Source organism: Rhinopithecus roxellana, chromosome 1 (genome assembly GCF_007565055.1).
Source record: "Rhinopithecus roxellana isolate Shanxi Qingling chromosome 1, ASM756505v1, whole genome shotgun sequence".
In the NCBI taxonomy this organism is placed as follows: Eukaryota; Metazoa; Chordata; class Mammalia; order Primates; family Cercopithecidae; genus Rhinopithecus; species Rhinopithecus roxellana.
Genome location: NC_044549.1, coordinates 173240889 through 173817604, shown reverse-complemented (window position 1 = coordinate 173817604; position 576716 = coordinate 173240889). Strand labels below are relative to the sequence as shown.

General features: G+C 39.3%; 5 protein-coding genes and 3 pseudogenes across 10 annotated transcripts; 4 read left to right on the top strand and 4 right to left on the bottom strand.

Annotated features, from left to right (window-relative positions):
• Positions 1 to 225993: 225993 nt before the first annotated feature.
• EFHB (EF-hand domain family member B) lies at positions 225994 to 295419 on the bottom strand. 2 transcript variants are annotated; one of them, XM_030938820.1, is made up of 14 exons: positions 295257 to 295419; positions 292370 to 292605; positions 271406 to 271468; positions 270734 to 270877; positions 269116 to 269296; positions 266121 to 266231; positions 253040 to 253169; positions 246172 to 246255; positions 245525 to 245592; positions 243428 to 243582; positions 235602 to 235809; positions 231269 to 231481; positions 229014 to 229195; positions 226158 to 226331 (listed from the first exon to the last, which is right to left on the bottom strand). In XM_030938820.1, the coding sequence occupies exons 1-14, from the start codon at positions 295417 to 295419 to the stop codon at positions 226158 to 226160; spliced, it is 2112 nt and encodes a 703-aa protein (XP_030794680.1). The 2 variants fall into 2 exon arrangements, with proteins under 2 accessions (XP_030794676.1, XP_030794680.1); XM_030938816.1 differs by lacking the exon at positions 295257 to 295419 and having other exon boundaries at positions 225994 to 226331; positions 292370 to 293357.
• A 4401-nt stretch (positions 295420 to 299820) lies between these two features.
• Positions 299821 to 302781, bottom strand: LOC104665710 (annotated as a pseudogene).
• Positions 302782 to 306509: 3728 nt separating this feature from the next.
• Positions 306510 to 343649, top strand: RAB5A (RAB5A, member RAS oncogene family). Its single transcript, XM_010367605.2, has 6 exons — positions 306510 to 306949; positions 310392 to 310647; positions 334628 to 334779; positions 335080 to 335202; positions 337024 to 337117; positions 342182 to 343649. Exons 2-6 carry the CDS (start codon positions 310485 to 310487, stop codon positions 342295 to 342297), a joined length of 648 nt encoding a protein of 215 aa, XP_010365907.1. The 5' UTR covers positions 306510 to 306949; positions 310392 to 310484; the 3' UTR covers positions 342298 to 343649.
• On the bottom strand, positions 338379 to 367856 carry PP2D1 (protein phosphatase 2C like domain containing 1). Of its 2 annotated transcripts, XR_004058122.1 has the most exons (4): positions 367653 to 367856; positions 356652 to 357718; positions 342669 to 342771; positions 338379 to 338593 (listed from the first exon to the last, which is right to left on the bottom strand). XR_004058122.1 is itself a non-coding variant. In XM_010367606.2 (3 exons), the coding sequence occupies exons 1-3, from the start codon at positions 367673 to 367675 to the stop codon at positions 343869 to 343871; spliced, it is 1896 nt and encodes a 631-aa protein (XP_010365908.1). In that variant the 5' UTR covers positions 367676 to 367856; the 3' UTR covers positions 343807 to 343868. The 2 variants fall into 2 exon arrangements, 1 of the variants encoding a protein (XP_010365908.1); XM_010367606.2 differs by lacking the exons at positions 338379 to 338593; positions 342669 to 342771 and adding an exon at positions 343807 to 344674.
• LOC115900806 lies at positions 352441 to 352572 on the top strand (annotated as a pseudogene).
• A 191-nt stretch (positions 367857 to 368047) lies between the features above and the next one.
• Positions 368048 to 368203, top strand: LOC115898390 (annotated as a pseudogene).
• A 27027-nt stretch (positions 368204 to 395230) lies between these two features.
• On the top strand, positions 395231 to 513803 carry KAT2B (lysine acetyltransferase 2B). Of its 2 annotated transcripts, XM_030933369.1 has the most exons (18): positions 395231 to 396042; positions 428101 to 428227; positions 452520 to 452665; positions 457178 to 457270; positions 458593 to 458774; positions 469118 to 469309; positions 472757 to 472863; positions 478013 to 478138; positions 481351 to 481487; positions 484288 to 484496; positions 485504 to 485630; positions 496082 to 496192; positions 499770 to 499913; positions 505610 to 505724; positions 507320 to 507356; positions 507596 to 507659; positions 507756 to 507840; positions 511734 to 513803. In XM_030933369.1, exons 1-18 carry the CDS (start codon positions 395740 to 395742, stop codon positions 511925 to 511927), a joined length of 2499 nt encoding a protein of 832 aa, XP_030789229.1. In that variant the 5' UTR covers positions 395231 to 395739; the 3' UTR covers positions 511928 to 513803. The 2 variants fall into 2 exon arrangements, with proteins under 2 accessions (XP_030789229.1, XP_030789232.1); XM_030933372.1 differs by lacking the exon at positions 507756 to 507840 and having other exon boundaries at positions 395616 to 396042; positions 511734 to 511861.
• A 15243-nt stretch (positions 513804 to 529046) lies between these two features.
• Positions 529047 to 545752, bottom strand: SGO1 (shugoshin 1). Of its 3 annotated transcripts, none has more exons than XM_010367601.2 (8): positions 545478 to 545752; positions 543102 to 543250; positions 542824 to 543020; positions 537737 to 537813; positions 536066 to 536124; positions 534503 to 534553; positions 530612 to 530801; positions 529047 to 530387 (listed from the first exon to the last, which is right to left on the bottom strand). In XM_010367601.2, exons 2-8 carry the CDS (start codon positions 543241 to 543243, stop codon positions 530276 to 530278), a joined length of 828 nt encoding a protein of 275 aa, XP_010365903.1. In that variant the 5' UTR covers positions 543244 to 543250; positions 545478 to 545752; the 3' UTR covers positions 529047 to 530275. The 3 variants fall into 3 exon arrangements, with proteins under 3 accessions (XP_010365903.1, XP_010365905.1, XP_030789213.1); XM_030933353.1 differs by having other exon boundaries at positions 530067 to 530387; positions 533756 to 534553; positions 545582 to 545732; XM_010367603.2 differs by lacking the exon at positions 534503 to 534553.
• Positions 545753 to 576716: the final 30964 nt, after the last annotated feature.

Below are 576716 nucleotides of genomic sequence, written 5' to 3'. Positions count from 1 at the left end.
TTTGGTGCAAAAGACCTAGCTTTCCACCTCTCTTGACTTCCAACATGCCTTACTCACTAAGTTTCATTATTTCTAGCTTTTGATTTAAAGTGACAAATACACGACTCTTCCTTTCACTTGAAGAGTTGGAGCCCATCGTAGGTTGATTTACTGGCCTACTTTCAATATTGTTATGTCTCAGGGAATAGGAAGGCCTGAAGAGATGGAGGGAGATTAGCAAACTGCCAATCAGTGGAGCAGTGAGAACGCACACAACCTTTATCAGTTACATTCACCGTCATTGTCATGCTTCATGACACCCCAAAATAATTCCAATAGTAACATCAAAGATCACTGATCACAGATTACCATAGTAAATATAATAATAATAATAAAGTTTGAAATGCAGTGAGAATTACCAAGATGAGACAAAGAGACACAAAATGAGCAAACGCTGTTGGAAAAATGGCACTGACAGACTTGCTCAATTCATAGTTGCGGCAAACCTTCAATTTGTTTTAAAAAAAAAAAACAGTATCTGTGAAGCACAATAAAGCAAAGTGCAATGAAGTGCAACAAAATAAGAATGAGGTATGTCTGTATATCTCTCCTCATATCCTGCCACATAGACAATTTACTCAATACAGATTAAAAGTATTGATTGTGTAGGTAGGCTGTCTGGGTCCTAATCCTGACTTTGTAACTTATTGGTTTTATGTCCTAATCCTGACTTTGTAATTTATTGGTTTTGTCTCGGCCTTAAATATCCTGCTTCTGCCAGGCGCGGTAGCTCACGCCTGTAATCCCAGCACTTTGGGAGGCCAAGGTGAGTGAATTACTTGAGGTCAGAAGTTCGAGACCAGCCTGGCCAACATGGTGAAACCCTGCCTCTACTAAAAATACAAAAATCAGCCAGGCGTGGTGGCAGGCGCCTGTAGTCGCAGCTGCTCGGGTGGCTGAGGCAGGAGAATCACTTGAACCTGGGAAACGGAGGTTGCAGTGAGCTAAGATTGTGCTACTTCACTCCAGCCTCGATGACAGAGCGAGACTCCATCTCAAAAAAAAAAAAAAAGAAAAGAAAAGAAAAGAAAAGAAAATCCTGCTTTTTCATCTCTGAAAAGGATGTACCAGTAGTAGATGCTTCGTAGTGTTTGTTGAAGAATTAAATAAGACAGTATCTGTTTAATGCTTCGAGTAGTACATTACCTATTGAATATATAGCAAATAATCAATGCTACCTATTTTTATTAATTTTGCAGCAGTACAATAACATCTTAATCGAAAGCTGGAGCTCACAAATAACAAGCATGTCTAAATATGTAGTGCCTGAATTAATTCAAAATAAATCTGATAGTATGCTAAACATAAGCATAGGCCTTTGCCATAACTTTGTTCATTACTTTGACTTTTAGTAACCCATTAGCACTAATATTCATGAGCATTCAAATAAATTTTCAAGAGAAAGGTATTAAATATTCTCCAAAATTTATACTTTAATGAAATTTCCAATATGTGTGGAATCACTTTGATTTCCAGATAACTCATTTCCAGCAACATCATTTTTAAGTCATTGTCAACGGCTAAAGACATGGGGTAGAGTTTGTATTACACTTTTACATGTAGATCACTTTGCATAGTAAAGAAATGTCTGAGTAATAATATCCCCTTGATTTACATTGTAATTTCAAAAACTTGAAACCATTACTAATGGCTCTTTGTTTATGACTTTTGAAAATCCGAATATTCATTTTAAGTTTGGGTCTTTCTGAGACGGTCATTTTAAAAGATGGCTTATTCAGGTTTGAGTTTTTGTGTAGGTTTTTTTTTTTTTTTTTTTTTTTTTTTTTTTTAAGAGCACATTTGTACCCTATTTTTGGCTTTGTTTTCCATTCCAGGTTGGTAATGGCTCCCACAGTAGGGGTCCAATGTAGGGATCATTTCACACCACATGGAAATGCAACTGCTGAACTGAACTACTTCAAGTCCAAGGGAAGCTGAAAGGACTTTCCAAATCCCACAAGCTGTGATTTCCCAAGGGGAATTTAGTCAGGGTGGTGAAGTTCATGGATTTGAAGGCAACTTAGAGAAACTTTAATGGTGATCAAGACCCTCAACTTTAACATCTCATTTTAAGGCCAGGAACAAAGTTATGAAAAGGCTGCATCAGGGCAAGCAGAGTCAATGCTAAAAAAAAAAAAAAAAGGCTGGTAGAATTGTCTATTTACAGCTCCAGGGTATTCTTGAGCAGCAGTTCTCAAACTTTTTGGCCTTTGGCTTCTTTACACCTAAAATTATTGAGGAAATTCTAAAAAACTTCTTTTTTTTAGGTTATATCTATCCATATTTACAGTAGCACAAGTTAAAACAGAAATATTTAACATATTTTTCATTTAAAAATATATTTATTGCATGTTAGCATAAATAACATATTTTACAGAAATAACTATATTTCCCCAAAAAAAGAGACAAGTAGTATCATTTTGCATTTTTGTAAATTCCTTTAACATCCAGTTTAATAAGAAACACTGAATTCTTATATTGGCTTCTACATTCAATCAAATGTTATGTGTTTTTTTTGGTTGAAGGATATGAAGAAAATCAGGGCTCACACAAATATGTAGTAGGAAAGGAAAGAGTGTTTTAATAGCATTTTTATATATTTGTGGATTTCTTCCTTTGACACTACGTCAAAACTCAAACGGTGGTTTCATAAAGCTAAGTTGCAATAAGTAATCTGAAAACACATCAATTAATTTTGCATACTCTGTAACATTAAAATCCATTGGGCTTTTCTTGCACCCTAAATGGATCTTTTACACATGAATGATTTTGTAACATCATGAGATGATCATTTAGAAAACACTGCTTCACTGAGCTATGCAGATCTTCAAAATGTTGGCAGATTTTATTATATAATATCAAAAAATATCACCACTGATCTCATCATAAAAGTCTAATGAGTATTGGAAAAATCAAGATCACATATCTGATGCAAGTTTTTAAAAATTCTTCTAATTTTCACGTGAAAGCTTGAGTGGCAACTCATTTAATTTGTTTTTGAGAAAATATCTGTCAAATATCCAAGTTTGAAGAACCACAGTTTGTCAGTTGATCTTTCAAAATGGAAATTTTAAATTTCACCAAAAGGTGGCTATGTTACTAGGTTCGTGCAAAAGTAATCGTGGTTTTTGCCATTACTTTTAATGGCAAAAGTAATGGTATTAAAAGTAATGGCAAAATCTGCAATAACTTTTACACCAACCTACAGCTTTCAACTCAAAGCACACACAAATGCTTTAAACATCACTCCATCCCATTTTGTTACTCCAAATATCTATAAAGGTGTACTATAGGATGAGTTAACAAAACTAGAATTTTACTCTTTCATAAGGAACATTCCTAAGTAAAACTGACATTTTTGAAAATGTGCGATTGTATTAGTCTGTTCTCACGCTGATAAAGCTGGAAACCATCATTCTCAGCAAACTGTCGCAAGAACAAAAAACCAAACACCGCATGTTCTCACTCATAGGTGGGAATTGAACAATGAGAACACTTGGACACAGGAAGGGGAACATCACACACCGGGGCCTGTCGTGGGGCAGTGGGAGGAGGGAGGGATAGCATTAGGAGATATACCTAACGTAAATGACGAGTTAATGGGTGCAGCACACCAACATGGTATACATATGTAACAAACCTGCATGTTGAGCACATGTACCCTAGAACTTAAAGTATAAAAAAAAAAAAAAACAGACATACCCAAGACCAGGTAATTTATAAAGGAAAGAGGTTTAGTTGACTCACAGTTCCACATGACTGGGGAGTCCTCACAATCATGGCAGAAGGCATGAGGAGCAAAGTCACATCTTACATGGCAGCAGGCAAGTGAGCTTGTGCAGGGGAACTCACATTTACTATCAGATAGTTGGGCGCTGTGGCTCATGCCTGTAATCCCTGCACTTTGGGAAGCTGAGGCGGGCTGATCACAAGGTCAGGAGTTCTAGACCAGCCTGACCAACATGGTGAAACCCTGTCTCTACTAAAATCACAAAAATTAGCTGAGCGTGGTGACGCATGCCTGTAATCCCAGCTACTCAGGAGACTTGAGACAGGAGAACCACTTGAACCTGGGAGGCGGAGGTTGCAGTGAGATGAGATTGTGCCACTGCACTCCAGCCTGGGCGACAGAATAAGACTGTCTCTAAAATAAAATAAAATAAAATAAAATAAAATAAAATAAAATAAAACAAAACCATCGGATCTGATAAGTCTTACTCACTACCAGGAGAACTTATGGAGGAAACAGCTCCCATGATTAAATTACCTCCTACCAGATTCATCCCGTGACACGGGGGGATTATTACAATTCAAGGTAAAATTTGGCTGGTGACACAGAGTCAAACCATATCAGTAGCAATGAAGAATACCATACCTACTAATCGAGTTAGTGAAACTGCCTTGATTCATGTGCCAGAAGTGTTACACACCACAGCTGTCACACCATCAGAACAAACGTAAACACAATGCAAAAGATAAATATCACCTCAATATTATTATACTGTAAAAATAGTTATGACTTCTTAGACATCCTAAAAGGGTCTTGAGTACCCCAGGAATCCATGAACCACATTTTGAGAATTGCTATTCTAGAGAATTCCAGTGCTACTTAGTTGGACCACTCTGAAGGAGGAAAAAAAACTATAGCCTCTTTAGAAGAGATGAATGTCTTCTGTTTCAGCTTTCCTTGCAGGATCTACCTTAGGACTGGAAATTGGGGTTCCCTACTTGACTGACACTATGAGGAATATTATCAAAATATAGAAAAAACAAATAAGACAAATTTAGCTCCCTTTTTTCTAAAACAAAACAACAGAGTAGCCCTTATTTTTCTGAACCCCTAAAGCTCCAATAGTGTTCTAACAAATTCTATGTCACTCTGTACAAAGTTCTATACACAGTGAAATAATTAAATAAGACAAAATCAAAATAATGACATAATTTAGAAAATTGTTCATCGTGACAAACCATGAACTTTGATCTATCATTTTGAACTTGCCTAAGCATATTCACTATTTTTCTACAAAATGTTATGTACATATACCTTAAATGTTCTGAAAAATACCTTATTTTACAGATAACATAAACTGAAGCTCAAGGAATTTCTATTTAAATATTATAATTTTAGAACTGAAACAGTCCTTCAGTTCACCTAGTTCAGCCTTCCTCCTAAGTAAACTTCATGCTCCTTACATGGTCTTCCTGACTTGCCTTGAACCCCACCAAAGGCAGGTAGCTCCCTGCCTCTAGAGGTGTTATTGCATTCCACACTGGACAGCACCAGCAATTCCGATCTTTCTCTTTAGATTGAGATAAAGCAAGTCCTAGATATACTTTCCGATTCAGCATAATATTGCTATTTCCTAGGAATATGTTAGCTTTTCCACAGTCAAAACATAATATTAGCTTGTAGTGAGCAGGTGACTTGTAAAACCCATAAGTCTTTCACATGAATTGTCAAGTCTACCCTAGGCCACCTTTGGATTATACTGCTGATAGTTTCCTCTAATGTTAAGGTTTTTTGGTTTGTTTGTTGTTTTTTATGTTTAATAATTTCATATCAAGTTACATAATGATTTGCATTAATCATTAATGGTAACGTTTTAAAATTAAATTTCATGTAGCTCACCTTGGCCCATAGTCTAATGTCTTGTGATCATTTCAATTTTTGATTTATTCAACACTGATAGTACCTACACACAATTTATATCATCAGCAATGTTGGTTTAGAGGCCAAACATATCTTCATCTAATTTTCTTTCTAATAGCAGTAATAACAGGGAGGAGAACATAGGACTGTGGCTGTGACATGAGACTAGAGATACTCATTTGTTAAATCACTTTTGTTACAATTTCACAGTAGTGTGCTAGGCCATTAGCATAAGTACACTAATCTGTACACATTGAGCTTGAAGGATTCAACCACCAACAATCCCATGTAATTCAATCATACTAAAAGCTCTATTAGCAACATTATTCTTATGGCTATTACTATTATGCTTCTTATTAAATATTTTTTCAGAGAGTCAGTATGGAATGTTTTTCTCCTCAATCCTATTTCAGAGGCTTTCTCATAATATCACAATGACTTTTGAGGACAGAAGCCAATAAGCTATCTCTTGAATTCTTACATGGTCTACGAATGCTGAATTGATATCAATCAAGGGAAGATATCAGGAAATGTGTTTCTATGTTTTATCTTTATTTATAGCAAGGCATCTGTAGCAAGGATCTGTAGGTAGAGACAGATCCATTTCTGAATTCCAGCTCAACCAACCAGTATCTTTCAATCTACTAAATTGTCATGAACTTCAAAAGTTATGGTGAGAATTTAATATGAAGTATTCAGTACCTAATACAGTGCCTGACACATAGTAGGCACTCAATGAATGGTGATGTTTATTACTCAATGTTAATATTTATTATTCAATTGTATAGAAATATTTGAAAACTAAATAATGAAAATGGAAATAAAATAAATATCTAAATCATGTTTTTTTAATAAAAAGGTTTAGTTTAAAAGAGAGAGAAAGTTTGAAAACTAAAGTGTTTGCAATTTCTTTCTATTTGTATATATTCAAAACTAATTGATGATATTTCATTGGTAAGCAAAAGAATTTCCAAAACTAATCTCACGCACAAGAAGTCAAGCTTTGATATGTATAATTTGTAGACCTATAGGAAAAGAATTGACCAAATAATATTAAGATCAGCAGGAGAAATTTTCTACAGAAATTTTTTTTACCTACAGTCTGAAGCTGTAGGCCAAAAAATCTGAAAAGCCCAGATGTCCTTTATGTGATGTATAATGATGTCATTATAGAATACAAAATGAACCCTAGTAGCACAGAATGAGGAGCCTCCCTATTTATAGTCACATTTGCTGGCATATGTTATCTGTAATTCCACAGGCTGAAATTCAGGAAGATGAAATAGATGTCATTATTACTTATATGAAAATCACTCATTCTTCCCCCCAAAACATGAATTCCGTATTTGAGATTTATGGCTGTCATATTTAGAGTAAAATGGGATCTGTTATTTCCTGACATTTGGATTCTCTATCCATAAGCTACCTTTACAATTTATTCTCTTTATTCTTTGTGTACTAGGGTCTCTGTAACTATCCCTAAATTTGAATACATGGTTTTCTCCCTGATTAATTTTATTCATGTATCTATTCATGTATTCATCACTTCATTCATTTATACATCCATCCAATTATTCACTGAGTGATTGCCATATGCTTGTCTGTGGAGACACCAAGTATAATACAGAAACCCACTTTATATTGAATTTGTTTTAAGAAAAGGGAAGCCAACATTTTTTCAAATACTTAAATAAAAGACTGAAATGAAAATATACCAAAATGTTAATTGTGATTGTCTTGAGTAGTATTTTTACTAAACTTTTCTGATCTATCCATATTTTCTACCAAAACACAATGATTTGAAATTTTCTAGTTTAAAAGGAGATTCATTTTTCAATCAAGTCATATAACAATAAATACTATGATGAGATGAAAGTTATACATATGAGAAAATATACTTCAATAATAAGTAGTACAGTGGGCTGGATAACCAGTTTCCCAATGGTTCAACAAGTTCATTGATCATCTTGCAGATCAGGTATGTTTTGTCCTTCTTCCATATTAACAGCATAATATTCTTTTATTTTCTTCATGTAATTTATAATGACCATATGTCTGAGTAGTGATCTGTGCTCACCTCTACTATAAATACTTGATCTCATAGTCCCATATAGAAATCAGCACTCATCAGATCATGTGATATGATTTGGGGTTCAAAACATGTGTCCCCTAAGGGATCTAAATTGGATTAGCTTTCCTGGGAACTTGATTCCATATCCCAGTGAGAGAGGTGGAAGATGGTAAAAAAAAAAAAAAAAAAAAAAAAAAAAAAAATGTGGATGAAAACCAATATAAGGCTTCCACCAAGTTCTCTAGTCTTAATTTCATATTCATTTGAGAAGTGAAAACTGACTGTGAATCCCTTAGTAGTACTATAGGGAGATGCCAGAGCATTCCCTAGCCAGGAACTGAAGTCAGGAAGAACTATCAGGTTAAGAACATAATGCTATGTGGAATCATCTGATCTTAGACAACTGGGAAGGACTGAAGTGCCACAAGGGGAATCAGCAGGTATCATGTGGTGAACTACCTTTTTATTTCTATCGTCATATTTTTCTCTTTTGCTGCAATTTGCTAGATTAATGAACTTTAGGATATTTCCTTTCCCTGTGCCCTTCCACTGGAGAAAAGTAGGGGTTACTCTTAAATTTTCTAATATACTTATTTGGGTCTTTGTTTTTCTAAGTTTGAAGGAATTTGAGATTCCTTTCTTCCTCCTGAAAATGACATTGGTCTTATTAACAGTTAACTCTCCACAGAACAAAGTAGCCATGTTGTCACTGTGACCTATGATATTAGTCTTTTCATTTTATTCATACATATTTCTTCTGCATTATTTTTACATCCAGTAGTTAATTAAAACTATTATATTTTTTAGATTTAGTTTCTGTACCATATATACCTGTATTAGTCTGTTCTCATGCTGCTATAAGCGCATACCTGAGACTAGGTAATTTATAAAGGAAAGAGGTTTAATTGACTCACAGTTCTGCATTGCTGAGGAGGCCTCAGGAAACCTACAATTATGATGGAAAGGAAAGTAAACACATCCTTCTTCATATGGCAGCAGAAGAGAGAAGAATGAGATCCTAGCAAAGAGGGAAATCCCTTATAAAACCATCATATCCGGTGAAAACTTACTTATTATCATGAAAATAGCATGAGGGAAACTGCACCTGTGATTCAATGACGTTGCACTGGGTCCCTCCCACCACATGTGAGGATTATGGGAACTACAATTCAAGAAGAGATTTGGGTGGAGACACAGTCAAATTGTATCATTCCACCCCGGCTCGTCCCAAATATCATAGTTTCACATGTCAAAAAACAAACAGTGTGTTTCCAACAGTCCCCCAAATTCTTAGCTCATTCCAGCATTAACCCAAAAGTCCAAGTCCAAAGTCTGATTTGAGACAAGGCAAGTCCTTTCTGTCTATGAGCCTGTAAAATCAAAAGCAAGTTAGTTACTTCCCAAATACAATGAGGGTACAGGCATTTGGTAAATACATCCATTCCAAATGGAAGAAGTTGGCCAAAACAAAGGGGCTACAGGCCCCATGCAGGTACAAAAATCAATGAGCCAGTAATTAAATCTTAAAGCTCTGAAATGAACTCCTTTAACTCCATGTCTCACATCCAGGTCACAATGATGTAAGAGGTGGGCTCTCATGGTCTTGGGCAGCTTCACCCTTGTGGCTTTGCAGGGTACAGCCTCCCTCCCAGTTGTTTCCAGGAGTTGGCATTGAGTGTCTGTGGCTTTTCCAGGCGCACAGTGCAAGCTGTTATTGTATCTACCATTCTGGAGTCTGAAAGATAGTGGCCCTCTTCTCAAAGCTCCACTAGGCAGTACTCCACTGGGGACTCTATATGGGGGCTCCCGCCCCACATTTCCCTTTCACACTGCCCTAGCAGAGGTGCTTCATGAGGGCCCTGCCCCTGCAGCAAATTTCTGCCTGGACATCCATGCATTTCCATACATCCTCTGAAATCTAGGCAGAGGTTCCCAAACCTCAATTCTTGACTTCTGTGTACCTGCAGGCTCAACACCACATGGAAGCTGCCAAGGTTTAGGCTTGCCCCCTCAGAAGCAACCACCCAAGCTGTATGTTGGCCCCTTTTAGTCACAGCTGGAGTTGCTGAGTTGCAGGGCACGAAATCCTTAGGCTGCGCACAGCAGGGGAGCCCTGGGCCCAGTACATGAAACCAGTTTTTCCTCCTGGGCCTCTGGGCCTGTGATAGGAGGGGCTGCTGTGAAGGTGTCTGACATGCCCTGGAGATATTTTCCCCATTGTCTTGGTGATTAACAGTGGGCTCCTCCTTACTTACATAAATTTCTGCAGCCAGCTTGAATCTCTCCCCAGAAAATGGGTTTTTGTTTTCTATTATATTGTCAGCCTGCAAAATTTTCAAATTTTTTTTTGTTTGTTATGTTTTGTTTGTTTTGTTTTGTTTTGTTTTTAATTTGTTTTTTATTGTACTTTAAGTTCTAGGGTACATGTGCATAACGTGCAGGTTTGTTACATATGTATACTTGTGCCATGTTGGTGTGCTGCACCCATCAACTCATCAGCACCCATCAATTCATCATTTATATCAGGTATAACTCCCAATGCAATCCCTCCCCCCTCCCCCCTCCCATGATAGGCCCTGGTGTGTGATGTTCCCCTTCCCGAGTCCAAGTGATCTCATTGTTCAGTTCCCACCTATGAGTGAGAACATGCGGTGTTTGGTTTTCTGTTCTTGTGATAGTTTGCTAAGAATGATGGTTTCCAGCTGCATCCCTGTCCCTACAAAGGACGCAAACTCATTCTTTTTTATGCCTGCATAGTATTCCATGGTGTATATGTGCCACATTTTCTTAATCCAGTCTGTCACAGATGGACATTTGGGTTGATTCCAAGTCTTTGCTATTGTGAATAGTGCCGCAATAAACATACGTGTGCATGTGTCTTTATAGCAGCATGATTTATAATCCTTTGGGTATATACCCAGTAGTGGGATGGCTGGGTCATATGGTACATCTAGTTCTAGATCCAAAGGATATGAACAGACATTTCTCAAAAGAAGACATTCATACAGCCAACAGACACATGAAAAAATGCTCATCATCACTCGCCATCAGAGAAATGCAAATCAAAACCACAATGAGATACCATCTCACACCAGTTAGAATGGCAATCATTAAAAAGTCAGGAAACAACAGGTGTTGGGAGGATGTGGAGAAATAGGAACACTTTTACACTGTTGGTGGGATTGTAAACTAGTTCAACCATTATGGAAAATTTTCAAAATTTTATGCTCTGCTTCCTGTTGAATACTTGGCACTTAGAAATATCTCCCACCACATACCTTAAGTCATCTATTTGAAGTTCAAATTTCCACAGTTCTACAGGGCAGGATGCTGGCAGTCTCTTTGGTAAAGCATAGCAAGAATAACCCTTATTCCAGTTTCTAACAAGTTCCTCATCTCCATCTAAGACCAACTCAGCCTAGACTTCATTGTCCATATCACTATCAGCATTTTAGTCAAAGCCATTTGTTCCAAACTTTTCCACATCTTCCTGTCTTCTGAGCCCTCCAAATCTCTAGGAAGTTCCAAATTTTCCCACATTTTCCTATCTTCTTCTGAGCCCTCCAAACTGTTCCAACCTCTGCCTGTTATCCAGCTCCAAAGTCACTTCCACATTTTTGGGTATCCTCAAGCAGCACCCCACTCCCTGCAGTACCAATTTACTGTATTAATGTATTCTCACACTGCTAGAAGGACATACTCAAGACAAGGTAATTTATAAAGAAAAGAGATTTAATTGACTCACAGTTCTGCATGGCTTGGGAGGCCTCAGAAAACTTAAAATCATGGTGAAAGGGAAAGCAAACACATCCTACTTCACATGGTGGCAGCAAAAGGAAGAATGAGAGCTGCGCAAAGGGGGAAGCTCTTTATAAAACCATCATATCTTGTGAGAACTTACTATCACAAGAATAGCATGGGGGAAACTGTACCCATGTTTCAATTACCTCCCACCAGCTCCCTCCCATGACACATGGGAATTATGGGAACTACAATTCAAGATAAGATTTGTGTGGGGACTATTCAAACCATATCAATATTCAATTCCTTGTAGCTCCCTTTAGTGATTATTTTTCTTCTTGATAAAGAAAACTATTCAATACAGTAGTCCCTCCTTATGTGTGAGGCACAAGTTTCAAGACCTCCAGTGAATGCCCGAAACCATAGGTGGTACCAAACCCTATATATACTATAGTTTCCCCAGAAAGTACATAGCAATGTTAGAATTTAATTTATAAATTGGGCACAGTAAGAGATTTAAAACAATAACTACTAATAAAATAGAAAAACTGTAATAATATTCTGTAATAAAAGTTATATGATTGTGGTCTCTTTCTCTCTCTTTTGCTCTCAAAACATTGTATTATTGTGTATCCAGGTATTTTCCAAATGCATTTGACCTTGGGTAACTGAAACAGTGGAAAGCAAAACTGCAGGTAAATGGTGAACACTGCATTTTTTTAAATGAAAAACTGTGGTTAGTAAACTCTCTTAGTTTTTGTATGTTGGAAATGTCTTTTTTTAACCCTCTCTTCCCTCTTTCATGATAATCTAGATGGACATAAAAATTTAAGCCATAAGTTATTTTCCTTCACTATTTTGAAGATATTTTATCATTGTTTTTGACATCTCTTGTTCATAATCCTGTTCATAATGGGTCTGTTGTCTCATTAATTGACATTCTAGGTAGTCCATCTATTCTCTGAGGCAGCTTTTAAGAACTTCTTTTTAATTATTTATGTTCTGAAGTTCCACTACCAAACATTTAGTATGGGGTATTTAACCAGCCAGAATTTAGCGTGTCTTTCCTTTCTTTTTTCTTTTTAATTTTTATGGGTACATAGTAGTTGTATAAATATATATATTTATGCAGTATATGGGATATTTTGATATAGACATGCAATATTAAAGAATCACATCATAAAGAATGTGGTATCCATCCCCTAAAGCATGCAAACAATCCAATTACACTCTTTTAGTTATTTTAAAATGTGCAGTTAAGTTATTGACTATAGCACCCTGTTGTGCTATCAAATAGTAGGTCTTGTTCATTCTTTCTATTTTTTGGTACACATTAACCATCTCCACTTCCCTCCTCCAAGCCTGCCACTACCTTTCCCAGCCAGTGGTAGCCATCCTCCTACTCTCTGTGTCCATGAATTCAATTGTTTGGATTTTTACATCCCACAGGTAAGTGAGAATATGTGATGTTTTTCTTTCTCTTCCTAGCTTATTTCACTTAACATAATGATCTCCTGTTCCATCTATGTTGTTGCAAATGACAGAATCTCATTCTTTTTATGGCTGTGTAAATGTACCACATTTTCTTTATACATTCATCTGTTGATGGACACTTAGGTGCCTTCCAAATCTTAGCTGTTACGAACAGTGCTGCCACAAACATAAAAGAACAGATATCTCTTTGATATAATGATTTCCATTCTTTTGGTTATATACCCAGCAGTGGGATTGCTAGATCATATGGTAGCTCTACTTTTAGTTTTTTGAAGAATCTCCAAACTTTTTTCCATAACGACTTTACTAATTTACAATCCCACCAACAGTGTACAAAGGTTTGTTCCTTTTTTGGCACATTCTTGCCAGCATTTGTTAATGCCTGAATTTTTGATAAAAGCCATTTTAACTAGGGTATAATGATATCCCATTGTAGTTTTTATTTGCATTTTTTAGATAATGATGGTGAACACCTTTTCATATGTCTATTTCCCATTTTCATGTCTTCTTTTGAGAAATGTCTATTCAGATATTTTATCCATTTTTAAATGGTATTATTAGATTTATTTCCTATAGATTTGTTGGTACTCCTTATATATTCTGGTTATTACCCCCTTGTCAGATGGGTAGTGTATTAGTCTGTTCTCATACTGCTATAAAGAACTGCCTGAGACAGGGTAATTTATAAAGGAAAGAAGTATAATTGACTCACAGTTCAGCATGGCTGGGAAGGCCTCAGGAAACTTACAATCATGGTGGAAGGTGAAGGGGAAGCAAGGCAGCTTCTTCACAAGCTGGCAGGAAGGAGAAGTGCTGGGCGAAGGGAGAAGAGCCTCTTATAAAATCATCAGATCTCATGAGAACTCCCCCACTATCATGAAAACAGCATGGGAGAAACTGCCCCCACGAATCAATTATTTACACCTGGTCTCTCCCTTGACACATGGGGACTATGGGGATAATGGGGAATACAATTCAAGATGAGATTAGGGTGGGGACACAAAGCCTAACCATATCTTTCTGCCCCGACCCCTCCCAAATCTCATGTCCATTTTACATTTCAAAACCAATCATGCCTTCCCAAGAGTCCCCCAAAGTCTTAATTCATTCTAGCATAATCCAAAGTCCAAGTCCAAAGTCTCATTTGAAATAAAGCAAGTCCCTTCTGCCCATGAGCCTGTAAAATCAAAATCAAGTTAATTACTTCCTAGATACATTGGGGGTACAGGCATTGGATAAATACCCCTGTTCCAAATGGGAGAAATTGGCCAAAATTAGAGGGCTACAGGCCCCATGAAAATCTGGAATTCAGCAGGGCAATCAAATCTTACAGTCACTAAATGACTTCCTTTGACTTCATGTCTCGAATCCAGGTCACATTGATACAAAGGGTAGGCTCCCATGGTCTTGGGCAGCTCTGCCTTTGTGGCTTTGCAGGGTATAGCCCCCATCCCAGTTGCTTTCATGGGCTGGCATTGAGTGATTGTGGCTTTTCCAGGCATGCAGTGCAAGCTGTTGGTGGATCTGTCATTGTGGGGGCTGGAGGATGGTGGCCCTCTTCTCACAGCTCCACTAGGCAGTGCCCCAATGGCAATCCTATGTGCGGACTTCAACCCCACATTCTGAGCTGTATGGTCCCTTTCAGCCATAGCTGGGATGCAGGGCACCAAGTCCCAAGCAGCACCCAAGCAGGGCACCTGCACAAAGCAGCAAGGCCATTTTGTAGTTTGCAAATATTTTCTCCCACTCTGTGGGTTGTCTCTTCACTTTGTTGGTGTATCTTTTGCTGCACAGAAGCTTTCTAACTTGATGTGATACCATTTTTCTATTTTCGCTTTGGTTGCCAGTGCTTGTGGGGTATTGTTCAAGAATTTTTTTGCCTAGACCAATGTCCTGGAGATTTTCCCCAATATCTTCTTCTAGTATTTTCGTAGTTTGAAGTTTACACTATGAAAGACTCAGTTAAAGACTAAGTTAGAATTAAGACTATGGTAAAGTTAAAGATTAGACTAGTTATTTTTAAGGTTTTAAGATTTACATCATTAACTTGGATTAATATTGGCATAAATAATGCATTTAATTTAAAAGACTTAGATTTAAGACTTTAATCCATTTTTATTTTATTTTTGTATATGGCAAGAGATAGGGGTCTAGTTTCATTCTTCAGCATATGGATATCCAGTTTTCCCAGCACCATTATTGAAGAGACTATCTTTTTCCTAGTGTGTGCTCTCAGCAATTTTGTAGAAAATGAGTTCACTATAGGTTTGTGGATTTGTTTCTGGGTTCTCTATGTTGTTCCATTGTTCTATGTGTCTGCTTTTATGCAAGTACCATGTTTTTTGTTTACTATAGCTCTGTAGTGTGACCTGAAGTCAGGTAGTTTGACTTCTTCCATTCCAATTTGGATGCCCTTTATTTTTTTCTCTTGTTTGATTGCTCTAGTTAGGACTTCCAGTACTATGTTGAATAACAGTGGTGACAGTGGACATTCTTGTCTTCTTCGACATCCTTGGAGGAAAGATTTTCAGTTTTTCCCCAGTCATTAGGATACTAGCTGTAGTATCCTAATGGTCATATATGGCTTTCATTATGTTGAGATATGTTCCTTCTATACACAGTTTTTTAGGGGTTTATTATGAAGGGGTGTTGAATTTTATCAAATGCTTTTTTAACATCCAAAATGATTATATAGTTTTTACCCTTTATGCTGTTGATATGATGTATCACACTGATTGATTTGTGTACGATGAATTATCCTTCCATCTTAGGAATAAATCCCACTTGGTCATGTTAAATGATCTTTCTAACGTATTTTCCAATGAAGTTTGCTAGTATTTTCTTGAGAATTTTTCATCAATATTGACTGGAGATGTTGGCCTGTAGTTTTTGGGTTTTGTGTGTTTTTTTAATGTGCCTTTGTGTGGTTTTGTTATCAAGGTAAGACTGGCCTCATAGAGAGAGTTTCAAAGTATTCTCTTTGCCTCTATATTTTGAAATAGTGTGAGTAGGATTAGTATTAGTTCTTTAAATGTTTGGTAGAATTCAGCAGTGAAGCCATCAAGTCCCAAGCCTTTCTTTACTGGGAGAGTTGTTATTATAGCTTCTTTATTGCTATTTGTTATTGCTCTGTTCAGGTTTTGGACTTCTTCCTGGTTCAATCTTGGTAGGTCGTATGTGTCTAGAAATTTGTTCATTTCTGCTAGATTTTCCAATTTATTGACATACAGATGTTTATAGTAGCCACTAATGATCCTTTGAATTTCTGCAATATCAGTTGGAGTGTCTCCTTTTTCATTTCTGATTTTATTTTGATCTTCCCTCTTTTTTCTTATTTGGTCTGGATAAAGGTTTGTCAATTTGTTTCACTTTTCAAAAAAAAAAACTTTTTACCTCATTGATCTTTTGTATTTTGTTTCACTTCAATTTCATTTATTTGTGTTCTGATCTTTATTATTTGTTATGTTTTACTAATTTTGGGTTTGGTTTGCTCTTGCTTTTCTAATTCTTTAAGTTGCATCTTTAGATTGTTTACTTGAAAATTTTCTTCTTTTTTAATGTAGGCATTTATAGCTATAAACTTCCCTTTGAATACTGCGTTTGCTCTATTCCATAGTTTTGGGTATGTTTGTTTCCATTAACATATTTTTAAGAAATTTTTCAATTTTTTTCTTAATGTCTCCATTGTCCCACTGGTCATTCAGGAGCATATTGTTTACTTTCCATGCATTTGTATAGTTTCTTAAATTCCTCTTGTTATTAGTTTCTAATTTTACTCCATAGTGGTCAGAGAAGATGCTTGATATTGTTTCAATTTTTGAATGTTTTAAGACTTGTTTTGTGACCTAACAGATGGTTTACCCTTGTGAGTGATCCATGTGCTGACGAAAAGAGTCTGTATTCTATAGCCATTGGATGAAATGTTCTGTAAATATCTATTAGGTCCATTAGGTCTAGATTAATTCTAACGATTCTTTGTTGATTTTCTGTCTGAAAGATCTGTCCAGTCCTGAAAGTCATTTTGAAGTCTCCAGCTATTATCGTATTGGGAATTATTTCTCTCTTTGGGCTCTAATATTTGTTTTATATATCTTGGTGTCTAGTGTTGGGTGCATATATATTTATTTATAATTGTTATAGCCTCTTAATGAATTGACATCTTTATTATTGTAGTGACCTTCTTTGTCTCTTCTTAGTGTTTGTCTCAAAATCTATTTTGTCTGATATAAGTATAGCTACTCCTGGTGTTTTTTGGTTTCCACTGGCATGGAATATCTTGTTCCATCCCTTTATCTTTAGTCTGTGAGTTTCTTTATAGGTGAAGTGCATTTCTTATAGGCAACAGATCAAGGGATCTTATTTTTTCACCTAGTCAGCCTTGTGTGTCTTTTGATTGGAGAGTTTAGTCCATTTACATTCAATGTTATTGTTGATAAGTGAGGACTTCTGCCATTTTGTTATTTGTTTTCTGGTTGTTTTGTGGTCTTCTCTTCCTTCTTTCCTTCCTGTCTTCCTTTAGTGAGGGTTATTTTCTCTGGTGATATGATTTAGTATCTTGCTTTTAATTTTTATGTATCCATTGTATTTTTTTTTTTTTTTTTTTGGTTCAAGATTACTATGAGGCTTGCAAATACTATCTTTCAACCCATCATCTTAACCTGATAACAAATTAACACTTTTTGTATAAACAAGCAAACATGCAAAAAGAAAACTAATAAAAAGTCTACACCTTAATTTGGTTCCTCCCCAACTTTTTAACTTTTTATTATTTCTACCTATATTTTGTTGTACTGTCTATGTCTTGGAAAGTTGTTGTAGTTATTATTTCTTTTACTGGTTTATCATTTAGTTTTATTTAGGATAAGAGTAGTTTACACATCACAGTTATAGTGTTATGATATTCTGTGTTTTTCTGTGTACTTACTATTATCAATGAGTTTTTTATGTTTAGGAGATTGCTTATTGCTCGACAATGTCCTTTTCTTTCTCACGGAAGTACTCCCAAGGACTCTTCAGTTAGCAGGGATAATTGTTGCCAGAACTGGGTCCTCTCCTTCAAGGCAGTGGGTTCGCTTCTGGCTCAGGGTGCATCTAGAAATGTTGTGCAGGAGACAGGGCCTGGAACAAGGGCCTCATGACTCTAACCAATGCTCTATCCTGCTGTGGCTGAGCTGGTGTGCAAGATGCAAGACAAAGTCTTTCCCACTCTTCCCTCCCCTCTCCTCAAACAGAAGGAAGGGATCTCTTTTGTAGCCATAAGCTGTGCAGCCTTGAGTTAGGAAACGGGTGATGGTAGTGCTCAATAAGCCACCCGAGCTGGTGTCTCAGTAGATTTCATATCCCCCCAGTCCACTGTCTCTGGGCCCAGTTTAGCACTAGGATTTATCTAAGAGTTGCAATCCTGGTGGCCTAGACTGCCTTTCAAGTTTATTTAGAGACCCAAAGAAAGTTAGTCTATGGTGCTGAGGTTTGCAGGAACTCTAGTTCTGACTGCTATGATTAATGGTTCCCCTCGGCCTAAGGCTGGCTTAAATGCTACCTCCACAGGTGAGCATCAGCTGAGTTTGGTTAATTTTTTTCTTTCTGCTTTAACAGTACAGCACTGAGTTCAATGCCTCACAATTGCTGTGCTCTCCCTCTTCTAGTGCCCAGAGCTGCTCTTCATACTACAGCTGCTGTAAGGTGGAGGAGGGGTGGCATTGGCAATTTAAGACTGTTTTTTCTTTTAATTTCTTCAGTGCTTCTTATAGTGATATGATGTTAAAACCAGGTATTAAGAGGGTTCACCTGGTTGTTGGTTCTTATGAAGGTGCTTTTTTCTGTGTAGATAGTTGCTAAATTGGTATCCTTGCTAGGAGGATGGCCAGTGGAGTGTTCCATTCCACCATCTTGCTCTGCCCACCAAGTGAGTTTCATCCTAAATATTTGTGTCTGTCTTCAATTCTTTCATTAGTGCTTCAAATCTTATTTATCTAAAACTTTCTTCATTCTCTCCAGAATCCTAGTAGGCATATGTTGAAAGTTCTCAATTTATTTTCTATATCTTTCAACTGCTCTTTCATACATGATATCTGCCTCTCTCTATTGCATTCAAAGTGAAACACTCAGAACTCCTTTCTATTTCTATAATTCTTTATCTGTGTTCAGTCTAGAGTTTGTTTGATTGATTGAGTTTATTTTTAACTTTTACTAATTCCTTTTCTATATATATAATTCTCTTTCATATTATCTGTGATTTCTTGTCTTTTTAATTGAAGGACCTCATCACAATAAATATACAAATTTTAATGTCTTATCACATAGATCTGTAACATTAATTTTTACCTGGAATTAGCAAATGTTTTTATTATTGGCAATTTTTCTTTATAACAAGGTTAATAATAGTACATTCCAGAAATAGACATGTGTTTATTATTATTTCTTCTCTAGCACTTTTCTGATAAAATAGTTTTTTCACTCATTAACAAGGAAGTCAGAACTGCTCTCATTCAAAAGAATAAAGACAAAACCTGAGGTGACATAGACGGTTTCTTCCAGATGAAATAACATTCTCCTTAATTTATCCTTGTCTTAAGTTTTGTTTTTTCTAATGAAGTCTACATTGCTAAAATAAATGAAATGAGAAGTTAGAGCCACTACAGCTGTGAATAATCTCACACAACGTTGACGTCTATGAAAACTATTAAAAATAAGATTCCTGCTATAGAAAGAATCACACATTTGATCTGAAACCATTTATCCCATAATCTCCATTACATTGATCACTCTCTTCTTTTTTCTGTGGTAAACACCACATTGTTTATATTTTGCCAGGTACTCTGGTATAAAGGCAAACTCTGGGAGTATAAACACTGTCAGAAGTCATCCTGGTGAAACTAAACTGTTTTCATAATAAATAATGATTCCTCTACCAGGTACCATACAACCTCATAAATTCAAGGGAAGCATTGTGGTTGCCATAATCATTAAAAAATACTGATCAAATATTTCAGGCAGCAGATTTTTCTATTCAGCTCTGCAGCCAAAGTAAACTGCCATATCACTTACTTTAAAAATTTCCACAATTAAGAGTATTGCCATTCTGTGTTTTTGTCTATAACGGGTGTATCTGTAAGTAATGCCATAATAGGTAAGTCTACTGGTTCAGCAAACAAAATATTCCTATAACTATAGTATTAAGAAAAGTTGTAAATGGATATTGTAGCTTCTCTCTTTAAAATCAGTTAAAAGTATTGGACAGATGTTTTGAAGATCTTGATTTTCCCTGGAAAACATACTGTGGATTTATAACTAATTAGTTTATCCAAACATTTTGTAAAATTTTTTTCAGGTAGATTAATCAGTTGCTGATCACACATTCTATAAAATAAATAGAAATTTTTTTAATTCCAAAATATTCAAGGTACACTTTTGTATTTGCCAGTTTTGTCAATTATATTATGCATGAATAGCTACATAGCTACTTGGATTAACTTTGCTGTTGCTAGTCAATCTGATAGATAGTTTTTAGATTATTCATACAACAAATATTTATTTATCATTTACTATGTAGTGGACACTGTCTCTGCTGTTGCTAGATCTTTCAGATTCCCTTCACAGTTTCTGTGCAGTACTCTTCCAACATCTGTGTGCTTGATTTTTATGTCTTGCCCCTGCTACCCTCTTCAGAAAACTTTACTGTGCTACCAGAGCCACTTTACCTGCTTCCCCTGCAAGGTGTAAGAGTTTATGTCTCCCAGGAATGGCTCATTTCTAATGACTGAGCAGTGGATTGCTAACTCCCTTGACTTCAACTGGGAACAACTCAGGGGCATAAGACTCCAGAGCTCTGAATGGGATCAGGGTGAGGCGGGGACATGACCTGAAACTGCACCTTTGCTTGGCTTCCTTCCCCTGCCTTTCCTGATCCCCCAGCTCTCTTTCCCCTGCAAACACTTTCTTGGGAAATCATCTACACATGTTTCCTCATCCTGGTGTCTGCTCCTGGAGCAGAAGACACACCGTGTGTCAGACTTGGGCTGGATGCTAAGAATATAAAGAAAAACAAATCAGACACAAACAGTGCTGCTTAAAACTCACAGTCCAAGGAAGAAGATGAAAATCGAATGAACATTAATGTAAAACATGAGAAGCACTCTCTCAGGAGACAAACTGCTTTGGGAGAAAAAGTACCTAATCCTTTAGGGTAGTAGTGGTCAAAAAAGGTTTACTGGAGGATATGGCTGAGACCTGAAGGCTAAAAAGGGCGTATGCAGTCAAAGGAAACATGGAAAAGTGCGAAGGGAATGCAGGAGAGAGTACACAGTGAGATCATTTAGTGCGGAAATCTATACACAGACTGTGTGTTATTGTATTTTACTGTAAATTCAAGAATGAATTATAAGTAAGAGTTAATGCAATGAAACCTTCTAGAATGGTCTTTCTTGCCTTCACCAAATACATTTGTGTAATTCTGTTTCAGTACTTCATGTACTTTACAATGTAACAGGAGAGTCTTGGCAAGAACTATATTAATTAGTACCTATTGAAGTCAACAAGTCAAGACCTCAAAGAAGTTCAATACAATAAAGAACCACTTTGGACTACAGTGGTCCAGATATGGTTCAGTCATTTAGCCCAACATAGGTAGGATGTTAACTGATAAGGAGAAGTGAAGACCACATTCCAGATGGTAAGCCCAAGAGGAGGAAATGATAAGATCATACTCAAAGAATGGAGAGATAGATTCCAGCCCAACTTCAACACCCTTCTCTGTGGGCATGTTCCCAGACTCATCCAAGTAGCTAATAACCCTTTCTTGATACACATCTATACACACGTTTTTCTCCTGCAACCCCTTTTTGAACTCTGACTTCTTCAATAGACTATGCGTTCTTCACAAAGGAAGAGATACTTATCTTTAATAAACCCAATCATCAGCACATAGAATGTGTTCAACAATGTCTATTGGATGAAATACCTCAAATATGAAATTAATGTTTTTCTTTAAAAATGATCAAACAAACTCTAAGTGTAGACTTTCCAATCCGAGATCTTACTAAGAAGAAAGATAGTTTCAGGCACAATTATTTAGATGAGAGTTTCTCAATAGCAACACTATTGACATTTTGGTGGATAATTCCTGATGGTGTCTGTCCTGTGTATGTAGGGTGTTTAGCAACACTCTTGGCCCCTACTAATTAGATGCCTGTAGCAACCCTCTTCCCCAGCTGTGACATCAAAGATATCTCCAGACATTGCCAAATGTCTCTGGGGAGAGGGTAGAAGGATAATTGCCTCAGTTGAAAATAACTAAATTAGATTATTCCTTTCCACTCTGGGAACCAAGAGTGTTTAGACTCCAGCAGTCTGGTGGTCAGAGAGGCAGGTCTCATGAAGACTTATCTCCAAGAGAATTAACATGCCACCGATGAAACCTTACATCACAAGTGGCTTCTTCTGGAATTTCTCCTTGCCAGGACTTCACTGATCTGCCAAGAAAATCCACACTTTCTCACCTATGGCTATTTTAGGATACTAGATTTGGATTGCTTGGTTTTTGCTCAGGCGGTTTACTAGAGAAAGTCTTTTCCTGGCTTTTTCTCTCACATTTCCTACAGAAGTCCAAGATATCTTGTTTGCAAGCATTAGGATTTGATTCCGTATAAATAAAAAATAATTTGTTGGAAGATGATCAGGAAAGTTATTAGGAAGAGAGCACACAGTCAATGGGAAGACAGAAAAACCAGACAGAAAATAGTTAAAAACTATTTTAAGAACTAAGGGAGATTTCTTTTCAGGCTAATACTGCATTATAGGAACAGTCTGATTAGAATGAAGCTGTTGGGGTCACAATTATTGCACACTTTTGTTTCCCCCGGATACTTAGCCCCAGATTGTGAATATTTTCCTATCTCATTGTGATTTCTCCATCATTCCCTCACTGCAGGCTGTCATAGATTTGACTTGCGCTTACTAGCACTTGCATGTAGAATACAGGAAGCCTTGGACGTAGTCAGATTACCCTTGATTTATTCTCAGATGACCCTTGATCCATTCTTCTGTCTTTTTAAGTCTTTCTCCTAGTGGCTAAACTGATTCATTGTAATAGTATTGCACTGCTATAGGCCTGTAGTCCATTCATTCACTCAAAAAACATGTACTGAGTGTTCATCATGCTAAGCTCAGCGCCAAACACTACAGAAGCAAAGTGAGTAAACCCAGCCCCTGTACTTGTGCAGCATGTAGTCTGGCAAGAAAGACAGACATTAATCAAATAATCACAGAAAGTAATATTAAATTGTATAAAGGAAAAATACATAAAGAATACATATCATGTGAAATCCTGTATTTAGAAGGCTTATCATAAATAATAGTCAGGAAGTCAGTGAAAGTTTCTCTGAGGGAGTAGTACCTGAGGGGACTGAAGAGATGAAGCAGTAGAAGAAGATAAGAGTGAGCAGTTCACAAATAATAAACAACCTGTTCAAAGCTCCAGTGGCAGGAAGAAATGTGGCAAATTCAAGAGAATAAAAAAGGGAGGCCAAAAGAGAGCATACGCATTTACTCTCTGAATCACTAGCTTTGCTCAATCAAATGTATGTCAAGGCAAGAGTATTAATTAACTAAGAAAAAAAGTCATTTTGACTGGTTATAAAGAAATCATTGAAACATACATGAGGAGGTGGCCAACTGGAAGATTCTTGCTGAACTCAGTCACAATTTAAATCTCATTGCTGGTTCATGAACTGATTCCTTTGGTCATTTATGGAAAAGCAAGACTTTAGTATACCCACACCATGCAAACAAACTTCCTTCTAAATTCAGTTGCTATGACTAGTTGATTTCCACTTACTTCACGAGAGAAAGGGGACTCAGTAGAGCTAGGATGTTCTACCAGGTATAAATATGTAGGTTTACTATATGTAAATCTGATGCCAGGATCATGCATGCTGAATTGAAACTGGAAAAATTTTGCCTCTACAGAAATCTCTCTAAAATTTCAAACAGCCCTTAGAGAAACAGAGTAAGCCTTTCACTTGAACGCCTGTGACTGGCTCTTGTGACCGAGTGAAGAATGATTTAAAGCAAAGTAGTTTGTCTCAGGTAAGACAAAAGCTCAGTTTCTTCACAGCTGAGCATCTGAAAGCAAGGCTGAAAGAATACAAGGCACAGCCAATGTTTTGTCTTCATTTTCACCTCCTCAGCCCAGCTGTCTTCCCCCGTGGTGCTGGTGTGATGGTACAGCCAGACTCATCTCCCTGAATGCTTGGCTCTCTACCTCTTCCGGCCTAAGAAGAGCCAGCTCCATGGAAACTGAAATAAGCAGGTGTTTGAGTCTCATTTAAAGCAGGAAATTCCACTTTGATGCTACCAACGTATTTTCTAAGATTTTTTTAAAAAGGGAATGAGAAAAGGAAAGCTGCCACCAGCGGCTCCTGCTGCAAAAGGTCAATGACTTTATAAGTGGCCTTACCGTGATGCTTTTAAGAAAGATTTTCATAGTTGGAAGCAGCTGCCACTCACCTCTCCAACCTGGCTCTATCCGTTGGAAAGAGGAAAAGCCTGAAAATGTCTGATAAAGAAACAATTGGAAAATTAAGGCCAATGTGTCACATCTTTTGCTATGTCAGTTTTGTGGATTCTAAATCCCTGTTTGGAGGAAACAGGCAATCAAAGACAGATCAACAGAGCTAGAAATTAGTGAAGCAGAGTTAAGTGAGAGAGAAAAAAAGAAGTGAAAGGAAGGTAAAAGCAGTTCAGTGGGTGATGAAGGCACAGTGTAAGAAAAGGAATGAGGAGACCAGAGATATAAAGATGAAGGCAGAAACAGAGTGAGAAAGAGTCCAAGGCAAACAGGGATGGAGAGGGGCAAAGACAGAGAGAGTTGAAAAACAAAACGAACACAGATAGAGCTAGAAAGGAAAGGAACACTTGTAATGGGCAAGAGGTAAATATGAAAGAATATTTCTTCAACAAGGATCTATTCAGCAGATTCGATGTGAGGTCTGTGCATTAGCAGGCACTTAGACTGTAAAGACAAATCAATTAAATAAGCCATTTCAATGAATAGTAGTGATATGAAAATTGAGTACTCTCTGGGAAGAAGGACAGAGCAGGAATTCCCAGCTTAGTATATATAAGTTATCTGGTACCCTTTGAGAAAAGATATATAGATCTTTTCTTTTAATAAGTGTATAAGAAAAGGCAGCTCAGCAGTTTCAAAACAATGGGTTCATTTGTACTACTAAAACTCAGTTTTTAAGCTGTATAGAATCTGATTTGCAGCCTTCCTAGATACTCTTCTTTGAACTCCTATTTCTTTTCATCCAAGTTGTCACTAGCCCACACCGCAACTGTGCAAATTAAAAGACAAACAAACAAAACACTTCCTTTCTTCAAGGCAATTTACTTCCATCTATTGGAGAATCGTCAGAACAAGCTGACTTTCTTAGAGCGAAATACTTTACTGCTATCTGTCAAAAAATTGGTAAATATAAACACCTTTTGTGTGTAATGTGAATGATGACTCATGATGTGTGCTCCTTGTGCAATGCCAGTCTATGCAACCATCAACAGTCTATGCAACCAACAACAACTACCTTGAATGCTCTCCCTTAGGCCAGGGCTTCAGAATAAAAATAAAGGAAAAGTTTCTGCATTATGCTTGTTCAGGACTTCTAAATCAGAAGTCTAAAGGTGGATGTGCCCCATAACTATGCTTGCTTTTGTCTGAAACTTCGAAAAATCAGAGTAATTGAGCTAAAAATCCAAATTTCTAGCTTCTTTTGAAATATGAGCTCTAATTATACTGTCTTTGTTTTCTCATTGAAATAAAAGGCTGGAGCAGAGTAGCTCTACACCTTGTAGCTAAGGCATATCCTGTAAAGAATACCTCTCCTCACATTCTCCACTATTCCTTATCATCTCTGAAACACTGAAGTCTAAGAGCCAGTACCATTTATCATAACTCTTTCACTGCTGACTTGTTTACATTTCATCTGCTTTTCATATTTTCATGTCCCACAGAGCTCCTGTAGGCAACTGAATTTGGGAACTTTGATCTAAAGCTCTACTGTCCTTTACAGTAACTACCAGCCACATGTAGCTATTCAAACTTAAAGTAATATGAAGTAGAATTTAAATTTTCATTCCTCAGTTGCACCAGTCACATTGCAAGTGCTCAGTGTTACCTGTAGCTAGTGGTTACCATATTGGACAACATACATATAGAACATTTTCATCACTGCAGAAAGCTCTATTGGAGAGTTATAATTTAGAGAAGAAAGAAGGGTTGAGATCAGCATTCTCCTCAAATGTTGTCCTTCAGGACACTAGAGCCAGGAGACACTAGAAGGGGATATTATGGCCACTAGTGGTGATAGTACCACATACTAGATACTAGGAAGAGGCCTCTATAAGCTCAAAAAAGCAAAAAAATGATTTTCCAATATTTTCCAAAAGTTATATAACTTTGAAAAATATTGTGTATATTAACGTTGTATGGCTACTGTAACAAATTACTACAAACCTGATGGCTTAAAACAACACAAATGTATCATTTTACAGTTCTCATAGTTAGAAGTCAGAATCGAGTTGCTCTGGGTTAAAAATAAAGATATCTTAAATAGCTCTTATTATTTTGAGATACGTCCCATCAATACCTAGTTTATTGAGAGTTTTTAGCATGAAGGGCTGTTGAATTTTGTTAAAGGCCTTTTCTGCATCTATTGAGATAATCATGTGGTTTTTGTCTTTGGTTCTGTTTATATGCTGGATTATGTTTATTGATTTGCATGTGTTGAACCAGCCTTGCATCCCAGAGATGAAGCCAACTTGATCGTGGTGGATAAGGCTTTTGATGTGCTACTGAATTCGGTTTGCCAGTATTTTATTGAAGATATTATCATCGATGTTCATCAGGGATATCGGTCTAAAATTCTCTTTTTTGTTGTGTCTCTGCCAGGCTTTGGTATCAGGATGATGCTGGCCTCATAAAATGAGATAGGGAGGATTCTCTCTTTTTCTACTGATTGGAATAGTTTCAGAAGGAATGGTACCAGCTCCTCCTTGTACCTCTGGTAGGATTCGGCTGTGAATCCATCTGGTCCTGGACGTTTTTTTGTTGGTAGGCTATTAATTATTGCCTCAATTTCAGAGCCTGTTATTGGTCTATTCAGGGATTCAACTTCTTCCTGGTTTAGTCTTGGGAGAGTGTAAGTGTCCAGGAAATTATCCATTTCTTCTAGATTTTCTAGTTTATTTGCGTAGAGGTGTCTATAGTATTCTCTGATGGTAGTTTGTATTTCTGTGGGGTCGGTGGTGATGCCCCCTTTATCATTTTTTATTGCATCTATTTGATTCTTCTCTCTTCTCTTCTTTATTACTCTTGCTAGTGGTCTATCTATTTTGTTGACCTTTTCAAAAAACCAGCTTCTGTATTCATTGATTTTTTGAAGGGTTGTTTGTGTCTCTATCTCCTTCAGTTCTGCTCTGATCTAAGTTATTTCTTGTCTTCTGCTAGCTTTTGAATTTGTTTACCTTTCTTCTCTAGTTCTTTTAAGTGTGATATTAGGGTGTCAATTTTAGATCTTTCCTGCTTTCTCTTGTGGGCATTTAGTGCTATAAATTTCCCTCTACACACTGCTTTAAATGTGTCCCATAGATTCTGGTACATTGTGTCTTTGTTCTCATTGGTTTCAAAGAATATCTTTATTTCTGCCTTTATTTTGTTATTTACCCAGTAGTCATTCAGGCGCAGGTTGTTCAGTATCCACGTAGTTGTGTGATTTTGAGTGAGTTTCTTAATCCTGAGTTCTAATTTGATTGCACTGTGGTCTGAGAGACAGTTTGTTGTGATTTCTGTTCTTTTTCATTTGCTGAGGAGTGCTTTACTTCCAACTCTGTTATCAATTTTGGAATAAGTGTGATGTGGTGCTGAGAAGAATGTATATTCTGTTGATTTGGGGTGGAGAGTTCTGTAGATGTCTATTAGGTCCACTTGGTGCAGAGCTGAGTTCAAGTCCTGGATATCCTTGTTAATCTTCTGTCTTGGTGATCTGTCTAATATTGACAGTGGGGTGTTAAAGTCTCCCATTATTATTGTGTGAGAGTCTAAGTCTCTTTGTAGGTCTCTAAGGACTTGCTTTATGACTCTGGGTGCTCCTGTGTTTGTGCATATATATTTAGGATAGTTAACTCTTCTTATTGAGTTGATCCCTATACTACTATGTAAAGGCCTTCTTTGTCTCACAGCCAATATCATACTGAATGGGCCAAAACTGGCAGCATTCCCTTTGAAAACTGGCACAAGACAAGTATACCCTCTCTCACCACTTGAATCCAACATAGCGTTGGAAGTTCTGGCCAGGGCAATTGGGCAAGAGAAAGAAATAAAGGTATTCAATTAAGAAAAGAGGAAGTGAAATTGTCCCTGTTTGCAGATGACATGATTGTGTATTTAGAAAACTCCATCGTCTCAGCCCAAAATCTCCTATCCTTAAGCTGATAAGCAACTTCAGCAAAGTCTCTGGTTACAAAATCAATGTGCAAAAATCACAAGCATTCCTATACACCAATAAAAGACAAACAGAGAGCCAAGTAATGAGTGGACTCCCATTCACAATTGCTACAAAGAGAATAAAATACCTAGGAATCCAACTTACAGGGGATGTGAAGGACCTCTTCAAGGAGAAGTACAAACCACAGCTCAACAACATAAAAGAGGACACAAACAAATGGAAAAATATTCCATGCTCATGGATAGGAAGAATCAACATCGTGAAAATGGCCATACTGCCCAAGTTAATTTATAGATTCAATGCCATCCCCCATCAAGCTACCAATGACTTTCTTCACAGAATTGGGCAAAAACTACTTTAAAGTTCATATGGAACCAAAGAAGAGCCCACGTTGCCAACACATTCCTAAGCAAAAAGAACAAAGCTGGAGGCATCATGCTACCTGACTTCAAACTATACTACAAGGCTACAGTAATCAAAACAGCATGGTACTGCTACAAAAACAGAGATACAGACCAATGGAACAGAACAAAGGCCTCAGAAATAACACCATACATATACAACCATTTGATCTTTGACAAACCTGACAAAAACAAGAAATGGTGAAAGGATTCCCTATTTAATAAATGGTGCTGGGAAAACTGGCTAATCATATGTAGAAAGCTGAAACTGGATCCCTTCCTTACACCTTATACAAAAATTAATTAAAGATGGATAGAGACTTAAATGTTAGATCTAAAACCATAAAAACCCAAGAAGAAAACCTAGGCAATATCATTCAGGACATAGGCATGGGCAAGGACTTCATGACTAAAACACCAAAGCAATGGTAACAAAAGCCAAAATAGACAAATGGGATGTAATTAAACTAAAGAGCTTCTGCACAGCAAAAGAAACTACCATCAGAGTGAACAGGCAATCTACAGAATGGGAGAACATTTTTGCAATCTAACCTATCTGACAAAGGGCTAATATCCAGAATCTACAAAGAACTTAAACAAATTTACAAGAAAAAATCAAACAACCCCATCAAAAAGTGGACAAAGGATATGAACAGACACTTCTCAAAAGAAGACATTTATGCAGCCAACAGACACATGAAAAAATGCTCATCATCACTGGTCATTAGAGAAATGCAAATCAAAACCACAATGAGATACCAGTCTCACACCAGTTAGAATGGTGATCATTAAAAAGCCAGGAAACAACAGGTACTGGGGAGGATGTGGAAAAATAGGAACACTTTTACACTGCTGGTGGGAGATAAACTAGTTCAATCATTGTGGAAGAGAGTGTGGCAATTCCTCTAGGATCTAGAACTTGAAATACCATTCGACCCAGTCATCCCATTACTAAACATATACCCAAAGGATTATAAATCATGCTACTATAGAGACACATGCACATGTATAAACATACAAGAGCAAAGACTTGGAACCAACCCAAATGTCCATCAATGATAGGCTGGATTAAGAAAATGTGGCACATATAAACCATGGAATACTATGCAGCCATAAAAAAGGATGAGTTCATGTCCTTTGTAAGGACATGGATGAAGCTAGAAACCATCATTCTGAGCAAACTATCGCAGGAACAGAAAACCAAACACCGCATTTTCTCACTCATAGGTGGGAATTGAACAATGAGAACACTTGGACACAGGATGGGGAACATCACACACCGGGGCCTGTTGTAAGGTGGGGTAGGGTGGAGGGATAGCATTAGGAGAAATACCTAATGTAAATGATGAGTTAATGGGTGCAGCACACCAGCATGGCACATGTATACATATGTAACAAACCTGCACGTTGTGCACATGTACCCTAGAGCTTAAAGTATAATAAAAAATAAAATAAGATACTAAAACTGAAAAAAGTAAAAAATAAAGAGGTCAGAAGGGCTGCATTCCTTTCTGGAGGCATCTAGGGAGGAATCACTTTCTTGTCTTTTTCAGCTTCTAGAGGACTTCTCTTTCTGTCTTCAAAGTCAGCAACAGCCAGTCAAGATTATCTCTGTCCAGCTCTAAAACTGACTCTTCTGCTTCCTTCTTCTGCTTTTAAAGACTCTTGTGATTACATCGGCTCCACCAGATAATCCAGGATAATCTCTCCTTCTCAAGGTCAGTTGATTAGTAACCTTAATTCTATCTGCAACTTAGTTCCCCTTGTCAGATAACATAGCATATTCACAGGTTCTGAGGATTAGAACATAGGTACCTTTGGGAACTCTTTTGCCTACTGTGCTATTTTAAACAAAATTAAACAGGGATCTCATCAGCAGAACTTCAGTTACCTTCTAGTATCTAAAGAACAATGTGAATTGCCGAGGCAATCACAGGATATGGGGTCTGTGAAATCTATTTCATTACAGATTTTTTTTTTTAATGAGGAACATTTGTTAATGATGTTTCAAGGGATAAAATCTGAAAAATGCCACTGTTTGAAGTCAGCAAGAATGACTCAGAAACGAGTAATCGTTCCAATTAAATACCAAGACTATACTAGAATGATCTCTAAATAACATACATAAATCGTTTTGCAGGTACTTAGCAGAATCCTGATGAGTCCTTATTCTTCTATGGGAATACATGGAGGAGGTAGAAATGAGCTAACCACATAGAAAGATTATTGATCCTACTTGGTGTGTATAGTATATGTATCTGCAGACGTGCCTCTGACAGGCTTCCATAGTCCAAACTCATTATTAGAATAGGCATGAGATATAATTATAAGGGAACTTTGAGGAAGTCTAATCTAAAGACCTGGGGTATTAGTTCATCCTGTGTCATGCAGTTAATATGCATCAAAGGACAGTCTAGATTTCCATATTCCAAGCTTAGAAAGCTGCATCTTCCCAAAATGTAGAAAGCCTGGTCATCTAAGTTGTTTGTAACTGAACATCTAAGATACGATTTTTGTCCTTTCCAGAGATTAAGAACTAAAGGCTTTTATTAGAAAAAAAGTGTAACATTGTGTTGTTTGTTCCCTCCCTCAGAAATTTCCAGGTAATTCATATGAAGACTTCAGAGGATTTGCCTTTCTTGCTCACCTAGACTTTCTAACAAAAAAGATGATTAGGTCCCTTCCTGACTGCTGTAGTTTGAATGTGTCTCCCAAAAGGTCATGTTATTAGAAACTTAATTGCCATTGTAACACTATTAAGAGGTGGGAACTTTAAGAGGTGATTAGGCCGTGAAGGCTCCACCCTCATGAATAAATTAATGCCACTATCTTGGAGGTAGGTTAGTTATTATAAAAATGGGCTCCTGATAAAAGGATAAGTTTGGCCTCATTTCGCTCTGTCTCATGTGCTCACTTGCCCTTCTGCCATGTTACTACACAGCAAGGAGGTCCTTACCAATGCAGTCCCTTGATCTTGGACTTCTCAACCTCTAGAACTATAAGCCAAATAAATCTCTTCTTTTAAATAGATTACTCAGTCTGTGGTATTCTGTTATAGCAGCAGAAAACAGATTAAGATACTGACTTTCCCACCAGAGTTCTTTTATTGGACCTGTCCTTCATAAAGCAAGGAACGAAAAGGCCATTACAAAAAGAATGAGATTAGACAGAGTTGATGATGTGGAAAGTTTATACATGAAAAAATGTGAATAAGAGGACCATTTATTTCTGAGGATGAGAGGAAAGGATAAATGACTTTGTTCACTGCTTCCTGGGTTTAAGTGGAAAATTAATCTGCTGTTGATGTCAAAATATATCTGTACAATGTGTGCTGCAAGAATGAGGCCATCCTCATTTACTTCCTAACAAAGATTTTGTGGTGGATTTGAAATCTTTTAATGTTGCTAACAAATTAACCTGTTATTTTAACAATATATTTTTCAGGTCTATAATCTGTGTTATTGGTTGCAGCTGATAAGCAGATCCTTTATAAGAGAAAAAGATTCAATGTAATATTAATGTTTACATTGGAACTAAAAGGTGGAATATTCAGAAAGTAATATCCATTTGGAAATTGAGGGAAATAGTTAATTCTTGGTTCATTTTTACTTTTAGAATCATAAAAATACTCAAAATATTCTATTCTTTGAGTGTTTTTTGATAAACTGACAAATGAAACTAATACAGACTTTGTGAAATATCCCACACTCATTCACATTAATTTTACAGAATTTATAGTTTGTGTAAATAGGTTACATATATCTATGTAGGGGAATTGGTCTACTTTGTAAACATGGTGTGAATTCTCCCTTCACTAACTAAAGCCAAGGCAGCAGTGATCTTTCACAAGATTCCAGGAGAGGGGATGACTCCAATGAAGTTGGTGGATAAAGGACACAGTAGTGAAAAGACTCCCAGACAATACAGTAAATGTGGCCCTTGAGTCATTATCTGTCTCTAACCTTAGTAAACACCTCTAAAAACATGATTTATCATTGATAAAATAATGGAGCTAAAGTAATTAACCTCTAAAATCTCTACCTGTGTGAAATGGAAGAAGTGTTGATAAGGAAAAGAAGAAAATCAAAGATAACTCCTCTAATAGATTTCCAACCTCCCCTTCAAATAGCTCACCTCAATAATGCATGAGTAGCCAAAAGAAAAGGACAGGAGGTAAACGAGGGATTCAAGATACCTCCTGGGCCTTGGCTAATAACTGAGAACAGAGAAAGGACTAAATGTGATGTGCTAGCAGTGTAGATGGCATCCAGTGGTTTCACGATGGTAAAAACCTCAACTCAAAGTAGTTTAAGAACAGAGAGAGAGAGAGAAAGAATTTGGTTCATAAAACTGAGAAGGCCATTCATGCAGTAGACAGGGATGGTAAGACTTGGGAATGACAAGGAAGGATTCTTAATGACCCAATTCTTAATGTGACCAAGCCGTAAGACTGTGACAAAGGAAAATAGATGCTGTGAATGGCCAGGCTTCGTACGTGCCCCACACTCTGTGGCCAGGAGCTGCAGCATACTGTTAGTGGTGTCCCCTCCAGGATTAGAAAGAAAGGAACAGTTTACCAAAGAACAAAGAGAAGAGGTGGGGGATTCTGGAGAAACAAAAACAACAGGTGCTCAGTTGTGCATAGGACAGAAGAATTCAGGGATTGGGCAGAGAAAGAATTCCAGTGCCCTGAGCACTCCTCAGTGTGCATCTTTGGGGGCGTCTTTTCCCCTTTGAGCAAAGCACCTATGTTTGTAGCAAAGAGTGCAGGATAGGAACCTTAAGGCTTGAGTTTGCTCCTGGCTCTGAACCTGACAAGTCATGTAGAAATAATCTAAACTTTGTGAGTCTCATTTATAATTTTAGCGGATTAGTCAAGATCTCTTCCAGCAGGGGCACTCCATGAGTTTCTGATTTAGCCTGATATCAAATGTGTAAAACTGCATATATGCTGAGTAGCCCCCATTCCACAATTACCTTGAAATAGCTCTGTCCATAAGTGTACCACGCTCCTGTTTGATACTGGTATAGAGGTGGTGGTAGCGATAGTCGTGGTCATGATGGTTTTTTGCATTTACTGCAAGTTTGCTAAGCACCAAGCATTGCACTATGCATTTTAAGTACATTTTCTCCAATTCTTATATCTTTGAAAATTACATAGCATTGAAGTTTTGCAGTTGAGAAAACTGATTCTCAGAAAAGCTAAGTAATTATCTAATGTAACATCATTGCTATGAACATATATTCATATTCTTCCTTTACCCAGTCCATTGTCCTGCTATAGTGCCCGGGAGTCCTCTTTAAATGATAGAAGGCAATTGTCTACTGTTTAATAACCTGATTTTTAAACTTGATGTTTTCTGAGTGTTTTTCTATGTCAATAAACATATTGACATCATTTCAAAGGCTAAATAGGTTTCTAGTGTATAAATATATCAGATTACTTAATCACTTATTTTAAAATGTTTGCAAATTTCCACTCTTATAAACAATACTAAAATAAATATTTTAGTCATTAAAATGTTTTCTTTGGGTACTTTTCAATTATTTCTTTAGGTTGAATTCCAGAAAGTGAAATCACTATAATGAAGAGTATATACTTTGATGCACACTGCTAAGTTGGCACCCCTGCAAAAAAGACCACCAACTGAGATACCTATTAGCAATGCATGAAAGGGTTTATTTTTCCACATTTATACTAACACTGGATATTAGGATCTTTTATACTATTTATCAATTTTGTGGCTGTTACCTTTATTAAAAATTGTATTACTTTGATTATTCATGAAGCTAATAATTTTTCATATGCTTTTAGGCTATTTCTGTTACTTCCTGTGGGTTGCTTATTCATATTCTTAGCCCAAGTGTCACAAATTTTAAACCTTGGCTTTTATTTATATTCACATTGCAAACTGAAGAATTCAATCAAAGGTATTTTTTTTTCTAAAATTTGAGCTAAGATTTTAGTGTTGAAACCTTTGGAAGTTACATTAACATAAGAATAAACTGCTCTGGGTGCCACTGAATACTGCCAACTTTCCAGAAATTTAGAAGGCATATGAGAGTTGACGCAAGCAGTAATCACATAGGGTATAAACACGGAAGAGGAGGTAAAAATTTCCAATTTAGTTGGTGTTTTAGATGCTGTTGGGGGCACTCTCTATTACATTTACTGGGTTGCAGCTGCTGTAAGTTTTAGCTGCAAAGAGCTCACAAATACCCCTGTGAAAGTAAACAAAATTTCAAGACCCTCTAAATTTATTATGTCAAAGGGGAAGTTAAGTCCTGGCGACTAAGTCACATAGCATATTTGCAATTCTGGTTCTTAGATTATAGTTCAACTTTCTTTCTCATTATTGTTCTTCTGTAAATGACAAGGAAAGACCAGACCTTCCTGTTTTCAATCACTGGTCTTTGTCATTGATTAACTGCCTCCTTCCTTGTGTTATGTCTAACTCAGACAAGATGGCACACAACACTCCATGACAATGACATCTTCCACGTGGAACATTAAATATACCTTTTCCAAAAGACAAAGACCACCTTGACTAATCACACTAGTTGCAACTGTGCATCAAGACTTACATACAAAGATATTGAAATTCTGTGAAACTTACCTAAGTTTTGTCTGTATAAGCAATCCCAAACATCTACACTTTGGAACACTGATTTCCATTCCTTGAAATCTGTGCTTTCCAGGTGATCCTCTCCTAAACCTTTGTACTTTAATAAGCTCTCTTTAAGCTAGATTCTGACCTTTTTGATTATTTTAAGTTGACACCCCTTTATTGAAAAGATAGTCCTCTATTGATGAGAGCCACATGGCTGGGAAGTTTATGAATCAACCACCAAGTCAGTCCATAGTCAGGACTAGTTGATGTGGGGGTACAAAAGACTGGACCCCTTGTCTTATAGACAGAAAGTTTTGTGGTGTGGTTTATGCTCTAGAGGCAGCCATCCACCATCAGTGGGTCGGGTCAAGGTGTGACTTTTCCTAAGATAGAAATCTTGCTAGGCTCTTTCCCCTTTACCGCCTGATATGGTTTGGCTCTGTGTCCCCACCCAAATCTTGTGTAGAATTGTAATTCCCAATGCTGGGGGAAGGGACCTGGTGGGAAGTGATTGGATTATGGGGACGGATTTTCCCCTTGCTGTTCTGTTGCTGTGATGTGAATGAGTTCTCACAAAATCTGGTTGTTAAAGTGTGTAGCACTTCCCCCTTCACTTTCTCTCTCCTGTTCCGCCATGTGAAGATTGTGCTGCTTCCCCTTCACCTTCTGCCATGATTGTAACTTTTTTGAGGCCTCCCCAGCCATGCTTCCTGTACAGCGTGTGGAACTGTGAGGTAATTAAACCTCTTTTTTTTATAAATTACCAGTCTCAGGCAGTTCTTTATAGCAAAGTGATAACGGACTAATACACCATCCTACTCTCCTCACTCACTTATGGGTTCCTTCTAAGAGCACCTCTACCATAAATCATGTGCACCTGGATTTCTGCCTCAGGCTGTACTTCTAGTAAACCCAGTGTAAACAGCGGGGGTAGGAAGGTGTGGGTGTGCCCTAAGTCACCCTAAGCATGACTTCTTCATGCATTTAATGTTCCATAGGTGAAAAAGCTGGGAGCATTTAATGTTGGTAGAATGGGGAAAAGAAGACTCTGAGGCATTCTTGGGAACAATCATACAATTCTATCATTTCAGTGTCTTAATGTACTGGAGTATAATAAACCTGGAGGATCAGAGAAGAAGTAATCCTCAGACATAAAAAGGATTTAAAATGACCAGTTAGGAGGCTAAGGTAGTAGTCTCATTTAGGATTGACAAGTGCCTGGGCTTCAGCAGTAATAGCCATAATCCAGCCCCCTAACAACACTTCAGCAATTAACATTGACTCATGGGAAACTATGTACATTACTGAATAAAAATAGACTAAATGTGGTTAAATATGTTTTGTATGGTATAGAAAAAGACCATAGGTTCATATTTCCGCTTAAAAACACTCTAATGAGCAGTAAAACCACATGATTCATCACTAGAACCAAATGACTAGTCAAAAAGACAAAGCATAAAATGAAAGTGAGGAAGAAGAAGGACCTGCCAACTCAGCAAGACTTGACAGGTGTTCAAGAATTTAGGCTAATTAATTGACCACATGGTTAATGAATTCAGACAGTATCCATGTTTGGAATGAAGTGCACTTGCTGTCCAAGTTATAGGGGTTGGTGTGAGAAGGAAGAGGGAAACATAATTCCATTGAGATAAAAAGTAATGAAAAGCACTAGGAAAAGAAAAAAAATTAAAGAGAGTAATAAGCAAATGGAAACAAAGTAATTTACATGACCATCCCACAAAATAAAATAAGAATCTAAGATCTGGATGCCTTATATGTCTGGCAAAAAAAAATGCATGAACTTCAACTCTTTTAAAGAAAACTATTTTTAAAATGACTATGAAAGCTGGTAGCTAATGGACTGAAGATACATTTACCACCCACCACACCCTAAGCAAGTACTCTGAGATAAGCCCTACTTTTAGAAGTCAAAAATATTCATATTTTCCAAGGAAAGGTTATTACTTTAATAATACAAATACCCTCTATTAAGTTTACTAAAATACTCTGATAATGGACAGCAGAATGCAGGGAGGAACATCTAGCTCAGGAAGCTTGGGACGCAGTAAATCCAATTTGCAGAAGTCTTGTACTTCCTCAGCCTGTATAGATAAGCTAAAATAAAAATAAGTCTATCGTTTCAGTTTTTGAAAAGGTGAGATAGTGCAAAGGAAAATTAAACCCTAGTCCTGGCTATGTTTTAATCACTAACTGTCTTACCTTGCAAAAGTTGTAACATTCCTGGACCTATGTTCTCTTACCTGTGAAATTAAAGAAGCTGCAAAAGAGACTAAATCCAACCCTAAAATACTATTTCTTTATTTTGAAACCTACAGCAATCATTCTAAACACCAAAGTGACAAAGTAGGATGACTCAATATATACTGAATAGCAATCAGCTCTATTGATTGCTATGTCAACTGGTTTGCCTTGAAAGTATTTCACATAAGCATAGTTTCTATTGCTACAGAGGACTACATCTTTCTTTTTGGATCTGCCTTGAGATTGGCACCATTGATGATGGAGCATTACCTTTTTTTCTCCAATTATTAAGTAATAAGATAACTCCTAAGTCTGTGTGATCCAATGGAAAGGTCATGGCATTGTGGATCAGAGGTTCTGATATCCAATTCCTGCCTTATTCATATTGAATTTTATGGACTTTGGAAAAGTTGCTTAACTCTGAGTGGACAGCAACCATAATTGACTCCTCTTAATATTATCAGGGTTCAATGATAAGAGAGAACTATTCAAAAGTGCTATATGGAGTACACATAAATCTTAGAGCATAATCTGAGATTTGCCAGGATACAGCTTAATTTTGTTTTCACAACTAAATTTAATTTTCATTTTGAGTTCCCGTTGCCCTAGGTGTGAAAAATTAATCTCAGTTGATTCAGTTTTTCCCCCCACTTCAGTTTCTTTTGTGCCCATAGTCCCAGAAGGGCTACATTGTGCCAAGGTGTTGGGGTTATCATCATTGCCCTGCTGACATCCAGCATGACTGCCCTCCCAACTGGTCTCTGGTCATCGGTTCCAAGTCACTGCTGCATTTTTCTCTTCACAATTGCAAGGCCTCTGCAGTTCTTGCAGAACTTGCAAAGAAGTAACAAAAAAAGCCACAGAGGTAAAATAAATTACTTCAAGAAATGTTATGGAAGACAAGGGAGGAGAAAATGCCAAGGAAATAGTGGCCAGTGGCTTTAAATGACTCAGAGGCATCTAAGAGTAAAGGAAAACAAAAATGGAGTTACAGATAGCTTTTACAAAAACAGTTTTCACTGAATAGTAGATATGCAATCTTAAAGAAGTGGAGAAGAAATACTAGCAGTGAATACGACAATTTTTTAAAGAAGATTTTTTTCTTAGAAAATATTGTGATTATTTTGACTTTGGAGAAGTGTGACAGTTACACTCAGCTCTAATTTAGGATACAATAATTTGAGTAAATAAAAAGAGATAACTATTTGTACTGGCTAGTGAAACTAGCCCATAAGAGTGATTAAATTCCAATATTATCAAATCTTGTTTCTCCCCTTAAGTAAAGTTAAATATTTAAGCCCACAATAATTAGGCCACCACTTCTCTGACATATTCTTAGGAATAAATAGCCAACGAAAATTAAATCCCTTCTTCTGCTGTAACAACCTGAGACAATGAGTCACCAGTGAGTAATAAAATAGGTACTAGTTTAGATGGAAGAGAGAGGAGAGAACGTCATTAAAATTATGTTTGCCACAACTTTCTACTTTGCATGAGCCCGTGAGACCAACCTGACTCTTTTAAATATAAAGATTATCATGCAGAATCAACTTTATAACCTAGGAGTAATCACTATCAGATCATTCAACACCAGTCATGTACATCTTGGAGAATGTCCAAACTATGGGAATATGTCACCCTAAATTATTCTCCAAGAATTGTGAGATGAAGAAGAAAATAAGCAGGTATTATTGTGACTCTCTACTCTTTCTATTTCAACCCACTAATCCCAATAAACACACATTTTTAAAATTTTGAACATTTAATGCTAAGAGTATTCAATTCAGCTAAATTATGGAATGGATTAAGAAAAACTTTGGTAAGTCTTCCCTTTACCCCACACTCATCTTCTGCTAATTCTTCTGTCTCAGATCAGTCATTCCAAATAAGAAGGAAAGAAGATATGCCTTGGCAACTTAAGCCGTATTGGCTCAGTTATAGACTCACAGAATAAGTAAGCATCAAATGATCTTAGACATCATCTAGACCCACTGCATTACTTTCAGATGGTTAAAATAAGGCTCAGGAAAGTTGTGTGTCTTATCTAAGATATCACAATGAGTAGAATAGAGCCTGAAATAGAACTCAGATTTTCTAACGTTAAGGCCAGTAGTCAACAAACATTTACTGAGTTCTTAGTCTATACTAGACAATGTCCTCACCACTGACGATTAAAAGCTTTTCCATTTGTTTGTGTCCTCTTTTATTGCCTCGAGCAGTGATTTGTAGTTCACATGTATCCCAGAACTTAAAGTATAATTTTTAAAAATATCAATTAATTAAAAAATATAAAGTGCCAACTCAAAAAAAAATTGTATCCAGAATATGTAAAGAACTCTCAAAACTCAATAATCAAAAAGCAAACAACCTAATTAAAGGCAAATAGAAGTGTGGTGTCAGCCACTTGGCAGAATAGGAGGCTCCTGGCTCTCTCTCCACTCAAGGACACACTGAATAAACATCTATTTATGAATCAATTTCCTCTGTGAGAAAGTCAGAAAAACAGTAAAGAGACTCCCACCTGCTGAGCAACTGAGAAAATATCCACACTGAATGGGTAGGAATTGCTGAGGCACACTCAGGCATAGACCCCCTGCCCGGGCACTGCACCATAAAACTAAGAAGGAATCCTCCGCACCCAACTTCTCTCTGTGGAGAGAAGGGTTTTGGCCACATATATAGTTCCCTAACTCTAAGATAATGCACAGTTTGGCTGTTAATTCACCAATGGGAGCAGAGGGGATTTGCATACCTGAGTCTCTGTAGCAATTTTATGTGGGCATGCAAGTACATCTAGGGGCTTCATCACCTGGGACTAGTACAGAGAAGGGGCTTGAAAATGCAGTTTGCTGTTTATTTTCAAGTGGGTACATGATGACCTGGCTTCTGACTAACTTACATTGGAGAGTCAAAGGTGCACACAAACAGCCTGCTGGCAACTGAAATGCAGATTGGCACTTCCCAAGCTTTTTCCCCCCAGCTCACCCCAGGATGCCAGTTCTACTAATCCCTCCTGAAAGGAATTTGTCCATACATTGAAAGTCACAACTTTTGTAGCTTTAACCTGAAGAGATGCATTCTAAACTTCTAGCTCTGGAAGTAGAGAGGATTAGGCATATGCCTGTCTCCCTAGATCACAGAAAAAAGAGGTGGTTTTAAGTAAGTGTCCAAATACAGCTACAGACCACACCATCTGGGAGTAGTTCAGAAAAGAGACTGCAATAGAGAACTTCCATTTTCACTCTGGAAGAGGTTTACTGCATAATCTTCCAGTGGCTACTTTATGGCCTGGCTTTTAACTAACTTGCATTAGGGAGTTAACAGAGACAGACAAACAGTAGACATCCAGCAGCCTAAGCATGAGCTTGGCATTTCCCAAGCCTTTCCTCTGGCTCACCCCAGGGATAAATCCAGGTCTACCTATTTTTCTTGTAAGAAAGTTTGTTTATGCACCAAGTCCCACAACTTCTATAGCTCCCATCTATAGTTCCCATCTCCTTAAAAACCTAGCTCTAGGAGTTGATGGGGTTTTGCATTCCTGCATCTCCAAGGACCACAGAAAACAAATAAGAAGACATACAATGGATTCACTTCTGGAAGCTATCTCTTCAGGATCAGAGGCTGCAATCTGAATGGGAGTGCAGTCACTTGCCACAAATTCCTAGCTTAGTGCAGAGACAGTAAGGAGAGAAATTCCTGTAATCAGCCTTACTATTAGACTAGAATAAACTAGAACAAACATGTGACACCCCCATATTTCTAGCTCCATCTGGAGGGTCTGGCTTCAGCCTTACCAATCTCAGGGCACTGACAGGACATGGCATGTTCTAATCTCCAGAGAGCCACTAATAACAGAGACAGTAGTTTGGACAAACAAAAATTTGAGAGGCACCTAAAAATGTCTGGCTGCAGGTACTGGTGAGATCCTTCTTTTGAGAAAGACCAGTCTGATAAAACTGGGAGAGGCAGTTGTCTTATGAAATGCACAGAAACCAACGCAGAGAGTCAAGAAAAGTGAAGAAACAAGGAAATATATTCCAAATTGTATTAGTCCATTTTCACACTGCAGTGAAGAATACCTGAGACTAGGTAATTTAAAAAGGAAAGAAGTCTAATTGACTCACAGTTCTGCATGTCTCGATAGGCCTCAGGAAACACAGTCATGATGGAAGGTGAAGGAGAAGCAAGTACCTTCTTCACAAGGTGGCAGAAGAGAGAGTAAAGGGGGAAGTGCCACTTTTAAACCATCACATCTCATGAGAACTCACTTGCTGTTATGAGAAAAGCATGGGGGAAACCGCTTCATGATCCAATCACCTCCCATCGGGTTTCTCCCTCAACACATGGGAATTACAATTCAAGATGAGATTTGGGTGGGACACAGAGCCAACCATATTATTCCACCTAAGGACCCTCCCAAATCTCATGTTCTTTCCACATTTAAGAACTAATCACACCTTCCCAACAGTCTCCCAATGTCAAAACTCATTCTAGTATGAATTCAAAAGTCTAAGTCCAAAGTCCCATCTGAGACAAGGCAAGTCCCTTCCACCTAGGAGTCTGTAAAATCCAAAGTAAGCTTGTTATTTCCAAGATACAATCTGGGGCTGGGCGCGGTGGTTCATGCCTATAATCCCAGCACTTTGGGAGGCTGAGGCGGGTGGATTACCAGAAGTTAGGAGTTCAAGACCAGCCTGGCCAACATGGTGAAACCCTGTCTCTACTAAAACTACAAAAATAAAATAAAATAAAATTAGCCAGGCATGGTGGGGATACAAGCATTGAGTAAATGTTCCCATTCCAAATGGGAGAAATTGGCCAAAACAAAGGGGCCACAGGCCCCATGCAAGTTTAAAACCCGGCAGGGCACTCATTAAATCTTAAAGTACCAAAATAATTTCCTTTGATTCTATGTCTCACATCCAAGGCATGCTGATGCAAAGGGTGGGCTTCCAAGGCATTGGACAAGTCCACTCCTGTGACACTGCAGGGTACAGGCCCCATGGCTGTTTTCACAGGCAGGCTTTGAGTGCCTGTGACTTTTCCAGGTGCACAGTGTAAGCTGTCAGTGGATCTACCTTTCCAGGGTCTGAAGGACAATGGCCCTCTTCTCACCACTCCACTAGGCAATGCCCCAGTGGGGGAACTCTGTGCGGAGGCTCCATTCCTTCCACACTTCCCTAGTAGAGGTTCTCCATGAGGGCTCCATCCCTGCAGCTGACTTCTGTGTGGAAACCCAGACATTTTCATACATCCTCTGAAATCTAGGCAAAGATTCCCAAACCTCAATTCTTGCCTTCTGTACACTGCAGGTCCAACACCACATGGAAGCTGCCAAGGCTTGGGACTTGCAAGCTCTGAGGCCATGGCCTGAGCTATACTTCAGCTCCTTTTAGCCATGGCTGGAGCTGGAGTGGCTGGGACACAGGGCACCACGTCCCGAGGCTGTACAGAGCAGCGGGGCCCTGAGCAGGGCCCAAAAAATCATTTTTCCCTTCTAGGCCTCTGGGCCTGTGATAGGAGGGGCTGCCTTAAAGATCTCTGAAATGCCCTGGAGACATTTTCCTCATTGTCTTGGTAATTAACATTCAGCTCCTTGTTACTTATGCAAATTTTTATAGCTGGCTTGAATTTCTCTCCAGTAAAATGGGTGTTTCTTTTCTACCATGTGGCCAGGCTGCAAATTTTCCAAATTTCTTTGCTCTGCTTCCCCTTTAAACGTAAGTTCCAATTTCAAACCATCTCTTTTTGAGTACATATCATTGTACAATTTCAGGAAAAGCCAGGTCACCTCTCAAATGCTTTGTTGCTTAGAAATTTCTTCTGCCAGATACCCTAAATCATCTCTCTCAAGTTCAAAGACCACAGATCTCTGGGACGGGGCAAAATGCCACAAGTTGCTTTGCTAAAGCATAGCAAGAGTGACCTTTGCTTCAGTTCCCATTAAGTTCTTCATTCCCATCTGAGACTACCTCAGCCTGAACTTCATTGTCCATATCACTATCTGCATTTTGGTCAAAATCATTTAACAAGTCTCTAGAAAGTTCCAAACTTTCCCACATTTTCCTGTCTTCTTCTGAGGCCTCCAAACTGTTCAACCTCTGCCCATTACCCAGTTTGAAAGTCACTTCTACTTTTCAGGTCATCTATAGCAGTACTCCACCCATCTCATGTCAATTCTCTGTATTAGTACATTTGCACACTGCTGTAAAGATACAACTTGGGACTGGGTAGTTTTTAAAGAAAAAATATTTAATTGACTCATAATTCTGCATGGCTATAGAGACCTCAGAAAACTTAACAATCATTGCAGAAGATGAAGGGGAAACAAGGCACTTCTTACATGGCAGCAGAAGAGACAGAGAGCATAGGAGAAACTGTCTCATGAGATCTGATCTCATGAGAACTCACTCACTATCATGAGTAGAGCATGAGGGAGACTGTCCCCATCATCCAATCACCTCTCACCATGTTCCTCCCTCAACACATGGGGATTATAATTCAAGATGAGGTTTGGGTGGGAACACAGAGCCAAACTGTATCACCAAATAAAAGAACAAAAATCTCCAGAAACCAATCCTAGTGAAATGGAGATATATGACTTACCCTACAGACCTCAAAATAATGGTTATAAAAATGCTCACTTTATGAGAATTTAATGACGTCAAGAAAGCAATGCAAGAACAAAACGAAATTTTAAACAAAGAGGTAGAAAGTATATAAAAGCACCAAACAGAAATCATAGAGCTGAAGAATACTATAACCAAACTGAAAAGTGTGATGGGGGAGTTCTTCAAAGTGAAGGAAGAGGATACAAATTAGTAACACGAAAACACACAAACATATGAAACTCACTGGTAAAAGTAAGTACATTGTCAAATCCAAAACACTAATGCTGTAATGGTAGTGGGCAAATAAATTATATCTCTACTATACATGTTAAAAGGAAAAACTGTTAAAAACAATGAAAGCTATAATAATTTGTTAGGAATACAAATTATAAAAAGATATAAATTATGACATCAAAAACATAAAATGTGAGAGGAGAGTAAAAGCATAGAGTTTGTGTATGCCATCAAAATTAAGCATTTATCAGCTTAAAATAACCTGTTATAATATGCTTTATTTAAGCCTCATAGTAACCACAAAGCCAAAGTCAGTAATAGACCCACAAAAGATAAAAAATAAAATCTAAAACATAAAACTACAGAAAACCATCAAACCACAATGAAAGAAATCAAGAGAGGAAGAAAGGACTTGAAAAACAATGACTAAACAATGAATAAAATGGCAATGGTAAGTTCTTACCTATTAATAATCACTTTAAATGTAAATGGATTAAATTCTCCAATCAAAAACCATATAGAGGTTGAATGAATAAAAAAACAAAATCCAGCTATACGCTGCCTATAAAAGACTTAACCTTAAAGGACACTCATAGACTCAAAGTCAAGGGATAGAAAAAGATATTTCATGCAAATGGAAATCAAAAGTGAGCAGGCGTAGCTATATTTATATTAGGCAAAATAAACCTTAGGTAAAAAACTGTAAGAAGAGAAAAAGAATATCACATAGTGATAAGGGGGTCAATTCATCAGGAGGATATAACATTGTAAATATATACCCAACCCTGGAGTAGCTAAATGTATAAACAAACATTAAAATATCTAAGGAGAGACATAGACTGCAACACAATAATAACAGGGGATTTCAATACTTGACTTTCAGTAAGAGACAGATCATGCAGGCAGAAAACTAATAAGGAAATACTGAACTTCAACTACACTCTAGACCGAATAGACCTACCAAACACATGTATTAATAGAATATTTTATCCAACCACAAAAGAATACACATTCTTCTCAAGTGCATAGAAACCAGTATCCATAATAGATTATATGTTAGGCCACAAAACAAGTCTTAACAAATTTTGAAAGAATTTTAAAATAATATCTAGTATATTTTCTAATCACAATGGTACAAAACTAGAAATTGTTACAAGAGGTATAGAAAATTAACAAATGTGTAGAAATTAAGCAATATGTTCTTGAATAATTATAGGGTCAAAGAAGAAATTTTTTTAAACTTAAAAAATGTCTTGAGACAAAGGAAAACACAGCATACAAAAAGTTACGGGATCCAGCAATAGCAGTTTTAAGAGGAAATTTTATACAACATAAATGCTTATATCAAAAAAGAATAGAGATCTTAAATAAACACCTAACATTACACCCTTAAGAACCAGAACAAAAAGTAATCCCAAAGCTAGCAAAAGGAAGGAAATAACAATTAAATTTATTTCAAAGCAGAAACGTAAGAGTTGAGAAAAACTATAGAAAAAAACATCAAACAAACAGTTATTTCTTTAAAAAGCTAAACAAAATGTACAAGCCCTTAGTTAGACTAACCACTTTGGTTTAAATATTTGTCCCCTCCAAAACTTAACATTAAACGGAATCCTCAGTGTGTAGTATTCAGAGAGAGTACCCTTAAGCAGTAATTGGATCATAAAGCAAAGCCATTCATGTATTAATGAAAGAATAGATTAATGGATTATCATGGAGTAGAACTGATAGCTTTATAAGAAGAGAAAGAGACCTGAGCCAGCATTCTCAGCCCCTCTGCCATGTAATGGCCTGCATTGCCTTGGGAATCTGCAGAGCCCCCACCAGCAAGAAGGCTCAAAAAGGAATGAGCTCATATCCTTTGCAGGGACATGGATGGAACTGGAAGCCATTATCCTCAGCAAACTAACACAGGAACAGAAACCCAAAGACTGCCTGTTCTCACTTACAAGTGGGAACTGAATGATGAGAACACGTGGACACATGGGTGGAAGGAACAACACACACTGGGGGCTACTGTGAGGCACACAGGGAGGGAGAGCCTCCGGAAGAATAGCTAATGGATGCCGGGCTTAATACCTGGGTGATGGGTTGTTTCGTGCAGCAAACCACCATGGCACACATTAACCTAAGTATCAAACCTACACATCCTGCACTGTACCCTGGAACTTAAAATAAAAGTTGAAGAAAAAGAAAGAAATCAAAAATGGACAAAACTAATCTATGGTGATGGAATATTTTTTAAGTTGAGAAAGATGACTGGAAAAGAGCTGCATGGAATTGAAATGGTAATAATTTGGAGTGATGGTGACATGAATGTATTTAACTATGAAACCTCCAGAATTTTGAGTATGATCATTGCATCCCAGTAAATTAAATTGATATTGCACTTTTTAAAAGTGGACAGACACCAACTTCTAGAAAATTTGCAGGAAAACGCGTTCACTCATACATTACTGGTGGAAATGCAAAATACCACCATGCTCTAAAAAATAGCTCAGCAGTTTCTTTGGAAACTAAACATACACTTACTATATTACCCAGCAATCACATTTCTGTGCATTTGTACTAAGGAAATGAAATTTGTATTTACACACAAAAAAACTATACATTAAAGTTCATAGCAGCTTTATTCATAATAGTCAAAAATGGGAAACAATCCAAATGTCCTTCAATGAATAAAATGCTTAAATAAAATGTAGTACATTCATACCACAGAATACCACTCAGCAATATAAAGGAAAGAACGATAGATGCATGCAACACTTGGGTGGATCTCAAAGGAATTATGTGGAGTGAAAAAGTCAATCTCAAAATGTTACACACTATATAATTTCATTTATACAGCCTAATGATACAATAACTTTGATGATTTTAAGAGAATTATGATGAGTGGAGAAAAAAAAAGCCAATCTCTTTCCCCACAAGACTCTCAGAACTTTTGTCTCCTGCCTGGGTAGTAAATGCAGAAAACTGCACTGGCTTTTTTCACTCTACGTAATTCCTTTGAAATCCCACAAAGTGGTTGCATGCATCTATAGCTCACTCCTTTATATTGCTGAGTGGTATTCTGTGGTATGGATGTACCTTTTATTTGGGCATTTTACTCATTGAAGAACATTTGGATTGTTTCCAGTTTTTGACTATCATGAATAAAGCTGCTATGAACTTTAATGTGTAGTTTTTTGTGTAAATATAAAATGCTGAAACTGCATTTGCTACCCAGGCAGAAAACTGAAAAATCTCTATAGAATCTGAGAGTCTAGGTGAAAAAGCAAAGGTACTCATATTATGAGCTTCCCAAGAAACTTCCAACTGTATTACTGCATATTGCAGTGTACAATCAACAAGGCCTACATATGTCTTCAGAGCATCTAATCAGTATTTTTGTCCCTGACACCTAATAAGTGTTGGCAAACAAAAATCTGAGGAAAGTCTCTAACACAAAAGATAAGGATTACAACAAATAAATAGAAAACAAAAGAAAATTCAAGAAAAACATAACTGCTGAGAGAAGAAAGCTTCTCACGCATATACATACCAATATACTCTAAGAGAGAATAAATTGAACACATGAAATAAGAACAGGATGCTATTAGGTTGGTGCAAAAGTAATTGCATTTTTTGCCATTATTTTTAATAGTAAAAAGTAGCATTTGGGGAATAAGAAAGAAACCTCGGGGGTGAAAAAGATGATAGCAGAAATTAAAAAGTCAAGAGAGAGTTTGAAATATAATGTCAAGGACATTATGTTAAAAGACAAAGAAACAGAAATAGAAAATAGGGGAGAAAAGAGAAGACATTAAATCATCAATCCATCCAATATGTCCAGAAAAAAAAGATTACAGAAAATGGAGAGCAGGAAACCACCAATGAAATAATTCAAGAAGAAGGCAAACATATCCTGACCAGGTGCAGCAGCTCACACCTGTAATCCCAGCATTTGGGGAAGCCAAGGCAGGAGGATCTTTTGAGCCCAGAAACTCAAGACCAGCCTGGGTGATATAGGGAGACCCCATCTTTAAAAAAAAAAAATAAGAACACAAACATATCTTTATTGTGACATTTTCATAACATGTTCTCAAAGAAATAAACATCTATGAGAAGAATTTGTGAGAAGCACATCACGAAAAACAAAATGTATCTTTTGAGCATATTAAGGTAACAAAATACACCCTTTCATTTCTTGGAAATGCACTGTCATTGCTGTCACTCCAGGATTGTTGGGGAAGAAGAGGAAGATTCTTTCTTCTCCTATCAATTTTATACTTTCTTTTTTTTTTTAATTAAAGCAGGTCTGCTTCAGGTTTTAATCATACTTTTAATTTCAAGGAACTGGACAAGTTATAATAGTGAAACTGACAATTGGTTGTAGCATTTTATCTTATTACAAATGTCTACATTTTTCTTTCTTTTTTGAGACAGAGTTTCGCTGTTGTTGCTCAGGCTGGAGGGCAGTGGCACGATCTCAGCTCACTGCAACCTCTGCCTCCCAGGTTCAAGTGATTCTCCTGCCTCAGCCTCCCAAGTAGCTAGGATTACAGGTGTCCACTACCACGCCAGTTAATATTTTGTGTTTTTAGTAGAGATAGGGTTTCACCATTCTGGCCAGGCTGGTTTCAAACTCAGGTGATCCACCCACCTTGGCCTGCCAAAGTGCTGGGATTACAGGCATGAACCACCATGCCCTGCCTACAAAGGTCTATTTTTAAGGAAAAAAAGTACTATCCCACTTTCAGCTTGAAAATATACATCAGGCTGCCCATAGTTGTGTTTGTTTTGAAGGGTTTCTGTTGCTCTTCATTCCAAAAAAGGATAGTTTTTTTTTTTTAATATTCAGAATTCTTACAGTGAGTCTGTTGGCACCTGTAGGCACTCTGCTATCTGAGGTGACTACAGGGACACAACAATGTGTAGATGCCATTTCAGCACCTTCTCTTCTCTCCCCATCCCATAGTTGATGGCCTCATCAAGTGAGACAGAGCTATCCATTATGATGAAGAGATGTGAGTTGACATAAAAGGCTAGGAAGATCCTGGCCTTAATATGAAAGCTCCTATAAATGTCTTCATTTTACCACATAGAAAAACATTTTACCACATAGAAAAACACATAGAAAATCATAGATCTGATTTTTAGAAACAAATTGTTCGTATGCAGTCAAGAGTCTGTTCTGTCTTATGTTCTGAATTACTTTTCTTGAATAAACATTCCCAGAAAATAAATGCACAGCTTTTCCTGTTTGAAGAGGAAGAATGAACATAGAGAAAAACCCAAGAAAAGCAGTTAAACTGATTGATGGTGGGCTTAGGGTTTAAAATGACAGATTTGTGTCATGCTCCCTCTTCAAACCACTTTGTCTTCAATTTTTTTCTCTGCCTTTTCCTGGTTCTGTTTCCCCTCTGTCCCCCCAAGCACAACTGGACTGCTTCTCTTGAATGTTGCATATATAATAATTAACAGATGTAGTAAATATTTACTCATCAAAAATACAATTTCTATACTGCATGCCATGCACTGTGATGGGAGATGAAAGTACAATGTTAATGAGAAAAAATAGTCTTTGTGGGGTTTATAACCTAATATGGTAAACCTGAAATTCCTATGTTATGCTAAGTCCCCTCCACCTGTGCCTATATCACTTTCCTCTGCATACATATTTATCACCCATCATCCTCTCCTGTCACATATACACAGAGTGCTGACATAGCAACCAATAAAATTTTAATTGACAGACTTAGAAATCAGTAATGCAGAAGCTGTCAAAATGCTAAATGTAGATGTTAAGGCTCCCCATTCACAGCCAACAACAACAAAAAGAAAAGAAAATATTTAAGATTATCAAACCAATCAAGAGTTCATTTAAGCACCCAAGTTGATTATCAGATTGGTTATGACTGGAGTTAAGGAAAAGATATGCAAAACACCTGTTCAAACTCTTTTGCACCTATGCTTCCTTAGGCTCTACAAGTTTGGGAGTGACAGAAGTCCTATTTATAGAAACACAGTAGTTTCCTAATTCTTCTCTCACTTATTATTGAATATCTTCCAGATGCTCTTTAAAATTTCCTGCAAGCATTCCTGCGTGTCCCCTGAAGAGATCCCACTGGTATTGATGTGTGAGGCTGTCTTAGCGACCACTTCCTCCATTCCTGTGGTTACTTCATCTCTGGCTCCATGTGAGCTGTATCTCAATCTCTGTGAAGCCTGATAAATGTGCAATTTCACTGATGCTGCCTCTGATGAGGTCTTTTTTCAAGGTCTGCTGAAGTCATGCTGTGCTCATGTGGTGCTTTGCTGAAGCTGCCAAAACTCCAATATGGCTGGTGCCCTTCCCTGCTGATAGCCCAGTGCCCTCAATAGAGCACTGGCATTCTAAATTCTCAGCTGCAGTCACAGTGTAGGAAACAAAAGGTCTCACCTGTGTAGTTCTCAGCTAAACATACCTCGTTAGCAGTTATGAGTGCTGCAACACATGCAAGACAAATAAAAAATAAAGTATTGGTCTATTTATATGGGAAACTCCAAAATTCTGGGCCTTTGGATAAGCATGGTTGGAAAGTATAGTTGGAAAGCAAGATGAGGGACCCAAGCTGAGCCTCCTACCTCCTATTCTACACATAAATCTTAGAGCCTGCATGCTGAGGTATGCACACAGAGGCATAAACAGCATCTTCAAACCTGACTCCATATCACTTACACAAACAGGCCTGCCTTATGCACCCAGTTACATGCAGAACAGAGAGAGCTTGAAGAATGATGATGTGAAGCTAATTCTGACAGACTGCTGAATGAAAGCTTTTCCCAAAGATATAGCAAGAAATAAACTGAGAGAGTCTGTATGTATAGCAAATCAAAATATTCATTTTAGGTAGTTTGACTTGTCCATCTCCCTCCTACCCTGCCCTTCGCTTACCTGGAGATTCTTGACTAAGACAAAACTTCAGCTATGCTTCCATGAGGATCAGGGATGCATTAGGGAGCTTCCTTTATGTGTATCTTTAAGCATCCTTAATATCATGTATCTTTTTTATGTTACTTGCTGAGACCATAGTAAATCAAAGTAACAGTAATGTTGGACCAATTAAAGAAGTAGTCTCTCCGAATCCCAAATCTAGATCCCCTTTTGTGTCTGGTCGAGCACACAAGACCTTCTTCAGAAGACAGGCTGTGGGCCCTTCCCAGGCTAAGCACAAGGAGACAAAAAGTGCTGGTAACTGGAAGAGTAGAGAAGCCATGTCATATGTGAACACCCTTCCCTCTAATAGACAAATCCCAGTGAACAAAATCCTGCCTAATAAATTAGCTACTTTACCTAACCACTCCCACCTTAGCAGGAGTAAGTAAACCCAGTATTTCTCTACATTTCCAAAAGGGCTTGAGGAACAAAAGTTAACTCAGTCCTTAAACTCATTATGTATTGAACCAGGAACTTGAGGAATGAGGCACAAATGTTTACCCCTGCATGTTTCAAAAGAGTAAATACCTGTGCTTTCAATGTCACTTAGAATCGTGGGAAACTACAAAAGAAATAAAATACCTAGGACTATATCTAACTCAGAAGGTGAAAGATCTCTACAAGGAGAACTACAGAAGAGTGTTAAAAGAAATTATAGACGACATAAACAAATGGAAAAACATTCCTTTCTCATGGATTTGAAAAATCAATATCATTAAAATAGTCATACTGCCCAAAGCAATCTACAGACTCAACACTATTCTTATAAATTACCAATGTTATTTTTCACAGAATTTGAAAAAAAAAAAACTATTCTAAAATTTATATTTTAGACCATGAAAGAGTCCAAATAGCCAAATCAACCCTAAGCAAAAAGAACAAAGCTGGAGGCATCACATTATATAACTTCAAACTATAGTATAAAGCTACAGTAACTAAAACAGCATAGTACTGGTACAACAAACAGATACATAGACCAACAGAACAGAATGTATAACCTAGAAATAAAGCCACACACCTACAGCCATCTGGTCTTTGACAAAGACAACACAAATAGGCAATGGGGAAAGGACTCCCTCTATTTAATAGGGAGTCCTTCTGGGATAGCTGGCTAGCAATATGCAGAAGAATAAAACTGGACCCCTACTGATATGGTTTGGCTGTGTCCCTACCCAAAAACTTATCATGAATTGTAATCCCCATAATTCCCACGTTTCAAGAAAGAGACAAGGTGGAGGTAATAGAATCATGGGGACAGTTTCCCCCATGCTGTTCTCATGATAGTTAGTGAGTTCTCACAAGATATGATGGTTTTATAATTGTTTGGTAGTTCCTCCTGCTTTCATTCTCCTTCCTGATGCCTTGTGAAGAGGGCGCCTTGCTTCTCCTTCACCTTCCCCCGTGATTGTAAGTTTCCTAAAGCCTCTCCAGCCACACTAAACTGTGAGTCAATTTAAGCCTCTTTCTTTTATTAGTTACCCAGGTTCAGGCAGTTCTTCATAGTAATGTGAGAATGGACGAATATACCTACCTTTAATCATATACAAAAATTAATTCAAGATGCATTAAAGACTTAAATGTAAGACCTAAAATTATAAGAATTCTAAAAGAAAAGTTGGAAATACCATTCTGGATATCAGCCAGAATCATGAGAGAAGTGCAAATCAAAACCACAATGAACTACCCTCCCACACCAGTCAGCATGGCAATTATTAAAAAGTCAAAAAACAACAGATCCTGGGGAGGCTGCAGAAAAAAGGGAATGGTTATACATTGTGGTTGGAGTATAAATTAGTTCAGCCACTGTGGAAAGCAGTTTGGAGATTCCTCAAACTGTCAAAGAACTTAAACAGAACTATTATACAACCCATAAATCCCATTACTAGGTATATACACAAAGAAATATAAATCTGTCTACCAAAAAGACATATGCACTCACATGTCCTTGCAGTTCTATTCACAGTAGCAAAGACTAGAACCAACCTAGGTGCCCATCAAAAGTAGAGTGGATAAAGAAAATGTGTTACATATACACACCATGGAATACTATGCAGACATAAAAAAAAATGAAATCATGTCCTTTGCAGAAACACGGATACTGCTGGAGACCATTATGCTAAGCAATTAACACAGGAACAGAAAACTGCTTATAAGTGGAAGCTAAATATCATGTACACATAGACATAAAGATGTCAACAATAGACACTAGGTACTACTAGAAAGGTGAGGGAGGAGAAAGGGGGACAAGGATTGAAAAGCAAACTACTGGATACTGTTTATTACCTGGGTGATGGGATTAATCATACTCCGAACCTCAGCATCACACAATATACCCACGTAACAAACTTGCTTATGTACCCCCTGAATCTAAAATAAAAGTTGAAATTTTAAAAAAAAGGATTTAGAATGCAATCTAAAAAAGAAGCTTGGGGAAACTTAACTTTCAGTCTCATTAGTAGCCCCTGCCTCTGAGACTCAACCCAATATACGCAGATGGTACCTGAGGATTCTAAATCGTCTTCTCCTTGCTAATGCTTGGGGATTGTTATCATAGCAACGTACATTTTTTCTCAACATGCTGTACCTTTCCAGAAAGATTCTTCCCCAGGAGTACTATTATTATTCATACAAACAGGCTCCTGCTAAGCCCCTTCTCTGCCCTTCCAGGAAGCCCTGAACACATCTTAATTTAGAGTGAGCATAACCTTGGTTCTGCTGCAAAGTCAAGATCTGTCATAAACTAGCTCTTACTGACCTAGTTTATGTTTAAACTATGTTTATCTTTTTGTCCAGCTTACCAAATTATTTACATTGCCCTAGACATGCATATATAGATTGGATAGATAGAGGATAGATACAGATAAATAGATAGATGAGAGATGGATAGATATAGAAAATGTGATATCCATATACACCAAATGTGATACATATACACACACACAGACAGACACACACACAAAATACACACACTGAGAGAGATATATACAGATATATAGACAAAGGAATATAGATGTGTGTGCACGCGTGTGTGTATATATGTGTGTGTGTATGTATATATATACACATATATATATATAGAGAGAGAGAGAGAGAGAGTGTGTGTGTAAATTTTTCTGCCACAAAACAAAAAACCAAAGCACCTGGACCATGGATTTTATAAAAATAGAAACACTGGCCTATGCAGCCCCTTATTCTCTTTCACTAGGAAGTTTACTCTGGGGTTGTTAGAGTTCATATAACTGTCAGCTAGGAAAATTCTTCTTGTGAATCTAGTGCTAAATTCTGGACTGCTACTTTAAAATATTTTTAGTTGTTTTTGGCTTTTATGATGTAATTAATGAAGTTTAGTGAAGACCCAGGTGTGTTGCCTCTCAGCTGCAATATTCGTACAGTTTAATGTGTCTGTAATTATTGTATTTGTATATTTCTAAAATTACAAAGTCTTATTTACACGTACCAAAGTGAGATCAAAGAAATAAAGCATTTTGAACAGCATTCTTTGCAAAAGAATAAAAATACTCTAGAATTAAAGGTTTTTTCCTAACTTGCTTATGATGAAGTAGGTACAGTTTCAGAATGCAGTAGGAAAATAAAATTCTAAATGTCCCGCAGAGGACACCAGCTTTGGTAAATACTTTGCAAAGAAAAATCACCATTGGGTTTAAATAGAAAACTGAGAAAGTTAATTATATTAAATAATCTTGGATCAGACAGTCTTTATGGTAAACAGCATCGTTAGCCCCAGTTCTTCACATTTGCCCCCTATATCCACACATATTGCCACGTGACTTTACAGTTACTTGAACTAAAAATGTAACTTGCTTTTGTTAGTAGATAAATTAGATAAAAATAGAATTTCATTTCATTTCCAGCCTAAGTCTTAAAACACCTTGTGTTTTTCTGTTTGCGTTATTGTGTTCCTGCCATCTCTGTGAAAAATTTATGCCTGAGTTTGCCCACTAGTCCCAAGAGATGAAGAACACGTGAAGCAAATCCACTTAGTCAAGCTGCTCCAATCAACCAGCCTAGATCAATAGACCAGCACCCACAGACACATGAGTGAGTCCAGTGAAGATCCACAAAGCAAGCTGGTCAACCCCAGCCTGAATCATCAGCTGACTCCTATACTCCCAGCTAATTTGCAGGTGCATTAGAAAAATAATGCTAGTTATTGGACACTGACTGAGATTTTGTGGTTATTTTTATGCAACAACAGTTAACTGATATAGTCTAATAGAATGTATAAACATTAGGATTATATGCTTAAATTTCATTTATGAATTAAATTTCATTCATTTTCAATATTTTCAATGAAAATACTGTATTTTCATAAAGTATTTCATAAAGTATTTCCTTGCTTAGTTTTAAATTAATTGTTGTAGACTCAGCTGTGTGCAGCTTATTGAGAAATTAAATCTTTATGAATATAAAATAAATGTACAAGAATAAAAGATGAGAGAGGGGCAGAACAAGATGGCCAAATAGAGGGCTCCACCGATCATCCCCCCAAGCAGGAACACCAATTTTACAATTGTCTATACAAAGGGAGCACCTTCATAGGAACTAAAAATCAGGCAAGCACTCACAGTGCCTGGCTTGAATTCATATCACTAAAAGGGGGACTGAAGAGGGTAGGAAATACAGTCTTGAATTACTGATACCATCCCTTCCTTGTCCCCTGGCAATGGCCATATGGCATGAAGAATCTGAGCACTTGGGAAAGGCAAAGAGCAGTGATTTCAAAGGAAGACTTTGCCCCACCTTACCAACCATTCCATAGACCTCCAAATCAGGAAGTGATAATTCATGTCCGAATTGTGTAGTCCAGGCGAACTTTTTAGAAGGCAAACATGTAGTAATAGCAACTTGACAGCTACCTTTAACAATTTACCTAAGTACCGTATTAATCTGGCCACCTACCCAAATATAGATTCAGTAAGAGATAGACAAGTCAATGTCTTAGCATTGAATTCAGTGCTGCCCTGTTACAATACAAAGCAAAACAAGGCTGAATGCAGCTAATGCCCACCCATGGAGGGAACATTTGGACCAGCTCTAGCCAGAGTGCCATCCCTGTGGGGAGCTTAGTTCCAGCAAGCCTCGCCACTTTGGACTGAAGGGTTCTGAGGTCCTAATTGAACTTGAGGGGAAGTCTAGGCTGCAAGGACTGCAATTCCCAGGCAAGCTGAAGTACTGAGCTGGGCTCAAAGCCAGTGGACTTTTGGGGCACTCGAGCTACTGAGATATCAGCAGAGACAGCTAAGGGAATGCTTGGACCACCCATCCCCTAACCTGAAGTTGTACAGCTTGCAGCTCCAAAATAGACCCCTTCCTTCTGTTTGAGGAGAGGAAAATGAGGAGTAAAGAGAATTTGCTCTTCTATCACGGATATCAGCTCAGCCACAGAAGTATAGGACACCAGTCAGGATCGTGAGGCTCCCATTCCAGGACCTAAGCTCCTGGACAGCATTTCTAGACAAACTCTGAGACAGAAAGCAACCCGCTGCCTTGAAGGGAAGGACCCATCCTGGTAGAGTTTATCACCTACTGACTAAAGAGCCGCTAGGCCCTAAGAACCAGCAGTGATACTGAAGTAGTATGCTATGGGCTTTGGGTGAGATTCTGAGACATGTTGGCTTCAAGTAAGAACCAACACATTCCCATTCTTCCATACTCTGATGGCTGCAGACAGGGACTCCTTCTGCTTGAGGAAAACGGAGAGAAAACTAAAGGGGACTTCGTCTTCCACCACAGGTACCAGTTGGGCCACAATGGAGGAGAGCACCAAGCAGGCTCTTGGAGTCCCTGATTCCAGGCTTTGACTCTTGGATAGCATTTCTGGACCTGCCCTGGGTGAGAGGGGAGCCCGCTGCCCTGAAGGGTGAGTCCCAGGCCTGGCAGCAATAATCATAAGCTGACTGAAGAGCCCTTGGGCCTTAAGTGAATATTGGAAGTAGTCTGACATTACCCCTCACGGACCTGTAATGGTGGTGACCATAGGGTAAGAGTCTTCTGCCTATGGAGAGAGCAAGAAAGACTGGGAAGAATTGTGTCATGTGGTTTGAATGCAAGCTCAGCTACAGTAGAACAGAATATCAGTTAGGTCTCTAGGTTTTCTGATTCCTGGATGGCATCTCTGGACCTGCCCAGGGACTGGGGGAACTCACCACCCTGAAGAGAAGGATACAAGCCTGATGTGCTTCATTACCTTCTGATTATAGAGCCCTAGGTCCTTGAGCAAACATAGACAGTAACCAGGTAGTGGTTAAAGTGAGCCTTGGGTAATACCCAGTTCTGTGCTGGCTTCAGGTCTGACCCAGCACAGCTCAGTGGTGGTAGCCACAGAGCTACTTGTGTCATGCCACTTCCAGCTCCAAGTGATTCAGCACAGAGACAGAGAGACTTCATTTGTCTGGGGAGAAGAACAAGTGTCTCTGCCTGGTAATCCAGATAATTCTTCTGAATCTTATCTGAGACTCTACAAGAACCACAGCATTACTGGGCTTGGTGTGCCCCCTAATGCAGCTACAGCTTAGATCACAACACTAAAGCCCTCTTGAATACCTGGAAAGCCTTCACGTGGAGGATGAGTGCAAAGAAGTGCAGACAGTGAAGACTACAATAAATGCCTAATTCTTCAATGCTCAGACACTGATGAATATCTACAAGCGTCAAGACCATCCAGAAAACCAAAACCTTACCAAATGAACTAGATAAGGTTACTAGGGACCAAATCTGGTGAAATGGAGCTATGTGACTTTTCAGATAGAGAGTTCAAAATAACTTCTTTGAGGAAACTCAAAGAAATTCAAGATAACACAGAGAACGAATTAGGAATTCTATTAGATAAATTTAACAAAGAGATTGAAATAACTAAAAAGAATCAAGCAGAAATTCTGGAGCTAAAAAATGCAATGGACATACTGAAGAATGCATCAGAGTCTCTTAATTATAGAATGAATCAAGCAGAAGAAAGAATTAGTGAGCTTGAAGATGGGCTATTTAAAAATATACAGTCAGAGGAAAGAAAAAAATGAAAAGGAATGAAGCATGACTACGAGATCTAGAAAACAGCATCAAAATTCCAAAAGGTCAGGGATAAATAGGACTCCTAAAAGCAGCGAGAGAAAATAAACAAATAATATACTATAGAGTTCCAATGCCTTTTGCAGCAGAAATTTCAGTGGAAACCTTACAGGCCAAGAGAGAGTGACATAGTCCAAGTATTTAAGGGAAAAAAATGTTTACCCTAGAATAGTATATCCAGTCAGAAATTCTTCAAAAAGGAAGAAGAAATAAGGACTTTCTCAGGAAAAAAAAAAAACTGAAAAGTTTCCTCAACTCCAGACCTATCAGACAAGAAATGCTAATGGGAGAACTTCGACCAAAAAGAAAAGGATATTAATGAGCAATAAATAATCACCTGAAGGTATAAAACTCACTGGTAATAGTAAGTACACAGAAAAACACAGAATATTATAGCACTATAACTGTAGTGTGTAAACCACTGCTATCATTTTAAAAGACTAAACAATAAACCAAAGAAAAATAATAATTACAACAACTACTGAAGACATAGACATTGCAATAAGCTATAAATAAAAACAACAAAAAGTTAAAAAGTTGACAGATGACATTACAGAGCAATTTTATCAGCTTTTTTTTTTTTTTTTTTTTTTGCTCGTTTGTTTGTGCAAGCAGTGTGAAGTTGTTATCAGCTTAAAATGTGTTATAAGATAGTATTTGTAGGCTTCATGGTAACCTCAAATAGACATTTCTCTTCATTCATCATGACCAAGTGAGTTTTATCCCTGAAATGGAAGGATGATTCAACATACACAAATCGGTCAATGTGATACATCATTTCAACAGAAAGAATAATAAAAACCATATGATTATTTCAGTGGATGCTGAAAAGCACTTGATAAAATTCAACATCTCTTCAGGATCAAACCCCTCAAAAAACTGAGTATAGATGTATCATATCTCAACAAAAGAAAAGTCATGACATGATGACAGACCCACAGCTAGTATCATACGGAATGGGAAAAAACAGAAAGCCTTTCCTCTAAGATCTGGAAAATGAAAAGGATGCCCATTGTCATCACTGTGTTTCAACATAGATCTGGAAGTCCTAGTGTTACGGGATCTTTGGGGTGTTACTTTTCTGACCTGGAACGTCTGTGTCCAATGGTGCCTTTGCCTGAGTTTTGCTTGGGCCTGCTTGGCTTATTCCACCCTCTCAGTCTGGCAGGTTGCACTCAGCTCATGCTACCAGCCTGGATCCCATGCCTCCAAGGGAGACTGCAAGTCAAGTGTGGAGTGGTGGTGCGGGGTGTGAGTAAGCATGGAGTCCAGCCACTGCATACAGACACATTGGCTGCTGGGTAGGCAGCTCTAGGCGCTGGCATGGGCACTGGCTCTCTGTGGGGCTGTGGCTGGACCAGGTGCACCATAAGTAACTTCCCCAGTGGGCACCGGGGAATTAGGTAGCTCCTGGAAGCTTGAAGATGCCAGGAACCACAAGGCTCCAAAGAGGGAGTCACAGCTCTAGCTCAGGGAAGCTCCAGGTCTGGGCTTCCTGAAGGGCTGCAGCTCTTCTCTCCTCTGTGCCCTCAATGTGATGAGCAAGGGGCATGTTTCAGTCCTGTTTGTGTACAGCTCTTTTAGCTTCGTCATTCAGCAGGTTCCAAGTTCTTGTCCTGTGACCGGGAAGAATGAAGTAAGCAGACAAGTGGAGGGTAAGCAAGACAAAGAGGAGTTTTATTGAGCAATAGAACAGCTCAGAGGAGACCAGCAGTGGGCAGTGGGTAGCTCCTCTTAATAGCCAGGGTGTCCCAATGAGTGTTCAGCTCTCAGCAGACAGGGTAGCTGCTCTCTGCAGTTGGTTGTCCCCCCACATCTCTTCAGTTGTTCTGCTTACTATAGCTCTGTAGTATAATTTGAAACAGCATGGTACTGGCATAAACATGACACATAGACCAGTGGAACAGAATAGAGAAGCCCAAAACAAATCCATACATCTACAGTGAACTAATTTTTGACAATGGCGCCAAGAACATACATTGGGAAAAGGACAGTTTCTTCAATAAATGGTGCTGGGAAAACTGGAAATCCATATGCAGAAGAATGAGAATAGACTCCTCTCTCTCACCATATAGAAAAATTAAATCAATACAGATTAAAGAATTAAATCTAAGACCTTATTCTGTGAAACTACTACAAGAAATCATTGGGGAAATTCCCCAGGACATTGGAGTGGGCAATAATTTCATTAGTAATACCCCACAAGTACAGGCAACCAAAGTAAAACGAGACAAAGGGGATCATATCAAGTTTAAAAGCTTTTGCATAGCAAAGGAAACAATCAACAAAATGAAGAGACAGCAAACAGAATGGGAGAAAATATTTGCAAACTATCCTTCTGATAGGGGTTTAATAACCAGAATATATAAGGAGCTCAAACAATTCTATTTTTAAAATGTAATAATTTGATTTTCAAATGGGCAAAAGATCTAAATAGACATTTCTCAAAAGAAGACATGCAAATGGCAAACAGGTATATGGAAAAGTGCTCAACATCACTGATCATCATAGAAATGCACACCAAAACTACAGTGAGATATCATTTCACCCCAGTTAAAATGTCTTTTAACCAAAACACAGGAGGACCCAAGCCAGTCTGACGTGGTGTGCATGTTTGTTGCCTCCAATCTCATGTTGAAATATTGGAGGTGGGGCCTGGTAGGAGGTGAATGGGTCATGAGGGCAGATCCCTCATGAATGGCTTAGCATCATCCTCTTGATGGTAAGTGAGTTCTCACTCAGTTTCCACAAGCTCTGGTTGTCTGGAATTTCCTCTTTCTCTCTCACTCTTGATCCTGCTCTTGCCATGTGACATGATGGCTCCCCTTCATCTTCCACCATGATTGGAAGCTTCCTGAGACTCTTACCGGAAACAGATGCTGGCAGTATGCCTCATGTACTGTCTGAAGAACTGTAAGCCAATTAAATCTCTTTGCTGAAAATAAATTACCCAGTCTCAGGTATTTCCTCATAGCAATATAAAAATAGACTAAAGCACACTTTGCCTAGAAATCTCCTGAGCTAAATATTCAGCACACTTTGCCTAGAAATCTCCTCAGCTAAATAGTCAGTTTCATCACTCACAGTTTCTACCACACACAAAACACTGTAACACAGTTCATTGAAGTTTTTTTGTCACTTTATGACAAGAATCACCTTTCCCCAAGTTTCCAATAACATATTCTTCATTTCTTAGACTTCACAAGAGTCACTCTTGATGTTCATATTTCTAGCATGTACCTCAAAACTATTCCACCTGCTAACCATTACTCAGTTTCAAAGCCACCTCCACATGTATTTTTTTACAACAGCACCCCACTTCTCAGTACCAAAATCTGTATTAAGTCAGTTCGGGCTCCCATAACAAAATACCATCAACTGAGTGGCTTAAACAATAGAAGTTTATTTATCACAATTTCAGAGGCTGAAAATCAGATTACAGTGCCAGTATGGTCAGGTCCTTGTGAAGGCTCTCTTCCTGGTTTGCAGATGGCTGCCCTCTCACTATGTTTTCATATAATAGAGAGAGAGAGACAGCACCCTCTCTGGTGTCTCTTTTTTTATAAGGGCATTAATTCTATCATGAGGTCCCCACACTCATGCCCTCATCTAAACTGAATTATATCTCACAGGTCCCATCTTCAAATACCATCAAATTGGGCAACACTTCTAGTATTTGAGGAAAGTTAGTAGGCCCTTCTTTCCTCATCCATTTTTTGAGACTTTGGTATTTTATCAGCCCCTTAGAACAAAGCTCAGTGTAAGACATAAAGGGTTAATGAAGAGCCCTGTATCCAAAATCAGGAAAGCTGATACTTGAGGTTGGCTCCCTCAACATCTATTTCACATTCCTTTTATATTCCTTTCTCAACTACAGTAGATGGAAGGCTAAACGCTCAACCTTGCAGATTCTCTTGTAGTTAAAGAGGCCATATAGACTCAGTGTTGGCCAATTAAATGTAAGCAGAAGTGTACTATCTCTTCATCTTCCATGAAACTGAAGGTGAACAAGTCTGTTTTTTTTTTTGATGGCATCAGGGAACTCCACTCCCAACCCTAAACCATCTGTCTCAAAATTTCTTAGTGTTTTTGGAGGGGAAAAAAAAAACATTTTAATTATACCCTTTATTTTTAAATGCCTGTAGATTTCTGTTAAAATGCCATTGAATAGAATCTTGCCTTTAAATCTGTTTGAGTCCTAAGTCTGACATTGTCTATATGCATTTAAGCAAGCATGTATATATTGTCTTTTATCCTTTATGTTAATTGTAGGTGCTGGATTAGATACTCTAGATCTTTTTCAAGGGCTCATATTTCACACTTGGATTTTCTTATAAAAGCATCTCTTCTAACTAATCTCTTTTTAATCTCAAATAACCCACCTGAAAACCAGACTCATTGCTTTAATTTACCTTTACTCATTTGAATAACATTTGTTGGACCTAGCCTACTGTCTTATGCATGGAAAATCTTTAATAGGTAATTGCTGAACTTAATATAGTTAGAAAGGCTACAATAAAATAATATTTTTTATCTATGTTATCTCCCTCTGGATTACCCTTCTCTAACCTTCAGCAGCTTGCTAAATAAAACAAGACTTGCAAACAATTACATTATGTCGGCTCTTCAGGTTTTCACACTTGTAGCCTCATTATATCTTCAAGATTCTTTTCCTAGAACATCTTTCCTTGTCACAAATAAGTGCAGTTTAATTATAGCAAGTTTGGATATTAGAGAAATATACCAATTTTGATGTATTTGCAGCCAGAATTTTTTATTCTATATATTACAAACTTGAGATTATGCTGGAAGGGTATTTTTTCCATTTAATATTTTGTCGTAATATTCTATCTCTTTAAATAGTCTTTGGAACATGATATAAAATAATCAGACTGGGCACAGTGGCTCACACCTGCAATCCCAACACTTCAAGAGGCCAAGGCAGGAGGATCTCTTGAGCCCAGGACTTCAAGACCTGCCTAGGCAACATGGCAAATGCCCTCTACAAAAATACAAAAATTAGTTGGGCATGGTGGTGCATGCCTGTAGTTCCAGCTACTTGGGAAGCTGAGGTGGGAGGATTGCTTCAGCCCAAGAGGTTGAGATTGCAGTGAGCTGTGATTGTGTTACTGCATTTCAGCCTAAGTGACAGAGTAAGATCCTATCTCAAAAATTTTTTTTAATTTTTTTAAATTAGCAATTATTCCTGAGGAAGATTTTTTTCTCAAGAAAAGTATTTTATTAATGATTTATAGATGTAGAATATTAAGCACATAAAAAATTATGATTTTCTGAGGTTATATAGCAAGTTAATATTTAAGATTACTGATTCCTCCTTACCTAACTTATTCCACTGAAATATGAAGTAGATGTCCCCCAAAAGAATGATGTTAATGATCAATCATTATGACAAATATCACATAAAACTCAATCTGTCACATCAAATCTCAAACAAATTACACAGAAAGTATATAGGTAAGAAGTAGATACATAATAAATATGTATGGATGGATAAATGGATGTACGAATTCAACGAGTGGATGGATGGATTTGATGAATCCGATCCAGACTGCTTTTTCCATCAGGGAAAATAGCTACAGTTTGCATTAGAGAATGGTATCTGAGAAAAGATTAAAAACCTATTATTTCCTTTATACTTCAGAGCTAAAACGGGGAGATTGATGCAGTCATTAGAATCCATGAATGACTCTTAACAGGAATAGATCTTTTACCAATCCACAGTTATCCCAGCTGCATTTCACTGGCCTAGTTCATGCTGTTGCAGAAATGCTATAACCAATACAAGAAGCCACTGCAAAGCTTGATGCAGTACAAATCAATACTCATAGTGATATGTATGCCATTAGGATTTTTACCACATTCTGCCTTCTGCATAATGGTAAACAAAAATATTTGTTCCTTCTAACCCTAACTAACTCTAGATAACCTCATTTCTGGAGAAGCTATTTAGATACAAGTGAAATCAATTACGACATCTGAAACACAGAAGGTTATCCATTAGGAATAAACTTTTGATATTGTAAAGAAAGAGGCATTGAGAAAAGGAATTCAAGAGTATCTGGAGGAAGAAACTACAGTTATCTCTAGTGATCTCTTTGTGTCATATATGTTATCTGCTATACTTAGCTTGTGGTGTCAATAAGACATGCTCTCGTACTTCAACAATGTCTCATCATTTCATTCATAAATATTTAAGTATATAAGTGGTAAATATTTATGGATGAAATGATAAAGACTCCTTTAAGAATCGCAATACTATTGTCAAGTTTAAAAATTAACATTTTATGCAGTTATAGAGGCAATAAGAAAGAAAAAGAAATTAGAATTAATTTCTTTTTATTATTATTATACTTTAAATTCTGGAGTAAATGTGCACAATGTGCAGGTTTGTTACATAGATAGATATACATGTGCCATGTTGGTTTGCTGCACCCATCAACTCATCATTTACATTAGGTATTTCTCCTAATGCTGTCCCTTCCCCAGCCTCCCACCCCTCAACAGGCCCCCAGTGTGTGGAGTTCCCCTCCCTGTGTCCATGTGTTCTCGTTGTTCAACTCCCACTTACGAGTGACAACATGCAGTGTTTGGTTTTCTCTTTTTGGTGTTACTTTGCTGAGAATGATGGTTTCCAGTTTTGTCCATGTCCCTGCAAAAGACATGACCTCATCCTTTTTTATGGCTGCATAGTATTCCATGGTGTATATGTGCCACATTTTCTTTATCCAGTCTATCGTTGATGGGCATTTGGGTTGGTTCCAAGACTTTGCTATTGTGAACAGTGCTGCAGTAAACATATGTGTGCATGTGTCTTTACAGTAGAATGATTTATAATTCTTTGAGTATATACCCAGAATTGAGATTGCTGGGCCAAATGGTATTTCTAGTTCTAGATCCTTGAGGAGTCACCACACTGTCTTTCACAATGGTTGAACTAATGTACACTCCCACCAACAGTGTAAAAGCATTCCTATTTCTTCACATCATCTCCAGCATCTGTTGTTTCCTGACTTTTTAATGATCGCCATTCTAATTGACATGAGATGGTATCTCACTGTGGTTCTGATTTGCATTTCTCTAATGACCAGTGACAAGGAGCATTTTTTCATGAGTTTGTAGGCTGCATAAATGTCTTCTTTTTAAAAGTGTCTTTTCATATTGTTCACCCAATTTTTGATGGGGTTGTTTGATTTTTTTCTTGTAAATTTGTTGAAGTTTCTTGTAGATTCTGGATATTAGCCCTTTGTCAGATGGATAGATGGCAAAAATTTTCTCCCATTCTGTAGGTTGCCTCTTCACTCTGATAATAGTTTCTTTTGCTGTGCAGAAGCTCTTTAGTTTAATGAGATCTCCACTGTCTATTTTGGCTTTTGTTGCCATTGCTTTTGGTGTTTTAGTCATGAAGTCTTTGCCTATACCTATGTCCTGAATGGTATTGCCTAGGTTATCTTCTAGGGTTTCTATGGTTTTAGGTCTTATGTTTAAGTCTTTAATCCATTTTGAGTTAATTTTTGTATAAGGTATAAGGAAGGGATCCAGTCTCAACTTTCTGCATGTGGGCAGACAGTTTTCCCAACACCATTTATTAAATAGGGAATTCTTTCCCCATTTCTTGTTTTTGTCAGGTTTGTCAAAGATCAGATGGTTGTAGATGTGTGGTGTTATTTCTGAGGCCTCTGTTCTGTTCCATTGGACTATATATCTGTTTTGGTACCAGTACCATACTGTTTTGGTTACTGCAGCCTTGTAATATAGTTTGAAGTCAGGTAGTGTGATGCCTCCCTCTTTGTTCTTTTTGCTTAGGATTGTCTTGGCTACATAGCTACACGGGCTTTCTTTTGGTTCCATATGAAATTTAAAGTAGTTTTTTCCAATTCTGTGAAGAAAGTCGGTGGTAGCTTGATAGGGATAGCATTGAATCTATAAATTACTTTGGACAGTATGGCCATTTTCACGATATTGATTCTTCCTATCCATGAGCACGGAATGTCCTTCCATTTGTTTGTGTCCTCTTTTATTTCCTCGAGCAGTGGTTTGTAGTTCTCCTTGAACTGGTCCTTCACATCCCTTGTAAGTTGGATTCCTAGGTGTTTTATTCTCTTTGTGGCAATTGTGAATGGGAGTTCTGTCATGATTTGGCTCTCTGTTTGTCTGTTATTGGTGTATCGGAATGCTCGTGATTTTTGCACATTGATTTTATATCCAGAGGCTGCTGAAGTTGCTTATCAGCTTAAGGAGATTTTGGCCTGAGATGATGGGATTTTCTAAATATACAATCAAGTTATCTGCAAACAGAGACAATTTGACTTCCTCTTTTCCTAATTAAATACTCTTTATCTCTTTCTCTTGCCTGATTGCCCTGGCCAGAACTTCCAATGCTATGTTGAATAGTAGTGGTGAGAGAAGGCATCCTTGTCTTGTGCCGGTTTTCAAAGGGAATGCTTCCAGTTTTTGCCCATTCATTATGATATTGGCTGTGAGTTTGTCATAAATACCTCTTATTATTTTGAGATTGCCTGATTTAGCCTTTCATCAATCCCTCATTTATTGAGAGTTTTTAGCATGAAGGGCTGTTGAATTTTGTCAAAGGCCTTTTTTGCATCTATTGAGATAATCGTGTGGTTTTTGTAGTTGGTTCTGTTTATGTAATGGATTACATTTATTGATTCACGTATGTGAAACAAGCCTTGCATCCCAGGGATGAAGCTGACTTGATTGTGGTGGATAAGCTTTTGATGTGCTGCTGGATTCGGTTTGCCAGTATTTTATTGAGGATTTTCACATCGATGTTCATCAGGGATATTGGCCCAAAATTTTCTTTCTTTGTTGTGTTTCCACCAGGTTTTGGTATCAGGATGATGTGGAACTCATGAAATGGGTTTGGGAGGACTCCCTCTTCTACTATTGATTGGAATAGTTTCAGAAGAAATGATACCAGTTCCTCTTTGTATCTCTGGTAGAATTTGGCTGTGAATCTGTCTGGTTCTGGACTTTTTTGGTTGGTGGGCTATTAATTATTGCCTCAATTTCAGAGCCTGTTATTGGTCTATTCAGAGATTCGCCTTCTTCCTGGTTTAGCCGTGGGAGGGTGTATGTGTCCAGGAATTTATCCATTTCTTCTAGATTTTCTTGTTTATTTGCATAGAGATTTTACAGTATGCTCTGATGATAGTTTGCATTTCTGTGGGATCAGTGGTGATAATCCCTTTATCAATTTTTAATTGCATCTATTTGATTCTTGTCTCTTCTTTATTAGTCTGGCTAGCGGTCTATCTATTTTGTTGATCTTTTCAAAAAACCAGCTCCTGGATTCATTGATTTTTTTGAAGCATTTTTTGTGTCTCTATCTCCTTTAGTTCTGCTCTGATCTTAGTTATTTCTTGTCTTCTGCTAGCTTTTGAATACGTTTGCTCTTGCTTCTCTACTTCTTTTACTTGTTGTGTTAGGGTGTTGATTTCAGATCTTTCCTACTTTCTCTTGTGGGCATTTAGCGCTATAAATTTCCCTCTACACACTGCTCTAAATGTGTCCCATAGATTCTGGTACATTGTGTCTTTGTCCTCATTGGTTTCAAAGAACATCTTTATTTCTGCCTTCATTTCATTACTCACCCAGTAGTCATTCAGGACTAGGTTGTTCAGTTTCCATGTAGTCGTGCAGTTTTGAGTATGTTTCTTAATTCTGAGTTCTAATTTGATTGCACTGTGGTCTGAGAGACAGTTTGTTGTAATTTCTGTTCTTTTACATTTGCTGAGGAGTGTTTTACTTCCAATTATGTGGTCAATTTTAGAATAAGTGTGATGTGGTTCTGAGAAGAATGTATATTCTGTTGATTTGGGGTGGAGAGTTCTGTAGATGTCTATTAGGTTCGCTTGGTCCAGAGATGAGTTCAAGTCCTGGATATCCTTGTTGATTTTCTATCTCATTGATCTGTCTAATATTGACAGTAGGGTGTTAAAGTCTCCCACTATTAATGTGTGGGAGCCTAAGTCTCTTTGTAGGTCTCTAAGAACTTGCTTTATGAATCTGGGTGCTCCTGTATTGGGTGCACATACATTTAGAATAGTTAGCTCTTCTTGTTGAATTGATCCCTTTACCAATATGTAATGTCCTTCTTTGTCTCTTTTGATCTTTGTTGGTTTAAAGTCTGTTTTATCAAAGTCTAGGATTGCAACCCCTGCTTTCTTTTGCTTTCTGTTTGCTTGGTAGATCTTCCTCCATCCCTTTATTTTGAGCTTATGTGTGTCTTTGCATGTGAGATGGATCTCCTGAATACAGCACACTGATGGGTCTTGCCTCTTTATCCAATTTGCCAGTCTGTATTTTATAATTGGGGCATTTAGCCTATTTACATTCAAGGTTAATATTGTTATGTATGAATTTGATCCTGTCATTGTGATACTAGCTGGTTATTTTGCCAGTTAGTTGATGCAGTTTCTTCATAGCTAAGTGGTCTTTACAGTTTGGCATGTTTCTGCAGTGGTTGGTACCGGTTGCTCCTGTCAATGTTTAGTGTTTCCTTCAGGCGCTCTTGTAAGGCAGGCCTGGTGGTGACAAAATCTCTCTGCATTTGCTTGTCTGTAAAGGATTTTATTTCTCCTTCACTTATGAAGCTTAGTTTGGCTGGATATGAGATTCTCGGTCGAAAAGTCTCTTCTTTAAGAATGTTGAATATTTTCCCCCACTCTCTTTTGGCTTGTAGGGTTTCTGCCAAAAGATCTGCTATTAGTCTGATGGGTTTCCCTTTGTGAGTAACTCAACCTTTCTCTCTGGCTGCCCTTAACATTTTTTCCTTCATTTCAACCTTGGTAAATCTGACAATTATGTGTCTTGGGGTTGCCCTTCTCAAGGAGTATCTTTGTGGCATTCTCTATATTTCCTAAATCTGAATGTTGGCCTGCCTTGCTAGGTTGGGAAAGTTCTCCTGGATAATATCTGAAAAGTGTTTTCCAACTTGATTCCATTCTCCCCGTCACTTTCAGGTACACCTATCAAAGATAGATCTGGTCTTTTCACATAGTCCCATATTTCTTGGAGGACTTTTTTGTTTCTTTTCACTTTTTTTCTCTAATCTTTTCTCTCACTTTGTTTCATTAATTTGATCTTCACTCTTTGATATCCTTTCTTTAGCTTGATTGATTCAGCTATCGAAGCTTGTGTATGCTTCACGAAATTCTCGTGCTGAGTTTTTCAGCTCCATCAGGTCATTTATGTTCTTCTCTACACTGATTATTCTAGTTAGCAATTCATCTAGCCTTTTTTCAAGGTTCTTAGCTTCCTTACAATGGGTTAGAACATGCTCCTTTATCTCTGAGGAGTTGGTTATTATCCACCTTCTGAAGCCTACTTCTGTCAGTTCATCAAACTCATTCTCCATCCAGTTTTGTTCCTTTGCTGGGGAGGAGTTTTGACCCTTTAGAGGTAAAGAGGCATTCTGGTTTTTGGAATTTTCAGCCTTTCTGTGCTGGTTTCTCCCCATCTTTGTGGTTTTATCTACCTTCGATCTTCGATGGTGACCTACAGATGGGGTTTTGGTGTGGACATCCTTTTTGTTGATGTTGATGCTATTCCTTTCTGTTTGCTAGTATTCCTTCTAACAGGCAGGCCCCTCAGCTGCAGGTCTGTTGGAGTTTGCTAGAGGTCCACTCTAGACCCTGTTTGTCTGAGTATCACCAGAGGAGGCTGCAGAAGAGCAAATATTGCTGCCTGATCCTTCCTCTAGAAGCTCATCCCTCAGGGGCACCCTCCAGATGCCAGCCGGTGCTCTCTAGTATGAGGTATCTGTCAGCCTGTACTGGGAGGTGTCTCCCAGTCAGGATATATGCGGGTCAGGGACCCACTTGAGGAGGCAGTCTGTCCATTATCAGAGCTTGAATGCTGTGCTGGGAGAACCATTGCTCTCTTCCAAGCTGCCAGACAGGGACATTTAAGTCTGCTGAAGCTCTGCCCACAGCTGCCCCTTCCCCCAGGTGCTCTGTCCTAGGGAGATGGGGAATTTATCTATAAGTCCCTGACTGGAGCTGCTGCCTTTCGTTTAGAGATGCTCTTCCCATGTGTGTGGAATCTAGGGAGGCAGTCAACCTTGTTGAGCCTAGTTCAGACTTCCCTGAGGCTTTCTTTACACTGTGAGCATAAAACTGCCTACTCAAGCCTCAGCAATGGTAGACCCCCCTCCTCCTGCCAAGCTGTAGCATCCCAGGTTGATCTCAGACTGCTGCGCTAGCAGCGAGAATTTCAAGCCAAAAGATCTAGCTTGCTGGTCTCCATGGTGTGGGACCTACCAAGCCAGGCACTGGAGGGAATCTCCAGTTGCAAAGGTTGCAAAGACCATGGGAGTATCTGGGCATGAGTGTACCATTCCTCCTGGTACAGTCTCTCATGGCTTCCCTTGGTTAGGAAAGGGAAATCCCTCAACCCCTTGCATTTCCCGTGTGAGGCCCTGCCATGCTTTGGTTTGCCCTCTGTGGGCTGCATCCACTGTCCAACCAGTCCCAATGAGATGAACCAGGTACCTCAGTTGAAAATGCAGAAATCACCCATCTTCTGCATTGATCTCACAGGAGCTGTAGACCAGAGCCCTTCCTATTCAGTCATCTTGCTGCAAATCCCTAATTTCTTAATATAATTAAATATCTAATCACTATTCAGACTCTCTTCACTTTTTCCCCTTTCTGTCCACTTCTCAGTTTGTGTTCAAATCAGGATACAAAAGTTTCATATGTTACAATAGGCCAACAATAGATTACTATGTCCCTTCACAGTCTTTTTTCATCTTTTCTTTCTCTCTGATTCTCATTTCAATTTATTTATTGTGGAAACTGAGTTGTTCATCTTGTAGAGTGCATTAATCTATTTTCATGCTACTAATAAAGACATAACTGAGGCTGGGTAATTTACAAATGAAACAGGTTTAATTGACTCACAGTTCCACATGGCTGGGGAGGCCTCACAATCATGGCAGAAGCAAATGAAGAGCAATGTCAAGTCTTAACATGGTGGCAGACAAGTTCCCCATGTTCAGGGGAATTCCTATTTATAAAACCATCAGATCTTGTAAGACTTATCCACTACCATGAGAACAGTACGGGTGAAACTGCCCCCATGATTCAGTTGTCTCCACCTGGCCCTGCTGTTGACACATCAGGATTATTGCAATTCAGGGTGAGATCTGGGGGGGGGGGGACTCAGCCAAACCATATCATAGAGTTTCTCATTATTGACATTTTCCTGATTATAATCCTGCATTGTCATGTAACATATTCCTATGCCTCTATATTTCCTATAAATTTATACTAATTTCTATATTTCCTGTGGATCTAGAGGCTTGATCATATTCAGACTTGATTTTTTTTGGAAAATTATCCCTTTTTAATATCTATGTAAAGTATTTGGGCTTGACATGTCATATTATCAGAAAGTCATTTAGCTTATTTTTTATTTCTGTCCCACTCTTAAATTTTTTGAGATCACAGAAAGTACAGGAGAACTCTGGCTGTCTCACTCTCATCTCCCAGTATGATAAAGGATAATCTGTCTTCAACTTTAAGCCAAACCCTAACTTCACTGTAACACCTAGCCAACCATATGCCAATCTTAAACCCTCAAAAGTCTTAGCACTAAAATTGGGTGATGGTTGCAGATTCCCTTTTCTCATTGTGTATTTTGTTCCAATGAAAGTCTTCAAGTAAAGAGCCTCTTAATCTATTAGTTACTTTCTATTAAAAAATTGTCTTGACCTTGAAATTTTGCTTACAGAGGCTCCATGACCCTAGCATTTGTGACCTTCTTCAGCCTTTGATCTGTTACAAAAAAGAATTTATTGTCCTTACAATTACATATCTAACAGGAAACACTACATATTCTAAAAGCAAAGAAAGTTTTGGGGAGAAATGATGTCAACAAGATGGTGAAATAGAAATCCCTGGACACTTCTTTCCCTCACATACTGATTCAGAAACAACTCATGGACAAATTTCCTTTGTAATACATCAGAAACTAATTGAAAGGCTCCTGCATCCCAGAAGAATATGAAATCTCTCTACTGACTCACTGAAGTCAGTAGAGAGATTTGTGACACTGACACTGCCAGAGACCTTGCCCCCAGTGCAGTGCCATAAAATGAAAAAGAGAATCCCTAGCTCCCAGTTTTACCCAGGAGACGGAAGGGCTTGGTTTGTGCATCCAGCCCTTCTGGATTGCAAAGTTGGTTTGCCCAACTTCCGCAAGAAGACTCCCAAGCAGATTGGCTTCTGTCTTACCAGTCTTAAAGCCCTGATTGTTCTGGCACAGTCTAGCCACATAAGGGAGACTGGAAGTAACTGCTTGGGCTAGGAGATGCTATTAATCCTCTCATCTGCTCAACATCGAGCAAGTAGACAAGAACTAGTAGCTAGCTCACTAATCCAGATCTCTAGCAGGCCTGCCACATTCTGTCTAACTTAGGGAGAATTGAGGCAGCATCTTGGATGTCAGCATCTATAGATGCCATAATACCCCAGTCCCAGCCACCTGCCAACCTCATCTCAGCACAGAGCAAGTGAACAACCACAACTGCCTACTTCTCTCTAGGGAGCAAAAGGTTTGGCAAAGATCCCCAGAATCTCTGAATGGGCTGATTGGTGGAGGTTTCCTCCTGCATAAGGCCAGTCCCTGAGGACTGGGAGAGGTGCCTGCATTGTCCCACATGTAGTCACCAACACAGAAAATCAAGGAAAATGAAGAATTAAGCAAAGGCAGACCAAACAGAGGAACAAGATAAATCAAAAACTGACCTTAATGAAACAGAGTCATATGATTTACCTGGCAGAAAATTAAGAACAACTCTCATGAAGATGTTCAACAAGATCAAGGAAACAAAGCACGAACAAGGTAAAACTTCAACAAAGTCAGAAAATATTTAAAAGCACCAAACAGAAATCATGGAAATAAAGAACACAATAATTATACCAAAATGTTGCTAGACAGGCACGACAGCAATATACCATAACCAGCAAAAAGCTCCCTCAGAAATGAAGGCAAGATAAAGGATTTCCCAGACAAATAAAAGTGAGGGACTTCATCATCACCAGACCTGCCTTACAATAAGTGCTAAATGGACTTTTTCTAGTTGAAGCAAGAGAATGCTAAACAACACAGAATAACATAAGAAAGTATGAAACTCATTGTTAAGGTAATTATATAGGCAAATACAGAATATCGTATTTGTGTAAGGTGGGGGCTAAATCATTTTTACTTCTAGAATAAATATTTAAAAACAAAATTATTAAAAATAATTATAACTGAAAAATCATTAAAAGATACACAATGTGAATAAACATAAATTACGACAATAACAACATAAAGTGTGGAGACAGGGAGTAGTAAAACTGTAGAGTCTTTGTGTGCAATTGAATTTAAGTTGTTATCCATTTAAAATAGACTGTCAAAATTGTAAGGTATTTTCTATGAGCCCCAAGGTAAGTACACATACAAGAAAATTCAATGAAACACAAAAGAAGACAGCAAGAGAGAAAAAGAAAAACAAAACAACCACAAGACTAACGAAGAACAACTAACTAAATGGCAATGGTAAATCCTTCACTATCAATAATTACTTTAAATGTGAATGTATTTCTAAAAACCCAGTTGAATCACAAAGGGAATCTAAATGAACTAAAAAACAAGACCCAACTATAAACCATCTATTAGAAATTCACTTTAAACTTAAGGATACATAGGCTAAAAGTGAAGGGATAGAAAAAGATATTGTGCACAAATGGTAGTGAAAGAAAAGTAGAGATGGCTATACTTATATCACACAAAAGAGACTTTAAGTCAAAAACTGTCACAAAGGACAAAAAGAACATTTTATAATGATAAAAGGGTTGTTCCACCAAGAAGATACAAAAAGCATAATTATATAAGCATTTAATATTAGAATACCTAAATATATAAGCATTGAAAATGTGTATGGAGAAATAGACAAAAATATGATGATAGTAAGAGACTTCAATAGCCCACTTTTGACAATAGAAAGAACATTCAGACGGAAGATCAAAAAGGAGAGGACCTAAATAACACTGTAGACTAAACAGACCTAAAATTCAGACATATGCAAAACCCTCTGCCCAGCAGCAGAAGAATGCACATTCTTCTCCAGCACACAGGAATCTTTCTTCAGGATAAATCACATGTTAACTCCCAAAACAAGTCTTAACAAATCTAAAAAGACTGAAGTCATATCGAGTATCATTTCTGACCATAATGGAGTAAAAACAGAAGTCAGTAAGAGAAAGAAAATGAAACTCACAAATATGCACAAATTAAACAACACATTCTTTCTTTTTTTTCTTTTTTGAGACAGCGTCTCGCTCTGTCACCCATGCTGGAGTGCAGTGGCACAATCTTGGTTCACTGCAACCTTTGCCTCCTGGGTTCAAGCGATTCTCAGCCTCCCAAGCGGTTGAGATTACAGGCATGAGCCACGGCACCTGGCCAACAACACAGTCTTGGACAACTGTTGAATCAAAGAAAAAAACATTTTAATTAGAAAATACCTCAAGACAAATGAAAAAGAAAACACAACATAGCACAAGTTATGGGCTGCAGCAAAAGTAGTACTAACAAGGAAGCTCGTATTAAACACTTACATTTAAAAAAAAAAGGAAGATCTAACTAACTTTTTTTTTTTTTTTTTTTTTTTTTGAGAAGGAGTCTCACTGTGTCACCCAGGCTGGAGTGCAGTGGCCAGATCTCAGCTCACTGCAAACTCCGCCTCCCGGGTTTACGCCATTCTCCTGCCTCAGCCTCCCGAGTAGCTGGGACTACAGGCGCCCGCCACCTCGCCCGGCTAGTTTTTTGTATTTTTTTAGTAGAGACGGGGTTTCACCGTGTTAGCCAGGATGGTCTCGATCTCCTGACCTCGTGATCCGCCCACCTCGGCCTCCCAAAGTGCTGGGATTACAGGCTTGAGCCACCGCGCCCGGCCGACTAACTTTGCATTTCAAGAAATGGGAGCCCAAAGTTAGCAGAAGGAAAGAAATACCAAAGATTAGAACAGAAATAAATGAAATAGAACAGAGATAAACAAAAGATGAACAAAATTAAGAGTCTGTTTTCTGAAAAGAGAAAACAAATGAATAATTCTTAGGTAGACTAACCAGGAGAAACAGAAAAGACAAAAATAAATGAAATCAATAAAGAGGAGACATTACAACTAGTGCACACAAATAAAAGATCATAAAAGGCTACTAGAAATAACTATACACCAACAAACTAATTATCTAGAATAAATGAATAAATTTCTAAAAACTATGTGCTACCAACACTAAATCATGAAGAAATAGAAAGGTTTTTTTAAAAATTATTGTACTTTAAGTTCTAGGGTATGTGTGCACAATGTGCAGGTTTGTTACCTAGGTATACATGTGCCATGGTGGTTTGCTGCACCCATCAATTTGTCTTTTAAAGTAGGTATTTCTCCTTATGCTATCCGTCTCCCAGTTCCCACCCCCAACAAGCCCCATTGAGTGACGTTCCCCTCCCTGTGTCCATGTGTTCTCATTGTTCAGCTCCCACTTATGAGTGAGAACATGTGGTGTTTGGTTTTCTGTCCTTGAGATATTTTGCTGAGAATGATGCTTTCCAGCTTCATCCACGTCCCTGCAAAGGACATGACCTCATCTTTGTTTATGGCTGCATAGTATTCCATGGTGTATATGTGCCACATTTTATCCAGTCTATTATTGATGGACATTTGGGTTGGTTCCAAGTCTTTGCTGTTGTGAATAGTGCCACAATAAACATATGTGTGCATGTGTCTTTACAGTAGCATGATTTATAATCCTTTGGGTCTATACCCAGAAACGAGATTGCTGGGTCAAATGGTATTGAAGAAATAGAAAGTTTAAACAGACCTGTAAGAACTATGTAGACTGGAAATATCAGGGGATCATGGCGGACAGGAGGCAGGACTAGATTCCTGCTCCAACTCAGACCGATAGAGCAGCATGTGGAGTCTTGCATCGTGAATTTTTCCTCCAGAACAACTGCAGGAATAAATCAGGAAACTTGAGGGGACCCACAGACCTCCTGAAGAAAGCAGATTGCTCCTTCAGGACCCAGGAGACACCTCAAATACTCTGAGTACCCAAACTATGAAACTGGGAAATGGAGATTGTCCACCCCCGAACACACACTCCCAATGGAGAAACTGAAGGCCTAGATGACGGGAGAAGATTCTGAACTTATCTGGAGCTGAGTGAATTTAGAGAGCCAAGAAACATACAGGGTTAAGGGAAGAAGCAAGAAAAGCCCTAGGAGCTCACTGAGTCCCCTAACAAGCCGTTTGTGCCTGGCCTCACAGGGGTCCTACGGGAGGACAGACAGAGGCACTGGGAAAAGGCCAGAGGGAGAAGGACATCTCCAGCTGAACTTCGTAACAATATGAAGTGACTGAGAAGCCTCCTAGCCAGAACTTGAGGGAGGGCATGAATCTGGTATGCAGACTCCAGAGGTGGGAGAAGAAAAAAAGCCATATTTGCTTTCACAGCTGGGAGGTGGGTAGCCTGGAACAAGTTCTTAGCTCTGCTCACTCACTGCCTGGAAACAGACTTGGTGCTGTCAGGCAGGGTCATGGTGGGGGTGAGCCCGGCCCTTCGGATTGTGTGGGAGCTGGGTGAGGCCTGGGACTGCCGGTTTTCCCCCACTTCCCTGACAACCTGCATGACACATTAAAGAACGTCATAATCCTCCTAGGAATGTAACCCTGTTGACCTGGGAACCTCATCCCCATCCCCCATAGCAGCTACAGCAAGGCCCACCCAACAAGAGTCTGAGCTCAGACACGTCTAGCCCTACCCCCACCCAGTGGTTCTTACCTACCCACCCTGGTAACTGAACAAAAAGGGCATATACTCTTGGGAGTTCTAGGTCCCTGCCCATCACCTGTTTCTCCCCATAATTCCACAACTGATGCTTCCTGGTAAAACACCACATACTGGCAGGAAGCCAACCAGCACAAAAATAGTGCATTAAATCACCAACACTAATAACTTTCACAGAGTTCATTTCAGCCCCCTGCTACCTCCACCAGAGCTGGTATCCATGGCTGAGCGACCCACAGATGGTTCACATCACAGAACTCTGTGCAGACAACCCCCAGTACAAGCCCAGAGCCTGATAGACTTGCTAGGTGGCTAGATCCAGAAAGAGATAACAATCACTACAGCTTGGCCCTCAGGAAGCCACATCCATAGGAAAAGTGGGAGAGTACTACATCAAGGGAACACCCCATGGGACAAAAGAATCTGAACAGGTTCTAGCCCTAGATCCTGTTCAGCCCCAGATCTTCCCTCTGACAGAGCCTACCCAAATGAGAAGGAAACAGAAAACCTACTCCGGTAACATGACAAAATAAGATTCTTTAACACCCCCAAAAACATTACACTAGCTCACCAGCAATGGACCCAAACCAAAAAGAAATCCCTGATTTACTTGCAAAAGAATTCAGAAGGTTACTTATTAAGTCAATCAGGGAGGCACAAGAGAAAGGTGAAGCCCAATGTAAGGAAATCCAAAAAACGATACAAGTAGTGAAGGGAGAAATCTTCATGAAAGTAGATAGCATGAATAAAAAGCAATCAAAACTTCAGGAAACATGGACACACCTATAGAAATGCAAAATTATCTGGAAAGTCTCAGCAATAGAACTGAAGAAGAAGAAAGAAATTTAGAGTTTGAAGACAAGGTCTTTAATCCAATCCGACAAAGACAAAATAATTTTAAAAATATGAACAAAGCCTCCAAGAAGTCTGGGATTATGTTCAGTGACCAAACCTAAGAATGATCAGTGTTCCTGGGGAAGAAGAGAAATATAAAAGTTTGGAAAACATATATGGGGGAATAATCAAGGTAAAATTTCCTGGCCTTGCTAGAGACCAAGACATTCGAATACAAGAAGTATAAAGAACACCTGGGAAATCTGTCATAAAAAGATCACCACCTAGGCATATTGTCATCAGGTTATCTAAATTTAAGACGAAGGAAAGAATCTTAAGAGCTGGGAGACAAAAACACCAGGTAACTTATGAAGGAAAACCTATCAGATTCACAGATTTCTCAGCAGAAACCCTACAAGCTAGAATGGATTGGGAGGTCAGATCTTTAGCCTTCTCAAACAAAACAACTGTCAGCCAAGAATTTTTTATCTGGCAAAACTAAGCTTCATATATAAAAGAAAGATACAATCTTTTTCAGACAAACAGATGCTGAGCGAATTTGCCACTACCAAGCCATCACTACAAAAACTGCTAAAAGGAGCCCTAAATCTTGAAACAAATCCTGTAAACACTTCAAAACTCTTTAAAGCACAAAACACATTCAAAACTCTTTAAAGCATAAATCACACAGGACCTATAATTCACGTTAAAAAGCAAAAACAAACAAAAAAAAAAAAAAACAAAGTACACGGGCAACAAAGAGCATGATGAATGCAATGGTACCTCACATTACAATACAAACATTGAATATAAATGCCCTAAATGTTCCACTTAAGAGATACAGAACCACAGAATGGATAAGAACTCACCAACCAACTATCTGCTGCCTTCAGGAGACTCACCTAACACATAAGGACTCACATAAACTTAAAGTAAAGGGGTGGAAAAAGGTATTTCACGCAAATGAACATCAAAAGTGAGCGGGAGTAGCTATTCTTATATCAGACAAAAAAAAATTTAAAGCAACAGCAGTTAAAAGAGACCAAGAGGGACATTATACAATGGTAAAAGGCCTTGTCCAACAGGAAAATATCACAATCCTAAACATACATGCACCTAACACTGGAGCTCCCAAATTTATAAAACAATTACAAATAGACCGAAGAAATGAGGTAGACAGCAACATAATAATAGTGAAGAACTTCAGTACTCCACTGACAGCACTAGACAGGTCATCAAGACAGAAAGTCAACAAAGAAACAATGGAATTAAACTATACCTTGGAACAAATGGACTTAACAGATGTATACAGAACATTTCATCCAACAACCACAGAATATACATTCTATTCAATGGCACATGGAACTTTCTCCAAGATAGACCATATAATAGGCCATAAAATGAGCCTCAATATATTTCTAAAAATTGAAATTACATCAAGCAGTTTCTCAGACCACAGTGGAATAAAGCTGGAAGTCAACACCAAAAGGAACCTTCAGAGCCATGCAAATATGTGGAAATTAAATAATCTGCTCCTGAATGAGCATTGGGTCAAAAACAAAATCAAGATGAAAATTTAAAAATTCTTCAAACTGAATGACAATAATGACACAACCTGTCAAAATCTTTCAGACACAGCAAAGGTGGTGGTAAGAGGAAAGTTCATAGCCCTAAGCACCTACATCAAAAAGACTGAAAGAGCCCAAACTGACATTCTAAGGTCACACTTTAAAGAACTAGAAAAACAAGAACAAACCAAACCCAAATCCAACAGAAGAAAAAAAATTACCAAAATCAGAGTAGAACTAAATGAAATTGAAAAAAAATAATGCAAACGATAAATTAAACAAAAATCTGGTCCTTTGAAAAGATAACTAAAACTGATAGACCATTAGCAGGATTAACCAAGAAGAGAGAAAATTCAAATAAGCCTAATAAAAAGTGAAACGGGAGATATTACAACTGACACCACTGAAATACAAAAGACCATTTAAGGCTACTATGAATACCTTTACATGCGTAAACTGGAAAACCTAGAAGACATGGATACATTCCTGGAAAGATACAACCCTCCTAGCTTAAATTAGGAAGAATTAGATACGCTGAACAGGGCAATAACAAGCAGCAAGGTTGAAATGGTAATTTAAAAATTAGCAAAAAAAAAAAAAAAGGCCAGGACCAGACAGATTCACAGGAGAATTCTTCCAGACATTCAAAGAATTGGTACCAATTCTATTGACACTGTTCCACAAGATGGGGAAAAGGGAACCCTCCCTATTTCATTCTATGAAGCCAGTATCACCCTAATACCAAAACCAGGAAAAGACATAACCAAAAACGAAAACTACAGACCAATATCCCTGATGAACATAGGCATTAAAGTCCTGAACAAAATACTAGCTAACCAAATCCAACAGCATATCAAAAAGTTAATTCACTATGATCAAGTGGGTTTCATAGAAGAGATGCAGGGATGGTTTAACATATGCAAGTCAATAAATGTGATACACTACATAAACAGAATTAAAAACGAAAATCACATGATCATCTCAATAGGTGCAGAAGAAGCATTAGACAAAATCCAGTATCCCTTTATGATTAAAACTCTCAGCAAAATCGGCTAACAAGGGACACACCTCAATATAATAATAGTTATCTATGAAAAACTCACAGTGAACATAATACTGAATGGGGAAAAATTTTCAAGTATTCCCTCTGAGAACTGGAACAAGACAAAGATGTCCACTCTCACCGCTTTTATTCAACATAGTACTGGAAGTCCTAGCCGGAGCAATTAGACAAGAGAAAGAAATCAAGGGCATCCAAATTGGTAAAGAGGAAGTCAAACTGTCACTGTTTGCTGATGATATGATTATTTAACCTAGAAAACCCTTAAGATTCCTCCAGAAAGCTCCTATAACTGATTAAAGAATTCAGCAGCGTTTCCAGATACAAAACTAATGCACATAAATCAGTAACTCTTCTATACACCAACAGTGACCAAATGGAGAATCAACTCAAGAAATCAAGCCCTTTTACAATAGTTGCAAAAAAATAAAATAAAATAAGACACTTAGGAATATACCTAACCAAGGAGGTGAAGACCTCTACAAGGAAAACTACAAAACACTGCTAAAAGAAATAATAGGCAACACAAACAAATGGAAACACATCCCATGCTCATGGATGGGTAGAATCAATATTATGAAAATGAACATTCTGCTGAAAGCAATCTACAATTCAATTTAATTCCCATCAAAATATCACCATCAGGCTGGGCATGGTGCCTCACACCTGTCTGTAATCCCAGCACTTTCGGAGGCTGAGGTGCATGGATCACTTGAGGTCAGGAGTTTGAGACCAGCCTGGCCAACATGGCAAAAACCCATCTTTTCTAAAACTACAAAAATTAGGCATGGTGGTCATGCCTTTAATCCCAGATACTTGGAAGGCTGAGGCAAGATAATCCCTTGAACCCAGGAGGCAGAGGTTGCAGTGAGCCAAGATCATGTCACTCCACTCCAGCCTGGGAGACAGAGCAAGACTACTGTCAAAAAAAGAAAAAAAAAAAATCACTCTTCACAGAATTGGGAAAAACAATTCTAAAATTCATATGGAACCAAAAAGAGCCCACATGGCCAAAGCAAGACTAAGCAAAAAGAACAAACCTGGAGGCAACCCACTACCTGATTTCAAGCTATACTATAAGGCCATAGTCACCAAAACAGCATGATACTGGAAAGAAAGAAATCAAAGACATCCAAATTGGTAAAAAGGAAATCAAAGTGTCACTGTTTGCTAATGATATGCTATCATTGTTTACCTAGAAAATAGGCACATAGACCAATGGAACAGAATAGAGAACCTAGAAATAAATCCACCTACTTACAGCCAACTGATCTTTGACAAAGCAAACAAAAACATAAAGTGGGGAAAGGACACCCTATTCAACAAATGGTGCTGGGATAATTGGCTAGCCACATGTAGGAGAACAAAACTGAATCCTCCTCTATCACCTTATACAAAACTCAACTCAAGGTGGATTAAGAACTTAAACCTAAGACCCGAAACTACACAAATTCTAGAAGATAACTTTGAAAGAAAACCTTCTAGACATCGGCCTAGGCAAGGATTTCATGACCAAGAACCCAAAAGCAAAAACAAAAATGGATAGATGGGACTTAATTAAACTAAAGAGGTTTTGCATGGCTAAAGGAACAATCAGCAGAGTAAACAGGCAACCCACAGAGCAGGAGAAAGTCTTCACAATCTGTGCATCTGACAAAGGGCTAATATCCAGAATCTACAATGAACTCAAACAAATTAGCAAGAAAAAAACAATCCCATCAAAAAGTGGGTTAAGGAAATGAATAGACAATTCTCAAAAGAAGATATACAAATGACCAACAAACATATGAAAAAATAATCAACATCACTAATGATCAGGGAAATGCAAATCAAAACAACAATGCGATACCACCTTACTTCTGCAAGAATGGCCATAGTCAAAAAATAGTAGATGTTGGTGTGGATGCAGTGAAGAGGGAACACTTCTACACTGCTGGTGGAAATGTAAACTAGAAAAACCACTATGGAAAATAGTGTACAGTTTCCTTAAAGAACTAAAAGTAGAGCTACTATTTGATCTGCCAATCCACTATCGAGTATCTACCCAGAGGAAAATAAGTCATTGTACAAAAAAGATACTTGCACACACATGTTTATAGCAGCACAACGCAAAAACTTGGAACCAACCCACATTCCCATCAATCAATCAGTGGATAAAGAAACTGTGACACACACACACACACACACATATATATAATGTAATACTACGCAGCCGTAAGAAGGAATGAATTAATGGCATTCACAAAGACCTGGATAAGATTGGAGACTATTATTACTCATGAATGGAAAACCAAACATCATGTGTTCTCACTCATAAGTGGGAGCTAAGCTATGAGGATGCAAAGGCATAGGTATGATACAATGGACTTTGGGGACTCAGAGGGAAAGGGTGAGAAGGTGGTGAAGGATAAAAGACTACAAATAGGTTGCAGTGTATACTGTTCAGGTGATGGGTGCACCAAAATCTCACAACTCACCACTGAGAACTTATTCAGGTAACCAAATACCACCTGCTCCCCAATAACCTATGCAAATTTAAAAAATTATAAAGAAGTATGAAGATTGACTCAGTCATAAAATCTTCTCCATGAGGAAAAGCTTGATATCAGATAACTTCCTGATGATTTCTACCAAACATTTAAAGAAGCTGTAATGCCAATTCTCAAATTCTTCCCGAAAAACTGGAGAGGAAGGAACACTTCTAAAGTTTTTATGAGGCCAGCAATATCCTGATACCAAAACCAGACAAAGATGCTATAACAAAAGAAAGCTACATGCCAATGTCCTTAAGGAATATAGAAGTAAAAGTCCTTGACAAAACGCTAACAAACCAAATAAAAACATATTCAACGCTACATTAAAATGATCATACAGTATGACCAAGTGGGATTTATCTCTGGCATGCAAGAATATTTCAACATATGCAAATCTATAAATGTGATATGCCACATTAACAGAAAAAACAATAAAAATTACATGATTTTCTCCATAAATATGGAGAAAGCACTTGACAAAATCCGACACTCTTTCATAATAAAATAGAAATTGAAGGAATTATCTTAAAATAATACATCCCATATGTGAAAAGCAGCTATCATATTCAATGGTGAAAAAAGTGAAAGCTCTTCCTCTAAGATCAGGAACAAAGTAAGGATGTCCACTGTTGCCACTTTTGTGAAACATAGTATTTGGAATTTTGTCCAGAATAATTAGGTAATAAAAAGAAATAAAAGGCATACAAATGAGAAAGGAAGAAGTAAGATTGTTGCTGTTTGCAGATGGCATAACTGTGAAAACTCAAAAACAAACCATTAAAACATAAATGAATTTGTAAAATTGCAGGATATAAAAATAACATACAAAAATCAGTTGTTTGTTTTTTGTTTGTTTTTTTGGAGACCGAGTCTCGCTCTGTCGCCCAGGCTGGAGTGCAGTAGTGTGATCTCGGCTCACTGCAACTTATACTTCCCGGGTTCAAGCGATTCTCCTGCCTCAGCGTCCTGAGCTGGGATTACAGGTGTGTACCACCACCAGGCTAATTTTTTGTATTTTTAGTAGAGATGGGGTTTCAACGTGTTAGCTAAGATGGTCTCGATCTCCTGACCTTGTGATCCGCTTGCCTCGGCCTCCCAAAGTGCTGGGATTACAGGCTTGAGCCACCACGTCCAGCCTGTATTTTTATACTCTAACAAGAAACTATCTTTAAGAAATTAAGAAACGCCGGGCGCGGTGGCTCAAGCCTGTAATCCCAGCACTTTGGGAGGCCGAGACGGGCGGATCACGAGGTCAGGAGATCGAGACCATCCTGGCTAACACGGTGAAACCCCGTCTCTACTAAAAAAAATACAAAAAACTAGCCGGGCGCGGTGGTGGGCGCCTGTAGTCCCAGCTACTGGGGAGGCTCAGGCAGGAGAATGGCGTAAACCCGGGAGGCGGAGCTTGCAGTGAGCTGAGATCCGGCCACTGCACTCCAGCCCGGGCAATAGAGCGAGACTCCGTCTCAAAAAAAATTAAATTAAATTAAAATTAAAAAAAAAAAGTTAAGAAACAATTTCATTTGTAAAAGCACCCAAAAGAATAAAATAACTAGGGATAAACCTCACCAAGAGGGTGAAATACTTGTACACTGAAAGCTACAAGACACAAATGGAAAGACATCTCGTGTTCATGGACTAGATTTAATACTGTTAAAAATGCCTATATTATCCAAAACAATCTACAAATTCAATGCAATGTCTGTCAAAATCCTAATAACATTTTTACAGATACATAAAAAACAATTGATTCAAATAGAACCATGAAAGATCACAAATATCCAAAGCAATCTAGAGAAAAAAACAAATTTTAAGGACTTGCACTTTCTGATTTCAAAATGTATTACAAAAAAAAAAAAAGTATTACAAAACTACAATGATTTTAAAAGTATGGTACTGGCATAAAGACAGACATATAAACCAATGGAACAGAATTGAGAGCTCAGAAATAAATTCACACATATATAGTACTGATCTTCAAAAAGGGTACCAAGAATACACAAGGGGGAAAAACGGTTTCTTCAACAAATGCTTTGGGGAAGACAATATATACTTGCAAAATATGAAATTGGACCTTTATCTTACACCCTATGCAAAAATCAACTGAAAATTGATTAAAAACAAATGTTACAATCTGGAGCTCTAAGACTCCTAGAAAAAAATATAGGAGGAAAGTTTTATAACACATTGTTCTTGGCAATGATTTCGTGAATATGTCACCAAATGCACAGGCAACAAAACCAAAAATAAGCAAATGGGACTACATCAAACTAAAAGCTGCTGCACAACAAAGAAAACAATCAACAGAGTGAAAAGGTAACTTAAGTATAATGGGAGAAAATATCTGTAAACCATATACCTTGGTATAGCTTGGATCTGTGTCCCTACCAAATCTCATGTTGAAATGTTATCCCCAGTATTACAGGTAGGACCTGGTGGGAGGTGTTTGGATCATGGAGGCATATCCCTCATGAATGGCTTAGTGTCTATCCCCTTAGTAATGAGTGAGTGAGCTCTTGTGAGATCTGTTTTCTTTTAAAGTCTGTGGCACCTCGCCCCACACTCTGTCACTCGTTCCTGCTTTTGGCATTTAATGTGTCTGCTCCACCTTCACCTTCTATCATGATTAGAAGCTCCCTGAGGCTTCACCAGAAGCCAGACAGATGCCAGCACTATGCTTCTTGTTAAACCTACAGAACCATGCGTGAGTCAATTAAGCTTCTTTTCTTTATAAATTACCCAGTCTCAGGTATTTATTTATGGCAATGCAAGAATAGCCTAAGACATATGTGATAAAGTGTTAATCTCCAAAATATATAAAGAACCCTTACAATTTAGTAGTAAAAAAACAACAACCCAACTTAAAAATGGGCTAAGGACTTGAACAGACATTTCTCCAAAGAAGACACACAAATGACCCACAGGTATAGGAAAAAAATATTCAACATCACTAATCAGAGAAATGCAAATCAAAGCCATCTCACACCCGTCAGGATGACTCTTATTCTTTTAAAAAGACATCAAGTATAAGTAAGGAAGTGGAGAAATTAGAACCTTGTACACTGTTACTAGGAATGCAAAATGGTACAGCTGCTATAGAAAATAGCATGGGGTTTTCTCCAAAAATCAAAAAATAGAACTGCCATATTATCCAGCAATTCCACTTTTTGATACTTTCCCAAAAGAACTGAAATCAATATCTTGAAGAGATATTAGTACTCCTATGTTCATTGCAGCACTGTTCTCAAAAGTCAGTTGTGGAAACAAGCTCAATGTCCATTGGAATATGAATGAATAAAGAAAATGTGGTGTATACACACATAAAATACTATTCAGATTCTTTTAAAGGAAATTCTGAAATGTGACAAGATGAATGAGCCCTGAGGACATTATGCCAAGTGAAATAGCCCAGTCACAGAAAGACAAATACTGCATGATCTCACTTATATGAGGTATCTAAAATAGTCACATTCATAAAATCAAACTGTGGAATGGTTTCCAGGGACTAGGGGCAGGGATAAATGGCGAGTTACTAATCGACAGACATGAAGCTTCAGTTAGGCAAGGTGAATAAATTCTAAAGATTGAAAGATGCACAACAACGTAACTATAGTCAACAATACTGTATTGTACATTTAAAAATTTGTTAAGAGAATGGATCTCATGTCAAATGTTCTTATTACAATAACATTAAAAAGGAAAAAAATAAAATAAAAACATGTTCTGGTAAGTGATTAGCTGCCTCCATCTATACAATGAAATAGTAGGCAAATCTATCTGATAGACTCAGCCTCAAGATACAGGATTTAATAGAATTGTATAGGACCACAGAATTTCATAGAAGGGGTCACAGTAAGTCTAGAAAACTAGTGGTTTTTACCAGGGTTATCTGATGTAATACTTAAAATGTCATTATGAGTTAGGTCTCATCACTCTCGTATAATAGATAAGAAAAAAGGCTTAGTAACTTACCCAGGGTCACAAAAAAATCTCTTTCTACTATACCACATGATATTTAATCAATGTTCAAATTAGCAATAGTTGTCTAAGAAAAGACAATGACATAAAAAGAACCATATTTCAAAAATCTGCATAAGTCTGCCTGTAGACAATATTCATTCTAAGACTGACACAGCAGGGAAGGAAAGAAATAAAAAGAAAAATTCTGCACACTTAGTTGGGCCTAGAAGATTGGCAGAGCACCCCAGGGGGTAATCTTCTGTTACTAATAGAGGTGCAAAGTGCTGGTACAGCAGAGGCAAGACAGTTTGTTCTGTTTTCCAACTCCAAAGCCATAAGCTTATTCCTTGCTAAGGTGTGTATCTATCCTTGCCTCTTTCTCTCATCTGATGTCAGAGTGCTTTTGTGTAAACATCTTTCTTCTTTCTATTCAGCACTATTTTTTTAAATATCGGAGTATACGTGGTGGTAGGGTTTAGTTAAAAACATAGGTTTTCTATATCAATTTGAAAAGAAATTGTATTTGATCATCTCTATAACATTTCCAAACACTAAGAGTCTGTTTACTCTATCACCTAGTCCCCAAATGTCTTCTGACTTGTTTAAACCTGAACAAGAGGGAGGACCATGAGTCAAGATCTGTAATTTTGTGTGCTTTTAAAATGATTAGAACCATCGCCAAATATTTAGCAGATTCTCCTTAAAAGGACACAGTCTATATAAGCAATGTATGATTGTTGTAATCACCTTTTCCAACCCCGTCTTTTTCAAATCAATTTATTCCATCCATCCACTAATTTATCTACTCACTTATGTGACTATCCACTTATTTGTGCATTCATTCATTCATTCATTCAACTATTATCTGTTAAGTCCTTATTTTATATTAGGCACCACTGTTGAATTGTTCCCTACATTTCCCACTCTATCCTCTGCCTTTCTCTCTCCTTTACTTTTTTCTTTGCCCACTCAAATTTCTGGATCCACCTCAAAACTTTTATACCTCTTTTTATCACTTCCAGTGCTTTGCGTGAAGTAGGCGCTCAGTATCTATTGGTTGATTGATAAGAAAAGTTTAGAGAACAAGAAGCAGGACATCATGGGTAAACAAACTGAGACAAAGATTAGAAAGCATTTAAGGCATGACATGAGAAGATGTTTACCTAACCTGATCGAATTTCTAGGAATAAACATTTGAAAAAATAGTATGTAATTTAGGTCCGTGGAATATAAAAGATAGAAACGGAACATTGATTTTTTGTTAAGATTGGCAGCTTTTCAAAGGCTAAGTTGATGGTGATGACTGTTTTCTAAATAGATGCCTATTCAGAATGATAGAAGTTAGAGCATGTAGTAACTCTTTGATATATGCCAAGTGATATGACTTTTTTAAAGTAGCCCCATCTGGATCCTTGCCGGGATTCACTAGATAGCATATACAAGTTTTAGAATGAGATAGACCTAAGTTCAAGTCCATACTCGAACACTTTCTCCCTATGTGAGCATTGGCAAGTTATTAACCTCTCCAAACCTTTGTTTCCTCATTAATTTAATATGAATAATAATTCTCTTCTCTACCGAGTTTCAAAAATTAAATGAAATACATGTTAAAAAATTTTAACCCTGACCCCAGTATATAGTAAATGTTTCATTGTAGTAGATGCGTATGGTATCGTCATACAGATTTGATATTTCTAATCAGCATTCCTAGGTGTTTTGCCTTCTTTGTTTTTTCATATTTTACTTCTCCTTTTTTTTTTTTTTTTTTTTTGAGATGGAGTCTCGCTCTGTCGCCCAGGCTGGAGTGCAGTGGCGCGATCTGGGCTCACTGCAAGCTCCGCCCCCCGGGTTCACGCCCTTCTCCTGCCTCAGCCTCCCAAGTAGCTGGGACTACAGGCACCCGCCACCTCGCCCGGCTAATTTTTTGTATTTTTAGTAGAGACGAAGTTTCACCGTGTTAGCCAGGATGGTCTCGATTTCCTGACCTCGTGATCCAACCGACTCAGCCTCCGAAAGTGCTGGGATTTATACTTCTGCTTTTCTTAATGCAAAGAGTAAGCAAATAAAAAGGTGTACTAGAGTCAATTTGCAAGAATGTATAATGTATCAGATACATATCACCTCTAAAAGAAATCCAAAACTGCTTACTGTATTGATGATGAGTTCTAAATTTAGAAATAGCAGCCAGGAAGAACTAAAATACTCAAAGTAAATAGTACGAAAAATAGTTGATGCTAGGTGATCTGCTTCTGACCAAGTCCATGGGCTTCGTTTATTAAATAATCACTTCCCCCTATTGCCTTTACTGTACAGTGTGCCATAACCCTGCACAAATTAACCCTGTATGTTGTAATGATAAATTTTTAATGCACAGCTTTTGGCCAAAAGGTAATAAAATGTTAATCAAATAAGATTATGGAGGAGCTCTGCTAATCAAGATAGGAATGTTTTTAAAGTAATCTAGAAGCCAGCTAGGGTCACCCTACCTGTTAAAATCAAGACAAGAACTAAACCTCATGCCCTAGCAGTGGGAAGTTCAAACCCCTTCCAGATTCCTGCAAATGGTCTGGGAGCCTAGGTTCTTACAGTCATCTCGGTCTCCCACTATCTGCTTCTGCAAAAGTAGCTTAATTCATGAATTAATTTTACCATGACACTCATATTCTTACCTTTTTCCAATATTGTATTGATCCAGACTAAAAACTTGGACTCTTCTCTTGATTTCAACAGAGATAAGCTACTGACCAAAAAAAAAAAAAAGTGTAGAACTGACTTTACTGAAGCTTTAGAGAGAGGGGCAGAAAAGGAGGTATTAAGTATCACAGTAATACAAAGAAAGTTAAAAATTGATTATGAGGAAAATCTCTTCACAGTAATACAAAGAAAGTTAAAAATTGATTATGAGGAAAATCTCTTGTGTTGACCTTACTACTATAGATTGCTCACTCTCTGCCATTCTCTAGCTCATGCCCCAGACTCTACCAATTTTTTAAACACCTCTCTTTTCTCTTAGTTCTGTTTCCTCAATCCTTCTTAAAATGCCCCATAATCCGGCCGGGCGCGGTGGCTCAAGCCTGTAATCCCAGCACTTTGGGAGGCCGAGACGGGCGGATCACGAGGTCAGGAGATCGAGACCATCCTGGCTAACATGGTGAAACCCCGTCTCTACTAAAAATACAAAAAACTAGCCGGGCGACCTGGCGGGCGCCTGTAGTCCCAGCTACTCGGGAGGCTGAGGCAGGAGAATGGCGTCAACCCGGGAGGCGGAGCTTGCAGTGAGCTGAGATCCGGCCACTGCACTCCAGCCTGGGCAGCAGAGCGAGACTCCGTCTCAAAAAAAAAAAAAAAAAAAAAAAAAAAAAAAAAAAATGCCCCATAATCCAACAATTTTTCTTAGAGTATTTTAGTTCTGTATTTACTTCGCGTATTTTAGTTCTCTCTGGCTACTGTTTCTAAATGTAGTGCCAAGTCTACTTTATGTTGGATGAATCCCTAATTGATCATGAGTTAGACATAACAAATGGCAAGTCTGTTCTCTTGGCAGCATTAAGACTAGTAGAAACCTTAAGGTTTCCTCTACCATGATCCTCTCTCCTGAAAATTTCTAATTTTAAATAGTAATTTCTTCTTGTTAGTCAAGTATATAAATACATAAATTGGAAGTGAACCAAATAAACAAAATAAGGCTAGGAACAGAGAATATTGTAATAGAAGATGATTTTTCAAAAGTTAAGAGAATGATCACAGAAAGTATTCGATGGAATCCTTCATTGAGACTAATGTGGAGAAATTTTTGTGCCTTTCCCCGATCTGATATGTTATTTGCATAAACCAAAAATTGACTGAGACAGACCTCAATTGATTTAGCGGTTTATTTTGCCAAGGTTAAGGATACACATAGGAAAAATAAATACAAGTTACTGTAGGGTCCGTGGCCTGTTTTTCAAAAGAGGGTTTTGAGGACTTTAATACTTAAAGGGGAAACAGTGGGCAGGAGGAAAAGGAGAAGGGAAAAAGAAAAGAGTAGAGTAGATGGTGAGGCAAGTGTTACATTCATGTGATGCTATGATTAGTGCCCACTGAATCCACATTTTACGTGTGAAAAGAGAGGAGTGAGGGGAAAAGTCAACATCTAAAATGTAATATACATAGATAAAGTAAGCATGTGAAATTACAGCTATCTGGCAACAAAAGGAAGGCAGTTTTTGCAGATTCAGCTCCTAAGCTTAATTTTCCCTTTGGCATAGTTAGTCTGGGGTCCTGAGATTTTATTTTTCTTTCACACTTGAGATGTGGACATTTTATTGGCTTAAGATACATAAATTTGCTTTCAACTTCTCCTTATACCAATACAAAGCCCTGTGACTTTGAACAACCATCACCACCTCAAAACCTAATGAAAAAATAAAAATCAGTTCCAGCTACATTAGTGAGCTGTTTTGAGGAGCCAGTGAGAGAATAAATGCTTAAGAGCTTTACAAACCTGGAGACATAACTGAAGTCCTTTCTTTGACTTTTTAAAATATGGAGACCCATGAAAGGTACAACAAACTTCTTGAGAAGAACAGAATGGTCAACTCTAAAAATGTGTACTGGATATATGACAATTGCACACTAGTTTTTTGCATCATGTTAATTCATGTTCAATCTTCTTGGTACATAACACAAAAACCAGAATGTAAAGGAAGGTAAATATCAAAGTAGAGTAACTACTAGGAGAGTCCGGTGTGCATTAATCAAAAAGAGTGGTGGACAAACAGGATATCAATTACTACATTTACAACAGGGTACATTATTTTTATTCAACCTAGAATATCCAATATAGTATTCATATAATAAGCACATTTTCTTTCAATATGCTGAGTTCCACGAAAAAGCAAGTTACAGATAAATGATTCCATGATGAGTGTGGGACCAAGGTAGAGAAATTAACTGTATGATTCTTGCTTTGGTTATTACCAAATTGTAATCCAAAGTATCCATTTTTCACAAAAGGAGCATATATACATTTGGTACCAAGTGGTCATGTTAGTTGCCAAGATATTGTGTTTTGGGTTTTTTTTAACCTAGAGATTATTTGCATGGATAGAGTACCTCTTGGACCCTCCTTTCCTAATTAACTAAGTTGACCGGCCACTTCTCTTTGTTACCTTTGTTGAAAATATGCAAACACTTTCAGTCAAGACTCATAACCTATGGGCCATTTAATATTTTTCTTTTTTCTTTTTTTTTTTTTTTTTTTTTTTTTTGGAGACAGAGTCTCACTCGGTCACTCAGGTTGGGGTACTGTGGCTATCTCAGCTCACTGCAACCTCTGCCTCCAGAGTTCAAGCGATTCTCCCTCATCAGCCTCTGGAATAGCTGGGATTACAGGTGCAGGCTCCATGCCTGGCTAATTTTTGAATTTTTAGTACAGATAGGGCTTCACCATGTTGGCCAGGTTGGTCTCAAACTCCTGGCTTCAAATGATCTGCCTGCCTCGGCCTCCCAAAGTGCTGGAATTATAGGCGTGAGCCACCACCCCCAACCCATACAATTTCATTAAATTTATTTCACGTATTTCTAGAGGAATCCACTGGGTCACCATCCAGTTATCATTTTACTCTCCCAGGTCTATATATTAGTCCGTTTATTTCTATCTAAGTCATTTGAGAGGCACTTTACTGTTACGACTCTGCTTCCCATCTCACAGACAAGTCAGTATGTTCAAAAAAGGAAATATAAGTGCGCCTATTACACCACCATCCACTTCCTCTCCAAGGTAGAAATTCACCTACACTTGTCTGTTGAAAAGCCTGAGGGACCTCCCTCAGGCACTGAACAAGGGGACAGAAGAAATAACAATTGTAATAGACGGTGAAAACACTGAAAAGCAAAGAGTGAAAACACTGAAAAGCAAAGAGTAGAGACTTCATCTTCTGCCTACCCTAATCCCTTGGGAAGGGTTTAACCCTCCTCAATAGCAGCAAAGAATAAAGAATACAATCAAGGCGATGGACTTGATCCTTTCCCTGTTCTTATGTTTTCTCCCATCTAGTGATGGCACAAGTTGGAACAGAACAGACAATGAAAATTCACAAACATTTAATTTATTTATCCTGGTTATAACAACAGCAGCAGAAAAAAAAAAATACAAGAGATCTGCAATATTTCTAAAATTTCCCAGTTCACACGCTTTATTCAACTGTTTACTTAACATGAAAGAAACATTTCTCTTTGACTTATACTTTGTGCATTGCGTAAAATCCTCAAAAATTACTTCTGTTAATTACATAGAGCTAATTACAGCATTGCTTTTTCAGCCTCTTATTAGAGTTGTTTGCATTTTGCTTTTCTCAGTATATCATAAAATGAGGAGGACCCAGAGCAACTAGGAGGGAAACCTATAAATTTCAGCCCCTTTTAGACTCTCTGCCCCCTTAGATTGAATGTAGTGCTGCAGTTGGCTCATCTAATGTATAAGGCCACAAAATTGTAAGCACTCAATAATCTTACCCGTATCATCTTTCTTTCTCCAAATGACCACCAAGAATTCACTGATTTAATATATTCTGTTTTAATATCAAATGCAATATGCTTTCTTCCTCTTATATAATAGATTTCTTTTTTGATCAATTCTACTAATGTAAGGGACTGTGGGGAGTGAAGGAAAGACATCTACCCCAGTCCGGAGAGACCCCTCAAAAGAGATGATAGCCAAAATGATTGTGGAAAGATGGGTGGAAGCTAACTAGTTAAGGAGGAAGAGGAAGGGATATCAGACAGAGAGATGACAACAGAGACAAGAAGGATGAGAAAAGGTTATTCCTTCAGGAAAGTGCGAGTTCAGTAAAAATGGAGTATCCGGAACATGTGATAGAAGGTCAAAAGAAGAAGATAGAAACAAACCTAGAAGCTAATCGACAAAGAGAACTCAAAACACGTGGTTATATTAATCACCATGAAAGCAATGACTATGTATTGTTTGTCCACTGCTGCAATCCCTAGGACGAGGCACAGCACGTGGTAGGACCTATATGTGATGAATGTGTAAATGAATAAATGAACAAATTAACAAATGAATATAAATAGCAGTCCTTTATAAATAGCAGTCCTATATGTAACACTTCCAATACAGCAGTTCTATCAAGGAAAATGTGAGAGACAATGATAATATATATTCATATAAAATACAGCACTTTGAATAGTCAAAACGCTTCTCACTCGGGCTGGGTACGTAGTTAGATCACAGTTCTACAACATTGGCTGAACACTGAAATCACTTGGGAAGCTTTCCTAACTCTCAAACCCAGTATCTTATTAAATCCGAATCTCTAGGGGTGGAATCCAGCATCAGTTTTTCAAAGTTTCCAGGTGGCTCCATTATGCAGATGCAGCAAAATTTCCTATTGTTTATGCTGCAACATTGTCCAAGGTTTATGCAGCATCAACCTTTATGCAGCATCATCTGTCCGAATCAACGGATGATTTTCTACTTTGGTATACATGGAAACCACCTGGAGACTTTTTTTCATAACCCACATGTCTAATCCCAACTACTGATTCAGTAGGGTAAAGAAGGGCCCCTACCATGTGTCCTGTGAAAAAGCTCACCAGTGGATTCTGATGGATGCCAAAGTTTAAGCACCAAATCTTTCATTATTATTATTATTACACTTTAAGTTCTGGGGTACATGTGCAGATTGTGCAGGTTTGTTACATGAGTATACACGTGCTATGGTAGTTTGCTGCACCCATCAACTGGTCATCTACATTAGGTATTTCTCCTACTGCTATCCCTCCCCCAGACCCCACTACCTGACAGGCCCTAGTGTGTGATGCCCACTCCCACCCCCCCGGCCACTGTGTCCATATGTTCTCATTATTCAACTCCCACTTATGAGTGAGAACATGTGGTGTTTGGTTTTCTGTTCTTGTGTTAGTTTTAGTTTGCTGAGAATGATGGTTTCCAGCTTAATTCATGTGCCCACAAAGGACATAACTCATCCTTTTTTATAGCTGCATAGTATTCCATGGTGTATATGTGCCACATTTTCTTTATCCAATCTATCGTTGATGGGCAATTGGGTTCATTCCAAGTCTTTGCTATTGTGAACAGTAAGCACTATATCTTTAGAAAGGGGATAGTGAGTTTTGGTCACCTAAAAGCAAAATTTAAAAAAAAAAAAAAACTCTCCATTTCTTTCTCTTTTTTTCTTAAGTTTTCAATCATTTTGATTTTTTTTTTCAACTTCTAAGTTCAGGGATACATGTGCAGGATGGGCAGGCAGGTTTGTTACATAGGTAAACATGCGCCATGGTGGTTTAGCACACAGATTATTCCATCACCCAGGTATTAAGCCCAGCACCCATTAGCTATTCTGCTGTTTCTTTCATCATGAGCCGTGAACTGTCAGAGAGGTGCAGTGATGAAGACATATGCAGTGATGAAGATAGAAGGTGACATAAGACAAATGATTAAAAGCATCTCTTCATTCAGAGAAGTAGTTACACTTATCTATGTATGTGACTTGTTTCCTGGGAAACACATCAGGAATTGAAGCCACCTGTTGAGCTTCATGCATTAGTCTAATACTTGATCAGCAACTTGACTTATCTATATCTGTGCACAGTGGGTAGTGGTGAGAAGGGCCTCCAAGTCCTACAGTTAGTGTTCCTGGGCAGTATTATTCACATATTACACATCACCTGTTTCTGCATTGCTGACTGTGAGCATTGTTCTTTCTTTAATTAAACCCCTTGGGTAAAATGATCTATCTTCCCATTCAGAATAAATTCTGGAATGCTCTGCAGAGGTAAGCAGATTAAAGAGAACAAAAATAGGATCCGCCAATTATTTGATAAGAAGTAGGAAGCAGGAGCTATCATGTACCTCTCTTAAAAAGAACATGAATCAGGGGAGTTTAAAAAAAAAAAAACTTAATAGTTATCTGCATCGTCTTCTCTAAAAGGCAAAATTTTTTACATTTTTAAAAAACCTTTGAAGACAGAATCAATGAGCTTCATTGCAGCACGGAGACAAGAATTTCTCAGACTCTCAAAAAAAGAAAAGTTAGCATTCATTAGCATTAAAGTGAGCATTTTCTCTCATCAAAGTCAGTAGGTATTCACTTGTCTTTATAACACTGCACTTATTAGCTTGTCTACTTCTATTATTAACTAAATGGAAGTGCATACAGATTTAAACATTGTTTTATTTTTACATAATTTGTTCTTAATTTTTCACCTTTTCTCATAGAAAATGAGTCTGGGCCTGGTGTAGCGGCTTACCTCTGTAATCCCAGCAATTTGAGAGGCTAAGGCAGGTGGATTACTTGAGGCCAGGAGTTCAAGACCATCCTGGGCAACATGGCAAACCCAGTCTCTACTAAAAATACAAAAAATAGCTGGGAGTGCTGGTGCGCGCTTGTAATTACCCCTACTCAGGAGACAGAAGCACAAGAATTGCTTGAACCCAGGAGGCAGAGGTTGCAGTGAGCCAAGATCACTCCAGCCTGGGTGACAGACTGACATTCTATCTCAAAAAAAAAAAAAAAAAAAAAAAAAAAAAAAAAAAAAAAAAAACAGAAAAAGAAAAGAAAAGAAAATGAGTCTGGAGTTGAATTATTCTTCTTATTCATAATAATTATTATTAATGAAATTTACCTTTCACATCTGTGTATACAATACCATTTAATCAAATTGTTTTGCCAATTTTAATACAAGTACTTCCATGCTCAAGACTTGTGAGCCTGTCCCATATTAGAACAATTAATAAGTTTATGATACCTGTCATTTGCTCACATTTTCTCAGAAGAAAAAACTGTATCATGCTGACTGCCCTAATATGCTCTTTTATATACTTCACAGCCCTTCTACTTCTAATGTCAGTAGTTAATATTTGCCATGCTTAATGAGGATTCATTCGAAGAGGGGCAGCAACCTCTTCAATCCTAAGAACCCCAGGGAAAGTGGCTATAATTACTGCGCTATAGCAAAGTCATAAACAGGGAAAACAGGAAAAAGGCCAAAAAACAAGAGATGCATACTGAATCTGATCCTAAAAACTGCTCAATTTAATATTAATGAGTGTCAAATTATTTCCTTTTTTAACAATCTGAAAAAGAAAGTAATATAAGTAGTAAAAGCTACTTATTAAACTAATAACAGATTGTCATATTTCTGTCCTTTACATGGATTACCTTATTCTTAATCTTTTAACAATCTTATAAAGTAGATATCTTAGTCCATTTGTAGTGCCATAACAGACTGTCATAGACTGGGTAACTTATATAAATAACAGAAATTTATTCTCCCAGTTCTGGAGGCTGGGAAAGACAAGATCAAGACACCAGGATCTGATGGCAGCCTTCTTGCTGTGTCCTCACATAGTGGAAGTCAGAAGGGCAAGACAGAAATTCTGCGTCCTCATATGGCAGAATAGTGAAAGAGGAAAGACTTACTTACACAAGCTCCTATTAGATCAGCATTCATCCGTTTACGAAGGCAGAACCTCCATGACCTAAACACCTCCCAAAGGCCCCACCTCCCAGCACCACTGCCCTGGGAATCAAATTTCCAACACATGAATTTGGGGGACACATTCAGATCATAGCAGTGTTACCTAGGTAACACAGAAAAGAAAACCGAGGCATACAGAGAGTAACTGGCTTGTCTAAGGTTGCACATGATGCAAATGGACAACCTGTAAGTAGAACCACGGCTAGCTGAAAATTTTCGTGGTAATATCTTTAAAAATGTTCATGCTTCTCATGAGGAGAGGGGCAGCACCCACTAAAGAATGTACCTTCCCATGCCGTATCTCATTTTGGAGAAAGTTAGTGCTGTGGCTAATTGCATTCTTCAAATATTGAATTTGTTAAGTATTTTCTCTCTGATAAGTGAATTCTGACGTTTAGAAATCAACAAGCAATTGTCCCATATTGAAAGGTTCTGACATTTAACAGTGGAAACTACGCTTTCTCAAAAGCTGACTTCTCTGGAGTTACTGAGTGTCTGTAAACATTTGATTCTTTTTCTCAACAGGAGTGATCGATCATCAGAAATAAGTTGCAACCATTCTTAGACATTCATGGACAAACCCCTTTTAATTGCCATGGACTATCACAGATATAGATTCTAATCATATTCTAAACTTAGAGTTGATCTGCTTTTGACGTGGTTAGGGGAAAAAATATTCAGCATCTGATGGCTAGGCTATATCAGTGGAGAATCAACAAAGGTTTGCCAGATACTTGCTCTGTAATTTGAAATGTGATAAATGCAGAAAAAAATATAAGCAAAGGTTCTTGTCTTTGGAAATTTTGCAATCTAATTGGTGAAATGAGACACTTATATATGAAATGATTCATAAAGGAGAAAAGTATGTAATAAAATAATTATGTGGAAGAAATAATAGTGTGATGAAGGTGTTAAAAAACAAGCATAGGCAGAATTGTATATTTCTTCAATTGTTGAATATTAATTTACTGCTTCAGTCAGATAATATGACATTTCAAAGACTAATTGGATATGAACTCTGTCCTCTTGACTAGAAGTTTATAATTAGGAAAATAAGTACCTATAAACAAAAATAAAACTGTATTACAAAGCAAAATATAATGTGTCTTAAAATATCTAACATGAAAAATTAGAGAAACTTTCATCAAAGAGGTTCTGAAAGAGTTGATTTTGAGGGTTGAGGAGACTTTCAATGGGTCAAAAGTGGGTGGAGAGTTCCAGAACAGAATTATACATGCATGCATGCATGCCTAATTAAAAATTAAGAAAAGGCACAAAAATTTAACTGGTTACTTATGAGTTGGGTAACTACAAGGGCTTGTTTATTTTCTTAACCTGAATTTTCTCTCAAAAAGCAGTCTGAGACAGGTAGTTATTTTGGGAAGTGATTCTAAGCAACAGAATTGAAGACCCAGTGAGAGTGAAACAGAAAAGGAGAGAAAGTCAGTGTAAGTGTGCAGTCTTGGCTTGGTCACTGCTGCGGGCACCTAGACCTCAGTCCTGCTGAGATATTCTGAGAAGTCATGTGGAATATGCCTCAGAATTGAACACCTCAGGGACAGAAGAGGAGACATTTATTCCCTAGCTACTCTGCCCATTGATCAAGAGTTACCCCGGGGATGCTAACACCTGTGCACTTGCAGATTATCCTTATGTAAATACTAGGTGAACTCCCACAGCTTCACAGGTAACCAACAGAGTCAGAAGATTCTGCTGAGGAGAGGTTACACTGGCACAAAGCTAGTCACTCCAAAAACAGCTGGGGTAAATTGTGTGCCCAGAGGGTGTGAGGAAGGGTACAAGAAATGTCTACTACACCTGTCAACAAGTATTTCAACAGTAGGAGTTCTCATCATTTTTACTTTCAAGAACTTGTTAAATTGTAAATTGTCCATTTGTATTGTTACATTTAAGATACTGCCCTATAAACAGAACATTTACATTTTAACAGAAATTAAACCATAAAAAACCTAGGTAGGCAAATTAAGTTTATATTGAGATAGAGAGGAAACTAAAGTGATTTCTCTTTTTCTTTCCTCTGAAAGGAAGTTTAGGAAGAAAGAAAACTTACTTTTACTGATAAATACTAAATGCCATGCCCTGTGCTAAGTACTTTGGAATATTTTCTCTAACCATCAACTCTATGAGAAAAACATTGTAATCTAGATCTGACTTGAGCCTATTTGCACCTCAGAGATTTCAGTTTAAAAGCTTGAAACAGCTCTTTCACAGCCTATGCAAATCTGAGTGCACACTCCAAAACTCCTGTGACTCCCAACTTTACTTCTTCAAAACCTTAGCTCCTTCGTCTGGGAGTGACACCGCAGTAAGATCTTTTCTTGTAGAGCAGATATAACTTGTCCCTTTAGTAGTTAACACCCAAAAAATTCAGTCACACTCGTGCTTTTGGAAGTTTAGCTTGAGCTTTTAAAGCTTGAGGAATAACGGAAAGAGATCACACCCATTACCACCCAGCCTTCCTTCTTCTCTAAGTCTCCTCATACCCTACTCCTTTCCAAAAGCCTGCTCCACGTTCACAACCATCCTGATTGCACACAGCCGGCCTCTGGGGCAGCGAGTGTTGCTTCTGGCTCTGGATGTGGCACTCATGGGGAGCTGCCTGATCCAGCTTGTCAGCCCTCCTTATCTCCCTAGAGTTGAATAAAGTGACCTCATTTCCACAACAGTATTTGTTTAGCCAAGAAAATGTGTATTGACTGTCTATTCTCTTACACATTAAGCTCTGTGCTAAAAACTACAAATTATAGGCACTGACCTTGCCCAGATGGTACTCAGAGTTTTGTGGAAGAGATAGACAATTATAATCATAATTCAGCGTGATACGTTTAGTGGTAAACATTTTCAAGTAACAAAGAGATGATTAACTCTCTCTAAGGCAACCAGCAAAGATTCCAAGAGGAGTTGATGCCTAAGATGTATTTTAAAGGATGGACAGGGGATTGTCCTGTGGAGAAGGGATGGAAGAGTATTCTAAGGGCCACATAATTTACAAAGGCACACAAGTAGGCAGCTCCATGCTATATTTGAGAGAAATTAACATAGTTTTAAACCAATAGATAATAAACGTAATGGGAGGAAAGTGTGAAATGAATTTGGATAGGCAGAAGAAGACCAGATGATAAAGTCCGGAGTCATGCTAAGCACCTCAGACATCTCTGGTGGGTGTTGAGGGCTAGAGAAAAATTTGCAACGGCAAAATAACATGGCAAATTTTCTATCACTCTGGTTACCATGCAGAACAAAGACAGTCACAATGGGAGCAGGAAGATCCATTAGACCAATAGCCCAGGTGAATAAGTATTACACCATAAGCCCTGGCAGTGACATTGAAGATGGGTATTTAAAAGAAAAAACAGGTTTTATAACTAGTTAGAAAATGAAATTGACTGAATTTGGAGATTTGTGAGATGTAGAGAATAAGGAAAATGTTAGTCAAGAATGATATCCTAATGTCTGGCTGAGTGATGAGTGGTGACTCCATCAACCCTTAAAAGAAATACAGGACAAAGGAACAGGTTTATGGTGGGTGGTAGAAAGGGAGTTTAATTTCAGGCAAGTTAAATTTTAGATGCTGTAAAACATTATATTGGCTAGCTATTGATGCAAAATAAACAATGCCAAAACTCAGTAGTTAAAAAAAAAAAAAAAAAAAGATTACTTATCATCATTCACATACCTGTGGACTGACTGGAGTTTGGCTGATCTAGTCTGGGTTCAGCTGGGCAACTTTGATTTAGGATGTGATGGGTGGATCTGCTTCTCACCCCAAGTCTTGGGTTGGATGGGAAGGTTCTGTTCCATGTTTTATTCATCTTCCTTGAACCAATGAGCTATTCAAGACATGTTTGGGGTTTTTTTTTTTCCATAAAGATAGCAGAGGTGGGAGAGATCATGCAGAAACACACAAAGCCTCTTAAGGCCTAGGCTCAAAACTGGTATACTATCACTTCCCTCCATATTCCCATAGCCAAAGCAAGGCACATGGCCAAGTTCAAAGTCAAAGGGTGGGTAAATACCTTTTACCCACAAAGAGACTATGGCAAGGGTGTGGAGGCAGACAAGGGTGAAAAATTGAAGCCAATAATATGTTGGTTCAAATATCCAGGAGAAGATTTGGGTAAGACAGTTGGATGTGTGTAAGACTAAAGCCTGCAGAAAAAGTCAGGCATAAAAGTTATAGATTCTTGTTTAATTGGAGTATAGCTCACGAATAAAGTGATAAGGAGATTGTATGTAATACATATAGTAATAAGAGGCAGCCCAAAGACAGACTGCTAGGAACGACCAACATTTACAGAGCGAAAGATGGGATTCCTTGAAAGAAATTGAAAAAGAATTGGTCACTAGGGTTGTAGGAGGCACAGGAGGGTTTCCTCTTAGGGAAGCCAAGTGATTAGAGCTTTTTGGTTATAAAGTGGCTAAAATTATATCACACTACTAGAAAACTAAAATATTTATTGAGTTTCTACTAAAGGCTGAGAATTATACTAAATTCTTTTACATGAATTAATTCACTTAAACTTTATAAGGATGAAATGAAGTGTATAACATTATTATCCCCATTTTATTGAAATGGAAACTGAAGTGAATAGAAATTAAGAAATCAATGCCAATTCATACAGCAATTGAGGCAATATGACTTCAGAACCCATTCCCTGGACCTTGATAAGAGACTGCGTCTTAAGAATGTTAAATGCCAACTTTTCACTCTGTAAGAAATAATACTAAAAATGGCCCATATTTACATTTAAAAAAATATTCAGAGGATCTATCTGATTTGATTAAAAATCATGCAATTTGCAAGTAGCAGAGGCAGGTTTTGAACCCTGATCATTCAAACTCCAGGGCTCTTATACTGATCACACTACCATCAATGTAGTAGTAATTCTTCCACACCTCTATTTCACCCAAAACTCTTCTCCAAGAGCATGGGCTTTTCACCAAAGCTTCAGCTAGCAACATTGCTTTTATTCTATCATTTAGTGAATGACAGCTTAAGAAAACAACAAAAAAGTAAAATATACGGATCATGTACAACTTTTCTTTCTGATTGACGTGAATTTCAAATAAGACTTGATAAGTAGAAATCAAAATCTGGTAAATATCAGTCAAACTACTGTTACTTTTAGGAGCCTAGGCTTGCTAGAATAGATAACAAATTGAACATACCTTTATCGACTAAATATAGTTCAATTGTACTCTTTATGGATAAGGATAGATCTCTTCACAAAACCAAAGCATTTGACAAATTCATACATTGAATCTACGTGATATGAGATATTTGAAAGTATTACTTGGAAAGCTATTAAATTATATCCTACGCTACAGTTAAAACTACATAAATGACACCGTATAAATGGGCAAAAGTCATAGAAATGATAGAAATTATTGAAAATAAAGATCATTTATTGAAGTTAATTTTCTTTTATAAAATTTCCATTATTTAGTTATAATAATGTTCATTCAGTAAATCATTTTCTTTTTTCTGAAAGGCTTTGAATCTACTTTTTGACCCCTCCTTCCTTTTGAAATGAAACAACCACAACCAAAAAAAAAAAAACCTTCTTTTATTTTTTGCTTGATTTATTGTTGTTAGAGACAGGGTCTCATTCTTCTCATAGTTCACTGCAGCCTCAACCTCCTGGGTTCAAGCGATTCCCCACCTCAGCCTTCCAAGAGGCTGGGAATACAGGCCGTACCTCTAGTCCTGGCTAATGTTTTATTTTTTGTAGTGACGGGGTCTCACTGTGTTGCCTAGGCTGGTCTCTTACTCCTGGCCTCAAGCGTTCCTCCAGCCTCCGCCTCCCAAGTGCTATGATTACACGCAGGCTGACCACACCTGGCCTTGACAAAAAACGTATAAAGATAAGAAATGTTCTTGGCCGGGCGCGGTGGCTCAAGCCTGTAATCCCAGCACTTTGGGAGGCCAAGACAGGTAGATCATGAGGTAAGGAGATCGAGACCATCCTGGCTAACACAGTGAAACCCCGTCTCTACTAAAAAATACAAAAACTAGGCGGGCAAGGTGGCGGCTGCCTGTAGGCCTGTAGTCCCAGCTACTCAGGAGTCTGAGGCAGGAGAATGGCGTGAACCCGGGAGGCGGAGTTTGCAGTGAGCTGAGATCGGGCCACTGAACTCCAGCCTGGGCGACAGAGCGAGACTTCGTCTCAAAAAAAAAAAAAAAAAAAAAAAAAAGTTCTTATGCTTCATTGATATCATGTAAGAAAATTTTTGCCTAAATTATTCCTCAATGTCTTTTTAAAACAGAAAATAACTTATTTAATAAACAAACTACTCAGGTCCCCTCCCCAAGTTTTACTTGGATCTGAAGGACACACTTAACATTCACACATCAATCCAATTACTTACTCAGCCTTTTGGGTTTAAGAATAAGCCATTCAACCCAGATTAAAGCTTCTTATAAATCTCTTTCTGTATCAAGTTTGGGAGAATTGCATATATGATTCCAAATCTTAAAGAAAAGAGAATATCCTTTGATGATGAGGCTATGACTTCATGCACGGCACGAGCAGGGCATTCTTTCACTCATTTACCCTTCTGACCTAGCAAGGCTGCACCTTACAGATTTTTTGCTCAGTGGGGGCAAGTTCCCACTTTACACACTTCCTTCACCCAATCCCAAAGTTTGGTGGAAAAGAACATGATGCACTCCCCCCATACTCTTACTTTATCCCTTAGAACACAGTTAACTATATCATATTAAAACTTATTGTACAAGATCCCATTTCCACTGCAAAACTGAGAGTAATTTGAGAGAAGGAACTTCTTGTATTCATCATTGTACCCACAATGTCTAGAGCAGTGTCTGCTGTTATCAGTAAAGGTTGTTAAATGGGCATAGGTAATTGCCAATAGAAACTGTGTGTTGCTAAGGCTCCATCCAGTGACTGGTGATAATAATAAATGCTAATATTTACAGTCTTCCAAGAAAAATGTTAAAATCTTTTATGTGCACCACTTTCTTTAATCATCACTGGAACTCTATGAAGTTGGCACTATTGTTTCCTTCGTTTTGCATATAAGAAAACTGATTCAGAAGCAAATAATCTGTGTAATGCCCTATGAATAGTAAATTGGAAGGTCTAGATTCAAACTCAGACATTTTGACTCCATTTTTTCCCAGTGTTGTAAGCTTCCTATCTTCGGTACTAACGACAGCATTCTCAAGTGAGAACGTGGAATATTCTCTTTCTTCTATATCTAGAAGAGGCACACAAAGCACAAGGAGAAAATATAGTTTCTGTCAGTTCCTGGACTATATCTTTAAGTTATCTGGGCTTGTCCCATGTTGAGGTCATGGAAAATAGAAAAGAAAGTCCATCCCTGCAGCTTTGAGTTCAGGAAATTTCTCCCTCTTTTACCTTCTTTTCTCCTGCTCTTTGCCAGAATGTATATTCACTCTCCATTCTGACCCATACTTTCCCTATTGCTCCCAATTTAGGCTCAATAATCCAGTTCCACAGTGCTCCTTCTTTAATGATTTAGAAACCCCATCACCACCACCAGGCGCTACTGTCACAGACCCTAGACTGAGGGCCCTATTAAGCCCAGGACCCTATAAATCACCCCTTCCCCCACCCCAAACCCAGCCAGAAAATACCTCCAGAAAGGGACACCAGCCACTTGGAGTTATTTAGTTTTCTTTGAGAGTAATCATTTATATTTTCTTTGACTCTATCCAAATTTTATTTCTCACTTTTAAAAATGAATAATAATAATTATTAAACACTAAGCCAATCATAAAAGTTGCATACACTTGATCTTTATCATACCAAGTATAATCTACAGCCCAGGAACTTGGAATATAAATTCTTAATCCCCACCTCAAAAATATAGAATCAGAGTCCTAATTTAGCAAGATCCATAAGTGATTTCTCACACATTTACATTTGGGAAGCATTACAGTAGATGACAACCACTCTGCACTGAAATTCTAAAATATTTTCTACTCTTTATTCCTACAAAGTATATAACTCCTGCAGTTCACTCCAACATATTCCATATGTTCCTCTGTGTAACTAGGGAAAAGATCCAGCAACACAAAGCAAAGGCAATATCATTATTCTAGATACTGACTTCTGTCTATCTTTAAATGTTTATTGATTCAAGGTTGCTATTCTGAGTATTGTCTGTTACTTTAGAGTTATCATTTTACTTTTCCTTGCAGAGAATGCCTTTGCTCAAGGCAGGGCATTGGTATATAATAATATTACATAATAAAATTATTATATTATAATAATAATATTGCATTAATCTAGCCCTAGAGGCTACCGCAACGTTTAGTACACAGTAAGTGACAAATAGTATGTGAATAAATAAATGAGACCATTTCGTATTGCATATATTTGTTTTTCTAAATTAATTCTATTGTGAGATTGTAGAACCCTTGAAAGTAGGTGGCTTGTCTTACCCATCTTTGCATTTTCTTCCAACATCCAACAGAGTACCTGACATGTAGTATTTGGTTTATAAATGCTTAAGTTGAATTAAATTGGTCATTGGGCATGAAAAACAATAGGTCATTTACCAAATTGGAGGATTTAATCTGAGAGTGAAGTTCAACCTGTTGTCAAGGAAGCAGGGTGGAGAAGGCATTAACAAGAAAAAAGTAATTATTGCCAGTAAAATATAATAGGATAAAATCTTACTTAAGGGAAAAGGAAAAAAAAGGACATTAATTTTCTGGTGACTTTGTGGACATTAATTTTTTAGTGACTTACTGAGTTTGGGATTATTTCTTGACTCAGGTGTTTTTTGATGCTTTGTGCAAATGGGAGAAATAACTTATTTAAAAAACATTGTGATGTCATGGAAATGCCACAGGCATTTTCCTTGTGTGTAAAATGGGAACAATGGCAACATGTCTGTTCTACAGATTGTTGTGAGGGTCAAAGAAAACTCTATAGGTAATGGGTTCAACGCAATTCTTGACACTTACTAGATACTGAATAAATGATAGTTTCCTTCTTCATTGGAGTAAATCAAATGCATTTACTATACCCTGTTCCTTAATTTATTCATTCCACATTTGGTGGATATCTACTCTAGAATCCAGAGAGGTTTCAAGGTATAACGGCAGTTATTTCAAGCCTTGAAAGATAAAAATGTTAATAAACAGAGGAAAAAAAGAGAATTCAGATTGAAAAACAACATGGATAATAGCACAGTTAGGTGTGTTTAGAATATAAGGTAAGTTGAGGAATAGTAATAGAATTTGAAACTGAAAAACCACAAGAAAATGGATGGCTTTAAATGCCAACATAAATATTTGGATTTTCATTCTGTAGGCTTTTGGAAGCCACTCAAGATTTTTGGAATCGCTCATGGCTAACTTCTTACCTTTTCTCATCTCATTCTACACAGTCTTCTCTAGATGACCTCTATTCACATGGCACTAGACAACTTAGATTACCCAAATCTACATCTCCAACCCACCTTCTTCGAGTTCATACCCATACATGCAACTGCCTAAGAACATCTCCATATGGAAAGCTCACAGATACCTTTCAGCTAACCATGTAAAGTTGAACTTATTTTATCTGTCCCAATTGTTCCTATGTCAGATTAATTCCATCGTCATCCACCCAGTTCTTCAAGATCAATAATTGTGATCCATCATTACTTTTATTTCTCCCTTATCTTCTATATCCAATCATAACATTCTCTAGAATCAAAGTCCTAAACATCTCTTGAATTTTTCTATTTCTCTCACTTTAACTGAACCCCTCCTTGCCCAAGCCAATGTTGTATCTCACTCAAATGGGTATAATAGTCTCCTAACTGGTCTTCTGCTTCAGCTTTTGCCCCTCTCCAATTCATTCTCAACACAGAAACAAAGATTTTTTTTTATGTCAACCTGAGCACACTGTTCCCTTGCTTGAAACCCTTCGGTGGCTTCCCCATTACAAAATTCCAGCTCCTTAAAGTGGTTTGCAAAGCCCTACACAGTTTGGACCATATTCATCTTCATGTTCGTTTCCTTCTACTTTCCCCCATGATTGCTACACTTCAGTTAGGCTCTTCTAACATCAGGGTCTTTATACATGCAGTCTCCTGTTCTTAAAAAGCTCACCTTTTCTTTCTCAATTGATGTGACTAACAACACCTCTTGTGCATCAAGTATATAGTGCACTGTGCAATGTCTGCCCTCCCGGGAAGAATGCACAAAACCAATCTTAACTCTCTGTGCCAGTGCCTAGGCAATGCCTGGCAAGTGGTAGCTGCTCGATAAAGGCACAAATAAAGAGGAGTGATATAACCAGAACTGTGTAGAATTCTTTTGATGTGATATGATAGGTTGTCTTGGACAAATCGGAAACCAAATTCAGCAAGCTATTGACAAATTAGATGGGAGCCAAGCCTGAGTTAGATAAATAAAGAAAAAAAAGATAGATATAGTAAAAACTACTCATGTCCACAGCAATATTCTCGAACTGAAATGAAAACTTACCGTCTGATATCTACACAAAGACATGAAATGAGACTAGAAGTACTACCGTACATCTGGACTGCTTAGAAGAAATCTATTACTCTAACAGCTCTTATTCCTGATTCTATAGCCTTCACCATTCTCCCTCAGAAAGTCGCCTCAAAATGCAGCCTACATTTTAGGACTTTACAAACCTATTCAGTCTACAATAACTGCTTATAAGTCTATTTCCACTGCCTTAGAAAAACAGCCTAGACAGATTTTCAAAGGCATTTTAATCTACCTCAAGAGAGAAACTGTTTACATATCCTTCTAGAACCACTACATTATTTCCTGTGTTATATTTGATGTGAATAAAACTGGAGGGAAATATCTAGTAATGTAAAATAAACCCAACAATATTGTTCAATATAGCTACTGGTTAATATCTAGTTTCAAAAGCGTATTTTTGGCTCGGCCCTGTGGATCACACCTGTAATCCCAGAACTGTGGGAAGCGAAGGTGGGAGGATTGCTTGAGCCCATGACCATGATCCTGCCACTGCACTCCAGCCTGGGTGACAGACAGAGAAAGACCCTGTGAAAAACGAAAGAAAAAAGAAGTAAGGAAGGAAGGAAGGAAAGAGGAGGAAGAAGGAAGAGGGAGGGAAGGAGGGAGGAGGATGGGGGGATGGAGTTAGGGAGGTGTTATGTTTGAAAGGTAAAAGTCGAAGGAAAAAAAGAAAGAAAAGAAAGAGAAAAAAAAAAAGAAAGAAAGAAAGAACTAAAAACCTCCCTAGTACGAAAGCAATACATAATCACGCAAGGACTCAGCCTTACATGTAAGTAACCTGCAATTCCGTACTTACTCCTTCCTTCTTACTTCCATTCCTTGCCTTCTTACTATCATTGCAATCCACCCCTCCGCGCTAAGAGAAAGAGAGAGAGAAAGAAAGAAAGTTTATTTTTTGCAGAAATATTTTTTGCTTGGTATCTCTATAACTATGGGCATTGATCACTCAGCAAAAATATCATTAGGATGTTTAACAGAAAAGGCATATCATTGAATAAGCTTTCAGTCAAACCCCAGCAAACTAAGAATCTGCCAATAAGCTATTTTAAAGTCAATTTTAGAACTTTGAGCTTCTGTAGCTAAGTATATTTCCAAGAAGCCAACTAACCTAAATATCAGAGTAAATAATAGGTCTTTATTCCTATCCACTACTCGGGACACATCAACACCACTAAAGGAATGAATTTTTTTCTTAATCCAGGAAAAAGACAAACAATAACTTTTTAGTTTCTGTGAGTTAGGTTTCAAGGAAGTCGTGGTGTTTAACAAAGATTTATGCAATGACCTTGAATAAGTGCCTTCCCTACCTTAGTTGTCCCATATTTCAAAAGAGAAAGGACAACCCGATGATTAAGTCTTTTGCTTTTGGAAAAATATGATGTGATGTGTGCAACAATAAAATTCAGGGGTAAGTAGGCACTGGCTGTCCCTGGAGCTATTGAGAAAGAAAGTCTTCAAAGGAAAAAAGAAAGGCTCTTGAGCTGAAGCCTCCAATGATAAACAAGAGTTGAATCAATGACAAAAGGAAAGAAAGGCATGCCAGGCAAAAGAGGCAGTTTGGACAAAGTCCTCAAGGTCTGAAAGAGCATGTGGTTACAGGAATCAGCAAGTGTTTTCTGATGGCTAGTGCACAGTATGCCAGAGACAGAACTGCAGAAGGTGAGCTTGGAGATGCAGGCTGGAACCAGAAGAGTTGATGTACATTGGGTAGAGAACTGGGGAGGGGAGGATGGGTGTTAAGGGATTTTAAGGAAGGATAAAGTATGAAGTTTTTTATCATACAAAAATTAGTCTGGAGTAACAACAGGGGAGAAAGTAGGAGATATCAAATACAGGAAGACCAACTAAGGCTATTATCATCGTGAAGTTGTAAAATAATGACTGGCAGTGAGGATGGAAAGGATTTCTTTTTTTTTTTTTTTTTTTTTTGAGACAGAGTCTCATTCTGTCTCCCAGGCTGGAGTGCAGTGGCACGATCTCAGCTTATTGCAGCCTTCGCCTCCTGGGTTCCCCCGATTCTCCTGCTTCAGCCTCCTGAGTAGCTGGGACTGCAGGCGTGCACCATTATGCCCTGGTAATTTTTGTATTTTTAATAGAGACAGGGTTTCACCATGTTGGCCAGGATGGTCTCAATCTCCTGGCCTCATGATCTGCCCACCTCGGCCTCCCAGAGTGCTGGGATTTTAGGCATGAGCCACTGTGCCCAGTCACGAATTTTCAACACACATCAAAGAAACCCTGTATTGTGAGGGCTTGATAAATGATTGGATATAGGAGTAAGAGACAGGGTAAAGCTGATGCTTTTATCAGGTGAAAGTACAACAGAAGTGCTAACATACACTGCTGGTAAGAATGTAAAATGGTGCAATCACTATGAAAAACAGTTTGGCAGTTTCTCAAAAGATTAAATATAGTTACCAAATAACCCAACAATTTCACTTCTAGCTATATACCTGTTAAAGTGAACTAAATATGGCCTGAGAAGGACACCATACTTCTATATTTGAGTCCTTGTGGACAAACGGCAACCTACCTTAATAGGTAGACAAGATTGAAAACCTAACTTAGGAGTATGCATCTGTAACAATAGCTAAGACTTGGCCAATCCTAGTGGCCATACTTCAACCATTCATACACTACTGAGTGTTCAAACTGTGTTCAAATAAGGCAAACGCTGAGTTGTAACCAATCCAGCCACTCAGTACCTCACTTCTGATTTCTGTATGTCATTTCCCTTTTTTTGTCTATAAATCTTCTTCCACCATGTGGTTGCACTGGAGTCTCCACGAATCTGTGTGATTCTGGGGGCTGCTCGATTCATGAATCATTCATTGCTCAGTTAAACTTCTTTAAATGTAATTCAGCTAAAGTTTTTGTTTCTTTATCAGACGGTGCCAGAAGTGGGATCTGAAGTGGAGCTTCCCGCGACCCCCAGAAGTGCTGAATGAGCACACAAGGTACCTGGTGCAGGATCCACCTGTGTTCAAGGATTTCCCAGAGTGGCTCGGAATCTTGGGTAAGCTCCCTCTCAGATTTTGGTGCTCCACGAATTTGTGTTTTGAGATTCCCCAAGTTTCTTTGAGCAAATTCCTGACCCAAACCTGGTTTGGAAGTCGTGACAGAAACTGGACTGGGTCCAGGAATGGATTTGATCTGGGAATTAACTGGCTTGGATCCAAGTAGAGGCCTCTTACATCTGACTGGGTCAGACAGGAACTGGTAGTAAGCAGTAATATTGCAAGTAAGCAGTAATATTGCAAGGGTTATGAAATCTGACTTCTGAAAATTCAAAATTTCAGGGATTTTTGTGTTTGTTTCATTTTTCTTGTGCACTTAGGTAGGAAAAAAAATAGATCATTGGCTAAGTTAATCAAGAGAATCTGAGAGTAAAATCATTATTTTAAGACAGAGGGATCCTTAATTTCTGGAAAACTGAGTTTCTTGTGGCTTATACATTAGGTCTGGAGGCAGAAAAGTCTTATAGAAATGGCAAAATCTTACTAAAGATAACTTGCTATGGAGCATTCCAAATAAACAACACCTTGAAGCACATTTTAAAATGAGGGCTCTCAGTAAAGTCCCTTTCAGCTGAGAACACGGTTTGGCACTATGGGATGTTAACTGCTATTCTCTTTGGAATAATCTGCCTCGCACTCTTTGCTGACGGCTATGGGTGACAGGATTAGCATGTATGAGGGACCATGGGACATGGGGAGCTTTTTCCTCCCCAAAAGGGGAAACTTGAGAGTTGATGGGACTGCTGGAAAAGATCCCTTCGTTACTGACAAGCGGCTGCCTGAATTTTTCGGTGTTGCTGTAATGGGTAGGCAGATCTTTCTCTGGCCTTCGTGAGTTCTTTGCCTTCACCACCCTGCCACAGGCAATGTTTCTCCCTCTCTCTTTTCCCTCTCTTATCTTTTCTACTACTCAGAGAGGCCATCTTGCCCAGAGACCACATAATGAAACTCCTAGTTGGAGGTTGGACTAAAGATGATGGAGCCTATCTAAGGGCAAATTTAAGCCTTGCCAGTTTAATATTGGATGCTAAGCAGAGTGGTTAATGTCTGTGTTTTGTCACTTGTGTTTTACTCTGACCAGAAAAGAAAAAGATAATTTTCTTTTGTGTTGTGGCTTGGCCCCCAGGGCTATAGTGCAATGAGCTAGGTCACGAGGGCCACTCAGGGTAAGGAAACCCAGAAGCCTGGCATGCTGGCAAAAAGGTAAGAATTTCTTACCAGTCAGACTTCTGGCCTCTCTCTCTCTCTCTGCACAAACTGGTTGAATGAATGGTAAAAATCACTGTTTATCTCCTCTGTAAAATTTTGATTAATGGGAAAAAGGACTCACGAGACTAATTTTAAGCTGTAGTGAATCTAGTGTGCTATATGTGTCTTTCTATGTCCTATAATGGAGAGGGGTACCTTAGCATAGAACATGGGTTTAGAATACCTGTAAGCCCATTATTCAAGATAGTCCCACAAACTGGTTAGTTATAAACTTTGCTGCAGGTCCCTGAAAAAAAAAAAACTGGATGAGGTTTCCCTCTTGTCTTGTATGTCCTTGGGAGCTTGACCTTGTGACCACATGGCCATGCTTTCTCTTTTCACAATGGTGGCTCAGATTCAGGGTTCAATTCCCGGCTTGGAAAATGAGTCCTTTATCTTTTGCTGTCTGTGTATTTATATGTATTATATGTGTGATGTTTATATAAAGAGCTTTAATTGGTTTAAAAATAAGAGCTTAAATGAAATATTTTGTCAGAAAAGTAAAAAGTATAATGCCTTTTAGTTCATGTGACTTAAATAATCTTTGGGAAATAAAGACAGTTTAAAAATTATTGGTAAAATAAAAAGTTCTTCAAAAGTGTAAACATTTGATCTAAATTATGCAGGTCAGATATTAAGCTTGCTAAATGCTTTAAGGTCATAAACTCTTCTTTGACTTTTAAAAATTGTTCAATTTATTTTTGGAGCATTAATTCTAGACAAGACCTGAGGACATGTGAAATCAGCCATGCCCCCTAGCTATACAAAGGTATTAAATAAAAGAGATTTTATATAAGGAGGGATCTTGTAGAGTAAATTCTCATCCTAAGCTAAAGTAAAATGACTGGTTGTTTAAAAAGAGGTGGTTTAGGACAAGTCAGAAAGTCTAAGCATGCTGTAGGTGGTCTACAAAGTCATGAAAAAATTCACAAAAGGGAATTTATGCAAGAAATGTTGGACAATTTAAAGGTGATCAGGACTCCTACATAATTTGTAAAATGCCACTATGACTCTTAACGTTACAACTTGCCTGCTTTACAGTTAGGTAAGGCCTGGGACATGTGGAGTGAGATGCTAGAACGAGTTAGACCTTATTTGCATTTTTGTCTGGGTCCTAGGCTCCACACCTAGTACCTAATTAAAATCCCCAAGATTTTTCACCAAAAGCAAAAGTCGCTAAGGGTTAACAGTGTAACATGTATTTGAAACTACTGAAAAAACAGTTTTACATGCAAAGTATGTAAAGAAAGTGAAATGTGTTTTTGGTAAAAGATTATTAAAAGTCATAGGAATGTGAATTTTTTGCCTAAGTATAGAGAGTTAAAGGATTGTTTTAAGTGAAATAGAGAAAAACTGAAAGTCTAAACAGGTTGTGGAAAGTTTGTAAAAATTAACCTTGTAAAAGAAATATCTATGTGTGAAAATATTGACTAAATTTAAAGGGGTATTATTCAGTTTTTCCATAAATTGAACATAGAAATAAAACCACAACGGGGTTTTCTTTTTTTTTTTTTTTTTTTTTTTTGTATTTTTTTTTTTTTTTTTTGAGACAGAGTCTCGCTCTGTCGCCCGGGCTGGAGTGCAGTGGCCGGATCTCAGCTCACTGCAAGCTCCGCCTCCCGGATTTATGCCATTCTCCTGCCTCAGCCTCCCGAGTAGCTGGGACTACAGGTGCCCGCCACCTCGCCCGGCTAGTTTTTTGTATTTTTTAGTAGAGACGAGGTTTCACCGTGTTCACCAGGATGGTCTCGATCTCCTGACCTCGTGATCTGCCCGTCTCGGCCTCCCAAAGTGCTGGGATTACAGGCTTGAGCCACCACACCCGGCCAGGGTTTTCTTAAAGTACTAATCTGCTCTTTAACAAAAGTTTGTAAAGAGTTATAAAAGATTTATAAAAATCTTGCCTTACAGTCAAACTGATTAAGATTGGATATATTTGTCTATGAGGTTTTATTAAAAATTGATGTTAACATTAATAGTTTACTAATATAAGGGTGAAATTTGGCTTTCTCTCTTGAACAAGATTTTTGTGTAATATTAAAAGATAATGAAAATTTTTTGTTTGCCTCCTAAATACAATACTGAAAAAAAAAAAAAAAAAAAAAGAAGGGAAAAACAAAAGACAGATTGTTTGGAAAGCAAAGTTTTCTCTCTATCAATGAGCTCTATCAATCAATGAGCAAAGGTCTTTCTCTCTATCAATGAGCAAAGGTTTTTGCATATCTATTTTATTTTAGGTGGTTTGGTTTAGGGGGACCCTGAGATTATAATAATAATCTCCTTGGTGTACTGTATTCTCTCAAAGTTTTTAAATGTTTGCATGCAGCCATCTCTAGAATGTCAAATGGTCTCTCTTCAACTGGAATGACAAAAGCTGAAAGAAATGAGTGACCATAGGATACTGTGACCTACAAATGACATGCTGAGACCAGAAACCCAAAATGATGGTAACAGAGAGTGACACTAAGGCCCTAAGTTTTGGTCACACTCTCACCTAAGTGAGAACCTGAACCAAAAGGGGGAATTTTTTAAACAAAATTATGGGAGGCCATTGTTTTGGACTAAGCTTTTGCACTAGGCCCCAACAGCCCAAACCAAACTAAAATGGAGTTACTCATGCTAAATAAACAAACTAAAATAAATGTTAGTTGTTTAAACAAACTAAAATAAATTTCTCCCACTTAGATGTGTTACTCTGGAGAACTGAACTGACAGGTAAGGAAAAGGTATAGAAATTAAAATTGGACATTTTTGCTTGTTTATTAACTGGTTGGTTGGTGTTTGATTTGGCTTAAATTGGTTTGACTTGGCTTGGTTTTTGGAGGCAACAAAAACCATAAGGGAAGATTTCAACTTTATAAGAATGTAGTTCACCCTTCCAAATACTAATTAGCCTAGACAGTTTTGGTTTGGTTGATTACTTTGCAGGTTGTGCTCTTTTTGTTCTGCTTTGCCTGACCTGGCCTGGCTTAACTTTGCTTTGCTTTGTGCCCATTTACCTTTGTTATCCAGAAGTTTTATCAAGTCAGGCATTAGAATAGTGAGTCCAGTCGTTATAGGAAAACAAACTAAGACCAAATTTAGCCATTCTGTTAACAACCGATGGGTAAGACCTGAAAGGAGAGATGACTACTCCCAGACATTCAAGGTATCATTTTAAGAAAATACCAAAGATCAAAAAATTACTAAAATAATTTGGAAGTAAGTCTGCCCCCCTACACCCCACATCAGTTCATGTCACTCTTGGCATTCTTTTATTTCACCAGAAAATTTGGGAATGTAGACAAGCTCAGGATAGTCTAAACAGGGAAGAGCCTTAGTATAGCCTACAACCCTGGACCCCAGAATAGAGATATGGGAAGAAACAAGGTTGAAGGTGATCATTTTCATCACACTTTATCCATTGGCAGAGTTATGCAGATTTATTCTCCTTGCTACCATTCAGCACTAATGGACATTTTCCCTTTAGGTTGTCATCTGTTACTAGAGAAAGGTGGGTCACAGAACATCAATTCTTCCACATATCAACCATATAGGTAGAACTCCTTAGAACTCACTGCAGTTTTATCATTTGGATCTCCAGGAATACAGTGGTACCTATCAAACAATAAAGGAAGAGAGATTGAAAAAATGTGTCTGTACAACTTAGCAGGAAGCATTTGCTTCAGGAGGAAGATCATAAATGTGGCAAATTACATCATAAGTGTCTACATACTGAATCCAAACAGATTCCTTCTATACAACAGAAATATGCTTTATCTTTTCCCAGGAAGATGCAACAGTGTGAAAGTGTGAATATACATTTTTTAAATTTCATCTTGCAAATGTATAGTATTTAAGCCCATGGAAAAAAATGTCAATTTATTGAGTTCTAACCCTAGGTCTCCATTGTTTCACTGTTGTAAAGCATACCAGGAATCTCTGCAATGCAAAATAACAGCAGTAATGCAAAAATTTGCTTTTATTAGGTGCTTTGGCAAGCCCTCTAAGGCTGCATACTGTTTAGGAGAGTAACAGTAACAATAATAATAGTAATAGCAAATACTTATTAATGTGTACTCTATGTCAGGCACTGCACCAAGTTCTATGAACACATTAGCTTATTTAATTCTTACAACAACCCTATTTAGTAAATTACTGTACCCATTTCACGCTAAAGGACTAAATCAAAGAGACACTGAGTGACTTGTCCAATTCATATAACTAGTAATAGCAATCCGGCTCCAGAGTTTGTACCTTTAACCATTACACAATACTGTTTCTAAGTAGAAGGTAGTTTATACAAATGTCTAGGACTTGGATTAATAATGGTATCTTTGGCGTTTAAATACTTTAATTCTAAAACAACTCAATAATGTATAAAATATGCTTTGAGAATGTAGAATAGATGTTACATTCATACAAGTAATATTTTATAAGTATTACTTGTAAAGTGCTTAACAAAGTGCCTGATACAATGGAAAGATTCAATAAATGGTAGATAATAATCTCTGTTTTACAGATGAAGAAATGTAACAAAGAAGGGTCAAATAATTTGCCCAAAATCAGCAGTTAGCAAGTGGCAGAAGCTAGATTGAATGCAAAATCTACATTGAAGTTTCAATAAGAAATAAGCAAGTTTAAAATGTGTATATTTAGCTTACAAAATGTTTCACTCAATATAAATCTATCAAACAAATGAAGTGAAATATATATCAAATACGTGTAACGTCTCATTAATCAAAACTCTGAGTTTATCTGAAAACGGGGTGAAAGTGTGACATGTTATATAAAATGTTAATTGAATGAATACATTACTAATCAATTTTTGCACTAAAAATCAAAGTTGGTGATGCACACTTATTTCTTTACCCTGCCCCCGCCACCACCACACACACACATAAATATCATGGAATAACATGAACAAATAAATGATCGGGAAATTCCTAATGATTTGTGGTATCAGCATCTGCAGAAACTGGAGAAGGAGATGATGCATCCACACATCAATAAGATTAATGAGTGCTATCAGATTGCTCTTGCATCCCCTTTTTCAAATTTCTTTCAGCTTGTACGTTTAGAGTAGCTTTTGCTCTGTACAAATGACCTTTGTTTCATAAAATCCATGAGATTTTTACAACCTGAAACAACTTCTGAATCCTGTGTGAATCCTATTCCCCACTGATGTCTGTAGATTGGATCACCATGATACTGGCAGTAGGTCTCAGTAGCACCAGGGCTCACACCATCTTGACGTTTCTAAATGCCACACATGTAGCAAATCACTGTTCAGTTATTACAATGAGATGATGTTTTAAATAATAGTTGTTTAAAAGTTTCCTTGAAGACTAATTCCCTTATTTAAATACTTTAGTATTTAGAGCTCCAAATAAATGATCTTCTACCAAATTAGTTACATTTTAAATAATTAATAGAACTCAGATAGTGTCCCAGTAGCCTTCCAGCAGGTTCACAGAAGACAGTCAACATTTTCAAACTATAATGTTGGAGAAAGAGAACTGTATTTAAAACAAAAAGGTCCTGGACTTGAGTTCAAGGGTCATGAACAGTTTATTTAAGCTTGCTCAGTATCAGTTTTTTTTCTGTCAAAATAATCATTTACAGAGTTAGTGAAGTAATTATGTGAGATAACATGATCTCTAAGCTATAATGCTCTTTCTAGATGCTTATTATTATTATTGACAAGATATGTTGATCCAGGAAGTCTTCCTTGAGTTTTCAAGACTGGATTAGGTCTTCCTACGTGTTCCTGTATTACCCTGTGCTTATTTTATATAGAAGATCCATTGTAATCCAACCTGCACCCCCTTTGCACCTTCAGTTCCCATACACAGCCCCTGCAACTCTCTGTCTAGAACTTTCTTTGTCCACAGGAAATGTTGATTAGCTCAAACACAGGGAAAGTTGAGAATTGCCAGGTAGTTATCCCAGGAGTAGCCCTCACTCAGTGACTGACAATGGTAGATAAATATATTAGCTCCCTCCCTACTGAAACAACTCTGGGTGTATGAGGAAATCAGGATTCAACCCCAGTTGAACTGAATGGAAATCTGCTTTTAATATAGGTAAGCACTATACAACTGGCTGGAGCCCCAAGATTGAACAAAAAGGCAAAGGAAAGGTGAATTTTCTCCCTTTCCAGGAACTGGAACACCCTTCTTCTCCTGCCCTTGAACACTTCAGGCTCCCCAGCCTTTGGACTCTGGAACTTATACCAACATTCCCCCCTCCTAGTCCTTAGACCTTCAATGTTGGACTGAGGTACACCTTCAGCTTCCCTGGTTCTTACGCTTTCAGACTTGGTCTGAGCCACACTACCAGCATCAAACCAGGGTCTCCAGCTTGCAGACTTCTCATGGGCTTTCTCAGCCTCCATAATCACATGAGCCAATTTCCCTAATAAATCCCTTCTCATTCATTCCTATTGGTTCCGTCTCTCTGGAAAACCCGGACTAGTGTCTGTCAGTATATTTCTAAGAATTTATCTATTTCATCTATGTAAGCAGTTTTTTGGTGTATAATTGTTCTTAGTGGTCTCTTATGGTCCTTTTTATTTCTGTGACATCAGTTGTAATGCCTCATCTTTCATTTCTGACTATTTATTTTGAGGTTTCTCTCTTTTGACCTTAGTGTGGCTAACAGTTTGTTAATTTTATTTATGTTTTCAAAAAACCAACCCTCAGTCCAATCTTTTTTTTCTATTGTTTTTCTATTTTCTATTTTATTTCTGTTCTAACCTTTACTCTTTCCTTTCCTTAACTTTGGACTTAGGTTGTTTATTTGAGATCTTTATCTCTTTCTCTTTTTTTAAATATAGGCATTTTTGCCCTGAACTTCCCTCTTAGTAATACTTTTCTTCCATATCATAAATAATTATATTTTGTGTTTACTTTTTCATTTGTCTCAGATACTTTCTAATTTCTCTTTTGTTTTCTTTCCTGATACATTGGTTTTTCTCAAGAATGGGTTGTTTAATTTCTGCATCTTTGTGTGCTTTCCAGTCTTCCTTCAGTTATTGATTTCTATTTTTATTCAACTGTGGTCAGAATACATGCTTTGTATGAACAAAATCTTTTTTTTAGAGGGAGTTAGACATAGATGATCACTGTGATATCACCATGTTAACCAGTTCTACAAGCATTGCTTCATAGTAAAAATGGAATCATTGGAAATACTTTCATATAGCAATATTTCCCAAAGTGTGGTTTATGAGCTGTATTTAGGTGATTCAGTGACCAAATTAGGTTTTAAAAATTTTGCACCCATTTTAGTATAAATTAGAAAAATGAAACTTTGTATTTGTGGTAGTGATTTTAATTTTCTTGTTAGACAAATATCTTGAGTTTTTAAAGTGACTCATTAAAAACACTAAGTACTTTTGAGTACAGATAGTACAAAAATCATGACGGTAGAAATAGTGGCCTAGAACCTATTAATACTGCATTTTCAGCTGCATCTACCAGAGTCATCATTGATACTGCAAGGTAAAGAAATCATTATGAGAGCTGGACCAAAGCTGTATCTTAGTGTCTACTCAATGCTAATGTAATGCAACTTTAAAACTGATTGTACCCTAGCTAGTTAAAAGAACTCATTCGCTAAGAAAATGCTGGTTGTATTTGGGGGGTGGACTGGTGATCAATCTTAGTTTATATTTATTTCATGAATAGTTAAGTTTTCATGATGGTAAACAACAGGAATCTGAGAGTAGGTGGTTCTACAGTTTGTATGGGGACTGTGTGTGACTCCAACCCAGTAAGGATATGAGAGAACAAGCAAACCAAAAGAAAGTAGTGGCAGGTGAGGAAACCATTTGGGGCCCACTGTCAGAAAAGGAGAAGTGAAAGAAAACCCAGATACAACTCCAGGCGAGTCCTCTGGCAGGGGAAGTTACTGTATACAACTAGAGGTTTATTCACTAACTAAATGATACTTCAGATGTTTACTAATTATTTCCTGAGCTACTCAATAAAAAACTCAATATGAAATTGGTTGTCAGTGCATTTGGCATGAATTTTTGCTACACTTTGGAAAATGTCAAGTCATATTACAGGCACTGCTTATCATAAATGCAGCCCAGATTTTGACTACTTCAAAATCTAAAAGGAAAAAGATGGGTCACAAAGTCAGAAAAATTCCTGATGCTCTCTCGATATGCAAGAGAGATATGTGGAAAGAGGGAAAAAATGAAAAATCAGACTCGGGATGAATACATAGATAGTACATTTATGAAACTGAACTTTTTTATAAAAGGTCTCTTGTGCCATTTAAGCTTTGCTATAAAATGGACTGGTGGCCTTCAATGATTCTGATAGATGAGTATGTCTTTTGCCCCTGAGTTCCTACAGTGCTGATATTGATTTCATCACAGATATGATTTATGTGCAGGTCTATGTAAGGGACTCACCAAGCAGTTTTATTTTCAGATTAGGGAAACAACCTTTTTCTTGTCCCTCAGAATCCCAGGAGCTTCTCCCTCCAACCCAGTTCCTTTTTTCTCTCCAGTTTCTCTCTCTAGTTCTTTCCCTCTCTTATCCCATGTTCCGCATTTTTGATCTCCCTTCCATATCCTTCTCTCTTCTCTTAGTTTGGATTTCCACAGGAGCAGGCACTGAGTCAAAGATTCGAGTACAAATAGTTTATTTGGAAAGTGTAGGAAATGCCTGTATAGAAGCATGGAAGGAGGTCAGGGAAGAAAAGGCAGTCAGTGAAAAGTACTTATTTTATCAAGTTAACATGGTGAGTGACTGGAGTTTAAGTCCACAAGAAAATTCTGGAAAATCATGTGAAATCATAAAATCATATGCTCCAGATTTATCCCAGCTGAGGGTGAACTGGCGTATTTTATACCATCTCTCACCACTCACTGACTGAGGGTTGCTCCTAGTGGAATTAATTCCCTGCTATTTGAGTTCTTCTGTGTACTCAGGCAGAGATGTGCCTGACTTGAAGAAGGAGGTAAAGAGATGCAGAAACTAGCATCTGAAAGTGACAGAAGCACACTGAAGTGGAAAAGCCTAGTATGGAGTACCTCTCCTCTTTCCCCAGATTCTAGATCTTCAAGATTCCCCATCACAGTGATGATCTCTCCCAGTGGTAATAAGGTGTTCACAGGTGTTAAATCAGGAGAGGCTTCACAATTTAAGATGCAGTCATTAGAGGACTTTAGGCTTTGGTTGATGATAATAGCTATGTATATCCCAGATCTGGATATCCATGGTTAAAATGTTCTGTAAGCCTCAGAAAATTAGGAAGACAGTTAAAGCCACAGTTCTCCTATGACAGCAGTGATGGATGAGCTGCCAGACGACTGTGAGAGTGCCAAAGAGAGATCATAGTATCAAGCATCAAAAGTCATTAGCAAGGATCAGTGTGCATTATCTCCTTTCATTTTAGAGCTAGATGTATCAAAATATGCTATGTTGGCAAAAATGGTGTTTTTAATATGTATAGCTGTCTACCTTTCTATAATACTTGGCAGAGAAGGCTATTTTTCACGGCGAGTGAAATTGTAGGTTGTGAATTAGACCAATAAATGTAAATGCCAATTTTCCTTCTTACTAAAGCAAGTCATTCAGTCTATCTCTTTTCCTATCTGTAAAATGAGGTTTATATTCCTTCAGTATATGTTGAAATAATTAAACTATATATATATGTGTGTATATATGTATATATATGTTTATAGTTTATAATTTATATATATAATGTGTGCATGTGTACACAGTGTTTAGTAGAATACCTAATAGTCCTAAGTGTACTGAAAACATATGTGGTGGTTTTGGCACAGTTTCAACTCACTGGAGCTAGAATTATGCCTCCCAGAATTCCCTTCTGTGTATGGTTCTAAGCTAACACTGGCCACAAGAGAAAGTCTCACGAGCTTTGGAAGGTGGGAGTGAAGCAGCAGTCATTGCCCTTTGAAGGTAAGTGCAGAGCAACAGGCGCTGTGGCAGCCTACACACATCGTCACTGACCTCTGCCCCATTTGGCTGGCGTTGAGAAGTGCTTAGATCTGCAGCTCCTCCGGCTCCCACTGTATCTCCTCCTCCTTTAGCTGCTCCAGGACCTGGGCCAGATGCACGTGCAGCTCCACAGTGAAGCATGTCAGCCTCTCCTACAGCCACCCACATTGTCAAAATTGGAGGTGGTGAGAAACAGTCGTGGGTTCTAGTTCATCTTTCTGAGTTCCCATTTGTTCTTGCTGTCATTCACATCCAGCCTTTCTTCCTGATCATAGGTCTAGCTGAACCATAGCAATTACAGGTAAAGATCAGACGCAAAACAACAGCCTGCATAGCCTGTCCTACCAGCTCACGCACTTACTTAAGGTCTAACCCCAAAATAGATTTCTTACTCTATGTCAAGACCTGACTGATACAACATGGTAGCTATGTGACAAGATGTGAAAATGAAATTATTTCAGATACAGTTGTACCTAAATGGTGCCATACATAAACCTTAAGATAATAAATAATAATGAGGTATGCTGAGATAAATGACAGATGACAGCAAAAGTGATTATGTCATTCTTCTGTTTATAATCTTTCAGAGCTTTCCCACTGCACCCAAGATAAAGTTGAAACTTGTTTACACAGCACACAAAAACCTTCATGGTCAAAGTCCACTCTCCAGCCAAACTGGAGCCTCCTTCAATTACTCAACTCCTTTTCTCTCTTCCCCTCCCTCCCTCCCCCTCTTTCTCCCTCCTTCACTTCCTCCTTTCAAGCCTTCTCATAAGCTCTGTTGTCTATAATACCCCACTCTCCTACTCACCCCTAACACATACACACTACTTTCACCTGACTGGCTTTGCTTATCCCTCATATCTCAGTTTACACCTTACTTCTTTTAGAATATCTAACCGTACTCTAAGAATCTGGTTTAGAAGTTGTTCCCTAAGCATTATCTACTTTCTAACCTCCTAGCTTTCCAGTCTCCTCTCTTCATTCACATTTGTCTCTCTAATTTCCAATAAGCTTTCAGAATTTATCTGCTACTCCTTTTTCCTCTCTAAACTACATTAAATTCCTCTGCTATGAGACACTCACTCTTATTGTAGTCCCTATCACACAACATTGGAATTAGATTTTTATTCATCATCTCTACTAGACACTTAATTTTCTGGCCACCATTTGTGGTGGATGTTGTAATATGCTCCCCAGATCTCCCTTTAAGAAAAAAGGACTTATCCTGGGATTTGGCAGAATTTGAGGGAAAAAAAGAATAAAGAACTTAGTACTGTAGTTTCTGGGAGAGCTGCTGGAGGAGAGCCCTCTGCTACCAGCGGCTTTGGGGACTGCAAAAAGCTTAAAACTGAAAAAAGTCACTTTGGCCAAGGTTGCACCCCCTCCTAGGAGTGGCCAATATTGATGCAGATGTATGAAGGCCCAGCCTTTCTTGCCTCAGTGCAAAACAGCTCTGAAAGGTCATTCTTCATTCTTCTAAACTCCTCATATGGTTGCCTGAGGCTTCCATTGAAACTGCATCACAGTTTAACCTCTCCATCTACCCCATCCAGCTTCCTTACCTTCTCTTCCATAGGTGCTGACCCCATGAGTACTCCCCAATATACCTCCTACACACTAATATCTGTCTCAGAGTTTGCTTCCCAGGGAACCTAATCTGTGACACCCTTGTCCCCATCACCCTCAGCACAGGGCCTGGAATAGACAGGGTACTATTCAGTAAATATTGGTTGATTAATTGCAAGACTTAAAAGGGGAAGACTTCAATAGTCCAAGGAAGGAACACAGCTGGGGGACTACTAGTCAGCTATCTCAAATACTTCATGTGAGCTCTGCAAGGTTCATACACTTAACTACCACTTACAAACCTTCTGGATGTTGCTACAACCCCAGCCACTGGCTCCTTTGAGATAATTTAACTATGTAGGGAATTCAGCCACTGGCTGAAAGAAACAAACTCTGGCCTAGGTAATTCATGTTTCTAGAAAATTACTAGCAATTAATTCTCTGACTAAATTATTAGTGTGTGTACACAGTGTTTGGTAGAGTACCTAACAATACTAAGTGCACTGAAAACTTGTTGTGTGGTGGTTTGACACAGTTTCATCTCCATGGAGCTAGAATTAGAATTCCCTTCTGTGTATGGTTCTAGGTTAGCATTGGCCACAAGAGAAATTCTCACAAGATTCGGAAGGTGGATGGATTCTCTATGAGAATCCATTCCTAAATTACAACAAAAGAATAGGACATTCAAGGAAGAAAAAAATAAGAATGTATTATTTACATTATAGAAGAATAAAAAGTTCAATCTGTCCAAAGTTCACAGTGGAAAGTGATGGAGAATGAGGTAAGAGTCATATGGGCTATAGAGGGAGCGGTTAATTGTAAAAGAATTGTATCAAAATACTTTAAATTTTTACTGAAGCTAACAATGGTATTTATTTACTAGTCACAATACTTTAAAAGTTTTATTCCATTTTCCCAAAAAATCATTAAATTTATGTTTTTTTAATTACTCCCTCTAAATCTAATCTACTCCCAAAGATTGAGTTATCTTCACAGCACTTCAGGTTCAGATACTTTCTTACTTGTCATTTAATAGAATACATTAGTTCTGTTAATAAGGAGAAGACAGGAAATATGATAGATGAGTGAAGACAAAATTTTGTTGTGCTGTCTAAGAGAAACCAATATAAAATAGTCTGATTATAAATATTGTGAATCCTGTTGAAAGATAAGTGCTTGCAAGATAACTTGACATTCTTCTAAGAATGTATAGAAACATACTTTGAAAATTTTTAGCATCTTAGCTATGTGGTTGCATCCAGTTAGATAACAGCATTCATGTTATCTCCATCGTAGCAGTTACCACAATCTGAAATTATTTTATTACTATGGGACAGGGGGTGAGATTGGGGAGATGTTGATAAAGGACACAAAATTTCACTTAGAAATAAGTTCAAGAGATCTGTAGTACAAGATGATGGCTAAAGTATATTATATTCTTGAAAATTGCTAAGAAAGGAGCTTTTAAGTATTCTCACTACAAAAAAAGATAAGTATGAGAGGCAGTATGTATGTTAATTAGATCAATTTAGCCAGTCCAGAATGTATACATATTTTAAAACAACTTTCTGTGCACAATAAATATATGCAATTTTTATTAGTCAATTTAAAAATGAAATAAAATTATCTTGTGATTATTTAAGTATTTATATTTGTCTCCCTTCCTAGAATGTTAATTCCATGGGGGCAGAAATCACGTTTTTATTGTTGTTGGAGCTGATGTTGTTACCCCATTTTATCTCCAGCACTTAGCATAGCACCTCTCTCACAGCTGGCACTAAATCATTAATTGGGGAATAACAATGAATAAATGATGAATAATTGTGAAGTGAAAAAAAGTCATTTTGGAGTACTTGAATTGCATTGGTAGCAACCTTAGAGACACTGATAAAACTGAGCTAGAGCCATTGAAGCCCTGGTTTAAACCCGTGACCACTCCTCATCTGGTAGAATGGCAAAAAGTCACATTTGTTTACTTCTCTTATGCTATTTGTGTGCCTGTATCAAAATGCTATCCCCGTCGACAGGATAGGGTTGAGGAAAGAGAGAATAAACTATAAATTAAACCATTTTGTGAGTTAGGATTCTTTGGTGACAAGTAACAGAAAAACTTCTTGACTAACCTAAGCAAAGGGAAATTAGATTACCAAAACAAAAATGCAACAAAACCAAAGCACTGTTGGGATTTTGACTGGAACACATTGAATATATAGACCAATTTGAGGAAAGCAAACATGCTGACTATACTGAAACCCTAATCTTTGAAAATGTATCTCTTCATTAAGAAGTCCTCCATAATGTATCTCAACAAATTTTTATATTTTTCTCCATAAAGGTGCTGCATGTCTTTTGTTAAATTTATTTCTAGATTTTTCTATACACACATACACACATACATGTACGTGTGTGTCAATATTTAACATTATTTTAAAATTACATACTTTACTGGTTATTTGCTGGATACATGAAAATTAAGTTGAACAAGGTATACTGATTTTATAGCATATATTATCCAGGCTTAGGAGTGTAAAAAGCCACACCAGATTCAATGGCTTGTGTTCGTGTGCCTCTGTTATGAGAGGGAGATACATACAATCTTCCACATCCATGAGACATAAGCTCATTGGTCCACGATCTTGTACAGAGTATGAATCTGAGTAACTGGTAGGTAGATATGACTCTCCGGGCAAGTTGTAACACTGATTCCTAAGCTCTGCTCTAGGTAAACGGAAACATAGACAATTGCATTCTTGAAAGTGGCCACAATAATATCTCCCATTTCTCATGCTCTTCCACATTGTAACCTTACCACGAACTCATTAAAAGGTGGAGCCTATGTTCCTTCCTCTCAAATTTTGATGGCCTGTGACTGCTTCGATGAATAACAGTGACACTCTGTGACTTCTGAGGATAGGTCATAAAAGATGACACGGTTTCTGCTTTCTTCAGTAAAACACTCACATTTAAAGCTCTGAGCCTGCCTATAAAAAGTCCAGTTACCCTAAGGCCTCCATGCTTAGCAGGAAGGCAAGCTCTGCGACATGGAAAGTCTGCACACAGATGCTCAAGTTGAGCTACATAGCCAAGGTTCCAGCCAAAAGCCAGCACCAACATCCAGATGTGCAAGGGAAGAAGCCATCTTTGGAAGTGGATTGTCCAGCTCCCAGCCATTTGAGTTTTCCCAGCTGAATGTCCAGACATGACGAAGCAAAGAAATCTGTTTCCACCATGCCCTTATTAGATTGCCAACCCAGAGAATTTGAGGGCATAATGAAATTGTTGTTATTTTATATCACTAAGTTTGTGATAGACTGCTATACAATAGTAAACAGAACAGAGGTTTAACCAAATCATTCTGAGACCTCCAGTAATTTCTAAATTCTGCTGCAAAGTGAATTACATCAGAGCAGGGCTATACAGAACACTACTATCTAAATCCCAGTCCTTACTTGCTTTTAGAATGATGAATAATTCAGAACCAAGGCTTGTCCACTTGGGGCTGTCTTTTTTCAGATCTTTGTTTTTCCAGTCAAGGCCATAACATCTTTCTAGCTACAGTGGAGTACAGGATCAAGGGAGCTTGCAGAAAAGACAGTCGTGCTCACTACATCATTGAGGAATTGACACAGCCAGACTTTAAACTGAGCCTGGTTCAGTTACTTTAGCTTCACTTTGGGTTTCCTGAAAGTATTCTTTGCTCAGCTGCTTTTGTAATTTTCTTTTTTACCAGGGAAACTTGAGATAGAAACACACACACTCACTCACATGGGTGGGGTGGAGAGGGGGAGGGCTGTTAAAAACACCCATTGTGTTGAATAATTAATTGCTCCCCAAAATACAATTCAGCTGACAGAAGCTGAACTGAATTCAAGCCTTCTATTGTCTTCCATTTTTCCATGTTGACTGCTCCTTTTGGGGCCCTAAAGCAGCATTCTTCTCTGACAGCAACAAGGAGAAAAACATCCACAAGCCTCCATGTTACATTTCTCTTTCAAAGGAATTGCTTAGAATATTACCCCAGTAAATACAGAAGATTTTCTTTAAAGTGTTATTTCTTATTTCCAACATGAGTAATTCACACAACTATAAAAGCCCAGCTCACTATAAAGGATGATCATGTATGAAAAAGACATTATTTGATTGTAAAAGTCTGAAGTTGCTGAGTGGGGTATGGAAGGCAGCCAAAAGAATCCTTTGTGGGGAAATGTCTTTCCTGTCTTTGCCTTCACTTGCTTGTTTTCACTTTGGAAGGAAGATGCAAGTGTCTCGGCTTCACAGTTTCAGGGTCTTTACCTTACAGGCAAGAATTCTAGCTATCAGAACCCCAGCATCGGAGCACTTATTCAAAAGGCCTCTGGTTGGGAAATACAAGCATCCTTATGAAAGAAAAGAGCGTCAGTTCCTTGCATAGCCTGCTGACGACCATAGTTGCCTCTTGCTGGAATAAGAGGCCATCCCAGGTTTTTCAGAGATCTACTTATTCTAAAAATCAAACCCAGGTAACTTTTTTTCATGGGAATGTTCCAGCAGCTTACAGCTTTGCATTGAAAGCTTTCCAATCTCACAGAAGGATGCTTTGAGGTGGAAGTGAGGCAGGAAAATAGGATCGGAAGGCAGAGAGCCTAAGGCCAATTCATGCTGACTTCCTAGAACTAAATCTAAAGGAAAATCCCAATTTTCCTGCCCAAGTAACAAAAACACCAGAGGCTACTCCCTTTGCATGCCCCCCCTCCACCTTTCCTGTGTGGCAGATGAAAAACTGAAAGTACCTCTGATCGGTCCCTTCCCACAACCAGTCTGGTCATGCAGGCCAAGTCTGTATTTGCATGGGAGTATAACTTTGTAACTTCACTTCAGCCTCTGATTGGTCACTTTCCAAAACCAGATGTTTGCATAGGGTATAACTTTGTAACTTCACTTCAGCCTGTGATGGGCCACTTTCCACAACCAGTCAGACTGATTGCAGGACACTACTTCATTTACCTGGGGTGTACACCAAGTAACCAATGGGAAACCTCTAGAGGGTATTTAAACCCCAGAAAATTCTATAACCAGGCTCTTGAGCTCTTGTGCTTGGACCTGCTCCCACCCTATGGAGTGTACTTTCGTTTTCAATAAATCTCTGCTATTGTTGCTTCAGTCTTTCCTTGCTTTGTTCGTGTGTTTTGTCCAACTTTTTGTTCAAGATACCAAGAACCTGGACACCCTCCACTGGTACAGGAGAATTACTACAAAAGGAACCATAGTACCAGGAAACTCATGTCCTGTAGAGATAGTGACTCCATGTGGTAGCTAGTCTCCAAAGATGTCCCCCAGAAATCTCTCCCTCCTCTGTTTTCCCATGCTGTTCCTGCATACAAAGGCAAAACTTATACCATCACTCCTTGAATCTGTGCTGGATTGTCTATTGCTTTGAGCATCAGAATGATGAGAAAGTGGCATTTCGGTACGTCTCAGACCCCTTCTTCCCTCAAAGATGTTTGAGCTGCCATGGAAAAAAAATCCAGATTATCGTACTGGAGAGAAGGATGAGACACCAAGTAGAGAGAAAGGTGCAAAACATCCAATTCTTATAAGCTATGTGCATCATTAAATTATTAAACTTGGGTCAGGCATTGTGGATCACAACTATAATTCCAGCACTTTGGGAGGCTGAGGTGGGAGAATTGCTTGAGGTCGGAAGTTCAAGACCAGCCTGGGCAACATAGCAAGACCTCGTCTCTACAAAAAAAAAGTAAAAATTAACTGAGTGTGGAGGCACACGCCTGTAGTCCCAGCTACTTGGGAGCCTGAGGCAGGAGGATCTCCTGAGTCCAGGAATTAGAGGTTGCAGTGAGCTTGGATCATGCCACTATACTCCAGCCTGAGGAACAGAGCAAGACCTCATCTCTACTAAGCAAATAAACAAATGAATATTATTAAACTTTCCTGAAACTCAATTTCTGCATTTGTAAAAATGAAGATAAATACCTATTTTGCATTGCTATAAAAATCAAATAAAATTATTCTCCCTCCCTTTTTTAAGGTTTATTGAGAGCCTACCATGTGCCAGGCATTGAGGACACAACGATAAATAAATTATGAATGTTATCTTACAAGAGCCCATAGTCTAGAAGAAGACACCTGCAAAATCCTTGAGCTTTGTTCTGGAGTATGCTTTGAAAACGTAGCAGTAATAAAATGATGCTTGAGTTAAGCAGGGCACTAAAAAGCTATAAAATTGAAAAATACGATTCTTGTCCACAAGAAGCTCTTAATGTAGTTAAAATTCTAGAGTTAACATATAAATCATGAATAGTGACTACATGTCACTGCATTCTAAACTTCACAATTGCTGTTCAAGAAATTTTAAAACTAGAAAATGCAGTGTGGAGCAGTCTTACAGTATATGATGGAGGTAAGAGTGAGTCAAGCATCAGGAAGGCCACTAAGATTTGCAGAGGCAGTGATGTGGGAAGCTCATATTTCTGGCTGGAAAACAACTGATGACTGGAGTAGAACTGTCCATAGGACTTTCTGCCACAGTGGCAATGTTCTATAGCAGTGCTGTCCAGTGCAGTATCCCCTGGCCACATGTGGCTATTGCATACTCGCTATGCAGCCAGTGCGACTGAAGAATTGAATTTTTAATGCGTTTAATTTTAATCATTTTTAATTTAAATATCCACAAAATGCCTAGTAGCTACTATGTTTGATGGCACATGCCCGAAAGACTTAGGGAAAACCAGCCGTGATAATTTTTCCATTGCTTTCAGAGATGTCACCCAAGTTCAGTTGACATATTATGACTATTTGCCTGCCACTACTCCACTCCAACTAAGGTATAAAACAGACTGAAAAATAGTGTTTCTTTGCAACATAATTCCAGGGCAACTTCATGGGCTACCAGAATCTATTCACTCATCCTCATCCTGAACCAGTCATTTCTTCTTTCAAAGGAGTGTGGTTCCCTATAAAATCCAGAGAAGAGGGAGAGAAAAAAAAAACAACAACAACCAGCAGTGAAAAAGACAATGACAGAAAGTGCATTTACCGGAAAGTTTTAGTATGTATCAGTTTCCTTGGTTACAAGTAATAGAATAAGGTGGGAGGAGGAAACACTTGAAGCACAAATCACTGGAATAAGAAACCAGACAAGGTTTCAAAGCTCAGAGTAACATCTAGGGCACTAGCAAAGCCGAGTGGAGAAATGAGGCAATTATTCTGATGGTCCAAGGCAAAATGAAATCTTTCACCTGGAAATCACCAGATAATTCCAAATGAAATCATTTTTTGGGGGGGGTTGTTGTTTTCTGTTGAGTTGAACTGATAGTTACTAGAGTTTATTTTCTTAATATACTCTTCAGTATACCTGTAGAAAGAAAAGTTCAGATGAACTTATTAGGAGCTGGAGTCTGACTATGATGAATCTGATGGAATCCTCATCCCTTGTGGAATTAAACCAAGGGCAAATAGGAAGAATAGAAAAGAACAGAGTACACACAAATCCAGAAGCCCTGAGGAGAGGAATATAAGATTAGGGGTTTTTTCCCCCTAAGAGACTTGCGGTGCAGCTTCACACCTAGCTGTCAATACTGGATTTAAGGCATGATGAGTTGTGGTGGGGAGGAGGAGGTCGTAATTTCAGGAGCAGCAGCAGCAGCAGCAGCTCCCATCAACATCACTGCCTGTGTTTGCATTAGTAGGCATGGGCTAGATGTTCTGTCAGGATTTCTCCTATTTCTCTCACAGTAGGCCTAAGAAAAAGTCCCATTAGAGTGTGGAAAACATGCATATGAATGTCCTGATTCAGGGAAATGTCCCTAAAGGAAAAGTACGTTCATTAAATTAGTTAGTGAGGGAGAGAAATAAATCAAACTATAAGAAATAAACTTCAGAATCAGTTTAGATGTATTACTTCAAATTCTAAATGCTTCTCTGCCAAGACCCAGCAGACCTTAAAAAATCAGAGTAATGCTATAGTATATCACACTAGGGAAAACTCTCAAGTGATGAATTAACTTTAGTGTAAGGCAGCTGAGACCAGCTTTGCTCTCCTGCAGGTTAAAAGGCTGATACAGTGTTGCAGCGCTCTCTGAGTGTGCATTAGACACAAAAGGATCCCCCTACTGTTCAACACATTGTGCTGGAGCAATGGAATTTCCAGAAATAGATTCGCCCTAATCACCTTTCATATATTTTCTAGGGCTGAACCTGAACTTTCAAGGGGCTTGACTTGGCTTTTATTTTTCACTCTTCTTTTCATAGACGATTTAATTTCCCAATGTTGCTTTCAGATCAGATGTTATTTTGGGCACAACTCAAAGAAAGCCATCCATATACATTGAGAAGCAGTGGGTGGCAGAAAAGTTCAGCTTCACTCCTGATTAAGCAAAGAGGCACATCAGGGGGTATAGGAGAAGGTGGAGGGGGAAAAAAAACCACTAAAGGCTCCAAGGTCAGTGAAAAGTACAAGTATTTGACTACACAGGATGATGCTCGCTGATGCTCAGAGTCTACTAGGTCTTAAGGTGGGGACTTGCAGTTTTTTAAATACCGGAGCTGTTGTTCACATTTGCTACTATCACAAACCATGTATTTCATTATTGCACCTTGATATTTAAAATTTTAACAATAGAAACTGTATAAAATCACAATGGAAAAACATCACTTGATATAATTAAGGAATTTTTGTCATTAAAATCTGAGTTAACCTCCCGGTAACATAGCTATTCTCCAGTCCTAATATATAACCTACCCTCAAAACCCTTCTGACCTCCTCTTTCCCTTCCTCCCTCTCACCTGCCATAAATAAAGCAGGAAGTATTTGTTAAACCCAAGAACCCATGCAAAACTACTTGTCTAACTGTTTCACTTAATTTTCCTCATCAGACTGAGAGAAATGTGGGACTCATGTAGATAAATAACTTGCCCAAAAATGGACAGTTCACAATCGGAGCTATCTGATTACAAAGTTTACACTCAAAAAAAGTTCTGTTTAACCACAAAGAGAGCAGGGCATTTATCTTAAATTCAATGTTTGAAGATTTCAATGTAATGATGTGAGGAGGGAAGGCCTGATATTTCCAGTGACTTCACACTAAGGCACCTCAAGTCATTATTTTCCTCTTCATTGGTTCCAACGTGTATTAGAGAAGCAATATGATTTTAATACAGTCGCCATGGAGTATATTTTAAAAACATGTTGGTGTCTTCAACTTGCTGAAATAGAGTAGGAATTATTTTTTGTCACCCCTTCCTTCTTTGAAATTCTAATTCATTGGTAACCACCTGGGACAGCACCCACACACACTTCAGCATCACGTGTCAGCGGGCCCCTCCCCTACAAGCTTCTAACTTGGATCCTAGGCAAAGCAAATGTGTTTGTGCTTAGGGAAAAAAATAACAGCAACAACAAAAGAGAAAAAAAAAACCATAGCATCCCACCCACACATCCGTTTCATGGGGCTGAAATCAAATGAGGCAAATTACTGAAAGCAGGATTAGTATGTTCAGAGAACTAGAGGTATTTTAATTGATTTTCCACCTACCTCGTACATTCCAATGAAAGCATTTGAGGTCTCATTGAAGATGTCTTAAAACAAATAAAAAATTAAAAAGCATTTACACCCAAAATGTATACCTACTTTGTTGTCCTACCTTATCATATCTTCCAGGGAAACTTATGGAGATAAGAAACTTGTGCCCACTCTTGACTCTACTTGACAGCAGGATCACAGACTCAAGATTAAAGACAATTCTCTTGTTTTGAGCCATTTTTAATAAGATCAAATATGACACCAAAATACTATAATCCAGGGCATGAGGGGAAATGATATGGATAATTTTTATCATTTTTAATGATCTCTATTTTCTCATTTTTAAATGATCACTTTCCTTATATTTGTAAAGTTGTTTTATCTAGAAAGAAAATGAAAAGCCTGCATATTAAAAACCATAGACGAAAAAAAAATCTGATGTGCTCCTGTTTCAGACATTGCTAGGAAAAAAAATATTTTTTAAAGGCTTCATTGGATCCATACAGTTCTCAGGCTCCTTTGCCTTTAGGAATTCAAAGCTTGGTTATTAACAGGGCGTAGTGGAAATCCCCCAGAGCAGAAGGCAGGCTGTATGAATTCTAAATCTCAGCAAGTCCATTCAGTAGTGGGATGACCTTGGGCAGACCATTGAACCTCTCCAGTTCTTAATGAGCTTTTTAGAAAAAGGAAACATACACTGGACACACTCTAAAGACCTCTTACAGTCCTAACTGTGCTCCAAATCTAAAGCAACATGCCATATTTAAACTGTAATGAATGTTGCTGCTGGAGGTAATTAGGTATCTTTGGGGATTGCAAGATGGTAAATGGATGCCTGTTTCTCTCAAAGGATATTATTCCCCCATCTGCCAATTCCCTTGGGCCAGGATAATAATCATTAGTCCCTTTCTGAGTTTGTTGTTGTCTCTTTTACTGCACATATAGTTCACAAATGATGTACACTGTCTTATCCCTTGCTGATAACGAAGCACACATTATTCTCTGTTCTCTCACCATTTCTACAGTCAAATCGTCATGACCTTTAACCTGCTGAAAAAGACCACAGAACCTCAAAAGAACTCAAAAACAGAGTGGTTAGATAGGATATCATAAGGGCTATAGTAGCAAGTATCTGGAGAAGGCCAGTTCTACACATGGTTGCCAGTTGCCAGAAAAGGTCTCTTTGAAGGAGAGAGATTTGAGCTAAGATGTGTTAGATAAAAAATCGAACATGATAAAAAGCAAAAATAAGAACTTCCCAAGTGGAAGGAACAGCATGTACAAAGGTCCTGAGGTGGGAAAGAGATTGCCATATTCCAGGAACTTAAAGTAGTCCAGTGTGATCAGCTGGGAGGAAAGCTACAGAAAATGAGGTTGAAGAGTTAGGAAGTTCTGGTTCATACATGTTGCAGGCTGTGCTAAGGTGTACTGCTAAGTGAAGTGGGAGCCATTGCACAAGGATATAACATGATCTGATCTAAGTCTTTGAAAGAAAAAGTACTCTGGCTGCTGTATGGGAAACAGTTGTTTAAGGTGTGGGGTAGCAAGAACTCAAGTGGAAAGAAGTATGGGAAGAGTTTTGCAATAGTTCAAAAAAGAGTTGGCTGGACTATGATGGTGGCAATGAAGACACAGAGAGTGCATGAAGTTTAGGTATATTTTGAAAGTAGAAACAGTGGGACTTGTTAATGGATTCAATGTGGTCAGAGAGGTGTGTGGAGTAGGGTAGTTGAAAGATGCAATGATTACTCTTCAGATTCTGGCAGCTCAAGTACCAAAGAGGTGGGGAAATGTAATGAGATGGAAGAAAGCAAATAGCCCTGCTTTTACAACACAAACTTGGTTTTCTTCAGAAAAAGAAAAAAAAAAAAAAAAAGCCTGTTATAAAAGCAAGACTATCTGCATACAGATGATATTTAAACAGTGAAAATAGATGAGCTCACCCAGGGAGAGAATGTAGACAGGAGAGAGTACCTGGAACCAATGTCAGAGGATTGTAACGTTTTCAACAGAGAATGAGAAGGAACAGAGATGTAAGAGAGCCAAGAGAGGGTGTTATCATGGAACCCCAGAACAGAGAATATTTCAAGAGGAAAAATAGTAAATTGGGTCTAATGCTACTCAGAAGTTTGGTAAAATGAAACCCGAAAAGTGACCATTGGAAATAGCAACCTGGTGACCTTAACAAAAGAAATTTTCGTGGCATACCAGGGAAGTCAGCTTCAGTGTGTTGAGGAATGAATGGAAACTGAAAGCAAAGGCAACCCACACACACAATTCCTTTTGCTTGTTTTAATTTAATATTTTAATAGGAATACATTAATAGAACTCAAAATTCAAACAGTACAAAAGAGTATGCAGAAAGAGGACTCCCTTCCACACGGATCCCTGAGCCCTACTGTGCTTCTTGAGGTGTTCTATGCATAAGTAAGCATTAGTTTTGTCTTTTTTTTTTAATACAAATGACTGTGACCTATATACACAGTTCCATGCCTTGCTTTTTTCACCTAAAAAACATATCTTAGATCATTTTATATCACGATATAGCTTCCTTTATCATTTTAAACTTTTGTAGTGCTTCATTGAATGAAACTAATAATGTAGTCCCTACTTGACTTTCTGCCATTGCAAACAGTGCTGAAACAAATATCTTTGTGCATATGTCCTTGTGTAAATGTGCAGGTGTCTCTACAAAAGAAACTTAAAAGTGGAATTGCTATGTCAAAGAGTGTGTGCCTCGGTAATTTTGATAATAATTGTCAAATTTATCTCCACGAAGCTTGTACATCCACCAGCCGTGTATGAGACTATGTGTCCCCCATACTTTGCCAAAACAATATAGCTAACTTTTTTTTTCTAACTTTTAGGCTTAGGATGTACACGTGCAGTTTCATTACATGGGTAAAATATGTGTCGCTGAGGTTTGGTGTACACCCATGTAGTGAGCATAATACCGGATAGGTGTTTTTCAACCCTCACCCCATCTCCCCAAGGCTTGGGACTCCTAGTTCAGACGCACACTGAAGTCTAACTCCAGACCGCAATGCGACTGAGAGCCACAGGGAACATCTGTTTTGCGAGTCTCCATGGGAGTGGTTTCAGAGCGTAAGTTCGTCACTCAAACGGATACAGATAGCTTTAAGGTCTGTCTGTTCTCCCATGTGGCAGTGCTGCTCTTCTTGTAAAGGAGGGTAGGGTCCACTTTTGGGCCCCTGCAAGAAGATGTTGGTTGTGGTCGTGTCAGCTGGTTGGCTCCGCCAGATCTCAGGCCCCAGGGAAAGTGGTCAGATGCCAGCAGAGTAGTAATGGGGCAGGTAGTTCCCCACTTCCCAGACCCCTACATATCCCACTGGACAGCAAGTATGAGTCCTGAAGGCACTAAACCCTAGCCCAGAGTTCAAGTGCTGACTGTCATGGAGAAGCAGACAAGTCGCTCCCCAGGTCACCCGCCAAACTCTTTGGTGGGGGCAGGCAGAACGCTTAGGTTGTGGGAGCCCGAGGACTATCACAGGGCTGTGGGAGGTGGGTTTTCAAAAAGGCTCTGGGCCTCTGGTGAAATGATGAAGCAGGGGCAGGGTGGCTGTGCCATGGACCCTTCACTGAGGAGGGCCAGAATCCTCACGCAAAAGATTCCACGCATTATCTGTTCCCTCTGGGAGTTTTGCCCCAGAGGAAGGCAGAGCCACAACTATACAACAGTGCTCAGGCGGGGGCGGGTTGCTGCGGGCAAGTCCAAACCTGGAGCCTCCCGGGCTAGCAGCAGCAGGGGTAGAGGCCACACTTCCGGCCGGCAGTTCCCTGGGGAATTGCTGTGCCTGCTTGCAGAGTTCAGCCGGGGGCGGGCTGCTGCGCTGGAAGCCCGAGGGGAGCCTTACCTGACGAAGAGGAGCCGGGCAGTCTGACCACTCCTCCGCTTGACAGCTGCGGCCTTTGTGGGGACTCTGGTAGCCGATCGCTGCTCAAGGATCCATGGCCTGTGGGGCTCCACGTGGGTTTGAGGGGTGCCTCTGAAAAAACTCCACGTGGCTCTCTGTGTGGATCTAGATGCCCAGGGTGGTCAGGGGAGTTCTCCCGGGCCCAGGATTGCAAAGGTCCGCTTGGGAAGTGTGGATCCCCCGGGGCCTCTCACTCAATCGCCCCTTCACCGCGTTCAGGAGCTTCCCACAGCTCCACTGTCCCAGTTGGGCGGCTTCCTGGCTTTGCTCCTCTCTGTTCTCCGGGTCCCCTCCCTTTCTTGATGAATCCCAACTTGGTCTCTTAGAGGATCCACTTGAAAAGCTAATATTTTCTCGCCACTTTGTTTCCACTCCGCTGCTTTTTTAGTCGGCTATCTGGAACCTCACACATTTTTTGATCTTCGTCAATCTGACAGATAAGTAAGGCTTCTCAGTGTATTTTTTTGAAGTGTTATATTGACTTTTTCATTGTACTTTTAAATGTCTTGATATTTTTTGCATGACTAGATAATGGATTTCTTCATCTCTTTCAGTTAACTTTCAGTAGGTACACGCTAATGTTGACCACTCTGGATTTTTTTTTCTAGGACACAGAATGCTCTCAAAGTATATATAATAGATTCAAGATCTTTCTCGTTTCTATAAAATTGTCTGGGGTGAAGTGTGATGGCTCACACCTGTAATCACAGCACTTTGGGAGGCTAAGGTGAGAATATAACTGTGAGACTAGCCCAGCCAACATTAGTGAGACCCTGTCCCTACAAATTTTTTTTTTTAATTAGCTGGGCATGGTGGCTGTGCCTTTATTCTTAGCTATTCAGGAGGCTAAGGCAGGAGGATCGACTGAGTCTAGGAGTTCAAGGCTGCAGTGAGCTGTGATTTCACCACTGCACTCCAGCCTAGGCAACACAGCAAGACCCTGTCTCAAAAAAAAAAAAAAAAAAAAAAAAAAAGGAAGCTGAACCTTTAAATATTTGTTTTACTTTATAATTTTAGTTTTCTTCTTTGGAGACTCAAGTTTTGCAAATATTCTCTCTCCTAAGCCTGCTCATTCATTCCTCTTTTTTCCTGACACTTCACCGATTATTTATTTTTCTCTCCTTCTTACTTTTCTTGTTCTTGTCTTTATATCACTTAATATGTTTTGATCTGAGTCTATTTCCCTGTTTACTACTTCCAATTTCACTTCATTTCTTCAGTGAAGAATTACTATTATTTCACTTTTTTCTAGAGCTATGATAGCTCGTGTTTCCTCTTCTTATGCAGTCTCATCCTCTTCTACCTGAGTTATTTTATCTTTAGTTTATGCTCATATATAATATATAAGGTATAATATATATTATATCATATATGATATAAAGGTGAAGATTTCATGATTTTTCATAATTCATGAAGAAATGTTTACATACAATTTTCTCCTTTTTACACAAATATTCAGATCAGTTTTGTTTGTAATTTTAACGATCTGGGGGCAACCCAAAATTTCTTTGATGGGTTAATGGTTGAATAAACTCTCCTGGGAGAAGCAATAACATCCATAAAGGTGTAGAAGTTGAAACAATTGATCAGAGTAGACTGCCTTCCACTGCTCCCATGACCCGTGTTAATGATGTGACTGTTATGGAACGGAAGAAAATTTTGAGTGACACTCCTCTCATTTCTATGATTTTTATCTTTTGAATTTTATTGATAAATATTCTTTATCCCTAGCAATCTTCTTGCCTTAAGTCTATTTTGTCTAATATTAGTATAAACACACTAAAATTTCTACTAGTATATGCATGGCTTGTTATTTTTCATTCTTTCACTTTCAACCTTTTTGTGCCCTTATATTTAAAATATAGCTTTTTAAGGCAACATACAGGAGGACTTTTGAAATCTACTTTAACCATTGCTTTGCCTTGAATTGGAGTACATATTCAATTTTCATTAAATGTAACTACTGATGTAGCTTAGCTTACATCTTCCGTCTATTTGTTCTCCATTTGCCCCATCTGTTCTATATTCCTTTTTCTTTCCTTTCCGGTCTTCTGCTGTACTCATTAGGCATTTTTTACTTTCATTTTCCCCTTTATTAAATAATTAGTTATATGTTTTTCATGGTTATAGCTATTACAACATGCCTTACAAACCACAAGGTTAATTTGACTTCTTCCTTTCCAAGTTGGATACACTTTCTTTCTTTCTCTGGGCCACCTGCTCTGGCTAGGACTTCTAGTACTATGTTGAATAAAAGTGATGAAAGTGGGCATCTTTGTCTTGTTCCAGATTTTAGTGGAAAGGCTTTTAATTTTTCCCCACTTCATATGATACTAGCTGTGGATTTGTCATATACGACCTTTATCGTGTTGAGGCACATTCCTTCTGTACCCAATTTGCTAAGAGTTTTTTATCATGAAGGATGTTGAATTTCATTGAATGCTTTCCTATCATCAATTGAAATTATCATTTTTTGCCTTTGATTCTGTTGATACGATGTATCATGTTGATTGATTTGTGTGGCTTGAACCATCCTATAGGCACAATTTTTATCTGTTCCATGGCAAATTTTCTTATATTTTTTTCTGTCCCTAATGCCCCTTTTTATATTTGCACTGTTTTTGTTTAACTTCTGCTTCTCTTTCTTATTTATTTATTTATCTTGGAATATTTTTCCTCAACCTATGGGTAAATTCATTGTATAGAAAGAAACAAGGCCATGTTCCAGGCTATGGGGATTTTCCTTATGACTTGCAATGGAACATATTCTTCAGTCCTATACTCCTCCCCAGCCAGTGGAGTGAAGCAGCTTTCTGAAGACTCAGTGTAGTCTCTCCCCAGTACCCTGCCTCACTAACAGTTTCCTGCAAATATGGATTGCCGCTGTGACACGCTTTGTTCAGTACAAACTTCACTTTCAAAACCAACCACATTAAGGGAAGCTTCTGTCCCTTCTCCTTTCACCTTGCTTCCCTTGTTGCAATAAGGAATTTGGATTTTGAACTTCAAGAAGGACCTTTCAGTTTGAAAAAGAGTGCCCCTGTGCTCTCCGAGATCTGTAAGTGTGGGTATCTTTCCTCCACTGTCTCCCTTGTTCCTCTTTGTTTTTGGCAGCCCATCCATATATTTTGTGATTTTGTGTTTCTCTTGTTCTCTAATATGAGTTTGCATTTCTAGTCTCCTCCTCTCTTAGGGGGAATGACAACTGGGGATTTCTAGAATGAAGTCATGCTGACTTTTCTGGTTTCGTCAAGCCAGAAGTATAGACAATTCTTTTATTATTCTTATTCTTATTATTTATTATACTTTAAGTTCTAGGGTACATGTGCACAACGTGCAGGTTTGATACGTAGGTATACATGTGCCATATTGGTTTGCTGCACCCATCAAGTCGTCATTTACATTAGGTATTTCTCCTAATGCTATCCCTCCCCCAGCTCCCCACTCCACGACAGGCCCTGGTGTGTGATGTTCCCCACCCTGTGTCCAAGTGATCTCATTATTCAATTCCCACCTATGAGTGAGAACATGTGGTGTTGGGTTTTCTGTCCTTGTGATAGTTTGCTGAGAATGATGCTTTCCAGCTTCATCCATCTCCCTACAAAGGACATGAACTCATCCTTTTTTATGGCTGCATAGTATTCCATGGTGTATATGTGCCACATTTTCTTAATCCAGTCTATCAGTGGTGGACATTTAGATTGGTTCCAAGTCTTTGCTATTGTGAATAGTGCCACAATAAACATACGTGTGCATGTGTCTTTATAGCTGCAAGATTTATAATCCTTTGGGTATATACCCGGTAATGGGATAGCTGGGTCAAATGGTATTTCTAGTTCTAGATCCTTGAGGGATTGCCACACTGTCTTCCACAATGGTTGAAGTAATTTACACTTCCACCAACAGTGAAAAGCATTCCTATTTCTCCACATCCTCTCCAGCATCTGTTGTTTCCTGACTTTTTAATGACCACCATTCTAACTGGTGTGAGTTGGTATCTCATTGTGGTTTTGATTTGCCTTTCGCTGGTGGTCAGTGATGATGAGCATTTATTTTTTCATGTGACAGACAATTCTTTTAGAAGTTTAGCTGTGAAGAGAAGTTGAACATGGGCTGTAGCTGGAGAAGAATGTGGGAGTCAATGGAGTTTTCATTTAGATAAAGGATCTAAAGGTTATTGGTGTTGTTGGCTGATGAGAATATTGAGTGGAAAGGAAGTAATGATAATGGAAGAGAGAAAGAGAGGAGTTAGAGAAAGAAAAAAGTCTTTGAGAATTTCAGTTTTCCTGAGATATAATAGAAGCAAATATAGAGAAGATGGGGCTGATGCATGTATGCTTATAGATCTGGTGGAAGGTACATGAACACCTTCCCACCTGATGACTGCCATTCCTCATTAAAATATGAGCTGAACAAAAGAAGACATACAAATGGCCAAAAAAGTATGAAAAAATGTTCCACATCACTAATCGTCAGAGAGATGCAAATCAAAACCACAGTGAGATACCATCTCACACCAGTCAGAATTGCTATTATTAAAAAGGCAAAAAATAACAGATGCCAGCAAGGTTTCAGAGAAAAGAGAGCTTGTACACTATTGGTGGGAATGTAAACCAGTTTAGCCCCTGTGGAAAGCAGTTTGGAGATTTCTCAAAGAACCAAAAATAGAATTACCATTTGGCCCAGCAATCTAATTACTGGGTATATACCCAAAAGAAAATAAATTGTTCTACCAAAAAGACATATGCGCTAGTATGTTTCTTGCAGCACTATTCACAATAGGAAAGACATGGAACCAACCCAAGTACCCATCAATGATGGACTGCATAAAGAAAATGTGGTACATATAGACCATGGAATATTACACACCCAGAAAAAAGCAAACAAAATCTTGTTCTTTGCAGCAACATGGTTGCAACTGGAGGCCATTATCTTGAGCGAATAATTGCAGAAATACAAAACCAAATACTGCATGTTCTCACTTATAAGTGGGAGCTGAACATTGGGTATACATGGACATAAAGATAGGAACAATAGACACTGGGGATTTCAAGAGGGAGGAGAGGAAAACTACCTATTGGGTACTATGTTCACTATTTGAGTGATGGGATCAATAGAAGCCCAAACCTCAGTATCACGTGGTACACCCATGTAACAAACCTGCACATGCACTTCTTGAATTTTTTTTAAAAAAAAGTTTTAATTAAAAAAAAATGTGAGCCGAGAACATCAACTTAAAATAAGGAGGGGAAAAGAGAAAACGTCACAGAGAGAGAAGATGGTAGGAAACAGTACCTTTGGAAGATGTATAATTCCAAGAGACACATTGTTGGACATTTGAGCCTTGAAATCAACCTTTATATACTTAATTGCTTTTGTGTTGGAACAGTTTTTCTCTTCCAACTTTTAAAAGCTGGAATCCTTATAAAGATAACCTATATACCAATACCAGTAAAAGTTTGACTGGTGGGAAAGATTTTAACACAGAGAGGCAGATAGGAAGCATTCCTGGCAAGGGAAATGCAATGAACAAAAAAGCACAAAAACAGGATGCCATGGAGCATGGACAGGCATAATGGAAAATATAGTAAACCACATTTTAAACTTTTGGTCCTTATTGATTAAACCACCCTCTTCAAATGTGAAATTATCATCTACCAGGCTGCAACAAAACTATTGTGACAATATGAAATGCAGACATGTATAGAATTCTTGAGCTGTGATTGACGTTATGCTGGCCAAACACACACACACAAACACACACACATCCAAAAAAAAAAAAAGCATACTTTATTGCCCATTGTTGTACTAATGGCACTCAAACACATCTTCAGTAAAAGTGGTGTTCAAAGCAATGTGACTAGAGCCATATGGTTACACCTGCACTTACCATCCAAGGATCATTGCTTTCCCACTACTGTGTGACTTCTTAGTTCAGTCATAAAAATCCACTGTTTCTGCATTGTTCATTGGAACACTCAAATTTTGATCCCCGAGTCCACCTATCTTGATGACATTATGCTGTGAGGAATTCAGACCACACAGAGATGCCACTCCTGCTGTAGTCCTAGTCTTAGAGTCATTCCTGCTTAAGAACCAAACATGCAAGTAAACAAGCCTTCAAATAATTCCAACCACCATCCATTAAGTCACTTTCAGCCTTATAGTCTTCCCAGCTAAGGCCCTAGTCATTCTGGACCAGAGACAATTTATCCCCATTAAGACCTATTTGAATTCCTCACCCATAGAAGCCAAGGGCACAAAAAAAGAAAAATTTGTTTTAAGCTGTTAAATTTTGTAGTCATTTCTTATGCAGAAATAGTAACTAGCATAGTAATATTTTAAACAAGCAAGTGATACACATACAGCAGTAAGATACCTTTTATTACGCCACCATTATGCGTAAAATTGTCGTGTTTTTGTTTTTGTTTTTGTTTTGAGACAGGGTCTGACTCTGTTGCCCAGGCTGGAGTGCTGGAGTTCTGGAGTGCAGTGGCGCGATCTTGTCTCACTGCAACCTCGACCTCCCTGGCTCAAGAGATCCTCCCACCTCAGCCCCCTGAGTAGTACGTGCCACTGTGCCTAGCTAATCTTTTTTTTCCCTAGAGACGGGGTTTCACCGTGTTGCCCCAGCTGGTCTCCAACGCCAGAGCTCCAGGGATCCGCTCATTGTGGCCTTCCAAAGTGCTGGGATTACAGGTGTTAGCCATGCATGCCTGGCCTGTGGTGGGATTTTTAAAATAAGCAAGACACCGAATCCTTACTCTTACACTCTGAAAAAGACAGTTTGTAGGAACTGTGCACGACAAGTGAACATGGCAGCGTTATTAGCAACAGAATGATTATAGACACTCTTTCCAAAAGACAGTGTTTTTAGATTGGAATTTGTCAGAAGTGAAGGAAAGGTTGTAAAAGCCAGGAAATGTAAAGCTGCTTTTCTCATTTAGGAGAAAACAGTGAGGATGGGTGCCCTTCTCATCTCTCACCAAACAAATGTACTTCCTCTGTGAGGTTGGCAGTAAAAAGACTAACTGGTGTATAAATTATTGAAATGGCATCCAGTTAGATATTGATAAGGTCATTTAAAATTAAAATGTGTTGTATTAGCAAGTGCATGTTCATGGAAGAATTAGGCACTCATTTATCAGAGAAAATGAATTCATAAACATGATCATAAATCTCCTAATTTCTCAATTGATATTTTGCTCTCTTTCAGATATTTCCTAAGCTCTGCTTACATCTTTTATTTAGGGATACAAAATGGCTTGACATTAAAATCAGATAAGAAAATATATACAATTATATATACAATTAGAATTATATGTTAAAACATGTATTTGTTCAAAGACAAGACAGAAAGAATAGCCATCACTTGGGAGTCATTAGATCGATACAGAAAAGGCATTATCTTGGATCTGGAACAATATACACGATAAATGCTCACATGGTTATCACTGGGAGTGGAATTCGGGCAGAGGAGGAATTACTCACTTTCTGCATCATGAACATCTGTAGTGTTCCATTTTTTACAAAAATAATGTGTTGCTTTTTGGATGCCAATGCAAGCAAATTAAAGTTTATTAGATAATCAAGGAAATCTGAACACTAACTGGATATTAAATAAGAAAATGGTGTTGTGATCGTACTTTTTAAGGGCCTTATATTTTAAAGAGATACTGAAGTGTTTTTAGATGAAATATTTTAATATGTCTGGGATTTCCTTTCTAATATTCCAAGGGGTGGGAGGAATGGGTAGAGAGTCAGAAAAAATAAGATAGGATCAGGTACAAATGATTGTGAAGCTGAGTGTTGAGTAAATAAATGTCTCTACTTTCCTAAGTGTGTGAAATTTACCATGAGAAAGTGTTAGAAACATAAATTGCTTTTATAGTCAAAAGTAAATAGTATATGTTTAAATTATATGTTCTCCCAATAAACAGATCCATCATAAACGATACTATAAGTGACATTTAATGATCATGAAAGATGTTGATATATTGTCAAGGGATACAAACAAAAATGTAAAAATACATATATGCTTACACACACACATAATATATGTAATATATATGATAGCACAACAAACATAGCACATAATAAACATACATGCATGCATTTATATTGTCAAGGGATACAAACAAAAAATGTAAAAATACATATATGCTTAAACACACACATAATATATGTAATATATATAATAGTACAATAAACATAACATATAATAATAAACATATATAAATGCATTTATACATAAAGATAGGGCTAGAAAGAAATAGACCAAAACATTATTGATCATCTCGTGTTACTGGTATTAGGGGTAATTATTTTGTTTCTCTTTTTGTAATTAAAAAAAGGGTCATTTAAAGTTATACAGAATAAATAATAATCTCAAAAGAGAAACTGAAGAAACATTTTGTTAAGTATTTCTGTGGCTTTTTTATTTTATACATAATTTTTTCTTTTCAAAAACTGGAAAACTTAGAGTTTTAGAATATATATGATGTACATACATTGCTACTCAGCATACAATGCTTCCAGCTATTCCTGAAACAGTGCAAGAAATGATTTTAAACTACAACTGTCTGCCGTGATTGCTTCTGGAGATAGGATCACAAGCACATTTAACAGATATTTTTCATCTAATAACATTTCTGATTTCAACTCCAGAAGAAAGAGAGCAATTTTATTCAGAAATAGAAATAATCAGAAGCTGGAAAATTTATTCTGATTTAGGTTCTTTAGTTTTGAGATTCAGAGATAGAAATTCAACCAAGAGCCCACTATTTTAGGAATTGGCTAAACTGAAAATTAAGGCAAAAAAAAAAAAAAAAAGAAAATTAAGGCATATACTTATTAGTCAATTTTTGTAAATACCATCAAATGCTACAGATACAGAAGTTTCTGGTTTGGGGTTGGGAAAAGTGGTCAAGGATTTTTACAAACCTTTTTTTTATTATTATTTCTTATTTTTAATACCAGTATTTAATAAGTTGTTTTTAATACTTTAAATGGGATGGGGGAGGGGAGAGGGATAGCATTAGGAGATATACCCAACGTAAATGACGAGTTAATGGGTGCAGCACACCAACATGGCACATGTATACATATGTACCAAACCTTTCTATCAAACAATAGTAACAAGGCCTCTTTATTCTTGCCTGCAGCTCCCAAAATTAATTGGCTCCACCTTTTAAAATATCCCAAATGAGTTCTTAAGAGACAAATTGATGTCTCTGTGAGGTAAACTTTTGTTTACAATACCCTGTGAACATGAAATTAAAGCATCAAAGCAAAAATTTCTGATAGCATTACCCATAAAATTAAACTGACTAAACCAAGTTCCAAATGACAAATTTACATTCAAATGAGTTTAAGGGTACTTTTTCTCCTATGTTCTATCAGTTAGTTTTGTGAATGTAGATACTTCCTGTACATGATGCTTGACATTGTGTGGGACAAAAAGTCTAAGAAAACATATTTTACTGATATGTTAATTTTTTACTGGTATGTTAATATTCATTATACTTCAGGCATATACTTCTGTGGCACAGATCCTCATTTCCTGGTATCCATGCCCTTGTAAAATCCTCTCCCCTTGAATGTGGGTGGGAACTGTGTGGCTTGCTTTTAGCCAATAATGATGGTGAGTCACTTGAATGTTTACATTACACAAAATTGTGACCTTCGTCTTACAGAAAGACTCTCTGCCTTGCTGGCTCTGATGAAGCAAGTGACCAGATTCAGAGGCCTGTGGTGCAAGAAACTAAGGACAGCCTCTGGGAACTGGGGTTGACCTTGAGCCAACAGACAGCAAAAATTGGGAACACTTTACCTTACAACCTCAAGAAACTAAATTCTGTCAACAACCATGTGAGGTTAGAAGGAGATACAACCCAACCCTGCCTGATACCTTGCTTGCTTGCATCCTTGCAGAAAACCAGCTAAGCCATGACCACAGAAACTGAGATAATATATGTGTGCTGTCTTAAGCCACTAAGTTTGTGATAATATTATTTTGTAGCAAATCATACTAATACAGCTTTATTTTCACAATTGGACAAAACTTAATTCTGTCATATGTCATAAAGTAGAGCAACTTTTAGCTCCAAATATAACCAAAAAAAGGTTAAACATTGGATGAAACAAAGTTAGTCCAATTAATAAAGTTGTGATTTCTCTCTAAATAAGTTGCACTTTTATATTCAAAATACAAACTGTGGTAATTTTATGATGTAAACTATTTTCCATAATATATTTTTCTGTTTTAAAATATATAAAGTTAGATTAGATCTGAAGTAAATACTAATAAGAGAAACGTACACACTGATCTAAATTTATTTTCTAATTCTCTTTTTGCCATGACTTCCAAACCTACAGAAATTTTACTCCTCTGTTTCAGAACCACAGAGTTGATTAGAAGAGGTAAGAAAGAAAACTATTTACTCTGTGCCTGCTATATTTCAAACCCTGGACTAGATACTTGACATACATTCTCTTGTTTAACTTTTATAACCATCCTGCAACGTAGGCATTAGTTCTAGCATTTTACTGGCTCAGAAAGCTGACATTGCAAACTTAAGATCTTATCACAAGTAGCAAGTGGCTGTGTGCTAAGTGAGGGTTTACATCCAGAAGATGTGTGTGTCCCAGTTCCATGCTTTTCCCATTCTACCACTTTAGAAACCAGAACATTACAAAACAAGTGCTGAATATTTCTAAATTCTCTGCAAGTAACCCCAAGTTGCACTAAGGAAAACTATTTACAAGATATTCCTAGTCCCACAATAGGTTGGTGTTAGTTGAACATCACTGAGTGGGGTGAGCTGTACAAAACAATCCTGGATGAAACAGTTCATATTCTAATGGGTTTAAGGTCATCCGGGAGAGGCAGGTAAGATGATGAACACAAAAAACAAGTACGGTGGAAAAACAAGTACCAACAATATCGGTATCAGCTGAGAGCTTGTTGGAGATGCAGAATCTCAGGCCCCAGACAGACCACTTGAATCAGAATCTGTATTAGCAAGATTCCCAGGTGGTGCATATTAAAGTTGGAAAAGCACTACAGTTGAGAGAGTAAGAAATTCTTCCTCTCTATAGGATTGCATCTCTTCAAAAGAAAGGAGATATTTTTAATTTAAATTTTATTTTATTTATTTTTTTTGTGGGTTAGAACTCTTTTTGTCTTTTTTTTATTATTATTATACTTTAAGTTCTAGGGTACATGTGCATAACGTGCAGGTTTGTTACATATGTATACTTGTGCCATGTTGGTGTGCTGCACCCATCAACCCGTCAGCACCCATCAATTCATCATTTATATCAGGTATAACTCCCAATGCAATCCCTCCCCCCTCCCCCCTCCCCATGATAGGCCCTGGTGTGTGATGTTCCCCTTCCTGAGTCCAAGTGATCTCATTGTTCAGTTCCCACCTATGAGTGAGAACATGCGGTGTTTGGTTTTCTGTTCTTGTGATAGTTTGCTAAGAATGATGGTTTCCAGCTGCATCCATGTCCCTACAAAGGACGCAAACTCATCCTTTTTTATGGCTGCATAGTATTCCATGGTGTATATGTGCCACATTTTCTTAATCCAGTCTGTCACAGATGGACATTTGGGTTGATTCCAAGTCTTTGCTATTGTGAATAGTGCCGCAATAAACATACGTGTGCATGTGTCTTTATAGCAGCATGATTTATAATCCTTTGGGTATATACCTAGTAGTGGGATGGCTGGGTCATATGGTACATCTAGTTCTAGATCCTTGAGGAATTGCCATACTGTTTTCCATAATGGTTGAACTAGTTTACATTCCCACCAACAGTGTAAAAGTGTTCCTATTTCTCCACATCCTCTCCAACACCTGTTGTTTCCTGACTTTTTAATGATTGCCATTCTAACTGGTGTGAGATGGTATCTCATTGTGGTTTTGATTTGCATTTCTCTGATGGTGAGTGATGATGAGCATTTTTTCATGTGTCTGTTGGCTGTATGAATGTCTTCTTTTGAGAAATGTCTGTTCATATCCTTTCCTCACTTTTTGATGGGGTTGTTTGTGTTTTTCTTGTATATTTGTTTCAGTTCTTTGTAGATTCTGGATAATAGCCCTTTGTCAGATGAGTAGATTGCAAAAATGTTCTCCCATTCTGTAGGTTGCCTGTTCACTCTGATGGTAGTTTCTTTTGCTGTGCAGAAGCTCTTTAGTTTAATTAGATCCCATTTGTCAATTTTGGCTTTTGCTGCCAGTTGCTTTTGGTGTTTTAGACATGAAGTCCTTGCCCATGCCTATGTCCTGAATGGTACTACCTAGGTTTTCTTCTAGGGTTTTTATGGTATTAGGTCTAACATTTAAGTCTCTAATCCATCTTGAATTAATCTTCATATAAGGAGTAAGGAAAGGATCCAGTTTCAGCTTTCTACTTATGGCTAGCCAATTTTCCCAGCACCATTTATTAAATAGGGAATCCTTTCCCCATTTCTTGTTTCTCTCAGGTTTGTCAAAGATCAGATGGCTGTAGATGTGTGGTATTATTTCTGATGACTCTGTTCTGTTCCATTGGTCTATATCTCTGTTTTGGTACCTCAAGCAATCTCCAACAGACCTACAGCTGAGGGTCCTGACTGTTAGAAGTAAAACTATCAAACAGGAAGGACACCTATACCAATACCCCATCAGTACGTCACCATCATCAAAGACCAGAGGCAGATAAAACCACAAAGATGGGGAAAAAGCAGGGCAGAAAAGCTGGAAATTCAAAAAATAAGAGCACATCTCCCCCTGCAAAGGAGCGTAGCCCATCGCCAGCAACGGATCAAGGCTGGTCAGAGAATGACTTTCGACGAGATGAGAGAAGAAGGCTTCAGTCCATCAAACTTCTCAGAGCTAAAGGAGGAATTACATACCCAGCACAAAGAAACTAAAAATCTTGAAAAAAGTGGAAGAATTGATAGCTAGACTAATTAATGCAGAGAAGGTCATAAACGAATTGACAGAGATGAAAACCATGACACGAGAAATACGTGACAAATGCACAAGCTTCAGTAACCGACTTGATCAACTGGAAGAAAGAGTATCAGCGATTGAGGATCAAATGAATGAAATGAAGCGAGAAGAGAAACCAAAAGAAAAAAGAAGAAAAAGAAATGAACAAAGCCTGCAAGAAGTATGGGATTATGTAAAAAGACCAAATCTACATCTGATTGGGGTGCCTGAAAGTGAGGGGGAAAATGGAACCAAGTTGGAAAACACTCTTCAGGATATCATCCAGGAGAACTTTCCCAACCTAGTAGGGCAGGTCAACATTCAAATTCAGGAAATACGGAGAACGCCACAAAGATACTCCTCGAGAAGAGCAACTCCAAGGCACATAATTGCCAGATTCACCAAAGTTGAAATGAAGGAAAAAATCTTAAGGGCAGCCAGAGAGAAAGGTCGGGTTACCCACAAAGGGAAGCCCATCAGACTAACAGCAGATCTCTCGGCAGAAACTCTACAAGCCAGAAGAGAGTGGGGGCCAATATTCAACATTCTTAAATTTTAAATTAAAAAAATGGATGTTAACAAGTAATCCTTAGAAAGAGATGAGTTCATACCTGTAATTTCTCACCAGTTATCTTTAAATGAAATCCTATTCCTTGCACATCTATACCAAATTATATCCTAAAACCCATAGCATGTATGTTCTATATTTTATTCTTCAGATTGACAATAACAACTATACCATCCAGAAGGCAACTTTTATATACCTCCAAAAGTTCTTACCTATGGATTACTAAAGCAACCTGATCAAAATATTTATGATATACCTAAGAGATCTAAAGAGATAATTCCTGAAAAAAGCAAGAAATACAATGTTGTTTGCTGGTCACCTAACCAAAACAGCTTAAAGTTTCCCCACTTTGCAGTGAAGGCACTTAGAACAACTGCCAAGTTAATAACTACAATCAGTGTCCCATCTTTATGTTTTAACCTAAATTGATATGCAAAACACATAGCTAAATCCCATCAGACTGGAAATGATCCTGACGGAAGCCAACATTCGTCATCAAATTTTAACCAAAAGTTCTATTAATTACACTTCTAAAAACGAACTCTTGACAGCTTGACTAAAAGTTTTCTTGTTATATGTTGTGATACTTCTTCTTTTGCTGTTTCCTATTTTATTATCAGGGGAACATTTTTTAATCACTGTTTGCTAACGAGGGCATTTGATGTTAAAAGTTACATTTCCAAGGACTTATTTTAAACCCTTTTAAGACATTTGGTATTTTCAAAGGATATATGTAACAAAGTGTCAAAGTAAGAATAAAGCACAAATTATTGAATTCAAAAAAATCTATAAATATTCTGCTATCACTTCTGTCTAAATTATTTAAGATCCTTCAGCAGTAAAGTTCCAATGTACACATTATCTCTAACAAACAGAAACTATTTTAAGCCTCGTAATTGTCTAACCTGCATTTTAATAAAGGTTCACATTATTAAATATAAATGACATAAATAAAGGAGAGCTTTTTGTGTTTTTCTTTATATAAATTAAAGTTTTAATCCAAACTCCCACAACCAAAAAAGAAAGCTTTTTTTTCTTTCTTTTTAAAACAATTTCAAATCTAACAAATTTGTGTTGTATTTTCGTGGAAAATAAAAAATTTTAAAGACTTACTGAAAAGTTTATCATTCAAAGAAACTATTGTATTGCTTCTCAGCATTTTGCCTAAGATCAAGTGCAAAGAAAGCTATTTTTCTACTGTATTTCCATCCAGTCTTATATATACATATATGTAGGTATGTCCAGTAAGTCTTCACTTAACACTGTCAGTAGGCTTCTGGAGACTGCAGCTTTGAGTGAAACGACCTATAATGAAATCAGTTTTGCCATAAGTTAATTGATAGAAGCAAGAGTTAAGTTCCTATGGCGTATTTCTGGTCACAAAAACATCACAAAACTTCTCAATAAAGACCCAAACACTTCTAATGTTCAATATTGAAATAAATGTGAGCTATCATACACTTAAGAAAGATTAATCTTAAAAAGTAAGAAAATTATTTACTCAGTTATTCCAGCTCAGGGTCACAGGTGGCCAGAGCCTATCTCCGCAGCTCAGGGTTAAGGTGGGCACCCACCTGGACAGAATGGCATTCCACTGTAGGATGCGCTCACACTGGGACAATTCAGACACTCAAATTCCCCAACCCTGCACATCTTTGGGGTTGGGAGAAAGCTGGAAGTACCCTGAAAAACACCATGCAGGTATGGAGAGAATGTGCAAATCCTGCGCAGTGGTCTTAGCCAGGAACTGATTTTTTTCTCATCAATGTTATAACAAGAAGTCATATTTGAGGATCCTCTGTATGTGGTTATGTTTATTTATATATTATTTATCCTGTGCCTGCTATATTTCAAACCCTGGATTATATACTTGACATACATTCTCTTGTTGGAGACTGCGGCTTTAAGTGAAATGACCTAAATGTATATGCATATATATATATGGATATATATATAGAGAGAGAGAGTCTTGTTACAAAAGTAATGCATATATATTATACAAAATGCAAAACATTACAAGAAAATGTTTGAAAATTCCTCATAATCCCACTTCAAAAGACAACCATGATTTATAATTTTTCTGTTATTTTATCACACATTTCTATATTTTAATTAGATATTCATTCATGAAGTGCCTACCTATTCACAATAGCAAAGACTTGGAACCAACCCAAATGTCCATCAGTGACAGCCTTGGTTAAGAAAATGTGGCACATATACACCATGGAATACTATGCAGCCATAAAAAAGGATGAGTTCACATCCTTTGTAGGGACATGGATGCAGCTGGAAACCATCATTCTCAGCAAACTATCACAGGAACATAAAACCAAACACCGCATGTTCTCACTCATAGGTGGGAATTGAACAATGAGATCACTTGGACACAGGAAGGGCAGCATCACACACTGGGTCCTATTGTGGGGAGGGGGAAGGGGGGAGGGGTAGCATTATGAGATATACCTAATGTAAATGACGAGTTAATGGATGCAGCATACCAACATGGCACATGTACACATATGTAACAAACCTGCACGTTGTGCACATGTACCCTAGAACATAAAGTATAATTTTAAAAATATAAATAAATAAATGAATGAAAATATTTGGAAATTCCTCATAATCCCACTTCGAAAGACAGCCATCATTTATAATTTTTCTATTATTTTACCACACATTTCTATATTTTAATTATATATTCATTCATTAAGTGCCTACCATGTATCAGGTGCAATTCTAGATACAATAAAATTACAATGCAGAAAACTGACACAAACTCCTTCCTCCATGGGACTTATATGCTAATGAAATAAATGAATACAATAATCAAATAAATAAACTATATAGCATGTTAGATGGTATTAGGTGCTACAGAGAAAAATAAAGCAGAAAAGGAGGCCTGGGCAATTTAAATTTTTGATGTTTTGAAATCTGATTTTTTCTATACTTAACCTTATAATATAATCATTTCTATGTAATTCACATAATTTAAAGTCAAATTTCATCATGTAACTAGCTATATCACAGTTTACTCAACTATTCACTTATTACTAAACATTTGCATTGATTCTAACTTTTCATTGTTTTAAATAGCTTGTAATTACCTTTTACTGTTTGATGTATGAATGTCTGCTCTTCCTAGCTAGTCTTTTACTAACTCAAGTACAAGGATGAAGACACCTTCAATCTTTATGTCTCAAGTGTGACCACCTATTCAATTTCCTATCTCATCTACACTTAGTGAATGCTTTATGAATGAATAAACACACAGCCTAATGATAAATTACAAATTAATTATAGAATTATAAGTCTTCGGGGGACATTAAAGCAACATTGAGAGCAGTCAGCCCATTGCTCCAAATGAACCGAGGCTCACTAGAATGGTAGAACTTGAGCATGCCATGCCTTCATAAAATTCTACAGAGATGGAAAGCTTTTGGCCTTCTAGTCATTATATCATCACTGAAGAAAGAGAAGAAATTCTATTTGAAACTACTAAGGACAATTCAAGGGGCTTATGAAAGTTCCTTAATGAGTAAATGTCCCACCTATAAAACATATGTCCTATGTTAAATTAATGAAAAGCCTACAATGGGACAGGGAGCAGTATGTGAGGAGAAGAAAGATAAAAGGATCTACAGACCTTCCTATATAGAAACCTTTTAACAGTATGCTTGATTCTCGTGTTTCAGAGATAAGTTTCCTGTATTGCTGCCTGAAAGCAATAAGCGGTACCAGACATCTGATGAATAGCTGCGGTGTGCCAGGAACTCCAGTAGACACTAGGACAGATAATGGTTTGTCATGAAGTTTAGAAACTAGAAATGAGAAAGGGAGACAAACAACCACAATGTAAACAATTAAATGACTGAAAACTATCATAAGTGCTATCACAAAGATAAACAAGGCTCTGAGAGTTATTTAGTGGGGACAGGTGACTACTGAAAGTAAGAAGGCATTTCCAGCGAAAACGCATTAGACCTGAGACCTGAAAGATAAGGAAAAAAATCAACCATACAAAGAAAAAGCAACAGGTAAGGATTGGCAGGAGGAAGAATAATGTTCCAGGTAAAGACCAAAGCGTGTGCTTTGCTATGAAGAAGCCAATTTAACTTCAAAATGCTCCCCACTATCCTTTTTCATTTTCACAACCCAGGTGCTCCCATCCTGGCTTCCTGCCTCATCCTCTCTTCAATAGCCTCTTTCTCAATTAAACTTTAACTTGCATTTCAGTGCCATAGCATACTGCTGTCTATCAAAACCATTTATTTTGATGTGCTCAGAAGAAATTAAGTCACATGTTGTACAGTATTTTGCACATTTTAATTTTTGTCTATAACACCAATCATACCTGCATGTGTGTGTATGCCTGTGTGTAGACCTATCTGAAAAAAAAAAAACTCAGCAATATTTCCAAAGTCCAACTAGGGGTAATATTTATGTGTTTACATTCAGCCAAAGAATACCCAAGTATTCAATGATCACACAAAAATGTCACCTTAATTTGTAAATGCTGATAGTTTCCAGAAAATCAAGATTCTGCCTGTTTTTAAATTACATTGTTATTTATCTACTTGTAAAACTTATTTTACAACAAAAAAGGCCTTTTGATATTTTCTTGATGTAGAGAAATATCCTCGCAGCTTTTTTAAATTGTTGAACCCATTCACATTTATTGAATAAGATCAATGACTTAATTATCACGAAGTGATGTGTGAAAACCAGCCAGCTGCGGCAAACATAACTCACAAATTAAGTGAACAAACACAGTATTTGCCCATAATAAATATTCAACATTTTCCAGTCCTTGAATTATTACAATGAAGTTTTCAACTTAATAGGAAATCTGTGAACATTTTAGGAAACAGACGTAAATTCAACAAAACAAATGTTGAATGTTGGTTCAACCTTAGTATTGCGGTAAACACTATAGAAATACTGACATTTTGTCAACGGACGCAAAGCTTAATGTTCACTTCATTGTGATCTTTAAGATTTCAAAAGCTCTAGGGTCCATATTTCTCTCCAGATTTCTGTTACTGGAGATTGTAACCTCTAATCTCAATTTAACTTTTATCCTTTTTATTAAATATTAATTACATAGAAAGGAACAATTATAAAATGTGGACATGCGGAGCCTGTAATAGAATAGAGAGCCCGAGAAATAAATCCACACATATGCAGTCAACTGATCTTTGGCAAGAGTATCAAAAAATGAGGAAATAGTAGTTTCTTCAACAAGTGATGCGGGAAAACTGGACTTCCACAGGCAAAAGAATAAAATTACATCTCTATCTAATACCATACACAAAAATCAACTCAACATGAATTAAAAACTTAAACATAAGACCTGAACTATGAAACTCCTAGAAGAAACCACAGGAAAAAGCTTCATGACATTGTTTTCAGCAGTATTTTCATAGATATGACACCAAAATCACAGACAACCAAAAGCAAAAATAAACAACTGTGACTATATCAAACTAAAAACCTTCTGCACAGCAAAGGAAATAATCAACAGAGTGAAAAGGTGATCTACTGAATGAGAAAAAACATTTGTAAACAACATATCTGGTAAGAGGTTAATCTCCTAAATATATAAGGAACTCTTACAACTCAATAGCGAAAAAAATTAAAATTAAAATAAAGTACAGACTAAGGACTTTGAATAGTAGACATTTCTCCAAAGCAGACATACAGATGTCCAATAGGTATACGAAAAAATGCTCAATGTCACTAGTCATTAGGGAAATGCAAATCAAAACCACAATGAGATATTACCTCACATATTTTAGGATGGCTGTTACTTTTAAAAAAGCAAAGGACTGTATGCAGTTGGTGAGAAGGTGGAGATATTGGAAGCCTTGCACCCTGATGGTGGAAACTCAAAATGGTGTAGCTCCTATGGAACTTTTTGAGTATGGAGGCTCTTCAAAAAATTAAAACTAGCACCACCATATGATCCAGCAATCTCACTTCTGGGTACATACTCAAAAGAATAGAAATCAGGTTCTCGAAGAGATATCTGCACTCCCATGTTCATTGCAGCATTATTCTCAGTAGCCAAGATATAGAAACAAGCTAAGTGCCCATTGACAGATGAACAGATAGAGAAAATGTGGTGTGTGTGTGTGTGTGTACAATGAAATATTATGCAGCTTTTTAAAAAGAAAGAAGTTCTGTAATATATGACAGCATGATGAACCTGCAGAACATTACACTAAGTAGAATAATCCAATCACATAAAGACAAATACTGCATGATTCCACTTACATAAAGTATCTAAATAGTCCAATTCAAGAGTAGAATGGTGGTTTCCAGGAGTTGAGGGAGAAAGGGAGGATTACTAATCAATGGGCATAAAGTTTCAGTTAATTAAGAGGAATGAGTTCTAAAGATCTGTTCTACAACAGTGTACCCCCATTATCAACAATATTGTAGTGTACACTTAAAATTTGTTGAGAGTAGGTATGTTAAGTGCTCTTACCACAACAAAATAATAAATAAATAAAATATTTATAAGGCATAAAAATAACAATAAGGAAACCTACCTGTACATGAACTCATTGTGCAGTTCAAGAAATAGAGCACTTTAGGCCGGGTACGGTGGCTCACACATGTAATCCCAGCATTTTGGGAGGCCGAGGTGGGCATATCACCTGAGGTCAGGAGTTTGAGACGAGCCTGGCCAACATAGTGAAACCCCGTCTCTACTAAAATAACAAAAATTAGCCGGGCATGGTGGCGGGCACCTGTAATCCCAGCTACTCAGGAGACTGGCAGGAGAATCACATGAATTCAGTAGGCAAAGGTTGCAGTGAGCCGAGATCGTGCCACTCCACTCTGGCCTGGGAGACAGAGCAAGACTCCATCTCAAAGAAAAAAAGAAATAGAGCACTTTAACCTCCAAAGTTCTATAATATATAACATCAGACATATACCACCAAGTCTGAAATTAAAATACTACCTATGAAAGAACTCAATAAATGTGACTATTTTTCTGAGCATTAGTTTACCTAATCAAATAATTTTTGTGTTTCTGGAAGTTTAATTATATAATCAGTACTAAAGCATTTTTAAAAGTGTAAAAATGACTGAGTCATTTGAAAAACTGTAGAAGAAAGGATATAGAGAATAGACTAAGAGATCATTTATGACTCTCTATGACAACTAAGATGAACAAATGACAAGAAGAGTAAATTAAAATAGGATTCATAAAAGTACCAAATGCAAATAGTCAAATGATGGTTATTGCAGAAAGGTTTGAGCTTGAACTCTGAGCTGTAAAATGGAAAACATCTGTATCAAGAATTCAAAATTTAAACACCACAAATGCTGTTTTGGTGAAAGTGACTCACTTCACTGTGTGAGACACCAATTCTTTTACAAGAGTTGCTTACAGGAGAAAGGTCTCAGGAAAAAAATCTCAGGGGACATGTGTGTAGGATAACTCCAAGCCATGGTGCGTGCGTCAGGCAGGCACCCTGAGTCTTTCACTACCTGTATTAGTCACAAATAGCTTTTTGTCAGTTTCTCTTCAGAATTGTATATCTTAAATATATAAATAAAGAAATAAAATGCATTCTCATTTTATAAGCATTAAAAGCCTCTAAAACAAATTGTGTTAAAACTGTGTAGCTAGTTGCTTCTTTAATGTTTCCTTTTTCTTCTAAGCTCCACAGGGGCTATGACCATAACTTGTTCATTACTGCTTCTCCAAAATGTCCAGCCCAGTGGCTGGCACATGAAAGATACTCATTAAATATTTGTTGACTAACTGACTACAAATAAATTCATTGGTTAGTTCAAAATGCTTTCCCTAAAAGGTAATGTATTTGATTTTTAATAATTGCCCCCTAAACTTTTCAACTTTCAAAAGAGCCTTTTCATTGTCTCTCTAGGCACACATCAATCCCATTTTTTGAGAGACTTAGGCCATGATATTACAATTAATTATTTATCTCATTTTTAAACAAAGGCATACAAATCCCAATCAGTACTTCCAATTGGCTCTGGATAATTGATGTTATCTCCATAAATTCCATAAACCAGTAAAAATTAAGAAGCCACAATGTATTGTCTAATCACCAAAGAATTTCATTTAGGCTTTTTGAAATATTGAAAATAACTCTAGAATGCCAAGCAAGCTCTTCTCTGGGCTCAATTTAAACTAATCCCTTTTGTTTGCATGTCTGCTACAACCTTCAGAACTGCCCTCAATCTTATTCACACACAAAATTTACCTTCACATTTCACAAAAGACAATGAAATAATTATGCTGTACTGCCTTCTTCCCCAACCCCAGGGCCTCATACCGATACTGCTGCCCCCTCCAAAAATAAAAAATAATTACTGTTCCATAGTACAAGAAACATGTTACCAATTTTAAGAATATGGCCTTTCTCAATGTAAAATTGTAACAAAACTTCAATGTGTAAATTCTCATGAAACAAAACTTCATTGATTTTGCCATGTTCCTACTGGCATTGAGTGATATTTTTCTCATAATGTGTTTGGCAGAGGTACTCCAGGGTATTCAACTTTTCAGAAATCTGAATTATTCTCAGCCCTGTTAGTTTATTTACAAATGGATAAAATGAATTGCTTTTTCTAAGAAACCAGCTTGACAGAAAGACAGGGAGATAAATAAAACATGTGCTCTCTCTCTGTTTAGAAAAATAACTTACTTTTTAAATACATAAGTGTTAAGGTGTATATTTGCCAAGAAGAGTTCTATACTTGAATAGCAAGAGTCATTTATTTCTAGCTCTTTGTGTAGTGTGACATTTGGGAAGAAATAACTTCTTAGGTAGCAATATCTCTCTTCTACAGGTTCTTCACTTCCATGATTTGTGTTTTTCCTGGAGCTTCCCCATCACCAGAGCTTCCATTTAAAATCCTGTAAGAATTTAAGCCTCACCTATATTTCCAGAAGAGTCATAGAAGTCTCCTCCAATCTTCCCCTAGATCCACAGTACAGTGGATCTCTCACTCTTAATCACATGAGCACGAACTCTGTTGTCCTTTTTTTCTTTTAAATATCAATGAATTTTGTGTTCTATCCTATTGGATATGATTACAATTTAGGCTATCATCTTTCAGGAGGCTACACGAAGATTTGTGCAATAAAAATAACTTACATCACTGATATTCTAACTCATTGATACTCAAAGAGTCCAGGAACCAGCAGCATGGGTATCACTTGAAAGCTTGTTAGAAATGCAGGATTTCAGATCCCATGCCAGTCCTATTAAATCATAAACTGCATTTAAACAAGATTCCAGGTGATTTCTAGTCACACTAAATTTGAACAAGCACTGTCTTAACTGACCTTAATCCATCAGAGGCAACAGTAGAGTCTTTCAATGAATCTTCCAACCACCACTACCACTAACGTTTTCTACAAAACCCATGTCCTGTTGATTTGCCATTGTTAGTAAATAATTATGCACATTCTTAAGACATGGTTTTTTGTACTGTGGAATATTCATAATAAACTTTTTCTTGGATAGAGAGAATTCATATTGTACAGATACTTCAGAAATTAATTTTTCACAGACTAATATTTCTTACAGCTAAATGGTATTCTAACTCGAACAGTAACATGTAAGCATATTGCTTAATCTCTCTGGAGTTCATTTTCCTCACCAGCAAAATAGAAATAATGATAGATAATCTAGTGAGTTATTATGAGGATTACATGAGATAATATAAATGGAGCCACACTGCATCTCAAGGCATCTCTTTTCTTCACACACCAGTCACTTTCTCTCCTACTGGGGATGACCCTCTTCATGCAGCCAGGGGAGAGGCAGCAGTTTCACAACTCCAGCAGTTCACAAAGCTCCTGACATCTACAGCTAAAACTATCAGAAAATAGACCGGCGCGGTGGCTCACGCCTGTAATCCTAGCACTTTGGGAGGCCGAGACGGGCGGATCACGAGGTCAGGAGATGGAGACCATCCTGGCTAACACGGTGAAACCCTGTCTCTACTAAAAATACAAAAAATTAGCCAAGCGTGGTGGTGGACGCCTGTAGTCCCAGCTACTCAGGAGGCTGAGGCAGGAGAATGGCGTGAACCTGGGAGGCGGAGCTTGCAGTGAGCTGAGATCCGGCCACTGCACTCCAGCCTGGACGACAGAGCGAGACTCCGTCTCAATAAAAAAAAAAAAAAAAAAAAAAAAAAAACACTCAGAAAATAATGTTGGTTCGTCCTGAATGGGAGGCTGATACAGTGTACTGAAATCTTGGGTCACATTCCTAACCACGAAGTGGGAATAAAGATAGGATTGCCATATAGTTTGAATCTGCGTCTCGACCAAATTTAATAGAGTTGTATCTCCAGTGATGGAGGCGGGGCCTGAGGGGAGGTGACTGTATCCTGGGGTAGTTTCTCATGAATGGTTTAGCACTATCCCCCTTGTGCTGTTCTCACAATAGAATTCTCACAAGGTCTGTTTGTTTAAAAGTACATAGCACCCCCACCCCTTCCCTCTCTTCCTCCTGCTCTAGCCATGTGAAGTGCTGGCTTCCCTTTCCCCTTCCACCATCATAGGAAGTTTCCTGAGGCCTCCGCAGAAACAGAAGCCACTATGCTTCCTGTACAGCCTGCAGGATCATAAGCCATTTCAATCTCTTTTCTTATAAATTAACTGTCTCAGATATTTCTTTATAGCAATGCAAGTGCAGACTAATAAAGATTGGAAGAATGGGATTCTCATAATCCAAATTACATGACTGAAAGATGGGGTGGGATTGCTTTGCAGAAAAACAACCAGTAAGCAACATGCACCCTAGCCACTTCTGAGATTCAAGTGAAAGAACTGTACCAGATATATAAATCTGGGTAGTCTCCAAATTTAAATGATATTTTATTGTGAGAATGGGGGAAATATCAGTGAAAATGTAAGGAGGGAAAGAAGAAGGAAAGTACTGCATGCCAACTCAAGAAAAGGCATAAACTGTTTATGGTCCCATATGGTTTAAATCTGTATTTTTGATCTCCCAGGTTATTCTAATGATCCAGGCTGGAAACTGTCTGGACGGAGGGAGAGGGAAACAAAGACCAAAGGTGACTAACATGGTATACTTCCGGGTTCTTCATCACCAACTTTTCTCCTGCTGCGAAAATGTAGCGGGCGCCCGGGAAGGTGCAGATCAACCGGGCATGTGCCAGGTGACGTCAATCCGAAGAGACCGAGATTTACCTGGCGGCGCCCACCACAGGGCCCTGGACCTGCCCATGTCCCGCCTACTGCCCTCTCACTCCCAGGCCCAAAACATAAAAGCGGCTCCCAGCAGACGCCTGCAGCACGAACTTCCTCGGCCCCTCCTCATACTTGGGACCCAGGAACCTCATCCGAGAACGCTCGAGCGACTTCCTCGGCCTTCGCCCCAGGAGACCGGTGAACCTCGCTTCCTCTTTCTTTACATTGGCTACCTAGTAAAGTTTCCTTTTTACCTTGCCTACTTGCCTTTTCTCTGGCCCTGGCTCTAGTGGTCGCATAAAACAAATCAGAAACCAGTTTTACAGTATATTTTCTAATAACTCTCTGGCGGAGGTACTTTCCCCATATTCAAATAAACCCAAGAATGTTGGAAAAGGGACTATGTTTCTGAAAATAGCAAAAATATTTACTGGGAAACTTTAGGGGGAAAAATCATTAAGACAATTTAAAAAACACAATAAATAGAAAAAAATGTGTTATTATTACTAAGTTTCTTAATGAAGGAAAGATGACTGATTGCACAGATATTAGCATCTTGATTATCCTGGGTTTTTTTTGTACCAGCCATTTGAGACCAGATAATTAAACAAACACTCTCAAAAAGTACATCTATTTTTTCCAGAAGCTTGTACCAAACTTCTTACATCCTGATCGTGTCAGAAGGAATCATGGAGGGGCAGACAAAAGCTCTAAAACGGAACAGTAATTACAGTAAAAGAGCATAACTATTACTTATAATTACATGCATCTCAAGAGTTCTTTCCTTCTAGTTCTAGAAGTTTGACCCCTTCTGAGGTAGAGTAATTGTAAATACTAGGAAAGGAAGACAGATGTGAAGGTTATCTGTCAGTGGAAGGGGACATATACTTCATAAATTTTTGTATCTTCATTAAAGGAGTCTAAAAAACACAGTGAATGTCACCTTAAGAAATAGACGCTGAAAGTAAAAATGAATATAAATTATTTAAATGTTAAATTTCAGGGCAATACCTATAACTTCTAATGAATAATAAAGTAGCAAGAAAAGCAATTTTATTCTAAATATTCTGCTAAAGTTAAAAGATATTCATAGAAAATTTTGGCAACCAGAAAGCAAATAAAAACATCCAGATAGTGTATTGGTTCTATAAGCAGAATTTTTTTTATTTTAACTTTTACCAAATGAGGAGGCCACTCCATCCAAAGGTTTCTGGTCTCTCTATATTCCCCTCCCATGACAATCTCATTGTATCACAATATGCATGTAGAAATAGGTGACTTTCAAATTCAGATAGTCTTTAATTTCACATTTTCAATGACTTGCTGAACATTTATACTTAGACATTCTCAAACTCACTCTGATCAAAATGATTGCATCCTCTTCCTTGAAAACATGAACCTTCTCTTTTATTATATTTGTCTATGCCATCACCACCTTCCTTGTTACCTGTAGACTACAAATTTCAGACCTATCTTTGTCTCCTCCTTTTCACCTTCAGCATCCAATAATTTGCCAGGCCTTGAACTTTCACCTCCATAAAATGTTATATTTGTCCCTTTTTCCAAATTTCCTCTGCCATTTCCACATTAATTCCTTGTTATCTCTTGCCAAGACTATGTTGGAGGCATCCTACATAATACAACCCACTGACGTAGACATTCCAGGAGGCTAGTGAAACTTAGACTTGGGGTCCAACACTTACATGGACCCCTTCCATTGGGTCCTATACCTAATGTCAAATTCATAATATTGTATCCTTTCTCTTGAAGTGTATCCACTACTTGCTTAAGCTTCAGGTCCCCCAGAGCACCAGATTAACTTTTCTAAGGCAGAAATGGCAATTCCTCTCTGATTCAATGGCCCACCATCAACCCACCCAAGTTGACTACATAATAAATTCATTCCTCTTTGCCTGATTGTAAAGCCTTTCTTAGTCTGAGTGAAACCTTTCGTTCCACCTATGTTACCATTACTTTACTTAATGCAAGCTATTACATTAAAACAAACTGAGTTGCTACTGCACACCCATTTGCTAACCAACTCCACCACACTTATGCTTACATTTGTTTCCTGTACCAAGAGTATCCTTCCTGCCTCATCCTCACCTTTCTACCTACCATACCCCTAAGTTGATATTATACACGACAATGAGGTTCCAGGTTAAATCATCACCCCCATGAAGTCCTTTTTTACTGTTACCAGGTAGATACAGGCTCTCCTTTCTCTAAATTCCTATTTACTGGAAATTCTCAAATGGAATTAATACTTTAAATTTTTCAAGTGTTTACAAACTATGGCCCATATATCGAATTCAACCCACCACCTGTATACAAATTAAGTCTTATTAGTTTCTTTCTCCTAGGAAGAGATTTTTTTAAAAATTTAAAGAACACAGCCACACCCATTTGTTTACATATTGTCCTGTGGCTATTTTTTGCACTACAACAGCAGAGTTGAACAGTGGGTGCAACAGAGCCGATTCGTGTGGCAAAGCATAAAATATTTGCTATTTGGCCCTTCACAGAAAAATATTTCCAACTTCAGTTCCAGATTATTTATGTATGCATTTTACTTCCCTTATAGGCAATAGCATAAGCTGCTCAAAGAAAAAAATGGCCTCTTTTTCATTGCTATTCCCCAACAATACCTAGCCAGCTTATTGAAAAGAATCATTCCATAAATATTTGAAGAGGGGGTGAATAAATCAATCCTATGTAGTTATTTAAGGATTTTTACTGCTAATTTTAAAAAATAAAGTATTTAAGTATTTGGATTTTGATCATTATCCCAATTAGTGTCAGAAACTTTGAATATTGCACACACACACACACCCATTCCACACTACTCATCTTGTAACTTTTATCCAGAATATCTTTATTTTTATCTTTTTAACTTTCTAAAATTAAGTTATTTTCTTATCAGTCAATATTTAATTAGCTGGGCTGACATTGTGTCAGTTTTCGTTGGCATTGTTATTTCTTGCATTCCAGGTGAAGGGATTAACTTTGAATACAAAGAGCAAGGAATAGAGATGTTAAAATGGGTGGCGAGGAACAATGAGAGGACACTGACTGATTTATGTATGAAGAAAATAACTCAGTATAAGGGTTCATGAATGCAAAAATCCTATCTTAGAGACATCTGACTGTAGTAGACAATAAAATGTGATGCTCAGATGCCCTTTCAAGAAAGGACTCTGCCCAGCTATAAGAGGAGTAGTTAGCTGATAGTCTTGCCAACACACTGTTTACTCAAACTTTTTTACCTTTTCCAACATAATAGGTGAGAAATGGCATTTCAGTGCAGTTTCAATATGCACATTCCTTACCATGAATGAGGTTGAATATATTTTCATACGCTTATTTTCATGTTGCAGTAATTTCATTGCCGTAATGTATCTGTCCATGTCTTTTGACTTTTTTGTGATTGGGCGGTTAGTCTTTCCAATATTGATTTGTAGAAATTTCTTATATGTTAGGGGAATTAACCTCTTATCTACAATGTAAGTTGTAATTCATTTTCCTACTCTGTCATAGGTCTTTTGACTTTGTTTGTGGTGGCTGTGTTGTAAAGATTAATTCCAGCAGGCCTAGAATTGGCCTGAACTGTTTTGCTGAATTACCTGCATACGTTGATCTCTGGTGAAGGTATGAAATGAATTGATGAATAGTGTTGCTTTGGAAGCATGGGTTCCAAGTGAGTTTTGGAGTAATGCATATGAGCTTGTTAGGATGTTTGTTAATAATAGTGAGACACATTATTTGAACCTGGTCTCATTAAGGTCCCTACAAGAGCTCTGCCACAGGGGCTTGTTATGTGGAAATAATACTCCTAATTTACCAGCAAATTAGAAGCAGTTCGGTCTGAGACTCCATTAGTGGATCCCTGTTTCTGAGATATTTCATACACATATTAGTGGTTCCCTATTTGAGAGCTAACATGTATCCTGGTATGACCCATTAGACTAGAGTACAGTTAGAGTTTGCACCTGGCCACTCCAGATCCCTTGCTGCCAGGCTGCCTTTAGCTGTGATATGTATCTTTATTTTAATGCTGTCACTGTATCATTCTTCTACAGAGAAAAAAAAATACTATAGATTTGAAAGCATTGTCATTTGGGGTGCTGTGAGTAGTCTGTAGCAGTCAAATCCTATCTAACTGCCACTGTTGATACAGTGGCTTTTTAACATAGCTAAAATTGTCAATCTGCCCCATGACATTGAATTCATTGTGCTTTTTAAAAAATCTGGACTAATTTTTCATCTGATTGTTGATTTACTTTACCATCATTTTTAGCTTAAGATTTCTTCATTTATTGTAGAATTTTGAGTCTCTGACTCTTTGAATGGAAGCTTTGGCTCACTTGTTCTCATTCTCTGTCTCCCCCAGTCTGCCTTTCTCTCTCTTCACTCCTTTCCATTCCAGGTTGACTGCACCCAGACCTTCAGTCTTATACTGATAATTCAGTCTTTGCCCCAGAGTAATTTGAAGAAATACGGCAAAACCAGTTCACTCACTGAACCAGTGGGAGGCTGGTTCAGTTCCTACTGGTAAGATCGAATTCTAATTCCCTGAACTCACAAACTTCTATCAGTCATAACCCACAATAACCTCTTTCTGTCTCTTTCCAGAGCAGCAGACTTTAAGCAGTGAACCCCTTACAACCGCTATATGCATGTTCACCCAAAGCCCAGCAAATCCACATTTTGAAATCCAACTAAACCTTTAATTTTTTTCTGCCCATAGGGATGTTCCTCTACATATTGAGCCCACCTATGTCTATTATATTTAATCTATCATTTCACATGGGCAAGAAATCCTATGTGTTTATAAGTCACCCTAAAGAAAAGTATTCAAATACTGGAAGTTGTATGCTTACAAGTGAATATAAAAAGAAAGAAAGATCACAAACTTGACTTCATTTCAGTGTCTAATTTACTACATTTAGAAAGACAATTGTGTTTCAAATGTAAAATTGCCTTACAGCTTTAGAAAATTGTGACACTTGAAAATTACTGCGGTTAACTTTATTAGACATTTTTGGAATTCGAAGGAAGGGCAAACATGCAGAGGTAGGAATGGATGACTTCTTTAGAGAAGCCTTCTCTAATGCAAAGCCTAGAGTTGGGAAATGGTGCAGTCAAGTAAGGAGATTAAGAGTCCATTGTTAAAATGATAAATGCTTGAGGTGATAGATACCTCAAGTACCCTGATTTGATCAATAAACAGTGTACAGAAGACCTTAAATGACCTGATGGAGCTGAAAACCATGGCACAAGAACTTCATGATGCATGCACAAGCTACAATAGCTGATTCAAACAAGTGGAAGAAAGGGTATCAGTGATTGGAGATCAAATTAATGAAATAAAGTAAGAAGACAAGGTTAGAGAAAAAAGAGTAAAAAGAAATGAACAAAGCCTCCAAGAAATATGGGACTATGTGAAAAGACCAAATCTACGTTTGATTGGTGTACCTAAAAGTGATGGGGAGAATGGAACCAAGTTGTAAAACACTCTTCAGGATATTATCCAGGAGAACTTCCCCAACCTAGCAAGGCAAGTCAATATTCAAATTCAGTAAATACAGTGAACACCACAAAGATACTCATTAAGAAAAGTGACCCCAAGACATGATTGTCAGATTCACCAAGGTTGAAATGAAGGAAAAAATGTTAAGGGCAGCCAGAGAGAAAGGTAGGGTTACCCACAAAGCGAAGCCCGTCAGACTAACAGTGGATCTCTCGACAGAAGCTCTACAAGCAAGAAGAGAGTGGGAGCCGATATTCAACATTCTTAAAGAAAAGAATTTTCAACCCAGAATTTCATATCCAGCCAAACTAAGCTTCATAAGTGAAGGAGAAATAAAATTCTTTACAGACATGCAAATGCTCAGAGATTTTGTCACCACCAGGCCTGCCTTACAAGAGCTCCTGAAGGAAGCACTAAACGTGGAAAGGAACAACCAGTACCAGCCACTGCAAAAACATGCCAAATTGTAAAGACCATTTACACTATGAAGAAACTGCATCAATTAATGGGGAAAATAACTAGCTAATATTATAAAGACAGGATCAAATTTACACATAACAATATTAACCTTAAATGTAAATGGGCTAAATGCCCCAATTAAAAGACACAGACTGGCAAATTGGATAAAGCGGCAAGACCCATCAGTTTGCTGTATTCAGGAGACCCATCTCACGTGCAGAGACACATATAGGCTCAAAATAAAGGGATAGAGGAAAATCTACCAAACAAATGGAAACCAAAAAAATAGCAGGAGTTGCAATCCTAGTCTCTGATAAAACAGACTTTAAACCAACAAAGATCAAAAGAGACAAAGAAGGCCATTACATAATGGTAAAGGGATCAATTCAACAAGAAGAGCGAACTATCCTAAAATATATATGCACCCAATACAGGAGCACCCAGATTCATAAAGCAAGTACTTAGAGACCTGCAAAGAGACTTAGACTCCCACACAATAATAATGGGAGACTTTAACACCCCACTGTCAACATTAGACAGATCAACTAGACAGAAAATTCACAAGGATATCAGGGACTTGAACTCAGCTCTGCACCAAGCAGACCTAATAGACATCTATAGAACTCTCCACCCCAAATCAATAAAATATACATTCTTCTCAGTACCACATCACACTTATTCTAAAATTGACCACATAATTGGAAGTAAAGCACTCCTAAGCAAATGAAAAAAAAAACAGAAATTATAACAAACTGTCTCTCAGACCACAATACAATCAAATTAGAACTCAAGATTAAGAAGCCCACTCAAAACTGCACAAACACATGGAAACTGAACAACTTGCTCCTCAATGGGTACTACTGGGTACATAACAAAATGAAGGCAGAAATAAAGAAATAAAGATGTTCTTTGAAACCAATGAGAACAAAGACAAAATGTACCAGAATCTCTGGGACACATTTAAAGCAGTGTGTAGAGGAAAATTTATAGCACTAAATGCCCACAAGAGAAAGCAGGAAAGATCTAAAATCGACACCCTAACATCACAATGAAAAGAACTAGAGAAGCAAAAGCAAACACATTCAAAAGCTAGGAGAAGACAAGAAATAACTAAGATCAGAGCAGAACTGAAGGAGATAAGAGACACAAAATCCCTTCAAAAAATCAATGAATCCAGGAGCTGGTTTTTTGAAAAGATCAACAAAATTGATAGACCACTAGCAAGACTAATAAAGAAGAAAAGAGAGAAGAATCAAATAGATGCAACTTTAAAAAATTATAAAGGGGATATCATCACTGATCCCACAGAAATACAAACTACCATCAGAGAATACTATAAACACCTCTATGCAAATAAATTAAACTAGAAAATCTAGAAGAAATGGATAAATTCCTGGACACATACACCCTCCCAAGACTAAACCAGGAAGAAGTTTAATCTCTGAATAGACCAATAACATCCTCTGAAATTGAGGCAATAATTAATAGCCTTCCCACCAAAAAAAGTCCAGGATCAGATGGATTCACAGCTGAATTCTACCAGAGGTACAAAAAGGAGCTGGTACCATTCCTTCTGAAACTATTCCAATCAATAGAAAAAGAGGGAATCCTCCCTAACTCATTTTATGAGGCCAGCATCATCCTGATACCAAAGTCTGGCAGAAACACAACAAAAAAAGAGAATTTTAGACCAATATCCCTGATAAACATTGATGCAAAAATCCTCCATAAAATATTGGCAAACTGAATCCAGCAGCACATCAAAAAGCTTATCCACCATGATCAAGTCAGCTTCATCCCTCTGTTGCAAGGCTGGTTCAACATACACAAATCAATAAACGTAATCCATCACATAAACAGAACCATTCACAAAAACCACATGATTATCTCAACAGATGCAAAAAAGGCCTTTGACAAAATTCAACAGCCCTTCGTGCTAAAAACTCCCAATAAACTATGTATTGATGGGACGTATCTCAAAATAATAAGAGCTATTTATGACAAACCCACAGCCAATATCATACTGAATGAGCAAAAACTGGAGGCATTCCCTTTGAAAACAGGCACAAGACAGGGATGCCCTCTCTCACCATCCTATTCAACACAGTGTTCGAAGTTCTGGCCTGGGCAATCAGGCAAGAGAAAGAAATAAATGGTATTCCAATAGGAAAAGAGGAAGTCAAATTGTCCCTGTTTGTAGATGACATGATTGCATATTTAGAAAACCCCATCATCTCGGTCCAAAATCTCCTTAAACTGATAAGCAACTTCAGTGAAGTTTCAGGATACAATATCAATGTGCAAAAATCACAAGCATTCCTATACACCAGTAACAGACAAACAGAGAGCCAAATCATGAGTAAACTCCCATTCACAATTGCTTCAAATAGAATAAAATACCTAGGAATCCAACTTACAAGGGATGTAAAGGACCTCTTCAAGGAGAACTACAAACCACTGCTTAAGGAAATAAAAGAGGACACAAACAAATGGAAGAACATTCCATGCTCATGGATAGGAAGAATCAGTATCATGAAAATGGCCATACTGCCCAAGGTAATTTATAGATTCAATGCTATCTCCATCAAGCTACTAATGACTTTCTTCACAGAATTGGAAAAAAACTACTTTAAAGTTCATATGGAACCAAAACAGAGCCCATATAGCCAAGACAATCCTAAACAAAAAGAGTAAAGCTGGAGGCGGCACACTACCTGACTTCAAACTCTACCACAAGGCTACAGTGACCAAAACAGCATGGTACTGATACCTAAACAGATGTATAGACCAATGGAACAGAACAGAGGCCTTGGAAATAATACGACACATCTACAACTATCTGATCTTTGACAAGCCTGAGAAAAACAAGAAATGGGGAAAGGATTCCCTATTTAATAAATGGTGCTGGGAAAACTGGCTAGCCATATGTAGAAAGCTGAAACTGGATCCCTTCCTTACACCTTATACAAAAATTAATTCAAGATGGATTAAAGACTTAAATGTTAGACCTAAAACCATAAAAACCTTAGAAGAAAACCTAGGTGATACCATTCAGGACATAGGCATGGGCAAGGACTTCATGACTAAAACACCAAAGCAATGGTAACAAAAGCCAAAATAGACAAATGGGATGTAATTAAACTAAAGAGCTTCTGCACAGCAAAAGAAACTACCATCAGAGTGAACAGGCAATCTACAGAATGGGAGAACATTTTTGCAATCTACCTATCTGACAAAGGGCTAATATCCAGAATCTACAAAGAACTTAAACAAATTTACAAGAAAAAATCAACCCCATCAAAAAATGGGCAAAGGATATGAACAGACATTTCTCAAAAGAAGACATTTATGCAGCCAACAGACACATGAAAAAATGCTCTCCATCACTGGTCATCAGAGAAATGCAAATCAAAACCACAATGAGATACCATCTCATGCCAGTTAGAATGGTGATTATTAAAAAGTCAGAAAATGACAGATGCTGGAGAGGATGTAGAGATATTGGAAAGCTTTTACACTGTTGGGGAATTGTAAATTAGTTCAACCATTGTGGAAGACAGTGTGACAATTCCTCAAGGATCTAGATCTAGAAATACCATTTGACCCAGCTATCCCATTACTGGGTATATACCCAAAGGATTATAAATCATGCTACTATAAAGACACATGCACACGTATGTTTATTGCAGCACTACTCACAATAGCAAAGACTTGGAACCAACCCAAATGTCCATCAATGATACACTAGATTAAGAAAATGTGGCACATATACACCATGGAATACTATACAGCCATAAAAAAGGATGAGTTCATGTCCTTTACAGGGACATGGATGAAGCTGGAAACCATCATTCTCAGCAAACTATCACAAGGACAGAAAATCAAACACTGCATGTTCTCACTCATAGGTGGGAACTGAACAATGAGATCACTTGGACACAGGATGGGGAACATCACACACTGGGGTGTATTGTCGGATTAGGGGAGAGGGGAGGGATAGCATTAGGAGAAATACCTAATGTAAATGATGAGTTCATGTGTGCATTAAACCAACATGGCACTTGTATACCTATGTAACAAACCTGCACATTGTGCACATGTACCCTAGAACTTAAAGTATAATAATAAAAAAAAAAAAAAGGAAAAGAAAAAAAGAAGTGCTTTTTGCCTCCCACCATTATTCTGAGGCCTCCCAGGCCATGTGGAACTGTAAGTCCAATTAAACCTCTTTTGCTCCCAGTTCCAGGTATGTCTTTATCAGCAGCATGAGAACAAACTAATACAGTAAATTGGTACCAGTAGAGTGGGGTGTTGCTGAAAAGATACCTGAAAATGTGGAGGCTACTTTGGAACTGGGTAACAGGCAAAGGTTAGAACAGTTTGAAGGGCTCAGAAGAAGACAGGAACATGTGAGAAAGTTTGGAATTTCCTAGAGACTTATTGAATGTCTTTGACAAGAATGCTGACAGGGATATGAACAATAAGGTCCAGGCTGAGGTAGTCTCAGATGGAGATGAGGAACCTGTTGGGAACTGGAGCAAAGGTGACACTTGTTATGTTTTAGCGAAGAGACTGGTGGCATTTTGCCCCTGGCCTAGAGATTTGTGAAACTGTGACAGAGATAATTTAGGGAATCTGGCAGAATAAATTTCTAAGCAGCAAAGCATTCAAAATGTGACTCTGGTGCTGTTAAAAGCATTCTGTTTTATAAGGGAAACAGAGCATAAACATTCAGAAAATTTGTAGCCTGACAATGCAGCAGAAAAGAAAAAAACCATTTTTTGAGGAGGAATTCAAGCTGATTGCAGAAATTTGCATAAGAAGCAAGGAGCCTAATGTTCATCCCCAAGACCATGGAGAAAATGTCTCCAGGCAAATCAGAGACCTTCATAGCAGCCCCTCCCATCACAGGCCAGAAGACCCAGGAGGAAAAAGTGGTTTCATGGGCTGGGCCCAGTGTCTCCGTACTGTGTGCAGCCTAGGAACTTGGAGCCCTGAGTCCCAGCCACTCCAGCCATGGCTGAAAGGGGTCAACACAGAGGAGCTGAGGCTGTGGCTTCAGAGGATGGAAGCCCCAAGCCTTGGCAGCCTCCACGTGGTGTTGAACCTCTGGGTGCACAGAAGTCAAAAACTAAGGTTTGGCAACCTCCGCCTAGATTTCAGAAGATGTATGGAAATGCCTGGCTCAGGCAAAAGTTTGCTGCAAGGGTGGGGCCCTCATGGAGAACCTCTGCTAGGGCAGTGCAGAAGGGAAATGTGAGGTTGGAGCCCTTACACAGAGTCCTTACTGAGGCACTATCTAGTGGAGTTGTGAGAAGAAGCCACCATCCTCCAGATCCCAGAATGGCAGATCCACTGACAGTTTATACCATGCGCCTGGAAAAGCTGCAGACACTCACTGTCAGCCCATGAAAGCAACCAGGAGGGAGGCTGCAACCCTGCAAACCACAGAGGCAGAGCTGCCCAAGACCATGGGAACCCACCTCTGGCATCAGTGTGACCTGCATGTGAGACCTGGAGTCAAAGGAGATTATTTTGGAGCTTCAAAATTTGACTGGATTTCAGACTTGCTTGGACCCTGTAACCTCTATGTTTTGGCCAATTTGTCCCATTTGGAATGGCTGTATTTACCCAATTCCTGTACCTCCATTGTATCTAGGAAGTAACTAGCTTGCTTTTGATTTTACAGGCTCATAAGTGGAAGGGACTTGCCTTGTCTCAGATGAGACTCTGAAATGTAGACTTTTGGGTTAATGCTGAAATGAGTGATGACTTTGGGCTACTGTTAGGAAAGCATGATTGGTTTTGAAATGTGAGGACATGAGATCTGGAGGGGCCAGGGATGGAATGATATGGTTTGACTGTGTCCCCAACCAAATCTCAGCTTGAATTGTCTCTCTCAGAATTCCCACGTGTTATGGGAGGGACCAAGGGGGAGGTAATTGAATCATGGGGGCCAGACTTTCGGATGCTACTCTCATGATAGTGAATAAGTCTCACGAGATCTGATGGGTTTCTCAGGGATTTTCGCTTTTGCTTTCTCCTCATTTTTCTATCTTGCCATCACCATGTAAAAAGTGCCTTTCACCTCCCACCATGATTCTGAGACCTCCCCAGCGATGTGGAACTGTAAGTCCAATTAAACTTCTTTTTCTTCCCAGTTTCGGGTATGTCTTTATTAGCAATGTGAGAATGAACTAATACAGTACCCATAACAATTACAAACATTTTTAAACAAAAAATAACTAAAAGTATGCCCTCAATAGGACATTTTTAAGAAATGTCATGAGACCTCAATGAAGGTATACTGTTTTCAAATCATCTAGAAAGTTTTAGGACACTTCTGTAAGAGTCTTGAGTGATATATCACTTCAGCATTTAGCTCTCCAGATATCTGCCTGTTATCTGTATGCACCCAGCCTTCTTTAGGAAAATTTTGACTTCACCCTCACCAGTAAACAGAACTCAGCACTGCACAAGACAACAGTAAGAAATCAGATGTTATTAAAATGTTTTAAGAAGATAAGGAGAAAAGATTTACATTAGTCACATTCACTGGTTGTCTAGTGGTTAGGAAAAAAATACATTACTCACATACTTCCGTAATCTTCATAGAAATTGGAGCTTCAAAAAACACAGACTAAAATAGTATTTAAACTCTTCCCAGCCAACAAAAAGTCTAGAAGTGCTACATAAAACATAACCATCCTTAGACTGTTTTTTTTTTTCTTTTTCTTTCTTTCTTTGTTTTAATTTAACTTGACAGGAAAGAGAAATCCCTAGGTGCTAGAAGATAAAAAGAAGCTAAATATTAGAGTAGCATGAGTTTGCTCTGAATTAGACTTCCCTGAAGGATAGTTGTAGAGGTTGGCAGTTAAGAGTTGATGTTTGTTTGGGATTTTTTTATCAATTTTATTGATTAATAATTACATACAATAAAATGTACCCATTTTAAGCGTGTGTTTCCATGAGTTTTAGCAAATTATACACATACACACCCTTGAAACTATCACAATAATTGAAATATAGAATACTTCTCTTACCCCAAAAGATTCCCTTGTTTCCATTTGCAGTCAAGCCTTCTGAACCCCCAACCCCAGATAACCATTTATCTACTTTTTGCCACTGTGGAAGGGATTTCTCTGTTCTAGGATTTCAGGTCAATCGAATAATATGATATGTAATCGTTGAAAATAAAACTTTTTCACTCTGCATGTTTTTATGACTCATCTATGTTTTTGCATGGGTCAGTAGTTTATCACTTTTTATGGTGGAGTAGTATTCCATTATATGGATAAACCATAGTTTCTTTATGCATTTACCTGTTGATGGACATTTGAATTATATCCAGTTTGCAACTAATATGTATAAAACTGCTATGAACATTTGTGTAAAAATCTTTCTTTGGGCAAATGATTTCTTGTCTCTTGAGTAAATACCTAAGAAGTATAATTTCTTTGTCATATGTTTTGCATTCTAAGAAATGAAACTTTTTCAAAAATATTTAGACCATTTTATACTCCCAATAGCAACATTTGTGTGCTACACAACCTTTTCAACACTTACTATTGATAATGCTTTTAAATTTAGTCATTCTAGTAGGCATCCAAATGGAATCCTATTGTGACTTTACTTTGTATTTTTGTTCTGACTAATGTTTAGCATCTTTAGATGTGCTTATTGACATTCACATATCTTCTTTGTGTCTATTCACATTTTTCCTGAGTTGTCTATCTTATTATTATCAAGTTGTAGAGTTTGTTATATGCTCTGGATAGAAGTCCAGTGTGAAATATCTATATTGTTAATCATTTCTCTCAGCCTGTGGTTTGCATTTCCATTTTTGTCAGCTTGATCTATTAAACCAGGTTAAATTAAAAGGGGTTACTTATATGGTGGACCACAGGGCTTTATGATGTTTTTAAAATCTCAAGGAGAATAGGGTCAATAGAGGTATTTTATTTACGAAGCAGTAAATCTGAGGTAGTCCTATAAGGAACTAGATAGCCAGGCTTCATTAGATGTCTGATTTTCTAGTGCAGTGCTTCCAGAGCTCAAATGTACATATAAACACTTGGAGATATGGTTAGCATATAGATTCTGATTTAGAAGGTCTGGAGTAGGGCCTCATATTCTACATTCCTAACAAGCTCCCAGATGATGCTGATGCTGCTGGTCCAGGGGCCATGCTTCAAGTAATAAGGGTCTAGTTTAGCCAGACCAGTTTCAAAACCAATAATACACAAGCATTTATTCCTTTATTTATACCAGAATGTTTGAGGACTAAACACAAAATTGTTAGATCTGTCTGTGAACATTATCACGAGACATTTCAAATACCCCAACTCAATCATGCTATACATGGATTGGTTACAAAATATAATTACCCCTTTACTTTCCATATTTTTCCATCTACAAACTAGTGTTTGTTTATTTTTATTAGATTTTATTTTTTAGAGCGGCTTTGGGTTCAAAAAAAATTGAATAGAAGTTAATGAGATTTCCCACATATCCCTTGCAAGCTAACATTTTTTAAATCATAAAGACAATTTGGGCAATTTAGGACATCACATAAATATCACTTTAGATTCAACTGAGGGCCCCAAAGGGCTCTATTCCAGCAACTCACATTTAAGAAGGCTTAACACAACACTTGAAGAGCGTAAAATGACCAGGCAAGAATGCTTGATAGCAGCCTGTGTCAAAAGGATCATCCTCAATGAGCAGCACTTGATAAATTTCTATTAAATAAAATCACATTCCAGCCTGAATGGCTCAGAAAGTCATTCTGCCATCATTTTAACACTTAGCAAAGCAAGACTCCTTGTGTCTGTGTTTTGGAATATACATCCAACTGACCAGACGTGGTCATGGGCAAAAGGCAATATACCTCTGATTAATTTGTGGAAAAGAATTAAAACGTGTACAAGAGGCCTAAATAGAGATTTCTCAAAAGAACATATACAAACGGGGCCGGGCATGGTGGCTCTTACCTATAATCCCAGCACTTTGAAAACCCAAGGTGGGAGGATTTCTTGAGCCCAGGAGCTTGAGACCAGCCTGGACCCCACAGGACACCACAGCAAGACCTTTCCTCTGCAAATAACAATAAATAGCCAGGCATGCTTGCACAAGTATATAGTCCCAGCTACTTGGGAGGCTGAGGTGGGAGGATTGCTGGAACCTGGCAAGTCGAGGCTGCAATGAGCCATGACGGCATCATTACACCTGCCTAGGCACCAGAGCAAGACCTTGTCACACACACACACACACACACACACACACATACACACACACATCTACAAATGGCCAATAGGTACATGAAAACAAAATGCTCAGTATCACTAATCATCAGGGAAATACAAATTAAAACCACAGTGTGATATCATCTCACCCCAGTTAGGAATGCTATTACCAAAAAAACAAAAAAATAACAAACGCTGGTGAGGATGCAGAGATAAGGGAATGTTCATACACTGTTGGTGGAATATAAACTAGTACAGCCATTATGGAAGACAGTATGGAGTTTCCATGTAGAACTACCATGTGATCCAGCAATCTCACCGCTGGATGTATTTCCAAAAGAAAAGAAACCAGTATGTCAAAGAGATATCTGCACCCCATGTTTATTGCAGCACTCTTCATAATAACGAAGTATGAAATTAACCTAAGTATCCATCAATAGATGAAGGAATAAAGAAAATGTGGTATACATTGACAATGGAATATTATTCAACCATAAAAAGAATAAAATCCTGTCATTTGCAGCACATGGATAAAACTGGAAGTCATATCGTAAATGAAGTAAGCCAGGCACAGAAAGACAAATATTGCATGTTTTCACTCATAAGTGTGAGTTACCTCACTCACATGGAGGTGGAGAGTAGAATAGTGGTTACCAGAGGCTGAGAAGGGCAAGTGAGGACGACAATGGAAATAAATTGGTTAATGGGGATAAAAATTACATTTAGATAGAAGAAATAAGTTTTAGTATTCAATGGCACAGCAGAGAAATTAGTTAACAATAATTTGTTGTATATTTCAAAATAGCTAGAACAGAAGAATTGCAATGTTCTCAACACAAAGATAAAGGCTTGAGGTGATGGATATCCCAATTACCCTGATTTGAGTATTACACATTGTATGCATATATCAAAACATCAAAATATATTCCAAAAATATATACAGCTATGATATATCAATTCAAATTTTTAAAAAATTATAAAAAAAAAGAAATGGGAATTATATTGTGCCAGCTACCTTGAAGTGTAATAGAGATGGATTTTTCAGAACTAACTAAAGAAATTCTCCTTAGGAAATTAAAATGCATAAATTTTCAGTTTCCTGAAAGCAGCTTAGCCACATTAAATCATTTTTTATAAATAACCAATACCAAAGATTTTCTAGAACCCACCCCCAAAACTCATTTTCTGTCATGTCAATTCCAGTACTACCCTTATTAGTGAAGACTGCTAATTGCCTAGCAAAATCTGTTACCCTGTTCTTCTACAGTAATAAAATGTCAGCAATGGCTGTCCAACTAACACTGTATTTCCTCACCACCCTTAAAGTTAAGTGTAGCTATATGACTGTTGTCACCAATTTAAGATGAACAGAAAAAGTACAATGTTCAACTTACTTTCACTTACTTATGAGAAAAACTTAGTTGGAAGTGCCACTTCTTCTTATTCTACTGTGCTTGAGATTCAACTTGACCAGGCAGATGAAAACAAGACCTTAGGATGTGGAAGAATCACAAGATGCAAGAGACCTATGTCCATGAATGACTGTGTGGAGCTGAGCTGTCCTTGCCTAGACCACTCTCTTCAAAACTCCTGTGAGACTTAAATTATTTAAATGACATTCTTCTTTAAACCACAATGTTTTGTGACCCCTGTGTTATACCAGCTTTGCCTATATGTTAAGTACTGCCACCAACTTCAGAAGAAGCTGTCAAAATAAGTCTTTCTAAGTTAACTGATGAAACAATTTCAAACCTTGCTATGGAAACTATGCAAACCACCCATTAGAATTTACTGTATTTTCCATAATAAAAGAGTTACATCTATGAGCAAAACTATTTAAAGGAAGTTGGAAAAGTTAGCCATTTATATCACGGTTAAGCCACGGTGCTTTAAGTAATAAGAGAAAGATATTTAAAGGCAAAAAAATTTTAAAAGGAATTAGAGAAGATACCCATTTATATCACTATTCATCATTTTTATTTCCCATTATTCAGTAAAAGAAATGTGATGTAAAGGGAAAAATTCTTTGTATAAATTATCAAAGCTAACTGTTTCCAAAATCAAAATGAAATATGACTCATCCCATTGGTGTTGACGCACAGCTTATACACTAAGAAGTATGTCATTGGCATATTTCATTAGGCAGTGTCTCCTAGCACATTCTCCTCTTTCCATGGCTCCCTGGATTAAGGAGAACAGCACAAGTTTGTTGTAAGATGGATCTCCATTTGAACATTGGATCTAGCAATTACAAGCTGTTACTTTATTTATCCACCTAATGCATCATATACAATGTTACGCACTAAGGATACAAAGATGAATATAAGTCTGTTACTACACTCAAGGAACCCACGGCCTGGAGTGAGTTGTAGACAGATTATTACATACAAAATGAGCTATGACATGACAGAAGAAAACAGGAAAAGAGAAGCCAAATGGGCATTTCAGCCATTTAAGATGTCAGAGACCTATTCTGTCTTCTAGCCCTAAAACCCCAGTTTCTACTCCATATATACTGGTCATACTGAAAGGACTTGAATTTAGGGCTATGCTGCCTCTAAAGGGATTTTGTAACTTTAAATGAGCTGCTACCTTAAGTCACAGTTTCCGCATTATTAAAATGGGGAAACCAACATTTTGCTGATAAGATTGTTTATGAAATAAAATGTATAAAGTGCCTGGCATGTATAATGACTTAACAACTTACGGTTCTTTTCCTTTGTCTTACACTTCCAACAGTGATGTCACTCCTATATTTTACCCTTGAAGCTAGAAATGTTAATGTATTTTAGATTTATTATTAATTTTCCCACTTTTACTAATACTTCTATAAATACTCTGTCACATACTTCTATTTTTAGACTATAATTCTCTTGTGGGTAATATATTCTGTAGTTTATTACCTTCTATAAGTAATAGTGTTTCCATATAATAGCTATAAATTTGCTTTCATCAAGTGTCAATGGAGTTTTATTGCACCATTTTCTCACGTGACCCAGACTATGATTTCATCAACAGAGTCCAGACACAAGGAAAATACTCTATATTAAGTGAACAAAAGTCACAAGATCTCAACCTGCTAGCTGAAAATTGCAATAAAATCAATCATCTACCTCAAGTCATGAGTGGAGATAGACTTATTTGAGGAAAACTAATTCTTTTTTGAGACAGAGTCTCACTCTGTCACCCAGACTGGAGTGCAGTAGAACAATCATGGTTCACTGCAGGCTCAAACTCTTGGGCTCAAGGGATCCTCCCACCTCAGCCTCCTGAGTAACTGGGACTACTGGTGTGACATCACAGTTGGCTAATTTAAATATATATATATATATTTTTAGAGATGGGGTCTCACTATGTTGCCCAGGCTGGTTTCAAACTTTTGGCCTCAAGCTACCTTCCCTCATTGGTCACCCAAAGAGCTGAGATTATGGGCATGAGCCACCCTACCAGGCCAAGAAAAACTAAATTTTAAATTACCCATGGGTAAGGATCACATGTGTACCACCCACATATGAAGAAGCTCCAGTCACAGAAATAAACATGATGACTGATACAAAAATGATTTATGCCATAGAGCCCCAGGAAAAGCTAAAATGAAACTGCCCCGTAGAAAGGCCTCTACAACCAAAAGTATATGCAGGACCCCCCTACACACAAACACAGATATGCATATACATATTAGATAACTCCCTTTAAAGAACTCACAGAAATTATAAAATATAGAAGATATTATGTCATAAAATTCAGGTGCTGAACAAATACGTAGGTGACTTTACCTTCTCGATGTTATAGAATAGCTTGCTGAGGAAGGTATAGAATACCTTCTCGATGTTATAGAATAGCTTGCTGAGGAACTCCAAGAATAATTAGAAAACTGAATATGATACTTCTCTAAAAACTCTATTTGAAAGTATCAGAGAGCTACCAAAGCAACTAGGACTTGAGACATCAGGATTACCGAGAAGTAAGCCAAGCACACTACCCACTTTTACCTTCAAGGCATTTGCAAATTCTTTGCATGGCGTCAGAACCTAGAAAGAGAACTACAAAAGCAGAGCTTCTGACAAACTCATGGGGATGAAGAGACAAAAATTAGACCTTGCACATCCTAATGCAGCCAATAATTAAATGGTCAAAATCCTGAAGAGAAAGGAATGAAGAGAAGTCTAACACATGGTGGTTTTAAGTCAAGGCAGTTGTTGAATATTTATGCTGCATAAGGCAAAACTCTAAGAAGCTAAATACAAAGACGTTGACAAGAAAGAATTCTGGGCAATCTCAAGTGCTGAAGAAAGAAAATTAGAATTCAAGACCAGATAAAGTATAAGATTCCAGTAAATACTTCATCTGGACTCTCAGCAGGACCTTAAAATGGCCATACCCCAGGGACAGGGAGAAATCCATGTTACAGAGCTTTACAAGAAGTGCATCCTTAACTGAGTGCCATTGAAGTCAGTTCCTCACAGAATTAATGAAACCTGTACCTATTCCACCTGCCTCTCTATTGTGTCTGCCTTACACCAGACAACAGTGTAAACCCTATTTAGAGAAAAATTGCATCCTCAAGAGCTTCTATAATTTTTCACACATAATGGTCATCATTAAATAAAAAATGACCAGGAATATCTAGAAAAAAATAAAACCACAAAGGACCCATTTATTGGGATTATCTAACACAGAGTTTAAAATTACTGTGTTTAACAAAACAGATGATTAAATTATTAAAGAACCAAAATCCATGAAAAATAATTAAAGCTTCTAGAACCGATAAATGCATCAATTCAAATTAAGAACTCAGCATCTGTAAAAGCAGATTAGATACAGCAGAAGAGATAATTTGTGAAGTGAAAAATGTGTCCGGATAAAGCACCAAGGATAAAAGGATAGAAAGAGGAAAATGAGCGCAAGATCCACATGGAACACAACAAAACGTCTACTAAGTAATTAGAGCCCCAAAGATGGAGGAGAATGGGAATGTGAGTGTAGCAATATTTAAACAGGCAATGGCTGAGAATTTCCCAAAACTGGTGATAAACATGAAGCCATAGACTGAAGAACCATTGCAAACCCCAAACAAAATAAATCTATAGAGACCCATATATAGGCCCACCACAGTAAAACTACTAAAAAACAAATAGAAAGAAAACTATTTAAAAGCCAGGCAAGGCTGGGTGAGGTGGATATCATGCATGCAATCCCAGCACTTTGGGAGGCCAAGGCAGGAGGATCACGTGAGCCCAGGAGTTCAAGACCAGTCTGGGCAACATAAGGAGACCACATCTCTACTTTAAAAATTTTTTTAATAAAATAAAATAAAAGTCAGGCAAACATCCAACCATTCTGCAACATATTCTGATGATGAGGCTGTGGAAAAACAATTGTTCTTATACATTGCCTATGAGAATTCAAAATGGTACAACTTTTATGAAGGGGAATTTCGTGATATCTAAGAAAATTACATGGACTCCTGGAATCTAACCCAAAAATATAGTGAAAAACATTACAAAAGACAAGGGAGGGACGGAGGGAGGAAAGGAGGAAGAGAGAAAAGAAGGTAGAAAAGAAGAAGGCAGGAAGGCAGGAAGGAAGGAAAGAAAAGAAAAGAAAAGAAAAGAAAAGAAAAGAAAGAGGGAAGTCTATTAGGAGATTTAAAAGATACCTCAACCAATCCAAACAATAGACTTATTTGACCTCATATTCAAACCAAAAGATAATCAAACACGCACATGAACTCACACATGTTGAATATCTGTTGAGAATGTTAAATATATGTGTGTGGATTTCATTTTTTTTTTTTTTTTTGCTGTTTTCAAATAATTTAAATAATTGAATATTGGATCATATTAAGGAATTCTTATTTTTTAGGCATGATGATAGTATTGTGATTATGTCTTTTTTTAAAGATAAAATGAGCTCTTAGTAAGTAGAGATACATACTGAAATATTAAATAAGTTGATGAGAAATTGCTTCACAATAATAAGTAGGTGGGAATAGAGATTAAAGAAGACTAAGCACAAATTCATAATTTTTTAAGCTGAATGTTCGATAAATGAGGTTCCTTATAATATTTTGTAAAACTTCACAGTTGCTTGAAATTTTCCACAACAAATTACTTTGGATAAAAGCAACCATGAAAAAAAGGCATACTACCTTCAAAGTAGAAAATAAGACTGAAAGCAAAAAGACAATCATAAAATCTTAAATGTGCTGAAAGAATGTAACTTCCAACACAGAATTCTAAACTCAGTGAAATATCCTTCAAAAGTGAAATAAAAAATCAAAAACAAAAAGTCTATTGTCAGCACATTCATGCTTCATGCAAAAGAGTTTTTTAGACAGAAAGAAAATGACTTCATTGTTCTACATACTTGCCAGCAAAACAAAAAAGAAAATTATTCCAGATGGAAACATAAAATTAAAAGAAAAATAAAGAATAAATGAAAGAGTAAATATATGAGTAAATGGACTGAACAAAAGGATAATTATAACCATTTGTTTGTTTGTTTGTTTGTTTGTTTGTTTGTGTGTTTTGAGACATGGTCTAACTTTGTCACCTACGCTGAAGTGCAGTGAAGGGATCATGGCTCACTGCAGCCTCAACCTCCTGGGTTCAGTGAATCCTCCCCAGTTCAGCCTCCCAAGTAGCTGGGACTACAGGCATGGGCCACCATGCCTGGCTAATTTTTTTATTTTTTGTGACCCATGGTCTCACCAGGCTGGTTTTAAACTTCTGACCTCAAGGGATCTTCCCACCTCAGCTTCCCAAAGAATAACTTTATTTTAAAAATTAAAATATATGTAAATTTTAAATGCATGACAAGAATAACACAAAAACAAATGGAGTTACAGTGTTCTTAAGTCCTAGCATTGTCAGGATAGTGACAAAAGTACTTATATATGAAATATGAGTAAGTCAAGGACTTATGTTGTATTTTCTAGAGTAACTGCTAAAATGTTAGCAAAATAAGGTTCAATGAACAAGCCAATAAAAAAAATTACTAGATTAGGGCAAAAGAAGAAAATGAAGGGGAACACAAAACAGGAGGAACAAATAAAAATAAATTGTAAAAAGAGATGTATATTTATAAATACAAATATATCATTATTTACACTAAATGTAAATGGACTAAATACTCCAATTATAAGGCAATGTTACCAAAATGGAAAAAACAAAAGTTTTACTACATGTTGTTTCAAGAAATTCATTTTAAATATAAAGACACAGAAAGACTGCAATTAAAAAGATGTAAAAATATATACCCCAAAATACTAACCATAACAAAGAGAGAGTGACTAAAAATACCAAAGTATTGTTTGTCAATAAATTCAACTACTTAGATAAAAGGAACAAATTTCATGAATGACATATACTAGCTTCCAGCCTTTAAGCCATTCCAGCTGATACCATGTGGAGAAGAGAAAAAGTGTCCCTACTGAACTCTTCCTAAATTTCAGATTTTCATTCAAAGTCAATGTTTTAAATCACTAAAGTTGTTGATGTTATTCAGCAACATATAGCTAGAACAAATGCTGTACTCAAATATGAGCGGAATATTTGAGTAAAAACTCCAATAAACAATAGGCTAGTTCATAAAGCAACTCTCAGCAAATGACAAAGGATTGATATCAATCAGAATATATTTATAAAATTAATCTATAAATCAATAACAAAGAAAAAAGAAAATCTCAAAATATTTGTAAATTAAATATTATTCTACATAACACATGAATAAAAATATATATATAATAGAAATTATAAAACATATTTAACTAAATGATAATGAAAACACTGTTGCAGGGCTTTTCCTTAGTTCAGATAAAGACAGGGTTTTTGCCCATCCCACAGCCACAAAAATTTAGGCTCGTAGATGGTTTAAAGGATGAGTAAAGCAGGGTTCTATTGGGTGAAAAGGGAAAAAAGGGAGGAAACAGGGACTCTCACAAGGCCTGAGTCTCTCTGCTAGAGCACTTCCTACCCAGCTGATTGAATCCCAGGTTCCACACAGGAAGAGGAGGGGCCAGGATCCTGCCCCCTGCAAAGGATGTGGATTTCTCTAGGCTCCACCCTAGTGGGCAGGCTGGTTGGAGTTTCTCCAGGGACCCCCTCCCACCTGCCACCTGGCTGTCTCAGTATGACATATAAAAACATATAGAATTCAGGTAATTTTCTGTTGAGAGAAAAAGCTTCAGTTACAAATGCATAACTTGGAAAAGAAGAAAGTGAACTACTTGAGTATCCTCATAAAGTTGAAAAAGGGGGAGAGAGCAGAAAATCAAACTGAAAATAGAAAAAAAGAAATAGTTAATATAAGAGCCAAAATAAACATATAGATATTAGAGAAAATAAAGTCAAACCTTGGTTAGTTCTTTGAAAAGATCAATGAAAGTCATAAGCATCTGGGGAAATTAATAAAGGAAATTGTGAAAGTGCAAATTACGGTAGTCAGGAATGAAACACACAGACTTTAAAAACTGAAGAGGCTATCATAAACAAATTGAGCCAAATAAATTTTTAATTTTTAATGAAGTAATAAAGTTCCTAGAAAAACACAATTTAAAAAATTTACATAGGAAGAAATAACAATATTTGAATAGCCTATATCCATAAAAGAAATTAATCTGATTATAAAAACATTCCCAAAATGTTTTCCCAAGATGGTGGATTAGAGGCTTTTAGCATGACTCAGTGCGTTGAAAGTAGCAAGATTACACATAAGAATCAATTATGTGAGCTTTCATGCAAGAAGGAAAATGGGAATGTACCAAAATCACAAAGGACAGCCTGGATCATAGGAAAGAGAACACAGGCAAACAGCTGCCATGACAGGTGTCCAACTGATAAAAGTGAATGAAGCCCTGGTATATGAGAGAGGAAGAGACTCTCACTCTGTGAGTCACCTTTCCACTGGGGGTCCAAGGCTGAGAGAGAACACTTTGTTTCTCCAAAGCCCTTTAGTTATCATGGGGAGAGACTTGGAGATGCTATGAGGGGAAATAAGTGGGAAAAACTGGAGATATTTTCCCAGACCCAGGACAGAGAACAGGACACCACTTTTAATCTAAGTGCACACAAACCAGCCATTCTTTGGCAACTGGGTCCCATGGCTGCACAGGCATTTTAGTCTTGAGCTGTAGATTGGAGAACCTGCCCTGGAGTAGAGTAGGGGGCCTCTATAACCAGAATTGTGGAATGCCCCCTTAGCAGTAGACACTGGAATTGTGTTCTCCCCCACGGAAGGCTTGGAGCAGGATATCTGCCACAGCTGTGATTTCTCCTAGGTGATGAGAATTGTAGCCTGAGCCAGTTTGGTGACCTGGAACTGGTCTGTATGTGTCATTGCTGAGTGCCTCAACCTACTCCCCTGAGATTGTGGTGCAGTAGGGCCCTCTCCACTCCACCCCCAGGCAGAACTCCAGGAATTTAGAGCACCCACATGCTTGGAAGAGCAACCTGAGTCATTCCACCCTTCCTGTGCATAGATTGTTGTGCAGTGGAGTCCTCTCTACTCCACAACCAGCAGATCTGCAAACATCAGGAGCATCCACTTACATAGACTAGCAGCCTGAGTCACCCTGCCCTTCCTATGTGGAGATCCTGGTGCAGGAGAGCACTCTCCATTCCACATCCAGGCAGATCTCCAGGCATCTGGAGCACCTGCTCACCAGGACTGGCAGCCTGATCCCCTCTACCCCTCCTGTGCAAAGATCTAGGTGCAGCAGGGGCCCACCTCTGCTCCATGCCCAGACAGATATCTATGCAATTGAAGCACCCACTCACTTGGATCAGCAGCCTCATCTGCCCCACCCTCTCTGTGCAGAGATTGTGGTTCAGCAGAGCTCTCTACCCTCCACACCCAGGCATATCTCCAGGCATCTGGAGCTCCGACTCTCCTAGATTAAGAGTTTAGCCTCCCCAACCCACACCACCTGCATCTCCTCAACCCACACCACCTGAGCAGAGTACTTTGGGCTGAGGATGATTCCTAGCTCCATGCCTAGGCACACCTCTGGGTGCTTGGTGGCTGCCCACTAGATTCTCCTTCAGTGCTAATGCTTGTGCCTGCAAGTGGGGGACCTGTAGGTGAGCCTACCCATTCCAGCCTGGCCCATCTTTCTCCCATCCAACCCCTGGGCTGAGCAGGGAGTTCAGACCACTATTCCCTCCATGGATCAGCCCATTGCCTGAAGCAACAGAGAGCTTCTCCCAGTAAACAAGGGTCAAGTATATACCCAACAAGTTGACCTATAAACTCTTACCTCTAAGCACCATTCACTGGCTTGTAGGTCAAACCACACAGCCCAATATAAAACCTGTGAACAGAAGTGCATAGTGCTATAGTAACAAAATCAAAGGACCCTACTCAGCATTCTCTACAGTCACACCCTCCTAGGAAGAGGGGAGGGGGAGGAGGGAGGAGGAGGGGGAAAAGGGGAGAGAAAAGGAAATTTTACAAACTAATATTATTATAGGGAAAGAAAGAAAAAGAAAACATTCTATCCATATGAAAATAGATTCAAGAATCAGAAGTGCCTATGTCTCCAGATGAGAAGGAACCAATGCAAGAATTTTGGCATAATGAAAAATCTGAATGTAGTGACACCACCAAAGGTTCACACTAGCTCTCCAGCAATGGTCCTTAACCAAAGGTGAATCCAGCATCATCATCCTCATAAAAAACCTGGCAAAGACACAGTGAAAAAAGAAAACTTCAGGCTAATATCCCTGATAAATATAGATGCAAAAACCTCAACAAAATACTAGCAAACTAAATCTGGCAGCACAGCAAAAAGTTAATTCACATTAATCAAATAGGCTTCATTTCTGGGATGCAAGGTTGGTTCAACATACCTGGATCAACAAATGTGATTCACCACTTAAACAGAATTTAAAACAAAAACCGTATGATCATCTCAATAGACATGGAAAAAGCCTCAGTAAAATGCAACATTCATTCATGGTAAGAACCCTCAACAAACTAGGCATCAAAGAAAGATACTTTAAAATAATGAAAGCCAGCTACGACAAACCCACAGCCACCATCATACTGAACAGAGAAAAGCTGGAAGTATTCCCCTTGAGAACTAGAACAAGAAAAGGATGCCAACTCTCCATTCCTATTCAACACAGCATTGGAAGCCCTTGTCAGAGCAATCAGGCAAGAGAGAGAAAAGCATCCAAATAGGAAAAGAAAATGTCAAACTACCTCCACTGACAATACGATTCTATACCTAGAAAACTCTAAAGACTCCACCAAATGGTTCCTGGGACTGATAAACAACTTCAGTAAAGTTTCAAAATGCAAAAATCAATGAACAAAAATCAGTAAGATTTCTATACACCAATAACATTCAAGCTGAGAGCCAAATCCAGAATGCAATCCCATTTACAATAGCCACAAAAAAAAAAAAACCTAGGAATATGCCTAACCAAGGAGGAGAAAGATACCTGCAAGAATTACAAAATACTGCTAAAAGAAATCATAGACGAAACAAACAAATAGAAAAACGTTCCATGCTCATGGATTAGAAGAATCAGCATTGTTAAAAATGGCCACATGGCCCAATGCAATCTACAGATTCAATGCTATTCCTTTCAAACTACCATTGCAATTTTTCACAGAATTAGAAAAAAAAATTTTTTTAATTCATATGGAACCATAAAAAAGCCAAAGCAATCTGAAGCAAAAAGAATAAAGCCAGAGGCATCACATTACCTGACTTCAACCTGTACTATAAAACAAAATTGTTCATAGACCAATGGAACAGAATAGAGAACCCAGAAATGAAGCTGCATTCCCTACAGCCATGTGATCTTGGAGAAAGCTGACAAAAACAAGCAATGGGGAAAGGACTTTCTATTCAATAGGTGCTGGGGTAACTGCCTAGCCATATGCCAAAGAATGAAACTGGACCCTTACCTTTCACCATGTATAAGAGTTAACTCAAAGTAAATTACATATTTAAATGTAAGACCTCGAACTGTAAGAATTCTAGAAGAAAACTTAGGAAATACCATTTTGAACATCAGGCTTGGGAAAAAATTTATAACTAAGCCCTCAAAAGCAACTGTAACAAAAACAAAAATTGGTAAGTGGGACCTAATTAAACTAAAGAGCTTCTGCATAGCAAAAGAAACCATCAACAGAGTAAACAGACAGCCTACAGAATGGGAGAAAATATTCACTAAATATGCATTCATCAAAGGTCTGCTATCCAGAATCTATAAGGAAATATAAACAATTCAACAAGAAAAAGACAAATCACCCCATTAAAAAGCAAGCAAGTCCAGGCGTGGTGGCTGATGCCTGTAATCCTAGCACTTTGGGAGGCTGAGGAGGGCAGATTGCCAGAGCTCAGGAGTTCGGGACCAGCCTGGGCAACACGGTGAAACCCCATCTCTACTAAAATAGAAAAAATTTGCCGGGCATGGTGGTGTGCAACTGTAGTCTCAGCCACTCCAGAGGCCGAGGCAGGAGAATCAATTGAATCCAGAAGAGAGAGGTTGCAGCGAGCCAAGATCGTGCCACTGCACTCCAGCCTGGGCAACAGAGTGAGACTCCGTCTCAAAAAAAAAAGAAGACATACAGGCAACCAACAAAGATATTAAAAAGTATTCCACATCACTGATCTTCAGAGAAACGTGAATCAAAACTACAATGAGACAACATCTCTGACCAGTCAGAATGCTGTTATTTAAAAATAAAAAAATGACAAATGCTGGCAAAGCTGCAGAGAAAAGGAACATTTATACATTGTTCGTGGGAATGTAAATTAGTTCAGCCACTGTGGAAAGCAGTTTAAATATTTCTCAAAAAACTTAGAACTATTGTTCAAGCCTGCAATCTCATTACTGGGTATATATCCAAAAGAAAATAAACCATTCTACCAAAAAGACGTATGCACTCATATGTTCATCACAGCACTATTCGCAATAGCAGCAACATGGAATCAACCTAGGCGTCCATCAATGGCAGACTGGATAAAGAAAATGTAGTACATATATATTACAGAATACTACACAACCATTAAAAAAAAAAAAAATTATGTCCTTTGCAGCAACATGGATGCAGCTGGAGGCCATTATCCTAAGCACATTAATGCAAGAACAGAAAACCAAATACTGTGTGTTCTCACTTTTAAGTGGGAGCTAGATATTGGGTACTCCTGGACATAAAGATGGCAACAATAGACACTGGGGACTACTAAAGAGGAGAAAGAGGGAATATGGAAAGGACTGAAAAACTAACTATTAGGTACTAGGCTCACTTCCTAGGTGACAGGATCAACTGTACCCCAAACTTCAGCATCACACAATATACCAGTATAACAAACCTGCACATGTATCCTCTAAATCTAAAAAAGTTGAAATTTTTAAAAAAAAAAACTTCCTGGCCCAGATATCCTTACTAGTGAATTCTTCTAAACATTTCAAAACGAAATAGCAATTTTACAAAACTCCCTCATATTCTAGTGGAAAAAAAAACACATTTTCCAAATCATTTTTTTGAGTTCCGCAAATCTTAATACTGAAAAACCTGGCAAAGAAATTTTAAGAAGGGAAAATGACTGGCTATCTCTCACATAATATAGATATAAAAATCCTAAATAAAGTATTACCAAATCAAACACAATAATATAAAATAGGTAACATATAACTATCAAGTTTTCATTTACTCTAACAAAACTGGAATAGTAATCTAGCCTGGTCTAATATGCAATAATCAGTCAATGTAATTCACTACTTAACAGAATAAAGGAGAAAATTGGTATATCAGCTCATAAATGCAAAAAAAAGCAACATCCATATGACAGGCAGAATAATGCACCCCCCCCCCCAATATGTTCGCATCCTAATCTCCAAAACCTGACATGACAAAAGGGACTTCGCAGATGCAAATAAGTTAAAGGCCTTGAGATGGGGAGAGCACCCTGGATTATCCAGCCTAATTATGTGGCTAATTAAAATAAGAATCTTTCCCCACCGTAGTTAGAGAGAGATGTGACTATGGGAGAATGGTGAGAGATTCAACATTGCTGGCTCTGAAGATGGAGGAGACAGGCAACAAGCCAAAGAATATTAGTGACCTGTCAAAGCTGGAAAAAAGACACAGATTCTTTCTTAGCGCCTCCAGATGGAATCCGTCTCTGTCAACACCTTGATTTTCAGTCCATGAGACCTGTGTCAGACTTTGTACCTGAAGAATTGTAGGATAATAAGTTCGTGTTGGCTTAATCCACTAAATCAGTATTAATTTCTTACAACAGTAACAGACCAAACAGGGAATAGCAATGAAATTCCTTAATTTGAGAGTGTTGTCAAGATTCATAAAAGGTGTTCTTTCATACCCTGAATATTCAAGAATTTGAGTCTATGAAACAAACTGATAATAGACAGATTAACAAGAGAAAAGGCATATAAAGGTATTAATATGGAAGCACACGGAATCACACGAAGTATAGAAACTCAAAGAAGCACCAGATAGCTGAAGCTTAAATACTGTCTCCACAGGGGAGAGGAAAGTGAGGGATGTAGGCAATTTTAGAGGAAGAGTAAATGATTTTTAGGGGAGATGAATGAGCTCAAAGTATAAACAATAGCCTGGGACAACGCTCCTCTGGGCTCTGGGTGTGGTGTCACCTTTCTTCCTGTAATATGCGTCAATTTCCCATGGTTAGTGAGACATCTGGGGAAGAGACTCACAACAGTTCAACGTCTTTTGGAGGATCTGGCCTTTAGGTAGATAAGCAAGGTTCAGAAAAAGGCCTTCCCTTCATTTGCTGCTCCCCCAGTACTCAGTGTAAAGTACAAAGTGGCACATTTCAGGATATTGTTTTCTGAGTATATCCACCCAAAATTCACAAGAGACCACATATTTAATGATGAAATGTTAAAAACCCTTTTTCCTTAGATTGGGGAATGAGACAAGGGGGCCTGCAAGAATTACTTTTATCCAACATTAGTACAGGAGTTCGTAGCCATAAGACGGGATTAAAAAAAAAAGCGGGGGGGGTGGGGAGGGCTCAGAATTTAAAAAAGAGAAACTGCAGTTATTCTCAGATAATCTAGAGACAAAGTACTAGGATTAATAAGTGAATCCAAGGCTGAAAACACCTGAAAAATATACAAAGGGAGTTTCCAGGATGCTGGAAATATGTTGTTTTGTTTTCCAGTCTGCATGTGGGTGAGCTTATTTTGTGAAAATTCACCAAGCTCTCCATTACAATTTTTGCACTTTTGTATAGGTATGCTCATGCTTCAATAGAAAGATCTTTGAGAAAAAAAGACACATGGGAGCCTGCCTTCAATCGTGATTATGAGTGGACACTCTGAATCTTGACTTATTCTTGGTTTTGCCTCTCCCATAACTAGGTGATATTATACAAGTTACTCAGCTTCTCAGCACTTCAGTATTCTTTACTACAGAATGAGGATGCTAGCATCCACCTTTGTGGAGAAGACTAAGAAAGTTAACACACATAAAGTGCACAATGAACACTCAATAAATATTAACTTTCATTCCATAGCCAAGAGATAATCCACAGGCCTAAAAAGTGGAAATCAAACTAGGCGAGCAGAGTTAATTGAAGAATCTGGAAGTGACTTTAAAATAAGTATAATTAGAAGCTTTCAGATCATAAGAACAGTAATTTATGAAGGAAATATAGATTTTTTTTAAAATTAGTAGATTATAAAATCTTAAAATGAGAAGTATAATCATTAAAATAAAAAATTTAGCAAGCATGTTAAACAGTAAATTCATCAAAGGTGAAAAGAGACTTAGTAAATTTTAAAGAATAAACTGAATAAAAACCCAAAATAAACACATAAGAATAATATATAGAAACTACGAACAAAAGCCATGGAGGCTAGACTTAGATTCTCCAAATTACATCAAATCAGAACTCCTGAGAGAAAGGAGCAGAAAGGGGCAATGGCTGTTTCATTATGTTGGGATTTGGGGGATTTTTTTAGACAGGATCTTGCTCTGTCACTCAGTTTAGAGGATAGTAGAATGTTTATAGCTGACTGCAGCCTCATCTTCCCAGCTCAAGTGATCCTCCTACCTCAGTCTCCCAAGTATCTGTGACTACAAGCATGTACCACCATGCTAGGCTAAACTTTTTAAATTTTTAGTAGAGATGTGTTCTTGCTATGTTGCCCAGGATGGTCTCAAACTCCCGAGCTCAAGCGATCCTCCTTCCTCACCCCCCCCCCCAAAGTTCTGGGATTACAGGTGTCAGCCATCACACCTAGCCTATGCTGGGATTTTTGAATTGCTGACGAAAGACTTGGGTCCTTAAGATGAAGAAGGCACACTGGGTCCCAAGCAGTATAAATAAAAGTAAACTCACACCTAAACATCATTTTAAGGCTACAAAACATCAATAGTAAAAGAAAGCCTGACAAGGTACCAGAAACAAAGACTATTACCTAAAGTAGAAAGATGAACAGACTAACATCAATGAATCAATAACAATAAATGCTGTGGCATACTGGAGCCAGCCTGCACCAACTCACAAGAGTCGACTGAGAAATTTCCAGCAATTTTGTGAACCAGTCATTAAAATGTCAGTAGCTTAAAATCAGCCATGGTGGGAGCATTTATACCATAGAAATTGATAAATGCTACAAACCAGATTTCTTTCTCCAGCCTCCAGAAAATATTTACCAGCACGTCACTGAATAAATGCCAGACACAATAAAAATCTCTAAAACACTTGATGAAAAATAGCTCTCAACCTAGTATTCTATACCAAGCCAAAACATCCTTTGAGACTGAGAGGCAAAATAAAAACATTTCCAGCCTACCTGAAACTAAAACAATTTGAATCCACAGACCTATGCCAAACAAAATGCTGAAAGCTACATATACTTGGATAGGAAGAAAAATAAACCCCGAAGTAAGGAGTAAAGAAAATCAGCAAACTATATTCTTAAATATAAATCACTATTATCATTATTACTATTAACTGTAAAAAGTGTAAATAATTTATATTTAAAAGCAATGTAGAATCAAAATATTGGGCACCAATAACAAGGGAGAAAACAATCACGAGGGGATGTTGGAGGGATGTTTAATATGCTAAAACTTTTGTGTTGTTCAGAAAGGAGATGAATAAATTGATTACTTTTTAGACTTCATCATAAAAACATAGTTTACTATGTGTGAGGATGCACTGGTGATAGCCTAACACACAATGGGACCTTAATATCAAATTTCTACATCCATCACCAAGGGCATTATATTTTTGTTTTTCTTGAATTTGGAAAACAGTGCTGCAAAAATTAATCTAGGATTGAGCCCATTATGTTTTGCACAAGTACAAAAGGACTTAACACTTAATATTAATTATAGTCAAGAGAGACATGGAACTAATATTGAAAGGAGTTAGCCAGCTTGCTTTAGTCAGACAGTAAGGGAAGTGTTCTCGGAGAATCTCTGACCCAAACCACAAGTGCTTGCACCAGATGTTTTGTGTAGATAAGGGAACTTGCACATGGGGTTTGCCTGAACATCCCCACAGCAGACTGAGGGACCACACGTGCACTGGGGGGAGGGAGTGGAGCCACCAGGAATTCACGCCTTATACCCAGCGCCATCAGTTTTTACATAAAACCCCTGGTATTCAACTGTGAAGGAGACAACCAGAAGCCTGCTTTCAGGACCCTTCTCTTTGCTGAGAGCTTTCCTTTCACTTAATAAATTCTACTCCACTCATTCTTTGAGTGTCCACCTGTCCACTTCTTCCTGGTCTGGCGACAAGAACCCAGACCTAGCTGAACTAAGGAGCAAAAAATCCTGCCTCAATATTTAACATTATAGCCATCTGGACGTAAAATCTTGAAAACATGCAATCATGATCATTTTTATTCAGTTCCAACTGATTTTATTCTTCTGCTTGTCACGTCTACATCTCTATTATGGACTCACAAGATCCTATCATTCCTACAGACTTCTTAAAGCAAAACAATTCCTTATTAACATCATGGGTCTAATATTTTTTTCTTTACCAACCATGTTTTAAGTGATTCTATATGGGGTGGAATTTTTTCTCTTGACTGCTTCATTCCCATTGTACCAGACTGACAACATGAATTCTCGTGGCCTCACTCTCAATTATTCTTTCTTGGAATTATACATTTAGTAATGCAGAGACTGAAAGGATATAAAGAGAAATAGTGGGGAGTAGGAAGGAGGTAGAGGGTGCTTTCAAGTGGATTTCCTTGTAAGTTTTTGTAACCCTCACACAGAAGATAAATTTGTCACAAGATACATCTTTGCTGACAAAGAAACTCAAGGTAACAGAAGGCAAATGATTTTGTTTTTGTTTGTTTGTTTTGTTTTGTTTTGTTTTTGAGACAGTCTCGCTCTTGCTCTGTCACTCAGGCTGGAGTGCAGTGGCACGATCTCTGCTCACTGCAAACTCCGCCTCCCAGGTTCAAGCGATTCTCCTGCCTCAGCCTCCTGAGTAACTGGGATTACAGGCATGAACCACTGCGCCTGGTGAATTTTTGTATTTTTAGTAGAGATGAGGTTTCACCATTGTTGCCAGGCTGTTCTCAAACTCCAAACCTCAAGTGATCCACCCATCTCAGCCTCCCAGAGCGCTAGGATTACAAGCGTAAGCCATCATTGTTCTGCAGTTACTCTGAGTTCTGATTTTCTCTTGTGAGGTTTCTTGTCCGTTGTATGAGGCCTTTAATGTAGAACATATTTAATATAAATAGACCTTGCCAAGTTCTCACTGAAGGCAACCGCTGCTACCCTATTCTTGCCCCAATCCAGCAGTTCCTTATGACCAGAAGGACCCAGTTTACCTGGGATACTCCTGGCTTATATCTGTTATCTGGCATAATTATTATTAGCACCTCCATAATTATTCATAGTACTCCAAAAGTGCCCTGATTTAGATAAACTATATGGTCACCTTCCTTATGAGCACTCAGTTATGCCTCTCCTGGATCAAATGTGGAGGGAAGGAGATTAATATTATGGAGTGTTTATTTTGACTGAGCACTGGGCTAGACACTGTGTAAGTAATTTCAGTACATCTTAGCACAACCCTAGGAGGGAGGCAATGTTTATTACCAACTAGAGATTAGGAAAGTAATGTTCACAGAGTATGAAGTGGGACCATGGGCATACAACTTATGAATGGCTAATTAAGGACCAGAATCCAGGTCTAAAGTCAAAACCAGTGCTCTTCTTCTAGATTACCTTCCCAACAAAAAGAAACTGAATCAGAATATCACCATCTACTACTGTGAGATTTGAAAAGTTTGCCATTGCTCCCTATCAAAAGCCAAAGACACCAGACATTTACTGTAATGTATTTGGGCAGCCATCTGTGGAAAATTATCTGCAAAGATGACCACCCATAACTCCTGTAGCCCCATGCCATATCTCCTATCTGGAAGTGAAGTCTTTTTCCTTTCCCTTAAATCTGGGCTGGCACTGGGACTGGCTTTGACCAATGTACACAGCAAAAATGACACTGTGCCAGTTCCAGGTCTAGGCCTTAAGAAACCTGGCAACAGGCCACGCATGGCGGCTCATGCCTGTAATCCCAGCACTTTGGGAGGTCGAGGCGGGCGGATCACAAGGTCAGGAGTTCGAGACCAGCTTGCCAACATGATGAAACTCTGTCTCTACCAAAAATGCAAAAATTAGCTGGGCATGGTGGCAGACACCTGTAATCCCAGCTACTCAGGAGGCTGAGGTAGGAGAATTGCTTGAACTCAGGAGACAGAGGTTGCGGTGAGTCAACATCAAGCCACTGCACTCCAGCCTGGGTGACAAAACAAGATTCCGTCTCAGGGAGTAAAGAAAAAAAAAAAAAAAAAAAAAAAAACTGGCAACTCCTCTTCTGCTTGTTTACTGCCCTAACCCACAAGTAAAGAGCTCTAGCTTGGGCAACACCGTGAGACTCCATCTCTACCAAAAACAAAAAAATTTCAATTAGCCAAGTGTGTCCATGTAGTCTCAGCTATTGGGGAAGCTAAGGAGGGAGGATCGCTTGATCCCAGAAGGTCAAGGCTTCAGTGCACTGTGATTGCACCACTACACTCCAGCCTAGGTGTCAGAGCATGAGTTTGTCTCAAAAAAAAAAAAAAAAAAAAAAAAAAAAAAAAAAAAAAAAAAAACCCTGGGATATCCTAATAGAAAGAAGGGTTGCATGAATAGAAATGCCAGGTGGAGATGGATTAAAGCAACCCAGAGGACAGGAGGGAACACCACAACCTGGTATGTGAGACCATCTTAGACGTTACAGCCTCTCCCAACCCTCAGATGAACAGTGCTGCATGAGTGAGCTTAGTCAATATGGGGAGCCAAGCTAACTCTGCTGGGTACTGCCCAGATTTCCTGACCCACAGAATTGTGAATAATCAATGGGTGTTGTTTTAAGACACTGAACTTTGGAGAGGTTAGTAATACGGCAATAGTTAACTGATGCACTTTTTCCCTACTCCCTTATCTCTACCACACTCATCTCTCTGGGTCTTTTGGAAAGCCAGGAAATGATGCCCAGGTAGGAAACACTGCCTTGGAGCCTGAACAGGCCAGCAGGCTTGTTTCCTCCTCCTGTCAACATTTCCCATGCCAGCCTTGCCCCATTCCCATTTTGCTTTGCCTCACATGAAATTATAGAAATTTCCCCATTTCTCTTTTATTATATCTACACCTCTGTCCTGTAATTCCAAGGCTACTACCATGCCCACTTTAGATCTTCCCTCAGACTCTAAAACTACACTTTTCGCGCTGGCAGTGATGGCTCATGCTTGTAATCCCACCAGTTTAGGAGGTCAAGGAGGGAGGATTACTTAAGCCCAAGAGTTCAAAACCGTCCTGGGCAACATAATGAGATCTTGCCTCTATTTTTTTAAAAAATGTTAAATAAACAAATTAAATTAATAAAACTACAATTTTCCTATGGCTATTCTTGAGTGTGAGGAAGATCTGTAAATGTGTGTGTGTGTGGGTGTGCATGTGTGTACGTGTATGTATCAGTGCACATGTACTCATTTTTATATTCCCTAAATCTCAACAAAGTCAAAATTACACTTAATTCTACATGTGTTTGAGTCATACAACATACATGGATGTCTAATCTCTTTATGTAAGTTTCCCAATGCCAACTAATAATGCATCAATTTCCAACAAAAAGTCCCTGTAACTCTCTAAAAAGATTCATTTATCTAATTTTATTCATTCACTAGTCACAATATGAATACGCTGTTTTGACCTGAAGAGCTTATTTCATGTTTTTAAGAGATTTAAACTGTTTCCAAGGACAACCAGAAAATCAGCTTGACACCTCAGACAATAAAACCTTAGCGTTCATCCATATCATGAGCCAAGCAGAGAGCTGGGAGGTTTATGACATTGTAATCATTGATAATTTTGGTTGTGCTGATGAGAAAACTTTTTAATGTGAGGAACTTGGAGAGGGTTCCAAGGAAAGCTGCCAAGGTAATTAAAGCAGCCTTGTAAATTGGTGTGAAGAACATGCTAGGCTGATAAAACAGCCGTCAGCCTATATGACCCTCCCCTCCCCTGGCCAACCCAATCTATTCATCAGATAACCTCAGCTTAATTGAAATTGACAACACAATGATGACAAATATGTGCCATGGCTTAAGCAGCACATACTACCTTATAATCCTTTACAGAATGTGGCAATAAATAATGAAACTGGTCACTTATACCCTGCTGACTTTCTGAAAGCGTTTTAGGCAGCTTACATTTAAAAATGCCATGAGAAGAATGTGTAAAATTAACACAAGGTAATAGCCAGGCTCAGCCATTTCAAAATGTGTATGGAAACTAATGAAGGAGTAGAAATTAAGCCAAAATCATGCTAACTGAGGAAATTTAGGACATATGAATATAAATATATAGTCCTTACAATATAGAATGGAGGAAAGGTGGTAGGAGGGGAGGGAAAAGCACACTCGTAGTGAAGTGTAGGGAATAGATGAAAGGAAAAGAAAGTAGAGGGAGAGTACCAACATATACTTGATTACAGTCTACACACAGTGAACTGTTCTAGATCTCATTTAATCTTCACAGTAATTGATGAGAAAATTGAGACTCAGATCCTGGGTAACTTGCCCGAAGTCTCGCCTCCATAAAGTGATGGAAGAGCATGCCCAACCTAAAGCCATTTGACTCCAAATCCAATATTCTTTGTGCTCAAAAATTCTCATTCAAGAAGAGATTTATTTAAGGACACTAAGCAACAGAATAAATTGTGTTATGCAAAGTCATTCTTTCACCCATGCAAGAGTGTTCCTTATGGGCCTGTTTTCAGAAGACAGGTATGTTGTACTGTTGAGGCATTTGTATACGATGGTTAAGGGCACAAGCTCTTGAGAGTTAAAGCAAGTTTGAATCCCAGTTGCATCACTTCCTAGTTGTATGATCTTTGGCAATTTACTGGACCTCTTGGGGCTTCAGTTTCCCCATTAGGAAACTGAGAACAATTAAGCCTGGCTCACTGGATGGTGAAAGGACGACATAACACAGGCAAAGTGCTTAGCACAGAGTTCTGAACACAGTAGAACTTAAATATATTTTTATTCCAATTTCTATATCTATGTTTATTAAGTCAAGATGGCCATTGTTTTACTGAAATATTTACATATAAAATGACATCCTGTCTTGGATTTGCTTCAAAACATTTCAGCTTAAAAAGGAGGGAGAAGAGCATTATGTGGGAATAAGGAAACAAGACTAACAAACGCTGATGATTGTTGAAACCAGGTGAAGCTGGTACATGGGGTTCATTAGGCAATTCTCTTTACTTTGGTGTACATTTGAAATTTTCCACAATAAAAAACTTTTTTTAATGTTCACGGCTAGAATACCCAAAGGACACATATGTTGATTGAAAAATGCCAGAACTAAAGACTGAGAAGAAGAAAAGACTGAATCCTAGTTAGCCTGGTATCTCCTCAGAAGGCCTCAGGGGATTGAGGCCTGGAATGATTACTTTCTTGAATCCAAGCTGTGTATCACATAAAATTTCAAAGAGGTGACTGTTACCCCGTTCTTCAAAATTTTGAAAATAAGAGTTATCATGCAATCTCTAGAACTAAAGCTAATTATTTTTTGAACACCATTACCTTGGTTTCCCTTCTCTCTACCTCCATCCACTGGTGTAGCCTACCATATTTATCTTTTCAATATTACTATTTTTGTTATCAGCCTCTCTTTCCAGCACACACAACTTCCCTGTCCTTTGAATTTCCTTATGCCTGCCAAGGGATTCCAGCTGAAATTTCTATGACTGGCCTTCCTTAGATCTCCTAAAGATTTTCTATTCAAGACTCTTTCCTTAAAGTCTATTAACAACGCATTTTTGAGTTATAATAGCTTTACTATTTTATTTATTATTATTATTATTATTATTATTATTAAAATGCATATATGCTTTTAGGAAGAAAAACACATTGTGACCCATATGTGTCAATTAATTGATCATGAATTAAGTAGCATGAGATTCCAGGATGTGATGACTGTGGAGAGGAGATATGTTCCAAAAGAGGAGGTAGCATCAAAGCCAAAGTATGCAATTTTGCTCTACTGTTTCCCAAAGAATTGTCTCATGTCCATATCCCTCACTCCTTCTTAGCAAGATTTGCCTGTCCACTGTCACATACATAATAGCTCACTCTTTGTTTTCTAAGCTAGATAACTCGAGCAACTTATTCTTGAAAAGGTGGAAATGGCTAACACAGTTTATATCCAAACATGACTACCTCCTAGGAACACATTTGTGGTACCCAGAAACAAACGAACAAACATAGATCTTAGAATCAAAGAACCTAAGAAAAGATGGAAAACAAATGACCCTCTCACCATAAGTGCCACATGATGTAATGCTAGAATTTTGTTTATGCTATTAACAATCACTTATGTATTTGTTTGTTGAAATTAGATTGGACTGTGAAGGCACAACCCCTTATCAGCTAATTTTACCCCTTCATTCCACCATGTCGAATTGTCCTTTTACAATCATTATGGAATCTATTCTAACAATGTGGAATTGAATAGATGCAGTTCCCTTTAGCATTTTCTCACCAACATGAGTGGTAATAGAACCAGTATGCTAGGACTTATGTAGAGAGCTGCAGGTGATAGAACAGTCTCATTATTTCAATTATATCCATATTTGTAATTTATTTAATATTATCATTAGTTCCCTGTATAAGTAGGTTGGGGGTATTAGTCTCCAGCTAAGTTATTTTATAAAACTTTAAATTAGCCAGGCATGGTGACTCACACCTATAATCCCTGCACTTTGGGATGCCAAGATGAGTGGATCACTTGAGCTCAGGAATTCGAGACCAACCTGAGCAACATGGCAAACTGTCTCTACTAAAAATACAAAAATTAGCTGGGTGTGGTGGCATATGCCTATGGTCCAAGCTACTCCAGAGGCTGAGATGGGAGGATCACCTGAGCCCAGGGAGGTGAAGGCAGCAGTGAGCCAAGTTTGCACCACTACACTCCAGCCTGGGTGACAGAGTGAGACCCTGCCAAAAAAAAAAAACACTTTAAATTATCTCCAGTATTGGTGATATCTTTCTTTTAATAATCAACAGCTAAATAACAAAAAAGTTTTAATGAAATACTATCTTACTTACAGACCAACAACAAAAGGGTTCACTGTGTTTATTACTAACTCAACTTACCCCATTGCCTAACCCCTTTGTAGATGGAAGGTGAACTCAAAGCACTCTATTAGGACACAATGTGGGCCAGGTGCTGTGGCTCACACCTGTAATCCCAGCATTTTGGGAGGCTGAGGTGGGTGGATCACGAAGTCAGGAGCTTGAGACCAGGCTGGCCAAGAGACCAGCCTGGCCAATATGGTGAAATCCTGTCTCTACTAAAAATACAAAAATTAGCAGAGCGTGGTGGTAGGTGCCTATAATCCCAGCTACTCGGGAGGCTGAGGCAGGAGAATTGCTTGAACCCAGAAGGCGGAGGTTGCAGTGAGCCAAGATCACGCCATTGCACTCCAGCATGGGCAACAGAGCAAGACTCTGACTCAAAAAAATAAAAACGATAAAAGAAACAATGTATTCTTCCCTTAAAATTCTACATAAATTTTTTGCTCCTTTTTTTTCCTTGGAGATACAACCGAAACATAGATAGTTAAATCTATTTCCCTAGTCTGTGATTTCATGACTTGCTTGTGATTGAAAGCTTTCCAGAAATCATTTGGGCCTCTGTGCATCACTCCAATAACCACACATTAACCCTAGTAACTAGACTGCAGTAACATACCTCACACCTGTGTTTCCCCTGCCGCCAGTCTTTTCACACCCACAGCTTATTACCAAAGCAATTTAAAGAACTGCATTCTGAAAAGAAAAAAAAAAAATCTTTGTATTATTTTTTACTTCTGAATTTCTGGATCCAGCTGGATGGGAAATGTTTGCATTGATCTCTCCTGACCAGGCTAATTGCCCTCTTGCGCTGCCCCATCTTTTTAAGAGTATATTCTATTGTCCCATTTGTTAGCCTGTAGTTGCAGTTATTCACTGACATGTCTTTTGCTGCCCCCAAAGAGTTTAAGGAAAGGATTATTGCTATGTCTCCCCAAAATTCATATAGTGAGCCTGTAAACCCCAAGGTGACGATATCTGGAGATAGGAGGTAATTTGAGGTAAATGAATTGGAGCCCTCATGATTGAATTAGTGCCCTTACAAGAAGAGACACCGAAGTGCTCACTCTCACGCTCGCTCGCTCTCTCTCTCTCTCTCTCTCTCTGTCTCTCTCCCCCTGATGCATGAAGAAGAGGTCTGTGCTGCGTGCACACAGCAAGATGGCAGCTGCCTGTAAGCCAAGAGAAGAGATCACAGAATGAAACATACCTTGCCTGCTCCTTGATCTTAGACTTCCTAGCCTCTAGAACTGTGAGAAATAAGTTTCTGGTGCTTAAGCCTCAAGTCTATAGCATCTGTTATGGCAGCCAGAGCTGACTATGCCAATCATCTCTCATATGTTTCTAAATCCCTAGTCATCTGACACAATGCCTGGCCCCCAAGAAATGCTTAAAAGTTTGTGTTAAATGAATGCACAACCTATGCTACATACTGTCCAGTAAGTAAAACCGTGTTTGATACATAATATTTTCAAATCACCTTTGTTATTTTGAACTTTAATTGCAATATGCCTAAATAGGGACATAAAATACATATTTATATTGCTCACTGGGCCCTTTCTGTCTTTTGTTCTGGGAAATTACTTTTACTTCTCCAAGTATATGCTTCATTCCGTTTCTGATTCCACTGAATTCTCTCTCACTAGCAGGGGAATGAGTAAGGAAAGATGGCTCTAAGGTTTTTCATCCCATCTATCCAGATAGGTCGATAAACTAAGGCCCACAAAAACCAAATGACTTGTAGAAGGTCTATTATCTCGACTAAACCTTAAAGGTATTTGGGAATTGGACAGGGTTATAAGATGATGGTGTTAAGTCAAGGGACTTGGAAACAATCAAATCCTGTCTTAGACTTAGACCAACTAATTCTTTCCATCAAACTACCTTAGGAAAATATATCAACATAGAATAATCAGTGGTTATTCTTAGGCCTTGGCCCCCAGTACCCAATGCAGAAATATTTGGGCTGAGATTTTGGTAGCCATAAGTCTAGAACCAAAGTTGGCTAAGCTTATAGTCTCAAAATGTCTCCCCATAAGATACTTACTAACTACAAAATGGAAAACAGTCACTCTTCAGTGTTGAAATCTAGCAAGCATGACTTCAACCAAGTGGTCAAAGTTAACATCACAAAAATAAAATATGATTATTATATATCTCCTGATATGATGTGCTGAGAAAAATACATCGCCTCTGTGGTTTACCTGATAAAAATATATAACCTAATTAAAACATGAGAAAACATGAAACAAGCACCAATTGAGAGATATTTTATGAAATAACTGACCAGGAATCCACAAAAGTGCAAGGTCATAAAATACAAAAAGAGACTAAGGAATTGTCAGAGATTGGAGGATTAAGGAGATAAAACAAACTAAAAATAATTTGGAATACTGAATTGGATTCTGGACCAGAAAAAGGACATTGGTGAAACAAGAGACAAATTCAAGTAAGGTCGATAAGTTTGTTGATATTGCAGCTATGTTATTTTCCTGATCGAGAGCATTGCACTGTGGTTATGTAACATATTAACAGGAAAATCTCAATGAAGAACAGGAAAATCTCAATGAAGAGCAGAAAAAGACTTTTTGAACTTTCTTTAAAAATTAAATAAAAATTACACATGTTTAAAGTTGTACAAAGTGATGTTTTGATTACATATATATAGACAGAGATACATGGTGAAATGATCACTACAGTCAAGCTAATTAACATACTCATCATCTTACATAGTTGCCTTGTTTTTTCAGGTGGGAGAGCAGTTGTAGTGAAAACATTGGAGATCTAGGCCAGGCACAGTGGCTCATGTCTATAATTCCAGCACTTTGGAAGGCCAGGGCCAGCGAATCACTTGAGCCCAGGAGTTGGAGACCCGCCTGGGCAACATGGTGAAATCCCAACCCTACAAAAAATACAAAATTAGCTGGGTGTGGTGGAGCATGCCTACAGTCCAGCTACTTGGGTGACTGAAGTGGGATGATTATTTGAGCCTGGAAGGTGGAGGTTGCAGTGAGTTGAGATCACGTCACTGCACTCCAGCCTGGGCAACAAAGTGAGACCCTGTCTCAAAAACTAAAAATAAAGAAAGAAAACACTGGAGATCTACTCTTAGCAAATTACAAGTATACTCTACAGCATGATTAACTATAGTCACTATGCTATACATTAGCTCTCTAGAACGTATTTACCCTATGTAATTAAAACTTTGTATCCTTTGTCCAACATCTCCCCATTTCCCCTACCCACCTCTTATAACCACCATTCTACTCTCTTCTTCTACAAATTCAACTTTTTTAGATTCCATATATAAGTAAGACCATGCAGTATTTTCCTTTCTGTGTCTGGCTTATTTCACTCAGTATCATATCTTCCAGGTTCATCTATGTTGTTGTAAATGGCAGGATTTTTCTTCTTTTGTAAGGCTTTATAGTGTCACATAAATCCTACAGGTTTTATTCACTCTTTTATTATATTTTTTCCTTTTCTCCTCAGTCTGGACAATTTCAAATTATCTGTCTTCAAGTTTACATATTCTTTCTTAGGCTTAATTAAATCTGCTGCTAGAGCTTTTTGTTGCATTTTTTAATTTTAGTCATTGTATTCTTCAGCTCCAGAATTCCTGTTTGGTTCTTTTTTATGATTTTTATCTGTTTGTTAAACTTCTCATTTTGTTCTTGTATTGTCTTTCTGATCTCGTTGAGCCATCTATGTTCTGTTGTAGTCTGCTGAGTGTTTAAAACAATTATTTTGAATTCTTTGTTTGGCAATTCATAGATCTCCATTTATTTGGGGTGGTTACTGGAGAGATGTTCCTTTGGTGGTGTCATGTTTCTCTGCTTTTTATGTTGCTGTAGCTTTATATTGTCACCTTTGATTCAAAGAAGGGATCACCCCTTCAAACTTCAAGGACTGGCCTAGGTAGGGAAAGACTTCTTCCCATGGGTAGCTATGAGAGTGCCAACTGGGCAAAGTGCACAGTGGCTCCAGGTCTGGATCTGTGTCTGGAGACATCAGTTCCAAGGACATGCAGGGGTTGGGTCTGCTGGGCTCATGAGCACACACATGGTTGTAGTAGAAGCCTTGTCCAGTAGGTCCACAGGTGTGCATGCACACTGTGGCAGTTGGGGCACAAGGGTTCAGTCTGCTGGGTAGCAGGTACAGCTGCAGCATATGCCTGATTCTACAGGCATACATACTCAGCTTTGGCAGGTGCCTGGTCCTGTAGTTGTACATGCACAGCTACGGTAGGCACCTAGTCCAGTGGGCATATGGACACATGCATGGTGGCACTGGTGGGTACCAGGACCAGTGCACAGGAATGTGCTTGGTGGTAAGTGCCCATCTCCAGGTGCAGGCATGCATAGCCTGACCAGGGATAAGGGTGAAGTAGCAGCTCTGACTCCAGGGAAGTGGCAGCACTTGGAGGCTCTGATTTCACAGGACACAGCAGCTCTGGCTCTGGACAGCTCCAACAGCTGGGGTTCACATCAGCAAAAACCCAAAGAGTCCTCTGCAGCAGTGGCTAGGGCTGCTGGGATCCTCAATGGCACAGGTTGCTGAGGTGCCCTACTATCATTCTTACCCTACATGAATTACTCACGGCCAAGGGAATTCCTTTTGATATCAGGCTGGTCCAGGAGATGGGCAACACAGGCAGAATTCTTCCTCACCCTTTCTCTGTGGCCATCCCCATTCTCTGTGCTCCTCTGGTCTACTGCAGCCCCCTAACTGTACTTCTAGGCTCTCACAAAGCTATCCTTATCTGTGGGTAGTTGATTTGATAATTGTTTTTGTGTGGGAGTGAGGGCTGGAATTTCCTAATCTGCCATCTTGCTCTCTCTGAACTATTTTTATAACATTTTATAAGTCTCAAGTTGTTTGAAAATATAAATTTAAAAATATATATTCTAAGCAACTCAGAACCTAGTCTGAGTTTGTTTCCCCACATGAAATAGGCTAGTCCTTAGCTGCTTTGGAAACTAGTAAAGTTACGCATTGAATGTTAGCATGAATTAGGAGAGAAAAAAAACAAAAAGTATGAACTTTGGAATAAAGTCAACTAGGATTCCAATCTTAATGAGCCTAAATTATATTCCTGTTCTGTGACTTAACAAATGGTCTTTGTATGAAATCCCTAGTCTATAAATTGGAGATGACAAAAACTACTCAGCAGTTATTATACACAGAGGAGATACGATATGTGTAAGAAACTAAAAAGGTTGCTTAATTCTTAATGAACACTCTCAATATGTGATTGCCCAGTTAGTTACAATAATCTTTCAACAAACTAGTGTTCTATAATTTAGAAAAAGACTATAACTGGACTTTTCTTCCACTGTTAAACATTCATTCCTATCTTTAGCTACAACTTAAGGCTTCCTATGGCAGTAATGTTTACAAACCAAGAGATATATATTGTGCTAATTTCCATACTGGGCATATTCTCTCTGTAGGGTCTAGAATGGAGGTTTAGATTATTTAAAGACTGGTAAAGAATTTCCAGGTAATTAGGTAATTACCTGCTACTCAATGGCATTTATTAGAACACCTAGAAGAATAAAGATAGCTAGAAAAATCCAACACAACTGAAGTTTAGAAAATACTTTAGCAGATTTTCAAATGCTGGCTTAAATTCACTGGCAAAGTATCTCTATGTAAATACTTCAATTAAGTTTATAAATTTAGATTACAAAAATGAGCACCACGAAGGAAAGGTATATATAGATTCTTGAATATCCTGGATATGTTTATTGAAGGCTGCATAGGAAACCAGTCACCACGGTTGCCTCTAAGAAAAAAGACAGGCACAGATATCAGGAGCAGGAAAGAAAGAAACTTTTCACTGACTTATGTGATGTTTTAAGCCATATTTGTGTATTATCTGTCCAAACAATTTATTATATATATATATAACTTGAAAGAAATAAAAATATTTTCATAAGTATTAACAGTTCCATAAAGCAGCTAGGCAGATGGAGAGCCATTCCAGAAAAGGAAAGGGGTCATTGTTTAATCCCATGATTTTTCAGGGAAGAATTCTAGCTTCTACATATATAAATGCAGCTACTGTTTTATCTTATCTAGTATAACAAGTTGGACAAACTAAATAACTGGACTAATATTCAGGATACTTCTAGTGTGTTTCTGCAACATCCTTTTTGCCATGTGCACGTGAGAAGATGCTGCCTTACAAACCAGCTATTTCAATATAAAAAAGAGGGTGCTGTGCAAAGAGATGGTACATTTTATTCAAATGCCAATTTGTGACTGGAAATAAGTGAAAACCTCCAGGATAATGCCAGTAGAGGTGAAAATAGCAGAATAAAAATAGAAGATTGAGCACTGAAATTGGCTTCCAGGAGTGGTAAAAGAGTGTTTGCCTTTGGGAGGCCATTAAATGGGCAGTGACTATCTGTGTGCTGTTCTGTCTGTAGCTTCTGTGGTTATGGCTCTTGTGAAGGTGGTGATTAAAGTCTACGTGAGATGCCTCAAAGCGGTCATCACTGAGGCCTTCAAGAAAGACTTCAAACCTTCAAGACTTCAAACCTTCAAGACTTCAAACCTTCAAGAAAGACTTCAAGACCTCCAATAGAGAACTAGTTCTATGATACCAATGCCCTCTTCCCACCTAGGGCACAAAATCCCAACCTCTCCCAGCCTACTAAGGAAAAATCTGTTTGCAAAGGTCTAAGTTTCTTCTCCTCACCCCTGATGTTTACTGAGTGCTTGATGCAAATCATTTTGCATGGCGTTTAGTCCTATTTTAAGAATTAATCATACTCTTCCAATTCTGGTATTATAATTCTGTTTATTATTTTCTGTAAATTAGCGTTTCAGATGAGATAGATTCATAAAAGGAAAAAAAAATACTTCAGGATGCAAACTTTCAGTTGCTCCTGGGAATCTGGAGCCTAAGGCCTTATCTTCAGATGTTGACTATAACATTAATCACTGCCACAGTCTTCTCTGATGAGAGAATCTTTAAAAACTTACATTATAAGACACACAAAGTGTAAAGATCTGAAGTATACAACCTCATCTACAGCATACCATCCTGAGTGCACCAGATCTGTCTGAAGTGTACCACCTGATGATTTTTCACATATGTATCCACCTGCATAACCACCACCCAGGTAAAGTTCTGATTTCTATGGCCAAAGAATCCACATTTTCTATTTAAACAATGTGAAAGAACAGAAAATTAATACACTCATATAATCACCATCCAGATCAAAATAGAGAATGTTTCCAACATCTTAGATGATTCCCTCTTGCACCATCCTAGTTAATACTGTCTCTCAGAGGTAAGTGTGACTCTAACTCCATAGATTGCTTTTGCCTATTATTGGAATTCATATAAATGGAATCATACAGTATGAACCCTTTGTGGCTATGATTCATTTGTGCTGTTACATGCATCAGTAGGCTGGTGGCTCACCCCTGTAATCCCAGCACTTTGCAAGGCCAAGGCGGGCAGATCGCTTGAGCTCAGGAGTGCTCTGAGACCAGCCTGGCCAACATGGTAAAACCCCCTCTCTAAGGAAATACAAAAAAGTAGCTGGGCATCGTGGCAGGTACCTGTGGTCGCAGCTACTTGGGACCCTGAGAGGCAAAGGTTGCAGTAAGCTGAGATCTCACTACTGCCCTCCAGCCTGGGTGACAGAGCAGGACCTTGTCTCAAGAAAATTAAAAATAAATAAATATTAAGTATTTTTAGCAAAGAAAAGAGCCAAATGATGCTGTTCAGCTACAGAGATCAGGCTGTCAGGGATAACACACTACAGAAAAGTGTGCCTAACCCACAAACTTGAAACCTCATCCTGCTACAACTTCAAATGTCCCAGTTGCCTACAAGTCCTTAAGGTACCCGTTCCTCCATTCCTCTATTCCCATGTTTCTGATAAACGCAAACCAGGTTTTTCCTAAACTCTAACACCATTAGTACAATTACTAATGCAAAAGAAGACTTTTTGAAACCATTTTGTGGCCTAACATATAGTCTATCCTGGAGAGTGTTCCATGTGCTGATGAAAAGAATGTGTATTCTGCAGCTGTTGGATGAAATATTCTATAAATGTCTGTTAGGTCCATTTGTAAGTCACTCTTTTTGACACTATATTTAGAGTTTAAGAATAAAATACTCCCGAGAAATTTTAAAAGCCAGATACAGGGCATCTGCAAAAGATCAACTATAGAAAATTCAATCACTGAGACAGCATCCTACCTTTCTCTTACTGTAAAACCAGACCTAGTCACTGAATTTCAGTAGGTTTTTATTTTAAAATAAGACAGGTGGGAATTTAAAGAAACTATTATCATCTGTTCTATAAAAATATCATTCAAAAACATGGCTTTTTAGCTGCTCACTTAAGGAGGAAAAAAGTGGCAAGCAATATCTTATAAAATATATTACAAAAGTGCCAAAATGCTATCTTTAGGATCTACCAGTGACCTCCTGGCACATTGACACTCTGGACTCTCAATACCTGAGGACTGTTCCTTTTCAGATAGTGAAGTCCAAAGTGGGCCTCAGTCTTTCTGGGATATCCTTATTGCAAAGAAGAGAGCCTTCACTAAGGATTAAATGTAAGCATCACACACTAAACTTCCATTCACTTTCAATTTCTTTTCCTTACTGTACTCAAAATCATTATTTCTAAACTCAAATGTGATTCTCTCAAACTCCTTCCCCATCCTCAAATATATGAGGCTACCCATTTCTGTTAGAATCTGGACAAAACTATTTCACATGACCTACAAGTCCCTGTGAGGGGTCACCTTGGCCCACCTCTTAAGTTTCACCACCACCACGCTCCCTTCTTCTATGTTCCAGCTATGCCAGTGCCCTTCAGCTCCCTGTACTTTGTGTTTCCCCCTTCTCAGGCCCTTTGCATGTGTTTGTGCCTTTGGCTGGAATGTTCTTCCCACCCTCTTCATTAAGGTAAGGCCAGCGTCTTTCAGATCTCAACCTCAATCCAAGCATCACTGTGTCACCATCCTGACTATCACATTTTATCATGTCAATGATGCAAGTTTCTTCATACTTTAGGAGCTTTGGGATTACAATGTGTCTTATAAGTAAATGGAGTCTCACAGTCACTCTTAGCCTAGATCAAAGTCAAATTATTCCAGCAAGATTTTGGAAGCCAGCAACAGGGCCAGCAGCAGGTCTGCACATCCCTGGGACAAAGCTCCCAGAGAAATGGACAGGCTGCCACTTGTGCTGTTTTGTAGCCTTCACTAGTGACACCACCAGGTTCTGGAAGATCCAAGGTGATTTGGGACTAGAGTGGGTCCCGGGCATACCACAGCAGCCCTATGAAAATTGGCTAGACTGTTACATGGGTGGCTGTTCCCATATCTTGTCACTGGGCAGGTCCTCCAGGCCTGGGCCTCCAGCCACCCACCACAAGAGCTTCAGAGCCAGTACCAACTCAGCAACTTTCTGGACAGAGCCTCCACGGGCAACTGGAAGCCTCTTTGCCACTGCCTCTGCAGTTGAACTTCCCTTGCCATCCTTGAACTAACAAAGGAACAAATATCCTAAGTGCTTTATCCAAACCTCCAACAAGTTGCAATCAACCCAAGGAGAGGAGGCCAATCCAGCTCACATGGGTCCCACATACCCCCCATGGCTTATCACCAGAAAGGGAATCCCTGGCTTGGGCCCACAGTATAAACTCTTCACCTTGAGCTGACGGCACTGAGTGATTGCTAACCTGCATCTCTCTGGGATGAAGCCCCCAGCAGTCAAGCAGACAACCGTCAGCCACAATCACTACTAAGATCTCTTTCAAATAGATGGGACTTAATTAAACTAAAAAGCTTCTGCACAGAAAAAGAAATAAGCATCAGAGTAAACACACAATCCACAGAGTGGGAGAAAATATTCACAAACAATGTGTCTGACAAAAGACTAACATCCAGAATCTACAAAGAACTCAAATAAATTAGCAAGAAAAAAACAACCCTACAAAAAGTGGGCAAAGGACATGAATAGTCAATTCTCAAAAGAAGATATACAAATGGAAATATATGAAAAAATGCTCAACATCACTAACTATCAGGGAAATGCAAATTAAAACCACAATGAGATATGACCTTACTCCTGCAAGAATAGCCATAAATAAAAAAATCAAAAAATAATAGATGTTGATGTGAATGTGGTAGAAAGGGAACACTTTTACACTGTGGGTGGGAATATAAACTAGTACAACCACTATGGAAAACAGTGTAGAGATTCCTTAAAGAACTAGAAGGAGAACTACCATTTGATCCATCAATCCCATTACTGGGTATCCAACCAAAGAAAAAGAAGTCATTCTATGAAAAAGACACTTGCACATGCATATGTATAGCAGCACAATTCACAATAGCAAAAATATGAAACCAACCTAAATGCCCAGCAACCAACAAGTGAATGAAGAAAATGTGATATACATACACCATGGAATACTACTCAGCCATAAAAAGAAACAAACTAATGGCATTTGCAGCAACCTGGATTAAGTTGGAGACACTTATTCTAAGTGAAGTAACTCAGAAATGGAAAAGCAAACATCGTATGTTCTCACATATAAGTGGGAGCTAAGCTATAAGGATGCAAAGGCATAAGAATTATATAAGGGATTTGGGGGACTTGGATGGAAGAGTGAGAGATGAAATCTCAAAATCTCAAAAATCACCACTAGAGAATTTATCCATGTAACCAAAAACCATCCGTTTCCCAAAAACTATTAAAATTTAAAAAAAAAATGTAAACCTAAATTTAAAATATACAATTCTGAGATAACCCATTTGCTTTTGGGTTCTTGGTCATGAAGTCTTTTCCTAAAGTGACAAGATTTCTGAAGAGGCAAGAGTGGATTGATTTAGAACACAGCTTCTGTATCTCCTTCCCCACATAGGAAAGGAGAAAATTCCTCTGTGACATAAAGGAGGGAGCAAGGGTTAGCCTGGAGCAGATAAATTTGTATGGCAGATCCCAGGATTTGAAGGTGTTTCCATTTGATGATTTCCATTTTCATCATCATGTAGGATACAAGATCCTTCAGAGAGTGGATTAGGGAGATTGGTTGGGAAAGGAGTTTGAAGTACATGGTAAAGGTGTTGTTGCTTCTGAGGTAATGGGAGACAGATGAACTAGGACAAATAGGGTAGATAATAGTATTATGTTGTGTCGTCTCCAGGCTTAACTTTATGTACTTTTCCGCCTCTGAAATTTTTTCCTCTGACTCCTCCCAACCACTCATTCTCAGGATTGACTGCCTTCTCCATTTGATTTTTCTCCCCTAACCCCAATTACTGTCCTGACTCTGATAAAGTGGTGCACCCATTGAGTTAACAAATCAATCCCTCACTCTATAAAGGTCATCCATTTGTTATTTAAATAAAACTTAAAAAAAAAAAAAAAAACAAGGAAATGTAAATAAAGTACAGACTTTTGTCAATAATAATATTTCAATATTGGTTTATTAATGGTAACCAATGTACTTTACTAAAGTAAGAAGTTCGTAATTGGGGAAACTAGGTGTGGAGCACTATTTTCTGTAAACCTAAAACTGTTCTAAAATTAAAAGTTTATTTTTTAAAACAAAGTGAATACTACCAAAAGAGAGTATAGGAGAGAACACATGTGCACACATCTGGAGTGTAAATAGAAAAACATCTATATAAACTATAAGTATTGTATTAGTTCATTTTCATGCTGCTGATAGACATACCCGAGACTGAGAAGAAAAAGAGGTTTAATTGGACTTATAGTTCCACATTGCTGAGGAATCCTCAGAATCATGGCAGGAGACAAAAGGCACTTCTTACACTGCGGTGGCAAGAGAAAAATGAGGAAGAAGCAAAAGCAGAAACCCCTGATTAACCCATCAGATCTCATAAGATGTATTCACTATCATGAGAATAACACAGAAAAGACTGGCCCACATGATTCAATTACTTCCCCCTAGGTCCCTCCCACAACACGTGGGAATTTTGGGAGATACAATTCAAGATGAGATTTGGGTGGAGACACAGCCAAGCCATATCATTCTGCCCTGGCCCCTCCAAATCTCATGTCCTCACATTTCAAAACCCATCATGCCTTCCCAACAGTCCCCCAAAGTCTTAACTCATTTCAGCATTAACCCAAAAGTCCACAGTCCAAAGTCTCATCTGAGATGAGGCAAGTTCCTTTCACCTGTGAGTCTGTAAAATCAAAAGCAAGCTAGTTACTTCCTCCTAGATACAATGGGGGTACTGGTATTGGATAAATACAACTGTTCCAAATGGGAGAAATTGGGCAAAACAAAGGAGTTATAGAGCCCATGCAAGTCTGAAATCCAGCAGGGTAGTCAAATTTAAAGCTCCAAAATGATCTCCTTTGACTCCATGTCTCACATCCAGGTCGTGCTAATGCAAGAGGTGGGTTATCATGGTCTTGGGCAGCTCTGCCCCTGTGGCTTTGCAGGGTACAGCCCCTCCCTCCTGGCTGCTTTCACAGGCTGGCATGGAGTGTCTGTGTCAGTAGATCTACCATTCTGGGGTCTGGAGGACAGTGACCCTCTTCTCACAGCTCCACTAGACAGTGTCCAGTAGCGACTCTGTGTGGGGGCTCCAACCCCACAGTTCCCTTCTGCACTACCTAGCAGAGGTTCTCCATGAGGGCCCCGCCCCTGCAGCAAACTTTTGCCTGGGCATCCATGCGTTTCCATGAATATTCCGAAATCTAGGTGGAGGTTCCCAAACCTCAATTCTTGACTTCTGTGCACCCACAGGCTCAACACCACATGGAAGCTGCCAAGGCTTGAGGCTTCCACCCCTAAAGCCACAGCCCGGGCTGTATGTTGGCCCCTCCCAGTCATGGCTGGAGGGCATGTCCTCCAGCCATGTGTGCACCAAGTCCCTAGGCTGCACACAGCATGGGGACCTTGGGCCCGGCTCACAAAACCAATTTTCTTCCAGGCATCCAGGCTTGTGATGGGAGAGGCTGCTGGGAAGGTCTCTCACATGCCTGGTAGTATTTTCTCCATGATCTTGAGGATTAACATTAGACTCCTTGAAATAGCAATGCTTTTACACTGTTGGTGGGACTGTAAACTAGTTCAACCACTGTGGAAGACAGTGTGGCAATTCCTCAAGGATCTAGAACTAGAAATGCCATTTGACCCAGCCATCCATTACTGGACCATATACCTGAAGGATTATAAATCATGCTGCTATAAAGACACATACACACGTATGTTTATTGTGGGACTATTCACAATAGCAAAGACTTGGAACCAACCCAAATGTCCATCAATGACAGACTGGATTAAGAAAATGTGGCACATATACACCATGGAATACTATGCAGCCATAAAAAAGGATGAGTTCGTGTCCTTTGTAGGGACGTGGATGAAGCTGGAAACCATCATTCTCAGCAAACTATCACAAGGACAGAAAACCAAACACCGCATGTTCTCACTCATAGGTGGGAATTGAACAATGAGATCACTTGGACACAGGGAGGGGAACATCACACACCGGGGACTGTAGTGGGGTGGGGGGAGGGGGGAGGGATAGCATTAGGAGACATACCTAATGTAAATGATAAGTTAATGGGTACAGCACACCAACATGGCACATGTATACATATGTAACAAACCTGCACATTGTGCACATGTACCCTGGAACTTAAAACATAATAACAATAATAATAAGAAGAAGAACAACAACAACAACAACATTAGGCTCCTTGCTACTTACGCAAATTTCTGCAGCCAGCTTGAATTTCTCCCCAGAAAATGGGATTTTCTTTTCTATCACACAGACAGGCTGCACAGTTTCTGGGCTTTTATGCACTGCTTTCCTTATAAAACTAATGCCTTTAACACACCTAAGTCACCTCTTGAATGTTTTGCTGCTTAGAAATTTCTTCCACCAGATACCCTAAATCGTCTTTCTCAAGTTCAAATTTACACAAATCTCTAGGGCAGGGGCAAAATGCCGCCAATCTCTTTGCTAAAACTTAACAAGAGTCATCTTTACTCCAGTTCCCAACAAGTTCCTTATCTCCATCTGAGACCACCTCAGCCTGAACCTTATTGTCCATATCGCTATCAGCATTTTGGGCAAAGCCATTCAACAAGCCAGGAAGTTCCACAGTTTCCCACATTTTCCTATCTTCTTCTGAGCCCTCCAAACTGTTCCAACAGCTGCCTGTTACCCAGTTCCAAAGTCACTTCCACATTTTTGGGTGTCTTTTCAGCAATGCTCCACTCTACTGGTACAAATATCTGTATTAGTCAGGGTTCTTTTGGAGGGACAGAACTAATAGAATAGATGATTGATTGATAGATAGATAGATAGATAGATAGATAGATAGATAGATAGGAGTTTATTAAGTATTAACTTACCTGATCACAAGGTCCCACAACAAGCTGTCTGCAAGCTGAGGCGTCCGAGTCCCAAAACTGAAGAACTTGGAGTCCAATGTTCGAGCTCAGGAAGCATCCAGCACGGGAGAAACATGTAGGCTGGGAGGCTAGGCCCATCTCTCCTTTTCACGTTTTTCTGCCTGCTTTACATTTGCTGGCAGCTGATTTGATTGTACCCACCAGATTAAGGGTGGATCTGCCTTTCCTAGCCCCACTGATCAAAGGTTAATCTCTTTTGACAACACCTTCACAGACACACCCAGGATCAATACTTTGTATCCTTCAATCCAATCAAGTTGACTCTCACTATTAACCATCACAAGTGTGAATAATTGTGAGCTTAGTCACATAAATGTTACAAAGCTTAAAGCCTTGTTGCTCAAAGTGAGATCCCTGAGCAGCTGCATCATATCACCTGGAAGCTTTGGAAATGCATAATCTCAGGCTCCACCCTGGACATACTGAATCAGAATCTGCATTTTAACAAGATCTACAGGTGATTTATATGCACATTAAAATTTAAAACACACTAACTTAAAGGATATCAAATATAAATTTATTCATCCCCTATTGTCCCCAATTCACATTTCCTCCTAGCAAAATTTTTACATCTGTAAATCTTTTTTAAGTTTTTGCTATTCTTTTTCATTAATGGATGTGCTAGTCTATTTGTAAATCTCAGTCATTCAGATAGGTATATTTACTGCAGGAGTTGATTAATTTACCACTGACCAAAAATTCTAATCACGAAAATATTCCTAATGGGGCAAACTACAGGCTGGATCTCTGGACAAAGAGAGCATTCTTAGTCAGTCTAAATTACTAGTTCACCACCACCTAACAACTGAGAGACTAGGTATGGGGAGTGCCTTTTTAAAAAGATAAGCATATGTTAATCACTTCAAGGTATTAATACATATAATTTACTCCAAGAGAATGAAAAAGACTTCTCCTCTGCTCAGGTAAAGGTGTATTCACCTCTATATACAGAGTAGAAAATCTGGCAGAGTAATTACAGGTGGAATAAGAGCTATAAGCTCCAGATTACTCTCAGGAAACATTTCTTAGTCTAAATGCACTTTTTAATTAGTTCTTCCAATAGCATCATGCTAATTGGCTAATTTGGGAATGATATGAGACCCCATGTGCTTTAAAGAAAATCTGTTTGTTGATATATTTATTTGCAAGTGGGTCTGTCTTATTGCTGGCAGGACAGATATTATTAAAACAGAATCACCTGCTTATTTTAACCAGGTTTTTTTAATGAACACACATGAATTGGATTATCCCTAGGGTTTCAGGAGGAAGTATTAGCATTTTGAGTGATGGGAAATTGCCACTTAGCTGGGAAATAAATGAGCTTTAAATAGATCCCATTATTTTTTACAAGGTTATTACTGTAAATGTTTTATAATAGAAGAAATGCCTTTCAAGTCTATCCTCATTGTTGGTTTATGACTGGGGTGTTAACCTCTAACTAGCCCAGCTCTTCACGTCAAGCCATGGTGAGCTTTCATAAGTGGTTATTACATAAAATAAAATTACCCTTTATTGGCCCATATAGTATTTCCAACAAGTTCCTTGGTTAACCATGTTGTGAACAAAATGCATTAAGTTTATTTGCCTGAGCTAGGAAACAGTACTTTAAAACTTTTTATAGGTTCAATATATTCTACTATTAATGAGACTATCCTGAACACTATGGAAACATAATTTAGGTGAGAACATGGTGATATATTTGAATATTTATTTATATCTCACCTGAGTATTTCACACTGTTTTACTTGTTTCTCTGAGAGATGACACTTGATGATCCAAGCAAACCTCCTCTCTAGGTTACTAGTACTGTGTAAAATGCGCCTTTTCAGCCTAATTACTGCCACTAAATAATAATTTTTAAAAAGAAAGTGCATAAATCATCCTGAATTTTGCAAAGTGTTGTGGTAGACTTCTTCCAGCTTAACATCCTCTTTTCAGCTGCTGCTATTCCACACAGTTGGCTAAGGTTCATCGCTAAGTTTGGAAATGCTAGGGTGCCCCCTACCGTTAAAATGGGAAATCACGTTTCTTAGACACGCCATTCAAACAACAAGATTCTCCCAAAAAGGATATTTAACCAAAGCACAGATAAGCAACAATTAGTCACACCCACGGATGGGTGGGTGGATGGATGGATGGATGGATGGATGGGAGACAGAGGCAGATAGTAAATCTACCTAAGGATAAATTTGAAATTTTGGAGTTAGAAGCTACTTGAGTATTCACCTGGTCCTAGAGATCTATCTATGGAGGATAGGGTGACTGAATATCACATGGTCAAAAGTATATGTGTATATGCATTTTTCTAAAATAATAGTGTCTATAGCTTTCATCATTGTTTCAAATGTATATGTAACTTGGGTCATTATCTCTCTGCTACCTTCCCTGTCATTAGTTGATTCTAAATCTAATTTAAAAACTAATCATTAGTTAATTCTAAAACTAATAAAAGAAAATCACAGTAACTAGAACAACCAAAATAATTCCAAATAAAGAACAAAGAGGATTCACACTGATTCTAAGACATATTCTAAAGCTATAGTAATGAAGACAGTGTGGTATTGGTGAAAGTGTAAACACATAAATCAATAGAACAAAATAGTGAGTCTATAAATAGACTCATACAAATATAACCAATTGATTTATGGCCTAGGTACAAAGGCAATTAATTCAATGTAAGAATAACTGCTTCAAAAAATAGTGCTAACTCAACATTCACAAAAAAATCTATGAGATTTTGAATTAAGCTAATCTTTCATAGAGAAGACACCATGACCTATTAATGAAAATAATGAAAAATTGGGCCTCATCAAATTTAAAACTTCTATTCTTTGAAAGACACTGTTAAGAAAATAAAAATCCAGTCCGGGCGAGGTGGCTCAAGCCTGTAATCCCAGCACTTTGGGAGGCCGAGACGGGTGGATCACAAGGTCAGGAGATCAAGACCATCCTGGCGAACACAGTGAAACCCCGTCTCTACTAAAAATACAAAAAACTAGCCGGGCGAGGTGGCGGGCGCCTGTAGTCCCAGCTACTTGGGAGGCTGAGGCAGGAGAATGGCGGGAACCTGGGAGGCGGAGCTTGCAGTGAGCTGAGATCCGGCCACTGCACTCCAGCCTGGGTGACAGAGCAAGACTCCACCTCAAAAAAAAAAAAAAAAAAAGAAAAGAAAAGAAAAATCCAAGCTAAAGACAGGAGAAAATATCTGCAAAGCATATATCTGATAAATGACTTATATCCAGAATACATAAATATTTCTCAAAACTCAGTAATAGGAAAATAAACGAGCCAATTTTAAAAATTGGCAAAATACTAAGATAGAAACTTCACCAAAGAAGACACATTCATGGCCAATAAGCTTATGAAAAGACATTCAACATCATTAGTCATTACAGAAATGCACATTAAAACTACTGTGTGCTATTATTGCATACCTACAGAATGGCTTAAAACATTTTTTTAACTGACAATATGTGACAATACCACATGCTGGCAAGGATGTACTGGAATACTCATGGATTGCTGGTGAAAATGCAAAATGATGCAGCTGTTTTGGAAAACAGTCTTTCAATTTCTTATAAAGTTAACATATAGCCCAGCAATCCTACCTGATAGGTATTTTTTCAAGAGAAATGAAAAGTTATGGTTATACCAAACATATACATGAGAGTTCATAGCTGCTTTATTCAGAATTCCCCAAAACATGAAACAACCCAAACACCTTTAAATGGTAAGTAGATGAACAAATTGTAGTATATCTATACAGTGAAATACTACTCAGCAATGAAAAGAATGTATGTATGTAACCCATGCAATCACATGATGTATCTTGAAAACATGTACTGAGTGAAAGAAGCCTGTCTCAAAAGGCTACGCACTCCATGATTCCATTTATATGAGCTTCTTCTTAAGGCAAAACAATAGGAACAGAAAACAGATCAGTGGTTATGAGAGGCTGGGATGGGGAAGAAGAGATATTTACTGCAAAAGAGCACAAGAGAATTTTAGAGAGTGATGGAACAGTCCTATATTTTGTTTGTGATGGTAGTTACACAACCCATATGCATTTGTCAACATTCATAGAATTGCACACTAAAAAGGGTCCTTTTTACTGTGTGTAGATGATACCTCAATAACCCCATTTAAAAACTGATACGCAATTTTTAAATTTGTCACAACATCAAAAACATACCTAGGAATAAATCTAATGCAAGAGGTACAATATCTCAACATGGAAAACTAAAAAGCAATAAAGAAAAGCTAAAGAAATGTATACGTGTACCATATTTAGTGTTTGGAAGTCAAAACATTGAGAAAAAAAAAAAGCCAACTTCCCCAAATTGATCTGTAGATTCAATGCAATCACAATAAAAATCCCAGCAGATTGTGTGCATGCTTAAAAAATAAATAGAATGAGAGGCTGTGCTTAAAGTCTGAAACAAGTGATAGAAATGCCATGATAGCAATAAATCAATGGGGATTGTCAAATCTATCAAAATCAACAAAGGACAACCAATTAAGAAAAACGGGAATTACAGAGACGAGAAAAAAAAAAAAAACAAGAAGAGGTCAATATAATGCTTATATAAATAGATGGAGAAACACTATTACTTAGAGGTGGCTGAGATGAGCCGAGACCTAAACTAGGCGCCTTGATTAATAATCCCAGCACTTTGGGAGGCCGAGACGGGTGGATCACGAGGTCAGGAGATCGAGACCATCCTGGCTAACACGGTGAAACCCCGTCTCTACTAAAAATACAAAAACTAGCCGGGCGAGGTGGCGGGCGCCTGTAGTCCCAGCTACTCGGGAGGCTGAGGCAGGAGAATGGCATAAACCCAGGAGGCAAAGCTTGCAGTGAGCTGAGATCTGGCCACTGCACTCCAGTCCGGGCGACAGAGCGAGACTCCGTCTCAAAAAAAAAAAAAAAAAAAAAAAAATTTACTAAGCTAAACCGGTGCTAGTTACTTATATATCCATTATCTCCATAACCATTGAAATAAACTTACAAGTTAAAAAGGCAGCCATTATCTCCATTTTATAAACACAAAAGACACAGTTTTGTAAGGTTAGATGTCTTTATAAGGTTGTAAGTGCAGTGAATGACAAATTTATTACTCACATCTAGTGCTCTCAGTTTGCTTCTCAGGAGGGGTCTGATTGGTGATCCATAATTACTAAGCACTTTGCAGTTAGACTAAGTAAAATATGAGGGCTGAAAGACTGCATCATGCTAGGAACTACAACTTTTGCAAATGGGAATCAAGAAATCAGCATTACTTATATGATGTAATAAAATTTGGGAAGTATCATAGCAAATAGAAAAAAAGTAAACGATGAATTAGAAATCACTGAAACATGAAACTTGATTGAAATTACAGTTCTTCAGACCTTATTAACACAGCCAAAGGTAAGAAATGTAAATGACAAGATGTTAATATTCTATGCGAAAAAAAGTTGCTAGCACCATGCACCTTGCAACATCCTTAGCACCATGTCCAGACATACAACTTTTTTTTTTTTAGTCTATGTGGTGCAATGCATCTGGTTTCACAGACCACTGCCTTTTTGCTGAGCCGTGCTCCAGGATGACTGTGGCTTATAGTAGCTAGGTTCACACGTTAAAGGCTGCTTCTTCCGTAACAGGACGGTGTATGTAAATAGCATCAAGCAAACAGCAGAGATGCTGGCCTTAACGAAAGATAAGCTGGAAAGCTACCAATTGCTCAGACATTAGGAAAGACAACCTTCAAAAAGATCCAAGAGGGCTTTGGTGAAGTTCTCAGGCAGACATCTAGCAGCCGATGCCGGCCAGCAGGCCTATAACAGGCATAGGAGACCTCTGGGTGCTGCCTGCTGCAACTTAACTGTAAATTGCAGCTAGAGTACTAGGCATACTCTGTGGATGGCAGTGATCTGAGCTAATGGCTGGCTGCCATGACCCAGTAAAAAGCAGCTGAGGCAAAAATCTGATTTTAGAGAAGAGAGTATTTCCATGTATCCATATCTTCTAGACACTAAGAGGCAAAGCTTTTAAATGATGCCAGTTCGGCTACTCTAATTTTTATTAAAAGGCGCAAACTTTTTTTTTTTTTTTGAGACAGAGTCTGGCTCTGTCGCCCAGGCTGGAGTGCAGTGGCGCGATCTCGGCTCACTGCAAGCTCTGCCTTCTGGGTTCACGCCATTCTCCTGCCCCAGCCTCCCCAGTAGCTGGGACTACAGGCACCCGCCACCACGCCCGGATAATTTTTTGTATATTTAGTAGAGACGGGGTTTCACTGTGTTAGCCAGGATGGTCTCGATTTCCTAACCTCGTGATCTGCCTGCCTCGGCCTCCCAAAGAAAAGGTTCAAACTTTTAAACCGGGTTTGCCCAGATAAGCAGCCCTAGGTCCCTTACCCTGAAGCCATCCTGCACTCAGGGCAGGGAGCTAACCCATCAATCAGCTAAACTGGAATTCGTGTGGCTCAAGGATCACCTCCATCACATGTGCCACTTTGATTCTAGCTGGTTTAACTCATAGAAGAAATCTTAACAGGAGGTAGGTTTCTGAATCCTAGGCAATTCCAAAACAAGAAGCAATGGAAGCAGCTCCTAGGCACAGAATTGAAGGGGTGCACTTGAAAAGAATATTGACAACAGGCTGCTAAATAGCACCTGCACTCTATTCAGTCCCTAGCACCTCAAAGAATAATGAAAAGTATAAAATAGCCTGAGTGGGGAAGAGAGATACTTCATAATGAAAAGTAATGACCAGCCAGGCACAGTAGTTCACACCTGTAATCCCACCACCTTGGGAGGTCAAGGCAGTGGATCACCTGAGGTCAGGAGTTTAAGACCAACCTGGCCAATATAGTGAAACCCCATACCTACGAAAAATACAAAAAATTAGCCCGTCATGGTGGCACACGCCTGTAATTCCAGCTACTCGGGAGGCTGAGGCACAAGAATCGCTTGAACCTGGGAGGCAGAGGTTGCAGTGAGCTGAGATCACACCACCGCACTCTAGTCAGAGCAACAGAGTGAGACTCCATATCAAAAAAAAAAAAAAAAAAAGTAATGACTGGGCTGCTGTCCAAAATTTCTAAATTGCAAGAAGGAAATAATGTTTCAAATGTCATGCTCCAAAAAGAGAAGACAGTATACATAAAGTAGATTTTTAGGCCAGATATAGTAAATGCATAGTATCAAAATTAACTTCATTTCTCCCAAATTAGTTTAAGTCCATAGGTCATAAATTCTAGCTAATGCACACATATGAGCATCTTGGTAAGGCTCAAATCAAGATTTTCTCCATCTCCCTCCATCACTCAGATACCATGTAATTTCTTCTGTGGCTTCGGTGACATACAGATACTGGGTTGTAGAAACACCATTTTTGCTGAGAAAATTGCTCTGAGATAACTGTTTTCAGAGCTAAGAATTGGCTTATTTCCTAAATTTGGTGGAAGCTGTGAAATCTTGTATATCTTGTTACATCTTTGACTTCCTAAAATTGAAGCTCAGCGGAGGCTTCAGTTAAGCGACTATGACTTTAAGAGCCAGGATGGAATTATTGTCTTCCCAGTGAGAAGCAGCTCAAGACGCAGCTGCTTAAAGGAACCACACCTCTCCCCAGGTCTTCCAAACACCTTGGCTGAAACTAGGCAGAAGCAGAAAAAAGGGAGAGATAATTTCCTTGGATTTTTAACTCACTGGACACTAGATAATTTGATTTCAGTCTTGAATTACTTTGAATTTTATCTTCAGATTTTAACTGGCAGGGAAATTTAACATTTGGGTATTATTTATTCCTGTGAATTTGACACTAGAAAGTTTATTCAAATTTTATCATCTTCATGTTTATCATCTTTATGCTGGCATTTTATTACCAGAGGATCTTGTTTATTCTCATTCTAGAATTCTCATTGTAGAATCCCTTATACATCATGTTGGACAACGTGACTGGGCATAAGTTGGAATGAGAGATAGAATAAAAAGATAACATTTTTATTTGTCAATGGAGTTTCCTTGAAGTTGAAAATGTACAGTTCTGACCCATTTTATAGCCTACCAGGGACAAAATATAAAGAACCCACCAGTGATAGGAGGAGGATACACAATGGAACCTCAATTGGTACTTTTAGAGAAGATTTTGGAAAGTGGATCAGGACCATCCTGAATGATGTCTTACCTCCTCCCTTAGGGGCAATAGCCCCATGCCTGCTTGACCATAGTTTGATGACTTAAGCCAAATGTGTTAAGAAAGCATTAGTTTAGAGATCATTTGGAAAAGACTGCTTATTCCCCAAACCTTATAATGTTATATTTTGTCTTGTTTTTGCTGTCTTAAAGGCTTTAAATTTGTGGTTTTTAATATATGCAAAGAGCTCCTCTAGCTGTGTTCATTTGTTCTTTTAAAGAATTAATTTTTAAAAGACAAGTAACTTTTCAATGAAAAAGGAAATGTAAGTTAAGACTGCTTTTTTTTTTTCCTTAAAATTTTTCACCTGTAGCCAGGCGCAGTGGCTCACGCCTGTAATCCCAGCACTTTGGGAGGCTGAGGCAGGCAGATCACGAGGTCAGGAGATCAAGACCAGCCTGGCTAACGCGGTGAAACCCCATCTCTATGAAAACTATGAAAAATTAGCCTGGCATGGTGGTGGGCGCCAGTAGTCCCAGCTATTTGGGAAGCTGGGGCAGGAGAATCGCTTGAATCCAGGAGATGGAGGTTGCAGTGAGCCAACATTGCGCCACCTCACTCCAGCCTGGACAACAGAGTGAGCCTCTGTCTCCAAAAAAAAAAAAAAAAAATCACCTGCAGTTCCATGCACAAGATCCAGCTTTTAGTCCACTACACAAACATGAATCTCCCTACTCTTGGTGTGTTACTACATTTTAATCACCTGTGACAGAAACTGCAGCCCAAGTTGGCTTAACCAACAAAGAAAATTAAACTTGGCATCACAAATCACACTACGAATTCAGACGGCCCACTAAAATGGATGGAATCCTTAGGCCTACAAAACTTCTAATATCATTCTGACCTATGTCTTCGCTGAGGCTGCATGTTAGCCCTTCAATCACTTGTCAAGCTCTTAGGTGCTTTATGGAAAACAATAAATTTTAAAATCCAAAATCTAATTTATTAGCAACACATACAGGCATATGAGTCTTACCACTGTGATTGCTGAACTCTGACGTAATATCTAAAGCCAGAATGGACTGAACATGTTAGATAAACACAGTTAATAATTATTTTGCTTCAATGAAGGAAGTCCAAAAATATCACATGGGTGTTTTACACTTGATCCGGTCTGCATGCCGCAGCTCATCTAGAACATTTCTGATATTCTCAACACAAACTTCTCCTCTGTGATGCTTTTTTGATGCAAGATTCCATACATTTTCAAATTCTTCATCAGAAAGCTTGACACCAATGTTACACAATATCTCTGCAATCTAGAAAAAGGCATTTAAAATGAATAGGCCATTATTTATGTTTTAAAATTTGTAATGAAAAATATCTTTATAATATCTAAGACTACGGATATTTTTTCCAAAAAAGTATGTGTGTGTATATATTTGTGTGTGTGCATGTGCTTGTATGTATATATATATATATATAATAAGGAAATATCAAAATTCTAATACTGTCAGCTCAGGAATAATTTTGTTATTATAAACATGAGGGTGTTCAAATACACTAGCCAATATATAAAGTTACTTTCAACTTTAAATGTCTCATTATTTTAAGGAGAGGTAGCAAAATTCAAGTAAAAAGGGTGAAAAAAGTAAAGAAGACTTGCTAGGTTTGAGTTTCATTTCAATCATTTATTGTCATTTTGGTCTTGTATATGTCACCTAAGCCACTTGAACATTAGTTTTGTTTATTTATTTATTTATTTATTTATTTATTTATTTATTTATTTTTGAGACAGAGTCTCACTCTGTTGCCCAGGCTGGAGTGCAGTGGTGTGATCTTGGCTCACTGTAGCCTCTGCCTCCTGGGTGAAAGTGATTCTCCTGCGTCAGCCTCCTGAGTAGCTGGGATTACAGGTGTGTGCTACCACACCTGGCCAATTTTTTTGTATTTTTAGTAGAGATGAAGTTACACTATGCTGGCCAGGCTGGTCTTGAACTCTCGACCTCAAATGATCCACCTACCTCAGCCTCCCAAAGTGCTGGGATTACAGGCATGAGCCACTAGGAATGGCCAAGTTTTGTATTCTTTATAATACGAACATTTATAAAATGTACCTAACTGGCCTGTTGGAACTTTAACTATGCGTGCAAATGGCAGACAGATAGTGTACCCATGATTAAGAGAGCACACTAAAAGAGGAGCATACTGAAAACCAGCAACCTTTGGTTACTAATAATCCTCTACAGTGATAATTATTAAAACAGATGAAGGTGGGGGAAAATATGCTTCTTATGTCTTAAGAAAAATATAAGAAAGGAAAGTAAGAACTAGTAGTGGGAATAAAATATGTGAAAACAAATTTTTTAAATGAAACTAAATTTAAAAGAAGCATTTACTATGAAGCATTCAGGAAAAAAAAGGGGGGGGGAATGAAAAGGTTAGACAGCGAATAGCCAAAGAAATAAAACAGTTGCCGAATACATCTATCAAACAGAATCTCAACAATTAAAAAATCCTCTAGAAATCATGTACCCTTGTGGGAAATTAGTGAAATTAAATACAAATTAAGTACTATTCAAATACAAATCAAATTCTGAAATTCAGAGGAGCAGAGCTGCTAGCAACTGCAGCTATAAAGCAAAAACACAATACCCCTATGCATAGCTGCTATTTTCCCCACCCACTGGTAGTTTAAAAAGGCCCCTGCAGAGTGAGCTCAGGAATGGTTTGAGTCAGTCTTGAGCATCCCCTACTTTCTCCTCTGCTTCTTCCCCCACTCCTTGGGAAGCTTTGCTCCAGTGGTTTGGCATTCCATCAGTAGTATGCTGACTACCTAACACGTCTACTGAAATCTATCCATCCTCAAGTCAACATTATTATTCCAAGCAGGTCTTTGACTTCTTACTTTTCGCCTAGAATTGTGGGATAAAGGATGACTTCCTAGTTAAAAGAATTTTTAGGCATTATGAAACAAGCAGGAGATTTCTGTTTCTTTTGGAAACCCTAAAGTTCTATTTCATAGGCCTTTTAGAGTGATTGAGGGAAGTGAAAACACAATCGGGAGGTTTTCTTCTTTGATCCGCAGGAAGGATACTGGGTTCCTCCTTTGGGGCCAGGCATCAGCCTCTGTCTCCCTTTCCTCTCTGCCCTGCCTCCATGCGAAAGAATTGCTGGAATGCATCTGCCATTAATTCGGTTAGTATTTAATAAGTTTCCAAGCCATCAATCCTTCATCTGAAGTCCGAGAAGGCATCATATGTCTTTTCCTATATCATTTCTAGCTCCAGCTATGAAGGTTCTGAAGAAGCAAGTACTCCCTGAATTACACCTGCTTTCCATAAGCACAGATGTAGACAGGCTAGTCTGAGCACTGCTATAAATCTCTAGCCCTCAGCACCCCAGTGGCTATTCAGACCTAGCTGGTTTTATAACCCTGGCTTTATAACCCATCTACAAAGAAGATCATCTCGGATATGGCATCATGTTTTCTGAGTCAAAAATAAATAAATAAATAAATAAGACAGATGTATGACCTTACCTGGGGTGTGGCAACAAGACAGAAAATTTTAAATCAATGCTTGTCACAGATAATCTGAGACATATGATACCAGTGGACAAGAAGAGTGGCAGAGTGACCATCCTCATGCCCACTCTTAGTTCTAGAGGCCCAAGGCCATCAGGATGCTTACATAAGGAAGGGATTGATCCTGTTCCTTTTCTCAACTAGAATCGTATCAAATGTTTTAGAAAAATATTTTTCTTCTTTACATGGACCATATTGAATGTACAATATGAATTTACTATTCCTGTCACAGTCTAAATTCTACCTCAAGAATTGTACCAGATGTCACAATCAAGTTGAGCATTATTCATCAAGAATCCTATCCTTGGGGATCCTGTAGACTTTTGTAAATGTAAAAAGCCAAGTTTTGAAAAGTCTAAAATAGTATTCGTTGACAGATAAAACATTTCCATTTTTGTATGCTTATATGCTATACCTCTTCTTTTGATCTGGTCTTGAAGAAGTCTCTTTCAAACACTCCTTTCTGGGCAAAGATGGTAGGATATAATAGTGAATATGCACTACCTTCTTCACCATAATTAGTTCTGTCACTGATGCGACGAATTCGGGGAGCAGGAATGTCAGATCGAATGGTTGGAACTCCACAAATGGGGTAACCTAGGTCATTGATGAGGAAAGAAAACCGACATTCTAAAACAAAGCTGTGTACACAGTAGCCACCAGTCACATGTGCATACTGAGCACTTAAAATGTGGCTAGGAAGAATTTTGGTGTAATCCAAATGTAAAATTCAAACATTTTAGTACAAAAAAGCAAAATATTTAATAATTTTTATATTGATTAGTTATTGAAATATTTTGAATATATATAGTATTAAAATAAATTTCACCTGTTTCTTTTTTTTTACATGGCTTTTTGCCGGGCGCGGTGGCTCAAGCCTGTAATCCCAGCACTTTGGGAGGCCGAGGCGGGCGGATCACGAGGTCAGAAGATCGAGACCATCCCGGCTAACACGGTGAAACCCCGTCTCTACTAAAAAATACAAAAAAAAAAACTAGCCGGGTGAGGTGGCGGGCGCCTGTAGTCCCAGCTACTCAGGAGGCTGAGGCAGGAGAATGGCGTAAACCCGGGAGGCGGAGCTTGCAGTGAGCTGAGATCTGGCCACTGCACTCCAGCCCGGGCCACAGAGCGAGACTCCGTCTCAAAAATAAAAAATAAAAAACAAAAATAACATGTCTTTTTTTTTTCTTTTTCTTTTTCTTTTTTTTTTTTTTTTTTTTTGAGACAGGGTCTCACTCTGTCACCCAGGCTAGAATGCAGTGGCCTGATCACAGCTCACTGCAGCCTTGAACTCCTGGACTCAAGTGATCCTCTCACCTCAGCCTCCCAGGTTGCTGAGATTACAGGAGTTTGCCACCATGCCCAGCTAATTTTTGTATTTTTTGTAGAGACAGGGTCTCACTATGTTGCCCAGGCTGGTCTTGAACTCCTCGCTTCAAGTGATCCTCCCACCTTGGCCTCCCAAGGTGCTGGGATTACAGGCATGAGCCACCATGCCCAGCCTGGTTTTCTTTAATGCTAAAAAGTTTGTAAATGCATAGATGACTTCAATTTTATTTATAGTGGACAACACAGTCTAAAGAGAATAACAAGATTTCATTACTCTAGAATGTATAGCATGTCTATAAAAATCCAACTGAGAAAAATATGTAAGTCCTCAGTCATATCCTTATTCCAAGGATGTGATCTTGATCAACATAAAATAGTTTTTCTATTGTAGAAAATACTTAGAAATAGTATTTCTAAGCATGATATTCATCATGCTTCATATTGATATATGGATGTTATGGGTTGAACTGTCTCCTCCCAAAATTTATATGGTGAAGTCCTAACCTCCACTACCTCAGAGTGTGACGTTATTTGGAAATAAAGTCATTTCAGGTGTAATTAATTAAGATGAGGTCACAATGGAGTATGGTGGGCCCCTAACCTAATATGGCTAGAGTTCTTGTAAAACGGAGAAATTTGGACACAGACATGAAAATGGGGAGAACACCATGTGAAGATGAAGGCAGAGATGCTGAAGAAGCCAAGTGGTGCCAAAGACTGCTAGTAAATCATCAGAAACCAGGGGAGAGGCATGGACAGATTCTCCTTTACAGTCCACCAGAGGAACCAATCCTGCTGACACCTTGCGTTTCAAGCCTCCAGAACTGTGAGACCATAAAATTCTGTTAAGACACCGGTTTGTGGTGCTGTGATACAGCACCCCCAGCAAACTAACATGGGGAATGAATATGCAGAGAAATGTTACGTAAAAGCTCTTTAAATATTTGAAGGCAGATATGTATGGAGCTAAGAATCATATGGTTTTAAAATCATCTAATATTAATACTTGGTGGAATCTGAATTACTACGATGTATAACATTCGATGTTCTGATCTATAATGGTTTCCATTTCATTAATATGTTCTGATCTATAATGGTTTCCATTTCATTAATATACAAAGAATCGTTTTACTTTGGTCATCATTGGCAATTGAGTTCAATCAACATTTATATGTGGGCCTCTCCTCCCCAGGTAGTTAGAATACGAATTAAATGCAAGGTACAAGGCTTTAAGAAACTTAGTCTAACGGAGAAAGGCAGGGGACAATGCAAGGGCAGACAAAGGACAGTTTGCTTCCACGTTTGTTGATGCTTTTAAAACTTTACAAATAAGTGACATACAAGTAGAAGGAACGGCTCCTACAACTGCATTGATCTCAGAAGAAGTTGTCTTATAGTAGTTGGAAACTTTATCACTTGGTCTCAGAAGTGTCCGAAGAGTCTTTTCTGCACCCCCTGGTTCTTTTAAGACAATATCTTCTGGCTTTATGAGGAGAATTGGTTCAGGTTCTTCAACATTAGCCTCAGTAGGGTTTACACAATCTGGTTTTCTACCTTTAAGAAAAAAAAAAGGAAAGAAAAAATGCAGGAATACATTACTACTTAGTGCGTGCTGCTCTGCAACAGGGTAAGTTTTCCCATCCAGTCTCTTCTTGCTAATGGAAACGGCTGGCATGACTCCTCCACTGACCCAACACCCAACTGTGGAAGAGTAAGTTCAGGCCAATGTCATACACCAAGAAATCTGAACGCAGCCTAATGTTTTCTTCTGCCACTCCACTCACTTTATTCTAGAATAAAGCTTTGAAATATGAGAGACCAAATCCGTTCATTTCTTTTCTTAAAAAAAAAATAAAATAGAGCAGGCGGGCATGGTGGCTCACACCTGTAATCCCAACACTTTGGGAGGCCGAGGCGGGCAGATCACCTGAGGTCAGGAGTTCAAGACCAGCCTGGCCAACATGATGAAACCCCTTCTCTACTAAAAATATAAAAATTAGCCGGACGTGGTGGCGGGCGCCTGTAATCCCAGCTACTCAGGAGGCTAAGACAGGACAATCACTTGAATCCGGGAGGCGGAGGTTGCAGTGAGCCGAGATTGCACCATTGCACTCCAGCCTGGGGGACAAGAGCGAGACTTCGTCTCAAAAAAAAAAAAAAAAAAAAAAGTGTATTTTAATATTTAACTTGAACTGCAGAGTTTTTTCCTAGCACTATGCCCTAGGGAGAAATAAGACAAGACATGCTTGTAGTTGAAAATTCCACACCTACTTGACTGGGGGGAGCGTGCGTTACAACATCGAGAGAGATGGTAAGAACTCACTGTGAGCTCAAGAACTGTTTCTGCAACTAATTCCTGACAAGTCAGTGTACAAAAGAAAACCCTGAGACAGAAGACTCTGTCCTCTTTTGCAGATTTGCTTTGCTGAGTCAATTCTGAAATTTAGGAATAAATTCCTGCAATCTTTTTCAGATCTGGTTGCTACATATGTACCACTAGAGAGCGCTGTGGTGTTTCCAGCTTTAGAAAAATTCTAAAGGTTCTGGGGGAGCCCAAATAAGGGTTGCAAAGGCAAGTGGCCTGCTGGTATTAGAGAAGGGTGGATACCCTGGCAAACTAGAAAAGACTTCCCTCTCTGAAGAACAAATTCCTCCCCGCAACCCCACCTCTCCCCACACTCAGTTCCTGCCAGTGGCTGCTATGAAAATGCTCAGGCCTACTGCTCCAGATCCTCTAATCCACTACCTCACCAAAAGTAGAAATCTGGACAAAGTTTGAAAAAGAATTTCTCAAAAAAATTGAAAGATTACTTACCCACTTTTCTCCAAAAGTCAACAGTAAGATAGAATTTGATATCAGAAAAATTTTGGCAGAACATTCCTGGGCCCCCTCTAGACCTACTGACCACAAACTTAACAGTTTCTGCCCTAAAATCATAGAAGATGAAAATCCTCAAAAACTCTATTGAAAATGGCTGAAGAAATTAGGATCCAAAAACCAGAAAAAATTCGAAGAATTATCTGGTCTGAAATAAGCTTTTCGTTCTACCATTACTTCATGAGTTGTGCCAAGAAGGAAGCTCTGTCACCCCATTTATGAAAGAGTTGGAGTAGAGCTGTTTTCTATAAAAAGCTTCATTAGGGCCGGGCACGGTGGCCCAAGCCTGTAATCCTAGCACTTTGGGAGGCCGAGACGGGCGGATCACGAGGTCAGGAGATCGAGACCATCCTGGCTAACATGGTGAAACCCCGTCTCTACTAAAAAAAAAAAAAATACAAAAAACTAGCCAGGCGTGGTGACGGGCCCCTGTAGTCCCAGCTACTCGGGAGGCTGAGGCAGGAGAATAGCGTAAACCCGGGAGGCGGAGCTTGCAGTGAGCTGAGATCCGGCCACTGCACTCCAGCCTGGGCGACAGAGCAAGACTGTGTCTCAAAAAAAAAAAAAAAAAAAAAAAAAAAAAAGCTTCATTAGGTAGGGAAGATTCTGATGCCTTCCTAGTGGATAGAATAGAAAGGCTAACCCATAAGGGCTCCCTCGCATCATCAGGAGAGACCAAAATTTGGTTTTGACTTCACAGAAAGGCATGACTCAAGAATAAAAGTGAAAATAGTAGTTATCTCCACTTTTTAGAAAAGAGACATCCCAAGAGGAAATAAAAATGTAAACATCTTTTTAAAAAGTTGAACCTCTAATAATTAAGATACAAAAATTAGGGTAGGCCGGGTGCAGTGGCTCATGCCTGTAATCCCAGCATATTGGGAGGCCGAGGAGGGAAGATCCCTCAAGCCAGTTCACAACCAGCATGGGCAACACAGTCACTCAAGAGGCTGAGGCAGGAGAATCACCTGAGCCCAGGAGTTCAAGGCTGCAGTCAGCTATGATTGCACCACTGCACTCCAGCCTGGGCAAGTAGAGTGAGACATTGTCTCCAGAAAAAAAAAAAAAAAAAAAGGTAAGGCAAATGAGGTATTATTATAAACCAACTAAAGTACAAGAATGTAAGAATGTTTGAAATAACACTCAACGGTAGTGAGATTGGAGTAAAACCTCACAGACTTAGCTGATAAAATTGCAAATCAGTAAAATCATTTAGAAAAGCAAAATGAAAATAGAGTTACTTCTGAGACAATAATAACAGTCATAAGAAATGAGAAATAAAAAGCTTTTTGAGATATGATCATTATGACATTATGCATATTACTTTTAAAATATCTAGAAACAGCCTAAATTTCAAAGAGTGAAGAAATGGCTTAGTAAATCATAATATATCAGCATGAGGGAACTGAAATGTAGTTCATAGAAACCAAAAAAGCATTTCTTCATTCCTTAGAAATATGAAAGCTGGCTGGGCATGTTGGCTCATGTCAGTCATCCTAGCACTTTGGGAGGCCAAGACAGGAGGATCACTTGAGGCCAGGAGTTCAAGGCCAGCCTAGGCAACATGGTGAAACCCTGTCTCTGCTAAAAATACAAAAAACTAGCCAGGCATGGTGGCACGCACCTCCTGTAATCCCAGCTACTCTGGAGGCTGAGGCACGAGAATCACTTGAGCTCGAGACACAGAGACTGCAGTGAGCCAAGATCACACCACTGCACTCCAGCCTGAGTAACAGAGCAAGACCCTGTCAAAAAAAAAAAAAAAGAAGAAAGAAGAATAAGAGAAATGTGAAAACTAAATTTTAAAAAGCCTTATATAGTACGTTCAGTGTTATTTTAGACATGCTTAAAATATGTACATATACACGTATGTGTATCTATACATGTAATGATGCAAGAAGATAAAATGTAGGCCAGAGGTATCCAACCATTTGCCTTCCCTGGGCCTCACTAGAAGAAGAAGACTTGTCTTGGGCCACACATAAAATGCATTAACAGTAAGGACAGCTGATGAGCTTAAAAAAAACTGCAAAAAAACTCACAGCGTTTTAAGAAAGGTTACAAATGTGTGTCAGGCAACATTCAAAGTTGTCTTGCACCACGGGTTGGACAAGCTTGATGTCAACATCATAATATTTGAATCAAAAGTAAAGATTATGCTGTTTCTCCTTTTTATACAAAATTTTTAAAATCTAATTTTGTGTCAAATTCTGTGTTTCCTGGGAAAGGGAACTAATTACTCAGATAATTGTTTTTAAACAGGTTTCTGAGAAACTGTCTTTCATATTTTGAGCTTCAGTGTAAGTTTTGTGCTTTTAATTTTTTTGAATAAATAGTACATGGTTCCAAACTCAAAAGATACAAAAACATAGGTTAAAAAGTGAGTCTCACTGCCACCCTGTCCCTCAGCCATCCAACTGCCTCTTCCTGGAAATAATAAACGTTATTGATTTTTTCCTACACTACCACAGATATTCTATGCACAAACAAGCAAATAAACACTATGTATATGTGTATATTTTTATTTTTCATATAATATTAAAGTTGAATATAGCTGAGCTCCTAGAAAAATTAAAATACAGAAGTCCATTTAAGAATTCAGTAAATGGCTAAGCATGCTGGCTCACACCAATAATCCCAGCACTTGGGGAGGCCAAAGCAAGAGAATCCCTTGAACCCAGGAGTTTGAGACCAGCCTGGGCAACATAGTGAGACCTCGTCTGTATTAAAAATAATAATAATAAACTTTCAATTATTTTGAAAAAATAATTCATCAAATCTTCAAGAATTAAATACCTTTAATAATGACCCTCTCTTCATACTCTTTAAGAAGCATTTTGTCTTTCCAGTTAAGAAAATTTGCAAATTCCAGATAGTTAATGAGGCCATCATTATCCACATCACAGTAGTCAAATAGCTGGTCCAGGAGCTTGTCATCTAAACTCAAGTTGGCCTGGTCACAAGCTTCCTGCAGCTCGGCTTTATCTATCATCCCATCTCCCTTCTGTTATACAGGAAGCAAAAGAACATAAAATGGGAGTTGTCTTCAAGAGCGGAGTAGGCAACATTATTTAGTTTAAGAAAAAAACAGCTTCATCACATACATTCAAAATTGTCTCAATTTTCACAGAAGAGGAGTCAAATATGCTGTTTAGACTGTGGTAGAGCAGTGTTACCATGATATGGTCTTGACGTTTCATGTGACCAATGGGTGTGTACTTTTGACAGCTCTCTACAACTGTTTATCCTTACAAAGTTTTTAACACCTTCTGTGTTTTAACCCAGCAATAAATGGCCCTTCATTTCATTGCCTGTTATTGAGGAGAAATTGGGGAGATAGTTGCAGGATAAGTTCACGGAGGTGGGTTCAAGGACAGTTGTCTGGTTTTGATAACACTCCTATGGGTAAGAGGGACATGCTCCCAATCTGATGGTCAGCCCCACTGTAACAAGTAACATTAAGATTCATCCTGGTAAGTAGGGGGAGGAGGGTGGAGGGAAAAAGTCTCACCTCTTTTCAGACAGCATTTAAAGGCAGAAGTACCTACACTGAGTATGAACAGAGGGAAATGTATAAGGGCTCTCAGCAGAAACTGGCTGATTCACTTAGGAGATGAAGGGACAGAGCACACAATGCTTGTTAAGGAAGAATGTTAACAACTGGGACATCTTAGCACTCAGCCCCTCCTGCAGTCTATCAAGCCAACCTTAAACCCATTCAGAGATGATGGCAAAGGTCCCAGTTTTCTTGTTTGTTTCTGCAGTGGATTCTGGCTGCTATAGGGGAGCTTTGGCCCCCACGGAGAGACTTCCCTGAGAGGAAGTAACTCCCAAGAGAAATCAGAAATGAGTCACTGCATAGTATTTAAGCTCTTACTGCCCAGGACTGGATTTACAATGCTGATGGAGGCAATCCCCTGGAGAATGAGAAACTGACTAGATGAATTATAAATTCTTGCAGTCAGACCCACAGCCCTGGAAAACTTCCCTACTTAACCCTTGTATTCAAACAGAATGAGAACTTAAAACATATGATCTTGACAATACAGCTGCAAATGCTCTGGATTGAAGTAGACTCCTTTATAAAAGTCTCTACTACAGGCCGGGTGCAGTGGCTCACGCCTATAATCCCAGTACTTTGGAAGCCTGACCAACATGGAGAAACCCTGTCTCTACTGAAAATACAAAATTAGCCAGGCATGGTGACACATGCCTGTAATCCCAGCTACTCAGGAGGCTGAGTTAGGAGAATCGCTTGAACCCAGGAGGTGGAGGTTGCAGTGAGCCAAGATCGCGCCATTGCACTCCAGACTGGGCCACAAGAGCGAAACTCCGTCTCAAAAACAAACAAACAAAAGTCTCTACTACAACCAAAATGCAAACCCACACTCATCCCTAGCTGAAAAGCAATGTGGGATGTGGCCGTTGAATCAAGAGATCTCCAAAACTGAAACAGATGCTGTCAATGATAACTTACTGCCTAACATGCAGGGCTTTGTGCGCACTGAAAACACTGGTGGTTTGTTTCATGGAGCTACCATGCCACCATCATGCCACTCAAAATCAAAGTAAATATTTCTTATTTACTGGTGCAAAGCCATTCTCTCCCTCTGCACCCTTAATGCCTCCCTCCCACAAGCCCTGATCTCAACTGCTTTAGGGAGAAAGATGATCAGAAGTAGGACCAAGGGCTCCAGGTCTTCAAGAGAGATGCATCTGTTCAGTGGGGTGAGATTCTCAACATTTTTATGGTTTGGATACAGTTCCCGAAATCATCATCATAGCCAGTCCTGGGAGAGGGTGGTAGGGAAGGATGTCCGAATTCAATTAATGGGGTTTGGGCAGAGGTTGCAGAGACGAATTAAAGATAACAATGTATTATTGCTATGGCTTCCCAGGCTGAATGTTTAATTGGTATTGATGCTTTCCATGTCTGTATAGTGAATGTTCGTATGTGACAGAGGGGATTATCCTGATCAAGAAGAGCCATGTATAGACAATTGTTAGTACCTTTGGGACCCCACAGCCCTAATGACTCCTTTGAGTCATGAGTCTATAACTGGTGGTTTTGCCAATTAGAGCCTCTGGAAAAGAAAAGCAACCTTCACTTGGAGGTGCACCATGAAGTTTAGGACTCATTGCCTCCCTAACTTAGTTACCAGGTAGACCTGTTTTGAAAAGCGGCTATTAGCCTGTCACTGAGCTCTTCTGGAAACCGAACACTAGACCCATGGAGGCCTTCTGACTCGCCAGCCGATAATCATTTTGAGGTGGGCCAACTTGGACTCAATGACTAACAGAATGAAAAAGGAGCAAACAAGCCTCATATGTCAAATGGAAATGGCATAGTCAAGAATACAGCCAGCCCAACTCCAGTAACATCTCAGCTTTACGTGTAAAAGGGTAGCAATATTTTTGTTGTTGTTATTGCTGCTGCTGCTGCTGCTGCTGCTGCTCCTGAGACAGGCTTCAATCTGTTGTCCAGGCTGGAGTGCAGTGGCATGATCATAATTCACTGTAGCCTCAAACTCCTGGGCTCGGGTGATCCTCCTGCCTCAGCCTACCGAGTAGCTGGCACTACCCCTCCTGGCTAATTATTTTTGTTTACTTGTAGAAATGGGGTCTCACTATGTTACCCAGGCCAATTTCAAACTCCCAGCCTCAAACTATCCTCCTGCCTCAGCCTCCCAAAATGCTAGAATTGTAGGTGTGAGCCACCACACTCAGCTGAGAAGTGATCCCTTAGAAAAAAAAAAAAAGAACTTATTCACCACTCTGTCATCTGAAGCAAAGCCACTGGCTCAAGGGGGCCCTCAATTCACAGAACCTCCTCTAAATGCCTGCATCTGGTTCACTTATAATTTGGCTAAGCTGAAACCTGGTGGTCTTCACTGAACTAAAGTAAAGGCCATTCTCATGGCTCTGGCCAATACTCCCCTTGATAAACCTGTTATATTTTTACTGACTCTTGGGCTGTTGACTGTGGCCTACCTGTTTGGTTTGCCACTTGGAAAACAAGACTAGCAGATTGAAGACACCCCTTTAAGGGACTGCAAACTACAGGATAAAAATTATAGCTAGTGATTGAACTATCTGGGTAGTTCATGTAGATACTCACCATAAGCATGGGAAAAATTGGAATCAAATTGCTGATGAAGCCTGAACCATGCAGATCGCCAACATTGCTGCCTGTACATACGTGGCAACAGACCCCCATTACACACAGGGCACAAGGTAAAGGACTCTATGTTTCTAATGCAGAAGCCACCACTACATGCCAAACTTGTGACTGCCAGAAGTTGACTCATTTGTCTCGTGGTGAGAGAGGGCACATCCCACATAGGGATCTCCCTCATGCTCCTGACAGACTGACTATAGTGAACCTTTGACCCCTCCCCCCTCAGAGCTATCAGTGGTGCCACACCAATATTGACACTTATTCAAATTATGGAATTGCCATTCCAGTCCAATCATATGGCTCTAGTCCCAGCAGTAGGACCCATAAAGTTAAGTTAATCTGGGTTATGCATTTTGCTTTCTGGAACATTTTCAGTCTGTCAGTGGGGTGCACCCTATAGCACAAAAGCTATTCAGCAGTGAGCTATTAGTCAAGGTATTCAATGAACTTTTCTTACTCCCTACCACCCATTGTCATATGGTATTATTGAGCATTGGAATGGCCTTCTCAACCAGCTCCTGGTGCCCACATTTTAGTAAAGCTGTTCGGTCACTCAATGCAGCTGCCCCCAGAAAGGACTCATTCTATCTCAGCTGCTTCCTGAATAATAATCAGAATAAAAGGGACAGGGGTTATAAAGACTTCTTTTGAAAATTGGGGTTACTGCCATGACTATTCCTGGACATGGTGCATCTTTTCTCCCCCTAACAGCAATCCCGTGCCCATAGGGTTGGTCCACCCTTTTGGTAGCAACCAGGCATAAAAAGGATTCCAGGAGGTTCAAAGTTAATTCTATTTCAGCCACCTGATTTTCTTATTGGGTTGACAGTCCTTGATCATAGGATAATAACCACTTGGTTGAGTATACCTCTCAAAAATCAGCGTGAGAACTGGGAGCAATAGCTCACATCTGTAATCCCAGCAACATGGGAGGCTGAGGCAGGAGGATCACTTGAGGCTCAGAGTTCAAGGCTGCAGTGAGCTATGATGGTGCCACTGCACTCCAACCTGAGCAACAGAGTGAGACCCCCATCTCTAAAATAAAATAAAATAATAAAATAAAATCAGTATGTTCCATCCCAGTAGTTGTAACTTCACTTTTTTCCCAATCATATTCTCTATTTTCTTTTTTTTTTTTTTCTTTTTTTTTTTTAGATGGAGTCTCACTTTGTCGCCTAGGCTGGAGTGCAGTGGTATGATCTCAGCTCACTGCAACCTCCGCATCCCAAGTTCAAGCAATCTCCTGCATCACCTTCCCGAGTAGCTGGGATTACAGACATGTGCCACCATACCCGGCTAATTTTTGTATTTTTAGTAGAGATGGGGTTTCACCATGTTGGTCAGTATGGTCTCAAACTCATGACCTCAGGTGATCAGCCTCCCAAAGTGCTGGGATTACAGGCGTGAGCCACCATGCCTGGCCCATATTCTCTATTTTCACCTAGACCTTTTGTTTGTAAAGGTCAGGTATAAAGGGACCAGGGATTTCTTAGAAAAGTTCCAGAGATCTGTTTTATTCTCTTTTATGCCTGACCTTTCCAGACAAAAGTTCTAGGTGAAAATAGGAGATAAATGGGGAAAAGGTGAAGTTATAGCTACTGGAATGGGATACCCTGATTTTGTGGCAATAAGGGGAGAGCAGCAACCAAGCTCTTGGAGAGAGAATACCTTATACCCAGGATGTTCAGGGGGGTGAGGGACACTATGATATTCTGATTTTCAGCCCACTCCTGAAGACTGCATCATAAGGGAAAATGCCTTGGTGCAGCTCTCTCAAACTGTTGGTGACACCTTAGTTTTAACTGACTGCCAGGCAGTTCTGACCACAATTTGAATGACATCCACCTCAACTTTACCGAGAAATCTATTGGAAACAGCAGAGAATGACCCTAGTTATTGCACCTCCACATTGAACACCTTTGGGTATCTTCCCCAGCCCCAGTTCAGTCATTCCACAAGGGGAGCAAATACCATCAGCTGGTGGCATGGACAGACACGAAGTTGGACTTACTGACCTCATGCAGCCCCTCCAAAAACAAGGACTCTACACAATTATTGAACTTAACTGAGAACCCTATAACCTGGGAGCAAAATTTATTTTAGGAAACTATTCTGGTTTTAAGTTAACAATGTTTACATATTGACAACAAATGTGCTGCTTAAGTGGGCACAAATCTACACATGCTTAATTAGACAATTAATTAAAAGAGAAAATCATCAGCTGACTTGCATTGCTAAGAACATCTGTTATGAATTACATAGTCTATGATAGCTAGGAGCCAAAATCCCTGATTGCGATTCTGAGTTTATCATAGTACTTGGGCCTCACTCTACTTCAGTGTTGTGTTACATATGTTCAACAACTGGCTCTTTGGCAGTGTGGTGGAAGAAAGCCCTGATTTGTAGCAGGTGCTGCTTTCCATGGTGTTCATACTCTCATCATGGTAATTTCTAGCTACCATTGTGATGTCAACTGGCTTGTAAGCTTCCTGCAAATTTAACAGTATGCTCTCCCAAGCCAATTCTAGCACACTACTGCTACCCCACGTGTAACTCTTCCTCTAGATTTTCCGTTCCCTATATGGAATGTCTACACATTATCTGGAATAATGCTTGATGTACTATGAGTATTCAATAAATAACAGAATTAATTTCATAAGCCAAGAAGATTCATTTAGAAAATCATAGTTTATTTGCTTTGTGGTGTTTGGTTTTTCCATTAAATTAAATGTGGCACCCAATAATATAAGATTTAAATAATCAAAAATTAACCTACAGCTGTACTAGACCCACATCTTATTACCCTTTCAGAAAAAAAAGCTCCTTATGGACACTGAATGCTACATTGTGCATATTAACTATTTAAAAAGTATATCAAGGCCGGGCGCAGTGGCTCACCCCTGTAATCCCAACACTTTGGGAGGCTGAGGCGGGCAGATCACCTGAGGTCAGGAGTTCAAGACCGGCCTGGCCAACATGGTGAAACCCCGTCTCTACTAAAAATACAAAATTAGCCGGGCGTGGTGGCAGGCACCTGTAATCCCAGCTACTTGGGAGGCTGAAGCAGGAGAATCCCTTGAACTCAGGAGTCAGAGGTTGCAGTGAGCCAAGATCATGCCATTGCACTCCAGCCTGGGGGACAAGAGGGAGACTTCATTTCAAAAAAAATATATATATATAAAATATATATTATATATATAATATATATATAAGGCATATCAGCATTAAATAATTCTCAGTAATTTCCTCCCTGCTTAATTTATCATAAGGAATGTGCCTGGTGATTTACTTAGATATCAACAGCTATTAAGATGATCATCTTTAATTACATTTAAAATGAAAAATTCTTAAAAGCAGGGCACTACGTATTGTGGCAGTTTCTCTTATTCATATCACTACCATTATTTATTGAGTTGGCTCCAAGCTTCCTGGTAACCAAAGTAAAAAGGTGTGCATAATCAATACAAAATATATGCTATCCATGAGATAAAAAACAGTCATCCAGATACTTAGATGAAGTGCAATTATTTCCTTTGTCAAGACTGAGTTTCTTATAAAGAGGATGCATCTGACCAAAATAAAAGGCATACTAACAAAAAATATACCACGTTTCAATGGCAGTTTCTTATAGTGCTCCTTAGCATAAGCTAAACGCAGTGCAACTTGGTAAAAGCAATTCTATGATGGCCTAAAATGATGCGAGGTAACTACGTAGCCCTAGATTGATCTGATTTTTTCAAAGAATAAAATTTAGAGTAGCTTGAACACTGAATATCTTATACTCTCAAAACTACAGCCACACTGTGCTCCCAGGGAAAAGACATTCTAAGCTTGACTTGGACCTAGAATGCAGGTACTCTGTGTGCAAATTCAGATTTAGGTATAGATTGTCAAGTCTTCCCCAGGGACCCCTAGTGCTACCCACTGCCCCTTGCTCCCAGCACACTGCAGTTTAATAATCCGTAACAGTGATTCTCAAACTTGAATGTGCATCAGAATCACTAGAGTGCTTGCTAAAATTGCTGGGCCCCACCCCAGAGTTCCTAACTCAGTATTTTCTGAAATGGGCCTTGTAATGTGCGTTTCTAACAAGTTCCCGCGTGATGGTGATGGTCATAGTGGAACCACACTTTGACAACCAATAATCTACAAAAGGGGTCAGCAAACGTCTTCTGTTAAGGGGCAAATAGTAAATATTTTAGGTTTTGAAGGTCATACAGTTTTTGTTGCTACTACCTAACTCTGCATTCATAGTGCAAAAGCAGCCACAGACAATATTAAAAACAACACAGGCATGATTGTGTTCCAGTAAAACTTTACTTATGCAAACAAACAGTGGGCTGGATTTGGCCCACAGGCTATAGTTTGCTGACCCCTGATCTACATCAAACTGCTGGGATCTGTAAGTCCATGCATCACCAAAAAGCTCTCCCCCATTACTGGCCTTGTCGTAGTGCCTGAAGGCTGCCAGCAAAGTGTCAAATTTTTGGTAATTAACTTTCTTCAAGTGATGCCGAACTGCTGCAATCAGGGCTCGCTGTCTATCCTTGCCTCGAAGATATTCACCCGGAAGTCTATTATGGATGAGATCACCAACTCCTATTGAAGAGAGAAAAAAGTTTTTTATATAAGTTTAAAGTCTTTCTATATTATTTCTACCTTTTAAAAAAAGAGAGTGAGAGAGATCTCGCAACCTCTGTGAATGAAAGGAACATCTAACTCTGACATGATTATGCAGCATGTCAGAAAATCCTTATGTACTATAAAGTACATAAATTAATTGATAAAAATTAATATTTCTGTTTTATGTTACCTCTCTGCTCAAGAAGAAAATCTAAAAAAATGAATTTCATGTGGACATCACCAACCGCACTCAGCTGTCAAGTATTTTCCTTAGACAGTGAAGTCCTTGCTTGACTACCTCTTGGCCATTTGTCTACAATGCTGAGGATCTGAAAGCTAGGGCTGAGTTCAGGTGGGGACCACTCAGTGTGCCTTGAAACTGACTAAACTGGGAGAGCCTTGTAAAAATCAAACTCAAATTATCTACTCTCTCCTATGTAAGTTTCCAGTTGGCTGTTAGTCTGCATACCAAGTTCCCATTTCTCAGCCTTGCTTCCACTCATGCTACCACCAGCACTGGAGGCCTGCCTCCCTTCATAGCTCCATTAACTAAGAGAGTCCTAACCCACACCCCAACTAGAGTTGACCATGCTGCTCCAGATGTGGCGGCTTGGTGGATATCGCCAGAGGAGACCTCCTGCCTCTGTTCATTTTCCCCAGCCTACACACACCTCCCATCTTCCTGCCAGGACTCTCAGCTTTCTCTTATTCTTTTAATTCATCAATTCATGCTATAAATATTAGTGAAAGATGTCCTATGTGCTGGATCCTGAGGATCCAACAGACAGCAAGACAGAGCACCCACCAGCATGAAGCTTGCCCTCAAACAGGCAGAATTTACCATGATTACCTACTTCTTTTTCAAGCTAATTGATGGTTTCCTAATCATCCCTTACCCTCTTCAAAAGATATTAAAGCCTCTAAGATGGATAGGCATCCATTAAACATTAGTAGTTTGTGTAAAAACAGAACCCAAATATAACTTCCTAATGTAGTAATTAATGATGCTCCAAACCACTGTCTTGCAAAAGCTCAATAAATATTTATTCTATTTATCAATGAGTGAACTTTAGCTAAAACATTTTTCATAGTGGTTCTTAAACCTTAGTGTATATAAGAACCTACTGAATCAGAATATCTAGGGCATGGGTCCCAGGAATGTGCAGATTTAATAAACTCCCTGGATGATTTTAATGCAGGTAGTCTGCAGCCCATGTTTTGAGAACCACTGATACACAGCCCAATCCTGATAAGCTGTAGCATATTTTTCCCTTTGGATATCTGCAGTTTAGATTGCCTAGAAATACAGACAAAATACAAGTAAGTTTCTCCTGCTACTTTATGTATTGATTGACTGATTGACTGGCTAGCTGGCTGGCTGGTAGGAAAAGAGTGGTTCTTAATTATGTGGTTGTAGAGTACAGTGCTCTCTCATATTTGAATGTGCTTAAAATTGACCCGGAAATACAGTTAAAATGCAGTTTCTGATTCAATAATTCTGGGATGGGGCCTGAGATTCTGCATTTCTAAGATGCTCCCAGGGGATGCCAAAACTGGCAGTCTGCAGACCACACTTTGAGAAGTTAGGACCTAGGACAATATCCGACTTCATTAAAAAGCTGCTCCATTTCACTTTGGCTTGTTTAATATAAGCCATATTTATTTTTCTTAAATAAAAGTCAAAGTCTTAACTACACTTACAGTACTCATTACAAGGGCTTCCAACTGTACCTATTTCAAACACAATTGAAAAAAAAATTTCTGTTATATACTTTTCCCATTAATGTTAATGCAACATTTTAAGCCTTTAAAATTAGAAGTTCTGAAATAAGGAGATGGTGAGCTTAACTGTGTAACTTTGCAGAGATTTTGTTGCTGTTTGTTTGGGGTTTTTTACAGAGAAAGTGTGTATATTTACCATACTCCTCAGGACGGAGACAAGCTCCAAATGTGTAGTCTGGGGGAACATTCATTGTTTCTGCAATGCTATCAAAGAAAACAAATCCTTAGTTAAAATACCCACCACATGGCATCTCTGGAATTTAAAATATGTTTGCCATATGTTCTTAGTAGCCCATATTTTATCTCATAACCAAACTATGAAGATCAAACAAAAGTTCTCCAATAGATCTTTTGTCTGATCTTCCACTTGCATTAACAATGACTGAATGCTTTCACCCTCTTTCAGGAGCCCAGAATTACAAAGGGAAAATAGAACACATTCAAAGCAAAATTGCCAAAGTATAAATAGAGAGCAAGACAGACAGACAGGAAAGACAAAGACAAACGTAAACACAGTAAGTTAAAATCTCTGATATCTCACAAATAATGCTTTATGCAAAATTATCCCTCTCTCTTCTCCAGTGCCCTCTGCATTTTGGAGAACTCACTGCTTTCCTGAAATCCCAAATTCTATAGACATTAACAGATTAACTGATTAACAATAAAATAATGATTTTCTTATTTAATAGATAGAATCTAATAGGCACACCAACAGTTACCACAAGAATACTTTTTAAATTCTATGCAAAGAAACTATCAATTTGAAGTTAATCATTAACTTACGGATCTAAAACTCTTCCAAGTTTATGTTGAAACTTTTCTTTGAAATCATCTTCTCTTTTGGATACAAACTTAGCTCCTCTTTTCCTGCAAAATTAGAACATTATCAGGTATCTCTATTACCTAAAGTATTCTTGGCTGCCAAATATACGTAAGGTGAAGAATACCATAGTATCATTAGGCCTTCAAGGAACAAATGTAGTTTCAAAAGAAACTCTCTGCTAAAAATAAAGTTTTATGTGTTCATTTTTCTTCCATTTACACTAAAATAAAATAAATCTTGATTAATGAATAAGGTAAGCAAACAATATTTTTAGTAAATAAAAACAAGGTGTTAATATCACTATTGTAAATGTAGCTCCTGGCCAGGCACAGTGACTCACTGCCGTAATTCCAACACTTTGGAAGGCCAAGCTGGGCAGATGGCTTCACCTCAGGAATTTGAGACTAGCCTGGGCAACATGGCGAAACTCTGTCTCTTAAAAAAAATACAAAAACTAGTTTGGTGTGGTGGCATGCACCTGTAGTCCCAGCTACTCAAGAGGCTGAGCTAGGAGGATCGCTTGAGCCTGGGAGGCTGAGGTTGCAGTGAGCTGAGATGACACCACTGTACTCCAGCCTGGGTGACAGAGTGAGACCCTGTCTCAAAAAATAATATAAAGTAAGTGTAGCTTGTAAAATTGCTAGAAGAAAATTAAGCATCAGGCCAGGCACAGTGGTTCATGCCTGTAATCTCAACACTTTAGGAAGCTAAAGCTGGAGGATCAGTTGAGGCCAGGAATTTGAGATGAGCCTGGGTAACATAGTGAGATCCCATCTCTACAGAAAATAAAAATAAAAATAAAAAAATTTAGCATCAAATAAATAAATAGCCAAAGGATATAAACAAATAACTCACATCTAGTAAGCAAATACATGGGGAATTTATAATACTCTCTAGTAATAAAATAAATGTAAATAAAAGAATAACAAAGTGCCACTTCTAACCTAATAAACAAGCAAATATATGTAAGTATATTGAGAGAGAGAATATCTAACTTTGGCAAAAAGTATAGTAAAACATTTACAGATTGCTAGTGCAAATTCCTACAGTCCTTTTGAAAATAATTGGGCAATATGAATCAAAAAGCATAAAAACACTCATGTCCTTTTATCCACATCTGGGAACCAATAATAATGATATAATCCAGATAGCAATTAAAAATGTAGAAAAGAGGCTGGGCATGGTGGCTCACACCTGTAATCCCAGTGCTTTGGGAGGCTAAAGTGGGCAGATCACTTGAGGTCAGGAGTTCAAGACCAGCCTGACCAACATGGTAAAACCCTAGCTCTACTAAAAATACAAAAATTATCCAGGTGTGGTGGAACATGCCCGTAATCCCAGGTACTTGGGAGGCTGAGGCAGGACAGTCACTTGAACCTGGGAGTCAGAGGCTGCACTAAGCCAAGACCATGCCACAGCACTCCAGCCTGGGCAACAGAGTGAGCCTGTCTCAAAAAAAAAAAAAATGTAGACAAGTTATATGTATAAAAAATGTTTGTAGCTTATTGACTACAATGGAATAAAGAAAAGAATCAAAATATTCAGTTGTGGAGGGTGATTAAATTATATCACATTAATAAGAATACACTGCATGCATTTTCAATGCTGGGACATACAGCAATATATAATTATTTTGTGTTAGGTGGAAAACAGGATATAAAATGGGATTGCACTCTGGTGAAAACTATGCAAAAATCTACATAGGAAGCCACACTAGGATAAAATACATTAAAATGATAGTAATGGCTGAATTAAAGTGAACAGCATTATGAGTGATTTTATTTTGCCAGTTTTTTGTAAAATAATTTTGTTACTTCTACTGTTGTGATTAAATGAATAAAATTTCTTTTCAAACCTGTAAAATTACAACACTATTATTTAATAACATTAAAATTAATAAATTATCTATTGTTTTGGTAAGACTAAAGACAATGAGCATTACATTCTTAAACTCCATTTGCTTTTCAAAGTATCTCCTGTGCTATTGAACTACTGAGCTGAATAAATTTCTGGAGAAGAGTAACACTCTGTGGAGGAACAAAAGAAGAAATATAAGTAATTCATCTCATTTCTTCATTTCCTTCCCATTTGTTGGTGGGGGAAGAATGTAGGTGGAGTCAGAATAAATCAATGCAGTTTAGGGCTATAACTTGAACAAACCGAGTTAACAATCTAAAAATCAGCTCCAGGCCAGGCGCAGTGGCTCACACCTGTAATCCCAGCACTTTGGAAGGCTGAAGTGGGTGGATCATCCTGAGGTCAGGAGTTCGAGACCAGCCTGGCCAACATGGTGAAACCCTGTCTCTACTGAAAATACAAAAATTAGCTAGGAGTGGTGGCAGGCGCCTGTAATCCCAGCTACTTGGGAGGCTGAGGCAGGAGAATCATTTGAACCTGGGAGGCGGAGGTTGCAGTAAGCCAAGATCACACCACTGCACTTCAGCCTGGGTGACAGAGTGAAACTCCGTCTCAAAAAAAAAAAAAAAGAAAAATCAGCTACAAGGTACATAATTAGGAACATGCAGAGATAGGAAAAAGAACTGTAAGGCACAGAGCCAACTCTTTTTAGTCAAGAACTGCCTGGAGTATGCTTCTGCAACAATCAGGAAGTATCTGTGGGCAACCATGTATGGCAGAATATCAATAACTGCAACATCATTACACAACCTCTTAGCATTCACGAACCAACTCAGATAAAGCTCTTTGTGTGCCAGTGAATTCATTCATTCACACACGCGCACAAACACGTGCACTCGCACATGCATGCCTACCATCTGATGACTCAAATCAAAGTTTGATTTGACTTTGCTTTGATTATTCAAACCAAAGGTCATAAGCAGAATATAGATAGAGATCCTTTTTGTTTATTTGTTTTTGTTTTTGTTTTGAGACGGAGTCTCGCTCTGTCGCCCAGGCTGGAGTGCAGTGGCGCAATCTCGGCTCACTGCAAGCTCCGCCTCCCGGGTTCATGCCATTCTCCCTGCCTCAGCCTCCAAGTAGCTGGGACTACAGGCGCCCGCCACCACGCCCGGCTAATTTTTTGTATTTTTAGTAGAGACGGGGTTTCACCGTGTTAGCCAGGATGGTCTCGATCTCCTGACCTCGTGATCCACCCGCCTCGGCCTCCCAAAGTGCTGGGATTACAGGCTTGAGCCACCGCACCCGGCCTGTTTTTGTTTTTGTTTTTTGAGACAGTCTTGCTCTGTCACCCAGGCGGGAGTGCAATGGCGCCATCTCAGCTCACTGAAACCTCCGCCTCCCGGGTTCAAGTGATTCTCCTGCCTCAGCCTCCCAAGTAGTTGGGACTACAGGTGTGTGCCACCACACTCAGCTAATTTTTGTATTTTTAGTAGAGGCAGGGTTTCACTATGTTGGCCAGGCTGGTCTCGAATTCCTGACCTCGTGATCTGCCTGCCTCAGCCTCCCAAAGTGCTGAGATTATAGGCATGAGCCACCGTGCCCAGACAACAGAGATCCTCTTTTACAGAGGAAATGTATCCCATAAAAGTTGAAAGTAGGCCGGGCGCGGTGGCTCAAGCCTGTAATCCCAGCACTTTGGGAGGCCGAGGCGGGCGGATCACGAGGTCAGGAGATCGAGACCATCCTGGCTAACACGGTGAAACCCCGTCTCTACTAAAAAAATACAAAAAACTAGCCGGGCGAGGTGGCGGGCGCCTGTAGTCCCAGCTACTCGGGAGGCTGAGGCAGGAGAATGGCGTAAACCCGGGAGGCGGAGTTTGCAGTGAGCTGAGATCTGGCCACTGCACTCCAGCCTGGGTGACAGAGCGAGACTCCTTCTCAAAAAAAAAAAAAAAAAAAAAAAAAAAAAAAAAAAAAAAAAAAAAAAAAAAAAAGTTGAAAGTAAACCAAATTTGTATGTTAAACCGTGCATATAAAATTAGATGCCTCAAAATGTAAATTAACACACTTGACTCCAAGTTTATAACAGAAATCAAACCGAATGAAGTAGTGAGCTCTTTTTAAATTGCAACAAAAAGAATAAAGAATTTATCTACTGCTAGCAATAACATTCCAATTAAGTTTCAAAATACAAAAAGGGTCAGGCGCAGTGGCTCATGCCTGTAATCCCAGCATTTTGGGAGGCTGAGGTGGGCGGATCACCTGAGGTCATGTTTTCGAGACCAGCCTGACAAACATGATGAAACTCTATCTCTACTAAAAATAACAAAAATTAGCCAGGCATGGCGGCGCACACCTGTAATCCCAGCTACTCGGGAGGCTGAGGCATGAGAATCGCTTGAACCCAGAAGGTAGAGGTTGCAGTGAGCCAAGATCATGCCGCTGCATTCCAGCCTGGGTGACAGAGGGAGACTCCATCTCAAAAAAAAAGAAAAAATGTATGATCATATAAAACACTGTTCCATAAACAATGTCCCCTTGGGGAGAGACAAGTTGGAGGGAAGCATGCCCTGCTCACTGTTTGCCCTTATAAACTTTGTGAGTTTTTCTGTGGCAACACTAAATCATTGATAGTTGCTCTGCTCTTAGGATGTTCTTGAGGACCACATTGTTGTTAATGTGTTTACCTCATATGTTTTACAAACGGATAGCAAGTTTATATTTCTAACCCACTGAAAATGGATAAACCATATCTGTCTCCTTTTAAGTATCAATTTATTATATTTAATTATAAATCTCTATAGTCCTTAAATCTTTAAATAATATCTTTACACTTTCCTTTATACATAGTTCAATTATTTTAATAATAAGAAATTTATGTTAAATTGTGCATATAAAATTAGATGCCTCAAAATGTAAACTAATAAGAAATATTTATTATGTAAATGCTTCATCTATATCCTAAATAAAAACTGTTTCATGCAGGGTTACTATGATACTGAAAAATTTATTCTATGTGTGTGTTTTACCATCCTTATTTTGAATAATTCAAGTATCAGAAACCCATGTAATAAAGGAGGGAAAGAGGAATGGAAATCATTTTTGAAGCCCATAAACAGGTGATCAAGAATCAAGTGCCTATAGATCTGGTGCAGTGGTTAGGGCTGCCTCTAGAGCCAACACTGCCTGGATTTCATTCTTACCCCTGATACATCTGAGCTGCATGATCTTAGGCAAATGATTTAACCCCTCTGTTCCTCAGCTTTTTCACCTGTAAAATGGGAAGAATAAAAATTAGAATACACCTATCCTGTGGAGTTCTTAGTAGGATTAAACTAATAATACATAAAGTGCTCAGAATTTTGCCTCTATAACTGAGAGCTGTTATTGTCATGGAGACAAAATAGGCAAAAGAGTGAGGCAGGTTGGATACCTGCAGGAATGCTAAGTCTGTGTGCATGCTGGGCCTATGGAAACCTAGAGGGCCATTGTCTCCTTTAAAAAGGGCAGAGATCAGAACAAATCTACCCCTATCATTGACAAATGTGAATGCAAGGCCCGTGCATTAGTTTCATGTGGTTGCCTATAAGAAATTACCAAAAACTGATGGCTTTGAAAAATGTATTCTCTCACAGTTCTAGAAGCCAGAAGTCTGAAATCGAAACTGTCAGCAAGGCCACATTTCCTCTAACAGCGTTAGGGGAGAATTCATTTCTTGCTTTTTTTGTTTTCCCTAGAGACGGTGTCTTGCTATGTTGCCCAGGTTGGCCTCTAGCTCCTGGGCTCAAGCCATCCTCCCACCTGAGCCTCCGAAAGCACTGGGACTACAGGCATACGCCACCACACTCAGCCCATTCCTTGCTTCTTCCAAGTCTGATGGCTGTTGGCATTACTTCGCATTCCTTGGTTATAGGCACATCGCACCAATATCTATCTCCATCTTCACATACCTTCCCTTGTATGTATCTTTTCCTCTTGTGTATCAAATTTTCTTCTTCCCCTCTATAGATACTAATCATTGGATTTAACACCCACTCAGATAATCCAGAATGATCTCTTCATCTCAAGATCCTTCATTACGTCTGCAAAGACCCTTTTTCCACACCAAGTAACATTCATAGGTTCTGGGAATCAGGATATAGACATATCTTTTTGGGGAGGGTGCGACAGCACCAGTATTTAGAATCTTCAACCCATGACACCAGTATCCACAATCTTCTGATTTTTTTAAGCACAACGAGAAATCTAGACTTTTATGAGCAACCTTCCAAAGTTTACATGTTGGCTCAGATATAAAATATAACACAGGAAATGCAAAACTAAGGATCCAATTTTGTTTTCTAGGGAAGTAGTTTTTACAGCATGAAGACATAAAAAGGTCACAATTTGAAAAAGTTGAGTCTGATGCTCAGGTGCCCAAATAACTATTCAACAAAGCTGAATAACAAATATCAGGTCAAGACAGGATGGTTATCCATGCCTTTATTCCCAGCTATTCAGAAGGCTGAGGTGGATAGCTTGAGACCAGGAGTTCAAGGTTGCAGTGAGCTATGATGGCCCTACTACACTCCAGCCTGGGTAATAGAGCAACATGCTGTCTCAATAAATAAATAAACAAATTTCAAGTCGATTACAATTGTCTTGGTAGAGTTTTGAAAGTCCATTGTATTTAAGAAACACAAATAGAGTTGATCCCAGAGAGTTAAAACATGCATATATGTCTTTATATTTGCTTGTAACTTCAGAATAAAGACAGTAAAAAAAAGTATCATTTTTACCTCTGTAAGAACTAGACAGGACGGGTGTCAGAAGTGAAATACATTACACTGTTTTTTCTATTTTTTTCTAATCATTTTGTTTGAACCATATCATTTTATTACCTCTTCAAAAAATAAATTTTAAAAATCAACTTTTCTTTAAGTCCAAATGTCTAACACTTGTTCCTGGGCAAAGTGTAATTAAACTTACATTTGTAGTTCATGGAGCCAATATAAAGATTTTGCCATGGCTCGTCCATCATTAAAATGTGGTGTTGGTACTCCATACACATTAAACCTATGGAAACTTGATGGGTTATACTTTCGGTTCTTTGCCTCTCCTGTGGAAAAAGAAAGGAAGACTTATGATTTAAGCAACACAAATAACCTTATCTTGCAAGATGCACGTTATATTCTCATTGACATTGAAAATGAGAATGGAACAAAAAATGAAATTGTAACAGTGCAGAAACTGCACAGATTTAGCTAATAAAGACATAAGCATTCCCCCATGTGAGCTGGGAGACTGGTGGGATGCTACACACAACAATACCTTGTGTTAATATTTGAAAAGCTATATGTAAAAAACTCCAAAGTCTCCATCAAAAAACTGTTAGAACTAATGAATTTGGCCAGGCACACCAGTGGCTCATGCCTATAATCCCAGCAATTTGGGAGGCTGAGACTGGTGGATCACTTGAGGCCAGGAGTTTGAGACCAGTCTGGCTAACATGGTGAAACCCTGTCTTCTCTAAAAATACAAAAATTAGCTGGTCATGATGGCATGCACCTGTAATCTCAGCTATCTGGGAGGCTGAGGCAGGAGAATCGCTTGAACCCAGGGGGCGGAGGTTGCAGTGAGCTGAGATCATGCCACTGCACTCCAGCCTGGGCAACAGAGTAAGGCCTCTTTCTCAAAAAAAAAAAAAAGAAAGAAAAGAAAAGAACTAATAAATGAATTAAGTAAAGTCAAAGAATACAAAATCAACACATAAAAATCCATGGCATTTCTATAAAAAATAGCAACCTAGACAAAAAAGAAATCAAGAAAATAATTTGATTTATGATAGCCTAAAAAAAAAATACTTAGGAATAAACTTAACCAAGGAGGTAAAAGACCTGTACACTGAAAACTATAAAACAATGATGAAAGAAATTGAAGAGGACACAAATAAAATGAAAAGATATTCCAAGCTCATCGATCAGAATAATTAATTTTCTTAAAATGTTCATACTACCCAAAGCAAAATACAGATTCAATGTGATCCCTATCAAAATTCCAGTAGCATTCTTCTCAGAAACAGAAAAAAAAAATCCTAAAATTTATATAGAACCACAAAAGGCTCTGGATAGCCAAAGTAATTATAAGGAAAAAGAAAAAACGTTAGAGGCATTACATGTCCAGATTTAAATTATATTACAGAGCTATAGTAATTAGAACAGTATGCTACTGGCAACAGACATACAGACTAGTGGAACAGAATGGAGAGCCCAGAAATAAATCCAAACATATACAATGCACTAATTTTCAACAAGGGCAGCAAGAAGAAACAATGGAGCAAGGATAGTCTCTTCAAAAAATGGTCCTGGGAAACCTGATTTCCACATGCAGCACCATACACAAAAATCAACTCAAAACAGATTTAAAAAAAATAAATGTAAGACCTGAAACCATAAAACTCATAGAAGAAAAAACAGAGGAAAAATTTATTGACATTGGCCTTGGCAATGATGTCTTAGATACGGAAAGCTCAGACTACAAAAGCAGAAATAAATAAATGAGACTACATCAAATTAAAAACCTTCTGCACAGCAAAGGAAACAATCACCAAAATGAAAAGGCAACCTATGAGTTGGGAAAAAATTACTTGCAAACTATATATCTGATAGAGGGTTAATATTCAAAATTTATAGAAAATATGTAACTCAATTCTTTTTTTTTTTTTTTTTTTTTTTTTTTTTTTTTGAGACAGAGTCTTGCTCTGTTGCCCAGGCTGGAGTGCAGTGGTGTGGTCTTGGCTCACTGCAACCTCCACCTCCTGGGTTCACGCCATTCTCCTGTCCTTAGCCTCCCAAGTAGCTGGAACTACAGACGCCTGCCACCACGCCTGGCTAATTTTCGTTTTTTTAGTAGAGACGAGGTTTCACTGTGTTAGCCAGGATGGTCTCCATCTCCTGACCTCATGATCCGCCTGCCTTGGCCCCCCAAAGTGCTGGGATTACAGGTGTGAGCCACCGCACCCCGCCATGTAACTCAATTCTTAAAATGGGTGAAGAACTTGAATATTTAGAAAGTAAGTAAGGACATTGTATGGGAAAAGGACATATCAATGATGAAAAACGCAGGGGTCTCCACCGTTGTTATGGAAATCCTGAAGATCAAGGGAGGTATGACAATGATTTCGATCCCGGCAGCACTTTCAACTACGCTAAGATTTGAGAGGTTTGGTGTTTTGCACTTGTTCGATTTTGTGCGATCATTAGAACATCGCGACCCTCACATTTCATTGTAATAATTTACCTCATATTAGAAACATTCAAAGGGTGACTGAGGGCTAAGAACCCAGCAGAGGAGTCTTTTTATTTAAAATTGAATACTGTGCTTTTTTCTTTTCAAGTCTTGATGTGGTGTTAGTTTTCAATTTCAAGATAAGAAAGTAGGACTGAAACTAGAGAACAACCAAGAAGGTAAGAAATGATGGAGTAAAGACATTCAGCCTCACTAGTAATTCAAATAATGTAAATAAAAACAGTAAATGTCTTGTTATTGAAGTAACAAGAAATTATAATTGTCTCTTAGTTAAACAAAAATAAAGAAGATTGGATAAGCTCATTATTGGATAAGCTCATTTCTCCATATGTGGAGAAATGGATATTCTCATACTCTGGGTCTGAGGGCAAATTGGGCAGTAATTTGAGCTGACAGTTTGGCTCTAAGAGTAAAAATTTCTCAGAAATCTAGGACTGTAACTTAAGGAAATAGCCAACCACATTTACAAAGGTATATAAACAATATGTTTTCGTAATAGTGAAAATATAATGTAGATACTGACATGAAAAGACATTCCAAAATATTTCATAAGACAAAAAAAAAGCAAAAGGAAAAAAGTATATATGATGCGGAATAAAATGAACATACATACTGATATATATAAAAGTGCAAAGGAAAACATCTATGAAAGTATTATCGGCCGGGTGCAGTGGCTCACGCCAGTAATCCTAGCACTTTAGGAGGCTGAGGCAGACGGATCACCTGAGGTCAGAAGCTTGAGACCAGCCTGATCAACATGGTGAAACCCTGTCTCTACTAAAAATACAGAAATAGCTAGGCGTGGTGGCAGGTGCCTATAATCCCAGCTACTTGGGAAGCTGAGGCAGGAGAATTGCTTGAACCCAGGTGGCAGAGGTTGCAGTGAGCTGAGATCATGCCACTTCACTCCAGCCTGGACGAAAGAGCAAAACTCCATCTCAAAAAAAGAGAAAAGAGAAGAAAGAAAGAATCATCAGTGTGAGATAGAGAATTGTGGGAATTTTTTTGTATATTGTATATTTCTATATAGCTTTCATTTTATAAAAGTATCACTTTAGTAATGATTAAAATTAAGTTATTTTATAGTATTAAGTGTATTTTAAATGTTGTAGATCCATATTTATTGCTATTTACATATTATTTAAGTAAAACATTTAAAATATATAGAGCAGGCTCCCTAAAAGCATGGAGAGTAATATCCCGTTTATTTAATGATTAATGATTTAATGGCTCAAGGATGGGGGTTAGAAAAAATGTTCAGAGAGAGGAAGTGAAGCAAGATGGCAGAATAGAAAGCTCCACCGATCATGTCCCAGTCCTGTGTCCCAGACCTATACCCGCCCCCAACCGCTACAAGGACACCAAGTTGACAACTATCTACACAGATATGAGTGCCCATCTCAAAAATCAGGTGGGCAACTCATAGTACCTGGTTTTAACTTCATAGCACTGAGAAAAAAAAAAGGCACTGAAGAGATAGAAAAAATAGTTTTGAATCTCGAACACCACCCCTCCCCAACCCCGGCAGCAGCAGAGTGGCGTAGAGAGCTTCTCCTGGCACCAGGGCAGGGAGAACACAGCAATTGTGAGGTATTAAACTCAGTGCTTTCCTGTTAGAGCAGAATGGAAAACTGAACCAAACTCAGCTGATGCCTGTCCACAGAGGCAGCATTTAAATCAGCCCTATCAAAAAAGGAATTGCCAATCCCAGTAGTCCGAACTTGAGTGCCCGCAAACGTCGCCACCAAGGGCTACAGCACTCTGTGTCTCCAAGTAACCTTGAAAGGCAGTCTAGGCCGTAAGGAGTGGAACTCTTAGGCGACTCCCAGAGCAGAACCAGGCCCAGAGACAGTGGACTAGGGGCGGGACACATGTCATACTGGGACACCAGCTGGGGCAGCCAAGGGAATGCTGGCATCACCCCTCCCCTAACCCCAGGCTGCACAACTCAGCTCATGGCTCCAAAAGGGACCCCTTCCTTCCGCTTGAGGAGAGAAGAGGGAAGAGCAGGGAAGACGTCACCTTGCATCTAGGATACCACCTCAGTCACAGCAAGATAGGGCACTGGTGGGACTCAGGAGGCCGCCATTCCAGGGTCTGGTTTGCAGATGACATTTCTAGACACATCCAGGGCCAAAAGGGAACCCACTGCTTTGAAGGAAAGAACCCAATCCTGCCAGCATTCATCACCTGCTAACTGAAGAGCTCTTGGGCCCTGAATAACCAGCTGCAGTTATTCAGGGCCCAGGTAGTACATCAAGAGTCTTGGGTAAGCCTCTTAGACTTCCTGGCTTCAGAAGAGACTTAGCACATTATCAGCTGTGGTAGCTACAGAGCAAAACTCCTTCTGCTTGAGAAAAGTAGAGGGAAAAGTATAGTAAAGAGGACTTTGTCTTACACCTTGGGTACCAGCATGCCCACAGGGGAGTAGAGCACCAAGTAGGCTCTTCGGGTTCCCAATTCCAGGACTTGGCTCTTGAAAATAACATTTCTGGACCTGCTCTGGGCCAGAGGGGAACCCACTGACCTGAAGGGTAAGTACCAGGCCATTAACCTCAAGCTGACTTAAGAGACCTTGGGCCTTAAGAGAACATTGGTGATAGTCTGGCATTATTCCTCATGGCCTGGGGTGGCGGTGGCTACCCGGTGAAGTTCCTCTGCCTTTGGGAAGGGGAGGGAAGAGTGGGAAAGACTGTATCTTGTGGTTTGAGTGCCAGCTCAGCTGCAATACAATAGAATACCTGGTAGACGTCTAAGGTTTTTGACTCTAGTCCTTGACTCCCAGACAGTACTTCTGTACCCACCCAAGGCCTGGGGGACCTCACCACCCTGAAGAGAAGGACACAGGCCTGGCAGGCTTTGCCACCTGTTAATTGTAGAGCCCCAGGATCTTGAGTGAACATAGGCTGCAGCCAGAGGTTGAGTACAGCAGGACTTAGGTGAGACCAAATGCTACACTAGCTTCAACTGTGATCCAATACAGTCAGCAGTGGTGGCCACAGGGGTACTTGTGTCACTCAACCCCCAACTTTAGGTGGCTCAGAACAGAGAGAAAGACTGTATGTTTAGGAGAAAGTAAAGGAAAAGAACATGAGTTTCGGCCGGGCGCGGTGGCTCACGCCTGTAATCCCAGCACTGTGGGAGGCCGAGACGGGCGGATCACAAGGTCAGGAGATCGAGACCATCCTGGCTAACACGGTGAAACCCCGTCTCTACTAAAAATGCAAAAAATTAGCCGGGCGTGGCGGCGAGCGCTTGTAGTCCCAGCTGCTTGGGAGGCTGAGGCAGGAGAATGGCAGGAACCCGGGAGGCGGAGCTTGCAGTGAGCCGGGATCGCGCCACTGCACTCCAGCCTGGGCCACAGAGTGAGACTCCGTCTCAAAAAAAGAAAAAAAAAAAGAACATGAGTTTCTGCCTTGTAACCCAGGGAATTCTCCCGGATCTTGTCCAAGTTCATCAAGGCAGTACCTCTACAAGTTTGCAAAAACTAGTGTTACTGGACTTGGGGTGCCTCCTAAAGCAGATACAGCTTAGATCACCACACCCAAGTCCTTTCATATATCTGGAAAGCATTTTCAAGATGAACAGGTACAAATAAGCACAGACAGTGAGAACTACAATAAATATCTAACTGTTCAATGCCAGACACCAAGGAACATCTACAAGTATCAACACCATCTAGGAAAATATGACTTCACTAAATAAACTAAATAAGACACCAGGGACCAATCACGGAGCAACAGAGCTATATGTCCTTTCAGACAGATAATTCAAAATAGCTGTGTTGAGGAAACTCAAAAGACATTTAAGATAACACAGAGAAGGAATTCAAAATTCTATCAGGTAAATTTAAGAAAGAGACTGAAATAATTAAAAAGAATCACGCAAAGGCCAAGCGTGGTAGCTCACACCTATAATTTCAGCACTTTGGGAGGCCGAGGCGGGTAAATCACCTAAGGCCACGAGTTCAAGACCAGCCTGGCCAACATGGTGAAACCCCATCTCTACTAAAAATACAAAAATTAGCCAGGCGTGATTGTGCCTATAATCCCTGCTACTGGGGAGGCTGAGACAAGAGAATCACTTGAACCTAGGAGAGGGAGGTTGCAGTGAGCCAAGATCACACCACTGCACTCCAGACTGGGCAACAGAGTGAGACTTCATTTCAAAAAACAAAAACAAAAACAACAACAAACAAAAAAAGAATCAAGCAGAAATTCTGGAGCTGAAAAATTCAATTGACAAACTGAAAAGTACATCAGTCTCTCAATAGCAGAACTGATCAAGCAGAAGAAAGAGTTAATGAGCTTGAAGAGAGGCTACTTGAAAATACAATCAGAGAAGACAAAAGAAAAAAATTAAAAGAATGAAGTACAACTAGAAGATATAGAAAAATAGTCTCAAAGGGGCAAATCTAAGAGTTGTTGGCCTTGCCAAGCAAGGTGGCTCACGTTTGTAATCCCAGTACTTTGGGAGGCCAAGGTGCAAAGATCACTTAAGCCCAGGAATTTGAGACTAGCCTGAGCAACATAGTGAGACTAAATTTATTATTTTTTTATTTTATTTTATTTTTAAAGTTATTGCCCTTAAAGAGAAAATAGACAAAGAGATAGGAGTAGAAAGTTTATTCAAAGAGATAGCAGAGAACTTTCCAAATCTAGAGAAAGATATCAATATCCAAGTACAAGAAGGTTATAGAACACCAAGCAGATTTAACCCAAAGAAGATTACCTCAAGACATTGAATAATCAAACTCCCAAAGATTATGGATGAAGAAAGGATTCTAAAAGCAGTGAGAGAAAAGAAACAACATACAATGGAGCTTCAATAAATCTGGCAGTAGACTTTTCAGTGGAAACTTTACAGGAGAGAGTGCCATGACATATTTAAAGTGCTGCAGAAAAGAAACTTTTATTCTAGAATAGTATATCTTATCTGGTGAAAATATCCTTCACATATGATGAAGAAATAAAGACTCTCCCAGGCCAAAAATAAAATTAAAAATAAAAAGCAGCGGAATTTCATAAATACCAGACCTGTCTTACAAGAAATGCTTAAGGGAGTACTTCAATTTCAATCAGAAAGAAAAAAATATTAATAAGCAATGAATAATCACCTGAAGGTGCAAAACTCACTGATAATAGTAAGCACACAGAAACACACAGAGCAGTATAGCACTATAACTGTGGTATCCAAACTACTCTTATCCTGAGTAGATAGACTAAACAATGAACCAATCAAAGATAATAACTACAACAACTTTTCAAGACATAGAGATTATAAGAAGATATAAATAGAAACAACAGAGTTAAAAAGGTAAGGGGAGAATGTTAAGACATAGAGTTTTTATTTTTCCTTGTTTGTTGTTTATGCAAATAGTGTTAAGTTGTTATCAGGTTAAAATAATGGGTTTAAGATAATATTTGCAAGTCTCATGGGATTCATCTTTGGGACCCAAGTATTTTTTAACACACGCAAATCAATCAGTGGGACAATGATATCAACAGAATGAAGAGTAAAAAAAACCATATGATCACTTCAATTGATGCTGAAAAAGCATTTGATAAAATTCAACATCCCTTCAACATTAGCAGTGGCTAATGCCTGTAATAATAATAGTAGCAATTCAACATTAGCAGTGGCTAATGCCTGTAATAATAAAAACCCTCAACACACTGGATATAGAAGGAACACACCTCAGTAAAATAAAAGCCGTACACAACAGAATCCCAGCTAGGATGATACTGAATGGGAAAAGACTGAAAGTTCTTCCTTCATACTGGAAGTCCAAGCTACAGCAATCAGACAAGAGAAAGATATAAAGGGCATGAGAATTGGAAAGAAAGAGGCCAAATTACCCTTATTTGCAGATGATATGATCTTATATTTAGAAAAATCTAAAGAATCCACAAGAAAATTGTTAGAACTGATAAATTCAGTAAAGTTACAAGATACAAAATAAACGTACAAAAATTAGTAGCATTTCTATATACCAACAGTGAATGATGTGAAAAAGAAATATAAAAAGTAATCCCATGTATTAAACACAATAGCCACACATAAAATTAAATATCTAGGAATTAACTTAATCAAATATTTCTATAATGAAAACTATAAAACACTGATGAAAGAAATTGAACAGGATGCCAAAAAATCAAAAAGCATTTTATGTTCATGGATTGGAAGAATCAATATTGTTAAAATGTCCATACTACCAAAAGCAATCTACAGATTCAATGCAATCCCTACAAAAATAGCAATGACATTCTTCACAGAAATAGAAAAACAATCCTAAAGTGTATATGAAACCACAAAATACCCAGAAAAGTCAAAGTAAAACGATTAAAACTGGAGTAATCACGTTACCTGACTTCAAATTATACTACAGAGCTGTAGTAACCAAAACAGCATGGTACTAGCAGAAAAACAGACACATAGACCAATGGAACAGAATAAAGAATCCAAGCAAATCCACACACCTACAGTGAAGTCATTTTTGGCAAAGGTGCCAAGAACATACACTGAGGAAAAGACAGTCTCTTCAACGAATGGTGCTGGGAAAACTGGATATTCATATGCAAAAGAATGAAACTAGACCCCTATCTCTTGCCATATACAAAAATAAAATCAAAATGGATTAAAAACTTAAATCTAAGACCTCAAACTATGAAACTACTACAAGAAAACATTGGGGAAAATCTCCAGGACATTGATCTGGGCAAAATTTCTGGAGTAATATCCCACAAGCACAGGCAACCAAAGCAAAAAAGGACAAATGGGATCACGTCAAGTTAAAAAGCTTCTGCACTGCAAAGGATAAAATCAACTAAGTGAAAAGACAACCTACAGAATGGGAGAATATACTTGCCAACTACCCATCTGACAAGAGATTAATAACCAGGATATACAAGGAACTCAACTCTATAGAAAAAAAATAATAATAATCTGATCAAAAAAGTGGACAAAATACTTAAATAGACATTTCATCAAAAAAAAAAATACAAATAGCAGACATATGAAAAGGTGCTCAACATCACTGATAATCAGAGAAATGCAAATCAGAAGTACGATGAGATATCATCCCACCCCAGTTAAAATGGCTTATATCCAAAATACAGGCAATAACAAATGCTGGTGAGGGTGTGGAGAAATAGGAACCCTTGTACACTGTTGGTAGGAAGGCAAATTAGTACAACCACTATGGAGAACAATTCGGAGCTTCCTCAAAAAACTAAAACTTGAGCTACCATATGATCCAGCAATCCCACTGCTGGGTATATACCCATAAGAAAGGAAACCAGGCTGGGAGCAGTGGCCAATGCCTGTAATCTCAGCACTTTGGGATACCAAGATGGGTGGATCACCTGAGGTCAGGAGTTCAAGACCAGCCTGGTAAACATGGCAAAACCCCGTCTCTACTAAAAATACAAAAATTAACCAGGCATGAAGGCAGACACCTGTAATCCCAACTACTTGGAAGGCTGAGGCTGGAGAATGGCTTGAACACAGGAGGCGGAGGTTGCAGTGAGCCGAGATCACACCACTGCACTCCAGCCTGGGCAACAAAGCAAGAATTCATCTCAAAAAAAGAAAAGAAAATCAGTATATCAGAGAGATTACATGCACTCCTGTGTTTGTTTCAGCACTGTTTACAATGAGATTTGGAAACAGCCTATGTATCCATCAACAGATGAATGGATAAATTACGATGAACCTATAAAGAAAATGTGGTACATTTACACAATGGAGTACTATTCAGCCATAAGGAAGAATGAATTCCAGTCTTTTGCAACAACAGGGATTGAACTGGAGATCATTATGTTAAGTGAAATAAGCAAGGCACAGAAAGACAAACGTTGCATGTTCTCACTTATTTGTGAGATCTAAAAATAAAAACAATTGAACTCATGGACATAGAGAGTAGACAGATGATTATCAGAGGCTAAGAAGGATAATGGGGGTGGTAGGGAAAAAAACTGGAAAGAATGAATAAGAACTACTACTTCATAGCACAATAGGGTGACTACAGTCAATAATAACTTAATTGTACATTTTTAAATAACTTAAAGAGTATAATTTGATTGTTTGTAACTCAAAGTATAAATGCTTGAGGGGACGGATGCACCATTCTCCAAGATGCACTTATTTCATGTTGCATGCCCATGTCAAAACATCTCATGTACCCCATAAATATATATACCTACTATGTACCCACAAAAAAAAATAAGAATAATCTTTAAAATGTTCAACTTCTCAACTGTAGTTATCGCTAGCTAATGGGATTTCAAGGTTACATTTACTCTTTCTTCATTTTTTAATATTTAAGTTATCTACAATTATAATGTATTTTTATAATAAAAAAGGTACTTTCCTTATGAGGGAAAAATTAAGACCATATTTAAAAGATCAGATTCTACAACTTTTCAAGATGCTATTGAAACTTCCATAAAAATAGCAAATGAAGGAAATTGTAGTCATGTTACGGTCCATTAGAGCTCTTCTAAATATAATAAACTATACTTATTTTTCTCAGACTGTTAAATCCTTATAAGGTATCTCATTATAGGTTGTCTATACATTGTACATATTTATTGACATAGTTCTTTTTGTTTATTTTATTTTGAGACAGGGTCTCACTCATGCCCAGGCCTAGAGTGCAGTAGTGCAATCGTGGCTCACTGCAACCTGGAACTCCTGGGCTCAAGCAATCCTCCCATCTTAGCCTCCCAAGTAGCCAGAACTACAGACATGCACCACCATGCCTGGCCAATTTTTTAATTTATTTTTCATAGATACAGATTCTCCCTATGTTGCCCAAGCTGGTCTCAAACTCCTGGGGTCAAGTGATCCACCTGCCTCAGCCTCCCAAAGCGCTGAGATTACAAGAGTGAGCCACTGCACTCAGACCAAAGTTCTTTTTAAAACAAAGAGCATTGGATTAGACTGTGCAATAGACATGAAACTTTTTCAAACATGAATAAAATATTTTCACAAGACAGAGAAGGGAGAAAGGAGGGAATGAACGAAAGAAAGGGAGGAAGGAAGAAAAGAAAGGAGGGAAAGAGCAAAAGAAAGGAATGGGCTAGGGAAGTAGAGGAGTAAAGATATGGAGAGAAGTCAAGACTGTGAGAAGAAATATGGCATCTGTGCAGATAGCAACAGGGGCAGTGTGAGAGTAGAGACAATCTTAGACAATCTGGGAACACGTTGGGGCATGTAAAGAACCAGCAGATACTTCCTTATCACTGACAAAAAAAGAAAAGAAAAAGAAAAAGGGGAAAAAAAAGGAAAAGGAAAAAGGAAAGGAAAGAAAGAGGCAGGAGAGAAAGGGAAGGAAAGGGAAAGGGGAAAAGAAACAAAAAAGGAAAGGAGAGGGGAGGGAAGGGGAGGGGACGGAAAAGGAGGGGAGGGAAGGAAGGAAGGAAGGAAGGAAGGAAGGAAGGAAGGAAGGAAGGAAGGAAGGAAGGAAGGAAGGAAGGGAGGGAGGGAGGGAGGGAGGGAGGGAGGGAGGGAGGGAGGGAGGGGAGAAACCAACACACATCGGTTATGACAGAAGCGAATGGCAGACTCCAGACATGAAGCTATGAACAGAAATTTGAGAGGACAGCATAGAAAGGGAGTCTAGTGTTAGACAGCAGTGGAGGAGAAAAAGTAAAGAATAAGAAATAAGGAGCAAGAAAGCCCCCCCTTTCTTGCAGTGGAGGAGAAAAGTAAAGAAATAAGAAATAAGGAGCACAACCCCCCTGCTGTGCTGCAGTGAAGGACAGCTCTTCTAGCTAATAAAGACTGAGTTTATGAACCATGCACAATCCATAGGCTTTCTCAGGACATGTATCAGAGTCTACTTCTCAATGCTTTATTATATCAAGACTTGACTTAACATCAACATATTGGCAATTGAGTTTTATTTTATAGCACTATAAACAACTAATGCCTTTTTAGTTGTGTTATGGAATAATTCTAGTAATATGCTACTGGATATGAAACTTTAAGACAAGATCACTAAAAATAATAATAATAATAACAGCTAATAATTATGAGTACTTAACTATGTTCCAGGTACTACGTTAAGCATCTGACATCTAATCAATCCTCACAATATTACTATACCCATTTAAGAGATAAGAATATATAATGATCAAATAAGTAAATTGCCCAAGTTTTAAAAGGTAGTAAATAGATGAGCTAGGATTTGAACCTGATCTGATTCAAAAATTTGTGAACTTGATCATCACCCAATATTCTTAATATAAAATTAAGCACTTAGAACAAGTATTGAGCCGAGTGCAGTGGTGCATGCCTGTAATCCCAGCACTTTGGGAGGATCGCTTGAGCTCAGGAGTTTGAGACCAGCCTGGACAATATAGGAAGACCTCATCTCTATTTAGAAACTCAAAAAATTAGCCAGGTGTGGTGATGCACACCTGTAGTTTCAGCTGTTCAGGAGGCTGAGGTGAAAGGATTGCTTGAGCCTAGGAGGTGCAGACTGCAATGAGCCATGATCACACTACTGCACTCCAGCCTGGGCAACAGAGACCCCTGTCTAAAAAAAAAAAAAATTTAAATAAAATATTTTTAAAACCATGAGTATATGCGGTACAGGTTTTCCCAGCTATCATGGTTTATGACCTTATGAATAAGATTGTATTAATCACCTATTACATGCCAGGCATTTAATTTTATGTATTTATCTCCTTTATTTCTCTTCACAAATCTGAGATTCCCATATCCTCAGGCCCATTTTGCATTGGAGGACACTTACCTGCATAATAATCATTATGAGAAACAACATACAAATCATGTCCTTCATTTCCTTCTTTAAATACTTCTTCATAGGATTTTGGTGGATTCACCACATCTTTAGCAGAGTATTCTGAAGGAAGAATTGATAAAATCAGTTCCAAGATACTTTTTAATCTATTTATAAGACGTTTATATTGACTAGAACAAATGAGAAATTAGGTATGTTGGATGCAAGTCTACATAGACATCCCGAGAGATCACAAAGCCAACATAAATGATTTATCAAGAAAGGGAAGCCCGCTTGACCTGGCTCACCCCCTAGAAGTCTGAAGCATGTTAGAACTTTATTATCAGTTGGCTGGGAGCAGTGGCTCACGTGTGTAATCCCAGCACTTTGAGAGGCCAAAGAGGGTGGATCACCTGAAGTCAGGAATTTGAGATCAGCCTGGCCAACATGATGAAACCCCATTCCTACTAAAAAAAAAAAAAAACACACACACACACAAAAATTCCAGCCTGGCCAACATGGTGAAACCCCATTTCTACGAAAAATACAAAAATTAGCCAGGTGTGGTAGCACGTGCCTGTGGTCCCAGCTACTCTACTCGGGAGGTTGAAGCAGGAAAATCACTTGATCCCAGGAGGCAGAGGTTGCAGTGAACCCAGATGGCACCACTGTACTCCAGCCTGGGTGACAGAGCGAGACTTTCATCTCAAAAAAAAAAAAAAAAAAAAAAAAAAAAAAAAAGAACTCTATTATCAGTTAACTGTTTAGTTGTGGTAAGCCATATTCCAAGCACAGTCAAATTCCTGGTCCTGAGAATCTCTGTACAATTTTTATTTTAGTTTGCTGCAGACTTCTCAAGATGACCTAAACAAATCTGAACCACAAATTAGAACCCCTAATGCCCTATGGGGTAGTCATGGTGTAAATTTTGGCAGTTTTAGATGGAAGCATACACCCTGTGTCTGTTTGGATCTGAATCTGTATCCCAGGCCAGTCTCAGTGGCTCAGGTCTGTAATCCCAGTACTTTGGGAGGCTGAGGTGGGTGGATCATCTGAGGTCGGCAGTTCAAGACCAGCCTGAGCAACATGGTGAAGCCCTGTCTCTACTAAAAACACAAAAATTAGACGGGCATGTTGGCACACGCCTATAATCCCAGCTACTTGGGGGGCTGAGGCAGGAGAATCACTTGAACCTGGGAGGCAGAGGTTGCAGGGAGCCGAGATCGCAACAGTGCACTGCAGCTTGGGCAACAAACAGAGTGAGACTCCGTCTCAAAAAATTAATTAATTAATTAATTAATTTTAAAAAATGAATCTGTATCCTCAGTGTAGCCAGAGGTACCAGGGAAATCACTGGAATTAGGGAGAAATTCTTCTACTGGTCCTAAATCTAGAAGAGATGTTTGTTTAATAGCTGCATTCCCATGAGTAGTGGTTCCCAGTTTTGTGTACAGTGAATAATTTTGTTTTTACTGCTTTAGATTATAACTTGTAAATGTAACTCCATTTACAATTTCACTCTTCCCTTTCGACCTAACAACATAGATTAAGAAGTTTCCTTTATTTTGGCCTTTCTGCCAAGAATTAAGGTATATAAACTAATAGTTAAGAATATCAGAAGATTATTCCAATCAAAATAATCCTGTAAAGCAGAACTTCTTTTTGATATATGAACATTACACTTAATGATACACATATATACATGTTTTGAAACATTGTTTCTTTTATATGTTTAAATGAGGGACACTTAGAGAATACTTTCCACATTAAATAAACTAATCCTAGGTAGCAGTTATGATATAATGGCTATAATGCCATGTCTAACAGTTCTATACATAGGATTTCTTAAACCTATCGAAAAGAAGAGGTGGGAAATAGTCACTCACACCTGTAATCCCAGCAGTTTGGGAGGCCAAGGTGGGAGAATCATTTGAGTCCAGGAGTTTGAGGCCAGCCTGGAAACATGGTGAGACCCCAGTCTCTATATAAATATAAATATATATAGTTTATAAATATAAATATATATGTTTCATATGTTTATGAAACATAAAAAGGAGAGGATATTTAATCTACTCTAAAATACATTTTTCATGTGTCAAATTTTTAAAAACTTTAGATCTGATGCAATAAGGTACAACTCCAGATTTTACATTCCAAAGTATAATCTATCTTCAGAGTAGATGTCACTACCTTAAGGAAAATAATCTAATGAGCCTTTTGGTGAACAAAGCTAAGGTTCCTGGAAGAGAGCCTCAATGGGTATGGAAAGACAAAGAGAGAATTTCTCCACAAAAATAAAGAAACATGGAATTTGAGATCTCCTATGGTAAGACTCCTAGAGGGAGGGGATAACCTCAAAAAGAGTATAGGAGAGAAATCTGAGAAAGGTGTAAAGAAAGGCACCCAACAACATGGCAGGAACCTGGGTCTTCAGAAGGAAGAATAGCCTATGACCAGTTCTAATTAGTTATTTGTTGAAAGATGGTACTCTACTCCCTCTTAGAATCAGAGTGGAAGTCACTCTGCCCTGTGATTGGTTAATACACACGTAGACTTCATGGCTCTGCATGAATGGAGTGTGGTATACAGCATTTACCAAACTTACCTGTGCCATGAACTCTGTTTCATAAAGAGTTCAGAGTCATGAACACATGTGAAGCACTGATGGAAACAGAACACACGAATGGATGTCCAAGGCAAAGGGATTGCAGTTCTCTAGCTAGTCCCAGAGCCAATTTTTGTTGAGTACTTTCCTGTCTTTACACCATACCTACTATGCTCACTATATCTGGACTCCAATACCTGAATTTTTCCTGCTTCTGCATACATACATGTCAAGGATTTTGGTTCTGAGAGTAACTTGCTTGCTACAATCCCATCTTTCCTTCTTGAGTCATCGTTTACACCATCACCAAACATCATACAAATAAGATATTTGATCAAATTTTCCAAAGAAACTTATTTTACCAGCCCCTTCCCACCCCCCCCCCCTTTTTTTTTTTACTACCTCTGATGACTGCTGTCCCAAATGTCGTATTGATTGTGTCCATCCCTTTAGGTAATCCTGGTGCTTGATCATGAGATTTTCCTAATGGTGCTCGTCGATTGCTAAGATATATAGATTCTTTTTTATCTTTAATTTTCTGTTGAAATGTGGTAATAGGCTGTGGGTTTATCAATGTGTTTGCCTAAAAGAAATCATACAATGCACAAATACATCAACAAAAATAGTACAAATCTGAAAATGGAAACCCTAATCAACAGCTAAGGAGAGGAGACTATACGATTGTGGGAAAACATTTCATTATCATCACTGGCTTTGCTCACCTTCAAATGAACTGTCGGAATTGGCTATGAAGTTTAAACATGCCTAGAAGAACTTTCTAATGAGTTAAAAGGTTTCAGTGATACTAAAAGGTTTACGATGATAGCTTCCAGGTTACTCGACTCAAATATTTAAGAAAAGTGATGCCAGGTGCAGTGGCTCACACCTGTTATCCCAGCACTTTGGGAGGCTGAGGAGGGCGGATCACCTGAGGTCAGGAGTTTGAGACCAGCCTGGCCAACATGGTGAAACTCCGTATCTACTAAAAATAAAAAAATAAAAAATCAGTCAGGTGTGGTGGCACGCACCTGTAGTCCCAGCTACTGAGGAGTCTGAGGCAGGAAAATCGCTTGAGCCCGGGAAGTGGAGGTTACAGTGAGCCAAGATCACACCACTGCACTCCAGCCTGGGCGACAGAGTGAGACTCAGTCTCAAAGAAAAAAAAAAAGAAAGAAAGAAAAGTGAAAATGAAAAGCACAAGAACCACTTGACTTCCAAAAGTTCTCTTCAGATACAGAGATCAGGTCTTCTGAATCTAGAGTGTCCATTCAATCAGTAGCAGATAACAAACATTTTTACTCCACCTCTACTCAATGTCCATATAAGTATTCCATAGGGCCTCTAGGCAAGTCACTAAGGCAGTCTTTTTTTTTTTTTTTTTTTTTTTTGAGATGGAGTCTCAGTCTGTTGCCTAGGCTGGATTGCAGTGGCATGATCTCGGCTCACAGCAATCTTCGCCTCCTGGGTTCAAGCGATTCTCCTGCCTCAGCCTCCCGAGTAGCTGGGATTACAGGTGCCAGCTACCATGCCCCAGCTATTTTTTTTTTTTTTTTTTTTTTTTTTTTTTTACTTTTAGTAGAGACAGGACTTCGTCATGTTGGCCAGGCTGGTCTCAAATTCCTGATCTTAGGTGATCCTCCTGCCTCAGCCTCCCAAAGTGCTTGGATTACAGGCATGAGCCACCACACCCCGCCAAGACAGTCTTCTTTATTGTCTAACAAAGCCTGACAGCATTTCTCTTTATTGTGAGAAAATGGAATGCAACTAGGCTTTTATCATTTGAGAGGAGAATAGATAGTTTTTGGCTTAAACTATTAATTTCTTCACACCGCCTTGGCTGCTGCTGCTTGGAGTTTTTCTACTGCTCAAGATAAAGGCTTTTGGAAGACAGATTGAGAAAAGGCTAGTAAAAATATGGGTGGGAAGGAGACTGGAACTCACGAATTTCACTAATACCTGATTTGTGCATTTTCACCTTGGTAAATTAATAATGTACAAGGAAAAAAAGAAAATAAGTTACCGGTATTGAAATTTTAGATCTAATTCCATGTGTCAAATAAGGTGCAATTTGGGGATCATTTGCTCTTCCATAAAATACTCTTTCTACTCCAGCAGGTGGATATCTGAAGTTGAAATACTTTTTTGCCGCAGGTGGAGTAATTAGCTACAAAGAGTGAGGCAAGAAAATAGTAGTAAGTACAATTTCTAAAAATATTAACAGGACGGATCTATACCAATCAATCAACAACCTTAAGTGTATGCATGTAGTAAGCGCATTTGGAACTACAGCCCCAAATAATGAACATCCCCCTAAAATGTATTTATTTATTAATGGAAGTAGACAACATTTTTTTCCATGACACAGATCCTGAGAACATGTGCCCTAAACAACTTATTTTAAATGTTGCATTTAGAAAACAACCAGGAAGTATCCAGGTTACAAAGTATACCATTATTCCCACTGAAATAAATTGAATCCCCTGTAATTGAATCCCTGTAGAGCTAGAAACTGGAAGCCTGGGATTTTCACTTTCTTGGACAAAATCAATAGAAGGCCTCAAAAAACAGTAAAGAATCCAAATTGACCACATTAAATGTATACCACTTTCATAAGGAACGTTGAGTTGCCTATTTCTTAACGTTCACACATAAGGTAAAAGTAGAAACATAAAGGTATATTGAAAGTGCTCACCCTGGGAAGTTTTTCAGTCACGCAGCTTGCAACTCTGTAACCAACTGGAATAACTTTTCCTGCCTTTGGGAGAAAAAAATGGGTTGATCATTGTCAGGGTGGAAGAGGAGCATTTCCGAGAATGAAATTTATTTCAAACTTGTCCTATGCCTCTGATGCTACAAAGTTACTTTTGACTAACATAAAAAAGGAAGAACCCATAGTAAATATAAAGCAATCTTCGTATGTAACAAATATTAAATGCTATGTATATATTATAAACATTTATAAAATTGTAAGCATATATTTTTACAGCATTAACATTGTTAGTGATTCATCCAGTTACAGGAATTATGTGATGTGTTGAGGAATTCAGCTTTCAGAACAATCTTCTCATAGATCACAGGTTAATGATTCATTGTCCTATGTAACAGTGAAATAGAAGTATGATCTTTGGGAAGCCAAGAAGGGAGGGTTTCTCAAGGCCAGGAGTTCAAGGCTACAGTGAGCTATGATCACATCACTGCACTCCATCCTTGGCAATGGAGCGAGACCTTGCCTCTGAAAATAAATAAATAAATAAAATTTAAAACTAAGAGAAAAAAATTAACTTCCCATAGTGTTCTGGGTATCTGGAAAGAGGAGAGAGAGAGAAAGAGAGAGAACAAACAGACAAAAGCAGAGAAATTGAGAATGGAGTGGAGTGGATGGATGAATGAGTAGATGTGTGTGAACATATGAATGAATATATATGGGTAGGTAAAGTTTGTTATTAAGTGTTGAGTGTGGAATTCCTTTTAGTAAGAGTCATTAGGGTTTAAGAGACTATCTTGCTGACATCTCTAGGTATAAAAGAGGAAGCCCACAGACATAGCCAGGCAGAAAACTGAATTGCTTTGTTAAAAAAAAAGGGGGGGGGGAGAAAATATGATCTTTGTAATGTCTAATGTTTTGATATGAATTATTAGACTCCAGTTTGAAAGGGAGGAGCAAAACAACTTCTGATTAGATACACTAAGAAGGAAAAATCAAGGAGATGACAAATAAATTGAGAAGGTGTGTGGAGTCCAAGGTCTAGCAACAGGGTGAGAAGCTGGAGGGCGCCAAGATGGGAAATAAGACAGTGAGAAGCAGCCCAGTCTTAATGCTGTATCTTCAGTAAATTCTACCCACACAATTACATTATGTGAGAAGAACTTTGTGTAAAAAAAGAAAGGAACTGTGTTCTAACCTGGGCAAAAGCAAGACTGAGAAGACGGAGAAGAGGTATAGTGAGTTTTTTTAAATTCAGTTGGAAGTTATAAGAAATCTCACAGATACCAGGGAATACTGTCTCTCTTGCTATACTTAGGATAGGAACTCAAGTCTTTTTTAAAAATATGAAGGCTGCGAGGCAAGGCAGCTCACACCTGTAATCCCAGCACTTTGGGAGGCCAAAGGTGGGTGGATCATTTGGGGGTCAGGAGTTCAAGACCAGCCTGGCCAACATGGTGAAACCCTGTCCCTTCTAAAACTACAAAAATTAGGCAGGCATGGTGGCAGGTGCCTGTAATCCCAGCTACTCGGGAAGCTGAGGCAGGAGAATTGCTTGAACCCAGGAGGCAGAGGTTGCAGTGACCCAAGGTCATGCCATTGCACCTCAGCCTGGGTGACAAGAGCAAAACTCCATCTCAAAAAAGAAAAATAAAATTATGAAAGGGATCAGAACATGCCACCCAAAAATATGCCACTTTTGCATATGGATTATTTTGAGCTGAAGGCAGTTGAGAATCAACAGATACAGGAAAAGCTCAACACTTGGAAGAAGGTGTGGTAAAGCTATGAAAATAGAAAGGTTGGTTGAAAGTTTGTATTCAGGGCAATTGGATCCCCAGTTCTTCTCCATCCTATGTTATCCTTGTCTTCACACAAGCTCTCAACCCCTCTCGCCAAACTGTGGATTTGTTTTCGCAAAGCGGTTTTGTAGCCAGAAACATCAAGCTCAAGGTAAGGTAGCGGGACATTAATAAAGTATACTTTCTGAAATGCATTTCCTCTAGCTTCCTCTCCCACTGGGCCCTGGAAAGCAAGCAGCCAGGAGTCAAGCCAGCCCTCTAGCCAGTGGGCAGTACATAGGAAAGGCAGCAGGGCATCATGAATATAAATAGAGATTTAGAAGCCAGCCTGCTTGGGTTCAAATATCTGCCAATAAATAAGTTGTGTCACCCTATTACTCAGCCTCAATTTGCTCACAATGGAGATGGTGATAACAGTACCAACCTCGGGGCGGAGCAAGATGGCGGAATAGGAACAGCTCCAGTCTCCAACTCCCAGCGGGAGCGACACAGGAGACCGGTGATTTCTGCATTTTCAACTGAGGTACTGGGATCATCTCACTAGGGAGTGCCGGACAATCGGTGCTGGTCAGCTGCTGCAGCCTGACCAGCGAGAGCTGAAGCAGGGCGAGGCATCGCCTCACCTGGGAAGCGCAAGGGGGAAGGGAATCCCTTTTCCTAGCCAGGGGAACTGAGACACACAACACCTGGAAAATCGGGTAACTCCCACCCCAATACCACGCTTTAAGCAAACGGGCACACCAGAAGAATATATCCCTCACCTGGCCGGGAGGGTCCCACGCCCACGGAGCCTCCCTCATTATTAACACAGCAGTCTGCGGCGATCTAACCGCAAGGCAGCAGCAAGGCTGGGGGAGGGGCGCCCGCCATTGCTGAGGCTTAAGTAGGTAAACAAAGCCGCTGGGAAGCTCGAACTGGGTGGAGCTCACAGCAGCTCAAGGAAACCTGCCTGTCTCTATAGACTCCACCTCTGGGGGCAGGGCACAGCTAAAAAAACAACAGGGGAAGCAGCAGAGGCCTGAGCAGACGCGAACGACTCTGTCTGACAGCTTTGAAGAGAGCAGTGGATCTCCCAACACAGAGGTTGAGATCTGAGAACGGACAGACTGCCTGCTCAAGTGGGTCCCTGACCCCTGAGTAGCCTAACTGGGAGACATCCCCCACTAGGGGCAGTCTGACACCCCACACCTCACAGGGTGGAGTACACCCCTGAGAGGAAGCTTCCAAAGTAAGAATCAGACAGGTACACTCGCTGTTCAGCAATATTCTATCTTCCGCAACCTCTGCTGCTGATACCAAGGCAAACAGGGTCTGGAGTGGACCTCAAGCAATCTCCAACAGACCAACAGACAGTCCTTCTGACTGTCAGAAGGAAAACTATCAAACAGGAAGGACACCTATACCAAAACCCCATCAGTACGTCACCATCATCAAAGACCAGAGACAGATAAAACCACAAAGATGGGGAAGAAGCAGGGCAGAAAAGCTGGAAATTCAAAAAATAAGAGCGCATCTCCCCCTGCAAAGGAGCGCAGCCCATCGCCAGCAATGGATCAAAGCTGGTCAGAGAATGACTTGGACGAGAGGAGAGAAGAAGGCTTCAGTCCATCAAACTTATCAGAGCTAAAGGAGGAATTACGTACCCAGCGCAAAGAAACTAAAAATCTTGAAAAAAGAGTGGAAGAATTGACAGCTAGACTGATTAATGCAGAGAAGATCATAAACGAAATGACAGAGATGAAAACCATGACACGAGAAATACGTGACAAATGCACAAGCTTCAGTAACCGACTCGATCAACTGGAAGAAAGAGTATCAGCGATTGAAGATCAAATGAATGAAATGAAGCGAGAAGAGAAACCAAAAGAAAAAAGAAGAAAAAGAAATGAGCAAAGCCTGCAATAAGTATGGGATTACGTAAAAAGACCAAATCTACGTCTGATTGGGGTGCCTGAAAGTGAGGGGAAAATGGAACCAAGTTGGAAAACACTCTTCAGGATATCATCCAGGAGAACTTCCCCAACCTAGTAGGGCAGGCCAACATTCAAATTCAGGAAATACAGAGAACGCCACAAAGATACTCCTCCAGAAGAGCAACTCCAAGACACATAATTGCCAGATTCACCAAAGTTGAAATGAAGGAAAAAATCTTAAGGGCAGCCAGAGAGAAAGGTCGGGTTACCCACAAAGGGAAGCCCATCAGACTAACAGCAGATCTCTCGGCAGAAACTCTACAAGCCAGAAGAGAGTGGGGGCCAATATTCAACGTTCTTAAAGAAAAGAATTTTCAACCCAGAATTTCATATCCAGCCAAACTAAGTTACATCAGTGAAGGAGAAATAAAATCCTTTACAGAGAAGCAAATGCTTAGAGATTTTGTCACCACCAGGCCTGCCTTACAAGAGACCCTGAAGGAAGCCCTAAACATGGAAAGGAACAACCGGTACCAGCCATTGCAAAAACATGCCAAAATGTAAAGACCATCGAGGCTAGGAAGAAACTGCATCAACTAACGAGCAAAATAACCAGTTAATATCATAATGGCAGGATCAAGTTCACACATAACAATATTAACCTTAAATGTAAATGGACGAAATGCTCCAATTAAAAGACACAGACTGGCAAACTGGATAAAGAGTCAAGACCCATCAGTCTGCTGTATTCAGGAGACCCATCTCACATGCAGAGACATACATAGGCTCAAAATAAAGGGATGGAGGAAGATCTACCAAGCAAATGGAGAACCAAAAAAAAGCAGGGGTTGCAATCCTAGTCTCTGATAAAACAGACTTTAAACCATCAAAGATCAAAAGAGACAAAGAACGCCATTACATAATGGTAAAGGGATCAATTCAACAGGAAGAGCTAACTATCCTAAATATATATGCACCCAATACAGGAGCACCCAGATTCATAAAGCAAGTCCTTAGAGACTTACAAAGAGACTTAGACTCCCATACAATAATAATGGGAGACTTCAACACTCCACTGTCAACATTAGACAGATCAACGAGACAGAAAGTTAACAAGGATATCCAGGAATTGAACTCATCTCTGCACCAAGTGGACCTAATAGACATCTATAGAACTCTCCACCCCAAATCAACAGAATATACATTCTTCTCAGCACCACATCGCACTTATTCCAAAATTGACCACATAATTGGAAGTAAAGCACTCCTCAGCAAATGTAAAAGAACAGAAATTATAACAAACTGTCTCTCAGACCATAGTGCAATCAAACTAGAACTCAGGACTAAGAAACTCAATCAAAACCGCTCAACTACATGGAAACTGAACAACCTGCTCCTGAATGACTACTGGATACATAACGAAATGAAAGCAGAAATAAAGATGTTCTTTGAAACCAATGAGAACAAAGATACAACATACCAGAATCTCGGACACATTTAAAGCGGTGTGTAGAGGGAAATTTATAGCACTAAATGCCCACAAGAGAAAGCAGGAAAGATCTAAAATGGACACTCTAACATCACAATTAAAAGAACTAGAGAGGCAAGAGCAAACACATTCAAAAGCTAGCAGAAGGCAAGAAATAACTAAGATCAGAGCAGAACTGAAGGAGATAGAGACACAAAAAACCCTCCAAAAAATCAATGAATCCAGGAGTTGGTTTTTCGAAAAGATCAACAAAATTGACAGACCGCTAGCAAGACTAATAAAGAAGAAAAGAGAGAGGAATCAAATAGATGCAATAAAAAATGATAAAGGGGATATCACCACCGACCCCACAGAAATACAATCTACCATCAGAGAATACTATAAACACCTCTACGCAAATCAACTAGAAAATCTAGAAGAAATGGATAAGTTCCTGGACACTTACACTCTCCGAAGACTAAACCAGGAGGAAGTTGAATCCCTGAATAGACCAATAGCAGGTTCTGAAATTGAGGCAATAATTAATAGCCTACCAACCAAAAAAAGTCCAGGACCAGATGGATTCACAGCTGAATTCTACCAGAGGTTCAAGGAGGAGCTGGTACCATTCCTTCTGAAACTATTCCAATCAATAGAAAAAGAGGGAATCCTCCCTAACTCATTTTATGAGGCCAACATCATCCTGATACCAAAGCCTGGCAGAGACACAACAAAAAAAGAGAATTTTAGACCAATATCCCTGATGAACATCGATGCAAAAATCCTCAATAAAATACTGGCAAACCGGATTCAGCAGCACATCAAAAAGCTTATCCACCATGATCAAGTGGGCTTCATCCCTGGGATGCAAGGCTGGTTCAACATTCGCAAATCAATAAACGTAATCCAGCATATAAACAGAACCAAAGTCAAGAACCACATGATTACCTCAATAGATGCAGAAAAGGCTTTTGACAAAATTCAACAGCCCTTCATGCTAAAAATGCTCAATAAATTCGGTATTGATGGAACGTACCTCAAAATAATAAGAGCTATTTATGACAAACCCACAGCTAATATCATACTGAATGGGCAAAAACTGGAAAAATTCCCTTTGAAAACTGGCACAAGACAGGGATGCCCTCTCTCACCACTCCTATTCAACATAGTGTTGGAAGTTCTGGCTAGGGCAATCAGGCAAGAGAAAGAAATAAAGCGTATTCAGTTAGGAAAAGAAGAAGTCAAATTGTCCCTGTTTGCAGATGACATGATTGTATATTTAGAAAACCCCATCGTCTCAGCCCAAAATCTCCTTAAGCTGATAAGCAACTTCAGAAAAGTCTCAGGATACAAAATTAATGTGCAAAAATCACAAACATTCTTATACACCAGTAACAGACAAACAGAGAGCCAAATCAGGAATGAACTTCCATTCACAATAGCTTCAAAGAGAATAAAATACCTAGGAATCCAACTTACAAGGGAGGTAAAGGACCTCTTCAAGGAGAACTACAAACCACTGCTCAGTGAAATCAAAGAGGACACAAACAAATGGAAGAACATACCATGCTCATGCATAGGAAGAATCAATATTGTGAAAATGGCCATACTGCCCAAGGTTATTTAGATTCAATGCCATCCCCATCAAGCTACCAATGAATTTCTTCACAGAATTGGAAAAAACTGCTTTAAAGTTCATATGGAACCAAAAAAGAGCCCGCATTGCCAAGACAATCCTAAGTCAAAACGACAAAGCTGGAGGCGTCACGCTACCTGACTTCAAACTATACTACAAGGCTACAGTAACCAAAACAGCATGGTACTGGTACCAAAACAGAGATATAGACCAATGGAACAGAACAGAGTCCTCAGAAATAATACCACACATCTACAGCCATCTGATCTTTGACAAACCTTAGAGAAACAAGAAATGGGGAAAGGATTCCCTATTTAATAAATGGTGCTGGGAAAATTGGCTAGCCATAAGTAGAAAGCTGAAACTGGATCCTTTCCTTACTCCTTATACGAAGATTAATTCAAGATGGATTAGAGACTTAAATGTTAGACCTAATACCATAAAAACCCTAGAAGAAAACCTAGGTAGTATCATTCAGGACATAGGCATGGGCAAGGACTTCATGTCTAAAACACCAAAAGCAATGGCAGCAAAAGCCAAAATTGACAAATGGGATCTCATTAAACTAAAGAGCTTCTGCACAGCAAAAGAAACTACCATCAGAGTGAACAGGCAACCTACAGAATGGGAGAACATTTTTGCAATCTACTCATCTGACAAAGGGCTAATATCCAGAATCTACAAAGAACTCAAACAAATATACAAGAAAAAACAAACAACCCCATCAAAAAGTGGGCAAAGGATATGAACAGACATTTCTCAAAAGAAGACATTCATACAGCCAACAGACACATGAAAAAATGCTCATCATCACTCGCCATCAGAGAAATGCAAATCAAAACCACAATGAGATACCATCTCACACCAGTTAGAACGGCAATCATTAAAAAATCAGGAAACAACAGGTGTTGGAGAGGATGTGGAGAAATAGGAACACTTTTACACTGTTGGTGGGACTGTAAACTAGTTCAACCATTATGGAAAACAGTATGGCAATTCCTCAAGGATCTAGAACTAGAGGTACCATATGACCCAGCCATCCCACTACTGGGTATATACCCAAAGGATTATAAATTATTCTACTACAAAGACACATGCACACGTATGTTTATTGCAGCACTATTCACAATAGCAAAGACTTGGAATCAACCCAAATGTCCATCTGTGACAGACTGGATTAAGAAAATGTGGCACATATACACCATGGAATACTATGCAGCCATAAAAAAGGATGAGTTTGCGTCCTTTGTAGGGACATGGATGCAGCTGGAAACCATCATTCTTAGCAAACTATCACAAGAAGAGAAAACCAAACACCGCATGTTCTCACTCATAGGTGGGAACTGAACAATGAGATCACTTGGACTCAGGAAGGGGAACATCACACACTGGGGCACATCATGGGGAAGGGGGACGGGGGAGGGATTGCATCGGGGAATTATACATGATATAAATGATGAATTGATGGGTGCTGACGAGTTGATGGGTGCAGCACACCAACATGGCACAAATATACATATGTAACAAACCTGCATGTTATGCACATGTACCCTAGAACTTAAAGTATAATAAAAATAAATAAATAAAAAATAAAAATAAATAAATAAAATATATATATATATATAAAAAAAAACAGTACCAACCTCATAGAGATCACTGTGAGAATTAAATGAGTTAATACATATAAAATGCTTAGAACAGTGTCCACACACACTATGTGCTATGTAAGTTTCAACTATTATTACCATTATCAATATTCTCTGGAAAATCTGAATAACCTAGAGAAAAAAAAAATTAGTACTGGGGACTCTCCCAAAATAAAAGCTGCCTCATCACTTGATCACCTTATAACTGTGCCCCAGCCCGATGCGGTGGCTCACGCCTGTAATCCCAGCACTTTGGGAGGCAAAGGCAGGCGGATCACGAGGTCAGGAGTTCAAGAGCAGCCTGACCAACATGATGAAACCCCATTGCTACAAAAAAAATACAAAAATTAGCCAGGCGTGGTGGCACACACATGTAGTCCCAGCTACTCGGGAGGCCGAGGCAGGAGACTCACTGGAACCCAGGAGGCGGAGGCTGAGTGAGCCGAGATCACGCCACTGCACTCCAGCCTGAGCAACAAGAGCAAGACCCTATCTCAAAAAAAAAGCCCCAGGGTAAACAAGCCATGCAACACACACACAGCTACTAATTTATTTTGTTTTGTTTTGTTTTTGAGACAGGGTCTGATTTGGTCGTCTAGGCTGGAGTGCAGTAGTGCAAATCTGAGCTCACTGCAATCTCTGCCTGTCAACGTCGGCTCAGTGCAACCTCCACTATCCTCCCGCATCAGCCTTCCTAGTAACTGGGACTACAAGTGTGTGCCACCATGCCTAGCTAATTTTTGTAATTTCTTTTTGTAGAGACGAATTTTTGTCATGTTGCCCAGGCTGGTCTCAAACTTCTGAGCTCAAGTGATATGCCCACCTTGGCCTCCCAAAGTGGTGGGATCACAGGCGTGAGCCACCATGCCCAGTCTGCTTAATGTTTTAATATGAGTTATTAGACTCCAATTTGAAAGGGAGGGGCCAAACAAGCTAATAAAAAACAAACACAAACATAGAGGGAATAGGAAAACGTAAACAAACAAAAGGGATTACCTGACAGATATAATAAGATGTTGCATTTATTGCATTCATAAAACAAGATTAGAAATTTTAAAAGACAACCTGAGAAGAAATAACTTTTTAGAATTTAAACACGATAATCTAAATAAAATTTCTACTTTTCACCTATTGTTTTAATAGGTACTGATGAGCTGGGCGTGGTGGCCCATGCCTATCATCCCAGCACTTTGAGGGGCTGAGGCAGGAGGACTCCTGGAGCCCAGGGTTCAAGACCAGCCTGGGCAACAAAGTGAGACCCTTTTCTCTTAAAAAAAAAAAAAAAAAAAAACTAATGATGATTCTTTCCTAAATTGTTATTACTGTGATGGCTGCCAAATGATGAAACCCCGTTGCTACAAAAAAAATACAATAATTAGCCAGGCGTGGTGGCACACACCTGTAGTCCCAGCTACTCGGGAGGCCGAGGCAGGAGACTCACTGGAACCCAGGAGGCAGAGGCTGAGTGAGCCGAGATCACGCCACTGCACTCCAGCCTGAGCAACAAGAGCAAAACCCTATCCACCCTGGGCAATCCAGCCTGGGCAACAGAGCGAGACTCTGTCTCAAAAAAAAAAAAAAAAAAAAAAGAGAGAGAGAAAACTTCCTTGCAGTATAAGTATAATGCAATTAATAAATGTAGAAAGAATGCTAGAATTAGAAAGTCTTCATCTGGTATGATCTCAGCTCACCATAACCTCTGCCTCCCAGGTTCAAGCCATTCTCCTGCCTCAACCTCCCGAGTAGCTGGGACTACAGGCACACGCCACCATGCCTGGCTAATTTTTGTATTTTTAGTAGAGACAGGGTTTCACTACGTTGGCCAGGCTGGTCTCGAACTCCTGACCTTGTGATCCTCCCATCTCGACCTCCCAAAGTGCTGGGATTACAGGCATAAACCACCGCGCCAGGCCTTTTCTCACTATTTATTCACACATTTATGTATTTACATCCCTATGTACTCGTGGATTTCTATTTTATTCAGTGGCAATTTTATTCAATACTCAATGTATACCAGTTTGGGCTAGGGGAAGACTCATCAAATTTGTTTCTTCAAAGTTGTTTTATATCTCCATGATTCTTTAGGATTCTTCTCACTTTTTTGCTCATAAAGATGTTCCATGTTCATATCGTACTAGCCTGTGCAAGTCCTAGAGTCAGCCATTTCTCCAAGGAGCTTAATTTCTTTTCATAGAGAATAGTATTAAGAAATAAAGATCTGGATTTTGGTGTGCTCATTGCTACTAGAGAAATACTGCTTCTACGCTCTCTTAAATAGAGTTAGGAAACATATGAATAGACAAACACCCCCGCACACTTGCATGTATATTGATCCTATAATATCCTGTCTAGTTAAATGTATGTAGTTAGAATCCATGGACACAGATATATAGATACATCATAAATGTGTATGAATACCTCTAATCACAATCCAACACAACACAATTCATTCTATTCTTCTCCTTTCCATATTTGTAACCCTTTTCTCCGTCGGTGAGAAATGGGTTATTGTCCTCAATAACCCTGGCATTATTGTCCTAAATATTTTTACTTATCTGCTTAGGCTTTCTGTCTGTAACCCAACTCCCAACTGCACCAACCATCTCCTTGCTCAGCTGCCTCTTTGTTCAGTCCCTAACCACACCAGAGATACCTTGCTTGGCCACCTCCTCAGTCAACCCCCAGTGTTACAGCCTTTAATGGCCAAGTACCTCTTTCATTTCTCATACAAGTGAGTCCCAAGATTCAAGTCAACTCAGGAAGGTTGATATACGACCATTTTCAGCTGCTCAGGACCCACAGACCCATAATCATCACACCACCTTCCACTCTTCAAACTTAATGTGGGTTAGCATAATGGTTACAGCTCTCCCACTTGCCCTTGGTCAAGATCCCTCTGTTTTACCCAGAGAGATCCCCAATTCTAAACATCGCAGAGAGAATTAGGAGTGATGGTACCCATTCCCTTTCTGCCCGGAAGACACTGAACCCATTATGCAAATAAAAACACCCAATTCCCAGAATTCTGCAGAGATTAGCTTTGCAAATTCATACAAAATAAATCTTTGTACGTGGTATTTTCTCCAATACCAGGGCCTGCATAACTAGAAAGGTCCCACAAGATTTATAATGGGGGGCACCTTTCCCTCCACCTATTCCCAAAATAGCTGTCAGGTTCTACTAGTACAAAACAGGAAAAAGCAAGGCACCCCTTTGCATGACATTTACCATATTAAAAAGTCATTTGTCTGTTGGTCTCCAGTCTCTAGACTCTAAGCTCCTTGAATGCAAGTGCTATGTAATTTTTCATCTATGCAGCCCCAGCGTTTGTTTGTGTGTGGGTTTTTGGGGTTTTTTGTTTTTTTACTTTTTATTTTTATTTTTGAGACGGAGTTTCACTCTTGTTGCCCAGGCTGGAGTGCAATGGCACGATCTCAGCTCACCACAACCTCCGCCTCCCGGGCTCAAGCGATTCACCCACCTCAGCCTCCTGAGTAGCTGGGATTACAGGCCCTGTCACCACACCCAGCTAATTTTGTATTTTTAGTAGAGGTGGGGTTTCTCTATTTTGGTCAGGCTGATCTCGAACTCCCAACCTCAGCTGATCCGCCCACTTCGGCCTCCCAAAATGCTGGGATTACAGGCATGAGCCACCCACCGGGCCTTGTTTTGTTTTTTAAATAGGATCTCACTCTGTCAACCAGGCTGGAGTGAAGTGATACCATCACAGTTCATTGCAGCCTCAACCTCCCATGGCACTACGCTATCGTGGACACTGTAATTTTTGTAAAGTTTCCCTTGAAACTCTATTTCCTTCTTCCTCTTTCTATTCCAGGACTCAATATTATTTACCAATGCACTTTGTATGCTTCAGATGTTTTGTCTTAGTAATTCCAGGTTTCTGCCATAGTCAGTGCATTGATGGAAATCAAGGGACAGTCTTGGGATATCTTAGAAAATGACCATTGTAGAGATTTTGTTTTTCAAAAGTCAAGTGCTCTTTCAAGGGCTACCAGGACTCCACACAGAGGACCTCCTTTCACAAGAATCTTTTTGATTAAGGACACACCAGAAATCTCTCCTTAAGCCAGTATTTCTTGGAAACTTTTCCTTGCTGCACTGGTTCCATATCCATGACTGCTTTACTAGAAGAACTTGCCTGATGGGTCTCATAAATCCATCAGAGCAAATCTTCACCCGCAACTAAACACCAACTTTGGGCAGCAACTTCAAACCACAGGATGAGTATTTCTAAAATGAGGTGTATCTACTCTTCCTTGCTCAAAACTGGAAAGCTCTCTCATTAAAATAAGCTCTTCCAGTTCCCTGAATGCACCCTGATGCAAAGTGATTATCCTCAAGGATTGATCTTGCAGGTTATTCACAATGGGGATTTTCATCTAAACTCTCCTCACAGCCATGCTTGACACTGGGTTTCAACCTCACCCAAATGCACTTCCTTCTTACTCTGAGACTCAGGGGCATCAAATACTTTACTATCCCATCCCCTGGTCAGGATATTAGGGATTTCCTTCCCTTCCTTTTTCAGCTATTTGAGTTTAACCAAGCTTACAAGAAGTAGATAATACTATAAATAAATACTGTACTATATATAAATAAATAACTATAGTGTATATGCTGCATGTACTATATATATACCACACATACTATAAACTATATATAGTATATATAGTATAAACTAGATATAGTATATACTAAATATAGCATATATTATTATTATATAGTATTATATAGTATATACTATATATTATTATTTTATTTAATGTTTAATTTAATATTTTATTAAATATTTATTTAATATAACAATTTATTATATAGTATATGCTATATATTATTATATAGTATTATATAATATATACTTTATGATATATACTATATACTATAATACTACATATATACTCTATATAATATATAATACTATATATAATACTATAATATATAGTATATAGTGTATGTTATAAATATAGTATATACTAAATATAGTATATACTATATATAATACTATATTATATATATAATATATATATTATATTTATATTATACTATATATAATACTATATTATATAGTATATACTATATATAATACTATATTATTTACTATATAGTAGCTAATACTATAACATATAAAGAAAGCATAAAGACAGTTGGAAAGATGAGAAGCTTCTCAATTCTTTTTATACACTAGCATTACCCCAATACCAAACACAAAAAGAAAAACTACTGTCTACATTTACAGAGAACCACAAATACAAAAATCCTAGTGAAACACTGGCACGTCAAATCCAGGGATATATTATGAACATAATATATCACAACAAGTAGGGCTTAGGCCAAAAATATGAAGATGGTTTACCCTTAGAAAATGAACTATTTTTTCTGAGGGCTCTGTTCTGTTACATTGGTCTATATTTCTGTTTTGGTACCAGTACCATGCTGTTTTGGTTATTGTAGCCTTGCAGTATAAAGTCAGGTAGCGTGATACCTCCAGCTTTGTTCTTTTGGCTTAGGATTGTCTTGGCAATGTGGGGTCTTTTTTGGTTCCATATGAACTTTAAAGCAGTTTTTTCCAATTCTGTGAAGAAAGTCATTGGTAGCTTAATGGGGATGGCATTGAATCTATAAATTACCTTGGGCAGTATGGCCATTTTCACGATATTGATTCTTCCTATCCATGAGCATGGTATGTTCTTCCATTTGTTTGTGTCCTCTTTTATTTCACTGAGCAGTGGTTTGCAGTTCTCCTTGAAGAGGTCCTTTACATCCTTTGTAAGTTGGATTCCTAGGTATTTTATTCTCTTTGAAGCTATTGTGAATGGGAGTTCCTTCGTGATTTGGCTCTCTGTTTGTCTGTTACTGGTGTATAAGAATGTTTGTGATTTTTGCACATTGATTTTGTATCCTGAGACTTTTCTGAAGTTGCTTATCAGCTTAAGGAGATTTTGGGCTGAGACGATGGGGTTTTCTAAATATACAATCATGTCATCTGCAAACAGGGACAATTTGATTTCTTCTTTTCCTAACTGAATACGCTTTATTTCTTTCTCTTGCCTGATTGCCCTAGCCAGAACTTCCAACACTATGTTGAATAGGAGTGGTGAGAGAGGGCATCCCTGTCTTGTGCCAGTTTTCAAATACCACATATCTATAGCCATCTGATCTTTGACAAACCTGACAGAAACAACAAATGGGGAAAGGATTCCCTATTTAATAAATGGTGCTGGGAAAATTGGCTAGCCATAAGTAGAAAGCTGAAACTGGATCCTTTCCTTACTCCTTATATGAAAATTAATTCAAGATGGATTAGAGACTTAAATGTTAGACCTAATACCATAAAAACCCTAGAAGAAAACTTATGTAATACCATTCAGGACATAGGCATGGGCAAAGACTTCATGTCTAAAACACCAAAAGCAACGGCAGCAAAAGCCAAAATTGACAAATGGGATCTAATTAAACTAAAGAGCTTCTGCACAGCAAAAGAAACTACCATCAGAGTGAACAGGCAACCTACAGAATGGGAGAAAATTTTTGCAATCTACTCATCTGACAAAGGGCTAATATCCAGAACCTACAAAGAACTCAAACAAATATACAAGAAAAAAACAAACCACCCCATCAAAAAGTGGGGAAAGGATATGAACAGACACTTCTCAAAAGAAGACATTAATGCAGCCAACACATGAAAAAATGCTCATCATCACTGGCCATCAGAGAAATGCGAATCAAAACCACAATGAGATACCATCTCACACCAGTTAGAATGGCAATCATTAAAAAATCAGGAAACAACAGGTGCTGGAGAGGATGTGGAGAAATAGGAACACTTTTACACTGTTGGTGGGACTGTAAACTAGTTCAACCATTGTGGAAAACAGTGTGGCGATTCCTCAAGGATCTAGAACTAGAAATACCATTTGACCCAGCCATCCCATTACCAGGGGTATACCCAAAGGATTATAAGTCATGCTGCTATAAAGACACATGCACACGTATTTTTATTAAGGCACTATTCACAATAGCAAAGACTTGGAATCAACCCAAATATCCATCAGTGACAGACTGGATTAAGAAAATGTGGCACATATACACCATGGAATACTATGCAGCCATAAAAAAGGATGAGTTCGTGTCCTTTGTAGGGACATGGATGCAGCTGGAAACCATCATTCTCAGCAAACTATTGCAAGAACAGAAAACCAAATACCGCATGTTCTCACTCATAGGTGGGAATTGAACAGTGAGATCACTTGGACACAGGAAGGGGAAGGGGAACATCACACACTGGGTCCTATTGTGGGGAGGGGGGAGGGGGAGGGATAGCATTGGGAGATATATCTAATGTAAATGACAAGTTAATGGGTGCAGCACACCAACATGGCACATGTATACATATGTAACAAACCTGCACGTTGTGCACATGTACCCTAGAACTTAAAGTATAATTTTTAAAAAAAAGAAAATGAACTATTTTAATTCAGAAAAAAATATATATTTCAATAAACGCAGGGAAAGCTTTTCACAGATTGTTTAGTCCTGATTTTTAAACTTTCTTAGCAAACTGGAAATGGATACAAGCGTTCTTAACTTTAAACATCAGAAATCTCCCACAAAATCATAGGTAATAGTGAAACATTAGAATCCTTCCCATTAAAATCAGAAACGAGAACTTGTTGTTATTGTTGTTGTTTTGTTTGTTTGTTTGAGATGGAGTCTCACTCTGTCGCCCAGGCCAGTGGTGCGATCTTGGCTCACTGCAACCTCCACCACCCAGGCTCAAGTGATTCTCCTGCCTCAGCCTTCCAAGTAGCTGGGATTACAGGCGCTTGCCACCACACCCAGCTAATTCTTGTATTTTTTAGTAGAGACAGAGTTTTGCCATGTTGCCCAGGCTGGTCTCAAACTACTGACCTCAGGTGATCCACCTGCCTTGGCCTCCCAAAGTGCTGGGATCTCAGGGGCAAGCCACCATGCCTAGCCAAGAGACCTTGTTTTTAATACTGTATTTTTTTTTTTAAATCATAGCCAATGCAATGAGGTAGGAAATAGAGACAGATGAAAGGTATAGATGGATACCAAAGAGAAAAGGAAAAAGTGTCAATATGATTGTCTACCTAAAATATCCATACACAAGCAAAATAGTCATAAACAAAGGAAATAATGATAAGCAATTATGACTAATAAGAGTTCAGCAAGGTGACCACACACAAGGACAACAAAAACAATAAAAACGAACATATGAAGCAATTTCCAATCTAATTATAAGTCAAAGAAACGTAAATTAAAACAATGCCTAACAAATTATTATGATTTTTAAAATTTATTTCTACAATCTTTTAGGAAGAGATTTGGCAATAGAAACTAGAAAAAGATCCATGCTTTTGCCTTCTGCTGAAACTCTTTCCTTAAGAAAATATTCCAACACATATAAAAAGACTTTTTTTTTAACTTTTTTTTTTTTTTTGAGACAAGGTGTCACTATGTTGCCCAGGTTAAACTCAAACTCCTGGACTCAAGCAGTCTTCCCACCTCAGCCTCACAAAATGCTGGGATTACAGGCATGAGCCACCATGCCTGGCTGACAAACTGTTTTGTAGAAAATTCTGGAAAAATAAAAAATAAATGCCCAACAATAGAGGGAAAGAGTTAACCAGAGAATTGGCTTGACCAGGTGCAGTGGCTCATGCCTGTAATCCCTGCACTTTGGAAGGCTGAGGTGGGTGGATCACGAAGTCAGGAGTTCAAGACCAGCCTGGCCAATATGATGAAACCCCATCCATCTCTACTAAAAATACAAAAAAATTAGCCGGGCATGGGGGCAGACACCTATAATTCCAGCTACTCAGGAGGCTGAGGCAGGAGAATTGCTTGAACCCAGGAGGCGGAGGTTGCAGTGAGCCGAGATGGTGCCACTGCACTCCAGCCTGGGTGACAGCGCGAGACTCTGTCTTAACAACAACAAAAAAGAATTGGCTTAAATATTTTTTATCATTAAAAGATCTTTTTGAAGTCTTTGTACTAATAGTGAAATCTTATAAATAACAAATGAAAAATCAAAACAAATTTTACACTCAATATAACAACTACATAAAAGTGCATTTGGATAAAAGTGTCATAAGAAGTATAGAGTAATTAAGAACTCAGGCTCTCAAATAGGAATTTGAGACTTCAGATTCCACCACTTTTTAGCTATATGACTTTAGCCGAATTACCTAAATTTGCTTCCATTTCCTTACCTGTAAAATAGGATTTAGTAATAGTAGATACCTCACAGGTTGCAATAAGGGCAAACGAATTAATACCTGCAAAGGTCTATGAATAGCCATATTAATATAGTGAGCCACCAATAAATATTAATAATCATGAAACAGTAAAGTGCTAACAGGGATTGTGTTGAGGTGATAAGATTATAGGCATTTTCATCCCTGTTTTCTAAATTTTCTATAATGTCATTATTCTTGTGTTATAATCAAAATAAATATTTTAACATCTTAAAAATTATTTTTAAATGAAGCCTTGTTTCTAATGCAGTTAGACTCCCTCCTCTTGCCTATAATCCTAATTCCATTCCCTTCCACTCATACAGAATCTGGTTCCACCCATTCTCTTCCTTTGTGTTATCTCAAACTCCTCCACTGATTCACTAAATAATAAGATTCCTAAGTGGAATATTTACTCTTTCTCTTTCTGTCGTAATTCTTAAGGGAAAAAAATTTTATGTTCGCTTTCTCTGATTCTAATAACCCATTCGCTCTTCAGTATATTATAATCTGAATTCTTTTTCTATTATGTCATTCTAACAATGTTCGTAATTTCTTAATGTCCAAAGTTAATCAATCTTATTTTTACTTTGTTTTTGGAGACAGGCTCTCATTTTGTCACCCAGACTGGAATGCAGTGGCGTGATCATAGCTCACTGGAACCTTGAACTCCCAGGCTCAACTGATCTTCGCATCTCTCCCAGGTAGCTAGGACTACAGGCACACGCTACCACACTGGGCTAATTTTTCTTTTTTGTATAGGCAGAGTCTTGCTATGTTGCCCAGGCTGATGACAAACTCCTGGCCTCAAGAAATCCTCTTGCCTGCTGGGTGTGGTGGCTCATGCCTGTAATCCTAGCACTTTGGGAGGCCAAGGTGGGCCGAACACTTGAGGTCAGGAGTAGGGGACCAGCCTGGCCAACATGGCGAAACCCCTTCTCAATTAAAAATACAAAACTTAAATTAAAAAAAAAAAAAAAAAACAAGAAGGAAAAAAAATTAACCGGGTGTGGTGGCATGCTCCCAGAATTCCAGCTACTGGGAGGCTGAGGCACAAGAATCACTTAAGCCCAGGGGGCCGAGTTTGCAGCGAGCTGAGATTGCACCACTGCACTCCAGCCTGGATGATGGAGTGAGACTCTGTCTCAAAAAAAAAAAAAAAAAAAACCTCCTGCCTCAGCCTCCCAAAGTGCTGGGATTACAGGTAGTGCCACTGCACAACGCCCATCAGAGATGATTTAACACTGCTGGTCACTCTCTCCTCAACATTCTCTTTCTTGTCCTATCACATTTAGAAAGGAAGGTATGAGAAGTGGGAGGAAGCAGAGGTTTTAGAATTGCCTGTGCTGGAAACTGGAAGCTGGTGTCTGCATGTGTGTGAGATCAGATCAGATCAGATCAGAAGCTATAAACTGCAGAACCAATCCAGAAATGGGAACAGGTGTGGTCAAGTAAAGTGGCTGGGAAAATCCAAAGAGGAAATCAGAAAGCAATGTGAGACACAGAAGAAAAGAACATTCTGAGTCTGAAGGGGAAAAGTCTTCAAACCCAGACAAAATTCTGTGGAAGCCCTGTGACCTCTTCAGCTGAGTTTTATTCTCAAATTTCAGTGTGTGGAATATTTTATTCACATTATACCTTAAGGACACTTTCTTATGCTCCTCAATACCAGTGTCTCAGACTTACCTTTTTCTTTTCTGACTGGTCTTTCTCCCATTTAATCATCCAGGCTTCCTTCTATTTATCAAACGTGTATTTATTGACTGACCACCGTAAGCCAGGTATTGTGGTATGACATGAAGGTAACCAATAAACAAGATATAGTCTTTGCCCTCAAGAACTCATCTTATTGACATCTTTTTCACTGATTACCTCTTGTCAATGTTTCCCAAGATTCTTGCCTTGACTTTCTTCTCCCATTCACACCCACAGGGCATCAATTGTCTCATATTACCAAGTGTCTCCCTGGCTTCTTCACCTGTTATCTCATACTGAAGATAGCCAACACTGGACATGCATTTGCCACCAAACCCAAAGAGATCATTATCAACACAGAAACTCCTGAGTCATCCATTAACCTTCCCATACTCACCACATAGATCCACAACCAAGTGGCAATTTTTAAAAATATCATCTAAAAACCTCTCAGAAGTGCAGTCTACTTTCTATTCTTTCTAATTCTACATTAATTCCAGTCCATCAGAACTTTGGAATGTTCTTCTAACTACCTACTTGTCATTCAGTAGCTCCCCCTTCCAGTTCATCGTAACTACTGATATCAGAATTATCTTTCTAAAAGGCAAATTTTATTTATTTCTACCCTCATTAAGATCCACCATTGATACTGTATCCATATGTTTTATCCCTACATTCTGGGCCTTTAGATGTCTTCTACGTATTTCTTCTTCATCTTCATCTCTCAACACCCTGCTGGCTGAATAGAACTCTTCATGCCTCTCAAACATAGGAAACAGTGGTCGTGCTCTGTACCTTTTTATGCCTAAAATGCTCTAACCTCATTCTTTCTTCAAATACTGACACCTTTCAATGTTAGCTCAAACATTACTTTTCCTATTAAGCCTTTCCCATCTCCTCTAAACAGAATTGTGCTATCTTTACACTGAGCTCTGTATTCAGAGTGTACTTCTATAAAGGAAGAATAGTGTGATTTTTATTCATTTAGGTAACCGTATACTATTCCTTTAGTTATCTGTCTCCATTACTGGAGTGAGCCTAAACCTAGAAGTAGGGATCATGTACTTTTCATTTTATTTTGTCCTGTATCTGGCACAATGGCCACCACAAGTCTTTGCTGAAAGAACAAATAACTCACAGACTAAACAATGAATGGAAAAAGAAACACTTTTCTTTTTCCATTCAAAGTGTGAATATTAGGACACAGCATGTATCTTCATGTATCTCAATATGTGAGAGGCTTGAGGAAAATAAAATGAAAGTTAAAGGAGAAAAGAGAAAAAAATCAGAACAAACTACTGGTGTGCACAGAAAACAAAGCTGACATCTAGGAAGGGAGGCAGAGAATCAGAAATCTAAGTAACATCTGCAAGGAGTCCAGTGGAGCAAGAAATTTACGAATCTCATGAAATCTTCGTAATTTGTCTCTTCAAAACAAGTTTCATCACTTTATCATCTCAATAAAGACATAGCTATACACAGTTTAGTTCCCAGGGAAAGTGGAAAAAACTTACACTTGGCCAGCAAGGTGTTCGATCAAAAAATTTCCCAGAGTATATGGGTCTGATGCGATCTGGAGGTTCCACTCCTGATTCAATGTTTCCAGCCTCCTTTCTCTCTTCAGGTTGTTGGGCAAACTGGCATTGGGGAGGTTCTATCACCAAGCCCATTTGGGGCTCTGTATTCTTAGTCTCACCTGGCTCCTCGGCTTGGGTTAGTCCGATGTCCACCTCCACAAGAGGCTTAACCTCTGTGCTGGGTTTCATTACAACACAGGTAGGCTCTTTTTCCATTTCCTGTCTTGGTTCCATATCCAAAGCAGGCTTTCCCACTAACTGCTCTACCCTTTCAGAGCCACTAGCCAAAGGAGCTCTGCTGCTCCCTACAGCCTGTGGACTTCCACACACCCTGCCCAAAGGAGGCTGTATTATCCGTTCATGGGTATAACTTGCAAGAAGACTTTCATTTTCTAACCCCATTCTTCCTGGCAACAGAGAAGGTTTTGTTCCCTCTGAGGCTGAGACACTGCCCACTCCTAAACTACCCCTCTGCATGAGAGTCTTAGAAATATTCTGTCTTTCTGATCCCATTTCAAGCCCCTTGCTCAATGGAAATTTTGTTTCTGGTGATGTCATCCTTCCCTCACACTTATTACTAACCACAGGGCTCTCCCCGCATCGGGAATCTTCTTTTCCTAATCCCACTCTGATCCCCAACTCCATGGGAAATTTTGTTCCCATGATGACCCTCCTGTCTCCTAAATCATCCTTCCCTTCGTTGGGGTGTCCAATCTCCATGTTCAGGGACGATTTCTCCCCACTCTCATTTCTCCAAGAGCACTCATCTCTAAGGAGAAAACTGTACCTGGCTCGAGGGACGTTTCCAATCCCTTGAGGAACCCCACTCTCAGGAAAGAGCACAACCTCACTCGTACTTCCTGCCCGCTGCTTCCTGCCTGCCTCTTAACACCTAGCTGAGTTCACCGAGGAAAAGATGGAGTCTGTTTATCCGGTTACCTGGGAAACAGGGGCGGGACTTTGCGCTCAAGTCCTCCTTGGACAGATACCCCGGCACATCTCTCATTTCTGTCTCTCTCTCTCTCCTCTCTCTCTCTCTCTCTCACTGTCTCTCTCCCTCCCTCCCCTTTCTCTCCTCTCTCCCACTCTGCTCTCCCCTCCCCCTCTCTCTCTCCCTGTCTCTCCCTCTTTCTGTCCCTCTCTTGCCTTTCCTCTCTCCTTTCTCCCCCTCTCCCATCCCTCCTCCTCCTCCCCTCTATCCCTGCTTCCTCTCTCTTTTTCTTTGTTAGATTTGGAGGGCAAGAAAACTTGAGTGATGTGGCGTTGGGCGCTAGATCAAATGTTCACCAACTTCTCTGGTTTCCCAAGCAATGCAGTCCTTTTAGGATGGTTTCAACGATTGGCTTCTTCCTGGCCATTGGCCTCTTAATGTTGGTGATGATGAACAAATAAACTTTCTGGTGATGATCCCTTTTTTTAGGTCCTTCCTTGTCCAAGTACCTCCGCCCTGCATGTAGTTATTTTAGTACTAACAAACAACTGTAAATTCTAGAAATATTATATTTGACAACTGTGGCATAAAGACATCTTAAAGTCATTGAGAACATTTACACTTTAATAACTAGGCTTTAAATCACATTTAAAGTGCTTTTTTGTTTTTTGCTTCGTTTTGTTTTGTTTTTGAGGTGGAGTCTCCTTCTGTCGCCCAGGCTGGAGTGCAGTGGCACAATCTCGGCTCACTGCAACCTCTGCCTCCCGGGTCCAAGCGATTCTCCTGCCTTAACCTTCAGGGTGGCTGGGATTACAGGCATGTGCCACCAGGCTAGGCTAATTTTTGTATTTTTAGTAGAAACGGGGTTTCACCATGTTGGCCAGGCTGGTCTCAAACTCCTAACCTCAAGTGATCGACCCGCCTCAGCCTTCCAAAGTGCTGGGATTACAGACATGAGCCACTGCACCTGGCCTAAAGCAAATATTTTAAAGTTTGAGATATGCTACACAATAAGGCATATTGTATTTTAAAGATAATGGGGCAACTAAAACTTTATTGTTTTTAAGTAGGAGTTTTTTTTTTTTTAATTGGGGTTTCACCCCTCAGATTTTAATGAACGTATATTTGGTAAATATTTGTCATGTTCTACACATATAGGATATAAAACACCTAGCTTAGAATTTGAACTGAATTAGGCTGGGCATGGTGGCTCACACCTTTAATCCCAGCACTTTGGGAGGCTGAGGCAGGCGGATGACTTGAGGTCAGGAGTTTGAGACCAGCCTGGCCAACATCGTGAAACCCTGTCTCTACTAAAAATATAAAAATTAGCTGGGCATGGTGACTGGCGCCTTAATCCCAGCTACTCAGAAGGCTGAGGCAAGAGAATCACTTAAACCCGGAGGCAGAGGTTGCAGTGAGCCGAGATGGCGCCACGACACTCTAGCCTGAACAACAGAGTGAGACTCCAATAAAAAAAAAAAAAAAAAAGGCTGGGCACGGTGGTTCATGCCTGTAATTCCAGCACTTTGGGAGGTGGAGGCGGGTGGATCATGAGGTCAGGAGTTCGAGACCATCCTGGTCAACATGGTAAAGCCAAGTTTCTACTTAAAATACAAAATTAGCTGGACCTGGTGGCGGGCACCTGTAGTCCCAGCTACTTGGAAGGCTGAAGCAGGAGAATCGCTTGAACCTGGGAGGCGGAGGTTGCAGTAAGCCAAGATCACACCACTGCACTCCAGCCTGATGACAGGGTGAGATTCCATCTCAAAAAAAAAAAAAAAAAAAACAATTTGAAAAGAATTTACAGGATTCCAGAACTCTACGAAAACCCCTTAAAATCCAAAAATATTTTTTAGAAGTGTGTAAGAGTCTAGGCACAGTCACTCATACCTGTAATCCCAACACTTTGGGAAGCCAAGGCAGGAGAATTGCTTAACACCAAGAATTCAATTAGCCCAGCGTGGTGGCTCACATCTGTAATCTCAGCTATCTGAGAGGCTGAAGTGGGAGGATCACTTGAGCCCAGGAAGTCTACACTGCAGTGAGCCATCATTGCACCATTGTATGCCAGCGTGGGCAACAGAGTGAAAAACATAAATAAATAAATAAATAAATAAATAAATAAATAAATAAATAAATAAAGGTCCAGGAGTTCAAGACAAGTATGGGCAAAATACAGTGAGACCTGTCTCTACAAAAAATTTCGAAAATCAGCCAGGTATAGTGGTACATGCCTATAGTCCTAGCTACTCAGGAGGCTGAGGTGGGAGGATCACTTGAGCCCAGGAATTCAGGCTGTAGTGAGATATGATAATGCCACTGCACTCTAGCCTGGGTGATGGAGTGAGATCCTGTCTCAAAAAATAAAAATAAAAAATAAGGCCAGGTGCAGTGGCTCACACCTGTAATCCCAGCACTTTGGGAGGCCTAGGTGGGCAGACCATTTGAGGTCAGGAGTTCTAGACCAGCCTGACCAACATGGTGAAACTCTGTCTCTACTAAAAATACAAAAATTAGCTGGGCATGGTGGCCAGTGCTTGTAATCGCAGCTACTTGGGAGGCTGAGGCAGGAGAATCACTTGAACCCAGGAGGTAGAGGTTACAGTAAGCCAAGATCGCACCACTGCACTCCAGCCTGGGTGACAAGAGCGAAACTCCGTCTCAAAATAATAAATAAATAAATAATTAAAAGTGAGTAGGGTATACTAAGGAGGCCAAGGCAGGAGGATCACTTGAGTTCGAGACCAGCCTGGCCAACATGACGAAACCCCACCTCTACTAAAAATACAAAAATTAGCTGGGTGTGGTGATGCTCACTTGTAGTCTCAGCTACTCGGGAGGCTGAGGCAGGAGAATCACTTGAACCAGGGAGGCAGAGGTTTCAGTGAGCCGGGAGCACACCACTGCACTCCAGCCTGGATGACAGAACAAGACTTTGTCTCAAAAAAAAAAAAACCGGCCGGGCACGGTGGCTCAAGCCTGTAATCCCAGCACTTTGGGAGGCCGAGACGGGCGGATCAGGAAGTCAGGCGATCAAGACCATCCTGGCTAACACGGTGAAACCCCGTCTCTACTAAAAAAAAAAAAAAAAACCTAGCCAGGCGAGGTGGCGGGCGCCTATAGTCCCAGCTACTCGGGAGGCTGAGGCAGGAGAATGGCGTAAACCCGGGAGGCGGAGCTTGCAGTGAACTGAGATCTGGCCACTGCACTCCAGCCTGGGCGACAGAGTGAGACTCCATCTCAAAAAAAAAAAAAAAAAAAAAAAAGCCAAAAAACTATTTTCTACAACTTTCTAGAAGGCTAATATAAATATTATTCTCCTTAGTTCTTTTTTTATGGTGCCAAATTTAAATAGTTTTATTTAAGACATTGCATTTGCCATTTGCAATAGTGTTTATAAAGTGCAATGTTATTTCCTTCCACGAGCACATGTTCCATACTCAAGTATTGAGAATGCCCAAAAATTTACTATAGCAGCTCAATTTTTAAACTGCTACAAACAGTCATATTGTGACTATGAAGAAGTATCCCAAAGACAAAAGCTAACACACACAAAATAGGACAGCAGTGAGATCATCAGGACCAAAGCTCTGATCAAACTGTACCTAAAACTCACATAACTCTAGACTTACAGTTACACAGGCCAGTGTCCCTGTTTGACTCGCATTTTCTGTTAACTATAACTGAGACATCTTTATGTCTACCACACTTAACAGTCAACATCCCTTAAGACTTTATTTACAGAAAACTTTTCATGGCTGGTAAATACTCTTCTCTCTTTTCCTTTGAGCTCCTCCCAGTACCAAGAGTCTGAGTCACTCACCTTATCACTTCTCTCTCTCTCAGACATACACACATACAACAAACCTTTGTGGCATATTTGTGGTGTTTTACCTAACTTTCTGCCTTTCCCTTGGTTATAGCCCTGTCCCTGGTACAAGATAACATTTAACATTTGTTACACTGAATTGTGACTGTCAGTGCTTCTGTCTCCTCTTCCCCTGAAGACTGTTAGCTCCTGAGGGCCTGACAGTCCCTTGACTCAACTCCTCTCTACTTCAATGTTTTATGCTTTGACCCAAAAAGATGGGGCTTAGCAGGGAGAGAGGTGGAAGGCTGAAGGGCATCCATCCAAACTTGTTTACTAACATTTGTATGTTCCTCCCTAGTTAACTGCCTCTATGCCTTTGCTGGAGAGGGAGCCACCTAGGTTCCCTTCACCTGGAATGTCTATTTTCACACATTCCAAACTCAAGGTCAACTCTGAAAGGGGTAAGGGCTGTAATCAACTAGGAAAGGACATGTGGCAACTTTCTGAGATTATGGTAATGTTCTGTATCTCAGTAGGGATGTGGGTTACACAGGTATATACATTTGTCAAAACATGAAATTATACTCTTAAGATGCGTGCATTTATTTCATTTTATGGATATTTGACCTTTAAAAAGTTTCACATATTGAACTCTAGTAAATGGTATGCATGATGAAATGTTTAAAGGAATGTGTACACATGTTCATAATTTTGAAATGCATAAAGTGTTGATACATGGCTGGACATACGTGATAAAGTCAAGTGTAGTAAAGTGCTAATTGTAGAATCTGGGTGGTGGATATTTGGGTGTTCACAGTAAAATTACTTTGATTTTCTGAATGTTTGAAAATGTTCATCATAAAATGTTAGGAAAAAAATAAGAAATGTGGGTTAACATCTCTGATGTCTTCACAGTCACAGACTTGGTTTAGATCTCATTACATCTTAACTGGAATCTTGCAATCACCCTTACACTGGCCTTCATGTTAGCCCACTGCAGTCTCTCCTCACCCCAAGGATCGCCAGAGAGAACCTTCAGAAACATAAATTGGACCTCTGTGATCCGGTCCCTGCCAACCTCTTCAGCTTCATCCCTGATGCTTGCCACCTTACTGCAGCCTGTACTACAGCTCAACCCAGGACTTGCAGATCCACTCACACACTGGGCTATGTTATGACTTTCTGGTTTTGTTTTGTTTTGTTTTTGAGACGGAGTCTCACTCTGTCACCCAGGCTGGAGTGCAGTGGTGCAATCTTGGCTCACTGCAACCTCTGTCTCCGGGGCTCAAGCGATTCTCCTGCCTCAGCCTCCCAAGCAGCTGAGATTACAGGCACCTGCCAACATGCCTAGCTAATTTTTGTACTTTCAGTAGAGATGGGGGGGGTTTCACCATGTTGGCCAGGCTGGTCTCGAACTCCTGACCTCAGGTGATCCACCCGCCTTGGCCTGCCAAAGTGCTAGGATTACAGGTATGAGTCACCACACCCAGCCTACTTTATGACTTTCTACTTTTGCTCCTATTGTCCCCTTTGCTTGGAATGCTTTATTCCAACACATCCTCTGCCCTCCTTGCCTGGTAAATGCTCTTCAAGACTCAACCCAGGGATTACTTCTTCCTAGTAGCACGTCTTCCCAGTAGCACGTCCTGGGTTGGGTCTCCTTCTTTTTTTTTTTTTTTTTTTTTTTGAGACGGAGTCTCACTCTGTCACCAAGGCTGAAGTGAAGTGGCACGATCTCGGCTCACTGCAACCTCCACCTCCTGGGTTCACGCCATTCTCCTGCCTCAGCCTCCTGAGTAGCTGGGACTACAGGCACCTGCCACCATGCCCGGCTAACTTTTTGTGTTTTTAGTAGAGACGGGGTTTCACCGTGTTAGCCAGGATGGTCTCGATCTCCTGACCTTGTGATACGCCAGCCTTGGCCTCCCAGAGTGCTGGGATTACAGACATGAACCACCAGCCCCAGCCATGGGTCTCCTTCTTTCATGCTCCCATAGCACCTCAAACTTATTTGTAACATAGTATTTATCCTACTATGATCTTTGTGGGTTTCCATGTCTGTATACTAAACTAGATGCTTCTTGAAGAGCAAGCCTTCTAAAGGCATGCACAGGGTCTGATCTAAAAGAGGCTTTGATAAGCCACTGTAGAACTGAACAATAGATATTGAACTGGCATGGATGACACTCTGGCACTCTCCAACAACTTTGTGTTATAGATTTGATTGTATCTCCTCTACAGGAGTTTAAGGCCCACTGCCCCTATTGACTCAGCCATCTTTCTACGTCTCTCAAACACCATCTTCCTCACAAATTCAACTCAATTTCCTGCCTCAGTTTGGAATGATCTCTCCAATTCCTTTAAAGGCTTACTTTCTGTGTACCTTTTTTTTTTTTTTTTAATGAGATTACACGCCTTTTCGGGCAAATTTTGACTGGGAAAAATTAAACTACATTGACTGATCAAAAAAAAAAACTGCCACAGAATTTGCTACATACTTGGGTCCTTCAATGTTTTAAGTGTGTGGAACGATGCTGCATCTATACTTGGGTTATCTTATTCAGTGGTGGGCCCTGAGAAAGCACCACCAGAGGGAGAAGATCCACCAACAGTGAATCCCCTAGGCATTCTTCCTGCACTCTGCTACAGCTTGGTAATGATGGGATTGCAGACTTTCTCCAGCCCTTTCTGCTGATGTTCAAATTCTTCCTTCTCAACGGCCTGATTCTTATCTATCCAATTAATAATTTCATTACGCCTGACAAGAATCTTCTGTTTGTCTTCATCATGAATCTTGCCTTGAAGTTTCTCATCTTCAACAGTTGCTTCCATGTTGAATTCACAGGATTCAAGGGAATTCTTGGATGACACCTGTCTCTGCTTCTCATCTTCAGCTTTGTACTGCTCAGCCTCCTGGACCATACGCTTAATGTCTTTCTTGCTAAAATGGCCCTTGTCATTAGTGACAGCACTCTTCTCTTTTCCTGTACTCTTGTGCACAGCAGAGACATTGAAGATGCCATTGGCACCAATATCAAACATGACTTCAATGTGAGGAACACCTTGGAGTGCAAAAGGTATGCCTATGAGTTGAAACTTGCCAAGCAGGTTGGTATCCTTGGTCATGACATGCTCACCTTCATAAACCTGAATAAGCACATCAAGATGCTTGTCAGGGTAGGTAGTAAAGGTCTGTCTGCGTGGAAGGAATGGTAGTATTATGCTTAATGAGAACAGTCATGACTACACCAGCAGTTTCAAAACCATGGAAAGGAAGAATGCCATACAAGAGCAACAAATCTTGAGCATTTTCAGATTTGTTGCCAGACAGAATGGCTGCTTGAACAGCTGCACCATAAGCAACAACTTCTTTAGGGCTCATGCTCTTTATTCAGTTATTTTCCATTGAAAAAGTCTTAGAGAAGCTTCTGAATCTTGAGGATACAAGTAGAACCATCATCCAGGAAAATATCATGAATCTGTGACTTGTCTAGTTTGGCATCTTGAAGGGCTTTCTCTACGAGGTCCAGGTGTCACAGAAAAGGTCAGCATTCAGTTCTTCAAATCGGGCATGTGTAAGAGGTATAGAAGTTGATTCCTTCATAGAGAAAATGGATCTCAATACTAGCCTGGTTGCTCAAGAGACAGTGTACTTAGCATCTTCACAAGCAGTATGGAGATGTCAGACAGCTCTCTTATTCTCACTGATATCCTTTGTATGCTTGTGCTTGAACTCGGCAATAAAACGGTGGACCACTTGGTTGTCAAAGTCTTTTCCACGTAAGTTGGTGTCTCCTGCTGTAGATTTCACCTCAAAGATTCCATCCTCAACAGTGAGGATTGACACATTAAAAGTGCCACTTCCAGGCCAAGTGCAGTGGCTCACGCCTGTAATCCTAGTACTTTGGGAGGCTGAGGCAGGCAGATCACCTGAGGTCAAGAGTTCGAGACCAGCCTGGCCAACATGGCAAAACCCTGTATTAAAAATACAAAAATTAGCTGAGGATGGTGGCGCATGCCTGTAATCCCAGCTACTTGGGAGGCTGAGGCACAAGAATGGCTTGAACCCTGGAGGCAGAGGTTGCAGTGAGCCAAGATTGCACCACTGCACTCCAGCCTGGGCAACAGAGTGAGATTCTGTCTCACAAAAAAAAAAAAAAAAAAAAGCCAGGAATGGTGGCTCACGCCTGTAATCCCAGCACTTTGGGAGGCTGAGGGGGGCAGATCACCTGAAGTCAGGAGTTCAAGACCAGCCTGGCCAACACGGTGAAACCACAAAAAAAATTAGCCAGGTGTGGTGGCGGGCGCCTGTAATCCCAACTACTCAGGAAGCTGAGGCAGGAGAATCACTTGAACCCTGGAGGCAGAGATTACAGTGGGCCAAGATCGCACCACTCCAGCCTGGGTAACAGAGTGAGAATCCATCTCAAAAAAATAAATAAATAAAAATTCAAAAGTACCACTTCCAAGGTCAAAGATCGGCACGTTTCTTTGAGCTCCAACCTTTTGTCTAAGGCATAAGCAACAGAAGCAGCAGTTTGCTCACTGATAATTCTCAGTACATTGAGATAAGTAACAGTTCCAGCATCTTTGGTAGCCTGATGCTAAGAATCATTAAACTAAGCTGATATTGTGACCACAGCGTTGGTAACACTCTTCCCAAGGTAGGCTTCTGCCATTTCCTTCATCTTTGTCAGAACAACAGAGCAGCTGTCCTCAACCTTTTTGGCACCAGGGACCAGCTTCATGGAAGACAATTTTTCCACAGACCAAGTTGCAGGGGGTAGGATTGGGGGACAATAGTTTTAGGATGATTCAAGCACATTACATTTATTGTGCACTTTATATTATTATTACATTGTAATATATAATGAAATAATTATACAATTCATCATAATGTACCATCAGTAGGAGCCCTGAACTTGTTTTCTCACAACTAGACTGTCCCATCTGGAGGTGATGGAAGACAGTGACAGATCATCAGGCATTAGATTCTCATAAGAAGTGCTAGATCCCTTGCATGTGCAATTCACAATAGGGTTGACACTCATGAGAATCTAATGCTGCCACTGACCTGACAGGAGCTCAGGTGATAATGTGAATGATGGGGAGCTGCTGTAAATACAGATGAAGATTCACTGACTTGCTGCCACTCATCTCCTGCTGCGCAGCCAGTTCCTAACAGGCCACAGCCCAGTACCAGTCCGTGGCCTGGGGATTGAGGACCCGTGCCCTAGAGGACACCTTTCTGGACAGAAGTTGTTTTTATCTCTCCCTTGTATTCTACTTGGACCTTGGGCCTGCCAGCATTATTCACTACCATGAAGGGCCAATGCTTCATATCAGACTGCACAACAGCATAAGCAAGTCTGTGTCCAATCAGCAATCAGATTTGGCATCAAAAAGTGCGTTCATGGGGTTCATTGCAACTTGATTCTTTGTGGCATCACTGAGCAATTGTTCGGTATCAGTAAAGGTGACATAGCTTGGAGTGATTGGATTTCCCTGATCATTGGCAATTACTTCTATTTTTCCATGCTGGAAAACCACCACACAAGAGTAGATGGTGCCAAGATGAATACCTACTGCAGGTCCCTTAAACATGGTTGTTTGCATGTAGGCTGGATTGGATTGTGAAGAAAGACACAGGAACCCCAAAAGTGGCCACTGCATTCAATAAATCCCCATAAATTCTTCAAATGACTTTGCAGTATGTAAATCAAGGTAAGGCCTCATTCAAGTCATTCAGTCATTCTACACATAGGTATTGAGTCCCTCCCTATTTTGTGTCAGTGTTGGGAATACAGTTAGCCCTCTGTATTCCATAGAAAGTATTTGAGTTAAAAAATGAAAAAAACACAAAATAATACAAATTAAAAAACATACAACTATTTACATATCATTTACATTGTATTACTTATTGTAAGTAATCTGAAGATGATTTAAAGCATACAGAATAGCCTACATGCAAATACTACACCATTTTACATGAGACTAGAGCATCTGCAAATTTTGGTACCCTCATGGTGGGGGACTAGGGGAGTGTCCAAGAACCAGTCACCAGCAGATGGACTGACTGTATAACCCAACCCCTACTTCATGGAGCTTATAGTCTAGTAAGGATAGATAACCATCAAGTGGAATGATGCAAAATATCGTATCAAATGGTGCTAAGTGTTATGAAGACTGCATAATATCATATCAAATAGTGCTGTTATGAAGACAACAGACCGCTTCGTTATGTAAGAAAGCACTTTAGAATTAGTGGGCTTAGAAGTCCCTTAGGTAGATGACATTTGAGCTGCAGCCTGAATGATGCCCTCCAAAGACACAAACTTTTTAAACATGACTAGCTTAAGTTTTCACAGCCTTTTATTCACTGACTTGCTGCCATGCCAATGTTTGAGTTACTGTTGGTTTGTCTCCAGGAAAAATTTTGAATTGTCTCCAGATAGTTCCAATTAAAAGTAAATGTAAACTTTCATTATCATCTATGCAAAGATTCATTCTTTAGCTACACAAGGGAGGACAGATTTCCTGGAAGAGAAGGAAAAGGGTATGGGGACCTGTGAATGGTTGAGAGGCGCCTGCCACTGGGAATTTGTTATTGAGTATTTAGAGATTTGAGGGCAGTATAAGCACCAAAGACAGTGTTTAAGTCTTTATGATTATTTCTCCATTTTGTACCTTCCGTAACAAATTCTATCAACTGGCAGGACTCCACATTTGACACTAAAATATATACAATTATCAGTCCTCCTCAGTTATCTGGGGCTATGAAAGAGAAAACACAAGCATATTGCAAGTGGCAATACAACAACAGAGCTTTACTGTAGCATTTTAATTTCTCTAAAATTACTACTTGATCTTTAGAAATGCCAGCCACCAGGGCAGCACTCTTCCAGGCAAACATTATGACTAAACTGTAAAATATTGTGAAATGTATTCACGAAGGAGGTGAAGACAAAATCAGTAAACAGGAATGAGTGAGGAAGTAACATACTGGAACGATGAAACAGGGAGTTTTTTGCAATTTGTAAATTTCAGCATCGGATGTTTCGTTGTGAGGTCTTCTTAGTCTAATGTTCACAATTCTAAATGTAATTAAGTTCACCAATACTTTGGGGGTTCCTACTATAGCAGTCAAAGGTCTTTTGTGAAGAACTGAAATGATGAATAACTGATGGTCACAGCCCTTAAAAACCTTATAATTCAATGAAAGGCTAAGGAGTAAAGTCCAGGTGCTCATTAACTATTAAAATAAGGCAGATTTTAAGACAGCCATTATAGAGAGTAAGGCAAAGTATTGTGAAATTACAGAAAAAATAATAATTAAATCTAGTAGAAGTATCTGCAGATGCTGTCCAGAGGAACTGGTGTCCTGGCTGAGATGGAGTCAGCAGTTATTGGCAATAATAGTGTTCCACGTGGAGGAAAAAAAAAGTGATCAGACACCAAGATGGCAACACACAGGCAATATTCAGGGAACACAGATACGTGTGGTCAGGGGACAAATAAAGAGTTTGGGGAGAGGGATTCTATAGAAACAGAATGAAAGAAACGTGGGTTGGGACTAGAGTTAAAGAACTTTAGACTGGCAAGTAATGAGACAGCATTGAACATTTTTTTAGTAGAGTGGCTAGCGTAAAGAATGGACAGAAAGAGCAGCAGTATGCATTAATTTCAGTTTCTATAACACTACCATGGACCAGGTGTTGGGATTAGACCTCAAATTTGGGGATTAGATAATTTGTTGATAGAATGGACAACGGTTTGTGAGAAGAAAGAGTTGAAGATGATTCTGCAGTTCCAAGTCTGGGTGACTGGGAGGATGTTAATGCCATTCTCTAAGCAGAAGCAGGTTTGGAGTGGAATAGGTTTGGTTTTGGGCATGCTGTTGACAAAACTGATGTCACATATCCTATTTCCTGATTCCTCCTGGGATTGTTCCAGAGCTATCACCATGATTAATAGTTAATATTGGAACAACTCCTTGAGAATAAAATGCCACAGGTACCATTTACGTATGACACATTACGTTCTTCTGGCAACTGGGTAGTTGATCTGAAAGGCTGGCTGTTCAAAGTTCAAATCATCTTCGTTACACAATGCCGCCCACTGCACGCCCACGGGATACCTTAACCCGGTATGCTTCAAAGACAATATTCTCGCCATCACAACAGAGCTATACATTGTAAACTGCAAACTGAAAAGTTGCCTTTATTCTGAAGGAAAATCAATTTAATATTCTTCTACCAAATTACCAAAACAATGTTTCTGGCGGAGGCTGGGGAGGGGTTGGTGGCAAAAGCCTTTCCAGAGACTGACTGTGGTGTGGGATTCACATCTTCAGTAGGTCCCCCAGGAGGGTAACGAACGTCTTGGGTAGTCTTTCACCAGAATTGTGTTCAACAACTCACGTTCTGGAGCCAACCCGCAGATCAGAATCCAGCTTAGACACCACACAGCAGTGATCCCGGACAAGTTACCCAAGCTCTTATGTCTCAAATTATTTATCTGTAAAACATCTACAACTAGAACTGAAAACTTGGCTGCCAGGCACTGGGCTGGACACAGATTTACAGCGGTGAGGACCACCAAGGGGAACTAAAATTCGAATGTAGGGAACAAACGATTAACAAGTTAGTTTCAGAATGAAAGACTCCTAGCGTAAGAATTCAAGTGGATAATTCCTGTAAAGCATTTAGTACAGTAAAGAGCGAAGGGAAATTCTGAATAAAAAGGTAGATGCTATTTTAGGATTTGGCCCTCCCCGTCCCCTACCAAAACCACGTAAACTCTTAATACAAGCGACTTTTGTCAGCGCCTAAAGGCGGCTTTTGGGATAGGAAGGGTCCTCTCTTCCTACTTGGGGTAAATGCGTTTTACCAACCTTTACCGACCCACCCAACCCCAGGGACATTTTTCAGGGGGAGGTTATCTAGTGCTAGACAAGTTCCCTCTAGTAAAGCCCCTTCGACGAGGTGCCAGGATTGGGGTGAGGGAACCTTGCCGCTCCCACAAGGGCTGGGCACAAAAAACAAAAAAATAAGATATTTTGGTCTTCCCCCAAAGCATAGTAAAAGAATTTCCCCCGAACCCGGCCGCCGGGAGCCCAGAGACCCCCAGCCCAAATAACAATGGCGCTACAGAGGGTGTGGCCGCGAGTACCTGGGGTGGGGGAAGGGGAGAAAGGCGCCCAGCTCCGGTCAGAGCCACTCGCAGGGTCACGTGACATCTTGCCCCGCCCCCGCCCCGGGAACAGACCTGGGCGGGGAGGGATTCGGGAAGGGGCGGGGAAGCGGATGGAGCGGTGGGACTGGCGATGACGGGAAGTGACGAAGGGGCGTAGTTCGCTGCGTGCAGCGACGTGGCGGCGGGGCCGACACCGGACAGCGGAAGTGGCTCCGGCGGTGGGACTTGAGTGTTTGTGTTTTGGTTCGTGAAGGAGCCGGCGGCTGGCCTTAGGGGAGGAGGCAGAGGGAGGAGGAGGAGGAAGAATTCGACGGAACTCCAGCGCCGGCGGCGGCGGCGGAGGAGGGGAAAGGAAAGAGGAAGGCGGAGCGGCGAGAGGCGGAGACGGAGCCCGACAGGGGCGGCACCACGGCAAGAGCCCCGCACAGTCCAGTGTGAGGGGAGCGACGCGAAGAGCAGACGACGCCGCCGCCGCCACCACCACCACCGCCATAGACACACTCTCATCCTACGGGCCACGCCTGGGCCTTGGTGCCAGGAAGCTTCGGCCCCGCAGCCCGGCTTGCTGCGGTCTCAGGTAACCGAACCGCCTCTCCCCCTGCGCAGGGGGTGCCTGGACCCCAGGTTGTCCGCGATCCCCAGCCTGTCCGCGGCCCTGCGGGTACTAAGACCCCCGCCCCTTCTCCCTCATGCGGAGCGGTGGCCTGGACCAGAGAACTATCGAACCCGGCGTCTTGTTCTGCCAGCCCTGGTGACTCATCCTCAAGGGGCTCTGGAGACCGGGATTTGGGGACTGACTGAGGGAGCGACGGGTGTCACCCTTTCCCTTCTCAAGATGGCGCCGTGGAAAGTGTACTGGAGGCCGCGGTTCCGCCTGGTCCCAGTGCTGGCAGTCCTGGGGGTCTCGGTCAAAGCCAGCCAGGTTCAGGGGAGGAGGTTGGAAAGGCCAAGGGACCTGGCGAGTGCTGCTTATCCAGGCGATCTGGAGTTGGCTATAAGCTACTCAGGTGCTCTCCAAGCAGGAACCCGGGCCTACTGCAGGTGTGAATGTGGGGAGGTCCGCCTACCTGCAACTTCCAAAGACGAGTAGTGTCGGTGGGTGGGAGATTCGTCAAAATGGGCCGTCTAGAGACTCTTGTCTTACGTATGGAAGGTAGTGAACTACAGCGTTAAGTAAATCCGAGATAACAGGACCGCTGAACTCCTTCACTGGGTAGAGACCATGAAACTTGTTCTGGTGTTATCTTCCCTGGAAGCTGTTTACCTCTGAGACTTTCAAACTTTTAAGTTCTGAACGTCATAGTTCATATACTTGGTTTTTGTCTTGCTTAAGTGGAATCAAAGCGTTCAATCAGTTGCCTTTCACATAATAAGAAAAAAACACTTGCACACCTCTGGGAATACTCAAGACTGCTCATAAACTTTATTCCTAAAGTAAAATGGAAATGATAACTCAGCATTTGTGTAAGCAAAGTACATGGAACAGTGCCTGGCACAAAATAAGTGCCCAGTCAATTTTTTGATCAAAGAACCCTTAGAAGGATTTTTACTATAGAATGAATAACAGTTATTTTCAAAAGACTACAAATCTATATTATGCAAAATTCTTGTTTTGCAAAACAGAAGTTTCAGTAAGCAGTGAATACAAATGAATACACGTAATTTTTAACCTTAGTGTTATGCTAAGTGTGTATTTACTATTAACTCTAGTTATTTCCTGTTTGAGATCCTCAAGGGAAGTAGCCACAGTTAAGTAGCTTTAAACCTTTTTTTTTTTTTTTTTTTTGAGACAGAGTCTCGCTCTGTCGCCCGGGCTGGAGTGCAGTGGCCGGATCTCAGCTCACTGCAAGCTCCGCCTCCCGGGTTTACGCCATTCTCCTGCCTCAGCCTCCCGAGTAGCTGGGACTACAGGCGCCCGCCACCTTGCCCGGCTAGTTTTTTGTATTTTTTAGTAGAGACGGGGTTTCACAGTGTTAGCCAGGATGGTCTCGATCTCCTGACCTCGTGATCCGCCCGTCTCGGCCTCCCAAAGTGCTGGGATTACAGGCTTGAGCCACCGCGCCCGGCCAAGTAGCTTTAAACCTTAAAAGCCAAAGTGAAATCAGAATCTTGTTTGATTTTTTTTTTTTTTAATGGGAGTCTGATGAAATTTGGAAGTACCGTAGAAATTTGGAGCATATTGTCCTTGATAAGTAATTTCTTGTTTTCGTAGATAAAAAGACAAATGGAAAATGTTTTAATTGATACTGCTTGTGTAATATCTGAAGATGTATTGGTACGTTTTCAGTACATATGTTCTCTAGATATTTTCTTATCAAAGGACCACATTATTGGCAATTTCAATCCCTACTATGTTTATTAGAGATTGTTTACATGTATTGTTTCATTTAATTCTCACAGCAGCTATGCAAGTTAGATATTATGGGAATAGAGACTTGGAAATTAAAGAATTTGCCCAGGCGTAAATTGGTATAGCCAGGATTAGACCCCCAAGTCTGGTATGTTTGTGGGGAGGGGGCATTTTTGTTTATACCTCATTATTTGGAAGCAACTCAGATATTACCTCAATTAATCTGTAAATATTTCAGAATGTAATGGTAAAGGTAAAGACTCTAAAAAGCTGGTGTTTAGTTAAGGCAGGAAGGTAGTTTTATTGCCTTAAGAACTAAGATCTCGTGGACATGTTAGGGAATTCAGTATCAAGAGCATATTATAAACTGATTTTATGGGAAAGGCATATTTCTTTCTTTTGTTTTTAATATAGAGACAGGGTCTCACTGTTGCCCAGGCAGTCCTTCTGCCTCAACCGCAAAGTGTTGGAATTTACCAGTATAAGCCACTGTGTCCAGTGTGAAAGACATATTTCTTATATGAGGTAGCTAAGTGAAATATAGCAGAGTTTTTAGAGAGGGAATCATCAGATTTAATATATTAGAATATATTCGGATTTTGATTAAAGATAGAAGGAAACTGTTAAGATTGGTTTGTGAGTGGATTGAAAAAGGTTCTTCAAATATTCACTAATTCCTTAGAGATTAAAAATTAGCATAGAAGTCGCCATTCAGGCTAGATTTTTTAATGTGTTGTTTAAATAAAAAATAATGGCCTGCAGGCTGGATGTGGTGGCTCACACCTGTAATCCCAGCATTTTGCCAGGCTGAGCCCAGGAGGTCTAGGTTGCAGTGAGCTATGGCCACGCCACTGCACTCCAGCCTGGGTGAGAGAGCAAAACCCTTTCTCAAAAAAATTAATAAAAAAAAAAAAGTCATGCATATTTTTCGTCTAAAACTACAAAAAAGTTACAATTAGTGTAAGTAAATAAGTCAGTAATAATCCCACCACATAGAGAACAACTGTTAGCATTTCTGTGTATGGTATACTTGAGCAGATGAAGAAACAATTTTAAGTCTGTCTGCCATTAGGCACACAAACCTGGGATACTGAAAATATTTGTTGTCCAAAATTACCTTTAATTAAATGAAAAATGCATCGTTTAACAGAAGACTTCAAATAATACTAAACTCTAGGATCTCTTCTAAAAGCTTCCCATTTATTAATAACATAATTTTTCTCAAAACAATGTTAACCCAAGTAGCCTGGCTACAGAACTTGAACTCGAGTCATCCCTCAGTTTCTCTGGGTTTGAAACTCAGCTGTGTGTCACTTCTGTGACAGTAACTGTGTGACCTCAATTAAGCTTCTTAACATCTCTGTGCTTGTTTCCTCATTTATAAGGATTGTAATAATATCTCATTTTATAGGATTGTTGAGAAGTTAAGTACTTAAAGTACTACCTGGCACAAAGTTGAAGCTTTGAGGTTAGCCTTTAAAAAAAAAAAAAAGAAAAGAAAAAATGATTTTGGGCTCAAATCCTGTACCTTTAAATTTCATTTAAAAAATAGTGACATTGAAGGTCTAGTAGAGCTTAAGATAATCGTGCTATAGGCAAAATTTAAAGTGATTAATAGTAAATTTGCTTTACTGATTTGTATATTTAATTCATAATTGTTTCTTTACAGGTTTCTTTACCACCAGAAAGAAGAATATTGACCCCTTGAATTCTGGAAGTTCATTGAAGAATCTGAAATTAAGGACTTATTTCAAATTTGGACATGGCTAATCGAGGTGCAACAAGACCCAACGGGCCAAATACTGGAAATAAAATATGCCAGTTCAAACTAGTACTTCTGGGAGAGTCTGCTGTTGGCAAATCAAGCCTAGTGCTTCGGTTTGTGAAAGGCCAATTTCATGAATTTCAAGAGAGTACCATTGGGGGTGAGATTTTCTTTTTTCCCTGCTTCATTTAATCGAATCATATGTTGACAAAGTATTTTGATGTTCCAATTGTGTGATTATGAATAGCTAAGTCATAGAGTGAAGAAAAGAGCTGTTCACCTTACCTTAAGCTTTAAAACTTGCCTTTATTTTTGTTAAAATGATGTGTTTTTACATTTGATTGTTTGGTTAATCCCTTGTGGTTATATTGTCGCTAAAATACAGATAAAAACATGAGTAGAATCAGTGTCTCCAGTAATAAGATTTGACCTGATACCTATTTCTGGCTAACAAGTAGAAGCTTCTTCAAATTAATACAGTACATGTTTGTGCTTAATTATATTGGTTTAAAATGAATAGTAAAAAAAGTAACCTCAAATTCTGATCTATATAACTGAACTATTTGTAAATCATTATACTTATTTGTAAAATTAATTAAATGTAATTAAATACTGCTAGATGTACTTTTTTTGTTGTTATTTAAGAGATGGGATCTTGCTGTCGCCTAGGCTGGAGTGCAGTGTCCGGATCATAACTCACTGCAGACTGCAGCCTGGAACTCTCGGCTCAAATGATCATCCCGCCTTAGCCTCCCACTAAGTAGTTGGGCCTAAGGGTGCTTGCCACCATGCCAGGCAAGTTTTTTTTTTTTTTTTTTTTTTTTTTTTGTGAGACGGAGTCTTGCTCTGTCGCCCAGGCTGGAGTGCAGTGGCGCGATCTCGGCTCACTGCAAGCTCCGCCTCCCGGGTTTACGCCATTCTCCTGCCTCAGCCTCCCGAGTAGCTGGGACCACAGGCGCCCGCCACCTCGCCCGGCTAGTTTTTTTTTTGTATTTTTTAGTAGAGACGGGGTTTCACCGTGTTCGCCAGGATGGTCTCGATCTCCTGACCTTGTGATCCACCCGTCTCAGCCTCCCAAAGTGCTGGGATTAAGAGAAAGAGTCTCGCTGTGTTTCCAGGTTGGTCTTGAACTCCTGGCCTCAAGTAAGCCTCCATTCTCAACCTCCCAGGTAGCTGTGATTACAGGTGCTCCCTGCTAAGATGTACATGTAAGAATGCTCCTAAGCTAAGGGAAGAGAAAAAGTGATTAATGGAAAGGGACATGACAGAAAAATGGAACCTGAAGAAAAAGATGAAACAAAAAGGGGAAGAGTAGGCACTGACAAGGTGGTCATGGTGCACCAGAGATGAGGGGAAGGTAAGATGCAGGGTGAAAAGGAGACAGCGAACAGTATAGTATTGTCAAGAGAGGACATAAAGTGGGAAAATTGAATTTTAGCTGGGCATGGTGCTGCATTCCTGTAGTCCCAGGTATTTGGAGGCTGAGGCAGGATTATTTTAGCCTAGGAGTTCAAGTCCAGCCTGGGCAACACAATGAGAACCCATCTCTAAAAAAAAAAAATTGACTTTAATCAAAGAAACCTATAATTATATAGCTGTGGGACAAGAGAGCCTCTTTTGGGCCGCTGTTTAATCTGTGAAATGATGCTTTTCAATTAGATGAAATGTGGGAAGAACGACACGGTTTGAGATTCACGATATTTTGCAAGTGATACGTAATTAAGCAATGCTCTTTTCTGAGGTATTCGTATGTATATTTTAACCCCATCCTGTAAAATTAAAGTCAAACTGGAAATAAGACAGGTAGATACCAACTGGCATGTGGCAAGTTTTTGGAATCTGTCTTTCAGAAGCAAAACTTTATACTGTGCATTTAGTGAGTGCTCTTCAGCAAATATGCTTGAGAATGTTATTCATAATCTTAGACTCATTCTAGTAAGATAAGTTACAGAACTCTACTACCTCCTGGCCTTTGTATATCTTGTTACAGTGTTATATTAGAATGTTTTATGTTTTTTCTAATGGCTGAGCATCAGAAAGCATCATGGAGCTTTTGAGTCAGAAGTCTTGACATTTTAAAAAATGTTAATACACAATATATTGGACATCCTTTGTGATTTTTTTTTTCCTTGAAGGTACATCCACATGTGATTTTGTTGTTGTTGTTGTTAATACACTATATCCATTTTAATAATGAAATACTGCCTCTCTAGGTTTCACTTCCTCCAGAAGCAATTTGATCAAAGCTAACTGTTCCGTCTAGTAGGAAAAGGTTAAAGACTGCTAGATCGTGTACACCCACTTACTTTACTGTTAATGGCAGCATTTCCCAAAGTATATATGCATTCTGGGTTAAATACCTGGGCCAAATACATTTGGGAGTTACTATATGCTACTCTTTTCTCCTCTCTTTATTATTTTATTAAAATAATAAAAAATCAGAAGTACTGTAGTATAGAACTTAATTCCTGGGGAGCTTAAGGTTAGAATTTTTATCTTTTGGGTAATCCACTTCTATGTGTTTTCCTCATGATAGCTCAAGAAGGGTGTTTAAAAGAAAAATGTAACCCATATCCTGTGTATCATAAACATATCTCTGATATGTGTGTATCTCTATAATATAATCTCCATGTAACACCAGTTAGATTGTCTTGATTTCATTAATGAATTTTTCATAAAGATTTTCATTTCTATTTGTAGAGCTTCCTATTTAAAAACAAAAATGAATTTGCTTCCAAATTTCTATTAATCCTTTTTTGTTTTTGAGATAGGGTCTCTGTCGCCCAGGCTGGAGTGCAGTGGCGCTGCCCTGGCTCACTGCGACCTCCGCTTCCCAGGATTGAGCGATTCTCATGCCTCAGCCCCCCAAGTAGCTGGGACTATAGGCGCAAGCCACCACTCCTGGCTAATTTTTGTATTTTTAGTAGAGATGGGGTTTCACCATGTCGGCCAGTTTGGTCTTGAACTCCTGGCCTCAAGTGATCCACCCACCTCGGGCTCTCCAAGTGCTGAGATTACAGGCGTGAGCCACTGCCCCTGGCCTAACTTTCTGTTAATCTTTATTGGATACTTTTTCACTGTGCTGACCCCAAGTGAATACTATTCAGGAGGTATGACAGTACCATTATGATTGTAGCTGTGGACACTGTTCTTTTATGCTCTGTACTCATAGCTCTTCAACTTTAGGAGCTAGAGTAGATATAAAACATTTAAGAATTTTAAGGTTTGAGCTATTTCATGATCAACTCAAAAGGTCCATAACTTGCAGGTAATACGTATTTTTGTTTTGACTGACAGGTAGTAGAAGTTACCTGAAAAATGAAGCCAGCCAACTCTTTTGCATTTCAACTGCTGATTTTTTTTTTTTTTTCTTTTTGAGACAGAGTTTCACTGCGTGGCCCAGGTTGGAATGCAGTGGTATGACCTAGGCTGACTGCAACCTCCACTTCCCAGGTTCAAGTGATTCTCCTGCCTCAGCCTCCTGAGTATCTGGGATTACAGGCCCACACCACCACTCCCAACGAACTTTTGTATTTTTAGTAGAGACAGGGTTTTGCCATCTTGGCCAAGCTGGTCTCAGACTCCTGACCTCAAGTGATCCACCTGCCTTGGCCTCCCAAAGTGCTGGAATTATAGGCGTGAACCACCATGCCTGGCCTCAACTGTTTGATTTTCACTTTACTGTTTATATCTCCTAACTTGAGTTATTGTTCTGAAGCACTCACTTAAAATTTTCATCTCTATTTGATTGTGTTCGAAGGTGGATATCATATGTTACATTCTTTGTGGATTCTGAATTCATTAAGAATATCAAGATTTCTTCTGTAATTTGTGTGGTTCTTCCTAAATATAATAACTTGATTTAAAAATTCCTGTTGCGATGGGCATGGTGGCTCGCATCTGTAATCCCAGCACTTTGGGAAGCTGAGGTGGGCAGATCACTTGAGTCCGGGAATTTGAGACCAGTCTGGCCAGCATAGCGAAACCTCATCTTTACAAAAATTACGAAAATTGGCCAGACATGGTGGCACACACCTGTAGTTCCAGCTACTCAGAAGGCTGAGGTGGGAGGATTGCTTGAACTCAAGAGGCGGAGGGTACAGTGAGCCGAGACTGCACCCCCACACTCCAGCCTAGGTGACAGAGTGAGAACCCTGTTTCAAACAACAAAAAAAGGAATCCCTGTTGCCTCACCATACTTCATGCATCTTACCCCTATAGCACTCTTGATGAAATTGCATGCAGCAGATTTAGCAATTTAGAGAGTTCTAGCTTGTTTATAGGGGTTTAAAGTTTTCATGACATTTATGTTTTTATTGTTTGTCTGAAGTTAGCTGAGAGGTTAACAAGGAGCAGCAGGCTCAGAGAGTTGTCTTCCTTCTTTGCTTGGTACTGCATCTCTAGGCTCAGTAGCTCTTCAGTAAATACTTGTTGAATGAGGGCTGGCCATCTTTCATTTAGCACCTTGAATACCTGAAAAAACTTTAAAGATTCCTAGGGAGTTTCTCTTCTCAAGAAATATTTATTTTTAAGAAGACATTTACGTGATATTTATAAACAATCCTCAGTGGTTAGAATATGCGGTGAAATAACAAGCAGACAGTCCTTTTTTTCTCTTCTGAGAAAAGTGCTTCACACCACAGTTACAATTTTGTTTGCACTAATCAAAAATGTCTTGTAGACCCTAAAGTTTAGGTAATGGAACTGTACATGAAAACATTAACATTCCTCTTGCTGGTTCTGTGATTTTTGAACATTAGCTTAGAACAGTGGTCCTCAAAGAGCATTCCCACTTCCAGAAGCAGCTGCATTAACTAGGAACTTGTTAAAATGCAGAATCTCATGTTGAATCAAAACATTTGGGTGGGACCAACAATCTAGGTTTTAATAAGTTTTCCAGATGATTCTAATGGCAAGCTAAGTTTGAGAACCACTGCTTTATGTGTTCTGAGTAGTTGATTTTACATTGATACATTGATTCTCCCATACACAGAATAATTGTGGGGTTTTTTTGAGGTGCGGTGTTTGTCGGAATTTTAAAAACATTGTTGACCGGGTGCAGTGGCTCATGCCTGTAATCCCAGCACTTTGGGAGGGTGAGGCTGGCAGATCACGAGGTCAGGAGTTTGAGATCAGCCTGGCCAACATGGTGAAACTTCATCTCTACTAAAAATACAAAAATTAGCTGAGCTTGGCAGTGGGTGCCTGTAACCCCAGTTACTCAGGAGATTGAGGCAGGAGAAACATTTGAACCCAGGAGGCAGAGGTTGCAGTGAGCCGAGTTCGCGACATTGCACTCCAGCCTGGGCGACAGGGCGAGACTCCATCTTAAAAAAATAAAAAAAAGAAATTTATTGCAGTTATTAACTCTAAGTGAAGTGCTGTTTCTACTTACATATTTAACACCCATCTAAATTGGTTAGCATGGCCAACTAGTTGTTTTTATTCTAAAACAACATCTAACAGGAATAAAAGTTACTGTTAAAATGAAGAAAAACAAGGCTTATTTCAAACTTATTATTAACATACTATTTTACCTAACAATTCATGGCCAAGTAATTCTCAAGAATAAACCATTGTGGTTAAGAAAGAAGACTGTATCCAGATTAAAGTTTTTACCACAATGCCTGGCACAGAGTAAAAGGTTTATTAAATTATAGCTATTACAGTTACCATCACCACTGTTACTTTTGGCTGAGTCATTTTATCACTGTTGATATTTTTGTTGTATTGTGATGACATAGTATTATCTTGAGATAGTAGCTGTTACACCTAGTGCATAACATTTGATTTAGAAAATTTGAAGATTTGAAAAACTTTGTGTGTTTTCCTTTTTTTTTTTTAAACAGCCTGCTCTGTTGCCCAGGCTGGTGTGCAGTGGTGGCATCAAAGCTCACTGCAGCCTTGATGTGGGCTCAAGTGGTCCTCCCAAGTAGCTGGAACTGACTATAGTCATGCACCCCACACTTGACTAATTTTTTATTTTTCTGTAGAGACAGGTCGCATTGTTGGTGCCTAAGTTGGTCTCAAACTCCTGGGCTACAGCAGTCCTCCCACCTCAGCCTCCCAAGGTGCTGGGATTATAGGTGTAAGCCACTGTGCCCAGCCCAACTATGTTATTTGTGGAAGTTTCTCAGAGGGAGAAATTACAGGGCTAAAGTACTATATGTATGCGTATGTTAAAGAAAGTTTCTTTCAGTAACTGCTTAATAATGTGTACCTGAAAATTGCTAAATTGTTAAATGTCCTCACCATTAAAAAATAGTAAGTGCCAGGCGCATGGCTCATGCCTGTAATCCCAACACTTTGGTAGGTCAAAGAGGGCAGATCGCTTGAGAACAGCCTGGCCAACATGGCCAAACCCCATCCCTACAACAAAAACAAAAAAAAGCAAAAAGTAGCTGGGCGTGGTCGTGCACGCCTGTGGCATGAGTATTGCTTGAACTTGGGAGGCAGAGGTTGCAGTGAGCTGAGATAGCGCCACTGCACTCCAGCCTAAGCAACAGAGTGAGACTCTGCCACAGAGGTTGCAGTGAGCTGAGATAGCGCCACTGCACTCCAGCCTAAGCAACAGAGTGAGACTGCCACGGAGGTTGCAGTGAGCTAAGATAGCGCCACTGCACTCCAGCCTGAGCAACAGAGTGAGACTCTGCCACAGAGGTTGCAGTGAGCCGAGATAGCACCACTGCACTCCAGCCTGAGCAACAGAGTGAGACTCTTGTCTCAGAAAAAAAAAAAGGTAAGTAGGTGAGGTGATCAGTATTGAATTACCTTGATTTAGTCACCTCACAATGTGTACATATATCAAAACATATATATCATAAGTATATATTGTAAATAAATACGATTTTTATTTTTCAACAATACCTTAATAAAGCTGGGGAAAATAAAGTTACTTCCTAAACAGAAAAGCTAGCTAGAAAATTTAGATCCAAATAACTTATGTTTTTCCAGTAGCAGAAAGCTTTCTGCTGTTGCCCTTCACTTGTTAGCCTTCAGAATGGCTTGTTTGTGTCATTATAATCTGTGCTTTTATCTTTTTGCATGTGCACATTGTTAAAAATACTTTTGAGAAAGAATAGAAGACCTAGAGACCAAACCACCAGCATGTGGTTTTGATTCATGAGAAAAAAATGTGTGTTTCAAATATTCATTCTACTTTCTGATACATTGATAGTTAAAATTTGTGGAAGTTAATAATTTGGTTTCAAGTGAAATAATATTATCTTTATGCATGATATTTTCTTCTAAAAAGTACATATTCAGAATTTGAGAGGTTATTACCCAGAGAAGTTGATAGATATTTGATATTTCATATCAGTTTATATCACAACCTTAAAAAGTCTTTCAGTAGTCTTAATTATTCCCTAACTTGTTAGTTTAAAATATTATCATTATGTGGCTACTTTAACATTCCTGTGAGCTGGGAGTCAGTATGTGTGGTTCTCATCCTCACATGCGTTCATAAGCATTTATGTGAACTCTGTTAATACATTTGTAACACAAGAGTATTGAACTAGGTCAGGATTCTTGTAGGCCAGGTGTGGTGGCTCATGCCTGTAATCCCAACACTTTGGAAGGCCGAGGCAGGCATATCACCTGAGGTCAGGAGTTCGAAACCAGTCTGACCAACATGGCAAAACACTGTCTCTACTAAAAATACAAAAATTAGTAGGGCGTGGTGTCATATGCCTGTAATCCCAGCTACTGAGGCATAATTGCTTGAACCTGGGAGGCGGAGGTTGCAGTGAGCTAAGATCACACCACTGCACTTCAGCCTGGGTGACAGAGTGCTGAGGCATGGGAGGCTGAGACATGAGAATTGCTTCAACCTGGGAGGCAGAGGTTGCAGTGAGCAGAGATTGCACCACTGTACTACAACCTGGGTGACAGAGCGAGACTCCATCTCAAAAAAAAAAAAAAAAAGGATTCTTGTAGAGCAGATGTTCTTACAAACTGTATACTCTTCTCATTAAACAATACAGTCAATACAATTTAACTTTTGTTTTCTTAAAATGTATTTTAAGATTTGGAATCATTATGAGCATCAGTTTCTGCCTTGCCATGCTTAGTGTGTTGATGCTGTCTGGTGGTTTGGAAATATTCAAGCTGTTTGGTAGAATGATTTTGCCAAATAGCTCTTAGTGAACTGCTCCTACTGATTCACTAATTTGCTGCTTTTATTTGTTATATATGGGAAATACTAGGTTGTCTAAAGCAAATCAAAATGAAACTGGAAATCATCTCTGATGATTCTAAAACTAGAAATCAGGGACAACTTCTTGGTATAGTTTGGGAGACAAATTGAGTAAACATTGTAATCTGGTGCTATATATTAAAGGTTTTTGAAAGTGATATTATATGCCACTTTTTAAAAATTAAGCCTAAATCTCCAACTGATCTTTCTGTTAATGTACTGATTTATATTATATATAAATATCTCTAAAAGAGGATATACATAGAAAGTAGTCTCAGTTCCATTCTGAGGAAATCTGTAAATTTGCATAAGCTTTAGTGTATGGACTTTGTGAGATTTATTCTGGCTGCATTTAGTCTATTTTTGCTAGCTCTCTGGTTGTGTTCTGATTTTTTTTTTTTTTTTTTTTTTTTTTTTTTTTTTGAGACAGGGTCTTGCTCTGTTGCCCAGGGTGAAGTGCAGTGACGTGATCTTGGCTCACTGCAGCCTCAGCCTCTTGGGTCAAGCAGTCTTCTCGCCTTAGCCTCTCAAGTAGCTGGGACTATAGGTGTGCACCACCGTGCCTGGCTAATGTTGAAGTTTTTGTAGAGACGAGGTCTTGCTGTGTTGCCCAAGCAGGTCTTAAAACTCCTGACCTCAAGTGATCCTCTTGCCTTGGCCTCCCAAACTGCTGGGATTATAGGCGTGAGCCACCGCGCCAGGCTGTGTTCTGAATATATAAGGTTTCTAGATAATTGATATTTTCAGAGACACACTGAGAGGCACATGAAAGACACTTGGTTTTGAATAATAATTGGTGGAGGCTGTGGGATGGAAAGTGTTTTAAAATTTTGCTTTTAGAATAGAATGGAATGATTCTTACTTGATAGAAACATGGGAAATTTTGGCAAACTGTTTCTCCCTTTTTTAGGTTATATACCATAATAACCTGACATTGCATATACATAATCTTGTTTATGAAGTATGCTGAGTAAATTTATGATAGGATAATATCATTTGGAGTTACATCAAGAGCCTTTTCAGCAAACCTCTTTGTGAAGGAGAATAAAGATGTGTAAGAGTAAGAAAAGCAACAAGAGTACTTCTAAAGGTTTTTGTTTGTTTCTTTTTGAGACAGGGTCTTGCTCTGTTACCCAGACTGGAGTGCAGTGGCATGATCATGGCTCACTGCGGCCTCAACTTCTGGGCTCCAACCATTGTCCCATCTCAGCCTCCTGAGTAGCTGAGACCACAGGACGTGTGTGCTCCTGCCCCCGGCTAATTATTTTTGTATTTTTGGTAGAGATGGCTATTCTCCGTGTTTCCCAGGCTGGTCTCGAACTCCTGAGCTCAAACAATCAACCTGCATTAGCGTCCCAAAGTGCTGGGAATACAGGCGTAAGGCACTTGTGCCAGGCCTCGTTTTTTGTTTTTTCATTCATTGGTTACCTTGATGTATATGTAAACTTTAGTTACCTAGTTACTAAATTCTTCAAGATGAAAAAGTTAAGTGTTAACTGAAGTCATATGTTGGACTTTGAAAATAAGAATGCACTACAGATCAGAATATCTGAAGTGTTACTAAACAGCATTCATCCTTCTTTCGAGGAAAGGTAGAAGCAGGATGAAGAACCAGTTAGTTATTCCTGGTTTTTTAAGCCTTAAGTGTTTACAGTAGTAGTAGTTGGATATTCTTTGGGTCCCAAAGAAGAAGTGGGTAATCTTGATACGTGACTAGTCACTGCATAATTATCAGACACCTTCAGCTTTTCTCAGTCAAAAAACTGTTCTTTATCTTTGCATTAAACTAGAGCCAGAGTGTGTTCCACTTAGTTACTATCATTTTTATTTGAGGTATAACATGAATAGAATTTTTTCCTCTGTTGCATTCATACGTAATTTGTGAATTTTAGAAATGTGTGACTTCTGGGAAATAAAGGATAATTTAAAGATAGGATACTTAAAATAATTACTTGTTATGTGATACATTCCTAGAACTTAAACAGCTTTTTCACAAGTTTCATCTGTACCTTGTCATGGCTATATGGGGAGGTACTAATTTTATAGACAAGGAAACTGAAGCAATAAAGGTTAAGTATATGCTTGAAGTTTTGCAACTAGGTGACAGCTGGGATTAAAGACATCTTTCTGAAATGCCATTCATGTTCTGGAATGTACTGTGTATGTGTGTGTTTCTCCTTGCAAGAACCTATCAGACTGTAAAATAATATGTAGTTTTTGACAGGTAGGGGCTTTCTTGCTATATATCACTTAAGGAAAATAATGTGAAAGTATTTTGAAAACAAAAGAATATAAGATGATAATTTAAATTGTCCGTATTCCTAAATTATCATCACCATTTTCATTTTTATGCCATCATCATGTATCACACGCTATATTTTCACTGACTTTAATCAGATGCATTAATTTGTTCATGTGAGTCAAAATTCAAGAGATTTATAAGGTTTACAGTAAAAAATCTCCCCCTCATCTTCTATCAAGCCCACTCAGTTCTTTTCCCCAAAGATGATGTTACTTTGTTATATATCCTTGCAAAGTTGCTGCTATACTCAAATCTATATATTCGTGTCTCCCTTTTTACAAAATTTGAAATATGTCAGACCTACTGTAATACACTTTTTATTTTTCACTTTAATGCTGTTCTAGTTATCTATTGCTGAGACACAAATGACTCCAAATGTAGAGACTTAAAATTATTTTATCATCTCCATGGTTCTGGTGAGTGGGCTTAGTAGGTGCTTCTCACTCAGATCTTTCCCCTGCTTCTGCAGTTCATTATGGGGCAACAATCATCTCAACACATCTGGCAGTTGGTGCTGGCTGTTGGTTGGGACCTCAGATGGAGCTGTTAGTTAGAACACACCTACATGTAGTAGCCTTTTATTGACATTGCTCCAGAAGTCACATAGATAGATAGCATCAGTTCTATTCTAGCCACAGTCCTGTACAGATTCAAGGGAAGAGTGTCAACATCACATTGTAAGAAGAATGTGGTGTGGAATGTCTTGTAATGTGGTGTGGAATGTCTTGTTGCAGCTACCTTAGAAAATACAATCTACTGGCCGGGCGGGGTGGCTCACACCTGTAATCCCAGCACTTTGGGAGGCTGAGGTGGGCGGATCACAAGGACAGGAGTTCGAGACCAGCATGGCTAACATAGTGAAACCCCTTCTCTACTAAAAATACAAAAGTTAGCCGGTCATAGTGATGCATGCCTGTAGTCCTAGTCCCAGCTACTCGGGAGGCTGAGGCAGGAGAATGGCTTGAACCTGGAAGGCGGAGGTTGTGGTGAGCCAAGGTTGCGCCACTGCACTCCAGCCTGGGCAACAGAGCAAGAATCCATCTCAAAAAAAAAATACTATCTACCATAAGACCCATCTGTATCAAAAGAACATCCGCATTTTTCTTGGCTGTAACGGTATTCCCTTGCATGTGTCATACTAGTAATAACAGTTCTCTAGTTTTAGATATGCACATTGTTATATCTTTGGCTGTAATAGTACTGTGCTAAATAACAGTGAGCAGTAATCTCTCACATATTCTGAGAATATCTGCAGTATGTATTTTTAGAGCCCATTGTGTTTGCTTTCTCTGTTTTTGTTTTTTTTGTTTTTTTTTTTTTTTTTGAATCGTGGTATCACTTGCCCAGGTTGGTGTGCAGTGATGCTATCATAGCTCACTGCAGCCTTGAACTCCTGGGCTCAAATGATATTCCCACTTCAGCCTCCCAAGTAGGTGGCACTACAGGTATGCACGAACACACTTGGCTGATTTTTAAATTTTTGTAGAAAAGGGTTCTCGTTATGTTGCCCAGGGTAGTCTCAAACTCCTGGCCTCAAGCCATCCTCCTACCTTCAACTCCCGAAGTGTTGGGATTAAAGGCATGAGCCACCGTGCCCAGGCTATGTTTCATTTTTCTGTGAACTATTCATAACCTCGTGTTATTTCTGTATAGATTTCTTTGTAATAGTCACACTACTGCGTTCCATTTGATTTATTAATGGTAATATTTCTCAGTACATCTATATTGTCACATTTTAGTATCTGGCAATCTCCTCTTTTTATTTTTTAACTGTTCCGTTGGGCATTTAATGTTTGCTTTTTTGTTTGCTGTTTTAGGTAATCACCCAATGGGGATATCTTAGAATTTTACCCACCCCCCCGACTTACTTTTGTAAGATCAATTTCTAGAGGTGATTACTGAACCCAAAGGAATTTTATCCTAATAAAATTGTTTCCTAGGATCAAAAGAATTCTAGTCTTCATCACTTCTTTAACCCTTAGAGATACATCCAATTTCTTTGAGAGTTGGCCTAGATGATTATATCCTAGGATTACAGATGTCCTCTGTTAATAGGAGTTTCAAGCTTTCCCTCTCTGTTCTCTCTCCTTTAGTCTTATTTTCTATTATGTTGTAAATTCTCATATATCAGAACTTTTGTTTTTGTTTTGAGAGACAAGGTCTTCCTCTGTCACCCAGGCTGAAGTGCAGTGGCATGATTATGGCTCACTGCAGCCTCCACCCCCTGGGCTGAAATGATCCTCCCACCTCAGCCTCCCAAGTAGATGGTACTACATGTGCATGTGCCAGCATGCCTGGCGAATTTATTTTTAAGATGGAGTCTTGCTATGTTTCCCAGGCTGGTCTTGAACTCCTGGCCTCAAGGGATCTTCCTGATACAGGAATCCCAAAGTGATGGGATTATAGGTGTGAGCCACTGTGCTCAGCCAAATATTAGAACTTTTAAATTCATTTAATATATAAGCTTACTGCCAAGCATGAAAGAATCACTTTGAAAGCCAGTAATGTTTTAAAGGTCTGGAAGATTCTCTTGAGGGCTAGGAAGGATTATGTGCTAGGTTCTTGAACCAGGAGAAAAGGGAAGGAATCCTGGTATGCAAAATAGCTTGGGCACTATCCTTGCACATTTGACAAGTTTAGTGAAATACTTTTGTTGAGTAAAGTATCTATTGTCTATAGATAACATGTCTTTTGTAGATATTTATATCTCTACCTCCCTACCTATAGATATCTGCATGTCTATATCTCCCTTAAAGCTAAGCTAATTTTCTTAACCTTTTCTCTGTTGATACTTGTTTGGTAGCCTTTATCTGATTCTAGTTAATAACTCATAACAACCTGTACCCTATAATTTTTTTAAAAATACCTTTTGTCTTTGTAATGTGTTCTTTCATTCTTCTTCCCAATTCAGCAGTTTTGGTATGTTCCTGTTACGTAAATCTAATCTGGTGAGCAGAGATGTTCTTAGGATTATGCCACTTGGTGAGGTAATCACAGGGTCTTAGCCCTGAAGGCACTCACACTGACTTTATCAGTTTATTCTAGGGTGATCAGGTTTGGGGAGGGTTTTAGCCCTGAAGGCGCTCACACTGACTTTATCAGTTTATTCTAGGGTGATCAGGTTTGGGGCACTAACTTAATACTAACAAACTCCTGAGATTAATTTTATTTTACTTATTTTTTTGAGACGGAGTCACCCAGGCTGTCGTGGGCTGAGTGCAGTGGCATGATCTTGGCTCACTGCAACCTCTGCCTCCCTGGTTCAAACGATTCTTGTGCCTCGGCCTCCTGAGTAGCTGTGACTACAGGCGCATGTCACCACGTCTGGCGAATTTTTCTATTTTTAGTAGAGACAAGGTTTCACCATGTTGGCCAGGCTGGTCTTGAACTACCTCAGATCCCACCTTGGCCTCCTAAAATGCTGGAATTACATAGACGGGAGCTACCATGCCTAGCCAAAACTCCTAAGATTAACTTACTTATTACTTACTTACTTACTTATTACTTACTTACTTACTTACTTACTTTATTTATTTATTTATTTATTTATTTAAGACGGAGTCTCGCTGTGTCCCCTAGGCTGGAGTGCAGTGGTGTAATCTCTGCTCACTGCAACATCTGCCTCCTGTGTTCACCTGTCTCTGCCTCCCAGGTAGCTGGGATTACAGGTGCATGCTGCCATACCCGACTGATTTTTGTATTTTTAGTAGAGACGGATTTCACCATGTTGGCCAGGCTGGTCTCAAACTCCTGACATCAAGTGATCCACCTGCCTCGGCCTCCCAAAGTGCTGGGATTACAGGTGTGAGCCACTGTGCTTGGCCCAAAGATTAATTTTCAAACAATGTGCATCAGTATGTTAGAAATACCTAGTGTTAGCTGGGTGTGGTGGTGCATGCCTGTAGTCCCACCTACTCCAGAGGCTGACTTGGGAGAATTGCTTGAGGCCTGGAGTTCAACGACACACTGAACTGTGATAGCACCGCTGCCCCAACCTGGATGACAGTGGGAGACCCTGTCTTAAAAGAAAGAAGGAAATTCCTAGGGCAACAATGTTCAGCTGGTGACATGTGGCTGGCTGTCTTATTTACTGGTTAGTGGATTCCCTTAGAGTTGGGTGTCCCGTAAGGGTTGCTGTCAAGTTGTCATAGTAAAAAGCATCGACTTCTCAATATCCTTTACCCTAGAGAGTGTTGGAGAAATACTGATTTTTATTGTTTACCTCACTCTTGACTTAATGCAGGATCTTCCCTGTGTATCATTAATATTCTTCAGGATTTTAAATCATTCCACAACTATTATCTTTAGATGTTGCTCATATTTATATTTGTTTCCTTCCTTTATTTATTTATATTTTGGGGCGGGGGCGGGGGTGGGGATGGGACGACAGGGTCTCAGTGTCACCCAGGCTCAGGTGATCCTCCTGCCTGAGCCGCAGACCTCTTTCCCCCTACCCCCCGCCCAGTAACTGGGACTACAGGTGCACACCACTACACCTGTTTTTGTATTTTTGTTAGTAGAGACGATTTCTCCATGTTGTCCAGGCTGGTCTCGAATTCCCGGGCTCAAACAATGTGCCCGCCTGGTCCTCCCAAAGTGCTGGGACTACAGGTGTGAACCACTGCGCCTTACCCAGATTTCTTTTTTAAATTGTGGTAAAATATCCGTAACACAAAATTTACGATTTTAACCATTTTTTTAGTATACAGTTGAGTGGTATTAGGTACTTAGCATTGTTGTGTAACTATCTAAAACTATCTTCCCTAACTGAAACTCAGCACCCATTAAACAATAACTACCCCTTCCTCCCATGTCTGGCAATCACCATTCACCTTTTTCTTTCTAACTCTAGCTACCTCACATAAGTAGAATTGTACAGTATTTGTACTTTTGTGACTTCCTTATTTCATTTAGCATAATGTCCTCAACATTCCATCCATGTTGTAAAGCATGTGCCAGAATTTCCTTCCTAAAACTTCTTAGGCTGGATAATATTCCATTGTATGTATATACTTCATCTTGTTTGTCCATCATTGGACACTTAGGTTGCTTTCATCTTTAGCTATTATGAATAATGTTGCTGTGAACATTGGTGTACAAATACTGTTTTAAAAGTTCCTGCTTTCATTACTTTTGGATATATTCCCATAAGTGGAATTGCCGGATCATATGGTGATTCTGTCTAGTATTTTTGAGAAATATCTATACAGTTTTCCACACCAGTTGCAAAGCAGTTCCAGTTTCTCCACATGATCACCCACACTTTACCTTTTTCTCTTGCTTTGATCATAGCCATTCTAATGGCAGTGAGGTGGTAATTTGTGGTTTTGACTTGCATATCTCTAATGATTGGTGATATTGAACATCTTTTTATGCGCTTATTGGAATTATTTATTTATTTATTTTGGTTTTTTGAAACAGGGTCTCACTCTGTCACCCAGGCTGGAGTGCAGTAGCATGATCACAGCACACTGCAGCACATGAGCTCAGGTGATTCTTCCACCTGTACCTCCCAAGTAGTCTGGCACATACCCCCATGCCTGGCTGATTTTTAAATGTTTTATAGAGACAGTGTCTCACCATATTGCTCAGGCAGATCTTGAACTCCTGCTTAAGCAGTTCTATTATCTTGGCCTTCCAAAGTCCTGGGGTTATAGTTGTGAGCCACTGTGCCCAGCTCTTATTGGTCATTTGTGTATATTCATTGGATAAATGTCTATTCTAGTCCTTTGTCCATTTTCTTTTTTTGAGATGGAGTTTCAGTCTGCCGCCTAGGCTGGAGTGCCATGGCACCATCTTGACTTGCTGCAACCTCCATCTCCTGGGCACAGGCAATTCTTCTGCCTCAGCCTCCCGAGTAGCTGGGATTACAGGCAACTGCCACCACGTCCGGCTGATTTTCGTATTTTTAATAGAGACAGGGTTTCATCATTTTGGCCAGACTAATCTTGAACTCGTGACCTCAGGTGATCCACCCACTTCAGTCTCCCAAAGTGCTGAGATTACAGGCATGAGCCATTGCGCTCGGCTCTTTGTCCATTTTCTAATCAGGTTTTTTGTTGTTGCTAAATTGTAGGAGTTCCTTATATTAATATATTCTGGCTTTCAATCCCTTATCAGATGCTCATTGATTTTTAAGAATGAATTCTAGATAAATTAGTATTTATAGATCACCTCTTAAGATGGATTAATTTTGGGAAGATTGCTCTCTTTCCATATGTTATCTACATAATAATTTCTTATTTTGTTGTTAGGCTTTTGGAATATTTTCTTTTTGGGTTTACTCACAGTGTGTATGCTTTACTGTGCCCTATTTATTTCCCCCCCGGGTGCTGAGTAATACTTTGCCTGATTCTACTTTTATTTCTTTCTCTTCCTCACATTAATTGAAATGTAACTCTTCCCTAACTACACTCACGACTGTGGCTTCTGCAGTGCATTCATTGGGTGCTTCCTGTATACAAACGCTTTTGTAGGAAATAAAAATGGCCTCAGTTTTTCTTTTTCCCCCGTTTTCAGCTATGTATTCTTCCCTATGTATAATTTTATCATCTGAAGTTAGTGCTTATCTGTCTGAGAAAATCTGTTATGTTGGATTACTGCTGTTAGTACTCATTTTCCCAGTGAACCAATTTCTGTCTTCACTGATAACTTTCGTACCTGATTCTAACAATCTCTAATTTGAATTTTTTTTATCACAAAGCCACATTTTATTTCTGAAATTTTGAACAAGACCCTTTTCCTCTCTAGTCACTGCATCCTTTCCTTTTAGTTTTAATTTAATTGCTACTTAATACTTACTATGTATTTAGTTACTAGTATTTTTTTTTCACTTACACATTTGGATTGTTTTTTTAAAGGTACTCAAATATGACAACCTATATTATCGTTTCTCTATACACATTTATTTACTACCAAAAATTGAAAAAAATAGCATATCAAAATTTCCTTACTGCAATTCAAATCTTTGAAAACCAGAAAATCTGATTTATTATGCTGTAGCCAAACTACCCAGTGTTTTCTTTACATTCTTTCCCCACAAGCTACTTTACTTCTGATTCTTTCTTTTGAGACAGTCTCTCTCTGTCACCCAGGCTGGAGTGCAGTGGCACAATCTCAGCTCACTGCAACCTCTGCCTCCAGGATTTGAGATATTCTCATGCCCCAGCCTCCTGAGTAGGTGGTACTACATGCCTAGCTAATTTTTGTATTTTTAATAGCCAGGGTTTCACCGTTTTGGCCAGACTGGTCTCAAACTCCTGGCCTCAAGTGATCCTCCTGCCTCAGCCTCCCACAGTGTGCTGGGATTACAGGCGCAAGCCACTGCGCCCCTGCCTTACTTCCAATTCTTGATGACGGATTTCATTTCACTAACAAGGTTGTTTTTAATTATTAAATAGTTTTAAATTCTTTGAGCATAAAAGTTTGTTCTACCTACTGTCTTGAACTCGTGACCTCAAGTGATCCACCTGCCTCGGCCTCCCAAAGTGCTGGGATTACAGGTGTGTGAGCCACAGTGCCTGCCCTATTTATATTTTTTCATTATGCTAATTTAGGAGATGAAAATTGCTTTTACTATGTGGATGATTTTGTTGACTACTGGTCTCCTTTTCCATTCTTTTGTGAATTGTCTTTACACATTTATTCTTGAGGTTCTAAAATTTTTCTAAACATTTATAATAGCTTTCTATGCATTGAAAATACTAATCCCTTAGCATCCGTTGTAGAAATTTTTATCATTAGGTTTGCCCCTTTGTCATGGATGTTATGGCGCAAGTTTTGCAAACCTGAAGTCTCATGTTTTTGTGTAATCAAATCTGTTGTCTTATATAGAATTTTGGTCAATTTTAATAAAGCAATTCTTGTCAGTTTTGATAAATAATAAGTTTGGGCTTGAAGTTGTATGGTTTCTCAGTTTTTGTATTTTTTCCCCTTTCTGTTTAATTCATGTAGAATCATTTTAGTTATGGGGTGGGGGTTACTTTGTTTTTTTTCTTGAGATGGAGTCTCACTCTGTCACCCAGGCTGGAGTGCAGGGGTGTGATCTTGGCTCACTGCAACCTCTGCCTCCTGGGTTCAAGCGATTCTCCTGCCTCAGCCTCCTGAGTAGCTGGGATTACAGGTGCATGCCACCATGTTGGTCAGGCTGGCCTTGAACTCCTCACCATGTGATCCACCTTCCTCAACCTCCCAAAGTGCTGGGATTACAGGCATGAGCCACCATGCCCAGCCGGCCACTTTGTTTTTTAATTATTAATCTTTGGTTTAATGCCATCAATTTGGATATCCTTTCCCTCGCCCAGTGTGTTGTAGTGTCTTGCCCTGGCTTACTGTTTGAGTCTTGCATATTATAATAGGCCTTTGGTATTTGCAGATTTGACATTTAAAGCTTCACCTATTCTCACCTGATTCCAAGGTCTGTGATAAAGTAATTTGTAGTTTTGCTGAGGCTGAAATGTTACTTGCTTGCTGCCAGGCTTGCAAATAGGAACTGATCACGTAGCTCAGAGGGAGCCTATCAGACAGGCCAGCACCCACATCTCAACGCAGCTTTGTTTTTCTCTACTTGTCATCGCGTACACAGTAACTCTCGAAGTGATAAAAGCTGTTTCTTTGTGAAATATGGGCCCGAAAAGAAAACCAACTGCTAGTGCTGGTGATGGAAGTGAAGAGAAAATGAAGCGGTCTAAGAGTGATGGTTCTTAGCCAGAAAATAGACGTTTTGGATAAATTAAAGTGGTTTTACAGATTCAGGTAAGTTTGTGGTTGGTTAATGTTGCTACCGTATTGATGTAGTAGTTTGATATTTTCAGTGGCACAATTTGTTTACATAACTTTATAAATTACTAGTAATGTATTTTTAGGAGCACTAAGGATTTGAAGATGTCACCTAAATGTCAGTTATACTTCACCGGGTTTTACAGGGGAAATTAAACACTGTAGTGGAATTTGGCCAGGTGTGGTGGCTCATGCCTGTAATCCCAGCACCTTGGGAGGCCAAGGTGGGTGCATCACCAGAGGTCAGGGGTTTGAGACCAGTCTGGCCAACATGGTGAAAACCCCATCTCTACTAAAAATACAAAAATTAGCCAGGTGTGGTGGCGGCCACCTGTCATCCCAGCTACTTGGAAGGCTGAGGCCGGAGAATCACCCAAGAAGCAGAGGTTTCAGTGAGCCGAGATCGCGCCATTGCACTCCAGCCTGGGCGACAAGAGTGAAACTCTGTCTCAGAAAAAAACAACAACATTGTAGTAGTATTTTAAAACTTTAGGACTTTGGGAAATCATGAATGTCTTGGGGTGTATTATGTATATCAAGAGTTTGTTATACTGGGCTACACTATTACAGTAATATTTCTGTTCATGTGGTACTGCAGCACTTTTCATTTTTTTAAGTATATTATAAAACTGATTTTCCCTGGCCTCTAATGTTGGTCTTTTTCTCCCCAAAAATTATGCTTTATCGTACCACATGAACAATAGTACAGTGGTGATGGTGATGGTGGTGGTGGTGGTTTTGAGACAGAGTTACACTCTTGTTGTCCAGACTGGAGTACAATGGCACAGTCGCGGCTCACTGCAACCTCTGCCTCCTGAATTCAAGTGATTCTCCTGCCTTAGCCTTCCAAGTAGCTGGGGTTACAGGCATGTGGCACCATGCCTGGCTAATTTTTTTGTGTTTTTAGTAGAGACAAGGTTTCACCATATTGGTCAGGCTGGTCTCAAACTCCTGACCCCAGGTGGTCCACCTGCCTTGGCCTCCCAAAGTGCTGGGATTACAGGCAGAAGCCACCGCACCCGGCCCAGTACAGTGTTATCAAGTGAAAAATACCTTGAAGTTGTTTTTGAGGTTGTGTTACAACTTGAGTAGAGACCTTGTGAAATGTCTGTTTTTTCACATTTGGGAGCTGCCTCTCTCTACATTCAAATGTTATCTGAAGTACCCTTTAAATGGTTCCATGTATCTTTTTGAACTTCCTTCTTTCAGTAGACATTTTTGAACATCGTATGAACAAGGATTTATATTAGATGCTGGTACAGAGAGGAACTACTACAAGTTGAGCATCCCTAATCTGAAGTCTGAAATGCTCCCCAACTCTTCGAGCATCAATATGATGTCACAAGTGAATAGTTTCACACTTAACACCTTTGCTTTCTGATGAGTCAGTGTACATAAACTTGGTTTAATGCACAAAATTATTTTAGCTTCAGGCTATGTGTAAAGCTTTATGTGAAACAAATGAATTTCATGTTTTGACTTGGATCCCTTCCCAAAAATATCTTATTATGCAAATACTACAAAATCTTTAAAAATCCAAAACACTTCTGGTTCCAAGCATTTCATATAAGGGATACTTAACCTGTGGTCATTGCCCAAGTAACTCCCAATCAAGGAGAAGAAAAGATATAAACCAATGATTTTAAAAGGTGTGAAATGTTATTACACAGAGAACTCTGGGAGCACAGATGTAGGAGATACTAACTAAGGTGGAATGAAGGAAGGTTTCTAAGCAGAGTTGAGGAATGAATTGATTATCTTTGTTAATCTGAGTGGGATCCATTCCTGTTCCAGCATGGTTTCCCCTGGTTTTGTTCCTAGATTTAGAAATAATGCCCTGGTTTGCTATAAGGAAGAATCTTACGTGTTTATTAGGAATGGATATTGACTCAAATGCCTTTTTGTAATTTGTTTAAATTGATTTTTCTTCATTAACCTGTTTTTATAATAGTTTTGTATTTCTGAAAGAATGTACTTGGTCATGGCCTTTGTCTTAATGTATTTGTTGCAATTTCTTTGTATTTGGCATTTTTGTACATGTATGGTGGCCTCTTGTGGCATCTTTAACTGGCTTGAGAATTGGATCGTATTTTCTCTAAGGCAACATCTCTAATACACTTGGCCCTCTGAATCTGTGAGTTCCACATTAATAAATGCAACCAACTGCAGGTTGAAAATATTAAGGGGGAAAAAATTCACTTAGCTCCAAAAAGCAAAAATTAAATTTGCCACACACTTAATACTGTGTTGAATCTAGTGGATGACGTGATGTGCAGGCATTGTATTACCTAATACAATGTAATCTAGAGATGCTAGACTAATCTAGAGATGCTTTAAAGTACAAAGTAAAGTAATCTAGAGATGCTTTAAAGTACACAGGAGGCTGTGCTTAGGTTATATGCACATACTTTGCAATTTTATATCGGGGACTTGAGCATCCTCAGATTTTGTTACCCGTTGGGGATTCTAGAACCAGTCCTTTATGATATATGGGAAAGTCCTGGAAACAGTCCTCCATAGATACTGAGGGACGACTATAGTTATTTCCCTGAGCCTGAAGTTTACTTATGGATGTATAAATGAATGTTTTTACTGCTAGTATACTTTGTGAATCATAGTATGTCTAAAAAATAAAACAGTCTATGCACATTTTAATTCCTTTTTTTTTTTTTTTGCAAGTCTGCATTGAACTATACTTGGAAAAAGGCTTATGTATTGTGATTTATTTTCCTCTTTTCCTTTTTGATAAGAGTACTGTCTTAGGGAGTTAATTTTAGTTTAAAAACATGTTTTGATCCTACAGGAGAACCTCTCATGACCTTGAAAAAGTGACATAGTGCTCTCTGGATATCCTTTACCATAAATACAGCATTTTAGAAAATGGATAATTCTGCTAATTATTGGTTTCAAAAAAAAGTTTGAACTGGATTAGAATATATTTTACAATATGATTAGTGAGAATTCATAAAACTATCAATTAGAATCTAAGTCAAAAGGAAGATGTTTACAGTATTGTTTGCAAAATTCAGAAGATTTTAGTTGTCGATACTAAAGCCAGCAACCAGTTAACCTAAAAGAGCATAAAAAAAATGTTATGGCTAACATAAAAGAGATATATCTTGTTAGACTTGGTTTCTTTAGCACTTTTGATACTGGTTAGTACATCTCTATTGACATCACTAGATAAACTGCTGTAATTTAGAGAAATATATCATAATTCTTTTGCATAATATTTAGAAAAGTGTAATTCAAGTGCATACCAATTTGGAAATAGGGTTTGAATATCACACCTTGAGCTAAATGTAGAAGGAAGGGAGGAGCATACCAATTTACAGTGAATGATAGAGCCCCAGCAGCGAGCGGTCTAATGGCTGTGTGTGGGTCTTTTAATTTTAACAATATTGTATCATTTTATAATGCTACGTTCTTTTTTTTTGAGACGGAGTCTCTGTTGCCAGGCTGGAGTGCAGTGGCGCCATCTCAGCTCACTGCAACCTCCGCCTCGTGGGTTCAAGCGACTCTCTTGCTTCAGCCTCCCGAGTAACTGGAACCACAGGCAGGCGCCACCATGTCGAGCTAATTTTTGTATTTTTAGTAGAGAGAAGGTTTCACCATGTTGGCCAGGATAGTCTTGATCTCCTGACCTCATGATCCGCCCGCCTCAGCCTCCCAAAGTGCTGGGATTACTGGCATGAGCCACCACGCCCAGCCTGTGATGCTGCTTTCTTAGTGTTAAAATTAGAATCAGGAAAAGTACAGATCCAAAAATTCTTACGGCAGGGAATGAAAGATAGGAGCAAATATTGAATCAACTGAACAAATTAAATCTAGGTTAAGATACTAATGACTACCACAATTAAAGTGTCACAATGTTTTAAAAAATAATAGAACAAAAGGCCGGGTACAGTGGCTCACACCTATAATCTCATCACTTTTGGGAGGCACTGCAGCCTGGGCGGTAGAGTGAGACTGTGTCTCAGGGAAAAAAATAGAAACATATATAACAAGAAATACTAACTTGGTGGTAACAGACTGGGACTAAATTGCCAGAGTGTCCCAATAAAATCTAGTAAAATGGAACAGGACATAGTGTTGGCAATGTAGATGGTACTTTTAAGCACACTGGATTTCCTCCGACTTCCATTTTTTAAGACTATCATTGCATTTCTTTAATTGTAGAGCAGTTTTGAAATGTAGTCTTCGCTGGGCTTGGTGGCTCACGCCTGTCATCCCAGCACTTTGGGAGACCAAGGTGGGCGGATCACCTGAGATCAGGAGTTCAAGACCAGCCTGGCCAACATGGTGAAACCCCGTCTCTACTAAAACTACAAAAATTAGCCAGGTGTGGTGGTACGTGCCTGTAGTCCCAGCTACTCAGGAGGCTGAGGCAGGAGAATTGCTTGAACCTGGAGGCGGAGGTTGCAGTGAGTTGAGATCACGCCCCTGCACTGTAGCCTGAGTGATAGAATGAGAGTCTTGTCTCAAAAAAAAAAAGAAGGAAAAGAAATGTAGTCTTAAGCTTATTTAGTATTATAACAAGCTTTTTGAAGATGCAGAAATTTTTCAATCTGTGATTTCACTACAAAGGCCCTATATGTAAGCATATATGTAAATAGCTTAAAAGCACAGATTTGCCAGTATTTAAAAGCTATTATCAATTGTTAGTATGCAATCTGTCAAGTTTCTAGGTGTTTCCTTTTTTTTTTTAAACACTCATTTATTACTTTTAACTGATGCATAATAGGTGTACATATGTATGGGGTTCGGTGTAACATTTTGATACATGTATACAAGCAGGTGTTTTCTATATTATGAAAACATTTGGAGAAAAATGATTAACTTATTGCAGTCCTTTTCTTTCAGCTGCTTTTCTAACCCAAACTGTATGTCTTGATGACACTACAGTAAAGTTTGAAATATGGGATACAGCTGGTCAAGAACGGTACCATAGCCTAGCACCAATGTACTACAGAGGAGCACAAGCAGCCATAGTTGTATATGATATCACAAATGAGGTAAGTATGGATGCATTCCACAGTGAAATTAATTTGAGTACCCACTTTTGGTATTCAGAATTTTGATTAAATATTTTGGAAAATCTTTGATAGTCTATCTTGACCTTTCTGCTGAAGCTTTTGTGAATTAGAAAATCTGGTTTAAAAAAATAAAATTAAAATGTCTCATAATGCAGTAGTCCTAAGAATTTCTTTCCCACAGTCACTTTGGACAGTCTTTTACAAAAAGCCTTGTATCACAAAGATGCTTCCTAACCATTTTTTGAGCCTATGCCCAATAGCTGTTTCTTTGTTTAACAGGAGTCCTTTGCAAGAGCAAAAAATTGGGTTAAAGAACTTCAGAGGCAAGCAAGTCCTAACATTGTAATAGCTTTATCAGGAAACAAGGCCGACCTAGCAAATAAAAGAGCAGTAGATTTCCAGGTATGTTAAATTTAACTTTCATTTGAAAGTCCCTTTTTTTCTGTAAGTTTTTATTTTGTGTCAACACTTGAGTTAGTTATAATGTTAAAACCATGCAAGTAATAGAAAATACTGATTTTTAAAACAAATACAAAATACTACATATGATAAAATGTTTCTGATAAACCTAAATTTTCATATAGATTACTAGAATATATAAACTGATCAAAAGATTTTGTAGACTTAAACAATAAAGGCCAGGTGCAGTGGCTCATGCCTGTGATCCCAGCACTTTGGGAGGCCAAGGCAGGTGGATCACCTGAGGTTCGGAGTTCGAGACCAACCTGACCAACTGGAGAAACCCTGTCTCTACTAAAAATACAAAAGTAAACAGGTGTGGTGGTGCATGCCTGTAATCCCAGCTTCTTGGGAGGCTGAGGCAGGAGAATCGCTTGAACCCGCAAGGCGGAGGTTGTGGTGAGCCGAGATCACACCATTGCACTCCAACCTGGGCAACAAGAGCAAAACTCTGTCTCAAAAAAAAAGAGAGAAACAGTAAAAGTAGTCATTGTTCATAGTGCAGAAAGTGATTGTACCCTGCCCTAATTCCTCCATCCCACACATACTTTATGTCCTAATCCTCTTCTACTCATCTGCAAGTATGTATCAGCACATGTGTGTACCCACATATGTCCATACACAAACACTCATGTGGTTGTTCTTAAAACGGCATTCAAAAATAAAGACTCTGCCAGTCGGTATCCACAGTTGGAAAATAATAAGCTAAAAACTTATAATTAAAAAAAATGTTAAGGCTGAAAAAAATCCAGTTTGTGTCTTACGGTTACTAATTCAGAATGTTTGCTGCTGCAAAATAGAGCAAGTGCAATCACTTAAAAACAAAGCAGGACCTACTTCGACCTTTTACAACTGCCTGTTCTTTTGCTCTTTGGCTTCTCTACTAGAAGGGTGGTTGAGGCTATTATGTATATATCAGTGATGGAATAGTTTTCTGTTTTGATGACAGTATATGGAATACATGTATTCTTCCACCATTAGGTATTAAGCTGGGCATGTTACACTTCTAATTTTATTTAATTCTTAGGAAAATGATGTGAGATGTAGTATATCATCCATTACTGTTTCCAAAATTGTTGCCTCCCCAGCACTAGAGTGGCAGAGAAAATACTTAAGTTACAGTCAAAAGTGGCCCTGTCACATAACAGTTCAGAGGAACCTCAGTTATTACTTTGTCCAATGGGAAAGATCATTGGTTACCCCTCACAACAGCTATGAGGATCAAAAGTAATAATATATGTAAAATGTAAAAGCATGATAAAAATGTAGGGCAGTAATGTAATTTTCAAAGGAATGATTCATGATATATTCAAGACTATAATGTTACTGTAGAGGTCACTGAAAATTAAATATGAGCGTGTCATTTAGTAGTTGAAGCCAGTGTTAGATCTTTGGTTTCTGTTTGTCTTCATTGTAGATAATAAGTGTAAATAAAAATTGCCATTGAGATCAAAGAGAGTTTTATTTAGAATAAGATAATTCTCCCCCATCTCTGGAACTCAGTATTTGAAAGCAGATTTAATGTAAGAACAGATTAATCAAGGTGGGATAATGCAAGAATTTCAGACAAAAAAGGAAATAGTCCTTTGTAAAATTTTCTTGCACAGTATTTTTACCTCTGTTGTAGCTTATTACATAGTTGTTGATTATAGATGATTATAGGAATCAGGTTGGAGCAGTAATAAGTCTCCTTTTCTCTAACAAGTTTAAAGCAGATACAGCATATTTCCAAGAGATATATCTCATTTTTTGTTCTATAAACAGGAAGCACAGTCCTATGCAGATGACAATAGTTTATTATTCATGGAGACATCAGCTAAAACATCAATGAATGTAAATGAAATATTCATGGCAATAGGTAAGATTAATATCTCTTTTAAAATGATCAGTATAAGCAAAACAACATGAAGCATATTTGATTTGACTGTCTCTTTTTTAAAAAATTATTGGGGGTGGGTGTGTGTGTATGTTTCTGTGTGTGTGAGAGAGAGAGATTATACCACTTTTCTAAGTCCCTTCCACAAACAATACTTTGTTGGTAATATTGTTAAATTGAAAGGTAATTACCTATTAGGTTGTAATACTGTCAGTTTAGGCAGGCTTCTTCCAGGTGAGTTAAGCCTTAACCTTAACCTGATAGTTCAAATAGATTTTGTAAAGGTTTTGCTGGGAGATTTGGATAAATGTGTTTTTTTATTAGGTTATACATTTTAAAAATCAAATTATTGGTAAGTATAACTCAGAAGAACATGACGCATAAGTATACAGATTGACAAATTATTTTAATGTAAACATTATAAGGAAGATGATTTCAGAGCATAGAGGCATAAGGAGAAAAAAAGGAAAACAAAACAACATCCATACTTTATATTTGATCTTACACAGTGTTCTTGTTGTTGCTTTAAGGTACTTTTTTTTTTTTTTTTTGGAGATGGAGTCTCACTCTGTCACCCAGGCTAGAGTGCAGTGGCGCGATCTTTGTTTACTGAAAGCCCCACCTCCTGGATTCACGCCATTCTCCTGCCTCAGCCCCCGAGTAGCTGGGACTACAGAGGCCCGCCACCATGTCTGGCTGATTTTTTTGTATTTTTAGTAGAGATGGGGTTTCACCGTGTTAGCCAGGATTGTCTCGATCTCCTGACCTTGTGATCCACCCGCCTCGGCCTCCCAGAGTGCTGAGATTATAGGCTTGAGCCCCCGCGCCTATCCCTGAGGTACTTTTAACCGATGGTAATTGCTGTTTCAGTTTTTGATTATAGGTAACAAAGTTGGAGTAGTATTACAAGCCTCCTTTTTTCTATAACAAAAATAAAGGTTGGTTTAGTTTTTTGGTTTTAGATTTTATTTTATTTTTTTTAAGCCTTTCCTCTTTTCAGTGGTTTTAATGTATAGATTCTACCTGAACGGTATGTTTTGGTGGTTCTCAGAGTTTGCCGTCTGTGGTTTTCATGTGCCCTGCACTCTTCTCATCCCACAACACCTTTTATTTTACAGCACTGATTCTTAACTGGGGTGTTCACAGTCCTTACTTACACACTCCAAGTAAGAAATAATACTCTTAAATTGAACTCATATAAATAAACAGTTAATAGCAGAATCAGAGAATAATGAAAACCCAGTAAAAGTTGCAAGTATTTTTATTGTTTTTCACTAGGTGACAGAGTTTAATGGTACTTCATTTGAAATGGGAAAAAACTTGCCTGTTTCTCATGTAAAATGTTTTCCTGAAAAACTCAAGTCTGCAGTTTGCTAGGGAAATACTGGCACAGTTGCGCAGGGTTGTGTGATAATATACTCATTTTACAAATGTGACAGATTACACCCAGAATCACATCTGAAAAGTTAGAGGAAACAATGAGATAATAGGTCTTTCAAATCAGCCTGCACTTTTAAACCTTTCTCACAGTATTTAAACTCTACCAGATGGACTTTAGTTTGTACCTTTTTATTCAAACATGCTAATAAAGTCATTTTTCAAGTCAGAAAGCAGCGTACATATTTTAGTTTTTTGTTTTTTTCCTGAAATTAGAATGTGTCCCTTCTTAAAAGAAAACCTATGTGTAAATGAAATTGTGGCCTTTCCATTTCCTTCACTAGATTAGTAATTTTTTTTTATATTTTTTTTGTTATGAAGGAATACTTTGATTAGTGACTTAAATCACACAGTGCACTCATAACAACTCTAATCAATTCAGGGACTAAAAAGTTTCTCATTCTGGTTTACTTCCTTCAGCCTCTTAATCTCACTCACATCTGATTTAAACACTTAGGGAAGCATGCTAAATAGGGAGACATGATTGATTGCTCAATCCGGAACCTAAGTTGTTAATTATATACAGTATATAATGCTATTTTGTGTCCTAGGTACCAGCGTTCAGCATCTCTGGGGCTTTGCTTGTAAATACATTTTACTGGAGATATACCATTATAATACCATTTATGCTACCAGCCTAGAGCCAGTCCCAGAGAAGTAGCCCAATGGAAATCTTTCTTTCCGAACTTCAGTGCTCCTGGCTCCCAAATCCATTGTGCAACCCAGCATCTAGGATTCTAAAAATGATTGATGCTGATGTAGAATGGAATGTGTAAAACAAGTAAAGGATAAAAAGTCCACAATGCAACTAGGCAATCAGATCTCGAAGCAGAGTATATTCAATTTCTGAGCAACCTGAGTCAAAGCTATGGTAAAGTTAGAGTCTTACCATAGTAGTCTGTCCACAAGATTGATAGAGATCAGTGTGTGCAGCCACTCTTAAAATCAGTACTCTTAGACATGTTTAATATTCTGCTTCCCCTCAAAAAATGAATTTAGCACATCAAGGATCTTACAGATTAAAACAAACTACAGCAATCTCCAACTTTACAGTGGTTTGACTTACAATTTTATAACTTACTGATGGTGCGAAGTGACATGCATTTAGTATACATTCTCAGCTTACTATGGGGTTACATACAGAAACCCATCATAAATTTAAAATACCATACATGAGACCAGGTGCGGTGGCTCATGGCTGTAGTCCCAGCACTTTGGGAGGCCAAGGCTGGCAGATCACCTGAGGTCAGGAGTTGGTTAGGAAATGAGCCTGGCCAACATGTCGAAACCCCCGTCTCTACTAAAAATAGAAAAATTACCAGGGCGTGGTGGTATGTGCCTGTAGTCCCAGCTACTTGGGAAGCTGAGGCAGGAGAATTGCTTGAACCCAGGAGGCAGAGGTTGTAGTGAGCTGAGATCATGCCACTGCACTCCAGCCTGGGTGACAGAGTGAGACTCTGCCTCAAAAAAAAAAAAAAATTCATAAATCAAAAACATACAAATTAGGATGGCTATATCAGGATGTAGCCCCATCGAAGTCAAGGAGCATCTGTATATCCAGCAGGTAAGTTTTTTTAATCAGTGGGAACACTCCAGAGAACAACCACTAGCTGTATAGAGCTTGGCAGAGGTAAAGCCGTAACTGCTGGTTGAGTGTGTTGTCTGAATCTGACAAGCCAGACTCCTCTGACTCAAAGTTAGGAAATAGTTTTTGGAGATGAGGTCTTCAGGATAATTCTCTTTGGATTAGGTACAGCTACTGGTCAGTCAGATTAGGATTCATCAGCCCATAAAAGGAGAAAATGAGGTTGGTTGCAGTGGCTCACTCCTGTAATCCCAGTACTTTGAGAGGCCACAGTGGGATGATCTTCAAGGCCAGGAGTTCTAGACCAGCCTGGGCAACAAAGCAAGACCCAGTCTCTACAAAAAAAAAAAAAGCCAGGCATGGTGGTGCATACCCTGTAGTCTCAGCTACTTGGGAGGCTGAGGTGGGAGGATCTTTTGAGCCCAGGAGTTCAAGGCTTCAGTGAGCTATGGTTGTTGCACCACACTCCAGCCTGGGCTACAGAGGGAGACCTTGTCTCCAAAATGAAAAGAAGTATGGCTACAGGCTACATTCAAACTAAGATCACAACAAAGTGTTGAGTATGTCTGAATGTATGTGGATATGTTTGTGTCTGAGTGTATTTCCACTAGCATGCTAAGGTATGTTTGTGTATTCGTATATTTCCTCCAGTATGCTAAGTTTTGACACATGCAGGCATCTAACTTGGGTCTTATCTGTCCCTTGCCCAGAGCATAGATTATAATTGTTCATTCTCAGAAATTCAACTCTTACCTATTTCCCCTTTATTTCAAGGTAGCTGATGGTTACTCTGAAAGGTGTAAGTTTCTCTTTTAAAAACTAAGAGGTCGAGCATGGTGGCTCATACTTGCAGTCCCAGCACGTGGAAGTCTGAGGCGGAACGATTCCTTGAGCCCAAGAGTTCAAGACCAGCCTAGGCAACAAAGTGAGACCCCATCTCACTTTGGAACTCAGGGCTGCAGTGAGCCATGATCACACCACTGCGCTTCATCCTGGGTGACAGAGTGAGACCCTGTCTCTTAAAAAAAAAGAGTGAGAGAAAACGTATATAGATGTTTTAAGGCCAAAGGCTGTGGAAGCCAGGAAGGAAATAGTAGATATGATCTATCGTAATTCAGGGTGATAATTAGTTGCACAATAGAGGACAAGTTTTGTTGGGGTGATGATTACAGTGGTATTTGTTTCTATCCTGACTTGTTCTGAAAAGCGTTTGTGGCAGCCTGGAGAATGCTGATATGAGCTGAGCTTCTTTATAAACTTACTGATAAGCTTATTGGCTGGCCATCATCTTTATTGACTTAGATTTTTTTTTTAAATAGAAGTAATAATGAGGCCAGGCACCATGGCTTATGCCTATAATCCCAGCACTTTGGTAGGCCGAAGCAGGTGGATCACCTGAGGTCAGAGTTCCAAGATCAGCCTGGGCAACATGGTGAAACCCTGTCTCTACTAAAAATCAAAAATTAGTTGGGCGTGGTGGGGCATGCATATAATCCCAGCTACTCGAGAGGCCAAGGCACGAGAATCGCTTGAACCCAGGAGGTGGAGGTTGCAGTGAGCTGAGATCACGCCATTGCACTCCAGCCTAGGTGAGCCTGGGTGACAGAGCGAGCCTCCATCTCAAAAAAAAAAAAAAAGAAGAAGTAATAATGAGTATAAAATAAAATACAACTTTTCTGTAAAATACAACTTTTCTGGTATTACTGAGTGAATCTGTGTAGAGAATTACATAAAGCACTAGTCAGGCTTAAGTTTTCATTGTATCTACAGCCAGTCCCCATCTACCCTTCCCCCAACACAGTTACCCCAGAAATCAGACTCCCTAAGACAGCAACCAATGTTTTGGCATTTAATAGATAGTAAGCATTTGAAAAGAATGAACATGTGGTTTTCTGAATGAATGAAAAGAATGAACATAATACTTTGGGGGTAACCTAACTGGAAAGAAAAATTATAAATAGCAGGTGAAACTGATACTAATATGAGTATTCAACTATTCCATTTATTTGATCATTTTCTTTCAGCTAAAAAATTGCCAAAGAATGAACCACAAAATCCAGGAGCAAATTCTGCCAGAGGAAGAGGAGTAGACCTCACCGAACCCACACAACCAACCAGGAGTCAGTGTTGTAGTAACTAAACCTCTAGTTTGAACTAGCTGGAATAGTCTTCTGCTTCCTAAATGTTAATAACAATGGAATTGGAGCATTTAACCAGCCCAGTATGACTTCCAAAAGAAGAGACTTATGATAGAGTCAAGTTTCTAATACAGAATTATTTTAAGTGTTTTGAACTTAATTTTTAATAACATGCATGGGTCCTTCTCACTAATGTTTCAACAATAGGGAAAAAATGAGAACTATGTGGACACTTGTTTCATTGGAAGGTTAGGAGGAATAATTTCTCATCACTAGGAATATAAACAAATGACTGTCTGGACCCACACAGTTAACCAGCCCATTTCTCCACACTGGTACAGTAGTCACCTGTGAAAAAAAATTTGGAACTTACTAATTTGGGCTTTTCAAAAACATCCTTTTTTTGGAAGGAGATTCTAAAGTTATTTATGATGCTTAGCCATAGTATTCAGGCAAATGTTCATTTCTCCTGGTATCTGTATTTAAAATGTACATTCCACATTTTAATAAATTAGCCACAAGAAAATAATCCCACATATACAAGGTCGGGGGGTGGGGAAGAGTATTAATGGTATCTTAATTATAGCCAGTCCCGTTTTTTTTTTAAAATGGGGTAAAAATCAAATGCAATGCCATCTTGTTTTAAGAATTTGAGAACTAATAAATGCACCTTAATGGATAGTGTTCCTTTCAAACATGTGAGTTCTTTAACAAAAATGAAATAAACCAGGTGTCTGTGATTTCCGATTAATCACTGCTGGCCATTACATAGGTTTTGTTGTTTGGGGCAGGGAGGGGGCTTTTGTTCCCTTTTGACATAATATAGTCAATGCACTAACAATTATGTATATTCAAACTTGATTATTTTAAATTCGATCTTCAGCTGTACTGTAAATAGGGTACTGCATTGTAGTCTCCATATCTGTATTACTTTTCTGTAATATTTAAGAATTGCTTAAAAGTATACAAAATGTACAGTTACTAAAACAGCTAATTATTTCTCTCTCCCCCTTTGACAAGAAGGGGCTTCAGTTGTTCCTCCATGGCTAGAACCATAATAAACAATGTACCCGTAATTTGTAACATAAAGTATTGCGATATGTTAGTAACAATCTTGCAGCCTTCTTTTCCAAAGTTCATTTTATTTTGATCAGTTCAGTATATTGCACTAATTATTTTAGATATTTTCATTATATGAAAGCTACCATGTGTCAGAGATGATTTAGTCTATTTAAGTGTTGGACTGCTAGGAGAACTTGTACATTTACAATAATGCAGAATTAGGAAAACGGTTCACCAGTGTTTAGTTTTATATTGAGGTGCTCAGGTTGGAATAAAGTGGTATAAAAAGCAAGTATTGGCTTTTCTTTTTTTTTTTCTTTTTTTTTTTTGGCATAAAACAGTGAACATACATAAATGATATTATATGACCTAATATCCGCTTTTATATTTTCTTTACTGTGTTCATAAAATTGTTTGCATGTTATTGATGAATTGTCCTAGTATCTGGATCATTGAAGAATTGCTTTATGGTATTATATTTTGGTGCTCTGGATAACTGAAACTTTATTTTTTATGTCAGAAGCTGACATTCACTTCCATCGAGAAATATTACCATAACTGTAATGTTGTCTCTGGAGCCAGCCAGTAAAGCAGCATTTACAAGTTCACGGCTAACATACTCAGCTGCACCTTCATAGAAACTCTTAGTGCCTGATTCTTTTTCATTTGTTGCCGCACCATTGACACTGGTTGGTCTGTCAGTTATTTTTTCACTGCAAGGTTTATGATGAGTCGTTTCTGCTGGAAATGTTTCTACATTCTCAGGGTTATAAATGCAGTATTTAGAATAGTTTGAATCGGACAAATTTTCTTTGGAATTTGTAGTTGACACACATCCTTCAGATACAGATTTATACTGAAACAATACGTGGATATTACTTTGTGATTTAGTAAGGTTTGGTTCACTGGTTGAGAAAAGCAGAGGCCCTTTGGAAGGTGAAGATTTTTTAGGTATGATAGAACAGTATGTTTCTTTATACATGTGAAATGTTGTCATTGCCAGGGCAGTGACTTCCTCTTTATCCAAAACTTCCCAAAGTCCATTAGTAGCTAAAATAAGGAATTGACATAGGTCATCTATAGGGACAGAAATAGTTTGAGGTGCTGGGATAATGGACTTTTTCAGCTTGAGATTTCCATGAAATCCAAGTCCTCGTGTAGTTTTTACTTGCCCTTCTACAAGCCCGTATGGTTCATTTGAACTAATGACTGCTCCATTCTGAAGTATTCTTCTTCTTTCATTTGTGTTTCGTGTAGTATGTTCTTTGGTTAGGCAAAAACCTTTGCCATTTCTGCACAAGACTGCTTGCACATTACCTAAAAGATTATTTTTTAAAAGAAGAAATTTTTATCCTAGAGATAACCAATTGTATTCAAAATCTGCTAACTTTAGTAAATTCTGTGTTTCAATGCTAAACAGAAAGCAGGCTATGTAAAAGTACTGTTTAAATATGTGTAATATATCACTACTGAATGATTTATAGTAAATACAGATTCAAACATCATTTTATACCTCATCGTTAAGCAACTTTTAGTGTTTAAAACTACTACATTTAGTGTTAACATTACAGATAATGCAAAGTAACTTCTAAATTTTTAAATGAAATGACTTAATGTTACTTATATTGGAGAGTCATGAGTTGAACTTTTTTATAGCCAACATATATTCTATCTAGCAGATTTTTAAATGTTTTAAGATAAATGCTTCTTCAGTTTAAAACACAAACTTTGATTTTTTTTAAAAAACAGAATGACAGTTGTGTAACCAGTACAAGTTAAAACTTGAATGTGCTAAGGTCATGGGTGATGAAAACATTAGAATGTCACTATTAATGTTAGGTTGCTATAATGTGTAGTTTTTAAAAATTAAGTCAATCATTCCTGTGAAGAAATACATTATTAATGTAGTACATGAATAATAGGCAGCCAACATTAAACCCTTTGGTTGGAAACTGAAATCTTAAAAGTTGGTTGTAGTTTGTTCATGGTTCAGATGAATCCATGATAGTGTGCTTCATTGAAATCTTACAGTTTAAACAGGATCTGAACAGACTGGCGGGAGGTTATGTATTACTGTAATTTTTGTGGAGTATTTTTTAAGAACAACTGAATTTTTTTAGTTAGGAAAAATTGATTTTCCCCAAGTTTTTAGGAATATAATTTTATATTTTTAAAATTACATATAATTACATATTGTTTTTCTTGGTATGAAATCATTTGTGATTTATAGAAAGTTATTAAACTGTTCTGAGATGGGGTTAATAATATTTGATTATTACAACATCTTTGAGATTTAAAATTCCTGGAATAGAATGCCAAATTTACATAGAATATTCTGGTTTTAAATATGATCCTGTACCTGGGATCATTTAGTTGCTTGCAGGAGGAGTTCAATTCTAGGCCCACGGTTTTATAGCTAAAAGAATTCAGACTTAGAAGGTTGAGGTCCAAGGCCAGGTGTGGTGGCTTACACCTGTAAACACCAGTCTTTGAGAGGCTGAGGCAGGCAAATCACTTGAAGCCAGAAGTTTGAGACCAGCTGGGGCAACATGGCAAAGCCCCATCTCTACTAAAAATACAAAAAAATTAGCCGGGCATGGTGGCGCATGCACGCCTGTAATCCCAGTTACTTGGGAGGCTGAGGCACAAGAACCGCCTCTACACAGGAGGTGGAGGTTGCAGTAAGCTGGTCACGCCACTGCACTCCAGCCTAGGTTACAGAGCAAGACTCTGTCTCAAAAAAAAAAAAAAAAAAAAGAAAGGTTGAGGTCCATGCAACTAGTATAGTACTATAGTTGGAAAGCCTAAATTGGTGGCCAGTGTGGTGGCTCATGCCTGTAATTCCAGCACTCTGGGAGGCTGAGGCAGGAGGATCACTTGACCAGCCTGGCCAACATGGCGAAACTCTGTCTCTACTAAATACAAAAATTAGCCGGGCATGATGGTGCACGCCTGTAATTCCAGCTACTCAGGAGGCTGAGGCACAAGAATTGCTTGAACCTGGGAGGCGGAGCTTGCAGTGAGTCAAGACTGCACCACTGCACTTCAGTCTGTGCGACAGAGTGAGACTCAAAGCCTAAATTGGTAAAAGCATTAGTGTCAGAGACGGAAACTATTGTCTCATTTATATAATAGGAATTGTTAATAGCTGAGCTACTGGATTGGTACTAAAAGATGATGTTTGTGAAAAATATTTTGTAAACTCTACATAAATAGTAGTTCTTAAAGGCCACATGGCCCCTCATTTCTTTATAGTGTGGTTATTAATATTGTGTATTAACTTGTCTTACTGTTGATTATTCGACTTAGATTTTGCAGAACATAAGTCAGTAAAATAATGACTTTTGCTGGATTATAAATTATTACTGGATCAGCAAGGCAACATGAAGTGGCACTTAATGTGCTAACTGAGTAAATGGAGCCCATTTTATTACTAGTGAACATCCTTTGGGTTCAGCACAATAAAATATTTTAAGAGAAAGGGCATTAAATCCTGGTTGCAGTTCTTGCTCTACCTGTTAAAAAGGGAGATAATGCCTTTTATTTATTTATTTATTTTCCTTTTGGAGACAGGGTTTCACTCTGTCACCCAGGCTGGAGTGCAGTGGTATGATCACGGCTTTATTGCAATGTTGACCTCCCTGGGCTCAGGTGTTCCTCCCACCTCAGCCTGCCGAGAGCTGGGACTAAAGGCATGTTCCACCACACCCGGCTAATTTCTGCACTTTTTTGGTAGAAACAGGCTTTCGCTGTGTTGCCCAGGCTGGTCTCAAACTCCTGGGCTCAAGCAATCCTCCTGCTTTGGTCTCCCAAAATGCTGGGATTATAGGCGCTACTCACTGCACCCGGCATCGCATTCTTCACCTGTATGAATGGTGCATGAAGGAAAGAAAAAGTGAAGGAGAAGTAGCCAGCGTTTCTTAACTGTGAAGTAGAGGGTAAATAAGATTCATCGGGAAGACTACTAATGGAACGAACTAAAAAATTAGATGTGCAGAGTCAACAGTTTCATTTTGTAACAGTGAGCGGCATATGCTGTCAGCTACAAACAGGGTGTTTGAAGTCAAGTGCTATATTAAACTGAAAGCTTGAACATGATAATGAACAAAAGGTTTCCCTGAAGATGGGAAATTAGAGGAAGATTATTAAATATCACTGTTACGTCCATGTAGTCTGGAGACGTGGAGAGGAAGCAGCCTTTGATAGCTTAAGAGAAAGGACAATTTGGCTTTTTAAAAAGTTTCTTGGTAACATCTGTTTGGAGGAAATGCGAACAGCTAACCAAGCAATGAACTGTGTTGAAAACCACCACACAATTTTAATCTAAGCATAAATGAATTCAAGTCCTAGACAAAGGTAACAACTTTCAGTATTTGGAGAGATTGCGCTCTTCAGAAAATGTTACCAGAATAAAAATGGAACAGGATTACTGGAAGAGCAACGTGTTTAGGAACAATAATCTTGGGGATTAAAAAGAGCCGCTTTGAGATGATGCTCAAGCCTTTTTAAAGTGGCATAGTCAGGTAAAGTGTTTCTTATGCAGAGGGTAATGATGTGGCTGCCTCCTGCAATTACTGGGTTATCACCAATTTTTGTGAGAAGGAAAAGTCAGTAAACTTAGAGTGAACTCTGGAATCCCAACCAGGGAATTCTGGAGCTGAGTAGGCAATATCAAGATTTTTCTCAGATAAAGCCAGAAAGGTGACTTAGTGTTGATTAGAACAGGAAAGTTTTAAGAAAGAGTGAGAGAAGAGGAAAAGGAACTTTAAACACACCTAGGATGTACAACGTTGCCCATGGGTAATAAGGACAGTTTGGCGTAGAAAAACAGTATGGGGAGTGGAAGGATTTAGGAGCCTGACACAGACTTTAACCCCAAACTTTTGTCTGTGTGGCCTTCATTAGATCACTTTATTTCACTAAGTAACAGTTTTTCACCTGCAGTGTTACTTGTCAAAGTTACTGTGAGACTCAATAAGCTAATTTAAGAGGTAGACACTTAAAGGTTATTTAGTGTTCTAAGAAGAGAAAAGCAGGTAGAGAGGCTATTCAAAAGAAATTGAGGGGAAATGACAAATGTTTCATTTCAGACCCATTTATAAAAGAATTATAAGAAAATACAAAGTAGAATTACAGGCTTAAGATAGGCAGTGGTAACTTGGAATTTGGGAAAAATTGAAATAGTTACTGGGGAAAGGAAAAATTACAATTATAAAGAAGCATAAGTAAATTAGAATTGCATGTAAATAAGATTAGGGGAAACAGTCTATATCCAGTTTTTCTTCAGTGCTCTAGTTTCAGCAAAAGAGGCTGAATTTGTTTAATTTTATGCATGGACAGCAGCTTTGTGACTTCCTAAGAATGGTTATCTTAAGAGCCTCACTCATGTTGAACTAGCTTTCATTGGATGTTCAAAATATCCTTTTGTTTTACAGACGTGTATGATCATGAAATTCATGTCCATTGTTCATTGCTCACCATTGTACCCCTCAAGCCTAACTATATTATGCACGAGTCTCAACTATTTATGAAATATTTGTTGAATGTGTTCTCAGAATCAGGTTTGTAAACATGTGAGAGTTCCTCAGCACCACCATCAAAAAAAGGGAGAAGGGGAAGGGAAGGTATATAAAATGTCAGTGTTAAGAATTTGGCTTTTTTCCTGCACAAAATTGAAGGAGATTCTGGAGTTGAATTAGACTTTAGGGGAAAATGGTAGGGGTGGAGATAATTTTAAAAGCAACTTACTAAACTAATCCGAATGAACACATTTTCACACCCATGGAAACGCATCCAGAGAAGAAAGGCAACTAAGGTCTGCAAATACAGCATTAGCGATGAATGAAGACAGAAAAGTCCACATAAAAATGAAGACACCCTAAAAACAGGAGAGAGCTAGTACTGTTCATTTGATGTAACCAGACTTCAGTCTGGATAACAGAGCAAGACTGTTTTGTTTGTTTGTTGGTTTTGAGACGGAGTCTCACTCTGTCGCCCAAGCTGGAGTGCAGTGGCACGATCTCAGCTCACTGCAACCTCTACCTCCTGGGTTCGAGCAATTCTTTGCCTCAGCCTCCCAAGTAGCTGGGATTACAGGCGCCCACCACCACACCTGGCTAATTGTTGTATTTTTTAGTAGAGACGGGGTTTCACCATGTTGGCCAGGCTGGTCTTGAGCTCCTGACCTTGTGATCCACCCGCCTCGGCCTCCCAAAGTGCTGGGATTACAGGAGTGAGCCACTGCACCCGACCCAACTCTGTATTAAAAAAAAAAAAAATCACAGGCTTATGAAACAGGAGACAAAACCTAGGGCTTCTCCGAGATGGGGAAGACTAAATGGCTCACCACAACAAAGCTAGGACCCCAGAGGACGATGGCCTCACTGAAACAGTGAACCAAAAATAAACCTAGGCCTGTTGCACCACACAGACTACAGAAAAAGTGACTATTTCAAATTATGTCAAAGAGAGAAAGAGGGAAGAAAGGAAGCTACAGAGAACTTGGAACTGGCTTGACATTGTAGCTCACATCTGTAATCCTGTGAGGAAAGGATAATCACATGTTTAATACATGAGAAGATTAAAGCTCATCAAAGCATCAAAGCACTTTGGGAGGCCAAGATGGGAGGATCACTTGAGTCCAAGAGTTCGAGACCAGCCTGGGCAACATAACAACACCCCATCTCTACAAAACAAAGAATGTGAAACCACCAACCTTCACGTATTTGTAGTCTGAAAGCCTCAAATGGATCACTTAGTACATATTGATAGTGTCAACAGGCAGACACCAGGCAGGAGCAAATGCAGTACTCTGGATGACACATCTCTCAAATAATTCTCCAAAACATAAATTATATGGAAGTTCTTATCTTTCTGGTCAAGATACAATAACAGTGACTGGATTTACACTTTCATCTGTTTTGAAGAGACAGAGCCAAGAGTCCAGGGAAACCAGTGCAGCTAGAGCTTGCCGAGGACAGAATACCAGAGAGAAAAGAGAGGCACAGAGAATTCCAGATATCTTTCGAGGGTCTTTCTCTAGTAGGTCTTTCTCAAGTGTTTAGATGGGTACTGGTGAATACATGTGTGGGTGGAAACTGGGAAAAGAAACATTTTTGAGAAGGATTAGAGGGAGCATTGCTGAGGACTCATAGGGCTGGTAGAATAAATCCTGTTCCAACCAGCCAGACTGAAAAGATACTAATTCAGGAATCATTAGGTAGCATGCTTAGGAAGGTTTTTCCTCAGGAGCAGAGAATAATTAGACCCAAATTAACCACTGCCCTGGACTTGCCTGATAAATTACAAAAACAGGATCTAAAAGGATCAAACTATTTCCAAGTAATTTCATCCCAAAACAAAGCTCAAGACCACATATCCAAAAACACACATTTACTCCTAACACCCACAACCTGTCAATGTGTTCTTATTGGGGAAAAAAAAAATAGTTTTTGCAGTTGTAGTTAAGGATCTCAAAATGACACCATTCTGGATTATCCAGGTGGGCCCGAATTCCAATGAGAAACGTCTTTATAAGAGATACACAGAGGCCGGGCGCGGTGGCTCAAGCCTGTAATCCCAGCACTTTGGGAGGCCGAGACGGGCGGATCACGAGGTCAGGAGATCGAGACCATCCTGGCTAACACGGTGAAACCCCATCTCTACCAAAAATACAAAAACTAGCCGGGCGAGGTGGCGGGCGCCTGTAGTCCCAGCTACTCAGGAGGCTGAGGCAGGAGAATGGCGTAAACCCAGGAGGCGGAGCTTGCAGTGAGCTGAGATCTGGCCACTGCACTCCAGTCCGGGCGACAGAGCGAGACTCCGCCTCAAAAAAAAAAAAAAAAAAAAAAAAAAGAGATACACAGAGTAGAGACACACGGGCAGAACAGTAAAATGCCATGTGAAAATCAAGGCAGGGACTGGAATTACGCAGCTGTGGGTGAGGGAATGCCTGGAGCTACCATAAGCTGGAAGACCCAAGGAAGGATTCTACCTTAGAAAAGGCATGGCCCTGTGAACACCTTGACTTCAGGCATCTGGCAAGTAGTAGTTTTTCATACCACAATGGAATAGAACTAGTAATCAATAGCGAGAGGAACATTGGAAATTGCACAAACACATGGAAATTAAACAACACGCTCCTCAACAATCATAGGGTCAATGAAGAAATTAAAAAGGAAATCAAAAACTTCTTGAAACAAATGAAAATCAAAATAGAGCATACCAAAACCTATGGGATGCAGCAAAAGTGATACTAATAGGGAAATTTATAGTAATAAACTCCAAATAAGCAACATAACAATGCACCACAAGAAACTAGAAAGCCAGGACAAACCAAACTCAAAATTAATAGAAGGAAAAAAAAATAAAGATCAGAGCAGAATTAACCAAGATAGACACTAAAAAATACACATAGGATCAATCAAACAAAAGGTCGTTTTTATGAAAAGATTTGAAAAGTCAATAAACCATTAGCTAGCCTAAACAAGAAAAAAGAGAAAATCCCCAAAAAACAGAAATGAAAAAGGAGACATTACAACAGATGCCACTGAAAAACAAAAGATCACTAGGGACTGTTACGAACAACTATACCCTAACAAATTAGAAAACCTAGAGGAAATGGATAAACATAAACACCTGGACACATACAACCCTACCAAGATTGAACCAGGAGGAAATAGAAAACCTGAACAGACCAATAACAAGTAGCAGGATTGAGTCAGTAATAAAAAGTCCCCCAAATGAAAAGCCCAGGACCAGATGGCTTCACTGCTGAATTCTACCAAACTCAAAAAAGAATGAACACCAATTCTTCTCAAACTATTTCAGAAAATTGAAGAGGAAGGAAATCTTTCTAACTCATTCCACGAGCCCAGCATTACCTGAATACCAAAATCAGAAAAGACACAACAACAAAGAAGAAAACTATAGGCCAATATCCCTGATGAATGTAGATGTGAAAATCCTCAACAAAATACTACCAAGCTGAATCAAACAACATGTATTTTTTTAAAAGCACCATGATCAAGTGGGATTTATTCCAGGGATGCAAGGATGGTTCACACAGAAATCAATAAATGTGAAGCTTCATGCAGAGGCAGTATCATAGCCAGTGAGGTTTAGCCACGGTGTGATTACTGCTAATTGAAAACTTTTCCCCATAGCCCACCGTGATGACTTGTAATACAGTCAGCATTAAAAATAAGATAAATATGACACATTACCAACAGAATGAAGGAGAAATACCATATGATTATCTCAATAGATGGCCAAAAATTTTTTGGATAAAATTTAACATCTCTTCATGATAAAACTTTTCAACAAATTAGGCATAGAAGAAACATATCTCAACATATGAAAGGCCCTGCTATGGTATGTATTTTTGTTCCCTCCAAACATCATGTTGAAATTTTATCAACAACGTTGGAGATGGGTTCTGATACATGTTTGAGTCATGGGGAGCAGATCCCACTACTGAATATGATAAATAGCCCACCGTGATGACTTGTAATACAGTCAGCATTAAACATAAAATAAATATGACACATTACCAACAGAATGAAGGAGAAATACCGTATGATTATCTCAATAAATGCCCCCCAAATTTTTAAAATAAAATTCAGCATCTCTTCATGATAAAAATTCTCAACAAATTAGGCATAGAAGAAACATATCTCAACATAATAAAGGCCCTGCTATGGTATGTATTTTTGTTCCCCCCAAACATCATCTTGAAATTTTATCAACAATGTTGGAGATGGGGTCTAACAGATATTTGAGTCATGGGGAGCAGATCCCACTACTGAGTATGTAGCCAATGATATCAAGGAGACACCTGTACCCCCACATTTTATGCAGCACTATTCACAATAGTAAAGATGCAGGGTCAACAATGTCCATCAGTAGATGAATGAATAAAGAAAATGTAGTATATGTACACAATGGAATACTATTAAGCCATGAAAAAGAAGGAAATTCTGTCATTTGTAGCAACATGGATGGAACTGAGGACATAATGTTAAGTGAAATAAGCCAGACTCAGAAAGACAAACATTACTTGTTCTCTTTCATATGTGGATGCTAAAAATTGTTGATCTCAATGAAGTAAAGCAGAATGATGGTTACCAAAGATTGGGAAAGGTTGGGGACAGGGCAGGAGGAGATAAAGTAAAGTTGGTTAATAAGTACAAACAGGCTGGATGCAGTGACTCACCCCTGTAATCCCAGCACTTTTGGGAGGCTGTGGTGGGTGGTTCACAAGGTCAGGAGTTCGAGACCAGCCTGACCAACATGTTGAAACCCTGTCTCTACTAAAAATACAAAATTTAGGCTGCGCACGGTGGCTCACGTCTATAATCCTAGCACTTTGGGAGGCAGTGGAGGGTGGGTCACCTGAGGTCAGGAGTTCGGGACCAGCTTGGCCAACAAGGTGAAACCCTGTCTTTTCTAAAAATACAAAAATTAGCCAGGTGTGGTGGCATGCACCTGTAATCCCAGCTACTCAGAAGGCTGAGGCAGGAGAATGGCTTGAACCCCGGAAGCGGAGGTTGCAGTGAGCCAAGATGGTGCCACTGCACTCCAGCCTAGGCAACAGAGTGAGACTCCATCTCAAAAAATAAAAAAGGTACAGACATTCAGTCAGAGACAAGGAATAAGTTCTAGTGTTTGATAGCACATTAGGGTGACTATAGTAAACAATAATTCACTGTATATCTTAAAATAGCTAGAAGAGTTGAAGTGTTCCCAACACAAAGAAATAGTACACATTTCAGGTGATGAATATTTTAAATACCCTGATTTGGTCATTACATATTATATGCATATATCAAAATACCACATGTACCCCATAAATATTTATAATTATTATGTATCAATAAAATAGATAAACATTTTTAAAAAGAATGTGAGTCTGGCAGTACCTTTTTCCACATGTACAAATTCAACATTTATTCGGTGGCTTCATCATTGAACTCATATTTCATATATAAGTTAAGAATTTTTTTTAATTCTAGAGTTATGATGACATTGATATTTTATGAATTTTATAAAAAGGAAACCTAATTCCCTTGCTATAATTAATCCTGTTCTATAAAATACAAAATAATTCTTGAAAATTTTGTGTAAAAATTTTTTTTTATGGCTGGAAGTCATTTAAAGTTCTTTCTTACAGGAGTACTTTTGTAGCTAAATCATGACCTCAGGTTCTCTCTTTTACAATTTGAATTGTTTCACCCATGTGTCTTTCTATTAAAATACAACATGCCTAGATGCAAACAGTTTAACCCCATTGTATAGGCCTGGAAATTAAATCCCATTGTTGGACCTGGAGATTAGAACCAACCAATCAGCAGTGTATCTAGATTTTTTTTATTTTTTTTGAGATGGAGTCCTGAGTCCTGCTCTGTTACCAGGCTGGAGAGCAGTGGTGCCATCTCGGCTCACTGCAAGCTCCGTCTCCTAGATTCAAACCATTTTCCTGCCACAGCCTCCCGATGTAGCTAGGATTACAGGCATGCGCCACCACGCCCAGCTAATTTTTGTATTTTTAGTAGAGACAGGGTTTCACCATGTTGGCCAGTATGGTCTTGATCTCCTGACCTCATGATCCGCCCGCCTTGGCCTCCCAAAGCACTGGTTACGGGAGTCAGCCACTGCGCCTGGCCATTTAATTTTTTTTTCTGGAAACGGAGTCTCACTTCATTGCCCAGTCTGGAGTTTAGTGGTGTGATCTCAGCTCACTGCAACCTCTGCCTCCCAGGCTCAAGCAATTCTCTTGCCTTAGCCTCCCGAGTAGCTGGGATTACAGGCGCCTGCTACGCTCAGCTAATTTTTTTTTTTTTTATTTTTTTATTTTTTTTTTATTTTTAGTAGAGAGAGGGTTTCACCATGTTGGCCAGGCTGGTCTCAAACTCCTGACCTGAGGTGATCTACCCACCTCGGCCTCCCAAAGTGCTGGAATTTACAGGCATGAGCCACCACCCCTGGCCGTGTCTAGACATTTAATAACAGTATCCACTTATTGAATATGTCATAATTTGTCGTATTAATTTTACAAAGACTCTTATAATTAATGATAACTTCTATAGGGGTCCCAATTCCAAGAATATGGGTCAGTTCACAGATTGGTCTTAAATCTGTAATGATTATGTCTATGAACTATTTGGAACCTCAGCATAGAGCCTGAGAGATGACAAAGACTCTGAGGCAGTGGACATGCACTTAGCTTTCTTGTTGTTTAGTCTGGAGTCTTTGACATTTCAGGCTCAGAACCAGGCTGGATCAGAAACAGGCTGACTTTCTGGGGCCTTGACATTCGTTGTAGTATTCTTTGTGATTATCTGGCCTTGCAACACTGTCTCTGCCACAAAGTTCCACTCGCTGAGGCCCAGCCTCCTCAGGCTTTGGAAACAATCCCCTTAAGAGGTAACATGATATGGCAGGACTGATTTCCAACTCCAATTCCTGTTACTTCTGAGACCTTGAACGAATTATCTCACATTTTTTAGCTTTAATTTCTCATCTGAAACTTTGGGTTAACAATACTTAGATATCACTAGATGTCAAAGTTATTGTAAGACTAGAAGAGGAAATTACTCTGTATTCAATATTCAGTAAGTGGACACTATCATTAATAATAATTCTATCTATGAAAAGGGTAGTAGAACTGTAGTTAAGTATCTCATAGAACTCAGTGTGGAACCTCTGAGCTTTCCATTTTGGCAAATTCCTAAACTTCCTGAAATAACTTTTAAACAACACATGTAACTTCTTTAAGAAGAGAATACATGCTCATAAAACTGAGGCATGAACTATTATTCTCTCTGAGATGAAAGAGATGCTACTTGGCCAGTGAGCATGAGAATGACCTATAGCAAATACACTTATCAGAGTAACTGACCAACTTAAACAACTACACTAACAATGAGCAAACAACTCTCCATTTTTCTGAAAAGAGAAGTGTACAAAATGTTTTTAATTTTGTTCAGATTTAAGCATATGTAGTATCTTTGCTTTTCATCTTTATAAGCAACTCTATTGCTACCCCTTTGGGAAAATGTAACATATTTGTCACATTATATCTGTGCCTGTTTGAAAAATCATTACAATATTTTTGTGCCTGCAATCTGCACTTAAATTGTGGTTATTTATTGCTTCTTATATTGATCAGTGCAATTTCTAGGCACTAATAAGTCGCTAAATAATAAATCATAAAAAAATTCTGGAAGCATGAGGGGTTTTGCTGCAAGGAACCAAAAACATAAAGATGTTATTTGGTGCTATTCAATGTACATACCAGTGTTTGCAACATGTAATATTCCAGGAATTATTTGTGGCATCTCCTGGGAAGTGGAGCTCTCTGCCAATCCATCATGGTTGTTTTTTCTTTTCCAATTCTTATGAGCATAAAGACTTTTAGGTTTGCCTTCCAATATACAAGTAACTGCAGAGCAGCCACTCCATTGAACCCTGGACACTTCTTTTCTTCCAAGACGTAAAAGCCTATCCATTCTCCAAAATGCTTTTGCAAAGGCTTTGTGTATGTCCTCATATTCACGCCTCACTGCTTCTGTTTTGTTTATGGCAGAAAAGAGATCTTCTATTGCTGTGTATTCTTCTCTAAACACAGTGTAAAAGGAATTGATTATTTGTTGCTCATCAGTTGTCATTTGGTAAGAAGGATCAAATTTGGAAAGCTGATGGAGAAGTAAAACTGGGAGTTCCATGGATGTCAACTCTGCCGCTGAGGCACCATGATGTCCATCGAACAAACCGAAAAAACACACATTAGGTTTATTACCAAAATTACTCACTACAGTGAATTTATCATTCATGTCAGCTTTCCAAGTAGAATTTCTGTCTTCACAAATACCCACTCCTTTAATTAATAGATGACATATTTTTTGAGAATATATGACACTCCTGTCAATGTTATCAAAAATCTTATAGTATGCTGGTATTTGTTTTTTCCAAAGCAGCTCAAAAGCATTATTAATGCTCTGTAGGGTTTTTTCAGTGAACATAAAAGATGACAATAGTTTAGAAATCATGAACTGTCTCTGAACAGCAATCACTGAGGGCTGTGGTTTCTTTCCACCCATCCATTGGAAACCCAGCGTGGCCAGAGCTACATGTTGCTTCTTATGGAGAAAAATACCAGTTAGGTCAATTTCGTGCTTGCATATGGAACAGGGTAATGTGGTCGCTTGCTCATAGACCTGCTCCTCTTCATGGCGTTTGGTGTGTCTCACTGGTCTTGACTTTTTCTTTCTAAAACGTTTTCTTTTGGGTAAAAGTGGAATATCCACATATGAATCAAATGTTGATGTTTTCATATTCCATTCTCTTGATTTCCAAAACACTCTGCAAACAGGACGAAAGATATTTACATGCCAGGATGATGCAGTGAAAATCTCTTCAAGCAGGCTCTTATCATTGCAATTTGATTTGGCTCCTCACAATCTTATACAAGCCTAGGGTTAAATATTCTGAGTCATATTCCTCAAAAAACATGTAAGTACTCAATTAATTGGTGATTGACCTGTGTCTGCCTGAAATAAATTAGGCAAAAATTCCAAAAAGTCAGCCAGACATCTAAGCAAATGCTCAGAGAAATCAGCACAATATTTTACCTTAGGCATGTGAAAGTATATATTTGAGACCTGCGATTCTGATTTCTAATATGGACTGTCATGTATTGCATAATGATGTTTCAGGCAATGATGGACCATGTGCAATGGTGGTACCAAAAGATTATAATGGAGTCAAAAAATTCCTGTTGCCTAGTGACATTATTGTTGTCTCAATGACATAAAGTGCAACATGTCACTTATGTTTTTGTGTTGATGCTGGTGTCAACAAACCTAATATGCTGCCAGTCAAATAAAAGTGTAGCAAATACAAGGCCAGGCATGGTGGCTTACGCCTGTAATTCCAGCACTTTAGGAGGCCGAAGTGGGCGGATCACTTGCAGTCAGGAGTTCAACACCAGCCTGGCCAACATGGTGAAACCCCGTCTCTACTAAAAATACAAAAATTAGGCTGGCCCGGTGGCTCACACCTGTAATTCCAGCACTTTGGGAGGCCAAGGCGGACGGATCACGGGGTCAGGAGTTCAAGACCAGCCTCGCCAACATGGTGAAACCCCGTCTCTACTAAAAATACAAAAAATTAGCTGGGCATGGTGGTGAGTGCCTGTAGTCCCAGATACTTGGGAGGCTGAGGCAGGAGAATCACTTGAACCTGGGAGGCAGAGGTTACAGTGAGCCGAGATGGTGCCACTGCACTCCAGCCTGGGTGACAGAGGAAGACTCCATCTCAAAAAGAAAAAAAAAAGTATAGCAAATACAAGTTATGTACAGAACATAATACCTGGTAATGATAAATGACTATGTGACTGGCTTATGTGTTTATGATAGTATAATTTTTATTGTTATTTTAGAGTGAACTCCTTATATTAGAAAAAAATTAACTGTAAAACAACCTCAGGCCCTCCAGGAGGTATTCCAGAAGGTGTTGTTAACATAGATGACAACTCTCTGTGTTGTTGCTCCTGAAGACCTTCCAGTGGGACAAGATGTGGAGGGGAAAGAGTGATAATCCCAACTTCTGTGTAGGCCAAGGTGTGTATTTTATTTTATTTTATTTTTTTGAAAAAGGTTAAAAAGTTTTAAACAAAATTTAACAATAATTTTAGTTAAATTTTTTAATAAAAATAAAATTTAGCTGGGTGCGGTGGCTCACACCTATAATCCCAACACTTTGGGAGGTCGAGGCGGGTGGATCACATGAGGTCAGGAGTTCGAGACCAGCCTGGCCAACATGGCAAAACCCCGTTTCTACTAAAAATACAGAAAATTAGCTGAGCGTGGTGGCTCATGCCTGTAATCCCAGCTACTTGGGAGGCTGAGGCAGGAGAATTGCTTGAACCCAGGAGGCAGGAGGTGGAGGCTGCAGTGAGCAGAGATCGTGCCACTGCACTCCAGCCTGGGTGACAGAGTGAGACTCCATCTCAAAAGATAAATAAATAAATAATTTAAAATTTTAATTAAAAAATTAAAAACAGAAAAAAGCTCTTAGAATAAGGAAATGAAGCAAATAGTTTTTGTACAGCTGTACAATGTGTTTGCCTTTTAAGCCAAATGTTACAAAAGAATCAAAAAGTTCTAAAAATTAAAACGTTTACAAAGTAAAAAGTTACTGTAAGCTAAGGTTAATTTATTATTGAAGAAAAAATATTGTTTACAAGTTTAGTGTAACCTAAGTGTACAGGGTTTATAAGATCTGCAGTAGCGTGCAATAATGTGCTAGACCTTCACACTCACCACTCACTCATTGACACCCAGAGGGACTTCCAGTCCTGCAAGCTTTATTCATGGTAAGTGCCCTATTTTAAAATGTCGCATTTTTTACTCTTTGTACAATACTTTATTGTACCTCTTCTGTGTTTAGGTACACAATACTTTCCATGTGTTACAGCTGCCTACGGTATTCACTACAGTAACACACCGTACAGGTTTGTAGCCTAGGAGGGATAGGCTATACCATATAGTCTAGGTGTTAGTGGGCTGCACCGTCTAGGTTTGTGTAAGTACACTCTGTGACTTACCTACTGTGAAATTGCCTACTGATACACTTCTCAGAAAGTATCCCCATCGTTAAATGATGCATGATTCTAATTACTTTTGTGCTGCATTTCGTCTGCCTTAAAACACTTTTGTTCTAATTAGAGGGTTCACAAGAAAATGAATGGATTATGCCAAAACCAAGCAGAATAAGGAAAAGAACTGATAGTAAGGACAGAATTTTTTTAAAAACTACAACGAAGAGGTATGGGCTGAGGATAGGAAAGAAAAGATGTAGAGCTGGATGACACATTTCTGGAGAGCAGGCATCATTTTATACCCCTTCCTATCAGAAACATCTAGCACTGTACTCAGCACCTGGGGCCATTTTTATCCATTTCATGCACAATTTCCAAGGGCCTATGAAAAGTTAGAGACCAGAAAAAAAAAATGCTTTGGTTACAAAATATTTTAAAACTTGATAAAAATCAAAGTTGACTGGATGCAGTGGTTTATACCTGTAATCCCAGCACTTTGGGAGGCCAAGGTAGGGAACTCACTTGAGGCCAGGAGTTTCAGACCAGCCTGGGCAACATAGTGAGGCCTTGTCTCTATTAACAATTAAAAAAAAAAAAAAAAAAAAAAGCCAGGTGTGATGGTATGCATGCCTGTAGTCCGAGCTACACAGGAGGCTGAGGTGGGAGGATCGCTTGAGCCTGGGAGGTGGAAGCTGCAGTGAGCCATGATTGCACCACCACACTCCAGCCTGGGCTACAGATCGAGACCCTGTCTCAAAAATAAATAAATAAAGTAATTATATATATATATATATATATATATAGAGAGAGAGAGAGAGAGAGAGAGAGAGAGAGAGAGAGAGAGAGAGAGAGAGAGAGAGAGAGAGAGAGAGAGTTTCACTCTTGTTGCCCAGGCTGGAGTACAATGGTGCAATCTCGGCTCACTGCAACCTCTGCCTCCCGGGTTCAAGCGATTCTCCTGCCTCAGCCTCCCAAGTAGCTGGGATTACAGGCACCCACCACCATGCCTTGCTAATTTTGTATTTTTAGTAGAGACAGGGTTTCTCCACATTGGTCAGGCTCGTCTTGAACTCCCGACCTCAGGTGACCCACCTGCCTCAGCCTCCCAAAGTGCTGGGATTACAGCTGTTAGCCACTGTTCCCAGCCATAAATATTTATGAAATGTGACATTACAAAAACTAGTCAACTTCAACTCAATTCATATATAAATTGTATTTGAGATGGGTACATTTTAATGTGTTAGAGTAATGAGGGATGGAGCCTGCGACACTAAGAATACTTGGAGCCTCTAAGTACTTAAAACATCTCAGATACATAATAGATATTCAACAATTGAGTATCTATTGATATTCTATAGATAGTTGGTAGTTAGATAAGAAATTGACCCATTTAATTATAATGACAATATGATAATAATAATAATGAAATATATTTTGTTATAAAAGGTATATATCATCATGTTCTTAAGTTCAATGCAGAAGGATACAAAGTAGAAAATAAAAGAATGTTTTTGTCTTCCCACACTCCACTTGAACCCAGGAGGTGGAGGTTGCGGTGAGCTGCGATCACGCCATTGTACTCCAGCCTGGGCAACAAATCCCAGCCCCAGTAGTAATTGAGTTATCTATCTTTCCAAATATAAATTCGTATATAAGATCTTGTCTGGCCCTGTGCAGTGGCTCACGCATAATCCCAGCACTTTGGGAGGCAGAGGCAGGTGGATCACTTGAGGTCAGGAGTTTGGGACTAGCCCGGCCAACAGGGTGAAACCCTGTCTCTACTAACAGTACCCCAAAAATTAGATGGGCATGATGGCACGCCTGTAATCTCAGCTACTCGGGAGGCTGAGACAGGAGAATCGCTTAAACCCAGGAAGTGGAGGTTGCAGTGAGCCAAGATCATGCCACTGCACTCCAGCCTGGGCGACAGAGTGAGACACTATTTCAAAAACAAAAACAAACAAACATATTTTCTGAAGGCCAGTAGGGTCCCATTTTGCATGCCATCCTAAAATCTGATTTTCAGTAAATACTAGGTCATGGACAGGAAGTTCAAATATGGAAGAACAAAACAATATACATCGTCCCTAGGTTATCTGTGGGGGATTGGTTCCAAGACCACCCTCTCCACGCATGGATACAAAAATCTAAGGAAGCTTAGGTTCCTGATAAAAATGGCGTAGTATTTGTATCTTCCTTGTATGTTGCCTCACTCTGTCACCCAGGAGTGCAGTGGCCTAGAACTCCTGGGCTCAAGCCATCCTCCCACCTCTGCCTCCATAGTAGCTGTAACTACAGGTGTGCACCACGACGCCCGGCTAATTTTTGTATTTTTAGTAGAGATGGGTTTTCGCCATGTTGGCCGAGCTGGTATGGTCTTGAACTCCTGGCCTCATGTGATCCACCCGCCCCACCTTAGCCTCTCAAAGCACTAGGATTACTGGTGTGAGCTACTGCGTCGGCCCTCCTGTATACTTGTTTATTTATTTATTTGAGATGGAGTCTTTGCTCTGTCGCCCAGGCTGGAGTGCAGTGGTGCGATCTGCGCTCACTGCAACCTCTGCCTCCTGGGTTCAAGCAATTCTCTCACCTCAGCCTCCCAAGTAGCTGGGATTACAGGTGCTCACCTAATATATATATATATATATATATACACACACACACACACACACACACACACACACATATATATACATATAGTATTTTTAGTAGAGACGAGGTTTCATCATGTTGACCCAGGCTGGTCTTGAACTCCTGACTCAGGTGATCCACCCAGCTCTGCTTCCCAAAGTGCTAGGATTACAGGTGTAAGCCACCGCACCCGGGCCCTCCTGTATACGTTAAATCATCTCGATAGAATATGCATAATGCAACGTAAATGCTATGTAAATAGTTCTTATACTGTATTTTTATTTGTATTATTTTGGTTGTATTGGTTTATTAGTATTATTATTTTAGGAGGTATTTTGGGAATATTTTCTACCCAAAATTGGTTGAATTCACAGATGCAGAACCTTCAGATATGGAGGACTGACTCTGTTGTGAAAAATGTAGACTTAGGATTTTTTTTTTCAGGGGAGGAAAAAGCATGTAAGTTTACTTTACATAATTGACTGAAAAATACATTCAACAAATAGTAAGTAGAAGCGGCGGGCAGTGGCTCACACCTGTAATCTTAGCACTTAGGGAGGCCGAGGCTGTCGGATCACCTGAGGTCAGGAGTTCGAGACCAGCCTGGCCAACATGGAGAAACTCCGTCTCTACTAAAAATACAAAATTAGCCGGGCGTGGTAGCACCTGCCTGTAATTGCAGCTACTTGGGAGGCTGAGGCAGGAGAATCGCTTGAACCTGGGAGGCGGAGGTGGTGGTGAGCCGATATCACGCCATTGCACTCCAGCCTGGGCAACAAGAGTGAAACTCCATCTCAAAAAAAAAAAAAAAAAAAAAACAAAAAACCTGAATAAAAGAAATAGTAAATAGAATATAATACGACTCATGAACGCTGAAGGAGTGGGGGTAATCGTTATGTCCAAATAATCTCCTAGTTGTAACTTCTGTGACTGCAGGGGTCATGGAATCACCAGTCCCCTTTCTGCCAGACGTGGTGCTGGCCAATCTCCTTCACACGATAGCCAGATCTTTTAATATCTGTAAAAACGACTACAAAATTGAAATGTGTGCCCTTCTTTCTAGCCTCTGGATAAGCTTATTTTACTAAGCTCAGTTCCTTCAAGGTTGCATCTATCCCAGTGTAGATCGCCAGCTCACTGGATGGTACGTTCCCCGGGGAGAACTCGACCATTCGGTGGCGGCGGCTGTCACTGGCCTGTCTTGTAGTGATCAGCTCCTGAAGCTCCTTCTTAATTTCCTCCTGGGTAATGCGCGACTCCACCGCCATCTTTCTCCTATGGCCTCAGACTTTGAATAAAAACAACAAAAACAAGTTGGTCGCGGTGGCTCACGCCTATAATCCCAGCACTTTTGGAGGCCGAGGAGGGCCGATCACGAGGTCGGGAGTTTGAGACCAGCCTGACCGACATGGTGAAATCCGTCTCTACTAAAAATACAAAATTACCCGGGCGTGTGCCTGTAATCCGAGCTACTCGGGAGGCTGAGACAGGAGAATCCCGTGAACCCGGGAGGTGGAGGTTGCAGGGAGCCGAGATCACGCCATTGCACTCCAGCCCAGACAACAAAAGCGAAACTCCGTCTTAAAACAAACACAAAAATTGTCCCTGGGCGGGCGCTGTAGCTCGCACCTGTAATCTCAGCTACTTAGGATGCTGACACTGGAGGATGCTTGAGCCCTGGAGGTTGAGGCTGCAGTGAGCTGTGATGGCGTCACTGCACTCCACCTGGGTTACAGAGGGAGACGCGGTCTCTTCAACAACAAAAACAAATATTCATTTACTAACTGTATAACCTCAATCAAGTCTTTTAATTTCTCTGAGCATCTGCTTTCTTATCTGTAAAGTGGACAAGGTTGCTTTTAGCCTCAAATGAGGTAAATGGTGACATAGTTGGTACCTAGGGGAAGCTAAAAAAGAGAGCCTGCTCATTCTGCCCTAAGTGAAAAGGACACTGAGAACTATGCCAAATAAAAATACATTACATAAAGGCATGAAATTATAATGCTTAGGGAGAAATGTGTTCTACGTAAAATTAATTAAGAAAAAATCAGGAGATCAATGGGAGAGGATTGTTTTAACGACCTGTATTTGAGAACTGTGTAATGCATATTTACTAACATGTTGTGGTAAGTTGTTTATATCATCACTTAGTTACCAGCTATGTTACACGGTTTAAGAGAAAATGAACTTGGTCAGGTGTAGTGACTCACGCCTGTAGTCTCAACACTTTGGGAGGCTGGGGTAAGAGAATTGCTTGAGGTCAGGAGTTGGGGACCAGCCTGGGCAACATAGTGAAACCCCTTCTCTACAAAAAACTTAAAAATTAACTGGGTATAGTGGTGCACACCTGTAGTCCCAGCTACTTGGAGATTGAGCAGGGAGAATTGCATAAGCCCAGGATTTTGAGGTTTCAGTGAGCTATGATAGTGCCACAATACTCTAGCCTGGGTGACAGACTGAGACCCTGTCTCAAAAAAATACAAAAAGTATATTAAATTAAAAATAAAATGTGAGCTATATTAAATAAAACAATCAGAAGAAATATATATGTAAATTAAAAATGAATGGAAAATAATGTAATGGCCATAGAAAACAGGTAAATATCTTTAAGATGCTAGCCAGTAAAATTTGAATCCTGTAAATTATTCAAAAATCACTTCTAGAAAGGAAAACCTTCTATGATAAATGATAATAAAATAGTGCACTATGTGATAGGCAAAAGGGCTTTAGCAACCTTCATACGTGGTTTACACATGGCAATATAAATAAAAATTAAAGAAGCAAGCAAAACTCTGATAAATTTTAAATGTTTTGCCACTTTATTTGTATTTAATTCCCTGAAGTTTACGACTGTGTTGGATACAGCTACTTATCCCTGTAGTAAAATTTTATTTACAAATGTCCACATTATAAATACTTCTAGAACTATTTGCATTTTGGGACGTCTTCATGGCTTTCCCTCACCAACGATTATTTTTCCTTTTTTAATGGAAAATCTAAAAATTACACAAAAATAGGAGTATAAGTCCCCATATACTCATCACTAGCTTCGACTGTCATCAACATTTTTTATTCCTGTTTCATCTATATCCCCATCCACCTTATTTTATGTTATTTTATTTTATTTGAGGTGGAGTCTTGCTCTGTCACCCAGGCTGGAGTGCAGTGGTGCTATCTCGGCTCACTGACATCTGCTTCCCGAGTTCAAGCAATTCCTCTGCCTCAGCCTCCCGAGTAGCTGGGGCTACAGGTGCCTGCCACCATGCTTAGCTGATTTTTGTATTTTTAGTAGAGACAGGTTTCACTATGTTGGCCAGGCTGGTCTTGAACTCCTGACCTCAAGTGATCTGCCTACCTCAGCCTCCCAAAGTGCTGGTTTACAGGTGTGAGCCACTGCACCCAGCCTATGTTATTTAATGTTATCACAATTTTTGCTGGAGTATTGTAATGCCAATCTCCAAATTGTATCAACTCACCCATGAATACTTCAGTCTCAACAAATTTTATCAGCATCCAATCACTTCTTCCATACCTACAATAGGCCGGGCGCGGTGGCTCATGCCTGTAAATGCCAGCACTTTGGGAGGCCGAGGCGGGTGGATCACCCGAGGTCGGGAGTTTGGGACTAGCCTGACCGACATGGAGAAACCCCATCTCTATTAAAAAAAATACAAAATTAGCCGGGCGTGGTGGTACATGACTGTAATCACAGCTACTGGGGAGGCTGAGGCAGGAGAATCGCTTGAACCCAGAGGGTGGAGGTTACGGTGAGCCGAGATGGCGCCATTGCACTCCAGCCTGGGCAACAAGAGCGAAACTCTGTCTCAAAAAATAAATAAATAAATAAAAATAAAAAATAAAAACTACAATAGGCCAGCTACTGTGCAAGGTGCTGAGATGCACAGATGGATGAGGATGCACCCTGCCCTTGAAGCTATGAGGGGAAAAGATTGCAATTCCGTCCATATGCTCATCCAGGTCATTAATAAAGGAATGAAACAGGTCAGGTGAAGCCAAGGATAAAGCCCCATTATTGTGCCCAACCAGGAACCTAGCCCTTCATCTGGCTAGGAATGGTGTAATGAGACCTAAGAAAATGACCTAGGAAAACTCACAGCTGAGACTTATTAGCAAGGGGTCCAAGGCAGTATCCAAGGGAATGATCACTTAGCCGGCAGAAGGAGCAAGAGGACCCAGCAAAAGAAATGGACAGGTAAGCAGAGAAGTAGGGGAAGAAACTGGGTCTGTCAAGGCCTTTGAGTGCTTTTGGCCAAAATATATAAAAATATTTTAATTGCTATATTTTGGTAGTATTCATGTAAAGGATGTAGTTTTATGAGGCTTGATGAACTATTGGGACAATATATAAGGCACAGCAACACTGTGTTTTGATCTGAAGTCAATTACTTATATCAGAACTTCATTGTTCCATGTGCCAGGGACAGCCATAATACAGCTCTATCACACACGGGCCATTCTTAGAATGTATTGCATCATTCATATGTTCATTCATTCACAATAACAAATTAAACTGGCCGGGCACGGTGGCTCATGCCTATAATCCCAGCACTTTGGGAGGCTGAGGCGGGCCTATCACTTGAGGTCAGGAATTCGAGACCAGCCTGGCCATCATAGTGAAACCCTGTCTCTACTAAAAATACAAGAATTACCCAGGCATGGTGGCAGGCGCCTGTAATCCCAGCTACCCAGGAGGCTGAGGTGCGAGAATCACTTGAACCCGAGAGGCAGAGTTTGCAGTGAGCCGAGATTGCGCCATTGTACTACAGCCTGGGAGACAGAGACTCTGTCTCAAAATAAATAAATAAATAAATAAATAAATAGATAAATGTAAATTAATTAACTATAAAGACATCAGAATAAGAGCATAGAGAGGAATGCAAGTCCTTTTGTATAAGGTAGAGGAATATATCACTCTTCAATGTACATAGTTTACAGGAAGCCAAGGTTTCATCTGATAACTAAGAATGTGGAGGAAAAGAATACTGTAGATATCATTATTCATTGGCTATACTTATTATCCAAAAAAAATTTAAGAAAGTTTACCTTAAAGCATTATTGGTGCTCATGTTCCTTTGGAATTACCTTTCTTTGCCCTCCCTTTATCCCCTTTCCCTCTATTTCTCCAACTTGAGTAGTGATGGTGGAGGTAGAGGTGAATGTGATGGCCGTGGCAGAAGTAGTGGGGATAGTGATGAGAGCGGTGGTGGGCGTTCCCCTGACTTGATGGTAGAGCTCCCTGTGTGGAATGTTTACTACATCACCCGGAACCTCAGTCAGAACTCACTTTATGATTCAGAAGGACTATGAAGCAATAACATTACAAGTTGTATGAAGTCAACTTGGGAATTTCTGAAAGAAGGAGCATTTGTTAAATATACTGTCTTACTCTCTCTTCCTTTCTCTGCCATCGTGGTGTGTGCTTGACTCTGCTTCTCACCATGTCTTCTCACAAAACTTTCAGGATTAAGCGTTCCCTGGCCAAGAAACAAAAGCAAAATCGTCCCACTCCCCAGTGGATTTAGATGAAAACTGGTAATAAAATCAGGTAGAACTTCAAAAGGAGACATTGGAGAAGAACCAAGCTGAGTCTATAAGGAATTCCACGTGAGATGGCACACATATTTATGTTGTGTGAAGGTCAAGACCACCTTACCATATAAAGCTGAAAATGTTACCACTATCTGGATAGTTGGACATGTTTTATTGGGAATATATTTTTTCTCTCTGTGTGTGCTATGAAGGCACTGGTTGGCTGGGTTCAGTAATAAATATGTGAGGCCTTTCATTTCTGTCTCTACATATAAATATAAATATATATATACTGTCTTACTGCTGGATGCAGGGGCTTACGTCTGTAATCCCAGCACTTTGGGAGGCCAAGACAGGAGGATTTCTTGAGGCCTGGAGTTCAAGACCAGCCTGAGCAACATATCGAGACCCCATCGCTACAAAAAAAGAAAAAAAAAAAAAGAAAACAATTAGCTGAGCATTGTTGCACACACCTGTAGTGCTAGCTACTCAGGAGAATGAGGCAGGAGGGTCACTTGAGTCCAGGAGTTTGAGGCAGTCAACTGCAGTCAACTATGATTGTGCCATTCCACTCCAGCCTGGCTGACAGAGCAAGATCCTGTCTTTAAAATAAATAAATGAACTGTCTTATGCCTATGTAGTAGAAATGAAAATGTAAGAAGAGTGACTATCAGTTTTTTTAATAAGTTGTGGCACTTTCAAATAGCCATTTTAGGAGACTATCCTTACTGTATAGATGGGATGTCTTCCCAGCCAGTGTTACAGCACCTCGGGCCATCTGTCTACGACACCTCCTCTATCTGCTCTGTAGATCCTACCCACCCCATCTTGCTGTCTCAGGTAACTGCCTGAGAGTTGTAGATCTTGACTGGACTGGCTTTTATAATTATTTCCCCAGCCTTCACTCCTGGCTAATATTTTTAGTTCCTAAATCTTTAATCCACAGCTGCATGCCACTCCCTCACCCCAAGGCTGGGTTAGAACAAGAGTCCTACAGCAGGTTGCCTGAATGCTGAAGAAGTTTGGACAAGCCCAACTGTCAACTAGATATCGCCCTGAAGAGGTATCAAAGTCAACATGTTCAAAATGGAACTCACTAACCTTTCCTCCAGAAACTTCTTTGATCATCAACTTAGTTTAACTGGAACGTCTCAGAGAATCCCTTTTCCTGTGTGGTTCCAGGTTAAATTTGGCCAAGGAGGGAATCTTAATATTTAAAACTTAGGGGTTTATATTGGAATGCTATCATCATCCAATGAGTTCACCCACAGATGCTGAAGTGCCTAGCAGGTTTCTGTTTGTTCTTTGTTCCCCACTACTCTACCTCCAGGTTTTCCTCCAGCTCCAGGTCTTGCTGACCAATAGCAGCCCCGGGCCTATTAGCTGGCACCTGTCTGTGGGCCCACAGAAGCAAACATTTCCTCTAGACTTCCCTATCAACTTCTCCTTCATGGTCCAGTTTGGGCATCTGGTCTGGATGTCCCTGGCTTCTCAGACTGACTGGATGGGGACTTCCCTGATGCCCCAACTCCTCTTCCTAGATGTTTAGTTGACCAGCTTCTCCCACAAACTAATTTTAACAATAAATCCTTTTTTCCACAATGCCTAGGGTTCTGCTTTACTGATTGAACCTTAGCTAATACAGGGACCGCCATCACCCCATCCTCCTTTCCAGGATATATGAAATTGATCACCAAGACCTGTCAGATCTCTCTCTCTCTCTCTCTCTGTTTATTTTATTTATTTATTTATTTTGAGATGGATTCTCACTCTGTTGCCAGGCTAGAGTGCAGTGGCTCAATCTCAGCTCACCGCAACCTCCTGCCTCAGCCTCCTGAGTAGCTGGGATTACAGGTGTGTGCGATCACACCAAGCTGATTTTGTATTTTTAGTAGAGACAGGATTTCACCATGTTGGCCAGGCTGGTCTCGAACTCCTGACCTCTGGTGATCTGCCCACCTCGGCCTCCCAAAGTCGTGGGATTACAGGCGTGAGCCACTGTGCCCAGCCAGATCTCTCTCTTCAATATCCCTCTACCCACCCACTTGTCTCCATCCCCAGTGCTATCTCATGGTTCTAGGAGGTGAAAATATCTTGCCCAGATTTCCTAACTGCTCAATTCACTTCCAGTCTGTTGCCTCTCAGTGCGTTCCCCTTAGAGCAGTCAGAGGAGGTGATGCCCTGACTGAGGCCCATTACTTGCTTGCCCTTGTCCTTGGGATAACCTCCCTAATGTGTTTGACAAAGCTCTGTCTCTATTGGCGTCTGCTAACTTCTCCAGCTCCATCTGTCAGCACTGCTCCTTCACCCCATGCCAATATTATGTAGTCATTAGATAAATTGTTGCCAGTTTGGTATTAGATGATTATAACCTGAATTTTTCTTATTTATTGCTTTTTAAAATCACACTGAGCATACAGGCAGTGCATATTAATATCTAGCAGTTGGCCAGGCACGGTGGCTCATGCATGTAATCCTAGCAATTTTGGGGGCTGAGGCAGGCAGATTGCTTGAGCTCAGGAGTTTGAGACCAGTCTGGGCAACATGGCAAAACCATGTCTTTACCAAAAATACAAAAATTAGCTGGGAGTGGTGGCGCATGCCTGTGGTCCAAGTTACTCGGGAGGCTGAGGTGGGAAGATGGCTTGAACCTGGGAGGCAGAGGTTTGCAGTGAGGTAAGATTGTGCCACTGCACTCCAGCCTGGGTGACAGAGTGAGACCCCATCTCATAAAAAATATATATATACACACACATATATATATGAGTGTGTGTGTATGTATATTATATATATTATATATGTGTGTGTATATAATATATACACACACATATAAACATATATATATTTGTGTATATATATGGCAGCTGCATTATCCCCATGCCACCGTAGGTGTGGGAGAGAATGAGGCATCTCCTTCAGGCAAGTGCCTAGTGCCTGTAAACCCCATTTCCCTAGAGTGGGGTCAGGCATCTCATAGGGTGGCTGTGGTGTTCACATCACACTTCCGCATGCAGCTATCAGGCCGGATGGTGATAAGGATAGTGGAAAGGCCCCTTACAGAAGTTAACTGGTGACTTACTGTAAAATTCTCTTTAGAAAGGCAAAAATAGAGAAAGCATAGTTCTGAGATGCTTCCCAAGAGTGAAGATGAGTATATCTCTACGCAGATTCTCAGCAGCTTGTTTTCTTCCAAAGTGTATTTGTTGTGTGTTAATTTTATTAATTGATCGATTATTTATTTTATTGACTTCAATAAAAATGTTGTATTTTTTATTTATTAGATATCCAATTAATGCATTCTCCTTTTAAAAATATTCAAATAATACAGAAGTAAGCAGAGGAAAAATAGAGGAAACTGCTGCCAAAAGTAGGGTGTGTATTATTCCAGACTGAGTTTTATGTATTTTTATATATACATGAAAACATACATGCTATCCATTATTAAATTTAGGTATCATTTGCATAAAATCCATTGCTCAATTTTTAAATGTACAGCTTGAAAAATTTTTATATAGGAACTTACTTGTAGACTCCATTAAGTTTTGTTCATTTTCTGTATTTTCTTTTTTTGTTGTTGTTGATATGGAGTCTTGCTCTGTCGCCCAGGCTGGAGTGCAGTGGTGCGATCTCGGCTCACTGCAAGCTTCGCCTCCCGGGTTTACGTTATTCTCCTGGCACAGCCTTCTGAGTAGCTGGGACTACAGGCGCCTGCCACCACGCCTGGCTAATTTTTTGCATTTTGTTTAGTAGAGATGGGATTTCACCGTGTTAGCCAGGATGGTCTCAATCTCCTGACTTCGTGATCCACCCACCTCGGCCTCCCGAAGTGCTGGGATTATAGGCATGAGCCACCGCACCTGGCCGTTTTCTGTATTTTCTTTAGTAAATTCACAACATAATTACAATATTATTCTGTAAATGTTTTATTTCACTTACCAGTATGGAATAGGGATTTTTCAAGTCAGTACTTATCAACCTACCTATTGTTTTTAACCACTGTATTATATTCCATAGTATATGTAAAGATGTAACATGGATTATTTAACCATTTATCTATAATAATGAAAAATTTTTTTGCTGTAACAATATTTCATAAGGAAAAGAAATACAGTAACTCAGTAAGGTAGAGGATCACATAATCAATGTACAAAAACCAAAACAATTAATTTGAAAATATAAAAGTAAAAATAGCCTATTAGATATTATAAAAAATAATTTAACTAAGAACAAACAAAAAAAGTTTGAGTGAAGAAAATGCATATGAAAAAAGCTGTAAAACTCTACCAAGAACAAAAAAATATGAATAAAGGCAAAGACTCATCTTGTCCTTGGATCAGAAAACTCAGTATTGCTGGGCGCAGTGGCTGATGCCTGTAATCCCAGCACATTAGGAGGCTGAGGCGGGTGGATCACCTGAGGTCAGGAGTTCAAGACCAGCCTGGCCAACATGGCAAAACCCTGTCTCTACTAAAAATACAAAAATTAGTTGGGTATGGTGGCGAGTGCCTGTAGTCCCAGCTACTCAGGAGGCTGAGACAGGAGAATCACTTGAACCCAGGAGGCAGAGGTTGCAATGAGCCGAGATCACGCCATTGCACTGCAGCCTGGGTGACAGAGCAAGACTCTACCTCACAAAAACAAAACAAAACAAAACAAAACAAAAAACCTCAATATTATATAAAGTTACCATCAAAGGGGGAAAAGCAAACCATCCACAGGGAGAAGATATTTACAACATGTATATTGACAAATAAGAAAGTATTCAAATCCAAAATATGTAAAGATATAAATAACTCAAGCAAATAAACAATGGAAAGACAGATAGTCCCTTCTCCCCAAAAGTTAGAAGACTTGAGAGACATTTCACAGAGGAAATAGAATTATTTATACAATAGAATATCATACCTCAGAGGAAAGAATCACTCCTACTACCCACAACATTAAAGAATATCAGGAAGTACATACATATTGACCAAAAGAACTGACAACATTGAACCTACAGAGGAAGATTCCATACATGGGAGTCCATTAAGTTGCAAACTAAATATGTTGTTTAGGATGCAAATGAGTGTGATAAAACACTAAAAAAAAAAAAGTAATAATAAACAAAAATCCAAAATAGCACTTATGTCAGAAAGGCCAGGAAAAGAAATGTGATTGAGGCCTTCAAAGTAGTGCTGATTAGATGATCAGTACATTATTCGTCACAGTATTGTTATTATATTTTACATATATATTTAAAAAGTTACTTTGTGCCTATTGTTTTTTAAATGAAGGAGGCAGCATTGTTTATATTGCTCAAAAATAAGTGGCTGGTTGACTAAATGAGTCAAAAATACAATGGCATATTACATAGCCTATTCAAATAATACGTATTTATTTATTTAGAAAGAAATCCACTGGATATTTTTTCATGAAAAAAAAGCAGACCAGGCTGGTCGCGGTGGCTCACACCTGTGATCTCAGCACTTTGGGAGGCCGAGGCAGGTGGATCACGAGGTCAGGAGTTTGAGACCAGCCTGGCCAACATGGTGAAACCCCGTCTCTACTAAAAAATTAGCTGGGTGTGGTGGTGTGCGCCTGTAATTCCAGCTACTCCGGAGGCTGAGGTGAGAGAATCACTTGAACCTGGGAGGCGGTAGTTGCCGTGAGCTGAGACAGCACCACTGCATTCCAGCCTGGGTGACAGAGCAAGACTCTGTCTCAAAAAAAAAGAAAAAAAGAAATATGATGAGCCTATTTATGTGAAATTGAATAGGGGCATAAAGAAATAACTAAAATAATGTTTACTGAACCACAAATACTAGTTTTATCTTTGTAGGAGATTTGTACTTTCTTCTTTTTGCTTACATATACATATACATATACATATGAGAATGTATTATTTTCCTTAAATAATATATTTTCAAATAAATCCATATCCCTTTTCACTTTTTTACATAAAAACCTTCACATTGCCAAGGCTGGAGTGTGGTGATACAATCACAACTCACTGCAGCCTCAATCTCTTGGGCTCAAGCAATCCTCCCACTTTCAACCTCCTGAGTAGCTGAGACTACAGGCACATGCCACTGTGTCAGGCTAATTTTTTGTTGGTGGGTTTGTTTGTTTTTCCTTCACATTTTATTTTATTTTATTTTATTTTTTGAGATGGAGTTTCACTCTTTTTGCCCAGGCTGGAGTGCAGTGGCCCGATCTTGGCTCACTGCAAACTCTGCCTCCCAGGTTCAAGTGATTCTCCTGCCTCAGCCTTCTGAGTAGCTGGGATTACAGGCGCCTGCCACCACACTTGGCTAATATTTGTGTGTGTTTTTTTTTTTTTTTTTTTTTTAAGTAGAGACGTGGTTTCACTATGTTGGTCAGCCTTGTCTGGAACTCCTGACCTCAGGTGATCCACCTGCCTCGGCCTCAGAAAATGCTGGGATTACAGGCATGGGTCACCGTGCCTGGCCTACACATTTTAATCTTAAAAATAAACCAATTTAGGCCAGTTGCGGTGGCTCACGCCTGTAATCCCAACACTTTGGGAAGCTGAGCTGGGCAGATTACCTCAGGTCGGGAGTTTGAGACCAGCCTGACCCACATGGAGAAACCCCATCTCTACTAAAAAAAAAAACAACAACAAAAAACAGAATTAGTCAGGCACTGTGGCGCATGCCTGTAATCCCAGCTACTCAGGAGGCTGAGGCGGAGAATCTCTTGAACCCAGGAGGTGGAGGTTGTGGTGAGTCGAGATCATGCCTTTGCACTCCAGCCTGGGCAACAAGAGAGAAACTCTGTTTCAAAAAAATTTAAAAACAAACCAATCTAAAAGGAAAAAATCATAAAAATGTACTTGCTTCTTATTAAAGTGGAAAAAGCTAAGCAAAGTCAGGCTCTGATGTGAAAGCGTTCTTTTCCTCCTTCCTCAATCCATCACCCAAAGATAGACTCACTGGAAGACATGAAACATTCCAATATGGGTCAGAAAGCAGTTTTATTATATTTCACATATACTCAAACTATAGAAACAGTTTTTTAAAAAAAAAACTTATTTTTTAAATTGAGATGGGGTCTTGCTATGTTGCCCAGGCTGGCTTCAAACTCCTTGGCTCAAGCAATCTTCCCGCCTCAGTCTCCTGAGTAACTGGGACTACCAGCATGTGCTACGGCATCCAGCTGAGACTATTCTGTCATCTGCTTTTTTACTTAGCAATGTGAGTATGCAAAAAGTTATCTAATACTTTCTCTATTGATGGACATTTAGTCTGTTAACAGCATTTGCCTTTTACAAACACTGCTGCAACAACAACAACAAAATTTGCATATGTATCTATTAGATAAACTCCCTGTAGTAGAATTCCTCTGTCTGTGAATAAGTAAATTTTGAATTTTTCAGATTCATTCAACAACACTTTATTGAGGATGTACTATGCGCCAGGCACTGTTCCATGGAAGAAAAATTGACAGGCCAGGTATGGTGGCTCACATCTGTAATCCCAGCATTTTGGGAGTCCAAGGCAGGAAGATGGCTTGAGGTCAGAAGTTCAAGACCAGTCTGGGGAACATAGTGAGACTCCCATCTCTATAAAATTACAAAAATTAGCCTTGCATGGCAACATACACTTGTTGTCTCAGCTTCTCAAGAGGCTGAGGTTGGGAAGACAGCTTGGGCCTGGGAGGTCAAGGCTGCAGTGAGCCATGATTGCACCACTGCACTCCAGCCTGGGCGACAGAGTGAGACCCCGCCTCAGAAAACAAAATGAAAAAAAAAGAGAGAGAGAGAAAATGAAAAGACAAGCCACAGACTAGGAGAAAATATTTTGTAAAACATACATCTGATACAGGACAAAGAACTGTTAAAACTCAATAAAAAACACAACTCAATTTTAAAATGGGCATAGAATCTGGATAGACACTACACAAAAGAAGATACACAGATGGCAAATAAGCATATGCAATGATGCTAATAATGTATGTCACTAGAGAATTGCAAACTAAAACAAAGAGATACCACTACACACCTGTTAGAATGGCCAATCTAAAACACTAGCTATAGCAAAGGCTAGTGAGGATGTGGAGCAACAGGAACTCTCATTCATTACTGGTGTGAATGCAAAATGGTATGGCTACTTTGAAAGACAGTTTGGCGGTTTTTTACAAAACTATACATAGTGTAACCATATGATCTAGCAATGCTACTTCTTGGTACTTATCCAAATGAGTTGAAAATTTATCTTCACGCTAAAACCTACGAACAAGTGTTTATAGCAGCTTTCTTCATAATTGCCAAACTTGGAAGCAGTCAAGACATCCTTCAGTAGGTAAACAGACAAACTATGGTACATCCATACAATAGAATGTTGCTCAGTGATAAAAAAAAAATAAATAAATAAATAAATAAATAAAAATAAAAATACGCAGGCACAGTGGCTCAGGCCTGTAATCCCAGCACTTTGGGAGACTGAGGAGGTCAGATCACCTGAGGTCAGAAGTTCGAGACCTGCCTGACCAACATGGTGAAACCCCATCTTTACTAAAAATATAAAAATTAGCTGGGCGTGATGGTGCATGCCTGTAACCCCAGCTACTTGGGAAGCTGAGGTAGAAGAATCGCTTGAACCCGGGAGGTGGAGGTTGCAGTGAGCTGAGATCACGCCACTGCATTCCAGCATGGCGACAGATCAAGACTCCGTCTCAAAAAAAAAAAAAAAAAAAAAAAGAAAAAGAAAGAAATGAGTTGTCAAGCCCCCAAAAGACATGGATGAATCTTAAATGCATATCACTATCACTAAGTGAAAGACGCCAACTGAGGCTGGGCATGGTGGCTCACGCCTGTAATCCCAGCACTTTGGGAGGCTAAGGTGGGTAGATCACCTGAGGTCAGGAGTTCGATATCAGTCTGGTCAACATGACGAAACCCTGTCTCTACTAAAAATACAAAAATTAGCTGGGCGTGGTGGTGCGGGCCTATAGTCCCAGCTACTTGGGAGGCTGAGGTGGGAGGATCACTTGAGCCTGGGAGGCAGAGGTTGCAGTGAAGCAAGAGTGTGCCACTGCACTCCAGCCTGGGTGACAGAGTGAGACTGAAGAAAAAAAAAGGAAGAAAGGAAAAGAAGAAAGGAAGAGAAAGAAAGAAAAAAGAAAGAAAGAAAGAAAGAAAGAAAGAAAGAAAGAAAGCCAGCCAATTGGAAATAGCTACATACTATATAATTCCAATTATATGACATTCTATAAAAGGCAATACTATGGAGACAGTAAAATGATCAATGGTTTCCAGGGGTTCAGGAGAAGGGGATGAATAGGTGGAGAACAGGAGATTTTTAGGGCTGTAAAATTATTCTGTGTGATAACGTAATGGTGAATACTTGTGACACGTTTGTCAAAACCCATAGAATGTACAACACAAAAAGTGAACTTTAATGTCAACTGTGGACTTTAGGTTATAATGATATATCAATATTGGCTCATCAACTTTAATAAATGTACCACACTAATGCAAGATGCTAATAAGGGAAAGAAGTGGTGGGAGGCAGTGAAGGGTATACTGGAAATGTCTGTACTTTCTGCTCAATTTTTTTGTAAACCTAAAACTACTCAAAAGTAAAATTTATTAATTAAAGTGGTATGTGTGTTTGTGCGTGTGTGTGTAAGTAGGACATTCTTTTTTTTTTTTTTTTTTTTTTTTTTTGAGACGGAGTCTCACTCTGTCGCCCAGGCTGGAGTGCTGGTGCTGTGGCCGGATCTCAGCTCACTGCAAGCTCCGCCTCCCGGGTTCACGCCATTCTCCTGCCTCAGCCTCCCGAGTAGCTGGGACTACAGGTGCCCGCCACCTCGCCCAGCTAATTTTTTTGTATTTTTTAGTAGAGACGGGGTTTCACCGTGTTAGCCAGGATGGCTCTCGATCTCCTGACCTCGTGATCCGCCCGTCTCGGCCTCCCAAAGTGCTGGGATTACAGGCTTGAGCCACCGCGCCCGGCCAGTAGGACATTCTAAGAAAATATCTTTCTGGAAGTGCATCTAGTAATTTTTCCTCCTAATTCATATCTAAAACAGATACACATCAACAGTGAATGTTGTAGGAAATTAGAAGACAGACCACTATCTTGGGAAGGATAACAACGCAAGAGAAGAATTCCTTTAAGATGGTTATTTCAATTAATTATTTTATATATTGAGCACCTACCGGGGTAGGCACTAGACACACAGGCCAACAGCAGGCCTCTGTGCTTGTTGAGCTCAGTGCCTGTCACGGGGAAGACAGACACACAGATGCACTACTAGATAATAACTATCAGTGCTGATCATGTGCTGCGCTCTTTCTAAGCATTCCACCCACATTGTCTCTCAACCATACAACAACCCTACACACAGGCACTAATAATCTACTTTACAGACAAGGACCCTAAAGCTCTAGAAAGTGAATTAACTTTGCTGCAATAAATGGCAGAACCCAGGTGTGCTGACCTGCAAACAATGTGTCAGAAACTGCCAAACTGTCTTCCAAAGTGGCTGTAAAAATCAATTCATTTTGGAAGAAGAGGACAATCAGTGATACATTTGCTTAGATGTTTCTTTCACATTATTTGAAAGCGTTGAACTTCAAATACATTCACAAATCTTAATATCTGATTCTCATTCTTCTGTTCTTGCCTTTCTTTCACTGGAATAAATTCTTTTTTTTTTTTTTTTTTTGGGTGCGGTAGCCGGATCTCAGCTCACTGCAAGCTCCACCTCCCGGGTTTACGCCATTCTTCTGCCTCAGCCTCCCGAGTAGCTGGGACTACAGGCGCCTGCCACCTCGCCCGGCTAGTTTTTTGTATTTTTTAGGAGAGACAGGGTTTCACCGTGTTAGCCAGGATGGTCTTGATCTCCTGACCTTGTGATCCGCCCGTCTCGGCCTCCCAAAGTGCTGGGATTACAAGCTTGAGCCACCACGCCTGGCGGAATAAATTATTTGACTTGTCATCCTTCCAACTGCAGGACAATCAAATACATGTGGCTTAATGGGAAGGTGGTCAGATTAGAAAATAATGAAAGTCAATCTCTCCAGTAGGGAGCCCTTGTTTGGCTTGAAACTGCCCATCAAATTCAAGTTTCTTACATGTTCCACAACTATGATTGTAAAAGTCAAGGCAGCAGGCACCAGACTGTGTGGAAGAAAGTTATATTTAGTATTCCTTTCGGAGTTGTCTCTTTGGATATCGTGGAGATTCTGGTACAGGCTGTTACTGTTTGAGGGCTTCTGGGCCTGCAGCAGAGGAAGAGTGGGTGGTTTGCTGACAGTTCTTATAAATACCCCCAGTATTTATTTAATGGCAGAAACACACAGAGAGAACACACAGAGCATTAGAAGAGAGAACATAGCTTAGCTCCATTCATCCCCTGGGCCCAGGACCAAGCACTTCTAATCTGTTCTGAGGAACTGCTTCTGGGGCCAGCTGCAGCCCTGTGTCTGGGGAAGTCACCTGCCTGCTTGCTAAAGGAGGAAGGAAGGAAGGAACAGGGAACAATGAGGCCCTTGTAAAAAGCCAAGTTTTGCTTTTTTTTTTTTTTAAAGTTTATTTTCTAACCATGTCACTCCTCTGCTTAAAATCTTTCAGTAGCTTTCCACTGTTTCTGGAATAAAGGTCAAAGGTCTTAATATGATGAGCAAAGTTCTGTAGGGCCTGGCCAAAGCCTGACTCTTCAGCCTAATCTCTTCCCACTTTCCCATTCATTAACATTCCTCAAACATAATCCACACTCTGCCCACCTCGGTACTGGACATGCTATTCCCTCTGCTCAAAGGCTTTTCTCCCCACTGGCACTCGGTTAATTCTAACTTATTCCTCATTTCTCATTTAAAACCTCATTTCCACAGTTGAACTTCAGCATCATCAGAAAAGTGTTTCTTGACGCTTCACAGGAATCCTCCACACTTTGTCAAATGCCTCCACAACTCCTTATGCTTTGCATTGATTCAAGTTTTTTATTTTATTTTATCATATTTTATTTATTTATTTACTTACTTATTTGAGTCAGAGTCTTGCTCTATTGCCCAGACTGGAGTGCAATGTCACCATCTCAGCTCACTGCAACCTCCGCCTCCTGGGTTCAAGCGATTCTCCTGCCTCAGCCTCCTGAGCAGCTGGGATTACAGACACGTGCCACCATGCCTGGCTAATTTTGTACTTTTAGTAGAGACGGGATTTCTCCATGTTGATCAGGCTGGTCTCGAACTCTGGACCTCAGGTGATCCGCCCACCTCGGCCTCCCAAAGTGTTGGTATTACAGGTGTGAGCCACCAAGCCTAGACTTTTTTTTTTTTTTTTTTTTTGAGACAGAGTTTTGCTCTTGTTGCCCAGGCTGGAGTGCAATGGCTCGATCTCGGCTCACCACAACCTCTGCTTCCCAGGTTCAAGCGATTCTCCCGCCTCAGCCTCCTGAGTAGCTGGGATTACAGGCATGAGCCACCACGTCCGGCTAATTTTGTTTTTGTTTTTGTTTTTTTTTTGAGACGGAGTCTCACTCTGTCGCCCAGGTTGGAGTGCAGTGGCAGGATCTCAGCTCACTGCAAGCTCTGCCTCCCAGGTTCACGCCATTCTCCTGCCTCAGCCTCCGGAGTAGCTGGGACTACAGGCGCCCGCCCCCTCGCCCAGCTAGTTTTTTGTATTTTTTAGTAGAGATGGGGTTTCACCATGTTAGCCAGGATGGTCTCTATCTCCTGACCTCGTGATCCGCCCGCCTCGGCCTCCCAAAGTGCTGGGATTACAGGCTTGAGCCACCGCGCCTGGCCTAATTTTGTATTTTTAGTAGAGACGGGGTTTCTTCATGTTCGTCGGGCTGGTCTGAACTCCCGACCTCAAGTGATCTGCCTGCCTCAGCCTCCCAAAGTGTTGGGATTACAGCCACCACACCCGGCTGGTTCAAGTTTGTAATGTTAGTAATGATGTACTTGTTTATTTAAGCAATGTCGATCTCTTCATTCCCATTCTGCTTGCCTTTTTAATCCCAGAGCCAATTCATAGATTTGTAGTAAATATGCCTGCTATGTAGTAAAAGTTTCATAAATATTTATTAAACAAATGAATGAACAAATAAAGTAAACATTTGAGCTCTTAAATATTTAGTTTTTAATAGAGGGAGTAAGAAAGATTCCCATGTTTTTCCCTCATCCTCAGTTCTTAGCAGTGAGGTCTTAGTCTGAAGATACGTGCCTCAGAAGCTGGCCAACAGAATAGCTAAGAGAAAGGAGAGTGGAGTATTAGAAACTCTTGGACTCTGCTAAGAATTCAGCTACCAAGCAGTCATCCCCTTTAGAACTGTGCTGTCCAATATGGTAGCTACCAGCCACATTGGCTATTTAAATTCAAACTAGTTAGAATTTTAGCTTATCAATCTTATCAACCACATTTCTCGCACTCACACATGGCTAGTAGCTACCATATTGAATAGTGCAAATAGAGAACATTCCCATTATCACAGGAAGATGTATTGAAGAGTGCTGCTCTGGAATAGAAAATACCATCTTCTGCACAGAGCATAGGATTCTCAGCAGGGTGACAGAAGAGAGCCCATTTTCCCCTCTGCTTTCAAATCAGGAGATAGGGGGAGACCCTGTCTCTGTTACTACTTTTGTTCTATCACATGTAATTGTAGGTGCTGCAGCTGAAGGTGCTTTATTGCAAATAAAACCACTAAATGCTTCCAAATATAGGGTTGTTGTGAAGATTAAATTAGTTACAACCCATGTTCAGGCCCTTAGTTGGCTCTCAATAAATGTTAGCCATTTTGCAATACTCATCATGTGAATGAAAATACAAAAAAGGTCAATTTAAATTTAAAAAGTTGGACACGGAGGTTCACGCCTGTAATCTCAGCACTTTGGAAGGCTAAGGTGGGAGGACTGCTTGAGCCCAGAAGTTTAAGATCAGCCTGGGCAACATAGTGAGATCCCTGTCTATACAAAAATATTTTTTAAAAATTAGCTGGGGCTGGGTGCAGTGGCTCACGCCTATAATCCCAAAACTTTGGGAGACCAAGGTGGGTGGATCACTTGAGGTCAGGAGTTTGAGGCCAGCCTGGCCAACATGGTGAAACCCTGTCTCTACTAAAAGTACCAAAAAAATTAGCCGAGCATAGTGGAGCACCTGTAATCCCAGCTACTTGGGAGGCTGAGGCAGGAGAATCGCTTGAACCCAGGAAGTGGAGGTTGCAGTGAGCCGAGATCACACCACTGCACTACAGCCTGGGCAACAGAGTGAGACTGTGTCTCAAAAAAAAAAAAAAAAAAAAAAATTAGCTGAGCATGGTGGTGCACGCCTGTAGTCTAAGCTACTCAGGCAGCTGAAGTGGGAGGATCACTTGAGCCAGGGAAGTCGAGGCTGCAGTGAGCTGTAATTGTGCTACTGCACTCCAGCCTGGGTAACAAAGCGAGACTTTGTCTCAAAAAATAAATTAATTAAATAAATAAAAAATAAACAGATGGTAGTCACAATCGTTATTGGCTGAAAATCAAAGTGTAAGTGCCGGATAGACTCTGGTGAAAATAATCTAACTTCTCTGAGCCTCAGGTTCCTCATCTATAAAATGAGAATAGCTTTTTCTATCCTGGTAGGATTACATAGCATGTTTTGCAAAAAGGGGTTATCATAGTAGCTAACATGCACTAGGTTCCCCAAAACTGTTAGCTCTTCTTGTTTTTGTTGTTGTTGTTGTTGTTTGTATTTTTGGGTTTTTTTTGTTTGTTTGTTTTTGAGATGGAGTCCTGCTCTGTCACCCGGGAGTGCAGTGGCGTGATCTCAGCTCACTGTAAGCTCCGCCTCCTGGATTCAATCGATACTCCTGCCTCAGCTTCCAGAGTAGTTGGGATTACAGGTGCCCATCACCACACCTGGCTAATCTGTGTATTTTTAGTAGTGACAGAGTTTCACCATGTTGGCCAGGCCGGTCTTGAACTCCTGACCTCACGTGATCCACCCACCTCAACCTCTCAAAGTGCTGAGATTACAGACATGAGCCACCGCGCCTGGCCAACTCTTCTTGTTTTATTATTGGTGAATGCTATATCAAATTTGACTTTCTCAAGAATCACCTTAGAAATTGGATTCCAGCTGTTAAAACATTCCAGGTGTGTGTTTTAAGATATACGGATGTGGCTAGTAGTGCTAACTTCCTGAAGCTTTCATTTGGTTTTGCTAGGGGCTGGCAACCCAACCTGTAAGTCAAATTGTTGGCATGAGTTAAATTTCCTTTGGTCCCACCCGCGTTTCTTAGTGCCCATTACTTCTCACTAGGTCAAGAGGTGCCTGGCAAATGCTGTATGTCAGAATTCTACTAAAAAATGTTATTCATCTTGAAGAACTGAACTTCTAATTTTTCCATTTGACCTTAACTAGGTTTCTCTAATGTCTCCTGTCAAATCTTCTGGCTCTGTTATCTTCCAAATTTTAGGATTGTTTCCATAAAGCAACCAAATTTCAAACAGGATATGTATGTTTGTATTCGGAGGGTGGAGAGTGGGAAAAGAAAGAGGAAGGGAAATGATGTTTAATCTGATGTCAGGTTAAAACCAAGAGAGAGAAAGTAGGGGTGGCAGAAGGGGACCCCTAATACTTACTGAAAATGCACCATTTGCCAAATACTGTTTTAAGCACTTACTTTTTTCTTATGAACCTTCTTTTCCTCCTTTTTAAATTTTTAATTCAAATTAATATATGTACATGGCTAAAATGTTATTACATGTGCATGGTTTAAAATATAATTGTAGTCAAATTGTTCAATTTTTTTTTTTTTTTTTTTTTGAGACGGAGTCTCACTCTGTTGCTCAGGCTGGAGTGCACTGGCATGATCTTGGTTCACTGCAACCTCCACCTCCCAGGTTCGAGCAATTCTCCTGCCTCAGCCTCCCAAGTAGCTGGGATTACAGGCACAGGCCATCAAGCCCTGCTAACTTTTGTGTTTTTAGTAGAGACGGGGTTTCACCATGTTGGTCAGGCTGGTCTTGAACTCCTGACCTCAAGTGATCTGCCCGCCTCGGCCTCCCAAAATGCTGGGATTACAGGCGTGAGCCACCACACCCAGCCAAACTGTTCACATTTTAAATGTATTTTTATCCAGAAAATATGAATGACAGTAAATGTAAAAAAATCTAAAAATTATTTTTCACATAAAGTTCTCTTTTAAAATATTCAAAATGATCTATCAAAACTAAATGGCAAATGAAGTTGTGGTTAATCACTCTCAGATTTTTAGTCAAAGATATTTAAATAAGGCTGAACATATTATCAGTTTTTTACAAATTTGAATGAAGGTATTGTTTTGTTTTGTTTTGTTTTTGAGGAGTTTCGCTCTTGTTGCCCAGGCTGGAGTGCAGTGGGACAATCTTGGCTCACCACAACCTCTGCCTCCTGGGTTCAAGCAATTCTCCTGCCTCAGCCTCCCAAGTAGCTGGAATTACAGGCATGTTCCACCACATCCGGCTAATTTTTTTTGTAGTTTTAGTAGAGACGGGGTTTCTCCATGTTAATCAGGCTGGTCTCAAACTCCCGACCTCAGGTGATTCGTCTGCCTCAGCCTCCCAAAGTGCTGAGATTACAGGCGTGAGCCACCGTGCCCCACCATGAAGGCTGTTTTCTAAGAATGTTTAGTCTTTGCATTCAATGTTCATCTATTTGTCAAAAAATCCATGTCATGTTTCCCATATGTAATATTTAGATCTCTCTATATACAAATGTGAAGGTAAAATGAATTTATACTACGAAATGTTTCTCAGCCACTCTGTGCAATGTTAGTGAACACTGTGCTAATTCATGAGGATCTTCAGAACCATGAATTGGAATACAAAGAGAAGCAAAAAAAATCAGCTGCTTGGCACTCTGGGAAACAATACTTGGTTATGCAAGAATCTTTTGCATTCATGCTAAGAAGGAGGATTTGACAAGCTAATTAATTTGTCTTTTCTCTTACCTAAGTACTCCTGCCACTCAAATTCTTGCTGCACTCCAAAGCCATGCCTCTTTCACCAAAAAACTTCTCAGCATTCCAATGCGGGTGCCTTTTGTTTTAAGGATCTAGGGCAAGGGATATGCTGGAAGTGTGTCTCCCCAGGGCTTGAAGATTGTTAGGCAGAAGGGTGAATGTCTAGGTTTACAAGGTCGCCCTGTCTAGAACTCATATCAACAGACACTAACACCACCACCCCCATCTCACAACTCACACACCTTTTGTTTGTTTTTTTTTTTTTTTTTGACAGTCTTGCTCTGTCTCCCCGGCATGATCTCAGCTCACTGCAACCTCCACCTCTCAGGCTCAAGGGATTCTCCTGCTTCAGCCCCTTGAGCAGCTGGGATTACAGGCGCCCACCACCACGCCCAGCTAATTTTTTTTGTATTTTTAGTAGAGGTGGGGTTTTTCCATATTGGTTAGGCTGGTCTTGAACTCTTGAACTCCAGTGATCCACCCGCCTAGGCCTCCCAAATTGCTGGGATTATAGGCATGAGCCTCCACACCCGGCCTCACACACCTTTTTTTTTTTTTTTTTAAGTGTTTATGACACGTGGAGCTCTCTAGACTATGAGACCCGGCATAGAATTCCTCTTGCCTGAGTGTAAAAGTGATCCAGCTTTAAAAAGAGAGTTAAGGCTGGAAGTGGTGCCTGGCTCAGGCCGATAATCCCAGCACTTTGGGAGGCCGAGACAGGCGGATCATCTGAGATCAGGGGTTTGAGACCAGCTTGGCCAACATGATGAACTCTGGTCTCTACCAAAAATACAAAAAAATTAGGTGGGCGTGGTGGCACACACCCGTAATCCCAGCTACTCAAGAGGCTGAGGCAGGAGAATTGCTTGAACCCTGAAGGTGGAGTTTGCAGTGAGCTGAGATCCTGCTGCTGCACTCCAGCCTGGGCAACACAGTGAGACTCTGTCTCAAACAAACAAACAAAATAGAGTTAAAAGACTGGGCGCGGTGGCTCATGCCTGTAATCCCAGCACTTTGTGAGGCCGAGGAGTGTGGACCACTTGAGGTCAGGAGTTCGAGACTAGCCTGGCCATCATGGTGAACCCTCATCTCTACTAAAAATACAAAAATTAGCCGGGCATGGTGGCAGGCGCTTGTAGTCCCAGTTATTCGGGAGGCTGAGGCAGGAGAATTGCTTAAACCCAGGAGGCAGAGGTTGCAGTGAGCCAAAATAGTGCCACAGCACTCCAGCTTGGGTGACTAAGACCCTGTCTCAAAAGAAAAAAAAAAGAGTTAAAGAACAAACAATCATTAAAGGGATACAATAGTATTCTTAAAAAGCACTACAGTGAACTTACAGTAAAAACTGAGCTATACTGGCTGGGAGCCATGGCTCATGCCTATAATCCCAGCACTTTGGGAGGCCGAGGTGGGTGGATTACCTCAGGTCAGGAGTTCAAGACCAACCTGGCCAAGATGGCGAAGGATTTGAGGATTTGCCCAGTCTTTCTTTCTTCCTTTCTCTCGCTCTCTCTCTCTTTTTTTGAGACAGAGTCTTGCTCTGTCACCCAGGCTGAAGTGCAGTGATGCGATCTCAGTTCACTGAAACCTCCGCCTCCAGGGTTCAAGCAATTCTCCTGCTCCAGCCTCCTGATTAGCTGAGATTACAGGTGCCTGTCACCGCGCCCGGCTAATTTTTGTATTTTTAGTAGAGACGGGGTTTCAGCATGTTGGTCAGGCTGGTCTTGAACTCCTGACCTCAAGTGATCTGCCCGCCTTGGCCTCCCAAAGTGCTGGGATTACAGGACTGAGCCACCGTGACCGGCCACTTTCTATTTGTTTTTGAGACAGTCTCCTTCTGTCACCCAGGCTGGAGTACAGTGGCACAATCTTGGCTCACTGCAAACTCTGCCTCCTGGGCTCAAGAGACTACCTGAGTAACTGGGATTACAGGTGCATGCCACCATGCCTAGCTAATTTTTGTATTTTTAGTAGAGACGTGATTTCAACATATTGGTCAGGCTGGTATCAAACTCTTGGCCTCAAGTGATCCATCTGCCTCAGCCTCCCAAAGTGCTGGGATTACAGGTGTGAGCCACCATGCCCAGCCAACACTGTCATTTTTATACACTGGGGATAGGAGTTTAAACTGGTATGATCACTTAGCAAAATTGGAAGTATCTATTAAACCAGATGTGGTGGCAGGTGCCTATAATCCCAGCTACTTGGGAGGCTGAGACAGGAGAATTGCTTGAACCTAGGAGGCGGAGGTTGCAGTGAGCCGAGATTGCGCCATCGTACTCCAGCCTGGACAACAAGAGTGAAACTCCGTCTCACAAGAAAAAAAACAAAGAATAGTCATAACAACTTTATTAATAATAGTAAAAAACTAGAAATGTCTATCAAGAAAATGGGTAAATTGTGGTAGAGTCATACAGTGGAATACTACATGGCAATGTAAAAAAGTGACATGAGGCCAGGCACAGTGTCTCATGCCTATAAGATGAGCACTTTGGGAGGCCAAGGTAGGCAGATCACTTGAGCACAAGAGTTCAAGACTAGCCTGGTCAACATGGTAAAACCTTATCTCTATAAAAAATAAAAATTAGCCAGGTGTAGTAGCGCCTGCAGGTAGCCCCAGCTACTTAGGAGGCTGAGGTGGGAGGATTGGTTGAGCCCTGGACGTTAAGGGTGGAGTAAGCCATGACCGCACTACTGCACTCCAATCTCGGCAATCCAACCTGAGCGACAGAGTGAGACGCTGTTTCAAAATCTAACAAACAGGCAAACAAACAAAAAAAGTGACAAGGCTAAATGGAACAACAGGATGGACTTTGTAAACATAATACCTTTAAAAAGGAGGCCGGGCGTGGTGGCTCATGCCTGTAATCCCAGCACTTTGGGAGGCCGAGGTGGGTGGATCACCTGAGGTCAGGAGTTCAAGAACAGCCTGGCCAACATGGTGAAACCCTGTCTCTACTAAAAAAACAAAAAACAAAACAAACAAACAAAAAAATTAGCCAGGCGTGGTGGCAGGCGCCTGTAATCCCAGCTACTTGGGAGGCTGAGACAGGAGAATTGCTTGAACCCGGGAGGTGGAGGTTGCAGTGAGCCGAGATTTCGCCACTGTACTCCAGCCTGGAACAAGAGCAAAATTCCATCTAAATAAATAAATAAATTTAAAATAGCAGCCCAACAACAACAGTCCATGCTGTGTTATTTTTATATGAATTTTATGAATAGGCGAGACTAACCTATGATGATAAAGCTATTAGCAATTGCCTTAGGGTGTTGATTAGAAGTGGGCAAAAGGAGTCTTTTTTTTTTTTTGAGACGGAGTCTTGCTCTGTTGTCCAGGTGAGAGTGCGGTGGCGTGATATCAACTCACTGCAACATCTGCCTCCCGGTTTCAAGCGATTCTCCTGCCTCAGCCTCCCAGGTGGCTGGGATTATAGGCGCATGCCACCACGCCTAGCTAATTTTTTTGTGTTTTCAGTAGAGACAGGTTTTGCCATTTTGGCCGTGCTGGTCTCAAACTCCTGACCTCAAGTAAGCTGCCCGCCTTGGCCCCTCAAAGTGCTAGATTAGAGGCGTGGGCCACTGTGCCCAGCCAGGAAGTCTTTCTGGTGTTGGGAATGTACTATATATTGATCTGGTTGGTGAGGAATCAAGTGTTTCCATATATGAAAATTTGCTGAGCTGAACAATTAAAATTGGTGTACTTAACTAAAGCATATTACCTCTTATTGTATTTATTTGCTTATTTGAGAAACAAGATTTCACTCTATCCTCCCACACTGGAGAGCAGTGGTGCCATGATAGCTCACTGCAACCTGGAACTTTTGGGTTTAAGCCATCTTCCTGCCTAACCCCCCAGGTAGCTGGGATTACAGGTATGTGCCCTTGTTCTCAGGTAGCTTTTTTATTTTTTGCAGAGACCAGGTCTTGCTATATTGTCCAGGCTCATATTATCTTAAAAAAAAAAAAAAAAAAAAAAAAAAAAAAACTTGCTGAAAATAGAATACATATTCTAGAACAGAAAGACAAAAACAGCTGAAGACACATATATATTGGGCTCTGTCTCCTTTTGTTTCTTTCATTTTTCTTTCAGTGTTAAAAAATGCATAAAAGCTTATTTTAAAAAATTGATGTTAAATGCCATTTGGAGTAGATGTCATTTTTCTTTACAAGCTAATAAAAATATTAAACTCAACATAGCCAAATATAATACACATTTGTTGGCAGGTGTTTCACCTCCTACAGATTAAGGCCTTCCCTGAGTAGAAGACTAGCTGAGTAGTGGTTTAGATCCTTCCAGAAAGAACTGCTGAAAGATGTGTTTAGCAAGAAAAAAAACCAATGTAGAGTGAAGGAGATATTGAGCATGGGAATCGTTAAAATATATTGGAAATGTTAATGATCTATTGATTGCATGTTTTGGGCTGAATTGTGTCCCTCCAAAATTCATCTACTGAAGCTCTAATCCCTACTACTTCAGAATGTCACTGTATTTTGAGACTGTCTTTAAAGAGGTAGTTAAGGATAAATGAGGTCATGAGGGTGGGCCCTAATTCCATATGACTAGCGTACCTAGAAGAAGAGATGAGAACACAGAAACACACAGAGAGAAGATCACGTGAAAACACTGGAGGAAAACCACCGTCCACAAGCCAAGGACAGAGGCCTCAGAAGAAACCAATCTTGCTGTTACCTTGATCTTGGGTTTTTAGCCTCCAGAATTCTGAAGAAATAAACTTCTGTGTTTAAGCCATCCAATCTGTGGTACTTTCTTATGGAAGCCCTAGCAAACTTATATACTGCGGTAAAATCAGAAGTCAGTTTGTGTCATAAAAATGTAGATAAAAAAGTATAGACAATAACAAGAAAGATGGGAGCATTTGGTGAATGCTTATATACTAATATCTTGCTTAATTTTTAACTATGTAGGATAAACACACGTCCTTTCCTAGAACATGATACCTTGGCAGAGTCGAGTAGTTATGAGAGATGACAACCCACAAAGCCTCAAATGTCTTCATCTAGGCTTTTACAGTGAAAGTTCACTTGATCCTTCTCCACGGGTTTATTTTGCAAACATCACAAAACATGACCAAAGATACACTTCCATACATATTTACTTCTGGGGTGGGCAGGGAATTGGGAAATGAGATAAAGAAAGGTATAAAAGAGCAGTCTTTAATTATATATTTATTATATATATTTATGGAAAATGAAAACATTAAAAACCTGGTTGGTGAATATACAAATATATCACTTTATTTTTCAATGTATTTGAAATATTTTATGACAATATAAAATTGTTGTTTTGAAGGGATATCATGTTACTATACTAAACAGTTGTCATTTTTCTTTGTTTTTCTTACCCAAAGCATTTGCTGATGTATAGCACCTATTTCATACATTGGAACACACTGCTCTGTGCTTTGCTTTTAGACTTAAAAGGTCAGTGGCCGTGTGCTCAGCCAATCAGGCGTTAGGGTTAAGAAATGGAAGCCTTTTACAGAAAAGGCTTCCCTTATAAGTGGACCCTGAATTAGAAAACCTGTTCTGAGAAAGATTTTTTTTCCTAATTTGTGAAACTATATGTATGAATGTTTTTATACATTTAGGGAATTAGAATCCCTCAGGTTTATTTTAAACAATTATCTGGCACTAACAGGAATATAATTTACGATGTTCTCATCATTCCAGAAAATCAAGGTCATATCAAAGTTTGGTTCTTTGGAAATTTGATTTTCTTATATAATTTTCAAGGTGCTTGAAACAGTAAATTCTCATGTACTGCTTTTGAAAAGCAGAAAGTTTAGAGAGCTGACTTCATTTCTTTTACTTATATTGTACTTTCATTGTAAATGATAAGTAAACTGGTGAAACAAGTATGTGTTAATATTTAAAACAGAAAGCAATAGAAAAAACCCCTCTGTCTTTACAAGGGCAAGGCTTAGCCAAATATACTTAGGTCTATTCATATTAATAATAGAAGATTGTTACTAAGAACAACTAACAACAAAAATAAATAAGGTTGGGTAGTGCAGTGGCTCACGGCTGTAATCCCAACACTTTGGGAGACCCAGGCAGGAAAATTGCTGAGGCCAGGAGTGAGAGACCAGTCTGGGCAACATATTGAGACCTTGTCTCTAATAAAAATTGGAAAAAAAAAAATAGCCGAGTGTGGTGGCACATGCCTGTAGTCCCAGCCACTTGTGAAGCTCAGGTAGGAGGATTACTTGAGCCCAGGAGGTGGAGGCTGCAGTGTGCCTTGATCATAACACAGCACTTCAGGTTGGGTGACAGAGCTAGACCCTGCTTCAAAAAGGAAAAAAAAAGTTGAATAAAATAGCACTAATGGGGCTGGGCATGGTGGCTCACACCTGAATTCGCAACACTTTGGGAGGCCGAGGTGGGTGAATCATGAGGTCGGGAGTTCGAGACCAGCCTGGCCAACATGGTGAAATCCTGTCTCTACTAAAAATATAAAAAATTATCTGGGTGTGATGGTGGGCACCTGTAATTCCAGCTACTCGGGAGGCTGAGGCAGGAGAATCACTTGAACCCAGGAGGTGGAGGTTGCAGCGAGCCGAGATAGCACCACTGCACTCCAGCCTGGGCAAAAGAGCGAGACTCTGTCTCAAAAAAAAAAAAAAAAAGAGCACTAATGGTATTTGGGGCATGGTTAAGATTCACACTGGAAATGATGATTTAATTCATAAATGCTTGAAAACTAGGGAAGGGGATTTTATGTTTCCCCATCCTTTTTTTTTTTTTTTTTTTTGAGACGGAGTCTCGCTCTGTTGCCCAGGCTGGAGTGCAGTGGCCGGATCTCAGCTCACTGCAAGCTCCGCCTCCCGGGTTTACGCCATTCTCCTGCCTCAGCCTCCCAAGTAGCTGGGACTACAGGCACCCGCCACCACGCCCGGCTAGTTTTTTGTATTTTTTTTTAGTAGAGATGGGGTTTCACCGTGTTAGCCAGGATGGTCTCCATCTCCTGACCTCGTGATCCGCCCGTCTCGGCCTCCCAAAGTGCTGGGATTAGAGGCTTGAGCCACCGTGCCCGGCCTATGTTTCCCCATCCTAAGATTCATTTGATTATTATTTTCAATATTTTTCCTAGGAGGATTTATTTTATTTAATTTAAAATTAAATGTTCAGTAATTATAGCCACTTCCCTCAGAGGAACGTTGGCCCAAGGGGCCCCACTGAGACACTGACCTCACGTCTCTTTATTTCACACTCATATCCAACTGCTGTTTCTAAAAGCAGGTGGCTGGGAAGAATGTCAGTCATGGGCCACACACTGGGTCAAACCTGCACTTTGACCTTTGACCACTTGATCTGTACCCTTAGCATCTGTGCCTTTACTGGGGACAATTTCAATCCATCTATGGGATTCAGGGTTAGTGGTACATTACAGAAGTTGTGTAGCCTTAGTAGGAAGGAATATGGCAAGAAACTCTGCTAGATGATATAACAATAGATGGCCACAAAACTTGCCTTTCTTAGGAAGGCATCTTGGAGCAAGGAATACCAGATGAATAGGGCTAGCCATACTATTTGGTGGAGGGTATCCACATAGTACAGCAAATGCAAAGGCCCTGAGGTAGGAAAGCGTTTCCTGAGTTTGGCTGAAGTATACTGCAGCACCAGGGAGAATGGGAAGGGGTGGACCTTGTCAACTTCTTGTTATATAATATCATGTTGTGAAGTTGAAATTTTATTTTATTGCTATGCACCTTTTTAAATCTTTTCATTACTTTTGAATTTCCCATGCCTTTATTGAATATATACAAAATTGTGCTTATATGTCAATGTGAGTTTGTTTTTAACATAACCGCTGCACTGAGATTTATTCAACAGTGTTTCTTACAGATCTATGTTATTATATTTTTATAAAGGTCATTCTGTATAACAGCTATAAAATATTCTATTGTGTGAATATACCACAAGTAACCTCCAGTGGTCAGCCTGCCTCTACTATGCCCACTCTCCAGGCTTTTATTTCCTGAATGTAGCTTCTTTACCTCAGTAAGTGGTAAACACTTTGTAAATGAAAACATTGCCTTTTATTTTCTTGGTAGTCATTTCTTAAAAGTACTGTGTGCACAGAAAGAGCATACTGAATGCTTACAACAACCTAGTTATGGAAAAGCAATAAGCCTCCTGAATCCTTTGCCCTTGAAATTTCCTTGCCTGGTGCTCATAACACACTTTGAATAGGTCTTGAAACTGCGGGCCTTCAGCCTAAGGCAGTATGTCATCTGGATACTCTGAGCAGGGAAATAATGAAAAATAATGTTCAGTTAATGGCACAAGCCATTCACCACACAGACAGTGATGGTTTTCAGAGTGGATTGAAAGGAGAATGGCTACTTCTGCTTCAAAACATCCTGGAAATTGTCTGCCTCCTGAATTCTGAGGGACGATTGGGAGGAGGAGGTGATAGGTGCCTTAATGTTAAATCTGGGTTCCCTCCCCCAATATGTTACTGTGAAAATTTTCAAACATACAGAAAAGTTGAAAGAATTGCGCAGTGTGCCCATTACCTAGACTCTACTATTATATGGTCCCCTATTTGCTTTACTGTATCTCTGTTCATCCACCCTTCTTTACCCATGCATGGAGGCATCCATACATCTTATTTTTGACGCATCTCAAAGTACAAACAGCACCATTAAACAGAGTTCAATGCTTGTAATTCTTTTCTTTTTTTTAAAATTTTGAGGTAACATTTACATCCAGTGAAATGTACAAATCTCAAGTGGACCATTCCATCAGTTTGACAAACGCCTACAAGGTGGAACCCAAGCTCTTATTAGTATCTGTTAAATCCATGTTAGAGTTTGATCAGAGAAGCACAGCCTTTAAGACTCTCACCCTGCTTTGAGGAGAATGGCAAAAACCTGCGAAACATCTCAGCAGAGTCAGGAGAGAGTAACACTGGTAACGTGAAGCACGTCAAGCTAAGAAAGGAAGCACTGAAGTTAATTGTCCTGAACGGAACTTGATAAGAATCTGCCATTTCATCCCCTCAAGACTGCACTCAAGTTGGGAGAGAATATTGCCTTTTGCCCTGTCTAAACTAATATCACTGTTTAGATCTACAAAGTCCCCCACCTTCCCATGTTTATATATTACCCTGCATTACAAGTCAAAATAACACAGAGAATCTGGAAAAAGGAGAAGGGGAATGTTTCCAACGAAAAGCACACCCCTTAAGGCGTCTGGCCTGAGAGCTATATAGCATGTATAAAATCTGATAATAAGCACATTATGACCTACATTGCATATAACAAAAAGTAGGGCACTTCTGAAGGGTCCTGAGAAACAGCCCTGGACTTTTAAAACCTGTTTTAGGAAGGCGATCAAGCGTACGCCACTTTCAAACGCAGCACTGACATGTATGCTCCACAGTCATCAACAGAGAAAACAACAGTTTTCAACAAGAGTTGAAAACACTGAGTTGAGGGTTTTTTTTTTTTTTAAGTTTGAGGCCAAAATCGGTATTTATTCTTTTGAATGATGCTTATATCTTTTTCCTGGTTAATATGCACGCTGGTGGTACAATTTTGAAAACTACGTAACGTGATAGAACCACCACCCAGAAACGAATCCTGTTAACAAACTTTTTGTATTCAAACTTTTCCCACTGCACATAGTTTTAATTTTGACAATGCTTTTAGACAGTCGTTCTTTTAGCAACCAGCACTTTCAAACAAAAAGTACAGGGAATAGTAAGTTTTTTCCCCTCTTCTGGCAGATCTGACCCACAAATTGCTATAGGAAGAAAGTGTTAATTATATTAAAACATAGTTTGACAGAAAGTATTTAAAAAGAGAAAGGGAAAACATCACGCTTTTATTTTGGTGAATTAGCAACAAAGAAAAGGATTAGCATGGACGGGTACTTTTCAAAAATATTTTTTTTTCCTCTGGCTCCCGCTAGGGTGGAGGAAGTTGTCTCTGCTCAGAGACAGGGTGGAAGAGAGTGGAAGGACAAATGACTGAGAGGCGGCCCCCTCCTACTGGTGCGGGCGTGAGGGGGTCGGATGGGGGGCCGCGGAGGAGGGAGGTGGCCAGCAGGTGCCTGGGCTCCAGTCCCCTACCCCCACCCTCATCCCCGCCCTCACCCACACCCAGGGATTGGCCTCGCCCCCTGGCGGGCGAGCAGTAGGTGTCGAGGCACTGGGGTGGGGGGTGCAAACCCCGCGGGCAGCGGAAAAGAGGCCGTGGGGGGCCTCCCGTCCCCGGCACACACTGCGAGGCTGGCACCCGCCCGCACGCACACCCAGTCCGCAGCCCCGAGGAACATGTCCGCAGCCACGGCGCGGAGCAGAGTCCCGGGCAGGATAACCAAGGGAGGGCGTGTGCTGTGGCGGCGGTGGCAGCGGCAGCGGCAGCGGCAGCGGAGCCGCTAGTCCCCTCCCTCCTGGGGGAGCAGCTGCCGCCGCCGCCGCCGCCACCACCAGCTCGCGGGGCCCGGCCGGAGCTAGCCCGGCGAGCGGCGCGCGAGGGGGAGGGCGGGGGCGGGGAGGGGGGTGGGCGAAGGGGGCGGGAGGGCGTGGGGGGAGGGTCTCGCTCTCCCGACGACCAGAGCCCGAGAGGGAGACCCTGGCGGCGGCGGCGGCGCCTGACACTTGGCGCCTCCTGCCGTGCTTCGGGGCGGCATGTCCGAGGCTGGCGGGGCCGGGCTGGGCGGCTGCGGGGCAGGAGCCGGGGCAGGGGCCGGGCCCGGGGCGCTGCCCCCGCAGCCCGTGGCGCTGCCGCCCGCGCCCCCGCAGGGCTCCCCCTGCGCCGCTGCTGCCGGGGGCTCGGGCGCCTGCGGTCCGGCAACGGCAGTGGCTGCAGCGGGCACGGCCGAAGGACCGGGAGGCGGTGGCTCGGCCCGAATCGCCGTGAAGAAGGCGCAACTACGCTCCGCTCCGCGGGCCAAGAAACTGGAGAAACTCGGAGTGTACTCCGCCTGCAAGGTACGCGCTCGCCGTTCTCGGACCGCGGATGGGTGCTAGGGGCCCAGCCCGCCGGACCCCCCCTCCCCCTCCCCCTCCCGCTTCCACCTCCGCCTCCCGCCTTCTGCCTCTCGCCTCCCGCCTGGGGCCGCTGCACCGCGGAAGTGCTCTTGTCGCCCGCGCCCAATTAGCTTCTTCTTGGATAAGAGTCCTGCTGGGTTTGAAGAAGGGGATCACTAAGACGGAGAGCCCTTCATTCCTTCCGCTTGAAAGGAGTAGCTTCGGAATCCGAGCTCCCGGGCTACTCTGGGGTTTTGTTGCTCTGTAGGAGCTCGCTGGAGTCACTTTCCCGGGAGTGGAGCGGTGCTCTCCATGTGGCGGGCGACCCAGGGGCAGGGAAACATCTTTTGGGGGACTGAGTGGTCCCTTCTGCAGTCGATCCCTTCCCGTGTCCCACTGGGAGGAACTGGGTGCAAGGAGTCGGGGTGAAGAAGACTCCCGGACTCCTGGCGCTTTGGGAAAGCGAAGGGGAGGAAAGCGCGGGGTGCGAAGGTGGGCAGAGCCGGAGGCTAGGGTCTTGTGGCGCCTGACGCCCTCGGCTGGGGGCGGAGGCGCTGCCGCGCGCAGTGACAGCCCTGTCATTATTGTATTATTACTTGTTTAGTTAAAACGCTGTCCCAGCTGCTCGAGGTGTAAACAGGATTTGGCAAGGTGACAGCCCAGCACCGCGGACGCTACTGCTTGGTTTGAGGACACTCATTTCTTGCTACCCACTCTCCATGCCAGTTTAGGCACCCTGTCATCCCCAGCTGCACATCCAGATGTGGGGGCCGTGCTCCCGAGGTGGGAGGATTGCCCGAGGCCGCGGGGCAGGCTGGCCCTGCGCTGTCAGCAGCGGCTTTGTTTTGACAGGGTGACAGCTGAGGGGGGCGGGGACTTGGCCTTGTCAGCTCCTGCGGCCTGTGGCAGAGGCAGGGAAGAGACACACTCACACACACTCACACACCTCCCTATATTCTTCCTGCCTGCTGCAAAGAGGGTCAAGTTCCCAGATTCCGGATTCCCAATTCCCACAATCAAGCTGCAGTGGCCACTTCTGAATTTTGACATAACTATTATTTATTCTGCTGGAACATCTGGGTTATACTCTTCTTAGTATTTACAGGAGCTTCTTGGTCACAATGGAATGTCTGTGCTTGCTCTTTTTCCACACCGTATCCTCATGTTTATGTTGAGCACCTCTGTATCCTATACTGGTTCAATAAATATTTGTTGAGTGAATGTGGGATCTAGCCCAGTGCTCCTCAAACTTTAATGCGCATAGGAATCTCCTGGGAACCTGGTTAAAATGCTGATTCTGAATCAGGTGGTCTGAGGTGGAAGCTAAGAGTTTGCATTTCTGACAAACTCCCAAGTGGTACTACGCTAGTCCACAGACCACATTCCAGTTCAGACCTGGACAACATATTATTTATCCCCTTTGAATTTAGCAGAAAAGACAGAAACAAATAATAATGCTGTGTGGTTATTTCTGAAGAAGGAATGCAAAAAAGATGAAGTGGGGAGTGTGCTTTTTGAAAGGTGCAAGCCCAGGAGTTGATCATGAAGGGCATTAGATGAATGAGAACAGGACACTGACTGTAGTAGGCAGAAGGGAGAGCTAGAGCTATGTACAGAATTAAGAACAAGGTCACGGGTTCAGGGCATACTGCTTGGGTGATGGGTACACCAAAATCTCACAGATCACCACTAAAGAATTTATGTAATCAAACACCACCTGTTCCCCCAAAACCTATGAAAAAAAAAAGAGCAAGGTCAATTACTTGGTGGCCTTGGTGTTTTGCAGCCAAAGTGGGCTCATGCAGGAACTGTGTCAACTCAGTGTTTCTGTCCTGGCTTTATTTTAACATTTATTTATTGGGTTATCATTACCAGCACCTCTTAAAGACTTCCTGCTGCCTGCTGTAGCTTTAATATCTGAGAACTTTCCTGAAGTTTTGGTTTTGTCTAAAACCATGAGCATATGTGGCCTGCATTGATATTTTTGATCTTTTCAAATTTCCGTGGGTGAGATGTAGCACCACTTCCAAAGTTTGGGATTTGAGTGTTTTCTGGTTACTTTCATGACCAAACAAGAGAAAGAGAAAATTTATTTTAAGGCCTTTTTTTTTTTTTGAAACAGGGTCTCACACTGCCTGCAGGCTGGAGTACAGTGCCATGATTGTAGCTCACTGCAGACTCAATCTCCCCGGGCTCAGGTGATCCTCCCACATCAGCCTCCTGACTAGCAGGGACTACAGGCATGCACCAGTACACTATTATTACTATTTTTGTATTCTTTGTAGAGACAGGGTTTCACCTTGTTGCCCAGGCTGTTCTCGAACTCCTGAGCCCAAGTACTTTGTCTTCCCAAAGTGCTGGGATTATAGGCATGAGCCACCATGCCCGGCTGAAAGTGTTCATTTTTATGTGTGCATTCATTCAGTAAATATTTAGAGGATTACCAACTGGGTGTCAGGCATTGTGCTAGGTGCTGGGCCTATGACACACAGCATTTGTCCTTCAGGAGTTATTTACTGCACGTGTGCACAAGTGCATGTGTGTGTATGCATGTGTTGGGGCGTAGGGAGGGCAGTGAACCAGAATTACAGAGAAGTTCAGAAAAACTACTTTCTTGGAGTACTTGCGGACCCAGAGCAGGACAATTCATAGACTGGGGCACTGGTGGGGTGGGATTGCCTTCCTGGAGGAGGTGTCAGGGGCTGCTAAGAACTCTTGGCAGGGCAGAGTGGGGTGGGGTGAAGCTTCTTGTAGTGGAGAAACTGAAAGCAGTTCTGGAAGCTTGGAGGTGGGCCAACTGAGCCAGACCTTTGTTGCCTAGGGCCACCTGGTTGGGGGTGAGGGGTGCGTGGCCAAGAGGGCAGTGAGGAGTGCAGGAATCTTAACCTGGGGAATGACACTATCTCAGATTTGCTTTAAAAAAAAAAAAAAAAAATAACTGGGCTTGATTGGATACTAGGGAGTGTAAGAGAGCAGAATCTGTGGTTCTCTCTTGGCTTGTTTCTGCACTTAATATGAGCAAGCCCAAAAGGACAGATTGCTCTACCTTTGCCACAGGCCCCTTGGCAAGTTAGATTAGAGAGATTAGAGAATGAGGAGGAATCTAGAAAGAGATAAGGTAGTTTACTGGGGGGCTTTTGAAAGAAAAACAGGTCCCAGGCCTGATATAAATCTGGCCTTTAAACTTCACAAACAAAACCAAAAAAGAAGGGAGCTAACTCAGCCAGGGTGACGTGCCACACCCCAGAGAAAAGAAAAAAAAAAAAAAAAAAAGGAAAAAGAAAAGAAACAAACAAACTTGTTTTGCAGGATCCAGATCTTTGAACTGTGTCCTGGTAAAGGTTGCTTCAGAGTCATTTTGCTTATGTGTGACACAGCCAGAGTGATCATTAAAAATGTAGATCTAGGCCAGGCGCAGTGGCTCATACCTGTAATCTGAGCACTTTAGGAGGCTGAGGCGGGAGGATCATTTGAGTCCAGGAGTTTGAGGCCAGCCTGGGTAATATAGTGAGACTTCGTCTCTACAAAAAATAAAAAATTAGCCAGGCGTGGTGGCAGAGGTTGCAGTGAGCTGTGATTGTGCCACTGTACTCCAGCCTGGGTGACTGAGCGAGATTCTGTCTCAAAAAAAAAAAAAAAAAAAAGTAGATCTGACAATGTTATACCCCAATTTCAGGCCCTATAATTTCTCTTTATTGTGGTCCACAAGGCCCTGCATGGCCTGGCTACTGCTATCTGTGGCTCCTTATTAAGGCTTCAGACACATAGTTTCCTTTCACCTAGTTGGGGGTGAGGTGGGGTGAGGGGCTTTGCACATGCTGTTCCCTGGGACTGGACGCTCTTCTTTCCACACTTTAAAATTAGCTACCAACCCTTCCTACAGAACTCAGATTCCTTGCCTTTCCTTTACCCTCCTGAGCAGCCTTCCCATTAGAAATTTTTGAAATTCATCCGTACTCTTTCTGGTGCTTTTATTATGATTTTTATGATTTGTATGATTATTTGATATGCATTTATAATCTTTGAATAGATTCTTAGTGATGCGGTTATTGACTAAGCGAATGAACCAGAGAAGAGAAAGTGGAAGAAATGATTAGCTGTGATGATAGCAGTTGTGGCATTATAACTTAATCACTTCTTGACAACTGAGTAGAGATTTGTCATATAGGACAGTTCTAGGTATCCCACAGATATTGATAGGATTGGGTTATTTATTTATTTATTTATTGAGACAGGATCTTGCTCTGTCACCCGGACAGGAGTACAGTGGTGTGATCTTGGTTCACTGCAACCTACACCTCCCAGGCTCAAGTGATCCTTCCACCTTAGCCTCCTGAATAGCTGAGACCACAGACATGCACCACCACACTCAGCTAATTTTTGTACTTTTTGGTAGAGATGGGGTTTCGCCATGTTTGCCAGGGTGGTTTCAAACTCCTGGACTCAAGCAGTCTGCCTGCCTCGACCTCCCAAAGTGCTGGGATTACAGGTGTGAGCCACCACACCTGGCCTATTTATTTATTTATTTTAGAGACAGGGTCTTGCTCTGTTGCCCAGGCTGGGGTGCACTGGCCTGATCATAGCTCACTGCAGCCTTGAACCCCTTGACTCAGTCGATCCTCCCATCTCAGCCTCTTGGGTAGCTGGGTCTACAGGCCTGCACCACCATGCCTGCTTGGGATTGGGTTTTTAATGTTATAACAAGAAACCTCAAGTGAATGTATGAGTAGGCCAAATCCAAGTCTTCTTGAATTAAAGTGTATCATCTACTAACTTCAAAAGAGAAACAAAACCCATTGACTAACCCTTCCTAAAGGAACAGGCTATTTATATTAATACATAAGGGGAGACAATAGGTTATAGTGGTTAAGAACATGGGCTTCCGAGTTCAGACTAATCTGAGTTCAAATTTTGGGATATCCAGCTCTGCAACCTTGGTTAAGGATTTCATTTAAGCCTTTATTTTCCTGTCTGTAAAGGAATGATGCTACCCCCCTCATGGCATAACAGTGAGGTTTTAAAATGGGCTGTATTAGACATCCAGCATGGTGTGTTGCCCATGGCAAGCCCTCAGAAGGCAGGGGAGACACTGATAACTTGGAAGTCAAGTAAGAGCAACAGACTCAGTCCTGAATCCACCCCAGCTCTGCCACTTGTGTGATCTTAGGCACAAGTCACTTAGTTTTTCTCTGAGCCTCAATGACTGCATGTATAAGGTGGTAATCATGACTTCAACCTTAAAGTTAAAAGAAAAAAGTGTCCCCAGAATTCCTAGAACATAAAGATGCTAGGTTAATGCTAGCTAAACTGAATTGCCTGGTGCTTTACTCATATATCAGAGCCAGTGGCCACGAAGCATTTATGGAGAACCCAGTTGCGTGGGTTCTAGGCAAGGTGCCACATTTAAGGAGTTTCATGGACACAGGACTATAAAATTAGTCTTAATTGAGAAAATAGGGCCGGGGCGTGGTGGCTCATGCCTGTAATCCTAGCAGTTTGGGTGGCCAAGGCAGACAGATTGCTTGAGCTCCCGAGTTCAAGACCAGCCTGGGCAACATGGTGAAACCCTGTCTCTACAAAGATTAGCCGGGCATGGTGGTGCATGCCTGTAGTCCCCAGCTACTCAGGAGGTTGAGGTGGGAGGATGGCTTGAGCCCAGGAGACAGAAGTTGCAGTGAGCTGAGATCATGCCACTGTAGTAGACCTTGTCTCAAAATAATAATAATAATAATGATGACTTATAATCTAGAAGTAGCACTGGCTGTAGAATATACAGAGAGCATAGGTGGATGTGCCCCCATAAAAGAAAAAACATCCTCTGTTGGCTAAGGGCTGGTGGGTGGGGCACTAGAACAAGACTTACAGTTGGAAAGTGCCCCTAACACCTTTGTATTTGTCAATCACTCCCCCAGAGAGCAAATGTCTTTTTCAATTGTCAGCATCTAGAGCAGTGGCTCTCACCAAGGAGCTATTTCACCTCCCAGGGGACATTTGACAATATCTGGAGACATTTTCAATCTTTGCAGTTGGGAGGAGGGAATGCAACTGGCAACTAGGAGTGGGTCAGGAATGTTGCTATACATCCCACAATGCACAGGACAACTCCCCCCAACAAAGAATTATCTGGTCCAGAATATTAATAGAATTAACAGAAGTTGAGAAAGTGTGTTTTAGACAAATACCCTTGCAGCACAGAAAGAAAAAAAATCAATGTTTTTTGTTTTGCCCTTTTTTTTTTTTTTTGAGGCTTTTTTGAGGCAGAGTCTTACTCTGCTTCCCAGGCTAGAGTGCAGTGGGCTCAGGTGATTCCTCCACCCTAGTCTCCCAAGTAGCTGGGACACAGGTACATGTCACCATGCCCGGCTAATTTTTGTAGTTTTTATAGAGTTGTTTCGCCAACCTGGGTTTTGCCATGTTTAACAGGCTGGTCTTGAACTCCTGGGCTCAAGCAATTGGCCTGCCTTGGCCTTCCAAAGTGCTGGGATTACAGGCATGAACCACCAAGCCTAGCCTAAACCATTGCTTTTAATATGAATTTGACTAACACTTAAAATCTGAAAAATCTCACTTTGAATCATGGGCACATATTTTAAACAGTTTTATTGCGGTATAATTTATAGATCATAAAACTTGCCCACTGTAACTATGCAGTCAGCTGCTTTTGAATTAATGTATATAGTTGTACATCCATCACCACAACCCAGTGTTATGACTTCTTCCATCCCCCAAATTTCCTCTTGCCATGAGTACTTTTTTTTTTTTTTTGGGACAGAGTCTCACACTGTCACCCAGGCTGTAGTGGAATGCAGTGGTGTGATCTCAGTTTACTGCAACCTCTGCCTCCTGGGTTCAAGCAATTTGCCTGCCTCAGCCTCCCGAGTAGCTGGGATTACAGGCAAGTGCCACCATGCCGTGCTAATTTTTTTTGTAATTTTAGTAGAGACAGGGTTTCACCATGTTGGCCAGGCTGGTCTCAGACTCCTGACCTCAGGTGATCTGCCCGCCTGCGCCTCTGGAAGTGCTGGGACTATAGGCCTGAGCCACTACACAAGGCCCATGACTACCTTTTTAAAGTGATATTTTGTATCAAATTGGTTGTTGGTTTGCAAACAGAAACTAAATTAGAAATACCTTTTTGGCAACACTTCGAATAGGCAATATTGTCACAGCAAAATACAAAATATAGAGGGAGGTGGATAAGATGTTTTAAAAGATCAATCTTTAGCCACCTAAGTTTATTGCATACAATTATATCCTGTGGTGACTTCTCTAAATTGCAGTATCATAAAGCCAAGCATACAAAGGAAAAAATGTTTCATTTGGCAGGCACAATACAAAAAGCCTGAGAGAAAGATGTCCAAGTTTAATTCTGTGTCCTCAGAAATTTTCAGGAAAGATGGAAATTCAAGCCTGCAAAACCTTCAGATTGCAATTTGTAGTTTTATATAACTGAGAAAGTAGTTTACAGGGCAAAACAGCAAAATCTGCTGAGGACTGTTTTGTTTTAGGAAGTGTGTGCTTGCAAATAGCGATTTGTGATGTAGCACTGTTTAAGGTTTTTGCTTTGTTTTGTTTTTAAAAATCACCCAGCAGATTTAAACCCAGTTGCCTTGGTGTTAGCCAGATTTAATTCTGTGGTAGTTAAGTAAATCCATAGGGTCCCACCCTTCATAGTGACTATGGAGGGTGAAATATACACTTTCCTGTAAGATGCCTGGGAGCAGTCAGCACATCTGCTTCTCAGCTGAATACTCCGTGTAGTGCCAATAAAATTAGGATTTTCAAGGCTCAGTGGCTTCTGATTTAGTCTGTCGTTAAGAGAAAAGTGGCTATTTGGGAAAAATTGTCAACAGTTTCCTACTCTTGCGTGATACTTTTCTGCTGTGGTCATCTGATTCAAAGGGGGAATTAGAACAGGCACATTGGCTACTTGCACATTTGGAGAGGAGGGGAATCCTTGCTTCCTTCCCTCTATGCTGGGTGCCCTTGGGCAGCACCCCCCTTTTCTTTTTTTGGAGACGGAGTCTTGCTCTGTCGCCAGTCTGGAGTGCAGTGGCATGCACTGCAACCCCCGCCTCCCAGGTTAAAGTGATTCTCTCCTGCCTCAGCCTCCCGAGTAGCTGGGACTACAGGCGCGCGCCACCATGCCTGGCTAATTTTTGCATTTTTAGTAGAGACGGGGTTTCATCATGTTGGCCAGGATGGTCTCGCTCTCTTGACCTCGTGATCCTCCTGCCTTGGCTTCCCAAAGTGCCAGGATTACAGGCATGAGCCACCGTGCCCGAGCGGGCAGCACCTTAACTGCCTAGTTTCAGTTTCCTCTTTGGTGAAGTAGGAGTCCAGGTGCCACCTCACTGACTTATTGTGAAGATTAAATACTTCAGCATATATGAAAGTTCTTGGAACCTAGGCATTCCACAAATGTCTATTTAATTTTATTTGTAAAAACGTTCCATTGATATTAGCAGTTTGTGTGTTTGCCAAAGTGTTATGTCTCACGTCATTTGATTCTTCTACCCGGGGTAAGTGGAAGGTAAGGGAGGTCATTTTACTAGCAGGGAACTGAGACCCAAAGAAGTTAGGTGACTTCTTCAAGCTACAGTGGTTACTCAGGAAAGCGCCCGCCCAAGTAGATCCTCTTTCCTATGCACCATTTTGCCTCCTCTTCCAAAACTTTCGCATGGGGGTGGAGAGAGTCGCTTTTCTTCCAAATGGTTTCCGGAGAGGATTACATTTGTTTTAGGCATTCTGCTATCATTTGAAATTTATTGTACTCCATTTGAGAGGTATGTTTAAAGGATTTTCTAGTCCATTGAACCTGTGCAGGCCATAAAGTAAACAAAATAAGTATTCTTTATTACTGGCCCAGGACAGACATATACATGTTCTTGATTGTTTTAAAGGTGACAATCACGACTGGTCACTGTGCTGGCTCAATAGAATTCCCTGTTGAAGGAAGATGAAAGAGATACCTACTCAGGCTATAGAAGTGCCAAATGTGTCAGAAAGTTAAGAAATTGACTGTCTTGAAAGTTTAGAAGTCCAGCTGGGCACTGTGGCTCCCCCTTGTAATCCCAGCATTTCGGGAGGCTGAGCTCAGGAGTTCGAGACCAGCCTGGGCCACACGGCGAGACCCGGTCTCTACTAAAAATACAAATATTAGCAGGTCGTGGTAGCTTGCGCCTGTAGTCCCAGCTACTCAGAAGGCTGATGTGGGAGGACGGCTTGAGCCGGAGAGGCGGAGGTTGCAGTGAGCTGAGATCACACCACTGCACTCTAGCCTGGGCAATGGAGTGAGACCCTGTCTCAAAAAAAAAAAAAAACAATTTAGAAGTCCCCCAACCAGTTTATATAAGACTGTTCACACAACAGTATCTCAGCATGATAAAAAGGAGTCATTAAAAAAAACTTTCAGTTGCATTATGCATAAAGGGCTCAAATCATGTTTACAGTGCAATTAATTTTTACATATGTATACATCTATGCAACTGCTACCTAGATGAAGCTGTAGGACATTTCCAGCATCTCAGAGGGTTCTCTTGTGCCTCCTCCCCACTCCTGGTAATCCTTATTCTGACTTCTATTACCAGTGATTAGTTTTGTCTGTTCTTAAACTTTACATAAATTGAATCATATGGTATGAATTATTTGTGTCTGGGTTCTTTCACTCAACATTATGTATGTCAGATGCATCTGTATTGTTGCGTATAGCAGTAGTTTGTAAAGACACATGTTTTTAAATTAAAAAATTAAAACATTGCCAGCAGTTTTCAGGATGGAAGTCATTGGACGTGGACAACCTCACGAGATGAATCTTTAACTAGGCTTTTGAAAGAAAGGATGGGAATTTGATAGTCAAATTCAGAAGAACCCAGAATGGCAGGAATGTGGATAACAAATCAAGGAGGTAGCCGGGCGTGGTGGCTCACACCTATAATCCCAGCACTTTGAGAGGCTGAGGTGGGCAGATCAGTTGAGGCCACAAGATCAAGACCAGCCTGGCCAACATGACAAAACCTTGTTTCTACTAAAATACAAAAATTAGCTGGGCATGGTGGCATACACCTAATAGTCCCAGCTTCTTGGGAGGCCGAGGCACGAGAATGACTTGAACCCAGGAGGCAGAGGTTGCAGTCAGCCAAGATCCCACCACTGTACTGTAGCCTGGGTGACAGAGCGATACTCTGTCTCAAAAACAAAACAAAACAAAAAAGGCCGGGCGAGGTGGCTCAAGCCTGTAATCCTAGCACTTTGGAAGGCCGAGACGGGTGGATCACGAGGTCAGGAGATCGAGACCATCCTGGCTAACACGGTGAAACCCCGTCTCTACAAAAAAATACAAAAAACTAGCCGGGCGACATGGCGGGCGCCTGTAGTCCTAGCTACTCCGGAGGCTGAGGCAGGAGAATGGCGTGAACCTGGGAGGCAGAGCTTGTGGTGAGCTGAGATCCGGCCACTGCACTCCAGCCTGGGTGATAGCGAGACTCCGTCTCAAAAAAAAAAAAAAAAAAAAAAATCAAGGAGGGGTACTTGGCCACGTAGATATAGATAAGGAATACAGAAAGGAAGAGAGGCAGAATGATGAGGAGATGGGTGCATGTGGGCTGATGATGTCACTGGTGGTGGTATGTCTAGCCTGCATGGCTCCTTCTCCCCTGGAGTCCGTATTGGTGAGTCCTTACTGGTAAATATTCATGTGAAATCCTGTTGCCACCTGTCCCTGGTTCTGGAAGACGACTAGAGTTGTTACACATTGTAGTCGGTGAGCCATGCAGAAGCATACATGTTGAGAGTGATGCAGCTTTCCTAAAAGGTTGACCAGAGCCCAGTACATAAAGCTCCAGTGGGCAGTGCCACCTTTGTTATATGGGCCTAGTTGATAGAGATGTTCGCGTGTTCTTTAGAACTACCTGCTGAGGCCATTCAGTGCCACCGTCTCCCCAGGAATGGCAGTGAGAAGCAAAGATTACAGCTCCACAAAGATTTTTCATAACAACTGGCCCTGAAAAGTAGTATCGAATATATGATTAACTTGTTATTTAATGGCTTCATTCGAACCATCCACTTATAAATTAGTCTTTTCCGTAATTGATATATTTAACAAAATGGGAATTTACTTAAAGATTGTGTGTTTGGACACATGGGGTGTTATCTCTATTGCCATTTATTTATTCATTTAACATTAAATTCCATGGGCTGCTTTGGAAGATTTCTGCTCAGGTATCTCCTGTTCAAACTTCTTAAGAGAATTTATCACCTAGTTGTAACTGAAATGGAATCGAGTCCTTTCTAATTTTGAATCACGTTCATCTCTAACATCTAATTGTGCATGTGGTTACCTGCCGCTTTGCACACTTTTCTCTCCCATGTATCTCTTTATCTTGTTCTCAAAGCCTTATTCCAGTCTGTTCTTAAATGCCAGCTTCTCAGAGAAGCCTTCCTGACTCTCCGGTCTAAACTAGCAGCACCCCATCTATCACCCCATAATCTAATCTTGTTTTGTTTTCCTTTACTGCACTTACTAATATTTGGAAATTGTATTTTAAAAAATGGTTTCTTGTCTGTTTGCCTTATGACAATAGAAGCTCCATGAAGCAGAGATTTGAGTTCATGGAGCCCGTAAGGCCTCAGCCCGTGAGGGGTGACAAGTTGTATGGGGATGAAATTCCATTAAATTTACCATTAAAGTCATATCCCAGGTGGATCATACCTTGCACATAGTAGGCACTTGATAAATATTTGTTAAATAAGTTGGTAATTTGATATTCACAGGCTTTGTGAGATTGGTGGAAAGGAAACTGTGTTGTAAAGATGGCCAGGCATGGCGGCTCATGCCTGTAATCCCAGCACTTTAGGAGGCTGAGGGGGTGATTCAGCCTGGGCTATGGAGAGAGACGCTGTCTCTTAAAAAAAAAAAAAAAAAAGAGAAAGAGGCTGGGCATGATGGCTTATGCCTGTAATACCAGTACTTTAGGAGGCTGAGGTGGTGATCCAGCCTGGGCTATGGAGAGAGACCCTGTCTCTTAAAACAAAAAGAAGAAAAAGAGCCCGGGCACGGTGGCTCATGCCTGTAATCCCAGCACTTTGGGAGGCCGAGGCGGTCGGATCACCTGAGGTCGGGAGTTTGAGACCAGGCTGGCCAACATAGTAAGACCCCATCTCTACTAAAAAAAACCATGAAAATTAGCCGGGTGCGGTGGTGGGTGCCTGTAATCCCAGCTCTTTGGGAGGCTGAGGCAGGAGAATCGCTTGAACCCTGGAGGTGGAGGTTGTGATGAGCTGAGATTGCACCACTGCACTCCAGCCTGGGTGACAAGAGCTAGACCCTGTCTTCAAAAAAGAAAGATGAGGAAACTAAGGTGCAGGGCGGTTTAGTAGCTAGCTTTGTGGTCTGCAGCAGGGCAGCCTCCAGCTGAGGTTGGAACAACACCTACTTATAGTTAACTGTGGTTCCCCTTGGTTCATGGCAGACTTGATGACAAGCCAACACTTATCTGATGGCATGAACGTCTCCTACAAATCAAGCAAAGAGGAATCCCCTATATTTTAATCCTCTCCAACCACTCTTTCCTCTTCTGCAAGTTACAGTTAAATTCTCAAGGCCAGGAATGGTGGCTCACGCCTATTACAGGTGTGGGATCCTACTTTTGGGTGGCCAAGGTGGGCAGATTGCTTGAGCTCAAGAGTTTGAGACCATCCTGGGCAATATAATGAGACCCCGTCTCTATAAAAATACAAAAATTAGCTGGGCGTGGTGGCATGTGTCTATAGTCTTAGCTATTCAGGAGGCTGAGGCAGGAGGATCACTTGAGTCCAGGAGGTCAAGGCTGTGGTGAGCCATGAGTGTGACGCTGCACTCTAGCCTGGGTGACGGAGTGAGACCCTGTCTCAAAAAATACAAGACAAAACGAAAAAACTCACAAAGGTATCATGAGTATTATGAGATCAGTGAGTTAAAAGCTATGAAGTGAGACAAAGTTTTAACATATAGTCTGGAAGTCTGTACTGTATTAGTAAACTTAAAAAAAATCAATTGTATATGAAGGCATTCTTTACTATTTATATTTTTTGCTACTTTGTGGCCTACTTTAAAGTCTACAGTAGACTTCTTTATTTGTTCTTTTACTGTTTAGGCTTATTATTTATTTATTTTTATTTTATTTTATTTTTTGAGACAGAGTCTCACTCTGTAGCTCAGGCTGTAGTGCAGTGGCATGATCTTAGCTCACTGTAACTTCCACCTCCAGGTTCAAGTGATTCTCCTGCCTAAGTCTCCTGAGTAGCTGGGATTACAGGCACGTACCACCACACCTAGCTAGTTTTTGTATTTTTAATAGAGATGGGGTCTCGCCATGTTGGCCAGGCTGGTCTCAAACTCCTAACCTCAAGTGATCCACCCGCCTCGGCCTCCCAAAGAGCTGGGATTACAGGCATGAGCCATTGTGCCCGGCTTTAGGCTTGGTTTTATTTTTGTTTTTTGTTTTTTTTGAGACGGAGTCTCACTCTGTCGCCCAGGCTGGAGTGCAGTGGTGCAATCTTGGCTCACTGTAACGTCTGCCTCCCAGGTTCAAGCCATTCTCTGCCTCAGCCTCCTGAGTAGCTGGGATTACAGGGGCCCGCCACCATGCCCGGTTAATTTTTGTATCTTTAGTAGAGACGGGGTTTTACCATGTTGGCCAGGTTGGTCTTGAATTCCTGACCTCGTGATCCACCCACCTCGGCCTTCCAAAGTGCTGGTATTCCAGGTGTGAAGGAGATGGATGCATTTATTTTGGAAAAAAAGTGTGAATAATGTCTCTGATGATCCACTTGGAACAATACATCACTTAATCTCAGGAGGAGCCTTAAGGTAATCTTGTCAGTGACCTCAGGGCAAGTTGTATGGGGTTGCTTCCATTCAGTTCCGTGCCATCCTAATCAGTCCCCATGCATTGCATACTCTTGGCTTGTGCAGCCTTTTGCGAGGTTTGTGTGGTATGCAGGAGGTTCCAGAAGTACGAGGATGAGACCTGAGTAATATCATAGTGATTGATGGTGGCAGTGCCAATTTGCATCAGCTCTGACAAGCTGGTGTTGAAACTAGATGGCAGAATGCCAAAGATGCCAAGGTCAGCATACTTTGAAATAACGAAGTGAGTCATGTAACTCAGGATTTGCACATACTCACAGGACTACCTGACTCATCCCGCCTCTGAAGGAACACATCTGTGAGCCCCGGTTAGGGGCCTGTGGCCACTTCTCTGCTATACGTGCTAAAGGAAGCAAAAGCCACAAGGAGCCCTTTTCTTGTTGAGGAGACAGATAAAGAGTGAAAGAAAAATTAAAATGAATAATCAAGCATGAAGTCAATACAGGGAGAAACCATCATGAGCTAGGGGCAGGTGAAAGGGTGGGAGAGAGGCCCAGCCCAGGTGGAGGGAATAGAGTAAAACCGAGCAGAGAAGCAAAACTGATGTGAGCCAGACATGAGAGTAGTTTAGAACATGGACCTGGGCACCAGACTGCCTGGGTTTGAACCCTGATGTGTGACTATGGGGAGGTTACTTATGCTTTACAAGCCTCAGATTTCGCAGCTGTAATATGGAGACAGTGATATGTGTCAACTTTTTCCGTTCACTCAACAAATTGTTATTTAATGTGCCAGGTGTTGATTTAGATGCTGGTGATACAGTGACAGATGGGTCTTTATTGCAGAGCTTGCTTTCTGGTAGCAGAAGCAGACAATAAGCCAGAAAATAACAGAAAGTGGTAAGTGCCTCGCAGAGAATGAAAACAGAGAATTAAATGAGAGTGCCTGGGGAATTCCTCTAGACACATGCCCAGGAAAGTCCTTCCGCAGAACGGACACGGACTGAGGCCTGCATGTCAAGAAGTGAGGAAGAGGGTGCCGTGCAAAGACTCTGGGGCCAGAAGTGGCTTGGAGTGTGTGAGGCCTGTCAGGAGACCTGTGTGGCTAGATGGAGGTGGGTGGGGTGGGGGGCCTGAGTGTAGGAGATTAGGTGGAAGGGATAAGTAGGGTCCAGATTGCCAACATAGAATTTTTACACAGTGATGTCAAGATCTTTAATTCTGATAAGTTTCAACAAATATATATCAAGACACAGAACTTTTCATCTCCCTAGAAAATTTCCGCCTGCTCCTTGCCGTTCAAATCTCTCTCCCGCGGAAGTAACCACTGATCTGATTTGTGTCACTTTAAGTTAATTTAGCTGTTTTTCATATAAATGTTACCACATAGTACATACTGTTCTTTCACTCAGTATATTTTTGAGATTAATCCATGTTGTTGGATGCATTGATAGTTAATTTCTGTTTATTACTGAGGAGTATTCTGCTATATGGACATACTAGTTTGTTTATCTGTTGACTTGTTAGGGACATCTGGGCTGTTTCCAGTGAATTCAAATTAGATTTCCGGTTTGAAGTGACCCCTCTGGCTGCTCTGAGAATCATAAAGTATATGAGAGAAACAGTAGATAAAGAAGGCCAGTTGGAAGTTATCGTAGTCTAGGTATGAGTAGATGGTGTCTTGGGCTAGGGTAGTAGGAATGGAGGGGTGAGAATTAGTTTGGGCTATATTGTGAGGGTAGAGGCAACAGGACTTAATTTGTTACGGGGGAGGGGGTGATGAAAAGACAGAAATGAAGGATAATGTCTAGGTTTTTGGCCTGAGCAACTGAATGGATGTAGTTCCATTTACCAAGATAGAGAATACCATAGGAGAAGCAGGTTTGGGTAAGAATAAAGAGTTCTTTGTTGGAGGTGATACATTAGATATGTCTGTTAATAGAAAAATGCTGTTTTGATGATAAAATGAAATAATGTATTTAGCAAATTGGTATAGCATATGGAACATTCAGAATGCTGCATAGATATCAGTTACTATTACAATCAAAACAATGCTAAATAACTTGGAGGAAAAGAGAAATATGGGCAAAGAGAAACTGGGAAATAGGGTCTGCTAGGTTAGGAAGAAATGAGTTGATAGAAAGTCTTGAATTTCAGGTAGAAAAATTTGAACTGAATCCATTTGGTAATAGGGTCCTTGCCCTTTAAGAAGGAGGAGGCACAAGGTATTTTGGAATGCCACAGAGGAGTTCTAGGTTTTGGTGTTGGCTCCTTGTTCTTTGCCAGCTGGGTGAACTCAGGCAAGCCACACCCCTTCTCTAAGCATTGAATTACTTGTCCTACAGGGTTGTTGGGAGAGGAACATGACATGATTTGGACTGCAATTGCCTTGGAAAGTAGCAACACAAATGCTTGACGTTCTTAAGTGGTATTTTAGAGTAGAGTGATGTGAACTGGTATTAGGAGGAAGGTTGGGAGTGGGAATGTATTGGAAGAGGGGAGGAAGTATTTCTTTTAGTTGGCTGATAAGGGCCTGAACTGGGGCCCTGGCAATGAGAATGGACAAGGTATAGATCTGACAAAGTTTGAAAGAAGAATCAGTTGGCCTGGATGAGGGCATTGAGTGCAGATGAACTTTAGGAGCTGGGAGAAGGACAGTGCCAACAAAGGGAATACAAAGGGAATAGGGTAGTTGAAAAGGGAGTATTGGGATGGAGGGCAAGCCTTTTTATAAAACTTACTGGGCAGAAATGCTGGATGTAGGCAGTTAGAAATGAGGGCTGGAAGTTCTGCTTTACAGGTTGGGCTGGTTATGTGGATGTGAGAGTCGTCATCTCAGATAATGACTGATACCATGAGAACGTGAGCTATCCAAGGAAACAACATATAAGGCACTATTTATTTTGCTCATCCTGGTTGATTTGGTGCCAAAACAACAGGCGGAAGAGTGAAGAATTCTGTTAGTCAGCTGGTTGTCTCAACTGCTCAATGTTAGCCAAGCAGTTTGACAGATCTTTCCACTGTGTCGAAGTCTAAGTTGACTCCGCTGGCATTTTGACAGATAATTTCTGATAAATTCTGTGTGTGTGTATTAAATGGAAAGAAATTGTCTTGGATTTAGCATTCCAGGGTACTAGTTACTATGCCCTAGTGTCACTCAGGACCTTCTGAGGCCCTTCCAGGGGTGATGCATGCTTAGGTTTGCTCCTGCAGAGGTCACTCGGATGTAATGAAGGGTCTGGCCAACCCCTAGGCTATTTGGTAGCCACTGGAGCCATTCCAGCATCTTCAGAGAGCCAGCCAAGGGGGTTCCAGACCTTTCTGTCAGCGGGGCCTAATTATAATATTGAGCAAAGGGAGGGCAGTTTCTTATTCAACTCCAGCATAAACACAAGGATTTCTTCCAGACAGGGATGTCATGAAGATTTTCTGTTGATTTGATTTTGGAGGAACCATGGAGAGCATAGATGAGAATTTGAATGAGGTGTTTATTTATACCGGGGTTGTTTTGTCTTGGGTCATTTCCTCATGATATGCTTTCCACTCTCCTTCTGTAGCCTTGACCACTCTTTAGTATTTGTTTTTTTGATTCCCTGTGGCTTTACAGACGAAAATGGCACTCTAAATTAAGGTATTCAGCCAGGTGCGGTGGCTCACGTCTGTGATTTCAGCACTTTGGGAGGCCGAGGCAGGCAGATCACCTGAGGTCAGGAGTTCAAGACCAGCCTGGCCAACATGGTGAAACCCTGTCTCTACTAAAAATACAAAAATTAGCTGGGTGTGTTGGCAGGTACTTGTAATCCCAGCTACTCGGGAGGCTGAGGCAGGAGAATTGATTGAACCTGGGAGGCAGACATTGCAGTGAGCCAAGATTGTACCACTGCACCGCAGCCTGGGCAACAGAGCGAGACTGTCTCAAAAAAAAAAAAAGGTTTTCAGAGATGCTTCTGATAGTGAATTACCTAACTAGTTTTTTCTCTCTTACAATTCTATTTCTATCTCAATTCCAGGCAATTTTGTTCTCCTGAGGGAACCCCGACCCCCACCTGGTACACTTTCCTCTTTTCACTTGTGTCAGATTTTTAAAGTTTCCATAGTTAAAAAATCCCAGCTTGAAGTCATAGCATTATGGAATCTTCTGCTGGCCTTCCATGTGCAACTGTGTGAACTGGAAGGATTTTCTCACAGTGGAGGAAGAAAAAGGGCTTATGTCCCAGGGAGGATTACTGAACCATTTAATCTGTATATGAAAAGCTAAAGTTAGTTCAGGGAGAAGAGAAAGGTGTTTCTGAAATCAAACCTTCTTTATCTCTTCAAATCTTTGCTACTCAAAGAGTGGAGTTCACCCAGGAACTTTTAGAAATGTAGAATCTGAGGTTCCACCCGACACCCACTGAATCTTAATCTTCATTTTGACGAGATCTCCAGGTGATTCCTGAGCAGATTGGAGTTTGAGAAGCACTACTCCAAATTACATCAGCATAATTCCAACTGCTCCTTTCCAAAGAGAAAACTTTTGGCAATTCCAGCTGCTTACAGTGGACTCCAGGTGTTGTTTTTTAAAATATAATTAAAATGTCTTGCTGGGTGTGTGGCTCACACCTGTAATCCCAGCACTTCGGGAGGCTGAGGTGGGTGGATCACTTGAGGTCAGGAGTTTGAGACCAGCCTGGCCAACATGGTGAAACCCGTTCTCTACTAAAAATACAAAAATTAGCCAGGCGTGGTGGCGTGCGTCAGTTAGCCCCAGCTACTCGGGAGGCTGAGGCAGGAAAATTGCTTGAACCTGGGAGGCGGAGGTTGCAAGAAGCTGAGATCATCATGCTACTCTGCTCCAGCCTGGGTGACAGACTCTGTCTCCAAAAAAAAAAACCCAACCAAACCAAACAAAAATATCTTTTTCAAATACATGTACACAGTTAAGTGGAAAACTCAAAACAGTTGGCAATGGTAGCAAATGAAATTGAGATTTTAAATCCTGTCACCACAATCCTCCCTCATTGTCTGTGTCACTCCTTATTCCCTTTTAATAACCATTTCCAGAAACTCTTAGTCTCCTTTCCCCACCCTTAGGCTGTGTCTTACATGTTACATGGCAGTTTTGTTTTTCTTTTTTTTTTTTTTTTTTTTTAGATGAAGTCGTACTCTGTTGCCCAGGCTGGAGTGCAGTGGCACAATCTCTGCTCACTGCAGCCTCCACCTCCCAGGTTCAAGCAATTCTGTTCCTCAGCCTCTCGAGTAGCTGGAATTACAAGTACACCCCACCATGCCTGGGTAATTTTTTGTATTTTTAGTAGAGATGGGGTTTCACCATGTTGACCAGGCTGGTCTTAAACTCCTGACCTCAAGAAATCCGCCTGCCTCGGCCTCCCGAAGTGCTGGGATTACAGGCATGAGCCACTGCATCCAGCTTGTATGGTAGTTTTCAGAAGGGAACTAGAATAACTATGTAGAAATTCACTTTAATTAATTAATTAATTAATTTAGAGATAGGATCCTGCTTTGTCACCCTGGCTGGAGTACAGTGGCAGGATCGTAGCTCATTGTAGCGTCTAACTCTTGGGCACAAGTGATTCTCCTGCCTCAGCCTTCTAAATAGCTGGGATTACAAGTGTGAGCCACCATACCTGGGTAATTTTTATTTTTATTTTTTGTAGAGATGGGGCCTGGCTGTGTTTCCCAGGCTGGTCTCCAACTCTTGACCTCAAGTGATTCTCCCGCCCCGGCCTCTCAAAGGGTTGGCATTACAAGCCTGAGTCACCACACCCAGCCCAAAGATTCATTTCGATTTCAATTTGGCTCTAATGAATTTGTGAAAAGACCAGAAAGTTGGACTTACTTGCTGAAGTAGAGAATCCCAAAATGAATACCAACAACACCAGTCTTTATTATTAGCAAGTTTTAATTGTTTCAAACTCTCCATTAATTTCAAAAACAGGGCACCCTACTTAATGACTCACTTGTCTTGTCCTTTGCTATTTATCTTTTGCCAAGTCAGATTCTGACAGTGAAGGAAGGACCACATAAAGAACGTAGCTTCTTTTGCTTTTTTAGATCTGAAAAGGACTGGGTTTGGACAGAGAAGAAGACCCCCATGTGCTAGTCCTATTAAAACAATTTTGTTTTAAGTTGTAAGTGTATCTGTCTTACTAAAGGTTCCTTAATTTGTGAGGAGAAAATAAGCCCCAATTCTGCGATGCACTTTGGGGAAACTTTTCAGAATGCCTATCTTTGAAGTGATAGTTACTATCTTCTAAATTTATTATTTAGTTGCCTTCTAAAATACAACTTTGTTGAGTTATAATTTAGGTACCATGATATTCTCTAGTTTTAAGGGTACAATTCAATGTTTTTTAAGAAATTGACAAGTTGTGCAATCATCACCACAATCTACCTTTTAGAAGGTTTCCATCACCTCCAAAAGATCCTTGGGTCTATTTACAGTTAACCCTGTTCCTACCCCCAACCCCAGATGGCCACTAATCTTTCTGTCTCTATAAATTTGCCTTTTCTGGATAGTCATGTAAATGGTAGTATACAGTGTGTGGCCTTTCATGACTGGATTCTTTTTTTTTTTTTGAGACGGAGTCTTGCTCTGTCACCCGGGCTGGAGTGCAGTGGCCAGATCTCAGCTCACTGCAAGCTCCGCCTCCTGGGTTCACGCCATTCTCCTGCCTCAGCCTCCTGAGTAGCTGGGACTATAGGCGCCTGCCACCTCGCCCGGCTAGTTTTTTGTATTTTTTAGTAGAGACGGGGTTTCACCGTGTTAGCCAGGATGGTCTCGATCTCCTGACCTCGTGATCCGCCCATCTCGGCCTTCCCAAAGTGCTGGGATTACAGGCTTGAGCCACCGCGCCCGGCATGACTGGATTCTTATGCTGAGTGTATTGTGTTTGAGATACATCCATGTTGTAGCATATGTCAGCACTTCTTCATTTTTCATTGCAAGTAATAATCTGTTATATGGCTAGAACACGTTTTGCTTATGTGTTAACTAATTGATGGGCATTTAGATTATTTCTGCCTTTTGGCTGTCATGAATAATGTTGCTGAGGCATCTGCATGCAAGTCTTAGTATAGATATACTTCTGTTTCTCTTGGGTAGATTCTTAGGAGTGGATTTGCTGGGTCATGTGGTAAATTTATGTTTAACTTTTTGAAAAAATTGATGTTTCTTTAAAAAACTGTGGGCCGGGCACGGTGGCTCACGCCTGTAATCTCAGTACTTTGGGAGGCCGAGGCGGGCAGATCACCTGAGGTCGGGAGTTTGAGACCAACCTGACCAACAGGGAGAAACCCTGTCTCTACTAAAAATACAAAATTAGATGGGCGTGGTGGTGCGTGCCTGTAATCCCAGCTACTGGGGAGGCTGAGGCAGGAGAATCACTTAAACCCAGTAGGTGGAGGTTGCAGTGAGCCGAGATCACGCCATTGCACTCCAGCCTGGGCAACAAGAGAGAAACTCTGTCTCAAAAAAAAAAAAATAATAAACCACTGTGGTAATGCTGGGCCTGGTGGCTCATGCCTGTAATCTTAGTACTTTGGGAGGCTGAGGTGAGGTGGGAAGATCACTTGAGCCCAGGAGTTTGAGACCAGTGTAACAGTAAGACCCTGTCTCTACTGAAAAATAAAAATTAAAAATAAAATTAAAACATTATCCAGGTGTAGTGGTACATGTCTGTGGTCCTGTCTACTCAATAGGCTGAGGTTGGAGGATTGCTTGAACCCAGGAGGTTGAGGTTGTAATAAGCTGTGATCATGCCACTTCACTCCTGGGCAGCAGAGTGAGACCCCGTCTCAAAACAACAAAAACAACAACAAAACTGTGGTAAAATATACATGTATAAAGTTTACCATCTGAACTATTAAGTGTCTAGTTCATTGGTATTAAGACATTCACATGATTGTGCAATCATCACCACCATCCATCCACAGAACACTTTTCAGCTTGCAAAACTGAAACTCTGTGTTCATTAAACAGTAACTCCCTTTTCCTTCCTCCAACCCCTCGGCAACCACCATTCCTATCTCTATGAATTTGGCTATCATCGACACCTTATCTAAGTGGAATCATACAGTATTTGTCATTTTGTGACTATTTTACTTAGCATAACATCCTCAAGTTTCATTCAAGTTGTGGCACGTGTCAGAGTTGCTTTTCTTTTTAAGGTTATATAATAGCCCTTTGACTGTATATACTACGTTTTACTTATTTATTCATCTCTCAAGGGATGCTGGGGTTGCTTGCACCTTTTTGCTATTGTGCTTAATAGTGATGCTGGAACATGGGTGTCCAAATATTTCTTTGACTTCCTACTTTCAATTCTTTTGGGTATATACCCAGAAGTGGAATTGCTGCATCGTATGGTGATTCCATTTCTAGTATTTTGAGGAACTGTCATACTGTTTTCCATAGCAGCCGTACCATGTTACATTTTCAGCAGGAACATTCAAGGTTTTTCAGTTTCTCTACATCCTCTCCAACACTGTTTTCTGTTTTTTGTAGTAGCCATGCTAATGGGAGTGAGGTGGTTATTTCATTGTAGTTTTAATTTGCATTTTCATATATATATGAAATATTATATATATATATATGATGTAGTTTTGCTTAGTCACCCAGGCTGGAGTGCAGTGATATGATCTCGGCTCATTGTAATGTCCGCCTCCCGGGTTCAAGTGATTCTCCTGCCTCAGCTTCCCGAGTAGCTGGGATTTCAGGCATGCACCGCCATGCCCAGCCAAATTTTGTATTTTTAGTAGAGACGGGGTTTTGCCTTGTTGGCCAGACTGGTCTTGAACTCCTGACCTCAGGTGATCCACCCGCCTCAGCCTCTCAAAGTATTGGGATTACAGGTGTGAGCCACCTTGCCTGGCCCGTTTTTGTAATTATTAATGATGTTGAACATCTTTTCATGTGTTTATATATCTTCTTTCAAGTTTCAAGTTTCATTCACGTGCCACAACTTGAATGAAACTTGAGAGAGGCACTTCTTTGGAGAAGTGTCTGCTCAAGTCCTTTGCCCATTTTAAAATTTTGTTGTTGTTGTTATTGAGTTGTAGGCATTCTTTATATATTCTGAATATTAACCCCTTATCAAGTATATGGTTTATAAATATTTTCTCCCGTTCTCTGGGTTGCCGTTTCACTCTGTTGTGTATGTCTTTTGGTGCACAGAAATTTAAAGTTTTTACTAATTCCAGTTTATCTGTTTTTCTTTTGTTCCCTGTGTTTTGTTATTTGAAACAGGATCTTGCCCTGTTGCCGAGGCTGGAGTGCAGTGGCACAATCATGGCCTGTTGCTGCCTCGAACTCCTAGGCTTAAGGGATCTGCCCGCCTCAGTGTCCTGAGTGACTGTGACTACAGCATGCATCACTATGTCCAGTTAATTTTTAAAATTCTTGTAGAGATGGAGTCTTGTTTGTTGCCCAGGCTGGTCTTGAACTCCTGACCTTCCCAAAGTGCTGGTATTATACACGTGAGCCATCACACCTGGCTGCCTGTGCTTTTGGTGTTATATCCAAGACACCATTGCCTAATCTAGTATCATGAAGTTTTTTTCTGTATTTTCTTTTAAGATATTCTTTTTTTTTTTTCTTTTGAGACGGGGATCGCGCCCTGTTGCCCAGGCTGGAATGCAGTGGTGCAATCTCACCTCACAGCAGCTTCTGAGTAGGCCCTTCTTTTTTTTTTTTTGAGATGGTTTCTCTGTCTCTGTCTCCCAGGCTGGAGTGTAGTGGCACAATCTCAACTCACTGCAACCTCTGCCTCCCGGGTTCAAGCAATTCTTCTGCCTCAGCCTCCCAAGTAGCTGGGATTACAGACTTGCACCAGCATGCCTGGCTAATTTTTGTATTTTTAGTAGAAACAGGGTTTCACCATGTTGGCCAGGCTGGTCTCCACCTCCTGACCTCATGATCCAACCGCCTCGGCCTCCCAAAGTGCTGGGATTACAGGTATAAACTACCGTGCCTGGTCGAGATTCATAGTTTTAAGTTTTATGTTGAAGTCTTTCATCTATTTTGAATTCATTTGTGTGTGTGTTATTAGCTGAGGCTCCAACTTCATTCTTTTGCACGCAGATACCTAGTTTTTCCAGCCCCATTTGTTGAAAAGACTGTCCTTTCTCTATTGAATGGTCTTGGCACACTTGTCAAAATCATTTGACCATTATCTGTGAGGGTTTATTTCTGGGCTATCTATTCTGTTCCATTAGTATATAAGAAGCTAGCAAACTGTTTTCCAAAGTGACTGTACCTTGTTACATCCCACAAACACTGTATGAGGATTCCAATTTTTCACATCTGTGATAATTTGTTATTGTCTACTCCATTTGAAAAAAGAATTTATTTTGTGTTTAATTGACACCTAATAATTATACATATTGATGGGGGCATAGTGTGGTGTTTTGAAACATGTATATATTGTGTAATGGCCAAATCAGTGTAATTAGCATGTTCATCATCTCAATCACTTGTCATTTCTTTGTGATGAGGACATTCAAAATCCTGTCTTGTAGCTATTTTGTAATATGCAATATTTTATTGTTAACTATAGTCACTCTACTGTGCGATAGAACACCAGAATTTACTCCTCCGATCTATATTTGGTTAGAGATATCTTATTGGGTATGAAGTTACAGTTTTGATCTTTGACATTTAAACATTATGCCTTTGTCCAACATGGAGCAGAGAGGTAGTGAATAAGAGCGAGGCCTTCCTCACTCACAACCACAGTGCCAATTACCTGCCTGGCCACACTTTGTGCTCCTGCGGGGTAGAATGAGTAACCCCAGGCAAGTCTCTTATCACCTAGAGCCTCAGCTTTCTCTTTTAATAATGGCAATAATTCATACTTTCCTTATGTCAGGTGAGATAAGAATACATGTACATTTTTAATTTTGGGAGCTAAATAAATGTTGGATTCACAGTTATACTGAATAAATTTTCCATCAGCGTGTTCTTGCTGTGGGACATCCTTGACACTAATTTAAGTTTTCCAACAAATGTGACTTTCCAATATTTTAAGCATGACAGAATCCTACTAGACAGCTGGCTGTCTTTCTCCTGTTCCTCTGGATGTCACTCAAATATCCTCACACCCATCTCACTCATTAACACAGAGTGAAGTGTGAGCTCCCCACCCCTTGTCTGTCTGTGATCTGGGTTGTGACCACTTGTTTATCCTGTTTATCTTCTTTCTCATCATCCATCCTGGTTTCTGCCTACTATGACAAAATCGGTTGCATGCTTTTGACCTCTAACCCTGGATCCTGTTGGGATGAAAACATTATCCCAGTCCTGTTGAAAGTAGTGCAGTGGCCTTTTCTTCCCTCTTGATTCTGCAATGTCTGCAGAGACTTGCTCTTGGGGGAGATGAAGTCATCTGGTTAGCTTTCCCCTCCCTGTGCCCAGGTTGCTGGCTGCTACAGTAATTGGCTTGGCAGTGCACTTCCCAAAAGGTTGTCCTTCAGCTGATACTTCGTTAAAGCTGCAAGGCCAACTCCCTTGGGAGTTGCCTTAGACAGCAGCTGTCATGCCTAATTAAGGAGAGACATGGGAAAGGTGTTTTGAAAGGAGACCTCTTATCTCAAAGAACAGTGGCCAGACCTGAACATTGGAATGGGGAGATGAAGGCCAAAGTGGAGGGCATGGTAGCAGTAGCTCAGAAAACTTGGCAGAAAATGCTTTGCTGGCAGTCAAGGATAAGAGCATTGACTGTTTTTTAAAGGACATAGTATGTCCTTTTTAGCAAATCAATGAGTCCCATATGTATTAAAAATTTTGTACACTTAGGTTGTTAGGTGTCCCATGGAGCATGCACACGTGCAAGAACCAGTTTTCATATCCTACAAAAAGTACTGAAACAGGTAAGGAAAACTCAAGGGATTCTTGGATATATCAATAGGGTATAACTTTAATGAGTTAGGACCACTTAGGGATGCTGAGACTATTCTGTGCTTCAACCGTTAGGGTCCATAGTGAAGACCTGGGGCTTGGGGGTAGAGTTCCTTTATAGTCCAGTGCACTAATATCCAATAGAAATATGGGGGCCGCATATATTATTTAACATTTTCTAGTAGTCCTGTGTATTAGTTTCTTAGGCCTGTCATAACAACCACAAAATATGTGGCTTAAAACAACAAATAGAGTTTTTTTTTTTTTTTTCATTCACTGTTTTGGAGGCTAGAAGTCTGAGATCAAGATGTCATCTGGGCCACACTCCTTTTGAAGGCTATAGGGAAGAATCCTTCCTTGCCTCTTCCTAGCATCTGGTGGTCCTTGGCATTCTTTGGCTTATAGTGAGACCGTGGTCTCTCTTATAGTGAGATCCAGCCTCTGCTTCTGTTTTCACTTAGCCTTCATTGCTGTTGGTCTGTGTCTGTCTCCAAATCTCCTCTTTCTCTTAGGAAAACACCAGTCATTGGTTTTAGGGGTCGGGATAATTTCATCTGCATATCCTTAACTGATCACATCTGCAATGAACATATTTCCAAATATGACCCCATTCTGAGGTTCCAGGGGAACATGAACTTTATTTACTATTATGCTTATTTTTTGAGACAGTCTCGCTCTGTCACCTAGGCTGGAGTGCTGTGGTGCCATCTCAGCTTACTGCAACTTTGGCCTCCTGGGTTCAAGCAATTATCCTGCCTCAGCTTCCTGAATAGCTGGGATTATAGTTGCGTGCCACCATGCCTGGCTGATTTTTGTGTTAATAGAGACAGGATTTTACCACGTTGGCCAGGCTGGTCTCGAACTCCTGACCTCATGTGATCCTCAACCTCGGCATCCCAAAGTGCTGGGATTACAGGCATGAGCCTCTGCACCTGGCTGGGACAAGAACTTTAGGGGACACACTGTTCAACCCACTGCACCGGATTAAAAAAAAAAATCAGAAAAGCCAAAAATTAAATTTTATTAATTCTAATGTTTACTCTAACTGAATATTTCAAAATATTATTACAATATGTAATCAATATAAAATAGTTCTTAATGTGATATTTTAACATTCTTTTTTTAATACTAAGTCTTTGAAATTCAGGGTATATTTTCAAACACGCATAACACATCTCAATTTTTATTGCCAATTTTTAAAGACTCCGTATTCACTTGTGGCTGGCTGCCACGTCTTGGACAGCACAGTTGGAGTGCTGCAGGGCTGACAAAACTTTTATACTTCTCAGTGTTTCACCCCATGTTGTCTCCCTCTCTTCATTCTTCTTAGTTTTCAGGGAATTTTAATTTGTTTCGAAAGTCTCAGTCATTATGAACAAAAGAAATAAAAATCTACTTTGTACTGGGATCCCAAGACTCAGTAGAGGAGGTAAAATCAGCCAATTTTGAAAGAAAAGATCTTTATTCAGTTACATTTTTAAGCATCAGTGTTTATTGTAGGGTAGAATTCATTAACCACTCTATCACAAGTGGTTTCAACACGTGTGGTTAATATTTAGGATGTAACTTTTTTTTTTCTTTTATTGAGTAGGGGAAATATAAGACCTTATTATTACAAATCTCCCTGCCATGAGATTTGTGACTCACCCATTTATGAGCCCCCAGTGAACACAGCCATTATTCTCTGTCATGTTAAAACAAGAAGAGGCATAAATAAACTTTTTTTCTGGGCTGACTGAACTTAAGTCTGTTGCAACAATGAAGATCTACATCTCTAAAACTCTGTATTGTCTTCTCTAAGAATTTAAAGCTTGTTACTTGTTAGCATGAATCTCAGGGCAAGGCAGAGTTTTATAAGCAAGCCCATAGGAAGAAAAGTTTTAGATCCTTGAATTCTTTATTTTATTTATTTTTAATTTTTTAAAAAATTCTGAGACAGAGTCTCACTCTGTCACCCAGGCTGGAGTGCAGTGGTACGATCTTGGCTTACTGTAACCTCTGCCTCCCGGGTTCAAGCGATTCTCCTGCCTCAGCCTCCCAGGTAGCTGGGATTACAGGCATTCACCACCATGCCTGGCTAATTTTTGTATTTTTAATAGAGACTGGGGGTCTTCCCATGTTGGCCAGGCTGGTCTCGAACTCCTGACCTCAGGTGATCTGCCTGCCTTAGCCTCCCAAAGTTCTAGGATTACCTGTACCTGTCCTGTCTGGCTTAATTTCATTTCTTTTCTTTTCTTTTTTTTTTTTTTGAGGCAGGGTCTTACTCTGTCACCTACGCTGGAGTGCAGTGGCATGATCTTGGCTCACTGCAACCTCTGCCTCCCGGGTTCAAGTGATTCTGCTGCCTCAGCCATCTGAGTAGCTGGGATTACAGGTGTGCACCATCATGCCAAGAAATTTTTGTATTTTTAGTGGAGATGGGATTTCACCATGTTGGCCAGGCTGGTCTCGAACTCCTGACCTCAGGTGATCCGCCTGCCTTGGCCTCCTAAAGTGCCGGAATTACAGGTGTGAGCCACTGTGCTCGACCCTGTCTGGTTTAATTTCAACATGTCTTCACCCATTGTGCTGTAGCCACATTGGCCTTTGCTTTCTGTTGAGCAAGCCAGGCAACTCTCTTGGCTTTGCACTAGCTGTGTTTCCCTTATACTAGATACCTAATGACCAGCTCCCTCCTTTTTTCAAGTCTTTGCTCTAAGGTCATCTCAAAAAGTCCTCGTTAAAATTATACCTTTTATCCCACCCTCTGCTAAGTTCCCTGTACTCGTCCTTTTATCTTTCTTTCCATAGCACCATCACATTCTCCAGTATATTCTATAATTTACTTATGTGTTAATCTTGTTTTCCCCATCCCCGGCCACCCCTAATGTAATCTCCAGGAGAGTAGAATCTTTGTTTCATAGTCAATAGTACCTGGCATGTAGTAGGCCTCAATAAATATTGTTGAAAGAATGAGTCAGTGTGCATAACTCTTTGGCTCGAAATGCAGTTCTCCAAACTCAAGGTGTTTTTGGTTATTACTGTTTTTTGCTTCTAGGTTTGGCCTGCCATCCTTAATTGCTTTGTGGGGGCTGTGTAGTCATTTTTTTTTCTCAAACTGAAGGTCCTTTGGGAAAGGGCTGTGGATCAGACCAACTACTCAGAAAAGCTGGAGGCTTAGGGAGTTCCTGGAAGTAGTTATGCAGCAACTAAGAGAGGTTGGTCCGCAATAAGGGTGGTTTCCTCTGACCCTACAAAATCTTAGTGATACTTTTGTAGGGGAAGAAAGCTGTTTTCCCTTTACCATTTTAGATGCATCAGTTGGGGCCCCGTCAGTCAGACTAACAAAATACATGAACAAGAGAAAAACAAAAACAAGTTTATTGACGTATTCATTGTGCATCAACATGGGAGCACCCAGTGAAGAGTACCTCAAAGAGGTGGTTAGAACTTGGGCTTATGGGCTATCTCAGCAGACCAGTAAATTTTTAGAGAAGTGAGGAGACAAAGGAAAAGGACCTTGAGCTGCTAGGGACAGCAGATTGTGGGAAGGCAAGTATGTGCGGAAACCAATGGTAGATTAGGGCTGGTTTTAGGAAGGTTTGTTATGTAGATTCCCCTGGTACCTTATCTGGGCTGATAAAGGTCTAGAGTTGTCTCCATGATCAGCTTCTGTCCTTCTTGGTAGAGAGGGAAGAAGGGATACCTTTAAGAATTTATGTCCTGCTTCTGGGGATATAGGGGAGTGCAGAGAGCTTTTCTTTTTCTTTTTTTTCTTTTTTTTTGAGAGACAGATTTCTTTTTTTTCTTTGAGACAGAGTCTCACTCTGTCGCTCAGGCTGGAGTGCAATGGTGTAATCTCAGCTCACTGTAACCTCTGCCACCCGGGTTCAAGTGATTCTCCTGCCTCGGCCTCCCGAGTAGTTGGGATTACAGGCGCCTGCTACCATGCCCTGCTAATTTTTGTATTTTTAGTAGAGACGGGGTTTCACCATTCAAGACTGGCCAGGCTGGTCTGGAACTCCTGACCTCATGATCCACCCGCCTCGGCCTCCCAAAGTGCTGGGATTACAGGTGCGAGCCACTGCGCCCGGCCAAGTTTTTCTTGTATCTGCATTGTAGTAACCCTTATGCCAAAGCTATATATTTTGGCTTGCCATATTCTGCTATTCACTGTCTTCATTGTAAATTCTCATGACAATTTCCCTCAAGAACATGGCCTCTGAGACCTTTGCAGCCTCTGAAGAGGTGGATGGCTCATTGCAGAGAATTTCAAGGCCAGGTTCAGCCTGGCAACAGAGAACTCTGGGGGTAAAAGTTGGGCCTGCATGATGCCTAGACAAAAGAGGGTCACTTGAGCTACTCACTGGGGGATGTAGCTATGGGGATACTGATGTAGGTGCTTCTTCTGGCCCTGCCTTCTCCATCCTCATTAATACAAAATGGGAAAAGCAATCAGGTTAGGTGTTCCAGATTCACATGGCCCACTGAAAAAGACTCATTCAAAAGCAGATTTTTCTTCTACCGTGACCCTTCTTACCTTGCCAATGGTTTATTTTCTTTTCTTATACTGTTATACACAGTTCGGAAATGATCTCTATCTTCGAGAATTTTATGTATGAGGTCAAAGCAGCAGCCTCTAACATTTTCTTCAAATTAGACTTATGCTGCTGGGCACAGTGGCGCATGCCTGTAATACTGGCACTTTGGGAGGCTGAGGTGGGTGGATCACCTGAGGTCAGGAGTTTGAGACCAGCCTTGGCAACATGGCGAAACCCTGTCTCCACTAAAAACACAAAACTTAGCTGGGCATGGTGGTGCATGCCAGTAATCCCAGCTACTTACGAGGCTGAGGCACAAGAATCACTCGAACCTGAGAGGTGGAGGTTGCAGTGAGACAAGAACGCACCACTGCACTCCAGCTTGGGCAACACAGAGAGACTCTGTCTCAAAACAAAACAAACCAAAACAAACCAAAACAAACAAAACAAACCAAAACCCAAAAAGTTTGGATAACTGTATTACAAAAGGAAAAAGAAGTCAATATTAATAATATCTTTTCTTTAACCCATATATCCAAAATAATACATTTAAACATATAATTTCAATATATAATATAAAAATCATTAATGATATATTTTATATTTTGCACTAGCCTTCTAAATCTGTATATTTTACAACTACAGTGCACTTTGATTTGAACTAGCTGGATTTCCAGTGCTCAATAGCCACACATGGCCAGAGGCTTCCATACTGGATAGTGTATGTAGATGGCTGTACCCTAGAGTGACTTCATCTGTGTTACATGTTATTCTAACAGTGTACTTTCTGGTTTCCCAGCCATAGCTGACTTGAAGCAGTAAATAAATGGTGAGAGTGATGGAGTGCTAAGAATAGTAGAGAAGGGGCAGAATAATTATTTTTATAAGTGGCTGGGGTCATTCATTGCGAGCATGCTAGCCTTTCATACCTTGAGACCTGCCGAAGCACACAGTGTGGTACCGGGTAGAATAATTGATAATTTTTCACGCTTGCCTTCCATTTCATGGGTCAAATCACTTAAAGAAGGGCCACGTCATGTTCACTCTTGTCTACAAACATAGAGAGGTGTGAAGAGTATGTGGACAAAGTTAAGGAAGCTTTCTATCAAGTGTTGCTAAAATAATGGTGTTCTAGTACAGGAAACCTGGAGATATATGTATAAGTAGAAACCCAGGACTACATGATGAAGCCCTCTTCAGTTCTAAAGCTGGGAGCACACAGAATTCTTGGAGGAGCCTGCAAGTGTGTCTTCAGCTGGGTGTGCCCCGTCTCATCTTCCTAAGATTGCTAACTTCTTCAGTCCTGTGGGTTTCCCTTCTGGTCCATGGGGCAGAGATGCAGCTGGTACCTTAGAGCCTGCAAGGCTCAACCTTAGCCTAGACCTTAGCTGTGTTTGTGGGACATCAGAAGTCTGGCTTGTGGATTTGGAAAGTCCATCTTTGAGATGGACTTTCTTGGAACTGACCACTTCATGGATACCCATTGAGGGTAATGGGAGCAAAGTGTGTGGGTCAGCTGCATGAGCTGTAGCATGCAGATTCCAGCCAGCAGAAAACAAAAGAAAACAAAAAGCAAAGCACCCAAATCAAGCACCACCTTTGGCTTTTCTATTTTTCTCTTGTGTATATGGAAGACGACAAAGTCGGGGTGAGGGGGTAGCTGTCATATAACTAGTGTACATTGTTCTCATGTAAAACTTTCAGTCCATGGCTGCCTGTTACATAATTTTATCTGTTTCTTTATTCCTTTTTTAGGCTGAGGAGTCTTGCAAATGTAATGGCTGGAAAAACCCTAACCCGTCACCCACTCCCCCCAGAGCCGATCTGCAGCAAATAATTGTCAGTCTAACGGAATCCTGTCGGAGTTGTAGCCATGCCCTAGGTGAGTTCCTAAATCTTCAAGGAAAGTATAACGAGTTCATTGTTGCCTGAGACTCTTAACTTACTGAATTCTGTGGGCTCACCAAGTTTGAATGCTATGTACCTCTGTATGAGACCAACAACAAGAGCCTCTCTAGTCTCATGAGTTTGCTGGGAAGGGCTTCTTGTGAGAGACAAATGCTGCACTGTGTGCAGTGACTTTGCCCCTTCTTCCTTTCAAGAGCTGAGTTGGACTCGGGGATTGCCAAGTAAGATGAAACATGACAATCGAGCTAGTTACCATGAATAATGTGTAACATGTCCTGATTCATTCTGGGGGTTGGGGCCTGAGGGTCTTTGACCTCAGGGTTGAAACCTCAACCAATGGGTTTAATGATAGTAATTATCATTTTTATTATTTCTGTTGCCCTGAACTTTCTGGGGTGCTTCATTTTATGTTCATGTTCCTTAGTTTTGTGTATCTCATAGCTCTTTCTTCACTGGGTTGCTCTTTACTGTGTTTAGTGAATGTTTACTGGTGGTTTCCCTTTCAACTTTCTTATCTTACCCTGCAAAATAATCATTGTCAGTGATGGCACAGTAGGCCCTGCTGCAGTTACTCAAAAGGACTGTGCTAGTATGTTGTTCTGTGTCCTGATACTAGTTTTATAATTAAAATATTTTTTAAAAAATCATATGTTGTTTGAGTAGATAAAAGTTGAGGAATTAGTTTTTCCTAGATACTAAAATTTCAGTCCATGAAGAATCTTAGAATATTCTTTTTTATTTTGAGATGGAGTCTCGCTCTGTTGCCCAGGCTGGAGTGCAGTGGCACGATCTCGGCTCACTGCAAGCTCCGCCTCCCGGGTTCACGCCATTCTCCTGCCTCAGCCTCCCGAGTAGCTGGGACTACAGGCGCCCACCACCACCCCGGCTAATTTTTTGTATTTTGAGTAGAGATGGGGTTTCACCGAGTTAGCCAGGATGGTCTCCATCTCCTGACCTCGTGATCCGCCCGTCTCGGCCTCCCAAAGTGCTGGGATTACAGGCGTGAGCCACCGCGCCCGGCCAAATCTTAGAATATTCTTACTTTTCTGCCTTCAGTTATACAGTCTCCCCCAAAATGTCAACAAGGCCAGTTTGCTGTCCACGACGGCAAGGATATAACACTGGGCAGAACATTCTTGCTAAGGTACTTGCTCTTTCCACCTGACCGTTATAAGTGAGTGACTTCTCATGCCATCATTTCTCTAGAGCTTCCTGCTTACAAGAAATGGTGTTGCCTCCAAGGTTAGCATGGTGTTAGGTCATCTGAAATTTTATTTTGTACTCAGAGAGTATTTCAACACTTACAAAGCAGAAAAGTAGATAATGTGATCTTCCCAAGAAGTCATCACATTGGAATAACCTTCTGAAACTAGAGATAGTCTTGATCTCACAAAAGAAACACATTAATAATTTCATCATTTTGTCAACTTAACTGGTATCTCAAATAATGTAAGCCTTGAGTCTTGAAGTACCCAATACAGAGCAAAAATTTCAAAAGTTTGAGAACTATCCTTGATTATAATCTACCTTTTTTTTTTTTTTTTAAACAAAACAAAACAGAACAACCACTAACTATGACTGGAGTGAATGGAGTTTAGGATTGCCTCAGGAAATATGATGTAATAAAAGGCTGGACTCAAGAAATCCTTAAGCCCTAGGCTTGAAGTGTATTTGTTATTGATTGGGAAATCCTATTATCCTACATCAATTAACATTTAAAACAGGATCTTCTTTCTTCCTTAGCTGAGCAGATTGTCTCCATTCTAAGCACGTAAACACACATGAATGCCTGAAGGCAGAAACAGTGCTTCACACAAAAAAGCCAACTTTGTTTCCTTTTTTATTTCTTAACAAGCTTTGAAAACAAATGCCCTCATTCTGCAATACATAATCAAGAATGAAGACTGAAAAAAAAATCACATATCCTTTGACCTGCCAAATCCATGCCAGAAATTTAGTCTATGTGTAAATTAAGGCATGCCCTCAAATTAAACTAAAAGGATAGTGACATGTTTTATGGCCTTACTTATAATAAAAAGCATGAAACAACCTAAATATTCCAGAGATGATTGTGAAGAAATCAGGTAATAAAGCAGCTTGATAGGAGGTTTTATAGTTTAGGACTAAATTATTGGATCTATCAGCCTGAGTTCAAATCCTGGCTCTGTAACCGGTAGCTGTGAGTAGCAGCACATTACTTAATCTGCCTGGACTTCAGTTTTTCAGTTCTGAAATGGGTTAATACGTAGTAGTATTTACCTTGTAGGATCATTGTGAGGATTACATGAGATAAGAAAAAATCTTGGAATAGTAAATACATGATTATTAGCTGATGTTTTTAGTAGTAGTGGTATTATAACACTATCAAGGTTCTTTTACTTCACACAACAGATATATACTCTGTCTAGCTTAAATAAGAAAACAATGCATGTAAGAAGGATACTAGTAGCTTCTAGAAGCTGAAAACAATGGGAAAACAGGTTTTGATCTCATTTGGGGCTCTCAGCTGCAGAACTTCACAGACCTTCTGTGCAGTCTGCTGCCACTGAATGACTTAGGATTCAGCTCCAACTGCCTCTGTCCCTGTGAGTATTGGTTCCGGATTTAAATACCCTGTGGAGGAGATGGTGCCTGTCATGTGCCTAACCCCGAATTTTACCCCAAGGGAACTAAGAAGTTGGTCCTTTCCCAAATACAGGATGCTGACTGAGGAACAGCATTGATGTTTCATGAGTATAATCCCATTTTTTTTTTTTTTTCCCGAGACGGAGTCTCGCTCTGTCGCCAGGGCTGGAGTGCAGTGGCCGGATCTTAGTTCACTGCAAGCTCCTCCTCCTGGGTTCACGCCATTCTCCTGCCTTAGCCTCCCGAGTAGCTGGGACTACAGGCGCCCGCGACCTCACCCGGCTAGTTTTTTGTATTTTTTAATAGAGACGGGGTTTCACCGTGTTAGCCAGGATGGTCTCGATCTCCTGACCTCGTGATCCGCCCGCCTCGGCCTCCCAAAGTGCTGGGATTACAGGCTTGAGCCACCACACCCGGCCTGTATAATCCCATTTTATTAGTTAAGAAAATATAATACTATAAGGCCGGGTGTGGTGGCTCATGATCCGAGATGGGCGGATCATGAGGTCAGGAGATCGAGACTATCCTGGCTAACACGGTGAAACCCCGTCTCTACTAAAAGTGCAAAAAATTAGTTGGGTGTGGTGGTGAGCGCCTGTAATCCCAGCTACTGGGGAGGCTGAGGCAGGAGAATGGCGTGAACTGGGAGGCAGAGCTTGCAGTGAGCCGAGATCCCGCCACTGCACTCCAGCCTGGGTGACAGAGCAAGACTCCGTCTCAAAAAAAAAAAAAAAAAATTAGGTGTACATGGTGGCAGGCGCCTGTAGTCCCAGCTACTTGGGATGCTGAGGCAGGAGAATTGCTTGAACCCGGGAAGTGGAGGTTGCGGCGAGCTGAGATCGCGCCACTGCACTCCAGCCTGGGTGACATTGAGAAACTCCGTCTCAAAAAAAAAGAAAATACAATGCTGTAAAACTTTTTTCTATTTTACTCAACACAGAATACTTCTGTGACCAGCTGTGTGTGTGTGTGTGTGTGTGTGTGTGTTTCCTTCACTCACCAAGCAATTCTCCCACTCTGAACACTAGCTGGATGTCCCACAATTCATTTCAGTTCTGTCATGACCTACCTGGAGATAGCATCACATCCCACAGGATAAGGGCTCAGTCCCAATACTGCTCCTACTTCAGATACCAGTTGCAAGTCCCAGGTTGTGACCTTTGCTTCTGACCGACTGGCTATAAATCAGGGTTCCCACCATATCCCTTCCTTGGTTTCAATAATTTGCTAGGATGGCTTACAGAACTTAAGGAAACACTTGAGTTTACTGGTTTAATATAAAGGATACACAGACGGCCAGATGAAGGGATGCACGTGGCAAGGTTTGGGGAAAGGGAGTGAAGCTTCCTTTCCCTCTCCAGGTGCACGACCCCCCAGGCACCTCCACATGTTCAGCAACCTGGAAGCTTGAGACTGTAGTCTCAGCTACTTGGGAGACCGAGGCATGAGAATCGATTAAACCTGGGAGCAAAGGCTGCAGTGAGCTGAGATCGTACCACTGCAGCCTGGGCGACAGAGCGAGACTCCATCTCAAAAAAAAAAAAAAAAAAATTTTTTTTCTTAGGGCTTTATCTCTACACTTTCCCTCCCCTACCTTTCTTGTAGGTTGATGGGAGGGGCTGAAGGTTCTAATCCTTTAATCCTCTAATAACCTGGTCTGTCTGGTGAGCAGCTTCATCCTGGGTTATCTATGCACTACACCTTAAGTCACCTCATTAACATAAACTCAGGTATAATCAAAAGGGGCTCTTGATGAACAATGAAAGACACTCCTCCTGCTCAGGAAATCCCAAAGGTTTTAAGACCTCGTGACAGGAACTGGGACAAAGACCAAATATATTTCATACTATACCACAAACATAAATTTTAATATAAATGATCAGGAAAAGGTCCGGAAGGATGTATGTTGAGTTGCTGACTGATTTTCTCAGAGTACTGGGGGTATAGGTATTTTAAAAATATTTTCCCCTACTCCTTCCTTTTTTCCTTGTTTCTTCTCTATTCTTTAGTCTGTTCTCTTAAAACTGAAATTACTGCACATTTTCAAGTGGTCTTGGAATTATTGTTGGAATGCCAGTGTTTATTTATTGGTCTTAGAATAACGGCTCTAGAAAACCTTTCCCTGAGATTACTCTTCCTTCCTCCCTCCTTTCTGTGCTTTTTAAAAAACTTTTTTTTCTTAATGGAAAGTTTTAAACACCCTTAAAGGCAGAAGGGATAGTTTAATGAACTCCCTTGGACTCAGCACCCAGCTCTAATGATTATTTACATTTGCCAATTTTGTTTTATCTAACCCCCTGCTTTTATTTGCCAGAGTATTTTAGCAAGTTTCCTATATTTTTTCTTATCTTAATCGTGCAGGTATCTTCTTAATTGTTACTGACAAAGTACAAGTTGGGGTCTAGGGAATTCTGTTAGGAATTATGCAAGCCTGAATTCTCAAATACATTTCAGTTGGTATACATTGTTCTGTTTTCACATACCGTAGTCACCATTCTGAGCATGATTTACTCACCAGTAATTGTACACACGTGTCGATACGAAATGTTATTTAATTTGTCAAAACAGAACAATACTGGCTTATTGATTGAGATGGTATCAATTCTATTGATTAAATGTTGCGTTTCTTTTGCCTCAGCCATATATGTTCTTTGGAGCTCTGGTTTTGTGTAATCTCCTGATAATTTCTTTCATCCCAGACATCCTTGGTCTGACATAATTTAATACTATTCTGTGTTTCATGGACATAAAACACAGGAGTGAGATAGTCTGATCAAGTAGAAAGAACAGTCATTTGGGAACTAGAAAGTAAGAACTCTAGCCTGTGTGGGTATGGTGGTTTGAGCCTGTAATGGCAGCTACTCAGGACACTGAAATGGGAGGATCCTTTGAGCCCAGGAGTTTGAGGCTACAGTGAGCTGTGATGGGGCCACTGTATTTTAGCCTTGAAGACAGAGCAAAACCCTACCTCTAACAAAACAAAACAAAACCAAGAAAAGAATTCTAGCTTGGCCCTGCAATTTACCAAGTTCCTTAACCTTTTTGCTGTTTAGTATCTCCATCCACAGAATGAAATGGTTGGTCTAGACCTGTGCTGTACAATACGGTAGCCACTGGCCACATGAAATATGTTTACTTTGAATTGAGATATGCTGTAAGTGTAAAATACACACAGTTTTTGAAGACATCATAAGCAAAAACAATGCAGAATATCCCAGTAATTATATTTTATATGGATTATATGTTGAAATGATAATATTTTGAATATGTTGGGTTAATATATTATTAAAATTATTTCTACTGGAAAATTTGAAATTACGTATATAGCTCACATTATATTTCTATTGAATTGTGCTGGTTTAGAATATTCTAGTTCATTCTCTGAAATTATATTTGGGATTGGCACAATAATACTCAGTTTACAAAAATTTTACAAAGGGCTCTAACAAAGTGCTTTAGTTGGTCCCAGCATTTCTCCTTATTTTAGTATTAATAAAGATTTTTCTTATTTTGGGGCTGCTATTTAAAAAGCAGCTTGGTTCTTGCATGGTGGCTCACACCTGTAATCCTACCATTTTGGGAGGCCAAGGCAGGTGGATTGTTTGAGCCCAGGAATTCGAGACCAGGTTGGGCAACATGGCGAAACTCCATCTCTACAAAAAATACAAAAATCAGCCAGGCATGGTGGCATGTGCTTGTAGTCCCTGCTACTCAGGAGACTAAGGTGGGAGGGAGGATGGCCTGAACCTGGGAGACAGAGGTTGTAATGAACCGAGATCGCACCACTTGTACTCCAACGTGGGTGACAGAGTGAGTCCCTGTCTCAAAGTAAATAAATAATAAATAAATAAATAAAAAAGAAAATAAAAAGCAGCCTGTTTTTACGAGCAGCAAAGTAGGAAGCAAATCCTTGTGATCAAAACATGGTTGGAATTTCTGTTGTTATTTTGGAGTCCATTGTTCTGAACTGTTTCAGAACAGACTGATTATGAAATTTGTCTAGTAATAGTATTTTAGTTTATGTAGAAGTTTTTTGATTATTTTTCAGCGTCATCACCTTTTTCTTTCTCTTCTCCCCGGGCTGGTGTGCAGTGGCGCAATCTCAGCTTACTGCAACCTCACCATCTTGGGCTCAAGCTATCCTTTCACTTCAGCCTCTCGAGTAGCTGGGACCACAGACATGCAGCAACATGCCCAGCTAATTTTTTTTTTCTTTTTTGTATCTTTGGTAGAGACGGATTTTGTTATATTGCCTGGGCTGGTCTCAAACTCTTGAGGTCAAGCATCTGCCCACCTCGGCCTCCCAAAGTGCTAGGATTACAACTACCTTACCCTTCACCTTCTTTCTCTGATACATATGTGTGTGTGTGTGTGTGTGTATGTGTGTGTATATATACAGGCGCAGTGGCTCACACCTATAATCCCAGCACTTTGGGAGGCCGAGGCAGGCGGATCACCTGAGGTCAGGAGTTCGAGACCATATATATATATACCATATATATATATACACACATATATATATGTATAAATATATACATATATAAAATGTATATACATACATATATACATACATACATACATATAAAATACCATATATATATGTACACACACACACACACACATTCAGCAGTGGGAACTGACTGTTTTTTGTCACTATAGATTCCTTGCTTTCCTGCTTGTTTACAGTAGGAAATTCCTTTTCTGTTAACTTTTAAAATTTCGAGTTAGGCAGACCCCCTCACCCTACAACCAGAATTGATTCAAAGAGACTCCCAGAGTTTTTTTTTTTTTTTTTTTTTTGAGAGGGAGTCTTGCTCTGTTGCCCAAGATGGAGTGCAGTGGCATGATCTCCATGATCTTGGCTCACTGCAACTTCCACCTCCCAGGTTCAAGCAATTCTCCTGCCTCAGCTTCCCAAGTAGCTGGGATTATAGGCTTGCACCATCACACCCAGCTTATTTTTGTAATTATTATTATTTTTATTATTTTAGTAGAGACGGGATTTTGTCATGTTAGGCACACTGGTCTCGAACTCCTGACCTCAGGCGATCCACCCACCTCGGCCTCCCAAAGTGCTGGGATTACAGGCGTGAGCCGTCACACCTGGCCTTTTTTTTTTTTTTTTTTTGCAACAGAGTCTGGCTCTGTCACCCAGGCTGGAGTGCATTGGTGCAATCTCAGCTCACTGCAACTTCCGCCTCCCAGGTTCAAGCTATTCTCTGGCCTCAGCCTCCCAAGTAGCTGGGATTACAGGAACCCACCACCATGCCTGGCTAATTTTTGTGTTTTTAGTAGAGATGGGTTTTATCGTGTTGACCAGGCTGGTCTCGAACTCCTGACCTCAGGTGATCCGCCTGCCTCGGCCTCCCAAAGTGCTGGGATTATAGGTGTGAGCCACTGCGCCTGGCCTGAGACTCCCAGAGCTTTTTAAGGAACGTCAAGAATTAGCTTTAACAATCACACTAGAGCTTACTTCTTGAGTATTATGAAGAAAATACCAGTATTTTTCTCATGGATATTTCAAATATTTAAATCATTTAGGCAGATCATTTGACTCAACACATTTTCTTTGGTCATATGACATTTGTATAGACTTGTACCATATAATCGCCCCCTCAGTTCCCATTTACACATGTACTGTGCAGATGCCAAAGGACGTAAACATGGGGCCCAGCTAGCACAATGACACAGCCTTCTCAATTGAGCCAGCATATTCCTCTGGCTGGGTGTCCACTGTTGGCTAATGCAGGCTTTCAGATGCTGGTTTCAGAGTTTTCAGGAGCTGTGAGTCGGGCACAGCAGGAGTTAAGGGGATAATACTGGTAATATTTTATCTGCTCATTTGATATAAGTTACGTCTCCCTGGCGTCCTCTGGTCATGAAGTCCTGTTTGATACTCCCTTCAAGTCCCTCCCTCTAGCGCTGGCTGAATTTAGGCTTTTCCTCATTATTCCTTGCCCGCGTCTGCTGCAGCTTCTGGAGTTCTTATTTCCATTCCTGCATACCTGGCTTTCCCATAAAGTGATGATACAATGTGTCACACTCTCCTGCTTAACCCCTCTGAACTTCCCATTATCCTCAGAGAGAAGGGTGATCTGTAGTTGAGCAAGCAAGTTCAGTTCATTGAGGCCTCTTTATTTTCAAAGCTTTTCTCCAGTTATTTTCATTGCATTTTGGCCATCAGGCTGCTCCATGTTCTCCAAAGGTTCTTTGAACTTTCTCCCCCTTCTGCCTTAGAATCTGGAAGCTCACACCACCTGCAATGCCTTTCTTTCATTTTCTGCCAGGGAATTCTGCTTATCCTCCAAGGCTTGACTACAGAACTCTAGAGAATAAAGGCCTTCTTAGAGCTCTATGGCAATGTTCCTTCTTATATAACCATAATTATATACCAATATGTACTGAACTGTGATTAAGAGTTGACTTTTTATCTAGTTTGTAATATATTTAGTGCATTGAGCATACTTGTACTTATTCTTTTGTTGATAAATAGTCATTGAATTCAATAATGCTAAAATGAGGGCTGGTTGCATTTATTTGCAGAGGAGCTTTCAAAGTTTATAATCTATACCTACTGTGTCCAACACAGTAGCCACTAGCCGTTGTGTGGCTATTGAACACTTGCAGTTTCACTAGTTTGAATTGTGCTGTAAGTGTGAAATGTACACAGGTTTTTTAGACTTAGTAAAACAAGAGGAATGTAAATAGTAACTTTTAATATTGCATAGATATTGAAAGAATAATACTTTGGTATATTTTAGGTTAAGTAAAATGTGTTATTAAATGAATTTCACCTATGTCTTTTATCTTTTTAAACACAGCTACTGGAAGACTTAAATTTACATACTTGGCTTGCATTATATTTCTACTGGACTGCTGTCATCTAATGGGCTCTTACTCTTAGTCTTCTCTTTTTTTTCCATTCCAGATCTGCGATTACAGAAAATGAAACCACTTTTAAATGATAAACCGTTTTGCACATTAGTCAATTTGGCAGATTTCATTGCAGTCATTAATTTTACCTCTTCTAGCCTCAATGCCAAATTCCCATGAACAAAAAATGTATTTGAGCAGCCTTTAAATCCTACTGTGTTATTTGCTTCTGGTCCAGAGGAGCAGGGACGTGTTAGCTGCCTGCCCAGCTGCTGTCTGTTCACACTGCAGGGCATGTGAGGACTGGCTGGCTGTCTTCACGAGAAGTGCAGGCCAGTGATACATGGAGCCAGCCAGAGCTTAGTGAGGGTCACAGCACACAGTGACAGTGTGCTTCCTGTTCTCAGCAAGGTTGACAGCTGCACCGTGATTCTTGGCAGCAGTCATATGGTGGGTCACTCTCTGGCACCCTGGGTGTTTGCAAGTCTGACACAGCACCGAGAGGTGCCAAGGTACACCCTTCTGGAGAGATCTAAAGAAGGCAAAGCCTCCCCTCATCCCCTCACTTGCACCTTCTGTCTGCTTGCTTGTGCCCTTCACACAAAGTGGACACTGGGGGAACTGTGGCCCACCAAAAGGTATAAACTTTGCCACAACTCAAGGGTTGGTCAATCTTGGGTAATTAGTGTATATCAATGCTTTGTATCAGGCTCTTGGGAGACTATTTAAAGTAAAAGCAGGATTCTTTAATGATCAAATTCAGGTGGAGGAAAGATTGTAAAAAAACTTTTGATTTGCAAATAATTAAATATTTACATAAAAGTCATGAGAATAATAATGAAGAATATCCCATAAATCCTTTCCCTAGATTTACCTATTAGTAACATTTTATTCTATTTGCTGTTATTGGCTCATATATATATATGTATAAATGTATATAGAGAGTCTCATATATGTAATATATATATGTCTTTATGTATAAATTGTTTTTTCTGGAACTATATGGGAATAAGTTACTTATATATCGTAGCCCTTCCTCCCCTAAATATTTCAATATACAGTTCCTAATAATAAGGTTTCCTGTTTTTGAAATGAAGTCTCACTCTGCTGCTCAGGCTGGAGTGCAGTGGTGTGATCTTGGCTCACTGCAACCTCCACCTCCTAGGTTCAAATGATTCTTGTGCCTAAGCCTCCCAGGTAGCTGGGATTACAGGTGTCTGCCACCATGACTGGCTAATTTTTTAATTTTTAGTAGAGATGGTGTTTCATCATATTGGCCAGGCTGGTCTCGAACTACTGACCTCAAATGATCTGCCCACCTCAGCCTCCCAGAGTGTCAGGATTACAGGCATGAGCCACCGCGCCCGGCCAAGGTTTTCTGTTAATAACCTCAGTTCGATTACCAACTTTAGCAAATTTACCGTTAATATAATACTTTTATCTAATCTACTCTTTGTTTTCTAATTTTATCTGTTGACCCGAAAATATTCTTTATAATATATTTTCCATTAAGCATCCACTCAAGAATCACATATCTGTTTAGTTGTCATGTCTCTTTAGTTTTCTTTAATCTGGAGTTCCTCAGCATTTTTATTTTATTTTTTGACTTTTATAGCATTGACATTTTGATGGAGGAATGTTTTAAATTTTAAAAACAAACTCTTTAAAGAGCTAGGAAAAATACATTTTTTGTTATTTTTCGGTTATGTAGAAAAAACCTTTGCAAGCAAAACCTTAAAGAACTGCCAAATGTAGATATGACTTTCTAAACAAATTAACATTTCTTTACAACCAAACCAAATAAACCAAACAAACCCCTCCCCACCAAATACATAAACATTTGCAATGAATATGGCAGACTAAAGGTTAGTACATAAGGTTTATTCAAGGTGGTAAGAAAAAGACTAACATCCTAGAAAACCAAGCAAAGGAACTCAAATTGGCAGTACACAGGAGATCAAATACAAATGGCCCATATTATGAAAAACAAACAACTCCCTGGTCTTTCCGTTGAATGCAGATCAAAACAGTGGAGGGTGCTTATTAATTTTCAAAAGATTGGTTAAATTACCAAAGATGGTTCTCCACTGTAGGCAAAGCATAGGAAAAAGGAATATTCTCTCACCACAGATACAGTGTACATTGATGCACATCTTGATGAGGGAGGTTAAATTAGGGAGCAATACATCAGAGCTTTAAATAGCAGCGACTTAATATCTTGAGTTTTGCGGCAGGTTGACTGCTATAGATTTGTGCATTGTTGCTTACAGATTTTTATTTTATTTTTGAGTTTTTAATATGCTCCTAGACTCATAAATAATAGAAGCCTGTCTCTTTTAAGAAAACATACTTTTAGATAATTGAAGGGAGCCTATTTGCATCAAAACGTCTTCTTTATAAAAGATTAAGAGAAGGGTTTCTTTTAATAATGAGTGACTCTTTTTTTGGTTTAATATGAATTGATTGTCAGTATAGTAAATAGTTTAGCTTTGCAGTTAGAGTGAGGTTCACCTGGGTGTTGACATGGGTTGGGATTAATCAGGTGACTGGTAAATCTAGAGATAGGTTAAACAAGTCTAATTCTGGTCAGCATCCCCAAAGAGCCAGGAGTAGTCTCTGGATTTGGTAGAGATGCGGTTGTTTAAGGAAAGTGGTATTTTAGGAAGACTACCCTGGCAGCAGAGAGAGCAGTTTGGGGGGCTATTTTATTACTGTAGGTTTGACATTCCAGTGGAACAAAGGTAGGAAGGGGGAACGCAGTGTCTCTGAAAGAGAATGAGGAAGCTCAGCGGAGTCTGGTGGCTGGTAATGTGTGGAAGGTAAAGGACACTGAAGGAATGAATGATGGGCTTGTTGGCAGAAACAGGGCCAGCAAGAGGTAGCTGCCATTTTGAGGAGGGCCACGAGGAGTTCAGTCTTCGAGTCATTTTCCATGAGGGTGGTGCACCTATTTTGTTGGGATAGGGAGGATGGAAGGTGGGGTTTGGGGAAGATTGGAGCTGGAGAAGAGATTAGCTGGTGATGTGTATGTGTTGAGAACAGAAAGCTCAGTGCTAGTTCCTCAGAGACGGAGTTAGGTGAGAACTGAAAAGGATTTTTGGTCAAAAGAGATCTGCAGTTGGCCTCCTTGGAGAGGGGCTACATTGGAGGGTCTGAGAAGTCGGCACATTTAGACAACTATGTATTTATATAGTGTAGTCATAGCTGTTCTTGTCTGGCATTCTTATTACGGGAAGCTTCTCTTTGATAGCAATTTGTCTGGACCTTTCCCCCCCTTCCCCATCAGAGTGTCCACTCCATGTACTTTCATTTGATCTTCCTCCACCTCATTGTTTATTCTAGGAAGCTTAACCTTTCTCATACAATACCCTCCTGCCTTAGTGTACTCCCTACCACCCCAGACCTACGTTTATTTCACTCTCAGAGGAAGAGATATCCTCTTCTGCTGTGAAAGTTACTCTTTGTACAGTAGAGCCTTTCTTCTCTTCTGGGAAACTGTTGCTGCTTTATTTACGTTTTCCCCCATCTCCACCTCCTTATTCCTTTCTACTTTGGGTTTCACACAAAGCTCTGAGGAGAGATCACACATTGCAATATGGTAATAAATAAATAAATAATAAATAAATGCAAAAAAAATCACAAAACCACAAACACATTTCATTACGGGCAGAGTCAGAGGGAAACGAGCCTCCCCAGGTCTCACTTAAGCATTTTAATTTTTGTGAGGTCTGTTCTTCAAAATATGCAAAAAGTTGGTTCTAAACAGTGGTTTTAAAACTGCAGAATCCCAACAAGGGAATGGGATGGGTTCTTGAGCCTTCTGAAAGTAGAAGCTTTCATCCAGAGCAACTCCTTCTAATTCTGATTAGTAATTTATTTTGGTAAAGTGTTTTGTGGCTTTAAAAAAGTAAGCTACTATTTCAAAAGTAAATTATGGCATGTACTTCCATGAGTTAAATCTACTATATGTTAGCACCTTAGATGGTTTCATATTATGGAGCATCTGAAGGAATTTACTTGATATTATATACTGATTGCTTTCATAGCTTAGCACAAAAAGAGATTAGAAGTTTATAAGACAGGCCAGATGCAGAGGCTCACACCTGTAATCCTAGCACTTTGGGAGGCCAAGGTGGGAGGACTGCTTGAGCCCAGGAATTTGAGACTAGCCTGGGCAACATAGTGAGACTCCATCTCTATGTCTGTTAATTAAAAAAAAAGTTTATAAGACAAAAATAGTCCTAAATAAAATTATTTCTGTAAATAACTGACATAAAAATGTTGACCTAGTTGTCTCCAGAATGAGGCCTGTTTCCCAAAGGCTTCAGACTGACCTCAAGGAAAATTTTGCAGTCTTAAGAAAAAGATGACCCAGCAAATGTTCTACCTAAAATGAAGTCCGATTTTGGGTTCTTTTAGAAAGTGATGAGGCAATGTATTGTATAGCCAAATAGAAAATATATTTAAACATTAATTTTTGTGTTTACACACACACATCATTTTTCTTTTTTCTCTCTCTCTCTTTCTTTCTCTCTCTCTCTCTTTCTTTCTTTCTGTCTGTCTGTCTCTCTCTCTCTCTCTCCTTTTTGCGTGGGGGACAGAGTCTTGCTGTCTCCCAGGCTTGAGTGCAGTGGTACAATTTTGGCTCACTGCAGCCTCTGCCTCCCGGGTTCAAGTGATTCTCCTGCCTCAGCCTCCCAAATAGCTGGGACTACAGGCATGTGCCACCACACCTGGCTAATTTTTGTGTTTTTAGTAGAGACAGGGTTTTGCCACACTAGCCAGGCTGATCTCGAACTCCTGACTTCAGTTGATCCACCTGCCTTGGCCTCCCAAAGTGCTGGGATTACAGGCGTGAGCCACTGCGCCCTGCCTAGATGTAATTTTTCTATGATGTAAATTATTTATATACTTAGAAACAATGTTATTGATTATTCTTTTTCTATTTGATAATGCAGTAATATGGTGTTGACATTTTATTCAACACTGCTGAAGTCAGACAGATTATAAAGATTACTTCCCCTCTTCTTACCTTTTAAAAATGCTGTTTTGAGCCGGGCACGGTGGCTCACACCCATAATCTCAGCACTTTGGGAGGCCAAAGTGGATGGATCGCTTGAGCTCAGAAGTTCGAGACCAACCTGGACAACATGGTGAAACCCCATCTCTACATAAGAATACAAAAACTAGCTGGGCATGGTGGTATGTACCTGTAGTCCCAGCTATTTGGGAGACTAAGGTGGGAGGATTACCTGAGCCCAGAAAAGTTGAGGCTGTAGTCAGCCATAATTGTGCCACTACAATCCAGCCTGGGTGACAGAGTGAAACCCTCTCTCAAAATAAATAAATAAATAAATAAAAATTTAAAAAGAGGGCCGGGCGCGGTGGCTCAAGCCTGTAATCCCAGCACTTTGGGAGGCCGAGACGGGCGGATCACGAGGTCAGGAGATCGAGACCATCCTGGCTAATACGGTGAAATCCCGTCTCTACTAAAAAATACAAAAAACTAGCCAGGCGAGTTGGTGGGCGCCTGTAGTCCCAGCTACTCGGGAGGCTGAGGCAGGAGAATGGCGTAAACCCGGGAGGTGGAGCTTGCAGTGAGCTGAGATCCGGCCACTGCACTCCAGCCTGGGTGACAGAGCGAGACTCCATCTCAAAAAAAAAAAAAAAAAAAAAAAAAAAAAAAAAAAAAAAAAAAAAAAAATTAAAAAAAGAAAGAAAGAAAGAAAAACAAGCTGTATTGGAGGCTGGGCATAGTGGCTTACACCTGTAATTCCAGCACTTTGGGAATCCGAGATAGGAGTATCCCTTGAGCCCAGGAGTTCAAGACTAGCCTGGGCAATATGGTGCAACTTTGTGCCAACAGAAAATACAAAAAAAATTAGCCAGGTATGGTGGTACACATCTATAGTACCAGCCACTTGGAAGGCTGAGGTGGGAGGATCACTTAAGCTCAGGAGGTTGAGGCTGCAGTGAGCCGAGATCACACCATTGCACTCCAACCTGGGTGACTGAGGGAGACCCCGTCTCAACACTGCCCCACCCCCCAAAAATGCTGTATTGGGGTGCACACCCATGCATGTTTCTCATCACGGGCCCATCACTCTTCCTTTCAATTACTTTTCTGTATTACAGAGGAATGAAAGGTGAGTGGCCTCTACCACTCTAATTTTAACCCCTTTAATCTGTCTTCCTCTAGGACATTTGTGTCATTTAAAAACAAATAGAGGTTGTTTTGTTTTGTTTTGTTTTTTTGAGATGGAATCTCACTCTGTCGCCCAAGCTGGAGTGCAGTGGCACAATCTCGGCTCACCACAACCTCCACCTCCCAGATTCAAATCATTCTCCTGCCTCAGCCTCTCAAGTAGCTGGGATTACAGGCGCGTGCCACTACGCCTGGCTAATTTTTGTATTTTGAGTAGAGACGGGGTTTCACCATGTTGCCAGGCTGGTCTTGAACTCCTGACCTCGTGGTCCACCTGCCTGGGCCTCCCAAAGTGCTGGGATTACAGGCGTGAGCCACCGTGCCCTCCTGAGATTTTTTAAAGGGTACAAAATTACAGCTCGATAGGAAGAATAAGTTCTAGTGTTCTATGCCACTGTGAGATAACTATGGTTATGGTTAACAATAATATCTAGTTTCAGATATCTAGATGGATGATATCGAGTGTTTCCAACATAAAGAAATGATAAATGTTTGAGATGATGAATATGCTAATTATACTGATCTGATCACTATATATTAAATGTATCAAAATATTGCTGGGTACCTCATAAATATGTACAATTATATGTTAATTAAAATGAGAAAATAATTTAATTTTTTGAGCTTTATTAAGGTTTAATTAACAAAAATATATATATTTATTGTGTATGATGTGATATTTTGAGTTATATACATTGTAAAATCATTAAATCAGGCTAATTAGCATATCTGTCAACTCACATACTTTTAATTTTTGTGGTGAAAATATTTAAAATTGATTCTGTTGGCAATTTTCAATTATATAATTACAATGCATTATTATTAACTATAGTCACCATGCCATGCAATTGATCTCCAGAACTTCTGTGTAAATGAAACTTTGTACTCTTTGACCAACATCTATATGCATACCCCACATTCCAAGTCCCTGGTAACCATCATTTTACTTTCTGCTTCTCTGAGTTTGACTTTTTAAGATTCTACATATAAGTGAGATCATGCAGTATTTGCCTTTCTGTGCCTGGCTTATTTCACTTAGCATTAAGACAGGCTCTCACTTTGTTGTCCAGGCCAGAATGCAGTGGTGCAATCATAGTTCACTGTAGCCTCAAACTCCTAGGCTCAAGGGATCCTCTTGCCTTAGGTTGCTAAGTAACTGGGACTACAGATCCGAGCCATCATACTTAGCTAATTAAAAAAACTTCTTTTTTTTGTAGAGACAGGGTCTTGCCATCTTACCAAGGCTGGTCTTGAACTGGGATCCAGCAATCCTCCTGCTTCAGCCTTCCAAAGTGCTAGGATTACAGGTGCGAGCCACTATGCCTGGCCGTTTCCTTAGTTTTTAAGACTGAATAGTATTCGATTGTGTTAATATAGTACATTCTCTTTATCCATTCATCTGTTGCGGTGGACACTTAGGTAAATTCCATATTTTGGCTATTGTGAATAATGCTGCAGCAAATATGGGAATGCAGATGTCTTTTTGACATACCAATTTCCTTTTTTTTTGGATACATATCCAGAAGTGGAATTGCTGGGTCAGGTCATATCATAGTTCTTTTGGATTTTTTGAGACATATCCATATGGTTTACCATACTGGCTGTACTAATTTACATTCCCACCAACAGTGTGCAAGGATTCATTTTTCCCACATTCTTGCCAACACTCATCTTTCATCTTTTTGATAATAGCTATCCTGAGCATAAAGTGATATCTCATTGTGATTTTAATTTACATTTCTCTGATTAGTGATGTTGAACATTTTTCCATATATACCTGTCGGCCATTTGTATGTCTTCTTTTGAGAAATGTCTATTCATATCCTTTGCACATTTTAAAATTGGGTTGTTTTCTTACCATTAAGTTGTATAAGTTCCTTATATATTTTGGATATTAGCCTCTTATCGAATGTATGGTTTGAAAATGTTCTCTCCCATTCCATAGGTTATTTCTTTACTCTGTTGATTATTTCTTTTGCTATATAGAAGCTTTTTAGTTTGATGCAGTCCAGTTTGTCTGTTTTTGTTCTGTTGCCTGTGCTTTTTGATCGTATTCAAAAAATCTTTGCCAAGACCAATGTCAAGAAGCTTTTTCCTATGTTTCCTTCTAGTAGTTTTACAGTTTCAGGTCTACATTTAAGTCTTTAGTCCATTTTGAGTAGGTTTTTGTATATGGTTTGAGATAAGGGTCTAATTTCATTTTTTTGCATGTGGATATCCTGTTGTCCCAACAAGCATTTATTGAAGAGACTGTCCCTTCCCCTTGGCATCTTTGTTGAAAATCAGTCGACTATAAATGGATGGATTTCTGGGCTGTCTATTCTGTTCAGTTGGTCTATGTATTTGTTTTGTATGTTGGTACCATTTTATTTTGATTGCGATAGCTTTGTAGTGGATTTTGAAATCAAGTGTAGTGTGATGACCCTGCCTTTGTTCTTTTTGCTCAAGATTGCTTTGGCTATTTGGAGTCTTATATGGTTCTGTACAGATTTTAGGATTATTTTTTCTATTTCTGTGAAAAATGTCATTGGAATTTTGATGGGGATTGCATTGAATCTGTAGATCGCTTTGGGTATTATGGACATTTTGACAGTATTAATGCTTCCAACCTGTGAACATAAAAGATATCTTATCACTTATTGGTGTCTTCTTCACTTTTTTTTTTTGGAGATGGAGTCTTGCCCTGTCACTCAGGCTGGAGTGCAATGGCACAATCTCAGCTCACTGCAACCTCCGCCTCCCAGGTTCAAGTGATTCTCCTGCCTCAGCCTCCTGAGTAGCTGGGATTACAGGCGTGTACCACCACACCCGGCTAATTTTTTTAATCTTTAGTGGAGATGGGGTTTCACTATGTTAGCCAGGCTGGTCTTGAACTCCTGACCTTGTGATCCGCCTGCCTCAGCTTCCCAAAGTGCTGAGACTACAGGTGTGAGCCACTGTGCCCAGCCTACTTTCTTTTATCAGTGTTTTTTAGTTTGCAGTGTACATATCTTTCACCTCCTTGGTTAAATTTATTCCCAGATATTTAACTGTTTTTGATGCTATTATAAATGAGATTGTTTTCTTGATTTTTTGTTTTGTTTTGATAGTTTGTTGTTAGTATACAGAAACAGGGCTGGGCATGGTTACTCTTGCCTGTAATCCCAGTGCTTTAGAAGGCTGAGGTGGAAGGACTGCTTGAGCCCAGGATTTGAGAAGACCAGCTTGGGCAACATCATGAGACTCCATCTCTATTAAAAAAAAAAAAAAAAGAAAAGAACAGAAAAAAAAAATAGTACTGGTCTTTGTGTGTTGATTTTGTATCCTGCAACTTTACTGAGTTTGTTTATTAGTTTTAAAAGTTTTTTGATGGAGTCTTTAGGGTTTTCTGTTTATAAAACTATGTTATCTGCAGAGACAATTTAACTTCTTCCTCTCTGATTTAGATACTTTTCATTTCTTTTTCTTGCTTAATTGCTTTGGCTAGGACTTCCAATACTATGTGGAATAGAAGTGGCAAGAGTGGTTATCTTTGTCCTGTTCTTAATCTTAGAGGAAAAGCTTTCAGCTTCTCACCATTGAGTGTGATGTTAATTGTGGGTTTGTCACATACGGCCTTTTGGTGTTTCGGTACAGCATGTTCCCTCTATGCCTAATTCGTTGAGAGAGTTTTTATCATGAAAGGATGTTGAATTTTGTCAAATGCCTTTTCTGTATCTTTAGGGATTACCATATGATTTTTCTCCTTCATTCTGTTAATGTGCTGTATCAATTTATTGCGGAGCCATCCTGGGAGTAATTCCTCTTGCTCGTGGTGAAGGATTCTTTTAATCTGCTGTTGAATTGAGATTGCTGGTTTTCTGTTGAAGATTTTTGTATCCATGTTCATCAGGGATATGGGTCTGTAATATTCTTTTCTTGTAGTGTCCTCGTCTGGCTTTGGTATCAGTATAATGCTGACCTTTTAAAGTGAGTTTGGAAATATGCATCCCTCTTCAATTTTTTGAAGAGTTTTTTTTTTTTTTTTTGAGTTTCACTTTGTCATTCAGGCTGTAGTATAGTGGTACAAGCATGGGTCACTGCAGCCTTGATCTTGTGGGTTCAAGCGATCCTCCCACCTCAGCTTCTTGAGTAGCTGGGACTACAGGCATGTGACACCACACCTGCCTAATCTTTATTTATTTTTATTTTTTGTAGAAACAGGTCTCACTATGTTGTGCAGGCTGGTCTTGAACTCCTAGGCTTAAGCATTTCTCCTACCTCAGCCTCCTGAAGTGCTGGGATTATAGGCATAAGCCACTGCACTTGGGCTTTTTGAAGAGTTTGAGAAGTAGTGTTAGTTCTTTTTAAAGTGTTTGGTAGAATTCAGCCTTGAAGCCATCAGGTTCTGGGTTTTCCCTTGATGGAAGATTTTTTAATTTAATTACTGATTCAGTCTCCTTTCTTGTTATTAGTTTGTTCAGATTTTATATATTTTCATGATTTAGTTGTGGTAGGTTGTACATTTCCAGGAATTTATCCATTTCTTTTAGATTATCCAATTTATTGACATAATTGTTCATCATAATCTCTTATAATCCTTTGTATTTCTGTGGTATCAGTTATAATGTCTTCTTTTCATTTCTTATTTTGAGTCTTCTCTATTTTTTCTTTTGTAGTCCGGCTAAAAGTTTGTCCATTTTTTTATCTTTTCGAAGAACCAACTTTTAGTTTTGTTGATCTTTTCTATTGTTTGTCTTGTTTCCATTTATTTCTGCTCTGATCTTTTTTTTGTTTACTCTTTCTACTAACTTTGGACTTTAGTTTGTTCTTCTTTTTCTAGTTCTTTGAGGTATAACATTAGGTTGCTTATTTGAGATCTTTTTTTCTTTTTTAATGTAGGCATTTATTGCCGTAAGCTTCTTTCTTTGAACTGCTTTTGCTGCATTTTATAAGTTTTGGTATGTTGTATTTCCACTTCTGTTTGTCTTAAGATACCTTTAAATTTCCTTTTTAAGTTCTTCTCTGACCCACTGGTTGTTCAGGAGCATGCTGTTTAATTTCCACCTATTTGTAAATTTTCCAAAATTCCTCCTGTTAATGATTTATATAGGTTGGTCCAAAATAATTGCGGTTTTTGCCATTGAAAGGAATGGCAAAAATACAATTATTTTTGCACCAATCTAATAGTTTCCTACCAGTGTGGTTGGAATAGACACTTGGTATGATTTCAGTCTTTTAAAAGTTGTTAAGACTTGTTTTATGGACTATCATCTGATCTGTCCTAGAGAAAATTTCACGTGCACTTGAGAAGAATGCATATTCTACTCTTATTGGATGGAATGTTCTGTATATGTCTGTTAGGTCCATTTTCTTTAAAGTATAGTTCAAGCCCAGTGCTTTGTCATTGATTTTCTGTGTAAATGATTTATCCATTGTTGAAAGTGTAATATCGAAGTCTCCTACTATTATTGTATTTCATTCTATCTCTCCTTTCAGATCTTTCTTTCTTTCTTTCTTTCTTTCTTTCTTTCTTTCTTCTTTCTTTCTTTCTTTCTTTCTTTCTTTCTTTCTTTCTTTCTTTCTTTTCTTTCTTTTCTTTCTTTTCTTTCTTCTTTCTTTCATTTTTGAGCTGGAGTGTTGCTCCATTGCCCACGCTGGAGTGCAGTGGCGTTTTCTAGGTTCACTGCAGCCTCCAACTCCCAGGTTCAAGTGATCATCTCCCGTCAGCCTCCCAGGTAGCTGGGATTACAAGCATGTGCCACCACATCCAGCTAATTTTTTGTATTTTTAGTAGAGATGAGGTTTCACCATGCTGGCTCCACTGGTCTCAAACTCCTGACCTCAAGTGATCCACCCACCTTGTCCTCCTAAAGTGCTGGGATTACAGGCATGAGCCACTGTGCCCAGCTCAGATTTATTAATGTTTGCTTTATATTATATTTATATTTTATATATTTACAGCAAACATTAGGTGCTGTAACATTAGGTACATATATATTTACAATTGTTATATTCCCTTGATGAATTGATCCTTTTGGTCTCTCTGTATAATTTTTTTTTTTTTGAAATAGAGTCTCCCTGTGTCACCAGGCTGGAGTGCAGTGGTATGATGTCTGCTCACTGCAATCTCTGCTTCCCAGGTTCAAGCAATTCTCCTGCCTCTGCCTCCTGAGTAGCTAGGACTACAGGCACGCGCCACCATGCCCAGCTAATTTTTGTATTTTTAGTAGAGATGGGGTTTCACCATATCGGACAGGCTGGTCTTGAACTCCTGACCTCGTGGTTTGACTGCCTTGGCCTCCCAAAGAGCTGGGATTACAGGTGTGAGCCACCACGCCCAGCCAGTTTTTGACATAAAGTCCATTTTGTCTGACGTAAACATAGCTACTCCTGCTCCTTCAAGATCCCCTACTCCTTGGTATTTAATCCTCTTAACTTTCTGAAAATGCATTTGTTTAGATATCTTAGTTTGAGCTCCCCAAGAAACAGACTGTGAGACAAGGATTTGAGTGCAGGTAGTTTATTTGGGATGAGAGTAGGAGATTGAAAAGTGAAACAATGAGGAAACGGTGGCCAATAAATAGTGAATTACTAAGCCAGCTCTCACTGTGGGCAACTGGTACTTAATTCTGTGGGAGAAAAATTGGGAGCTGGTATAGAACACTTACCTCAGAGTTATTCCATCTGAAGAGTAAGGAAATTAGTAGTTATACCCTAACTTCTTTAGTCTTTGCCTAAGAGCTGCTCTTAAGGGGTATCTAGGTGGCAGAGTAGGTTAGGGTGATAAGAAAAGGCCTTAGGCCAAATGGAGCTGCTGGTAGTTGGAAACCAGGAGTTGTGGTAAGGAGGAGGGTTATATAAGTGGATATTAGTAGTATCCTCTATCCCAGGCTTCTGTCTCAGCCTTGTGGCTCAATGGTGAGTGCATCATGGTCTTCAAAGTAGATTGACCCATGTCCACCATCTACCAGATATTCCTCAATAGCCTTTAGTTTCATCTCCCTTTAAAAGAACAAGGAATAATCTATCACTTTTTCAAACGTATTTTAATCTTTCTTTAAAAATCATTTCAAGCACTTTAATGTTCAAGCATTTTTAGGCCAGTACACTCGGAGCTATACCTAAGAGGATCATTCTTGAAGTGCTGCCTCCTGTTATGTGGCAAACATAGTAATAGATGTTGGGGATAACAGAAATAAAAGACATAATTCCAGCCCAGAGGAGTTCCTGGGTGAGTGGGTGATTATTAGATGGTTTATCTAGAGATCCTTTTTCAAGTGAAAAGGGACTTGAAGTGAATCATTTAATCCACAAAAATATGTTTGTAGGTGCTTTAGAATTTGGGTCAAATCTTTTTCAGTTTCAAACCCTAGCTCTGCCTTGTTGGCTGAGTGACATTTGATGAAACAATATTTAGTCTGTCTGAGACTGTATTAGTTCATTTTCACACAGCTATAAAGAACTACCTGAGGCTGGATAATTTATAAAGAAAGGAGGTTTAATTGGCTCACAGTTCTGCATGGCTGGGGAGGCCTCAGGAATCTTACAATCATGGAGGAAGGTGAAGGGGAAGGAAGGCAAGTCCTACACGGCTGCAGGAGAGAGCAAGCAAGTGAGGAGGGACTTGTTGAACACTTTTGAACATTAGATCTCATGAGAACTCACTATCATGAGAACAGCATGGGGGAAACTGCCTCCATGATCCAATCACTTCCCACCGGGTCCCTCCCTTGACATGTGGGGATTGCAATTCGAGACGACGTTTGGGTGGGGACACAGAGCCAAACCATATCAGAGCCTTAGTTTCCTCAATTGTAAAATGGAATTACTAATGCCGACTACATGGGATTGGGGATTAAATGCAATAACCTTAAAAGATGGACTGTATTTGAGTAGAAGAGATCACAAAAGGATGAGTGAAGAGAGGGTCAATGGATAGGTCACAAAACTATAGTAATACAACAGAACAAAGATGCAAAAGTGGGTTTGCAGTTGAATCATGGAGGATGTTGAATCTCAAGCTAAAATAGGCCATGGGGACTTTGCAGCAGACAGTGAGGTTTTAGTGTGTCTCAATCAGAAAGGCTGAAGAAAAAGGCCTTCAGTCTTTACACTATCATGATATTCTTTGGTGAATGAGCTCTTCATAGGAATTAGAGCTACACCTTTAGGGAGCTTGGTTTTCTGCATCTCTGAACCACCAACTTACAAATCCTGCATTCATGACTAGGACCATAGAGAACCCTCTTGACATGGTGGAGAATTTGCTTTTATGGAAACCTAAGAACTTGACCCTATCAGGACTAGTCTTGGTGCTACCAGTACTGGTTCTTAAAATGTGCATTATTTGCGTACATTAGTCACCAGCCCATTTTTAATGTTGAACGGGGAGACTAAGGCTCAGGAACATGGTAGTCTCTTAATTATAGGTAGATTTCCTGAGAAGACTTCAGTCCTATAGGAGTTCAGAAATTTTCTTTTATTCCCAATGAGCTTAAAGGATTGATGGTAAGATTGATGAGAGAGAACCTTCTATTTTAAAATGGGGAATGTTTGGTTTCCAATTGAGTTCTTACATATGTTTCTTTGATCTTATCATAAGCTGCTCATGTTTCCCACCTGGAGAACGTGTCAGAGGAAGAAATGAACAGACTCCTGGGAATAGTGTTGGATGTGGAATATCTCTTTACCTGTGTCCACAAGGAAGAAGATGCAGATACCAAACAAGTTTATTTCTACCTATTTAAGGTGAGATTTTAACATTTTAAAAACATTTTCTCTCATTATTCAAATGTGCTCAGTCTCCATATGCCAGGTCATGGGTGTGAAGGCTTTCAGCTCATGGTACATTTTGCCCTCAGAGTGTGCTGAACCATACGTTTCTTCATGATGGATTCTCTAAAATGACGCATCATACTTTGAACACATCACTCTCTTTGAGAGCTTTCACACTTGTATGCAAAGTTGAGTATCTTTATTTGCATATGCAAATAGATTTTTCCATCCACCCAGCAAATATTTATTGCACATCTGCTCTGCATGTGGCACTAATGTAGGCATGAAGGATAGAACAGTGGACAAAACAGAGTTCTTCCCCTCATGAAATATACATTTCAGTAGAAGAGACAGTCAACAAGTAAATAATATCTTTGCAGGTGGTGATAAGTGTTCTGAAGAGAAACAAAGTAGGATAAGTGGAATCAGAATGGCAGCGATGGTGGCAAGTTGGGGACATGCCAGCGAGGAAGGTCAGTTAGGATAGCCTCTCTGAGGAGATGGAAGTTGAGCAGAAACCTGAGTGGGAGATAGGAGCCATCTGTACAAAGTGCTGGGTGAAGAGCCTGCCAGGCAGAGGGAAAAACAGGTATTTTAGGCCGTGCACTAAGAGAGCTTGAAGTGATGTCCAAATAGCAAGGAGGGCAGCATGGTGGAGCCCAGCGAGCAGAGGAATGGGTGGGAGGAGATGTAGTTGGAGGAGTGGCTGTAAGTCCTGTATCTCTAATGCTTTCAGAGGAGGAATCAAGATATTCCAAATTTATTTTGGTATCTTAGCCACCGTTACCTGTTTCTCACTGACACCAGTCACCGATTATTGCTACCATTCCTCTACCTGTTTCTTCACTAGTTCTGCCTCAGCTCCATGTGGGTCACATCCGTTCCTTTCCCATAGATGTACATCTCGTCAAGCTTCTGATTAGACCCAGGACTAACAGATGTGGGAAGCAAACTGGTGGTGGAAATGGATAGCAAAACTTCAGATTGCCAAAAATAGATCTATAAACGAGGCTGCCAGAAGGAATAACCTTAAAAGAGAATAAACCTGCTATTGAGGCCGTTGTAGATTATGTTGTATTGTGTAACCCTTACAAGGATGTTAAAAGCAAAACAAAAGCACTCAGAGATTATGGGTAGGAAAAGTTTGCCTCTTCTAATAAGAAGCGCTGTGCTTCATTTTTGGAAATAACTCCCCTTTAACTCATTTATATTTATTTGTGCTTCATTTTTATATGACAAAAATAGCTAAATTTTCCAGTAAGTTCCCTCTTTTGCTTCGGCTGCTAGGAATCTTAGTGCAAATTTTGTATCCAATTCCTGTAGCTTTTTTCTTTTCTTTGTCTGAACTTATTTAATTCATAATTTTGCCTTTCCCCCTTTTTATTAACTTATCTTTTATTGTACTAATGGGGTTTTTTGGGTGGTTAGGAGATAGGAGAGGGAGGTAGAATTACATTTTTAAAATTTGATAGATATTAAATTTGGGGATATTAATTTTACAAAGAATAATAGGAGAGAGAGAGAAAGAGAAAAAGAGTGGGGGAAGGGAGAGAATATGAACAGCTGGATTCCCCACAGCCATTAACAGGCACTAGACCACTTTAGGCATCCAGGTGACAACTTGTTGACGTGGCTGTGAGGCTTGAGTCATTCAGCTCGAGCCCTGGTAGGTTCACAGTGTTTAGAGCTTCTGTGGAAAAAGATCTTAGTTGAAGAAAAACAAGGTCTGCATGACTACAGCTATTATTTGTCTTGGAACTGTGCTCCCTGGCAGCTCCCACTACCCTGTTGGAAGTGAAGGTGGTGTCAAGGTTTCCATCCTGTCAGCCTCTTTTTGGTTTATAACCAACCAAACAGGCCAGAAAGCATTGCTCTGCTTTAAAGTACATCTTCTCTCTCTTTCTTCCCTCCTTCATCTTAAAATAACAGTGCATATATATTTGCTTGTGGAAACACAGTCCAAAATACTAGCATTCTCCCCACCTCCTGCAAAAAGTATTATTCTTGGGCAAATGAGTTATAAATAATCTATTCCTTAGCTTCTGAAAGGCAATTCCTAAAAACAAAACAAAAATAATGATTACAATTTTTTTAAATTTTAATTTTCTTGAGACAGAGTCTTACTCTGTCATCCAGGCTGGAGTGTAGTGGTGTGATCCCAGCTCACTGCAACCTCCACCTCCTGAGTTCAAGTGATTCTTCTGCCTCAGCCTCCCGAGTAGCTGGGATTACAGATGTGTGCCACCATGCCTGGCTAATATTTGTATTTTTTGTAGAGATGGGTTTCACATTGTCAGTCAGGCTGGTCTCGAACTCCTAGCCTCAAGTGATTTCCCCCCCCCTCGGCCTTCCAAAGTGCTGGGATTATGGGTATGAGCCACTGCACCTGGCCCATGATTTTTTAAAAAGAACAAAGGAGAAAGGCAGTTCCTGTGTCTCATGTGTCAATAATTAAAGTAAAAATGTGTTATGTATTTTAGTAGCATTAAAAAATTTCAGTCTTAGTCTGGGCACGGTGGCTCACGATTGTAATCCGAGCACTTTGGGAGGCTGAGGCAGGCCCATTACTTGAGGTCAGGGGTTCGAGACCAGCCTGGTGAACATGGTGAAACTCTCTCTGTACTAAAAATACAAAAATTAGCCAGGCGTGGTTGTGCATGCCTGTAAATCCCAGCTACTTGTGAGGCTGAGACAGGAGAATTGCTTGAGTCCAGGATGCAGAGGTTGCCATGAACTGAGATCATGCCTCTGCACTCCAACTGGGGCGACAGAGTGAGACAACATCCCAAATAATAATATTAATAAAATCAGTCTTACATGTTGAACATAAATCCAGTGGAAAGCTGCGTCCTAAAGTTGAAGTATGTCTTAGTGCTTACAAGTGTGGCTCTGGAGTCTAACTACCTGGGTTTAAAACTTTGCTCTATCACTTACTAAATGTGACTTTGGGCAAGTTAATCTGCCTTGTTAGTAGTAGCACCTACCTCAAAAGGTTATAAGTATTAAATGAGATAATACATATGAAGAACCATGAAGATCGTCTGGTGAAATTAAGGATGCAAATGCCTGCTGCTATTAAGAACTTTTTTATATGCCCACTTATCTCAGCTTCATCATCTTATAGATAAACTGAAGTTCAACATCTCCACAATCCGTCAGTTTACCTCCAAATTGAAACCCCCAATGGGCCAAGTTCCTAAATGGTCTTATTTTAACTGGGGGGAAAAAAGCAAGCAACCAGAATTATTTGTATTTAATTTTTATGACCAATCTTTAGATATTCTTAGAAACATATACAATGACTTATCTTTATTACAAATTTGCTTTTATAAAGATGGGCATAATACTTGAAAGGATGAACAAATGCCCCATACTCATAATTTGTGTGGCACCCTTGGAAGGAGTTGAGGTCTTTGTAAGACACAGTTCCGTGGTAAGACATGGTCATCTTCAACCTTGGTGGTTCATCGATTTCCATTTACCCCTGAGAGAAAGGTTTTCATGTTTTGTTTCTACTGAAAAGGCAGTAAGCAGAGAAAGGAGGGATTGATGTTACTTAAATAACTGTGTGGCCATATCTAACTGACCCACATGTAAAAGTTACAGAAGATTCAAGCCAAGATTGAAGGTAAAGAATTTCAATATCCAATTTATTTTCTGCGTTGTTCTTGGTAAGTGGCTCTGTGTTCTCTTTTCTGTTTGCTCTTTGAGAGCTTTAAATTCCAGTGGCAGGAATTAAGAGCAGTGTTTTTGTTTTGTGGGCCTTGAGATGCCGGAACAGTTGGCCTGCCTTCTACGGATGGAAGGGAAATGAAAAAAAGACTGCAACAGTGAAAGCTGCCCATTTAGAACTCTGCAGACTTCCTTCCCAAAAAGCCTGGGCCCTAGATGATGCATATGCCATGCAGCTGCTGTAGACAGCTCCTGTCCCCTGGCCTCCTTTGTGCAGAATAGATCTTGGTCTTTCACGTCTTTAAATAAGATCCTCTAGAGCTTCAGCACACTTACAGTGGCCTGGAGGGGCATGTGCCAAGTGTGTAGGGTTGCATACCAGGCCTCTGGGTCTATGGAAAGCCAGAAAGAGTAGGAGAAGAGGGAAGTGAATGGGACAGTGGTGTCTGTTGGACCAGCATGGGTGGCCTAGGCTGCCCAGAACATGAAAGATGTCCAGTTCCTCTTAACTCTGGCTATGGATGTGAAGGCCAATTTGGGTTACCTGACATTCGTTGCCCATTTTATTGACTTAAGGATTTGTTTATATATAGTTAAGATAAATAGAATATGGTAACTTCCTTTAAAGGCTGTGTGTGTGTGTGTGTGTGTGTGTGTGTGTGTGTGTGTGTGTGTGAGAAAGAGAGAGAGAGAGAGAGAGAGGGAGAGAGAAAGAGAAAGAGAGAGAGAGAGAGAGAGAGAGAGAGAGAGACAGGAGAGAGGAGAGAGAGACAGACATAGCAATTAAGTTTTTTTTTAATGATTTCTTTGCAGCTCTTGAGAAAGTCTATTTTACAAAGAGGAAAACCTGTGGTTGAAGGCTCTTTGGAAAAGAAACCCCCATTTGAAAAACCTAGCATTGAACAGGTAAAAAGATTTTAAAAAGTCCTCTTTTTATTGGCTTAAGGCTGAAGAAATCTTTTAATCCTCCTTTTACATGTCTGTCTATGGCTTCCCTCCTCCATACCGAGGTTAGAGATGTTTACCAGTCTGTGGAAATTGTCCTGGAGGCTTTGGATCAGAGGTGTATACCTAATTTAATACATGATCTAGCTTTTGCCTTTTCGGGTTGTTATATACTCAGAGTTTACTGTGTGTGTGGGGAAGAAAAAAATTAAGTAGAACATGTAGTTTGTAAGAACACATGAAATGTGCTTTTTCTTGTTGTTGATGCTTTAAAATGAAGTCTTTGTCCATTTGCTTGGCACTGTCTGAGAAAGCCTATTGAGGTGAGGGAATTTAGTAGCAATGTGAAAAACATTGTAAGTCAAGCAAAAAAAGAAATAAGATTTTGTACCCAGAAATGGACTTCCTGCTACATTATGATTCCTGGAAAGAAGCCGTTTTACTCAGGGAATGTGTTAAAATGTAAAGAGTTTTTCTGTTAGGTGTTGTCAGTATCTTTCATTAGCATCACTTTTTTAGCCTTTCATTGTTTGGCTAAACAAAAACACTCTGGACTGAATTTTTTGATGACAATGACTACTGAAGTCATGATACCAGAGTCCTTAAAAATGAATGCATTTTTATCAGTCAGTTTTCAGTAAATTTTATTTTGCCTCCAAACTCTATTAAATAAGAATTCATTGCTCTTTTATTTGAAATTAGATGAGATGGAAATTCTGTAGCAAGATTAAATTAACAGTTTTTTAAAAAGCCCATAATTCTGAATGATATATATATTTTGGTAAGCTTATTGACTTCAAACAAATGATGGTAAAGAGTTTAAATTTTAGTTGTTTAGTTCAGTGGCAGGCATGATAGCAGCCTTTTGATTAGCATTTTTGTACTGTAAAAACATAATATTTATCTAAGAACTGCATTATATGTGGGCTACTCTGCTGATAGTGAAGCAATAATTATTCTGCACAACAGTCATATTTTCTTGATTCAGGGTTTTGACCTTTTCAGTTCATGGTTTTGATTTTCTCCTTAATGCTTCAGGATTTCAGCAGGCGTAAAGTCATAACTCACAACCTCTCTGTCTTGTCACTTTTCATCCACTGTGATCTGAGGCAAGATTCCCCCTGGGGATTGCTATTTTCTTTTAGGGAAAAGGAAGAGATTTTTGTGAATAGAGAAATGTCTGTTCTTTTGCTAATAACCACCAGTCGTGCTGGCTGTGTGGGTGTTCAGAATTAGTATGATTGCATAGCTGCATGAAGAAATTGCCCTTTCCTCTTTTTAAGGGTGTGAATAACTTTGTACAGTACAAATTTAGTCACCTGCCAGCAAAAGAAAGGCAAACAATAGTTGAGTTGGCAAAAATGTTCCTAAACCGCATCAACTATTGGCATCTGGAGGCACCATCTCAACGAAGACTGCGATCTCCCAATGATGATATTTCTGGATACAAAGAGAACTACACAAGGTAATCAGATGCAAGTTCTTTTCCTTTGGCCCCATAAAGCCTGTTACAGACATAAAATTCTACTTGACTCTGTAGGTAGAGGGTTGCCTAGTTATCATTATGACTCCATCTAATTCAGAGATAATGTCTTTATAATTTAACTTACAAACTCCTACTTTTCATTACTGTCATAATATGTTGAGGGGTGAGGGATGTAAATCGTCTATACCCAGTATGATAGCCACTTGCCGTATGAGCACTTGAAAATGTCGCTAGTTTGAATTGAGATTTCTATGATTGTACCAAACAAGAGTTTAAAATTGCTCATTAATAGTTTTAAAATATTGATTACTTGTAGAAATGATAGTACATTGGATATATTGGATTAAATAAAATATATTAAAGTTAATTTTACCTGTTTTTACCATTCCATTGTGGCTACTAGAAAATTTAAAATCCGGCCGGGTGCGGTGGCTCAAGCCTGTAATCCCAGCACTTTGGGAGGCCGAGACGGGCGGATCACGAGGTCAGGAGATCGAGACCATCCTGGCTAACACGGTGAAACCCCGTCTCTACTAAAAATACAAAAAAACTAGCCGGGCGAGGTGGCGGGCGCCTGTAGTCCCAGCTACTCGGGAGGCTGAGGCAGGAGAATGGCGTAAACCCGGGAGGTGGAGCTTGCAGTGAGCTGAGATCCGGCCACTGCACTCCAGCCTGGGCGACAGAGCGAGACTCCGTCTCAACCAAAAAAAAAAAAAAAAAAAAGAAAATTTAAAATCCATATGTGGCTTGTATTATTTATCTATTGAATATTGCTGACTAGATAGCTACACTATAACTCTGAAATTAATTAGAGCCCTCACTCAGAAAATGCAATGACCATATAATGAAGTTAAAGAATTTTTTTTAGGCTGGGCATGGTGGCTCACGCCTATAATCCTAGCACTTTGGGAGGCCAAAGTGGGTAGATCACTTGGGTCAGGAGTTCAAGACCAGCCTGGTCAATATGGTGAAACCCCATCTCTACTAAAAATACAAAAATTAGCTGGGCATGGTGTCACATGACTGTAATCCCGGCTACTTGGGAGGCTGAGGCAAGAGAATCACTTGAACCCAGGAGGCAGAGTTTGCAGTGAGCTGAGATTGTGTGCTACTACACTGCAGCCTGGGCAACAGAGCAAGACTCTGTCTCAAAAAAATTTTTTTTTCTTTTAAAGGGAAGATTAGCTTAGATCCAGAACTGTGATGGAACTGATATCATTATACATATTATCTTCCAGGTTTTGTCCCTTTAAATAACATTTTATATTAGTTATAATGAAAGAAAATGTAGAATTTGGTAGCCTTTGTCTCTTCACTTAACATCATATCAGACATTTCACAGGTTACATTATAGTCCATTGACTTGATTTACCCTAATTTACCTAACCATTTCTCTATTGCTGGATATTCAAACTCTGCAAATAGTCTTGGATTGAACATATATTTTCTTCTAAAGTAGAAATTTATTTTTATTGCTTATTACTTGCAGAATAATAGAATTGGTTTTACAAATCTTAAACTTGTACCATACAAAATATAATGACCTACATTTATTTTCATTTGTAGGAATGTGACTTGGGTCATCCATTCTTTTCAACTTTTTTATAACTTTTCTCTGTTTATATTTCAGAGGCACATCAAACTTCCATCAGGGGATATTAGGGAGCTTTAGTGCATATTTTTTTCCTGATTTAAAGTGGGCAGTAGTATCTTTTGATAGCCTGTCAAGACCACTTGTGCCCAGGTTATTTTCTGTAACAGCAGATAACATGGAAGAATGGTATCATTTAAAATAAGCTTTCCTCTCTGTCACTGACCTAATTTCATGTGTAGCACACCCGATTTCCTCTCTTTCTCTTTACTTTTACAATATATGCAATTTCAGTTACAAAGTATTTTCTCCTTAATAATTGATATTTGTAGGAATTGCAGATTTCTTCAAAATAAGTTTTTAAATTATATCTTTATTTCTATGTCTTTGATTTTAGGATATTACATTAACAATAGTCCTATATTATTGAAACTCTTGTTTATAATAAGAGTTGAGACGATAAGTGTCTCAAAAATATATATTTTTTAATCCCACCTGTGAACAATTGACAAAGCTAAATATTTGTCAAAGCCAAGGCCCTGAATGCATTTGCCACTTTTAACAGAGAAAGTAATTGTTTCATCAATAAAAAGGAGAATTAATTGTGAAGCAGCTTAGGAGACATTACTATATTTTGTTTTCTTTTTCTTTTTATTTTTTCTAGAGATGGTGTCTCATTCTGTATCCCAGGCTGGAGTGCAGTGGCATGATCATAGCTCACTGTAGCCTCAACCTCCTAGACTCAAGCAATTCATATATCTCAGCCTCCTGAGTAGCTGGGACTACAGGCACATGCCACCATGCCTGGCTATTTATTTATTTTTTATAGAGATGGGGTCTCACTATGTTGCCCAGGCTGGTCTCAAACTCCTGACCTCAAGCGATCCTCCCATCTTGGCCTCCCAAAGTGCTGGGGTTGCATGTGTGAGTCACTGTGCCCAGCTATGATATTTTAGAAAACAGAAGAAAAATGCAAGGTAGTCTTTGAGAATTACTAAGAAGTTGGTGGCACTTACAAATACTTAAGAAGTAGTAAAAATGGAAATTGGTTTGGATGAGTGCTGGGTTTGAATGGTGTGGGTCCATCTCTCCCTTGTTATGTGAGCTTTAGACCAGTCCCTGGTCTAAAGAGACCTTTGATTTCTTTCTCTGTCCAGGTGTCATGAGTTTTGTGTATTCCATGGGTGGTTTGTATGTAGTTTCTGACACACAGAACAGGTGCCAGGAAGATGCTCATCATCATTTTCCTCCCATGCACATTGTTCTCTAAAACTCAGTCACTGCCAATGTGGAGCTATTAAGCTAAAGCCTTAAATATATAATTGATTGAGTGTGTAATTATTTGAATATCACTTTAGAAATTAAGATAGCAGGGAATAGAAAAACGGCAAAAGAGTCCTTTATAGCCCAGCATCGTAAGCCAACAGCTGAAGGCAAAGAGTGGAGTCAGACAATGGAAAAGAGAAACTTGCTGAGAGAAACTGAAATGAATATGCCCTGATGAGGTCTGAAACCTGCTGATTTCTAGGTGAAATGTAGACCAAGAACCCCTATTAATAATAAATAAGGAAATGAAGGTAGATGACACCAGCCTCCCCCACGTCCCCACCATCACGTCATGTTGATGAGGAAAGGGAAGTAGAGAGGAACAACCTGTGAAAATTAGGAGAATCAATATTCAGAGTAAAACCTCACTGCCATGACCACATGGGGAATTAAAAAAACCACATACCACCACAGCATGATGTCTCACTGATACTGATCTTCTTAAAAATGGGTAATATTACTGGCTGCAGGCACCAGCAGGCTTTATCTTGATGTTACTGTAAGAGAACCTCAGGACCTATAACGCTGGTTCAGCTTATAACTTAGGGCAGTTACTGTAAATATTAGAACAAAGATGTGCCGAAAATGTTTGCAGTACATCAGTCTGAAAATGAAGTTAAACAGGATTCTTTGTGGAAAAGACTGGACTTAGAAAATGATTGTGTTCATTACAGAGCTAACTTGTAAATATTTATTCCATAAAAATTAAAAGCAAACTGGACAGTAGTACTGCTTAACTTACTTCTCTGTTCTGAATAAAAGAAAAGATAAATATTCCTTTTTTTTTTTTTTTTTGAGATGGAGTCTCGCTCTGTTGTCTAGGCTAGAGTGCAGTGGTATGACCTCGGATCACTGCCACCTCCACCTCCTGGGTTCAGGCAATTTTCCTGCCTTGGCCTCCAGAGTAGCTGGGATTACAAGTGCGTGCCACCATGCCTGGATAATTTTTGTATTTTTAGTAAAGATGGGGTTTCACCATGTTGGTCAGGCTGGTCTCGAACTCCTGACCTCAGGTGATCTGCCTACCTCATCCTCCTCAAGTGCTGGGATTAAAGGCGTGAGCCACCACACTCAGCCTAAATATTGTTACATAAGTGTATGTTAACTGTACCTAATATATACTTCCAGAAGCACTGTGGTTATAGAAAAAATGTGGGCAAATATTTTGAAGTTCCTGAATTTCATGATAGTACACTATTATAATTCCATGAAGAAATAACCCGAGAAGAAAGTCGGAGGATTATGGCTTCTTAAAATACAACTCACCAACAGTCTGCTGAAGGAAAGTGGCAAGTAATTAGTCTTAGATTTTGAATTGTGTAGAACTTTTGAAAGTTAAAGCTGACACCCACACTGAGGAGATGTTTCACAAGTATACAGAGCGACTGGGTGCAGTAGCTTATGCCTGTAATCCCAGCAACTTTGAGAGGCTGAGGCGGGAGGATCGCTTGAGCCCAGGAGTTTGAGCCCAGCCTGTGCAACAGGATGAGACTTCATCTCTACAAAAAAAATTAATAAACTATCTGGGTGTGGTGGCATGTGCCTGTGGTCCCAGCTACTCTGGGGGTTGAGGTGGGAGGATTGCTTGAGCCCAGGAGGTCAAAGCTGCATGGAGCCGTCCATGATCCTACCACTGCACTCCAGCCTGGGCGACAGAGCAGAACCCTGTCTAAAAAAAAAAAAAAAAAAAAAAAAAAAAAGAGAAGAAGAAAAAGAATACATAGCAAGTTAGCTGAAACTAACTTGTTTGTTTTGGGAAACAGTTTTATTCAGCCATTCAGCCATTCTTCTATGATGTATAGCCTATTGCCATGTGTACTGAGCATTCATTATTAGACATGTAAATCTAGAACAGAATTTATCAGGAAGCATGCAAAGAACACTAGGAAACAGGAGATCTGACTTCTAGTCTGGACTTCAGTAGTAACTGGGCCTCAGTCCCTGTGAACTAGGGCAGGTCAGTTTATTCCTGAAAACCACAGGATTTTCAGTTCAGCAAGTCAGTAGAATGAGTTGGTCTTCTGTGTTCACATTTTAAAATTCTGTTCACAGAAGTTACAAATCATCATGATGATGTGAAAAATCTGGGAGTTATTTGAACAGTCAGAAAATAGCATGCAAATACCATCCTTATTAGACATACAAAAATGAATGAACTATCATTTTGCTTCTTTTTAGTAGACCTGAAATCAGTCATGTAGGTAAAATCTTTTCCTACAGTTACTTCTTTGGAGGAATGCATGTGCCCATGCACGTCCATTTCCTTCTTTCTGTCTCATTATGTGCAATAATATCAATCAATGTATTAAAACAACACTAGAAGTACACACACACACACACACTCATTCTTTTTGTCTCTTACACACACACACACACACACACATTGACTTGGCCTCATTGTCTTAATCTACTGTGAACTTTACAGATTACAAAATAAGATTAATCTTGGAAGTTAAGAAAAAGTTGAAAAGTATAAATTGAGGCCTATAAAATGACTTTGAGGAAATGAATGAAAAGCCATTATTTGAAAGTTTTTACTAGCTAATAACAATCTATGCTGTCTTCTTCTACCCTGGGAAGATTGAATAACCTGTTAAAGCACTTTTGGATAACTTTTTAGGATTTTATGATAATATTTACAACCTATCATCTTTGTAGGAGAAATAATGTCAGTCTTAGAGCCTTAGACGTCTGCAGATCTCTCCTCAGATGGAAATGCTCTTTAGACTCTAAATCAGCACTGTCCAATAGATATATAATATGAACCAAAAATGCAAGCCAGATATATAATTTAAAATTTTCTAGTGGCTACGTATAAAATGAATAGATAAAAGAAATTATTTTTTGAATTTTATATATGTATCTTTTTTTTTTTTTTTTTGAGATGGAGTCTTGCAGTGTCGCCCAGGCTGGGGTGCAGTGGCTCAATCTTGGTTCACTGCAACTTCCACCTCCTGGGTTCAAGCCATTCCCCTGCCTCTGCCTCCCAAGTAGCTGGGATTAAAGGCATGTGCCACCACACCTGGCTCATTTTTGTATTTTTAGTAGAGACAGCGTTTGACCATGTTGGCCAGGCTGATCTCGAACCCCTGACCTTAAATAATCTGCCCGTCTTGACCTCCCAGAGTGCTAGGATTATAGGCATGAGCCACCTGGCCAATAATATATATATATTTTTACCCAATATATTAAAAATATCATTTCGGCTGGGCATGGTGGCTCACGCCAGTAATCCTAGCACTTTGGGAGGCCAAGGCGGGTGGATTGCTTGAGGTCAGGAGTTCAAGACCAGCCTGGCCAACATGGTGAAACCCTGTTTCTACTAAAAATACAAAAATTAGCCAGGCATGGTGGCGGACACCTGTAATCCCAGCTACTCAGGAGGCTGGGACATGAGAGTAGCTTGAATGGGGAGGGGGAGGTTGCAGTGAGTTGAGATCATGCCATTGCACTCCAGCCTGGGGCACAGAACAATACTCTGTCTCAAAAACAAAACAAAACAAACCACAAAAACAAAAAACCCACAAAAATATAATTTCACTATGTAACCATTGTGAAAAATTATTAAGGATGTATATTTACTTTTTTGGTACTGAGTCCTTCAAAACTCCAAATCCAGTGTTTATTTTGCTTTTTCCTTTTTTTTTTTTTTTTTTTTTTTTGAGGTGGAGTGTTGCTGTGATTCCCAGACTGGAGTGCAGCGGTATGAACTCGGCTCACTGCAACCTTCGCCTCCCAGGTTCAAACGATTCTCTTGCCTCAGCCTCCCGAGTAGCTGGGACTACAGGTGCCTGCCACCATGCCTGGCTAATACTTATATTTTTAGTAGAGATGGGGTTTCATCATATTCCCCAGGCTGGTCTTGAACTCTTGACCTCAGGTAATCCACCTGCCTCAACTTCCCAAAGTCCTGGGATTACAGGTGTGAGCCACTGCATCCGGCCAAATCCAGTGTGTATTCACACATCTTAATTCAGTAGCTAAATTTTAAACAATTAAATTAAATGGAGTCCTACTAGAACAATCAAGTTATGTTTAATGGGAAAACATTTTACACTGTTTCCACTTAAAAGTAAAATTGAAATTGATTAAATGAAATTAAAAGTTAAACTTCTAGGTCATACTAGCCACATTTCCAGTGCTCAATAGTTACCAGTGGCTGGTGGCTACTGTGTTGAATAGCAGAGACATAGAATCATCCCCATCATCAGTGAAAGCTTTATTGGACAATAAATCTTTAAACCTTTCATTGCAGAAAATTGGACATATTTTGTTATTTTTAAAATTTAGTCATGTTCTGCATAATAACGTTTTAGTTAGCAGTGGACCATATATAATGACAGTCGTCCTTTGAGATTATACCAAAATTTTGCTGTACTTTTCTATGTTTAGGTATATTTAGATATACAAATACTTACCATTATGTTACAGTTGCTTGTAGTATTCAGTACAGTAACATGCTGTACAGGTTTGCAGCCTAAGAGCAACAGACTATGCCATAGAGCAGGGGTCCCCAACACGTGGGCCATGGTCCACCATGGGTCTGTGGCTCATTAGGAACCGGGCCTCACAGCAGGAAGCAAGTAGTGGGCGAGTGAGCATTATAGCCTGAGCTCCCCTCCTGTTAGATCAGTGGCGGCGTTAGATTCTCATAGGAGCACGAACCCTATTGTGAACTGTGTGTGTGAGGGACCTAGGTTACGCATTCCTGCTGAGAGTCTAAGGCCTGATGATCTGAGGTGGAACAGTTTCACCTGGAAACCATCCCTTCTACCCCGTAGCCATGGAAAAATTGTCTCATGAAACTAATTCCTGGTGCCAAAAAAGTTGGGGACCTCTGCCATAGAGCCTAGGTGCCAAGTGTGTAGTAGGTTCTACCATCTAGGTTTGTGTAGGAACACTCTCCAGTGTTTGCACAGTGATAAAATCACCTGACTCATTTCTGAGAATGTATTCCCATTGTTAAGCAAGACATGAAAGACATGACCATATTAAGTCTTACAGATAGTCTTGTGATTGCCTAAGTCTCACGAAATTGAACTTCTGATTATGAAGATTTGTGACTGTTTAACTCTACATTTGTAGTTTCATTACTAGTTATTTGGGATCTGACTTCCCCTCAGCCCCAGATAGATAGATAGATAGATAGATAGCATGTCAGTGTCTCACTCTGTCACTGTCACCAAGGCTGCATTGCGGTGGCACAATCATAGCTCACTGCAGCCTAGAACTCCTAGGTTCAAGCAATCCTACCTCCTCAGCGTCCCGAGTAGCTAGGACTATAGGCATGTGCCAATACACCTGGCTAATTTTTAAACTTTCTGTACAGATGGGCATCTTACTATGTTGCCTAGGCTGGTCTCGAACTCCTGGGTTCAAGCAGTCTTCCTGCTTGGGCCTTCCAAAGCACTGGGATGACTGGTGTAAGCCACCATGCCGTGCCTAGCCAGCCCGTTCTTTTAACTTAATTAAGTGGCCACAGACTAACATCTAGCAAAGAATTGGCTTTGAAAGCAATGAATTTCTATATGAAGCACCTTATGAATTACAAAATAGATGTACTTTCTAGTTTTTTTCTGCTACCAAGATCACTCTTTCAGACAAGAGACAACATTAACACTTGAGGTTCCCATTTCAGTATTGTAAACATAAACGACATTTGGGGTGTAAATTATTAAAGGAAAAAAGTTGAGAGAAGAAATAGAAATAGTAGCGGAAGTTTTAGGTTATTTTTGAATGTAGGCAGACGAATTAAGACTAATGAAAGCATTTTCTCCAAAGGTGTTTGAACCACTGCGACAGCCACCACCATTTCCACCACCAGCACACATACAGGCAAAACATTTTATAATACAGAATAAGATTTTTAAAAAAATGTCAGGAGCATGAATAATATTATTCCTCTCTTCATTAAAGGGCTTAAAGTTCATCGGGAGCTTTTTGTAGCAGCTTGGGCACATTAGAGAGCTGTCTCCCATTTTAAAGGAGAACAGGAAAGCACATAGAGAGGAGAGGTTTGATTTTTGGAAGGCAGTCCTTTCCTAGAAGAGGGTGATTTGGGTCTGCTCTCGAGGAATAAGAATCTGTGGAATAACGCTTTTTGACCTTTTCCTCGTTTGATGCCACCCTCCATGGCTACCACTGTTACATTTATGTTGCTGGGTCCTGAGAAATTCACATCTTCCACTTCTAGGAGATAAAAAAAAAAAAAAAATACGGTTGGCTGAGTGTGGTAGCTCATGCCTATAATCCCAGCACTTTGGGAAGCCAAGGTGGGTGGATCTCTTTAGTCCAGGAGTTCGAGACAAGCCTGGGCAACGTGGTGAAACCCCGTCTTTATAAAAAATAGAAAAAAATTAGCCATGTGTGGTGGTGCATGCCTGTGGCCCCAGCTGTTCTGCAGGCCGAGGTAGGAGGGTCACTTGAGCCCAGGAGGTGGAGGTTGCAGTGAGCCGAGATTGTACCACTGCACTCCAGCCTGGGTGACACAGTGAGACCCTGTCTCAAAAAAAAAAAAAAGAGAAAAAGAAAGAGATTTATTTTTGAATAGACTTTTACTCTCCACTGTATGTTGGCTGAATGCACTTTCTAAATTAGATGACCTCTGTTGTCAGTGTACCCTGGAACTGTGGTCAGATCTCAAGAAAACTCCTGGCTTCCCTCTGGACTGGTCCTCCTCTAGCATCGTGCAGTGATGCTGAGGTGCATTTTTGACTTTGAGTCTGAGAAAAATGTACCTAGGTGACAGATGGTAGAAGCTTAATACTTTCTACATTTTTGACTGAGTTTTAAACAGTACTGGAGATTGTTGTCTTCCCACCAAACCTCTGATAAGTGCTGTGTAGGCTTTTTAAATAAATCTTAACATTTTCCTCAGAGGACTAGGTGGTTAATTCTGATTCTTTCACAGAAGAGACTTCCTCAGCTTCTCCTTTAATTTTTTCTTTTATTTAAACTACCATTAGTGTGCCAGTAACTCCAGTTATACTATGCCTTTTATATACAGTATTTCATTTAATGCTAACAAGAACCCAATGAGGTAGGTATAATTGTTGTCCCCATTTTACAGGTAAGGAAAGAGAGGCTAAATAGCATAATTACATTTTCAAAGTTATGCAGCTAGTTAAGTGGCACAGCAGGAATTTGATCCCAGGGGCTGTTTGACTCCAGGACTCACTGTGTGATGCTGCAGAATAAGTTGATTTTAACAGAACTAGACACAAATGGTGGTGTAAAGGCAAGCTAATTCCCAAGTTTCACTAGCTGGTAGGGATATTGTTGCTTCTTATTGCAGGCCTAGTTTTTTTTCTGCTATGGTTAATAGTACGAGATAAACATAATTGGATATTTCTGATGTCCTGGGGGTTTACAGGATATTGATGGTGCTTGACTTCTCTTGTCGCAGGTGGCTGTGTTACTGCAACGTGCCACAGTTCTGCGACAGTCTACCTCGGTACGAAACCACACAGGTGTTTGGGAGAACATTGCTTCGCTCGGTCTTCACCGTTATGAGGCGACAACTCCTGGAACAAGCAAGACAGGAAAAAGATAAACTGCCTCTTGAAAAACGAACTCTAATACTCACCCATTTCCCAAAGTAAGGGAGAGTTTTTGCTGGTCTTTGTTTGATCCTAGAGCTCGAGGTTGCTAAATACAATGCCAAAGCCTGCATAAATAACAAGATCAGGAATGATAGAAAAAGCATTCCAGGCCGGGCGCGGTGGCTCAACCCTGTAATCCCAGCACTTTGGGAGGCCGAGACGGGCGGATCATGAGGTCAGGAGGTCGAGACCATCCTGGCTAACACGGTGAAACCCTGTCTCTACTAAAAAAAAATACAAAAAACTAGCCAGGTGAGGTGGCGGACGCCTGTAATCCCAGCTACTCGGGAGGCTGAGGCAGGAGAATGGCGTGAACCCGGGAGGCGGAACTTGCAGTGAGCTGAGATCCGGCCACTGCACTCCAGCCTGGGCGACAGAGCGAGACTCCGTCTCAAAAAAAAAAAAGAAAAAGCATTCCAAGGGGGAGGGAGAAAAGTCCCTCAGTTCCCTTTGTGAATCTTCTTGGGTATTTTCCAGTCCATTTATTAGCCTGACTTTGGGTTGACTGCCGTTATTGCTCCCTTATCCCCTCCTCATCCTACCTGAGTCATTGTCTCTGACTCTTATAGAATGGGGCAGCGCTTTCTTTTGTATATTCAGCGGCCAGGAAGCTCTAGAAAGATGAGGGAGAATGTTTAGGTACATTTTCCAGCCACTCAGAAATGGTGCAAAAGTAGTCAAGTGGCTTTTTTTTTTTTTCCATTCAATTTCTCCAACTTTTTCTAAGCACTGGTGAACCATCCCTGCCTCAGCTATAGTAGACTTGCCCCCACTCTTTGGAAACTAGACTGCAAAAGCAGGGATGAAGAGGAACAGAGACCTCCTTCAGCATGACCTTTGAACCTCTATACTAAATTTCTTGTAGAATATGCATACTTTGGTGCTTCTTGCTTCTTGCACCTGTCAGAGCTCCAAGGCATAAATAATCATTTAAATATTTTAAAGGGAAGGAAATGCTTCAAAGCAATAGAAAGTTGCGGTGCTGTACCATTGGCCTTGGAAGTGCATTTTTAATGCTAAGAACCAAAAATTTAAGCTAAGAGGTTGGATGCTGGTGTAGGCCAAGGGTGCAGTTGATGACTTCTCATGGAGCAATAACAGCGAGAAATGAATGAGACAGTTCATTTTGTGGTTGTCATTCTGCCTAGATCAGCATTTGGTCAGGAAGGCAAAAGGCGTAATTTGAAAAGGCTGGCTAGGTATGATAGCCTTCCTTCCCCACACCATTCTGAACTGCTGATGTAGAGAATAGAATTTGAGAGGAAGTATTCTTTGGGGAAAGATTGATGAAACCCTGTTTTGTTTGAGAAACTAGATTTTTATTATTCAGATAGTATTATTAGATTACAGAATTTTTGTCTCACTAAAGATAGAGTTTTAATTCATAGCAATAAGTTAGGTTCAAAACAACAACAAAAACAACAAAATAACAAAAACAACAAAACAACAAAAAACCAAAATGGTTTCTGAGAGAAATTGACTGAAGATTCCATGGCATTTTAACCCAAATCCTAAACCTTAGATAGATGTCATGAGTAATTCTGATGGGCTTTGGCGGAACACCTAATATTTGCACATATATTTCAGCAACCTGATTGTCAAAATTTTCTTCAGAGAACCAGTACATGAGACTAAGTCATGACATGAACATTTTGTTGTCCTCTGTGGAGGGAGATTCTGAAGCACTTAAACTGCAGTTTGGATGTTGCTCCCAAAACGGGTTATGAAATTAGGGCACACTCATGTATTTCAGTGTCTTTTAACTGACGTAAGCTCCTTTCCTTAGAGACTGAAGCAGTTTTCTTACTTATGTATCTATTACATTTGCTATATAAGCAGCATTTTATGTTTTCAGGTGATAGCTGTCGTTCTGTCTCTGAGTCAGGGGACAAAGAAGACTCCTCCCTTCCCAACACCTGTTATGGTATTTAAAGAGAAATTTTAGTTACTTTGCATAATAACATTTTTCCCATAACAAATTCATTTTGCTTCTTGCAGATATTTGCTAATTATAGTGTGTTTTGTTCCCTCAGCCCATAGTTCTGGCATGCTTATGCTAAGAGCTAAAACATCCATGCTGCCTTCTTTTCTTCTCTATTACTAATGGTGGGGTAAAACTACCACCCACTTCTCCTTTTAAATCCCTTTCCACCGAATATGACAGCATTTAAGGCTATTGGGGATTTATACCTACAGTTTTGGCAGCAGAACCACACATGTTGAAACCTGAGGTATTATTTGAGTCTTGGGCACTGTTTCAGCGTTAGAGCTGGGACCGGCTTCCCAGCACCCAGGGAGGTCTCTGCAATTCTCAGATGCATTTTCAGGGCTTACATTCTTATCTTCGTATTCTTCATATGTGCTGCCTTTTTTCCCACTTGGCTTTAACATGTGCCTCTGTCCCCATTCACCTAATTACAAAGTTTTTTTAAGTTTTGTATCTATATTTCATTCTAAAAGTGAAGAAAATTTGGTCCAGGGGAAAAAATGAAGAAGACCACTGATAGCTTCACCACTCTGAACTATTTTTAGTGCTTTTAGATATTTCTGTTTTTCCCCCACTTATTGACGAAAAAAAATTCAGTAAGCCTCAGCGGGACTTAGGTATCTGTATTTCTTTTTTCTTTTTTTCTCTTTTAATTTTTAAGTTTTTAAAATCACCTGCCCTATTCTGATAAGCATCTGTATTTCTAATAAGGTTTCCAGATGATTTCTATGGGTTGCCAAAACTTGAGATCCATTTGGTTTAAAGTTAGCGTAGTAATTAATTAGTTACTGGTTCCAATCCTGATCCTGCCATTTACTAGTTGCAGGAATTTGATCCAGTTATTTAACTTCTCTGTGCCCTACTTTCTTCATCTGTGAAATGAGTATGAATTTTATCTCATAGGGTTGTTAAAAAGATCAAGTGAGTTAGTATACATCAACCACTTACACCACTGCCTATCATGTAGTAAGAGCTATACATGTGGGTGACAAATAAAAATAGAAAATATAACTCATAGAGTTGATGTGAGGATTCAGTAAGAAGTTCTTAGAGCAGTGCAGGCACAAAGTAAGCACTCAATAAATATTAGTAACTTTTGTGAAGGTAATGACAGTGACAGTGCAGCTATATGGAGGGCTGAAATCATGCTCTGAGATTCACTGAGGAAGATTAATGAATTTCTGCTGATGTAATTCATGTGTCTGTATCCTATGTTGTGTTAAACTATGCAGGGTCAAAAGAGTAAACATTTGTATAAATGCATTTCTGTATTTGTATATACCAGGGCTGCCCAACTAAATTGTAATTTCGGTTGTAATCCTCCATTATATTTCTGATTGAAGGTTTGAGACACTGATGTTAAGGTGATTGCCACAGATTATTAGGGCTGTTGTCCTTACAGTAGTTTTTTTGTTTTTTTTTTTTTAAATCTTATTGCTATTACTCTTGTGTCTAGATTTCTGTCCATGCTAGAAGAAGAAGTTTATAGTCAAAACTCTCCCATCTGGGATCAGGATTTTCTCTCAGCCTCGTCCAGAACCAGCCAGCTAGGCATCCAAACAGGTAAGTTTCCTTTTACATAAATCAGAGAACAACCAGGAAGGCCAACCTGACGTGTAAGTTGCAGTGAACTGCAACTTATACTTAGCTCTATAGTCAAATGAGCTTAGCTCTATAGTCAAATGCTGGCTCTTTCCAAACCCAATTATAGTCTCAGTCGATGGCTAGACACACTTAGGAATCAAGTCTCCGTCTGACCTCTTCATCTATGGTATCTGTTTTGTACATCAAGTTACCACCAGGTATAATGGTGGATAGTGAGTGAGAATGGCAGTCTTGAGTCTCAGGATGTGAACTACTTCCCTGTGGGGGCAGGGCATCCTTGCTATTGCTGAAATCAGCCAGTGGCATCAGTTGGCATTTTGTGAGGAAGGAAGACAGGTGCCTTCTGGAGTCACGGTGATCCCAGAAAGAGGATCTGAATTCCTGCCTTTGACACTAGGAAGACTCCATGGAGAAGTTTGGCAAGAAATGCTGAAACAGTTTATATCTGGCTATGGGGAAAGACAGGATGCAAAATTTTGATGTCAAGAGTTTTTTTGTAGTGCTCTAGGTCAATGTGTAATATGAGGGCTTGTGAGTATTGCCTCTAATGCCTCCAGCAAAGAAAAAAAGATTTATTCTTGCTTTAAAAACAAAATTGAAGTATAATTTATATGTAGTAAAATATACTCTTTTTACCGTGCTGTGTTTTGACAAACACATATATTTGAGTAATTACCACTGCCATCAAAATACAGAACAGTGGCCTCCTTCCAGACAGATTCCCTTGTACCTCTCTGTAGTGCATTCGTAGTCCTACCTCGAGCTCTGGCAACTAGTGATCTGTTTTTTTGTTCTTATAGTTTTGCCTTTTCCAGAAAGTCATAGGAGTGGAATCATATAGTAGACAGCTTTTTGAGACTAATAACTTTAACTCAGCATAATGCATTTGAGAGGTGATTTTTGAAAACGGTTTTCATCTAGAGCTCAAGTTTAGGTGTAAATATAACTAAATCCCTACAAACCAAAGTGCTAGTGAATGAGGAATTTTATTTGAATCATACTCTTTTTGTTTGAGCTCATTACCAAAAACATGTCAAAAACATATTTGGGTCCTTTTTTTTTTCTTTTTTATAACCTGAGGTCATAATTTCATGTATCTCTGATCCAAAACCTGTAGTGCTTTGGGGCCTGTCTGTGCCTATTACATGTTTCTTCTATAGTTGAGCAATCAGCATTTAGTAGACATGTTTTCTGTGGTTACTGGACATATCCTTTGCATTGCTCCCTCTGTACCTGTGCTATTCACTTTACCTTTGATTTGATTTCACCTAACTTTCAAATGACATTTCTTCTGCAAACTCTTTCCTAAGTTCTCCCATCCCTTCTAGCAAGGACTGGATCTCTTTTCTTCCAGACTTTCACAGAGCCTTGAATATATCCTATCCTTGGTTCTCAAACATGACTGCACAATGGAATCACCCATGGAATTTAAAATGCACTGTATACTGATTTCTGAGTGCCATTCCAAGAGAGTGTGAGATTATTGTCCTGGGGTGTGGCCTGGACATTGGAACTTTTAAAAAAACCCCAGGTAATTTTAATGTGCAGCGACATTTGAGAATGACTGTGTTAGACAATACTCACCTCATATTATCCTAGCCCCATTTTTTCTGTATGTCTTTTATCTCCTGTGGATGCAGCTTTTTGATGGTCAGAGACCCAGTTTTGTCGCAATAATTGATACATTTATTAAGTGCTTGGCTAAGAAGCTTCGTTGGTATCTTTAAGCCTTTTCACAAACCCTGGGAGTTTGGAATTATGATCTCCTTTACATAGTTGAGGAAATAGAAGCTCAAGGAGGAGCAACAAATTGCCCAAGATGGACCTTGTAAAGTGACGGAACTGGGTTTCACATCCGTATTTAATTCCTAAATATTACACTGTAGTAAGAGAGCCAGAACTCTAACCACTACATCACACCGTCTTGGTGTGTGCTGCCAATATACAGCATACACTTGTGGAAGGAATGAGTGAAGAACAGTTTCCTCCCTCAGGCAGTGGGGGACCAAAGTTATTCAGCAGGATCAATATAGTTCTCCTTTGGTGGGTCTGTGGAGAGGATTTCTCTGTATGTGAAAACTCCCCTTTATCCTTGTTTGCTCAAAATTCTCCAATCTGTTCAACTTCCAGCCACATTGTTATCTGTCATAGTACAGGATGGAGAAGGAAGAGGTTGTTGTCTGTGACCGTATGGAAATTTTATTCTTTTTTCTGTGGCTAAGGTTGTCACCAGGTTAAGTTGGATTGTACACTTTAGTATTACCTGAAGCCGTCAGAAGCGGGCTGTCTTCTCTTGTTCTATTGTAATTGCAATGTGTTCTCTTGGGGGAAAAGAAGAGTGTAATCATCTACTTAATTAGCATGTCTGTGCGTCGATGCAACTGTGATAAATGACATTCATAAGGATGGATCTGAAATTTTACAAGATACTCAGATGTCTTCTGAATCACCAGAGCTTTCTCTTTGTTCAGAATCACTCCAGTATGCTTTGAAATTCAGAAGGCCTATATATTGGGAGAAAAAAACATAGAGCATGGCACTTTAGTATATTCTGATTTTTGACAAACCACTAGCTATTCAGTTAGAAGTGCTATGGGTTGGTATCTCTCTTACTTGGTTTACTTATTTTTTTTTTTTTTTTTTTTTTTTTTGAGATGGAGTCTCGCTCTGTCGCCCAGGCTGGAGTGCAGTGGCCGGATCTCAGCTCACTGCAAGCTCCGCCTCCCGGGTTTATGCCATTCTCCTGCCTCAGCCTCCCGAGTAGCTGGGACTACAGGCGCCTGCCACCTCGCCCGGCTAGTTTTTTGTATTTTTTAGTAGAGACGGGGTTTCACCGTGTTAGCCAGGATGGTCTTGATCTCCTGACCTCGTGATCCACCCGTCTCGGCCTTTACTTATTTTATTGCCTTCTTGGCTGCTCGGAATGTCCTTGTTGACTGAATTGTGGCTGTGTTGAAAGTTAGATGAATATTCTCTCTGACAATTGTCTGTACTGCCATGCTGTGTCTTGTGTGTGACTAGTGTTTTTGAGAATGTCTATACCGCTTGTCACCTCTCACCTCATCAGCTACTAGTCAGCAACACAGCTAGCAAAGCAGCATTCTACCCTGTAAGGCCTTTTTTTTTTTTTTTTTTTTTTTTTCCCTGAGATGGAGTCTCACTCTGTCGCCCAGGCTGGAGTGCAGTGGCACCATCTCTGCTCACTGCAAGCTCCGCCTCCCGGGTTCACGCCATTCTCCTGCCTCAGCCTCCCGAGTAGCTGGGACTACAGATACCTGCCACCACGCCGGCTGTTTTTCGTATTTTTCGTAGAGGCGGGGTTTCACCATATTAGCCAGGATGCTCTCGATCTCCTGACCTCGTGATCCGCCTGCCTCGGCCTCCCAAAGTGCTGGGATTACAGGCGTGAGCCACTGCACCCGGCCTACAATGGCCTTTTCTAAAAAACAGAAACATAAAAACCCTTTTTGTTTGGAAATACTATCAAACTCACAGTAGAGTTACAAGAAGAGGACAAAGAAATCCTGTATATTTTATATCCTTTACCCGGTTATAAACCAATTGTTAACATTTTGCCATCCTTGCTTTATTATTACCCTTTCTCTATCCCTTCTTTTTCTCTTTTATTCTCTCTCTACTCTTCCCCTAAGTTATTTACATATATATATAATTTAGGAGAAAAAATTAAATATATATAAGATATATTTTTTTATTTATATATAATATACAAATATTCATATACGTAAATATATATTATATGTTATTTATATATAGGTATATATATTTTCTCCTAAATTTGTGTGTGTTTGTGTGTATGTGTGTGTATATGTATATATAAAACTTAGGGGAGGAGTAGAGAGAGAGGAAAAAAAGAAAGTGAAAGAGAGTGACATATAGGCCAGGTGTGGTGGCTCATGCCTGTAATCTCAGCACTTTAGGAGGCCGAGGTGGGCGGATCACCTGAGGTCAGGAGTTTGAGACCAGCCTGCTCAACATGGGAAAACCTCATCTCTACTAAAAATACAAAAAATTAGCCGGGAGTGGTGGCAGGCGCCTGTAATCTCAGCTACTCGGGAGGCTGAGGCAGGAGAATAGCTTGAACCAGGGAGGCAGAGAAGGTTGCAGTGAGCCAAGATCGCACCACTGCACTCCAGCCTGCATGACGAGAGTGAAACTTTGTCTCAAAAAAAAAAAAAAAAGCTATATATATAATATATACTTTTAAAAATATATATTTTATATATAAAAAGCTATCTATAATATGTTTTTAAAAATATATCCAAATATGTAATATATATATTTTTGAAAGTATATATTATATGTATATTTTTTCTCCTAAATTAATTGAAAGTTACAAACATCATGCACCTTTAGTAATTTTGATGTCTCTCATATATTCTCTAACATAAAAACTATAGTTTTCTGTCAGCAAATTTAACGTTGATGTGGTATTGTTATCTAAGCTCTATGCTGTCTTCTGTTTTTGCCTCTTGTCTCAATAATGTGGTTTATTGCAAATTTTCCATTGCATCAGGAGGCATATGATGTTGGCTTGTCCCACCATTGTTGGTATTAAGTTTGATATTAAGTTTGATCACATGGTTCTGGTGGTGGTCACCGGCTTTCTCCACTGCAGTATTACTACCTTTCCTTTTTAATAAAAAGAAGTACTTTTGTGGGGAGATATTTTAAGACTGTATAAATATCTTGTCTTCATCAAAATTATACTCACCAGGTTTAGCCTACACACATGATCTTCCTCAAATCAGTTATCATATGGTGGCTGCCAAATACTGATTTTTTTTTTTTTTTACTAACTTCCACCATTGCTTCCTTATTTCTTTGTTGGTATTCTTGAGCTTTCCTCATCTCCACTTATTTATTTATTCATTTATTATTTTATCAATATGGACTCAGATATCCTTATTCTGTTTAATGAGTTTTAATCCCTACTGTCTTTGTTATTTTGATGCCTTTGGCTTATGTTTTAAAGATGACTTATTTTGTGGCATTGGGCAGGAATGGGGTAGTCCCATTGCACTTGGTTTCTTGTTGCCTAAGAAAGGAGTCAGTCATCTAACACCTTCTTCTCCTTTTGCCCGGGCAGTTATCAGTCCACCTCCTGTGGCTGGGACAATTTCATACAATTCAACCTCATCTTCCCTTGAGCAGTCAAATGCAGGGAGCAGCAGTCCTGCCTGCAAAGCCTCTTCTGGACTTGAGGCAAACCCAGGTAAGCTCTTAAGAGGGATAAGACAGGGCTGTGACTTGCCCCAGGAGCTCTATTACCTGAGGAGTGCAAAAGGTAGACTTAAACCAACTACAGTTTCTGCATGTCCAGGATTTTAATGGCCAGGAATCACTTTGTATTAGGCTTTTGGCTGTACTGGTTAGTTATTACCATCTTAAAACTGTAATAACTGGCTGGGCGTGGTGGCTCATGCCTATAATCCCAGCACTTTGGGAGGCCGAGGTGGGTGGATCATGAGGTCAGGAGATCGAGAGCATCCTGACTAACACGGTGAAACCCCGTCTCTACTGAAAATACAAAAAATTAGCTGGGCGTGGTGGCGGGCATCTGTAGTCCCAGCTACTCGGGAGGCTGAGGCAGGAGAATGGCGTGAACCTGGGAGGCGGAGCTTGCAGTGAGCAGAGATCTTGCCACTGCACTCCAGCCTGGGCAACAGAGTGAGACTCCGTCTCAAAAACAAAAACAAATAAAAACAAAAACAAAACTGTAATAACTTATTGTCATAGCTCACTCATTTGGTGTGTTGCCTGAGAGTTGGCTGATTTCAGCTAGTCTCACTCAATCTTGGCTAGGCTTGCTTGCAGGTTACCCATTGATTATAATCTCTGTTTTGGGCTTGGCTTGGCTAGAGCACTTAAGCTGAAGCAACTCTGCTTTACATATTTCTCATAATTTTCCTGGGACTATTAGGCTACCCGGAACATGTCCTTCTTCTGAAGAGAGAGGGCAGGAAGAAATACACAGTCTCTTGAAGCCTAGGCTCGGAACTTGTAAACCATTGCTTCTGCCACATTCTTTTTTTTTTTTTTCTTTTTATTTGAGATGGAGTCTCACACTGTCACCCAGGCTGGAGTGCAGTGGTGCGATCTCAGCTCACTGCAACCTCTGCCTCCTGGGTTTAAGCAATTCTCCTGCCTCAGCCTCCTGAGTAGCTGGGATCACAGGTGCCCACCACCATGCCCGGCTAATTTTTATATTTTTAGTGGAGACAAGTTTTTCCCATATTGGTCAGGCTGGTCTCAAACTCCTGAGCTCAGGTGATCCACCTGTCTCGGCCTTCCAAAGTGCTGGGATTACAGGTGTGAGCCACCATGCCCTGCTGACTTCTGCCTCATTCTGTCGTCCAAAGCAAGTCATATAGTTGAACTCAGAGTTGAGAGGTAGAGAAGTGGAAAAAGGTAGTCTATTCCTTTCGTAGGAATCACTGCAAAGTCACATGGCAAAGACTGTAGATACCAGGAGGGTAAATAATTTGGCCATTAATGTAATCTGCCACATGGGCAAAAATATCTCTTGATCCTAGAAGTATTTCACAGTTAGAGAATGTTTTGAAGGTTGCTTTTCTGTCCACAGACTTGACATCAGACAAATCTTGGATGTTACCAAATTTTTAAATAAAAGAAGTACCGTGAAAGAGGGAAAGAAGAGGACCTTATAATATAAGAAGTACCAAATATTTATTATATGCCACCATTCCCTTTCACTTCCAAGGGAGATATCACAAATCCATGCAGAAACTCTACCAGTGAGCTTGGATTCAGCCTCAGATTTAAAAAAAAAATCATAAACACCATTAGCAGTGTAACAAGCGGGGGGCATATCAATTAACAAACCCCAGCCATGAAATAAATAGTTTTCAGCATTACTCTTAGAGAATCATGGAATTTGAGGACTTATTGGTCAAATGTCTGAAAATATTGTTACTTGTTTCCAAAAACAAACAACAAAAGAATTGTAAAAAAAAGAACTCGACAAAAGCCATTTAGTAAATAATATGTAATATTTCTGGAAGAATATTCTACAGTCAAGTTGCTTTATATTGTTCTGCTCCTTTTCAACTAAAGATAGTGAGAATGCTATGTGGAGAATGTTATATTGAGATAGCAGTGGGATTCACGTGTGAGGAAATAAATTAGATCTAGACATCTTAAAAATTCAGAAAATTTACTTGTAAAAATAAATACATGTTATGTCTGGAAAAAACTGGAAAAACCAAACATGAGAATAGAAAGGAGAAAAAAACTACCATGCAATCTCATGAGGAAAGTAGAAGAAAGTTCTCTTTGCCTTTGCATGGCCTCTCCTATTTTGTGGAATGGTGAGATTGCATCTACTTGATAGGCTACTGGCCGTGCTCACTTTGTGAGGCATCATTTTAAGGCAAAAAAGCATTGTAAAAGATGAAGTGTGTCATTTTGTAATAAATTGAATTCATTGTTTAAAAATAAAACAATTTATGGTATATTTCAAATATGTAATATTAGACATATATACATAATATATATACATACATATACATATACATACGTGTGTGTGTGTGTATAGCCAAGCCCAGCAGAGATTCCAATCAATGGGTAGACTCATGAGCAAGCCTGCCAAGATTGAATGAGACTGGTTGAAATCAGCCACCCATCAGTAAACACACCAAATGAATGAGCTATGATAGTAAGTTATTATGGTTTTAGGACTGCATTTGGGGTTGGCTTATTACATAGCAATAACTAATCAATAAAGCCCAAAGCCTAATGCAAACTGATTTCCATACATATATAGTGGAGTGGGGGTGGGGGGTGTGTGGAATTAACATGACTTCAAGGAGAAATAATCAAATCAACCAACAGTTGAGTGTTTAAACAAACAACTGAGTAATTCATAGGTCAGACAAAAATACCAGTAAGGCTCTGGAAGCCCATACAATGTGATCAGTAAACTTGAGCTAATGGAGTTATAGAGATCAAAATGTGAAAATACACATTCTTTCCAAGAAGACACTACACATTTACAAAAGACTGATCTTATTTTAGGCCATAAGGCAAATTTCAAAACATTTTGACACTTTGGTGTCATATGGACCATGTTCTCTGACCTCGAAGAGACTATATTAGATAGTACTAACAAACCATAGCTAGAATCACCCCTTTGCATTTGCAGATGAAGAAACATGTACTTTAATATTTCATGTATCTAGTTAAAAATCATCATAGAAAGTAGAGAATATTCAGAATGAATTGGGTTGGCAGTTATTGTGAGCTTGTCCCTTCTCTTTCCTATCTTCCTTTGTCATCCCTTCCCCTGGTGGTAAGGATAGAATTGACCTCCATACCCATCAGTGCTGTTAGAAAATTAGTCAGCGTGTATTATTTGTTTTTTGTTTAGAACCACCCATTGTTTGCCTTTTATTTTGATCATCACAGGAGAAAAGAGGAAAATGACTGATTCTCATGTTCTGGAGGAGGCCAAGAGACCCCGAGTTATGGGGGATATTCCGATGGAATTAATCAACGAGGTTATGTCTACCATCACGGACCCTGCAGCAATGCTTGGACCAGAGGTCAGCAGGGTAAACCTGGGCAGCCAGCTGGTAGACCTCTTCTGCTCTCCTGGCCACTCCAGCTGTCAGAAGTGGGGATGCTAATGCTGAGAGTTAACATGTTATGCTACCCTGGTTTGCATTTAACCTGGTGGTCAGTGTGGAGAGGGCAGGAACAACTGATCAAGAGGTAATTCCCCTTGATGAATATCACATCACAGGTCCACTTACTAATAATCTCACAGTTGAAGGCATCGTTCCCAGCTTTTTATCCTGAAAAATTTCAAGCCCTCATAAATGTTGCAAAAATGCTGTGATAAAAATCCATAGACTCTTCACTTAGATTCAGCAGTTAACATTATGCCACATTTGCTTTCTCTCTTTCTCCCTGCGCCTTCGCATATGCTCTTTTCTCTTTCTCTCCCCGCTTCCCATGAACCATTTGGAACCGTTTCAGAATTAAAAGCACATGTCGTAATACTTCACCCCTAACAATTTTTGCATGTACTGTATCTCATAAGGAAGCTATTCTCTTACATAACCACAATGCAGTCATTACTGTTAGAAAATTTAGCATGGTTACAATATTTTCTAATACAGGGTTGGTGAATTACAGCCTGCAAGCCAAATCTGGTCCACTGGCTGTTTTTTCAAATAAAGTTTTATTAAAACATATTGTCTGCAGCTGTCTTTGCATTACAACTATAAATTTGAATAATTGAGACGGAGAATGTGTGGCTTGCAAAGTATGAAATATTTATTATCTGGCTTTTCACTGAAAAGTTTGCTGACCTCTGGCTTAATATAAAACTGTATTTAAATTTCCCATATATCTAGATGATGTCCGTTATAACCTTTGTTGTTGTTGAAGGATCAGTTAGGGATTGTGCATTGCATTTAATTCTTCTCTCTTCATTTCTTTAGTCTCCTTTAAAACAACTCCCCAGCCCTGTTTTGGTCTTTTGCAGTACTGCCATTGGTGAAGAGTCTTGGTCGCTAGTTTTGTATAAGGTCCCTCTTTTTGGATTTCTTGATTGTTTACTAAGGATTAGATTCAAGTAAGGCATTTTTGGTAAAAGTGCTTCTGTCATCTCATTGCCTTGCATCTGAGGGCATGCAAAGCAATGACACTTCTTTAGACATGCCTGTCTTAAGACATTTCTGACAGCTTCCAGGAAATGAAGAAATGGCTTGGAGATTATATTACAGTGTTAATTTTCAATTTGCCATGTTTCCTTAAGTATTTATTTTATGATATTGAGGATGCTTCAGAGAATCAGAATGTTGTGATAGAAAAATCTTTTCCTAAAATGATCTTTCCATTTCCTTCTAGATATCCAGTCTGTGAGGGCTTAAGACTATAGTTTTTTTTAGGGATTTAGTAACATTGCAGATTAGCTGAGTTTAGTTTTTTTTCAGCTCTAAAATGGGAATTTGTACTAGTCTATTGCATTGGTACAAAGAAATACCTGAAACTTGGTAATTTATTTTTTTTGAAAAGAGCTTTAATTGGCTCACAGTTCTGTAGACTGTACAAGAATGGCATCAGCATCTGCTCAGCTTCTGGTGAGGCCTCAGGGAACTTCTACTAATGGTGCAGGGTGAAGTGGGAGCAGGCACATCACATGGTGAGAGAGGGAACAAGAGAGTGAGGAGGAGGAGCCAGACCCCTTTAAACCACCAAATCTCCTATGAACTAACTGAGCAATAACTCATTCATCAACAAGGGGATGGTGCTAGGCCATTCATGAGGGATCTGCCCTGATGATCCAACACTTCCCACTAGGCCCCACCTCCAGCATTGGAGATTGCATTTCAGCATGAATTTGGAGGGGGCACACATTCAAACTACATCAGGATGCAATTACGTGTTTCAAAATATTTTGGATATATTAATATTTAATAGTGTACTGGAGCTGGCTTATACTGGAATGCAAAGAAAATTGTTAAATTTTTAGGAATTTTTGAGCTGGTTGTTCCATATGTTGGTAGCTTGAAATTGACCACCATGGCACCTGGTTACCTGGATAGCCAGTTCTGGACTAATGAGATGAAGTGTCACCAGTTAGGGCCTTCCTTACCTGAAGAGCTGTTTGTGGAGCATTTACTTGCAAACCACTGGGCAGATTAAATAAGATGGGGAGCATAAGTGCTGGCACATGATTGTGCTTCCAGCTATGGTTGAGTGTAAGTCAACAGATATTGTCTGGAAAAAAACCTGTTCTTTAAAAAGAAGTGTTAAGAGTATATTCATGAGTGCTACTATTGGGCCTGTAATGAGAATTTGAATCTGTCATCTCAAGGGTCCTTCAAGCTCAGCTGGAGAGGATTCCTTTAAGCCAGAGGTTGGCAAACAATAACTCACAGGCCACATTTTGTCTGCTTACTGTATTTTTAAACAAAGTTTTATTGGAACAGTACTGCACCCATTCTTTAACATATTGTCTGTGGATGCTTTTGCATTATAGCAGATGAAGGAGTAGTTGTGACAAAGACCTTATGGCTCGCAATGTCTAAAATATTTTCTATCTGGCCCTTCACAGAAAATTTTGCTGGCCCCTAATCTACACTGAATATCATCCATGTACACATATAATACTCCAATTTCTCAAAATGCTTTACCTGCCTTTTCTGTCTTGTCTTCATAACTTGTATGTATATGTGTGTCTGTGTGTATGTGTGCACATGTGTGAATTTAGGACTCTGAAAATCCACAAATGTGTATCTTATTAGAACACAGATGAGAAGCTTGGATGTGTCCCATCCCCACTGTCTTGAGAGAATAGCTCTGTGTAATTTTTTCCTGTCTCTTGCATCTCAGACCAATTTTCTGTCAGCACACTCGGCCAGGGATGAGGCGGCAAGGTTGGAAGAGCGCAGAGGTGTAATTGAATTTCACGTCGTTGGCAATTCCCTCAACCAGAAACCAAACAAGAAGATCCTCATGTGGCTGGTTGGCCTACAGAACGTTTTTTCCCACCAGCTGCCCCGAATGCCAAAAGAGTACATCACACGGCTCGTCTTTGACCCGTAAGTGGTACTTTCTGTTCCTTCTTCCTTATTTCCTTTATTAAATGAAAGAGGAACTACTTAGATAGTGAAAGTCAGCCATAGTCATCCACCGAATACCACTGCTCCTGTCTTGCTGTGGATACAGAGCTACACCAAGCTAATTTTCATGTCTGAAAGTGCTAAGATTAATTTTAAACAATTTACAGATTTTCTTGTTAATGATAATGAAACTTTGTATTTTACATCGCTGATGACTATCCTGTGCTTCATTCTTTATAGCAGTGAGAGAATGTAACACTAAGATGTTCTACTTTTTTCATAGTCAAAATATTGGTTTTGGTATCTTAACTAGGTGCCATTATTGCCCAGGTCTGTGGGCAATTATTGGGATATAAGACAGGTTAACTTTGAAAATCCATTGCTTTAAAAAAAAAAAAAAAAAAGCCACAAAACCCCAAAGAACTAAACTTCTCTAATTGAATTTATTTTAACATATATAGCCCAGTAGCTTCTGGGGACTGTGATCTGTGCCTGTGACAATTCAGAGTGATGCTTTAGACAGAGAGAAGGATTCCATAATGCAAAGTTTCACAAATTGTATATGTATATTTTAAATTCTTTTTCATAATGTTTCTGTAATATTTTGGAGTAGGACTTAACTCTTCAGAGACACATATCATGTTTGTCCATGACTTCCTGCTCTCCCCTGACCCCTCCTTGGCACTGGGTGTGCCAGTTCCAGAGTACCTCCGCACATACACTGTTCTCTATTTTAAACCTCAGATACTTCTTAGGTGACTGGTACTTTGTTCTGATGGGAGTGCTGATGACGTCTTGTGCAGTCAAGCTTGCTCTAAAAAGTTCAGATAAAAGGGTAGTCTAGTGAGATAGGGGCTACATGAAGGAAGTTTCTATAGAAACTTAGGACATGTCCCTCTTTCTTAGTTGGTTAATAAGGAACACCCCAAAAAGTATATTTGTATAACTAGGATAGGTAAAACTTTGACATAATCTTATTCTTTCAGGAAACACAAAACCCTTGCTTTAATTAAAGATGGCCGTGTTATTGGTGGTATCTGTTTCCGTATGTTCCCATCTCAAGGATTCACAGAGATTGTCTTCTGTGCTGTAACCTCCAACGAGCAAGTCAAGGTAAGGGTAACCCAAGGTCTTAGAAGAAAAGCAGAATGTGGGGCTTCTCACTAAGGCCTGCAGAGCTTGGGAAGATCTTTCTGTGCCATGTCCAGAGAAAGTTCAAAGTGGAGTTAAGGACTTTCTGGGAATAGTTCTCTCACTCCAACGGTCCCCAACCTTTTTGGCACCAGGGACTGGTTTCATGGAAGACAATTTTTCCACGGGCCAGACTAGGGGTATGGTTTTGGGATGAAACTGTTCCACCTCAGATCATCAGGCATTAGGTAGATTCTCATAAGGAGCACGCAGCCTAGATCCCTTGCATGCACAGTTCACAATAGGGTTTGCACTCCTATGAGAGTCTGGTGCCACCACTGATCTGACAGGAGGCAGAGCTCAGGCGGTAATGCTCACTTCCCTGCCGTTCACCTCCTGCCATGTGGCCTGGTCCCTAACAGGCCATGGGCTGGTAATGGTCTAGGGGTTGGGGACGTCTGTCTCACTGTGAGTGTATATGTATGTGTGTGAGAAGAGTAAATGGTTTCACCTACCAACAAGTAGGGTTGTACCAAGGCTTTGTTGGACTTTGGGGCAAGGTAGCAGGATACTGTACAAGTTCAATGTGTCACTCAACTATCTATAGCAAATGAAGGGATATTTGAAAATAAATCTTAGTTAATTTCATTTCATTGTTAATTTACACACCCACACACACACAAACACGTAATCACAATTAGTGACACTGAACTACTGGAAAGGATATGGTTAATGTGGATTAGAAAGATGATTCAGGCAGCTTACACTTCAGAAAGATTTCTTATGACCTTGTCCCTAAGGGAAGACAAGGACTAAAGAAATTCTTTAAGGGAAGTCATGAAATTCTATAAGGGAAGTCATGTAAATTTATGAATAAATTTCAGAAGTTATTCTGTAGGGTTTGGCGTGTGTTGGAGTGTCTTTTTGTTTGGGTTTGTTTTGTTTTTTATGTTGCTAATTTACCTTCCCAGTTGTCTTTGGCCTAGGTCCCTTCCTTTCCGGGAATTGTGTCCATGTTTTATTGGTATTGCAGTTGGTGCCGCAATCTGGCAAGAATAAACTAGACTCTGAATTGACAGAAAGAGCTCTCATCTAGACCTTGTCCTGTTCTACTTTCTTGCTTTTAAGAAAAGGGAACCAGAAAACGTGTCCTTAGAACGTTATTCACTTAGGACTGGGCGCAGTGGCTCACACCTGTAATCCCAGCACTTTGGGAGGCTGAGGTAGGTGGATCTCCTGAGATCAGGAGTTTGAGACCAGCCTGACCAATGTGGTAAAACCCCATGTCTACTAAAAACACAAAATTAACTGGGCGTGGTGGCACATGCCTATAATCCCAGCTGCTTGGGAGGCTGAGGCAGGAAAATCGCTTGAACCCAGGAGGCAGAGGTTGCAGTGAACTGAGATCACACCACTGCACTCCAGCCTGGGCAGTGGAGAGTGAAACTCCATCTCAAAACAAACAAACAAACAAACAAAAAAAAACAACAACTTTGTTATTCATTTAGGATTTTCATGGGCAGACTAAAGATTACCAGCTCAGGATTAAGATGGCTGCTGAGAAGAATTATTGGAAGGTCTAAAGCAATGTGTGCAATAGAAATATAAAGCAACTTGCAAATATGAGGTTATAAAAGCACACATATATGTGCTTTTAAATTTTCTGGTAGTTATATATATTTTTTTTAAGAAAAGCAAGTGGAATCCAGTGAGATTAATTTTGGAAATATATTTTATTTTACCCATATATCCAAAGTGTTATTAGTATAACTGCAACAGCCATTCAGCATCAAGAAGAATTATGGAGACCTTTTACATTACATTCTTTGTTCTGTACTGTCTTTTTTTTTTTTTTTTTTTGAGAAGGAGTCTCGCTCTGTCACCCAGGCAGGAGTGTAGTGGCTCCATCTTGGCTCACTGCAAGCTCCGCCTCCCAGGTTCATGCCATTCTCCTGCCTCAGCCTCCTGAGTAGCTGGGACTACAGGCGCCTGCTACCACGCCTGATTGATTTTTTGTGTTTTTAGTGGAGACGGGGTTTCACCGTGTTGGCCAGGATGCTCTCCATCTTCTGACCTCGTGATCCACCCACCTCGGCCTCCCAAAGTGCTGGGACTTACAGGTGTGAGCCACCGTGCCCGGCCTTTTTTTTTTTTTTTTTTTTTTTTTTTTTTTTTTTTTTTTTGAGACAGGCTCACACTCTGTTTCCCAGGCTGGAGTGCAGTGGCGTGATCTTGACTGCATCCTCTGCCTCACGGATTCAAGTGATTCTCCCACCTCAGCCTCCCAAGTGGCTGGGAACTACAGGCACGTGCCACCATGCCCGGCCAATTTTTGTATTTTTAGTAGAGATGGGGTTTCACCATGTTGGCCAGGCTTGTCTTGAACTCCTGACCTCAGGTGATCTGCCCGCCCTGGTCTCCCAAAGTGCTGGAATTACAAACGTGCGCAACCATGCCCAGCCTTGTACTAACTCTTTGAAACCAAGCATGTATTTTACATTTACAACACATCTCAATTTAGACAAGCTGCCTTTCAAGTGCTTGATAGGCACATGTGGCCAGTGGCTCCTGTATTGAACAGCGCTGGTCTAAGTATTTTCTTGACTCCTTCAGCTTCAAAGAAGCAATGCCGTTTACGGAAACCAAAAATAAGTCCCTGAAAGGAATCATTCTCTGCATTAGGGGCACAGCCTGTGCTGCAACCTCCACCTCCTGGGTTCAATTGATTCTCATGCCGCAGCCACCTGAGTAGCTGGGATTACAGGCGTGAGCCACCGCGCCCGGCTTCAGTGCCAATTATAGCTGCCGCGATGTATTTATTCTCACAAAGCACAAGTGGAGCTTTTTGTCTTTGACTCTTTGCACTAAGCATCAAAGGGCAAATGGAATTCAACAGTCTTACATTCATCATTCTGACTGGGGAAGGTGAAGACCCATATTTGCTTGAAACTGATCTCTGGCTCATTTTCAAGGAATTCTGACAGTGTGTCTTTAGATGGTGCTGTTGCTGTGTTTATCATTATTCCCCGCTAGCCGAAGTGACAAATGTCCAGATGTTTCCAAATGTTCAAAGTAAGAACTTATTTAAAGGAAAATTTTCTTTGGCTTTTCTTACGGTGAAGACCTGGAAAATATGTCCTTGGTTTGTAATTTTAGAAAAAGATGGCATAATTTTTATTTTCAAAGATAGCTATACCAAGCACCTTGTTTGGAAAGGTTGATTAAGGTTGACTTGGACACTTTTAGGGATACTAGAGGGAAACTGAAGGTATTTAGTATGAATTGGATACGTTGTCTTATTACTTCCCAGAAAGGCATTTTTTCCCCCAAACCATGTAATTTTCTAAAGACTTGAAAAGGTGGCCAAGCATCACAGACTCAGTAGGAAGAACAAGAAAAGCAATCACTTCTTGTAAGTGACTTGAAACTGTAGTTTTAGAAAATGAAGATTAGTCTTTCAAAACAAAATAGAATGGATGAGTTTAGTGTGTGTGTGTGTGTGTGTTTGCATGCGTGCGTGCATGTGTGTTTTAATGGTGAGAACGTGTGTGTGTGTGTGTGTGTGTGTGTGTGTGTGTTTTAATGGTAAGAACCAATCTTTAGTAGAAGTAAGAATGGGAGAAACAGTTCTTCCATGAATTTCCTGGTCTTTTTTTTTTTTGAGACAGAGTTTTGCCCTTGTTGCCCAGGCTGGAGTGCAATGACGTGATCTTTGTTCACTGTAAACTCCGCCTCCTGGGTTCTAGTGATTCTCCTGCCTCAGCCTCCCTAGTAGCTGGGATTACAGGCATCAGCCACCATGCCTGACTAATTTTTGTATTTTTAATAGAGACGGCATTTCACCACATAGGCCAGGCTGGTCTCGAACTCCTGACCTCAGATGATGGCCTGCTTTGGCCTCCCAAAGTGGTGGGATTACAGTCATGAGCCAGTGTGCCCGGTCAATTTCCTGGTCTTTTTACTGTCCTGTGTCATTAATGATTAATGAACAACTTTTGAGACATCACACTGCCCAAGATATTTACATTTTCACTGGCGTATAGTCTAAGATAAAGATTGCTGAGCTCTGCCAACCCAGCAACACTATACAACGTGGAAGCACTGCTCCAATATGGAGTACAACTGAATGGGTCCCAGTGGCTGTAGCATACATTATTGAAAACAGCGAATTCATAACAGGTTTTATTTTTATTTTCATTTTTTGATTTTTTTGAGATGGGGTTTTGCTCTGTTGCCCAGGCTGGAGTGCAGTGGCATGATCACAGCTCCCTGTGTCTGCGACCTCCTGTGCTCAGGTGATCCTCCCACCTCAGCCTTCTGAGTAGTTGGAATCACAGATGTGCACCACCATGCCTGGCTAATTTATTTTTTGTAGAGATAGGTTCTCCCTATGTTGCCCAGGCTGGTCTCGAACTCCTGGTCTCAAGTGATCCTCCCTCCTCAGCCTCCCAAAGTGCTGGGATTATAGGCATGCGCCATTGTGCCCAACCATAAGCAGATGTTTTAAGTATTTATTTTACTATATTAAAAATCTTGGCTAAATGGCATTTTAAAGTCTGTGTTTGGTCATTTTGGAGAATCACGCTGATAAACAAATTCCTGTGAATTCTTTAAATTAGATTTGTATGTGGATTTATTGTGCTGAAAACACAAGATAACATTTGAGAGTTTACTTGAAGCTCCTCTCCTGATTTTGGAATATCTTGTAATCTAGCCAGGTGCGGTGGCTCACACTTGTAATCCCAGCACTTTGGGAGACCAAGGCAGGTGGATCACCTGAGGTTGGGAGTTCGAGACTGGCCTAACCAACATGGTGAAACCCTGTGTCTACTAAAAATGCAAAATTAGCCAGGCGTGGTGGTGCGTACCTGTAATCCCAGCTACTCAGTGGCTGAGGCAGGAGAATCACTTGAACCCAGGAGGCGGAGGTTGCAGTGAGCCGAGATTGAGCCATTGCACTCCAGCCTGGGCAACAAGAGTGAAACTCCATCTCAAAAAAAAAAAAAAAAAAAAAATTGAATTTGACATTATATGCAGCTTTAAAATTATGTAGCTAATGTTTGTTTACCATAATAGGTATTTAAATAAACACTGAAGTTACCAGATAGTTAGAAAATGATCCTTTTGATGGCAGGTAAAAATAAAGGTGTACAAACAAGGGGAAAGAGTTCTGGGGTTAAAATCTAAATAAACATTTGCTTATAATAGCTTTATGTTGTCACTGCCTCTCTAACCAAGGCAGTACTTAAACTACCATGACTGCTAGTCACAAATACTAGTTAGATACAGCGGAAGTTCAAGTTAAAAGACAGAGCCCCTTCTCACAAGCAACTTGGAATCTGGAAAAGTTTTTTGGAGAGATGACAAATTTGTGGTCACTGATGAAAAATATCTTATGCAGGTTTTGAGAAGCTATTTACCAAAGAACCATTGTTATTCTTGAGTAAAATTAATTGGATTGTGGATGAGGGGGACAAATTTATAGTTTCCATTAACTCCTTACAAGATGGTGCATACAACATAATAATCTCTCTTGTACTAGCATCCATGTTAAAGTGAATTTCATCAGAAGACACGTTTCTTACTAATTTTTAGACATTACTTTTCCTGTGCACATGCAGTTCACTCCAACTGGCCAACTGTTTGCTTTCCTCTAGTTAAAAAAATTTTTTTTAAATAATTTTTAATTATGTAAGACATATGCAAATACATTTTCAGATAAAACAAAAATCCCATTTCCCCTTCCCACTACCATCCTGCTATTTTTGTCAGCTTGGTACGCATCCTTCCAGGTCCTTTTTTTTTTTTTTTGAGGTCCTTTTTTTTTTTCTGTCGCCGGGGCTGGAGTGCAGTGGCCGGATCTCAGCTCACTGCAAGCTCCGCCTCCCGGATTTACGCCATTCTCCTGCCTCAGCCTCCCGAGTAGCTGGGACTACAGGCACCCGCCACCTCCCCCGGCTAGTTTTTTTGTATTTTTAGTAGAGACGGGGTTTCACCGTGTTAGCCAGGATGGTCTCGATCTCCTGACCTCGTGATCCACCCGTCTCGGCCTCTCAAAGTGCTGGGATTACAGACTTGAGCCACAGCTCCCGGCCTCCAGGTACTTTTGTATTGACACATGTACTGGAACTTACTGAACCTACAGATAAGAGGTGATTGTGTGGTTTTTTGTTGTTGTTTTCTTTCCCATTTAAATAAGTGGAGTTCATATTGTATGCATTGCCTTACTGGAAAAAAACTTAACATTGTCTTAGAGACCTTTCAGCTTTAGTGCCTATATGTGATTGTTTAAATTTATATTTAGATACATTAAATTAAAATGAATGTTTACCTCCTTGGTTACTCAGGTACTCAGTAGCTACATGTGACTAATCATTATCATATTGGATAGCATAGATAAAGAACATTTTCATAATTGCAGGAATTTCTATTAATGCTGACATATAGCTACTTTATTCTTTTTGTACAGTATTTTATAATATGGATGCACCATAATTTATGTAATCATTTCTCTACTGAAGACATATATGCTTATTTCCAGTAATATTCTATCACCAACAATGCTCTGTTTAGAAATGTTTCCTTAGACACTGAGAAGCAGAATTCCTATATGAATTAATATAGCCAGTCTAAATTTAAAAAATTATTTCCGGATTGCCTTCTCAGTGGGTCTACCAGTTTACATTTTTCACCAGTGGTGTTGGAGAGAATAGTTCTCCCTACCATTACTGGCACTGGGTACATAAACTGTAAACATATTTGCATACCGTCAAGTGAAATATTTCATTTTATGGTAGAGTGCTCTGATCGCTATTGAGGTCGAACATATTGCTTATATTTACTGGTAATATTCTTGTTCTATCCTTTGACAAATTTTCGTTTATTCTACCTCTTTTTTTGTATTGATTCTATAGAATATATTTATGTATTTTTGATATTAAATCTTTGTAATATATGTTGCAGCTACACCCCCTAACTTGTCATTTGTCTTTTGTTTATGGTATCTTTGATTATTTATGGTGCCTTGAAGAAGTTCTAAAATTTGAAGTATTCTACTTAATAATCAGTCTTTTACTTCATGCTCTTGCATTTTATATTTTCTTTAAGAAGCCTTTTTGTAACCCTAAGTTATATGCCCACTTTTCCTATATCTTTTTATAATACTTTTGTAAAGGTTTATTATACCTTACATTTAGATTTCCAATCCATTTCCTTCTCTTGTTTCCAATTTGAAAAACTTTTTTTTTTTTTTTTTTTTTTTTGAGGCGGAGTCTCGCTCTGTCGCCCGGGCTGGAGTGCAGTGGCCGGACCTCAGCTCACTGCAAGCTCCGCCTCCCGAGTTTACGCCATTCTCCTGCCTCAGCCTCTGAGTAGCTGGGACTACAGGCGCCGCCACCTCGCCCGGCTAGTTTTTTGTATTTTCAGTAGAGACGGGGTTTCACCGTGTTAGCCAGGATAGTCTCGATCTCCTGACCTCGTGATCCGCCCGTCTCGGCCTCCCAAAGTGCTGGGATTACAGGCTTGAGCCACCGCGCCCGGCCGAAAAACTTTTTTAAGGCCTAGCTTAAACATTTTCTTTTCCTTCTATTCCCCCTCTTTACCACCTTGATTATGGTCTTTTGCACTATTGTTTTGTTTTGTTTTGTTTGTTGTTGTTTTTTGAGCTAGAGTCTCACTCTGTCGCCAGGCTGGTGTGCGTTGGCATGATCTTGGCTCAGATCTTGGCTCACTGCAACCACTGACTCCCTGGTTCATGCCGTTCTCCTGTCTCAGCCTCCCGAGTAGCTGGGATTACAGGCACATGCCACCACGCCCAGCTAATTTTTGTATTTTTAGTAGATGGGGTTTCACCATGTTGGCCAGGATTGTCTTGATCTTGTGACCTCGTAATCCGCCCACCTCAGCCTCCCAAAGTGCTGGGATTATAGGCATGAGCCACTACACCTGGCACACTATTGAAGATACAAATATATCACTCTGTACCAATACTGCATTACAGAAATGTAATGCAAGCCTCAAATGCAAGTCACATATGTAATTTCAAAATTTTGAGTAGCCATATTAAAAAAAGTAAAAAGGAACAGGTGAAATTAATTTAGGCATTTTTTATTGTCTTGTCAACATGTAGTAAGTATAAAATGTTAGTAATGAGAATTTTTTTCCTAGTGTGTTTTTATACTTCAGGACATTTCAAACTGGACTAATCTCATATCAATTGCTCAATAGCCACATGAGGCTAGTGTCTACTCTGTTGAATAGTATGCCCCTTCTCTACACGTGTGTTTATATGTTTATCTTCCCCATTTTCCTATCGTTTCCTCAAGGAGAGAAATAGTTCATTTGTCTTTTTATCCAAATTTTATTCATACTCTCTGTGTTCAGTATTGTGATATGTTTGGGAAAAGCTAAAAGCTAAAATGTCTTTGGGTGACATAAATGGAAGAATAATTTGCAGAAGAGGGAGATGATGATACTGTTCTGTTTACTGGACATACTGTCCCCTTATTATTATGCTTGGTCCTGGGATCCATGCTTTAGAAAGGCATTGTTATATTAGAAAAAGCTCTGAAAAAAGTGATTAGTGGCCGGACGCAGTGGCTTCCGGCACTTTGGGAGGTGTAATCCCAGCACTTTGGGAGGCTGAGGTGGGCAGATCACGAGGTCAGGAGATCAAGACTATTCTGGCTAACACGGTGAAACCCCGTCTCTACTAAAAATACAAAAAATTAGCCAGGTGTGGTGATGGGCACCTGTAGTCCCACATATTCAGGAGGCTGAGGCAGGAAAATGGCATGAACCTGGGAGGCGGAGCTTGCAGTGAGCCAAGATTGTGCCACTGCACTCCAGCCTGGGCGACAGAGCAAGACTCTGTCCAAAAAAAAAAAAAATGTGATTAGTTTGATGAGGTGTCATTCAGTCATGCCATATGAGGAATGACTATAACCTTGATGGTGCTTGGCTTGGGACTGGGGAAGTACGGATGGGCATGTGTGAGAGTGTATAATCTTCAAAGGCTTGAAGGGCTGTTAAAAGCAGGAATGAGTCTTTGTAACTGTAGGAGTAGAACTAAGGCCAATAAGTAGAAATAACCATGACCAGATCTTGGGTGAATGTTAGGAAGGAATTTCCAACCATATAATGCCTGAAAATGAATTGGTCTATCTCACCACCAAGGAATTGCCCTACATTGGAGGTGTTCTAGCCGATTGCCTTTTCATGATAGATGGCAAAAGGCCTCTAGCCTCATATGGGTTAGGGGGTTAGACAAAATGACTTCCAGAGATCCTTCTGTCCTTGAGAGGTACTGTGATTCCATGAGATCATACCTGGGAGCATACTTGAGTTACTTAGAAAAATGTGCCATCAAATTGTAGAAAATTTATGTGAAGATATTTTTGTCTGGATGCTTGGATTTACTTTTTAAAAAATTGTTTTTTTGAGACTGAGTCTCGCTCTGTTGCCCGGGCTGGAGTGCAGTGACCAAATCTCAGCTCATTGCAAGCTCCGCCTCCCGGGTTTACGCCATTCTCCTGCCTCAGCCTCCCAAGTAGCTGGGACTACAGGCACCCGCCACCTCGCCCGGCTAGTTTTTTGTATTTTTTTTAGTAGAGACGGGGTTTCACCATGTTAGCCAGGATGGTGTCGATCTCCTGACTTCGTGATCCACCTGTCTCGGCCTCCCAAAGTGCTGGGATTGCAGGCTTGAGCCACCGCGCCCGGCTGGATTTACTTTAATCTCTCTTCATGAGGTTCTGAAACAATCACATTAGATTTATATGTTTTCTGTAAGCTTTTGTCACTAAAAAAACTTCATATTATAAAAATATTTCAGTCACTGAGTTTATTCAACATTGTTCACTACCTTTAGTTATTCAGAGAGTCTGGGCTTCTCAGACCTCACTTGGAAAGGTCTGATAAGACCAAATTTAAAATGCTATGTTTGTGATGATTCAGTTCTTTCGAAGGGTTGCCAATTTGTGGTTTACAGTAAACACTTGGGTTACTAAATATTCTAATGAAGAGCACTTTTCATTTGCATCTTTTTTTTTCTTCTGAGAATCTCAAATACCTTAAAGATAAGCAGAAATTAATAATCAGCATTCATTCTGAAAACTTTTATATTAATATTCAGCAAGTGATCTTTAAGATTGAGTTAGGAACTTGTGGCCCTGGTGTGTTATTTTCAAATAACTAGAAACTTATATTTTCAAATGATGATTTTTATCTTTGAAGCAAGGGTTTTGATTTTTTTTTTTAATAGCTTATTTTCAAAGTTAAGAAATGCAAGAAAGGGTGTCAATATATTTCCTTCAGGAAAGGTCCTGGTTGGTAAAATACGTAAAAGTACAAACTCCTAAATTCGCCATCATTTCCTGGTGGATTTATAAAAATTTTTCTCCAGAATCTAACGTATCATATTAACTTCCACACAGGGCTATGGAACACACCTGATGAATCATTTGAAAGAATATCACATAAAGCATGACATCCTGAACTTCCTCACATATGCAGATGAATATGCAATTGGATACTTTAAGAAACAGGTTGGTTTCTCACCGCACAACACTGTTTTGTCATTACTTTTCTTAATATGTTCTCAGGTAGCCTTCTTCCAAATAAGTTTCTCCCCCAGTGTTTTCCACTTACAAGAACAGACGTTTGTTTTATATCAAAATAAAACATTTTATCAAAATATATTTTATCAAAAATAAGCTTCAGCCTGGATTAGAGAGTGTCACTAGTACATAGTAAGTACTGAATAACTATTTGTTGAGAGAATGAATGAATGTCATCTGTCAGTGAGGTATAATATTGCATCGTAACATTCTAAAATACGGTTTCTAATAAGAAATTCCCAGTCCTGGAATTTGGTGGGTGGCATTCTCCGTGAATGAGAAAAACAGATTCAGTTTCTGGAAGACCTCCATTTATGATAGCAGAGAGGAAATCCTGGAGTTTACAAAAAACTGCAAACAGTACTGATTCTACAGCACATAGTGGGCTAGGAGCTTGGCTGTCATCTTTGCAGTTCCTTCCTTTCTCCCTTCCTCCCTTCCTTTCTCTTTTTTTGAGACAGGGTCTCACTTTGGTGCCTAGGCTGAGACTGTGGTGGTGCAATCTCAGCTCACCACAGCCTTGACCTCTTGGGCTCAGGTGATTCTCCCACCTCAGCCTCCCACGTAGCTGTGACTACAGCCAGGTAATTTTTTGTATTTTTAGTAGAGACAGGGTTTTGCCATGTTACCCAGGCTGGTCTCGAGCTCCCGGACTCAAGCAATCCACCCACCTCGGCCTCCCTAAGTGCTGGGATTACAGGCGTGAGCAACTTCACCAGGACTCTGTCCTAACAGTTTCTTATCAGAAGTTTTCAGCTCAGGCTGGGTGCAGTGGCTCATGCCTGTAATCCTAGTACTGTGGGAGGCCAGGGCGGGGGGATTGCTGTGCTCAGGAGTTTGAAACAGCCTGGGCAAAATAGTGGGACCTTGTCTCTCTTTAATTAAGTCTTAAAATAAGTTTTCAGCTCAGCTTTTTGAGGACTATTCTTTGGCTGCATATTTTTTTAACAGTGATTTGTAATTCCTAAACATTCTCATTTACTTTTCTGACTATAAAAGTAATGTATAATCATTGTAGAAAATGTAATAAAGCAAAAGAAGGAAAGAAAAATGGCTTGTAATTCCATCACCCAAAGAAATTTTTTGTTAATGCTTTGATTTTTTTATTTTAAAACTTTTCCTTTGTTTTTCCCCTCAACTCATACCTATGCTGCTAATGCTTTGACATAAACCTTTTTAATATTTTTTCTGTGTGTATATAAACATAAAAATTGGTTCATACCTATATATATAATTATATATATATTTTTGATATTTTTGTGTATATAATAATTTTGATGGTTTCCTAGGATTTTGTTGTAGAAATAGAAAATAATTTCTTTAACCAATACATTTTTGGCTATTTAGGTGTTTCTTGTAGGTAACGTGCATAAGTATGGGTGTGTGTTTGTGTACGTGTTTTGCCCTCATTGACGGTAATTTGCTTAGAATAAATCTCTAGAAGTAGAGTTGCTTCCAGACGTTTTTGTTATGTGTTGCCAAATACTTTAAAAGTTTCCATTTTTGTCAGCAGTGTATCAGGGGGTCAGGAAAGGAGTTGGTAACTGAAAAAAAATTTAACACTTTTCCAGATAATAAATTGTGTATGTTTGAATTTATTTGATTATGTGAAGTTTGATTTATTTTTCCATGTTTATCAACTCTTTGTATTTGTTCCTTTTTTGGATTGCTAATTCATTTTCTTTTGTCCCTTTTTCTATAAAAATGTTTAGTTGCACATTGATTTATGAGAACTATTTATATATAACAATATTAACCTTGGATAATATTTGTTTCAACGTTGCTCATGGCTTTTTCTTTAAATCTTCAGAATGTTAAAGATTTTATTACATAAAATGTATGAACTTGGTTTGGTTTGGATTTGTTTGTTTGTTTGCTGTCAGACAGGGTCTTACACTGTCACCCAGGCTGGAGTGCTGTGGCATGATCACAGCTCACTGCAGCCTCAACTTCCTGGGCTCAGGCAATCCTCCTGCCTCAGCCACCTGAGTAGCTGTGACCTCAGATGCATGCCACCATGCCCAGCAATTTTTGTTTTAAATCATTTGTAGAGATGGCGAGGGGTTGGGAGGGAATCTTGCTATGTTGCCTGGGCTGGTCTTGAACTCTTGGACTCAAGTGATCCTCCTACCTCAGTCTCCCAAAGTGCTGAGATTACAGGCATGAGCCACTGTACCCAGCCAGACTTTTTTTTTTTTTGATATGTTTTTATGTAATTAGAAAGCTTTTTGTGCTCTGAAGACAGATAAATAATCTCCTATTTGTTATCTTCTCATTGTTTGAGATGCATTTTAACTTTTATGGTAAAACTTACTAAGAAATTGGATTGTTTCACTGAGGTCTTGAGCATCAGCTTTCCTTGGCTGTAGCTGTAGTGCAAAGCATGAGATCTCAGCCATGGTTCTTAAATGACTTGTCTGTAGTCCTCTTTGAGGATGATGGCAATAATTACTTGGAAAATAAGTTTTTGTTGAAAGATGAGGTAGTGAACTGCTGGTGATGGTGCTGAAGTTCAAGTAATTTTCTGCAAATAACTGAAATAGATACTTAAGGAAAATTATGTTTATTTTTTTTTTTTTTTTTTTTTTTTTTTTTTTTTTTGAGACGGAGTCTTGCTCTGTCACCCGGGCTGGAGTGCAGTGGCCAGATCTCAGCTCACTGCAAGCTCCGCCTCCCAGGTTCACGCCATTCTCCTGCCTCAGCCTCCCGAGTAGCTGGGACTACAGGCGCCCGCCACCTCGCCCGGCTAGTTTTTTGTATTTTTAGTAGAGACGGGGTTTCACTATGTTAGCCAGGATGGTCTCGATCTCCTGACCTTGTGATCCGCCCGTCTCGGCCTCCCAAAGTGCTGGGATTACAGGCTTGAGCCACCGCGCCCGGCCAGGAAAATTATGTTTATATTATAAATATTTATAATTTTGAATATATACTCTCAAGCAGTCTGTTATTATGGCTTAAAGTATGTAAATGAGTATATTCCAAAGCATTAATGTCACTGAAACAACCATACATTGTGACTGTCTGGAATTTTTTTGCCTGCAAAGAAAGGATTTCATTTCCTTAGAAACATTAAGTTTCTAATAACTTTATTTTTTTGACTATCTTTTCTTTGATAATTTAGATCAATGTTATTGATTTGTTGAGAATCCTGGGGATCCCCTCACCACTTTGGGAGAAATTTGCAACAGTCATATTTAATTATGTAATTCAGTACAAAATTAAACCTAATTTTTACTTAATACCTGTTTCTGTTTTAAACTTTTTAATATTTCTTTCTTTTTATTAGGGCCATTTAAAAAAATATTGTCTTGCTTCCTGTTTACACAGTTAGATTTCTGGTGTTTTTGAACTTCATGGGTGGTTTTAAGCTAATCCTCTTCAGAATAGTACAATGAGAACTTCAAAGAAGCTTGTCTTGATTCCTCACATAGTGCCTGAAACATAGTTAGCACTCAGTAGATATTTGTGCATGGTGTTCATGTGAATGAATTTACTTTCTTTTCAGGGTTTCTCCAAAGAAATTAAAATACCTAAGACCAAATATGTTGGCTATATCAAGGATTATGAAGGAGCCACTTTAATGGGGTGTGAGCTAAATCCACGGATCCCATACACAGAATTTTCTGTCATCATTAAAAAGCAGAAGGAGGTAAGCAGGTGGTTGACTCACTCACCTTCTGTACAGGCCAGTCTTAGCTGAGGTGGGTTGCATTTCCTTGGGTGCTGTGTGTACATATTTACTGGATAGCAAACTCTCAGTTTTCTTATTTTTAGTGGAGACAGCGTTTCACTGTGTTGGCCAGGCTGGTCTCGAACTCCTGACCTCAAGTGACCCACCTGCCTCGGCCTCCCAAAGTGTTGGGATTACAGGTGTGAGCCATCACGCCTGGCCATAGATTTCTTCTTTAAAGGTATCCTTGATCTGTTTCCTTTCTCGGTTACCATTTCTACAAGAGTCATTACTTTTTAAATTTGTGTAAAATACAAAATGTGTAAAATATGGTGACATATTTTAACTTCACCTTCAAGCCATTTTACATTCTGGCCTCAATTATCGTTCCCACTCCTATCTCTTTACTTTCATCTCCAAATACTCCAAATACATCTATTTACTGATCTCCAAAGTGTCTTCGTCCATTAGCCACCCCCTTCACTCAGCACACGCATAAATCAAACCGTTTCAGCGTGTGTTCCAGTTGCTCTTCTGAACTTCTCTAGCATCAGTTTGATCCACCCATTTGAATTTCAATTATTCATTGTACGTAGACATTTACCTTAGTGTATGTTAATCTCCGCTTTTATATTGCAAGTTCTGAAGGCTTATCTTTCTAGGTATTAAGTGATTTGTTATCTGGTATTGAGGTGACATTTTTTATGCATATGAATGAAAAGAGAAGCAGTAAAAGGGAAAGGTTGATAGAGTTGAATACATAATAATTTAAATTTTCTAAGACAGAAAAAAAAACCCATGATGAAAAGAAGAGAACTGGGGAGTACACAAAGGCCATTTATTGAAAGAAAGAACTTTGTGTGTTAAGCGCAGGATCACCTCCTGGCTGCCCCCAGTTGGGTGGAGTTTGCAGCTGTGTCATCCCACATCAATTCCACTTGATACTTCTGTTATTCGTTTAGTGCACTTTTCTCTAACAAATAGCTAAGGAGGACATCTGTCTTATCCATCTTTGTTTTCTGGTTTCTACTAACCTCCTTAATCCAAGTTCTTAGTTATTTGTCAGGCATTATCTACGTAACAGCCCTAAAGCTTTTTACACAGTGTCTGGTGCATAGTAGTTACTCATTAAGTATTTTTCTTTTACTTAAAGTGGCTCAGTCTTGTTCTTATGTTTCCTGGGGAAGTGAGCAAAGGCTTTTTTTTTTTTTTTTTGGATTTGAAAATAAAAACAACTTTTGTTGCTTTTTGTTCAAAGATATCAGCCTAAGAGAGAATTCCAAGTAGGCACTTGGAAGAGTTAATAAAGCACAGCAGGCTCCTCTCTCTCCCTGTCTCTCTGAAGAGCTGGCTTTCCTCATTGTTCTCGCTGGGGCTTAATGAGCAGGTCTGGATTCAGCAGCACATCATTCGGCATTAGAAGTTGCTGGCCAGCTAAAGCCATCACCCTGCTGTCAGCTGCTCTTTCCTCATTCCTCCTCCCAGCAGCACTAATTCATCCCCACGGTGTTAGCTGAGAGCAGGATTCCCTTGGCAGAGCCTGCAAATTCACATTGTACATGATCTGTTGGCCCTTCAAACCTACAGGGGAACGCCAGAAGCGCAGAGCTATTGTAGATGGCTAACAAAGCAGTCAACTTTTTAGAAGCTTCTCCTCTCCTCCCCCTCCCTCTCTGCCTCCAGCCTTCGCTCACACATTCCGTTGAATGGGTGATGGAGGTTTGGAGCTCTTAATCTAGTTTTTAAAAAAGCTATCTGAAGTCACTTCAATAAAAATATATTTGGATTCATGTAGTATTTTTTTCCACAGAATTCAGTTGATTTTTTACAAGCGTTACTTATTCCAACTGTGAAAAACCCCTCAAGGAAGTTAGGGATTCATGGTGGCAGCAAAGAAACAGTGAATATTTTGAGGCACTTCCTAGCCCCTAAAAGTATACAGGAGCAGAATAAGTTGTAGTTGTCATTAATGGAGATAGAGAGAGAAAACTAGTGTAGTTGAACGGGTGGACCAAGAGTGGAGAGTTAAGTGCTACTTTGTGAGTGTTGACTCCAAGGGAAAGGTAGGATCTGTAGGGGCCTCATGTCACCTGACATGACTTTTTTGTGGGAGATTTGTTTTGAACTGGGCAGCCTGGTAATGAAATCTGCATTAGCAGAGACTCAGAGTCCAACGTGAACAGATTTGTGGGCACATGAACAGGTAGGACCATTGTTATGTCGGTGATGAAGGCACTATTTGAGAAAGTGCAAATAGGCTATGAGCAAGCATAATTGGGTATATATGTGCCTATTCATGTGTGTGTGTGTGTACATGCATACATGTATGTGTGGATAGGCTAGGTGGTGGGTGGGGGGATAAATTCTTAAATCTTAATCTACATGTGACAGTACAAGGAATTGGGGTTGGAGAAGCCAAAGTAAGGATGGGGAAACTCAATGCAATTTTTTAATAAGGAGACATGCAAAGACTGGGTGATGTATTGGAGATGGGGAACTACTCCACTGAAATTTTCTGCTTTGGGAGACCCTAAAACTGACAGCGGTAGATCATAGGACTGAGCTATGGACTTCAGGAGAAGAAGATGAGGACATACTTTCATCTGGAAGGCATTGATTTTATGGTCATGGTAGGGAGTTGAAGTGAAGATATTTTCTAGGGAGGTGAAGATAATATACTAGAACACAATGAAAATATCTCTTTTCTGAGATGCAAGTCAAAACCACAATGTGACAACCATCTCACACCAGTCAGAATGGCCATTATTAAGAAGTTAAAAAAATGACAGATGTTGGCAAAGCTGTGGAGAAAACGGAATGCTTATACACTCTTGGTGGGAATGCAAATTAGTTCAGCCTCTGTGGAAAGCAGTTTGGCGATTTCTCAAAGAATTAAAAATAGAATTACCATTCCATGCAGCAATCCTATTACTGAGCATATACCAAAGGAAAATAAATTGTTTTTCCAAAAAGATACATGTGCTATTATGTTCATTGCAGCGCTATTCACAATAACAAAGACATGGAATCAATCCAGGTGCCCATCAAAGGTAGATTGGATAAAGAAAATGTAGTACATATACACCATGAAATATTATGCAGCCATAAAAAAGAACAAAATCATGTCCTTTGCAGCAGTGTGGGTTTAGCTGGGGCCATTATCCTAAGCAGATTAACACAGGAACAGAAAACAAAATACTGCATGTTTTCTGTTATAAGTGGGAACTGAACATTGGGTATACGTGCTCACAAAGATGGGAACAGTAGACACTGGGTTTTCCAAAAGAGGCAAGAGAGGGAGAGGAGTAAGGGTTAAAAAACTACCTGTCAGGAACTATGCTCACTACCTGGACAGTGGGATCATTAGAAGCCCAAAGCTCAGCATCACACAATATACCCATAATGCCCCCTGTATCTAAAATGAAAACAAAAAATTAAAATTAAAAAAGATCTCTTCTCCATAGTGATTACTGGAGGTACAGAGAACTTAGGAAGCCTCCCAGTCCCATTAACAGTCACTTCTCAGGAGCCCACAATCTTTAAGGTGCTACACGAGGTGTGTGGAGGTCATTGCATTTGAGAGTCCCTTGGTGAAGAGAAGGAAACTTTCCAAATTGAAACAGTCTTCAGCATATTCTCTGAAGGTGTCTATTTAGGAGATTGCCCTTGGGAATTTTTTTTTTTTTTTTTGAGACGGAGTCTCACTCTTTCGCTCAGACTGGAGTGCAGTGGCACCATCTTGACTCACTGCAAGCTCCGCCTCCCGGGTTCACGCCATTCTCCTGCCTCAGCCTCCCGAGTAGCTGGGACTACAGGCGCCCGCCACCACACCCGGCTAATTTTTTGTATTTTTAGTAGAGATGAGGTTTCACTGTGTTAGCCAGGATGGTCTCCATCTCCTGACCTCGTCATCTGCCGGCCTCGGCCTCCCAAAGTGCTGGGATTATAGGCGTGAGCCCCCGCGACCGGCTGGGATTCTTAGTTTTTTAAAAAAGAAGATTTGGACTTGCAAATAAATGGAAAGCACCCATCTAGATCAGCCCTGTCAAAAGTGGCAGTCACTGGCCACATGTGGCCACTGAGTACTTGATATGGTTAGTCAAAATTAAGGCATGCTATAAGTATACAATCCTCTGATTTTCTTTTCTTTCTTTATTTCTTTTCCTTTTTCTTTTTTTTTTTGAGAGGAAGTCTCACTCTGTCACCCAGGCTGGAGTGCAATGGCACAATCTTGGTTCACTGCATCCTCCACCTCCCAGGTTCAAGCGATTCTCCTGTCTCAGCCTCCTGTGTAACTGGGATTACAGGTGTGCACTACCATGCCCAGTTAATTTTTTGTATTTCTAGTAGAAATGGGGTTTCACCATGTTGGCCAGGCTGGTCTCAACCTCCTCACCTCGAGTGATCCACCCACCTCGGCCTCCCAAAGTGCTGGGATTACAGGTGTGAGCCGCCACGCCTGGCCAATCCTCTGGTTTTCAAGAGTTCATATGAATAAAGCAATGTAAAATATCTTACACTTTTTTCCAATTGTATGTTACAATATTTTAGATATAATGGGTTAAATGAAATACATTATTAAAATCAATTTCACTTGTTTCTTTTTGCCTTTTAAAAATGCAGCTATTAGAAAAATTTAAATTACATGAGTGGCTTGTATTATGTCTCTATTGGACAGCACTGATCTAGATTTACTAGGAATATACTTTTACTAGCTCATTCATTTTATGAAGTTATTTGTTTAACTGTTAGGATTACATATTCATGCTGCAGTATTTACCAGCTATATGTTTGAAATCAATCAGGAAGTAGATTTTTTTGTTTTCCTTTGTGAATGCAATTAATGATTTCTATTGTTTTGTTTCATTTTTCCAAAATTTCGTTGTGATATGTTTAATTTCCGGATGGTGATTTTTTAGTTTTTTTTTTTTTTTTTTTTTTTAAAGGGATAACCTCACTGTCTTGGAAGTAGTTACCTCAGCATATTAATAATTATTTTACACAACAAACAAAACATCTCTTAACATTTCTCAGTCAATGTGATGGCTCATGTCATGGTTGTGTTGCTTTAATAGATGATACTTTAAATTGTATTATTGTTTTCTTTCTTCTCATGACAGCCTACTATTATAGAGCTGCTTTTTTGATGCAGCTAGAATAGGTTGGAGCTCCAGCCTTGAAAAGTTTAAATAGTAAAGCTTTAACTACTGTAGGCGTTGGGGACTTTCTGGGGCCCGTTTACCTGCCTCTCTAGTCTGAAGGGAACAGTTCCTAGTTATGGGATGTGAAGAGATTCTGTCACTTGACTGAGTCGTGAATGCTCAGGGCTGCTTTCCTGTAATTCTGGCAGAGCCTCCTCAGAGAGGCAGGGCAAAATAATTGGCTGTTATGCTACAGATGACAAGTGGGCCCTAGGGGCTGTGTGTTTTCTCAATATTGGCTTTTCTGGATGGCAGGGACAAGTAACTCAAAGATGTTTTTGTGAATGTCACTAAATAGACATGGTATAATATAATCTGTTCATTTCTTACCTGTTAAATAGCATTCACCCCTTTCTCCCATCTCATTTTATAAAAAAGACTGTTTTGTTAGGAAAACATTTCATTAGGTTGGCTGACTTGAACTGTATCCATAGACCTCTTTCCCTAAACACATTTCCTTCTTGTGCTTTACAGATAATTAAAAAGCTGATTGAAAGAAAACAGGCACAGATTCGAAAAGTTTACCCTGGACTTTCATGTTTTAAAGATGGAGTTCGACAGATTCCTATAGAAAGCATTCCTGGAATTAGTATGTATAGACCTTCTTTTAAAAGCGAATTTTTTTTTTTTTTGGAGAGAGAGTCTTAAAAGTGAAATTTTTTAGTAATGCTGTGATTTGTGTTTGAAACAATTTCCAGAATGCAGTAACTTGGAAAGCTATATTGCCCTGCCTGTCTCTGTGTTATCTCTAGTCTTTTAAGAAAGGCAGCAAATGTCATCCTTTTATGTCTTCCCTACCACCCAATACAAACAAACCAAAGGGAGCTTAGATGCCCCCTTGTAATAGCTGTTAATATCCACCATTTATTAAGAGAGTCTGCTGTTTGTAGCACAGTGCGAATTATTACGCATATGCAACCTTGAAAGCAGGGAATCCTATTTTATAAATGGGGAAATCGAGTTCCAAAGCAGTTAGATCATTTACTGCTAAAGGGCACATAGCCAGTAACGGTCAGAATTAGAAGCAGCCCAGTTCTGATGTCCAAACAACTTACTGTTTGCACCGTGTCTCATTGCCTCCAGGGTTGCAACCTCCAAGGTCAGTGCTTGACTAAACTAGTCTCCCCAAACTTCTAAAACATATTATTTGATGTGCGTGATGGAAATTGTATACCTTGTTTCATATTCCCCATTTTACAGTAGTTTTCCTAAGGGTTCTTGGCTGTATGTTAGAGTTGAGTTGTATTGGGTTAAACCATACCAAATAGTTGTTTTTATAGGTCAAAAGCCATTGAATATCATTTGGCAATTTTATTCAGTTCAAATCCAAGTTCTTTTTAATATATTTAAGCATTAATAAACAAAACAAAAACAAGCAAAAATTTTCCAGAAAAAATAAAATGTTATTTTGGCAAGATATATCACTTTATTACATCTGCCCTCTGGGAGATCTTACTTTTATGCTAAATCCAGAAATTCTACTTCCATGTAATATCTCTATTAATGACATAATAGTAACCAGATCACTGAATGCCTACTTGTGCCACACATTTATCTGTGCTTTTTTTTTTTTTTTTTTTTTTTTTGTACATCAACTACTCTCAATAGGGATGAAACCACCTGATTTTTAGGGTTCTGTTTTATAGATCGATAAACTGAGAGACAACTTACTCTTATTTAGGGTGAGTTACCTTTTAAGGAAAGAACAGGAAATCACATCCAGATCTGTCAGACTCCAGGCTGTTTTCTATCTGCTACACTAAGCTTTCTTGCATTACAAGCAGGGCCTTAGCCAAATAGAACAGAGACCAGGACAGAGTTTGTTCTGACCTAAAATAACAGCTTAACTCTTTTACAGGGTCATCAGCAAAACATTTGACTTTCAGTTTAAAAAATACACATGCCCACAGTACTGTACATATTTATTTTCTATGCTCTCCACTGAAAGGTTGGTGTTCCTGCTTTAAAAACAGTAACATATGGGGCAGCGTTGTTAGTCTTGGAAATGTTTTATATTGTTAGCAGTATAAGGAAGTAACTAATTGCCATTAATTTCAGTCTTTTCTCAGAAGTAGATTTTTATTGAGGCATGCCTGTAATTTATTGTTTTTGATAAGTATTAACTATGTTACTCTCTTGACCAAAAGCACTTCTCATTCAGTGTTTCATTTTGTTGACGTATAGGAGAGACAGGCTGGAAACCCAGTGGAAAAGAGAAAAGGTAAGTATGACAGGCAAAAGGATGTTAATGGAAGTGATTTTTCCCCCCACCCAGCAACTTAAAGAAAATGGGCAAACTAATTGTAATCACTCACACAACAGTTGGTGGGTTTTGAGTTTCCTAAAACATTCTGGAATGATTCCAATTTTAGGTTTTTGTAAGAATAAGCTGAATAGTAATCAGCTGGCAATAGGGTAAAAATCTAATCATTGCTCCTTGCTTCCCTTTTTCCTTTCAAGTAAAGAGCCCAGAGACCCTGACCAGCTTTACAGCACGCTCAAGAGCATCCTCCAGCAGGTGAAGGTGGGTGTCCTCTTTATTCACCTCATGCACATATTTTGAAATGATTTCCTACATGGAATTTCCATATTAGATACCTTACTTTTTTCTTTACCCAAGAGCCATCAAAGCGCTTGGCCCTTCATGGAACCTGTGAAGAGAACAGAAGCTCCGGGATATTATGAAGTTATAAGGTTCCCCATGGGTAATGCCATTAACATTTTCTAAGTATAGATTTAAAACTCTGGATGGCGGTGTGGGGGACAAATGGTTGCTGAGGTTGATTTGTACTCCTCTGTTTAGGGTAGGAAGTGTATGACGGGTGGTGGGATTCCATGCACCGTGGAGGGGTAGTGATGGCAGAGAAGTGGGTGGCTGTGTTCATTAGAGACATTCTGCAGCTGTCGTTTAGAGCCCACGTGAGCTTAATGACACTAGACACAGAAAATCCAGGGTAACTGCAGATAGCACTAGATATGAAAGCTGGTACTTTAGATATAACTTTGCTTATATTCTAACTGTTTGGTGCAAATAGAAAACATCAGCTTATCCTCTTGATATGCTTTGAGTCTGTCGTAAATAGGTATTCCTTTTAATAATTATTCAAGATAACAATGAAAGAAGTTAAACTACTTGACTGCTGTGCTTTCAGAGGGAGAAATTCTACTTACCACAATTCTGGATTTTCCATGCCCTTGATGGGTACTGTTAATGTCACTGTATATACTCTTTATTTTAAGCTTTGTCTCATATCCAAAATCAAACAAAAAAGGATGTCTTCAGAAACGTAGAATTGTGCAGTTTGGTGCTTTGCCCACACTATGCTAAAATGAATGATTAATTGAATCAATTGAGAACGCTCAAATTAAACTAATTTGGCATTGTGTGGGTGACAGACAGCTAGCTGAAATGTTTTGTTTTTATCAGCTATGTGGCCATATTTTTGGAGAGAGCCAGAGTCTTCTGTCTCTTTTCTACTTGTAATCTATTCCAGGTGCTAAGAATTGTGGAAGTCCAGCCTGGGTAAGGTAGTGAGACCCAGTCTCTACAAAAAGGAAAAAATTAGCCAGGTGCAGTGGCACACGCCTGAGGCCCCAGCTACTTGGGAGGCTGAGGTTGGAGGATCGCTTGAGCCCAGGAGTTTGAGGCTGCAGTGAGCTGTGATTGCACCACTGCACTTCAGCCTGGGCACTGGAGGGAGACCCTGTCTCAAAAAACAAAACAAAACAACAACAACAACAACATTATGGAAGTATTAAAAATGTGAAAAGGAAGAGTGAAAGGGATGCATTAGCTCCTTGATAACTGAGTTATTTATAGGTGTTTTCTATAGCATTTAAATGTTTCACATGAATATTTTATATATTTGTAGTAATGATTTCAGTAGCCTACACCCCTTAAAGTGGACACACATCTTTATGCTTTTCTTTCCCTCTTCTCTCTGCCTTACCACTATTTATTTCAGTACAAGAAAATAAAGGGTAGGGTTGAGTCAGTCTAGAATTCTGAATGGAAGGCTGATTTGGGAATCAGTATTGTCCACTATGTGCAAAATATGTTAAAACTCTTTGTGTCCATTTCTAAGCATAAATTAACTGATTTTTGTATCCTCTTCTCTGGAGCGTCTCAGCTTCTTTTGTGAAACCCTAATGGGAAGTTGTGTCAGTTTGGGGCCCTTTCAGCCCCTGTCCACATGCATTCTGAAGACGTGCAGTGATAGGTCTAGCAGATCCCATGGATCATAGCCTACTTACAGCCTGCTTTCTTAAAGTGTTTTGCTTGGTCCAGCCTGTGAAGGTTGTGAACTTCTCCAGTTGGATACCACCTGTGTGCATAGCTGAGTCTCACGAGGGGAAAACTGACCTAATTGAGCAAGGCCAATGATGGGCTGAAATGTGTGCTGGACAAAGTTAATTAAAGCTATAAATGGTGTTCTTCAGTAGGGCAGTATTTTTTTTTTCTTGGTATTGTTTAGATGCTGAGTAAAATATTTAGTTTTGTCCCCAAGATTATCATGTATTTGAAGACAAGAATGACAAATCAATAATTTTACATTTTCCCATTGTTTCCTTATTTGATTTTTCTAATAACGTTACTTTTCTTTCCCCATATTCTAAAAATGGATGGGATTTTCTCTCATATGGATGGGATCTAACCTGCTTTCTCTCATATGGATGGGATCTAACCTGTTTTATTTAGGGAGTCACACACTGGACATCACCTGTATAGTCTGGCCCAAGCATGACTTCTTGGATGGCTAGCCATGGATGGCTAGGCAGGGTTTTCCTGCTTATCCAGAATTCCCAAATTAAGGGGAAGGGACATGAAAACAGAATAATTTAATGGTGTCTCTATATTTGGTACCACCAATATTTAGTCACCTTTTTTAACCCACCTCATTTTGTCAATTGAAAAAACTCTAAGAAGGCCAGAGGAAGAAAAATGCTATCTATAGCTATAGAATAGAAAGGAAGTATTCAGAATTGTTTATAGTTATTCAGAAAAGTCCAGACACCTCCATAATTCTTGCTTTGTTTCTGTTGCATTTTAGGCTCTCTCCATCTTTTCTTACCCACCTCCTAAAAGCAGTTCGAAAGCTTTTGGACAAACTTCTTTGTGTTGTGTCATCCTTTTGCTCCCCCTCCACCTTTTTTGGGGGTACATGTTTCTTCCTTTTAAAATGTTATAAATATTATATTGGGCAGCATATCTTAAGTGGTAGACATTTAGGTGGAAAAGTGAAAGGAATGTAAACATCTACTTTTACTTAGGGCCAATTTCATTGTTTTTTTCTTCCTTAAATGAGAGAACATTTTGATCTGTTTAGTCACACTTGGATGGGACATTTAGTGTGGATTTGATGAGTCTTTGTGTTTCTTAATGCTTTTAGATTTTTCTCTCTCTCCAAACTGTTTTAGTTAGAGAAGAAAGAAAAGTTGAAAGTTGAATTTATAGATGTGATGACATACACTCTAACCGAGATAGGCTTTAATCAAGAGATAGGCAGAAGCAGCTTTTCTCCATTTCTTCTTTGATGCTTTTGTGGTGGATTTAGGATATTGATGCAAATGAATTTCTTCCCATTTGGGGATATTGTACATCAATTTACTTACCTTATTAAATGATGATCCCAGTGTATTTGGTTATAGGTTTCTTTCCCCCTGGAAATTTTGTAACATATTTAGAATTTGGGATATTGGTAGTCAAAAGTGTTTTTTTTCCCCCCCATTTGACTTATTTTTCCACACATAGTTAATACAATTATAGCTTTTAACAATAAAGCCAGACTTCAAGACAACCACGGAACCATAAATAGACAAATGTTAGCATCTATTCTAATCTGCATATAATTCTTTAAATTAGTCCTGACAGTGAGGACTGAGGAAACCCCTCTTTAGTTTTATCAGTTTAGCTGGAGTACTGTTTTCACCTGTAAAATTCTGCAATTTAAAGCAAGCAGCTATATTAGGAAATTCTTTGCAATGGTCTCACAAGGCTTACTTGCTTTAGAAAATAGATTATTAAATGAAGTTTGTTATGCTTATTTCAGAGATGGAGCTTGAAGCAAAATTCATTCGAATCATTTTACATGCAAGGTCACTGGTGTGTTCACAGATGTATTTATTATTAGTTTCTCTACTTTATCTATATGACACCAAAACAACTGTGAGTTTAGTGAAACAAACGCAGTCTGATAGTTTATGATTCAATACCAACGTTCCACCTGCTCTGCTCCATATAGATAGAGCTTCTTCTGTATAATTCTGAATGAATAGCTAACAGTAGTCAGTTCATCATACTTATTGTTGCTAATCTACTTAGCTTCCTTGTGCTGAACAGGGGATTGAACCAGATGACTAATAATGGTCCCTTTAATGCTAAAATGGCTGTGATTTGACATTTTAAAAAACCCACAAGAGAATGAACATAAGATTTAAGAACTGTTTTCTTTGATCATAAGAATTTCTCTTAAATAAAAGCATTGGGATGATAAAAATGTAATCAAACCAACAACATAGATTTCTTTCCCAGTCCCAGTTTTATCAGCTGGTGTTTAAAATGAGTCAAAGATTGCTAATATTTTTTTTTCCTGTGCAGATCTGAAAACCATGAGTGAACGCCTCAAGAATAGGTACTACGTGTCTAAGAAATTATTCATGGCAGACTTACAGCGAGTCTTTACCAATTGCAAAGAGTACAACCCCCCTGAGAGTGAATACTACAAATGTGCCAATATCCTGGAGAAATTCTTCTTCAGTAAAATTAAGGAAGCTGGATTAATTGACAAGTGATTTTTTTCCCCTCTGCTTCTTAGAAACTCATCAAGCAGTGTGCCTAAAGCAAGGTGGTTTAGTTTTTTACAAAGAATTGGACATGATGTATTGAAGAGACTTGTAAATGTAATAATTAGCACTTTTGAAAAACAAAAAAAACCTCCTTTTAGCTTTTCAGATATGTATTTAAATTGAAGTCATAGGACATTTTTATTTTATGGAATAGATTTTAATCTATTTACTACTATTAAGGTAAATTTTCTATGGCATGTCCATTAGCTGACTATTCCATGATAGATGATTAGGGGTTTCCTCAAAACCTGTGTGTGAGGAAATTGCACATAGTAGCAAAATTTGGGGAAATTCATAAAATTTTCAGACCGTGAATGTTTCCATTTTTTTCTAATGGAATGTGAGAGTTTATTTTTATTTTATTCTGAAGGACTTTAAGGAAGGGATACATGATTTTAAAAAAACCCTGTAAGAGGTGAAATATGTGATGTTTGAAGTCTCATTATAGACTTTTTATATATATTTTTTAAAACACTCGTCTAGATGAGGTGCTTTGAGCAGTTCTGAAAAATGCAGTTCCAGGAAGGCAACTGCTTTGATTCCTAAGGAAGAAATTCTAAATAATGCAAACTTTTTAAATAAGCATTTAGGTTTTTGATAATTCTGTCTACCTGCAACAAACTTGTTAGTACATAACCACTATTTTAATAATTATTTTCTCTACACAAATGTGTGATATCGTATTTGACTTTGCTTATGCAGGCCATAAGTTCCAAAAGATAATTTCCCTGGCCACAAAGGCATAAACTTGAAAACACATGAGATTGAATCAACATGCTTTAATAGGAAAAGATGTGTGGTCTATATATGTATCCATCTGGTGAATCCTTGTTCTAATAAATATTTTTTTCTTTTCTATGATACACACAGCCACACTGATAATATGTAAATGAACATTTTCCTTTTTATGTCTCCAGATTATGTTTATTGTCTGAGGTAAATTAAATTCCCACCAGGGTTTGCTGTCAGTATTTTAACACCCACATTAGTATATGGGTCCAGGGCCATAACCCCCTAAAATCCATCATGCAACCTTATTAATCTATCTTGAGATTCCAGTTTAGTGCTTGGATTTATTTCCTGATTACACTACATAGAAAAGTGAGACATCTGCCATCCCAGCTCTGGGAAAACCAACTAATATACAACCATATAAATGAAGGCCATCTTGATGGTCTCAACACTAATTTTTTATGATGCAAATTTATAAACTGATTTTTGTAAAGGACAAACTTTTAAAAGTGTATTTAACTTGATGTTTTCTATCAGCATAAATAAAATGGTCATGAATAGTCATTAAAAACAGTTGCCAGTAATAATCTGCATGAAGGAAAAAGACCCCCGCAAATGGCTGAGTTGGAAGTATTGTTTTTGATATGTAACAGATATTCAGAATGCTCACACTGAAAATGCCTCAACTTTTTAAAGCATAAGAAACCACCATGAGTGGTGTCTAGATTTCTAATGAAGAATGATGATACAGTTTGGATTAAGTATCTTGGACTGGTTTTAAACAGTGCTTTGTACCGGATCTGCCGAAGCATCTGTCCAGCCTGGTATCCTGTGAAAGTTTGTTATTTTCTGAGTAGACATTCTTATAGAGTATTGTCTTTAAAATCAGATTGTCTCTTCTATATTGAAAGCATTTTTATGTTTTCTAATTTAAAAATTAATATTTTCTTATAGATATTGTGCAATAAAGCTGAAGTAGAATGTGTGGTTTTTGCAAATGCTTTAACAGCTGATAAAATTTTACATTTGTAAAATTAATATATTGTACTGGTACAAAATAGTTTTAAATTATATTTTAAAAAGCTTCCAATCTTGTGGTGTGTTTTATTCATTCAGTAGGCTGAGGTTAACAGAACGAATTATGATCTAGTTAATGACGATCAGTTGAATCCTTAAACCTTAGATCTTAAGCATTCTGTTGCATTTGGGGGAGGTTTCATAAAAATCCGTATCTCATCAGTAAGAGGTTTTCAGGAGAGACGCTTCCTCTGTCTTTTGAGTTTTCCACTGCGTCTTACCCACTCACCCACTAAACAATAGCAAAAACGATCCATTGAAAGAAGAGTGTTGTCGGTTTAGAAATTAAAAGAATTTTGTTTTTATACTTTGCATCTGTGAAATATATGAATGAGACAGAAATACAGCCGATTTTTAAACATCTCCCATATGAGCTTTTAATGTTATTCAAAATGATGTCTGTAGGAAACAATACTATATCCTTTTGGGGTTTGAGAGGACCCAACCAAGAGAACCCCTCTTCTCTACTGAAATCTAAGCCAACTGAGAAGTTTAAAAAAAAAAAAAAAAAAAAAAAAAAAAAAGGCATACGATGGCCAAAATACTACCTTTAATACTAGTAAAATGGATATTGGAGAATGTGGCTTCCTTTTTACCTATGGACAATGGGCTTTCTAATGCTGAAACCCAGAATGTGATTGACCAGCTGCTCGTTACCACTGTTCTGTATCCCAGAATGTTACCGACAAGCTGCTCTGTACCCCACTAATGGGGCAGGGACTTTCCCATTACGCTCAGTGCAGCCCTAGAACAGTGGTGCTCTCTGAAGGCAGGCCAGTCCCGAAGAGGCCCAGGTGAGAGCGGGGCATATCATCCTATGTCCATAATAACCTATGGTAAGTATGTTACTACTTAACTCCTTAATTAGGCAAGTCCCTCCCAGGGGAAGAATGAATGAGGGGACAGAAGGAAGCCAGGAGATGATGTATGTCCTCCTTCAAGGAAGTAAACTTTTGTAATGGAGAATAAGTCTACTTCAATCAATAATTAAAAATTGGTCATATTTATTAGAAGCAAATGGTGAGAGGGAGACTTTGAGGTTTTCATTTTACCTAGATGAACAATTTATATTTCCAGAAACTAAAGTAGAAACAAGATCAGACTGAAGTACTATGGACCAGTTAATTATTTGTCACCCCGTTAAGCTGATATTCTTTAGACCAACCCTCAGTGTTTATTTAAAAGGATTTTAAGTGCTGCACAAGGAAGGGTAACTGGCGGCAGCTCTTGCCGTTAAGAGCTATTCTGCTCTATTCCTTAACTAGCATTCTCCTCTTAGCAAAGTAAAAATGCCAAAAAAAAGCCATCAGCTATTCTGGAATATCAAAGGTCAGAATGGTTGCAAGTTCTTACTTAAGAGGTAGTAATTAGGTTGACAGTTTTTTCATCTGTTGAAATATATGTTTAAAATTCTTGACCATTCAGACATTTTTTCCTGGCAGAAAAAAGGTGTCTGTGTAGGGGGTAGTGGAGGGTGGGCAGGGAAGGTGGTGGCAGGGACTGAAATCAGTGGCTGTGTTTGAGTCTTAAAGCTCCTGGTATTAAAGTCGTGTTTACTTTCTCCTTTGGGTGTATCAGTGCTATCAGTATAAGTGATGATAAAGATTGGCAGGATAAAAACAATGTTAACTAATGTCTCAGGTAAAGAGTTGAAAATGAATTTAAAGAGAAAAAAAGAGCAAATGAAAGATTTCCAGGTACACTTTGGAGGAAGAGCTTCAGCAAAGTGAAAAAAAGATGCTGTAAGGAAGTGAGAAAACCATAAGCATTATGAAAGATCCTCTTTAATGTATTTATGTATATTTATGCTTGATTTATTTATGGGAACATCTTTCTTATAGAAAAAGGAAGCTAACAATGACAAAGCTGGAGATTTTCTTTGGGTTTATTAAAAAGCAGTATTTCAACAAAGCAGAGAAAAATTAAGTCAAGCTTCCTGCTCCCTCTTCTTCTTGGGAAGTCCGACACACCCTTCACAGGATCAGGAGTTGAAAAAGATGAGAAATGATACGTGTAATTTGTGTGTGTGTATTTATATACAGTCATGTACCACTTAACGATGGAGATACCTTCTGAGAGATGCAATGTTAGGTGATTTTGTTAGTGTGTGAGCATCCTAGAGTGTACTTACACAGTCCTAGATGGTATAGTCTACTACACACTGAAGCTCCATAGTATGGCCAGTGGCTCTTAGTCTAGAAAGTTGTATAGCATTTTACTGTAAATACTGTAGGCAACTGTAACACAAAGTTAAGTATTTTAAACATATCTAAGCATAGAAAAGGTGCAGTAAAAATATGGTATTATAATCTTATGGGACCACCATAGTATATGCAGGGTATTGTTGTCCAGACATCTTCATTTGGCATGAGTCTGGGTGTATGCATGAAATTTTATGAGCTGAACCTCTCAGTTTATCTAGGTTTGAAGTTCTTTAAAAGAAATCCCAGAGAACTTGGAGGTTAAGGACCTTCTGAAAATAATGCACGTTTACATGTGTGCACTTTCTGCATATGAGTTCCTTGGACCCTCCCGAAGTTCATTGGTGAACCCCAGTTTAAGAATCTTTGCTCTCACTAGTCTGGGCAACATAGCGAGACCGTATCTCTACCAAAACAAACAAACAAACAAACAAAAACAATTAGGCCAGGCATGGTGGCTCACGCCTGTAATCCCAACAATTCGGAGGCTGAGGTGGGCGGATCACGAGGTCAGGAGATTGAGACTATCCTGGCTATCATGGTGAAAGCCCATCTCTACTAAAAATACAAAAAATTAGCCTGGTGTGGTGGCGGGCGCCTGTAGTTAGTCCCAACTACTCGGGAGGCTGAGGCAGGAGAATGGCGTGAACCCGGGAGGCAGAGCTTGCAGTGAGCCGAGATCGCGCCACTGCACTCCAGCCTTGGCAACAGAGCCAGCCTCCGTCTCAAAAAAAAAAAAAAAAAAAAAAAAAGCATCTTTGCTCCATCAACCTGCCATCTTCTAATGTTAACAGATGGACATCTAGTTTCTACTTAAAAACAACTGTGAACGGGAAATTTGCCTTTTTGTGCAATAGTACTCTTCAACAGTGGGACAGGCAAAGGTTTATAAGAAAGCCCATAGGTTGGGTTGAAGTCAGCTGTTTGTGATCAAGCTCTAGTTCGAGTTTCCCACAGAGTACTATTAGTGTGCCAGCACTGTTCCTATCCCTCAACACACCCAAGCATACTTGTACAGTTGTAGCTATGTGCACAACTCAAGATCCTGTCTATGTTTTAAAAACATTTTTAGGCTGAGCACAGTGGCTCACGCCTGTAATCCCAGTACTTTGGGATGCCGAGGCAGGTGGATCACCTGAGGTCAGGAGTTTGAGACCAGCCTGACCAACATGATGAAACCCCATCTCTATTGAAAATACAAAATTAGTCAGGCGTGGTGGTGCATGCCTGTAATCCCAGCTACTCAGGAGGCTGAGGCAGGAGAATCACTTGAAACTGGGAGATGGAGGTTGCCGTGAACCGAGATTGCATCATTGCACTCCAGCCTGGGCAACAAGAGCGAAACTCCATCTCAAAACAAACCAAAAACATTTTTAAAAAATTGAGGTATAGTTAACATACAATAAAATGCACTGGTCAGGCCAGGTGTGGTGGGTCATGCCTATAATCCTAGCACTTTGGGAGGCTGGGGCAGGAGGATCACTAGAGCCCAGGAGTTTGAGACCAGCCTGGCCAAACATGGTGAGACCCTGTCTCTATTAAAAAGCACAGGTCTTAGGTGTTAAGTTTGGTGACTTTTGGCAATTATCTACACCAGTATAATCACAACCCTAAAGACAGGACATTCTTATCACCTAAGAAAAGTTCCCTTGTGCCCCTTTCAGGTCAATTCTCCTTCTGTCTCCAGAAAACCACTTCTGATTTCTGTCACCATAGATTCGTTTTGTGTGTTACTTGATTTCATATAAATGGGGTCATAGTTTGTACTTTCTGGGGTCTGGTTCATCCACATTGTAGTATGTATCAGAAGTTCATTCCTTTTTATTGCTGAAGAGTATACTCTTGTAATATTCCACAATTTATCTTCTCAAGTTTAGTGGACATTTGGGTAGTTTCCAGGTTTGTGTCTTACAATAATGCTGCCATAAACATTTTTGTGCAGGTCTTTTTGTAAACATATGCTTTCATTTCTCTTACGTGAATACCAAATAGTGAAACTGTTAGGTCACGAAGTAGATGAGGGCTTAATTTTATAGGAAGTTCCCCCTGCCCTTGTATTAACCTGTGAGGCATTTTTTATTCCAGTTCCCATATTCACTGTTACCTATTCCTTCTACGTTTTACATTTATAAATTACAAATTTGTTTGTAAATTATATGTTTTCTCTTATTCATGTTATTGAAAAAAATATTGAACAGGATAAGGGAGAGGATGAAACTTTCCATTATGATGCTGGATACTAACTTTCAAGATGCCAAAGATCAAAATCACTCGAGTGTGACCATGCAGCTGTATGTGAACTCACCTAACAATCCCGATCCAGGCTACATTTCCCACCTTTTCTATAATACCCAGCTGGAATAAATTTTAATTACTCTCCGTTTTACTTATTACATGTATCTTCTTGCACAAATGCTACTTCCCAACACCCTTTATGATAGAATGCCATACTCATTATCTTGAGTCTATTCTCATTAGACACATGCTTTCCTGCTCAAAGCTGTAGTCAGGATGTATTTAATGTATGTGAAGATGATCTCAAGTGAATGTAAAACACTATATAAAATTTTAAGTTGACACTATAAATTTTAGAAAGGCTTTTTACCTAAACCAGTATTCAAGTATTGTTAATATGAGTATTATTTTATTTGTACTGGCACTAAGTGGGTTTGAACTAGCAGAATTTAGTGCAGATAGTCAATCTGTGGATGCTGCGTAGATTCCTATAACCAAGTAATTTCCTCAGGAACCTGCACTTAGTAAGTGTTAAGCACTTTTCTAAGCATATTATATGTACTAACTCACTGAATCCTTAGAATTCAATGAAAATACTGAGATACAGAGAGGGAATTTTCCCAAAAAGGCAAATGCAGGGATTCTGGATCCAGAGTCAGTGCTCTTCAATGCTATGCAATGCCACAGCTACATTTAAAGAATGATGGTCCTAGTTTGTTGCAGCATGAAGTATCTGGATATTAAGGCTACCAACTGTAGTTCCTATTCCTTCACAGTTCCCTGCTATTTACCTCAAATTCCTATTCCACATTTATTAAGCATCTCCTATGTTTAAAATGATAAAGCCCTTTAATGCTAAGATTCTATTACTGGGAAAGAAAAGTCAATTGGAGAAGAAATGTCACATCAATGAATTAAGAGATGAGAGACTAATTTCAGGTCAGGGTGAGAGTTGATGACGTGTTGTGGAATCAGGTTGGATAGAGTCATGAAACACCCTGCTAAGAGCCTGGCCTTCTAGACCAGGGGCCTAGGCCGAAGGGCCTAGAACAATGGCCCAAGAAGGCTACTGAAACTTGGAGTGTGTGTAGGTACAAAGTGATCAAAGTAGTAATTATATTTTCATGGAGAGGTCAGACATTGAATAGTAATTACAGGTATCTAGAGTGCTACAATGAAAGGTAGAGCCTGCAGTGGTGGGACTAAGGGTGGCTTCAACAAAAATACAAATTAAATAAAAAGACATTTTAAGCAAATGTAGCTTTAATATATGTTTCCAGGGTACTCCCCTGGCTCCTTGTCCCAGTATCTCCTCCATTCAAAAAATCACCACTGTAGGGCCCTGTTTATAAGGAAATTCTGGAGCTTTTACTAGTATAGTGCTATGAGATTATAAAAAGGAAGACAAAATCTGGTAAGCAGGAACTTAGAGAAAGCTTCTGAGAGGAAGTGGTTTTTTAAGCTGAAAGATTAGAAAAGGCATTGACCAAGGCAAAATTTGGAAGAAGGCAGGCAGTGACAACACTGGCTAAGATCTCCAAAGAACTGAGAGAATTCAACATGACAAGAGTTGCAGAAGCAGAGGAGTGTAGTGTGAGATGGTGCAGGGCCATAACAGGCCATATTAAGAATAATGGATTTTATTTTAAGAGAAATAGGAAATGGATTTTAAGAGAAACAGGAAACAGCTGTTAAGCATAGTCACATTTTGTGATTTTAAAAAATCATCTAGGAAATGGGATTGGAGACTTTCGCTTACACAATATCGAAGACTAAGATAACTTAAAAACTTTGACCCCTGAAAACACCTGGAAATGGTAGGTAAAATGCAATATATTTGAGGGCATAGCAGAGCTTACAAGAAAGAAAAGGCAATCTCCAAGTGACACAACCAACAGGAAACTTAAAAGAGGGGTTCAATACATGTACTGATTCCTTGGTCACCCTGGGAAAGTTGCTACCTCTAATTAAAGGGCTTAGGTTTTAATACGTATGTAGGCTGAGTGAAACAGACTGTCAACACCCCTCCATCTCTCCCCCTACACATAAAGCTAGAATCTATTAAAGGTCTGCATACATTAGTGAACGCATGGACTAAAAAAGTTTTCTAAGGATGTGAAGCCCCTGGACTTTACCTCAAGCACATTTGGGTTTCAAGTTTTCATTTTTTTTTTTTTTGAGACGGAGTCTCGCTCTGTCACCCAAGCTGGAGTGCACTGGCCAGATCTCAGCTCACTGCAAGCTCCGCCTCCCGGGTTCACGCCATTCTCCTGCCTCAGCCTCCCGAGTAGCTGGGACTACAGACGCCCGCCACCTCGCCCGGCTAGTTTTTTGTATTTTTTAGTAGAGACGGGGTTTCACCGTGTTAGCCAGGATGGTCTTGATCTCCTGACCTTGTGATCCGCCCGCCTCGGCCTCCCAAAGTGCTGGGATTACAGGCTTGAGCCACCGCGCCCGGCCGGGTTTCAAGTTTTCATTCCCTACAGTCTGGGAATCTCTAAACAAATTCCCAAACATAATATAAAATAAAAATTGCTTCTTTGGCAGGTGATACCTCCAGGGCTCCTGGTAAAAGCAAACACAAAATCAGTCTACACAGATGTTTCTACAACCTAGTCCACAGATTTTTTTCAGAAGGAAAAATAAGTTCCATGAAGGATGAGCTCACAATAAAAACTTAGAAAATATGTGAGCAAAAAAAAAAAAAAGAAAAAAGAAAAAAAAAAAAAAACAACAACAAAAAAGAAAATATGTGAGCAAATAATTGAAAGTCAGCAGATACAACAAATACCAGAATTAGAGTGCTTATAATTGCTAAAAATAGAGAACAAAACATTAAGTGACAGGTTAAATAGGTTGATATAACCAAGGATAGAATGAGTGAACTGGAAGATAGAACTGATGAAATGATACAGAAAGAATGTAGCTAAAGAGATGGAAAATATGAAAAAGGAGTTAAAAGACACAGGTTATAAACAATGTGAATTCCATCAGGGCAGAATATTGGTTTTGGTCATTGAGGCATCCCAAGGGCCTAGAACAAGGTCTAGCACAGTTGTTCCTGACTATTATTAGTTAAATCAAAGCCCAACAATTATGAGACATTGCATAAGGAGAGAATGGGAAAAAGGCAACATTCAACAAGCCAATAATTTTTCATAATAAAAAGCATGAATATTTATAACCATAGTGAATCCTAAGCAGGATAAATTATTGACTTGCACTTCTGCCTATGAAGTCCTCTACTATGGGACTTGTTCAGCCACTATAAGCAAAAAGGATGGAAAATATTAATCAACTTTTTCAGAAATTGTGCAATAGCTAAAAAGATTATGATTCCAGAGAAAAGGAAAATAAGCAGTGAGCCCCACGTTCTTCCTATATTTCTTCCCAACGTAGTTTCAGAATTGTGAGACAAGGAGTGAGAATCCAGAGTCCAGTAATATCACTGAGTTGAAGAGACAGACTGAAGTTTGGAGAGGCCGTAAATGTAGAATTTGATAACAGAGTAATAGACAGGAAAGAGCTATGCAGAGAAAGAGCTCCAGACTTCTGTCTCCTGAGTGTTGATTGAATACGAATCCATTCATGTGTAGGATGAAACTTCATGTAACTATGGAAAGAACTGCAGGGTAAAGAACAATTGCAGGGAGTTGTGAACCAAACAACACTCAAAAGTAATACTTTGAACAGGCTTGGGAATCATTCAAGCAACTAGCAGCCAGAATGGATAGACCTTGTTGAATAAACGGGACATTCAGTGAAGACCCCTAGATGCTTCACATCTTTGTACTGGGGGTAAGTGAGCATAGAGTGAAAGTTCTCATAGATCTGCCCCAAAAAACTTAAAAGCAAGCCTAATAAAGATGAAGCTGATCTCTAACAAACTTACTTGCCTGACAAAACAAAGTTAACTCTTTAAAGGAATACAAGAAGATATAGCTTATACAAATGTAAAACTCCCAATGTACAGTATCCAATTTAACAAGTTACAAGATATACAAGGCAGGAAAGTATAATAAACGACTAAAACAAAAATAGGCCAATGAAAGTTGATCCAGAAATGACAGAGATAATGGAATCGGCAGATAGAGGTGTTAAAATAGTTATTCTGAACATTATAAACATGCTCTAGAATATGAAACATGAATACAATAAAGAGACAAATAAAATATATATATAAAATAAAGAACCAAATGGAATTTCTAGAGGTAAAAAAAAAAAGGAAATACAGTATCATGACAGAAAAAATACACTGGATAGGATTAATACATGATTTAAAAAAGCAGAAGAAACTATCCAAAATGCAGCCCAGAGGGAAGAAAAGACTAAAAATCACAAGAGATTTAGAAAATAGTCTAAATGACAACATATAAAAACTTGTAGGGTGCAGCTAATAGAGTACTTAAAGGAAAACTTACAGCATTAAAAATACTCATATTAAAATAAGAGAAGTCTTAATTCATAGTACCTTAAGAAGTTAGGAAAGGGCAACTTAAATCCAAAGTAGAAGGAAGAATGTCAAAGAGTAGGAATCAGTGAAATAGAGAATGAATAAAAAAGAGATACATCAATGAAACTGAAAACTGGTTCTTTGAAAGTCATAAACTTCTATTTAGATTGATCAAGAAGAAAGCACAAATAATCCCTTTTCCTGTTTGGACAAAAGAGCGTAGCTTGCTGCCAGCACGCGTTTAATTTTACATAAATATGCTCTTAGAGACTGAAGCAAATCTGATTGATTTTCAATGTGAAAATAAAATATAAAAACTTTTCTTGGCGTTATTTCTAACAGAACTAACATCAGAATTGTCTGAATCATCAGAATCTTCTATTTCGGAAAAACTGGGTTCATCAAATGAATCTTCGACCAACAACTGTTCAAGAATGATGTTAACATCACACATAGGATTGCTTCGTTTTCTAGAATTTGACATTTTCAGGTTTTGAGAGTTACTACATTTTCTAAATGGAAATATAGTACTACTATAAACAGAATGCTATATATAGAATATCTTTTGTTTCCAAAGTCAATATACTAGAGTGATGGAAAAACAATAAGAGCGAGATTATTTTGTGGCAAAGTTATCTTTGGGTAAACGCTGCAGCCACAAGTGCTGCCAGTGAATATTCTTGTGGCAAATGGGTAAAAGGTTATCAATATCAGGAATGAAAGAAAGGAGGATAACTAGAGCTCTTACATGCAAGACAAAAAATACAAGGGAATATTATGAATAAAATGTCAAACAATTTGATAACTTAGATGAACAAAATCCTTGTATAACACAAATTAGCAAAACTGTCTAAAGAAATAGAAAATCTAAACATCTCTACATCAACTTTAAAAATGAATTCATAACTTAAAACGTTTCTACAAACAAAAGTCCTAGCGCAAATAGTCTCACTAGTGTGTCAAATATTCAAGAAAGGAGTAATATCAATCTACACAAACTCTTTCAGAAAACAGAGGAGGTGGAAGGACTTGTGAACCCCTTTTATGAGGCTACTATTATTACCCTGATAACCAAAACTAGAAAAAATTTTAAAAACCATAAGAAAACCATAGACCAGTAACTCTCACAAACATAGATATGAAGGTCTTTAACAAAATATTAACAAAATTCAGCAATATACAAAAATGATGTTATGACTGAGTGATGGATTTATCCCATTAACTCAAGGTTGGTTTAACATGGGAAATCCATTAATTTAACTCACCATATTAAGAGAATAAAAGAGAAAAAAAAATCTCAATAAAGTAGCTGACAAAGTTCAACAGTCACTCAAGATTAAAAAAAGAAAAAAGGAAAAAAACCTCCCAGCAAAGAAAGAATACAAGGAAATGTCTTCAGTCTGAGACAGGTTATTAGTGATCACTTACAGCTAATATCACAGTAATGCCCTAGGACCAAATGCTTCCTCCCAAAGTCGAGAAAAAGGCAAAGACAAGGGCTCTTCTCACCCCTATTCAACATTATGGAGGAAGTTCTAGTAGTGCAGTAAAGCAAGAAAAGACATGCAAAACAGAAAGACAGAAGTAAATTGCCTTTATGTGTAGACTTTAAGATCATGTACAAAAAAAATCCTAATGGAACTGCAAAAAATGGTAGTAGAACTAGTGAGTGAATTTAGCAAGGTCTAGGTATGAAAATCAATTGTATTTCATAAACTAGCAGCAAAATAACTGAAAATTAAAAATAATACATTTATAACAAGTCAAGAATATGAGTTGCTAAGGGACAAACTAACAAAATATGAAGAAAAATTAGAATGACTAGACTTCTCAACAACAAAATCAAGTCTGTAAGAAAATTAGTAACTCTTAACCTATACCTCAGGAATGAGGGCAAAATTAAATTCATTTTAAGGGAAACACAGAATTTGACCATTATCAAAATGATATAAAGAAAAAGTAGAGTAGTTTCTTAGTTCATTTGTGTTGCTATAAAGGAATACCTGAAGCTGGATAATTTATAAAGAAAAAATGTTTATTTGGCTTACAATTCTGGTGGCTGGAAGATTGGGCATGAGGTGAAAGTCTCAGGCTGCTTCCACTCATGGTGGAAGGCAAAGGGGAGCTGGCATGTGCAGAGATCACATGGAAAGAAAGGAAGCAAGAGAGAAGTAGCACCAGTCTCTTAAACAACCAGCTGTCTTGGGAACTAATTGAGTGAGAGCTTACTTATCTCCTCCTCCCAGTGAGGGCATTAATTCATTCAGGAGGGACCTGTTCCCATGACCCAAACACCTGCCATTAGACCCACCAGCAACACTGGGGATCAGATTTCAACATGGGATCTGGAGAAACCAAATTGTAGCAGATAGAAAGCAAAAAAAAAAAAAAATTCTATAAAAGTAAAATTATAGCAGTTATCACAATACATGTACATTTACAACCCCCAAGGGAGAAAAATTAAACAGATTCAAGAATTAGAGCACCTGTAAGACTTATAATCATTAAAAAACTAGTACAAAATTTCCCCATGAAAGCATAGAAAGATAAGATGGTTTTGGTGTCAAGTTCACCAAACTCTCAATAGGTACAATTTGTTCCCACAGATACCAAAAATACAAGGTGTATACAAGAAATTATATAGGCAAATTTTAGTCATGATCATAGATACAAAAAATCCTAAACAAAATGTTGGCCGGGCGTGGCAGCTCACGCCTGTAATCCCAGCACTTTGGGAGGTCGAGACACGCGGATCACTTGGTGTCAGGAGTTTGAGAACAGCCTGGCTAACATGGTGAAACTCTGAGTCTACTAAAAATACAAAAATTAGCTGGGCATGGTGGGCACACGCCTGTAATCCCAGTTACTTGGGAGGCTGAGACAGGAGAATTGCTGGAACCCAGGAGGTGGAGGTTAAGGTGAGCTGAGATTGCACCACTGCACTCTAGCCTGGCTGACAGAGCGAGACTCCTCTCAAAAAAAAAAAAAAGTTAGCAAACAAATCCTACCTATGCATTAAAAGAATTATGACTTAGAAGAAAACAGAAGAAAAAAATAGACAAATTGGATTCAATCAAATTTCAAAACTATTGTACATCAAAGGACACTATCAACAGAGTAAAAAGGCAACCCACAGAATGGGGGAGGACATTTGGAAATCACATATCTGATAAGGGACTAATATCTAATATATATACAGACTAAAACACAACAACGAAAAATAGCCTATTGGATTTGAATAGACATTTCTTCAAAGATACACAAACTTAAATGTTCACTGATGCATAAAGAAAATATGTATACATACAATGAGATATTACTCAACCTTAAAAAGGAATAAAATTTTGATACATGCTATAACATGGATGAACCTTGAGGCTATTATGCTAAGTTAAATAAGCCAGACACAAAAGGACAAATATCCTATGATTCCATTTCTGTTAGTTACCTGAAACAGTCGAATTCATAGAGATAGAAAGTAAAAGTAGTGGTTACCAGAGATTGGGAGAGAGAGGAGAAGGCAGAGTGATTGTTTAATGGGTACAGAGTTTTAGTTTGGAAAGAAGAAAAAGTTCTGGAAAAGGGTGCACAATCATGTGAATGTACTTAATGCTACTGAACTTTACAAATAAAATGATCAAAATGGCCAGCTGTGGTGGCTCATGCCTATAATCCTAGCACTTTGGGAGGCTGAGATGGGAGGACTGCTTGAGGCCAGGAGTTTAAGACTGGCCTAGGAAACACAAACAGTCTCCAGCTCTACCAAAAAAAAAAAAAAAAAAAAAAAAATTAGCTAGGTGCAGTGGTACACACTTGTAGTCCTAGGTTAAGGCGATCCTTTGAACCCAGGAGTTTGAGGCTACAGTGAGCTATGATTGGCCACTGTGCTGCAGTCTGGGTGACAGAGTGAGAATAAAAAAAAAAATAAAACTTAAAAAGATCAAATGATAAATTCTATGTACATTTACCACCTCCACCAACATACCAAAAATTGTGACTATACAATATACCCAGCATAAAGCTAAACAAAGCAATGGAAAGAAGCCCATTCTATGACAAAGCTAGGAATATTCAGCAGTGGGGAAAGAAGACATTAGTCAATGAATTCTGCTGGGACAACTGGTTATCCTCATGGGAAAAAATAAAATTAGATCCCTAGTACTCAAAATAAATGCCATATGGTTTAAAGACCTTAAAGTGAAAAACAAAACTGTACAAATTTTAGACAAAATCTTAAGGAAGAAGGTGGTAGAGGATACTAATATTTCAAGCTTCTAAATATCAAAGGGAATTATAAGCAAGGTATAAAAAAGGGCAGAGATTGAAGAAAGATACTTAGAATACATGTAAACAGAAAAAAGGACTAGTATGTACACTATATAAAAAATCCATAGTTTTACATTCTAGTAGAAAAGCAGGGAAAAGGTATAATAATTCATAAAGGAAGAAATGAGAATAATAAACACTTGAATTCTCATAAGTAATTAAATCAATGAGATACAAGTTCATAGTAATTAAAACAGAGAGAGAAATAATTTCATACTTCCTGGCTTGGCTAATTTTAATGTCTAATAAAACTAAGTGATCGACAGCGTGTGGTGTTATTTGAACTTAGAAATTGCTGTTAGGACAGTGATAGACTCCTTATAACAGAATTGGTGCAACCACTGTAGGAAGCAATTTCCTACAGTTCAATATACTCTACAACCGAGCAACTCCACTTCTAGGTATTAACTTTATAGAAAGTTAAGCACTTTAAGTGTACAAAGATGCAGAATGTTCACTGCAGCACTAATTTGTAAATAATAAAGTGGAAATGAATTGTGTCTGAAAAGAAGAAATGAGTATGTCTGATTTATATAATAAACTGTACAATGATGAAAATAATCTACATCTGCCAACATGGATAAATCTCAAAAACAATGCTGAAAGTCAGTTGTAAAATGATACGTACAATATAATATTCATACAAAATGTTAAGATATAAAATAATACTTAAAAGCCTATGGATAAATATGACAAGATTATAGGAACATTAAAAATACAAACACTTTAACACTGATTTTAGGATAATGATTGACTCTTGGGATGAAGGGAAGGGAGGGATCAAAGCTAGATCAGAGTGTCAGAGCAGAATGATCTTTAAGGCAAAATTAGAGTACTCAATGGTCTACAGCAGGAGTTGGCAAACTTTTTTGGTAAAGACCAGAAAGTAAATATTTTAGGACTGTAGGCCAAGAGGCAAACTCAAGAATATAATGTAGGTACTTTACTGGGGTTCAAAGTTAGTGCTTCTATCACTAAAATTGATTTCAAGTGTTTGCTTTTTTTTTTTTCAACTATTTAAAAATGTAAAAACTATTCTTAGCTTATAGACCATCCGGAAGCAGGTGGTGTGCTAGATTTGGCCCATGGTCCAACTGAACTTTCTGTGATGATGGAAATGTTCATTATTTCCTCAATTGTCTAATATAGCCACATGTAGCTACTGATCACTTGAAAGGTGGTTACAGGGATTGAGAAACTGACCTTTTTTGTTTTTTAAGACATTGTCTCACTCTGTCGCCCAGGCTGGAGTACAGTAGCGCGATCTCCGCTCACTGCAAGCTCCGCCTCCTGGGTTCACGCCATTCTCCTGCCTCAGCCTCCCCAGCAGCTGGGACTACAGGCGCCCCCCACCACGCCCGGCTAGTTTTTTGTATTTTTAGTAGAGACGGGGTTTCACCGTGTTAGCCAGGATGGTCTCGATCTCCTGACCTCATGATCTGCACACCTCGGCCTCCCAAAGTGCTGGGATTACAGGCGTGCGCCACCACGCCCAGCCGAGAAACTGACTTTTTAACTGTCCGTAGTCTTAGTTTAAGATAGCTACTCTAGTGTTTCCATGAATTTAAAGAATAAGTATAAAGGGAGTAGTAAGAAAAAAAACTGAAAAATTAAGAGACTGTGATGGGAAACTAGGGTATATGGATCAGTGATGAGGGGGCTAGAAAAATTGGGGATGATGAAAAGGATTTCGGCTCTGACTGACATAGAATACAGAAAGATAGGGAGATAACAGCCAAGACAATCTGAGATATCAGGATTAGAATGGTCCCCCCATAAAATTATAATTTGTTAATCATGAACTGGGAGATTACATAGAGAAAAGTTGGGAGAGAGAAGTGTTAGGTTGAAAGTATGGAGGGGAAGCTGAGAGTTTCACAGCAATGACTACTGAAAATACTAAGGATTAACTCACCTAGATCACACCCCCGCCCCCAAAAAAGAGAATACCAAGGGGAGGGGAGAGGAAATGTCCAAGGATGAGAATAGTGAGACAGAGAGATATTCTATTTTTGATATTTAAAGAATAGAAGGAAAGCAGTCACTATCTTATACAAGCTTTATTGCTCTTTAAAAATGACTAACCTACAAAGTTTTAAAATTTAAAGAGGTATATACAAGTATAGACATCAAACTTTCTGAACTGAACTAATTCCCTTTCGTTGGTTGATCAAAAATATGCAAAAACCCTAAATATTCACACATTTAATCTTTGAGATTTCTGACTAAATAAGGAGCTATCCTGAAAGTACATGACATTTGTAATTTTATTGAGGCATCACTCTGAACATACAATTAGAGCTTGGGGTTCAGAACTAGTCACTTACTTAGTCCCTGGGCCTAAAAAACAATCAATTTCTCTAGTCATTTTTCCATACACATTTTATCTGAAAAATTAAATACAACAGTGGTATGAGGAATTCATAAACTTAGGGTGTACCCTACTGTAAATATCAAAAATTTATGCTACTCAAATACTACACAGTTTCAAAAGATCCACAATAATTTATTTTACTTAAATACTGTACTGAAGGGTTTCAAAAGATCTTCTTAGAAAATAATTCACTTTAGTATCCTCCACTTAAGGGAAAAATAGAGATGCCAGAAGCTTATAATGAAAATATCTTAATTTGAGTAATCATTATTCATTTCTAAAATGTTTGTATAAGATATATTTTGGGCCGGGCGCAGTGGCTCATGCCTGTAATCCCAGCACTTTGGGAGGCTGAAGCAGGCAGATCACCTGAGGTTGGGAGTTCGAGACCAACCTGACCAACATGGAGAAACCCTGTCTCTACTAAAAATACAAAATTAGCCTGGCATGGGGGCGCATGCCTGTAGTCCCAGCTAGTCGGGAGTCTGAGGCCAGAGAATAGCTTGAACCTGGGAGGCAGAGGTTGCAGTGAACTGAGATCATGCCACTGCACTCCAGCCTGGGCAACAAGAATGAATTTCTGTCTCCAAAAAAACAACAAAAAAAGATACATTTTGACTAACATTAAGAGGTTTAGACAGCATAAGAAATCGGTATGATGATAATGCTTAAGTTCAGTTATTTATATTCAAAGGAAAAAACAAATTAGATTTATTAAAGTCTTAATACAAAACATCCCATTTGAAGCATAGTTCTGAAGAAATGTTTATGAGCTAGGTCCTGTCAAGAGAATATTCTATGGCAATGGCTCACTCTGTTTGTGTACTCTTACAGATCCTCTCTTGAAGCAACAGAAAGAGGTGTAGATTGAATTTAAACAATATCCATCAAAACCTTCATTGTATTTGTTTCATACTTTTTTTAGAACGTCTCAAATCCTTTTTCTGCTTGAAAATAGGAGAATTCAAAAAGCACAAATCTGTAAAAGGGTCCCCTCTTCTCAGTTTCCTGTAAGAGTAAAAAGAGATCTCAGGCATAACATAAGCATCCCAATATTAACTTACTCCTCAGTATCAAGTTATGGTAATACACTAATTTTAAATGTTATCACCTCAGTTTTTTAAAATCAAATGTTTTTATTTCAGAAAAAACTCATTATTGAACAAAGCTCCATAACCTTATTCCCCCGACATGTATCATTAAAAATAAGTTCCCACAAACCAAATACTTACGAAGCGAGAGTGGGCTCCTTATAGTTCACGCTGACTGTGCACCTACGTTTAGGCAGAGCCACTGCTGGGCTTTCTTTATTCTTTTTTTGAGAAAGAGAAAGCCTTCCGATTTTCACAACAGGATACAAGGAGACATTGGTGATATCCTTCAGTTTAAGATGAGGTGACTGGTGAGTTTCAGGTGGTGTACCTACAAAACAATTTTTACTGAATGATTTTAAAAAAAAACCCACACAGGAACTAAAATTGTACTCAATTTTATATATCTTAACTGTATACAAAATCCAGCATTTAATAATAGAATTTTTTTTTAGATGGGGTCTCATTGTGTTGCCCAGGCTGAAGTGCAGCGGTGTGATCTCAGCTCATTGCAACCTCCACCTCCTGGTCTCAAGCAATCCTCCTGCTTCAGTCTTCTGAGGAGCTGGGACTACAGGTGTGCACCACCATGCCCGGCCAATAATGCATTTTTTTTTTTTTTTTAGCTTTTTCATCATTTTTTCCTCTTCCTTTCAAACCAGACAGTGTTGAATTATTAATTATAACAGAACACTTCACTAAAACTTAAAATTCTTCTAGGATAGCTTGGGCATAATAAGTTAGTTTAACCATGGAATTTCATTTTAGTCATACCTTGCTATTTGGAATCAAGTCCTCTCTCTTTCAATACCAAGGTTTTTATCAAGTCTCTTCCTAGAGTCTTATAAAGCCGCTAAAACTCCTTCTACTAAACAAATGAGAATTCTAAATAACAGCTTCTGTGTAAACCAGGAGACAAACTAGCATGTTAAAAAGTTACTCAGTTTTTTTCCCATCATAAACATCCAAGTATGCTTTGGAGCTACACCTATATTGGAAGGCAAATGTCCAACACATAGTAAAGACACTGCAAAGCAATCTCCTCAAATAGCTTTAAAAAGCAAACTGTACTCCCAAAAAAGTAAACTATAACTGTGAAATGATTGTATACTAAGAGCCATATGCACAGTGTTATCTGGTTCTTATAGTCTGTCCTTTTTGTTGCCACATAAATATATTGTACTGTATTAATTATTCCAACTTTCAGTCTGAGAAATATATCTTATGGAACAATATCAGATCGGTTGCTACATTCTGGAAAAATGCTTCTCAAACTTTAATGTGTATATGAATCCACAGGAGGACTTCTTAATGGCCAGGCATGGTGGCTCACGCCTGTAATCCCAGCACTTTGGGAGATCCGAGGTTGAGTTTCAGGTCAGCCTAACCAACATGGAGAAACCCTGTCTCTACTAAAAATACAAAATTAGCCGGGCGTGGTGGCACATGCCTGTAATCCCAGCTACTCGGGAGTCTGAGGCAGGAGAATAGCTTGAACCCAGGAGGTGGAGGTTGGGATGAGCTGAGATCGTGCCACTGCGCTGTAGCCTGGGCAACAAGAGCGAAACTCTGTCTCAAAACAAAACAAAACAAAACAAAACACAAAGATGCAGATTCTGACTCCAGGGTATGGGCTATGGCCTGAGATTCTGCATTTCTAAGAAGAGGTCTAGGGATCAAACTCTGAGTAATACTATTTTAGAATATATTTTTTTCTTTTAAAAATGTATTTTTTATGGATTTTGTGTATCTTTATGGATACAGGCTCACACACCTGTAGTCCCAGCACTTTGTGAGGCCCAGGCAGGAGGACTGCTTGAGCCCAGGAATTTGAGACCACCCTGGCAACACAGTGAGACCTCATCTTTACAAAAAGTGAAAAAAAAAGAAAAAAAAAATTAGCCAGGTGTGATGGCGTATGTCTATAGTCCCGGGTAGTGGGGAGGCTGAAGTGGAAGAATCACTTCAGCCTGGGAGGTTGAGACTGCATTGAGCCATGACAGTGACAGTGCCCCCCAGCCTAGGTGATAGAGCAAGACCCTGTCTCAATTAAAAAGTGAACAACAACCAAAAAATCCCAACTTCTTCTGGACATTTTCAAACGTACACAAAGATGGCAATAACAGTATAATAAACTCTGAGTTACCTAGGTTCAATAATTATCAACACTCTGCCAATCTTGTTTGATTTTTGTTTTTTTTGAGACTGAGTTTTGTTCCCTGCCCAGGCTGGAGCACAATGGCATGGTCTCGGCTCACTGCAACCTCTGTCTCCTGGGTACAAGCGATTCTCCTGCCTCAGCCTCCCGAGTAGCCAGGATTACAGGTGCGTATCACCATGCCCAGCTCATTTTTTTGTATTTTTAGTGGAGACGGGGTTTCACCATGTTGGCCAGGCTGGTCTTGAACTCCTGATCTCAGGTCATCCGCCTACCTCGGCCCCCCAAAGTGCTGGGATTACAGGCATGAGCCAACCCGCCCAGCCTACAGCATATTTTAAAGAAGATACTTGCCTGCTACCACTGACTAGCTGATTTAGAAAGTTGGTTTTTAAGGTTTTAATCTCCTTATAAACAAAATAAGCATCATAACACCTATACTTCACAGAATTGTTCTGATGATCAAATAAAATGATAAAACAATATTTTGAAAATGATACAACTTGACTATGTATGTTAGTTTTACTTGTATTAACTAAAATCGCCACATGAGAATCTTTGTGGACAGGTGTAGGTTGTATTATGAACATTTGAACTATGCCTACTTTTGATCTCGTAAAATATTTTCTGAGCCAGTTTTTAGAGATGTTGTAGAAAAGAATACTAAGCCTATCAACTGAGGAAATCTTCACTAACTAGAAGATTATTTAAAATCATGGTTTCTGTCAAATTTAATATAAAACAAGGCCATTAAAATAACAAGTCCCTGGATTCAAATTTGATTTCACTTTCAAGGGGATACTTCAGGTAAGTGTATAAAAGCTACTTTAATTCAACCTAACTCCACAAAAGAGTCCCTCTGTCCTCTTGGGAGTCCTTATTTACTGAAAATAAAAATTCTGTCTCCACAACAAGCAATCTCTGAATTAGGTCAGAGCAATACAACTGTGATTTCCACACCCAGCCCCACACTGTTTAATCAGACCATAACTTCCCCCAAAGAGAGACAGATGGTAAGTCCCCAACCTCCACCAGAGAAACAGATGGTAAGTATAGTATATAAAAGCATCAGGAGTGATCATTTATCACAAACATTAAAAACGCAGGTAAACAAGTAGATCACTTACTAGTAGTTTTTGTTGGTTTAGAACCCTCCATCTCTTTTTCATCTGTATATTTCAGTCCTCTTTTAGCTAGAGGCCTGGTGACTGGTCTTGTATCTGAATCGCTGGTGGGATTCTGAATGTACTTGCAAGTGGGCAAATAGAGGTCATCGGAATCATCTCCTGAACCACTTGATTCACAGAGGCTCACTTCAGACTCATTGTTTTCTTCTCTATTAGAGTCATTGCTCATTTTTTGTCGGAAAGGAGTAAGATGAACACCCTCTTCCAAATTAAAATTGTAAGCATCATTGGAACTGACAGATTTGTGCATTTTCTTTTTGGAAACAGTTCTTTTATTTTCACTTTTATTCTCTTTATATTTTGACATAGGTTTTGATTTTCTCCTGTTAGCTTTTCTTTTCTCTTCTCTTTTTCTTTCTCGTGTATCTCTTTGCTTAGTTTGTTCAGATTTAGATTCTAAAATGTCTTCTTTTGTTTTAGTAAACGTTCCTGGATGCATCAGCTTTGAAAGTGATAAGTTAGCTTGGTCCTTGCTCCATTGACAAACATTGTGTTGTACATTTTCAGGCATGTTTACTAGTGGGTCTAAAAATCCAACTCTTTCGAATTCAAAAGACTTCCCCGCCAAATGACTGGTTTCAAAATCATCCAAGCTATCAAACTGACATACACTGTTACAATGTTTCTTTAAACTGCTACGGACAGATACAGTTCTAGGTAAGACATTATCAGAGGACTTAGCTTCACCTGAATCAAAATCAAATCCCAGTGTGTCTTGAGGAATAGTAGGTATCTGATCTGAGAATTTAAAAAATAAATGAGAAAAATAGTTTGACTTTGTGGAAAATTGAATTTCAAGAACTTTAGAATTCAAAGTAAAAAACTGAATGACCAAAAAGTCATTCTGTGGTTTTCCTACATTATAAAATCTGTAAATAAAAATCTGGGGAACTAAAATATTACCATATATTTACCTGTCAATGATCAACTGATGGCTTATATCTGACATGTGAAAGAATCTTGTGCAGGTTCAGTATCCCTAATCTGAAAATCTGAAATCCAGAACTTTTCCAGTGCAGTCATGATGCTCCAAGGAAATGCTAACTGGAGGGTTTTGGATTTCAGATTTTCAAATTAGGGATGATGAACTGATATAATGTAAATATTCCAAAATTTAAAAAATAAATCCAGAACACTTCTGGTCCCAAGCATTTTGAATAAGGGACACTCAATCTTTATAATCTTTAAAAATGTTATAGGCCAGGCACAGTGGCTCACGCCTGTAATCCCAGCACTGTGGGAGGCTGAGGCGGGTGGATCACGAAGTCAGGAGATGGAGACCATCCTGGCTAACACGGTGAAACCTCATCTCTACTAAAAAAATATATATATATATAAAAAATTAGCCGGGCATGGTGGCGGGCACCTGTAGTCCCAGCTACTGAGGCAGGAGAATGGCGTGAACCCAGGAGGTGGAGCTTAGAGTGAGCCGAGATTGCGCCACTGCACTCTAAGCCTGGGCAACAGAGCGAGACTCCGTATCAAAAAAAAAAAAAAAAAAAAATTATAACAGGCGTTTACGTGCTCTTAGTTTAAAGAAAATGAATATATGTTTCACTGAGTACAGATTCAGAGAAGTACAAATGCATATTCCAGAGTGGGGCAAACGAGAAAGTGGGAGCTAAGTTGTTCTTTGAAAAATAAATAAGATTTGGATAACTAGAAAGCTTCTTAGGTAAGAAATATAATCTGTATTTTAAGGAGAAGTGAGGCTATGTCCGGTTTTGCTTATTCAAATACTATCCCTTCTTCGAAGCTTAGTTCAAGTGGAGGAGATTGACATTTGAGAACACAGACATATCAATTTAAAAGTAGTAAGAAGGGGATGGCTTTGGAGTTCAACTTTGATTTTAAATACTAGCTCTTAACATCTAGCCTTCTTCATGTGAGATATTTTATCTTCTTGAGTTCCTATAAAACGGGACTAACATACTTATATTCCTAGGTTGTTGTGAGGGTTAGGTGAGATTATGCATGTAAAATGCCTAACATAGAGCTTGACACATAGTAGCAATCAGTAAATTGCTGCAATAGTTATAGCCAAAGTTTCAGATTACAGATTTGACATAATAAATATATTTTAAAACTCTATTACTCTGTGTAAAATAAACAGATTTCCTTTGAGCAGAATACCAGATGAACAAATTTTAAAAGTTTAGAAAAAAAGAATTAGAGAAATTTAATTGTATTATTTGTTCTCAAAGACCTTATCTTGCCCTTAATAATATTTTTAGATTTTCACTTGATTACCTTCTATTTGAAATGATTCTCCTTGTCCTGGAAGTTCAGTTTCTTCAAGAGGAATTTGCCTTAGAAAATACCAATGAAAAAACAGAAATTTAACGATTATGTAATAAAAACAAATTCAGTATTTTCCTAATTTTTCTTTCCTTTAGTATCATTTCATAACTCGATTTCAAATCAATACATCTATTCTGTATCAAAGGAAACCAAAGGACACTTATGCTGATTAAAGGGAGATTGATTTGTTATGACTGACATTCAACTCCCACTTGAAGAACTAACCTATCAAGTTGGATAGTTCCACCTGAAAACATGTTATATAACTCAATTTCATTTAACTAAGAAAACAGCCAATGACAATTAATTTGTAAAATGTTTTTTAAAAAATGTAGTTTGATCACTCTTTAGGAGCCTGCTTTATCATTAGCAGAGCTATGATTTGTTTGTAATATATGCTTTTATGGTGCTTAACTATTGAACTCTTCTGAAGTTAACATTGTTCATTTTCTTTAAAAATGTTGTTCTTTAGTTCATGAAACATGAAGTGTTCTTTATACTCTAACACTATTACTGGCAGTTTCATTCTAATTGTAATTTTATTCTTTATTCTCCGTAGAGAATTTTCCACTCTAGACATTAAACAGATTTAGGTAATGGCTGTGGTAACTAATAACTACTTTAGAAAACTTCTACAAACTCGATTACCTTATCTTACTTTTTGCCCACAACATAAGTTTGTCAGATCTTAAAGTCCAACAGTTTAAAAACTACTAATGATTAAAAGTAATCTACAGCAATAGAAATCATCTCAGTGGTTACTTCTGTGGAGAAGGGGATGGACTTGAAAGGCATACGAAAGAACTGTCTATGGCAGTAGTTCTCCTCCAAGGGCAATTATGCTCTCCAGGGAACATGTGGCAATATCTGAAGTCATTTTTTGTTCTCCTGAGGGATGTTACTGGGATTCATTGGGTGGAGGCTATGGATGCTACTAAACATCCCATCATGCACAGACAGCCCTCTACAACAAAGAATTATCTGGCCCAAAATGTTAATAGTAAAAACATTATGTCTTCATTGACATTTTTGTTCCACGATATATAATTAGTCAAACTCATCAAACTGTGTAACTGTGATCTGTGCATTTTACTGTTTATAATTAAAGCTTAATAATTCATAAACAAATAAATAAAGTACATTTGATCCAAGAGAAGGGGACGAGGGTATAGCGGATCTAGAAAAATGAACTGGATCAGCGAGACAATGGGACAACTGTGTTAAATATGATGTTTTATTTATTTATTTATTTATTTCCCAAACCAGACTATTTATAGGGCAGGCAAAACACCTCATTTCAATAGCTAATCCTTCTTAGAATAAAAACATGGTACACAGAAAAGTATGACTGAAGGAAAGTATGAAGTAGAACTAAAAATTCTGGTAAGGCTTCTTTTTCTTAGGCATCAAAAAAGGAGTGAAATATGAGAAAAAGGGGTTTAGCTTGGCTATATGTGATAGAATTTCAACACATCAAATTCTCTTAAATATATTCTCAGCAGAGAAAGCATCAGACTACAAATACAAGAGTTGACATGATGCACATTTCCTTTCATAAATGAATCACAGAATTAAATCTTTCTTAGTATTAATAATCATAATAAAGAATTTGATACTAACGGTAAATCCTTCACAAATAAATTTCTGGAGTTGTCATCACTATTGGGGTCCATTCCAGAGGAACATATTTCCTGGTTCTGTTAATGTATTAAAACAAAACACTGTTATAACTGAAGTATTCATAAGAAAGCATTAATTTATTCAACAATATGCACTTGTTGACAGTCTACCATGGTGCCATGCCATAGTTCTAGGAACTGAGTCTATAAGAGCTCAAAAGCAGAGTAAGTCTTATCCTCTTAAAGCTTACATTCTAGTGCAGGGAAATAAAATTTTAAAAAGAGAAGATATATGTACGAAATTTCAGATTGTGGTAAGTGCCATGAAGGAAATACCCAGGGTGAGGTGATAGAGAGTAACTCAGGTTGGATTGCTCTTTTAAATAGAATGAATCTGATATAAATCAGAAGACTGCAAAGAAGCCAGCCACTGAAAGAGCAGGAGGAAAAGAAGGCAGTGGAAACAGCAAATACACGTACGAAAAATCTTGCTGTGTTTAGGAAAGAAAGGCTGTTGTGGCTGGAACATAGTCACTGAGAACAGTAGGAGATATACATGCAGAGGCCACATAATGTAGGGCCTTGAGAACCATGAGTTTAGATTTCAGTCTAAGTAGGATGGGAAGGTACTTAATATTAAGAAAGGAAGTAAACTGATTTAAGTTTTTGAAAGATCAGTCTGAATTAAAAGAAGCCAGGGGTAGAAAGAGTTGAGAGATCATCATAGCATATCTGGCAAGACATGGTATCAGCTAAGATTAGAGTCATGGCTATGGAGGTGAAGCCCAGTGGAAGGCCTTGAGATGACAGGTCAAGCTCAAGGACTGAAAAGGGATGGAGGTGGGAACAATGAGGGAGAGGAAAGCCTCTTGTGGTTTTGGACTAAGCAAATGGGTAGGCTACTTTACTGAGATGAGTAAGACTTATAAAGGAAGGTAGGAAGTATACAGTATCTTTGGGGGAGGCAAGGGGAAGTTGTGCTTTATATAAGGTATGTTTGAGATCCCTTATACATCTTTAAGTGGGGATAGCAAATGGTGGCTGTGTGTATACGTGTGTATGTGTTTGTTTTTAGATTCTGTACTATAAACTGGGAAGGCATCAGCAGACAGTACATAAAGCTATGACAGGGCATAAGATGAGTCTACAACAACTGGCATTTATTCATTTTTTGAAATAAAGTCTTGCTTTGTCACCCAAGCTGAAGTGTAGGGGTGCTATCATAGCTCACTGCAGCCTTCAACTCCTGGGCACACGTGATCCTCCTATCTCAGCTGCCCATGTAGTTGGGACTACAGGTGCATGCCACCATAATTGGCTAATTTTTATTTTTTATTTTGTAGAGATGGGAGTCTCGCTGTGTTGCCCAGGCTGGTCTTGAACTCCTGGGTTCAAGTGATCCTCTCACCTCAGCCTCCCAAAGTGCTCAGATTACAGGCATGAGTCAATGTGCCTGGCCAAGAATTGACATTTAAAGGTAGAATGAGGAAGAAATCAGCAAAAGAGACCGGCATGGAACAGTCAGAAAGGTAGAATAAAAACCAGGGGAGCATAATATCATGAAAACTAATAGATCAAAGTATGTCAAGTCAAGAGTGGTCCCTGTTTTACATATTATTACTGCAAGGTCAAGAAGAAAGAGAAGTTACCACTGAATTTGGTAACATGGAGGTTTTGGTGACCTTGACATGCAGTGACAACAGAATGGTAAGGATAAAATCTAGATTCAGAGTGGCTGCAGGCCAGGCATGGTACCTCATGCCTGTAATCCTAGCATTTAGAGAGACTGAAGCAGGGGGATTACTTGAACCCAGGAGGTCAAGACCAACCTGGGCAACATAGTGAGGTGGTCTCTACAAAAAAATTTTTAAAAATTATCTGGGTGTGGTGGTGTTCCAGCTATTCAGGAGACTGAGGTTTGGAGGAGCACTTGAGCCTGGGAGGTCAAGGCTGCAGTAAGCCATGATTATGCCACTGCACTTCAGTCTAGGCAACGGAGCGAGATCCTGTCTCAAAGAAAAAAAAAAGAGTCATTTCAAATGTGAATGGAAGCTGAGGAAGTGAAGAATATACTGTTTTCTTTTAAAAAGTTCTGCTGTGAAGGGAAGCAAACAAATGAGGAGATAAAGAAATATGAGACAAAGAGCGGTTTCATTACTTTCTTCTTCTCTAAGGTTGAGAGATACGAAAGCACATGTTTATGATGACTGAAATGATCCAGTGGAGAGGGGGATATATGGAAGAGAGAACAATCTTCCAGGAATAAAGTTGCAGAGGAGGTGAGAAGAGAAAATCTGATGCATGGGCTAGGGAGCGGCTGGGGGTAGTGCTTGCCTTTAGCAGGAACAGGGGCCATTCTGCCACTGTAACAAGAGGGAAGATGAAGAACCTAAGTATGGAGGTGGATTTGTAGATCTCTGTTATGAAGATGACAATTCTCACTCAATTCCTAAGAAGCCAATTCTAATTTAATGAATTATCTTCTGAAATTTGATGAACATATGTTGACATTATAATAAATAGGCTAAAAATGTTCATTAAAAACAAAACAATCAGAAATTTAATCCCATTAAAAGCTTTCGGCCAGGTGTGGTGGCTCATGCCTATAATCCCAGCACACTGGGAGACCAAGGCCGGAGGACTGCTTGAGACCAGGAGTTCAAGAACAGCCTGGGCAACATGGCAAGATCCTGTCTCTGGCAAAAAAAAAAAAAAAAAATTAGCCGGGTGTGGCAGTGCATGCCCATAGTTCCACCTACTCAGGAGGCTGAGATAGGAAGATCGTTTGAACCTGGGAGGTGAAGGCTGTGTGCGTGAGCCTGGGAGGTGAAAGCTGCAGTGAGCTGTGATCACACCACTGCACCCCAGGCTGGGCAAGAGCGAGACTCTGTCCCCCTCAACCTACCCTGGCCAAAGACGAAAACTTTAAATTTGACATCAATGTAGCTAATGTTCTGAAACGAATATTAATGCAGGTAAATAAAAAAGAACATTTAACTATATACTAATATAACTTAAAAACAAGTCATTAAAAAATCTATAAAATTAGGGAACAAAAAGGCTGTTAAAAATTACTTAAACGTTAACTATTGCTAGGCTAGGCAAGAAAACATTCTTGTAAAATTCTTACATTTTAAGCTTCTCCATCACTGCTAAATCGATTTGATAAGCACTGAAGCATGGGTGTACAATGAGGTTGAGAATGAGTGACACAAGCAATTAGTATATAGCAGAAAATACAAACATTGACATTCTAAATGCTAAGAATATATTTGCGTAGCAACTAACAATGTTTTTAATAAATACTCAAAAACCACTGAGTTGCAGTAATAGAATTTTTTCCCAACTGCTTTTGTAATTATCTCATCGAGTATTCACTTCCTACTATTTCTGCTTTTCAGCAAAAACTTTGTAAAAGGAGGAGGAAGATTCAAATGCCTTTAGAGGAACTGTTTCCCCCTACTAGTTGACTGAACAAAGAAAATACAAAATTAAAAAAGATTACATGCTGGAAAAAAAAAAAGTAATCTACCACGATTAGCACAGTGGCTCATGCCTGTAATCCCAGCACTTTAGGAGGCTGAGGTGGGTGGGACACTTGAGGCCAGGAGTTCAAGACACCTGACCAACATGGCGAAACCCATCTCTACTAAAAATATAAAAATTAGCCAGGTGTGGTGGCACATACCTGTAATCCCAGCTCTTGGGAGGATGAGGCATGAGAATCGCTTGACCCCAGGAGGCAGGGGCTCCAGTGAGCTGAGACTGCACCACTGTACTCCAGCTTGACGACAGAGCAAGACTCTGTCTCAAAAAAAAAAAAAAAAAAATACATATATATATGTGTGTGTGTGTGTGTATATATATATATATATATATAAACCTCCCATGAGGGTAAAGAAAATATACCTAATCTTTATAGAGGCAGTACTCAAATATATCATATATGTACTTATTGTCTATGTGTATATATACATATATATTACATGTGTCTTAATCACATGGAGAAAAATAATAAGGAATCAATAGGGAGTGAAGCAAGAACTCTTTCACTGACTTCTCCTGTCAATGGAGAAGTGACGTTAATTCCATTTTCAATTACCCACCTCCTCCCACCCCCAATATCCCTCCCCTAATCATTATGTTCTCACTTTCTTATCTGACCTTCCGGTCTAAGTGCCAACTCAAATGTTTTCACTGGTATAGCGAAGCAATGGCCACTGGGAAGAATTTCAATGTTCTGTACGCCTGACATTCACCACTGCTTTTTTTCTTTCTCTGCCCCATTTCCCTGGCAGTGGCTACTGGAAAAAGGGATAAATAAACTAGCTCATCATTACTTTTTTCATAAGTAATGACACACATTACATAAGTAATGTACACAATGATACACAATGGTACAGCAAGACACAAATAATATCCTAAAGCAAACGTTCTCCATATCTGTTATATTTTGGCTAGCAGGACCATATTTGAACACCTTCTTTATAATCTTAGACAAAAAGAGAATCAGATTGAAACTTTGAGCAGCAAAATGTTTATGATCTTACTTGTCTGGGAGTGAACAGTATTCTCTACTTAGCCAACAAGCAGGTAAAAACGATTCTCCAAAAAGCATTTAAATACTCCCTATGTCCTAAATAAAGGTAGTTCTTATAAAACCCCACTGGATACAGCAAAACAAAAGGTTACGGTAAAAGCTAAGATAGCACTGATTAAAACTTTTGGATGAGTCCACTTCAGCTACCACTTTTATATCTTTAGCTTAGTTGCACTATCTTTGACTCACTTAGTTGAACATTCAAATGGACCAGCAATGCAAAAGGCTAAAACTATGTCTTCTGCATCCTGTCTTGCTACCTGCTTTAAGAATGAAATAGGCAGGAACAGGCTTCAATCACCTATATGCTTGAAGCTTTCTAAACTGGCCAAATGCAATAGCTGTGCTCTGGAGCACCAAAGAAGGATGTTTTAAACAATTCATGGATAATTGAGCTATCAGTAATTCATTTAAATAAAATAACTGATCTAAACTACTTATTCATGGCTTAACTAAACTAAGAAATTCGGCCTCAGTAATGAAAATACCTGAGCAGGTTCTTCTGTTTGTTGTGATTTAAGTTTTCCTTTCAATGCATATAGCTGGCATGTGAGATAGTAACATTCTTTTCTCAGCTGTAGGATGATATCTTGGGCTTCTCTCACTTTGGATTTTTCATTTTCCAAAGCTAAAACTAACATTTTGTTGTTGTCTTGGTAATTTTTCAGCAGTGTAGAAGTGTTGGCTAAAAGAGGATAAAAAAATTTATCAGTTATTAAATCTAAACTTAAAAGTGACATAAAAGGACAACATAAAAATCTCTTACTAATTATTTGGCATGGTGCAGCTATCAAAGACCTGCGTTTGCCAATCTCTGCCAAGTTTTTATTCCTTTTCTCTTTCATTCGCTTCTTTATGTCTTCAAGACTATCTTGAAAGGACTTCTTCAGGCATCTTTCCTTGGCCATCTTTTGCCTAAACAATAAAAAATAATTTTTCTCAGAGAGAATATTATCAAATATAAAACTTTAAAAAACATAGGCTGTTCATAAAGAATGCATTAAATAGACTAAACTGTAGAATTAGCTCAAAGTAGACAGTTAACTAACTTGATAACATAACTTTCCCCCTTTTAAAATCTCATTCATATTTTTGATGTTCTCTCTTCCTCCTCAGGCACTTTATAGAAAAGTTTTATTGACTATAGATTTCCAACCCAAAGATTCCACAATATGCCACTTATTCATTCTTTAACAAATACTCACTGTGGCATATATGCCAGACACTATTGAAAATGCTTATTACTATATTTTGATGCCATTATTATTTATGCTTCTTAAAGAAAATGTTTAGGACCAACTTTTAGTGCTTAGGCTTACAGCATTAGTTCTGAGGCAATTATATATCTGGGTTTTGTTTTCCAGCTCTTCTTTAATGATTAATTCATCACATTAGGTCATTCAACTATTTTTCCATACTCTTTTAACCTAATTATCGCTTATGATATACACACACTCTCAAGAAAGTCAAGGTGATCCTTAGAGGTTTAAACTATGTAGCACCACATACAATTTTATTAGGCTATTGTAACAATTACAGAGCTAGAGCAGGAACTTGGGGAGAAGAACACTCTAGTATTCTCAAAGTATGGCTAAAACTTAGGGCTGTTAACTCCCAGTGAATTATGAACATAACAAATCAGACATTAAATATTGTTGTACATGCAGTTAAACGCTGAGTATTAAATACATAAGTATACTTAATCTTTCAATGTTGCAAGTCAGGTAGGTTTTAGCATGCTACTAAACATGTCAAACCACTTTTCAGAAACATCTTTTACTCTAGATTGCACTTTGAATATCTTAAAATTGAAAAAAAACTTGTTTCCAATAATAATCTATGCATACAATTTTCACCACAAAGGATATCTTTACCTTCTCTAAGATAGCCAAACATTTTCCTAAACCTTACACTTTCTTGAGTATTTTCTCTAGGCCTTATTTTCCTCCATGCAGTATCTGGAATCTTAAATATAGATATTGTAGATTAAGAACTTTCTACCAAGGTATATACTGGGAGGTTCCTAGCAGATATAGGATAGCTATTTTTAAAAGCACTAATGGTAAAGGGGTTGTTTTACACAAATAAGTTAGAATTGGAGGCCGGGCGCGGTGGCTCAAGCCTGTAATCCCAGCACTTTGGGAGGCCGAGACGGGTGGATCACGAGGTCAGGAGATCGAGACCATCCTGGCTAACACGGTGAAACCCCGTCTCTACTAAAAAATACAAAAAACTAGCCCGGCGAGGTGGCGGGCGCCTGTAGTCCCAGCTACTCGGGAGGCTGAGGCAGGAGAATGGCGGGAACCCAGGAGGCAGAGCTTGCAGTGAGCTGAGATCTGGCCACTGCACTCCAGCCTGGGCGACAGAGCGAGACTCCGTCTCAAAAAATAAATAAATAAATAAATAAATAAATAAATAAATAAATAAATAAATAAGTTAGAATTGGAGATGTTTGAGAGTCATACAGATTAAGTTACTGATCTAGTTTGGTTAAGGTATTTTAAAGTTTTCGTTATTACTTTTAATCAAGCTAAAATCACAAAAGAAACTTCCCATATCAAAAGTTTTATATCCTTTCTAAATTAGGCGATGGTGTTAGCAGGGGGTGTGGTAGACAGAAGGAATGAAAACAAAGACAGGCTACAGCGCGAGATGACGGTCTCAGTCTGTAGAGTACTCGCGTGGCGCTCTGGATTCAAAAGAACCTAGCATATTTGATCTCCGTTCATAATTATCCAACCAATTCTGCTGCGAAGACAGCCAGGTAGGACACTAGTCAGTGCCAGCCTTTTCAGGGTAAGTGAGGAAGAGAATGGCCTGGACAAGGAGGACGTCAACGGTATCACGCTGCACAAAGAACTGCTGTCAATTTTCTTGCGTTGAGCCAGGCTTTTAACTACCGTAAAAAGCTTTATTTGCACATCACTTAATCTACACAATTTTGCAAAGTAGGATATTAGGGTCTCCATTTATTAAACATAAGAGGAAGACGGAACATAAGAAAGGGCAGATCGAGTGGCTGAACCGCGAAAAGCGCGCGGCCAGTGGGACTCCAGAGCCCGAGCTTTTGGCCACCGAATTTGGAACGGTATTGAGAACCCAAGGGAAGTCAAACACGGATCACTACGCCCTTGTTTCCCACCTTAAAACCTACTTCCTCCTCTTTCAGGAGGAAAGCCGAGGGGAGGTGGGGCTGGCGGAAGTGGGCCCTGCGACCCTCCTGCCGCAGACGCGTCCGAACCATACCTTGGCCACTACTTCTGCAAGAGCTGTCTTCCTCCTTCTCACATTTCAAGGCTCTTCGAGGCTCTCCCGCGCGAGCCACGCGCAATGGGATCTCCAGGACCGTACCACCGTACCCCGTCGCCTGGGACTACCGTCGCCACATTCGAAATTTTCCGCCTCGTTCCTCCATTGGTTGGCTGGGAGGCGGTCACGTGCACCCAACACCAACCGGCGCCGGTAGAGTCCCGCCCCGCCAGGCGACGTCACGTTGCACAAACGCCTCACGTCCACATCCGGGCATCCATCGGGCCCGGGGGCGGAGCCGGTGGTTGGGTCGCGGCGACCCGCTGGGACCTTTTTCTCAGAGACGTGGGGATTTTACGGGTGGAGTCACTCCGAAACCTTTAAGACGGGGTGTGATTGGTAGTCCAAAGCTTCCTGTTTCTTCAGTCTGACAGCTTCCAGTGTCCCAGGTTGTGCTCAAAGCCTCGCTCATGTGAGAAGAATCTCTTTGGTTGCCTGTTAAAGCGGTCAGCCAGCTTGCAACACGGAAGCAGCGTTTAGGGGAATTAAAACCAAAGCAAAGAGCAAATTCTGGATTAAAGAGGTATTAGGGAAACTGCAGATACCTGAAAATTGGAGCTCCATGTTTCTCTTTGCTGGCTACCTCTGGCTCTTTAACTCTTCTTGAGAAATGGCACCAACATCCATCCAGTTACTGACTAGAAGCCTGATAAATCATCTTTAATGATTCTTTATCCTCTCTTAACCTTTGCCAGTCCAGTCAGTCACACGATCTTTTCAACTCTACTTTCCAAGTTTCTCTCATGCCCACTTTCCCCCCCCAATCCAGCTTCCAGCCTAATCTTATTCCCAAAATGGCACTCGGACCCACTCTGACCGCAGACTCTACTCCCTATATTCTTCATAGAGTAATATTTTTACAAAACAGGTATCAAATAGGAAACTTTACAGTGGCTCCCTACTGCATTTAAGGTGAAGTTCAAACTCCTTTAAGATATTTTGTCCTTAAAGAGCTCCACGATTCCTGATTCCACCACTTGTACATTTTCTTAAAATTCTTGCCACTTTTGCCAATACTTTTCTGTCAAGAACATTCTTTCCCTTGGCCTGACTTTCTCATATGTATACTGAAGTTTCACTGTACAGATGAATTCTTCCAGAAAGACTTATCTGACCCTAAAGCCCCTTAGTATCTGTTTTACACTTTCTTAGTGCCCTGCATTTTTGGGGTATGCCTTGTGACACCGACTTGTCGTTCATTGCCTGTTTCTTGAAGTTGAATAAGGGCAGGAACTACATCTGCCTTATTGATAGCTAAATTGTCAGCATCTCGTTGCACTTTGAAGTAGATAGTAAATATTCACTGGGACAATAAAGGAACAAATGAAAATGTAACAAATGCTTTGAATCTAGGCATTCTTTATGAAGATGTGTTGTTTTTTAAAAGTAGCTAACACATGCTTGCTCTAATCTAGGGACCCGTCCTAGCTTGAGTGGAAGAGGCTGAAACACCCTTCTCCAGCCAACAACTCCCTTGTTTTCCAAGTTAACCAGACCAACTCCATTAATCCTCAGTTTACTGCCACAGGGCAGTGTGGCGTGTATGTGCAGAAGCATCAAGAAGGAATGGGCAGAGAGCTTTTTTGTTGTTTGAGGTCAGAAGAGTATGAAGTGGAAAGTGAGAGCAGAGAGTAGGGCCAGCTTCATCAGCAGGCAACCAGTGCTTAGAAGGGCTGTGCATTTGGTTTAATGCTTTGCTGTGGCCATCTTGAAATGCTTAGTAGTTTATATTTGAACTTATGTTTTGTAAGTTATGTCTGATGAGGCAATGAAGCAATCTTGTGAGCAGATGTGATTCATGCAATGCGTGTCTGTCACGGTTTTTTTGTCCCATGTCATACAGTGTTCAGGATGCTCACTAAATGGCTTCCATGAACCACTTATTTTGTAGTTAGGGACCTAAGTACAAAGTGCTCAGAAGGGCTCACCCTTGCCGTCTTAAAATTATTACGGAGTTTTGCTCTGTCTCCCAGGTTGGAGTGCAGTGACACGATCTCAGCTCACTGCAGCCTCCACCTCCCAGGTTCAAGCAGTTCTCCTGCCCCAGCCTCCCAGGTAGCTGGGATTACAGGTACCCACCACCACACCCCGCTAATTTTTGTATTTTTTTGTAGAGACAGGGTTTTGCCATGTTGCCTAGACTGGTCTCAAACTCCTGAGCTCAAGTGATTCGCCTGCCTCAGCCTCCCAAAGTGGGATTACTGGCTAAGCCACCATGCCCAACCAACCTTATTATATTTGCTAACCACTTACACTAAAAGTGATGGTGTGAAAGGAAAAGGAAAGGTAAGACATTCCACAGTTCCTTTTCTTTTCAGTCTTTCTCTACTTATCGGTAAGCTGAAGGTTTTTGTCTTGCATTTTTAACAAGGAGCGTCATATTTTCATTTCACATCAGCCCACAGAGATTATATAGTTGGCCCTGACCAAAGGTTTGGAGGTTCTGACTTTTTGAGGGGTGTCTTCCCCGTTCCCAATTTAAAAATGGGTCAGACTTCAAATCAAGTGTTTATTATAGAGCCCTAAAGAATAGAAATGGCTGAATTTAGGGGCAGTGAGGGAAAATACCACCGGAGTCCCAGCATGAATAACTTTCGTACATCAAAATGTTCTACTGCCACTGATTTTAGGGAACTAAATTCCTGTTGGAATCAACAGCTCTTTTAAAATATTGTGGAAACTACAGCTGTTCCCAAGAAGAGTGCACATATTCCTTTTTGAACAAAAATAGGCATATTTCAAAGAGTACTAAATGGTGGACTGGAGTTTGAACCCAGGAAGCCTGGCTCCGAAGTCCATGCTATTAACAACTAGACTATGTTCTGCTACTTCTCCGTTTTATTATATCACGGTAGTACCCAGCCTCATTCAGAGATAATCCATGGTTTAATTATATCAGCAAAGTACAGTGTAGGAACATGTCATCTAGCTGACAAACTGAGAAGAACCTATGAAAGGGTACCCAATTAGTCAAAATTCTTTGTTTAATTTAGTAGATGTTTAGAATAGTTATGGCGTAATTCAAATCATTTTAACTTCTTAAAAATCTTGCTCTCAAATGACAGTGAATATTTGTAGCTGCATTACTATCAGGGTTTTTCAACATGTGAATGCATGTTACTTCTACTTTCATTAATTTGAACTTTATGATGTATATAAAATATAATGAGCACTCACATTCTCCCCTGCAAGTTCCTAAAATCCCAGTAAAACTGGTTGTTACTAATCTTTAACTTCCTTGTTCCTAACGTTTATTACTATATGCAGATTTTATGATTTTTACTTATGGAACTGAGGTCCTGCACGGACTTGATATCTTCTGATTTCTCCTTGGTGGTTGTTGTTGTTTTCTGACAGGGTTTGTCACTCTGCTGCCCATGCTGGAGCGTAGTGGTGCGATCATGGCTCGCTGCAGCCTCAACTTCCCAGGCTCAAGTGATCCTACCACCTCAGCTTCCTGAGTAGCTGGGACCATAGGCATGCATTGCTGTGTCCAGCTAATTAAAAAAAAAAAAAAAATCTGTGGAGACAGGGTCTTGTTATGTTGCCTGCCAGGGCTGGTCTTGAACTCTTGGGCTCAAATCACTCTCCTGCCTTGGCCTCCCAACGTGCTGGGATTACAGGCATGAACCACCGTGCTCGGGCTTCTCCTTAGTTATTATTATTTTGTATTTTTATTATTTCTTTCTGGTTCCTGTTCTCTCATGATCTCCTTAGTTTTTAAAGAAAAAAGTAAACTCTTCTCTGTTTATTTGGCAATCAAAAAATATATTAATATGTCTCCTCTCTGGAATTAATATTTTTAAAAATCTTTTTTGAGAAAGTTTAATACAATAGTTATCATAGAGTGTGGTGTGCATTAACTTGAATAGCAATACAAAAATTAGTAATTTGGTGTCCAAAATTGTCAAAACTGAAATAGAGCAAAGCATGAAAATGTTTTGTGACTGTATTTTTCTGATATCTGCTTTTATTAGTTTAGTACTTTCTTCTGCTCAGTAGTAACAGGCTTTGGAGAGTTTGTACATGCATAAAGTGGGCAGAAGACTACAAGGAATATATAGCACTTTATGCTGTTTTTTATGTTTCGTTTGTGTTTTTCAGAAATACGCATATGTATTGCTTTCATAAGGCTATTATTTATTGTATAGTGGGATTCATGTCTTATAGTTTTTTTTTTTTTTTTTTTTTTTTTTAGTGGTTCCCATTTCTCTTAGCATAGCGAGACATATGAACATTTAGTTGAATTATAATGGCTAACACTGAATGAGGGCATACTTTGTGCCAGGAAAATACTAGTGCTTTATATGAATTAACTCGTTTTATCCTCTTGATAAAGCTTATAAAGTTGGCAATGTTATTAAACCTATTTTTTTGGATGAAGAAATTGAGGCGTAATGTGGTGAATCTAGTAAGCATGAAGCCAGGTACAAGCTTTGCTGTCAATCTGACTCCAGGGCCTGTGTCCTTAATCATGATGCTGTATACTTTAAATACATGTAAATTGATTGATGTTGCTTTGACATTTATCAAATCATTCAAATGTCTAAAGGCCTACCACGTACAAATATGAGGAAGTCTTTGTGAATGGCTAATGTCAGTGTAAGTCCCAGAGGAAAAGGGATACATACACACATGCCAGAGTTACATCGTTTTTGTTAAAGCTTTATACTAGAAACGCAAATTATTGATGCTATGTTATTTTGTTGCTAATTTTGGTTTTGTGTCATGTGCTGATATCATGAACCAACAAACACTTATGGATCATTAAAAGGGATATAAGCATTAAAGGAATAATAAGAATAGTCAAGTATGATCAAAATCAGTGTTTGTTTAGTTCCATCTCAAGCAGCCTGGTAAGAATAAGGCAGAGAGAAATTTGATGCATACAGAGAGAAGGCAATGTGAAGATGAAGACAGAAATCATAGTCATGAGGCCACAAGCCAGACACAAGAGAGGGTGATGTAAAGACTAGCAGAGGGAAAGATGTCACAAACCTAGTAATGCCGACAGCTGCCAGAAACTGGAAGAGGCAAGGAATGGATTTCGTTCTGGAGCCTCCAGAGGGAGTACCACCTGCTGACACCTTGGCTTTGGACATTTGGCCTTCAGAACTGTGAAAGAATAAATTTCTTTTGTTTTAAGTCACCCCACTTGTGTGGTAATTTGTAATAGCAGCCCTAAGAAACTAACACACCACCTATCCAACAAAGGACTAGTCTTTATAGTAAGTATATAAATATCCAAATTCAACAATGAAAAAGCAAATAATCCAATTAGAAAATGTGCAAGACCAGACACGGTGGCTCACGCCTGTAATCCCAACACTTTGGGAGGCCGAGGCAGGTGGATCACGAAGTCAGGAGATCGAGACCATCCTGGCCAACATGGTGAAACCCCATCTCTACTAAAAATACAAAAATTAGCTGGGTGTGGTGCGGTGCGTGCCTGTAATTCCAGCTACTAGGGAGGCTGAGACATGAGAATCACTTGAACCCAGGAAGCACTCCAGCCTGGGTGACAGAGCGAGACTCTGTCTCCAAAAAAAAAACAAACAAACAAAAACAAAAAACAACAAAAAAGAGAAAATACTTGCATGAATAAAAAGAACTTTTTTTTAGTCAAAACAACCTATTGTGAAAGTTTTGCCTCATTTATTTCATCATGTTTATTTCTTTATGTATAAACATAGTTTTTCTTAAGCCAGTCAAATTTAGCAGTGGGAGGGTTGTATACCAACTTTAGTGACACTAATATTTTTAAGTTCTGATAACCCACTACCATCAGACCAGCCTAAACATAGATTTTTCCCCCCTGAATTAGTTGAGAGTAAGTTGTAGACATCATGCACCTATACTCAAAACTATATAGTCTTTGTTTCCTAAGAGCAAAGATATTTTTTACAATACAATGATCAAAATCAGGAAATTTAACATAGATATGATATTCCTACCTAAACAACAGTTTGTCTTTAAATTTTGTCAAGTTTCCCAATAATGTTGTTTATGGCTTTTTTTTTTTTTTGGCCAAGGATCCAATTCAGGATATTGCATTACATTCAGTTGTCACATATCTTTATTTTTTAATCTGATCATCAAATCTTTCTTTTATCTTTCTTGGTATCAACAGTGTTTAGGAGTATAGGTCAGTCACTTTGGGAAGCCAAGGCAGGTGGATTGCTTGCGCTTGAGTTCGAGACCAGCCTGAGCAACATGTTGAGATCCTGTCTCTATAAAAAACACAAAAACTAGCTGGGCACAGTGGTGCGCACCTGCAGTCCTAGCTTCTTGGGAGACTGAGGCAGGAGAATCGCTTGAACCTGGAAGGCAGAGGTTGCAGTGAACCAAAATCAAACCATTGCAATCCAGTTTGAGCAATGGGAATGAAACTATCTCAAAAAAAAAAAAAAAAAAAAAAAAAACCAAAAAACAAACAAACAAAAAAACAAAAACAAAAAAGAAGTATAGGGCAGTTATTTCATAGAATGTCCCCCAGTTGGGGTTTCTCCAGTGCTTCCTTGAAGTTAGATTCAGGTTATTCATTTTTGGCAGGAATACAAAGTGGTGTTAGGTCTTTCTATGCATCATATCTAGAGACCCATGCTATCTATATGTTTATTTACTGGTGAGTTCTTTAAATAAATGATAATTAATTTGATCACTTTGAACTACTACATTGGTTAACGAGGCAAGCCAACTTCTGAGCTTTTTCATTATATTCAGTTATTCCTTCAGTCATCATCTCATCTATACAAGTTTTTCTTCTTTTTTTAACTTTTATTTTAGGTTGGAGGGTATATATGAAGGTTTGTTACATAGGTAAACTCATGTCACAGGGGTTTGTTGTACAGATTATTTCTTCACTCAGGTAGTAAACCCAGTACCCCTCAAGTGTTTGTTGTTCCCCTCTTTCTGTTCATGAGTCCTCATTATTTAGCATTCACTTGTAAGTGAGAACATGCAGTATAAGGTTTTCTGTTGCTGCATTAATTTGCTAAGGATAACAGGCTCCAGCTCCAACCATGTTCATTTAAAAGCCATGATGGCCGGGCACGGTGGCTCAAGCCTGTAATCCCAGCACTTTGGGAGGCCGAGACGGGTGGATCATGAGATCAGGAGATCGAGACCATCCTGGCCTACACGGTGAAACCCCATCTCTACTAAAAAATACAAAAAAAAACTAGCCCGGCGAGATGGCAGGCCCCTGTAGTCCCAGCTACTCGGGAGGCTGAGGCAGCAGAAAGGCGTGAACCCGGGAGGCGGAGTTTGCAGTGAGCTGAGATCTGGTCACTGCACTCCAACCTGGGCAATAGAGCGAGACTCCGTTTCAAAAAAAAAAAAAAAAAACAAAAAAAAACATAAAAGCCATGATCTTATTTTTATTTTTATTTTTTTATGACTGCATACCATTTTTAAAATGACAAAATTTTAGACAGGAGGGCAGACTAGTGGTTGCAACGGAATAGAAATAAGGATAGGGAGTGGCAGGAAAAAGGTAGGTATGATTTAGGGCAACCTGAAGGATTCTTGTGATATACCATTTCCCCCCTAACCTCTAAAAAATAAATAACAGGTTAATTGAGATGTAATTCACATACCATAAAATTCACCCACTTAAAGTATATAATTCAATTTTTTTGTATATTCACAGATATTTGCAACCATTCTCCCAATCAATTTTAGAAAATTTCCACCACCTCAAAAAGAAACCCTGTAAGTATTAGCAGTAGTTCCCTATTTCTCCCTCCACAGCACTAGTCTACCTTCTCTCTCTAGATTTGCCTACTTGGTACATTTCGTATAAATGTGATCATGGAATATTTGGTCTTTTGTGACTGGCTTCTTTCACTTAGCATAATGATTTTAAGGTTTATCTATAATATATCACATAAGCGTACTTCATTCCCTTGTATTATCCAATGAAATATGCCATTGTATTTTTCTGCCACATTGTATTTATCCATTTATATGCTAATGGATATTTAGCTTGTTTTTTTCTTTTTGGCTGTTATGAATAATGCATCTATGCACAATTGTCTACAGGTTTTTGTATGAACATATATTCTCATTTCTCTTGGATATAAAAAATGGAGGTGCTGGGTCACATAGTAACTCTGTGTTTAATCATCTGAGGAATTGCCAGATTGCTTTCCCAAGCAGCTGCACCATTTTACTTTCCCAACAGCAGTATATGAGGGTTCCAATTTCTCTGTTTACACACCAACACTTGTCATTATCTTTCTTCTTGATTCTAGCCATCCTAGTGGGTATAAATGGTATTGCACTGTGGATTTCATTTGCATTTCTCTGATGGTTAATGATATCAAGCATCTTTTCATGTACTTATGGGTCATTTGTATATCTTATCTGGAGGAATGTCTATGAGACAATTTGTTCATTTTTAAAAACTGAGTTGTCTTTATTATTGAGTTGTAAGAGTTCTTTACATATTATAAATAAAAATCCTTTACCAGATAAATTATTTATAAAACTTTTTTCCCATTCTGTGGGTTGTCCTTTCATTTTCTTTCTTTCTCTCTCCCTCTCCCTCTCCTCTCTCTCTCTCTCTCTCTCTCTCTCTCTCTCTCTCTCTCTCTCTCTTTTCTTTCATGGAATTTCACTCTTGTCACCCAGGCTGAAGTGCAGTGGCGTGATCCTGGCTCACTGCAACTTCCGCCCCACCTCGGGTTCAAGCGATTCTCCTACCTCAGCATCCCAAGTAACTGGGATTACAGGCATGCACCACCACGCCCAGCTAATTTTTGTATTTTCAGTAGAGACAGGGTTTTGCCATGTTGGCCAGACTGGTCTAGAAGTCCTGACCTCAGGTGATCCACCCGCCTCAGCCTTCCAGAGTGCTGGGATTACAGGCATGAGCCACCACACCTGACTTTTTTATTTTTTATTTTTTATTTTTTTTAGAGTCAAAGTCTCCCTCTGTTGCTCAAACTCTTGGCTTCAAGGTATCCTCCCACCTCAGCCTGCTACGTAGCTGGGATTATAGGCTCAAACCACATGCCTGGTTCTTTCACTTTCTTAATGGCGTACTTTGAAGCACAAAATTTTAAATTTCTATAACTTTATTGAAAATTTAATTCCCCATTACTATTGATTTATTTATTTGCTGTTGCTTGTGGTTTTGATGTCATCTCTCAGAAGTCATTGACTAATACAAGGTTACAAAGATTTATATCTATATTTTCTTTTAACAGTTTTGTAGTTTTACTTCTTACATTTAGGCCCTTGTGGTTTATCTCCACTGTGATAGTAGATATATAAGCCTACACAGGCAATAATATAACTTACACACACACATACACACAACACACAAAACAGATGAATGCTGGTCAAACTGAGGAAATCTAAGATTTCAATGTCAATATCCTGGATATTGTATGATAGTTTTGCAAAATGTTACCAATAGGGTAAATTGGGCAAAGTGTGAGAGGGATTTCTTAGTATTATTTTTTACAGTTACATGAGAATCTAAAATTAGTTCAATAAAAATTTTAATTAAGAATAATAGTCTGTGGAAATTGCTACTTTTCCTTTTCTTTATGTTATACAAATTGTGGGTATTCACCTTTTGAATTTTTTTTTTTCATCTGAAAGAAGGGGAACACTGGAGTAATTATTGCCAGGCAAATTAAGAGCATTGTGTGGGTATAGATAATTCTTGTCTTTAAAAATAAACAATGAGCATATAATAGTTTTGGTGTTAATTCTAAATATGCACCTAGCACTGTTTTAACGTATAGTACTGATTTTGATTTCTACCAATTGCTTTATCACAATGGCATACGTAAGTGCAAATTTGATAGGGAGGAATAATTTTAGGTGGACCAATAACTTATACAAGTAATCATATGTTGTAGTATATTATGCTTAATGTAAAATAAGAAGTAAATAAAGACACAAATGATCTAATTCTTTAAATTTATGAGTTTTCTGGTATATAAACACTTATAGAAAGGTATACCATAATCCTCTACGTAGATAACTTTTCCTGACATTATTAAAAATTAGATAATCATTTATTTACCTATTAACATATAATAAACATACATAGATCTAGCAAGAAAAATTGTGAAAAATTTTAAAGTAGTTAAAAAATATTACTATGTGTCATCTTGAGTGTGCTCTTCCAGCTTATCTCAGCCTTTCATTGTTTTGGAGCTATTTTACAATTTTATATATTGTAGAAAATTGGTAATAATGCAAATGATTTTTTTGTCCATAGAAATGCAGATGATTGTGTCCACTAGAATTCAATTAATTATTTTCCTGAGGATAGATCTATTTTTCAGCTATTTACAAATTCATTTTAGCATTCCTGATTTTCCATATTCACATGATTCTTAGAATTCTCCTTTGAACTGGTTATAACATCTTACTGATTTTCTCAATAATTGATGAGTTAAATCAAATTCTGACATCAATTCATTTTAATTTGTATGAGTCATGATTTTACCTCTAAAAAAATCCTTTAATAGATGGCTACAACATTCAAACAGTACAAAATAGAATAAAATGAAAAGTGAAAATCTTCTTCCCAGCTGGTGTCATCTTCATGGGCCTTACAGTCCCATGGTGAAGACAGATGTTTATCCGAGAATGTAAGATAAATATAAAATTGTAATTCTGATAAATGTGATGAACACAGTACCGCGAGAACGTACGTAACAGGGTAACAACTTAGCCAGGGGGATCTGGGAAGTCTTCTCTGAAATAATAACAAGTGGCCTGAGATGTGACTATAGGTAGGGAGAACCATTATTTATTAATATAAAATAAGACCCAATTGCTTCCTCCATTAATGCTTCGTGATAGATTGTAGGCATTAAAAAAAAAAGTACCTGGGTTGATGCAGGCCTGGGAGAGAAGGACAGAGGGTAATTTTAGGGTATTGGCAAGAATATTACTGAAATAATGGTTCATGGAATTTAAGATGGGTAAGTAAGCAAGTGAAAAAAAAAAAAGCTGGTGGGTGGTTAGGACTAATGACTTGAAAGAAAATAGAAGTACTCATAAACTTGAAGTTCTGGTAAAGTTGGCAATAGAAATTAGAAAGAAAGTCTATTATTAGAAGAGCCTGGGTTGTCTGAAATAGAAAATTTTGAGGAGGAACAGTTACAGAAAATGAAAAGTTCAAGGTGTCCCGTTGGAGTGGGTGAGGAGGGTAAAAAGAAGGACATTGGAGATGAAGAAGATAAGGATCTAGGAGGTCATTTATTTGATCGCTTGCCTGTATGGACACTGAGGTCCCCTGGCATTTATGACAGGGATTGACGGTGAGTCACTTGCCAAGTCACAGCTGAATGTGGTGAGTGACTTGAAAGAGATATAAACAGGAAAAGGTAAGGGAGGAGTAATGGCCTGGAAGAGGTCCAAAGGTCCAAGGAATGAATCCACCACCACCTGAGAGGGCTACATGTAGGGCCCGGAGCGCCATTGGGAAAAATCTCAATTTAAGTTGATTCAAGCTGTCCTTTTATTTTCCTGTAAACTGCTTGTGTGTGTCTCTGTTTATTTAAAAGTGGACTGTTTGTCTTTTTCTTATTGACTTTTTCACTAGCTCTTAGTAAATTAAGGAAATTAGCTATTTGTCTGACATCCACGTACATTACAAATAATTTTTCCCGTTAGTTGTCTTGGACTTTGTTTATGGTATTTTTGCCATGTAGCAGTTTTAAATATTTATGTACTGGTTATATCAATCTTTCATTTTTGTGCTTCTGGATTTGTGTTTCTGGGTTTCTGCTCATAAAGACCTTTCCCCTCTAATATTATAAATAATTCCAGTTGTAATTTGTTCTAGAAATTTGATGGATTCACTTTAATAGTCAAATCTTTGCTCTACCTGGAATTCAATTTGGTATAAAAGTGAGGAAGGGGTTTAGTTTACTTTTTCTTTTCCAGGTGTGTGTTCATTTGTTACAATACCATTTCTCTACTGGTATGAAATCTCACACTTGTCATAATAAAATTCCAGTACGTATTTGCATCTAATTAGAAGAAAAAAAGGTTCATATGAGACTGCATGATATAATCAAGAGACATGTCTCAGAGTTAAACGGACTTTAAATCCTGGCCTTTCCTGTTGACCTTAGTCAAGGAGCTGAACTTCTCTGGGCTCTAGTTTCTTCATCTTCAAAATGGAATAATAATAGCCTTTGAGGATTAGTGACAGTACATGACATATATGAGCCACTGTGGCTAGAGGAAAGTGCAGAAGGAAGAGGATAGAGGAGAGGAGGTGAGAAAAATATCAGGGAAGTAGAAAAATCTAAGACTTTGCAGGCCATTGTAAAGATTTTGTTTCTGTTTTTCTGAATAACGTGAGAAACCACTAAGGATTTTAAGCAGAGAAGTGATATGATTTAACTTACATTTTAAAAGACTTCTGTGTTGCAATTATACTGTGGAAAGCAGCAAGGTAAAGCTAATTGCAGTTTTCAGCAGAGAGATGATGATGTCTCAGGCCAGGATGGGAGCAAAGATTTGCGTAAGAAATGGTAGAGATGGAGCTGCTGTCAGCTGAGATGGGAAAGACTTGTGAGTACAGTAAGTCTGAGGGCAAAGATTGAGAGCTCAGATTTGATCATGTTAAACGTGAGAGATTTGCCACATATGCAAGCATAGGTGTCAGGTAGGCAGTATATACTCTTGGGGTTCAGGAGAGAGATCTGAGCTGGAGAAAAAAGCTGGGAGTCATTGTATAGCACATAATTGTATTTAACAACTTTAAGGTCATATGAATGAAGCAGATAAGCAAGGCAATGAGTATGGACAGAGAAGGGAAGAAGCTTCAGGACACCAACATTAAGTTGGTGGGCTCACCAACATTAAGAGATTGAGGAGAAAGGAGAAACCAGTGAAGAAAGTTGAAGAGTGTTCAGTAAGGCAGGAAATACTGAAGAAAAGCAGTGTGTTAGAAGCCAAGTGGTGGAGTGGTAGGGGTAAAAGCCAGATTGAAGTGGGTTTAAGAGAAGATGGCAGGAAAGGAATTGGAGAAAGTGAGTACATAAAGCTCTTTTAAGAAGGTTGAATGGGGGAGGTGGTGCTGGTGAGAAGAAGAAAGGATGAGGTATGACCTTGTTACTTAGGAGAGTCATGCATTTGCTAATTACAAGTATTTGGGTTGGTGTTTGCCAAAGTGCGTCCAGCATACCAGTGTTGGTATGTGAGGTGATGATAAGTGATGCCTGAAAGCATATTTTTAAATTTTGAGTCTATTGTGTATTTTAAAAATACAGTCAGTATTTGTAGTGACATAAAAGTGATGGTATAAATTTCCTTTTGAAATAAATTTATTTCGGCAGAAAAAGTGAATCAGTTTAAAAAATATATTAAAGGTAGTTTATCGATGTGATGGGTTTACACAAATAATTTTAGGTTTAGGAAACACATACTTAGGGCATTCAAGGACCTTTGCAATCTAGCTCCTTACCTGACTGAAGGTGAATTTTCTTTCTCAACCTTTCTGTAGAATCCTTCCCATCAATATTTCTCTGTTCTTTTCTGCCCATTGTCTTCTTCAAATCCTTTATTTTGACATTGGACTATATTGTCTCATTTATATATTGGAGTCTGTAGGAACATTGAAAAGCTAGAACTGGACTAGTGCCTAGGAAGCTGGCAACTAACCTGCTATGACAGCTGGTGCAGGCCAGAAGAGCCAGGCAGCTCCAGGTACAATGTCTTAAGATTAGAATAACCATAGAACCAGCTCAGGTGGTTGTCAGAATAAGGAGGTCAGGCCTGGTGATTAGGACATAGCAGCAAGCACTTCCAGGTAGCAGTTCATTAACAACCAGGCAGGGAAAATTATTAAAGCAAGGAAATTTGCACATATGCAGTTAGACTGTCACTTTTCTGCTGGGTTACAGGAAGGAGATGTCCAGCCTCAGGAAGGAGGCCTGCCAGACTTAGGTGGGTATGAGGATCCCCCTCACCAACTAGGAAGCCTCCTGGTTTCTAGAAGCTTATTTTAATGGAACAGACTTGGCGTCAGAAAATCTGGATTTGAATCCTAGCTTCATCTAGCTATGTGGCCTCAGTTTCTCATCTATAAAATGGTGATAATAATTTCCAATAATTATTAATTAATTAAATTAATTACATATGAAAGAGCCTTATATAATAATGAATATTGATTATAACACTTTAATTATTAATATAGTTAATAAATAAAAAAAGAGTAGAAGATCCTAACAAAGGGATTTTACCATAAGTCAGGGCTTAGGCATAATAACCTGAATTATGGTCAATAATAGTATAAGTTACTATGTTATCTTAAGTCATTGGTGGAATGAACTGGTAATGTAAATCAATGTGTCAATCACCCAATACCATGAAGTAGCATTATTATTTCTAATGTAAATGGGACCTATGGGGTCCTGGATAAAATTCCACTGCTGTATTCAGAATGTTAGGCCACTTTTAAGTGATATTTTTAGTTTAAGTGTGTAGAAATTGAAGAGGGCTCAGGCCATAAGTTATTAAATGCATTTGGTCATTTGTTTCACAAATGTTTATTGAGGGCATACCCAATGAAATCACTTCCCTAAGTGGGCCTTGAGGAGATGGTAATGAATGGGATAGAGGCTGTCTCTGTCTTTTGGAGACAAGCAACTCATGTCAGTTAGTTAATTCTAACTGTAATGGATGCTAGATGAAGTACAGGATGCAAAGAATGCATCTAATAAGGGGGAACCTGTGCATATCTAGGGGTGGTTGTCAGGATGTTTAAACTGAGACCTGGAAGATGGGGAGAAGTCAGTTGGATAAAGTAGAAGGGAAAGCACATTCCAGGAAGGAGGACAATGGGCTGAGGCCCTGAGGTTGAAGGAGCATGGATTTCCCAGAATTAAAAGATGTTTGGTATGGCTAGAGTGCAGAGAGGGATCAGTGTTGGAGAATGTGACTGGTGGAAAATCCAGCAGGCAGGACCTTCTGGGTGAGATTAAGGAGTTTAGATTATTCTAGTTTAGATTTAGAAATCGGGGAAACTTATGCACATTAGTGAAATGAACTGAGAGATCACTCTGGCAGCAGTGTGGAAGAGGGTAGGCAGCAATTCCAGAAGGGATGGGGGAGACCACTTAGGAAGCTACTGTAGTGTCCCAGATAATACATGATAGGGGCTTACACTCAGGTGGTGGCAGCAGATGGAGAGATGCAGACCAATTTGAGAGACATAAAATAGCTCCCTTGGGAAAAGAGACTACTTTTTCCAGAGAAGAGAAGGCAAAGGTTTTATATGTTTTAAAGTGTTACCATGAAGAGGGTATTGGCTGGTTGTCATCTATCTCTACAGAGAAAGAAAGAATAAATTACCTTATCATTTAATGAGGCAGAATTTGAGTTTCCTTGTTATCCTAACAGACCTGCCAATAGAAACTGTTTAATTTTTATCTGAGGTACTTTTAAGATGCAGAAATCAACCCTGGAGGCAAGGAGATGAATGCAATGACCTCTTGAACTATTTCCTACTTCAAATTATATTATTGTTCAGCAAATTTGCCTGGAGCATCATAATGTCTTAGGAATACTGGGATATATTCTATTTAAAACTCATCCCAATCTTGAGCCTTGAGTATTCCCAGAAGTTTTGCTGAAGTATTTTCACATTTTATAAGTGTGAGAAAGAGAAAAGCAGACCCTGACAGCTGGAAACTGTCCTGGCACACACAGCTGGGCCGTGGTGTTTTGCTGAACATAAACACCAACACTGGACAAGGCCACTCTGTGACCATGGTGGACCAAGACAAAAACAAAACCACTCTATAGTCAGGGTTGAACATAGACAAAAACATAAGCATTATCCAAACCACAAAAATGGCCAAACATCCCCATATCCTGGCTGATATAACTGACTGCTGTTTAAAAAAAAAAAAAAAGACAGCTTTAACTTTACCCCAATCATCTCATCATCTAAAACAGACAAGAATAAGAGACCCAATCACATAATTACTCCACTTCCTGATACTATCCAATCCAGAGCACAGCCCTGCTTCCTGGAACTCTTCTCCAACTCACCTAATCAAACTCTAATCCTAATAAATAATTATTATAATAATATAATAATATAATTATAATAATAATCCTTATTAATAAGCTAATAAGCTCTTTCTAATACCTCTTACTGAGATTGCCTCATAGTTCCCTACATGGTTCTCCATTACTACAAGTCAAGAATCCCAAATTTGTTCAACTGCAGGTGTGTTCCTGGCAGTCCTTGACTGGAGGTCATTGGCAAGTATAAGGAACAGACTGTAGGTTTTGTTCTTTTTCTCCCACTTTTGTTACTGGAATAAACATTTTGGATTTTCTATGTTCTACTGTATCATATAGCTGATTATCTTTTAATTTCCTCTATGATTCCTTGATATGTGTAAGGTCACAACATTCTGGCTTTTTAAGTCTTGTAACCCACTTCTTTACCTTTCTTTTCTTTTTTTTTTTTTGAGACGGAGTCTCGCTCTGTCGCCCAGGCTGGAGTACAGTGGCCGGACCTCAGCTCACTGCAAGCTCCGCCTCCCAGGTTTACGCCATTCTCCTGCCTCAGCCTCCCCAGTAGCTCCCCGGCTAGTTTTTTTGTATTTTTAATAGAAACGGGGTTTCACAGTGTTAGCCAGGATGGTCTCGATCTCCTGACCTTGTGATCCGCCCGTCTCGGCCTCCCAAAGTGCTGGGATCTTCTTTACCTTTCTATATCATCAAGTTCTTACATCATGGGAAACATAACCATTGACAAAAAATCTTTAACTTTTTTGTTACCACTTTTAACTAGAAAAACTGTTAAGCAAATGATATAAAAAGTATAACAATTTTAACAACTCAGCCAGATCATACTGCTTGTTTGTAATTATAGTGTCTTCCCTTATCCTCAAGGGATATCTTCTAAGCCCCCTAATGGATGCCTGAAAACTCAGATAATACTGAATGCTACATGTACTGTGTTTTTTCCTATGCACACCTTTAATTTATAGTTTAGACATAGTAAGAGATTAATAATGGTAACTAATAATAAAATAGAACAATGATAACAATATACTGTTCTAAAAGTTATGTGAATATGATCTTTCTCTCGCTCCCTTTCTCAAAATATCTTATTGTACTGTACTTACCCTGCTTTTTGGCCACGGATACCTGAAACCATGGGTAAGTGAGATACTACTGTGTAAGGTTATTCTGTGTGAAGCAAAAGTGGCTTTGTGTGTATGTGTTCAAGAGTCTTAGTTTGCCCTTGTTTGTGAGATATTCTCAAAGATACTTCGGTCTTCTGTATCCATGTATGAGTATTCATTGATGATACTCATTATTCATTACCTGTGCATGGGCAAAATGCTGGATACTGACTTTGTATACATAGCTTTCTCTTTTAGCTAATTCTCTGTGTAGAACACAGTACTCAGCAACATCTTGTATGTAGTAGATTTGGGACAGACTTTGGCAGGAATTTGGCCATTTGTAGGTACCTACATTAAATGGTTGTCTGCATTTGGAGAATGTTGCTGTTGAGAGAAATACTGCAACGTCAAGGACTTTGTTTCAGAAATACACAAGTCCTCACTGCAATTTGTATCACATTCTGATGAAATCTAAATGCTCAAATAAAAGCGTAATGTTTATCTGCATGTATGTTTTGGTCTGCTTGTGTAATCAAAGTGACCATATACTCATCATTCACATGCTTCTCTTAAGTCAGTAAATACTTCCTTCATGCCCCCTGTGTTTTTCTTGATGGAATGCTTTCCCTTTTATGAATCAGAAGCAGTCAGAAAAGGTGAAAGAAGGAGGTAGCTGAAAGAAGGAGACAGCAGGGAATTATTATATGACACTGGTTGCTAAATAACTGCTGCATCATTTTACCATGTTTTTGGGATCAGAATGAAGATGAGGTAAAGGAGACGGTTTAAGAAAGAACAACTCTTTTTGCAGCCCAAACTGTTCACATTCTCCTACATAGTAATTCGTATGTTGAATACTCCTAGGATGTTATATTAAATATGAATACTCCTATTTTGACAGAAAGAGAGGACACCAAGAATGTGGAAAATGATTAGATATGATCAAGGTTTGGAACACCTAATAGGAAATCATTTCTATTTTATTTCTTGAGAAAATATAAACAGCACTTTTTTTTTTTTTTTTTTTTTTTTGAGATAGAGTCTTGCTCTGTCACCCAGGCTGTACTGCAGTGGTGCGATCTCAGCTCACTGCAACCTCCGCCTCCTAGGTTCAAGCAGTTCTCTGCCTTAGCCTCCCGAGTAGCTGGGATTACAGGTGCCCACCACCACACCCAGCTAATCTTTGTATTTTTAGTAGAGACGGGGTTTCACCATGTTGGCCAGGCTGGTCTCTAACTCCTGGCTTCTGGCAGTCCTCCCGCCGTGGCCTCCCAAAGTGCTGGGATTATAGGTGTGAGCCACCGTGCCCTGCCCAAACATTGCTTTAATAAATTAAATAATTTAAATCTTTTGAACAGCCATGAATAGCAATTAAATGTATTTGTTAAATTATTTATAATTCATTAATTCTCAAATATTAAATGTTAACCTACAAAAAGTCACTTTTAAATTATTAAATCTAATGTTTTAAGAGTGGAGCTGGTTTTACAATTTGGAAACTTTATTTTTTTTAATTAATAAAAAGATCACTGAAGGTTTTCTTCTGGAACAGTTTCATAAGGAAGGAGAATTACACAATCACTCTGTCACCCAAGCTATAGTGCAGAAGTGTGATCATAGCTCATTGTAGCCTTGAATTCCTGGGCTCAAACGGTCCTGCTGTCTCAGCTTCACGAATAGCTGGGACTACAGCTGCATGCCATCACACCAGACTAATTTTACTTTTTTATTTTTTGTAAAAATGGTGTCTTGCTATGTTGCCCAAGCTTGTCTCATCTTTTTAAAGGATGTTTTTGTTTTGTTTGATTTATATTAAATTGTTTACCTTTTTTTGTTTTGAAACAATTTGAAATTAACAGAAAAGTGCCAAAAGTAATACAAAGGGCCCAAGAACTGTGTATCTCCTTCAGCCAGATTTCCCAGTTGTTAGCATTGTCCCTATTTGCATCCTCTTTCTCTATTCCTCTACACACACACACACACACACACACACACACACACACACATACACACAATCACATCACTGTAGGTTTTTTCCCTCCGTGCCACTTGAAAATAAGTTGCAGACAAAATCTCTTAATATTTGGCATGTATTTACAGTTCCAAAATCAAAATTATGAAATCAACATTTATCTAACAGTACCATCTAATCCACAGATCCCATTCAAACATTACTTATTTTTTCCAAAATTTTCTTTAGAGGTTCAGAATCCAATCCAGGGTCATATATTTGTTACTCCAACTTGGAACAGTTCCTAAATCTCCCTTTCTTTCATGACTATGACATTTTTAAAGGGTAATGCCACTTACATTGCAGAATCTCTCATGACTTAAAATTTTGACTTTTGTATATGTTACATCATACAGATGATTTCTTCGAAGAATAGCACATGTGTGTAACTTATAAACAAATAAATGGAGGTACATACTCAATTTTTTTTTAACCAGTGGTGACACATGTAGATAAAGGGTTGGAAATCACTTGCTAGGTGATCAGCAAGAGTAACCAGCCACTGTCTAGAAGCTGGGTCGTAGAAAGAAGAGAATAGGCAGTTCATATTGAGAATTGTTGTGGGAGACGAGGAGCCTTGAGCTGTTGAATCTTGGTTCTGGATAAGTACATTATTTTAAGCCTTTAATCATTATGTGATTGAATGCTTCACTCTAATATAAAAACTTGGTGTAGCATTTCATGATACAGAAATTTGAAACCTATTTTTTAAATTATTTGAAGAGTACTTGATTTTAATGGCTGTTGTAGTCAAAAAAGTTCTTCTAAAGACCTGTATGCCCAAATGGAAAAAGTGTGCCTTTGAGTATGCATTTCAAATTGTGATACTTATCATTTTTTAAAAAAACATTTTATTATTATTTTTTAAACTTTTATTTTAGATTAGGGGGTACATGTGGAGATTTGTTACATAGGCAATCTTGTGTCACAGATTATTTCATCAACCAACTGTTAAACCCAGTGCTCAATAGTTATCTTTTCTGCTCTTCTCCCTCTTCCCTGCCCTCAAGTAGACTCCACTGTCTGTTGTTCCCTTCTTTGTATACACGAGTTCTCATCATTTAGCTCCCACTTAGTAGTGAGAACATGCAGTATTTGGTTTTCTGTTACTACACTACTTGCCTAAGGATAATAGTCTCCAGCTCTATCCACATTCCCACAACATATATGATCTTGCTCCTTTTAATGGCTGCATATTATTCCATGGTGTACATGTACCACATTTTCTTTATCCAGTTGGTCATTGATGGGCATTCAGATTGATTCCATGTCTTTGCTATTGTGAATAGTGCTGCAGTGCACATTTACATTCGTGTGTCTTTACGGTAGAATGCTTTATTTTCCTCTGGTTATATACCCAGTAATGGGATTGCTGTATCGAATGGGTAGTTCTGCTTTTAGCTTTTTGGGAAATTGCCACACTGCTCCCCACAATGGTTGAACTAGTTTACACTCCCACCAACAGTGTATAAGTGCTCCCTTTCCTCCACAATGTCACCAACATCGGCTACTTTATGACTGTTTAATAATAGCCATTCTGACTGGTGTGAGACAGTATCTCATTGTGGTTTTGATTTGCATTTCTCTGATAATCAGTGATATTGAACTTTTTTCATATGCTTGTTGGCTGCATGTATCTTCTTTTGAAAAGTGTCTGTTCATGTCCTTTGCCCACTTTTTAATGGGGTTGTTTGTTTTCCTTTTGTAAATTTATTTAAGTTCCTTATAGATGCTGGATATTAGACTTTTGTCAGATGCATAGTTCACAAATATTTTCTCCTCTTTGGTAGATCTGTTTCCTCTGTTAATAGTTTCTTTTGCTGTGCAGAAGCTCTTAAGTGTAATTAGATCCCACTTGCCAATTTTTGTTTTTGTAGCAATTGCTTTTGGTGACTTTGTCATGAAATCTTTGCCTGTGTCTATATCCCAGATGGCATTGCCTAGGTTTTCTTCCAGGGTTTTTATGGTTTGGGGTTTTACCTTTGTTTTTAATCCATCTCGAGTTTATTTTTGTATATGGTGTAAGGAAAATGTCCAGCCTCAGTCTTCTGCATACAGCAAACCAGCTATCCCAGAACCATTTATTGAATATGGAGTTGATATGTTTGGCTCTATGTCCCCACCCAAATCTCATCTTGAATTGTAATCCCCACGTATTGAGGGAGGGTCCTGTAATCCCCACATGTCGAGGGAGAGAAGTAATTGAATTATAGGGGCAGTGTTACTCGTGCTGTTCTCATGATAGTAAGTGAATTCTTGCAAGCACTGTTGGTTTTATAAATGGTAGTTTTTCCGGTGCTCTCACATCCTCTCTCTCCTGCTGCCATGTAAAATGTGCTTCTTTCCCCTTCTGTCATGATTGTAAGTTTCCTGAGGCTTTCCCAGCCATATGGAAGCATGAGTCAATTAAACCTCTCTTGTTTGTAAATTACCCAGTCTTGGGCAGTTCTTTACAACAGTGTGAGAAGTGACTAATACAGGAGTCTTTTCCTCATTGCTTGTTTTTGTCAGTTTTGTTGAAGTTCAGATGGTTGTAGGTGTGTGGCCTTATTTCTGGGCTCTCTGTTCTGTTCCATCGATCTACAGGTCTGTTTTTGTACCGGTACCATGCTATTTTGGTTACACAGTGCAGTAGTATAGTTTGAAGTTGGGTTACGTGTACACCTCCAGCTTTGCTCTTTTTGCTTAGGATTGCCTTAGCTATTCAGGCTCTTTTTTCGTTCCATGTGAATTTTAAAATGGTTATGAGAAGAATGTCATTGGTAGTTTGACAGGAATGGCATTGAATCTGTAAATTACTTTGGGCAGTATAGCCATTTTAATGATATTGATTCTTCCTATCCATGATCATAGGATTTTTTCTATTTATTTGTGTCTTCTGTGATTTCTTTGAGCAGTGTTTTGTAATTCTCTTGGTAGAGATCTTTCACCTTTCTGGTTAGCTATATTCCTAGGTATTTTATTCTTTTTGTGGCAATTGTGAATGATATTGACTTCCTGATTTGGCTCTTGGCTTGGCTGTTGTTGGTGCATAGGAATGCCAGTGATTTTCGTGCATTAATTTTGCATACTGAATCTTTGCCGAAGTTGTTTACTAGCTGAAGGAGCTTTTGGGTATGTCTATGTCTAGAGTTTTTCTAGACATAGAATCATGTTGTCTGCAAACAGAGGTCGTCTTCTCTTCCTGTTTGGATGACTTTTATTTCTTTCCTCTGCCTAATTACTCTGGTTAGGACTTCCAGTACTGTGTTGAAAGGAGTGGTGAGAGAGAGCATTCTTGTCTCATGCTGGTTTTCACAGGGAATGCTTCCAGCTTTTGCCCATTGAGTGTGATGTTGGCTGTGCGTTTATGACTTTTTTTCAGTGTCTAGTTTATTGGGAGTTTTTAACATGAAAGTGTATTAAATTTTACCAAAAGTCTTTTCTGTGTCTATTGAAATAATCATGTGGTTTTTGTCTGTAGTTCTGTTTGTGTGATGAATCACATTTATTTGCATATGTTGAACTAACCTTGATTTGCATATATCGAACCAACCTTCATCCCAGGGATGAAGGCTACTTGATCATGATGAATTAGCTTTTTGATGTGCTGCTGGATTTGGCTTGCGAATATTTTGTTGAGGGTTTTTGCATCAATGTTCATCAAGGATATCGACCTGAAGTTTTTTTTGTTGTTGTGTCCCTGCCAGGTTTTGGTATCAAGATGATGCTGGCCTCATAGAATGAATTGGGGGGGAGTCCCTCCTCCTCAGTTTTTGGAATAGTTTCTGTAAGAATGGTACCCGCTCTTCTTTGTACATCTGGTTGAATTCAGCTGTACATCTGGTGAATCCATCACATCCTGGGCTTTTTTGTTGGTGGTAAACTATTTATTACTGATTTAATTTTGGAGCTTGTTACTGGTCTGTTTATGGAATCAGTTTCTTTCTGGTTCAGTCTTGGGAGGATGTGTGTGTCCAGGACTTTATCCATCTCTTCTAGGTTTTCTAGTTTGTGTAGAGGTGTTTTTAGTAGTTTCTGATGGTTATTTTTATTTCTGTGGGGTCAGTGGTAACATTCCCATTATCATTTCTATTTATTTGGATCTTCTCACTTTTCTTCTTTATTAGTCAAGCTAGCAGGCTGTATAGCTTCTTAATTTTTTCAAAAAACTACCTCCTCAATTCATTGGTCTTTTGAATGTTTTTTTTGTATCTTCATTTTCTTGAGTTCAGCTCTGATTTTTGTTATTTCTCATCTTCTGCTAGCTTTGAGGTTGACTTTTTCTTGCTTCTCTGATTATTTCAGTTGTGATGTTGTTAATCTGAGATCTTTCTAACTTTTTGATGTCAGCTAACTTGTAATACTTGTCTTTCAAAGCAAATCCAAAATTATGTAAATATTTCTGTTGAAAAAATAACTAGAAAATTTCTGTGTATTCAAGCTCTATACTTTAAAAATTTTAACATGTAGGCTTAACATGCACTAAAACTTCAATATTATTAACAAGTCATAATAATTTTCCAGGTTTCGTTTTTATTCTTTTTGAAATAAGGTCTCACTCTGTCATCCAGGCTGGAGTGCAGTGGCATGATCATTGCTTACTGCAGCCTCAACCTCTCAGACTCAAGCAATCCTCCTGCCTCAGCCTCCCTAGTATCTGGGATCACAGGTATGTGCCACCACACCTGACTATGTTTTCATTTTAATTTTTTTGTAAAGATGTGGTCTCACTGTGTTGCCCAAGCTGTACTCGAACTTCTGAGCTCAAGTGATCTTTCCACCTATGCCTCCCAAAGTATTGGGATTACAGGCATGAGCTACTACTGCACCTGGCTGTTTTCCAGATTTCTTAAGTGTGCAAGTATTAGAATTTCCATAGTCTACATAATCTTTAACAACAACAGTGTATAATGCTGGAAACACTTCAAAGGTTTTGTTTTTAAAGAGCTCTCTCCATAGATCATATGGTAGTTCTGTCCACAGCCCTTCAGGACTATGTTGATGGCTGATGTCTCTCAGTTGCTTCATTCTCTAGGTATTGCACTCAGGGAAAGAAAGCTGTCTCGCCCAAGGTCACACTGCTTCCCAGAGGGCAGCTCTCCTCCAAAGACCAGCCTATGGTAAATTCAAAGGCCTGAATCCTCTTATGCTGTGGGTGGAAATGTAAATTTGGACATTTATAGACAACAGTGTAGAGACTCCTCAAAAAACTAAAAACAGAACTACCATATGATCCAACAATCCCATTTCTGGGTATATATCCAATGGAATTGAAATCAGTATGTTGAAGAGATATCTGCATTCCCATGTTCATTGCAACACTGTTCACAATAGTGAAGATGTGGGAGCAACCTAAGTATCCATCATCAGATGAATGGTTAAAGAAAATATAATATATATGCACAATGGAATACTACTTAGCCTTGAAAAAGAAGAAAATTCTGTCATTTTTGACAACACGGATGAACCTGGAGGATATTATACTAAGTGAAATTAACCAGGCACAGAACGACAAATGCCACTTGATCTCACTTATGTGTAGAATCTAAAAAATGTTGAACTCATAGTAGTAGAGTTTACAATGGTGGTTACGAGAGGCTGGGAAAGCAGGTGAATGAGGAAAGGAGAGATGTTGATTGAAGAGTAAAAGGTTTCAGTTAGGAGGAATAAGTAAGTTCTGGCACAGCATGGTACCCATAGTTAACAACAACGTATATTTCAAAATTGCCCAAAGAGTAGGCTTTAAATGTTTTCACCACAAATGATAGATATGTGAGGTGATGGATATGTTAATTAGCTTGATTTAACCATCCCACAATGTATACATATATAACAACATCACATTGTACTCTATAAATACATACAATTGTTATTTGTCGCTTAAAAATAAAATAAATTTAAGAAAAAAAAGGGCTGGTATTTTGCTGCAAGGTGAGACAATACTGACAGGCTGTCTGAGCTCCCCACGGGATTGGTTGAGGACACTGTGGTAACTGCATCAGAGTTCAGCTTCTTCCTCTGCTCATTCCTGCTTCCTTCACTTCACCTTGGCTGTTGAGCCTGAGAGCACTCGCCAATATAATTTCTTTTTCTTTTTTTTTTGATCACTGCTCATTGCAGCCTCAACCACCCCAGCTCAGGTGATCCTCCCATCTCAGCCTCCTGGGTAGTGGGGACCATAGGTACCCACTACCACGGCTGGCTAATATTTTGCATTTGTTTGTAGAGACAGGGTTTCACAAAGTTCACCAGGCTGGTCTCAAAACTCCTGGGCTCAAGCTATCCTTCTGCCTCGTCCTCCCAAAGTGCTGAGACTACAGGCATGAGCCACTCCCCCCGGCCCCAGTATCATTTCTATATGCAGCTCTCCATGTCAGAATCTTCTTTCCAAAAAATTTGATCTAAATTGGTTACATTCCATAAGAGAGTGCAAAGAGTCCTCTAAAATTTTAAATGTCTTGTTTTTATAAAACTAACCTCATCCATAACATCCTGTAGCACTTTGCTCTCTTCTGGCTTCACCATATTTTTCATGACAGCTCACTTGTGAGTGAGAAAGAAAATGTATTTCATGTGGGGTATTTTATCTGTATCCTTGCTTGGGAATTTAAAAAATTCCAATTCAAATAGTTGCCCCATGATTTTTCATGTATCATAGTTTTTCTAAAAGAAACCATTTATTATTGAAGGAAATATTACTTTTTTTAACAGCTCACATACAAAAAAAAAAAGCAGTTATTCATGTGTTTTATTATTGGAAACAGAATCCAGAAAATACCATAGCTAAAATGTGTTTGAAACATCAGTGCTTCATCTAAATATATACCAAACCTTCAACACTACATAATTTGTTCCAACATTTGTTTCTGCACTCTACTATGATGTTTTCTATATATCATCCAACAATATTTGCTGACAAAGACATGCATTTAGGTTTCATCATATGCTCTTTCTTTGGTATTATTTCAGCCGTTTTTACCATAACAGAAAGAACAAGTGTTTCCCCAGTGGATGTGGCTGTGCTTTTTACCTTTGCTTTAAAATGAGAAATCTCTAAAGAAGCTTCTACATTTTTATTACTATATTTCTTGACACTTTGTAAAATTCTATATTAGTGTTGCGTGACTTTATAAATCCCTGAAGAATTGAAGTCTTTTTCTTTAGGTTGGAATGCTTAGTTTGTTTTTCTTTTCTTTTTTTCATCAGTTTGGTGAAAAAAGGGATGCTTAGTTTTAACATATCCTGCTAAATTTGTGGCATCATACCACCATTTTCTATTTCTATTTCTGGCAATATGGCAAATTATATTACCCAGCGAACTTCCTGATTTCCTTTCCTTTTCCTTTTCCTTTTCCCTTTCCTTTTTTTCTCCTTTCCTTCCCTTCCCTTTCCCTTTCCCTTTCCACAGTCTTTCTTGGTCACCCAGGCACAGTCTCGGCTCACTGCAACCTCCACCTCAATTCTCCTGCCTTGGCCTACCGACTAGCTGGGACTACAGATGTGCACCACCATACCCGGCTAACTTTTTTTTTTTTTTTTGTATTTTTAGTAGAGATGAGGTTTCGCTGTGTTGGCCAGCTGGTCTTGAACTCTTGACCTTATGTGATCCACCCACCTCGGCTTCCTAGAGTGCTGTGATTACAGATGTGAGCCACCGTGCACAGCCACCAATATCTTTCTTTAAAGCCTATGAAAACCCTGAGCATTGGCGAAGTAAATGTAAAACTTCTTTGAAGGAACATCTTCAATCCAGATAGAATTACCGCCAATAGAATCCTGCTGCTGAAGATTTCATAATACAAAATTGCAAAATGCATAAGAAAACAATATGCCACAATTGAGAGTCAGCATACACGATAAGCTTTAGTAATATACTATCAAAAACATAAAAGAACTATTGAATAGTAAAATAAATATGCATAAAACGGTTAAATATATAAACAGGAAATCCAAAGCATGAGAGAAAAAAACACTATCAAAAAGACCAAGAAAATTTAAAAAAAGAAATAAAAATAACCAAATTGAACTTTTAGAAATAAAAAAATGTAGTCATTGATATTAAAAACTCAGTAGACAGATTGAAAAGATTTGACTCAGCTGAAGATGGAATTAACACACTGGAAGATAGAGCTGATTGGAAATGAAATTGTGATGCAGTTTCTTTTATTATGCCTTTGGACATTGTACCTTACCCATCTGGCCTCTTCTCTGAAGTGAAAGCCTATCGCCTGTTTTGAGTTAGCATCCCATTCTCTATTCTGCTGTAGTGTGCCAATCTTCTATTTCTGGCTCCCTCTCCTCATGAGTGAACCATTTGCCAGAGATATTCCTACTTGTAGCATACACAAGTACTCTTAATGAATCTGCTTCCTTTTTGATAAAGTGTACATTTATTGTACGTTTTTTTCCTTCTCTTTTCTCTTTCTTTCTTTCTTTCTTCCTTTCTTTCTTTCTTTCTCCCTCCCCTCCCCTCCCCTCCCTTCCCTTCCCTTCCCTTCCCTTCCCTTCCCTTCTTTCTCTTTCACAGGGTCTCACTGTGTCACTCAGACTGGAGTGCAGTGATGTGATCTTGGCTCACTGTAAACTCTGCCTCCCAGGCTCAAGTGATCCTCCCACCTCAGCCTCCCAAGTAGCTAGGACTACAGGCATATGCCACCACACCCAGCTAATTTTTATATTTTTTGTATAGATCGGGTTTCACCATTTTGCCCAGGCTGGTCTTGAGCTCAAGTGATCTGCCCACCTCAGCGTCCCAAAGTGGTAAGATTACAGGTGGGAGCCACCGTGCCTGGCCTAATTGGTACATTTTCATCATATTGAAAGAAGTTGCACTTTAGATCACTGAGCCAGTACTAGTCATCATAGAGGAAAGTAGGAAAGCTAGAGTTAGGCAAATAGTCTTGGTTTTTATTAATAATAAATTATTTATTAATAATAAAAAATAGATAAAACATATTCTATAAAATAGGCATTCTAAATTTGCTTACTAACCTGAAAATATTCTAAAACAGATAATCAAAACAATTTTAAATAATATATTAAGAAGTGTGGCTTTATGAATTAAACTTTTCAAAAGAGAAAGTTACACACACAGATATGTATGCATGTACACAGACATACATGTAATTTACTTATAGATCAGAGGAATACTATAGACAGAATGTATATAAATTATTCTGGGCAAGTTAGATTAATGTTTACTATGTTAGTCAAGGTTCAGTTCAAGAAGTAGAAACAATTGTAGATATTTTAGGCATAAAAGAATATTTCATAAAACTTCACCAACTATCAGGTGCACCATTATTTCTAAAAAATGCTAAGTGCTATTAAGCTATGCCAAACTGCCTTAATGATAGTCTTGAATTAGTTGGTAACATCAACCTTTTATTATTTGAAGTCATATTACCTATTCTGTGGGATTTGGTTATTTCTATTGCTTTTGGTTGCATTACTTGACATGAGATAGGCAAATCTTTTGCACATATTTAAGTAATGAAATTGGGAATCTCTGTTATAAAGCAGGGGCTGGCAAACTATGGCCTATGGGCTAAACCTGTAAATAAAGTTTCACTCCAACACAATCATGCCCTTTTTTTTTTATCTACTATATCTGATCCTTCTACAGTGGCAGAGTTCAGTGGTTGTAACAGAGAGGATTGTATGACTTGAAAGAAAAGGTGGGCCCTTTGCAGAGAAAAAGCTTGCTCACCCCTGCTACAGGGAAATATATATTATAATAGGAGCTATCATCTCTTGATATTGTGGTACACGATGCTAAGTACTTTATGTGGGGTAGAAGTCTCTTATCTAACAGAGAGACAAATGTTAGTTGATTGATTGATCCATTCAATCAGTCAACAAATATTTATAGAGTAACTACCATCTACCAAGAGACATGTTCAAGGAATTTGAAATATAGGGCATTAAAACACAAAAAGCATTGTTTTTATAGAACATACACTCTAATTGCCTATGAGAGGGCAGGATAAGTCTCAATAAAGAGGAGTTAGAAAATGACGGAATTAATATGTAAAAAGTATTATGACAGATCATGATAAATGCATGTGAAAAGAAATGCAGGAGAGGTCGTGCTAGAGGCAGGGCTTCAGATTAAAAATAGAGAAATCAGTTATGAGATAATCCTGGGCAAGGACTTTTTGGAAAAGATGTCAAAAGGTCAGGTAAGAAGAGCACGAATAGACAAATGGGACTACATCAAACTAAAAAGCTTCTGCACAGCAAAGGAAACAATCGACAGAGTGTGAAGAGATAACCTACAGAAATGGAGAAAATATTTATAAACTATGCATTAATTAAGAAGTTAATATTCAGAATACCTAAGAAACCCAACTCAATAGCAAAAAATATTCAATCAAAAATGGGCAAAATCTCTGAATAAATATTTCTTAAAAGAAGTCCTACAAATGCCCAACAGGTATATGAAAAAAATCCTTAGCATCGCTAATCATTAAGGAAATGCAAATCAAAACCGTTATGAGCCATCACCTCACCCCAGTTGGAATGGCTGTTATCAAAAAGATGAAAAATAGCAAATGTTAACTCAAATATGGAGAAAGGGGAACTCTTCTTGTACGCTGTTGGTGGGAGATGTAAATTAGTACAGCCATTATAGAAAACAGTATGGAGATTCCTCAAAAAATTACAAATAAGGGTGGATGTGGTGGCTCATTCCTGTAATTCTGGCACTTTGGGAGGTTGAGGAGGGAAGATTGCTTGAAGACCAGCTTGGGCAAAATAGTGAAACCCTGTCTATGCAAAAAATAGAAAAGAGAAAACTAAAAAACAGAACTGCTATGTGATCCAACAATCCTACTACTGGTGTATATCCAAAGGAAATGAAATCAGTATGTCAAAGAGATATCTGCACTGCAATGTTTATTGCAGCACTATTCATAATGGCCAAGATATGGAATCAATTTAAATATACAAATATCCACCAATGGATGAATCGATAAAATGTGGTGTATATGATTCAGCCATAAAAAGAATAAGTTTCTGTCACTTTTAACCACAGGGATCAACCTAGAGGACATTAAGTGAAATAAATGAGGTACAGAACAACAGATACTGGGCCATACGCGGTGGCTCACACCTGTAGTCCCAGCACTTTGGGAGGCTGAGGCGGGCGGATCACGAGGTCAAGAGATTGAGACCATCCTGGCCAACATGGTGAAACCCCATCTCTACTAATTAGCTGGGCATGGTGGCATGTGCCTGTAGTTCCAGATACTTTGGAGGCTGGGGCAGGAGAATCGCTTGAACCTGGGAGGTGGAGGTTGCAGTGAGCTGAGATCGCACCACTGCACTCCAGCCTGGTGACAGAGCGAGAATCTGTCGCAAAAACAAACCAAAAACAAACAAACAAACAAAAATCTCTCTCATATGTGAGATATAAATAAATTGATTTTTTTTTTTTTTTTTTTTTTTTTTTTTTTTTGAGACGGAGTCTTGCTCTGTCTCCCGGGCTGGAGTGCAGTGGCCGGATCTCAGCTCACTGCAAGCTCCGCTTCCCGGGTTTACACCATTCTCCTGCCTCAGCCTCCCAAGTAGCTGGGACTATAGGCGCCCACCACCTCACCCGGCTAATTTTTTGTATTTTTAGTAGAGACGGGCTTTCACCATGTTAGCCAGGATGGTCTCGATCTCCTGACCTCGTGATCCACCCGTCTCGGCCTCCCAAAGTGCTGGGATTACAGGCTTGAGCCACCGCGCCCGGCCTATAAATTGATCTTATATAGAAGTAGAGAGTAGAATAGTGCTTACCAGAAGCTGGGGGAGAGTACAGGGAAGGAGAATGGTGGGAGGTTGGTCAACAGGTACAAAGTAACAGGTAGGAGAAATTAGTTCTGGTGTTCTATTGCATAGTAGGGTGACTATAGTCAACAATAATATATTGCATACTTCAAAATAGCTAGAAGAGAGG

Coding starts and splice junctions, on each gene's coding strand:
- KAT2B (XM_030933369.1), top strand. CDS start 395,740: ATGTCCGAGGCTGGCGGGGCCGGGCTGGGCGGCTGCGGGGCAGGAGCC. Junction 472,864..478,012: donor CCAGCTAGGCATCCAAACAG/GTAAGTTTCCTT, acceptor TTGCCCGGGCAG/TTATCAGTCCACCTCCTGTG. Junction 505,725..507,319: donor AGAAAGCATTCCTGGAATTA/GTATGTATAGAC, acceptor GTTGACGTATAG/GAGAGACAGGCTGGAAACCC.
- EFHB (XM_030938816.1), bottom strand. CDS start 293,152: ATGGAGATTGGACACCCCAACGAAGGGAAGGATGATTTAGGAGACAGG. Junction 266,232..269,115: donor TGGGACAGCAGTCATCAGAG/GTAGTAAAAAAA, acceptor TTCTTCCTTCAG/AATACTCTGCTAAAGATGTG. Junction 226,332..229,013: donor AGACCAGATCAAAAGAAGAG/GTATAGCATATA, acceptor GCCTTTTTCTAG/ATTGCAGAGATATTGTGTAA.
- RAB5A (XM_010367605.2), top strand. CDS start 310,485: ATGGCTAATCGAGGTGCAACAAGACCCAACGGGCCAAATACTGGAAAT. Junction 310,648..334,627: donor TCAAGAGAGTACCATTGGGG/GTGAGATTTTCT, acceptor CTTTTCTTTCAG/CTGCTTTTCTAACCCAAACT. Junction 334,780..335,079: donor TATATGATATCACAAATGAG/GTAAGTATGGAT, acceptor TTTGTTTAACAG/GAGTCCTTTGCAAGAGCAAA.
- PP2D1 (XM_010367606.2), bottom strand. CDS start 367,675: ATGAGCACCAATAATGCTTTAAG. Junction 357,719..367,652: donor AGCACCAATAATGCTTTAAG/GTAAACTTTCTT, acceptor TCCTGTTTGCAG/AGTGTTTTGGAAATCAAGAG. Junction 344,675..356,651: donor ATTACATGTTGCAAACACTG/GTATGTACATTG, acceptor ATAATCTTTTAG/GTAATGTGCAAGCAGTCTTG.
- SGO1 (XM_030933353.1), bottom strand. CDS start 543,243: ATGGCCAAGGAAAGATGCCTGAAGAAGTCCTTTCAAGATAGTCTTGAA. Junction 536,125..537,736: donor TTATTTGTGAAGGATTTACC/GTTAGTATCAAA, acceptor GTATTTTCTAAG/GCAAATTCCTCTTGAAGAAA. Junction 530,388..530,611: donor AAGGAGCCCACTCTCGCTTC/GTAAGTATTTGG, acceptor TTACTCTTACAG/GAAACTGAGAAGAGGGGACC.